General features: G+C 33.8%; 4 protein-coding genes and 1 long non-coding RNA gene across 8 annotated transcripts in view; 3 read left to right on the top strand and 2 right to left on the bottom strand.

Moving 5' to 3' along the window:
* LOC129217137 (uncharacterized) overlaps positions 1-1,099 on the top strand; it is a 17,974-nt gene extending 16,875 nt beyond the window's left edge. The window contains exon 4 of the long non-coding RNA XR_008580192.1: positions 895-1,099. This is a non-coding gene — a long non-coding RNA (uncharacterized LOC129217137). The remainder of the gene's footprint in view (positions 1-894) is intronic.
* A 14,211-nt stretch (positions 1,100-15,310) lies between these two features.
* Positions 15,311-110,075, bottom strand: LOC129217136 (centrosomal protein of 170 kDa protein B-like). The gene is made up of 15 exons (XM_054851398.1): positions 109,965-110,075; positions 101,266-101,355; positions 98,664-98,742; positions 95,969-96,051; positions 94,053-94,263; positions 45,254-45,516; positions 40,360-40,426; positions 36,382-36,686; positions 33,300-33,366; positions 28,948-29,253; positions 27,402-27,916; positions 20,389-20,448; positions 20,215-20,300; positions 18,387-18,538; positions 15,311-15,405 (listed from the first exon to the last, which is right to left on the bottom strand). The coding sequence occupies exons 1-15, from the start codon at positions 110,073-110,075 to the stop codon at positions 15,311-15,313; spliced, it is 2,490 nt and encodes an 829-aa protein (XP_054707373.1).
* Positions 110,076-114,597: 4,522 nt separating this feature from the next.
* LOC129235261 (RNA-binding protein lark-like) lies at positions 114,598-149,848 on the top strand. 2 transcript variants are annotated; one of them, XR_008581576.1, is made up of 8 exons: positions 114,598-114,683; positions 115,536-115,558; positions 118,587-118,709; positions 128,749-128,832; positions 130,132-130,526; positions 134,587-134,607; positions 147,406-147,500; positions 149,666-149,848. XR_008581576.1 is itself a non-coding variant. In XM_054868975.1 (7 exons), exons 2-7 carry the CDS (start codon positions 115,556-115,558, stop codon positions 134,962-134,964), a joined length of 681 nt encoding a protein of 226 aa, XP_054724950.1. In that variant the 5' UTR covers positions 114,598-114,683; positions 115,536-115,555; the 3' UTR covers positions 134,965-135,263. The 2 variants fall into 2 exon arrangements, 1 of the variants encoding a protein (XP_054724950.1); XM_054868975.1 differs by lacking the exons at positions 147,406-147,500; positions 149,666-149,848 and adding an exon at positions 134,910-135,263.
* Positions 149,849-279,795: 129,947 nt separating this feature from the next.
* Positions 279,796-500,721, top strand: LOC129216380 (neurexin-1-like). Its single transcript, XM_054850595.1, has 20 exons — positions 279,796-280,116; positions 280,704-280,891; positions 297,083-297,333; positions 390,232-390,542; positions 418,673-418,699; positions 419,797-419,964; positions 422,764-422,916; positions 439,491-439,782; positions 442,024-442,359; positions 446,155-446,372; positions 447,736-447,844; positions 452,229-452,410; positions 457,299-457,658; positions 459,135-459,348; positions 462,133-462,252; positions 463,687-463,865; positions 471,299-471,470; positions 475,828-476,096; positions 480,378-480,489; positions 499,379-500,721. Exons 1-20 carry the CDS (start codon positions 279,796-279,798, stop codon positions 500,296-500,298), a joined length of 4,902 nt encoding a protein of 1,633 aa, XP_054706570.1. The 3' UTR covers positions 500,299-500,721.
* Positions 500,722-517,140: 16,419 nt separating this feature from the next.
* LOC129217135 (RNA-binding protein 4.1-like) lies at positions 517,141-555,990 on the bottom strand. Of its 3 annotated transcripts, none has more exons than XM_054851396.1 (9): positions 555,979-555,990; positions 555,038-555,076; positions 547,349-547,468; positions 545,930-546,013; positions 544,162-544,226; positions 528,499-528,720; positions 526,164-526,316; positions 525,565-525,594; positions 517,141-517,366 (listed from the first exon to the last, which is right to left on the bottom strand). In XM_054851396.1, the coding sequence occupies exons 2-9, from the start codon at positions 555,047-555,049 to the stop codon at positions 517,321-517,323; spliced, it is 732 nt and encodes a 243-aa protein (XP_054707371.1). In that variant the 5' UTR covers positions 555,050-555,076; positions 555,979-555,990; the 3' UTR covers positions 517,141-517,320. The 3 variants fall into 3 exon arrangements, with proteins under 3 accessions (XP_054707371.1, XP_054707372.1, XP_054707370.1); XM_054851397.1 differs by lacking the exon at positions 555,979-555,990 and adding an exon at positions 523,235-523,299 and having other exon boundaries at positions 555,038-555,089; XM_054851395.1 differs by lacking the exon at positions 555,979-555,990 and having other exon boundaries at positions 555,038-555,089.
* Between the last annotated feature and the right edge of the window lie 20,726 nt (positions 555,991-576,716).

Below are 576,716 nucleotides of genomic sequence, written 5' to 3'. Positions count from 1 at the left end.
ACGCTCCCTCACGTGAGCTTTTGACACCAGCGCAGAGGGGAAAATTGATGAGTCGTAGTTTGTGACAATGATGATCATGACCAGATGATTTGCTTTCTATTAGACCTATAGTGACAATACGTAGAATTCAGGAAAGATAAGGAAGAGTTGTTTCGCTGCACACTATGAGAAATGGTGGTATAAAACCTCATGTATTGCTCGGAACAGCCCACAAAACCAGGCATGATTTTTGCCATTGGAGATTATTGCTCAATCCATGGTGTAATTCAGTAAATAAATAAAATCTAAAAAATTCCTAAAATTTTCGGGCTAATTAATTTATTCCACACTAGGGTGCCTGCTTTGTACTTTTAAAAATGTAAAATAATGTACTTTTAAAAATGTCCCGGGCAAAAAGTGGTCAATCCCTTTTGGACATTGCAGATGTATTTATTCTTTTTTTCAAATCAAATAATATCTTCTGTAAGAAGTATGACTCCACCTTCAAAATTTCAAGCAAAAACACTAAAATGTTATTAATTTTAGTTACAGTAAAAAGGTTATATTTAGGTTAGTTGGCATTAGGATTAGTTAGTTGTTTCGCTGCTCACTATGAGAAATGGTGGTATAACCTCATGTCGGTTAGTTGGCATTAGGAGATGGCAACTAAGTTGAAATTGGATGATCAAACCTTGCAAGGTCAGTTAAGTGATCTAGTGATCTTGGAAAGGACAAAAATGTCTCCTTTGATTCTTGCAACAATGTTTTCGCTTTAGTGATGAGCGTCATTCCTTTATTTTAGTTCTTTGAGTATTAAAAATCTGTCACAACGTGGTGTGAAATAAAATGCAGTGAATCATGTAAACATTTCTTTTCTATGTGGGTCCAGTGTTTCTTTTTTTATTATTTTTATAGGTTGTGAAATAAACAAGCACGGCTCCTATGATGATTATATATTTGAAGCAAAGTCTTCAATGTTCCGTGAAAAGGCTTGAATGTGGAGAGAATTGCCTCATGTATTCCAACCTAAGAAGATTGAACAAATGAAAACTTTTCATGAGCAATTTTCCATTTAGTATGATTTTTGGAGTTGTTTCTGTTCATAAATATTTTGACTATTTTTGAGATCTATTTCCTTTTTTAAATTATTGGAACATTTATTTACCAATCATGTTTGCTCAACCGTAGTTCACGACATTGTTAGAACCCTGATTTATCACAAACTAAACTTCAATACTATATGATGACACAGACAATTCGATTATTGGTTTTATATTTAAGTCTTTTTGCATCGTCACATCCCCTCAAAGGCGACGGCGCACCATCTCAAATCCTCCCCAAATAACGAGACCCCACAAAATGAGATAAAAACTCTATGAAATAACAGCCCAAAGAATTTCAATGGCACAGTCAGAGCTATGAACCCCCTTCAATCAGCTACTACTCCGACCTCTACCCTAAACCTCTCTGAGCGGCTACCCTTCTCAATAGCAACTTTTTTGCGGCACGGATTTTTTAGTCCATTGACTTAATGTTAAAAACACTCCTAGCAACGGCCACCCAATCCTTCTAAACGGCCGCCGAGTGGATACGCACATTCCATTTTTCAGGAAAATCTATTCACTTTCTGTTTCTAATCTGCAGCTTTTTAGTTTAATTATTGGCCTTTAACAAATTCCGATAATTTTGGAGTAAAAATGTCACTCATGTTTATTTTATTAGTTGGTCAGTGTGTATGTGTAACCTGGGTTGCAAACAACACTGTCGGGGATTATTTTATGAATCTCGAACTACGTATTGAAATTCTGAACGATATGAACGTGGAAAATCGGCGAGAGAATTAACAGAGTACGATTTCGAATTCTTTCCAGCACGAAACAGCAATAGAGAGCTTTGATAATTACACTGCCGACTGAGAAACATTTTCTGGTTAACGAGTCAGCGAAAATAAACGTTTTTCAATGAAATCTAATATAAGTTTGGGATTGGTTTAAATTAATTAATCAGTTTGCTGTGTGTATTATTAACCTCTTTTGAGCAAATACAGGGTGGCGACAGGAACTGTGAAAAAAAGTTCCCTGACTTTTCCCTGATTAAGTTCACCAAATTTCCCTGATTTACGTTACCAATGATAATGGTTTTCTTTCTTTGCTCTACTTGAAATCCATTGTATATCTGTGTAAAATGCAGCATTTTTAACGTTTTAAGCTGTGTAAAGTTGTTGAACTAAAGATATATTTTCAAAAGATGTTACTTTTTTTTTTAAAATAAAATCGTTAAAAAAATATATCAAGTCAATCTTGGGGGGGGGGGGGGAACCTACAAAACAGTACATTAAATTTTTCTACAATGGAAAGATTATAGAAAATTTAAAAAAAAAAAAAAAAATCCTTCACTTCCAGAAACCACTTAGCATGAGAATTTTAAGAAACTATTAAAATTTCTCTTAAAAACATATGTGTATTTAAGATAGAACTAAAAAGTAATTAAAGTCATTTTGAACTAAGTTTTCAAACAGTATAATAATTGTTGCAAGAATAACAAGTAATAGTGAAAGAATAGAATATTTATGCAAAACAGATGAAACCATTTGACATCCATTCATAGGGAGCTTTTCTCTAATCAAGAACATAGGTTTTAATGAATGAATACAGCATTTTAACAATATAAAAAAAATTTCTTAAGCACACAAGTTAACTCTATTTAAAATCATTTCAGTATGTAATGAAAAAAAAATATCTTAGATTGCTTTTGTAACAAAAAACTTTGAAATGCAAGAAAAAAAAAGAAAAAAAAAAGCAATTAGTTAATTTTAAAACATATAAAAGAATACAACTTGGTTATAAAATTAAAGAATCACTTAAGTCTGAAGAAAAGAAAACCTTTATAATCTGCGGTGGCAACAAATAGTATAACAGCAAAAAACAAAGTTTTTTTTTTATTGAAAGTTCAATTTTAGCAATTAAATTGAAAATGCAAAGAAGTGATAACTTTTAAGCTTTTATAGTATTAATTCAAAAACCAAAGATTTCTTCTTGAGATCGTGATTACAGTACGCTAATCACTTCAAGACAACGGAATAAAGGCAAAGAAGCTAAGGCATTAATGAAGGCTTCCTCTTTGCCTGTATGTTTGTTTATTTTAAGTAGCATTGAAAGCGTAAAAGGAAATTTCAAGCTAGGTAAAATAAACAACCTAACAGACACAGAAGCAATCTTAGGAAGTTCATCCTTTGGTTAATAAGTAAGATTCAATACTTTGACGTTGAGGAAAAAAGATGCACAAATATGCGGCAGTGTATAATCACACCTCATTAATTTTACTTTTTTTTTAACAGATCATTGGCAGAAAATGCGTAGGGAATTAGAGTACTTAATTTTGTTAAGCAAAAAAAAAAAAAAAAAATTCTTCATAAAATAAATTTTCCCTGATTTTTTGTTATTTTTTCAAAATTCCCTGACTTTTCCCTGATTAATAAAGTTCCCTGACTTTTCCCTGATCTGTCGCCACCCTGAAATACATTTTTACGCCTTTCAGGCACTAATTCGGCCTCTGACAATCAATTTACTAATAAGTTTTGTAATCATGAGCAAACTAAATTTTCAACTGAAGTGATTTTGGGGATAGTAAATAAAGTCATCGAAAATTCAGATGCAATGACAAATAAATTGGTTAGAGCAATTTATTAGTCATTTTGAATTGAAAAACATTTGAATTGCAACAAGCAATATTTTGAATTTAGTTTTGAAAACAATTGTTGGAGAAGATTGAAAACTTAAGTCATAAATTGTATCCTTTCTTCGAAAAATGTAAACAATAAAATTAAGTAATATACTATATTTTCCTTTTAGAATGGTCTCTAACTTCATTCTATATATTAGACTTGCTTATATTGTGTATTATAGAATTATATTGTAACTGTAACGAAAACCCTTTAAAACGGCCACCCCATCTCAACGGCTGAAAATTAGCGGAACAGAGGGGTAGCTGCTCAGAGAGGTTTCACTGTATTCACTTTTTACTCACATCATTTGAGGGAAGAGATTGGTTAATAACCATGAGAGAGCTGTGAAAAGAGAAGTCTAAATATTTCATGATATCTTCTATAATTTCTGCAAACTAAAATCAATCAAATGTATTTACTAAAATAATATTTAATCAAGCTACTTGATAAAAAATTGTGTTCCAATATCTTTTTTTTTTTTTAAAGTTTTTGGACACTAACTTAAAATTTATCCATAGTCCATACATAGTGCACACAACTTCTGTTGTATGTTAAAATGGTGCTGGAATTAGATGGAGTAAAAGCAAGCCGGGACCCATACCACCGGGCAACAAATTCTAGTTTTGCAATTAAGTTCTAATCTAAAAGAGGATAATAGCAATCTTGAGAAACTCCAAATAAAGCTGGAAATCGTGTTTTTAAGCCCTCAATTTCGGCACACTCCTCCCTAATATTACCAAAACAATTTAAAATTACATTTTTAGGATTTCAACTCTGAAAATTTACCGAAGGACAGCCACTTACCCGCTCCTTCTCGCCTAGCTTGGTCAATTATATAAACTAAAAAGATGTTCATCTGTCTTCGATTGCAAACAATTTTCGACAGGGAACTAGCCCCTTGTTTAAAGTTGTCAAAGGTAGCTTTAAAATGCGCTTTTAGGAGAGAGAGCTTCCAAATCTCCAACTCCTTCCTCTAGTGTGTGTGTGTGTGTGTGTCAAGAGATAAATATCAAGAGGTCCACAACTTGGAAATGTTTAGAAACCTAAGGCTTATAGGAAATTCAGCATGGGAGTTTTTTTTTCATGAATTACATGCAGATATCGTGCTTCAAAAACCATAACTTTTTTTAAATAAAAAGTCATTTATTATTCGAGTATATATTTACACACACATTTAAATTTCTTGATGCATTCAAAAATGTAACAACAAAATAACAATTCTTAACACATATTGCTGAAGTAATATTGTACATATATGATTCACACTACAGAAAACAGCAGTTCAAGTAGTATAACTGTAAAAATATGGGTGGGGAGAAAAATAAATGCAAAAGCATAGCACTATTCATCTGCACTCACTTTCATTTTAAAGAAATGGAGAATACACACCCAGTTATTTGCACACACATTTAAAGGAAAAAAAATCAAATGAAATAAATTAATAAGAAATGACAATAAAATAAGCCATACAAGATAAGGCACAACTTTTTTCTTTATGATAAAAATTTCAACATATATTACAAAATACAATTACATTAAAATGCGATTAAATTTAAAAAAAAAATGTTTTACATAAAATAAAATTATAAAGGGTTTGTATTTGAATTGAACAATGATAAACAATATTTGAATCAACATGCAGATTAAAATCATTATTATGTGTAAATATATTTTATTGATAAACAATATTCAATTATAAACTTTATTCAAATCAACATGCAGAATGAAATCATTATAATTTGTAAATGTCATTTATTGAAAGTCTTACAGAGTAGACTTAGAACATAATCATATAGATCAGGGGTTCTCAACCTGTCAAATTTTGTGCTCACTTTAAACATTGATTTAAAGTCTTGCATATCCCCCCCCCCCCATTATCGTATGCGACCAATACAAGGAATACATCAGAATTTGAAACCAAGGTTGATTAAGATTAATAAAACTGGTTATCAGATTTAAAAAAATTATAGATAATTTCAAATACAAAATTTAATATTAATACACTCAACTTTATTTTGAATATATCATTATCAAAACACATGAAATTTTAAGTAATGAAAGAACTGAAAACAAATTATTTCCAAAAATCTTGGTGAGGTTGCCATGTAATAGTGCCATTCACTTTTCACAGCATCAATAGAAGTAAGCGCTGTCACTGTTCATCTTTGATAAGTTTTTGAATATTAGGCTGTGATTATGACAAAGCATACATCAGGCACTTTAAATGTCTAGCTTTGTTTGATATTTTGACTTAAGGAATGATATTGCAGAGAATTCCGATTCACAGAGATTTGAAAAAAAAAAAAAAATGCACTAAAACCTTAAAAACAGGGAATAATGTCGAGAATATTTACATAGGACACCAGAATTGAGTAAACTATAGCCAGATTTACTTTGTTTTTCTTATCAACATACATTCATGCCTCCCTCGAAACTATTCTACGCTTTTCTGCAGGTTGAGAACCGCTGATGTAGCAAGTAAAACTTCTTAGCTCTAGGCAAATTTTTTGAATGAATTAATTTGGCCTATAGCAAAGCAAAGATAGGTGACACAATGCTACAAAAATCCCTATTTTTGAGTTTAGAAAACATCATCACTTGATTTCAGGGTTACCGATAAGGTATGTAAGCCAAATCGGAAACTAGGGGCTTAGCTTGGAACTGAAAGTGTAGATTGTGCAGATAAGGTTATGGGAGGGGTGTAAGCAATAAATTTGAGATGTAGCCTATCTTAATTTTTGGCGGCCCTGCTAAATTTCAAAGCTTTTGCATAAGAATCCCCCCCCCAAAAAAAAACAAAGTCGATTCTGATAAGAATGAGTTGTTTCTACAGCATTAGTATAAACCGTTTATCTAAAATTGTCAGAAACAAAATTTATACTAACCTTCTTCATATACATGATTCAAAAAGAAAAATAAAACATTCAAAAATTAATATAACTAAACTTCTACAATTTTCTTTATGATAACTTACAGAGCAGAGAACTTAAACACATTTAACAACCATACAATTGGCTTTACTTAGCAGATAATTTTATAGCACTAATGTTTGAATATGTCTTTGTGCCTGTGACAATTTACTGAATGAAACACTTGACAAAGTATTAATTTCAGAAATGTATCTGTTAACCGGCCATCTTGTTTGTGTGATTTGACACCCTTAGATAATTTTCTCTTGGAGTATGTAAAGTAACTTGTGTACACCTTACTTGTAATGTAACTTGTAACACTAGTAAACCAGAAATAACTGAGCACTTGAAAACCAACATTTGATGCATTACTGCCAATATACAGCTTGATTTACTGTGAAGAGTGAACTAATTGGATTTTCATACTGCGCCATGTTCACACCAGCAGTGGTGGCCACATATCCAAAATCATATTCAAACATAATAACATCTTCCAAATAAAACTAATTTCATGGATATTAGTGTTTCCGCCATACCAGGGATGGATTTTTAATAAAAGAAGTGCAGGAGCCCTATAGGCTTCAAAACTTATTTTCATGTATAAGTAGTCTTGAAATGAAATGAAAGCTCAGTCAAACCAAGCACTCCGACCAAAGGTCTATTATATCAGTCCCCAAACAGAACTTTTAAAACAGACCAGTAGCTGAAACAAAATTCAGCAAACACCTAATATCCTACGGTTCAAGAAAATGACGTCCCAGGTGTTCAAACCTATAGGAAGAAAACTCTCAGGATATGAGTAACAGTTTTCTCATGAAAGAATAAACCACTGCAAGTTGGACCATTACTGACAACCATTATACTAAGCTTCCGCTTTAAGGTGCAGTGACCAGCAGGAAGACCAACAGCCTTCCTAATGCTATTTGTATTCAGTTCCTTTGTCCTAATATTAGGACAACCCCTAATAAGCTCCTTCGCTTAACATTGACCATCCAACTTACGCCAGTCACGATACTGTTTTCGACTAAAAATATCAAAAATAGCAGTCTTAATAAGATTCTTTGAAATCCCAATTGCTCGTTCAGGACCAACAAAAGAAGTATCAGAACCTTTTCTAGCAAGGTCAGCAGCTATTTCATTACCTTTGATGCCAGAGTGCCCAGGTACTCAACACAGAGTGACTTTATTCAGGTTTGCAAGAGAGCAAAGCGTATCATAGCATTCCCAAACAATGTGGGATGTCATTACAATCTCTTTCAGGGCCTTTAATGCAGTTTGGCTATCAGAGCAGATATTAACACATTTGTTCCTGTAGCCTCGATTCAAAAAAATAAAACAACACATGTAAGTAGTCTCCATATAATACATAGAAATTCACATAAAATTGAAAAAGGAAGTAGCTGAGCTGCCACACGCTCCCATGCAAAATTAAGCTCTGCCTCAGATCACAAAAAGGGGCAGAATACTTCCAGAACAGAGGGCTCTTCAATTCAATTAAAAGGGCAATTTCTCAAAAAAAAAAAAGGCCCATTAAGAAGTACAAAGCTGTGCAGTACAATATTTCCATGCCATTCAAGTGGACAGCAGAAACAATAGAGTTATGTTGCAAGGCCAGGACGCCCTTAACTTTTAACCTTTAGAGAAGGAAGAGTTTCCGTCATGATAAAGTGGTGATAAAATTCAAAGAGGAAAGCAGGCTCATTGTGAGATACAAAAAAGAGGGCAGGATGTAGAACTTACCTGAAAATGCCTGTTGAAAATGCTAGATATTAAAAACATTTTTGTGTGTTTTATTTCGAACTTATAAGTTTTTTGTAGTTGTTTGAGTACCTCTAAAAAAAGAAACTCAACCATCCTTGACAACTGGAGAAACATAAGTAAATTTATTCAGTAAATTACCGCCCATTAGCCAGGGCTAAAGCAGAAATACGTGAAATACACCGCCAGCTCTGTCATTTCCAGTCGAGGACTGCAATTTCGTGCTTATTAGCACTCATCAGCATGGCATAGGAAAGTGACTGAGCTAGAGATGGAAACCTCTTAAGGAAGCCAAGAGTGCGAAACAAACTGGTAGCATATAGATTTAGCAGACACATTAGCTACCAGTTTGTTTCGCACTCTTGGCTTCCTTAAGAGGTTTCCATCTCCAGCTCAGTCACTTTCCTATGCTGGGCTGATGAGTGCTAATAAGCACGAAATTGCAGTCCTCGGCTGGAAATGACTGAGCTGCGGTGTATTTCACGTATTTCTGCTTTAGCCCTCCAAGGGCGGATTTATGGGGGGGGGCAGAGGGGGGCAATGCCCCCCCAGTTTTGGGAGGACTTTATGTAGTAACAACACATCTTCCAAAAATTAAGAAAAAAAATCATTTTTTTTTGTTTTTGAATAGTTCAGAAGAGCATGGGTGGATTTATAGGAGGGGGGGGGGCAAAGGGGGCAATGCTCCCCACTTTTGGGAGAAGTTTATATAGTAACAACTTATCTTCCAAAATCTTATAACAAAAAAAAAATCATGATTTTTTCTTTTTTGAATAGTTTAATGAAAATGAAGAGAATAGCAAATGTCCTTTTCTGAAGGGAGAAAAGAAAAAGAAAAAACCGAACATTAAATAGTTAGTACAGCTGTCACTGGGGTACTGACAATTGGTCTAAATTCATTATTCTGGACTGAAAACCATTTGGACAAGTATATGAATGAAAATATAGGCTTAACGAGCTATGCATTCAGCTGCAGCACTTATAATTGACATTTGGGACCCTCCCTCCCCCTCCCCTATTTGCGCTAACAGAACGATCTACTCGTTACGATTTGTTTTCTCTCTTTTCAGAATGTTTATTTTCAATTTGCGTGATTTCAAAAACTAAATGTTTTGAGCTGTTACAGACAAAAGATTTTGAAGAACCTTCTGGATTCACACGTTCAAATGAAATTGGCTGATTTGAAATGTATGCTATTGCAAAAGAAGTACATAGCTAAAAGGTTTTTGTACAGCAAAATACTATCAAATGTAACAGTTAACACCATACTCAACGAATGTACGTATACATACATCATGTTATAACAATGAAACAAAAAACTAGAAAAATTGTCCAACCATTGCACAAACAGAAAGTAAAATCACTGCAAACAATGCGTTAATTTTTTAGGGAAAAAATAGGAATCTCAATCCCTGGCAGTTCAAAACAAAATTTCTGATTTTCCAGAATCATACATTGTAAGGAAAACGTCTGAATAAAAGAAAAAGATATATTTCCGGCACGAAAGTTTTGCACAATTCTTGTAAGATCGCATTATTACCTGATGAAATGTTTTTATACCTGTGTTTTCTTTATTTTTTAAAGGAAAAAATTTGTATATATGAAACTAATAGTTAGAAATGTATTTAATGCGCTTGGAAAATTTTCGGCTTGTCTTTTTTTTTTTGGGGAAAGAAAAGTAAATACTATCGCAAACTGAATAAATTTCAGTTATTTGAACGTTCTGATTAATTGAATCTTTTTACTTAGAGGGAAAGTACCATTTTCCTTACTTTCTAAATGCTGTTTAAAAATTAAGGTAAGTCATAATCATCTAAGTCTAAATGAAACAGTTATTATCATTATTGAAATCTGAGTAATTCAGTCATCAAAAGTTTTGGGAAAAATTTGCTAAAATTTAATAAAAAACGATAAAAACCTTACACAGATTGGTAAAATCGTAAAAATCCTTTAACTGTAAAAACTGACGAATTTTCGTTAAAATGGGAAAAAAATCAAACAAAAATCTGCAGGTAAGAGTGAACTACATGCAGGGTCGGATTTGCCTATAAGATAAACAAGCTATAGCTTAGGTCCCCTGCTGTGAAGTGGGCCCCTAACTCCCAAAAAATTGTGATTCATTCCTTGAAAAAATGGAAAGTGCTTGTAAAACTAATTTCATTTTCAAGTACTTGAAAGCCTTGAATATTTGGAAACGTGTGGCTACAAACCTTAAGTTTTAAAATTTCTTCCAAATTGTAGGGGGAGGAATGCCAAAATGTGTCAAATTCAGCTCCTTGCTACATCCTGAATCAAAAAAGTAAAAATCATGGTTCTCGATTGTAATATATTACTTGAAATAGATTTTTGTGACTCACATGCTTCATATCTTGCTATTTATTTAATCCCGAATGCAAAATTTTGGAAATTCTTTTACATTGATTGCTTTTATCTTACTTTTACTGCATATTGTTATTCTGTTTAGCCCAGGAAAAAAATGATACTACCCCTATTTCTTTTCGTTTTCTGCACTACTTATAATTTAAAAAAAGTTGTAATGAGAAATTAAAGTTTATTTTTTCTTTTAAACTTAAAATAGCTGTTTCTTACAAAGTTTGAACAATACTGTACAACTGTATAATCTACTACTCAACTTCAGAGACCTGAAAGTGCAAATTATTGATAGGTTCTAAAATCCCTGAAAAGAATTGGCGCAGTATAGCTTACCAGGGCTCTTGAGCCAAAAACCCAATCTAACCAACCAAACCTTGAAAATAATTAGACAAGTCTTTGAAACTCCTAAGCAAAGTGTGCTTCAATTTTATTTCTTATCAAGTATATAAATTAAGAATTATTCAGATGGGTAGTAAGTTACTCTCTCGATACCTATTCTTTAAATCTGTGCACGATTTCTTTTAAAGTATTAACTTGCATCGCAAAGCACTTTTAAAGCTTAAAACTTTAAAAAAAAATTATTTGCCTATTATTTTCTATTAACCCTTATAAGACTTCAAAATGCAGAATTATATATCCATTTTATATAATTTCCTCCGCGGGAGTAACCCCCTGGCCCCCTAAAATTAGAGATATTCTATATCCTCTCTTAATACCAGCCACCTCTCTTTTAAGGTCAATTCAAAAAGGAAAGCATGATTACACACAGTGATGAAAACGACGCATAAAAAAATGAAGAATGGCCTTATGCATCACAGAAAACAGATAAAAACATGGGAGAGGGGCAATCAAAAAAGTTGCTCCAAAAAAAAAAAAAAAAAATCCTGCCCCCCCCCCCCAGGAACTCAGTCCTAAATCCGCCTATGCTAATGGCTGGTAATTTACTGAATATACCTTGCCTTTGCGTTCAATCTTCAAGCTGAACAAAACCATTGCTTTGGTCACTCGTCTGGTCTGCTAATTCTACATTAGCTACCAGTTTGTTTCGCACTCTTGGCTTCCTTAAGAGGTTTTCCATCTCCAGCTCAGTCACTTTCCTATGCCGGGCTGATGAGTGCTAATAAGCACGAAACTGCAGTCCTCAGCTGGAAATGACTGAGCTGGCGGTGTATTTCACGTATAAGTAAATATGTTCAACAGATGTGAAAATAAAATAGGCTTAACACATACAAAATGGATTTATAATAATGCTGTACCAAAATATTGCTTAATGAGTTATTCTTTTTCATCCCAGGCATGATGCATTAGGCTTAAACATTCAGTTATTAAAAAATGTTAAAACAATGTTCCTTAATATAAGAAAATTTAAAAACATTGTGTCACCATAACTATCACAGTTCATAAATAATTTCATAAATTATTTTGCAGCAGCTGCATTAACAAAAATCACAAGTTTACAAAAGTAATGGTACATTTATCATAAGGGAATGTTACTTGATTTTTTACATCACATAGATGAAAAGGCAAAACATTTTTGTTTCTATTTTGTAGTAAAACTATTATAACTCACATAAGCATCACATAAGCAATAACCATTCATCACTTTAATATTGGGAATAAATAGTGATGAAACAAGTGATTTTATAAATATTGCAAACATTAACGGTTGTTAAGTTTAATTAGAACTTTAATTAAATAACAACCAATACCATATAAATACATCATAAAATTTTGAGACTTTTTATGTGCTGTTTCAAATACTAAATTTCAATTTTCTGTGCGTTCAGTTGTTCCACTTTTTCATCCTTCACAAATAATCATTATAATAACATATTGAAAACGGACAACTGAGTCAAGGCTTTCAACCCAAGAACTAATAATAATGAACAATGATAAGTTGATGATTTTAAATTTTAAACTTAAGTAGAAATGAAGTATTGAGCATTTTCAGCACATAAAGTACATAAGGGAACAAAGATAACAAAAATATCTAATGAGAGGGGGTGGGGGGATTTAAATAAATAACCATTCAACACCATTTTTAAAAATATACTTTACAGAGAACCATTGTTTGAAGTGATAGCACTACACATAACATAAAACTTTAAATAAAATTTTGTTCTATAATTAAATAATAAATACAGATACAAGACATTTAATGAATTAATGAATGATTTTATCAATTAGCATTCATTTATGAGCCACAAAAAGCTTAGTAATGTAAAATATAATACTTTACATTTTTCTGATGAAATATAAATTAAATTTCAAGAAAAAATGTTAAAATAACGCACCAAAAATTCACCCAAATGCAAGTGCTGTTTAAAGGGACCCTATATAATTTTTTCTCCACAGATAAAGACTAATTACGCAGCAGAAAATAATGCAAAAATTTAAAATATGAATCTTAACAGTTAGCAGATTTTTACGCAATTACGTTAGTTCTGTAATAACAAATCATAGTAAATCATTTTATTGTCAAAATCAACTTGTAAGGTATTCTTGAGAATACCAGTTTTCAGAGGCAAAAGCTACACATAAAGTTCAAAAGTTGAAAGATCTGAAACGCAATCTATTGTCTCCAAAACTAGACTACAGTTAACTTTTGAGACCTCTCCAAAATATGATTTTAAAAGATATTTTAAAATTAAATTTAGAACACTCCCATTATTGCCAAACAGTTTTTCATGTTATCAATACTGTAAACAATTCTGTAAAAACATTTTCAGATAAAATAATTTACTCTTAGATTATATCTTAAGAATAAATGTGTTTCATTTTATTTTAAATATTTTTCAAATTATTGCACACATACTTATGAAATTCAATAAAAGATTTCCAAATATTTTTCATGATCGTAAAAAAAAAGAAAGAAAGAAAGAAAAACTGCTTGCTAAAATTTATTAACGGTTTGTTAAATACCACAAAATTAGATAAGAAAAGAAGGCTCAAATTAGAACTATGAAAAAAAAAAAGGTTAAAAAAAGTTAATTACAAATGAATGATTTGATGATTGGGAAAGAATTTCTGTATTTAATTTTAAATATTTAGTATTCTCCAAATCAAAATATATTATGCCATTCAATGATTTGTTTGTTAAGTTAGTAAATAAAAAAAGCAAGACAAACATATAAAGAAAAGTTTTCAATCCAACAGAGAAAATTTACGTAACTAAACATTCTGTGCTATACAAAAATTAGTAATGAAAAATATTCTGAATTAGGTAGTGTATAAACTTTAATTATTCTACTATATTTAACACTATTCAGGAATTGTAGTACATGCATTCCCATAAAAATAGAATAAAAACTCATTAAAATTTCAATTAAAATATTTTAAAATAAATATTTAATGTCAATTTAATTAAAATACTTTTAAGAGGAAGCCTGTTTTTAAAAATGTTTGCACAACATGGTATCTGGTTTTCTCAAGAAGTCTCTTTAGTTACAATCTACTAATAGTTATAATTGTCCAAGTCTTTATTTTTAAAGTAGCAAGAACTTCAAAGCAATCACTCAGTCCTTGCTTTCAGCAGTGGCTGGGCTAAACATTTCATACGTACAACTCATTCAAAATTCAGTTAGTAAATTTCAAATTTATCTGGCTTCCTATAAAAATGGTACATTTCCAAATTTAACTGTACATACCAGGAATGGGGTAGTAAAGCTTTAAGGCTGCATACAGCCCTCATGAGTTCCTTAGGCCCTTACCAATTATTCACAAACCAGTGCTAGTTAAAAATAACTAAGTAAAGACAAAAAAAACATTTAAATGCAATTTTGCAATAAATCTTCCATTCTCATTGATAGCTTGGCTAATTCTCTATTTGTACTTTTTAAATTGCATATTATTCTGTCTCATTTCTTATGTCAAATTCATTTTCATCCAAAAGCTCACTTGTTTTGCACTGAAAGCGAGTTTCCTTGAAACTCCAAAACAAGTGTCAGTAGTTGATTGCAACAGTTGTACTTCATTTTTACTTTTCAACACAAAATACTTATTTAATCATTAATCAAACAGCTGCAGATTATTTTATTAGTGGATAAGATATAAATATGTTCAGTTAGTATGGTTCTGATTTATGGTAAATTAATGTCATTGTTAGATTCATTTAATATAAAGTATATTTACAGTAGCTTTTGAGTATTTCTTTAAAAAATGTATAACAAGTACAGAACAATAAACCTTAATATTCTGCTTGTGCAACATTTTGCCCAACGGCCAAATTTAACGTGCCATTCCATGGCAAAATGTCCCCAATCTGGTATATAGCATAAACTTCACTTGTCAGAAGGTTTCTCAGAATTTGCCTTTTAATAAAATTTGGAAGTTTCTAATCTGATGCAAAACACACATCATAAAGACTCAATAAAAACAAGTTTCCATACAGTATGGAAACTTAAAAATATTAAAAACTTATAAAACAACTCTTTTTTATAATTGAATTAATTATACATCTTTACATAAAACAGAAAATAAAGAACTGAAGCTTTAGTAATATTTTCATGAATGTGTGTTTTGTTCTCAGAATACATAAGCATGTCAGGCTATTTCTTAGCAACTTGCATCACATATTCACAACAAAAAAATTCTGTGGCAAAGGTGTTTTTGCTTCAACACCAGGTTCTGGATCACGGCCATTTTCAAGAATAGAGGACAATACTAAAAGAGAAAATAATCATATCACTAACAGCCATTATGTTACATTGATCAAATACACTTGCTGATTTATTGTACATTCAACGTAGACCTGAAAATAATCACACACGACTTGCCATCAGAGGACTAAAAGTCTTAAGTTGATGACTAAATAAAATGTAAGAATGAAGGCTTTCATGGCCGGTGTCAATAATGTTGTAAGATTCCGGGCTGTTGTGTCGTGGTCTGAGTGTTGTTACTCCAAACGTTTCGGCCGCACCTGCGGTGGCCATCTTCAGTGTTAGCGTGGTTCGAAGCTTCCAGGGAAAAGACTTCCTAGCAACTGATGCAGATATTGCAGTGTTATCACTATTTATGAGGGAAGAGCTAGCTCTCCCTTCGTTCTGTGCCAGGATTGGTTAATGAACACTCGTACCTGTTTCTGGTTGGCTGAATTTTGAGCTCTTTTCATTCTGGTTGGGGATTGGCCTGCTGGGCATCTGTCACTGTTTCTGGCTGGCTAGAAGTATCTCTCACGATAATCTGTTTAAGTGTAGCATGCCAGAGTTTGTTGATCTTAATTACTTCTTCCTTTTTGTTAAAATTGTTGTGATGTTTGAAAATTTTGATCTCTTCTCTGTTTAATCTGGCATAAGAGTGGGAAATCCTTGAAAGTGTTTTGGTTTCTGTGAATTTAATGTCATGGGTACCATCCCTAAAAGTTTGTTCGGCGACTGCTGATTTCTCAGTGTGGCCCAGACAGCAATTTCTTTGGTGTTCTTTTATTCTTGTATTCATGCTTCTTTTTGTTGTTCCAAAGTAGGCTGATCCACAGGAACATGGGATCTAATAAACTCCTGCATCGGACAAAGTGTTTCTCACATCTTTCACTGATCGTAGTAAGTTGCTCATTTGATGAGAGGGCTCGAAAACAGTCTTGATGTTGTGTTTGCGCAGCAGTCTTTCAATTCTGTTGGTGACATCCTCAACGTAAGCGAGGTAGGCTGTAGATTCGACCAGTTCTTTTTGAGGTGGTTGTCTTTCCACTTTGGGATGAAAGCTCTTTTAATTTCTTTCTTTGAAAAGCCATTGGTTTGGAAGATATTTGTGAGGTTCGAAAGTTCCTTCTCAATAGCAGTTGTTTCGCAGATTCTGCTGGACCTGACGAATAAGTTTTCAGGACACTCCTCTTCTTTAGCGTATGGTGATTGGAGTCCTTGTGCAGATAGCAATCTGTATGTGTAGACTTATGATAAATACAATGATAAATACAATGGCCTAGGGTTCCATCAATTCTACGGTTGACCATGACGTCCAGGAAAAGCATTTTCCCTTCCTTTTCAGTTTCCATCACAAATTGGATATTCTCATGTTAGCTGTTTTAGACAGTAAGTCAAAAATTGATGAAGTTTGCCTTTTCCATGGTTCTATATCACGAAAGTGTCGTTGACGTATTTGAACCAGCAAGTTAACCAACTTGCTGGTTCAAATACGTTTGCAGTGCTGAGAGCCGCTTCTTCAAATTTCCCCATATAAAAGTTGGCAATAATAGGAATCAAAGGACTCCCCATGGCCACGCCGTCCTTCTACTCGTAAATGTTATTGTTCCACTTGAAGTACATTGTTGTTAAGACGTGATGGAACAAATCAGCGATATCTGATGAAAATATTTCCCGCACATACCCTCAGAATGAGGTATCAAGACTGTTTTCAAGATCTTTCACCGAATCAGCGACATACTACAATCAGTGAAAGATGCGAGAGACCCTTTGTCGACTGCAGTAGTTTACAAGATCCCATGCTCCTGCGAATCAGTCTACATTGGGACAACAAAAAGAGGCATGAATGCAAGAATAAAAGAACACCAAAGAAATTGCCGACTTTGTCCCACTGAGAAATTGGCAGTTGAGGAACACACTTTTAGTGATGGCACCCATGACATTGAATTCAAAGAAACCAAAATACTTTCAAGGACTTCCCACTATTACGCCAGATTAAACAGAGAAGCGATCAAAAATTTCAAACATCCCAACAATATTATCAAAAATGAAGAAGGAGACAACACTTTGATTTTTGCATCAGTTGCTAGGAAGTCGTTTCCCTGGAAGTTTTGACTACGCTAACACTGAGAGCACTGCCCCTGCAGAGGCGGCTGAAACGTTTGGAGTAAAAACACTCAGACCACGGCATAACAGCCCGGAATCTTACATTACAAAATAAAATGCTCAACTAGTCACTTTTCAAAAATTTAATCCGCAATACATAATTATTACACATTGATTTTTTTTCTGTTCAAAACAAATCATTTCTATTTTGTCGCACTTAATTTTGACGTAAAAAATGAAGTTCTCACATGGTATTCCATATTGTCAACAAATAAGAAAACCTATTATTTGTTTCATTCTCTGACCTAACTACCTCAAGAACTAGCAAGTGCAAACTCACACACAAGTGCCAAGGTTTGAATGCACCTTGAGGCTGGCTGAAAAAAGAAAAAAACTGCAAGTGAATAAAATTGCAACGGGGTATCATTTTTCTATAATTTCTTTCACAGTTTACCTTTTAGTGAAGAACTTTTTTTGATTTCATAAAAGAAATAGCTCTGGATAAAGTGGGTCTACTACACCAAAAATGTTTATCGATCACAGGCTACAAAGTTCAATTTTCAGGTCTACTTCAATATTTAATGTAATTGCACTTCTGAATATTCAGTTAGTTTAATTTATATCCATTCAAAAAATAATTTCTTCTCAAAAATTTTCAAATCATTTGATTCAAATTTTATTTTTAGAGAAAAGCAGACATTTGTTGATAAAATGAATAAAAAGAAATGAAATTCAATTAAAACAATATAATCTCTGTTTAATATTACTTTTATTGTAATACACAAATTGTAGGCCATAAATCAAAGATTGAAGCATAATAGTTAAAGCAAAATAATAGATATAAGCACTTTTTTCAAATATTATGAACAGCAAATGTAAAAGTTAAAAAATCATGCAAACCATCTAAGCCTTGTTCAACCCGTTTCAAATTTTTCAAAATACTGGACAGATCTTTAGTGAAGTCTCCATCTTCTGGTGTTCCAGAGACAGGACCCTGTGGCAGGACTTCATCAATCATCAACCAAGTATCGCTACCTTTCGGACATTTTTTTCTACAAAATGATACACAACTTTTGAGACTGAAAACTATTCATTATGTTGGAGATAAATATACAAGCGAAATTTTCAACTTTCAGATTTATTTGTTATTTTGAGCTTCAATTTTGCATGTTGTAAGTACATGGACATCCTGATAGGAGGTTATGGGACGTCGGCAAGCTTTGTCTGACCCTTCGGCAAAGTTAGAGACAGCATTGTAATATTGTAGGTGCTGTTTTTTTTTAAATGTTTAGTAATTTCCCTTCTCATTAGATGTTAATTGTAGGTATGTGTGTATGCTAGTGTTTCATCACAAGGTAAAATTCAAAGTTTCATACTACAAATTGCATTGCGTTCCAAAATTATACATTTAGAACACCACTGTGTAAGCAAAGAACAAAACTTATCATGAATAACAATAGGAAGTATTTAATTGTCGTTTTGAGAATAAAATTTTTGCAGAAAAATTATGGAATAAATTATATTTTAAGTTATTTAATAAATAATGAAAATGTTTTTTTCTTCCAAATAACATATTTGTAAGGCTCTATTTCAGTACCTGACACATGAGTTTTTCTCTAATATATACAAGTATTACAAGTTTATATTTACCTTCTTTTGAGACCTTTATTTAACAAATGGCAAAACACTTTTTATACCTCCTAATAATCATAATACACACACTAACTCATTCCTATTGTCTACATCATTTCATTTAAAAATTAACATTTATTAAATAGATGAATAAATGAAGCACATAACATTCAAGTAACTTAAAACTTTTTCAAGACCTATTTAACATTCATTCTGAACTATTTAAAGTAACTATCTGCTGAATATCAGTGCTAACTTTATTAACATATAAGGCGTTTAGTATCAAAATCAGCTAAGTTGATACTTTAAAATCTTACAGACAAGATAAAAAATATTCATGGATTAAACCATTTTATCAAAAAATGAATTTTCAACAGCAGTTTTGGGCCTTATTCAGCTGGTTTTGCTCCAAATCGCTTAGTAGCATGATAGTATCCACTAAGAAATATCAAATTAAGGAGAAAAGGAAACACTTTTCAAAATTCATGGATTGAGCTGATTTTGATAATAAACGCTGAGTACAGACATTTCACAAAAAAGTTTAATGAGGTGGTTTCCTTCAGTCAAAAGTATTACTTTTAGTCATTGAAATGGATAGAATGAGAAAAAAAAATAACATGGACCCAGAAAACACTTCCAATTTCCCAACAGTTTTTTTTAAATTAATTTTTTTAAATGACCGATTTTTCAAACAAGGCCTGGTCTTTATGACGTCACAAATGATGCACTTTGCCGCATCTCTCTACTACGTGTCCACGTTATGATAATCAAGCAGCGAATTAAAATTGCGCTCTACGCTTGCTATTAACCATACTGTTGCCAATACATGTGAGTAAAGGTGCGAATTAAATATTTTGCACTGTGAATGGCAACATTGAATGGCATTTCATCATTTGTGATGTTATCGGCGGAAGCATAAAATACGAAGGCACACAGATTTAAGTAATTTTTTAAAAATATTAAGCTTAAAAAAATTATTTAAAAAACGGTCAGATCCTATGTTTTTAAGCATGCTCTTTCAGAAAAAAAATACTTTTAAAATTTTGGAAACGACCCCATTTAATGATAAACAATTATTAATTGATGAAAAATTAACCTTTCTCTTTCCAATAATTCCTTAGAATTCGCCCAGAGCTTTGATGCCAATTGATGTATGGCAGATATGACTAGAGAATCTAAAGCCTATAGGGGAAATTCACGAAGATATAGCAATACATAAAGTCTTTTCCACAAACATTATATTGATAAAGAACAGAATAAGTAAACTCACAGTTATTTCTTTGCTAGAGCCTCTACACTGGTAATCATCCATGTTATGACTAGAAACAATCTGTAAAATAATTTAAAACATTATTAAGATCTGGAAAAAATATTAAATGTTTGTGACTAAGTATTTTGATCCTGTAGATTAATTAAGGGTTTTCAAATAAAAACTCGTGTGATATGGTATGCCTTATAAAAGCTTCAAAGGAGGAAAAACCCATAATGACATGAAAAATTCCAAAATTAAAACTATAAACTAATAATGTATTCAACAGTGTAATATTAAATGTTACGAAATAAATTATTTTGGATAAAAAATAACATTTGCTGATGAATCTAACAATTCTTAAAATATTAATCTTGTTTTCCATTTTCTGGTATATCCTCAAATTATATTTTTGTTTACTCAACATAAGAACTGTTGAATTTTTTTTGATTATAAAAAAAAATTGCAAAAAATATGATTACTTGTACATAAATTATACTTACAAGCAGAAATCTGCAATACAATCATTATCAACTTAGCTAAATGTCTCTTTGACTGTCCCTCAGACATTGCTTTGTTCCTGTTTGTGGACTTAAGCTTTTGCTCAGAAATCTTAGAAAATCGTAATTATAAGCTACATTTTAAGATGGTATACATAAATTTCGACTTAGATAAATAACACAATAATTCATACAAAACTTAACGGAAGTTTTATTTTAATGGAATGAATATATATATATATATATTTAATATAAACTCCAACCATTATAAAGAGCAAAAGTAATGGTTAACTCTCATATGTTCATGAGACAATGAAAATTTTCAATTATTATTTTGATTGCTTGTTCCAAAAAACATTCAGGCTCTTACTTTGTGCAATTAAGGAATCAATCATGCAGTAAGAATACACATAAACTTCTCTAAATATCATTTTAGACTGAATATGTATTTATTTTTTAAAGTCAAAAGTTATGTGACTGCACAACTCCAGTAAGTCTACATTAACTTCATATTTTAACAACTCAAATGTTTCAAAATGAAATTGAATAAATAAATATGAAGAACATTTGGGAGATTTATTTTCTGCATTTATGACTAACATAATAACAACAGCATTTATCAATTATGTTAGCTTTTAAAATGTAATCATTGAAAATTCACTATAATTAAAAAAATCTAAATTTTTAATCAGAGCTGCTGGAAATTGGCGATGAATAAATAAACAAAAATGAAGAACATTTGGGAGATTTATTTTTCTACATTAATGACTAACATAAGACATTAACAGCATTTATCATTCATGCTAGCTTTTAAAACGTAATCATCGAAAATTCACTATATACCTGGGAACCAGACATTAAAGAATCTAAATTTTTAATCAGGGCTGCTGGAAAGTCGCGGTGAGTCGTACTGCGATGATACACTTTCATTTTTGGCACATCAGTTTCATTAACAATACTACAAGAAACGGATCGGTGAAAGGTCTGCAAACGAGATTCTTCCAGAGGTGCATCCAAAGACATGGATTTCCCTGCCCCTTTTTCTTCCTGATCAGAGCCTGTAACTGGACGCAGATCAGTTTTCCAGACAGGGATACCTTTACCCGGGTCACTTTCGATGCGCCTATGACAACCTTTCACCTCATTCTGGAAGACAGGTTATATTCCAGGGATAGTTAGCAAGAAAGAGAGAATTAGCAGCACAGTTATAGTTAAAAGGAAGCACAAAGGAAGACAAAGAAATAGTAGAAAGCAAGAAAATTTATACTCACAACACATGGAAAAACAAACACACAAAATTTCCTTTGCTGGTGTTTTTCCTCTTACAAAATTTTCTCTTAGTTAAAACAATAATGAAATTTCATGAAGGTTTTGAAATTATAGGTCTCCGACAATTTTTTTGAAAATGTAGAGCCAATCAAGTAAGATTCATTGTGAAAAACATTACTCTTCTGTAAATAAGAATATTGAATTCATGTAGCTTTTCTTTTAAAGCAAAGTAGACAAGATGCATCAAAATCCTCTTTTCTGATCAGGAGTCTATTCAGGAGTTTAATTTTCTATGCTTTGTAATTTCTTAACAAAAGTTAACTTCAAAAAATAAAAATTACTGAAAAATTGGCAGTCGAAATCGTCTCCTACACCTAATGAAAAGAGAAAAGAAGCTCAAATTGTACTTCTATCTATTACTTTAAGTGTTTCAACAAAATTTATTTAGAGTTCTAATAGGGAGAAAAGTATAAAAGATATTGGTAATTCAGTAAAATCAGATAATACTATTGAAAAGGTGAACATTTGCTTATATGTATGTAAATGTGAATGTAACAAAAGCAACATTATGATCAGCCAGAGTGCATAAAAGCAAAAATTTCTACATGTGCAAGAAAAAGTGGGGTGCAAAAGCTTTCATTTCAGCTTTGAAGTCAATAAAAAGTAAAAAATCTACTTTTTATAATTATTAACTCCTTTTAAATAATTTATGAATACAGACCACACAAAGAGTGAAATAATGGAAAAAATTGTAACAGGTAGCACACAAAAGAATATATTGAGACATTTTTTTGATGCAAAAAGTGCTTGAACTTGTTTCCCCATATATCAAGATATAAGGCCTTAAAGTCGGCCAAAATTTTAGGAAAAGCGCCAAATTTTAAAGCCTTGTCAAGAATTTAAAGGTGATTACATGATTTCAACTTCAGCATATAGCAGGATAAAGCATTTTGAGAAAGGTCTTCCACAGTACTTACCGAAACTCCCTAAATTTTGTGATTTTTCTTAAAATTTCGGCAGATTTTAAAGACCTTACAATTTAACAACAAGGACACAAGGGCAAACAATTTATGCATCCAGAAACCATGTTTCACCACGTTCTTTCAAATGCTTCTAATTTAAATTTTTAAAATTATTACACTACTCATAAAGTTTTCCTGGTGAGTATGGACACATATTGCAGACATAAACAAGCATATTTGCAGACTGGGAATGTGAAAAAAGGAACAGGGAGAACATTTTAGAGCAAGAAATAGCAACTGGAGGGAACAAATCCAAACATTTGGTTCAGAAAAGCTGAGGAAGAGAGCCAAAGTCACATGGTTCAACTAGGATGAATGGGAGAAGCTTTTTATGTGAATGCAGTGAAAGAAACTCAATTCATTCAAGTACTTTATTTTAAAATAAATCACATAACTCGGGATCGTTGCTTCAAGAATTGAGGGCTTCACTCTCTCTACTTTTGTCCCCTTTTCAATGGCATGCATCTAACCTCAATCCACATCGAAGAGGGAGAACAAAACAAGAGCAATACATAAAAGCCAATTCATGCGATTATATTAAAACACACCTCATGGTATACAATCACAGCTTATTATAAAACATCATAGTTAATGGCAAAAATAACTATGGGAAATGTTTCTTTCCAGAAATTATGAAGTTTTTTTTCTTTATGTCAGAAAAACATTCCATCACATTTTTTTTTTCGTATAACTAAATTCTAAAATACAACTATAGTAGAAGACCGTTATAACGCACACCTTGGGACCACAGCTTTTGCGTTATACAGGATTTTTGCGTTAAATAGATCATTTCAAAAATTTTGAAACTAAGATTCGGAATATATCTATATATTAGCACTTCAGAATGAGTTTTATCTGCAATGAATATTAAAGCACCAATACTACAATTAGTTATTCCCAAATAAATATGTTTCACAATCAAAAGAAAGTGAATTATCCTGCACTTCTGCTAGCTTCATGGTTTGCACAACAGCTGCATTTTCAAGAGCCATCTGGTATTTTCTGTTTATTATTATTACTAATTCTAAATTTAAAAGCTTTGAAATTAAGATGGAAAGATAGAAAACTTTCAAAATTTAATTTGCCTAACAATTTTTATTTTTGAAAAGCAAAACACAGAGATTTTTTAAGTTTCAAAACCTATTGTTTACTTCTTAAAAGTTGTGCGGTTTATAGAGAATTGCGTTATATAGGTCGGCGTTATAACGGTCTTGTACTGTAGTTCCAAACTGTCCCCATTTATTTTTATCTCTACAATTTTATTTTTGTTTCTACTCTTAGAATATGTTGGAAAGAACATTTATAGTAATCTCTGGGTAGAACAAAAAAAAAAAAAAAAAAAACCTTTCCAAAAATTGAACTACAAGCTATCTCTATTGAAACTTGAACATTCAATTACAAGCTGTTTTTTTTTTTTTTTTTTTTTTTTTTTAATAAATACTCATTCTATTCATTTCCATTTAGTATAACTCTCATATTTGCATGTAGATGTGTGACATAATTAAAGTTAATAAATGCGATTCTTTTTCTACACAGTAGATATTATTGAGTAGTGACAACATATAAGCATAATAAATTAATAAATGAAGATGATAAATATTGAGAGAAGACTCATCAATAAAACAAATGAAGGTTCGCTGCGATGCTTATCTCTTACAATGCTGATGGATCCAAACAATCCCAATTTAATTTTTGATTGGTTACAATAACTCCCTAATAACCAATCAATAAATTCTCCATTAATTTGGAAGAACTCCAATAGATGGCAGTAAAACTTGTACGTCTTCGAGTTCATTTTTGCTCTAGCTTAAAAACAAGGAAGTGATAGGCATTTAGTATTACAGAAGCGTTGATCTGTTATCATATATTCATTATTTGAAAATATCTTTGTTAGAAATGGATAGTTAAAATTAGAATTGCTTATTAATATATATCAGAATAAGTACTTTGGATCATCTCTTTCAGAAAATCATCATCATTCATAAAATCTTGAGGAAATGTTCACTGTTCTAACATTGTTCTTGAGATTGCGGTGTTTTAGGGTTTTAAAGCGAGAATAAGTGTATTTTAGTTTCTCTAGTCAATCAAACAGAAACAGCACATTTACTGTACAAATTCATTCTGTACATGGTACTGGAAAAATAAACAAATATTGGTCTATGTTTTTATGTAGTATATTGAAATTATGCAAAACATTGCGACTTATTTTTTGTGCAAGTGTAAAAACAAGACTGAAAGGGAATGGGGGGGGGGGGGGGACTTAATAGAGTTTTTCTAGTATAAACAGGGAAGAACTGGTACCAGAACCATGTTCCAATACTTCTTTTTTGCTAAACTTTCTTCTTTTCACATTAAGTTTTTAATTCTTGCTTCCACTCTTAGTTTTAGCATCAAGTATTACTTTTTTTTATGTCTCAGTTTTTGTGATATTGTCATCTAGCATGCAGATATCTGCCTGCCAAAGTGAGCCGTAGTCTTACAGTCTGCTACAATATAGTCAAGTGTTGTGGCACTTGAAAATTCATGAGAGCGCTTCAGAGCACACAGTATAGGGGCATTCCAAGGTATTTTTGACATTATGTAGAGTCCGTAACGTGACCTTTTTTTGCCATACTACTTTTTAATATTACCGTTTGATTTGCAAATTATTTTAAAGTTTGAGCTGGTATGTTGGTTGGTAAAGATCAAAATAAAATAATATGCTAATCAAACAGTAAATTAAAAAGTTATGGCAAAAAAGGTCACGTTACGGACTCTACATAAATGTCAAAAATACCTTGGAATGCCACTATAATAAATCCCCCCTCCCTCCAAAAAAAAAAAAGGCTAAATGTAGCAAACAAATTTTAGCTATAAATTTCACACATGTTTTATAGACTAACAAAAGTACCTTTTACAGAGTAGAGGGATGAAATTAGGTATTTTTTAAAAATGTTTATTACTCATTGAAAAATAACACAACATTGCCGGGTTGCCACCAAAGTGCAAGAATGAAATTCTCTGACATTTCCAGGCGCTTTTCGAAAAAAATTCCAGGTTAATGAATGCTGACTTGCGTTATTAAATAACAATACAACATATTTTTTTATGTAAATAAACCTACTTTATGAACCAAATAATGCTTAAAAATAATTGTAATCTATATTTGAGTTAGATTAAGACAAACAAAAAACTTAATTACATTGATTACAAAAGGACTGAAATCTGAAAACACATTAAGCAATTTTCTAAGCAATGTTGTAACCTATAAAAGCAAAAATTTGAGACTTTATAAATTTTTATGAACAATTTTCAAAGCATGGGGAAAAAAAACAGAATGAAGGTCCTTAAAATACTAATAAGGCCACAGATGCATTGTGGAAAACACTAGTACTTTCTAGACAAGCATGGATTTTTTTTTTCAAAAGAAGCAAAGTAAAATCTAATGACAAAAATCAGAAAGTTATGATTTTCGTATAGGTATTTCTTTTCTTCCTTTCTTTTTTTGTAACCTTTTTACATTCAGTACTCTAAAATGAGCTTGCATTTCTTTTCTCTCGCCTATACTATCAGGAAAATTCGCATACCTGGAATGCAACATTTACCGTACGTCAGCATTTTCAATCAAAAACTAGGGAATAAATTCCCTGACATTTCCAGAAATTTCAATAATTTATGATTTTCCATGACATTTCCCTGACCATTTTAGGAGATTTTCATTTTCCCTGACGATTTCAGGTTTTTCCATGTTTTCCAGGTGCATGGCAACCCTGCATTGGAATATCCGACTATAACTGCAAATTTGAGTCCCAAACATGCTGCTTTTTATTTTGAAAGCTATAAATATCATGTATCTTTTAGAAGATAACACTTGAAAAACCTCATGGCAGTTAAAACAACTAAACATACATTGAAGAGGAGATATTGTTAAGCTTTTCTTACTTAAAAAATACTTTTATTAAATATTTTATCAAAAGTATCTCCATCTGATTCTTACATTCTCTTCCTTTGAATTTTAATCCTAACATTTCCCTGCTCTTTCCTAAAATTCTACACTGTCAATATTCAGACTTCAGCACTGATTTAGTTTTTCTTGTAAATCCCTTAACTTTTTGAACACTAGTGTTGCATATCTGTAGATACTATCTAAATGCACATAAATAAAAAAAGTATGCCTTTAACAACATATGTTTTGCATATTCAATCAAATTTAATTAAAAGATATCACATTTTTAAAGAAAATGTTAACTAAACCAAAACATACTTTTCGCTTCAATGGATCGGTATTCTGAACCATTTGTCTGCCAGAGAAAGACTTATTCATACTTGGTGCTAATCGATAACTCAACTTGCTACTGCTTCCTCCACTACTGCTTTCATCCCTCAAGGTTGAAGTACTTGAAGACAACCGTGAAGAGGAAGATGCCTTTTTAGCAGGCAGCTTTGGTTGTCCACCAACTGAGGCTCGATTTTCCTTGCCTGGTCTTTTGCTCCCTTCTGCTTCAAGGCGGGCTCGACGCAGAGCAAAGGCTCGATTTAGGCGCATTTGAGGGCCACTTTGATCGGATGGTCCACCTCTACCTTGCCCAGAATGTGAGCTGTGTGAACTTGGTTCAGTGCTAGTATCTGAGAGAATACTATTGTTCTCAGACTTGCTGCGATCTAAATCAAGATCGGAGCCAGATAAATTCCACGGAACTTTCTGCCACTGTGCACTGCCTGCATGAGGTGATTTCGAACCTTCTGACCTGCTGTCAGTAGACCTTCTTCGAGTAATGTCTTCTAAAGATGAAAGAAAATCTTAGTTACCTAAAGATGGAAAACAAACTGAAAGCAAAGAAAAGAAACAGTCAAAGCTTTTGATTCCCCCCCCCCCCCAAAGAAAGTTTCCAGAATTTAACATATTTGATTCACTAATAAATAAACAATGCTTAAAGTTTCAAGAGGCACATATCACACAAAATGTATACATATGACAATGACCGTATACCTTTATTAATTAAAAAAAAAATTAAACTACACAAAAACAAAAGGTTTTAGAAAGGTACTTCTCCTGTACTGTTTGCAACACATGGTTTAAAAGAGAAAACTACAGTATTTAACAAGCAAACCAATCCTCACCAACACAATATATGCAGCAAGAATTCAAATGTAGAAACCTAAAGTAATAAAGAGAGAGAGAGAAAAAAGGAAACAGGTATTGATGAATGGGCTGATGAATGGAGATACCAAATAAATATTATAATTATCAATGTTCTTTAAAAAACTAACCTGTTAACAAAAAGTATAACAAAAAAGTTTAAAAATTAGTGAAGAAAAATATAAAATAAAAATCTCTCCCTTTGAAAAACACAAATTCTCCAAAAAAAAAAGTTATTTCTACTGTTCATTTAATGAAAAAGTGTCACTTGGAAAGAATCCCAGATATTTCAAAAAATTCTCTAACTGCAGGGGAATTTTAATGTCAATTCAATTTGATTTGCAGGTCAAACTAATCTTTCATATCTTTACTCCCTATAGTATAAGAAAATTTAGTTCACATTTAATGGTAAAATCACTTTTAATTACTGATGCAAAAATAAGTCACTGAGTGGAACTCTGTATAAAAACAAATCTTAATATAGAAGAATTTCAACATTTCCCTAAAATTTTATTTGTGATGCAAACCCATCTCATACTTTTTGTTCAATCTTATCTTGTATTCCAAGGAAGTAAGTAGTATACAAGTAATGCACGTTATTAAAACATGCCTAAAAAACAGTTACATAAGAAAACTAAACAAGTAGATACAAAAATAATTATACCTTTACTTTGACATTTATTTACAGATTCCCTATTTGATGGTGCAGCAGATAAATTGTTTGATAGAGATCCAGGAGATTTCAAAGTGGATGGTGCTTTTGTTTTGGCAGGAGACTTGGGAGGTGCAACCATTTGTTTCGAGCGACGGGTCCTGTCTGGTGTGGAAGGGGGGTCAGACATTTTCCTTGTTCGCTGAAGGGATCGGGGAAGCGTATCTGAATGATTAAGGCTTTCCGTAGAAGCTGCTGGTGTAGGACCTTGCCCTCGAGTCCTTCCATAAACTTTAGTTCCAGAATTCCATGACATAGAAGAATCTGAAAGTAAATAAAATTGCTTTAGAGATTTCTCAACAAACTGCAGTTTGTTAACGGCAAGATATCCTGAATCAAATAAACGTTAAATCAATGTATTTAATGCTCAGTGAAAGATATTCAAAAAGAATAAAATAGAATACAGTAATAATAATGTTCAACATATAATTCATATAATTTAAGCTAAAGGCTATAAAATACTTAAACATTTTAAAGCATGAAACAACAAACTCACTTTCAGTTTAAATACAGGTTATGGCGTAAAGGTTGTTACATTATTTGCCAATCTGATGAGATTAATCATGACATAAGGCAATTTTTGAAAATACAAATGATAAAAACAGCTAACAGTAGTCAACTAATTCTAACCATATGATATTTTCAGTAAATTGCTAACCATTAGCCACCGTGAGACCAATAGCAAACAAGTACCGTGAGGGAAAGTTGCAAAGAACTTTGAAGAGAGAGTTCAAGAGTACGTGAAACTGCTCAGAGGTAAAAGGGTGGGCCCTCGAAATCAATCTTGGCTTCCTTAAGAGGCTTAAGGAGGTCACTTTCCTATGCCGGGCTGACGAGTGCTAATAAGCACGAAACTGCAGTTCTCGGCTGGAAATGACTGAGCTGGTGGTGTATTTCATGTATTTCTGCTTTAGCCCTGGCTAATGGCTGGTAATTTACTGAATATACCTTGCCTCGCGTTCAATCTTCGAGTTGAATCAAACCATTGCTTTGGTCACTCGTCTGGTCTGCTAATTCTATATTAGCTACCAGTTTGTTTCGCACTCTTGGCTCCCTTAAGAGGCTTTCCATCTCCAGCTCAGTCACTTTCCTATGCCGGGCTGATGAGTGCTAATAAGCACGAAACTGCAGTCCTCGGCTGGAAATGACTGAGCTGGCGGTGTATTTCACGCATATGATATTTGACTGCCCCATAGCAGAAACAGCATGACTGTGTGACCTGCGCTGCAGATTTTTGAGACAGTCTGCAGACTATTTCTTAGAAGGGTGGAGAAGAGAACCTACAATTTTTAAAGGGAAAAAAAATCCAGGTTTTTAAGATTAGCTCCCTAAAAAGGTAAAAGCTCTGGTAAAAGTACTCTTTTATCAGATGTCTTTCTTTGCATCCAAAAGCTCTCTATTTTGCACTGAAAAAAGGGTTCAGTGAAACACCAAAAAGATGTGTCTGCAATAATCTGTAATATTGTACTACAAAATGTTGGTTATTCCCTTTTACTTCTAAGCCCAATGGTATTTATTCACTTCTTAATAAAAATGTAGCCTCCAAACAGACTATTTTTTAATTTGCACGATTACTATTTGTTCTGAGACCTGGGATGCATCAAAGCTAAAGATGATATAGAGTTGGTTCTCTGTTTAACGACACTCTATTCAAAGAGGACTTTCGCGAATGCTTCCTTGGTAGTTTTAGAAGCATTCTATTTATGGATAAATTCCACTTAGGGACGATTTTTTGTGGTCCCTTGAAAGTCATTAAATAAACAACCAACTGTAGTTCACAATTAAATTTTGATTTTCACATTATAGGTCCAAAAATTAAATCAAGAAGTTTTTTTTCCCATACTTATACAGCAGTGTTTTATAGAAAAAGAAACTTTTCTTTACTGTCACTTTCTGTTAGCAAAATGATTTTTAGCGATACTTTTTAAGTTGAATAATGCACTAATATATAAATCAGTAGTTGATGAAACCCTTGCTAGAGGTGATGAATGTTGCATATGTCTACATAGGGATTCATAAGTATTTGTCATGTCATTCTGAAATGCATTCTACCAGGCATTAATTAACGCTGCCCCAGAACTGTGACATTTGGGATGACCAAAACTGAAAGTCTACCATGTCCCATACATGTTTCATGGGCAAAAAGATTAATAATTATGTTTTTTCCATTTCAATGCATATTAATTTAACAATTTTTAAATACTTTTTACACTAAAAAAATAAAATATGTTTTCCCTAAATACTGAAACTCATTCTAACTGCGAATATGATACATGTATGTACCTATACAAACATGTACTATAAGTTTAAATATACATATATATATACAATATACAAAGAAATTTTTTTAAAAATAATTTTAAACAGGATTTTTTTTTTTTTTTTTGAAATATCATAAAGTATAACAATACATGGAGATAAAATCTGTACCAATATTATAAGAGAGAGGGCAGATTTTTGTGTGTTTATATGTTCGAGGTAATCTCCAGAACCACTGCACCTATTTGAAAAATTTCTTCACTATATGAAAGGTGCTTTCTTACAGAGTGACAGAGGCTATAATTCGATAAAATCTGATAAATAGTTTTTTAAATTCCAATTTAGGCCCAAATTTCACATAAATTCCCGAATATGGGAGTGAAAAATTACTTGCACATATTAATATTATATATTGTTGAAAAGGGTAGAATTTTCCGTGTTCTAAATAATTTGTTTCAATGCTCTAACTTAATTACAGCGGGAGTAATTTGCGTTTTTAGCTCGAACTTTTTTAGGCTTAGCTGAAATTTAGGCACTACTTCTTTCATGTATGTCACAATCAATAAAAAGTGTAGGAATTCTCCCTCAGTTTTCTTTTTGACACCATTGGAAAAAGTGACATTTTTTACTCCAGATCTCTCTCGACCTATGGTCGAAAACTTAACTTCTATCTTCAAAGGAAAAAGTTACAAGCATTTTTAAATCAAATTCGGAAAATGTCATTTTGATTCAGGTAGTCAAAAACTTTATTTTTGCGTTTCCACCGTTACGCTTTTTGAATCCATTGTTTATTTCCTTATTTTGCATTTAATTTCTTAAACTTAATTTATTTCGTGTTTCCATGGTTACGCTTTCAAAATCTTTTGCATTTTGGTTTCTTAAAAGTATTTTAATATCTGTCGTCATTGTTTGGAAGGGTAATTTTGCATAATGTTTTCTTTCATTCTTTTATTTAAACGTGATTGTTGAATATATGTCACTTGACACAATTTTTAACCTTGAGGAAGACCGGGCAAAGCCGGGCAAGGCAGTTCTTAATGTATAAAGATTTAAAAGCTACTATTAATGTGATTTTATATTTTTTGGTTTGTTTGGCGAAACATTTACTATTGTCAAAGAAAAAACAACTGCTTCACTTGCAAAAAGGCTTGGTTCTGGTAGCATGGTCGCTTTGCGCGTTAGGCGCTGAGTAGTTCAGTCTAGGATTATTGCTTTAAAGCAACCGTAAATGTAATTCATTGTTTTGGCCATTTGTTTTGAAAGAAAGGAAACTTCTGATTTGTTTTTACCCGAGTGAAACATACAACATTTTCTTCATTTTTTCTGATGATGATTTTTGAATGTTCCATTGTATTTTTTTTTTTTTTTGTTAGATGGACGGATTATGATACCATGGTTGCTGGGCGAGTTTGGAGATAAACAATAGAGTTGTGGAACTATTTTCACATTTGAAAGACATTATTTAATGTCTTTTTTTGTTTATTTGGCAAAATATTTTAAATTGCAGTAAAAACCGCTTCAAATCCCTAGATAGAGTTTTAAAGCAACTGTGAATCTAATTTGATAATTTGACGAAAAGTTTTAAATTAAAAAGAAACTTTAATACTTTGTTTTTCGAAAAGGCATGTAAGCATTTTATACAAAGAAAAATGATTATTTTACATTGGGGGAGGGGGGGGGAGCATCAATTTTTTCATTCAACGGACTTCCAATAAATGTTTAGCATGGGAATCGCTGTGGAGGCACTGCTAGTAAATTATATACCAACCATATTTATTTATTTAATGTGTGTAGTGTTGTCACTTGTGAACATTAAATTATACTTGAGACAAAAGTAGAATACACTTTTAGCAAAAAATATTCTTACAAATTGAAAATTATAAAATTTTTAATACATTTATTTAAACTTACAATGAAACAAGTAGGGGATTGAACACTTTCCTTTCAGCATACATGAACACTTGTAATAGTACATAAACTGATAATATAAATGATTGAGTAAAACAATTAAAGAGAAAAACTTCAGATAAAACACATTTATAAAAAATTACCTCTTTTGTTGGGAGTAACGGCCGTTTTTAAAACAGGCTGCTTTAAACGACCATTGAGTCTTGGAATCTACAGGAAAGAGTATTTACCTTTTATATAGAACTATTTTCTAAAAATAAATTCATGAAAACAGTGGACACTTTATCACAATAACTTTTTATAACTTTTGCACAATAAACGTGTAACAATTGCAATACTAATAAAATTAATTATTTAAATATTATTTCATGTATTCATATTCATATGTAAATATCATTGATATTTAATGGAAAAGATGTATTTTCTATTAATTTAAAAGCATACCTTTATTTTATATACTTCATAGAAAGATTAAAATATAAAGTATCTGCGCCCAGAGCTCAAAACTGTCTGCAGGAATAAAAATCAAAATGCAGTGGGTAGGTAAAATTTTTAGTAAGAAAATGCCTTTTGCTTTCAATCTGCATTCCTGAAAGCAATAATTAACACTTTCCATTAATTTATCTTCAAAATTTGAAGATAATCTGTGTTGAATATGGATACTAGTAACAATTTTCAGCCAATGCACATATGTACAGCAAATGTATCTGCACAGCATCAAATGTATCAACACAAGGCATGCGTCTATATTATCTAGCTATGATATACTCTTCAAATCATAAAACTGATTAAAAAATGAGAAAATCTATCCTAAAAAAAAGTTTTCTCCTTTCATTTTAGCTAAATTTTGAAAACTTAATTAAAAAAAAATATGATTAAAAAAAATTAAATAGATTTAGATAGACCAATGGTTCTCCAACCTTTTCCCTCTTACGAACCCCTTCCAAACTCCGAAAGAAGTTGGCGAACCCTTTGGGTACTAGGTAATCAGTAACAAGCAAAAAAAAAAAAAAAAAATGCACGCACTCTCACACATAAAAAAATTACATTTGGGAGATTTTTTAAAGTTTGATGCTGCTCCTTAGTTTATAACAAGAACAAAAACACAATTGCGAAATATAGAATTACAAATATTGCTACAAACTAAAATTATCGCTAAAAAATGAATACTAAACAAATTCACCAAAAAATCAACGCAGTGATTATTCTGCGTTGAACTACAATCAACTTTGAAAAAATTTTGAAAATATTTGCGGAACAAAGAGGCTCAAAGTTTGGCTGAAATTTTTCTGACACTAGGGTACATTTATCTCTAATCACTAAATCAGAAGTCAATCAAAGAAGATCTTTAAAATACCTTTCAGGGAACTTGCAGATTAGTTAAATGAACTTTTTTTCTTACACTAAAATGAGAAAGATCTCTAGGTTTAAGTCTCCTTGAAAAGGACTACGAGCCTAGCTGTTTGAGAAAGAAATACTGCGTACATTAATCGTTTAATTATTCTATAAGTGCAGAGTAAAATGCGTATATTGCAAAATAATAAAAGCATCTATGTTCAAAATACGCATTTACTCTATCACGAAAACTTTTTACAGTAATTAATTTTTGATACATCCTGTGGTATTTTTGGGTTGCTAGCTATTCTTTCTTTCCCTTTTTTGACAATAAAGCTCGAAGTCAATTGTAGAGTGAAAATTATAGCAACAAACAACAGTGCAATCTCACTTCTATGCATTTTTGACTCAACACAAAAGAAGAGTGATAGCTCTTCGTCGAACTCAAACGTAAATAAAATAAACATCAAAATATTTTAGACGCTCGTATATGCTTCACGTAATGTTTTCATCAAGTTTAATCAATCTTTCTGATCAGAAGCTTCTAAGGAAACAAAAGCTTTCAAATTCTTTCATCTGAGGACATTTTATTCATAAGTAGAGCTTTTTCAGCATGGTTTGGGGCTATCATTGTCAATGAAAGTGCTAAAACCGACAATTTGCAACGACAGAGTAAACTATTTAAATGTAAAATATGTCAGGAATGTATGCAAATATTTTCATGTTAAGAGTATCAACTGTGAGAGAGACAAATTAATAAAAAAGAGCGAAATTTGCCTGAAACCACTTGAACATGAAACTTCATCAGAAACAGGCATGTTAAAACTCCACCATTACAATATTTTTTTCACGCACCCCCTGAAAACCTCTCGTGAACCCCCAGGGGTTCGCGAGCCACCGGTTGGGAACTGCTGAGATAGACAATCGATACAATATGTTTAAATATGAGAGTCCCATAATAAGAGTTTTCTTCCCAACTCCCCACCTTTTAGCTTTAGAATTACTACACACTAACACATAGTACAGAAGTAATCCATTATTTCCTATGCCTTAGAATAACCCAACAATTTAATTTTGGCATAAATGCACTTTAGGCTTAATTCCTCCCGGTTCTTCCCTTAATGGCTAATTAAATGAGGACAAATGAGGTATTAAGTAAAACTACTGAAGCACTGTTAAAAGATAATTGCAGTGGAGCTTCCTTTACTACTGCTTTGGGCTCAAAATTCAATTGTGAATCACCTTCAATTAAATTAATTAAAAGAACTTAAAACTGAACATTTGTTTAAAACCACAATTCTTGTAAAGTTTATGTTTTTAATGTTAATTATGTATACAGTAAACTTGCTTATAAAAAGTCCTGATATTATGAGACCACTTAAAAATTACATATTTGTTGGTGCCAATGTTATCACCTCCAAAGTAGGGCAGTACCAACTTCCAAGGATAATGTTGCTCTAATTCATGATAAAGCAGTTGAAAAGGTAATAAAATAAGTTGGACTACATAAGGGCTTTTGATCTGCAGAAACAAAAAACTTTTCTTGGAGCAACAGGTGCAATTGACAAATGTTTTTCAGGCCATGAGAATGCGTCATAAAACACACACAAGAAAGAGACAATATAAGACACTTTAAAGCAAATTAACCAACTTCTTTGGCACTGTACAGAATTAAAAAACAAACAAAGCAATATATGAATTTTTATAATATTTTTCCTGAACTCTAGCTGTTATAATAAGCAAATATCGCGGTCATCTTTGTACTTGTCATAAGCGACTTTGACTGCATATTGAAAAAGTTATAGCACATATACATAAATGCTCAACGTTGTTAAATTTTAAGATCAACAATGCTCTCCTGCTCATGCAAGATGAATGTAGTAAACATACCTGCTTGTTTGATGAAGAGGTTGTGCTAGAAGAATATGAGGATGACAAGACAGAATTTGAAAGCTGGATTACACCAAAAACTTCATCAATTTTTTTCCTAGCTTCTTCAACATCACAGTCAGCTTGTTCAGTTTCAACAGTATATGTACCAGCTTCACTACGATCATCAATATCATTTTGTGCATTTTGTTTGTCTTTGCAAGGCATCTCTTCAGGAATATCAGAAGGTGAAACTTCACCATTCAGCATTTTTTTAATTAAGAAAGACGTGGAGTCAGCAATTTTTCCTATTTCTTCATTAATGTCTGAAAAGAAATGGAAAAAGATATCAGGAATATTTTATGATTTATAAAAGGAGGGGGAGCATAAATAAAATAAAGAGCTTTTCATTGAAGAACACTCTAATTTTAAAAGAACAAACCCAAAAGAGGGAGAGAGAGAGATAAAAGGAGAAGAAAAACATGGGATAACACACAGCATCCTTATGCTGATCAATGAGAGACTCATCATCATTATACAGTACACCCCCATTATCCGCGGATAATAAAAACCACGGATAAACCGCAGAAAGTCTAAAACGAGGGACAAGCAAAATAAAAATTGTCCTTCCTCAAAAGCATAGCTGTATTCATGCAAAATACTTTCTGCAAACGGTAAAAATATATACAGTACAGTAAAAATGTTTTATATTTTTGCAAAACAGGATTTAACATCAATATAGAACAAGTATGTACGATGGAAGAAAGCACAAAAATAAACAAATAAATGAAACAAAAACAACAGAGTTTAATTTTACAACTTTTTGGCAAAAAAAGAGCTATTGGTATTTTCCTTTTGCTGCGAAAATACATGTTCCCGATAGTCAATTGACTCGCAGATAATCAAGAGTTTACTGTACATTGATACATTTATAAGAAAAAACATTAGTTACCTATCATAAAGCAAGTTTTAAATGTGAGCTTTTTTAACAAGTTGACGCAAAATTGTGGTTGGAGGGTAGTAAGTTTGGACATTTAGCAAAGCTAAATCATTATTTCTTTCGAAACTAGTTATATTTTGAAAACAGGTTTTTAAGTGAAATAGACTTAAAAATTATCTTTCACAAGCATAAAAGGATCCTAAAACTTCTAGTATTTCCAATAATGTGAAGATGTTTGGCATCTTCACATTTTATTACTTAACCTCAATAGCCATTGGCATGGCTAGTAACAAACAGATAAAGCTTCCACAGAAGGTTTAGGAAGACTTACATTTTCATGATTTGATAATGTTCTTAGCCACAATTTTATTTCCGAATAGATGTTTTCTTGGGAATAATCATGGTTTGCAGAATAAAACTGTAAGGTATTTAAAGGCTCCAAAAATTATTGGGGGAAAAAGGTTGAAAAATTCTTTGACAAAATACATTTAAATTCTCGGAGAATTAATCTGTGCCGCTTAAGTCTGAAATATAACTGTGATGTAAAAATATTCAAAAAAGGAATAAAAGTACTCAAACAAAACAAAAATTCTGGTGTTTCTGAATACAAATTAAAATATGTCTGTCTTAATGAAAGTCTAGGGATCTTATGAAGTGAAAAAGGGGGCGCTTGAAACTAGCGCAAGCACTGAGATCTCCGGTCTATTGTACTATCTAGGGATCTTAACCACGTATTCTAAATCTTATAGCATGCTGGAAGAGGAAAAAAAATTCGGAGAATAATTCATCTACATATTCATGAATCTCCATTATTTAACTGGAACTATTCAAGGAGATTTATCGCTTCAATTGCAATTGGACAATAAATGTTTCTTGTAAATAAACTTCAAGGAGGTTATCAAACTCCCTCCCAATTCATTTCGTCTGTGATTGACTTATCACTTCAAATAATGATTCGATTAAAGGTATATTTGAGCTTTAACTCCCATTGGCATAATGATCATCTTCAGGCCTGTAAGAATTGCATACAAAAAGTAAATATATAGATCGATACTCTGGAAGCATTTGACCACACCTCATTTCAAAACAGTCCATTTTCATTAAAATATGCATGGTAGAAGGAAAATGAAGAACAAAGCAGCAAACATAAAGTTGCAATAACAAACTCAAAACTTGTCATTTTAACTTTTTACTTTTTCAAAAATAAAAGCAGCTATTACCATTCCAATCTTAAATAATCATTTAACAAAACATATTAAAAGTACGCTCTTTCTTTCAACTCATTTTAAAAATCATCAGTACTAATCAAAATTAAGTATATTTTTAATAATAATAAACATCCACGAACTTCAATCGACAAACAATAAATTAAATTCTGTCATTCAAGATATTTACTGCAATTCTTTTAACATAAATTATAATGTACAAAATATACATTATAGGGTTGCAATAAAGTAAATATGTTGCATAGGTTAAATTTTAAATGATTGGCTATACTGTTAACAACTTTCAGGATTCATATAGTCAATTTGTTAACGGAGTGATTTTTTTTCTCTACAATATTTGATTTAACATTCTGTCAATAAGTTGTTTCTTTAACACTGTTTTCTGTCAAATTCCCTGAAAATCTAATTATTCAGACATTGTTTCAGTGATAATCAGTTCATTGCCAATTCTGTTTGTAATCTTTTACAATATAACAAATATTTCCCATAATATAATAAAACAACCTGTCTAAAAGTGTAGTTTCCGCCTTTAAACTTGTTTGGATAAAATGGCCAAAATGCCCAATATGGGTTACACAAATGAGAAGTGGATACCCGACTGCATCAGAATGATTGAAGTTATTACAGTGCCATGGACATAAAGGGTGGTAGGGAATTTACCCCTCATATGGTATTCAACATAGAAACCTGACGGAGGAAAAGATAATTGATAAGTCGTGCAACATGTAAATGTGTCCAGGTCCAATCAATAAAAGGTAAGTATGGTTTTTAATTGTAGAAAGTGAGTGTACTGCAGACATCTGCAGTCAACAGAACATGGTGATAGTCAAAAAAAGCACTATTTAGGTCAAAAAGCAGTGAACATTCGATGTCAAAGTTTTGGGGAAGGACCGGAAGGGGGCAAACGATTTCGAATGTGCCAGGAACAGGCCAAGCAAACATTATAAACACCAATTTAAAAACATTCCATTGGGAACAGTTTGCACAAACCCTGTATGGTCCGGAGTTGTCATCCTGCGACCTTCTCATCTTCATATTACTTAAGGGAGCATTACAGGGTTACCATTTCCATTTGAACTATGAAGTAAAGGAATCTGTGAAGAACTTCTTCAAGAATGACTGTAGCCTGTTGCTAAAACGACCAAACTGTGTTATAACGCCCATGGCGATTTCTTTCGACAGTCAACTTGACTTAAAATCTAGATAGCTTGGGATCAAGAGTTGTGCAGACTTCAGAATTTCAAGCATTTCAAATTAACAACTTTGATTTAATATTTGTGATGTTATGTTGCACCATCATTATTCTTTGCAAATTTTTTAAAGTTATTACTAAATATACAAAACAATATCAACATTCTACAAAATAAATGAGTAACTTCAAATGTTTATAGGATGTATCTTTTAAAGCAGCAACAACTTTTAATACTTTACTGCCAGCATACTGTTTGACAACAAAAAGAATTTTCTGTATTTAAATACACTTTAATATTTTAACAAAGCACCTCTGAAATTAAGTGGCATTACGTCTCTTAAGAAAAGTGGGAAAAAAAATTAAAAAGTAGTTTAAATTTTGAATTCAAATTATATTTTTTGTAATCACAAACTCCGATAGGACCCTACTCGTTGGGTTGGTGGATGTTGTGCACTGGATATTGTTTTGGCATAAAAAGGGTTGTGTAAAGTTGATAATGTTGTTTATAAATAATTAGATTCTGAGGCACATGGACGCCTGCATTATAAGCATGGGAAAATAAAATCAAAGGATGGGACGTTGTTGAACAGTCAAGTAAAAACAATAAGCAATTCAGGATTGCTTAAAAAAAAAAACATTACCTTTTAAATCAGCAGTGACAAACTGCGTTCTTGACTTGTGTGCAGCTGTTTTATCAGGAATAGGTAACTGCAAATTTGAAAAGTCATAGATTAAAAATATTATCTCTTTAAATGCAAAACTGAAACTGAATATTATTACAGTAGAATCTCGAAAATCTGAGTACCCAATGTTCGAGGTTCCGCTTAATCTGAGGTGCTACATTTATATTTGAATTTCAAGTTTTTATTAGTTGTTAAAAATACGATTTTCAATAAAATCTTAAAATAAAAATATTTTGATACCAAAATATTCATTAACAACATACAGTAAATAATAAAACAGCATGGAGAGAGTGGTTTCAATAAAACTCCTTAAGTGGCCTGAAAAATTCATCGACGCAGAATGTGAATAAAGACCTTCGAGATACAGTGGTGGTAAAAAAAATTGATATAATTGATTGGTAAATAACTTGATATGCGCAAAATTGAAATTGTTTTGCCACAAAGAACATTTTAACATACCTTTTGGAATATCCATTTGTAATCAAAAAAGGTGCACACCTTGTGCTATATCATATGTGATATCTGGAAAACATTTCCGGATAATCCTAGTTTTCAGTAATCTGAGGTAATGTGAGTTTCAAATACCTCTGATTATCGAGACTCTACAGTATATATATACATATATATTTCTTCTAAAAGGAAAGCACAAGCTGCTATGGACTAAGTTTTATTTTATTTAACATTCACTGTCTGGATTAATGAATAATATATACTCTAAAAATACAAATCTTTTGATTCAAAATAGCTTGTCATCGAAAAAAACTTTTTTGTAGACAAAATGTTCTCATTTATTGTCTAGAAATTTTGAGGTAGCGGTTGGAAAAAAAAAGTTTTTTTGGGACGGGGGAGGGGAGGGGGGGTACGCAGCTTTGAATTGATTTTTTACAAATTAAAATGAAGTTAAGGAAATATTTTTGCAGAAAATGTAAAGTTGTAAATATTTTCAAAAAAAAAAAAAAAGCATTTCATGTTATTGTTTCTTTTTTAACTCATTCTTTGCCCCGGCCGATTCAGGCTCGTCGCAAGAAAATGGTTCCTAACTGCCTTCGACGAACCTGTGTCGTCACGGCGTTTCTAGCAGTTTTTGCCTTGGCCGAATATGTGTCGGCGATCCTTCCAGGGGCAGAACCCTGTTATTGCGCTTCTCTGTTGGGTTCTGGTGCTTTTAGGGGAGCCGTAATCAAGCTCATTTCCTTAGACAAAAGGGATGTAACTTATAGTATTTCACGAAACTTGTAATTTATTTTATTTTACTAAGATATTAACCTTTCAAGTACTCCTGGATGGGACACGTATAATGCTTCAAATAATCAGGCATTATATTTTTATCTTTTCGTGGAAGCTTTGTTTCTTAGCATTCTGGCATTTGAACTAATGATGAACAAGAGTGAAAATATTTCCTTACACATTTAACAATATTTCTATGCCTGAATAAAGCAAACAGAAATTTTTTTTTCTTGTTATCAAAAATCTACCTTCTTACACAAGCAACCTTCACTAAATTTTTCACAATCCTTAAATTTTAAAATTTATTTTACACAACATTTTTTTAAAATTATCTTACACATCTTAATTTTGTATGAGTATATTTTTTAAAATTATAATGCGTTTTACTACGCTTTTTATTTATTTGTATACTATTATTATTTTTTATTATTTATTTATTTTAAAATCGTGATATTTTCAAACTTAAATTTTAACTTTTTATATTCGCGGCATCCTTTGATAGATTTTTAGTGATACAGTTTTGAATATTTTTAATTTAACAAACAAAAATTATGATGACCGCATTGATTATACGTAATAGCTGACCATGCAAAACATAAAATATATACTACAGTACAAATGAAATGATAATATCTTGAGTTATTTTCGCTTTACTCATACAAAACGAAACATTCCTTTTCTCCCTTTCTTTTTCAGATTTTATTTATTGTTTTAAAATAGCTCCAATTGCACCTTCTTTTATGAGATTTTAAAAATAGAAATAAAATATTTGGTTTCTTTTCAATAATCAAGTTGCCTTAATTAGAAAATAATCCTATGAAACTAACTAAAATTTATCCAAATATGTTTGAAAATAAGAAAAACAACCCGACTCGATTTCAAGCAAGATTTTCTTTTTTTTTCTTCTGAAGACATGTTCTCAAATACAAGCAGTAAAGCTTGCTTTGAAATTCCTTTCTGATTCAAATTGTTTTGTTGTAAGAAAATAATGTGGAAGGGTTGACCCCAAGACACAAAGGGGGACATCTTAGGGAATCCCCGCAGGCAGTCTCTGTTATTCCTCTCTCAGTTGGGGGCTTTTAGTTGCATGCACAAAAGTATCCTTTAGGGAAATCCCTTAGGGGATTGGCTGCAAGTTTTGATCTTTTATAATCATTTATCTTTAAAATACTTCCCACGCTTGAGCAACTGATATCTGGACACCCAGAAGGGATTAAAAGTCATCGCAATTACGATAAAAGAACTGAAAAGCAAAGAGATGTCTCTGTGTTTATTGGTCGTTTTGAAAGGTCACAATGTATCAAAAGGCACCGAAGAATACTTTTTATCCGCTTAGAAAATTATTCCCACAGTTAAAGCGTTTTTGTCCATTCAAATCCCTTTCTCACAGTTTGGATCGATCAGTCAATTGTTTGAAGAATGTTTTGTTGAGCCCTTTTGAAAGGTAGATCATCTTACATTTAACAATTTTGATTTCTTAAGTGTATAAAAAGAAAAGAATGATATACTGAGATAAAAGCAGAAAGAAAAATAAATCAATAAAATAATTAGTGTTATAAAAATAATAGCTTTTCGTCCTGTCCTCTATTGTTTATTATTTTCTCATTATGTACTGTGCAAATTAAATGAATATTTCAGCACATATTAGCAACCTTGTATTTTATTGCACTATTTAATTCAATGCCAAAAAACTAATAAAGCGAAGCGATTTTCAAATGCAAGCTGAACAGCAAAAACGACATTAAAATCTCGAGAGCAAAATGGGGAGAAAAGCGCTATTACAACGTAGCAAAAAGCAACTCCGTTCGTTATCTGCGGCATGCGCGTTAAGGGGTTTCGGGCTGATTATGGAATGAGTTAACAAAAATATATACAAACCTTTTCATCTTAAAAAAAAAAAAAGCCCTTTATTTCTCAATTACCAGTAGTTTCCATGTTCAAAACACAGATAAATTATTCAAATAGGGAAGTTGCAACCTATTAAATGTTCAAATTTTGGCTATTGGATATTGTTAATTGACCCTAAAAACTAAAAAATTCACCATCGCCGAATTTTAAAACACCGTGGTTGATTTTTAATGAATTTTTAAAAATCCATGCGCAAAAGTGCGTTCTTCTGAAATGTCACGAGCCTACGTCACAGGGCGCAAATGGGAAGCCTTCCGCCGAAGATCCCTTGTTTTCGCTAGGGACATTTTGAGCGTGCTGATATTTTTATTTTTTAGAAATTCAATAATCCTTTTGAACACACTATGGAGACCGGATTTGTTAAAGTACAATCTAAATAATCTTCCTCATGTAACATCAATGAAGATATTCGAATATTTCCGAGAGGATGAGAGGTTTAATGTTCCAGAAACGCGAGGAGTTAAATGCGAGGAGATAAGCCTTTTACGCTTCGTCTTCGAAGCCAACTGCATGCCCTTCGGCTTCTCCCGTATCGGAAGAGCGCATGACGTCACTTCCTATGCCATTTGACGTCACAAGCGAGTGAACTTTAAAAATTAATTAAAAAAAACTACTTATCGTATCGCAAAACATTTTTCAGTTATGATGTTCATACATGTTACTCTATCATATAAAAATAAAATTGAAACATCGAAAACTTCCCTATTAGTCAAATCATCAATCATTTATTAAATAATGAGTAGGATTTGATTTTTATAAACTATTAAATCATCTTACATAAGTGTATTGAGAAGCAAGGAGGAAAGACCAACGAGAGTTCATAAAATACGAAAAATAAAAAAGTGAATTGGTGTTTTCAGCTCTAATGCAGACCTTTTGAAAACATTGAAATTGGAGTTACCTCTTTTTTGCAGACAAACCCTTCAATTCAGGAAAATTACTACATCAATAGGACATATGAAATATTTTCGCAGAAGCAGTGTTACTTACAATGAGGTGAATAGTTTTAAGAAGGCACTTGATTTTCATTAGAGACTAATAAATTGCTCAGGACAGCCAAGTTACTGGCTGCCTCCTTTTGTATTTGTATTTCAATAACATCGAGGAGCAGTGATTTTGGCGACTTAGTTCTGTGATTTGCTTATGACTAACTTTTGACCTCAGAGTTTAAGAACAATCTCAATTTCTCAGAGTTCAAAAATAATCTCAATTTCAGCCCATCACGTCAAGTTTTTAAGCTACACCAGATACCTTTGGAGACATTCTCTACTTGAAATACGCCACCAGCTCAGTCAATTCCAACTGGAATTGACTGAGCTGGCGGTGTATTTCATGTATTTCTGCCTTAGCCCTGGCTATAGGGTAGTAAGTTACTGAATATTCTCTACTTGTTCCCTTGTGTAATCCACACAAATGAAAAAAAATTTTCTACACAAGTGTCAAGAGAAACAACAAATACCTTTGCGCTAAAAAAAAGTTAAAATTGGGGGAAAAAAATAATATTAATTGCGCAATTTTGTGAAAATGAGCCAAATGTGCCATAAATGCAAAAAGGTTTGTGTTTAGCTTACACCTTTTTGCTTTGAAAAAGGTGTTCCTTTGAAGTACACATTTTTGCAATTTGCTTTTACTAAATGTTGATACAGTAATTCACACTGTTCAACTGTCCAAAACATCCTTTAAAAACTAAATGAAACTTCAGAAAATGAATGCTTACTTTCTTTGGACTTGGTTCTGTTTTATTGTTCTTTTGGAAGGTCACTCGATTGTCTGTATCTATTTTATTAGGAGCAAATTTACTAATACTGTCTCGGATTCCAAGTTTTTTCCTTGGAGTGTTAGCTTCAGTATCAAAAGCAATTGTGAATGCAGTGGCAGCAGGCGATGAATGGGCAGATCCGGTATCTCTGTCATCTGCAGTTGCACTTCCATAATTTGGAGGAGCTGAGCAAGAGGACGTTTCACTTCTTTGACTATAATCTGAAAAATAAAAGAGCCATTATTTTTTCATGCTAAGTAATGCTTGTACTGATGAATATAGTCTTAGGGGTCATAAACAAGTTATGTCACATTTTGTGAGGGAAAGGTTTTTTTGAAATTGTGACAGATTTTGAGTCTGTGACAAGGTGGGAGAAAGGAAGTATCAAGTGTGATAGCCCGAATTTTTATAACATTATACTTGAGGCATGTTGATATGTGATAGGGGGAGGGAGGTAAGGTAAATTGTAGGTTGAAAGGGATCAAACATGTTGAAACAAGTAGGATATCAATTAGGGACATTCCCTTTAGATATGTGTCAAGTCAGCAGCGCAGCAAGATGGTCACCTCTAGAATCTATGGTTTTAAGATTTATTAATAGTCGTCATATTGTATTTTACATAGATGCAAGGGCTGTTGCCCCCCTCCCCCAAACACAAGAAGGTTCTGGCTACATTAGTAGGTACAAGTTCATAGTTAAAGACTAAAAAGAAAACTATCTTTGAATTGGGAATTTGAATATTTGAATTCTGTACTGGGATATATGAACTAAATGAATAAAATATGACAACGTGTATAAAGTACAAATTGAGAATGAAAAAGGTTAAAAAACAGCAAACAGCTGTTTCGGCACTGAACCTGTCTTCGTTTTTAATGCACTGATGATGGCACTTTTATTTTAGAGTGCCGAAACAGCTGTTTGCTGGTTTTTTAACCTTTTTTCATTCTCATATCTTTTACAACTCGTCTTTCATTCCATTGTTCGCCTTGACTGTGTTTTAGTCGGGTGAACCTGTCTTCGTTTTTAATGCACTGATGATGGCACTTGTATTTTAGAGTACCGAAACAGTTGTTTGCTGGTTTTTTAACCTTTTTTCATTCTCAATTTGCACTTTATACACGTTGTCATATTTTATTCACAATGCAGTACAAAGTTTTCGACTACTTTTTATGTATATGAACTAAATCTTTCTAATCTGAAATTACTTAAAAATATTTCACACTCAGGGGTGCAGAAAACTTTCAAGGCTTAAAACTCCCCAGTAAAATTTCCTTGTTTTCATTAAAATTAAGATCAAACATGCAAAATTAAGTATGAATGAGAGGCATATGACTAGTTGATTTCAGTCATCAAAAACCTGCCAACATGGCTAAATTAATGTATGAACATAATATTGCACTAACAGAAATGTAAATCGGTCTTATAAATTCTACAAACTGCATATAACATACTTGCATATTCAATAATCAAGAACTTTTGAATGCGAGCTGCAAAATGATGATCATGCAAGCTCTCAATACAAGATAGAAAGTAGGAAGGGATGAAAATAATGGTCAAAACAAAGCTTTTAATGTCTAAGCGACAGAATCGTACTGAGGACAAAAACGAGAGAGTGCTACAGAAGAAGATGCAATCAAATATGTAATTGAGTAAAAAATAGCTCCTGCCACGAAAAACATAATAAATTTTGCGTCTAATACAAAAGACTTTGCAGGTATACTCTATTGATAGATACATAAAAAAAACCCAGGTTAGCAGGAAAAAGTAAACAATGGCTGGAATTAGTCGCCCCCAGTAAAATTCACTACCGTATTTTCCTGCTTATAATCTGCGGATTATCTGCTAAAAAAGGCAAAGTTTATGAGGTGCGGATTATACGCAGCCACGGGTTATCTGTGATCCCCCCCCCCCTTAAAACCAACGCATTGAACCTCAATATTTTTACACTAGGATTCACCGATCGAAACTGTACGCCGACTGAATGTTGTTTATTTTACGAAGCATGCTTGTTCTTCCTCGCTGCCTGCCTGTATGTTGGTTATTTTATGTTGTTTGAATGTTCCTTTTGGCGATTTAGGTCATGTAAAATAAGCAAGATTACAGTGAAATACGTAGCCATTTGCAGAAGATTAGATCGTTTGCTCATTTGTCTTGACTCTTTGTTTTTCAAGTAATTACCGTACTATAATCAAGATTTCAAAAAGAAATCATTATATTTTAGATTATATTTCAGATTAATTTTGATTATGCCTTCAAAGTAATTACAGGGTGGCGACAGGAACTGTGGAAAAAGTTCCCGACTTTTCCCTGATTTCCCTGATTAAGTTCACCAAATTTCCCTGATTTACGTTACCAATGATAATGGTTTTCTTTCTTTACTCTACTTGAAATCCATTGTATGTTTGTATTAAATGCAGTATTTTAAACGTTTTAAGTTGTGTAAAGCTGTTGAACTAAAGTATTTTAAAAAGATGCTACTTTTTTAATAAAATGGTTAAAAAAAAAAAAAAAAAACAAGACAATTTTTTTGGAAGGAAAGAAAAATTAACAAAACAGTATATTAAATTTTTGTACATGGAAAGATTATAGAAAGTTCAAAAAAAAAATAAATAAATAAATAAATAAATAAATAAATAAAAATAAAAAATACTTTACTTCCAGAAACCACTTAGCATAAGAATTTTAAGAAACTATTAGAATTACTCTTAAAAACGTATGTGTATTTATGATAGAACTAAAAAGTAATTGAAATTATTTTGAACTAAATTTTCAAACAGTATAATGATTGTTGCAAGAATAACAAGTAATAGTGAAAAAATAGAAGTAATGTAGTTATTCTTATCTAACTAATTGACATATTTATGCAAAACAGATGAAACCATTTGACATCAATTCATAGGAAGTTTTTCTCTAATCAAGAATATAGGTTTTATTGAATGAATACAGCATTTTAACAATAAAAAAATTAAAATATTTACTTAAGTTCACAAGTTAACTCTATTTCAAATGATTTCAGTATGTAACGAAAAAAAATCTTAGATTGCTTTTGTAACAAACAACTTTGAATGCAAGAAAAAAAAAGCAATTAATTAATATCAAAATATATAAAAGAATACAACTTGGTTATAAAATTAAAAAATTACTGAAGTCTGAAGAAAAGAAAACCTTTATAATTTGCGGTGACAACAAATAGTCTAACGGCAAAAAACAAAGTTTTTTTTAATTGAAAGTTCTATTTTAGCAATTAAATTAAAACCCAAAGAAGTAAAAACTTTTAAGCTTTTATAGTATTAATTCAAAAACCAAAGATTTCTTAATGAAATCGTGATTACAGTACTTAATTACTTCGAGACAATGGAATAAAGGCAGCGGAGCTAAGGCATTAATGAAGACTTCCTCTTTGCCTGTATGGTTGTTTATTTTACGTGGCATTGAAAGCGTAAAAGGAAATTTCAAGCAAGGTAAAATAAACAACCTAACAGACACAGAAGCAATGTTAATAAGTTCATCCTGTGGTTAATAAGTAAGATTCAATACTTTGACGTTGAGGAAAAAAGATGCACAAATATGCGGCAGTATATAATCGCACCTCATTAATTTTACTTTTTTCGAAAAGATAATTGGCCGAAAATGCGTAGGGAATTAGAGTATTTAATTTTGTAAAGTAAAAAAAAAATGTTTTCTTCATAAAATTAATTTTCCCTGATTTTTTGTTATTTTTTCAAAATTCCCTGATATTTCCCTGATTAATAAAGTTCCCTGACATCTCCCTGATCGGTCGCCACCCTGAATTACTTTTTCACGTTTTTAGTTTAGTTGCGCAAATAGTATGTTAAATTCAAACTTTATATTTTACATCGTATTATCCGCGGATTATACGAAATTTTTTTTTTCAGGCCGATTTTAGGACCTGCAGATTATAGGCCGCCCGCGGATAATACGCAGGAAAATACTACGTACGTAGCGTTACAGAGAGCGTATCAGCAAATCTTGACTTCCGGCAAAAAGCACACGAAAAAACGAACTTTTAAAAGTTGTGCTTTCTTTTCCAAATAATGGCATCGCTAGTGTTAAGCTCAGTGGAAACTACTAACAAAACAGAAGAACCTGGCAATTTTTTAAAAAAAGTAATTTTGTTTCTTAAGTCAAAAATTTTCCCAAAATGACAAAAATTTCCCAAAAGATCCCGATTTTTGCGTCTGGTTCGGGCGTTCGGACATATTTTGCCCCATGTAATTAGTGGATCAGATAATTTTTACGTTCTTGCAAGATTGCTGAAACTTATGTTTATTACATTTGATCGATTCTTTTTCTTTTGAGCCATTCCTTTTCAAACCAGGCAGGCACCTCTCAAAAGTGTCATATGACTACCACAGATTTTCTTGCAAAAAAATTACAGTAGTTAAATAAAACCAGTGTTGTAGATGGGGAAAATATTTGGGGGAACCAGGGTGACCACAAGTAGAGCAAAATAACTTTCCGTGATTTTTTTGTCCAACTAAAAATTTTCCCTCATTTCTCTCTAACGACCTAATTTCTCACATCCTCTTCAGGCTATATCTACATTAAACTGATGCACCATGAATTTTACATTAACCTCTATCAAACATTAAATATTAAAATTTTAAAATAAATAACTATAATAGAAAATGTTTTAAAGCAGCAAATGAAGTCAAATGATTGGTTTAATTTATTTAATAACGCTGGAAAAAGGTCATCAGCAAATGCAATGCTCACATTTAAAATTAGTTAACTACAGCTCTCTCAACTTAGAAAAAAACACCTAATTATCGAAAAATTTTAGAGAGGGGGAGGAGGGACATTTACCAACCAAAAAATAGTTTGAAATCGAGCTTTTAAGACTTAAACTTTGTAAAAATTAGGGAGAGGAGAGCCCTCAAATCTCTTCCTTCCCCCTTAAGTCCAATGAAAAATACTTAAAATACCCTTTTTACTGCTTCAACTGCAAAAAATTTTTGGGGAAGAGTGCCTGAACCCCTGCTTCGTAAGACACCTAAACATAATCTAGTGTAGTATACCATTTTGAAACATTTTTGGGGGAGAAATAATCCCAAAGATACCCTAAATTTGCGTTTCCAAGACTCCTGTTTCGGAAATTCGTGCATCAAGACCCTCCCCCCCCCCCCCCTCCATTTTCACCATTAAAGTTAAAAAAACGAAAACTTCAGTCCGAAATTTTTTTTTTTTAGTGAGTCCCAAAATTCCCCCTCCCAAATGTAACTTAAAATAGCATGTTTAATAAATCAAGCTGAAAAAATTTATGTGTTTGTATGTGTGTGTGTGTGGGGGAGGGGACATCAAACCCCTTCTCTTAAGTTCGCCAACGATGGCGAAATTAAGCTTTTTTTACACTGTCCAGGAAGCCCCCCCCCCCCTCCTCTCTTTTTTTACATCATCAAAGACAGCCTAAAAATTTTAAAACGTTAGTTTAAAGAAAAAAATTGAGGAAAGGAAAATTGGAATCTTTTCCCCCTTCAGTCACTCAAAAACAGCCTGAAATATAAAAATAGCCTGAATAATGAAAAATATTCATTACCTTAGGTTCAAAAAATTTTCTGATGAGAACAGCCGAACCATTTAAGTCACTTAACTATAACCTAAAAATGCGCTTTTAATACCTCAGATTTGAAATTTTTGGTGGAGAACCACTAAATCCTTTCCCTACCTTCACCAAATATGGCCTATAATAGCATTTTCAATGCTTCAGCTCAGAAGTGAAATATTAACTAGAAATGTTATGTACAATTGGAAAACTTAAGGCATTTGAAACAAAAATCAAGTTTAGCTAGCATTTTAGCATTTAATTTTTTTTTTTTTTTTTTGACATTTGACAATCTAAGAGCAAAGAATTTCGTTTAAAACTTCTCAACTTTATGATTTTAATAAAACTATAAATGTTTTTTTACCTATTTGCCTCTTAACAAGGCATAGTACACATGAAAAATACGAAAAATCCGACTCTCATAGCGGATGCTAAGAGATCGCAGTTTACAAAATGAAGGCAACAAAAGCATAAAAACGGCACATAAAGATATTTATTTAAGTAACATTTATATTAGATTTGCATTTTGAAGGTGTATGGTAAATCCATTAATGACCAGTAAACCAATTAATTAAACCAGCAATTCAGCATTTAACTTTTTGACACTAATGATAAACACGGAATTTTGCTTTAAAATTTTGAATTTATTATTTTGATAAACATAAAGAGAAATTTCATGAATTTGCCTTCTAACAAAGCGTACTAAGCATAAAAAACGCGAAAAACTCGATTCTCATATCGGATTTTAATGCATTTTTCAAAATGAAGGCATCACAATCAGAAAAACGAAGAATAAAAAAATTTATTAAATTAAAATAATTTTTGAATTACATTTTAATCGTTCCACACGATAAATATTAGTATTAACTGATTGCCGAAAACTCGGAGTAAGGTGAAAAAAAGTCAGAGGTGTTGAAATAAAATATGGGAGACAATACCGAGTTTCCAGTATTAGTGCACGAAAAAATACTGTAATGCAGGTGTTTAACCGAACCCCCCCCCCCCCCCCCCCCCCCCGTTTCTGCAAACCTTTTATGAAAAACACAAAAATTTAGAGATTTATCGAGTTTTAAGCGCTATTTAACAGGAACATATCAAAAATGCAGAAACAGCTGCCCATTCTATGATAACCGGCTAGGAGTTTCCCTGATTTTTTTCAGGGATCCCCGATTTTCCAGATCTGTGGCCTCCTTGGGTAGCTATGTAGCTATGGGGGGTGGGAGAAGTTGGGGGGGGGAACCACGAAAAGAAAAGGTGGTTTGAAATTTATTTTCAGCATTTTTGCAATAAAGAAACCAAAGATTTAAAAAAGAAAAACTTTTCGAGGTTATAGTGTACAAAGTTAACTTTATTCTACATTAAGAAGTATTGTCTGTGAGTGAAAAAAGTGATCTTTAAGGAGTCATAATACCCATGAATAAAAAGGCATAAAGAGTTCCGATTTGAACATGGTTTTGATTTCAGAAATGGTTTATTGACCATGTTAAAAATAATTTCAATGGTGTCTTTTTACATAAAGACCGAACCCAACGTACTAATTAAATTTCAGACAAATTGGAAATACCACTCTTCTCTTAAACTTCTTAAATCAATAGTAAAAATGGGAACTTTTCGAGACGAAAGGTAGGAAAGATTTTCAACCCATACTTTTCAGTAGGCAAAATTAGTGCAAAAATTAACTATCGAATTAATAGTTAAAAATAAGCCAAAAAAATGAAAGAATATTTTAAACTTTAGTTAAACAAGTCTTTAGTTGTAATAAAACAAAGGTATTAAAGCTCGGCAAAGCTGAAACACTCAATGTAATGCATTGAAAAAAGTTCAATTTCCATCCACTTAAACAGTATTTGACGACCAAATATGGCGAGAAATGTGCAAGGCTTATCATTTAGATCTACCGTAAAGCAAAAGACAAAAAGTGTTAATTTCCATAAGTGATAAATACATGCTTGTTTTGTTTTCAATGAATTTTTAGCTTTCTGGAACTTAGTAAGCAATACTTTACTACGGATTTATTTAATTATTTAATAACATACCTTTTTTCTTTTTCCTCATAATTCCTTTTTGAAAATAGCGATAGGAAGCGAGCATTGCGATCAGATACACGTTTGAAATATATTTAAACAAGAGATATCTCTCCAACTTCCTAAACTAGGAATGTTTTTTTTATTTTGTTAGCACAGAAAAAAAAATCGCCAAAAATTTCTTCTTTTTATGCAAAATATACCTTTATCTCACACTGCGTTCTGGTCAACAATAAACTTACTGTTAAATACAATACTACGGACGTAGAACAGTAAGATTTTCAAGAAATTAAACTAAAAACGTCCAGTAACAAAAGCGAAAAAACCTCAGGTGTACATCAAGTCTACTTGAGTCATCAAACACACCTATTCTGAACTCTCAGGGAGGATATCCGTACCAGAGTATCAATTTATGTAATTTCCGCAAACAAAATTTCCTCTTCTTGAAATTATAATTTTTTAGCGATGAAACAGGATCTTTTGTCTCCATTGAAAGCAGAATAGTTTGATTGTTTCTGATTTATGCTGTAAACAGCATGAAATGAAAAGTTAATTATAAATTTATCGTTTCTTTAAGTCTAAATTTTAAAATATAGAGCATATATCAAAAAGTTCCGAGTTGATATCTGGATACTTAATACGATGTCAAAAAGTACAAGGGAAAAAAAAAAGATTTTGACGAAATACGGAAATTCTGATCTTGTAAATTCACAGGTATTTCATAGAGGATCCGTTATTTGCATTAAAAATATTTTTCTGAATTTAAAAAAAAAAAAAAAAAAAAATTGAAAAAATTATTTTACAACACTCAAAACAAGGACATTTTCCTGATTTTAGTGCAACTACTTGAGCTAAACACTACGGAAATAAATATTAGCCCTTCTGAAATAATTTTACATTGTCCGGCCGTTAACTTATGACTTCAACTGCAGTAAAGCCCGAATGCGTGAAAAGTAGGAAACGCTTATTTCTGGACTTCGCGAAATCATTGCTCAAATAATTCATTTCAAAATTAATAAAAATAAAGCTATTCGAAAACAAGCAAAATTCTACTGATATTAATTCAGATTAAAACAACAATTAACAAAAAATGTTAACAACGAAACGATTCCTTTTCAAAACGTGATTGCAAAAACGAAAACTTTTCACACACGAGTATAAAAATCAAACACGTCGGATCATGTTTGAAACGTTCAGTGAATTTCAGCATAGGTGCCCAGGGGGGAGCAGGCGCGGATCCACGGGAGGGGAACTGGGGGAACGTTCTCCCTCCAAAATCCCAAGTATACCTAAAATTTTTCAGAATGGAATACAGGACAATTCCTCCGTTTTTTAAAACTTGAACTTGAAGAAAGGCACTAGGAAAAGCGTTGAGAGAACTGTAAAAGCGGATCCAAAGAGGGGATAACTTCGGGAAGTTCTCCCCCCTCACTCAAAAAAAAAAAAAATCCCAAGAGTACCTAAAACTGTTCAGAAAACAGAGTACAAGAAAAATTTTCCGTTTTTTAGAACGAGAACTAAGGAACTAGGAAAAGCAATTAGACAACAGCAGAAGTGGACCCACGGAGGGGAACAGGGGGAATGCTCTCCCCCCCTCAAAATCTCAAAGATACCTAAAAGATATCACAACAGAGTGCAGGGAAATTCTTCTGTTTTATAGAACTTGAACTTGAAGAAAGGCTCCAGGAAAAGCGATAAAAAATAACAGAAACATTCATCCAGTTTCCACGGAGGGAAACTGGAGGAACGTTCCCCTCCCCCCAAAATCTCATGTGTACCTTAAAATTTTCACAACAGAGTACAGCAAAATTCTTCTGTTTTTTAGAACTTGTGAACTTAAAGAAAGGCACAAAGAAAAGTGAAGAGAGAATTGCAAAAGCGGATCCCAGGAGGGGAACTGGGGAATGTTCCCCTTTTCCCTCAAAAAAATCCCAAATGATCCTAAGACTTCAGAAAACAGAGTATAGGAATTTGTTTTTGTTTTTTAGAACTTGACGAAAATCTCCAGGAAAAGCGATTAGACAATAGTGGAAGCGGATCCACGGAGGGGAACTAGGGAAATGTTCCCCTGCCTCCAAAAAACCCCACGTGTACCTAAAAATTTTTAAAACAGAGTGCAGGAAAATTTTTCAGCTGTTTTCCAGTACTAATCTTTTAAAATAAGTCTTTTTGAGCACAAATCTGTTTAAACTGTCTTTTGTATTTATTTGGTGTAGAGTATCATTATATAGTAAAACTTCCACAGTGGTACAACCAGAGGGGATGGGGTGTACCGCCCCAGAAGGCAGATTAGAATGTTTTTTAAAAAAAATATTATAATTAAAGAGAAGAATATATAGAACGTGCCTGGGGAAAACGAAATTATTTTAATAAGAGGGGGAAAATGTTGCGAAAATAATCTAAATTTCTATTGAAAAGAATCTTGAAAATTTTTAGTCGTGGCAGATTTTTGATCAGTTAATTACATCCCGCGCTTCCTATTTCTTTTATCCTTCTTCCCCTTTTTTTCCTTTTTCCTATTCCGCATAGCTGCCAACCTCAAGATAAAAAAAATAGGAGCACTTAAGGGAAAAAATAGGAGCAATGAGGGTTAAAATAGGAGCACCAAATCGTGGCCTGTGCTCAACCTTCCTTCTGTACCGTAAGCTTCTATAAGTTCTAAGCACCCTTAAAATGCGTTTCTGAATTTCCATGTTAGATTTTCAACATAACTACAACCAAGTATAAGATAAAAATATTTTACATTAAAAAAGCATCATTACGTAGGTACATATTGAAAATTAAAAAACATGATTAGTGTTTGATTTAATAAAACTGCAACCCTTTTTAAAAATATTCCTTTATACATATCCTACATGTATTGAAAATGCATTGCATAAGAACATATTGAAGATTAAAAAAAAAAAAAAAAAAACACGATTACTTCTTATACTTGGAAGTAAAGCAACTTCATAGTAAAGGTCAAGACTTGGAAATCTTCTAAGTGGACAGTGGCCACTAGACTCCAAAAACTTAGTGGCCACTACTGTCACCAAGTTTTGAAATACAAACTGGAGGGGAGATGGGGCAGTTTTTACAACTTTCATGAAAAAAATAGATGAATAGGACTTCACACATTTTAAAATAGAGTCATTCAATACTTTTTTCATAACTTTTTGCCATTTGTTATTTTTAATAGTTTGCATTGAGACAAACAACCAATTCTGTTTTCGGAAACTTAGGCTATTAATAGTCTTGCCTACTTCCATGTTGCAAATGACCAAACATGGCAACAATGCAAAAAATTTAAGATGATAGATTTTTGAATTTGTTGCATTAAAAGTAATTATAAATAATTAATAATCCTTAAAAAAACTAAAATTTAGATGAAATAGACAGTTTTTAGCACATTAGCATCCAAACCAATCAGGATAACATAATATTCTGAAATTTTTTTTTTTCATTTTTCAAGAAAAAAATTAAGAATTTTCCGAAAAAAAAAAAAAAAGCCCATTTCGCATTATTTTCAATAGTTTGCATTGCAATAAACATCTTATTCCGATTTTGAAAACTTGGCCACTTTAAGAGTTTTGTGTACTTAAATCTCGCAAATGACCAAATATGGCGACTAAGTCAAAAATTCAGATAGAAAATTTTGAATTTGTTGCATGAAAATAATTTGAAAATAAAAAATCCCCATGAAACTACAATTTAATTGAGAATCTTTAGCACATTCGTGTCCAAAGCAATAGGGATAAGATGAAATTTTAAATAGTATACTTGTTTTCATTTCTCAATAAAATTACTTAAAATAACCAAAAAAAAAACATTTTGCAGCACATTTTGCTGATTTTCATTAGTTTGCAGTTAAAAGAAACCCCCAATTCTGCTTTGTCTTTGAAAACGAAAGCACTTAAGCATCGTCTACTTCCATCTTCTGAATGACCAAACATGGCGGCTACGTTTTGCACGTAGCTGAAATGCTCAATGAAAAAACGATGTTCTCCGATCGATTAGCGCTCCCAATCAGTGTTGCTCTTGACACTAATGCTTCCAGGGCATTAAATTGCCTCCTCTTTTGTTGAGTTTGTGCACAATTCCTACCTTCCAGGATAGGGAATTTTCTTCTTTTCCCTCAGAAATCGAAAAGTGTACAAGCAAAGTCAAAAAACGGAGTTTTTTGGAATAAATCGGATTTTCGGAGTACGCAATAAAAATCGGAGAAACTCCGGGAAAAACGGAGCACTTGGCAGCTATGTATTCGGTTTAAAAATAAGAAAGTCTTCATGATGCTACGCTTTGGAAGTATCCTTTCCCCGCCAAAACCTTTAAAAAGGTCCTCAAATTTCGTTTTCAGGCCTTCATTTTCGAAATATTTCCAGGGGAGGACTACCTAACACCTCGCATTCTAAAAACATCGAGAATCGTTTAATATTGCTTTTTTGGAGCTTCAAATTTGAAGAACAGCCGAACCCTTAAGTTACCGAATATGGTCCATAGTTACGTTTTTAAGACAATTACAGAAATTTCCGGACAAGGGCTCGAATGCTCTCGTAGAAAATCTAAAAATGAGAAAAATTACAATTTCAAAAAATATAAGGGGGAGGAGAGCGTTTAAATCCTTCGTCACTGATATCGCTTAAAAACTTCGCTTTCTAAGACTTCAGTTTCGAAATATTTTTTGAGAAGAGCCCCAGAACTCCATTGCTCGTAACATCATCAAAGTGTGTCTGTAACTGCGTTTTTTAGACTTCAATTTCGAAATATCGGGCGGAAGGTGATCGATTTAGATCTATTCTACAAAAAAAAAAAAAAAAAAATCTATCGGTGTAAGCCCCAAAAAGTCCCATTTCTTACCTTACCGTCAACAACTATCGCTTTTTAAAACTTCAATTTCTTAACATTTCCACCGAAGACTTCCCCCCCCCAAACTTTCCTCCCCACAGACCGTCTAGAACTGTTCTTAGGGCGACGATTTCAAAAACTTTCCGGGGGAGAACCCCTGGACCCCCTTACCAGTTGGTGAACATTTTCAGATTAAAATATAAAAACAACAATACTAATACAGCAAGAGCAAAACAGTTTTTAAAATTATTTTTTGAGAGTTATACTTGCAGAATTTGTAACGCACAATTTTTTTATAAGAAGCATTAAGACGCAGAGGATCAGTTGTATAGTTCAATTTTAATGGTTATTTTTTAATCAGTAATATCATATACCCCCCCCCCCCATAAACATAGATTGCTGAAAAAGTTCCCCTCCCAAACCCATAGTCTGGATCCGCCACTGGGGGGGGGGGGAGGGGGAGCCATTGAATTTTTTAGAAAGGAGGGTTCAGTGGGGTTTTTTTTCTGCTCTCGTTTTTTGGGAGGGGTATTTAGGGAGGTAGCGCCATTGCTCTTGGGGGCGAGTACCCCTAATTTCAGTTTACTTCTTTTAAAAACGTTTACTCCCCAAAAAATGCGGTAAAACATTCCCGATTTTCTCGAAACCGACTGCAATGAATTTTTTAAGAGAGAGAGAGAAAGAAACATATTTGTTTATCGTGAAAATTCTAGGCAACTACAATCATATCCGTCACCAGGGTGGCTGTAGAGGCCTACCCCCAACCTACTTTTTCAGAAAAGGAGTCGCCAATTTCATTTTAGATGTGTAAGAAACGGAAAACTTTCGTAGTGTTAAATTTTTTCCTTCTTTTTTTGAAAAAATAACAATTAGTTAAAAAAACCTTCTGAAAAAAAAGTTATTCTTCAGGAATATCCAAGAACCTGTATTATTAAGATTACCTAACTAATGGAAGCAGAACGTATGTTTCAAACTACATTGGTTCAAATCATGGTGTAAAGCATGGTTTAAGCCAAATATTTTCATAAATTTTACATATTATTGCAAAAAGTAAAATCTAATTAATACAAAGTAACTAGCAAAGCTTTATAGATAAATTACAGATTTAATAAATTTAGAAACTTATATTTTTTAAGGTAACGCAAGTTTGCTAAATAGTACTTTTTTTTTTCTTTTTTTAAAATCATTGCAGCTTTACTACTAGGTACATCTTTATACAAGGTAGACCAACTACGTTTTTCTAAAATTACATGGAGAAAAAATCCAAGTAGCTCTTTTTTTTTATCATTATTATTTCAATTATCATTATTTTTCAGTCTTTTGCGTTTCAAAATAGTCCAAAAAGCATATTTCAATTAAAATAGGCATAAAATTGCGCTTATACCTGCTGACTTTTTGCATCCCCGATAAACGATGGAATCAGGACAAGAGAAGAAAATATATCAAATTATGAAAACAGAAAATATATATGAAACTCAGTGCTCTTATTAAAACAGGGTTCGTACTCAATTTCCGAAATAAAATGAAGGAGTTTTGGAGGAGAAAAATGAGATTTTGAAGGAGTACTAATGGGCTGCCCGTAAATGATGTCGCACTTTTTTTTCAAATGTTTGACCCCTTTCTTCTTTGTCACAAAGTGTCAATTTAATCTTACTCCTCCTCTTGTCACATGTCATATTTTTTATAAACATACTGTTATAATAACTGTGTGATGTTACTTTTTGTCACCCTCTCTCTTCCCCTTGTCACAATTTCATGAACCCCTCCACCCTCTCAAGGCATGACATCACTTGTGGACGTTACAATATCATAACTGCGATTTGCTAAACAATTGTTTTTTTAACACAATCACTTCTTAATGTAGTACATCTGCTTATGTATTTCTAAATATTTAAATAATAATTAGAAAAACTGAGTTTTGCAGACGAGAGTGTGATGGAGAGAAAAGCACAGCCAAGCACCATTTAAGCATGGTTTACTTTATTTACGATATGTCTTATTCATCTAATAATATTTTCACCTTCAACTTTTATAACTTCTATGATCAATTTGTAAATTACATCGTTATGAAAAAATAAAATACAGTCGGATCTCGACTTACGCGAGGGATGCGTTCCAAGACTCCTCGCGTAAGTCGGAATTTCGCGTTGTGGAAAAGTGTTGTGTATATGATTTTTTTATTGAAATACTCAATCATTTTAGACATTTAAACACCTTTCAAACTGTTTTTGACCATTTTTTAACTATACATGAACGTTTGTAACATAGAAAGCTGAATTTTTATCGATTTTTAAAAAAAAGTTGCATTGTTCAACATAAAATACTGTTACGATGCACAAAATCAATTATCAATGGGAGAAAGCGACATAAAAATAAAACTACGGTACGTACAGTATGTAGTAATAATAAAGCACTGCACTGTAAAAGTATTATACAGTAGATACAATAAGTTACATTTATAACCTTTTAATTGAAGATGAGTTATCCTGCGCAATCTGATCGTCATTCTAATATATTTTTAAATACAGTAGCTTCGCGTTTACTTTTATAACATTTACATCTATGGTGACACCCCTCTGGGTCCTCTGGACTTATACGGATTGCCTTCTACCCTTCTTGACTTTTAATTATACCTATGAATGATTCACCCATACCTAATTGTCGTGCTACCTTCGACCCACTTTCTAGTTGTTCAAGCGTATCGAGAATATTTCCCTTTTCTTAAATTGTCTCAAACTTACGCTTTTTGTTTCCATCTTCAAACTTTAGATGAAACAGCTTGCCTTGATGCCACAATATTTCATACCTTTCATATTTAGAATAAATAAATGATAAATGAGGAGTGGGGTGATACATGCAAACTAACAATGCTATGTTCATAGTGCGGTATGTGGGAACTTGCGCAGTTAGTGGTGTTGAAAAGATGAAAGTACATCCACGAATTTTTGTTTAGTACTCAATAACAAAGCCGAAACTTTGCATCACGATTCCTTTCCAAATATTTTCGTGTTGAGAGCGAGAAATTCGCTTTAGCTCTAAAATTCGTTGCTCCTGAAAAACTCGCGTTATAGCCATTTCACGTAAGTCGGATCGCGTTGTAGCGGGAGTCGACTGTAAACGAAATTACTACATTAAAATCGCACTTATACCTTCGCCCTTGTGATGAAAGTAAGTTGTATCGACCGAAGTATTTTGAGTTAGTCATAAAAGAAGACTATGTAGTCTTGAAATAAAAAAGGAATTTTGAAGGAGTTCAAACCAAAATGTAGGAGTTTGAAGGGCCCTTCAAAAAAATTTCCTTTATGAAGGAGAATTGGAGGAGTTTTGAAGGAGCGTACGAACCCTGTTAAAAAAAAAAAAAAGCCGATTTTTCACCTTTTAACGAACTTTTTTTACCCCATAATAAAACAAACAAATTTTGTATCAAATTTCATGAAAATCGGACCAACGGTTTAGGCACCGTGCGCATTACAGAGATCCTAATATCCAGACAGAGAGACTTTGAGCTTTATTATTAGTAAAGATAAAGATATTGTTACAAATCCTGTAAATAGTAATTATTGTAGTAACGTAACCTGTAAATAGTTTCCCGTATTGAATATACAACCCCTTTTCATTCGGCTAAAGTATACCATCCCCCTATTTCCTTTTCTTTTCATTGATAAAATTTGATAACGGTCTACGCATTTCGGGAAGCAGTAAGAATGTTGTCGAAACTTCTTCAATGTTTATAAAGGCGTCCCGCGTGATAAAAAGTTTAGTTTCGATTGAGATTTCGAACTGAGAGCGTATTTGCTCTGTTTATTGCGAGGCATTTCGCTGTGTTGTTTTCGTATTTGGAAGTAAATACGTGTGTAAACGTTGAGTTTACGGTGTTGTGTGATAATTGCTTAATTGCTGATGAATAATTTAGCAGTTGTTGATGATCCTTCCTGTATATAGTGTAAATAAATTTCCTGTGTTTTTATCAAGAACTGTGTCTTCATTTCAAGAAAGTGGAAGTCGCACCGGATCCGTTACAATTGGCGCCCAACGTGGGGCTTCTTCTGGACTTTCTTGGAGTAAGTGTGACTTTGGACATTTTTTCATAAAGACTTTTTTTGAATTAGGACTTTATTTTTATGGTGATTACTCGCGCAATGGATGAACAATTAAAACAACTTCTTGACGCAATCACCTCTGTGAAGAGTGATATGGCGGCTAATCAAGAACAATTAAAAAGTGATTTCACTGCAAGTTTTACTGCAAATCAAGAACAATTAAAAAATGAATTAGCGACTAACCAAGAACAGTTAAATAGTGATTTAACAACTAAAATTACTATTAGTCAAGATGAAATGAAAAGTGACTTAACGTCGATGAAAACCATGATGGAGAATCAACTAACCGCCAAGGCAGATAAAGTCTATGCTCTGGAAGAAAAATTTGATACAGTGGAAGAGTGCATCGCCAATATGGGAAAATAAGTTGGAAGAAGAAGACAAGAAATTTACTTCATTTAAGGAAGAAATAATTAAGGACATGGAAAGGAGATTGGCGACCGCGGAAAGCAGCTCTGTACAGTTTGGCGCTCCCACATCGGTTGCTCGACCGTCCATTAAACTTGCCACATTCGATGGGAAAACTTCGTGGCAGGTTTACAAAACTCAATTCATGATAGTGGCGGAAGCGAACGGATGGGACTCTGCTACCAAGGCCTGTCATCTTGCAGCATCCCTGAGAGGTGACGCAGCGGACATTCTCCAGACCCTTCCGGACAGCCAGTGCCTGGATTTCGCCGCCCTCACATCTGCGTTGGAGCTTCGCTTCGGTGAGAAGTGCCAGAATGATTTCAGCCGACTCCAGTTGAAGTCCCGTTTCCAGAAAACCGGGGAAACCCTGCAAGAGCTTGCGGCGGATATCGAGAGACTGTCTCATCTTGCTTTTTGCGACTGCCCTGCGGATGTTCGAGACAACCTGGCACTCAACTACTACACTGCTCAAAACAATTAGGGGAGCACATGGTTTTAACAAAATTACGCAAAGATGCATACTAATAAATAACATAAAATGTATGTACATATAAACATCCATAATTTTAAGCCTACCAGGAAACGGAAAAAGAAAACTTTATATGCCAATCAGTGTTCATGACGTCAAAAACCAGAAAAAGGAGATAAGAGCAGAAATCGAGATGTTGCAGAAACGTCCGTTTTATTGCCGTAACTGTGAAATTCGATTGCACAGTATTTTTTCTTGAGACAAGGTTACTTGAGAATGTCTTAACAGAGTGATTTACCGGAATCCATGACATGACATCTTATAGGCAGACTGGAATCCGCGCAAACATAACGTAGTGTCGCGGACGCTGTTTGAGTCTCCAGAAGTGTTGTTGCAAGGCTTTGGAATCAATTCCAAGAGACAGGAAATGTTAGACGTCGACCAGGGCAAGGTCGGCCACATGCCACTGAAGCAACTGATAACCAGTATATACTGTTAATAGCCCGTCGAAACAGAACAGAGAATGCTACGCAGCTGCAAAGACAGTTACTCTTGGCAACAGGACGAAGGATGTCCAGCCAAACAGTACGTAATCGGCTTCATGAGGGAGAGCTCTATGCACCTAGGCCAATGGTCCTCATTCCGTTGACCCCACGCCACCGTGCTGCCCGAAGATGATGGGATGCTGAACATCGAGATTGGGAGCAACATGATTGGAGCCAAGTGTTGTTTACAGATGAGTCCCAAATCAGCCTAGAGTGTGACATCCGACGCTTTCTGGTATGGAGGGACAGGGGCACTCGAAATAACCTTGCATTCATTCGTGAAAAGTCACAATACAGATGAGTTGGTTGGATGGTATGGGGTGGAATCAGCATAGGCGGACGTACGGACCTGCATATCATTCGGAATGGCACTTTGACTGGCCGAAGGTATGCATACGAGATACTGCGACCTCATGTCATCCCTTACTCTGGAGCCATTGGAGATTCCGTTGTTTTCCAGAATGATATTGCCCGACCGCATAGAGCTCGTCTGGTAGAGAACATGCTTGAAGCTGAAACAATACAGCGTATGGAATGACCAGCGTGCTCTCCTGACCTGAATCTAGTCGAGCATGTTTGGGACATGCTCGGACGACGCATTGCTGCGCGATCAAGGCCGCCTGTTACTGTTCGAGACTTGGAAATTGCACTTCTTGGGGAGTGGAACAGTATTCCCCAAAGTCAGATAGATAACCTCATCGCATCCATGGCAAACAGGTGTGCAGCAGTCTTAGGTGTTCGAGGAGCCCACACGCCTTATTAAAACTTATGCATCATGTCTACACAGTGTCTTTTTTCATCATTTACATGTAACCAAATTGTTGCCCTAAATCATCTTTTAGCGTTTTTTCCATACTTTCAAAGCATTAAAACTTAATTCCAATTATTTTACGTCTTTTTTTCTGTATTGCGCATTGATACGCGTGTACTATCCATTGTATGCCAATACATGGCCGTCTCGCCCGGTTTTCTTCACGTTTTTGCTTGCTCCCCTAATTGTTTTGAGCAGTGTACATCGACGGGGTTCGAGATCCGGAAATCCAGAAAGCTCTACGGATGGCGGATGTCAAAGACCTGAATTCTGCTGTTGAGTATGCGATGAAGTTGGAGGCCGCCCAGCAAGCAACCCGTGTGGATTGCCATCCCATCCGAACTCTGGAAGCTGATGAGTCTGATTCCAGGTCGTCCCATCTCGCTGAACTTGAGAGACAACTCGGTGACTTGGCAAGACATCTGAACAGCATAACAGCCCAAAAGAAAGAAGAGCAGAAGAGCTGGAAATGCGGTAGTGAAGGGCATCTGCGAAGGAGTTGTCCGGCTCGCCAAGCTACGCGAGGGAAGGAAATTACCACCACCAGAGCTCTGCAGATTTCCTTTTCTAGTAGCGGCAGTAATGGACTTTTCATTTACGCACATGTAAATGGGAACCCCTGCAGACTGATTGTCGACATTGGAGCCAATGTGACAATCGTTAGGACAGATGTGGCTCATGAATTAGGATTGAAACTGTTGTGAACATCGCCACGCGTAAGTCTCCAGACTGTGACAGGTGACAAAATTGAGATTGAGGGTAAAGTGGACTTGGAAATAGTGTTTGGGAATGCCACCTACCATCATACGGCATTCGTTGCTGATATCACGGACCCCTTCATTCTCGGATTGGACTTATTAAAGAAATACGACTTCACCCTTGACTTCAAGACTAATGAACTGCACTCGATGAGAGAAGACATAGCCATCTTCAACGTTGAAAATGATGTAAAATCCGCTCATCAAATAATAGCCCAAACAGATTTATCGATTCCCTCAAGGTCAGAATCATTAATACCTGGCTCCATTGAAGAAACCAATAGTTTTCGATTTGGACTCATTGAATACCCTAACCGAAGCAATAGCCTAAAAGGAGTGCTGGTAGCATCTATGCTTGTGGACCTTTCTAAGGATGTAATTCCTGTGAGAGTCCCCAAGGTGAGTGAAAGGCCAAGGAATATCCGGAAAGGTGAAGTGTTAGCAACTTGTACTCCAGTAAACTGCATCATTAGAAGAATCAATTCCCCCGAGACTGCGTCTTCTGGGTCCTTGAAATCGAAGTTAATTGGGAGTGCGCCATTATCGAAAGATCAAAGAACTGCTGCGGAACAAATGGTGGACGATTTCAAGCATCTGTTTTCATCTACATCGGAGGAGGTTGGCCGTACGAATTTAACCCAGCATAGGATCTACACTGGAGAACACCCCCCTATTAAACAGCATCCAAGACGACTACCGTTCGCCAAGAAGGAACAGGTTGAGACCCTCCTGAAAGAGATGCAGGAGAATGATGTCATCGGACCCTCGTCCAGTCCTTGGGCCTCTCCCATCGTCTTGGTCCGAAAGAAAGATGGCTCCACCAGATTTTGTGTCGATTACCGGCGGCTGAATGAAATCACCAAGAAAGACAGTTACCCTCTTCCACGGATAGACGACACCTTGGACACTTTTTCCGGACACAAGTGGTTTTCGACCCTGGACTTGAAGAGCGGCTACTGGCAGGTTGAGATACACCCTGATGACCGAGAGAAGACAGCGTTTACAACTGGACAAGGCTTATGGCAGTTTAAAGTGATGCCCTTCGGCCTCTGCAATGCACCAGCTACGTTCGAGCGTCTTATGGAGACAATGTTAAGAGGACTTTCCTACGAATCCTGTCTGGTCTACTTAGACGATATCATCATCGTGGGACGCAGTTTCGAAGAACATCTGGCAAATCTTAGGAAGGTGCTGCAAAAGCTTAAGGAAGCCCATCTGAAGTTAAGCCCGTCCAAATGTAATTTGTTCCGCCGAAAAGTGAACTACCTTGGTCACATCATCTCTCCTGAAGGTGTACAAACCGATTAAGAAAAGGTATCTGCGGTCAAGAGTTGGAGTCGTCCCGAAAACATCCATCAGCTGCGAAGTTTCCTGGGGCTCTGCACGTACTACAGGAAGTTTGCAAAGGGTTTTTCCAACATTGCACGACCTTTGCATAAGCTGACGGAGAGCAAGCAAAAGTTTGAATGGTCCAAGGAATGCGAAGATGCATTTCTACGACTGAAGGGGGCTTTAACATCAACGCCTATCCTCGCCTATCCTCAGCCTGAAAAATCCTTCATCCCGGACACTGATGCAAGCAACGAGGGCATCGGAGCTGTTTTATCCCAAGAAATTGACGGCAATGAACATGTCATCGCTTACTGGAGCAAATGCTTATCAAAGTCGGAGCGAAATTACTGCGTCACCAGAAAGGAGTTACTGGCCATAGTGAAAGCTGTAGAACACTTCCATCATTACCTCTACAGCCGAAAATTTCTGCTTCGGACAGATCATGCCTCGTTAACTTGGCTTTTGAACTTCAAGAATCCAGAAGGCCAGATAGCCAGGTGGATACGGCGGCTCCAGGAATATGACATGGAGATGAAGCACCGAAAAGGGTTGTCTCACGGTAATGCAGACGCTTTATCAAGGAGACCCTGTCCTGAGAACTGCAATTATTGTTCCCGAATCGAGAAACAGTATGGAACGACTAGCCCTACTGCCTATCAGGTGACAGTGACTCCAACATCATCAGAACCTGATCCATGGAGTGATGACCAAGTTCGAAAAGATCAACTTGAAGACCACGACATAAAACCAATTTTGGAGTTCATGGAAAGTGACAGTCGACGCCCTAGCTGGCAGGTCGTTTCCATCTTCAGTCCAGCAACAAAAAGATACTGGGTCCTCTATCAAGAACTGCTGATGGGAACAAATACATTCTTGTTTCCATCGACTATTTCACCAAATGGCCCGAAGCGTATCCCATTCCAGATCAAGAAGCTACCACCGTAGCAGAGACTCTAGTCTAACATTGGATCTCGAGATATGGAACACCTTTGCAGATTCATTCCGATCAAGGGAGGAATTTCATCTCTGCTGTGTTTAAGGGCCTATGTCAAATTTTCAGAATTGAGAAAACTAGGATAACACCACTACACCCACAATCGGACGGCATGGTGGAGAGACTTAACCGCACAATCCTGAATAATCTCTCGCTTATGGTATCCAGAAATCAACAGGATTGGGACAAGAAGTTACCTTTGTTCCTGCTGGCCTACCGCAGTGCTGTCCACGAGACTACTGGATTTGCCCCATCTCAGATGCTCTTCAGACGAGAGCTTCGGCTACCTTGTGATCTCGTCTTCGGTCGTCCTCCGGATGCGCCTTCATCGCCTGAGGAGTACATCCAAGATCTCCAGGCCCGGTTGGAAGACGTTCATAACTTCGCACGAGAGCGAATCAACATCGCGGCAGAGAAGATGAAGACCCGATACGACACAAGGTCTACTGGACATGAATTCAACGAAGGCGACAAGGTTTGGTTATGGAATCCCATCCGACGGAAAGGTCTGTCACCCAAATTGCAGTCGCATTGGGATGGACCCTACAAAGTCCTTAACCGACTAAATGACGTCGTAGTGAGGATCCAAAAATCACCTAATGCAAAACCTAGGGTTGTACATTATGATCGGTTAGCCCCATACTATGGCCATAGTTCATGAGTATTACATAAACAACCATGGTTGATAACATAAAAGTTGTAGATAATTTTTTTTTTGCTTTTAATGTTTAGTAATATTTCTTGTTATTATTGTGTTTCCTATGCACTATTGGTTATTATTTAATGTGTGTATTTGTGAACTTGTGATAGAAGTTTGGCACCCTTTTTGGGGATTGTACTGCCCGGGACGTGCAGTCCTTGGGAAGGGGGCGATGTTACAAATCCTGTAAATAGTAATTATTGTAGTAACGTAACCTGTAAATAGTTTCCCATAATGAATATACAACCCCTTTTCATTCGGCTAAAGTATACCATCCCCTTATTTCCTTTTCTTTTCATTGATAAAATTTGATAACGGTCTACGCATTTCGGGAAGCAGTAAGAATGTTGTGGAAACTTCTTCGATGTTTATAAAGGCGTCCCGCGTGATAAAAAGTTTAGTTTCGATTGAGATTTCGAACTGAGAGCGTATGTGCTCTGTTTATTGCGAGGCATTTCGCTGTGTTGTTTTCGTATTTGGAATTAAATACGTGTGTAAACGTTGAGTTTACGGTGTTGTGTGATAATTGCTTAATTGCTGATGAATAATTTAGCAGTTGTTGACGATCTTTCCTGTACATAGTGTAAATAAATTTCCTGTGTTTTTATCAAGAACTGTGTCTTCATTTCAAGAAAGTGGAACTTGCACCGGATCCGTTACAATATTAAACAAATTACCTTTAGGATATTATTTTTATTTAATGAACTCTGAGCGTTATTCAAAGCAAGTTTAAATTAGCTATTTCCAGGGCCATCGCCAGGTACATTCTGTTGGGGGGGGGGGGGTGTTGAAACTGATTTTGCCGACTGATTCCTGACATTTTGCCGACAGATAGATACGCGCACAAATATTATATATATATAATTCAGAGCCTCTGACCGGAATTTGTTACAAATTCATATGTTGTGAAGGTCTGGAATACGCAATTGTAGACCAGCTTTAGTAATGCTAAGGAGATGCATTAATTTCGATAAAAGTCAAGATATATTGCTCTGCTTCGGCAAATTTCCGGAATTGGCATCCTAAAAATGTGACTTTAGGCTTTGTTGTGCAATAAGAAAGAGAGGCCGCAGGTTCCTTCCCATTATCTTTTTCGCTGGAGTCAATTGTGGACTTTATTATGGGAAAGGATGTTTTTGGAAGTTCTTCCATAAAAATTTCGGGAAACAAAGACTTTATGCAATCTTTGTTGAGGCGAAGAAAAGGAATGGGGGTTTCGGCTCTCCCCCGAAATTTTTTCGAAATTAAAGTTTTAAAAACGCAATTTTAGGCTATTTATGCAAACTGTGTGTGAGAGAGTAGGTTTTGACAGATTTCAAGTGGACAGTTGCAGATTAGCTAGAAAAGACGGGACTGGAATAAACAAATTGTAATGACCCTCGATTTTAGGACTCGATTGTTTATGAAGATTACGAGGAATTATAAGGAATTTTAGAGAACACATAATGTGGAAATTCGAAAAAAAAAACATATTTTATCTACACAAAATTTAAATTTAACCCATAAGAATATTTTCTACTCAAAAAATTTTAATACTATACGGTGAATTAATTATACTACATGAGCAAAGCATGTTTTTGGAAGAAACAAAAACTCACGGTAATCATCGGTTTAGGTATCTTTGAATATCTTGATTCTGATTGAACATTTCTATAGCGCACTAATAGTGATTTTAAGTATACAAATCAGGAGAATTGCGTTGTATGCGGAGAAAAAGACTTAGTAATATGAGTCATATCATGATAGTAATGGAAAGTTAGAAATAGCGGGGTTCAGGAGGTTCTCCCCTTGAAAATTTTAGAAATTGTTGTTCTGAAAATGAAATTTTAGTCAATCTTTGACTGAAATTTTAGACAACCTTAGGGGGAGAGCAGGCTCGGGAAAATTTCGAAATTGAATACTTAAAAATGCGATTTGAAACTATATTTGAACCCGTTAAAGGAAGGGATGGGGCTCAGGGGCGCTCAATGTGCAATTTTAGAAAATTTAAGTTTCATAAATATGCAATTATAGACCACTTTTTGTCATATTAAGGAAAGAAGAGGTGAATGACATATTTTTAGTGTTGGGGGAAAGAGGGGTTCAGAGACACAACCCTGGAAATTTTTGAGATTGAAGTTCAAAAGACTTATTTTTACACGATCTGGATGATGTTCAGGGGCTGTTCCCTGGAGAACTTTAAGAGTTGAAATCTTAATAAAGAAATTTTGCAAGCAACTTTGATCGAGTTGGGACAGTGGCGTAGCTGGAGGGGGGGGGGGGGAGCGGGGGAGATGGAGAGCCCCGAGATGCTTGGACGATTCCAGTCTGGTGCCCAATTGCGGATCCAGAGGAATGTATAACTTATTTTGGAGACCTTTTTTGCTCTTCAATTTCGGAAAGCTTTTGGGGGCGAATCCCTTATCCCCGAGCATTTCCCTTCTGTCTACAAAAATGGGGTTTCTGGGTCTTTTAAACTATTTTCGGTAAGATCTTCTCCTCCTCTCCCTCATCTAGCGTAGTCAAACATAGCTTTACAATGTTTTTAGTAGGGACACAGCTCCTGGACACATGATTCCTTCGACAAGTGCTCTCAGTGACCCCCACTTTCAGGCCTTGAATTTCGAACAATTCCCTCCTCCCCTTACCGTCTCTACACATAACCTAAAACTGCACCTTTGAAACTTCAAAAATCAAAGATTTTCTGGAGACATCCTCCATGCCCTATATTTTCACAAACGTCATCAAAATTAGCCTCAAACTCATTTAAGGATTTCAATTTTAAAAAATTCCAGTTGAGGGTCTCCAAACCACACAGTTTCCCAAACGTTACTATCAAAGATAGCCTGAAATTTTGCAAAATTTTGCCGAGATAAATTCTGAAACACTCGCTCTCACCTAATGTCTCCAAAGATAGTCTAAAATTTCGTTTTGAAAACTTTCCGGGAGAAGCTCTTGACCCCCTAATATCAGCAAAGATAGTCTAAAACTGACTTCCATTTTACAAAAATATCAAGAGGACACTCGAAATTCTCTTTCCACATTACCAAATGTAGCCTAAAATTATGATTTTTACGTCAATTTCCCAAATAATCGTATTCTGCTCTTTTTACAAGTCTCCCAGCATCTATGGAAGCCGTTGAAAGTATAATTTCGACATTTAACGAATGAGGATCAATTTAAAGAGCAGTGTTGATTGTTAAGAGCGTCAAAATGGTCAAACTCTGTCTGATGTCAGTACACAGTGAAATCGAAGTCTTATTTATAAATAACTAAAAAAAGAAAAATAAGAGCTATTTCAATTTTTAATGTTTAAAAAAAATTTTTGAGCAAGTTTAAATTTTGAGTTATTAACATTATTGTAGGTGAAAACATTTCAGTATTTCTGTCTCCTAGTTAAGTTTTAATCATATTACTCATGCATAGATTTTGAGGCTATTTATATCTTGATTCATACAAATAGGAGTGCATTGGTGTTTTATATTATTAATAAATAATTAACAGCTATCAATAATTTGCATAATTTATGATGAAGCCTATTTAGCGATTCAATGAAAAATAATTAATGTGATAATCTCTTTGAGGTAAGTACCTGGGCTCCCTCCGAAACAGAATCTTGGCCGCCACAGAATTTGAAAAAGGGGGCATCGGAATATTTTCCTAGAAATTTTCGGAATTGTAGTTCTAAACATATAGTTTTAAACGTCAAACGATCATTAGTGATGTTAGGAGAAGGTATGCATCAAGCGAAGTGAAGGTATGTATCAAGTGAAGGTATGTATCAAGTGATACATACCTTCTCCAAACAATCGAAAATTTTTGAAAATTGAAGTCTTAAAAATGCGATTGTAGGCCATCTTTAGTTAACGAGATTCAAAGACTCTCTCCCAACAACTTTCTGAGAGTGAATATCAAAAAACGAAGTTTCAGACGATCTTCGTTGATGTCATAGGGTCCTCCTTCAGTCATTTTTTAGAAACGTAACTTTAGGTTACATTTCAGTACCAGGAGGTAAAAGGAAATGGTTAGCTTCTGGGATCCACTCCGTCTCTCCCTTTTAATATGCTACGCCCCTAATTCATTATATTTATTAAAATAAAAAAAAGTGAGAAATCCTCCCCTACTTTATTTAAAAATTAGGAATCCTAAATGCCTGAATCCATTGATAACTTTTATTTAACTTTACTTTTTTACCGTTAGAGCTACTGGTGTAACTTTTCATTACAAAATTTTAAATATTTATCTCTATTTTAAGCATATTTTGGCGGTCCTTACTTTTCTCCACTTTCTGATTTTTGTGTTGATATCGTGGTTTATAAAAAAGTAGAAATATAAAAGTACTGGTTGCCCCTAGGAAACTGTCATGTTAGTTTATTTATACATTTTTTTAAAACTAAAGCTTGTCAGATGGGATTCTATAACGCACCAACTACTTTTTTTTCCCTTAATGGTTAAAAAAGTGTTTGAAACGTATTTCAACTGCCTTTAGTTTGGTAATTTTAATGATGAACATTATTGAGTGTTTCTAAGTAATATTTTAAGGATTGAATTTTGTTTTGAAATTTTACAGCAAAAAAAAAAAAAAAAAAAAAAACATTCATTTGTTTTCTTTTTTTTTTTTCTTTCTTTTTTTTTTAAACACTGCAAATGTGTAACAGGCTAATAGACACCCATTCTTCCATCCCAGTCAGCATCTAATTTACATCTTTTAGTTTTCAATTAATGGTAGATGTATAAAAAAATGAGCCCAAAATAAAGCTTTGAAAATATTACAATACCTTTTCTGCTGCATTTCAATAAGGTTTTTTTTCATCTCAAATTAAGATCAAGTGCTATCAGATTTTTTCTAATTTGCCACAAGAATTATTGCCCGTTCACTTGCGAAGTAAGTTCAAAATTTCAACTAAATTTTTTGTGCAGTGCTGAAGAAACAAAATAACTCTAGAATAGTCATTCAAGTCGTCTGCTCTACTCCCTGATGCGATTAGCAATGAAAATCAAACTCAATGCCACTTGTCATCAAGGTTCCAGCCAGAGCCAATAACCATTTTCTGTTTTCAGAGGAAAGTTCACACAGCAGGGCTCCGGACAGATTGTCCAAAACTAAAAGTACTCAAGAACAGCTGATCCAGGAATTCTCTAATTTTCCCTCGAGCTCAGTTCCAGAGAAACGTTTTCAGTGGAAAAGACCCCGAAGGTTCGACATCTCTGTGTTTGTATAACGAGTCCCCCACACGATTACGCCGTCTTGGTGGCGGCGGCATTTCTGAGTGCTACAATTGATGGACAAATATCCTGTTATTAGTTAACACTACCATGGGGGATTGAAGATAGCCATGACACTCAGTACACCTGTGTGTGATCGACAAATAGGCATAACCTCAGCCAGTAAAATGCTACTTTGATTTTACCCATTAGCCTAGAAAATGTGTAAATGGTGCTTAATGTGCATTCAGAAGTTTGTTTCAAAATCAAACTTAAAAGTACCAATGTGACTTTGTGTTGTAATATTTTAACTATCTTTCTCTCTACTTTTTAATTTGCTTTCGTTTCGCTCTCCCCCCATGTGTTTTCTCACTTTACTGTGGTTTTTATTGATGATACAATTTCATAAATGTGTCGACGGCCAGAAGCTATCATATTTATTAATCGAGCTGTATTTTTAAACTGAGAATTTCCGTGGTTTTTCATATACTGTACCAAATAATTATCTTTAAAAAAATGTTTGAAACATGCATCTCGACTGCTCATCGTTAGGTAATCTTAATGTGTAATACAGATTCCCGAGTAATTTCTAAGTAGTATATTAAGGTTTATTTTTATTTTTAGATTTTAAAGAATAAACACTCATGAGAATTTATGCTTTGCATTGCAAATTCGTGAGAATAGGGAAAATAACTGTCCACACTTCCAAGTAACTATGCATACTTTTATCAAAGATATGGTGAATTCAGAATTAACTCTAAAAATAAAAATTGCCGATTGTAGCTGAAATTGCCGACTGATCCTGTGGCCTCAGCAAAAAAGTCCTCATTTGGCAAAATTTGTATGATGATTCGGCAAATTTTGAGACATTATTGCATTTTTTAAATTCCTGATTTTCCCGCCTCGCCTCATGTGTGTATTGCATACCCGTATTTTATCATTCGGCAAATTGAAAACTTCTCCCAAGTTGAGAATTCCCCAAAAATTGAAGTTCGATGCGTCCCTGGATCAGTGTCGGCAAAATCAAATTTTGTTCAAAGTAAATGTTGGTAAATTGAGAATATAGCGCAATTAGCAGTCAGCGAGTTGATTATGTCTTTCAGATGAACAGTTGTCAGTGATCACATGATACACTATCCTAGACACGAACATTTTTTCTTCATCTACTCACTATGCCGATTGCTTACTTTGCAACTGCTCATTTTGCCGGCACAATAAGCATCGATTCCCTCAGATAACTGATCTAGAGTCGGCATTTTTGCTTTTTCAATTGATTCTAGATTTAAAATATTTGAGTACAAAGTAACGTGTATCTTGACCATGGGTACATTTTCACATTTTAATGAAGAAAGAAAAATCAAAACCATGTATATACTAGTATAGTTTGCATTGGTATGTACTCATTATTTCCTCTTGCGCAAAGTACATTTGAAACTTTGAAATATGAAAATAATACTAACTTTTTTTAAAAAATTCAGTCAATAAAAGCTTTAAAAAATCCGGAACATTGAAAATGCTGACTTAAACTGATTTTGCTGACTGGGTGAAATCTCTGGGAGGGTGAAACACCCCTTCACCCCCCTATGGCGACGGTCCTGGCTATTTCACTTATTAATCAAAGTGCAAAAGCAATACTTTATGCTTTATTTTTTTAATGATAGTTTAAGATTTATTTAAATATAATTTCAATCTTTTTATAGATTCACTGTTCTGTCATAGTGTAAAAACAAAATCATTATACTATAGCTTAAATTAACTTTTTACGAAAATACATGTTTTTTTCTTTTTTCGTTTTTCAAAGCCAAAACATGTGTCGAGTTAGCAAGAGTAGAGTTTTCGGGGTTCTAATGTTGATAATATATTAATCTAAAATGCTTAAAAAACTATAAAACTCACTTTTCCCATCTCCAATTTAGAAATTTTCCCGGGGTTAGACCCGTGACATGCCCCTCCCCCTCTCTCCCAATATTGTTTGTAGGTCGGAGCCACTGAGAGTGCCCTACCTTATATCAATACCTAGCCACGGCTCTGCACGACTTCCCCCAAAATAGAACTGTAAAAATGTCCCTCACTGAAAGCAATTGACATGATTTAATTGAACCAGAAAATTTGTATACCAATTCTTAGATTGACTTTGAAAACGCCATGCCACATAATGTTTGTTTGTATAAATCATATACACCAGAAAATATGTAAATTGGCACATTCAAGGTTCAAAAATCTGAACTTTTTTTTTTTGGAAAATGGGGCGGGGGGGGGGGGGGGTGATTACATACCTTCTGGACCACCGCTGAGGTCCAGCACCCAATCATTTTTGCAAGTCGGCGCCCCTGCTTTTGAAGGGTTAAAGCTCGTAGACTGTTTTAGAAATTTCTTGAAATTGAAGTCCTTATAATGAAGTTTTAGATGATTTTAACTAGAGAGAACAAGTGGGGGGGGGGGGAGTGGAAGAGAGAGAGAAGGATCGGAGCTGCTCTCTAATTTTTCAAAAATAGAAATGATATATCCTAAAAATGCTTAGTTGTAGACCACCTTTGTTGAAGTTTTGGAAACAGAAGAGGGTCGGCGAACTTCTCCAGGAAAATTTTTGAATTTGAGGTCCTAAAAACGCAATTGTAAGCCCTCTTTATAAACTTTAGGGAAAAGGTTTGGATTCGGAGCCTCCCCGCGGGAATTTTTTCGTAATTGAAAATAAAAAACGAAGTTTTAGATAAGTTTTTATGATGTGGAAGAAGAGAGGATTGGGGGTATTCCCAGAGAGCTTTTTAGAAATTTATGTCCCAAAAACAGAATTGAAGATTATCTTTAATGACAAGACAAAATGTTGGAAGAACTTTCATCCGTAATTTTTTTGCAATTACAAGTCGATTGCATTTCAAGATAAGGGCTGGGGTTTAGAGAATCTTTCACAGAAATTGTTTGAATTTAAAGTTCTAAAAGCGGAATATTAGACAATTTTAAATGACTTTAAAGGAGGTGAATTCGGGAATTTGTACGGATGGAAGTCCCAAAACTACAGTGAAATATAATCTTAGAGGAAGTAGTTGGATTAAGTACTCTGGTATTAGGGGAGAGGGGGTGCTTTAACACTATAGCCCTTCTCCTGTATTCGCCACTTTGCTCAAGTATTGATACTATAGTAGACTCCTTTGATTATCCGGCTGGCACCTATCCGGACTCTGTACTATCTGGTCTATTGAAGAATGTTTCAAATCGGTCATTTGCAAAACTTGTCATGGAAGTCCATGGAGAAAATAAAGAATACTAAAATATTTTTCTTTTTTTACACATTACTTAGAAATTCGTGCATTTCTGATCCCTCAATAACACAAGTGGCACATTTGTTAGAAGCTGTCTCGTGGTCACTTTTGCACATGACACTTATGACTAATCATGAGTCTAGTTTCATATGCTATTTGATTGTGTTAATCAGGTGCGCCGACTTGCAAAAATCATTGGGGGGGCTGGCCCAGTCATCACCGGGGGTTTAGGGGGTTATGTAATCCCATGGAGGTTCCACCCCCCCCCCAAATAAAGGTCGATTGTTGTGCCTTGAAAATGCCAATTTACATATTTTCTGGTGTGTATAATTTAAAAAAGAAACAGTATGTGGCATGGCGTTTTCAAAGTAAAACAATCCAAAAATTGGTATACAAATTTTCCTGGTTCAATTAGATCATGTCACTTGTCTTAGTAAGAGACATTTTTTTGTTCTATTTTATGGGGAGTCATGCAGTGCCGTAGCTAGGCATGGAAAAGGTAGGGCGCTTGACTTGCATTGAAGGGCACTGCCGGAGACGCCGACTTAAAAAATATCGGGGGAAAGGGGGCATGCCGCAGGAAATTTTCTAAATTTGAGATGAAAAATAGTGAGTTTTAAAGTCTTTTTAAAATCATATAATCAACATTAGAACCTCGAAAACTCGACAAGCCCGACACATATTTTTTGGCTTCGAAAAACGGAAGAAATAAATACAAACACACACAGTATTTTTGTAAAAAGGAAATTTAATTTACGCATGCTTTTTAAGACCAGTTGTTTTTACATTAGTGACATCGGCTAACATATTCAAGTGTAAACGCAGTCTCTCAATGTCTAGGTCATTTTCGAAAAACTCAGTTGATTTTTCAAAATGTTCTCTTCTCTTTCACCTTTGTTTAGTAAAAGCAAGCACTCTTATTCAACTGCAATGACTTGTGTGCGTCCAGTTGATGTAAATCGCCCAATAATGCAAAATTGCACCATTTTACAAACCTCAATGTATATTGCCTTGTACCTTGTAGTACAGTCAACTCCCGTCTTAAACGAGGGATGCAGCATTCCAAGACCTCTCGCGTAGGTCGAATTTTCGCGTTGTGGAAAAGGGTATGTGTAAAATTTTTTATAAACGTACCCAATTATTTTAGACACTTGTAAACACCCCCTCAAACTGTTAAAAACCATCTCTTAACTAACTGTACATTACTGTCTCTTACATAAAGAACTGAATGTTTACTTGTATTTAAAAAAAAAACGTTTTATTCAACATAAAATACTGCTACGATGTACAAAATCAATGATTAATGGGAAAGAAAGAAAAAATAAACCGGTATACAGTAGACACAGTATATAGTAAGAAAAGCAAATGCATCTTTAGTTGTACTGTACAGTCGATCAATTAATGATATTCATACACAATACATGAGCAGTTTCCATTTTCATAAATTTTTGCAAGACACTACTAGGTGAATTTTTACGGATTTCCTTTTCTTGACTTGTAATTGTATGTACGGAAGAATCACTCATACCTAATTCTCGTGCTACCTTCAACGCATTTTTTAGTTGACCATCAGCTTTTCAAGAAGTTCTAGCTTTTCTTTAATTGTCATGAAACTTTCTCTTTTTATCTTCACAAACTTTAGATGAAACAGCGCTCTTAGGTGTCATTATATCTCATTAAATTTCGCATTTAAAATGAAAAGGGAACTTCTACTCTCAGCGATGGTAAAAAGATAAAGATACATTCATGAAAAAAAAATTTTTAGTAGCCAATAACAAAGCTGATACGAACACACCACAATTCCCTTCCGAGAATTTTCGTGTTGCGGTGAGGAATTCGCGTTAGGTCTGAATACTGGAGAAAAAATCGTGTTATAGCTATTTCGCATAAGTAGCGCGAGTCAAATGTTTTCCTTTGGGATTTTGAAAGTGTGCGGTGAGCTGCCTTCATTGTTTTCATACTTCTTTGGTACACGTCGATTCCGAGAAAGGGAAGGATCATCATTTTGTGAAGGTTTTCTTTTAAACACGATTCCCAAAAGTATTCAAAACTATCACGCCTCCCATTTTATATGCAAATCAAACTCTCATATATATATTTTTCCAGATCAGCAACACTTAGGTGAGCGCGCCGCAGCGCTGCCCACCGGCAACAGACGTGACCCGCAAGTTCGCGCACTGGGACAAATTTTTACAGTACTCGCAGCACTGTAACACTATCATCATTCGCACCACTCGTTTTCAGTTAACCTGCTTACACAACCGTAATAATTATTTGTTTTAACTCATTACTGAATATATTTTACAAGGTAAACTATCTTCAAACAAGGAAAATAAAAGATAAATTTATGAGTTTAGAAAGTATAATGTAATTTATAATTTTCTTGATTTATTGGGGGGGCTCTGCCCCCTCAAAAATATTTTTGAGGGGGCTCGGGCCCCCTCAAGCCCCATGGAGTCGGCGCCACTGGTGTTAATTTGGGCTACGTCTAAGTTCTTTTAGTGCATTTTTAGTTATTGAAGTCTGAAAAGAAAATAAGAATTAAACGAAAAAAGGTTGTTGGAGCAGATACTTTGAGCAATCAATCGACTGGACACAGGAGTAACTGCAAAAACACTTGCTTTGGAATTAGGAGTTGGTACAAGCAATAACTGGAAAAGAAAAATAAGCAGAAATCGAAAAGTACTGTGCGGTAGAGATGAGTTTGAGCTCATTTTTGAGAGCCCGAAAATTTGTAATGAAAAATATTACGTCAAATGTTCTTCATTAACAGAATTTTCTAAATTTTTTTAAAATGCTCCACTTTAAATGCATTACTGTATGACATATTGCAATGGTAATTGCAAAAAACACTATAAATAAGCGTTAATTTTTTTTTGGGGGGGGGGGAGGGGAGGGGTAAATTTGACATTGATTGAACTGATTTAAATGTTCCTTTCATTTTCTCACAGTAGGAAAATGTTTATTTGCTTTGAATTTGTATCAGGGTTGGCAGGTTTCTGCCGAGGCGATAAAAACCACTGGTAGAAACCGGTTAAAACCAGCATGGCAAAAACCCCTTTCTGCCACATTCATGGCAGAAACTGGCAGAAACTCAAAAAATGACATAAATGCAACTCCTGACATACAATAGAAAATGTATAAGAAAAATAATTAAATATTAACCCAAATACAGTTTATTTACAACACTATCACAATTCAAAATCAAATTTTACATTGTTTTCCCACTGCAGCAGCCTGTAACAAAATAAAAGTTTTGACCCTGTTTCTAAACCTAACCAATTTCCCAATTTGTTGTGCACAAAGGAGAAATTTGAGAAGATTCTTTCAATCTCAGCAGAACTAGCTGGCATTATCCTCAAAGAACAAGCAAGATTCACATAACTTTCATCCATAGCACATTTTTTCAAACTGGACCACCATGCGGTATTTGGAGTAGTTGTTACAACGTGATTGGAAAAATAGGTTTTGGGAAAAGGGGCCGATTTGTTTTGTAAAGCAATGGTATAAGGTACATAATCAGGGTTAATATTTGTGAGTTAAGTGCGGGCAATTTCTTCTTGATTACATGATAAATTTACTCCCCAATACTTTGGATGGAGCATATAGGCGAGTAAATGATTATCAGTAACTGCTTGATTAAGCTCTTTGAGAATAGCTTTGTTCAGTTATATTAATTGTAAAATGAGAAGTTCTTCAATTTTAGAGTTTAATGAAATAAAACAAATCTGTATTTATTTAAATATTTGATATATCTATGTATATTACACTTTATATTAAATGCAAACAAAATAATTATAAACAACAAACTGAAAAATTTGTTACTTACAACATTACAAGGCTAAAATTTCTAACACATAGCAATTTCAACTATGATAAATTTTACTTTGCTTTGGAAATGTCAGTTTTGTTATTTAATATATTTTTACACTAATTATTAAATAACTATTATATTAAGTTTTTGCAATGACAAAATGGAGTTATATTATTTTTTATTTTACTTAACTGCCTGTCATTAAGTAATTACTAGAGCTATTCAAAACGTTTTCTAGTTTTTGCCAGTTTCTACCAGTTTCTGCCGGTTTAAACCAGTTTCTGCCACTGGCAGGGCAAAAACCAGTTTCTGCCGGCAAAAAGCCAACCCTGATTTGTATGGAGATTGGCGATTGCATATCTGTGCTTGAGCCCGAGCCTGCAACATATTTTCGGTTCTAGAGCCCAAGCCCGCTTCGGGCCCAGGCTGAGCCTGTCTCATCTCTAATGTGCGGCCCAAGGCAGTGGGAATAGAACAAACCTATGTTAACAGGTAGGCATAAAGATAAGTTGATGGAGCTTTATTTTTATGGACAGAATGCATAAAAGGAAATTGTTTGCCTGTGACTGGGCCAATATTGAAGGAAAAAGTTTTACAATTTTCCTGACAATCAGGAGTGGAATTAGGATTTAATGCTAGTGACGGATGGTTGGATCGTTGGAAGAAACGATTTGGTATTCACCAGATTAAGATATGTGGAGAAGCTTTATCATCAGATAAAGAGGCTGTAACTGAGTTCAAAAACTATGTTTCTGATTTTGTGCTAAAGGAGAATGTTTCTGAGGAGCAGCTCTATGATTGTGATAAAACGGGCCTAAACTATAAAATGTGGCCAACAGAAACGTTTGCATCAAAAAAAGAAGCCGCTGCTTCAGAACACAAGAAAAGTAAGGAAAGAGCCACCATCCTGGCTTGCAGTAATGAAACTGATAATCATAAACTTAGATTAACTTTGATAGGAAAGTCAAAAAATCCCAGAGTTTTTAAAAAAACTTAAAAGTCAGGAATCGCTGCCTCAACATTACACACATCAAAAGAGGTCGTGGAAGAATTCAGAAAATTTTTAAGACTTGGTTTCACAGTGACTTTGTACCGACTATTAAAAAACATTTTTGAAAGGCAATGGTTTGCTGATAAAAGCTTTGTTAATTCTTGACAATACACCATCTCATCCGTGCATTGATGAGCTATGATGGTGGCATAAGAGCTGTATTTTTGCCACCCAATGTAACAGCTCTTTGCCAACCAATGGATGAAGGTGTGCTTCAAATGCTAAAGAGAAGGTATGGCTGGCGATTTTAAAATCATTGATATCAGCAATTGATAATGAAGAAGATTACATAACTTTAAAGAAAATTGACATGATAGATGTTATAAGATGGGTGGCCGAAGTTCCAAGCTCGTCACTTTTAAAATCTTGGAGCGCTAAACAGTAGAAATGAACTTTGTGATGCCAAATCTGAATTAAAGGAAGAAAGCAAAAAGCTCGTTTCATTGCTTGACAAAAATACCAGAATATGACTGTGTCAGTGAAGAGGATATCAAGGAATGGATGGAAAGTAACAAAGTTCATGAAATGACAGACGATGACATCGTAGAAATGGTCCTGCAAAAAGAAACACTAGAAGAATAGGAGGAGATCACAGAAAATCTCATCCCACACTCAGAAGTATTTAAAATGACAGAGGCAGCACATGAGTATATAAGTTAGCAAGAAGAAGCTATTCCAGCTGATGTAATCTGCTTGTGTAAGTGGACATAGATTGTTCCTTGCAAAAGGGCTGAAAAGCAAAAACAGTCCTCCATCAAGGACTTTTTCTCAAACTGAAAACTGAATATGTATCTATTAAATAAAACAGTAAGTACCACTTCTACTTTTGTTATTTATCTAAAATATGTAACTACATGTGCTTTAAATTAAGTAGGGGATGGAGTTAGAAGATAAAACTCTGTCCTATCCGAATTTTTTGTCATCCACACTGCCAATACGCCACATTAGTTCGCATAATCAGGAGTCTACTGTACTCTAAAATTATGCTATTTTACCCATAAGTATTTTTATTTTTAAACTAGATGCAGAGTTATATTTTTAAATGTAGGGATATTGTAGTGACCCTGTAAGAAATGCTCGAGAGTCGCAACCCACAGGTTGGGAACCCCTAGTGTGACATCATCCAACCATGTTCGAGCCTGGGTATAAGGAGGAAAGTTTGTCATGGTGGTTCTGCTATTGGTCGTTTTCCTTTCCAATAGAAACGTCTCTTTTCAAGATAGCTCACTAAGGAACTGGTAGACAAGCACTTGATGCTGTCAACCTGCAAATGTTGAACAATGAGCTAAAGTGGTGAATGATAGATGTTTTTGCTTTTCCAACACCGAAAAAAAGTTCAGTTAGCAGCATAAACTCTGAAAAAAATTCTTTTTTCCTCTTTGAGAAGCCGCCCGGGCCCCCTTCTGGCCGGGCCCTGAGGATTTTGCCCTTGCCCCCTTCTCGGCGACTCTGCCCGCCACAGAAAAATAAAAAACCCACGCTACTTAAAGGCTTAATATATGGCAGAATCATCAAATCAGAATTCTCTGAATTGGGATCAATGGTGGAAATCTACTCAAATAATTTGGAGAATTCTATTGTTTCAGTTCTGTAAGAAGAATGGATGGGTGGTGTGGAGGATAAAATGGATGATAAAGAATATTTCTGATGCTTTAAGAAGTAAAGACCTATTTGCAAAGCAATGATGGTAAAGAGCGATAAAATGGCCTTGTCCTGATGTAAATATTCAGTTTTATAAATGTTTGTACTGCCCTCGGAATTTTTGCATGATTCCAGTTATAGTTGCAACGAGGGCTGAATTTATGTACACTGTTAAAAAAAATTCCCGAAATTTTATGGTAAAAGTTACTGGCATCTATGTTGCCAGTAATTTTTACTGCAATCTCTTATTTTAGGGTAGAATAAAAGAGAGGTAAAAAACGCAAAATGGGAGCAGCAGGTTCGAATTCGAGACCTTTGCATTGGCAGGTGACTGACTCTGCTGACCACCATACCAGTCAGGTCACAAGAAGTGAGGGAACTACAATGTTATCTGCTTTACACTGTAAGTCACATAGCGCTGCAGTCGTTTATTTACTTATTTTTGGTACTATTTACTTAAATTTTTTTCTGTACCTTAAACACTATTTTACAGTAATATTACCAAAATTAAAAGTTTCCTGAATTTTTAGCAGTGTATAAGCTAACCAAGCTATAGCTTAGGGTCCCTAACTCAAAAAAAAAAAAAAAAAAAAAAACTAATTTCATTTTTAGCTGCTTGAAAATCTTGAAAAAGTATGGCTACAAATCACAAATGAGAGGGAGTGGGGAAGGGGGGGGGGGAGAGGGATACCAAAATATGTCAAATTTAGTTTGCTAAATCCTGCATCAAAAATGTAAAATCATAGTTTTCCCGTTTCTGAGACATATTTCTTGTGATACATTTTTGGGAGTCACATGTTTCATAGCTGCTATTTATTTAATCCTGAATGCAGTATTTTGAAGGTTCTTATCTTACTCCTTGCTTTTAACTCACTTCTACTGCATATTGTCAATCTCTTTCGCATGAAAAAAAAAACTATGTTACACACCTCTATTCCTTTTCGTTTTCTGTCCCACTTGTATTTGAAAAATAGTTGTTGGCATGGGAAAACTACAGTTTATTTTTTCTTTGAAACTTACTATAAAAGTTTACAATCAGGTACTAAAATGTCAGAAACTAGAAAGTACAAATGAAATGCTTAAAGTTTTAACATTAAACTCAATGTTGTGAAAAACCGCATCTCTCCGTTATGTACCCTTTTTGCATGACCTGGAAGATATAGTAATCATTTCTACTGATGATTAATATATTAAAAAATATATGTATTGCTCCATGATTCCACACCCACCATTGCATAAATCTGAATGCGTAAAATAGTTTTTATAGGTACCTCATCAATAGACATTGTGACAATTGAACAGACTTGGAAAACAAATTAGCAAAAAACAAACTAAAATTCAAAATCTAAATGAGTAAACTGTTGCTTTACTGTACCGTTTTTTTCAATATTTTAATGAAAATTTTATTCTAATATAATGTTGACTAAAGTTACACTTCAAATAATTTGTACGTTTGCTGCCATGTGATTTCCTCATTTCATATTCCTAGTCTTCTTAAAATAAGGTCTTGTTTCAGAAATTATTTCTTTTAGCTAAAATACGGGACTTTAGCTTTCCCATAATGAAGCTTCCTGGAATGTGGGACAGTTTTTAAAATACAGATAATTTCACAACTCTGCCTACAGCATCTCATTTTGAAACACAAATCCATGTTAAAGTTTTAACATTCTTGCTTTCCTGAGTTGAAGTCAAAAGTTTAATCATTTATTGAGCAATCACGATTGCTTATTGTTCTCACTTGACAGTATTGAAGTCCTATGATTTTATTTTCCCCCCGTCTCCCTCTGCAGCACCACGGTCGGCTGGCTGCCTCACAATGCAGCTCCTCTAGCGAAAACCGTCTCCAGGTTTGCGTCACTTACTTGCCTACACTTACACATATACCTACCAATTTGACAAAAATCTGACAGGTAGTTCTTTTTTTGCGTCACTTACTTGCCTACACTTACACATATACCTACCACTTTGACAAAAATTTGACAGGTAGTTCTTTTTTTACCCCAATTTTAGTTGAAATTCCCACATAAAATTCTAGAGAGTGAAGAAATTTAACAGAGGGTACGGAAAAAAGAAGAAATTTAAGCTGAAATTATGGGATACTTTGGTCCGAAGATGGGCGGGGTTATTATATTGTAGTTGCCTTGTGAGAATGGTTATCACCAATCTCAGAAAACGGAATGAATAAAGTAGCTGGCAGACTGGTTTACATTTTAATTCAACTTCAAAAATGTGCTTCATAAAAATGCAACAATATCTAAGTTTAAATCAACTATCAATAGGGATTCAATAATGCAATGTTTTTAATTAAAATGTATCCTAAGCTCTTCAGCAAGAAGCTAAGGAACTTGGGATGCATTGGTACAGTTTTCAGCTTCAATTCATTAGTACAACGTGTCCTCTCTATCTTACTGCATGTAAAATTCTTAATTTTCAAAGGTTTTCCACCATTCAGATCATAATTTCATGTTTCATCTCAACTTCCCATCGACAGTTCATTTTACGTTTGATATTGTCTTTATTTTCCGCATAATATTTAAGGCTTTCGTTTATTCAAATCATCATTTATGTTTTATCTTAACTTTCCGTCAAAACCTGATTTTATATTTGTTATTGTCTTTCTTTACGCTTACTTTTTAAGGTTTTTCTCAAAAGAAAGGTCAATTAAATTTTTCTTTCGTGAGGATTCAACCTTGAATATAAAAATATGTTTGTTATCAGATTAGTAAAAGCAGAAATGATTTTTTTAGAACAGCAACACAGACAAAATAAAGAAACCGTTTTATTTTGATTTCACACCTTGAAAGCTAATAGATGCTTTTCATGCAGTTTATTTTTACTTTGTACAGTGATTTAGAAGTTTTATTTTTGTTGTCATCAGGTAGAAAGTGAGCAAAACACATATTACCCTTTTTTCTTCAAATAACTCGGTGCCTAACTAATTATGCCAACAAAACAACAAGAGCGTTCAGTTTATCTTCAGCACAACAAAAAAGACAATATGAGCTATGGATACATTTCAGCAATGGGAAGCAAGGCTAGAAGCTGTTTGATTACATAATGCTCAAACCCATTCTTCTGAAACACTCGAGGGAAGAAAGACTGGAATGCACTTTGATTATGTAATACTGATATCCGTTCTTCTCAAACTCCCAAATGACAGCAAGCAAGATCATAAATTCTTCGATTACATAATGCTCAAGCCTGTTCTTCTGAAACATCTGTACAACAGGCGGCAAGACTTGAAACCAGTCAAGTACGCATTGCTCAATCCAAACAAACACTTTACATTGATTTATTTCTTAGTGCATTCAGGTACGCAGCAAATTATGATCAGGGGCCTGCACAGTGGGGGGAAAAAGGACACCTGTTGTCCTGGACCCGAGATTTTTCAAATCATGGGTGAAATATATGTAGAGATGTGGGATTAAACATTTTGAAGGGGTCCCATAAAGTCATTTGTGACGAGCCCCAAAACTTCTGTACACGCGCCTGATTATGATTAGTCTTCATCCAAATGCAGTTATTGGAAAAATTGATAACTTATGCGTTCATTGCAGTGTCCTCAAATTTAAGCAGGAAACAATAGGAACGTGCTGTGCAGGTGGAAAAGTTAAATTGCCAGAATTACATTTGATTTTTCATTTTACTGTCTATGAAATTTAAAGAGATAGCTGGTAGAGTTGAAACATTTGTATTGGTTTTATGCTACAGGCGTAAGAGCATTTATAAGCACATCTCACAATCCAAGTTATTGTTCCAAAAGGCTATAAAACAAAAAAAGTGGTTACAGGGTATTTGCTACATTTAGAATTTTGAAATGAATGATTTTCCATTACTTCTGCTCGTGACTTTCCATGCCTCATGGGATGCAATTTTTCCAGAAAAAAAACATTAATTTTTCACAAGAATATCTAAATTAATGTTTTGTGAAAATTTAAATGCAACCATCTGATCAATGCTTTGGTTTACTAACTAAACTTTTCTAAAAATGTTTCTAAAAATTCAAATTAAAGGGAAATGTGACAAGTTCGGCTACTATTAAAACTAAAAACCAATTTATACAATGACTAAAGATACACATGAAATAATTAGAGTTGAAACTTGATTATTTTGCTACCGAATTTTGCTTTGGGTTTTTACCGACCCAAACTGTCTAAAACTGTCCAAAAGTGTCCGAAACTGTCTTAAACTGTCCAAAACTATGCTAAAACTAAAGTGGTGTAATATATTAATTCACATTTACTGCAATATTCGTAGTATAAATATTGTTATTAATGAGGTTTAATTAATGAGTATTTGATGATATTTTTTCCCACACTGTTCATTTTAAAAATATTTACTTTAAAAGAATGCCAATAACTATTACATAAAAACTTCCTCATGTAACGGTTGGTAGAGTTATGAAAGGAAATTCACAACACTACCAAGACAACTAATTTCAGTTCCATTTATAACTCAAAATGGGCCATGTTTAGGTAAAAAAAAAAAGCTTAATCTTTTTGATGATTTTTGCAAAATAAGTTTTACATGATGTTTTAACAAATTTTTTTTTTAAATCATAGATTAAAGAACGAGAAATTTGATGATTAAACACTTATGTTATAAGACTTGTGCTCTTCTTTATTTTTAATAGAACACTTTTTGTAACTATAAAAAAGTGTAATTTATTGCATTTAAGTCAATTATTGCACTAGATTTTGAACATTATCATTTGCACACTTGCATAAATGTCGAAAAATTTAGTTTATGGAAAAAAAAAAAAAACTCCTGCATACAAATTGAAATTTTTAAGAAAAAATTTTATTTCTACTTAATTAGATTAAAATCAGCTGCATAAATAAGTTACAAGTTACATATGTATTTATACTTGAATGTTCACATTGAATAAATATATTAAATAGTCAAAAAATTAGTTTTGACACTTTGTTCTGTTTTTGATATTTTCTCACAAAATATAGTTTCTCAAAAAGTAGCTTTGAACACTTTTGGACACAAGGGTTTTGAACAAGATGGTAAAAACCTTGTCAACCCTGCTTTCATTTGCACACAGGCATAAACATAGGGAAATTTGGTTACTAATATAAAAATAAATAAACTCATGCATACAAATTGAAATTTTAATCAATGATTCAACTTGTATGTAATTAGATAAAATCAGCTGCATAAATAAGTTGAATGTTCCAATTGAATAAATGTTCAGTATAAAAGATTACTTTGATACATTTTATTGTTTTTGATGTTTTCTCACAAAATACAATTTTTCTAAAAATATAGTTTTGGACACTTTCGGACAGGACGGTAAAAACCACGGTTTTTACCATGGTGTCGAAAACCTTGCCAACCCAATTTGTTGAATAAAATTTGTTGAATAAAGAATCTAAAACTTTTCTAAAAAATCTGTGACTAGAAATAATTTAGTAATTACAAAAATTAAGTTTACAATAAATAAAATAAATGATCAGAAAAAAATTACATTAAAGTACTTAAGATTAACCCACCAGACATTATTACGATATATCACCGCCAAAATTTTGGGATAGGTTACAAATTCCAGTTGAAAGCAAGCATGCTGCCTTCCAGAGTCAAATTTAAAGCTATGATTTGCATAAAAAAATCGATTACATTTTTTAAAGTCAACTTGATTGGTAAGTCTAATATTTATTGTTTTCATATTAATAAATATTAAGATCCAAGATGCATCCTAACAACTATACTAACACATACAAAAACCTACATTTTTGTGTCCCACACATGACGCAAAAGATGAATATTTTTAGTTTGAAAAAAAAGGAAAGTCATTTATTTTGTGTGCTTGTTATATCTAAAGCTAATTAGTGCAGTACTTTTACGTTATGACAGTTTTAGAACTTTAAATAAATCTTAGTTGAGAGAAAATTCTGAAAACAAAACTGTCCCGCATGTGACACATTACACAAACAAGCATCAGAAAAACAGTTATAACTTAAAAATCTTGAATGAAACTTTTTTCCTCACAGTTAAAGATTCTGAAATATATTATTCTGGAATAGGAACTCATTTTTGTCACATAAGTACGACTATTCTTATGCACTAATCAACTGTTCATGAGGAACATACTTTTAATCTTGAAAACTTCATTACGGAATACTCGAAGTACTTCAATAGTTATTTGTTTTAGAAATTGATTATTTAAAACACAAATACATGCAATGCTGCATTAATATAATAGTAACAAAATAAAACTATTTTGATATTTTCTACGTACAAACTTCTTCTGGAACAAATATAGTTTTTGTATTGAGTTTTCCCTTTTCATTCTTCTTTTTTTCACTACTTAATGTTTGTTTCTGTAGAAGGCAGATGATAATTTTAATATTTACAAGCTCCGTTGCCCAGCTTTGCACGGTCTGTCTTAAAAATAAAAGTTATGTCAAGTGACGCATGTTCAAATATCAGGCTTAAACAAAAAAAAAAAAAAATCTGCAAAATTTTCCCGGCAGATTGCAGAAAAATAACCAAAAACGAAAGATTTTTAATCCCTTGATTACAGGAAAATCTTCCAACACACAGCATACGTAAAGCTGTGCGGGAATTTTGAGGAATTGTTTTCATTATCCCAAGGGAATTTTTCTTCAAAATATGGCTTTATTATTTTTTTTATGAAGTTAGAATTAAATATTTAAATCGTGACAAAGTTTTTACTTTTTTGACCGAGATGGAAGGATTTAAATCTACTAGTTCAAAGAGAATGAAAAGTATAAGAAAGAAAGCAGCGTTAGAAAAAGAAAATTTCCAGAAGGAAGAGTATTAACAAAATAAAAAGGAGGAAGAAAGACAACATGACAGAGGATGAAAGCAAAAGTACTTATGAGTGGGACAGGAAGAGGTTCAAAAAAGTTCTGTTTCAACTTCAGAATTCTCACAGTCAGAAGCCATCTACCAGTTACTCGAATTCTTCTGTACTGCCCTACATTGCTAAAAAGTCTTTCAACAATGCTATACACTGAACAATTAGAGCATTGCCCCAGTCACCACAAAAATGGTGTGCTGTGATAGAAGGCTTACAGAAAGGAGTCTGTTCTACTGTGACAAATTCCTAAACAAATACATTGTTACAGCCATAAATCGTTCTAGCAAGTTGTATACTACGAAAATAAAAAATGATCCTTTCTCAACAATAATATGAGTCAAACTTACCTCATCAGAAAAGGATATACTTCTGTGCAAAGTTTTGTACAAATGCCGGTGAAATTACAAGAGCAAATCTTCAGAATATATTCCATTTCATGTTCAAAATAGTTCATTAGTAGTTCATTTAATAGCTTATTAATTTATAAATACGGTTCACTAAAATACTTTTTTTGAATAAAGTGTTTAGTAAATACTTTATTTTGTGTATTGATTTAGTTTCTGACATTTTAAAAATATGCTCCTGAATAAAATTTGCAAATGTCCCACACATGACGCTATACATCCTAATTTTTTTTCAGCACTTTAAATTATTATTTCTTAGGGAATTATATGTTTCTCATTCATATTGGAGCCTTGACTTTTAATAGATTTAGTTTGTTTTGCTATCACATTTTTATTAGAGCAGAAATGTTAACTAAATCCTGTAACATATGACAAGAGGTTGAACGCTTGCAAATTATTTTTTTTTCAAGCAACAAAAACATGTTATAAAAATATAACTACTTCTGACGTCTCTTTGTGCTAAAGGTAACGATAAGAAAATGTGATATCTTCAGTTTGTTAAAAATATTAAGCTTTATAACATATTTTTTGGTAAAATAATGGAGTCCGACTGTCCCGCATGTGATGGTGGAATGGCACCACATTAATGTAATTCTATTTTAAAAAAAGAAAAAACTCTATATTTATTTAAGAGGACGAGTTCCAACCTTCATATACAGTAAAACCTTTTTACGCTCTCATGCAAAGTAATGAAAATGTGACTTACATTAGTCTAGCTTTGAGGTACAGATATTTTTTGATGCCTGTCAAATTTGATGGCCGAAGTATTGATATTTTTGTATAATCTCTTAAATCTATTCGGGCGTCCCCCCCCCCTTCCCTCCACAGGGGCATTATTGAGTTACGGACAGGGTTGGCAAGTTTCTGCCGAGGAGGCTAAAACCACTGGTAGAATCTGTTTAAAACCACTTTCTGCCACATTTACGGCAGAAACTGGCAAAAACTCACAAAATGACAAAAAATTATTGACATAGAAAACGCACAGAAAAAATAATTGTTAACCAAAGCACAATTTAATTGCAATATTGTCACAATTCAAAATCAAATGTTACATTGTTTGGACCCTGCAGTTGCCTCTTAGAAAAGGTAGTTCCTAAAATCTGAACAGTTTCTCAATTTAATATGCCCAAATTAGAATATTCTTACAACAGAAGAGCTACAGGCAATGCATCAAGGAACAAGCAATATTCGTGAAACTTTAATTTGTTGTAGGTACATTTTTTAAAAACTGGTCCACCATGCAATAACTGGGATTGTGGTAAAAATTTGACTAGAAAAATAAGTTTAGAGAAATGGGGACAATTTGTCTTGCAAAGCTGCGACATTAGGTACAAAATCTATGTTAATATTGGCAAGAAAAATTCTGGCACTTTCTTCTTGCAGCACATAATAATTTCAAACACAAGCAATTTAGATGAAGCATATAAGCGAGCAAATTACAATCTGTAATGCCTGTTTACTTCAGGGTTCATACTTCATTCGGATGAAAAAATTCCATGACTTTTCCAAGACTTTTTCATGACTTCATAAAAAAATTTCATGACCTTTTTACGTGAAGAGAATAGTACTATTTAATTTCAAACTGGAAATTTTTTGAAAATGAGCATTAGCGAAACTTCTACGTGAATGCTTCTACCTCATCAAAGCACTTACTGATGATCGAAAAAATATCAGTGTACACCTAAAAACTAAACTATTCTTATTTGTCTTCATCATATGACTTTTAATAAAGTTAGTAAAACTACAGTGAATGAAATATAACGGTGCTTAAATGTCTAATAATCTTTATAAACAGGTTGAATGATAATGAATGGGACAGAGGTTGAATGAGTCATTACTAAGTTTCAATACATTTGCTTCAAAGGTTGCCTAATAGCACCAGCATTGCATTTAAGCATACACATAGCTTGACAGTATTTTGGTTCATTAAAGAAAAGCCATTCTTTAGTAAATTCATGTTTCTAAACCAGATATTTATATTTAAAAAAGGAAAAACATTCAGTAGCGAGTAAATCTTCTGATTCAAATGTTCTTTTTTACTTATTTGCATTTTTAAATGCATATAAATTAGTAGGTTCAGAAATTCCTGAACATAGGGTTTGATTCCTGACATTGAACATAGCAGTGGGTCGCATATGGAGTTCTGTGGGCCGTATGTTGGGCTGTTTTAGAGTATTAGAATTCCCCTATTTCTGTGTTTTATCACCTGACTAAAGATCTTCATTTTCTAAAAGTTTCAACAAATTGAGATAAACTCTAATAAATTTAGTAATAAAGTTTTTACGAGTGATGAAAACAAACTGGGATGCAATTGAATTGCATTTTTTTAAGTGGGCGTGGCAAAATAAAAAATGTGCAAGTTTGGTACTACAGAATATAAAAAGTCTTGAAAATAATGGTAAATGCAAAATGAGTGATGTCCAAGCAGTAAAATGGCATTGCAAAAAAAAAAAGACGAGCGGCTGCTACGAAGTGGATGTAACCAGATTTCAAAATTCAGAATTGTTTTTGGGATCGTTCAATTTTCCAGTTTCAATATGTAAGACTGTTAAATCATTCAATATTTCTGATACTCTTTTAGGAACTGTTACTTTCTCTTTGCCCAGGACATTTTTCCATGACTTTAAATAATTTTCCATGACTTTGAACGAAAATTTCAATTTTCCATGACTTTTCCAGGTCTGAAATTCACTAAATTTTTTTCCATGACTTTCAAAGATTTCCATGACCCGTATGAACCCTGTTACTTCTGTATGTCACGCCTCTTTCCTAAGCACCCATATGATTTTTCGTCCTTTGTTAGATTAATCCAAATATTACGGACATCTGTAATTGAAAAGTTCCCTTTCCAAACTAAACCAAGGGCACTAGCAGAGGATTTTGTTTTTTAAAATGATTGAAAAAAATAAAATTTTTTAGTTTACTTAAACAAATATCATTTAGTAATTACTTGAGTTTTTAAAGATGCTTTTACATTTTTGCCAGTTTCTGCCGGTTTTTACAGGTTATAACCAGTTTCTGCCACTGATCAGGCAAAAACTAGTCTCTGCCGGCAGAAAGCCAACCCTGGTTATGGATCAAATATAATCTGAAATATTGGGATAAAGTTCAAGATTTGAAAGTATTTATACTTCCATACACTCTTAGAGATACATATCGGTGCCATGCGTCAAAAGAGAGTCACCCGGCACAAACACGCGATGCTTAAGACTAGGAAGGAGTTAGAGGAAACCAATGGCACACCAGTGCACTGATTGGTATGCATAGGAAGATTCAGAGCCCTATCGTTCTGATATTGGATATTTCTACTTCAGGGCCCCCCCCCCCCAGAACCCAACTAAGATTTTTGAAGACACTGGGCATGAAATTCATTTTCTGCCCCCTCCCCCTATTCCCGCTTATTCCAAAGCTATAAAATATTTCGATACTTGCGTATTGACACAACCATGCTAAATTCGGTGGTACCTCATCTCACCACATTTAAAAAGTAGAAGAGATATAGTATATGATAATTCTATAAGATGTGGTTAAACTTTGCCCGTTCCAGTTCCATAAATATCAAAGTTATCTATGATATAACTTTTAATAGTAAATACAGACTAAACTTGGAGTGGTTTTGAGATTTGTAAAGAGATCAAATTTTGGAAAGGAATTTTTATTTTTTAGGATTTTTTTCCCTTGTCTTGGCATTTGCAAAACTATCAATGATATCATTATACTCTAAATTTTGAGTAAAATCATTATTTATTTTTAATTAGCATGATAAATTGAGGGGATTTTGGGCCCCCCTGAATCTAAGAGGAGGGGCCTGTGCCCCGCATGCCCCTGCGGTAATCAGGCTCTGGGAAGATTGGCTATAATAAAGGGATGCGCCATTTGGCACTGAAGGTAACCTAGCACATATGTGCCATTCATATCAAACTGGCTAAGGACTATTGCAAAGGAGAACATTTCAATATACCTAACCACCACACATCAATATTTAGCATATTACTAGAATTAGAAGATTTACGAGTGGGAAAACATTAAATTTTAAATTTTACCTGGACTATCTGATAGTGTTCCATCTTGCCCAACCCACTCCCATTCTTTATCTTGCTGACGGCTATTTACAAGGTTCAAGGACAGAGAATCAGGAGGGTTATTAGAATCACGCGTCACAACTGACGATTCAGAGCTCACATCATTTTTCAGAGAAGATTCATCAACTTTCTGATTCAGCTTTTCTTTTTTGCAGGCCTCCTTAACCGCATTCTGAAAAAGAATCCAGATTGAATACATAACAACCCATTGCATCTTGTACTTTGATATTATATGCAGTATAAAGTTTAGACTGAATTTGAAAAGATTATAAAAGAGAAAAACAAAAATAGGAAATTCTGAACGTATTCATAATACTTAAGGTTCATATCCTTGCAACACAAGTTATAAACTTAAAAGAAATATCTATATATTTTTTTAAACCTAGCAAAAGATATCCATAAAAATACATAAACAAGTAAACAACAAAAAACATAACTTAGATTGAATATTCTAATCCCTAAATATTCATTAGTTATTATTTGCAAATACAAAAGGTTAAAACATTAACATGTGGCAATGAACGTTCCAATAGGGAAGTTTTCGATTTTTCAATTTTATTTTTATATGATAGAGTAACATGTATAAACATCATAGGCGAAAAAAATTTTGCAATACGATAAGCAGTTTTTTTTTTAATTAATTTTTAAAGTTCAAGCGCTTGTGACGTCAAATGGCATAGGAAGTGACGTCATGAGCTCTTCCGATAGGGGAGAAGCCAAAGGTCACGCATTCGACTTCGAAGACGAAACGTAAAAGGCTTATCTCCTCGCATTTCTGGAACATTAAACCTCTCATCCTCTCGGAAATATTTGAATATCATCATTGATGTTACATGAGGAAGATTATTTAGATTGTGCTTTAACGAATCCGGTCTCCATAGTGTGTTAAAAAGGATTATTGAATTTCTAAAAAATATAAATATCAAATAATAGCTATAATATAAATATCAGCTCAAAATGTCCCTAGCGAAAACAAGGGATCTTCGGCGGAAGGTTGCCCATTCGCGCCCTGTGATGTAGGCTTGTCACGTTTCAGAAGAGCGCACTTTTGTGCGTGGATTTTTAAAAATTCATTAAAAATCAACCACCGTGTTTTAAAATTCGGCGATGGTGAATTTTTTAGTTTTGAGGGTCAATTAACAATATCCAATAGCCAAAATATGAACATTTATTAGGTTGCAACTTCCCTATTACTTGTGAATTAACAAGACATTAAACGTTAATTTACTATTTTTATTTATTTATTTTTTGGTGACAGAGCTATGATCTTTTGTGTGAGTATGTATTTTAGCACAAGTGTTTTGAAAATGTCTCTTAAAACTTAAAGTCCTTTTTTTTTACTTTTCTTTAAATGTTAAGTTTAGTTTTCAAAAAACTCAAAATGCTTCTTGCCCTCTAAATTACTAGGAGTATTTCTAGCCTTTTTCATAACTTATAATAAAGTACAGATCTTAGAACTAAGCTTATTGTATTCAATTGGGCTTGTTCATGATATAAATATATCAGATAAATGTATCACATAATTGTAAATAGCAATACTTAAGAAAACTGCACAAAGATAATCAACATGAAACTTTCAAAAAAATAGATTTCAGGTTTTAAAAAAATAGAGATATTTGAAATGATAAGGAACAAGCAAAATAATTTCACTTCACTGTTACTAAAACCGTTTCATTATTGATCATCTACCAAAATGTTTAATACCTGTTACAAGTTTGGCACAAAAGAAAATCAACTACTTTGACCACTATCAAATGTTAAACATTACTTAAACTCATAGATGTCCAAATAATGCAACTAGAATGCCATAATAATTAAATTAAAATTACTAAATTTAAGGAGAAAATACTTTTGAGCATTACCTTTTCATTTTCCACTTCATTTTTGACGGGAAGAGGAGCTTCTTCTTTACAAGGAGAAGAGGCACTTGAGCTTTTCTCTAAATAGAAAACATCTGGTCGTTTGCAACGTCAAAGAAATAGCATAGAAGGGACCATTACATGATATAACCATTTTTTAATGACTAATCTGTATCTAGATTTTTTTACATTGTATGATCTAGGAGTTACAAATTGTTTAAAGAAGAGTGCCACTGTCTGGTGAAAAACATTTATGAGTGCCATTTGTAATTTTTTCAACATAGTAAAAAAAAAACGTTTAGGCTGATTTAGTGATTTTTATTCACATAGCACATTTTTCCATTTAAAAAGCAATCAAAAAAAAAAAAAAAAAAAAAAAACCTTGGATTTTATCCCTCACTATTATTTTCAATTTTCAGTCAATGTTCATATATAAAAGAAAAAAACAAATAATTTGCAGCAATTAAAATTCTAAATATTTATTAAATAGTCAGTACTTAATCAGGGACATGAATGTTCAGTTCTTTGCCTTATTTATCACTTGAAGATACCAATAAATTTAGGTGTTCTAAGCGTAGAGCAATTAACCTCGAAGAATAACTTAATTATATTAATTTAATGAACAAAACATAACAATACCAGTCAAATCATGTTAATTTAGAAAATTTTAGTTGGTAGAAATGGCAAAATTCAGTATCATTTGGGTTACTTGCAGTTGAAGCAAGTTTTTTATCTTTGATTTTCATTGTTGTATGGTGCTATAGTTAAAAAAAATTTTGTTTGGATTTCAGGTGGGTAAAAATTAAGCTTTAACAGAGAAGCAAAAGAGATTTGTGAAAAGAGCACCCCTTTTTTTTCTTATACCAGCATGAAAATCATCTAACGTGACACTGAATGAACCCCAGAAAATGAATACAGTTTCCTTTTTGTTTAACATCGCTCTATTTAATGATTTTCTCTATTTAAAGGTGGCTTTTCACGATCCCAGATGGTCCACTAGTTTTAGAAGCATTCTATTTAAGGATACTTTTTACTAAAGGACACTATTTCATGATTCCTTAAAAGTCATTAAACAGAGAGCCAAATGTAGTAATTTTTTTAAATAACATAACTTTTTGCATGGTAAAGGAAATTAGATCAACATATCGAAAGTTTTAGGGGGAATATTTTAGGGGGTCTACTTTTGCACTGTTTTAATTTTCATGCTTAAAAACTGTTAAAATTACATCTTTAAGAAGCAATATGAGTGAAGTAAAGACATACTAAGCGCTCTAACAACACTATCAAATGAAAAAGGATGATATAGGACATACCCATATTCAATAAAAATGCTATCAATTTGTTTACCTCAAATAGTTACGCCTATTTAATTTTCAAAATTTGTTTTTAGAATGTTTATTTAAATGCTCTATGAGTCACCACCAACATATATACATTACTTATACAATAACAGAAAAAAAAAAACAGTATAAGTAGCAAAAACTCGCATTTTAAAGATTTTCTCAAGAAACAAAAGAACAATTTTTCTGTAACTTTCACCACATAAAGGTATGTTTCAGCTGACACTTTTCAATAAAAATTGAATCATCCATGCATTTAGGAGACCAGCAACAAACTGAAGAAACTAAAAAGGTTTTTTTTTTATCATCCTTCCTCTGAAACAGCTGCAAATAGGTTTCAATTTCAGCAATTAGTTTACTTACCATGTACAATAATTTTAAAGATTTTCTTGAAAGTACCACTTATATTCACAAATATATAAGCATTTCTTTCTAAAATATGATGAAGGATGATCAAAAAACGTTTTTGGTTTCTTCAATTTGCTGTTGGTATTCTAAATGCAATTGTGATGTAATTTTTATTGAAACATGTCAGCTGAAGTATGTCTTTTATGTGACAAAAGTTAAAGAACAATTATTCTTTTACATCTTGAGAAAGTTTTGCAAGTGATAGAGTTTGTTTGCCCACCAGGACACACCAAAACTCAAACAGTTAAAGAAGTTTCTCAAACCAACTGATTTTAATCAGTAAGTAACTGTCCCTAAGCCAGGTCTAAGGCAGAACTACTTGGTATATTGCATGTAGCAACTGATTTTAGCTTGATAAAATCTTAATATCTTTTCATAACTTTAAGAAATCAGATTATTAAATCAAAAAAAATTTTAATCTTTACTAATAATAAAGCTCAAAGGATAACTGGATCTCGGTTGGGATGCCTCTTTGTGACGTGCATAGCGCCTAAACCATTTGGCCAAGTTTCACGAAATTTGGCACAGAATTAGTTTGTAGCATTGAGGTGTGCAACTTGAAGCGATTTTTTGAAAATTCGATTTTGTTCTTTTTCCATTCCAATTTTAAGAACATTTTACCGAGCAAATTATCGTAACATGGACGAGTAAATTATCAAATAATCATAACGTGGAACTGTAACATGGGCGAGCAAATGAACATAGCAAATTGGTGAAAATTAATCATCCATTATTTATAAATATACAAGAGGCAAACCAAATGACCTTTTAATCTTCTACTACAGACAAAGCTGTGCAAGTACCGCTAGTTTAACATATTTCTGAATAAAAAAATTCTGAAATGATTGTAAACCTTAAATTTTACCAAGCATTCATGCAAATAATAGATTCAGACCAAAACATATGTCAAAACACTAAATACATTTGTATGTTTGAAATTCTGCCATTTTTTTTAAAAAGGATATCATAACCAAATCTAATACAATCCAATCGTTTCAGCTTGACATAAGTTTGTTCTGGAATTCTAATACCATTAACATATGTCTGAAAGGAGAAAAAAAAATAAATCATAAGAATCAAAAATATTTTTGAAAGTTTCTTTGCAAGTTATAAAATTATTAAGTTTCATTTTATTTCCAAGTACTTAGACTCCATTGATGTATTTGATATATTTTCTGTTTGAGTCCTCCACATTCTTGAACAGTGTTTTTTCGTTTACAAAAAAAATTTATTTTTTTCTTTTTGTTGTTCACACAATTAATTGTATCACAATCTTTTGGAGGGGAATCATTTAACTACATCAACTTTTTTGTATTCCATGTTCAACAAATCTGCCATGAATTTCATGTTTTCTCATTTCATACAACTTGATACGAGTTTTTAGCAATTGTTTGCTTTTAACTCAACCAAAGTTATGCAAATGTTTAAAAATTCAATGGGTATAGTTAAGAATCCATCTGTTAACAGTATTTCATTAGAGCAGTAATAAAAAGAACTTTGGCATTCATTACATTTTTGGTAAGGGGTTGTCTACAAATGTACCTTTTTCCAATATTTTTTACCACACATTCTCAGTGTGTCCCAAAGTGTAACACTTTACCATACATTTCACACTATCCTTGTCACATGTCACGCTGAAATTACACAAATACACTTGTGGCAAGACTTTAAAATTTACAGTGGTCCCTTGGTCTGGGACCAGAAAAACATCCATTGGGCTATCAAAATATAAATTTTAGTTGTTGATGGGACCAGTGAAATTTTAATCCCATTTTTTTTTCAAAAATATCATATTTTTTAAAAACTTTTGAGAAAAAGTTAACATTTAAATTCAAAATCTTTGGAACAAAAGGTATGTTCAGAAATCTTTCCAGCATTATAATAAAATGTCTCAGCTACCCTATTCTCCTTCCCATAAAAGCTACGGAGATAAGATTTTGTTTGCTAAATTCCATAATCAATGTTAGTATTGCAACATGAAGTCTTGTTTTTTCCTCTTCCCCAGCCACCCAGACATATCTACTAAAAACTGCCAATTTACTAAACCAGTCATGTTGATTTCGCCTTATAGTTTTGTCTTTTTCCTTTAATTTTTCATTATTTAAAACCAGGGCATGAAAAACAAATGTCCAAAATTTTGTGCAAAGTAGTGAAATTTATTAGTTATTGATCTACTGTATCAGTGATTAATTAAAAAAAAATTTCTACCCTTGTTTGAAGTTCAGTGACAAAAAACAGCATTAAAAATCATATTTCAAACTTCATTTTTAGATTTTAGAATTGAGATTAAAATCCAAAAATATCATTGCATGTTGAAATGACATTTTTGGCAGTAACAATACCAACTACTGTCAGGGCCGTATGCAAGGGGATGGTTTATAGGTTTCAAACCCACTCGGAAATTTTTCATCCAAAGAAATGCTTTCCATTATTTATATTTTGGTGACAAAAATAATATTGTTGTTGTTATTATTTCAATTTTATTTGTGAAATGAAATTAGTATGATTGAAAAATTGTACAAACTCATTGTATGTTTATGGTAGTTTAAGGTAATTATTGAGAAATTCATTTATTATGTAACAATATGGCATTTTGTTCCCTCCTTCCATTTTTAGATAATCTACTTTAACAAAAATTAATAGAATACACATGAAACCAAATTTGATAGACAATATAAATATTTCAAAAAAATGTGTTTGGTAAACCCCCCTCTGAAACAAAAGTCTGGTTATGGCCCTGACTAATGTTTTGAGAGTTGTGCACTCAAAGGTGCATCTAGCTCTAACATGGAAGGGGTTTGGCTAAGAGAAATTTCTACTTAAGTACAGTCAAGCCTCTATTACAACATCGGTTTAAAGAATATCCCGCTTAATGTAATATATTTTCAATGTACCAAACCATTAATGTCTATTATTTTCATCCTGTTTAATGAAATATCCCGCTTATTAGAATAATATTTCGTGGAAAATTGGCTATTCCATTAAGCGAGGTCAACTGTATGGTATTTCTAAAAAGTTCTATATTTTTCAGAAACTGATAAAAGTGGTATTTTTTTCATCTAAAATTTTTATATCTTTAAAAGTTAATAAAAATGAAATAGTGTTTCGTTATTTTTCTTGTTTTTAGTTAATTATAGTAGATAGTGAGAAGATTAACAATATGGAATATCATACATAAAAAATTGATAAAAATAGTTTGGTGTGGTAATGTTGCACATTTTCAGTAAATTTTAGACTTTTTTGAAATTTTATAACAATTCACATGCAGTATTGCAGCAAATTAAAAGGAAGAGTGCTTATTCCCTATCGGACGAAATCGGTTAAATATGGCGGCTAGGTGGTTTGTTTGATTTTGCTGAAGCGGTTGATGTCAGCCATTTACTAAGGCTTCGAAATGTGCCAATGCACACATAAACTAAGATTTACCTAACCATAAAAAAATATTCCAAATCACGTAAACCAATATCATACAAATTTGAGTGAATGAACAAAATAATCAATAACACAAATATCAGATTAATGATGTTCCAAATTAATACGGTTAGTGAAAACAAGAGATGTACTTACTCCAGTCAAGCTATTTAAATCTTTGATATGGAACTTCTGCTCACTATTATTGTAGCATAAAACAGCATGCCGCTTGTCTGCACTTGCAGCCTATACAAAAGAAAGTTTACATTATTTAAGTTGCTACAAACAGTAGAATCCAAATCGCCAATTATCTGCATTGCTTTAAGAATTTCAGGGGAAAAAATTTAGATGGAAACATAGCGTGATTTGCAAGATAATGATTTTGTCTATATGCTATTCCCCCTGCAAAACAAACTGAACAGTTTTCTTGGACCCAGATATTCAGCAAGCAATAACTTTCATTCTAAGTAGGATGTGTACATACCGAGCTAATGCACAGCACTTGTAAGGACGCTTAACAAGTTAAAGTGTGGCTTTTTGATTTGATTAGTTAACAGCTCTCTTTCTTTAAAAGTAGTTTTCTTCTCCCACTTTAAATGAACACTCATTAATTGAAACAATTTCTACACTTTGATCCCTTTCAAAAGAAAAACCAATCATCTAATTGATATGAATAATTGGAGTTCTATTGTATTAGGACACAAATTAGAACATTAAATAACTCATTCAATTTATTAGATGTGTAACCATTATTAAACTTTGCTTAATAAATCAAGTTGAAAATTTGTGATTCCATTATTTTGTCTAAACATTTACTAAAATTAAAAACATAAAAATTCATCTGGAATAAATTTCCTACGCATCAAAATGAAAAAGTTTGTTGCTATTAGTAATAAACGCACACGGTGTTATCGAAAAGTTCCACGAAATAAAAATAACTCGCATTTATTTTTAAAACGTCTAATTGCAGAAACATTCTTCTATTCCTTCATGTCGATTGTGATTCACAACCACAATAAAAATTGTAAGAAATGGTTCCATGTATTCTGAAATTCAAAATTGTTACTCCTACATTAGAGGCTACCAGTCGCCAACAGGCTACTATTTCATTGAAAATGACAACTAAATTTTAGGTGCCAAATGAGGCAGTGGCGTATATAGGTTTTTATTTTGGAGGGGGCCCAAAAGCAAGATCAGTTCAGGGAACAAGGGACTTTTGAATTTTACTTTTCAATTTTATAATTTTACACCATGTATTTGAAGTAATAGAACAAAAATAATATTTTCATATCAATATTAGACATTTTAAATGTTAATTTAAAAATTTTAGGGTTAAAAAAGGTGTTTTGTGAGGCATATGGAACGCAACATGGGCAGAATTGAAAACACTCCAGGCGCAATTCATGTAAACGAAAACCAACAATATTTTTTTTCCAGATGTAGTTTATCCGTATGAACATAAATGGGCATTGAATTCAATCTATGTGCGTATATAAACTAGAAAAAAAAAAAAAAGCAAATTATGAATAGAATTTTACGTTTTTTTAATACGTATGCTACTTTGCTAACAGCGGATAAATAGTAAATTTTTGTATTTGGGTAAAGTAATGCCCAGTTTTATGAAGTATAAGACTGTTAATGTGCTCAAAAAATTTTGAAGCGATACAGTGAAAAATAATGCGGTGGGAGCATTTCGAGCCAAAAATGATGATTAAAAACGTGTAAACAAAAATCAGCTGATACTTTTATCCCTTTAAATACCACGCCCCCTTTTTTAAAAATGTAAATAAAATGCGTAAAAATCATAATATCGCAAAAATGAAAATGGATCATCAAAGCTGGTACTAAGCTCTATTTTTTTGGCGCAAAAACAATTTTTGTGAAATTTGGTTGATTTTCCGAATGTATAAGGTCCCTTGTCCCCTTCACCTCTCCCCCCCTTTTTTTAATATCCATTTTTCTTGGGGGGGGGGGGGAGCAACAGTGCCTTGATCTTCTCATTTTTTTCGAGGTGGGGCAAGGACTTCATACTGTCATCTAGTGTCGCAAAAAAAAAGGAGGGCATTCTTAAACTTTCGCTTCTAACGAGGAGGAAAAATTCGGAAGGCTTTCTGCGAAAATGTTTAGAATTTGAAATCTTAAAAACGCTATTATAGGCTATTTGTTGACGTTAGGGTAATGAAAGGAACGGGACTTCTTTAAATTGCCTGCCCGATTGATTTTAAAAAATAAAAGCGCGAAATTCATCACCCCTCTGTTCAATTTTTTCGAAATTGAAGTTCTATAAACGCAGTTTCAGACTAACGTCGATAATGTTATGGGCAGGGCGGTTCTGGGGTTCTCCACAAAAACTAGTTTGAAATTGAAGTCCTAAAAAACGAAGTTTTAAAGAGATATTCAGTGATACTAGGGGGAGGGATTTAAATGCTCTCCACTTTTCGAAACTCTAGATTTTTCATTTTCAGATTTCATACGGGAGCAGTCGGAGCCTCGTCCGAAATTTTTTTGTAATTGAAATCTTAAAAACATGATTGTGGACCATATTTGGGAACGTTAGCGGTTTTGGTAACGTTAGCGTGATTACCCGATTAAAAGTCAGCAACTTTTGAATTTTTTTATTTTAAAACTTCTTTTCAAAAGCAATTCGGATTTCCCCCCAATGTTAGGCAAATTTTGGAAAGGAAGAGAGAATCCTCCTTTGAAAGGTAAAACTCAATTTCAGGTTATCTTTGGAGATATTTAGAAATTAGGAATGGTTATAGATCTTTCTCCGAAATTTTTCCAAATTGAAATCCTCTAAACTACTACCTATTGTAACTGACTAGGTTTGGTTTTAAAGATTAATTTCATGCTAGTTAAATTATTGTTTATCTCAGGATTCGGTGGGTTTTCAGTAGGTTATATACTAGTTTATAGGAGGCACCAACTTCAAAAGATGATTAAGAATTAAGAGATCGTATATAGTTAGTTAGGTATTAAAAACAATTTGTGGTATAGTACTTAAAATCAATGTTTATTTTATGATTTGGTGTTTAGTTCAGTTGATTTTTGTACTGGAATTGTAAAATAAATTTGATTTATAGGTTTGGATAGAAAATCGTATGTAAATGTGACCAATTATTTTTTTGTTTTAGTTCTTGGGTGTTTTTTTTAAGGCGGTTGTTTTTTTTAAATTAAAAAATAATTGGTCATTACGTTAGTGAAAGGATGTTGGTTCTGGGACCTTCATCCAGAAATGTTTTGAAATTGATATCCGAAAAATGCCAAAATGAATTCGTTTTTAGAACATCTATTTCCATTATTGCTCGAATCGAACAACTAAAACTTATTTTAAATTTCTTGCAGGGGAGGAGAGTTAAGGAGAGAAACATCTGAAAACCCTTCTTTTGAGACTGACTAGGAGAAAAAAAAAGGGGGGGGGGTGAAAGAAAGAGATGGAAACTTAATTTGCTAAGCAGCAACCTGCATCTGTTAAATATTTTTAATTTAAAGATTTCTTTTTGAAAGAGAATCGAGTTTTTCTCCCCAAAATTATTTGCTTTTATTTTTGTTTAAATAACTTCGCTTTTCCAAGACATGTTCTTTTCTTGAATAAGGGGTACGGAACCCCTGACCCTTTCTGAACTCCACACCATTGCCTAGTGCCTTCTAATGTAGGGTTCCCAAACTTGATCGCGGCACCTTTTGAAAAATTAGAATTTTCTCATAGCATCTAGTCTAGTTTTATCTACACATTATTGCACCGCTCACCTCTTCCTGCGGCACCCAGTTTGGAAATCCCTGATCTAACGTATTATAAGTATTATTAGCACTATGATTTTTTTTTCATTTATTTATTTATTATTATTATTTTCATTTATTTATTTTATTTATTTATTTTTTTGTAGCCTGAAATTTGTAAATTATCAGTGAGCAAACAGAAACCAAATACTACCTTTAGTTAAAAAAAATTTCCAGATTTTGGAGGGGGTCCGAGCCCCCCAGCCCCTCCCTTATATACGCCCTTGAAACTATGTGTTTTTTTTTATTTCTATACGATCATATCTACGACAACACGCTTCCACTCCTTAGACGTTCAGCGTATCTGTCGACTCCACCTCAACAACGTAACTCATAGCACACTTAAAGTTACTTGTTTTTTGCGCAGAATATATTTTTAAAAAAAAAAGACTACAAAAAGTCAAAAGTGCATACCATTTTTTTCGACTCTGGTAGCCAGTGGTTACCATTCAGAATTTCTAGTCTCAAGCTTTACATTGTTTGGAAATCGAGTGACAAAATCAATTATTTGGTCATCAAACACCAAATGATAATGGAAAAAAATGTTCTTTTTATAAAACAGTTTGAAAGTATTATGAATAAAAACGGGATTTTATTCATGACTGAATCAAAAAAATAGAAAACTGCATCAATGTGCATTTAATGAAGTGTCTTAACAATTAAAATAAATAGCACATGGTATAAAAATAAGACACTGCATTGTTAACCTCAATTAAAATCACCTAGCTTTTGATTTTTTTAAATCTTAAAGTACTAGTACAGCCAAAACATTATTTCTCATGGAATTCTTAACGAGATCGTCAGGGCTGTCGCAAGTTCAAAAAATGGAGGGGGGTACACATTTGGCGGCTCCTTAATTGTTTCAAATGCATGTTCCAATATGCAGAAAAAGAGAGAGCAGATTTAGCTTTTGATTTCGCAGGGATAGTCATATTACTAGACTTTAGTACTAGCAATCTAAATTTAATCGTAAGGACAATATTCAATCAGAAATAAGGGGTGTCGGAGGGCTTCCTCCAGGCAATTTTTCGAAATGGAAGATATAAAAACGCAGCTTTAGATCATATTTTCAATTGGGGATAAAAGGGAGAGGAGGTCCAATAGCCTCCCCTGAGAATCCCCCCCCCTAAAATTTAAGTTCCCAAAACACAATAGTATTTTATATTTGATTATGCTAAGGCCGGGGGCTTTCCCACGGAAATTTTCAGGATTGTTAGTTGAAAAACACAGATTTACACTATCTATAGTGATGTTAAAGAAGGGAGAGACCCGGGGTCATCCCCCGATAAATTTTGAAACTCCAAGAATGCAACTGTGAATTATTTGTTATTGTGACAAGCAATTGCGGGGGGGGGGGGGGGGTCCAGGTGTTCTCCCCCGAGAAAAATTTGAAAATTGTAGCTTACAAAATGCAGTTTTAGACGATATATGGTGATATCATTGAACTATAAGAAAGGTGGAATGACTGCTGCCTATTCCCCCTCTTGTTAAAGACGTGGTCCGGTTTTGAAACTGGTCCTAAGGAGTTGACAGCCCTTGACATCAGTCTAGATGGCAAAACATAGCATCTTTCGTATTGCAGCTATTCAAAACTTTTGCTGATTTCATGCGAATAAGTTTATAATTAAGATGCTAGTTCAGTATTTTATCATGGGAAATTTTGCCTGACATATTTTTAATAAAAGGAAAGATTTAAAGCGCGCAGTGACCAACTGAGTCACCTCAAAAATAATGCAAAAATTGCTGGATATAACGCTTTGCATTACCTCTAGTAATGCTGAGGTGGAGAGAGTGTGGAGTTCCAGGAAAGATATCATAGGCATGTCTTTAAAACAAGACACACTTGAAGCAAGGCTGAGAATCAAATTTAATGGCTAAAAAATAGCAAACAAGGATTTCAGTGAGGGTTTTATAAACTTATAGTGGCAGTTATCCATTAAAACCAGTCGCTCCAGGCGTCAAATTTTGAAGAATTATATTAAATTGTTCAAAATAATCCAAATCATACTCGAATTTTTTCAATGAGAAAAAGAAAATAATGACTGGTGCTGAGATATTTATAGGGTAGGGTAAAGATTTTTAACTTACACATATACAAATATATATAGAAAATACGTGTGGGTGTTTGGCTACCAAAGTTTTTGGTGTTTGAAGAAAAATACCAGTCTACACCTCTATTAGGAGGAGGACAGGTTTGAGGCACCTCAGGAAGTTCTTTTTTTTAATTTTCCAAAAGACGAAATTTATTCGACAATGAATGATTAATTGAGAGGGCGTTTCTCGGGGATTACCTTGGGAGCACTCTCATGGTTTTCGAAATTGCAGTCCTAAATACTCATGTGTGGGCCATCTTTAATGACATTAGGGCAAGAGATGGGGTTTGAAAATGTGTTCCTAGAATTTTTTTAAAACCTAAGTTTTGAAAATTCAATTCCAGACCAGCTTTGGGGACGTAAAAAGAACATAGGCGGATTTAGGACTGAGTTCCTGGGGGGGGGGGGGGCAGGATTTTTTTTTTGGAGCAACATTTTTAATTGCCCCCCCCCTCAAATGTTTTTGTCTGTTTTCTGTGATGCGTAAGGCCATTCTTTACTTTTTTATGTGTCGTTTTCATTACTGTGTGTAATCATGCTGTCCTTTTTAAATTGACCTTAAAAGAGAGGGGGCTGGTATTAAGAGAGTGACACAGTGACCCTTTGACCCCCCACAGTGAGAGTGACCCTTTTAAGTGGGATATAGTATATCTCCAGTTTTAGGGGGGCCCGGGGGTTACTCCCCCAAAGGAAATTATCTAAAATGAATATAAAATTCTGCATTTTGAGGTCTTATAAGGATTAATTGGAAATAATAGGCAAATAATTTTTTTTTTAAGTTTTACGCTTTAAAAGTGCGTTCTGATGCAAGTTAATACTTTAAAAGAAATGGTGCACTGATTTAGAGAATAGGTATCAAGAGAGTAACATACTACCCATTTGAACGATTCTTAATTTATACACTTGATAAGAAATAAAATTGAAGCACACTTTGCTTAGGAGTTTCAAAGACTTGTCTAATTATTTTCAAGGTTTGGTTGGTTAGATTGGGTTTTTGGCTCAAGAGCCCTTGTAGGCTATACTGCGCCAATTCTTTTCAGGGATTTTAGAACCTATCAATAATTTGCACTTTTCAGTCTCTGAAATTGAGTAGTAGATTATACAGTTGTACAGTATTGTTCAAACTTTGTAAGAAACGGCTATTTTAAGTTTAAAAGAAGAAATAAACTTTAATTTCCAATTCAAAAAAGAAAAAATCATGATATTTTTTTTGTTATAAGATTTTGGAAGATAAGTTGTTACTATATAAACTCCTCCCAAAACTGGGGGGCATTGTCCCCTTTGCCCCCCCCCCTCCCCATAAATCTACCCATGCTCTTCTAAACTATTCAAAAACGAAAAAATAATGATTTTTTTTTAAATTTTTGGAAGATGTGTTGTTACTACATAAAGTCCTCCCAAAACTGGGGGGGGGACATTGCCCCCCTCTGACCCCCCATAAAATCCGCCCATGAAAAAGAAGGAATTGGAGTTCTCAACTCTACACTCAGTTTGGCTATGTTCCTATCTTCATTTTAAATTTTAATTATTGATAAACATATTGTGGTAAGACTTTCTTTCAATTTTCCTTTGCCAAACACAACTACTTGCTTGGATCTTCCATAGTAAAATTCTAAATTTCCAGCCTAATACTTTTGTTTTCTTCAAATATACAAGCGTCTGCTGCCCCAGAAAAGGAACTTTTAACATTTTTAACAGATGTGGTAATGTTCTGCGATACCTTAGGCCTTTTTTCCACTTCATTTTATTTTAAATAGGCCTCCTGCATCTTTTGGTCAAGCTTTGGTTTACTTAGGATTTTTACATTCAAACATTTAGAACTTCTGGTGTGAGTATTCATCACAATACTTTGAATCTCACTCAGCATAAAACTTTTTTTTCTCTCTCTCTCTCTGTTTCAAATATATTTCGGCGACTCATGCATTTTTCTGCACATAACAACGATTTTCAGCACAAAATTTTTCATCCAAAAAAATTACATATGGGAATGTGTCAGCGGACTCTATGAAGCCATCCTATTTATTTATCTACTTTTTTTTTAAAACTGAAAAATCATGAAGCATGATTTTGTATAATCAGGGCCGCCGAGAGACAAGGCGTGCACATTTTGTCGCAGGTCCTTCATCCCATTCTGCTAATTTAACTCCATGCACAATACTTTAATTTGAGCCAGGCTCATAATTTCCGCTAGGCAGACATACCCACTCTGCAACCTAGTAATTCGTGTACTGAATACATTTTTTTTGAATTGTGTTAAAAAATGCTTGAAGCGTACATTTCCGTGGCCCTTAGTTGGATAATCTTAATAAAAGAGAATCATGGATGTTCCTAAATTGTATTTTAAGATTACATTTTCCATTCAAATTTTACAGAAAAAATATTTTTTGTCACTATTATTGTAATTGTTCATTTATATTTATTATTTTAATTTTTTAAAACAAAGAGTTTCCCTTTTTCTTTGCTTGTTGCATAGCAAAAAGGAAATGGGCTTCCCCACTTCTGAAAAACTGAGGGGGGGGGGGTTAGTACCCCCCAGTTTTTCAGAAGTGGGGGGGGGGGGTACTACCCATACCCTCCCTTGGCGTGGCATTAGCCATGAGGCTCGTGCCCAGAATCTCAAAAAGAAAGGAGTTTAAAAATATTTTCCATTTTTGGTTATATTTTTAATGGCTTAACCAGTGTGTTAGAAATTTTATTTTGAGAAGATGATGACTATTAATTTACTTTGAGGTTTTAAATTATTTTTCTATCCACCATGCAAATATTTAAGAAGTAGAAAACTATGCATTTTTTGTTTTATAGGTAATAACTAATATTTAACATAATATTAGCAAATAACATTGAACAAGTTGGTTTGTTTGTGAAACTGTAAAGGCTTATTTTGGCAGTGGCAATATTCTTTTATAACATATAGTGACAAATTTATACATACTCATCAGAAAGTATACCAGATTATGAGCAGTAAAGTTTAAAACTATATACCTGTAACACAATATCACATTCTTCTCTTCCAATAAAAATCATTCCATGTGACAGATCATGGGTGCGTCCATCTTTTCCAACTAGCACCCAAGAGTTGTCTTTAGCACTCATTAGTACAAAATCCTCCAGGATTACTTTTTTATCTTAATAATCATCGAGAAGAGTTGCTTTCATTCAAAATTTCTGAAAGAAAGTAAAGATTAAAATTAATCTCAGAGAAAAACGAATCTTTATGCATACAAATGCAGATAAAAAATTTAACAGCTGAGCAAAAAAAAAAAAAAAAAACGTATTACCCTGCATTATCTGGCATGCCGCAAAACTCAGCGGACCCCAGATTTTCAATAACACTTGCCTGGTCCTTTCCAGCATGCCGGAAAAATCGAGGTTAGGAAAAAAAAATAATTCTATAAAAAATATATGCTCAGCTTAAAAATGAATATAAGTTCTATACATATCTTATTAGCATTAATAAATAGTTTAATTTTGTAAAATTATTTACTAACAATGTCATTTGTTATTACAACAAGAAAAACATTGTAAAAAAACGAATAATCATATAATTTTAACCTCTCAAAATTATGAATTCTAAAATTAAATTTTATAATCCTAGATCAACCTAATAGGCAACTGCTTAATCCTTTTCATATTTTTAAATTAAACACTTAACAAAAATGAAAAGAAATTGTATTTATTTACTTAATAACGCTTCATAAAAACTCCTTGAAATAAATGACGTAGAAACATATTTCTAGAGAGGTATGGATGTCAAGGCTAAAAATAACCAACTCTGATACTTGGAAATGTAAAGTAAAGCAGTCATTATTTGATACTTAACTTTACACATGCTGTCTGACCACGGATTGTATGGAAAGGCAAGCATTCAGTTTACAGGCGGAAATGGACGCATCTATTAGTTTTCAGGGATGTCGGCTTTTGCAGATATACGTTAGCCTCTAAATCAGCGGTTCAAAACACATGGGCCGCAAACAGTGTGTTACTGGGCTGTGGACACTGGTCAAGAATCTGAACCAAGACTCCTGGGGTCTTAATTTCTTTTTTTTTTTTACGAAATTTCACTATTAGATGTACTGTCACTCAAAAACTCTACCTGGCTTATCGCCAATAAGGAACTTTAAGATTTCTCATGTTTCTTAGGAACTTTCCCCTATTATTGAAGAGATGAAATCTAATGAAATAAAAACTCCTTTAAAGAAAATAGCCAAACAAACTAGCATTAGCTTCAAGTTAAAAATGCTCCTCCTTTGCTGAACTGGCAAGAAAAACCAGTGAATTGAGAGACTAGAGGGGCTTTTGAGCAACCTACCTATTTGAATGAGACTTTTCATTGCAGTTTTTTCAAAAAATAATGCAGAAATGCATAAAATGTTGCGAGTTATTTGAGACTATCCAGTTATAATCCAGATATCAAATCCTCTGCAATAGCGTCCAAGATCCCACAGAGCTTTAACTTTGATGAATTGTTTCTGAGTTTCCTTAGAGCTGTGGTAGCTAACTGAATGCAATAAAGTTATTTTCTTCCTTAAAAAATATTTTACAAATTGTTCTCGTAAAGCAATTATTTATATCAGTGGTGCAGCATAAGGGGAGCAGGAAAATAATACCTCCAGAACTCTTTTTTAACACACTTTCAATCCTAACAGAGTATATTGCTTACACTTAAGGACAGTTAGGAGCAGATGCTCCCCCCCCCCCCAATAAAGTAAATTTCAGCTGTGCAAGTAATATATAGTAGTTAGTGGGCCTCAAGGTGTTTTCTTCAAAGCAGGTGAGCCGTAGAGCCAAAAAGATTACGAATCACTGCTCTAAATTAAGCAGAGTCTCATTCAACTGAGCAGAACACGCACATCAAATTATAACTTTTCCCCTTCATCCAGACAGACTCGTCTTAACAGGACTTTTGCCAATTCTATACTATCCGAAACTACCTATACTTTATAGCTTTAAACAATGTTATTCCCTTAAAATACGCATCAGCATCAACCATTCCCAAATAAAAATTAATGCCAAAACTAAAAGTCCCAATAAAAGTTAATGGTAAAAATTTATAAAAATAAGTACCTTTCTCACTAGTAATTGCTATACACTACTAACTGGTCGTTAGGGGGTCTAGTAATACAGATTTGACATAATTTGAAGTAGGTAGTTTATTATGCAATATATTATTGGAAAGTAAATGATAAACATCATGTAAAAACATTCGATATAAATTTAATATAAGAGTAACAAATAGAATTTAAAAATAAATTTGTAAAAATACATTTTACTACACAAAATATGAATAAATATCGCATATTGACTTGATGTATCTTATTCGTTTATATTAACATTATAACTTAAAAATAAAATTAAAATGTTATTTTTTATACAAAATTTAAATACATGCCATAAATATATGTATATATACTGGTTATAGATCTGTAATAGTCGAGCCCGCTTAATGGAATAGGCAAATTGCCTGGAAAAACTATTCTAATAAGCGGGATATTCCATTATCCGGGATAAAAATAACACACATCAACGGTGTAGTACATTGGAATTTTATTACATTTAGCGGGATATTCTATTATCCGACAATCCATTAAGCGGGCTCGACTGTACTGCTTTCTGTGTGCACCTCTCCAGGGCCTGATTACTGCACAGGCCAACTAGGCCTGGGGCCTAATCTTCCTAAGGGGTGCCAAATTACTTAAAGATATATGCATAGCATTACAACTGGTGTACAAAAAAAGCATGTATTTTTTAATTATTAATTAAAATAATAATGACTTTTTAAAAAGAAAAGAACTTTCTTAAAGAAGAATTTTTATTAATTCTGCCAGTAGCAAATTTACCATGTCACAATTATGAAGTGCCACAAAGTGTGATTCATGAATGCACATGACAAAAGATTTACATAGTTCTGGAATAGACAAAAAAGCCCCAAAAATGCATTCTGACTGGCTGTAGTCTTCAGGGGGGGTCTTGAAATTATTGTGGGCCTAGGGCTTCACTTTTAGTTAGTTCGGCCCTTCACCTCTCTGTGTTTGTGTCTGAGTCAGGGGGATGCACAAGGGGGGGGAAAGAAGGGTCACTTGTTGGCCCGCCCCGAGCTCGAAGAGGGCCTAAGATTTTTAAAATGAAGAGTGAAATATATGCAGGGATGTAGGGGTAAACAGTATGGAGGGAGGCCAGTAAGTCATTTGTGAATGGCCCAAAAACTTCTGTGCACATCCCTGGTCTGTGTATCTTCTCCGAAATGGCAATGACTAGTAACTGTTCAAGCTAGTAACTGTTGGATAGAGGATATTTACAGGAAGTCATTTCTTTTAGTCTTATCCCTCTAAACCTCAAAAGGCAGGAGATCTAGGGGTAAAATATGAAAACCATCAATTGTCATCTGCTGCACGCGGCACTGAGCCATCTCTGGGGTGAACGAGGATTGGCGAACAAAGCCCCTTAGCTTTCTTAATATTCGTATTTTGAGTTTCCTTGATGTAAAACTTGATTTTGGGATATTGTTTGAGATGTCTTAGCTTTATAAAGTGCACTTTGTAAAGTCAGATAAGGTTCATTAAAAATCTAACAAAGAGATTACTTTAAAAATTAAAGGATTGATTTCTAGGGCTGCAGAATCAAAGTCAGACTTTTCTGAGAGCAAAGAAGTCAGAGCTGAGAGTCAACGAATTTAAACTTTCAAGAGTCAGAGTCAATCATTTTCCCGTCATTTTGTAGGTCCACAATCTGACAGTGCAGCAGATTTGTTGCCTGCTGATTTTAGGGTAGTGTCAAAGGCTGTAAAATTTTCGTAGTCAGTCATTTTCCTTCCAAATTATTAAAAACGCAAAGAAATATTCAGTTAAGAAAATTAAAAAAAAAAGAGAGAGAGAGAATGCAATTTTTATTTTCAGATCAGAAATAGATTGGACAGAAACTGCAAATTTTCAATAAGCAATAAACAAAATCCTACGAATGGCAGAATGTTTTGATAGAAGTTTAAAAAAACAACATTTTGAACAAATATTACAGTAACTATCACGTAACACAAAGACTGAGTTCAATCTAAACATTTACTGAATATAATAACAGGAAGACATATACGTACATTAATGATGTAGATACAAAAATATATAGATAAATACAAGCGAGTAAATAGACAGATAGATAGATAGATATAAGAATGGAAATTAATAAGTTTCTGTAAGCTGGAAATAGAAAGGGGAAAGATAAACATTTGCAAGAGCAGGAACGTCAAATAAGAGACTGATTCATAATCTCATTAAAAAAATATAAAAAAATACGCTACAAATGCAAAGTTGGTTCAAAAGTATGAAAAGCAGTACTTACATATGTGAAAAAGTTGTTTGGCAAGTTTTGAGTGGAAGCATGGTCTAATATGTTACATCACATTAAATGTCAGTCTTAAGAGCAGTAAAATTAATAAACTCAATGAACTAATACACTAAACATTTCATTTCATAGAAAAAAACTGCCCCGTGTTAGCTCTATTAACATCAAATAATATAACTCATGCTTTATGGGCTTATTTTTAAAAGGTTCTACAGTAAAAATGAATATTTTTTGACATAAGATTTTTTAAAGCATATTTTATACAGGTGATGTCATTGCGCATGCTCAGTATTGGGTGGTGCACGTCAGTTCTCGTTCTCGCTTCTTGTACCACCACAGAGTAGACGAAACTTGGCTTGCATATTATAGGTAAGATTTTAAAAGATTTTCTTACTTTTTTAAGTAACTAGAAACATCTCATTGTTCGTTTGGTTAAAAAAAATCTTTTTCATTAAAATTTATCATTTTCTGAGATTCATAATTGATTAAAATTTGTTTTGTCTAAGGAATTCCTCTATATAAAGCTTTCGCCATTTTCTTTTTGAAGTCATTAATTTCCTATTGTACAAAAAACTACGCTATGAATTGTTTTGGCTTTTATTTTAGGAGTTGAACTCTGCTCATAATAATTGTTTAATGGAAAATTCTAGGCTGTCAAACTTTATTTCTTGAACTTGCAAGATTTTTTTTCTCTGCATCGATTCTTTCTTAGTACATGTGCTTTTTTTCCCCTCTTTAATTACTGAGAGTTCTTTATTTAGGGAAACTCAGCATTTGGTTTTTAGTCGGAGCTATTTATGTTAAGGGTGCTTCCCAGTTTGTAACCACTCTTTATAGTCGTTTTTGCATGCAGTTGTTTACCTCTGCTTCAGACAAAGCTGTGTTTTTGTCTGATCAAGTTTATTTTCATTAAATACTAAGTTGAATATTGAATTCTCCGAAAAATATATCTGAACTTATCGTTAGAATAGTCTAACAATCATGGCATGTTCCGTGAATGTATACAAACTCAATTTTTTCTTAATCTGGACAGCTAAGTGTAACTAGGAAAAATAGCAAGGCTTTTGGTAAAAATTATAATTTTTAATGATTGCTTGATATGCTATTTTTTACTACCGTTGCATTTATAATGTTGCTTGTTTTGTATTGCAAATTCAACAATCATCTATTGAACATTACTTTCTATAGTTATTTACTAATAGATTAATATATTTTTTACAGATATCCAATAGCTGTTCAAAATGGTAAGATTTTATCTTCTGTCCAAATACTCTTTAAATTTTGCAATTGTACATGCAGTATAACTTCCATTTAATGATACCTGATTTAACGATTTTATCAAGTTAATGATAGGACTTGCTTGATTAAATAAATGTCTATGCTCCTCTATTTAACGATATCCTTGATTTTATGATAACTTTTCCAGTCCCATGACAATTGTTAAATCCTGGTTGTACTGTATTTGAAAGCAAAAAAGTCTTAGAAAACCCAATCCTTATGTGTCGTGAATGCAAACTTACTCAGAGATAATATTCATCAGACATTTGACCATTAAAACAATATCTTTCACCCATATTTTCCTTTTGTGTGAAAGAAATATTTGTATCTATTTAGGAAGGCGTAACCAACATTGTCTAAAACTTAAAATATCACTAATCTCAAATGTACATTCTTTATTCAGTGGAGAAATGTTTCTGGAAAATATGCATTTTATAAAATGAGCATCAAGTAAGGACAATAACTTATTGGTTCGGAATTTTCTTTCCTTTTCTATACTTTCTCCCATTATTTAAAAAAGGATGAAATATTTTGAAATCTTAGGTGTTCTGGCCTGCGAGGATGATTTTAATATGAGGTCCTGCCTTCAGGCAGAAAAAGATTGCACCACTGGATTAGGATAATCTAGTTTAACCCAGTATATTCTCAAATTTACTAAATGCTATTTTTTAACGTACATTTGAAACTACTAATTAAGCCGAACCATCGCCAAATTTATTCAAGCAGCCGTCGAAAGCGTCAACCTTGGCATACAAAGGCAAACCAGCTGGTCACTACAGGCGTCTAGTGAATGACTTACACCAGTGCTATTATTAAAGTGTACTTAATATACAAAAAAATCATTTAAGTGATGAATTGCAAATTAGTTATTTTCATAAAGAAATTAAAACTCAAATCAATTGATTGAATATTAAATTGCTTACCTATAAAAATTAGTCGGATAAGGGAACTTTTAAGGCTCATAAGTCTATTTGGCATGATTTTTCAGAAATGAGTTATGTAATTTTCATTTACAACACAAAAAGCAACATAATTTTAAAATCTTGTAGGTAAAAGGTTAAAATATGTATAGAGTTTTCCTTTCTTTAACATTATTTGAAATTTTCCATGGATTTTCAAAATTTCCTTTCAAATAAACATGATTAATTCTTGAGAATAAATTCCGTTTTTTCGATTCTTTGCAACTTTACCTGCGGTCTATGTAACACGAGAATCGGGGGTGTAAAAAGTGAAATGACTGTCCCACACTCCATGCTTTTCCCACTCTGGCTGCCACTTTTTCCTCACATTGCTTCTAAGGCTATGTGTTGCAGAAGCAATGTTGAGAAAAAAGGTTCATTACCATGACAACCAAAAGGAGAAAAGCATAGAGTGAGAAAGTTATTTGTCCTTGACATGACTATTCTCGTTTCATAGACAATAGTTTTATCGGGTTTGTCCCGGATTTTTCACAGGGTCCGCTTTTTGTGAAAAATCGAATAGTTTTTCCAAAAGAAAATTTGAAAATGAAAGTTTAGAATCTTGAGATGGTGGAAACTACATCATTGACACTTAAAGTTGAGTGTTTTCCCTTTTCTGTTGAGAATATCATTCTAGTATTCAGGGAGGATGGGCACCCCTCAAGTATCTGTTTATCTACTATTCTACATCGTGTTAAACTATACTAGAAAAGTTATTTGTATAGTACTTAAAATAATTGTGAGAAAGAAAAATCAGGCAGAGGTTCAGCATTTAACTTTTAACCCAAGATGCTGTTTAAGAGCACAGTTTCATTTTTAAAACTTATAAACTCTGGTTTTTACAAAAATAAAAAAGATTTTATCTCTTAACAAGCATACTAAACATCAAAAATTCAAAGTCCGATTCCCATAGCGGATGCAAAGAGATCGGAATCCTGAAAGTCAAGGCATAAAACGTGTATAAACGGCTTGTAAAAGAAATATTTTTGATAAAATAATTTTAAAATAGCATTTTAGAGTCCTATGATAAACATATCATTAATGTCTGGACACAGTTAAAGCAAAAAATAAATAAATGACCATCAATTTGGCATTTTAATTTTTGACTCATAAAAGAAAATAAAATTTCACATTTAAGAAGTCGAAATAAACTTTGTTACAAAAATGAAGAGACTTCATTTATTTGCATCCTAATAAAACAAAGTTAGCTTGAAAAAAGAATAAAATATGATTTTCATATCGGATGTAAAAAGATGGCATCTTTCAAAATAGAGGCATCTAAAGAAAAAAAGATAAATAAAAGAGTTTATTTAAAGTTAAATTATCTTTTTAAAATCAAACCGATATAACTTTCTCCCAAAATAACAGTTAAACATTTCACCCCTAGACGCTAAAAGGGGATAAGTTTGAAGTTGGCAACTCTATCTGAACCGATCAGCCCCCACACCTCCCACCTCTACTATCATTTGCAGTTCTGAGCTCATTTCGCTGTATACTACTGTTTCTTGAATCATGGGCGGGAGAAAATTTGTTTACAATGCTTTTCAGAGAAGTTTATAATCAACACCGCTACATAAAACAAACAAGCAAAATAATCTATGGAACTAACTTTCAGCTGTTAATTTCTTTCAAAGAAACAAGCATTATATTTATTTGGCGGTAGTAATTATTTATCTTATCGTAGTAATTATTTATCTTATCGCCAATTTTGTTTTTGCAGAATTAGCAGATTTTGTATAGGCTGATACCTCTAATTTAACTTAAAAAAATGTTCCAAAAATGATCGTTTTTATACACAAAAATATACATTATTTTGATTTGCTTTTTCAATAAACAATTTGTGAAAGATCAGTTTTTGTTAATCAGAATTGTGTGAAGGGTCCGTTTTGGTTGATCGGATTTTTGTGAAGGGTCCGTTAACGAACCGAAAATTCCTTGGCTATGGACCTAACAGAAATTTCTTTTGCAATTACCTATGTTTTGTCAAATTTGTTAGTAACTAATAAGTTAATAAATATCTTTTCAATTTTTTTAGCGTACTACAAAAATTTATGTTGGTAACTTGCCAGAAAATGCTGATAGCGGGGAACTGCAAGAAATGTTCGAGAAATATGGTGAAGTCAAGGAGTGTGATATAGTTAAAAATTATGCATTTGTGGTAAAGTATCTTTTTATGTAGTAATTTTTGTTGCTAATGTTTGTTAAACTTGCATTGTATAAACTGTTTATGAATTCATGCTACATTTTCCAACTTGTTACATTTGTGTAAAACATTTGATTTTTGTAATTTTAGTGATATAATTTAAAACATCATATAGTGTAATTAATTTCTAAAATGTAAAATGGTTTAAATCTAAAGTTAGACTTGTTCTGGTACCTGTTTAAAATTTTTCGTGGCTACTTCTGGTCATAGGCGTCACAACCAGGGGGCGGGGGGACCCCTCAATAATTGGGAAGGTAAAAATCTGCTATTGTTTGTGGAAAACTATTACTATTAATTTCAAATATATATATTTATGCATAAATTATTATGTAACTAAAACAAAATAAAGTTCTGACAAAAATGAAACAAAACTATAGAGTAAATTCAAACATGGCTTGATCGCCGAGCATGCGTGATTCTTGCTCAATGGTAATGGGCATCATTGGTCGTTTTGCGGTTAAGTCTTTTTGAATCTCCTTGTAAATATTATGAACAGTCTAAAATACGCAGCAATGATTAGTCATTAGAGGGCAAAGTGATGTAGAAAGACCACTAAAGTAGTAATTTTTCCTAATTTATGTAATATCTACAGGGTGGCGACAGATCAGGGAGATCTTGGAAAAGTCAGGGAACTTGATTCATCAGGGAAATATCAGAAAACTTCGGAAAAATAACAAATTCAGGAAAAATTAACTGAAGAAAAAAATTTTTTTTTGCTTTGCAAAATTAAGTACCCTAATTTCCTACGAATCTTCTGCCAATTATCTGTTGAGAACAAAGTAAAATTAATGAGGTGCGATTATACACTGCTGCATATTTGTGCACTTTTTTCCTCAACGACCAAGTATTGAATCTTAACTTATTAAACATAGGATGAACTTCCCATGATTGCTTCTGTGTCTGTAGAGATGTTTATTTTATGTAGCTCGAATTTACCTTTTACTAGTTCCATGCTATGTAACATAAACAACCCTACAAGCGAAGAGGAAGCCGTCATTAATTCCTTAGCTCCCTTGCCTTTTACTCATTATCTTGTAGTAATTAGCCTACTGTAATCACAATTTCAAGAAAAAATCTTTGTTTTTAAATTAATACATATAAAAGCTTAAAAACTTACTTCATCGCGTTTTTTAATTTTATTGTTAAAATTGAATGTTGAATGAGAATCAACTAAACTTTGTTTTTTGGCCATTGTATTATTCGCTGTCACCTCAAATTATACGAAGGGTTTTTTTTTTTCAGACTATAAAATTCTTTTATTTTAAAACCAAGTTATTTTTACGTAAAAATATATTTTGAAATTAATTGATTGTGTTTTTGCATTTCAATTTTTTCCCCCAACAAACAAATAAATCATTTGAAATTGAGTTACTTTGTGTACATAAGTATCTTATTTTTAATTATTCTTGCAGCAATTATCATACCGTTTGAAAATTTTGTTCAAAATTATTTCTATATAAACTTTTTAATTTTATCATGATTAGCTATTTCTTTAAGAGTGTTTGTAATATATTTTTTAGAATTCTTATGTTAACTAGTTGGGCAATTCCACGGTTACTCTTGTTACATTTATAATGGCATATTTTTAGTTTTACATTCATTTTTAAGATCCTTTACGTAAAATCATCAACTTTTTTGCAAAATAATAAAGAAAAGGGCCTGCTTTTCCTTTCTATACAAGAAAAACATGATTAAATATTTTCGATTTTTTGAATGCTTCATCTGAAGTATGGTTACTCTTGTTACCTAAAAAGGACATGAAGTTTATAATGTCGTACGAAAATATTTTTTTTATCTAAACTATATAACAAAATTATGAAATTTTATGCTTTTTCAAGAGAAGAAGGATGATTTATGAAATGACAGTCATTTCAAACATTTAAATTTTCATTTAAAATTTACTAGTAGAAAAATTCTCGGTTACTCTTGTTACAAATTATTGGTTACTCTTGTTACCCATACATTATAAAATGTGATTAGTAGTTTTAAAGCATATAAGTACAAATAATATGCTTTTACTGGCATATTTATTTAATTGCTTGGAAACAAAAATGATTTCTTGAATTAACAACAGTGGGATAACTTAGTTTTTTTTACAATTTTCTCCCTTTTGTAAAGAATTTGATCAGGGACTTTAGGCCATTTCTAGTTGTTCCCTGCTGGAATTATCACATTTACAGAGTATGAGTCTTTGAGTTAGCTGGTTATTTCACCTGGGAAAACTTTGTTTTCATAATCAACCAATACCCATTCTCTGATCTTGTAATCATCATCTTCTTTTGCCTTTAGATCATAATGAGGAGTCACTATTCGGCCCTCAGGTTTTCCATTCACTACTGAAAAATAGTACTTTTTTTATCCCCATTATCAGAAAACTATCAGCAAAAATTGATTTTAAGTCTAAAAGGTTTTTCCTTTCAGTAATTTGTTTGGGCTCCAGGTTTATTATGTCAATTTTTGTTGACAGACTTGCTTTGATAAAATCCGAAGCATTGCGTATCACATAACGTCGATTTTTAGTGTTAAGTAAAAACACCTCGTTTTGCAGCAGCTCCTATTCCACCTACTGTGCCCTTGCCATGTGATGTGGGGAAAAAGTTCCATGCAATAATAACATTATGTTTTTCTTGCATGTTTGTAAGAAAAAATGTTTTAAGAGGACATCACATGCTGGTTTTTGAATTGAGATGCAGGCTCATCAGACCACATCTAGAACTTCAATATGGCTTGGAAGTTTTTCCAAGATAAAGTCCACATAGGCAATCACAGTTTCTTTACTATGTGTCAAGTCATCTGACACTAGGACTAGTGGATGTATATTGCCATCATAATAAAGAGCTGATGTAAAAAGGCTAATTTGTGACTGGTCGCAGTGCGCAGCTTGAATTTCGTCCTGAAATATACACTTGTAGTTTTCGGAAAAATCAATTTGTATGAGTGACATACCAAATATCTTGTTTAGCTTGCTGTCTTGTGGACTTAATGACTTGTAGAAACTTAATGTAGAATGCATATATAACATATGATGAGAATTACTATGATCTGCAAGAACATGTGTTATAATTTGTTAGAGATGTGTTATTCTGATCTTAACTAATACTGAGTATATAGTTAGTTTACAGAATATGAGTTAAGATGTTTTATTGAGATTTTCTAGTATCTTGCTGTCGTTGTAGTTAATAAAAGTTAGAAAAAAGTAGCAAATGTAATCAATTAATTTAAATGCTTGTGGTTACTCTTGTTACAAAAAATAACGGTTACTCTTGTTACATATTTGAATTTTAAATAAATATTAATATTTTGTACAAAATCAATTTTTTTTTATGGGCTATTAGTTGCATGCAAGTAAGCAGCATATTTATATCAGTAGTTTTGATTTTGGAGAAATATTTATTGCTCAGTAGAAACTTTTATATATTTTGGTTACTCTTGTTACATTTCAAACAGAAAATTAAAAAATATATATATATTTTAAATATACATTTTAAATAAATATTTTTTAATGGTAACCAATAGAGAAATACCTAATTATACTGTAAAAAATAAAATCCTAACAAAACAAATAAAAGTGTGTTATAAATTTTAATTTTGAAATTTGATTTGAAATGTCTTCACTTTTGATACAAAGAAATGATATTTTGTTCACCATTTTATAAAAAATATAGCATCCGAATACTTAAAATGTTCCCAGTTTATTTTTCTTTGGACTTTTTGCTAAAAAATGATGTATAACACATCCATGTAGTACAAAGAAAAAAATCACCTATCATGTCCTATTTTCCATGGAATTGCCCAGTTACTGAAAGTGAAGTATAATTGTTTTAGATTTCCTATAACATTTCCCTGTAGATAATTTAATGTACTATTTTTAGTAAAAAAAGGAGCATCTTTTCAAAATAAATTTTTAATTAACAGCTTGAAACGTTTTAAATACTGCATTTTATTTAATATTCAATGGTTTTCAAGTAGGGCAAAGCAAGGAAACTATTATCATTGGTAACGTAAATCAGGGAAATTTGGTGAACTTAGTCAAGGAACTTTTTTTCACAATTTCTGTCGCCACCCTGATCTATCATATCTGTAAAAACATGTACTGTACATAAGTTATGTAATGTTTTGTTTTTATGTGATAGTTATGTAATAATGTTAACATATTCATAAAAACATGCAGCGTACATAATTATATTACAATGGAGAGAAATCAATAAAAAATTTAAAAACATAACAAATGTTCAATTTATTTAATGACTAGTGGAGCCTGCACGGCTTTGCTCCACTAGTCATTAAATAATTTGAACATTTGTTATGTTTTTAGTAGACATAACAAATTTAGTAGAAAATTAAGATCTTTTGGTTCGCCAGTATATTTACAAATAATGTATGGTGAATTTCTCGCCAATTGACTTGCTTATGTTATGGTTCCACATGTGATAACTCAGTCATTTACTCATCCATCTTATGATAATTTTGCTCTGGAAAATGTTCTTAAAATTGCAATAGAAAAAGAACGAAATCGAATTTTCGAAAAATCGCTTCGAGGTGCATACCCCCATGCTACAAACTAATTCTGTGCCAAATTTCATGAAAATCGGCCAAACAGTTTAGGAGCAATGCACGTCGCAGAGAGAGATCCCGACCGAGATCCAGACCAACTTTGAGCTTTATTATTAGTAAAGATGCAGAATAGGAACCTAGTTTCTCAGCAATGCATATTATTAAATATTTTGAAATTTTAATGATCATCGATGTGTATAGATTGAAAAAATTTAATCGTCAAATGCTTCATCAGTAAGCTGTTGATCCTTCGAATTTGAGCTTTCATAAACCATTACCAACTTTGATGCAGTTTGTAGTTTAAGCCTGTTTCTAAGTTTGCTTTGTATCATGGCAAAATTTGAAAAAAAAAAAAAAATTCTACTTGCTAATGAGCAGGGTTCGCCCATATATATCAGTGGATATATATCGGATATTTATTTTGAAAACGATATTTTCAATATTTTTTTCAACTGCCATATTTTCAATACAAAAAATAATGTAATCCTTGTAATATTGTTCATTTATTAAAAATAACAAAAATGTCATGTACTATATTTTTATGATTTATTAATACAGTGAAACCTGTGTAAGTTGACAACTTGCGGTGCAGTACTTTGGTGGTCAACTTATAGAGGGTAGTAATGAAAGCTTTTTTTTTTTGTCATTTCTTGTCCTATGCAATTTTTTCAACTAATTGGAATACTTTAAACTTTCATTGTTTAACATTACTTTGAAACAATAAGAAAAAATGTTGTTTAAATAGTTTTAGAGATTAAATTTTTGTGAATCCATCAAAAAAAAAATTGCCTCATTACTTATGAAAAAGTACTTACTCGATATTAACAATTCCTAAAAATTCATAACAAGTCAAAAGTGACTCAAATTCTTCATTTGATTTTTTCTTGTACATTTGTAACCATGGTAATCTACTTTTCAACAAAATAACTCTTTATTGAAGTTCGGCTCATTTTCTGCGACTTAACATTAGCCCAATGTTTTTCGATGGAAGCATAAATGTTCATATGTTTTTCTAAAATGGGTTTGGTTACTTATTTGAGGCATAAATGATGAAACGTTTAGTACAATCTAATGCTTTTGCATAGTGGTCAACTTACAAAGGGTTTTTTACACTACTCCAAACCAAAGCTGGTGTGTATTAGTGGTCAAGATAGACAGGTGGTCAAGATAGAGAGGTGGTCAAGTTACAGAGGTTTTCCTTCATTATATAAGATAGGACTAATTCCGTTCCTGACAAAAGCGGTCAACTTACAAAGGTGGTCAACTTTACAGGTTTTATTGTATAGACATGTGATTTTTCAGTATTTTTACTGAATTCGGAATTTTTTGAGAAAGCAACATACTGATATAAAAAAGAAGGGTCATTGGAAGTTGAATTCAACATGTTCCAGCTAATTTCATGCATCCGGTTAAGTCTTCTTACTATATAGATACAAAAATACATAGGAGAGCTTTTAGTTCTCGTAAAATATACTAACAAAGCTGTATTAATTCACACAGCCAAGCAATTTCAGTATTTTTCATCCTGTTTGAGTCACATGTCTGATACATCATTAATATAACAAAGTAATACAATATTCATCTTTATTTTATATTCATAAAATTATTAATTTTAACATTTTAGTTCAGATTAAAAATGCCTAGCTAAATATGAAATGTTGGTCAGAAAAAAGAAAATCTAATGACTGCACTGACTAATGCATATTTTTTATTTCTGAATAATATAACTGAAAAGGTAGCTAACAGGAGAAAAATAAGTAAAACAACTGATGCTAAATAAACTCCATTAAAATTGATAAAAATGTTAAATAAAATATTAAATATATTTAACGAATGAAACCTTAATTTTATGTCTATATTGTAATAACAATATAAGAAAATAAAGAGTGATTTGAAGATTTATTTACAATTTAGAAGACTTTAGTTTGTGCTGATTGAAAATATCGGATATATATCAAAATATCGGTTATTTTCGATATTTTGGAAAATATGATCTTTTTGAATCCTGCTAATGAGGCCACACAATGAAAAAGTTGACGTGCAAAATTGGAAATATTTTCTAAATCACTATTTCTTCAGTGATTCTCACCATTCTGCTAGTGTTAAATTGTTTATGATTGCCTCAAAAAAAATAAGATTATAGGTTGGTTGCTAGAAATAAGATATTTTAATAAAAATTATAACAAGAATTGGCAAGAGATTTTTATAAATGTCATTCATTCAATCTTTTCTGTAGGAACTTGCTGTGAATTATAAGGTCTTCAGTTTTCAAAAGTGTCAAAAACTCATTAATTTCTTTGTTGCATATCAATAAAATTTGAATTTCTAAAGAGTAATTATTTTTCATTTTTTATGTAACAAAATATTATATTTACGTTTATCTATTTCGTCCTCATGCTCGATAAGTTTAAAGAAAATATCTTGGTTTTATATGTATTTCTCCAAGCCTTTAATGTTACTGTTCCATTTAATTTTTAGTGTTCATTCTAGGAAAAAAAAGGGCGGGTGCTGGTCTTTGAAAGGGGCACTATTTATTATGAAAAGGGCACTATTTCAACGTGGTCTTCCCCCATCCAAGACCAATGACGCACCTCTCAAAAAGTACTGAGCCCCCCCTCCTTCCCCCCCAAAAAAACAAAGAAAAATAACATCTTAAAACACCTTGCGAAAATTTCATCCATTCCTCTGTACCATGAGCACACACCCCCTCGGACGTGCACAGTGGGGAGGGGGAGAAGGGACACCTGTTGGTTGGGGGTGTGATCCTCAAGGGGGTCCAATATTTTTTAAACGGGGTGAAATATCGAGGCAAACATGGAGGGGGACACGGAAAAGTCATTTGTGATGGGCCCCAAAATTTCTGTGCACATCCCTGCCCCCCCCCCCCCTCCTGATCGCCACCACTGACTTCAGTATTGAATATCATTCCTTCCAGAAAATGCACTTGTCTTTAGGGTTAGATTGAACCCCCCCCCCCTCCCCAAATGCCAACTAAGCATTATCCAAACTCCGTAGGAACATTTAGCTAATGCTGAATTATTGCTTTGGGTGTGTTTCAACACTTTTCAGGCCATAATTATGACTACTTTTCCTATAAGAATAAAAAATTCTCGACGCTTCAAAGTCCTTTGAATTTAAATGTAAGATAAACAGTATTTAATTACCGATCCCCCCTAACTATCTAAAAATTGCCTAGTAATCTGCATTATGCCATTAAGTATTTTAGTAGACATCAAAATCATGATGAATGTAAATTTAACTTTTTTAAAAATATTATACTTCAAACTGAGTAATTATTAAAATAGTGTGTGCAGTGCTTCAAAAATACAGTCGTAGCAAGGTGCAAAACCAAAAAGGCTTTATTTGAATGCCTAGTGTTAGACTTGACACAACTTCATGATACAAATGTATTTGCAGATGTATGCGCTACCCAACCAACTGGGCCAATCCAAGATTTTAATATTACTATTAATTTTTATGAATTTAATACATCAGCATTTTACTTTTGATTTTTTAAAGCATAGTTTTTTCCCATATAAAAAAAAAAATAAACAGTGAAAGATCATTAGTTGGAAAAAGCACTAGTATGTCCATTTCAAACGTTCTTTTTTGGGAAGGGGGAGGGCTAAAAATTCAAGATAACAGAAAAATACCCTTGTATTTTGGTTCAGTAGGCTTTGTACTGTGTACTACTTAGAAAATAATTAGAAAGTTCACCAATCAGAAACAGATGCGAAAAGATTGCTTCACAGTCACTAGCAATGTGCCAGAATTAACTAAGCTTAATTTCCACGCGCGAACGAAAAACGGACACAAAGGGCTGAAACGCTAAGAAAATGGCCTATTCATACGATGTTTATTACTCAATTCAACATTCTATTTTAAAAAAAAAATTCATTTTGGTGAAGGTGCCGTTTTTGTTACATTATTTTCGTTAATCTTCCGATTTTGCAAGTGCGATTTCGGGGAAGGGATAGTTATAAATGGGGTAAAATCGACCTGTATTGGACCTTAAAATTGTTAACTAGAACAGTAAATTAGTTTTAAAACGATAAATAGTTTTAAAACGATAAATTCACAAACTTTATTTCATTTTTCCCCCCTTTTTTTCAGAATTTTCGCGGTTAATTCAACGGCCTTCGCGGGTCACGTTTGGCCCGCGGTCCATATGTTGTGCATTCCTTAGACTCTAAGGAATTCAAGCACTGTTAGCTTTCAAAACTTTATCAATCATTTCAAAATAAAAGCTTTTTCCAAACCCTTTACAAGGATTATCAAGAGCATACGAACCCTCCGCTTCTGTTCTCTTGGCCGCCATCATCGTCAAGAACCGTGTATTTTCAAATCAAGAACCGTTTGCGTTTGCACTCGAACTTTTCGGATAAGAAATGGAGCAGTTCATCAGCATCTGTTCTTGTCTGACAAGTAGTACCCTTCCACTTTTCCTGGAACTGGTGCCCCCTGGTCCTACAGATGAAAATAATATAGAAAGACTACCTATCACTCTCCCTCTCTCATTGTTGATTCTCAGAAACTCAAGGATGGGGAGGAATTAAACAATAATCTCCCCCCCCCCCCCCCCGCCATTGCGGACGACCAAACACCTTTCTTTATCCTTTCAAACCCATCCTCAGTAGAAGGAAGAAATATCTTTTGTTTCCAACTGATATGTCTGTTAGAATTCCGAGAATCTCATCCCCTCTTTGCCTAGGTGTTTGCATCTCCTTTTATTCATGGGGCCGTTTTCAGGGTGAAATTCTGGGGACAATGGCAAGACATGAGCGTTTTTGCAGACGATCGCTGGACTAATAAAATTGCCCCGATATTGCTGCGGGTCCAAACGATGCTTGAGGCATCTTTTTAAAAACACAGGGCGCACTGTTATTTTTGAAAGGGGCGGGGTGCATTTTGCAATCTAAAAGAAGGGCAGGGTGCAGTCTGCCGATATGGAAAAGGACAGGGCGCTGCGCCCTTCAAAAATGGCCTAGCGGGAACACTATAATTTTATTTACTTTTGTAATATGTAATAATATAAAATTTCAATAGCTTATTCACTTTGTTTTATTTTATTACTTAAGTAAAATATAATATAAAATTAGGTGTTTATTTTGTTGAAATGGATAATTTGTTATATTGGTATTTGTTCAGATTTCACTGTACTTTCTTTAAATCTTAATTTTTGATTTACCGAAGGTAGTTCAGTCATAATCACTTTGGTTACTAGATTTTGCTGTACTAAAAAGTACTGTAACCTTGATAACCTTAATTGAACATATTCACATACCCAATATCAAATAACTGATTAAAACCACTTTAAATATCGAAAAAATGGGTGCAGGCTACTTACTATGTTATAAAAAAATTTTGTGCCTTTTACTAAAACTAAAAATGTATATGTGTTTGAAAATGAGGAAAAAATAACATTGCTTAATACTTCCAGCATATGTCCTCTGAAGATGAAGCAAAATCTGCTATAGAAGCTTTGAATAATTCTGATTTTATGGGATCAAAGATGTCTGTAGAAGTAAGTATTATTTAATGTAAAATTTATTTTTTGTTTGTGTATTAACCTTTTTCCTTTCCCGTTAGTGTTGCTACTATGGTATTCTCAGAGCCCGTAGTTGTCCAGATTTTTTCCAGATACAAAATATTTTGTCCTCAATTGACCTGATATTTTTGCATTTTGTTCCGATTTTCCTTTTTTTTAAAAATTTATTTAGAATTTTGTTCATTCTGTGCCAAAAGTAAATGATATTATGAAAAGGTGCCCACTGAATTTAGAAAGAATATGAAAGAGATGTGTGCAACTCTTAATTTCTCAGACTTTTTACTGTTGCTAAGTTCTTTAATGTTTCCATCGTCTGTAATCATTGTTATTATATTCTCGAGGTTCCCAAAGTAACTATGGAGCAGAATCACAATTTGGAACAGATAACAAGCTTTCAAAGAGGTGTGAATTTTAATTGGTTCACCTCATTGGCAGGGTTGTTACTGGTGACTAAAAAAGCAACCATTGCTGCTATTTTTGCCAAAATATGGGCAAAAACTACTATTATGCAATCTATTGTAGAAAACAGCAACTTTTTTAAAAGACAAGGCAACTAAAATGAAAACTCCCTTTTTTTCCAATGGTGTAAAATGGTACAAATTTGCTTAAGTTTTCTTCTTGGTTCCCAGAGGGGGATTGGGAACGTTATATCCCTTTTATTTTTTGAAATTGAGCATTTTAAAAGTAGGTAAATGAACTGTAATAAACATATTTATAATCAAATTTGTGGTGTACATGTTTTTGCACGTAAAGTTTCGTTTTTGTGATTTCGATTTTTATAATGGATTAATATTGTGATTTTTGAAAAAAATTTCCATTGCTATTATTTTAATTCTGTTTTCATTCTGAATGAATGTTGGTTAAATTTCGCTTTTTAGTAGTCAGAAAATAAAATTGTACCTTAAAATGGAAAGTGTTGGTATTTGTTTCTTTAGTGTTCCTTTAAATGTGTCACTGAAATCGGAAATTCTTAATTTTTTGCTAATCAGAATGTAATATTGTTTCACCTCAGTAAAGCAAGGATTCTCTTCCTTTTTTATGTAATGAATCTAATAAAAATTATATTGTTCAATAAAATTAACTCTTGAAACCTTTTTGCTTTATTTTATAACATATTTAATTCAACTTATTTTATTTTGTGTAGAAATGTATAGAAAGGTTTTATAAAGAATTAAGAATTATCTTATTTCCAGTAGGGTAAAAGATCATAAACTAAATTTGGATGGAATCTAGAAATTGTATATTAAGCTTACAAAAATTTAAATTGTTTGACAGATATCCCACAGCAAGGTTCGACAACGTCCTGGAATGGGAGGAAAGGGCCAATGCTATAGATGTGGTCGTCAAGGTCATTGGTCCAAAGAATGTCCTAGGAACCCTGCTGTCCGTATGAACAACACAGGCCCACCTGTTGGCTATCCTACTCCTGGAGGATATGGAGATCGATTCCCTCGCTTTAGTATGGATCGACCTTATGGAGCTGATAGATCATTTGGTGAACAGCGTGGTTTTGTTGATCGTATGAGGCCTTACCCTGACCCATATGAGCGCAGACCTCCCATGCCTTCTTACCAGCAAGACAACTCTATGTATTACAGAAGAACTTATGATTCTTACAGTGGATATACAAGACGTTCTCCTCCAACTGTACCATCTCAAGTCCCCAGTCGGTTAGTATAGTAATAGCTTTATTTTTCCTAGCTTATCCTTCATTTCTAACAATGTAATACATGGACGGTAAATGGTAGAATCATGTTCGTATGATTGCTTACTGTTCATACATTTCATTACATAAGTTTTATTTTAACACTTTATTTCAAGCATGTTTTATGCTCTTTCAGATGGTGCTTGAGAGCACATTTAGTCTGACCAATGTAACCAAGTCCACATTTGCTGGAGATGCTATAAATACCTGTTACGTTACTCAGACTAAAGGTGCTCTCAAGCACCGTATTAAAGAGCATTAATAAAAGCTGAAATAATAAGGCAAAAGCTATTCAGGGAGAGACAAATAGTTGCAACGTAGGAAATAGGCAGAATTGCAGTGCAGTTTGCAATTCAAATTCAATGAAAAAGTTACAATATCATAAACTGGCTAGAATTTTTTTTTTTTTTTTTTTGAAATTTTCATACCCTAAATTTTGTTTGTAGCAACACCTATTTGCACCAGTTCTATTTTGTGACAGATATGTTTGTAAGCAAAGTCATTGTCCGAAACTGTAAAGTGCAGGCATTTAAGCAGGGTTGGCAAAAACCCGGATTTTTTTTAAAAAGCCCATGGACCCAGGGTTTTTTGGGTTTTTTTAAATAAAACCCAACTTAAGCTGAGTTTTTTTTTAAGAAATGTGGGGTTTTTTTTGTCTCTTTTTAGGAAAAATGTGGGGTACTTGTAGCATAAGTATATGGACAAAGCGCAAAAATTGTTTTGGGGTAAAAAAAGCTAGAAAATTCAGCGTTTTCTGAAGAAATGTATAAAAGACAAAACCCAAAGATGCTGAAGGGGTTTCAGATTTTTTAGTTTCCATGATTACCAACAGTTAAGGCAAAGTTACTTCTCGAGTGATAAAATATTTTGTTCGTTTTTAATTACTACATCTTTTTTTTTTTTTTTTTTTTTTTGCATTTTACTTTATTGTATTTCGTTTTGTTATGTAAAAACTACTGTAGAACCTCAAGTAGTTCAGATCCCTTTTTACTGAATTCCAGCTTAATCAAGATATTTCTTTGAATTTTATGTTGCCTGTTTTTCTATTTCTATATACAGGGTAAGAAATATTAAACTTTTTCGTAAGATAATGAAAATACTGTACATCCTATACTGTTTTCTGTCCGACCGTTTGTAAAACCTGTTAATTTCTAAAAAAAATATACCTTTTTTATTCAAGATTTGTGACGTGTTGGTTTGCAGAAAATAATTCACATGAAAACCTTTTAGCTAGAGTAGTTTCCTCTGTACAATCTACAAATATTGCGAAAATCAGACGTGACAGGACTTAATCAAGATGATTTGAGTTATTTATCACCAGTTAAGGAAAAAAGTTAAATATATTTAAAATCTTTAAAGTATTTTTTGAATGCCGTTAAGAGTTATATACAGTGGCTCCCAAAAGTGTTCGTACACCTACGACTTTCAATGAAATAGGCTCATATGCATTGGTTAGAATTAATATTTCGGAATAGGTATTTAATTATGAGATCTATGATCTATTTTTAACAAAACTACACGAAAATTTTTAATAAAGCATAAAAACTTAATTTTTTAAAAATCAAAAACCAAAAAGTGCCAGAAATTTTATGTCACAAAAGTCTTCGTACACTTTGAAAAAGTGTCAAAAAAAATAGTTAACAATGTTACTTTGTACAAAATTATTATTTAGTAGAATATTATGCAGTATCAACAACAGCTTTTAAACGTCTGGGAATATATTTCATTGGTTTTTCTTTGCTTTTTTATGCATTTTTTGACTAAGTGTTCAGCCGCACTTCGAGTCTTACTGTTTCTAGTTCGCTTTTCGTTTCAATGGTGTATTTTCGTAATCTAGCCACAAGATATCTCCAAATATGTTCCATTAAGTTTAAATCTAGCGATTGAGGAGATATTTCTAAGTATAAGGACAACTTTCGAGGCACCAAACGCAAACGTGTACTTGTTATCGTTATTTTGATAAAAAAACAAAGTTGTTTCCGATTACCAAATTTTTGGCTAATAGTTCAAAATTGGTTTTTAAAATATTTAAATGAGCAGTATGATTCATTATTTCATCAAAAAATTCCAAACTTCCAAGTCCTGATGCTGATATGCACCCTCACACAAGAACACCTTCACCGTCCTGATTAACTGATCCAACTAAGTTCTTAAAATTTAATTCCTCATTTTTTCATCTATTTACATTTATACAACAATTTTAACCCAAAATATTGAATTTATTTTCATCTATAAGTAAGATGTTGTTCTAAAACATTTTGAGCTTATTTATTATTGATTTTACAACGGAAAGCGTAAACTTACTGTTTTTCGCACGAACAAGAAAATTTCTGCGGGAAGAGATCCCCTTTAATCCAGCTAATCAGAGAACTTGGTGAACAATTTTAGGTGAAAATTAAACGTAAAATGTTTCATTCAATTCTGCAAAAACGTTTTCAGCACTCAAATGTGTATTTTTCATAATTTTTGTAACTGTAAACCTCCGATCACGCTTTGTTAACTTTGCCAGTTGACCTTTTCTTACCTTGTTTTCGATCCGATTCTTGTCTTTAAAGCATTTTATCAAGCACTTCTCTATAGAATGGTATAAATTAACTAATTTAGAGACATTTCAAACCAATTTATGGCTACTGTGAGGGAAAAAAAATCAAATTTCGGATCGTGTTTGTTGTTTTCTACACATACCTGCCATTTAAAAATAATAAGCAGAATATTAGGGAATAAATAAACAAAAAATTAAAGACAAATGACTTTATAGTGTCATTACAATGCAATAATAATAAAACAACCACATATGATAATTTTAATCATGAATTTATTCGAAAATATTTCAGTGTACGATGACTTTTGTGGCGTATTTTTTCTCTGTCTCTTCTTTTTTTGACAAATTTGAAAAATAAAATCTGGCAATATTTTGAAAAAAAATACTGGGTTTTTTTCAGAATGGCATAGGAATGGTGTGAAAAAAAATTGGACTTCATTTTCGAATTCAGTTTTGCGTTATTTTGGTTTTACTACAAAATTTCAAGGTGTACGAACACTTTTGGGAGCCACTGTATATATAAGAAATGCTATTAAAATTATCAAAATTCATTTTTTATGTTCATTGTCTGTGGTGAAGAACAAATAAAAAAGAAATTTAAATTGTGAAAGTATTTAAATTTTTTTTAAAAAACTTCTCAGAAAATTTTAAAACACCCAAAAGTGGGCTAAATAATGGGTTTTTTTTAAATGGGTTTTTCAAAAAAAAAAAAAACCCAATTGGGTCCAATCCGGCCAACCCTGCATTTAGGTATTACATTTCTTAAAACTTGTTTGTTTTCTCGTTGAAAATGTAATTTAGCAAGTGTCGTAAAATTGCTCCTCAATTTTACAATACTGCTTGTCAACATCAGAAATTGAGGAACAGAATTGCTCTTCAAGTTGAAATACAGTCATCTCCACTTAATCGGGTACCAGATAATCGAATACCCCAAATATAAATCTATTTAACAAAATAATTGGTTGCTTTTATCCCTGACTTAATCATTTTATCTCATCTTATTGAGCAACTAGAAAATCCCCCATCAAGTTTATGATGGCTGAAAATTGCTACTACATTTGAACGAAGCAATTGCCTGTTTAGTGATATCTGATAGTTGAAATTAGATAGTGTTAATAGTTGACCACTTTTCCTTTTCTTCAATCTCCTGAAATTATAGTCTTACCAGTAAAGCAGTTAAGTTACCGAATCTAGTTTATCCTTTTCAAAATAATGAATATCCTTGTGTGTCAAACATTGCTTGAAAATATTATCAAATTATCATGCTATGGCTCGAGTTTTATTGTTGGTGAAGTCAGTGTTACACGATCAGTTAATTGGCTGTTATGTATATGAGGATTTTATGATTTTGTTATGAATTTTATGTTAAAATTGCTGTTAAATAATTCAATACTTAATAATAATTATATGACTGTTCAGACACAATCAGATGTTCCATAATAAATCTTTTCCATATTATAATTCCTAATTTTGTTATTTCCAGGTATGACTTCACTCAAGATCCGTAAGTACTTTTTCTTTAGAACTGTATATGTAATTGCTTTAAAGATAACTCGATTAATCTAGTGTAGAATTTGTTTATACTAAGATGCTCTCCTTTCTTTTTTTCTTTTAATAGTTGGATATTTAAAATTTTATAATAATGTAAATATTAAAATTAGTTAACATGTTTAAATTCTATGTCAGATTATTTGACTTCATTAATAGCCAGCTGTAAATTTGTTTAAACGGTTTTCATTTATGGTGCTCTTTGTTTTATGTTTGTCGTATTAAATCCTAAATAGATTTCCACTTTTTTCTTTAAAGCACTTTTGCTTCGGGACGCCTTACCCCTACTTCCCGTCGCGCTCCGGTGTTTTAATGAAGCAGACCGGTTCGCGTGTTCTGGCAGTTGGATCTCGCGAAGCACAGCGGATGTCGGATGAAACGAAGACTTCAATATTTTTTAAAATTAAATTAATGGTTGTCGGATGTCTACATTCATCGAAACATTTTCTCATTGTTGCTGTCTCCCGTGTTCCGATGATCATTTTCTTGCAGAGAACGTGATGCGAACGCGATTTCGCACGTGGTCAGACTTTTTACTTGTTGCATATTTCATTCATTTATGTTGTAATTTTTTTTATATCACTTTAGACTTAATAAAGGAATGAAGGCGTGCATACAGTTTTATTGCTGAGTTTATTTAAAATTATAGATTGAACAGAACAAATCAATACCATATGAAGTTATCATAAATTTTGGGGGATGCACAGTATTTATGGTATTAGGGCTTAAGTGCATGTATAAAATAAACTTAACAATGAATTATCGAAATAAACTATTCCACGTAAATATGCTGAAAGTAAAAATTAAAAATTCTAAATTAGATGTTTTTTTCAAAGTGGTCGAGGTTCCTCGTAGTTTCCGAAAAATTCACTCTCTTCAGAAAATTGCACAAGGGTCCACGATCAACCCTGATTCACACATGTGTGGTTTGAATATAGAATGGACATTCTAACGCTTTATCATTACAGTTAGCTGCAGAGGTGCTTGTGTATAATGCAGGAAATGTAAATTTAATCAAAATAAAAAGCAACTGTTCGGCATATTTGTATGTTGCTATTCTAATTCAAAATTATCTTAGTGAACATATTTTTTCTTTCAAAGCTACAAGTTTTATCCGGTTAAAGTAATTTTAACAAGTAAATATAACTCTGCCTATGAAATATCTCTTCACTTGAAATCTATTTTTTAAACTAAAGAAAAGATAAATAAATTAAGATTTTATTATATTTATAATAAAATCTTTTTTATCTTTGCCTGTAAAACATCACTTCATTCAAAACTAATTTTGAAAACAAGACAAATAAGAGGTTAATTGTATTATATTCATTCAGGGTCATATGTAGGGGAGGGTTCTTAGTTTTCAAACTGCCTCCGAAACTTTTCAAAAGCATTCCAAAAAGTGCTTTTCATCATCCTTTTTTTACTGAAAAAATTATAAATACTACATTTTTTTAAATTCTTTTTTTTTTCCAATTTCATTTGAAAAATGATATTTTTATTGAAAACTTGTACTATCTACAGCATTTATTTTGTTATTCCTTGATTTTATTTGTAGTTATTGCAAACATCACTTCTTGCAAAAACATTAAAAATCATAGATTTTTTTTAATTTGAGGCATCCAATATCTGTATTTAACCTATTTAATTCTTGTGAATACATATTACTTTAAAAAGCATTAATTCAAATGTGTTTATACATAAGTGTGCGCATCTATTCTTTTGAGTTATTAAAAGTACATCAATTAATAGGGGTACTAAGGAGTTATGCACTGCACATGTTAGATTTTTTTGATAATTAGATAAATCATATTTTTCATTTTCTTAAAATTGCAACAAAAAATCAATAGAATATAAAATCAAATTTAATTATATAGATTTTACGAATAATAGATTTGGTAAAAACCCTCCTCAAAACATAAGTCTGGTTATGGCCCTGCATTCATTATGAATTATTATTTGTGACAAAATAAAACGTTTCTTTCTCGTACAGTAAGAACTAGTATCTAAGTGGCTTGGGATTTGTTGGAATCTACTTTTTTTTGTACCTTCAGAAAAACAGATCTGCAATTTCGCTTATTTTAACCGCCTCCCTTGTACTTGAATAATAGTATTCAGTCTTTGAAACTGATAAAATAGGCGAGTATAGCTATCCAAGATATAAATTAAAACTATTTAAATTGAATGGTTCACCTTTCTAATATATTAAAAGTAGTGCAGATTTTGAGCCATGATTTTTTTTTTTTTTTTTTTGTTAATGTTAATGAACTCTCTATTTCATAGCATCAAGAGATTTCTATGATTTATTATGTTACATAGAGTATTACAATGTAAAATATTCATAAAATGAAAAGTTTCAATTTTAGAATATGTACTTTGTACCATTAGAAGGTGAATGTATATGAATTTTTCATTTCATTAAGAGTAAATTCTAGTAAAATAGGACTTGACGCGCTTTCTCAAACCATTGGTTCAGGTATACCAGGGGTTCTCGACCTGGAGTTCCAAAAATAAAGTAAAAATAAGTTTTATTTTCTTAATTTTGGGGTCTCATGTTCAATCTCTGTCGTAAAATAGAAGAAATGTATCCGGAAAACAAAATCTCAGATTAAAGTATGAAGTAGAAAATAAACTTGCAGGTTGTAAATAAGAAAAAAAATCATTGATTAAAAAATATTCAAACAGTCGTTCAATTTCTGTAAGTCAAAAGGATAAATATATTTTTTAACAGCTGTGATATTGTATATGAATTGCTATAATTATACATACAAAACCAATAAATTTGCTAACTCTTTAATTCAATAGTTTTCTTGTATTAAACTGATTAATAGTCTTTCAGAAGTTGGACATATCTCAAACTGAGGATCAAAACACAATTTGAGAGATAATTATTAATCTTAAATACAAGTAAAAAAAGATAAAACAATTATTTCATTATCAGAAAACATTACAGATCAATATTTGAGCCTGAGTAAGATCTTTAAGGCCTAATGTAGATAAAGCTTAGAAAGAAAAAATACAACATTTAGAAGCTTGCATAGGGGCCATTACTTGAAAATACTTCAAATATTCTTGTTTGCTTGAATAAAACTAGTTTTTGAACAAGTTCGGGATCTGTGTTATACCGTTCATCTTCAATAGATTTCAGCTTGATTGATGAAGTAAAATGTCTCCCATTTGCATAAACTCTTGCTAAGTTGGCTTATAAGTTCTCTATATGGTTTAGATCTGGAGATTTAGCTGGCTATTTCAAAGTTTCAACATTGTTGACTTGGAACCATTTTTTTGTACTGTTGCTCAAATAAATAGGTGCATTGTCATGCTGATATTTCCAATTTTCTCCAGCAATTAATTCAGCATTTGGTAAAAGATGACTGGTGAGGACAGTTTGATATGCTTGTGAATTCATTTTACCCAAAACAAACACAATTGAACCCATACCAAAAATTAAAACTAGCTATAATTTTTGGAAAGCAATAAAAATACAAGCAATTTAAAAGCACACCCACAAAAGCATTTATCCAAAAATAACATGCAAGATACCGAATTATTTATGAAGATGGACTTCTAGACAAATGGAGGTGTATCGCGAATTGTTAAAAGTACTACCGACCGGCGTGAAATCAAGAGTATTTCCAAATGTAGGAAAGTTGAGCACTAAATGAGTTCCAGGATTAGAGGATTCAATAGATGCATTATGTTTTTACTATTATTGATGTTTTATTATAACATTTGTTCCTTCATTTTATATTTGTTCACAATACATTTTCATAAATAATACAATTTTTGTACAAAATTATGAAGTGTGGCAACGAAACAATATGATTAGAAGCATTTTTCGAGAAATTTCAAATATCGATATTAGTAACCGGTATTCCGGTATCAAGTTTTTAAAATACTGAATATTGGTATTGAATTTTTGGTACGGTATTGCAATCCCTAACTAAATTACAGTGGAAAAACTATTACAATGCTTTTTTTTTTTTTGTTTTTTCTCCCGATTTTGGCTAGCATTTTAAAAGTATTTAGTTTCGTATACATATTGGTATTTGAAAAGGAAGTTTACAGTTTTAAAGTTAATAAAATTTTCATTTAAAAAGAATCGTTTTAGAGGAAATATAACTGAGCTATAGGATAAAGCCAGTTACATTTATATATATTATATATATATAACTAAAGATGTAGCTTTTAAAAATAAAATTATAATAAAGCCTTATGTACTAACAGTTCTAAAATGTTACAAGTTTTACTTATAATTTGAAGTTTTAGAGGTCAGTCTAATTTTGCTTCTATAGAAGTATTGTTCAAGTCTTATGATTCTATGCTTATAAATGTTTTATTAGAATTTAAAAAAGAATTAAAAAATAACAGTTTTATGTACGAACTGCCCTAAAAAGTTGTAAGTTTTACTTATAATTTGAAGTTTCTGTAGTCGACAATCTTAATATTGCTTCTAAATCAATATTGTGCACATCTTTTGATTTCATGCTTATGAATATTTCATCTGAATTTAAAAAAAAAAGCCAAAGAAATGTAATTTGTAATAACTCGCTTAAGAAGTTGAATAAACTTAAAAACAGGGGTGCCCACATAGGGGGGGGGGGGTGGTACAGGTATTATTCTCATTTCTTAGGTAGTGCCCTTGCTTTCCGGGTGATGGGGCGAGGGCAATCCTGCTTAAAAAAAGTGTGTGTAGTACTGCAGTTGAGTAGAATGTTTTTATTTTGTTTGTTCATTTATATATATATATTTTGCATGTACTGGCAAATTTTTAGCATAAAAATACGTCGTACATTTTTCTACTTTTTTTCCGAAAATGTCCTACTTTTTGACTGTCAAAATGCGCTATCACCCCTGTAATTATTGAAGGTGCAAGGATCGACAAAATGGAGAACATGGTCAAAAACTGTTACAAAAAGGCTTTTTGATGTTGATCAGTTCCTAATAAGGCTGTATAAGCTGTCTAAGATCGCAAATTTTGCTCAGTATGTTATTTTTTCTTCTCTTGAAAATGTCAAACACAACTTCATATATTCTAAGCAATATTCATTTTTCATCCATCTGATGAAAATGAATTTTTATTTTTGTTTCAAGTATTTTAGTAAATTAGTTCGAAGACAAGTAGCGTCGCTAAAGAAATGGCGTGAAGGTATGTCAAGGTAGGTTTACTTCATTTCGGTTGGGGTACTCTTTTCTTGGGCCGCAACCTATTAATGAAATATATGTATAATAGTATTGCTGAATTTAACTAGCAGCTCCAAGATAATGATTTCAGTGCCACATGAAATCGCACAATTGCTCACGAAAAAGAAGCAAATTAGACATTTCCCACCAAATAAGTTAAAAGCAGGTTTTTCCACTGCTTGTGCCAGGTCCCTGGGATAAACTTTGCTTGATACAGTGGCTCATGGGCTACACTTGCAGGTTGAGTATCGCTGTTTTAAAGGGAAGAGGCACCATAGCTTCAGGTCAGCCTATGGGTAACATGGAGCTAAATTCTGCTTAGAGTTAGATAAGGAGAAACTAAATCAAGTTTAAGCAAAAATGAATATCCGGAAAAAAACTAATGAAACCATAAACATAAATATTTGCTTTATGAATTTCCTTACTGAAATCAATAAAGAATTATATGTATTGTATGAGAGTGAATGATAAAGGGTAAGGTGGGGGGTGCATTGTTACGTGGGTACACTGTTACAAAGCACATATCTTCATCCTAGTCTAATTTTTAAGATGTTGGGGGGTCATTCATTAATTACGTAAGGGTGATTTTGGAAAATTTTGACCCCTCCCCCATGTATGGGTACCTAAGATCTTTCAAACCCCTCCCCATATTCTTACGTAAGATTCCATTTCATATTTCATAATATAATCTTGCATCACTGGAATTTAGACTGAATGTTTTCTCAACATTTTTTTGCATATGGTGCAATACTAATTAAGAATAAATTATGCCACACAGTGAGATTCTTTTATTACACTTTACACTATTATTTCTTTGTAAAACAAATAACTTAACCTAATGCTTTTTTTAACCTTCCAGACCCAAATGAAATATTATCCCTGTCAAACCATTTGACCGCACGATTTCTAATGTAAAATATAGACTTGGAAAATATTACGTAAGAATGGGTTTGACCCCCCCCCCTCCCCCCAAAAAAAAGTAAGGGCATGTAGAGATTTTTCCTATCCCCCCCTCGGAACCCTTACGTAATTAATGAATGGCCTTTGGTACACATTTTTGTCAACCTCACAAGCAGCCATTTATAAGCAGTTGTCTATGCCGCAGTTTGTACCCCGTTTAAAAAACAACAAACAAAAAAAGGTTTCTGTGTGATCAAATGCCAAAAAAATAATTTTAAAGTTTTTAATTTCTTTCCAAATGCATTAAATTTAGGTAAGTGATGTAGGTTTTTCTCTTTTTTTGTATTTAGTTACAAATCTGTACCTCAGAGTCAGACTGCAAGTCCAAATTCATTAGTGCATTTTGTAATGTAGAATCCTATCCCGCATTGAGCCATGTGAACTCAATTCTGAAAAAAAAAAATTTTATCAGTGTTCAAAGAGTGTGCTTCCAATCTTTTGCTTGTGCCTAACAAAAGTTTTAACTCTCTCCTCTCAAGTTACTATTATGACTTACATTGTTCTGGTTCTGAGGTACAGAAATTACTGTTGCGTAGTTTTTAATAAACATGGCAAAACGACTCACTTGAATTTTCTTTTTGGTTTACCTCTCCGGAGCATTCTGTACATTACTAACAGATATTGAGGATGATAAATATGATGTTGGCTATTTACGTAAAAGCGGCAAAGTTGATAATCATGGTGTTAGCTATTCATATAGAAGTGGCAAAGTTGATAATCATATTGACTTTCCTATTGAACCCGATATGGTGATAGTAGCGTTAGAGGATATTAAAACTGCTTCCTCTTGTAAATGTTAAGACCAAACGGCAGGCAGACGTCTATTCGTTCCCAGAGAATATTAAAGAAATTTAATATTAGTTTACTTTTCTCATTGATTTTTCTATTTTATGTTGTAACATTGTGCCCTTTACCTTATAACAGAGTACCCCAGATACAGGACAACTTACAATCAACTGATTAAAGTGCAATTTCAAATAAGTAGCTTCTAATAATGTTCATGTTTAAATAATTTTAATTGATTGTTGTAATTTCTATCCATGCGCAAAACAAGCTAATTAAAACTTTTTGACTTGACACTCTAGTTTGTTTTGTAATAGAGATGTGTCGTTCATGAACGAATGGGTTTAAAAGAACAAATTCTAAAAATGATCGGATCCGTTCGTTCACCTAAAAAATGAATGACCGTTCTTTTGAACGGTGAGCAGTTTGAAACTTTGCATTGATGCACTTGTGATAAAATTCCATTATTTTTTTGTTGAATTACATTCACATCTTCAAATTTTTAACTCATTAATTAAAAACCAATCTCAAACTTCCTTTTCCTCAGTGCAGTACAATAGATAAATTTCGAATCTTTTTACTTTCTGCTTTATTCATCTTTTTTTTTTGCAGTTCATTTGCAATTTCTCAATGTATCCATTTAATAATGCTTTGTGTAACTTGTTTGGTCCTTCTCACGCATTCTGTCATGAACATTATCTCTAAAAGTACCTTTTATCACGTTTCTGGTGATCCTTTTGTCTTCGATAACATCCCTCCTATCAACTATATTGATTTGGCTTAATTTTGAACTTGCTTGGCGAATTCAAAGTCATTGTTTTACATTCAATCCTTCAGTTTTTTCCTTCATTAAAAAAAGTTTTTTTTTTTTTTTTTTTTTTTTTTTTGTCCTCATTGGTACTGTAGAATAATTTTGAAGCTTCCTAATATTTAGGAGAGTTTTTTTAATTAAATTATCCGGTACTCCAGCTAAGCTACCAATATATTTGTTGTTACTTTTTTCGTTGTACCTATTGGTAATACTATATGTATACAGCACTGTAGCTTGGAAAAAAATATTTTAAGGGTCACACCTCTTTCTTTTGGGTAGATGTCATGGTTGATATGTTTTTTTCGGGGCCAAAAAAGGTCAGTTTCGACAACTTACGCCAGTTTTTATACAGGGTGTATCATTGCAGCATTTACAGACTTTCAGGGCAGATAGAGTACACCTTGATGATGGGAAACCACATAGCAATGCATGGTCGGAAACGCTTTCCCAAAGCGGTAGTGATGACACAAAGTGCCAAAGGACATGACACGAATAAGAGAAGAAATCATGTTTATTATCCTTAGTACAGCAAAAAAGTAAGAAAAAAGAATGAAGGACCCAGCGATCGTCATCAAAGTAGATGTTCAAAATTACGACCCTGTGCCGTGATGCATGCCTCAAATCTTGAAAATTAAACGTCAAAGCGAACCTGGCAACAAAAACCGCGTGTGCGCATGCACTGTCATCTGATGCTTCCGTTTACTTAACGACATCTATTGTGTACACCAGACACAAACTTGCCAGCATTTTTGCTATATCCTCATATAAATAGTAGCCGATGATCAAGTAACCCTCTTGTTTCGCCGATGAAACTCTCGCCACGGCATGATAATGTGATAATATGTTTCAGTAATGTTTAACACGCAGGGAAATAGTTTATCGTGACGAGACTGAACTTGATCTGGTGACTTAACTGTTTTACTGGTAAGACTCATTTTAGGAGAATAAAGAAACGTAAAAATGGTCAATGACCGATATCTACTGGAGTTAATGTTTAATCCATTGGAGTAAAGGTTAAACTACCAAATTTAACTTAAACTACCAAAATATCACCAAATAGGCAATCGCTGTGCTCAAATGTACATAGAAGCAAATTTTAACCTGTCATACCATGACGGGCGACTTTCTAATTAAAAATTATGAACATGTTTTCTCCTCTTATTCTTGTCTTGTCTTGTGCTTTGTGTTGTCACTATCGTGTCAGGAAAGCGTTTCCAACCATGCATTGCTGTGTGATCCAGTTCCCATCATCTAGATCTACTCTACCTACCCTGAAAGTCTGTTAACGCTTATTGATACACCCTGTATAAAAAGCAGACATTTTGTGATTGTAATAATTTTGTTGAGTTTGTATATTTTATGCACAGTTTTAATAATTCTTTATTCTCGTGTTTAATGTTGTAGCCTGTTTCTTTTTCTTTTGTAGTCCCCCCCCTTTTTTTTTTAATGAAACCAAAAGAACACATTCAAAATTATTTTTTATTTTATTTTCACCTGTGATCATAATACGCTTGGATATATGTTATTTCTGTTTAGAATTGGTGCACTATTCCACGTAAGCTCAATTTTGCAAATTTTCTTCCATAAGTTTTTTTTTTTTATTGTAAAATTTAATAACTTAATTTTGTGACATGCTAAAATAGAACTTGCGATTTTTGGAATGAAAAACATATACCATTCAGCATCATAAAAATTATCTTACAAAATGAACTAGAACCTGAATCAAGTTTTTTTGATTAATTTTTCATAGGCATATTTTCCTACTTCTAGATGGTTTTAGTTATTTTTCTTTCAAAGAATATTACTGATCTAAGTAAACATTTCGATTGTACTGGAGTATCGTGTAGAAAAATCACCTGCAGCTTTTTAAAACTAACGAAGTCGTTCAAATGAACGGTCCTCTGATAAACGGATCATTAAAAAGAACAACATTGCCCACCTCTATTTTGTAATTTTGTAACCTACCTTACCCTATTCCTAACAAATGTTCGAAAAAGAAATATTGGAAACTTTTTACCAGTGCATTCGCACTCAAAACATGGTTTTTCAAGGGGGGGGGGGGATTCTTTCTCACTAAGGTACTTCTATAATGAATGTCTTTATTGCATGATGTTTCTATAGGTGATTTGGATAAAATTAATTGAAATATTAGTATCAACTATTTTACTCGGTAATATAGAAATGTTTATTTTAATTTATCCATAGTTTGAGAAAAAAAATATCTTTGGTTGCAAGCTTTTATGTACATTTCTTACTGTCAACTATTTAAACAAATCTACATCTTGTTGATTTAGTTTCTGTTGCAAAAAAAAAAAAAAAACTTCATTAGAATTACAGTTCCACATTATAGAGGCTGCAGTTAATACAGAAAGGAATGTGTCTTGCAAATTGAGAAAAAGCTTTCTTTGCTTTTAATTTCAGAATAAATTTAACTTAATCCACAACAGATTTTTGGCCTGCCTAATTTAGCTATTGTCAGTGAGAAACTTATAACACTGGAGGAAGAATAGATGAATATTGTTTGGACAATGGTATTATGGTGAAAAGGGGATAACTATTGCAGAAAGATTGTGTAGATTACTGGGGCAAGTGATAAGAAAAGCTGAAAATTGTTGGACTGCTATTAGCCAATGCTCTGGTGTTAAGTGATCGTTACAAGCTTTTGAAAATACATTAACAACACAGCGCTTAAGTTAGGGCTATTTAAAAGGTTCGCTACAGCAGGGATCGTTTTATTCCGGGTTCACTATAATGGGGTTTGACTATACATTATATGTCTACTAAATAAGCTAGTTTGCAAAACTGCTTGTTATGGCTATCGGTTATTTGCTTGCAGTTGTGCTTTTGATCCGATTGAGGTTCACAGTAGGCGAAAAAGAAAGTCCAGAAATTTTTCAAATTTAAGTGGGAGTATTTTATTTTTTATTTTTTGCTATTTAATTGCTTGGAGCATATTATTTAATAAATATTTATCTCAACGAAAATATTTGTATGTCATGTAGCACAAAATTCATTTAATGGGCATCAAAAGAGTGTTTCATTTGCTTTTTCAAAAGTGCTTCTTATTTTAGTGATATCGACTAATTTTCTTAAAGAATGATTAACATTAAAATCTTGTTCAATGTCTGTTACATACTTTTTTTTCTTTAAAAAAAAATCAATTGTATAATGAATGATGTGCTAATGAAGTACTTGTACTCTCAATTGAGCTAAAATATGCAACTGCCTCAAATAAATGAAAAAATTTAGAGAATAGTGTTCTTGATGACGAAAATTCTGATGCAGCTTCTGCCCAAAGTAAGTTTTGTTTGGTGCAACTAGGAGCAAAAAATGCTCACAATTTTCATAACGCTATTCTCAATATTTTCTTCCTGGTTCTTTTCAGCTAAATAACTAGTTTCTTCTGTTCATTGAAATAAATTTTTACTATAAATATGAACAATAGAAAAATCCGAGATGAGAAAATTCATGATCTTTTCAACGTATGGCCGATAATAGGTGAACATTGCTCAAAGGGAGTTTATTCAGTGGGATTCTCGAAAAAGTTCCGAGAGGCGTGCTATCCCGCTCCCCTAGCTTGAACCCTCATTAACAACTCCCCTCAGCTAGCCCCTGAATCTGTCCTTACTATTTAATACTGTTTCAAAATGAAATCATAAGTTCCTAGTTGGAATACATGACTATATGAGTGCAAGTAGCAAAATCAATTTTCATATTTAATATTCTTCCTCAGAATGTAAGTAATTTAATGATGCATGACTGAAATTTTCTTCCCAATGTGTTAGCAAATGAATTAATGAAAACTTTGCTGTAAGTATTTTGATTTCATTGTAATATCTAGATTTTTTCATTAAAATTGAATATAATTTTTTATTAGTTTGGCTTATTAACAACTCATAGGATTATTTATAAGTCAAAATTATCATTTTTTAGATTTTTGTCTTTTCTATACCACAAATCTGAGATTTTCCAACTAGTGAAACCAACTAAGTTTAAAACTTGATTCATTTAAATGTTTTTTCTTAGTTTCATAATCACATTCAGTACTCTAACCTAGTAAGTTTTTAGGCACACACTAATGGAAAAAACTTACTTGTTTTTTTGACTTAATGTGTTTTATTTGAGGACTAATTTATCTAAAGGAAACATATCCATTTTCCAAAAATGTTCGGGATGTAAGAAAAATTAGGGTAAGAGCAAAATAGTTTTATCAACTTCTCTGGGTACAGAATTGAGCACAAAAGGACAACAAATCATGCCCCAGATTAAGAAATGTTTAAAAAAAAAAAAAGAGTTTCATCTTAATTTTGAATATGTGCCCTTTTGAACAAAAACCTGAATGTTGAAAATTCCAATTAAACCAATGCTTTAATATTTCACCTTCACGTATTCTCGTACCAAAGTACATGAAACTAAAAGTAGTGGATTAAAATTTGAGGATTTTGAACATGTGTACCTTTGGATTCAAAAGTTCTTCGTACTGCAGATTCAGATATGTCCTCTTTTGTTCAAAATAAAACGGGCAGAGGATGGATTTGTTACCTTTTGGCCAGAATAAAAGAGGGTTTTCCACGTTTGGACTTGAGAGTAAGTGATTTGATAAAGGTCATCTGAAAGGTTTAGAAAATATCATAAAATGAGTTTTTATACAGTGGATATGTTCCCTTTTAATAAATTACTCCTCACTTGTAAACGCACAAAATGTTGAAATTTTTTAAGGTAAAAAATATCATTTTCATCAAGCTTGTCATTTCAAATTTGTGGAGAAAGGATTCGAAGGATTATATGCATTGTATTAAAAAACCATATGTAAACATGCACCTAATTCGAATACGTGATTTCTCAAAGCCAGGAGAGGCAATCTTGCCCCCTCCAATGACGGGGCTTTCATTTTTTAAATTTTTTAAAAGGAAATTTAAAACTGTTAATGTTTTTCTGATAATTCCCTAGAAATGTAATGAAGGTTAGACTTGTCCAGTGTTTAAAATTCTTTGCTCATCAATTTTGTTGTATTTTCAGGTACTCCTATTAAATTGAATAGGAATGAATTAAACAACATGATTTTAGGAAAGCAGAGTACAGTCATAAGTTTTAAAATGCCATTATAATGATATGTAAGTTTGAAAATTAACATTAATTTTGTTTCTTGTTGCAATTTTTGTGGAGGCAGTATAAATGTAATTTTAATGTCTACACACAACTGAAGATAAGTAATTTTGTGATGTGATGAAAGGATTATATTTATTTTTATCCATACTTTGCTGCAACAGTCAATTTATCATTTTAAGAGCAAGATTTATGTACTTTCGGCTTTCTAAACATACAAGTTTGCATAGAACAATTTTGCATGCTTTGTAAAAAAAAGACAATTTTCTGCTTGGATGTAAATTCAGATCTTTCTGAAGTTTATTTAAATGCTAGTTTCTTTTTGCTTTCTGTATATGTTTTTTCCAGTATGTTTTTTCACTATTCTAGCCTAGTAGCTCTTCGAAACCTCCCCAATAAGTATATATCTTACTTCAGATGAGGCCAAAACTGAAAAGCATACACTAAGTGAGATCTTATACTTGAGGAACTCCGCTCAAAACATCACTCCAGTTAGAATAATTTCCCCCCTTACTACTAACTTTGTAGTACAAACAAACAAAAAACAAAACTACTCTTAGTTTCCTTCCATTCAGCCAATTTCTAATCCATATTAAAATCCCCTCTCCCTTCAATCAGCTAGTTTTCTGAGTAGAGCAACAGATGTACCTTATCAAAAGCTTTTTGAAGTATAGGATCATGGTTTGAAGTAAATGGAATAGCTGGCACTGTCTCCAGACCTTAATTTAATAGAATAGTTTTAAGACTATCTTGATTGTCAAATTGCTTAAGTTCTCCTCTAGAATCATTGAATGGCGTAATCGTTAATGAAACACGGCTTACTCTGTGTTTGGGCTTAGCTTTTCAATTCGCTATCCGACACCTGACGGCATTAGTAGTCTATGCCACTAATGTATTTAAGTTGGAGGTAGACATTAGTGTGGTTCAAAAATACACGTAAAAAAAACATTTCTGCTAAATAACAGGACACCCCTCAATATTTTTAGATTAGTGGATAGTAATACACTAAAAGAATTTTAGCTTCCGATTTCAACTAAAGGAGGGTGCTCAATCCCCTCCCCCAAACTTCATAAGTATGGAGAGGGGGGTTAAAAATTACAATGAACTAAAAAAACATTGCTGCAATATACAAGAGTTATATGCATAAACATTTCAATAAGATAATTACTTACGAAAAACAGCTTGGAGAAATTAAATGTTTCTAAATTTGACATTTTCTATGCTACGACTAATGCCAAATTGAGAGGTCATTGAGCACCCTCTTAAAATTTTGAGTAAGAAGCTAAAACTTTTACAGCATAATACTATTAATAAGTGTAAAAAAAATAGGGAGTTGGCCTGGACTCTAGCTGAAAAAAAGTTTTTTGAACCACCCTAGTGGATACATTCCTCTTTGGACCCTTTTTGTCATGTTTATACTTTGTAGCATTTTACCATATAAAACTGTGACATACTGTTTTCAACTAAGTTGGACTGTTTTGCCTAGAGTTTTTCTGTTGTAAAATATTTTTGCATTAAACTTATATATTTCTTGAGTGCATTCAATGAATAACTGTTTAATGCACATTTCCTCCAATTTTGGTGTTCTTCATTCATTCTTTGGAAATTAGATGTCAAAAAAAAAAAGGTATACCTCAGCTTTTAGAGGACAGTGTTCTTTGTTTTTAAATGAAAACTCACTGTAGGGAGCATAGCGTGCAGTTCATATGATTTAAGCAACTATTACCTGTGAAAAGAATATTGAATGGGAATGAGAAAGGGGGTTCCTAGTAACTCTGAAACATGTGTATGCAGTATTCCTGCTAATTTGTGCTTTTATACGTTTTATATATTTTATTTGGAATATTGATGTTCATACTGTAGAGGTTCCATTACTTATCAGATTCGTGACCCCCTTATAAGGATTAGATTTTTTCATGTCACCCTAGTTCATCTCTTATGTCCATACATTAGTGTGAAAGCCATACTTTGGTAAATGACATTACCCCGTGAATATCAACATTCACATGACAAAGACATTGGCAAAAGACCAAATATTTCGGTTGAATCATCGGCGAGTGGACATTCTCCATTTTTGGTCTCTTAGGGTAACATATTGATTCTATAAACAAACCTTTGGAACCTCTGCTGTATACTATTCGAAAATGTGATTGATTTTTTTTTTCTTACTTAGGTGAAGCTGGTTTTTTTATTTGAAGTGCCTACTAAGTGACTGATATTCAGAGGCGTGCAATCTCTATAATGTAAGCAGTTTCAAAAGGCGACGGACAAAGTCTTCATGCTTTGCTGATTGAATCTAGTCATAAAATTTTTGATTTATTTACATACTTTTTGCAATAAATATTTTATTTTATTACCTGTTTTGTACTTGTATTCTTTCCTTTAATGTTAGAAGAAATCTATTCTAACTTTTGCAGTTGCATGATTATATTTTTTTTTACTTTGATTGAGTCATGTTTCTATGGTAGTTTAGGTTTCTGTAAATATTGAAATCGCTATCAAATTCACTGTTCGTTGTGCATCAGGGAATAAAACTGGGCAGTAAATGTTGGTAAAATTCAGTACAGTGGAGTCTCGACTTACGCGAGGAATGCGTTCCAAGACCCCTTGTGTGAGTCGAAATTTCGCTTTGTGGAAAAGGATATGTATACACACTTTTTATAAACAAACCTAGTTATCTTAGGCGTTTGTAAGCACCCTTCAAACTATTTTAAACAGTTTAACTATCTGTTACCTATTTTTTACAGTAAGAAGTATTTTTTTTTTTCTGTGTGTGTGTGTTTCTAAACATCTATTTTTTAACATAAAATATTATTACAATGCGCAAAATCATTGAGGGATAACACCATGGGGGAAAGAGACGGAATGAAACAGGTATGTACAATATTGTAACGGATTCGGTGCGACTTCCACTTTCTTGAAAAGAAAACACAGTTCTTGTTAAAAACACAGGAAATTTATTTACACTATGTACAGGAAAGATCTTCAACAACTGCTAAATTATTCATCAGCAATTAAGCAATTATCACACAACACCGTAAACTCAACGTTTACACACGTATTTACTTCCAAATACGAAAACAACACAGCGAAATGCCTCGCTATAAACAGAGCAAAATGCTCTCAGTTCGAAATATCAATCGAAACTAACTGTTTATCCATCGCTAACGGCTTAAATACACCGAAAAGAAATTTCTCAAATATTCCACACGCTTCTGTAAAGTAGTAGACCGTTATCAATGAAAAGAAAGAAAATAGGGGTCGTATACTTTAGCCGAATGAAAAAGGGGTTGTATATTCATTACGGGAAACTATTTACAGGTTACGTTCCTACAATAATTACTATTTACAGAATTTGTAACATTGCCCCCTTCCTAAGGACTGCACGTCCCGGGCAGTACAATCCCCAGAAAGGGTGCCAAACTTCTATCACAAGTTCACAATTATACACATTAATTAATAACTAACAGATACAGAAAACACAATAATAACAAGAAATATTACTAAAAATTAAAAGCAAAAATTATCTACAACTTTTATGTTATCAACCATGGTTGTTTACGTAATACTCATGAACTATGGCCATAGTATGGGGCTAACCGATCATAATGTACAACCCTAGGTTTTGCATTAGGTGATTTTTGGATCCTCACTACGACGTCATTTAGTCGGTTGAGGACTTTGTAGGGTCCATCCCAATGCGACTGCAATTTGGGTGACAGACCTTTCCGTCGGATGGGATTCCATAACCAAACCTTGTCGCCTTCGTTGAATTCATGTCCAGTAGACCTTGTGTCGTATCGGGTCTTCATCTTCTCCGCCGCGATGTTGATTCGCTCTCGTGCGAAGTTATGAACGTCTTCCAACCGGGCCTGGAGATCCTGGATGTACTCCTCAGGCGATGCAGGCGCATCCGGAGGACGACCGAAGACGAGATCACAAGGTAGCCGAAGCTCTCGTCCGAAGAGCATCTGAGATGGGGCATATCCGGTAGTCTCGTGGACAGCACTGCGGTAGGCCAGCAGGAACAAAGGTAGCTTCTTGTCCCAATCCTGTTGATTTCTGGATACCATAAGTGAGAGATTGTTCAGGATTGTGCGGTTAAATCTCTCCACCATGCCGTCCGATTGTGGGTGTAGTGGTGTTGTCCTAGTTTTCTCAATTCCGAGAATTTGACATAGGCCCTTAAACACAGCAGAGATGAAATTCCTCCCTTGATCGGAATGAATCTGCAAAGGTGTTCCATATCTCGAGATCCAATGTTGGTCTCTGCTACGGTGGTAGCCTCTTGATCTGGAATGGGATATGCTTCCGGCCATTTGGTGAAGTAGTCGATGGAAACAAGAATGTATTTGTTCCCATCAGCAGTTCTTGGTAGAGGACCCAGGATGTCGATCCCAATTCGTTCGAAAGGAGCTCCAACGTTGTACAGATGTAGCTTCCCTCTGCTTCTCTTCTTCGGTCCTTTACGAGCAGCACAGGCGTCACAAGAACGGCACCACTTCTCCACGTCATCCTTCGCCTTGCTCCAGAAGAAGCGCTCTCGAACTTTATTGAGGGTTTTCAAGACACCAAAATGTCCTCCAGTCGCACTACTATGTATTTCTTTCAGAACATCTGAAATCCTGGATCGGGGAAGTAGTAACTGCCACCTAGATGTCTTGCCGTCGTCAGATTCCCATTTCCGGTGTAGCACGACGTTCCGTAAATGGAGTGAGTTCCATAAAGCCCAGTATCTTTTTGTTGCAGGACTGAAGATGGAAACGTCCTGCCAGCTAGGGCGTCGACTGTCATTTTCCATGAACTCTAAAATTGGTTTTATGTCGGGGTCTTCAAGTTGATCTTTTCGAACTTGGTCATCACTCCATGGATCAGGTTCTGATGATGTTGGAGTCACTGTCACCTGATAAGCGGTAGGGCTAGTCGTTCCATACCATTTTTTACAGAGTTGATTGCGTCAAGAAGTTGTTTTAATTGTTCATCCATTGCGCGAGTAATCACCATAAAAATAAAGTCCAAATTTAAAAAGTCTTTATGAAAAAAATGTCCAAAATCACACTTACTGCAAGAAAGTCCTGAAGTAGCCCACGTTGGGCGCCAAATTGTAACGGATTCGGTGCGACTTCCACTTTCTTGAAAAGAAAACACAGTTCTTGATAAAAACACAGTTCTTGATAAAAACACAGGAAATTTATTTACACTATGTACAGGAAAGATCTTCAACAACTGCTAAATTATTCATCAGCAATTAAGCAATTATCACACAACACCGTAAACTCAACGTTTACACACGTATTTACTTCCAAATACGAAAACAACACAGCGAAATGCCTCGCTATAAACAGAGCAAAATGCTCTCAGTTCGAAATATCAATCGAAACTAACTGTTTATCCATCGCTAACGGCTTAAATACACCGAAAAGAAATTTCTCAAATATTCCACACGCTTCTGTAAAGTAGTAGACCGTTATCAATGAAAAGAAAGAAAATAGGGGTCGTATACTTTAGCCGAATGAAAAAGGGGTTGTATATTCATTACGGGAAACTATTTACAGGTTACGTTCCTACAATAATTACTATTTACAGAATTTGTAACAATATGTATTAATAATGAAGTATAGCAATATAATAGCAATGTACAGTACGTACTAGAATTGGGCGATGCATCGCCAAAAACCGGTTTAGATTTTTTCTAAACCAATGCATCAATACTGCTCCAATGTTCAAACACCGACCCAGGGTTGCTGCCGTTTTGATCTCGAATTTTTTCATACTAATGTTGATTAGCAGTGTGTCAATCCAATCTGGTTTAACAATGAAGGTGCGAAGAGTTAGTCCATGTTGTTGAACGAGTAAGTTATCATATATTCACTTGCCAGAAAAAGCAAAGTTAAGAGCAAAATAGCAACAAAAAGTGTAACATGTATTTAAGTGTTACTACAAAAACTGGAGATAGTAGTTCAGATGTCACACGGGTAGGTGACTCATAGTGTCATCGCCCCACCCCCCACTCCCCAAAAAAACTTTACAATTGTACTCTGTAAATATAGAATTAATAATTTTCAGAAACAACTCGGCTCTATTTTTGTGTCATAACAAAAGTTTGAAAGACAAAAAAACAACGAATCCATTTATGAAAAAACCTCCCCCTGCAATATTGGACACTCTATATTTGATAAATGTGTTAAATTAAATATAACTTCAGGTCAATTGGTGGAATTTTTTTCAGAATTAAAGTATTTATTAATTTTTTTAATAAACAATGAAATCCTCTTTGAGTGTCACCCGGTGTCAGGTGCCGTCGGCGGCCTCGCAAAATTCTCAGAAATTTCCATGTTTTCAATTGAAGCTCCTTTTAAATACGATATACGACAGACACAGTAAGAAAAATAGTGCGTGAACAGGAGATTGCACAGAGCAAATGCGGGGCACAGTCTGAGAATTCTGTCGGGGGCCTTTTACAAAACGATTGTACAAATTTGAGCAGTACCTGGATCGTCTATTTTTTTCGACGCGGGCAAAGGTTGAAAACTTGCAATTATCCGTCTTCTTTCAAGTTTCTGTATCACGTTTTATGTCTTTTTTTTTTTTTGAAAGAAATTAATTAGTGAAATTTCTTTTAAAAAGAAATCTTTGAATTGAAAATTATTCAATAGTTACAGCCAGGGCCGCGCCAAGCCTGATCGGCGCCGTCGTGTAAATGTCTTTTCAGCGCCTTTATGCTCTGGCTTTTGGGGGAAATATAGTTAACGCCTGAAGAGGGGTTTTGTACACGAATTTTAAATGGATAAAAATAAGTTGGCTTGTACAAATTAAATGCCAATGTGTAAATATTTAATTTCGCAAATGTTGTACGTTTTTCTTCATATTTTGAAATTATTCAGAGTTCATCAGCTCCTCTGGCATGCTAATAATGCGTTTTGGAAGAGAAAAATATTTTTAACTTAGTTAAAGTCACTTTGAATATCTAATCTCTAAGTGACGAATCTTGACTAATAATAAAGTCTGGCTCTCTGTGACGCGCACTGCGCCTAACCCGTTCGGCATATTTTCATGAAATTTGGTACAAATTTAGTTTGTAGCATGGTGGTGTGCACTTCGAAGCAATTTTTCGAAAATTTGATTTTTCTCCTTTTTTATTTTAATTTTAAGAATATTTTGCCGAGCAAATTATCCAACGTGGAAGAGTAATTTACGAAATTATCATAACGTGGAACAGTGGCGCAACTAGAAAACAGTTTTAGGAGACACAATTTTTTTTTTTAATGAGATCGGTCCTGGGGGTCTTCCTGGAAAATTTTTGAAATTTGTATTTTGAAAAACGCAATTTGAGACGGTTTTTGGTGGTGTTATGGGGAGAAAAAGGTACATTGGGCCCTGCGGAAATTTATAGAAGTTGAAGCCTTTAAACGTGATTGTATAGGTCATATTAATGAACATTAGAATAAGGAATGGAACTCTGAGATTCTCATTCTACTCGATTGTTTTTTTTTTTTTGAAAATCGATAGAAATAAATTTTTTTTTCTCCCCTCCAATTTTTCGAAATTGAACTTCTAAAAACGTAATTGTATACAACTAGGAAGATTTTTCCAAGAAGGGAATTCTGGAGTATCACCTGATTTTTTTTTATTTTTTTTTTTAAATTAAAAGTCCTAAAAACATAAGCAGTATTCTATGATATTAGGAGAACTGGTTCAGAGGCTATTTTAACTTAAATTTTTTCGTAGGTCATGTTTGAAAAACCTAGTTTTTGATGATATTTTAGAAAGGGGGAATTAAAGCTCGCTAAAAACGCAATTTTAAGTGATTTTCGAACGGAGTTTCAAGCGATGTTGTTTCGTATTCGGGAGCTTTCGCGAGATTTTGAGAAATTGAAGATCTGGAAACGAAATTTGAGATCCTCCGTAATGTTTTTGGCTTGGGGGGGGGGGGGGGGGATTCGGCAGCGTATCATTTTGAAAAATTTCTTATTTTCACGCGAAATAGAAAAAAAAGGAAAGAAATACAACGGAGGGAGAGTAGCTGACCAATTAGTAAAAATTCAAGTTTTACCCCTAAAATCACTTAGTCGCGTTTTTTTTACTTCCTTCAGTAGTAAATATTTTTGAAAAACATTCAACAAATCATTCTGGAGGGGAGAGGGCGCTGAGCGGTGCAACCAAAGGGGTGTCCTGTGGACCCCCACCCCCCTCTTGTTGTGCCACGGAACAGGAGGGAACTGATTGTATTTCTAAATTAAAGTATAATATTGCAGAGGATATCCCGCCTTAAAATCTGAACCTGAAACTTGCCGTTAAAACGAATACTTTTAACTTACGAAATCGTTAAAAAGGAATTGATTTTAATATCTAAACCAAACACATTGTCCAAAGCTCTTTCTTTAATTTTATACACAAATAGTTGAAGAAAAAGGGGGGGGGGGGAGTAATTATGGTCAAGTCGTTACTTTTCGGAGCTAAAAAGTTAATCTGAATAGTTGTCTACAATATATGCATATTACGCACTAGTAAATAATATGCAAATGTGCTTATTGTATTTTTAAATGTGTGATAACATGATGCAGTGGAATTAACACGAACAGTAGTTAAAAAATCACATATTGCACGAATTATGATATAACATATTCACTGCAAGAACCAAAATGGGGAATAGCAAACTTCTTGCTCAACTTGCTTCATATGCTCAACTTTGAAATTATAGACATACCGAAATAACATTCATGGGCTTCACATATGAAGAAAAATGCTAATGTATGCATTAATTAGCATCGTGTTTTCAGTGTAAAAGATTGCGCTTTTGAATAGCATATTCAGACACAACAAGGCATTTTTTTCCCTTATAGATAGGCAGAAAGGAGAATTGTTTGTTTTAATGAACTGTATATAATTTCACAGGGTACTTTTATAGATATAATGAAAGTTCAATTTAATTTTTTTTTTTTTTTTTGGGTTGGTTATTCCCCCCCCCCCCCCTATTTGGAGCATTTTTGATTGGTAGAGGTCGGCGCCTTTTTGACTCTGGCGCCGTCGTGCCCCCGCACGACCTTGCACATAGGGACGGCGCGGCCCTGGTTACAGCTTATTATTAAGCTAACTCTACCTCCTCCCACCCCCGTCCTATTTCTTTCATTTTTTCTCTTTTTTCCTAGTTCGTCTAAAAATAAGAAAATATTCAAAATGCTGCTCTTTCGAACTCTCCCCCCCCCCCACCCCACACAACGACACCGGAAAGCATTATGGAAAGCAGCTAAAATTTCAAATCTTAAATTTTGCGATATTTCCAATTGAAAGCCCCTAAATACTCAACAGCATCGAAAATCGCTTAAAATTGCGTTTTTGGAGCTTGAATTTCCAAAATTACTGAGCCTAATATTACAAACTAATGGCACCCGCACGGCTTTGCCCGTAATAGAAAAATTAAAAGGTCTTTTGGTTCCGCCTGTATTTTACAAATAATGTATGGTGAATTTTCTCGCCAATTGGCTTGTACTCAAGCTACAGTTCCACGTTATGATAATTTCATATCTCGCCAATTGGCTTGTGCCCACGTTACGGTTCCACGTTATGATAATTTCGTAATTAATGATAGTTTTTTTTTCTTAAAATTGGAATAGAAAAAGAACCACATCGAATTTTCGAAAAATCGCTTCGAGGTGCACATCCCCATGCTACAAATTAACTTTGTGCCAAATTTCATGAAAATCGGCCGAATAGTCTAGGGCGCTATGCGCGTCACAGACATCCTCCGGACAGAGAGACTTTCAGCTTTATTATTAGCAAAGATAAAGAATACGCGTTTTTAAGGCTTGAGTTTCAGAAAATATTCGGGTTAGTGTCCCCATACCGCCTTTCTTTTAAATAAGTAACTAGCCGCCTGCGGCGACCAGCTGGTCCGCCTTTTTACGCCATTCGCCTTTTTACGCCAGGGGTGCCGCCTTCGGCGACTGCTTAAACAAATTAGCGACGACATTAATCAATGTTTTTATCTATAAATCAGTATTATCATTCGTTTTTTTTTACGCCAATGTTGCCGCCTTCGGCGGCTGCTTAAATAAATTTCGTGGCGGTTGTCAATCAATCTATATCTATCTATATCATTAATAATTTGAATAAAATATTTTCTAGATCTGTCTCCAGTTTCGGTCGTTTGAAATATTTTTAAAGGAGGGGGAGGGGAGACACAAACGACGTTCTCTTCATGCAAATATTGTCGAAAAATAAACAAAAAGCACTTCCACTTTTATGTGAAAGCATTGTTTTTTCAAAGTCATGGTGTATGTGGAGGAGGGAGGGGGGCATTGACACCCAATGTGCAAGCAGCCAACTACGGCGGCTGTTTGGTTAACTTGTCATTTACCTTTTTACTTCAAGTTTGTCGCCTTCGGCGGTTGTTTAAATAAATTTGGCAGCAGTATTAATCAATCCATTTCTATCTTTTTTTTTGTGCCATTCACATTTTTTACGCCAAGATTGCCGCCTTCGGCGGCTATCTACCTTTACAATCTATCTCTACATTTTCTTATCCATCTCTATTTATTTTGACCTCCTCGCTCATTTCCTAATAAAAACAAAGAACACTCAAAAAACCGCTTTTTTTTAAATTTAAGTAGAGCAAAAAAAAAAAAAAAAACCCTCAAACTCCCCGTAGTGTGCAAAAAGTAGCGTTTGACAAAGATAAAAAAAAATCTCGCTGTTTTTATTGAATTAATGCGCACAACTATGAAATGTAACGTAATATAGATACAGCGAACGGTCCAGCTTGGGGGGGGGGGATGGAAGAAGAAATAAATGCAATCCCTAAATAAAACAAAAAGGAAAGAAAAAAAGCAAGCGTTGCCGAAAAAAACACGTGGTCATCACGTCAGAAAATGTAGAAGTAAGCTATATAGTAAAAAAAAAAGATTAACATTGCTTGCGATTAAGATTCCATCGTAAATATCGAATCGAAACTCAAGTAGTGACGTCACAGGCATAAAAGATTGAAGAACGCTTTTTTCGACTGATGCGTGAAAGGACATGATGTGTTCAGCATTAAAAAAATTGTAAAAAAAAAAAAAAAAACTATTGCGTATTTTTAAGAACTTTTTTCTTCTGAAGAGGGCGAAATGTTTTCACTATTACCAACTTAAATTTCAGAAATGAGGCTTTGATACTTCTCGCAGGATGATATTAGAAAAAAATAAAACCCAGGAAAACATGCAAATTAAAGGTTTTTTTCAAAAATTCATAAAAAATACAAAAATTGCTCTATCTTCAAAATTTTTTTGTTCATCATATTTAAAATTAAATTTCCGACACTATAGTACCAAAAATATTTGTCTGGCGCGATTGGTTCGGGGTCTGTGAGGTTAAAAGTACTAAAAAGTGCTAAAAATCGCATAAAACATTAAATAACTTTTTTTCTAATTAAAATATCAAAAATCGAAGCCCGAGGTGCAAAACTTCAGCAAAAAACTACACCTGTATACCAAATTTCATCTTTCTAGGCCTTACCGTTTTCCCGGGATGCGCGCCACACACACACACACAAACATCTTATTTTATTATATGTATAGAAGATTAGTTTTTTTTTTTAACAACACTAACAAAAAGTTTAAGTGGAATGACTCCTGAATATAGGATATATTGCTTAAGCTTTTAGGACCAAAATTTTTCCAGAAAAGAGCTCCAGGACCTCCTTTCCGAAAAATCTTGTAAAACGTTGGTCTAAAATTCTGTCTTTGAAACTTCAATTTCGAGAACTTGCAGGGGGAGGAGGAACTGATTTCGACCTTTAAAAAAAAAAAATCGAACAAGGACAGCCTCTGGCCCTAAGTCAATAAATATGGCCAAAATTGCGTTTTTAAGGCTTCAATTTCTAGTAATTTCCGCTAAGACCCCCATACCTTCCCCCTCTAATATCAGCTAAGAAAGATTAAAATGGCGTTTTTAAACTACAAATTTTAAATTTTTCCTGGGGAGAACCTCCGACCCTTCTATCTTCATCCGATCCTTCTATCAAGTCATTTTTCCCCCTCAATGTGCCTTCTCCTCCCACCACCAAAAAATTTTTTGATTGCGCTACTAGTCACGAAATGTTTTTTATACGTAGCAATTAAGAAGTGAATTGGTCGTTCTGCCAATAGTTAGTACAAAAATTAGTTCTATGAATTCAATTATTTGTCTGAGAATATTTTATGATTAAAAGGGCCTCGCAAAACTGCATCGCATACGTCTACTTTTGCTCTCGCGCCGCCACTGCCGGGGCCGCCGCGAAAAGTAACGGCCCACTACTTTTCGCGACGGCCCCGCCACTGCCCGGTGCGGGCCCCATCTCCCGCTACTGATTACAAGAAACCTTTTTTTAATGCAAGAATATGTGGACTTTTGAATGTATTTCCAGACTTTTGCATCCATTTACTTAAATCTTTTTGCATTGAAAAAACAGGCTCAATGTAATCTCAAAACTTGTCTTTCATATTTAGCACTGCTTTATAATATAATGAATTTCTTTCTGGGGCTGAAATCTGTTAATTCATATCTTAGCCCAGTCAATGAAGGTAAAAAAATAGGGTTTGTCGCAACTAATTTAGGGAAAGCTGAATTTTTGCAGGATGTTAGCAAATAAAGTATACACTTAAAAAATACAAAGTCCCGACCCCACCCCTTTTGCTTTCTCCCCCACCCCCCTCCGAAACATTGCAAGAGCAGTACTATGATTATACGTTTTTCGTGTCGCAACTAATTAGGGGAAAGCTGAATTTTGGCAGGATGTTTGTACATAAGGTACACACTAAAAAGCCACCAAGTCCCGACCCCACCCCTCCGAAACATTTCAATAGCAGTACTATGATTATACGCTTTTTGTGTCGCAACTAATTAGGGGAAAGCTGAATTTTGGCAGGACGTTAATAAATAAAGAAAACACTAAGTCCTGACCCCTACCCTTCTTGCTCCCCCCCCCCCCCCCGCTCTCTCCGAAACACTTAGACCATCAAGAGCAGTACTATGATTATTCGCTTTTCTTTTCGCAGCTACTTCAGAGAAAGATGGATTTTTGCACGGTGCTAATACATAAAGTGTACACTAAAACCTACACAGTCCCGACCCCAATCCCTCTTGCTGCTCCCCCCCCCCCATCCGAAACATTGCACACTGATCAGTTCAGTACTATGATTATACGAGTACAGCTTGAAAATTTATGATGTTACCGGGGTGTTCCTTTTTTATTTCACTCCTAACAATATTATAAACCAGTGGTGCCGAACCTAAGGCCCAGGTGCGGAACAGGCCCGCGAAGCTGATCCGTGCTGCCCGTTGTTTTGTGAAATGTTACAACTCGAAAAGCACGATTAATGACAATGTTACAAATTGTTAGCCAAATATTTAGAAATTGGTTTCTAAAAACATTGTTAAGGACCATTGTTATACACAAATTATGAAACATACACTTTTTATGTAGATAGCCCAGTTTCACCATTTTACCAACTTAATCATATGCAGAAATCTCACAACAAAAACCAAAAAGTAACTTCAATAAATTAATAGCTTTTTATCATTACGTCTTGGAAAGAAATGTTTGAACAAAATTTATAGATAATAATATGATAATAGTCATTTTCTTGAACTGGATCAACAATATAATAAGGGGCCATCTTCTAATATTTCGTTGGTTTGGTCCGAAATATTGTTACAGTGCATTCCACTACAGTGTTCACACGTAGACGTGCAATCGAACCTAGCTTTACGACAGATGCAGTTTGAAACATATAACGTTTTCAATTGCAAGATACTAATTGGAGAAGTTCTCTTGAAGCAGAGGTAATCTTCATGAACTTAGGAATCAGTCTGTTGCACGAAGTATAATGCCAACCCCACTCTTCTGGGAGAAGTTTAAAACCTAACCGAGTTTGAATCTGGTGTTGACCATAAAAACTCTGGTGGAAACCTTAAAAAGATGTTGACGAGTGACGTATGAAGTTGGTGGAAGTTTTAAAAAATCAAAAGTGTACTTTAGGGACATTTTTGTGATTACTTGCTTTTCACAAACTTTTATTCAAACTTGGTTAGGTTTTATTTGAAAATATGTTTCAAGCAACAGACTGATTCCTAAGATCATGACAATTACCTCTCTGCTCCAAGTGAAATTCTCCTATAATATCTTGCAACTGTAAAACATTGTGTTACAAACTGTAGCTGTCGTAAAACTGGGTTCGATTGTAAGCCTATGTGCGGACACTGTAGTGCAATGCATTGTAACAATATTTCAGACTAAGTCAACAAACTGTTAAATGACCCCTTATAAAAGAAAAATTGTAGTTATAATAAATTGATGCCTTTTTTTTTTTTTTTTGAATGCAACCTGTTTTTCAGAAACCAGTTGCTACATAGTCCTCGAGTTGTAAACGTTTCATGGGCCGGATGTGACCCGTGGGAAGTAGGTTGGGCATCACTGGTTTATAATATTTTAAGAAGTTAAATAGAAAAAGGGGGCCGTGGTAGCCTGATCGGTAGGGCATTGGACTCGGGGCCGGAGGGGCTCGGGTTCGATCCCCGCTGGTCGAAGACCCACCGTCGTCATTAAAGGGGACTGGGCGACGTTAAATATGCTCGTGGTCTCAATGTCCTCCAAGTGAAACGATACCTCTGGGGGTGCTAGTACCAGGTAGCTATTAGCTCTTGGACTAGTTCTAAATTCTCATTAACTGTTCGATCCGGTGATGGTGCTGCCATCTATCGGTATATAAAATAATGGAGGCAAGGCACTTAGTATGCAGTCCTCGACATAAATACAGTTGTAGTCAGTTGTGACTCTTGAATAGAATAGAATAGAATAGAAATAGAAAAAGGAATACTCCGGTATCATCATTAGTTTTCGAGCTGTAAGCGTATAATTATAATACTGCTATTGCAATGTTTCGGGCGGGGGGGGGGGAAGCAATAGGGGTACTGTCCAACCACGGATTGTATTTAATTTTCAAACGTTCAGATAAGACGAATCTATCTGAAAGAGGGGGAAAGTAAAAATTTGATGCTGTTATTCCGCTCATTTGAATGAGTCTCTGCTTCTGCAAAAGCTGGCATCGCTAAAAAATAATAGATTCATCCATTTCTGGCTGTAAAACGGATGTTTGTCTTTCCATACAATCCGTGGTCAGACAGTAGGGACTTCGTATTTTTTTAGTGTATACTTAGTATATCAACATCTAGAAAAAAAAAAATCAGCTTTCCCCTGTTTAGTTGAGACACGAAAAGCGTATAATCATAGTACTGCTCTTGCAATGTTTCTGGGGGGGGGGGAAGAGGGGTGCGGGTCGGGACTTTGTCTTATTTTAGTGTATACTCTTTGTACTAACATCTTGAAAAACATCCGCTTTCCCCAAATTAGTTGCGACACGGAAAGCGCATAATCATAGTACTGCTCATTCAGTTTTTCGGAGGGGGTGGGGAGGAAAGTAAGAGGGGTGGGGATCGGGGCTTTGTACTTTTTGAAGAATACATTACGTACTAACATCCTGCCAAAATTCAGCTTTCTTTTTAATAATTGCGACACGAAAAGCGTACAATCACAGTACTGTTCTTGCTGTATTTCGGAGGGGGTGAGGGGGGAGAAAGAGTGGTAGGGGTCGGGACTTTGTACTTTTTTAAAGAATACATTACATACTAACATCCAGCCAAAATTCAGCTTCCCCCTAATTAGTTGCGACACAAAAAGCGTATAATCATAGCAACGCTATTGCAATGTTTCGGGAGGGGGTGGGGGGAAGCAAGAGGGGTGGGGGGTCGGTACTTTGTGGCTTTTTAATGGTGTACTTTATGTACTAACATCCTGCCAAAATTCAGCTTTTCCCTAATAAGTTGCAACACGAAAAAAGTTATAATTATAGTACTGCTCTTGCAATGTTTCGGAGGGGGTGGGGGGAGAAAGCAAGAGGGGTGGGGGTCGGGACTTTGTATTTTTTTAGTGTATACTTTATGTACTAACAACCTGCAAAAATTTAGCTTTCCCTAAATTAGTTGCGACACGAAACCTTTATTGACTGGGCTATCTGGCATGATATATAATTTTTTACCTTGTATATATTTTGTAAAACTTAAACAAGCAAGTTTAGTTAGGGGAAAAAAAAAAAAACTTGCATCGCGATGTAGAAATTCCTACATCGCCCAACCCTAATACGTACAGTAATTATACTTATAACTTAAAATACAAAAATGATTATTTATGTTGCGCGATCAGTTTGTTATCGATCTTCCTGACAGCGCATGCACTGTGTGTTTGTCACGATTTTTTTTTTTTTTTTTGAAAATTCAAACTACTTAAGAGGCCTTAAAGCAGAATCTTTATATATTAATAGACACGCCGTTTTCTTTCGGTACCGATCCCCCCCCCCCCCCCCCCCCCCCCCCCGTTTGTGAACCGATTTCCTTCGTTTTTTTTTTTGTTCGGTAGCTATTGCCGAGTTTTTAGTGTCATCAATAAAAAATTTTAAACTCGAACTCTAATTAACGGAGATATTAATAAAAAACGCATTTTCGTCTTAAATGGCTCTTCCTACGAGAACGGATGGTCCAATTTTTTCGAATTTGATATGGTTGGAAAGGTTTTTAAAAAATACTCCTAACGAAAAAATTGTCTGGGCGCCCAAGCAATAACCTAAATCCACTAGAAAAAAAGTTATTAGCGTTTTTTAGGTAAAAAATTTTAATTTTATCTCTTTTTCCATTGTTGAAATTCATTGTTGGAAGCGTGAAATATTAAGTTTTAATTCATTTTTTAAACCGCTTTTTCTACACGAAAAATGCTTTTTAGTGCTTTGAGCTTGGTATGGTTGGAAAGCCCTCGTGCAAAATACTATAAAACACGTTCTACCCGATTTACCGTTCGAAAATGCCAATCCGCTAAAATGGCTAGAAAACGCGCTAGAAGCAATTCGCAACTCCAACGAACTATAGGGGGCACTGCAGCCACCGTCTAATGGCGGACGAAAAAACTAAAACAAACGCACGCCGTAGCGTAGAAATTGCTAAAAAGCCTAGTAAATTTTGTTTGTATGCATGACTTTTTTGTTTTATTCTTTTTAAATTATTTTTCAAAGTATTGTGGATATTCTGGCCCATATAAAAAGAAATGAAAATTCAAGAAGCATTACTAAACATTAGAAATTAATACAAATTCCGTAGTTCGTAGTTGTAAGCAGCCATTTCCACGATGTTGAATTCGAAATTTATCAATTCTTGATGAAAATACATTTTTATTGTAGCCATATGAACATTATAAATATTTCATGTAATTAAACCTTTGTTTTTCAGTGTTATAAAAAGAGGAAGATGAAAGTTCTTTGTTTTGTTTGGCTAGCGCTAATCGTTTTACATTCTATTTCGTATGTTTCTAATTTCTGAATTATGATTTAATTCTGTCATGCATCATCAATACAATTCTCACGGATACATGGCGGTAGTTTTCTTTTTAATTGATCTTCCATTATTTCTTTAAACTTATCAAATTCTGTTATCTTTCTACCATTTTAATCCACACAAGATAAAAAATAAAAATGGTTTACAACTGACATGCAAAATCTCGCCAAGCAAGAAGTGTTCTTTGCTCGCATAATACTAAAACTATAACCCTAAACTACGAGTGTAATCGCACTATTTTGGCGATGAAAATTCTCATGTGTGGTTAAACATTTTTCATTCCGTTCTACGATAATACTGCATACTATCATTCTTTTGAGCTTAAGATTAAGAGAGAAAAAAAAACATATTCTTACAAATTCACACAAAACAATAAAAAAATTTACTTTGTATAAAGTTATCCTCTTCCAGAAAAAAAAAAAAAAATGCTTCGAATAGACTTGCAGATGCGAAGTTTGTTAATCCAGAGTTTTCATATGTTTAGGATTTCACGCCATTTACGACAGTCAACTCACTTTTTAGAGGGAAATAATTAAGACTAACATTATTTTGAAGAGCTCGAGAATAACATTAAGGGACAAAACACTTTCTATTTCTGAAAGCAATCCAAGACGCATCGATTGCGTTTATAAATACTCATAACAAACTGCCTATGTTTACGTCAACAGACACACATGGAACGCAATGTTTTAGTTTTTGCGGCAGTTATGTAAATCACCGCAAGGTAGCGTATTCGATCGCTGGAGTTGCGAATTAAAAGTTAGTGAAAATTCATTTTTATTTGCTTTTTCACGCGACATAGCGTGAAGAAATTGCCATAGACTAATAATAAGAGTAGACCGAGCTTTCTCATTCTTGCTGATGAAGAAAATTGGTTCATAGATGTATCATGTGACTAGTGGAAGGGCTTGGCGAAGACTTTGGCAGCATGGTTGCTAGATGGCAGCATTATCTATAGTTTGGCACTCGACATGTATTTTAAGATAATGTGTTTTCATTAAGAAAAACTTCCAGGTGCAGAGATTGAACTGTTTTTCTTTTAGTTATGCATTATTTTGACATTAGTAATAGTTTTTGATCAGTTTTCGGTAACTTTTATTTCATTTGGAGCTGTCAGCGTTGGCGTGAACGAAATGGCGTAAACGTTTTGCGTTAACGCAAAAATGTACTAATCGGTATCTTAAATTGAAACTGTAGGTAAAAATCTTACCGTTTGCTGATTCTTCTTGGTCGCTTGCATCTTTAATTGCTTAGAGAGTTATTGAAATTGACTAAAAAAATGCACAATACTATCTAAACGAAAAACTCACTATATTAACAAAATATTTACAACTTAGAATAACAAATTTACAAATCCGACTCCATAAAAGATCATTCTTCCGTGTTCCATCAATTCTATTTATTTTATTTCGCGCTGGCGTTGATCGTCTGCTACGATTAACGCCCGCTGTTGCTTGGATATCCACCAGTCACATGGTTTGGTTTATGAGCAGCAAAAGGGTTGCCATAGCTCGGTCTACTCTTATTATTAGTCTATGGAAATTGCTGATAATATTGTGGTGTTGCCAAATTTCGCTTGAGCATAAAGAAATGAAATACTTGCATTTGTTTTTATTATTGAGGCTTTTTGGGTAACTACGAGCATTTAAAATATTTTCTCTTTGATTATGTTTTTGCGATTTTAATATTTAAATCATAGACTAATAATAAGAGTAGACCGAGCTTTCTCAGACTTGCTGATGAAAAAAATTGGTTCATGGATACATCATGTGACTAGTGGAAAGGCTTGGCGAAAACTTTGGCAGCATGGTTGCTAGATGGCAACATTATCTATAGTTTGGCACTCGACATGTACTTTAAGACGTAATGTGTTTTCATTATAATTTTTTTTTTTCCAGGTGCAGAGATTGAACTGTTTTTCTTTTAGTTATGCATTATTGGAACTACTTTGATATACCCCCCCAAATCGGAAATTTGGCTACTTTTTTTGTTTTTGTTCACACAAAACTTCGTTGCCACAAAAATTGTTGCCACAAAACTTTAAAAAAAACTCAAAATATGGTACAAAATACAAGAAAATACTTAATTTGGCAACAGCAAAAACCTAAAAGCTGAAAAAACCTAAATTGGCAACACCAAAATAAGAAACAGCAACCCTAAAAAGTCCGTAGGAAATGCCAGATTTGGCGCGTAATTTTTGGGGGTGTATATCAAAGTTATACCGCATTATTTTGACATTCGTAATTAGTTTTTGATCACAGTTTTCAGTAACTTTTATTTCATTTGGAAATCCTACGTCAGCGTTGGCGTGAACGGAATGGCGTAAACGTTTTGCATTAACGCAAAAATGCATTAATTGGTATCTTAAATTGAAGTTGTAGGTAAAAATCTTACCGTTTGCCGATTCTTTTTGGACGTTTGCATCTTTAATTGCTTAGAGAGTTATTGAAATTGACTAAAGAAAATGCACAGTAATATCTAAACGAAAAACTCACTATATTAACAAAATATTTACAACTTAGAATAACAAATTTACAAATAGGATTTCATAAAAGCTAATTCTTCCGTATTCCATCAATTCTATTTATTTTATTTCTCGCTCGCGTTGATCGTCTGCTTCGATCAACGCCCGCTGTTGCTAGGATATCCACCAGTCACATGGTTTGGTTTATGAGCAGCAAAAGGGTTGCCATAGCTCGGTCTACTCTTATTATTAGTCTATGATTTAAATGAATTATTTTACGGAGTGAGGAACGACTTTCAGTTCCAGCTCCCAATAATACTTGCATTTGCTATCACCACAAACAGATCTCAAGGTGAAACTTTTGATAAAATTGGCGTATTGTTACGACGTCCAGTGCTTTCGCGTTTACAATGGGGTTGTTTCCTTCAGTCAAAAGTAGTACTTTTTGTCACTGAAATTGATAGAATAAGCAAAAAATAATAAGGACCCAGAAAATACTTTCATTTTCCCAACAGTTATTTTTTAATTCATTTTTTAAAATGTCAGATTTTTCAAACAAGGCGTGGTCTTGATGACGTCACAAATCATTTGAAATGATGCTCTTTGGCGCATCTTACTACCACGTTTCCACGTTATCATAATCAAGAAGCGAATTATTTTCGATTTCGATTCCGAGTCACGACTACAGCTGTATTTATGTCGAGGACTGCATACTAAGTGCCTTGCCTCCATTATTTTTTATACCGACAGATGGCAGCACCATCACTGGATCGAACAGTTAATGAGAATTTAGAACTAGACTAGGAGCTAATAGCTACCTGGTGCTAGCACCCCCAGAGGTATCGTTTCACTTGGAGGACATTGAGACCACGAGCATATTTAACGTCGCCCAGTCCCCTTTAATGACGACGGTGGATCTTCGACCATCGAGGTTCGAACTCAGGACCCTCCGGCCCCAAATCCGTCACTCTACCGATCGGGCTACCACGGCTTGAAGCGAATTAAAATTGCACTGTACGCTTGCTATCAACCATATCGTTGCCAATACATATGAGTAAAGTTACGAATAAAATATTTTGCTCTGTGAATGGCAACATTGAACGGCATTTCATCATTTGTGATGTCATCGGCAGAAGCGTAAACAATGAAAGCACACCGATTTAATCAAGTTTTAAAAAATATATAACTTAAACAAATTATTTAAAAAATGGTTAGATCCTATGTTTTAAAGCATGCTCTTTCAGAAAAAAAAAATACTTTTAAAATTTTAGATACGACCCCATTATATGTGGTGGTGAGTAGAGTTGGTTCATTTGACTGTTGGAAATTTTAATTTAACGGCAAGATCATGCCTACTTTTACAAAGAATATTGTTTTTGCAGAAGTTTTACGTATTAAGGGAGTTTTGCAGCATCATTTCATTCAGAACGACTTCTATAATGGGTTGTTTCCTTCAGTCAAAAGTAGTACTTTTTGTCACTGAAATTGATAGAATAAGCAAAAAAAAAAAATAAATAAATGAATAAATAAATAAATAAATAAAATAAAATAATAAAAATAACATGGGCCCAGAAAATACTTTTATTTTCCCAACATTTATTTTTAATTAGTTTTTTAAAATGTCCGATCATTCAAACAAGGCGTGGTCTTGATGACGTCACAAATGATGCTCTTTGGCGCATCTTTCTATCGCGTTTCGACGCTATGATAATCAAGAAGCGAATTAAAATTGTGCTCTTGCTTGCTATCAACCATATCGTTGCCAATACACGTGAGTAAAGATGCGAATTAAATATTTTGTTCTGTGAATGGCAACACTGAATGGCATTTCATCATTTGTGATGTCATCGGCAGAAGCGTAAACAATGAAAGCACACCGATTTAAGTAATTTTTTAAAAATATTAAACAAATTATTTAAAAAATGGTTAGATCCTATGTTTTTTAATCATGCTCTTTCAGAAAAAAAAAAAAAATACTTTCAAAATTTTGGAAACGATTCCATTGTGAAATTGGTGAACTTTATCCATTTTGGCACCAATGCCAGGGCGAGAAATATTTTTCTTTTGCATTCTTAAAAAAGGAGCACAGGAATGTCTTTTTGCAAGGAACTGACTACGAATCAAGTCCCTCTTTATGGTGGAGTTCATTAAATTTTAACCGTTCGTGACAAGGCGGAGGAAATAAATGACAAGAGGAACATACAATGCTGAGAATGAGACATCAAGCTTTTTTTTTATAAGAACGTCTATGAAAAACAATATGACATGTGGCAAAGGGAAGAGGGTTTATGGTGAAGTGTGAAAGTTTGCGACAAAGGGGAGAGAGATCAAAAATTTTGAATAGTGCATTTGTTAGTTTTCCCCTTAACCGTAAACAAAAAATCACAAACACGATTTTTTTTTTTTAAATAGCACTTTTATTGCGACGTCCAGTGTTTTTGAATGGACAATTTTTAATGTAGCAAGTAGGATTCGTTTACTTGACTGTTTGGAACTTAATAAATTCTAACGGCAGAGGTCAAGGCAACTTACTCAGTAATATTAAACTTATTAAAAGAAGCATTGTTCATGCATAAGTTTTACGTATAATCTGAGTTTTGCAGGATCATTTCATTCGGGAAGATTTCAATAATTGTTAAATTGGCAGGCGCTCTTCATCTATTGGCGTCAAATTTTTGGCACCAATTGCAGCTCGAGAAATGTTTTTACTTTGCATACGAAAACAAAGAGTATATTTTTGCATACGGTTGCCACAAAATAGGGGCTGTCCACGAATGAAGTCCCACTTTAAGGTGGGGTTCACGAAATAGTAACAGTTTGTGACAAGGGAGAGGAAAGACATGACAAGAGGGGCATACAATGAGGAGAATTTGAAATCAAGCTTTTTTTTCAATAGGAACGTTTATGGAAACAGCGTGACATGTGACTAAGGGAAGAGGGAGTATGGTGAAGTGCAAAATTTGTGACAAAAGGGGGAGAGGGTCGGAAGTGTTGAAATGTGTGACATCAGTTATGCATCGCCCTTAACCATAATCAAATCTCAAAGACGACCTTTGTTTTTTTAAATTGTACTTTTTTTTGTGACGTCCAGTGTTTTTGAATGGACAGTTATATTGCCACAAGTAGAGTTCGTTCATTTCATACTTGGAAATTTATATTTCTGATGACGATGTCAAAGCAAATTACTCAATAATAGTAGAAGTTTTATAAGTAATATTGTTCACGCAGAAGTTTTACGTATGAACTGAAATTTGTGTGCTGCTTCATTCCATTCTAAAATTGGATGATTGACGATTTTTATCCATTGGTGTGAAATTTTTTGTTTCCAATCCCAGCGCGAAAAATGTTTTTCCTTTGCATACGTTAACAAAAAGTAGGGAAAGGTCTATTTGCATCGGGTAAGCACAAAACAACATGGTATCCAAAATAAAATTATTCAAGCCAGGAATTTGACTACCACACCAATTTGTTGCGGTTGTTTTCTTCAGTTAAAAGTACTACTTTTAGTCAATGAAATTGATTGAATAAGCAAAAGAAATAACGTGGAGCCAGAAAAAACTTTTATTTTCCCGACAGTTAGTTATTATTATTATTATTATTATTATTATTATTTTGAATGTTCGATTTTGAAAATGAAGCAAGGTCTTTATGACGTTACAAGTGACGTACTTTGACGCGCTACTCCATAGCCGGGCAAAATTTTTACGCTTTGCTGTCAACCATGTTTCCAGGTTATGATAATTTGCGTTATGCGCTAATGACATCAGTGAATGGCATTTCATCGCTTTTGATGCCATGTGCAGAAGCGTAAAAAATGAATTTCAATCTGTGCATCGATCAAAATAATAGTTAAAAAATATTAAATATTTTCAAATTATTTAAAAAATGGTTAAAACCTTTGTTTTTAAGCATGCTTTTTCAGAAAAAAAATGCTTTTAAAATTTCGGAAACGCCCCCCTTACCGAAATATCCCCTTTCATCCATTTATTTTGAGATTGACAGACAAAAAGCAAAATCGAAATAAATTATTACTGTTTGTTATTTTGTGTACGTATAAAATTGTATGCTTCCAGATATCAGTAAACATGAGTAAGAGTAGAAATAAAAATGTTAGAATTAGTTAAATTCATACAAAATTTCTCAAATATTCATTTATGAATATGGTCGAATTTCGACCACTGGGCGAACACTAGTACTACTAAATTTGCGACGTACGTCGCAGAGCAGATGCTTGAGCTGCAGAGCAATTCTGCTCAAATTGAGAGGAAAACTGACAAATTTTCTGCAGAACTTCTGCAAATTTCAGTAAAATTTCTGCAGAAAAGCTGGAGGAACAGCAGTGTCGAAAATTCGCAGAAATCGCGGTGATGACATTCTGCAGAAACCGCGGTGTCGAATATCTGCAGAAACTGCGTTGCACAAAATCTGTAGAAACTGCAGATTTTCTACAAATATCTTCCAACGCAAGATAGAATTTTGCAGAAATTCTGCAGATTTCTTAAAATTAGAAGAAAATCTAAAATTCTCACAAATTACGATAATTTTGCGGAAAGTTCGTGATGTTGAATTCGATAAGTCTCCTTTATAGGACTTTCCCAATCAATCTTCATCCACTGCAATTTCCGCCATACACGTATGCTTTGAAAACTTGCCAACCCTGAAACACGTCCGTCGCCGTAAATTGCATGTCTTGTTTGATATTTCAATCTCTTTGCATCCAGAAATTACTTCAATTACGTAGAAAGTTTTGAAGTGTTTTATTATATGCAACCCAAACACAACTCATTTTATTTATTATTTCAGTAATTCCTATTTTTCGTAAAATTATTTTAATTGCTCCTTCATGCCATGTAAAATTAATCAAAAAAAAAAAAAAAAAAAAAAAAAAAAAAAAGAGAAAAAAATGTGGTTTGACACACATGTTCGATTTTTATAAAATTTTGTATCTTTGCTCTTTCTATGCATTTTAGAAAGCATATAAACTATTTTTGGAGAATACCAATCGGTTAGGGTTTGACACCTTGTTAAAGTTTTTTTGATTTTATAGTTTTCATGATCAACTAATTTTACAAATTCAGTTCTCTTTAATAAATCATTTGGTTGAAAGCTGTGATGTTTCCGGAAAGATCTCATTTCCACAGAAAGAAATAGCAACAGTTCATAAAACTCATAATGTAAAGATTTTGCTTTTTGGCACCCAATTAGTGGAAAATGTCACGTTTTTTCCCGAGTACAATGATTGAAGTACTTGCAGAACTATTTTAGTCAAATAGCTTTACGTTGCAGAACATCGTAAAGTGTTCTGCTTTGGGGTTAAGGGGTAATCTATCAATAAAATATGCAATACAACAAAAATTTTACTTTTAGGTGTCCAGGAATCATTATTAAAACTGCACATTTTTCAAGCCAGTCACATTTTTAGAATATTTACCCATTATTTAGGATAATTTCTATTGAATGAAAAGGAGAAAAATTATAGAACAGCGCCTTGAAATAGCGAGATTATTACAGTGCAACTGTTGCAAGTGCGTATTGGTGCACCCAGGTTTCAAGTTCGTGTTTTTTCCCCATGACCTTGAGGAAAGATGCCACGTAAGCAAATCCGTCATCCGATTTACGTAATTCTGCTTCCTCCCTCACCACCACAGTGTTGCCAGATTGGGGGAAATTTCCCCATTTTGGGGAAATCTGGTGCTCTCTGGGGAAATTTTGGGGATATGGGTTTTGAGGGGAATTCTTTGGGGAAATTTTTTTTCCTTGGGAAAAACCTGGGGAAAAAAAGATTTTTTTTCGTATTTAAATTCGCGTCAAGAAGTAGTGGGAACATTGTTTGTATCAATCAGCGTTGGGTTAGCTTTGCTCAACTTTATGGAATTCGCATTTCGCATTATGTGGAATATTATGCTATGGAATTCGCATTAATGTTCTGCGTGAGTAACTAGTTGATACGTGAAACTGGTAAAAATAAGTGTGATGAAGAGTGTTCTTGGATAAATATATACAAAACTCATAGTTTAAATGCACATACAGAAGCAGAGTAGTAAATGCGAGTAGAAAAAAATTTGGTTATTTCTTATTTATCGGTCAGGCGCTTGTATTTATGACTAGTGGCACTTGCACGGCTTTGCCCGTAGCAGAAAATTAAAAGGTCTTTTGGTCCCCCTGTATATTTACAAATAATGCATGATGAATTTCTCGCCAATTGGCTTGCCCACTTTACGGTTCCACGTTATGATAACTTAGTAATTTACTCGTCCATCTTATGATAATTTTGTTTGGAAAAATGTTCTTAAAATTGGAATAGAAAAAGAACAAAATCAAACTTTCAAAAAATCGCTTAAAGGTGCACACCCCCATGCTACAAACTAATTCTTTGCCAAATTTCATGAAAATCAGCCGAACGGTCTTGGCGCTATATGCGCGTTAGAGATCCTGACAGACAGAAAGATATCCGGACAGAGAGATATCCAGACAGAGAGACTTTCAGCTTTATTATTAGTAAAGATAAAGAAGACAAAAAATAAGCGAAAATGTGAAGAAAAAAAAGTTGGCTATTTAGGGGAAAAAAATTTTCAAGAGACAAAAATATTAGAGGAAGTCGATTCATTTTATGAAAATATTAGTGGAAAAATAATTTTTGCATTTGGGGAATTTCGGTAGAAAACATCGCTTTTTGGGGAAAAGTTGGAAGGCGAATTGGGGAAATCTGGATTTGACCATCTGGCAACACTGACCACCATTAAGCAGCAACCCGCTCAGTTTTGATTTCTTTCTCAGTCTGTGCAATTCTGGTTTGTGAATGGCGAGTTGTGTGCAGTTTTGTTGTTTGATTGTTATGTGCAAAAAAGATTCTTCTATATCTACAAGAAACGCTACGGACGTACAGTGCTAGCAATGTTTTGCCAAATGAAATTGTTATGCTACTGTACTTTGAATGGGTAAAAAACTGAAATGTGAAGGATTTCATCAACCAGAAAAAAAGGCAACTGCAATGCGAGTGGCCCGTGAGCTATAAAAAAAATTGGAAGCGTGCTATTCCTGTTTCATCAACAAACAACATCGTTTTTATGATTTTAAAACTGGATGAGAAATAGGTAAAGATAAAAAACATGCTCTTTCAGAAAAATTCTTATAAAATTTCACAAACGACCCCATTAGAACATGCGTTATTGAACGACGAGCGACATATGAGGGTTATCATTATCGAAGGCATTGAAAACTTAGCAAAAGGAAGGAAAAGGGTTTACAATCTAAGGTAAACAGAAATCGTTGTCCGACAAAGATTCCTGCTTTGAAACATGAATGGACTGTTAGTGACTGATTCCATGCTACGAGACTCGAGTGGTGGAAGAATGAAGTGTTTTAGCTAGTAAAAGTATTTTATCTAAAAATAAAAAGGAAATCTCTAGCATTTCAATAAAACAGTGCCTGCCATTAGATTTCGGGCCTCTTAGATTCACCATCGTTTTCTGGAACGTGTGATCACATAGGCATTTCCAACAGAGAAGCAGCTCATTTAGCAAGTGCTATTTTGCACTCGCAATTGTTGCAAGTGCAAAATTCAATGCACTTGCCAAATGTAACAATGTTTTCAAATATTGTAACACCAGAAAATCGGTAAGTGATAAGTCGAAGGTTTTTCGTGCGAGGTTAATGTTCCGTCAAAGTATTAGTTCAACTATCACCTTGAAAATAATTGCTTTCTATTTGTTGGTCGAAAAGTTGAAACTGTAGTCAAAAAAAAAAAAAAATGTATGAGGTAAATTTGTTCGGAAAAGCATTAAAGAAGAACATATATCTTTGATGGAAGAACCAAATTCAAAATACAGGGGTAAATCAAATATAAACCGGAATTTCTTTTAAAAAATTATTTGAAACATCTAAAAAATATTTACATAAGCCATCTATTTTTTGCATAGTATCTTTCTTCTAATACACATTTTTTCTATCTGATTGCTAAGTTTTTCATGCCGTAGTGATTATACATGTGCAGAGCCAATTGCGTACGAACTCGTTTATACAGTTGCATATCATCATCAAATATTTGTTCTTCTAGGTCTTTTTTGAGTGTTCCAAACGAATGGCAGTCACAAGGCGATAAATCTGGACTGTACGGAATGGTTCGAGACTTCAGAGGTGTCCGATGAAATTTCAAAAAGTTTTTCCTCTTTAAAGTGGCAGTATGTGGCCAAGAATTTTCATAAAAAACGAGCTGATGTGTGCATCACATGACTTCCTTTTACTCCAATTTAATGTCATATTCTCATTATTGCCAGTTTTAATGTGATTCAATAGTTTACTCTCTAAATATCACCAACAATGGCCAATTGAAACCAGATTAAAAAAAAATAATAAAAAAAAAAATTAAAAATCGCCAAACTTATCGCCAAGTTCGTGACAAAACTTGGCGACCAAAAGACTGGCGATATATCGCCAAGTATCCGCCAAATTATAACACCACTTGAGTTTACATCGAAATTAACAATGATTTCCCCCCAAAAAAGGGGCAAAAGACCCCTTTAGAGCATCCGAATGCAACCAAAAACGCAGGTACACAACTAGACCCCACTAGGAGTCTAAGTATCAAATTTCAACTTTCTAGGACATTCCGTTCTTGAGTTATGCGACATACATACACACATCTGTACTTTCCTAGGCAAATATCCACGTGTGGTCGGGTTGAAAAATAAACTCAACATTCATTCGGGGGTGAGCAAAATAAGAAATTAAGGCCGATTTTTGAGTGAATTTTTTTTTTCGCGAATACAATACTTCCTTTTTTGTAAAAGGAAGTAAAAAATGACGTTACACATCGCTTGGCGTCCTCGTGTGCTGCGATATACAGCTTCTACTTCATCCTAGAGGCAACGGTAATAGCCTGCATTAGTTGTCTTTCTTCAATAATGTCACGAATGACAACAATGTTGTTCACAATGATTCTTGTTCGCAGTCTCCTTCCATCAGGTTCCTTTTTTACAGCTTCTCTTTCTGCCATTTTTTTTTAAATCCACTCATACATTCGAGTGTGCGTGAAGCTGCCTCAAAATTTTAAAAGGGTTGGTGCCTTAGTTTGAGAGAAATTGATGTGTTGCGCAACAGAAGGGAGCACTTCTTGCTCATTCATGGCGCACTGAAGCAGCCCAGATCTCCAAATTGTGTGCGAACGCAAAAACCTTTCTTCAGACATCCCCACCAAAATATTGGAGAAGCACCACCTCAGATCTATTACTAACAGATGCGTTAGAGTCAAGTTCATATTTGCAGGGGTAGGAGTTGTCCTAAAATTTAGAGTTTTGTCTTAAAATTCCTAAAACTTACGCTTTTTTATTCCATACTTGCCCAGAAAAAGAAAATACAACCTAAGAATGAAACTATTTATGATGATATGCCTATTGTTACAAATTCTGTAAATAGTAATTATTTTTATGATTAATTTGTTGTAAGCTGGCTAAATTTCGCGTTTATTCCATTATTTTTCATCTAAAATTATCTTAGTAACGTAACCTGTAAATAGTTTCTTGTAATGTACATACAGCCCTCTAACATTCGACTGAAGTATACGGTCCCCCATTTCTGAATGATAACAGTTGTGAATGGAATAAAAAGAAAGTATGAGAAAGGGATAGAACGTTGTAGGATTTTCTGGATATTTCTCTGCTGAGTATAAAAGCCGTGTGGCATTTAATTGGGAGAATTAGTTTTGCTTGTGAATCGTATCAGCCGTGCGCTGGGGAGCATGTATTTAGCTCTGTGTGTATTAGTCTTTGCGCTGTGTTTTTGCGTATTTTGAAGTAAATATGTGTGTGACCGTTGAGTTTACGGTGTTAATTGATATTTGCCTAATTGCTATGGTTAAGTTTGCAGTTACTAACGATATTTCTTGTACCTAGTTCTAAATAAATCTCCTGTGTTTTCTCAAGAACTGTGTCGTCATTTAAAGAATTTCTTGAAAAACGAAATTAAAATCTTCTTACGAATCTTCTTAAAAAACAAAAAAAAACCCGTTTTTTTTCCGAGGGTGTTTATTTCTGATTGAGAAAAATTGAACAACTGTATTTCTTCAACTTTTCAGGAAGTTTTAAGTGAAATTTTTAGCAAAAAAGTGATACAATTAGAAATTTCTGAAACTTATTGCATGATAATATAATTTGTATATAGATCAGAAAACATTCAACATTTTTTGCACAAAAAATGAAATTGTTTTCACAAAATTTTCTCAATGACATCGATTGGGGGAACCGTTAGAGGTGAGAGTATATACAGTGGCTCCCAAAAGTGTTCGTATACTTTGAAATTTTTTAGTAAAACCAAAATAACACAAAACCTGTATTCGAATATGAAGTCCAATATTTTTTCACATCATTCCTATGTCATTCTAAATACAACCCAGTAGTTTTTTCAAAATATTGACGAATCTTCTTTTTGAAATGGGTTAAAAAACGAACCACAGAGAAATAACACGTCACAAAAGTCATCGTATACTCAAATATTTTCGAATAAATTCATGATTAAAATTATCATATGTCGTTTTTTTTAAATTATTTTTGCATTGTGTTGACCCTTAAAAGTCATTTGGCTTTAATTTTTTGATTATATATTCCTTAATATTGTGCTTATTACTTTAAAATGGCTGGTATTCGTAAAAAAACAACAAACACCATTCGAAATTTGAATTTTTTCCTCACAGTAGCGGTAAATTGGTTTGAAATATCTCTAAATTAGTTAATTTATTCCATTCTATAGTAAAGTACTTGATAAAATGCCTTAAAGAGAAGAATAGAGCCGAAAACAAGGTAAGAAAAGGTCACCCGGCACAGTTGACTAAGTGTGATCGGAGTTTAAAGTTAAAAAATTTAAAAAATATATATACATTTGAGTGTTGTAAAAGTTTCAGCGAAATAAATGAAAAATTTTACATTTAATTTTCGCCTAAAATTGCTCGCCACGATCTCTGATTAGCTGGATTAAATGGGACCTCTTCCCGCAAAAATTTTCGTGGTCGTGCGAAAAAAAGAAAGCTTCCACTTTTCGTTGCAAAATCAATGATAAATAAGCTCAAAACGTTTTGGAATTACGTCTTACTTACAGATAAAAATGAATTCAACATTTTTTTTTTTTGTAATTGTAAATAGAAGAAAAAATTAGGAACTTCTTAAGAACTTAGTTGGATCAGTTAATCAGGTCGGTGAAGGTGTTTTTGTGTGAGGGTGCATCAGCATCAGGACTTAGCAGTTTGGGGGAATTTTTTGATGAAATAATGAATCATGCTGTTCATTTAAATATTTTAAAAACCAATTTTCAACTCTTAGTCAAAAATTTGTTTATCGAAAACAACTTCGTTTTTTTTAAAATCAAGATAACGATAAGAAGCACGCGGTTTTCAACATTTGCATATAGTGCCTCGAAAGTTGTCCTAAAGTTTAGAAAATGAACTGAGTGTAACATATTTAGAGATATCTGGAGGCTAGATTACGAAAATACGGCTTTGAAACGAAAATAGAGCTAGAAACAGTAACACCTGAAGTGTGGATAAACACTAACTCAAAAAAAAAAAAAAAAAAAAAAAAAGAAAGAAAGAAACGAAAAAAGAATAAAATCTATTCCCCAACGCTTAAAAGGTGTTGCTGATACTGCATGATATTCTACTAAATAATAACTTAATAAAAAGTTAGATTATTCAATAATATATAGACATTTTTTTAAAGTGTACGAAGACTTATGTGAAATAAAATTTCCGGCACTTTTTGGTTTTTGATTTTTAAAAAAATAAGTTTTAATATGTCTTAAACTATTTTCATGTAGTTTTTTTAAAAATTGATCATAGGTCTTATATTTAAATAGCTATTCCGAAACATTAATTCTAACCAATGGATAGGGGCCTATTTCATTGAAAGTCATAAGTGTCCGAACACTTTTGGGAGCCACTGTATATACTGTACTATGGTGTCCCCCAGGGGCGGCAATTCAGCATTTCATTTGGGGGTCGAGTTTCTTAAATATGAATTACCACAGTATGGAACCAAAACACATATTGGCTAACAGCAAGTAATCATGATATGGGTTTAGAATTAATAAAGTTCAAAAAAATTTAAATTTTTATGACAAAATTCGTAGTTTGATTTAGAATATGTTATCAGACCAAGTGTTTTGGTACTACAGTTTTCACCTTTAATAAAGTTTTGATGCTTGATTTTTAAAATACGGAAGAACAGGAAATCTTGTTACTAATCCAACAATGCCCTTGCCCAGTGTCATGCTCTTTTTTCAGCTAAGTTTTTTTTCCCCCATTGTGCTTTGAAAATAATTCTCTAAACTCCTGAAACACGAAAATTATTATTTCTCTACAAGCTGAACTGATTGGAATATTTGAAAAATAATTAAAGTAACAAAGTTACGTATATGAAAACACACCTTTTACATCTTGCTCTTCAAAATCACCCAGGTAACTTTCAAAATTGTGATGATCTTCATTTTTCATCATTGAATAGTCTATTCTAGGCTAGTCTCTAAACAATTCTTCTCGCCTCATGCTATAAATTTTACTCATAATTGAAACTATTTTTTGTTTTCAATCCAGCTAATATAGAGGAAAATATTTATCATCAAATCTTGTGTTAATTTCATTAGAAACTGAATCTATTATTTTATACAATATGTTAAATCAAGGTTTGATGTTACATCATCATGTGCATTTTAGTCACTTCTTCTAAATTCATTTAAATATTCTTTGCACCTTTTTAAAATTTTCTGGAGTAAGATTTTTTTTTTTTTTTGAAAAGGTCCACGCTTTGTTGAAATATACATCCACCTGAAATTTATTAATAGCCTCAATTGTACCTTAAACTGAAACTTAAACAGTCGAAAAATTAAGGTTATGATCGGAAATGTTTCGATAGAGCAAAGCATTGTTCCAAAACTCTCCGCAATACAAACAAAACGAATAAAAATTCATATGAAGACATGTTAAAGGACATTAGCTTCTTCATTATTGAAAGAATTTTTTTTCCAAAATCACTGCTTTGAAATTATCGAGAACGGTTTTTATGGTTTAAAAGACCATCTCGTGTTGCCTCTTGAAGGCCATATTGTGTTACCCTGAGATTGCATTGTTTAAGAACCCACAGAAAAGATATTTGTTGATGGTGAGATACTTTTTTCAAAAATAGTATGTATTTTTTAAGGCGTATCTATGGAAGTATACTATGCATTGAGCAGTTGAAATGTGTTTCTAGAAGAAGAAAGTGATGAACACTCATTTAATAGATACACTTAAAATGTGAGCGTAACAATGAATGTAAAATACCAAGGCATTTAGTGAAAATAATGCGGCCACACCACTGCACGGACCTCTCATCCGTCGCTACACAGAGCACACAAGAGTGAAATATTTAGCCTATATGAGGTTTACGTCTTTAGTTAAAATTAACCACGATTCTTCATCAGTTTTTTCTGTTCTGAAAAGGCCGGTTAAAGCTTGATGAATTTCTAATTATTTAAAAAAATGGAAAACACTTGCTCATATCTGAAAATATGTCGAGTTTCTTCAACCATTACGGAGAAACAGCAAGATTCTTTTTTCCTGAATATTGGTTTGCGATTTATGTAAATTGAATTTGCTCGTTTTTTATCATTCCTCTCAAAAAATTTAGGGGTGCGACCGCCCCCTCTCGACCCCCCTATTTGCCGCCCCTGGTGTCCCCCCCCAAAAGGAAGTCATTTTATCAAATCGCACCCCCCTCTCATATCTTCCCTTTTAGGTCAAAAGAATTGCAAAAAAGTTTCATGTACAGTAGACCCTCGTTTTACGCGGATTTATTTTACGCGGTTTCAGTTATACGCGGTTTAAGATTTGACACCTTTATTTTATTTTACGCGGATGCGGCAATACAAACAGATAAAATTTTCCCCTCTATCAAAATACAAACTCCTAACGATCGCAGATTGCACGTAATCAACTGCATTTTGGCATGCTAATAATCGAGCCACTAGAGACATTTTATGCGATTGGTTCCAAGAGCTCTTTTCAGAAGTAAAGTTATTAAACTCACACAGTTCAGAACTCACTGGAAGAAGAGCTTTTAGGAGTGACAAAGGAGGACAAAACCAGCAAGGATACTGACGTCGGTGACACACAAACAAAAACGTCCACATTGAAAATTTTGAGCCATTTCTAGACAATAGAAATGATCTTTCTGATTTGTTAGTGAAGGAAGATTCTATCATGGAAATGATCATGGATGAGTTAATGCTCTGCAAATAACTACAGAGAAAAATTCTTGACTGCCAAAAGACTATCGCAACCAGCTCCTTTTTTTAAACACTAAATTAATTTGTGTTTTCTTTATGCATGCTAGGCATATGTATCATATACGTCATACAATTTGTCATCAATAGAATGAAGTATTTTGTTACCTACAGAACAAAACCCCTATTTTAACTCTAGAATTGGGTCTCAATTTACGCGGTTTCGATTTACGCATCATTTCCATGGAACGTAACCTCCGCGTAAAACGAGGGTCTACTGTAATTTAAACAGCGGCAACTCGTGCCCATTAGCGCCTGAAAGTGTAAACCAGACCTGTGTACTAGGCCGAATAAAAAAAAGGGTGGGGAGGGGGGGGGGGGGAGTTCGAAACTTGATGTTAATAAAACGTTGGCCCTATTACCCCATAAAAATATTTATCCAAATTAAAAAATATTTAGGTGTCTAGCAAGAAGCCTAAAATTTATAAATTTCTTTAAAAAAAAATGATTTCTTTCGATTTATCTGTTAAAAAATTAGAAATACCTACATTTAAATAAAGTATCAAGTTCAAAAATTATTAGCGAACACATTTTCAAATCAACATTTGCAAATGAATAATAAAAAAATAATATATTTAAAATGAAAAATTTAACTTGAAATTAAAAAAAATCCATATTTTGAGTACCATGTGGGAGACTAAAATATAGCAAGAGAACAAAAATTGCTATTAAACGCTAATTATCGATTCTACTGTTTATATTTTTTAGCTTAATAACTTCTTAAAAATTAACTTACATTCTTTTTTAAATATATAGAAAAAATAAACAATTTTTTGTAAAGAAATAAGAATTTTAGGTCTCCTGCTGCGCACCTAAATATTTTTTGATTTGGATAAATATTTTTGTGGTACATGTGGGGCTATAGAGGCAACATTTTATCAACATGAAGTTTCAACCTTCCAAATGTTCTTTTTGAGTTCGGTCTTGTACACAGAGTTGCTTGACACTTTCAGGTGCAAGTCGACACGGGTTGCCGTTGTTCAAATATATGAAATTTTTTGCAGTTTAGAATTCTTCAGTAACCAATACGTAAGTCATTTCAATCATCAAAATTTTAACCAAAACATACCTTTGTTCTCAAGGATCCATTAGGGTAAGGTGGGGCATTTATGACTGAAAAATCCATTGTTGATCTTTGATTATTTTTAACTGGAAAACTATTTACAGCAAAGTATTAAAATAAAAACTGTCAGGTGATGTACTTTATATTTATGTACATAATATGCTATTTGGATGCACGTTTGAATTATGGTTAAAAATGTGTTACTTTTTAAAAAGGATCTAAAAAGTCACATTTGCCCCGGGACTGGGGCATTAATGACTTTTTGAGGGGCATTTGTGATGACTGCCAATTATAGGTACTTATTTTAGTGCTTTATCATACAGGGTAATTGTGATGAAAAATTTACATTCTGAACTACAAGTAGCTACATTCTTAGTTTTAATATGACAATAGGCTCTTGAGAAATTAAATTTTATTATGACTCACAAATTAGAACATTTATCAAAATTAAAAATGGTACATGAAAAAAGATGTTATAACCTAAAATTTATAAAAGAAACAGTGCAAAAATGTCATTTTTGGATTTGTTAAGTTTTTTGTACATTAAAGAAATCATAGCATATGTTTTTGAGTCCAACGTGAATGGTCCAATTCCTATAATATTTAGTGAACCAGCAAATATAAATTGCTTATTAATTTCTGAGATATCATCTCTTCTTGGAAAGTTTGGTTTTCAGCCTTGTGAAGAAACGTAAACATATATCCAGTTCCAGTTTTATTCTCTGCCAAAACTCTCCCAATATAATAACACTTTTCAAAATATACAGCATAATATGACCTGTGTACTAGGCCGAATAAAAAAAAGGGTGGGGAGGGGGGGGGGGGGGGAGTTCGAAACTTGATGTTAATAAAACGTTGGCCCTATTACCCCATAAAAATATTTATCCAAATTAAAAAATATTTAGGTGTCTAGCAAGAAGCCTAAAATTTATAAATTTCTTTAAAAAAAAATGATTTCTTTCGATTTATCTGTTAAAAAATTAGAAATACCTACATTTAAATAAAGTATCAAGTTCAAAAATTATTAGCGAACACATTTTCAAATCAACATTTGCAAATGAATAATAAAAAAATAATATATTTAAAATGAAAAATTTAACTTGAAATTAAAAAAAATCCATATTTTGAGTACCATGTGGGAGACTAAAATATAGCAAGAGAACAAAAATTGCTATTAAACGCTAATTATCGATTCTACTGTTTATATTTTTTAGCTTAATAACTTCTTAAAAATTAACTTACATTCTTTTTTAAATATATAGAAAAAATAAACAATTTTTTGTAAAGAAATAAGAATTTTAGGTCTCCTGCTGCGCACCTAAATATTTTTTGATTTGGATAAATATTTTTGTGGTACATGTGGGGCTATAGAGGCAACATTTTATCAACATGAAGTTTCAACCTTCCAAATGTTCTTTTTGAGTTCGGTCTTGTACACAGAGTTGCTTGACACTTTCAGGTGCAAGTCGACACGGGTTGCCGTTGTTCAAATATATGAAATTTTTTGCAGTTTAGAATTCTTCAGTAACCAATACGTAAGTCATTTCAATCATCAAAATTTTAACCAAAACATACCTTTGTTCTCAAGGATCCATTAGGGTAAGGTGGGGCATTTATGACTGAAAAATCCATTGTTGATCTTTGATTATTTTTAACTGGAAAACTATTTACAGCAAAGTATTAAAATAAAAACTGTCAGGTGATGTACTTTATATTTATGTACATAATATGCTATTTGGATGCACGTTTGAATTATGGTTAAAAATGTGTTACTTTTTAAAAAGGATCTAAAAAGTCACATTTGCCCCGGGACTGGGGCATTAATGACTTTTTGAGGGGCATTTGTGATGACTGCCAATTATAGGTACTTATTTTAGTGCTTTATCATACAGGGTAATTGTGATGAAAAATTTACATTCTGAACTACAAGTAGCTACATTCTTAGTTTTAATATGACAATAGGCTCTTGAGAAATTAAATTTTATTATGACTCACAAATTAGAACATTTATCAAAATTAAAAATGGTACATGAAAAAAGATGTTATAACCTAAAATTTATAAAAGAAACAGTGCAAAAATGTCATTTTTGGATTTGTTAAGTTTTTTGTACATTAAAGAAATCATAGCATATGTTTTTGAGTCCAACGTGAATGGTCCAATTCCTATAATATTTAGTGAACCAGCAAATATAAATTGCTTATTAATTTCTGAGATATCATCTCTTCTTGGAAAGTTTGGTTTTCAGCCTTGTGAAGAAACGTAAACATATATCCAGTTCCAGTTTTATTCTCTGCCAAAACTCTCCCAATATAATAACACTTTTCAAAATATACAGCATAATATTTCTCTAACTCGACATGATACTGAACTTTATTCAATTGTTGTTTGAGTCCGTCTAAAGTCCATTCTTTTAAATCACCTAGTAAATTTAGTTGAGTTCCATGAATTTTGCCATCATCTTTATCAACAGAACTATTTTCATTTTGACTCTTTATCTCAGAGTAAGTTTCAAGTTTCCCTATTTCTTCATATTCTTCTAGTTCATCAATAATAAAGTCATTCACAGATATATCACCATCACTGTCTTTGTTCAACTCTCTGTTAAGTTCTTCTTCCAAATCTCCGTCTACTTCGTCACTATCAGAATCTACTTGATACACTTTAAGCTTTTTTTTTTTTTTTTTTGTTTACATAGATTTAGAGCTTTAAGTTCACGTTCTTCCTTTTTAATTTGTCTTACAGCCTCTCTCTCTCTTTTCTTTTGTAATCTTTCATTTTCTTTCACTTTATTTTTCTCTAGCCTCTCCGATTCTTTTGCTTTCTTTTTCTCCAGTTTTTCTTTCTGTAATGCTTTCTTTTTTTTCCTCTTCCGCTATTCGTTGTTCTAAATAAGACTTACTTGTTAATGTTGTTGACAAATCTATTCAAAGACGTTTAGTAGCTGTTAATAAAGGCTGTTGGGTAACAGTTTGAAGTAATATATCTTCAAATGAGCATCTTGTTTCACTTTGGCTAAGTCTTATGAATTTAATAAATAAAAGATAATACTTTATAATAACAGCAATACATTTGAAACTTACAAACCAAAGATATAAGTGATGTTTAAAACATGCTTCAAATCAACACCAACTGGTAGCCATATTGGAATCACTTTTGCCCCACACTTGTCATCACTATTGTCCCCGTCCCATTTTTAAAGGGGCATAAGTGATTTCACTTGAAATAGCTGTTATAAGTGTTATAAAATTTATATTATTATAAATTTATAATGTAAAACTTCATTTAAAATAGCACAGTACAAAAATTATATTTTTAGAACAAAAATTAAAAATTTAGTGAAAACCTTTGTAGATTATCAACAAACCTGAAATCCATGTTCAAAAGGAATGTAATAGGAAAACTCCATCCATTAAAAAGTATAATGTAAATGCATATCAAATACTTTTTAGTGTTATATAAGACATTTTAAGGTATAAGACTGAGGTAATTTCATACAGTAAATAATATTATCACAGGAGTAATAAACACTGGCCACATTTGCCCCAAATCACAATTGCCCCACCTTACTCTATAGCCGCAGGGAAAGTTTGTTTTCTTTAGTTGAACAGTTATAGGCACTTAAACAGTTCTTTTCCCCCATAAATGCAGAAATTCAAGTTTGTTTCGACAACAAACAAATGTATTTGACAATTTTATCACAAACATACCTTAAACACAATACTAGTTCTTATTACTTTGAATTTACTTTGTTATTAACTTTTACGTAGTATTGAGCAAAACTTAAACTTAAATAAAAAGTTCTGAAAAAATACAGAATTTTTTAAATTATAAATTCACATAGCAGTATTTGGATTTAGAACTGGATTGGAAAAAATAAAAATTATTAGCTTTCATTTTCAGAGAGTAAAGTTAGATTGCAAGGAAGTGAAGTCATGCTTATTTTTCTTTCAAACAATATCCATCAATGTTTGAAAGTCAATAATTACTACTATTATTTCAAGTTTTAAAGGCAATCTAAAATAAAAACTTTAATTGTTATGATCAGACACTGTTTACCCAATATTATTGGTTGAACGACGATTTGACTTATTTCTGGTGTTTAAACAAGAAAAAGCTCTCAGTTACAAAACAAAAATACTTTTTTTTTTTTTTTTAATACTAAACTTACCTTTATATGTATTTCAGTCAAGCAGAAAAAGAAGATGTCTGGATTTTATATGTGTTTTTTAATACTTAACCAAATATATGTTCCAAGAAAAACAGAGCTATTAAGAAAACCCTATTTTTATTCATTAAAAAAATCAATTTTTTCAGAAAAAAACCCGAAAAAAATCGTTTTTTTTCCTACCACTTCAAAATTTCCGGACTTTTACATCTCTAGACAGGTCACATCCTGCGTAAGTGGATGGGTCTTGGATTTACGTCTTTCAGCAGCCATTGGTCAGAGATAAGAACGCCCCCGATAATTGATTTCAATTGAAAATTGGCTCGAGTAGGGTTGCAATAAAGAATGCAAGGCTTGTCATTTTTACTTTATAGCCAACTCTACGCAGTTATTGCCGCAACTTAAATCTTTCAGGTCCAAATAATCACATAAAGAAAATTTACTAGGAGTAAATTTTTTTTTCATATCGCCTAAATGTTGCTAAACTCCAAAATGTGGCCCGAGCCCTTTCTTCCTTCGCTACCTATTTTAGGGAATGGACCCGTTTTCTCAAATGATTGACAAGAGTCATTTGTAAAATGATCGTTCAGGCACAAAATTGGCATTTTTAGGAGTACAAAGATGATACAAAAATGAATTTTTGGTTCCTCCCCCCCCCCCCGCATACTGGTAAAAAGATTGAACATAAAGATATCATACTCCTTTTACTTTTACTAAACCTATTGCAGTGTAAGCAAAAAAAAAAGTAAGATTCATAAATGAAAAACTTAACACAAAATTCCTATTAATATTTTTTCTCAAAAAACAAATTTTCAGACAAATTTTGAAACAACAATCCCAGACATGCGCCTCAAAATTTTAGAAAACTCATTATGTGCAAAAGGTGATACTCTTACATGATTCTTGTTCGATGAATTTTCCATCATTATTAAAGCTGAAAGGTTTCTTGAATGAATTTTGTCTTCGTGAGGAAACTGAGCAACATTAGTGTTAATCGATCTCTGTTTCAGTCAAAAGAAGTCTTCATTTTATTACGCTACTACATCCCGCCGTGTACAGGTAATTGGCAGTATCTACAAAAAGGAGCTTTTTTAGATATTTGAAGAAACGCGTCGTTGATTTCCCACAAACATCAATAAAATATTAAAATTTGAATTTAGGCGATTCTATATGTTTATACTGAAATATGTTTTGAATAGTGGGTTTGGTTTTGCAATTGCGTAGAGAGGTAAAATCAGACACTGTTGTTTACCTTCTAATTATCATCGGGTTTGAACGGGTCATAGAAATCCTGGAAAGTCATGGGAAAAAATAAACAAATTACACACAGACCTAGAAAAGTCACGGGGAAATTTAATATTTTCATTCAAAGTCATAGAAATGTATTTAAAGTCATGGAAAAATGTCCAGGATAAAGAGGAAGTAACATTAGCTAAAATAGCATTTGAAATCTTAAGTGATTTAACAGTATTGCATTCAAAAGCTGTTTAAAACTGGAAAATTGAACCAACTCCATAACAAATCCAAATTTTGAAATCCCACTGAATCTGCACTTGTAACGACCGCCCGCCTTTTGCAATGTGATTTTACTGTTCGGATATCACTTATTTTTACCATTATTTTCAACTCTTCTTACCTTTTATATTCTGTAGCAGCAGACTTGCACGTTTTTGCCACGCTCACTTAAAAAATGTTATTCCATTGCATCCAAGTTCATTTCATCCACTCGTTAAAACTGTATAATGAAGTTTATCACTTTGTTGAAGGTTTTTAGAAAATAAAAGAGGTTTAGTGAGGCAATGCAGTACAAGAAAGGGGAAATTCTAATACTTAGAGAGAATATTAGAGTTTCCCTATTTCTGTGCTCAAAACAGTGTGCCCAACTTCGGTGCTGTAACCTAACAGTGGTGCCCAACATACGGCCTGCGGAGCTGCTCCATATGCCCCGCTGTTATGTTCAATGTCACAAATCGAAAACTATATTCTGAAACTTCCAACACCTATCAATTCATATGCATTAGAAAATGTAAATAAGTAAGCTGTTACATTTGAATCAAAGACTTATTCACTACTGCATGGTTCTTTATAAATACCTGTCTTAGAATATTGAATCTACTGAAGAATGTGGCTTTACTTTAAAGAAACAAAATGCTGTCACATGGATGATTAGATGCATTGTTGACACCAAGAGACAATATTTTTTTGAAGTACTAAATTTATTGAAATTTAGTAGGAATGAACTATAAATCATTTTACCCACATAATCAAACTTTGTCCCATTCGTTATCATCCTGCCATGGGCAGGAGAAGAGCAGTAACAGCAGATTTTTTATTTTTTATTTTTTTACATTTTTGTCATCAGTTGTACGTTAACTTTACTGTACAATCTTGATTTTTGATTTCCTCTGAAAAAAGGCGCGAAAAAAACTTCTAATTCCAACATTTCCCTATATTGTTAGCATTGAATCCAACACACACTTCTTCAAATGTCTCGAAAACTCATTTCTGCAAATACTGCCGTTTACCTGCCCACGGCAGCATTAACATTTAAACAACTGTATGATGCCATTCACTATACTTAAATTTATACGATAAAGACAAATAGTTATAGTTTAGTCTTTGCAATGGACACTGATAGTTCTTCAATCACAAGTAAGTGCTTTGATGAGATAGTGGTATTCGCGAAGTACTAGTTTTGCTTTCTGCTGTGATGAACGCAAAAGTCGTATCTGCAGCTGAGTTCAAAGGAAGAAATTACAGTTTAAAGTTTTACTTCTCCATGTATTTGATTCAGCTGAAACTTTTTCAGAATATTTAAAAAAATATACCATTCGCAAATGATCAAAAAACATTGCATTTAGGTGAAATATGTGACAAAAAACACCTGGTGACCGTAACTCAATTTTGACAAAAGGTGCAGATACTACTTTTGTGCTTAGCACAGCAGTATTTCTCATTTTGGAAAATTGGCAAGTTTGATATCTAATAGTACTATCAGAGCCGATCCTAGTAGATGTGCACCGTGAAAGGGCGGCCGCAGGTTTCATATAGCGCTGTTAAATCAAGCAAAACTTCTCAACAATTTCTCATTATAAAACTTAAAATAAGTCCAATAAATATGCTGAATTTTTAATGATTACGAAAGAATCAAAATAACCTTTTAATATTCTACTACGGGTAAAATCGTGCGGTTACCACTAGCATAAAATATAATTTGTATAAACTTTACTGATAGTCATTCATAATTACTTTGAAAAACATGTTTGTGACCTTAACTTTGGACATGACTATATTTGTCATAGGACTATACTGTAAAAAAAGTGCGAAACGTTATTGATTATTTGCGTGGAACGCTTCGGGATTTCACGGGTTTTCACCTATTTCCCCGTAAAATTAAGTACTTTCGCAAAAATGTTTCCTGAATTACTACAAGTTGCACGAATGCACTTTTCACTGTTGTGAAAAATATTTTTAGCTACCAGTTTAAAATTTGAATAAGCGAGTTTATTTAAATATCCGGCTTAAGATCGTTCACGGCTCGTCCAGATTGACTAAGCTCGTAAAGCCTTGGTCATGGTTGTTCGAATGCTTCCGGAGCTATCTTGGTAAATCAGGAAAGTTCCATTATAATAAAACTACTTAATTTTCTTAGAAGGTTCCCGAGACTGGCTTTTTCTCAATTCATCAGGAAGTTTCAAGTATAATTTCAGAAAGGTTACTGACTTTTAGCGGAAACGTTCCTGGTTTTCGCAAGATTTGTTACTGGCAGAAGTTGGAAACATTAGCTGCCTATTATTTTCCAGGAACGTATCTGAATCGCTTTTACAGTGTATGCTAGAACAGCAATTTTTAACAATCATGAACAATTAGTAAATAGCGCGCGCTTTATGAAAGTCGAAAAAAAAGTACGCACTCGCAAATTTAAAAATTTCTTTACATTTCAATATGATCTGTAAAAATATCCATGAATTATCTTCCATTTCTGCTTGAAAAGCAATACGCATATTACAGCTAAAATTTTTCTTCAAGCAAAAAAAAAAAAAAAAAAAAAAAAAAAAGAGAGAGAGAGAGAGAGAGAAGGATTTTTAAATGAAGAATTAGTGTAAATGAAACGTAAATCTGATTATAAATAAAATGTTTATCATTTTTACTTAATGCGCATATTTTTTTGAAACATAATTTCCCAAATGTTTTGTCATAACTTTTGATGTTCAAGCTCATACAATAGTAAAAGTTAGTTAATTTGTTTTGGTTAAGTTTAACCAAAGGCGTTAAATATTTTCTTTTCTCATAAAAAGATAAAATAAGCTTTAATCGCAAGCACCGGTCAGAGACCCTGCGTTTCGGAATGATTCGTCAAGCCTAGAGGTCGCTCCGGTCGACAATCGATCCGCTTGCGTCTCAGAGGCTTCGAACCTTTAAGCACTCGGAGTTCGATTGGCTGAAACCTTCTCTCTCTTTTCGGAAGAGATCCCCTTATCCTAGTTCGAAAACAGACCCTGGAAAAACCTAAAAATATTACAGCTTTCCGGGACAGTGCTCGAGAACTAACATTGCATCGAAACTCCCAAAAATCGATTTTTTGTGGATTCTTTCCCGAACGAAAATTAATACCCAAGAACATAGTTTTTGTTCTCTGAGATAACCAAAGAAAAAAAAAGTGATGTGTTGGGCAGTGCCACTGGAAGGAGCTATTTCAATCTGAGGGGTGTAAAACTTTCTTTAGGTAAGTGTTTTGTAATTTGTCAAATACTTTCATTCATTTACATTCCAATAAAACGTGTGTAGAGTAGATAATGATGTGAAAAACACTAGAGTAAAATCTTCATTTAACAGCTAACGGGTGGTTGGCTCAGTTATTCTTCATAGTAATAACTCGTAGTACATGACATTTTTACTACGAATCAAGGTCACAACCACGCGCGTAGCATGAAATCCACGTTAGTCGGTTATAATTATGTGTCAAACTCTAACGGAGCAGATAAAATCAGGAAATTTCAAAACTGGACATTATGAGTTCAATTTATGAAACTCAAAGAACAGTGTAAATCTTTCATTGAGTAAAAATTCCTTATTTTTTCATATTTTAGCTATTAATATTATTATAAATTAACGGTGTTCTTTAGAGTTATTATTCAATTGTAGGGAAAGGGAACATTCGGAATGTGAAAACGTACGTTTTTTTCTCATTTTGTTAAGATTTTTTTTAAAAACCGTTTTGTCGTGTAGAGGATTGAATTGCAGCTTGGTTAAAAGATAGTTTTATAGTCGAATTTTGGTGCTGGAAATTATGATTCGTTTTGTATTGGAAATGTAAATCATTGCAAGCTTATACAGTGAAATCCCGTTGCAACGAATACAACGAAATATCCGTTTCGACGAAATAAATTTTCAATCCCGATTTCTTTTTATTAAGTTGCTGGAGTTCAATTACAGTGAAACTACCTTTACAACGAATAAAATTTGCGGTCCCCCTGAAGATAGTTATAACGGGATCTCACTTTTTGAAAATGATGGATTTTTTGCTCACGAACAAGGTTTGTGGCACATTGTTCACAATAATTACTTCAGCTTGCATATGATATCACTATCTAATTATATTCATGCCGTTTTATCAATCAATATAACGAAATTTCTTTTCGAGCTTTTAAATTATGGGTTTTTTTTTATTTTAAATTGACACTAAGTTCAGAAAAAGTATAAGTGTGCTCATAAATCATAGGATATATTAAGCTTATAGATTTAGAAGAGAAAAAATAATTCAGTTGCAATTTCATACTAAGAGATTTCACTGAATTCTTTTCACTCAAAACTTCATTACATATATAAGGTAAAACACCAGTAGTGGCCAGTCCTTCAGTAGCGGCCACTTCAAGGTTACTTATAATACTTTGAAGAAAGAAATGATCAATAATAATGTGATTAATACATTGGTACTTAATGTGACTATCATATTGAATCAATTTTATTCATCAGTTATTTGAATTTAGAGTAAGTAATGTAAGTTCTTAGGATGGGAAAATTTGAGATGGCCACTACTGTAATTTTCAGATTTTGGAGTGACCACTACTGGATCAATTTTGAGGTTTAGGAAAAAATGGATAAAAAATTGAATAAATTGACATTCTGGCATTTTTAGAAAATAGGACGATTGCCGAAGAGTTGGGCTATAATGCGTTCATTGAGTTTCAAAAGAGGTAATTCATATTGAAGACCTACAGTTCAAAAATATACTTCACTGTGGCTGATCTACTGTGTACCACTGTTCTAAACCTTGAAGTGGCCACTATTGAAGCACTAACCACTACTGGTGTGTTTACCTTGCCTTCAAAGGGGGCGAATAAGTCGATTAAAGAACTTAGTATAAGATTTAAAAAAAAAAGGACATGCCTAGCTATAAGTCACTTATAAACTACTTCCTTCCTTAGTACATGATTAAGTCTTGCAAATTCTTCATACTGCAGCTTCAAACATGCAAAACTCATATAATAATAAACAATAAAAATTTTAGTATTTATAAGAAAGTGATTATCTAAAATATTAACAAATCAAGCGTTAATTTGCTACTAAAATGTGTGTTAACGTCCTGCATAAACTGAAAATTTAACTGGTCCTTCTTTCTTATAAATAGCATTTGGTTCTACGAAAATATCAATTGAGCAATGAATTTCTCTTGGGCAATGAAAAACTATTTTCTGTAATATTTTCTTCTTAAATTAAAATGTTCAAACTGAAGGTCGTACTATGTTTGAGTTATTAAGTATAGAAATTGAAATACTTCATCATCATAAAGCTTATTATGAGAAATGTTTGAAAAAAAAAGACTATTAAAGTTTACAGTGAAATTGAAATTGCATTAATTGATATGATATACCCGCAGGTAATTTGCAGTGTTTTTGTTTTCACTTTACTGATTTTAAGACATTTTGCGCTGTTTAGGTTTTAGCTGTTCCCAAAGAAAAACTTCTTTTTTGTTATTAAAATTAAATACAAATCATAATTCTTTAAGATAAAAGTGTATATAAAGGTAAAAATCAATGACTTTGATGTTAGTTAATTGTATATACCATTATAACTACATGACGTCTCTGCTAAAAACACTGCAAAAATCAAGTCAAAAAATATTTAAATTTGTCGAAAAACATCAGAAATAAATTTGTATTTAAAGTACTTATTATTTTCTCTTAAAAGAAGTAAACTAACAAGAAAATGAATATTGTTCTGAAAGAAATAATAACGTAAGAAGTAATTTCCCCTTTTTTGATTTCTCAGTTAAAACTCGTTTTATATTTCAACCAAGGGTGTCAAAAGTTACAAAGCTGGTTTTATATTTCAATAATAATCAGGCGACCCAAATAGTTTTGATAGTGCTCTTTGTTAACTTTATTTTGTCAATTTGCGCTTTAGAAATGAAAAAGTATTACGAATACGAATTTTTTTGTTCAAATAACAAACGTTATTTGTGTTATGTTTTTTAAAGTTAATTGATTTTACATCATACGATATTGAATTGTTCAGCAAAAACCAAATTATGTGCCTAATATCAAAATGAGTATAAATTTTATGTCTTACCAAACTAAATACTAATTACAAATAAGCAATAAAGTTTGAGATGTAATGGTTTACATTAAAAGATGCCTGTAAAATTGTCGATGGTTTAAGTTCAAGTTGCACCAGTTTTTCTATTATTTATTAAGACATAATACGAGGCAGTGAGAAGCAAAGGGATGCAAGTGGACATTTTCAAGTTTTGAATAAAGCGACTTTAAAGGTAACATCCTAAGTAGACTAACATTGATTTTTTCTCTCTAAATCCTGCTATACAGCAGTACCTACCAGGGCTACCAGTTCTATATCTTGCCATAAGACAGACGATTGGTTCACCAACCATTTCTACTGGTTATCTTCAAATTTTTCCTTTTGCCACTTACATCCCTTTTTTTCTCACTGCCTCACATGGAGTTTCAGTTTCGAATAATTAATTAAGAAAAGACGCATAAGTATTGATAATTAAGAAGGAGTAGAGAAGGATGGGAAAATTTTAACAAAATCGTTTCTTACAGATTTTTTGTGCGGTCTTTTCTTTGTGCGAACTTTTTTTTGTACGGTGTAAGAAAATTTCAATCAGATTGGGACTCATTTGACGATAGTATTTATAAAATTTACGAAGTTATTTATAAAACAAGCGAACTTTTTTTATGCATTTTTTTTATGCGGTCCCTATCCCCCGCACCAAAAGAGGTTTGGGTGTACTTTCTACTGCTACAACATTGTAAATTTTAGATCACCAAATTAAGTCATTTTAATATGTTTAAAAACCTTGCTATAGTTTATTGGGGTTGTGAATATATTTTCGTCTGAAATGTGTATATTTCTTTGTGTTACTTAATTTAATTATCGACTGCGCTGTTTATTGTTTTTTGTAATGGCAACGACAAAAGAAATTACATAGAATGGAGGAAATGTTTTGATGAAAAATAGAAGTTTTTCCAAGCCCACTGAAGGCAAAAAATATTGTTTTATATTTTTACGTCAACAACTGTTCTTGCTTATAGGAAATGTACGTGAACGTTGAAATTCATGCATGATTTTCAAAAATATTGCTTAGAATGACAAAGACGATGCCACTTACGAATAAGGTTTATTGAATGTTGATAAAATCTATTTTATCTATAAAATAATACCTTTATAGTAAGTCCCCATCTAACGAGAAATACTCTACTGGTCTAGATTCACCAAGTATTTTTTCCGAGGCAGACTTTGCAATAATGTCTGTTTCATCAAAATAAAATAATGAATCGATAACTAAATAATAAAAATAAATAAATTGAATAATAAATAAATAAACAATAAAAAAAATTAACAAAAACAAGCGTAATTATTTAGTTTAACCCAACCCTCCTTCAGCCGTACTGTCCCATCGCATGTAAGACACAAATCTCAGCCCCAGCCATTTACTTTCAAGCTTATTTAGTTAAGCATTAAATAAGGATTAGAAAAACCTGCGTTTGAACTCGGTATAACGTATAAATAAAAGTTAAATAAGCAACGTTTCATCAGAACAATTTTGAAAACACGAGCTAACACGTGTTTTAGAGTTTCAAGGAATCCGTTTTCAATACAAAAAGAAATGAACACATAATTAAAAGCAAAGAGTATTTCAACTTGCAACACATTTCTGATATCTGTCCCCCCACTAATTTAGATTTTAAAACTATAGTTTAAAATAGAGCTGCTTTTATGTAAAGATGTTGTACGTATGTGATACGTGCGTATAATTAACGTACAGTCATTGAAACGTATTGTTTTGGTGAAGAAAATTCAATTTTAAAGAGTATACGGTTTCTAAACGACTGGGATGAGTTAAACACTTCCTCATATTGCCGAATGTGGTGTGTTCGGAAGAATTCTGTAGATCGCGTTTTCTTATTGCCTCGCGTGTATTGCAAAGAAACGTCATTCTTCTTCTCTTTCCCAGATCATCGGAAATTTTATCCTAACTTACATTTTAGAATTTGCCTTTGATTACATTTGATTTGACACATTAATTAATAACATAAATGTTTTGTCATTATTTCATATTTTTAAAAACATTTTTGTCGTACATACATAGCGACATAATGTCGTATATTGTTTAAAATGTAGATTTACATAATAAGATATAAAAAATGTTTTTAAATTCTAAAGACTGTTTCTATAAGCTTGAATCATACTAAAAAGTATGAAATAAACAAAGTATATGATTTCTTGAATGCAACACCCAAAAATTGAAAATGTTCTTAATATATGTATGTTTATACTAATTCTAAAGCAGCCAATAAAATTAAAATTAAAAATTTGAGCGAAAAAATAGAAACTAATAAAATGATCTCTTGAATGCAACACTCAAAAGTTGAAGTTGTTCTTAATATATGCATGTTTAGATTAATTCTAAAGCTGCCAATAAAATTAACATTGAGCGAAAAAATAGACGGTATACATACAGTAGCTTTTATTATACCGCCTATCTTTCTTTTCTCATCTTTTAATTTTAAAATTATTATCTGCTTTAAAATTAACATAAACATACATATATTAAAAACAACTTCAATTTTTGGGTGAAGCAATCAAGAAATTATATGCTTAGTTTATTTCATACCTTTTAGTGCGATCCAAGTTTATAGAAATAGTCCTTAGAATTAAAAGACATTTTTTATATTTTATTTTTAAAGTTTTGGTTTTCAAATTTATTTGAGGCAAATGTTTTTGAAAGTTAAAACATACTTTCATTTTACCTTAGTAAGAGAAAAAAGAAACGGCATGGACTTTCATTTTAATATAAATGTATTGCGCATAAAGAAAAAATAAAATTTTATTTTCATAATTCTTTTTTCAATATTGCTGGTTTGTATACTCAAATTTAAAATGAATTTTGTTCAAGTTACTTACAGTGAAAAAGCTTTTGAAACCGCCCACATATACTCTTACATGATTGCTTAGGTTCAGCCTTGAAAATGATTTGCTAAATTTATTGCCAATTCATTTATTCCTTTTTTTCATTGCTTATGGCAACAATTAATAAGCGAAAGTATTTTAAATTTATAACAATTACTATTATTTTTCATTGTTTCTGGCAACAGTTCAAAACCGGAAGCAAAGCGCAGGATTATGAGAGATAATGTAAGTTAAGAAATAGTCTTTTATAAAAATGCAGCTTATTTCATAGATTTGTTAAGTTGGAAATAACGTACATGAAATGGTTAAAAATAAGCTACTATATGTGAAATGAGCTATGTTGAAATGAGTAATATAAGCATGAGAAGACATAAAAATGAAATTGAAAAATCCGAGGCGAATAAAAATTAAAGCATAAAAACAAAAATTCTTTTAACATGCACCGTATTCCCGATGTGCACCCTACAGAAATTTAGCTGTCAAGAATACGTAGTCAAAACACAAGTTTTATCTAAAGATGCTAAATGCATTGGTAATAACGCTCAGAATTTTATTTAAAAAATCATGCGATTTCTAAATGATTGGGATGAGCAATTGTACTTCCTCGTTTTGCAAAATATGGTGTTGGGAACAAGTCTGTAGATCAGGTTTTCTTATTGTTTCTACTGCACGGCAGAGAAGTTTCGTCTTTTTTCTCTTCCCCAGATCTTCGATACTTTTTCTTACGACAGTAAACTCAACAATTATCGACGGCCGGTCGGATTCACATTTTTTTTTCTTTTTTTAAACTTATTATTGTGTTATTGTTCGCTTTTAGATTGTACGTATGTTTTTTATATTCAATGTTAGTAGCTACAATGCAGCAATGCTTTTAGTTATACTTTAAATGTATGTGTGAGTGTTATTAATATTTTTTTAGCTATTGTATGCAATAAGTATTGTTTTTAACCAGTTGCGACGATTCGGGGGGGGGGGGGGCAAAGGGGGGGACGACTGCCCCGCACGTTTTTCAACATCCAAGATTTCCTCAATGGTTAGATTTTAACTTTAAACCATTCTGGGTGAGATTACCCGACGTTACCAATATTGTTTAAAATTTCAGTTTTAAAACTTCAATTTTGAACATTTTCTGGAAGATAATCTCCGAGCGTAGTCCCTCCTACCTTTAAATTTAACGATGACCTAAGTTTGCATTATAAAGACTCCAGTTTGAGGGGGAAAAACAGGAAAAGAATTAGCGTAGATAGCGTAAAACTGCGTTTTTACGACTCTAATTTAGAAAAAAAAAAAAAAAACACGAAGATTTTTTTCTGAAGTCTCCAAAGGAGGTTCAAACCTAAATTCTTGGGATTTTATAGGTGCAAAAAGAAAAAAAATATGCTAGGAGAACTTCTGAACCCTTTCGTTCCTCCTTCAGTCAATAAAAGAGAATTCTGAAATAACGTTTTAAAAGACGTTTAAAAAACGTCTTGTAACTTTGTAAAATATTTGGGCGCGAACCCCAAGCCCCTTGCTCTACGTTTGCTAAAGAAGGCTTTAACTTGCATCTTTAAGATATCAGTTTAAGAGTTTTTCCCAGGAGGAGCTTTCCTTATTCTTACATTACCAAAGACTGTCCAAACTTCTTTATTATTATTCTTACTAGAGAGTCGCTCGTCAAGATATGACGGGTGAAAATTGCTTCTCTTATTCTACATCTACATTTTAACGAAACAATTGCCTGTTTGGTGATATTTTGATAGTTTATCATTTTTTCGTTTCTTCATTCCCTAAAATGACAGTCTTACCAGTAAAACAGTTAAGTTACCAGTTCGAGTTCAGCCTTTCCACAATAAAGCCTTTCCCTGCATGTTAAACATTACCTGAAACACATCATCAAATTATCATGCCGTGCAGGGGCGTGTACAGAAATTTCGGGGCCCGTCACAAATGATTTTTACGACTCCCTCCATATTGTTTACCCCTATATTTCACTCCTCATTTTAAAAATATTGGGCCCCCTTCAGGTTCGGGCCCAGGCCAACAGGTGTCCTTTTCCCCCCTCCCCTGTACACACCCTGATGCCGTGGCACGAGTTTCATTGTTGAAACACGTGCGTTACTCGATCATCGGCTATTATATATATGAGGATTAGTAATTTGACTTTATTTAAAAAATAGAAAAAAATTACATTACGGGGACAACCCTGGAAACTCCTTTCCGTTACCCAAAAGTCGACAAAACTCTACTGAAACAGCGTTTTTAAAATTACAATTCCAAAAAAAAAAAAAAAATACGCGAGAGGCATCAGAAGCCCACTCCCTCCAGTCACTCAAGATAGCCTAATATAGAGTTCAACTCCCTAAAAATAATTTGCCCCGCACTTATAAGCCCCACTCGCCGCATCTCTTTTTACTTTCTTCTATATCTAATATATAGAAGAAAGTATTGGATTCGTGCAAATTTTCGAATTTCGAATTTTGACGGATTCGAACGTTTTGAGGTGTGCTGAGTCCATTTCGACCATTTTTGGAAAATGTCTGTCTGTCTGTGTGTGTGTATGTGTGTGTGTGTGTGTGTGTGTGTGTGTGTGTGTGTGTATGTGTGTGTGTCACGTCTGTGTGTGACCAGTTTTTTGTGGCCGCTCTACAGCAAAAACTACCGCATGAAATCGAACGAAAGTTTGTACACATATGTGCCCTTATGTGAACTTGTGCCCATTGGTTTTTGGCGCGAATTCCTCCAAGGGGGGTGGAGCAATTGGACGTTTTTTGAGTTACGCGTGCTTACTATTCCTGAGGAAGTAACTGGCGGAATCAAACAAAATTTGGTCCATATGTTGCCATTAACAGGAACAGGTGTTGATTCAATTTTGGTGCCAATAACTCGAACGGGGGTTGAGCTATAGAACGTTTTTTGTCGTCAATTGTGACTGCTGTATCTCAAGAAATAACGAACGGAATGGAAGAAAAATTGATCGGCAAGTAGCCCTTAGTGGGTATAAGAACTGATTTTATTTTGGTGTCAACAGCTAAAAAGGGGGTAGCGCAATCGCCTGTTCTTTTTTTCCATTGTGTGTGCCCTATCTCAAGAAGTAATGCTACGTTCTGGTTGAAATTTGGAATATATGTGAATCCATACGTAAACAGGCTTTGGTTCAATTTTGACTCCAATCGCTCCAGGAGGTGTTGATTTTTTTTTTTTTTTTGCGAATAAAAATAGTTTTATTAATGCAACAATAAGAAAGATAAATCGTAATAGATTGTCGTCTGCGTATTTCTCGTGATTTTAATTGTATGGAAATGATAGGAAATATTATCTCAATGATTTAAAATTTTTAACTGTTGCCATCTTGCGTTTGTTAACAAATAAAATATTTGTAATTAATTCAAGCAAGGCTTTTAAAATCACTTTCAATTTTCGCTCTTTGCTTTGCTTTTGCAATAATTCAGACATTGGGATGGTCGTCAAGTTTTTGCATGTGTAATTTTGTTTTTGTTGGGAATATTGCTTCCTCGTCAAGCATGGGGAGGGATCAGAAAAAAAAAAGAAAAATATAGAAGAAAGTTTCGTGATGGCCACAACATACTAGTTTTGACATATTATTCGGATTATATGCAATTTTCGCTTATTCGCGGTTACCACGCCTCCCTATTCCGCAGATAATCGGGAGTTTGCTGTACTTATATTTTGAAATTTGCCTTTGATTTTCTACACAATAACAATTTTAATGACCAGAATTTTTAGCATTTAGTATACTTCATAACTCAAAAAAAAAAAAAAAAAAACATTTTGTCAGATATTCTGTCAGATATTCTAGAGATAACGTAGTTTAAAATAATATTTAAAATGTAGATTTAATTAAAATGAAGCTAGTTTTAATAAATTTGCGAAATTTGAAATCACTGTACTGAAACCGTGTAAAATGGTTTCTAAAAATCAGCATGGAAAACGTATTGCAAAATCTAATGTTTTCTACGCATGAACTTCAAGACAGAATTTTAGGTTTCTAGGTTAAAGCAAAAAAATTCATGTAAGAAAGAATATTAAATTTGCCTTTTTAAAACATTTACTTTTATCATCAAACTAGAAAACAGCCAAGATATGACGGGTCAAGATATGACGGGTAAAAATTGCTTCTGCATTTGAACGAAATAATTGCCTTTTTGATGATATTTTGATAAATGAAGTTTTAACCCTAACTCGAGTGGATTAACCTTGAACTCCCCTGAATGGTTCATTGTTTACCATTTTTTCGTTTCTTCATTCCCCTGAAATGAGTCTTTCCAGTAAAACAGTTAAGTTACCGGATCGAGTTCAGCCTTGTCGCAATAAAGCCTTTCTCTGCATTTTACTCATTACCAAAACATATTATCAAATTATCATGCCGTGGCACGAGTTTCATTGTTGATGACCTCAGGAGCGTTACTCGACCATTGGCTATTATACATGGCTTGTGTGACAGATATTACAAACATTAATTTTTGAATGCAATCCAAATATCTTTAAAAAAATAATTTTAAGCCAAGCAGTGTGTTGTAAATTATGCAATTCATGCTAATTAGAGAGGTTTTTGACTCGACTACTATTAATGCTTTTCTCGAAGTTATTAATGCAAGATAAATTAGTTTTATAAAGTACATTCAACATCATCAATTTATTTTTGTAACATTTTCTCATTATTTCTGTCAGCAAAATGTATCTTTTTTCCTTCCTCCGGTTCAACTTTGGCAACAAATGAAGATCATTTTCCTTCCAAATTTAGAGACCCCCAGAAGTAGCTTTGAGTAAGTGTATTAATGATTTTAAAAATTGCAGAAATATAAGATGTAACAAGTAACTCTTGGAAGAATTTCTAATTGTAATTTATAAATTTACATTACGATACATTCAAAAGTTAAAAATTCAAAAAATTAAAATATTGTTGTGCATAGCTTCGAAACACATCAAAATATTTCTATTTTATTCTATGTTGCATCGAGTAGTTTCCATATATAAACTAGAAAAAAAGGAAAAAAAGAAAATTAATTTGAATTCTGAAATTTTGAATTGAAATTAAGTTTTTCGCAATCACGAACTGCGACAGGATCCAACTCATAGGAGTTATTGTTTCTAGAAACGGCTCCTGTCCCCCCAAGCCTGCATCTCCTCTTGGGCGGTTACGTGTGCATAGTTGTGTGTGTGCGTAGACCTGTGTGTATGCACGTAAGTGTGTGTGAGTGTATGTGTGTGAAATCGTGAGTGTGTATGTGTGTGAGCGTGTGTGTGTGTAGGACATGGACACCTCCGATCAGGAGACGCAGGTAACTCAGGACCGGAGCAGCCGCGCCTGCAGAGGACGGTGGGCGGTGGTGCTGCAGAGGACCCTGGTCCAAGCTGAAAAAGGAGCCACAACGCCAAGGACGGTCAAGTGAGGACAATAAGCAGCAATCACAATAAGTGATTGCTCAAAAAAAAAAAAATAAATAAATAAATAAATAAATAAATAAACCTAAAGGAAAATAGACGTTTAAAGATTTTAGGACATCTCTTACGGTTATTTCTCTTTTAATGTTTCATGCTCTTTTATGAAACTTTTTTTGCAATTCTAAAACTAAACTTTAAACCTACTAATATAAGGTTCTTAAAGAAGTTTCAGTACGAAAAGTTAAAAATGCATGGGCCATTCTCCCTAAACCTTTTCTCGCTCTCCTGAAAAGTAGCGATTATATGACAAAACTCTGGCTTTAATGTACAGAAATATTCTTCGATAAACTACTAAGTCGTTAATGACTGTTTTTGGCCAACTTTCCGGTAAAAGTCAAAGAAAGATGGCGAAAGAAGGCTTAATGCAGCCCAAAAATATTGCTAAAAAAGTCAAAAGAAATGAAATAATCAAATAAATATTTAAAAGTTAAAATTCGGAAAGAATGATTTTGAGATGAGGAAAATATGAGTCTGTTGGTCTGTCTCTCCCCCGTAATAACTTTTGAGTGACTAGTTCGATTTGAACAATTTTTTTTTATTCGAAAGATCTTGAAGAGGGCATCTCATTTACTTTATTTTTTGATTTGAACAGTTTCCGCTCATTTTTTTTTTTAACAGTATTTACGGGAAAATTTAAGGCAAACATAGATTCTGAACTTAAAGACGGATTTGCTTCGCACAAACTATGTCCGGAAAAGCTCTTGATGAAGAAGTTGTATAGAAAAGTTATTTTTTCATTTAGCTATTTTAAGGATATTTTTTGAGCAATTCAAAATGTTTTAACACTGACGCGTACTGGAAAATGCTCTAAATCTGAATCGACAGTCCTAGTTTTACCGTGAAATAACTATTGTTGACATAATTTGCTTTTATTTTCATTCATTATATTTCATCATATTCCATTTACTATTGGAAACAGAAAATAAAAGAAAATTCGGAGTGCTTTATTTTTTTTAGCAAAATGAAGGAGCTATGCAGACGATTTAATTTTTTGAGAAATATTTTTTTTTAGCTGGGCATTTTATTAATTATTTATTGATTGTCTAAAGTATACTTAAAAAAATAGTAAATAGGAAAAAATAAAACCCGAGACGCTTCATTTTTACCCAATAAAAAGAGAAACAAACTATATGTATCTTTCCTTTTTGTTTTCATTCAAATACATTTATTTTAATGTGATTTTTAATTTCACTTCTTTTCCTTTTGAACTATTGAAAAAGGTTTTTTGAAAAAAGAAAAAAAAAACATACATTGGCTGCATTGTTTAAAAGGTTCTAATGCTTTATTTTCTCGTAAACTTATTTTTTACGTATGTATTTCCTCAGATGCGCAAGGAATATTTTGTTTACAGAAATCAGCTTAAAATGTTAAAAAGGTATGTTTGACATAATTTGGGAGTATCGATCAGATGCTAGAAAGTTGATGTTGGTATACGTAATGTAGGCTCGCTCAGTTCTGGACGGAAAGTCTTATTTTATTTCATTCCGATTCTGAGGGGCTAATTAACTATGGTAAAGAAATAACGACATAAGACCGATCATTTTATAAGGTAGTGAGACATGGGCAATTAATAAAACAGAGGAAAACAGACTTCTCATTTTTGAAAGAAAGATCCTTCGGTCAATTTTTGGAGCAGTAAAAGAAAATGATGCTTAGAGAAGTTTATATAACTTTGAAGTATACCATAAATACAGACAACCCAACATCTTAAGAGTAATTAAAGCCAATAGAATCAGATGGCTGGGGCACGTATTTAGGCGTGCAGATCTAGACCCGGTTAAAAAGCTTACTTTTTCGAAGATTGAGGATACAAGGAGAAGGGGAAGACCAGCAACAAGGTGGCTGGATAGTGTTGAGAAGGACCTAAAAATTTTGGAAGTGAACAGGTGGAGAAACCTGGCAACGTGTCGTACCGCCTGGAGGAAGCAGACGGAGAAAGCCTTGGTCTGCACCAGGCTGTTGTGCTGATGAAGAAGAAGAAGAAGAAATAACGCAACTGTGAACAAACTTTAAAAATAATAGCTTGGAACTACTTTTATTACAAATTAAACTTAAAATGATTTTTTATATTATTCAATATTTTGAAATGAAAAACACAAAAATAAACAACAGTGACAAAAAGTGAAGGATTGGCCGCTAAACACATTCAGCATACACAAAATATATTTGAACATAAAATATGCAATATAAAATATACAAATATAAATATATAGTACCCTGTTGAGCTAGCTTTAGCGAGAATCTACTTTGACGATACAGCAAGCATTTGAGACATAACAGTCTCGCACGATGTTCTACATCATCTTGAAATATAGTTACTGTAAACGCAACACTAATTGAATATAATTCTTAGGCTGTCTAACTTACTGTCCCAAGCAGTCTCAGATACTCTCGATCTGTGACAAATCAGGGGATCGAGCAGGTCAGAGAAGGCGATAAGGTGAAAGACGAAGTCCTCAGAAACCCTTGCTGTGTGTGACTGAGCACTGTTCTGTTGAGAAATGACCCCCGGAAACCCCGCCATGACTGTCAACTCATGTGACTGAAGCATGGCCCAAACATACCTTTTAGGCTGTCATAGTGTTGTAGAATAATGTATGAGGTGATTATGTAACATATGCCACGGCACCCGATAGTATCATTTTAGCTGCTTGGGAGTTGTGCCTCTGAAAACAAAACCAGGAGTGGAGCTTTCGTAATGTTGCCTCAATTTGGAGTAGGGTTGCGTTCGACGAGACTGGACTCCCATCGAATGCATCCAGGTCGTCTTTTCGATGAATCCAGATTCAATTTGGGCAATAATGGCAATTGTGTTGTCTTGCGTAGACCCCGTTGTCAACGCTCTATTGATGCCTTTGCTTTTCAGCTGCACACCGCACCCATAGCTGAAGTGATATAATGGGGTGCTCTCGTATGCGAAACTTGGTCACCCCTAGTATTGATTCCCAGCACTATTGCAACCTAACGGTAAGTTTGTGGCATGCTTCAGACTATTGTATTGGCATTTATGGAGGGACATTTTTTTAACAAGACAATGCAGGTCCCACACAGCAAATGTGTTAGGGAACGTCCTCTTCCATATTATCACCTTCGCTGGTCTCCTACACCCCCTCGTTTATCACAGATCGAGCATATCTGGGATCATTTTGGACGGTAAGTTGAACGACCTTCGAGTTTGATCTATCCAGTGGTGTCTTTACAGTAAACGTGCAACAAGATGACGTAAGCAATTGTACGATACTTTTAAGCCTCAATCCTTGCCGGTATCGCCTCATACATCCATACGAGACGTTTTAAAGGGGGTACTAAAAGGTTGCTAAAATTTCCATTCATTGAAAAAAATTTCTTGTAATAATGATTTTGGTTTCATTCTGTATACACTATCTTATATCAATGCTTTCATCACGAATGTAGAATTTTGTTTCATTCTGAATGTCCCTTCTTGGTGCGTCGATTTTTTTTTTTTGTTGTACAGTGTGTACAGTAAGCTGAGTAGTTCAGCCCGAAATATTGTGATACCAGTTCAAAGTTCCCATAGAGTTTTATTAAACTCAATTCCAAGTGTATCGAATTAACAAGGGGAGCATGAGTTTCTTTCTTCGTTTCATAAACCCTAGCGCTTTTTCTGTCACGTGCCCCAAACGACTCTCGTCCATTGTCTGGCCGGACAGGGAAAGGAGGTCGCCAGGGAATCGAATCCAATTTCTAATCAGACTGAGCGATCACGGAGAGTTCCATCCGAAGAAAAGAGCACAAATCTCCCCCCCCCCCCTTCCGAGATGTTCTAATCATCCATTCGATTGTCTGTTCTTTGTGCGATGAAATAAATCACCAAAAGGTGCAGTGATGAAAGGAGGAATCCTAACAAAAATGGGCTCTAGTAATTCTTCATTCTGATAGTTTGTTTCTCAGAGGCAAGTACTGTAAACTAAAGATCTAAGCTAAATATGATATATGAGAAAAAAAAATTCGCTTTGAGAAGTATTCCAAGTTTTAAAAATATACAACATGCTATTTCTATTCAATGGCAAAAGTACGTACTGTTATTCAGAAATTTCAAGATTCTGTAACCGTAAAATTGAGCTCTGCTTTGTTTAAAACTATCACAATCTCAAGTGAATACCTTCGAACAGCCATGTCTGAAATTTTGATTCGATTTGTTCAGCGGATAGATCGCTAAGGCTCCATATGAAGCGGAAGTTCTTTTGTATATATTTTCACCCTTGTATATATTGTGGATTTATTTTATGTTGAAAAATTTGCTTTGTAACTTTTGTTCGTACAATTACGTAAGTAATTTGTTGATAGGCTGCCTCATGAAATGAGGAACTTTTCTTAAACTGAGTGTAATTATGCATGTAAGAATGTTAACCTTGTAAATATTATCCTTTTCTATCGATATGTGTATAAACTCACTTCACCAAGAACATATTATTTAAGGCGTCTAGTTAATGAAAATCGTAGACATTGTATAAAAATCTCTGGTGCTTTTCTTCTCTAAACAAAAAACTTAGACAAGTAAACATGTAGTAATTTGAGACATTTATATAAGTAGTCATAAACACATAATTGAGTAACTACGTATTAATACAAAGGAAAAATACATTTCCAGACGTCTACGAGTTGGTTTTCTTTCAAGTTCCTTATTTTAAGATTTCAGTTCTAAATATGTAAAGCAAAGCTCTTAAAGCTGTTTTTGTGATTTTGCCTAGATTTTAGAGTAAATCAACTGCCTTGATGAGCCGTAATGCATTAATTTTTAAAATATCAAATACAGATACTTCCCAAAGTTATTTTATTCATAAGAAATCTAAAATGATGTGCTGCTAAAGCTTTTATGCTAAATAATGGAATTTAATTGCAAAATTTCTCTGGGGGTTTCATGGATAATTGTCAACTTGAAATATTTGATGAAGGAAAGCAAAAATGATGAAAATCTCTAAATGCAAATTTGAGATTTTAAAGGACTTTGTGCTTGACTCAACATAATTGAGTTTATATTTTCAGGACTAACTATACAGACACATTTTACTTTGTCTTAGAGGTGAAACATCGATTTTGAACATACATGCAATACTTTTCTGAAATGCAATAATTTACTCTATATAAAAGACCATTAATAAGAACATTAATTTTATGCGAATTGAGAATGTAATATAACTTTGTTTACAGTGTAATTTACTTATTTGACATCGAATCGCATTGTCTAAAAAGGTAAAAAGTAGTCATTTAGAATGCCTTTGAGGTTTGTAGGTTAACTTTACACAGCTTGATACAGCCATTTAGGGTTTCTTTGAGCTTTTTTAGGAAATCTCAACATCACTTGATACAGATATTTAGAGTATATTTGAACTACGTAGGTTCACTTAATACCGCTTGATGCATTCATTTAGGGTATCATTGAGCATGTAGGTTTATTTAAAACCTTGGTATTTTTTGGTATATTTGACTTCAAAAGAAACTGTAGAAAGCCAATTCGCAGTTCTAGATCATGAATGAGCCACCTTGCTGTGATTTAAGAAATTAACCAAAGAGGTAAAATATTTCATTCCTCTTTTATGAGAAAACGAAATTTTCAGGCAATTTGTGATGCTAAAGAAGCCCTATACACGCAAAGAGAAATTAATGCCATTCACTAAGTTTAAAAGTTAATTATTTGTTTGTTTTACCTCTTTCAACTGTCAGTAGCCAGAGATTGTAGCGCCTCCTACATTTTATTTGAAATGCAAATGGTTTGCTTGGCGGGAAATGCTATTTTATCAATTTTCTCCTTTTAATATTACCAAAAAATGTTTTAACATTTTACACAGCTGATTAGATATCTAATAATTCTGAATTTAGTGTTTGCAAGCTACTCTTTAATGCTTATTGAAAGTTATTGGAAGTTTCCTACATTGTAATGTTCTAAGCAATATAATAATGTATAGCAATTTTTCGATGCTGTGAAGCAAAACTGAGAGGTGTTAAGCATTTAAAAAATTATTTTTTTTGTCACAAAATTTCGTTGCCCAAAGAAACAAATGAAAAATTGTAGCTCTACTATGAAACAGTGTAATGTTTGATATCTGTAAAAAAATTCAAATATTTAAATGGTTTTAGAAATATAGCTTAGCAAATTTGAAAATTTACTGAATTTATGGTCATTTTACCCCACTTGAACCTACACAGTACTTGATGTGATTTTTTCAGTTTTATGCCGATTAAGGCAATAATTCTATTTTATGTAACAAGGGCAGTTAAAATAGTGAAATTATGGATCAAAATTACCCTGAATGATATTACTTATTCATTAGTTTTAACTTAAGATAAAACTTGTTCACTAGTCTTTGTCAGATCGTCAGATGTGTCACCCACACAGAGGAAAAGGAGAGGAGGGATAACTGATATAGTTGACCCTTGGTAAGCGTATTGAAGAGGTAGTTCGTCGGTCAGATACAGGGAAATGTACTTTTTTAGCAAATAGAGGTCCCGTATTTGTTGGAACCAGATTGTTGCGTAAACATACTGGCTAAAAAGTTTGGTTCTGATGACTTGAGAACTTCAATGGACTAATAATTAAATGATTCCATTTGTTAAAATAGGAGGTGAAGATACCTGGTTTGCTTTGCCAAAACAAAAATGAGTTAGTTCTCTCAGGGTCAAACGTCTTCCCTCAGAGCCTTACTGTACTCATCATCGCTTATATACTTTTAAGTTAGGTTATTGCAATTGCGACGGAATTTCACGTCAATCCTCAACTAGGAAGCGATTTCTTCATTTAGAAGGTTCTTGTAATGTTGACTGCGGCATTTTTCCAAACTAAATTACGGCGTATTTTTATTGTATTTTTTAAGTCATTATTTTACTAAATATCTATCTAATTAAAGAATTTCTAAACGTATAACATTGTTTTATAATCTCAATAGATGCACATTACTTTACTGAATCTTCATCTAACTAAAGAACTTCTATAAACATATAACGTTGTTTTATAGGGGTGTTTGAAAAAGAACCCTAATTTTGAAATGACATAACAGCAAAACCGTGGGATATAAAAAAGGTGAAACAAGTTGTATGTTGCACCAAGGCTTTGGTACTTTTTGTACACCAGTTTTTAAAAATGGTTCAAAAATTCAGAGAGCACAAGTAGTCAACTGTTTTTTAAAGTGCTTATTGAACAGAGGTCAAATCTCATTGCGATGTGTTCGATATGGTCACCTTTCACAGCAGTAATATGACCCCAGTCGATTGCTTAATGTAATAGCTATGAAAGGTAGCCATATCCAACCAATGGGTTTGATGAGGGCGATGAGATTTAATCTTTGTTCAATAAGCACACTTTTATACGCCAATTGAAAAACATTTCACTACAGCGCTATCTGACGTCCAATTTTCGAACTATTTTTTAAAACCAGTCTATTGAAATTTCCAGACCTGCTGGTGCAACAGACCTCTTGTTTCACCTTTTTATATCACACGGTTTTGCTGTTAAGTCATTTCAAATTAGGGGATTCCTTTCTCATTCATCAGTTAAAAAGCATTTGACTACAGCACTCTCTGAATGTTTGAACTATTTTTGAAAAACGGTGTATAAAATATTCCAGAGGCGCTGGTGCAACATACAACTTTTTTCACCTTTCTATCTCATACGGTTTTGCTGTTGTCATTTCAAAATTGGGGAGTTCTTTTTCAAACACCCTGTAATTTCAATAGATGCTAAGTTTTTGAAACATCGCGTTTTTACTTCTAACAAACAAAGATAAAATTTGAATTTTTTTACTTGAAATTCTATTTTTTCTAATTGTAGTGCTGATTATAGTTTTGTTAAAAGTGGCAATTTTAAAATTAACATTAAAATGTTTGTCACTTTTTATTTGGTATAATATAGTACAAATATTTTGCAATAATTTGGAATTTTTCTAATTTATTTGTATGAGGTAATCATAGATTTTATTTGTTTTAAAAAGAAATCGTATTGAGTTAGATCTTTTAAGGTATTGTTAACATTAGGTTTTCTCTTAAATCGTGATTCAAAGTTCCTTGATTTTTATAAATTTTAACGTAATCCACTGTAACTCATGTTTTTAGTTCTACTCGTATTTTGCAATAAATTATAAATAAAGTACACTACCGGTTATCCGCGGAATTGGATGGCACGATTACCCATGATAGTGAAAATCACTTTTAACCCGGAAAAGGCTTAAAATGTGGTGCAAATAAAAAAAAAAAGTTGTATTTGTTTGAAAACTATTGTATAATACATAAAATGTGACGCAAACGTACACAGTGTGAAAATATAGGCAGCACGTGCACTAAAAATTAATTGTATTTTATGTACCAAAGCATATAAAAACAAGTAAAAAACGTGTACTGTTCGTTTTCCTAAGCCGAGACTTAGCGCCAATTTACGCATGCGTCAGGTCTGCTGTGATTTTATCAAAATAAGGAGGGAAATCCGGAAGTAAAAGGTTCAAAATAACGTGTTCAAAGACAGCAAGTGCGAGCGGTAAGTGCCCATCCTCAACCTATCACCCCTTTTTGAAATGGAATCTGTTCTGAATGGCAGTCTTTGCTTTCGAGAACGGACAGTACGATAACGCCCGGGTAAGCTAATTTATTAGCCAAACTATTCCTCACTAGTCTAAATGACACATAAAACAAAAGCAGCAAACTTTAAAATTTACAAATTTTCATAGAAATCTGTCTTTTTTTTTTTTTTGCACTCGTGGATTATTCCCTTACGGATAATCCACTCGCGGATAATAGGGAGTTTACTGTAGCTTAATATAGTTTTTCATGTTAACAAACAAAGAAAAAAATCGGTACTACGCCTTAAATTTTACAGCTATATGAAAAACTTAAGGCACATAAGTTTTTTCATTATTATGATTAGAAAGAGTTTCTTGAAAATGATAATCTCAACGTTTTGTTTAATTTTTGATGTGAAAAAAAGCAGCAAAATGTTTATTCAAATAATCTTTGATGTTCTGGATACATTGAATGCTTTAAACAGGGTCTTAATCTTAATTTATAAATCTTGAAATAACAAGTAAATATTGATAAATTATGAAACAACTCATAATGAATAGGAAGAAAATTCAAATTTCATTTAAAATAAATTTTCAGGTAAACAGTAGCAGTTTTACTTTTTTCGATACTTCGGAGACAAATCAAGTTTTGTACGTTGTTAAAATTTCAACTAACGTGTTACACTAACTAAATTTACTTGAAAAATTTTAACTTCGATCTTTGTTCTAAAGTCTGTAATAATTTATTAATATCTCTTCCAAAATAATTTTATCTAAAACGTATCAGGAAAACAAACAAATTTTAAATAAAATATTAATTTTGCGAAGCTTTATAAAAAAAATCTTTTCAGGATAATAGTGTAACTAATTTACAAAGTAATCAAACGTATTTCACAGCAAAATATTATGCATAAAATTAGCAGCAAAGATGTTTGGTTTTCTTTAAGAACTAGAAAATCACCCTTGGTTTGGTACGCCTCTTGGTTTGGTGATACGTTTACTTTCTAACTTGGCGAAAACTAAAGAAAAATATTTACATGGCTGCTATATGCTCTTCTTCTTCTAATTTTACAATTTATGAATCTTTCAATGCGTATTAATGATTTGATGTATTTGTTTGGCTGATTAATTTACATTTTTGTGGAGCTTTTAATGTTTTATTTAGTCGGAAGATTGTTTTAATAGATTTTTTCTATGTTATAATGGATGTTTTTTATGTTATGCCAGGAAAACCTTTAACTCTTCCCCACAAAAAAGAAAGTCTTCATCTTAAACCAAAAAACCCTCAGCCTTAAAAAGTCATGATATTTAGTTTGCTCGCCAAGTATCTGCCAAAATATCATCCTCCCTGTTCTCCTCTTTCATCACACCTACTTCCGTTAGAACCTCCTCCCACTTTCAACTCCTCAGAAATATGGATAGATGTTTATCTTGTTTGGCGGGAAGCTTTTTGCCCACCAAGCAACCACTTCACTTTGAAAAGCTTCCCGCGAAACAGGATAAACAATTTAAAGGATCTATCCATATTTCTGAGAAGTTGAAGGTGGGCGGAGGTTTTAATGGAAGTAGGTGTGATGAAAGAGGAGAAGAGGGAGGATGACAGTTTGGCAGATACTTGGCAGGCAAACTAGATATCATAACTTTTTAAGGCTGAGGGTTTTAGGGTTTAGGATGAAGGCCTTTTTTTTTTGTGCGGAAAAGTTCAAGGTTTTCTTGGCGGGGAAATTTTTACAACAGGGCTGTTTTTGATGCATATTACACATATAATACATAATTTAGTACATAACTACACATAATTTAGTACTACACATACTGTGATGCCATTATTTCTAGCTTTAAATGAAATTAAATAATGGATTAATTGCTTGGGATTTATGCAATACAGTCGTCTCCTCTGCAAATGTGACAGCAATGGCAAGAAGAATAAAACATTGAAAAAAAAAAAAAAAAAAAACAATGGTCCTATTATTTTACTGGGCTTTCATATTAAAGTACGTTTTTTTTTTAAACTTAGAAAAGTGTTGATAACACTGACGCTGAATTTTAATTCTTAAAACCAGAATTTCCACATATTATTGATGTAAAACTTATAAAAAGAACTTCTTTGGAGAGCCTCCAATTGTCCGAGTGAACAAATTTTTGCTGATTGTTGCTGGACACTTAAGAGCTTATTGCTTACTAGCTGACCCATCCACGCGTTGCTGTGGCGAGAAGTAGTTAGATTAAAATATTATTTTACTCAATATTTTGATAGAATCTAATTAATATTTTTAGTAAAGCTTAAAATATAATAGCCAATTTTAAAACATATCAGATTGATAATGGGAGTGTTAAGTTGAATTAAGTACTTATTGATTTTAGTAAGTACTAACTAAATTTTCAATGATAAAAGCACTATACCAACGCTTAGTAAATTTTGCAAGTATGACTTCAATCAAAAATAAAAGCAAAATAACTTGAAAGTGATAGTAAATATCGAAACTGATTGTAAAATATCGGAACGTAGAAATTAAGCATAAACTAACATACACTTTTAGAATGTACACTACATTTTATTCATCTCATATTTCTCTATAGTTTCGCATCAATAACTTCTTTACAAAATACATTAACTAAAAAAAAACACATAAAAATTAAATTTTATAAGTGAGGTAGTTAACATTCATTTCGATCTATTGTTTCTATTATTTGAAAACAGAAAATTATCGAAGCACTAAGTTGTACCCAATATTATTGCTTAACATGTCTTCTGCTAACCGAATATGTATGATAACTTTCCCACTCAGAGTAGGCGATTGATAGTTGCCCATGAGAGAGACATGTATGTTTCAAGCCAAACCGAAAGTAGACATTGTTTGGTCTTGAGATCTATTTATGGTCGTTCAAAAGCTAAACAAATCGGAAATTGAAGCCTTCCAAATGTGTTTGAAAATTATGACCTTATTAATGGATTACATAGCAACACAAAAATTTCTCCTTTGAACTTTTCCGTCAAATTTGTTGAAATCTTGATGAAGATACGTGTACCATTGCATAATTTCGGTGGGTTTAAACTGTGAAAAAGAATAATTGGTGAACCAATTTTCAACCGGAAATCGTCTAGTGGCATTCCTGGTATATCCAGGAAATTTAAAAATTCAGTTGGAATGTTTACGGCTTTGTTTTCATTGACAACAGTATAGTCTTGTTCAGCATCAACGGTCAGCACAATCTGATTATGATTTGTTTTCAGCTCTGTCAGTAATGGCTCATTATTTACAATAATTGTAGCTAAGACAGCGTCATTTCACTGTTTTTTTCGTTGTAAATCAGTGTTAACTAAGTCGGTGACCAATCGATCAGGTGATATTACACCATGATGAATAAACAACAAATTTAAAATTGAAATGCATAAATTTTCAATCAACACTAAACTTCATTGTACATCTTTGGTGTAAAATCTAGATTTGGACATCGGTGTGTTTGTTTAACTCTATGGAGTACATCTTCAAGCATAAAATTTATATAGTTTCCCCATAGAAATGATGATTGTGTTGAATATTATGTTGTCAAAAGTATCTTAAACAGTTGACGAATACTGTTTCTCGTTATGCAAAACGTGCATTGGAAAATGCAACTCCCAATGATTGTGTGCTACTAATAATTACAATTCGCGAAATGCATCGTGATATGTATTAAACACTCGACAATTAACAGTTCTCAAATATTTCCGTCTGTTCAGGAATGTTTAACCCGAAAACAAATGCAAAAACAACTTTCACTTTGTTTTGGATGCACAGTTTTGTTTTGGATGGAGTTTTGGTCCTAATGTCTTGGCTTTAATTTTTAATTAAGCCCGAGATTGATGAATGTTGTATTCTTGGTTTGCGTAGCTTTCATGATTTTTTTAAAATTTTATTCAGCACTGTAAAAACAATTAAGAAACGTCCTGAAAAATAAAGGGCAGCGAATACGCCCGATTTCTGCCAGTAACATATCTTGCAAAAATAGGAACGTAATTCACTAAAATTCAGAAACCTTCCTAAAATTACCCTAAAGTCTTTCAGAAGCATTCCGAAACCTCTCCGATTCGAGACAATCATTTCTCTGAAACCTTAAGAGAGAACCAAAGTAAGATTAAAACTAATAGCTTGGCACATTTCTCGACTCACCAAGAAAGTACCAAAAGTATTATCATTATCGCAACGATAGCCACTGCTAAGAAAGACTTTCAAGCACGCATAAAGAATTCTACTTGCTCGTTACTCTTGGAATGTTACGGAATCCAGTGACTCACTTCCTCCCATTGTGAGTTACGTCAGTCTGGACGGACCACGACGACGGTAGTGAAGTCAGTTCATCACTAAAATTCATTAACCTTCCTGAAATTATCCTGGAATTTTTTGAAGAATTCAGTAATCTCCCTGGCTAAAAGCCAGTCGTGTCGCTGGACCTTCAGAAAAAAACTTAGGCAAGTTGAATACTAAGCTTGACACCTCTTTATTTTTCCAAGAAAGCTCCAACAATAATATTGTAAGCACGGCGAAAGATAAGACAGATTTGCAAGTAAGTACCGTAAGTCTAACTCGCCTACGATTCCTGCAAAGTTACGGAATCCAAAGGCTCATTAACGCTCATTGAGAGCTTAGTCAATGTAGACTGAACATAATCGAACAGAAGCCGATACACTTAATGAATACGTTCAGTTAATCTTTAAACTGGAAATTAAAAATATTTTTCGCAGCAGTGAGAAGTCTGCATTCATGACGTTTGTAGCAATTCAGGAAACTTTTTGAAGCAGATACTTGGTTTCCAAATAAAATTGTTGAGGACCTGTGAAATCCCAACATGTTCCATTGAAATAATCAGTGACATTTCGGATTTGTTTACAGTGCATGTAAAATAGAGTGGAACATTGGTAAATAATTTTATTTCTGAGAATCGGGTCATACACATTAGGTTTTTACAATGTAAAAAAAAATCAGGGTCGTTTTTGGTGGTTGAAGTGCTCTTCGTAGAAAATATCTTTGGTAAAAAAAACTCGTTGACCGTTTTCAAGATGTACTGCAAGATGCTGTACAGAAGGGTCTCTTTCGTATACGAGAAAACTAAATTATGTCAGATAGCGTCGTTGCTGCTTAGATATCCACTCATCGCTCATCGTTTTATCTCGTCAATTTTTTCCATGTCTCGCACCGCAAATGCGACCTAGGACCTTTATCAACGTATATTTGACAATGTATTTAATGGGTCTCATGGACCTGCGAAATTCGACATTTATATGAGCCTCATACGTTTTTAAAAGCAGTGGTGAGCATGGAACTACCCGCTGCTTATCAATTTCAACTTGATTTGTAGAATTTGACATTTACATTGAAAAGTGTGGCCTGTATACTCCTCCTTTGTACGGCGATATTATTGATAACCATCAATATCAGTAACATAGTATCATTTGTAAATTTTAATTAACTTAAGGAAACTCACAGCGCCATCTATTAAGAATTTACAGAACCAAACAATCAGTACACACTATTAATGTATAATAAAGATTTTATTTGACATAAAAAATTATAAAAAACATCCTATCTTTTAAGTTGGACCAAATTACAAACACGTATAAAATTTGATAAAGTTCAGTTCAGTAGTTTCTGAGTTTACCCCGAACAAACATCGTGACACGAGATTTTTATATATATATAGATTTATTGTTGGACACTGTTTTTGATGACAAATACAGAAAGAAATGAACAATAACTACGTTTTTGATGATAGTATCAGTACCAATCATGCCTGTGAGTACACGCATTTACAGTTTTCAATTGAATGTCACAAAAAATCTGTGGGTGATGAAGAAAATCTGTTTACATATTTGAACTCAGCTCATTACTTTACACTTAAATCAGGTATTTTTTCACCATGTAAAAAAAATATAATTGTTTTTTGTTGAACAGTGTCATGTATCGAATATACAGTGGCTCCCAAAAGTGTTCGTACACCTTGAAATTTAATTTTATTATTGCCTAATATTCAGCTTATTATTAAAAAAAAATTCTGGTATTCGTAAAAAACAACAACAACAACAACAACAACAAACACCATTCGAAATTTGATTTTTTTTTCCTCACAGTAGAGGTAAATTGGCTTGAAATGGCTCTAAAATAGTTAATTTGTACCATTCTATAGTCAAGTGCTTGATAAAATGCTTTTAAGAAAAGAATCGGACCGAAAACAAGGTAAGAAAAAGTCAACCGGTGATGTTAACAAAGCGTGATCGCTGATTTACAATTAAAAATTTATGAAAATACACATTTGAGTGCTGTAAAAGTTTCTGCTTAATTTAATGAAACATTTTACGTTTAGTTTTGACCTAAAATTGTTCGCGAAGATCTCTGATTAGCTGGATAAAATAAGACCTCTTCCCGCAGAAATTTTCTTGTTCGTGCGAAAAACAGAAAGCTTACGCATTTCATCGCAAATCAATGATAAATAAGTTTAAAACGTTTTGGAACAATGTCTTACTTACAGATGAAAATAAATTTAACAATTTTCGTTAAATTGTTGTGTAATTGTAAATAGAAGAAAAAATGAGGAATTTAATTTTAAGAACTTAGTTGGATCAGTTAATCAGAACGGTGAATGCGCTCCTGTGTGAGTGTGCATATCAGCATCAGGACTTGGTAGTTTGAAATTTTATGATGAAATAATGAATCATGCTGTTCATTTAAATATTTAAAAAAACAATTTTAAACTATTAGCCCAAAATTTGGTTATCGGAAACGACTTTGTTTTTTATCAAGGTTTTCAACGTTTGTGTCTGGTGCCTCAAAAATTGTCCTTAAGCTTAGAAATATCTCCTTAATCGCCAGATTTAAACTTAATGTAACATACTTAGAGAAATCTGGGGGCTAAATTACGAAAATACGACATTGAAACGAAAAGCGAACTAGAAACAGAAAGACTCGAAGTGCGGTTGAACAATTACCCAGAAATCGCACTAAAAAAATAAAGAAAGAACAATGAATTCTATTCCTAGACGTTTGGAAGCTGTTGTTGATACTGCATGGTATTCTACTGAATAATAACTAAGTAAAAAGTTAGATTATTTACTAATATATAGATATTTTTCAAATTGTTCGAAGACTTTTGTGAGATAATGTTTCTGGCACGTTTTGATTATTAATTTCTTAAAAATCAAATTTTATTACGCTATTAAAAATTTTCATGCAGTTTTGTTGAAAATAGATCATAGATCTTATAATTAAATACCTACTACAAAGTATTAATTTTAACCAATAGATAGGGGCGTATTTCATTGAAAATCGTAAGTATACGAACACTTTTAGGAGCCACTGTAATGGGATCGTTTCCAAAATTTTAAAAGTATTTTTTTCTGAAAGAGCATGCTTAAAAACATAGGATCTGACCGTTTTTTAAATAATTTGCTGAAGTTTAATATTTTTAAAAAATTACTGAAATCTGTGCGCTTTCATTGTTTACGCTTCCGTCGTGTGACATCACAAATGATGAAATGCCATTCTGTGTTGCCAATCATAGAGCAAAATATTTAATTCACATCTTTAATCACGTGTATTGGCAACGATTTGGTTGATAGCAAGCGTAGAGTGCAATTTTTATTCGCTTGTTGATTATCATAACGTGGAACCGTGGTAGAAAGATGCGCCAAAATGCATCATTTGTGACGTCACGCCTTGTTTTCAAAATCGGACATTTTAAAAAAATTATCAAAAAATAACTGTTGGGAAAATGAAAGTATTTTCTGGGTCCATGTTATTTTTTTAACTCATTCTATCCATTTCAGTGACTAAAAGTAGTACTTTTGACTGAAGGAAACCATCCCATTAACGGAATAATAACAACATAATTTTGTGTGAAAATAAAAAATAATTGATGAGAACACAAAATAAGAACACATTTTGTGAGATGAAAAATTTAGCAAACGTACATCCTACCCAACATGAAGTATGACTTTGAGTTCTTTAACTATCAATAAAATAAAATTCAAAAATAAACTTCTAGTATTTGAAGAATTTAGCCTGTAGAATTTCTTTATTGCAGTGTTTTTGAGAGGCATATGCATTATCAGTTCAGAATCACGATCTATAAAAGGTGTATATTTTAAGCCTTTTTATTTCAGCTTTCTTAAATCTCTGCTATTGCAAATGAAATGGCTCGGCTTTATTTTACGACAGACGTAAATGCTTAAAATTGCCTACCGTTAACCGCTTTCGCAGAAAAGTGCATGTAGCTGTAACTGCCCACTCTTTTCAACAGAACTGGTAGGATAGTTCCGAAAATAGAGTATACTTTTTTGAATTAAAATACGAGTTTGCTCTGTCTGAAATAAAGTTGGCAACGATATCTGTTTAGTTGATGATCTACATACATGAAGAAACCGGGAGAAAAGTTATTTTCCTATAATTATGTCAAATAAATTTGACAGCAAAAGCAAATTAAACTATACATTATCCTGAGGTAAAAATATTTTCCCTTCTTTTTACCACTCGATCATTACGTAATTTTTCTTAACACAAATATGTTTTAAGTAAGAATTGCAGAGAGTAAAGTTTTCACAAATGTATTTTTCATTGATATTGCTCAAACTTCTGTAGCTAATTTGTTTTATGCGAGCATCATTGAGACTTTTCTCTATAAACATAATACATTAAAAGCACAAGAAGTACTGGCAGTAGATAAATCTTGGTCTTTTAGTAGACTTATCAATTTTTTCCGAAATGTAACTTGTTTGATGTTCAGAATACATGTTTATCATCCGCAAAATGATGCTGTATAATTAGAATTACTATTGCACATATAAATCCAGGTATGATTTTGACTAAATGGAATATTTTAAGTGACAATTCTGTACCTCAGAGCCAGAATAACGTAAGTAACATTATGATAATTTTGCAGGAGAGGGGAAAAACTTTTTTCTGGTGCATGCAAAAGATGACACGCGCAATGTTTACCCTGGTAAAAAATTGAAACGGATTTCTTTTTTTTTTAAGAATTACGTTCAAATGGATTGATGCGGAATATTATTCTACGTACAATGCATTAATAAATGGAAAATCGCAATTTTTGGACTTACGTCACTCTAACTCTGAAGTACAGAATTCAGGACTAATAAAATTTATTTATTAAATAATTCCAGATGATTATAGCCATGTTTAAAATTGATCTATGGTTAAAATTGCCGATGTAAGAAAAATGCAGTTATGCAGTTAATCCCGATTCTGAATGTGGGTGCATGTAAAACACGAAGGACTGAATTTTATTTTTTTACTTCTTGAAGATATTACCTACCTGCATTGTAAAAATGTTTTTAAAAAAAGAAAAAAAAAGTCCGAAACATTCCTAGAACATAATGGAGAGTTAATATACCTAATTTCTGCCAATAAAATTATTTTCAAATAAAAAAAGAACCTACTTCAAAAAACAAAGAGGAACTAAAAAGTAAAAAAATAATTGGTCATACTTACATACGATTTCCTTCTCAAACGTATAAATCAAATTTATTTTACACACAATTCCAGTCTAACTAAATTTCAAATCAACTAAACGAAACACCTAAATATAAAATAAACACTGATTTTAATTACTATACTATGAATTATTTTAATAACTAACTAATTATGTACGATCTATTAATTTTTAATAGCCATTTGAAGTCGGAGCCTCCTATAAGCCACTAAGTAACGTAACTCAGTAGATTTAGTTTTAAAGACTTTCGCGTTTTGTTAAATTAGTGTTTAGCTCAGGTTTTGGTGGGTTGTCAGTTACGTTAGGTAGTAGTTTATAGGAGGCCCCGACTTCAATTGGTTATTAAAAATTAAGAGATCGTATATAATTAGTTAGGTATTAAAAAAATTCATCTTATAGTAATTAAAATCAGTGTTTATTTTTAATTGGGTGTTTAGTTTAGTTGATTTGGAATTTAGTTATACTGGAATTGCAAAATAAATTTAATTTATACGTTTGGGTGGGAAATCGGATGTAAGTATAACCAATTATTTTATTACTTTTTAGTTCCTCTTTGATTTTTGAAGTCGGTTCTTTTTTTATTTTAAAATAATTTATTTTTTTCTTTTTAGTGGTGTAAGTATAAAATATGAGTACTTAGGGTAGAGTATGTGGTACACTCTTTAGTACATCTCGAGTGAGAAAGCGTTGAGCAAAGGAGTCTGAAAACAGCTAAGATGAGCAAAATCGAGAAAGAAATAGAGCACAGCGTTTCGGAGACTTCCGAAGACTTTGAAGAAATGCTTTTTCAAATGCGCAATTATTTACAAAGAAAATTGTCTTCATCGTCAGTTTGACTTTATCAAAGTATGCTTTCCGAAAAAAAATTGACAAGTCACTAAAAAAACAACAGAAATCGTTTTAACTTTGCCCATAGAATTTGAAGAGTTTTCTTGATTTTTCAAGGATCCCATCTTCAGATACTGACCTGATGACCATGGGATCACGTGGGAAGTATATACCTTTTCAAACGAGATAAAAAAAGAATTTTCCAAATTGGTCTATGCGTGTTTGAGTTTACGGGGGAAATACATAAAAAGATTCCGACGAATTAAGAACGTCTTTCCTGAAGTCGGATAAAAAAAAAAGGAAAAAACTTAATTAATGCGCATAACATTTCATACGATTGGCACTAAAAACTGATCTTTGTTCTTTTCCAGGATTTATTTATGCTCTAAGTTAGTTAGAACCATTTAAATGTGACTGATTTTCCTGACTATTTTATAATTCATAATAATACGTGTCACGTAACTTGTGAAAAAGGTCACATTTCTCTTTTCTTGGCCCCGTTATAGATCAATACCACACTAGAAACAGAGTATCTACTGTAATGTTGTATATGTGAAGATCGAAATGCTGCTAGAGCAGCTAAATGAATTTCCTGTTTGTGCTTCAGAGGAGTCTTTTTCAAAATTTGCAATGTGAGTACTAATGATTAATACAGGGGGAATATTTAGGGGGGGGGGGTACTCCCCCAAAGCAAGAGCCTCCTAAAAAGGAAAAATATCCCCCAAAACACTTCCCTCCGCCCTTAAGATGGCACCTCTGATTAATATTAATGTTTTATGGTACTTTCATTAACACTGAGCAAAGAAAGTACCTTTGTTTTAATGCACTTTCTTTAACAATGGATTTTATATTTGATCGTTAAATACTGAAATTAAATGAAGTTTAGCAATGATATTAAATGAATTTCCAGTTGGCTTCAGAGAAGTCTTTATTCAAAATTTGCGATATGACTACTAATGATTAATAAAGAAGCGATATTTAAGTTATATCATCCTTCTCCCAAAGATTCTCGAAGACTCCCCCAAAGAAAGAGCCCCCCCTCAAAATGGAAAATACCCCTCAATACACCACCTTTCCAGGTCCTAGGTAGGCACCCTGATTAATATTAATGTTTTATAGTACTTTCTTTAACACTGAGTGAAGAAAGTACCTTTGTTTTATGGGGCACTTTCTTTAACAATGGGTTTCATATTAATCGTTTAAATAGGAAATGAAATAAAGTTTATTGTTTTTTTGCTCATAACTTTTTTCTAAAGATTAAATAGGGAGAAGCGAAGGTTTGGGACCAAAGTTAGACCACCTCTATTCATTAAACAAAAAAACATAAAAATAATTTCCCTAAGTGAGACGCTATGAATTTACCAACAACAAAGCGCGAGTATGAAATTTGAAGAGTTCCCTGGATTTCTCCAGGATCCCTTATACCCGGACTTGAAAACCATTAAATGACCGGGAGAAGTATACCGTTTCAAACAGAAAAAGAATTTTCCTAATCGGTCCAGGCGTCTTCTAGTAATCGGGGAGCAGAGTACATAACACAATTCCAGCGAGGTCTGTTAATTAGTATTGACATAACTGCAAATTAAACTGGCGGCGTCATGAAATATTAAATCTAGAATACTTGTCAAACTTCAGAAATCGGACACCAGTTACGATATATTTATTAAGGAATATAAATTTAATCGTCGGAAGGGGCGGGAAGGGGAGATTTTCGTCCCTTGAATTGAACACCAAGTATATTTCAAAACTGAAATATTTGAAAAAAAAAAAAAAACCTTTAATGACTAAATGAAGTTATTTATTAACAAAAAAATTTTTATATTCAACTACTTAATTTAACTATTTTCATAAACAAAATACATTTAATTTACTGATTTGCTACATGAGAAATAAATACCTTAGTAAGACAATAATTAAAATTAACAGGCGGCGCCGTGAAAATCAAGCATCCCGATGCGTGATAATTAAATATTGTTCAAGACAAGATTCCTGCGTCGAAAAAATGCACCGTTCACGCCAAAACCACGTGATCTGTTACGTATCGCGCAACTGACGAAATCTGGTCTACGTAGCTGCAACGCGTATGAAATTTAAAGTTTCTTAGATTTCTCCGGGACCTCTCATCAGATCGAGACAAAATTAACATGGGACCATCTGGAAAGTATACCCATCAAAACAAAAAAAGAATTCTTCAAATCGGTTCAGTATTCTTGGAGCAATACGAAAATATACATAAAAAGTCGCAAGACAAAATCATAACTTCCTTTTTTGAAGTCGGTTAAAAATATTGGGAAAAGAACAAGAAAGTTTATCGCTAAAAGTTTGTAACCGTCCTGAAATTAACAAATTAACTTAGAATCTTTCTGAAGAATTCAGAAATCTTCCCAATCAAAGCTAGTCATGTTTCTGGTATAACTCGGGAATCTTCAGAGAATACTTATATGTGATTATAGTAATAGCTTGGCACCCTTCTGATTTACCAGGAAAGCTCCTAAAGCAACAATGGCCAAAGCTAAGATGGGATTGCAAGTAAATCTTTAATAGCAATTTTTGCAAAGCTACAATATTCAGAGACTGCATTTCTCCTTTCCTTGGGGCTCAGTTACTAGGGCCGCAACTGAGCTAAAGTCAAAACACCAAAACCGAGACTCAGCATATTCTTAAACTGAGCTGAAAACGTTTTTAACAACAGTGTGAAACCGGTATTCGTGGAACTTGTAGGGATTCAGGAAACTTTTTCGCAAAAGTGCTTGTTTTTAACAGGAAATTAATGTAAAGCCGTGAAATCCCGGAACGTTACCCAGAAATTTTCAGTGACATTTCGTAATGTTTTTACAGTGTAATGCATATTTGTATTCATCTTTCACCAATTTCGTTAAAATGTCTGACAAAGAAATGGTTCTTCCTTCTACAGTACAATTATAAGTTAAGCTCCCTTACTTACAGTAAATTATGTCCATGCAATAAACTAAAACAGGGTCTCTAATTCTTTTTTTACACATGGACCACATTGTAAATTTTTGGAAGCGAGGCTGACTGCAATTCAAGAATATTTTAGTTCAGATGGTTTAGTTAGTGCTAGCCCACGTGACCCGTACACCCATATATATGTATATATATATATTTTAAGTAAGCGCTTAGTCATGGTTTTTGAGATTTCTTGGACTTAGTTTAAAAAAAAAATGGTGGGAAGTGCATTTATTATAAAATATAACGCGTTTCTTTTTATTTTGTAAAGCTCCCCACAAGCCGGAGAAAATCGGCTCACGGACCGTAGGTTGGAAATCCCTGAACTAAAGTACGCAGTTAGTTTGTAACGTTCATAAAATCATATATGTGGTCTTCATCTGCATACGTTGTTTTGTGCTGTTCTGGTAAGTTGACTTCCGACATAAACAATGTTTACCTCTTTTACGGGAAACAGGAAAGGGTGATTACCGCGAATTTGAGTAGGAATACTTTTGCAAACGGCTTAGAAAGTAACCCAACTCAATTCAGTGTCAATTACCCTTCCTTATTACCTGAAAATGAAATAAACATCGTCAATGTCGGAGGCCAACTTATCAGAGCAGCACTATATCACTTTCTTATTTGCACTGTTGTCATTACTTCAGTGGATATTAAAATTTATATGGTTCGTATTTTTTTTATAAGCTATACCTCCGCTATTTACACTACTTTTCCCTCTCCTTCAACATTTTCAATTCTACATGCTGTTTGGAAAGTTATATGGTACTTTTACATGGAAACCTTTCAATTTTTTAAAAAAAAGGATCCCCCCCCCCTTAATCTCTTTTTTGCCTCCGTTAAATCCTAAAAAATGAACAACACACCTTTTTCTGCTGGATACTATTATAAAAACAGCATTATTACAAAACTGTATCCTTTTAAAATAATTGGTTTATTGATTCCTTGCCAATAGATAGCTGAATCGTCAAATGAATTAAAATTTTAGTATTGTATTTTTCTGTCTTATCAGCATATTTTGACAAAAGCTGGTAAATAGTTTATATTTTTCACAATTAATAGAGTAGATATGAAAATGCCGTGCTATATCATAGAAAATGAGCAGGTGAAGTTATGAAGAAACTGTAAACCTCATTATAGCAGAACAGCTATTAACGGAAGATTTTCTATTCCTATTTTAAAACCATTTACAGCAATAGTTTAAGTTTTCAATTTTAGCCGAGGTTACTATATTTTAATATACGTTTTAAATGTTTCGTGTTATTTTGAAAAAAAGAAAAAAAAAGGTTTAAACGGCAGCTGAGATAAATTGTGATTTCAGATCATAAAAATCGTGGAAAAAAATCCCCCTTTAATGGTTAAAAAAAAGACTTAATTTAAAAAGTGAGATTTATATTACATTCAGTGATGTTCCCATCAATTTCTCTGAGTGCATACTCCCAGGAAACAACTATGGATGTGTGAACGATCACATGCATAATACAGTAAAACCTGTAAAGTTGACCACCTTTGTAAGTTGACCACCTGTCTATGTTGACCGCTTTTGTGAGGAACGGAATTAGTCCTATCTTGTATAATGAAGGAAAACCTCTGTAACTTGACCACCTTTCTATCATGACCACCTGTCTATCTTGACCACTAATGTACCCCAAATTTGGTTTGGAATATTGTAAAAAACCCTTTGTAAGTTGACCACTTGGTTTATTTTTTAAAACTTAATTTAGCAAATTATTTTATTTTATTATTTTTTTAATAGCTTTCCAAGAATATTTTTGATGCCAGACCAGCATTTTATCAACTAAATAAAACAGCATAACTAAACCTCCTTGTAAGTTTAACCACATTGGAAAATTACTAAGAACCCTTTTATTCACCAAACTTGTTTTTCTTTTGTCGTTCTATTTGAGATTACCTTTTGTACTCTCTGTTCAATGAAAACATGTGTCAGTAGAAAAGTACAAAGTATTTTTTTTCCAATTGCAATATTTTGTGGCAACACTGGAATTGTGTTATTAGAGTAAAAGTTATTTGCATTGCAGTATTTCTAGTGCAAGGGATTAAGAAATAGGACATTTTCATTTTCAACTGCCTTTTAGAACTATGAGAGTCCAGCTTGTTGCTCTTTGTGTTATAGTTTTACATAAAATGGCTTCAAAAAGAAAGTTAGTTGAACTTGAGATTGATAAAAAGTATGAAATATTAAAATTAATTGAAAAGGGAGAAATCCAGAGAAAATCAGCTGACACATATGGAATTTCCAAAACTAGTGTCTAATAAGTGTGCCAAACTTCAATAAGGAGCAATTTTGTTGAAAAGTAGATCATCATGGTTATAAATGTATATGAGAAAGAAAAATAAGTGAAATATTCGTTATTTTTGATTAGCTATGAATTTTTAAGAACTATTAATATCAAATAACTTTTTATAAACAATGATTTTTTTTGGATCAATTTACTGAAATTTTAAATTTACATGACACATTATACGTCATTCTGAGAAAATAACCTCTAAAAATATTTGAATAACATTTTAAATTTATTGTTTCAAAGTAATGTTAAACGATAAAAGTGAGTTGAACGGAAGGAATAAGTGTCAATTAGTCAAAAAATTAATACATGGTGCAAGAAATGAAAAAAAAAAAAAAATCATTACCCCCTTTATAAGTTGACCACCAAAGTACTGCACCGCAAGTGGTCTCTCAACTTACACAGGTTTCACTGTATGTCTAAAAAAATTTTGAGAGTACACGGCGTATGTGGAGATAGTGCCTATGGGAACACCCCTGATTTCATTCACCGCGACATATTGCAATGAATGAGAAATTTTTCCTTTTTTTTTACAATTCACGGTTAGATGTACAAAGAGCAACATGAAATGCATATCTGGGTTTCACAGTTACAAGTAAACTCTTTTCAAATGGAACTTATGGATGAAAAGGCATCCGACAAAAGAAACGAAACCGATCGAAATTTCTTACTTTAATTTTGGTTTTTATGTTTAGTTTTTCGATCTTTTAGAAAATTACAGACTGTTACTCAGTTTTTCACACAACGGATTGCTTTATTTCATGAACGTAAAAACTCAGAATTTTAGATAAGCGGGCTTTTTTCATGCTGTTACTTCATAAGAACTGAAATAGAATTAGAAGAATGTGTATCCATGTGTCCATTCATCTCGGTTTTTGAGGTCTTGTCCCGAATTTTTCAGAAGAGGTCATTTAATCAAGGACGGTGTTAAATGCAAAAATGCAGCCCATTAAAAAATACACCAGCTTAAAGGGTACCTCCTTCTTCCCCCGCCCTGCACAGTAACGTACCGTGACCCCGGTTTTTTTTTGATTCACTAACCGCCTATACCTTCAACGTATAATGTCGAAAAATATTATGACGTGGGAAATTTGATATTTTGCAACGTTGATCAATGTGATTATCAATTATATATTAGTACTTTATTAAACAAGAAAAGACGACAGAGAAATGTTGTTTCAAGCCGTAAGTCAAATAAAAGTAACCGGAATAATTGATTTTTCAATATCTGAATTTTGAAACTAATTGCTTAAGACATTTTAAAAGCACAGCTCACTTAAGCATTCTCGAAAGCCTTCCATGTTGATAAGCCTTTGGCAAACTCAAAAATTCCTTTTCCTTTCCTTTGAATTTTTCGAGTATTTATTTTTCGTATTAGGTTCAAGACGATATATTTTCTTATTTGACTAAAAACATGGAGCAATGTCTAATTTTTTAAGTACTAATCTTTTCATAGATTTTGAGCATGAGACTGCTTATCGTGAAGTCTGTTATGATCAATCATGCTTTTAAATGATGAATTGTGCTTTGAATATTTCCTGTACGATCTAATAAAGTTTTTTTGAATGCCAGATAGGTTTAAAAAATAAACAAACTGACTAAAGAATTTTAAAAAAATAAGTATATTTATTTATGTTGCAAAAGTATCTGTTTTTTTAGTTGCATTCTTTGAATGCGCAGTTTTATGCAATTGTAACTTATTCTCTTTTTTAACAGCTTTAAATGATCATTAAGAAAATAGTTACCTCTAAGACGCCTACCAAACTTATTTCTTTAGTTAACTGTGCTTCAAATTTTATTACATTCTATGCAGTGCTAATTGTAACAAGACATGTATTGACTTAAATAATAATTAAAAGGAAAAATAAAATGAAGATGTATGATATGAAAGCTATTTACAGCAGAGTAATAAAAACCACTATCCAAATAAAGTTTACTATACCATGTCTATAACATCTAAGAGTTCATATCGGTACGGGTTGCAAAAAAAATTCCTTCTTGTAACCCCTAAACACCAGAGCATGCAATTTGGGTTTGACATTTATTTCGAACGTTTACGAGTCTGATTTCCACAAAGATAAATATTTCATCCTTACGAGGCAAGTGTTTTATAATTAGGGCAAATAAGTTGGAGATAATGTCAAAACTTGCAATTATTTGAATGTGCAATCAAATTATGAACAATAAATGGTCGGGGCAGAAATATAAACTCGTTTATGCAATACTATACATGTTAACGAATTTCTAACTTTGAGTCCGTAACCTATACATCATGTTAATTTTGTTTAACCAGAATCCCTTTTCTTTAAATAGCTGTCTGCTTATGAACATAGTTTTTAGCTAGAGCTTTCTTGACATTAGTTAAAATGTCGTTTTTGCTGCTGTCAGTTGGCAATTGATAAAAAGTCCAGTTAAAGAATAACAATCATTTAACTTTCTCTTGCAAAACACGTCGAAGTACTGAAATTATTGTACGCTGATACCTTTTTAAAGGCATGTTCTTAGCAGTTTGCTTCACATAAATATAAATAAATGCAGTCAACTCAAGATAACTTGAAGTCCAATGACTCGAATATTTACTATAGGAATCAAAATTTTTATCAGGTCCCGACCCCTTTGGCTAAAATTTATTGTTAATTATCTTCTACATCTCGATGCTTACTTCTTTTAACTCGAAGTTTTCATGAAAGATGACTCAAAATTTTTTGTAGCAGGAAGAATTTAACTTAAAAGTAAAAATTTGAAAACACTTTCACCTTCTCTTGCAATTCTTGCACATTAGACTAAATAAAACACAGTTTGAAGTAGTTTGCAATAAAATTATAGCGCCTGAGCTCTTTTTTACAGTGTTATTTGCATTTACTGACGGATGCAAACCATCAGTAAGGAACTGTTTTCGAAAGTATGGGTTTTTCAATGAGACACATAGCGTGACAGTCATTGTTGAAGTTGAAGAAACGAAAACAAGAGAAGTTGAAGTAATATAAATTTTGATCTCATGTTTATTTCTGATTGTTTTAAATTAAATTGTAAATATTTTCTTTAATAAAAATATTTTATGTATTATTTAATGTTTTCAGTCATCTGCAAATTAGTATATAAATTAACATATCCTAGATTTTCCTTGTCAAAACATTAGAAATTGAAACTAGTGGTTAGTTGAACTTCTGATGGGTTGAGTTTTTTCTTCGGTCTCGCTAAGTTTGAGTTATCTCGAATTCACTGAATGATAAACTGTTGGCGTACTTAATTTTTGTAATTACGAGATTATTTACTCCTTAAAGTGATGCAATATTGTTTTCAAAAAAATTATAAATAAACAACACTGTTAGTACGCTCAATTGAACCGTGTATTTTAGAATTGAGTCAAGTGCTAAGCTCTACCATTTCAAAAAAGCATTGCCATCGTCATACTCAAAGTTTTCGATAAGCATTACAATATTTTAAACTGAAATTGACACATATTTAGGTATATTTCTTTTAATGAAAAGTATTGTAGCCCCTGTTAAAGCGCCACCAACGCACATACATAAAAGCCTGTTAGTTAAAAGATTGGGTAGGTGTTAAAAGATTGGGTTTCAATGCGGCTGAATGCATGCTGTACTCACATGAATTTTAAAAGGTTGATTAAATAGTTGCAGTTCACTTTGTGTAGTTCGTTGCGTTGTATTGTTGTTTGAAACTACGTGATATATTTTGAAACTGCTAAGGATCGAGCTTAGGAAAGTATAAGAGACGCAGAATAAATTCGAAAAAAAAAAAAAAAATCCATCCCATATTGAATAATTTAATGTAATGATGTACACTTGAAAAAAAAAAAAAAAAAAAATATATATATATATATATATATATATATATATATATATATATATATATATATATATATATATATATATATATATATATATATATATATATATATATATATTAATTTTGGCTTTTGATTGGTTTCTGAAATAAACGATTCCGTTTTTCCCCAAGATAAAGTTTATATTTTAGTTGAATCAAATTTTAAAATCTATACATTTATCACTATTTTCACTTCTTTCTACCTTTAGCTCACTTTTCTAGGAATAGTTTTTTTTTGTGCAATAATAAATTAAAGGAAGACTACTATTACGAGATTATTTACTCAGCTAAAGCAATGTCATTTTTTGAAACACAAAAATAAAAAATTCCTGTTATAATTAATGAAAGAGCCCATTAACTATCCCTTACTTTCTTGTGATTGGCGTAAGTTCATTTGCCCAGCCGTACACAGAAAACTCAGGAGAAACCGGGTCATTTCAGGCACATGTCCTTATCAGACGATTAGCCCAATATTGGGAATGCTGTCAAAAGGGCAGAAAAGAACACAAAAACCCTATCCTCCAGAAACACCATTTCCACACTTCCGGATGCTGGCGATTACACGGACCATTAATGGGCTATGTGTCCTGCCGGGCGGAAAACTCGGAGCGCTGATTAAAGGAAGGTATTTTTGTTTTATATGTCTCAAACCGATTAAACGGAGCTTGCACTGATGAGTGAGAGGCCGTTTCAAAGTGGAGTGAAGAATGTTAAGTGCGTTTTCATCCAGAGACGGGAAAAAATGGCGATGGCCGCAGTTTAATAATGCCACAAAAGCTTTGTATGAAAAATGACTGGTGCTGGAAACTTTATTGAATTTTATGAGGTCATTTATCTTTTAAGGGGTACTGTGACTTTTGGGTTCAAGCAGATGGTGAAGGAAAGAAGGAAGCAGCAGAAACTGAATTTCTCTCTTATTAAATGTCCGCCATTTTTTTAAGAAAAAAAAAGATTTTTACAATGAATGTACACGTAGAGAGTTTGCTAGTCTTTTTTCAAGTCTTTAAAATACCCTTTGACATTTTTATTGAGTTAAATTTATTCTAGAGGAGTGAAATAGAGCAAAAAAAAGGAACAGAAGGAGGTGGACATAATAGTCATCAATAAGGAGAGACCGGGGTTAGTTGTGCCAGGGGCAAGTTGTGCCATCGACCCTCCTGACTGAGCCAATAGGTTTCAACGCCTGTCGCGTCATGTAAATGAGCAGGTTGATGGTCTCAGTGTCTTGTGTAAGTTTGGAAGTATAGCGTTGGGCTCTTTTCAAGATAAAAATATTTATTGTGTTTTCTACAGCAAAAGTAAATTTTGTGACCTGCGTTGGAATTGCCATTGCCACTAAGGACACTGAGGTGTGAAAACATTCCTAACACTATTTAAATACCTATGTTTCGAGCTGTTACTCTATGCATTTCATTTGTTGATTATGATACTATTTCGGAAACTATTCCATAAAGTTCAAAATGGCATAACATGGGGTTAGTTGTAACAAAGTCAAGGAGACAGGTTCTGACAGTGTCTCTACTTGCCCCGGTTCGTTATCCATCAAAGATGAGAGCGTTGATGACAAAAATGATAGTGAAAATCAAAAATATAAAGCTGTTATCAAATTTCGCACTTCAGCAATAAATTTGGTCAATAATAGTAAGAATGCAGAGTAATCTTCAAAACGGAGAAATCTCATTGAATTAGAAGTTTCTATGGCAGTTGACATTATAATTGTAACAGCGGTACGTTTTATAGAAAAAAAGACGGGCCATCTAAAGCTGGAAATTGAAAGTGCAAGCACTCCGCTCGTGAATGTTTTAAAACCTGTTACTCTAGCAATCGCACCTAAAGAGAAAATTCGAGCCAAACAAAAAAGCAAGAGAACGCAAGAAACAAATTGAAGAAGAAAAAGCTAAATTTAAACTGAACGGAAATGCCAAAAAGTGCACAAAAAATTACACCAACGTTATTAAAAAAATTTAAGAGAAAAGATTCGAATAGCTCTAAAGATAATAAAAATTGATTATGTGTAGTTTGCTTGGAGCAATACAAAGTTTCTAGACCCATTGAAGAATGGGTACAATGCATGACACTTAAAACCTGGTCTCATGTCAAATGTACCAAAAAATAAACCTTATTTCATTTGCATTAACAGCACATCAGATGTTGAAACAAGCGATGATAATGAGTGATTATGAAATTAGCTAGGCCTGTAGGATATGGGCCTACACATTGTGCCGAGTCAATGATTAATATGGTCAAAAATTAATGCTGGTCTACGTTTTATCTTTCTCGATTAACGCAGTTTTTTAATGTGTCTCAAAAAAAAAGTTCACAAGCGTTAATAATTTAACTATTCTATTTTCATTTCGTTTAAAGTGTTACTGAAAACATGAAGGTGTCCTCTTTTGTTTCCAGAACATTATAAATGAATGATTATTTCATTCTTTACGTAAAATGTCCCATTTAATTGCATTTCTCACATAATTTGTACATGTTACAACGTATTTGTTCACGTTCTTTGGGTGTCACAACATGCCTCAAGCATGTCACTACTAGCCCCGCTACGAGGCAAGTTGAGACAAACTTAGAGGCTACGCCAATTCCATTTTATGTCATGAAAAACGATTAAGATGTCGATAATTGTTTTATAGATATATTGCTCAAGTTTCACTCTAATGATATAATGCATTAAATGTTTCACATCAGTTGAAATCTTACGGTAATATCAAAAATGACAAAAGTATCACTACTAGCCTATGTCTCCCCTAGATTAAAAAAATGGTGAGGATGAAATGGAAAATAGCAAGGAAAGAAGAGATGTGTGCCTCTTTGATTTTTAAAAAATATGATGTTGGACATTTTTAATTAACAAGAAAAAAAAAAAAAACATTCTAGGGAAATATTGTTATACTCCAATGGCTTCCCCATGACATTTTCCACCATGCTAAATTTTTAATTTAAAATACAAAGAGTTGAAATTTCCTTTGCTAAATTTTGGTGGCATATTTTCGACTAGTGGTACTCGCACGGCTTTGCCCGTAATAGAAAATTAAAAGGCCTTTTGGTTCGCCTGTACATTTACAAATAATGTATGGTGAATTTTCTCGCTATCTGGCTTGTGCCCATGTTACGGTTCCACGTTATGATAATTTCGTAATTTACTCGGCCATCTTATGATAACTTTGTTCTTAAAATTGGAATAGAAAAAGAACCACATCAAATTTTAGAAAAATCGCTTCGAGGTGCACACCCTTATGCTACAAACTAACTTTGTGCTAAATTTCATGAAAATTGGCCGAACGGTCTAGGCGCTATGCGCATCACAGAGATCCTGACAGACAGAGAGAGATCCTTACAGACAGAGATCCGGACAGAGAAACTTTCAGCTTTATTATTAGTAAAGATTATCAATGAGCAGAATACGTTTGCAGGAGCATTAAAAATATCCCTGAATGTACATGAACACAATGAATGAGCTGTACTAGTGTAAAATGTACTTCTGTTAAATGCACCTTTTCGTAAATAGTCAAGTTTGCCTTTTTATCCTGTGAGACGTTTTCAATGTGCTGATTTTTAATGGATGGCTTATTGATAGCATAATGCAAAATAAAATGAATTTCTCTGGAGGAAATTTTCCACACTTGGGCCACTTTCTGCTGCATTTGGAATAACAGTGTCACGTTATAATTTTTAGAATGGATACAATTGAACTCAGTCTTGTAGATAGAGAAAAATGTATATGTCATGTATGGTAAATTAAGCAGAGATATTACCCCTCATTTCTACTATGCATACATCGCACATTTGGAAGAAGAGTGCCACAATACGAGGAAATGAAATTTTACAGGAGAAACGTTTGAAGTTGCACTCTTCAGGCAATTTGAATTGAGAAAAGTAACTTTGATGCCCTCTCCAGTGCTTAATATTAGAACAAAAAATCTGTCATTATTTTCCAAAAAAGATAACGTCATTTGAAGACCTTTAAGCATAAAAAAAAGAAGATTAAAAATTTCGTATTGTGGCACTCTTTTTCCAAACAAGCGATACGTCTCTGCATAGTATAAAATGAAGTTTCTAAAAAGCGTCTATTCGTGTAAACGCGCAAAGCTCGAGAACTACCCGACTACCCGACCGAACTCGTTGAAATTTTCACAGTATCTTTCTTTTAGCCCCGGAAAGGTTTGCAGACCAGTTCCAAAAAAAAATCTACGAGTAGTTCTTTTTTTATTCTAATTTAGGCCCAATTTTCACAAAAACCCCCGAATACGGGGTGAAAAATTACTTGCGCATATACTAATATTACATATTGTTGAAAAGGGTAGAATTTCCCGCGTTCTGCGCAATTTGTTCCAATGCTCTAACTTAATTGCGGAAGGAGTTATTTGCGTTTTTAGCTCAAACTTTTTTAGGCATAGCTGAAATTTAGGCACTACTTCCTTCATTAAAAAATTAATAATAAGTGAAGGAGCTGTCCCACAGTTTTCTTCAAAGCGACATTTTTTACTCCAGATCTATCTCGACCTATGGTCGAAAAACTAAGCTTCTATTTCAAAGAAAAAAAATTATTAGACTTTTTAAATGAATTTCGAAAAATATCATTTCCATTCAAGTTGTTAATCATTTTATTTTCGCGTTTCCATGCTTACACTTTTTGAATCCATTGTTTATTTCCATTTTTCTCATTTTCACTTTAACTTATTTTGTGTGTCCATGTGGTTACGCTTTTTAAACCCATCTTTCTCCTTTTCATTTCTTAAAAGTATTTTATTAGCTGTATTGTTTGGAAGGGAAATTTTGCATCATGTTTTTTTTTCTTTTATTTAAGCCTGATTGCTGAATATACGTCTCTTGAACCAATTTTTTCTCCAAGGTAGACCAGCAAAGCCGCGCAACGGAGCTAGTGTTAAATAAGTGCAATTGTGATTACGGAACATATGTGTTAACATTAGATTTGTGCATGTGTGTCCAAGTAATATTTTATCCGTAACAGACAAATAACGAATTAACTGCCCCTGTTGAAATATAATATTTAATGCATATATTTAATTTCAAGTCATCGTGGTGAAATAAAACGGGTGTAGCTTTCGTACCATAAAGCGGTATTGCTCAACATGCGGCACTCGGGCTGTATGCGACCCGCCAAATTTTTCGATTAGTTGAAAAAAGGTAACGTTAGCTTGGAATTAACCTTAATTACCATTCCACATTTTTGGCAGTGATTACTAAAAGCGGACGTAAAAAATGGTTTCTTTCATCCCTAAAGTATAAAGCCACCAGCAGTCATGCAAACAGACTACACAAGCCAGTTTTTGCCGACTCAAAAAATCTTGAGAGTACGGACATTTTTATCCGCTATAAAGACAGATCTATAATTAGTGATTGTACTCTTGTTTCCCTTCAATTTAAAAATGCCATTCTTTGAATTTTTCTTCAAAAGTTTCAACACATTTCCCCTGAGAACATTACTGTTTTTGAAATAAGAGTTAGATTCACTACTTCTTACTTACTCAAAAATCTAAAGAGTACGGTCACTTTGATTTACAATAAATGACCGATCAACAATGGGGTGGTTTCCTTCAGTCAAAAGTACTACTTTTAGTCACTGAAATGTATAGAATGAGTAAAATAAAATAACATGGATCCAAAAGATACTTTCATTTTCCCAACAGTTTTTTTTTTAAATAATTTTTTTTAAATGTCCGATTTTGAAAACAAGGCGTGGTCTTTATGACGTCGCAAATGATGCAATTTGACGCATCTTTCTTCCACGTTTCCACGTTATGATAATAAAGAAGCGAATTAAATATTGCGCTCTGCGCTTGCTATCAACCCTATCGTTGCCAATACACGTGAGTAAAGATGCGAATTAAATATTTTGCTCTGTGATTGGCAACACTGAATGACATTTCATCATTTGTGATGTCACACGACCGAAGCGTAAACAATGAAAGCGCACAGATTTCAGTATTTTTTTTAAAATATTAAACTTAAACAAATTATTTAAAAAAATGGTTAGATCCTATGTTTTTAAGCATGCTCTTTCAGAAAAAAATACTTTTAAAATTTTGGAAACGACCCCATTAGTGACTTTAGCTTCTTTTTAGTTAACGCACAAGCTATTCTTTCAATTCTTGTTTAAAAATGTTAATACATTTTCCGCTAAAAGCGTCCATATTTTTTTTAATTAGATTACTAATTTTGACTTAGTATTAAGAGTACAGATAATTTACTCAACGATTAGTGACTTTACTCTAGTTTAATTTTAATTTACGCATGCCATTATTAAAAAAATTTAAGAGAAAAGATTCGAATAGCTCTAAAGATAATAAAAATTGATTATGTGTAGTTTGCTTGGAGCAATACAAAGTTTCTAGACCCATTGAAGAATGGGTACAATGCATGACACTTAAAACCTGGTCTCATGTCAAATGTACCAAAAAATAAACCTTATTTCATTTGCATTAACAGCACATCAGATGTTGAAACAAGCGATGATAATGAGTGATTATGAAATTAGCTAGGCCTGTAGGATATGGGCCTACACATTGTGCCGAGTCAATGATTAATATGGTCAAAAATTAATGCTGGTCTACGTTTTATCTTTCTCGATTAACGCAGTTTTTTAATGTGTCTCAAAAAAAAGTTCACAAGCGTTAATAATTTAACTATTCTATTTTCATTTCGTTTAAAGTGTTACTGAAAACATGAAGGTGTCCTCTTTTGTTTCCAGAGCATTATAAATGAATGATTATTTCATTCTTTACGTAAAATGTCCCATTTAATTGCATTTCTCACATAATTTGTACATGTTACAACGTATTTGTTCACGTTCTTTGGGTGTCACAACATGCCTCAAGCATGTCACTACTAGCCCCGCTACGAGGCAAGTTGAGACAAACTTAGAGGCTACGCCAATTCCATTTTATGTCATGAAAAACGATTAAGATGTCGATAATTGTTTTATAGATATATTGCTCAAGTTTCACTCTAATGATATAATGCATTAAATGTTTCACATCAGTTGAAATCTTACGGTAATATCAAAAATGGCAAAAGTATCACTACTAGCCTATGTCTCCCCTAGATTAAAAAAATGGTGAGGATGAAATGGAAAATAGCAAGGAAAGAAGAGATGTGTGCCTCTTTGATTTTTAAAAAATATGATGTTGGACATTTTTAATTAACAAGAAAAAAAAAACATTCTAGGGAAATATTGTTATACTCCAATGGCTTCCCCATGACATTTTCCACCATGCTAAATTTTTAATTTAAAATACAAAGAGTTGAAATTTCCTTTGCTAAATTTTGGTGGCATATTTTCGACTAGTGGTACTCGCACGGCTTTGCCCGTAATAGAAAATTAAAAGGCCTTTTGGTTCGCCTGTACATTTACAAATAATGTATGGTGAATTTTCTCGCTATCTGGCTTGTGCCCATGTTACGGTTCCACGTTATGATAATTTCGTAATTTACTCGGCCATCTTATGATAACTTTGTTCTTAAAATTGGAATAGAAAAAGAACCACATCAAATTTTAGAAAAATCGCTTCGAGGTGCACACCCTTATGCTACAAACTAACTTTGTGCTAAATTTCATGAAAATTGGCCGAACGGTCTAGGCGCTATGCGCATCACAGAGATCCTGACAGACAGAGAGAGATCCTTACAGACAGAGATCCGGACAGAGAAACTTTCAGCTTTATTATTAGTAAAGATTATCAATGAGCAGAATACGTTTGCAGGAGCATTAAAAATATCCCTGAATGTACATGAACACAATGAATGAGCTGTACTAGTGTAAAATGTACTTCTGTTAAATGCACCTTTTCGTAAATAGTCAAGTTTGCCTTTTTATCCTGTGAGACTTTTTCAATGTGCTGATTTTTAATGGATGGCTTATTGATAGCATAATGCAAAATAAAATGAATTTCTCTGGAGGAAATTTTCCACACTTGGGCCACTTTCTGCTGCATTTGGAATAACAGTGTCACGTTATAATTTTTAGAATGGATACAATTGAACTCAGTCTTGTAGATAGAGAAAAATGTATATGTCATGTATGGTAAATTAAGCAGAGATATTACCCCTCATTTCTACTATGCATACATCGCACATTTGGAAGAAGAGTGCCACAATACGAGGAAATGAAATTTTACAGGAGAAACGTTTGAAGTTGCACTCTTTAGGCAATTTGAATTGAGAAAAGTAACTTTGATGCCCTCTCCAGTGCTTAATATTAGAACAAAAAATCTGTCATTATTTTCCAAAAAAGATAACGTCATTTGAAGACCTTTAAGCATAAAAAAAAGAAGATTAAAAATTTCGTATTGTGGCACTCTTTTTCCAAACAAGCGATACATCTCTGCATAGTATAAAATGAAGTTTCTAAAAAGCGTCTATTCGTGTAAACGCGCAAAGCTCGAGAACTACCCGACTACCCGACCGAACTCGTTGAAATTTTCACAGTATCTTTCTTTTAGCCCCGGAAAGGTTTGCAGACCAGTTCCAAAAAAAAAAAATCTACGAGTAGTTCTTTTTTTATTCTAATTTAGGCCCAATTTTCACAAAAACCCCCGAATACGGGGTGAAAAATTACTTGCGCATATACTAATATTACATATTGTTGAAAAGGGTAGAATTTCCCGCGTTCTGCGCAATTTGTTCCAATGCTCTAACTTAATTGCGGAAGGAGTTATTTGCGTTTTTAGCTCAAACTTTTTTAGGCATAGCTGAAATTTAGGCACTACTTCCTTCATTAAAAAATTAATAATAAGTGAAGGAGCTGTCCCACAGTTTTCTTCAAAGCGACATTTTTTACTCCAGATCTATCTCGACCTATGGTCGAAAAACTAAGCTTCTATTTCAAAGAAAAAAATTATTAGACTTTTTAAATGAATTTCGAAAAATATCATTTCCATTCAAGTTGTTAATCATTTTATTTTCGCGTTTCCATGCTTACACTTTTTGAATCCATTGTTTATTTCCATTTTTCTCATTTTCACTTTAACTTATTTTGTGTGTCCATGTGGTTACGCTTTTTAAACCCATCTTTCTCCTTTTCATTTCTTAAAAGTATTTTATTAGCTGTATTGTTTGGAAGGGAAATTTTGCATCATGTTTTTTTTTCTTTTATTTAAGCCTGATTGCTGAATATACGTCTCTTGACACAATTTTTTCTCCAAGGTAGACCAGCAAAGCCGCGCAACGGAGCTAGTGTTAAATAAGTGCAATTGTGATTACGGAACATATGTGTTAACATTAGATTTGTGCATGTGTGTCCAAGTAATATTTTATCCGTAACAGACAAATAACGAATTAACTGCCCCTGTTGAAATATAATATTTAATGCATATATTTAATTTCAAGTCATCGTGGTGAAATAAAACGGGTGTAGCTTTCGTACCATAAAGCGGTATTGCTCAACATGCGGCACTCGGGCTGTATGCGACCCGCCAAATTTTTCGATTAGTTGAAAAAAGGTAACGTTAGCTTGGAATTAACCTTAATTACCATTCCACATTTTTGGCAGTGATTACTAAAAGCGGACGTAAAAAATGGTTTCTTTCATCCCTAAAGTATAAAGCCACCAGCAGTCATGCAAACAGACTACACAAGCCAGTTTTTGCCGACTCAAAAAATCTTGAGAGTACGGACATTTTTATCCGCTATAAAGACAGATCTATAATTAGTGATTGTACTCTTGTTTCCCTTCAATTTAAAAATGCCATTCTTTGAATTTTTCTTCAAAAGTTTCAACACATTTCCCCTGAGAACATTACTGTTTTTGAAATAAGAGTTAGATTCACTACTTCTTACTTACTCAAAAATCTAAAGAGTACGGTCACTTTGATTTACAATAAATGACCGATCAACAATGGGGTGGTTTCCTTCAGTCAAAAGTACTACTTTTAGGCACTGAAATGTACAGAATGAGTAAAATAAAATAACATGGATCCAAAAGATACTTTCATTTTCCCAACAGTTTTTTTTTTAAATAATTTTTTTTAAATGTCCGATTTTGAAAACAAGGCGTGGTCTTTGTGACGTCGCAAATGATGCAATTTGACGCATCTTTCTTCCACGTTTCCACGTTATGATAATAAAGAAGCGAATTAAATATTGCGCTCTGCGCTTGCTATCAACCCTATCGTTGCCAATACACGTGAGTAAAGATGCGAATTAAATATTTTGCTCTGTGATTGGCAACACTGAATGACATTTCATCATTTGTGATGTCACACGACCGAAGCGTAAACAATGAAAGCGCACAGATTTCAGTATTTTTTTTAAAATATTAAACTTAAACAAATTATTTAAAAAAATGGTTAGATCCTATGTTTTTAAGCATGCTCTTTCAGAAAAAAATACTTTTAAAATTTTGGAAACGACCCCATTAGTGACTTTAGCTTCTTTTTAGTTAACGCACAAGCTATTCTTTCAATTCTTGTTTAAAAATGTTAATACATTTTCCGCTAAAAGCTTCCATATTTTTTTTAATTAGATTACTAATTTTGACTTAGTATTAAGAGTACAGATAATTTACTCAACGATTAGTGACTTTACTCTAGTTTAATTTTAATTTACGCATGCCATTATTTCAATTTTTCTTTACAAGTTTTCCTTTAAAGTGTCTATCTTTAAAAAAAAAATAGATTACTAATTTTTACTTGCTCAAAAATGTTAAGAGTGAATGGATGCCTCGGTCCACGATTAATGACTTAACTCTAGTTTTCTTTCAATTTTGCCATGCCATTCTTTTAGTTTTTCTTTACCCGTTTTAGTACATTTGCCTCTAAAAGCCCCATTATCTAAAAACATCAAAACTAATTTTTGCTAACTTAAAAATGTTAAGAGTACGGATACTTTTTTATACGGTTATTAACTTTACTCAAGTTGCCTTTAAATTTAACTTTGACATTCTTTCAAATGTCAAATTTTCTTTTAAATTTTTAATACATTTTCCCGTAAAAGCGTCCTTATCTTTAAAATAAAAATTATATTAAAGTTAATTATATATATATATATATATATATATATATATATATATATATATATATATATATATATATATATATATATATATATATATATATATATATATATATATATATATATATATATATATATTTATTTATTTATTTATTTATTGTTTTCCTTCTACATTAAGCAAAATCCATTTTTCAAATCTTAGAAATGTGCTTTCTTCAAAACAACGAATATTTACATTACTTTTTCCTTTAATCATCTAGGTGAATGTTATTGATCGTCGAAAAACTCAACTGGAATGGCTTTAAAAACAAAGCTCTTTTATGGTCGATTAAGAGAAACAGATAGTTCGTTCGATGAAATATTTCTTTATAAACTTTCATTTTCTTTTGGTGGTTTTTCTTTTTCCGTTAATATTTTTGAAGCGTTGCACGCTTTGTTCATCAACTTTTCTTTATTTTTTAGTTAGTTAGTGAAGGGTCTAAATTTGCTTGTTTGGCTGCGGAATTGCAATAGCATTTTCTTTGGAACTTGAAAATTTGTCACAATACTTGCTCTTCTAACATAAGTCGCGTTTTTTGTTAGTACAACGTAGGAGCGGTAAAATTTACTTTAAACTGTAAATGCATTCAGTTGTTCGATACTGCAATGCAATATCAAGAAAATGGCAAAAAAAAAAGGTTGAATTTAAGGGAAAAACTATTGCTTTTCTGGAGCTAAACTTGAAACTTCGGACCCCCATTACGACTGAACTAGAGCCTATGCAGTCAAACCGCTTCACCTGTGTGCTATCTTGTCGGTTTTGTCCTCAATCCAGAATTTCATCCAAATCCGTGACACTCAAGGTCGTGCCGTTTGGTAGTACGATTTGTGGCAACTGACTTCTTTCCAAAATTGTTTGTCTAGAATTTATGCTGTATTTACACGAAAAAAAAAAAAAAAACTCTTTGATTATTTTCAAATTTAACTAAGTCCTTTCACTTCGTTATTTGTTTGTGTCAACAGGGCATAAGTCATACAGCTTTGTTTCGAAATAGTGTGAGTCATTTTTTCTTCTTTTATTCCTAAATAACTATACTATCTGACTTTTAACCACATGAGTTAGTATTATTATCATCCAAAGAATGCTGGGGAATATTATCTTTTCACCTTCTCTTTAAGTGCAATACTAATCTTACATAACAAATCGTGTTTTTTCACGAATGAAAAAATTGACTTATCGTCATTCGGAAACAAACTCATCATTTATTTCCGAAATCACAACATCTTCTAGGCGTTTCCTTTTTGGAATATTATAAATGGAAGTTGTTGTTACTAGTTCCTTAAAAAAATATCTTTTAAGAGTTAATTTTTTTCAAAAAAAGATAAGAACTGTTCATTCACTGGGATGTCTCAAAAGCATGTCTGTACCTCTCTAAAACGTTCTTCCGATCGGAGATGGTTGGACCACCATGTCACGTAGCATGGAATGAATCTAAGATTTTTAGGTTTTGCAGCAAATTTTACGCACCTTTGCTACATGTTTCCTGCCAAAGCCAGTGCGTCTCAGCTCAAATAATAGCGAACCTTATTTATCTGATGTGATTGATGTGTTTACGAAGAAATTTTTTGGACCATTATATTATGATGTAGGTCTGGTGCTCATGGGCTCTTGCTCTATAAGCTTTGATGACTTACCATAATTATCTGGTTAAGTGTATGTTTGCTTGATTTTTTTTTTTTTTTTTTTTGTATTTTACACTCATCTGTTACACATATCAAGAGCAGAGTTTTGCAAGTTTTCTAATATAAAACTTAACTATTTTTATGGTACAATTTTAAAATTGCTGCGTGTGGGCCACCTTTGGAGCATAGAGTTCCAACGGTGGCTCGTGTGTTGAAATTACTTGTAAATAATTTAAAAAAACAAAACATTACCGGTTAACTATCTTTGCTTCTAGATTGCTGGAATTATTTTTAAAAACCGAAATCAGAATAATGTATAAAGTTAAAAAGTATTATATTACAGCAGAGCGTCGAAAATTACCTTACGGCAATAGTTTGCATATTTTGTTTCTTAAGGTAGTCCCCTTGGAAACATGTATACATTTTCCATTTGCACGACGTAAAATCAATAATATGTAAAATATACCAATTTGAAAGTGAGTTGTTACCAAAGTTAAAGTGAATGTGGTTAAAGAAAATAAAAAATCTTTCAGAAAATATATTCAAACTCGGAAGTTCTAAGACTTGCGAATTGAAATAGATTCTTATTTGGAAATTGAACAAAAATAGAGGTCTTGCAGGTTAAACGGGGACAGGCTGTACAAAAGACAAAACTGGGAAAAGTATTTAGGTGCCAGTAGCCGGTAGGATTTTTTTTTAATTAAAAATCACTTTTTCAAAATAGTGGCCGCTATGTTTTTTTTTTTTTTTTTTTGCTCTAAGTGCTAAACGACGTACATCTTTTTACTTTCTTCTATATCTAATATATAGAAGAAAGTATTGGATTCGTGCAAATTTTCGAATTTCGAATTTTGACGGATTCGAACGTTTTGAGGTGTGCTGAGTCCATTTCGACTATTTTTGGAAAATGTCTGTCTGTCTGTGTGTGTGTATGTATGTGTGTGTGTGTGTCACGTCTGTGTGTGACCAGTTTTTTGTGGCCGCTCTACAGCAAAAACTATAGCATGAAATTGAACGAAATTTGATACACATATGTGACCCTATGTGAACTTGTGCCCATTGGTTTTTGGCGCGAATTCTTCCAAGGGGGGTGGAGCAATGGGACGTTTTTTGAGTTATGCGTGATTGCTATTCCTCAGGAAGTAACTGGCGGAATCAAACAAAATTTGGTCCATATGTTGCCCCTAACTGGAGCAGGTGCTGATTCAATTTTGGTGTCAATAGCTCAAACGGGGGTTGAGTTATAGAACGCTTTTTGTCGTGAATTGTGACTGCTGTATCTCAAGAAATAACGAACGGAATCAAACAAAAATTTTTTGACAAGTAGCCCTTAGTGGGTATAAGAGCTGATTTTATTTTGGTGTCAAAAGCTAAAAAGGGGGTAGCGCAATCGCCCGTTCTTTTTTTCCATTGTGAGTGCCCTATCTCAAGAAGTAATGCTACGTTCTGGTGGAAATTTGGAATATATGTGAATCCATACGTAAACAGGCTTTGGTTCAATTTTGACTCCAATCGCTCCAAGAGGTGTTGATTTTTTTTTTTTTTTTTTTTTTTTTGCGAATAAAAATAGCTTTATTAATGCAACAATAAGAAAGATAAATCGTAATAGATTGTCGTCTGCGTATTTCTCGTGATTTTAATTGTATGGAAATGATCGGAAATATTATCTCAATGATTTAAAATTTTTAACTGTTGCCATCTTATGTTTGTTAATAAATAAAATATTTGTAATTAATTCAAGTAAGGCTTTTAAAGTAACTTTCAATTTTCGCTCTTTGCTTTGCTTTTACAATAATTCAGACATTGGGATGGTCGCCAAGTTTTTGCATGTGTCATTTTGTTTTTGTTAGGAATATTGCTTCCTCGTCAAGCATGGGGAGGGATCAGAAAAAGGAAAAATATAGAAGAAAGTTTCGTGAGGGCCACAACATACTAGTTATTCGTTGAAGTTAATAATTCAAAATTGTACATAAATTAACGTCAACAATAGATTTTCAATCAATAAGTTCTTAAAGGGTTTCACTTGAGTTTGGTGGAAAGTATTTTATCAATTTCTCAACGCCCTTTGCACACTTTACGCTCCTTTTTTTTTTTTTTTTTTTTTTTTTTTTTTTTTTTTTTTTTGAGATAGCGATTACTTGGCGATTGACAGTTGGTGTTTTTAATCGCCATTTTTTTTCATTCAGTTGCCTTGTGAACGCTGGCATTCGCTAATTTTATCCTACAGTTATATGCATTTTCTATGCGACAATGTTTCGAACTAAATTACAAGTGAATTACATAAGTATGACAATTTGTATCCTTAGTTTTTTAAAAAGAAATTTTTCTAGTGTTAAGATGTTAGAACCAAAATTTTACTGCAATGGCAGCAAAAATATTTTATTATTCTTTAAATGTTCTGAGCGTGTTAATTTTATGACATTCCACCGAACATAGGATAATAAAATTTAACATCATGTTTTTTTTTTTTTAAGTGCTTTGTTTCCAGACAATAAACAAGTAATTTACTCTGCTTAAATTGTAATGCAAAAACCACTCCCATATTTAAACAAATAAATTTAAACATGTTCCGGCAATGTCTCAAAAACCGTTCTTTTTAGTTGTATTTGAAAACATAGGCCACAATCTGCTACGTATCGTAAAACGCAGTTTGTTATTTTTTAAATGCTCTAAACGTATTAATTTTGTACATTTCTTCAGAACGTAGGGCGAAAAAATGGAATGTCAAGTTATAGAAAAAAATACTCCATACTGTTTCCGGATAATAAACGTGTAATTTATGCTGCTTAAACCTTCCCTAAAACTACTCGCATTTTTACATAAATAAATTCAAATGTGTTCGTTAATGTCTTTTAAGGCATTATTTATAGCTGTATTTGAAAAAAACATGCCACAATCTGCTACGCTTCTATTTTCTTAACTATTAATAAAATTTTAATCTTCATGTGAGCCTTTATGATTTGTTCTCAAGCTCAGAGCACAAGAGCTTATTTGCTTGTAATGCTTTTCGTTTCAAATGTTCCTTCATTACTTGCTTAAACCCTAGCACTTTCTGAATAAGTTATTAGTGGTTTAGGAAAATCTTCTTTCCTTGTCCGTATGAAATCGAGATAATCCTATTACAGAGAGGAACGCTTTAGGTTTTAAAGCTGGGTGCGGAAAATGTAAACTTTGGATTTGAACTCGTTTGTTTCTTATGAAAGAAGATATAACATTCGCAGAAGCTTAGCGACCATGACGCTTTTATTTTATCTGGAGTTGGAACAAAGTTTTAATTTCCAAGGCGAAAGAGAACTGTAGCTACTGAAATACTTTCTTGAAATGTCAGTGAAACAAAAAAGTATTTTTAATTAAACATGAATAGAATAACTTTTTACGTCCAGGAAAAGACAAATATTGCTGAATATTTTCAGAGGCGTGTGCAATTATTTTTTAAAGTTTTTTTTTTCTTACGTAACTAAATTTTTTTTTCTTTTTTTTCACCAAAAAAATCTCTCATAAATTAATATTAAGAAAGCAAAATATTGATGGTTGAGTTTTGAGATAAGAAATGTGCCTTCCAGTCTTTCTGAATGTCTCCCAATTGCATTTTTTTTTAATGTGAATAATATTTCACTCAATTTTGAACAGCTCAAGAATATTAACATTAGTGCCTACGGTTAAATTTAAAGCATGTACAAATATTGAAATAAAAAGCAGCCTATGCTTCGAACAAATTTGGTTAAAGAAAGAGCTTGACGACATGTAGTTTTAGAACCTGTCTCATTTTAATTTTATTTATTAGTTTATTCTTTGTACTTGGCTACAATGAAATTTTTTGAGCGATTTTTTTTAACATTAACGTTTAAGGGAAAGCACAACTTCAAATCTAAGGGAAACAAAAAAATCATTTATTTTCACCGAATATTTTCGGAGATTTTTAATATATTTTTAGTTTTTTGTTTCAGTTAATAGATAAAAAGGTATACTCATAAAAATGAAAATACACACAGTTTCTCGTTGACGAAATATTGATGAAAGTTAGAGATTATGTTGGTGATTTAAATGTAATATCCACTTTTCCTCCTGATCTTTGTGCAAAGCCTTTGAGTTTTTTTGTTGTTTTTATCATCTGTCGATTGGCAACGAACAGTAAGTACTTTTCTGCATTGCAAGTCATGTGCACTCGTATTCAACCATTCATGTAAAATGCTGCTGTGTTATTACTTTCTTCTATATCTAATATATAGAAGAAAGTATTGGATTCGTGCAAATTTTCGAATTTCGAATTTTGACGGATTCGAACGTTTTGAGGTGTGCTGAGTCCATTTCGACTATTTTTGGAAAATGTCTGTCTGTCTGTGTGTGTGTATGTATGTGTGTGTGTATGTATGTGTGTGTGTATGTGTGTGTGTGTGTGTCACGTCTGTGTGTGACCAGTTTTTTGTGGCCGCTCTACAGCAAAAACTACCGCATGAAATTAAACGAAATTTGGTACACATATGTGCCCCTATGTGAACTTGTGCCCATTGGTTTTTGGCGCGAATTCCTCCAAGGGGGGTGGAGTAATGGGACGTTTTTTGAGTTGTGCGTGCTTGCTATTCCTCAGGAAGCAACTGGCGGAATCTAACAAAATTTGGTCCATATGTTGCCCTTAACAGGAGCAGGTGCTGATTCAATTTTGGTGTCAATAGCTCAAACGGGGGTTGAGTTATAGAACGTTTTTTGTCGTCGATTGTGACTGCTGTATCTCAAGAAATAACGAACGGAATCAAACAAAAATTTTTTGACAAGTAGCCCTTAGTGGGTATAAGAGCTGATTTTATTTTGGTGTCAATAGCTAAAAAGGGGGTAGCGCAATCACACGTTCTTTTTTTCTATTGTGAGTGCCCTATCTCAAGAAGTAATGCTACGTTCTGGTGGAAATTTGGAATATATGTGAATCCATACGTAAACAGGCTTTGGTTCAATTTTGACTCCAATCGCTCCAAGAGGTGTTGATTTTTTTTTTTTTTTTTTTTTTGCGAATAAAAATAGCTTTATTAATGCAACAATAAGAAAGATAAATCGTAATAGATTGTCGTCTGCGTATTTCTCGTGATTTTAATTGTATGGAAATGATCGGAAATATTATCTCAATGATTTAAAATTTTTAACTGTTGCCATCTTATGTTTGTTAATAAATAAAATATTTGTAATTAATTCAAGTAAGGCTTTTAAAGTAACTTTCAATTTTCGCTCTTTGTTACTTTCTTCTATATCTAATATATAGAAGAAAGTATTGGATTCGTGCAAATTTTCGAATTTCGAATTTTGACGGATTCGTACGTTTTGAGGTGTGCTGAGTCCATTTCGACCATTTTTGGAAAATGTCTGTCTGTCTGTGTGTGTGTGTATGTGTGTGTGTGTGTATGTATGTGTGTCACGTCTGTGTGTGACCAGTTTTTTGTGGCCGCTCTACAACAAAAACTACCGCATGAAATCGAACGAAATTTTGTACACATATGTGCCCCTATGTGAACTTGTGCCCATTAGTTTTTGGCGCAAATTCCTCCAAGGGGGGTGGAGCAATGGGACGTTTTTCGAGTTACGCGTGCTTGCTATTCCTCAGGAAGTAACTGGCGGAATCAAACAAAATTTGGTCCATATGTTGGTATTAACAGGAACAGGTGCTGATTCAATTTTGGTGTCAATAACTCAAACGGGGGTTGAGCTATAGAACGTTTTTTGTCGTCAATTGTGACTGCTGTATCTCAAGAAATAATGAACGGAATGAAAGAAAAATTTATCGGCAAGTAGTCCTTAGTGGGTATAAGAACTGATTTTATTTTTGTGTCAACAGCTAAAAAGGGGGTAACGCAATCACCCGTTCTTTTTTTCCATTTTGAGTGCCCTATCTCAAAAAGTAATGCTACGTTCTGGTTGAAATTTGGAATATATGTGAATCCATATGTAAACAGGCTCTGGTTCAATTTTGACGCCGATCGCTCCAAGAGGTGTTGATTTTTTTTTTTTTTTTTTTTTTTTTTGCGAATAAAAATATTTTTATTAATGCAACAATAAGAAAGATAAATCGTAATAGATTGTCGTCTGCGTATTTCTCGTGATTTTAATTGTATGGAAATGATCGGAAATATTATCCATAGACTAATAATAAGAGTAGACCGAGCTATGGCAACCCTTTTGCTGCTCATAAACCAAACCATGTGTCTGGTGGATATCCTAGCAACAGCGGGCGTTGATTGTAGCAGACGATCAACGCCAGCGCGAAATAAAATAAATAGAATTTATGGAACACGGAAGAATGATCTTTTATGGAGTCCGATTTGTAAATTTGTTATTCTAAGTTGTAAATATTTTGTTAATACAGTGAGTTTTTCATTTGGATAGTACTGTGCATTTTCTTTAGTCAATTTCAATAACTCTCTAAGCAATAAAAGATGCAAGCGACCAAGAAGAATCAGCAAACGGTAAGATTTTTACCTACAGTTTCAATTTAAGATACCGATTAGTACATTTTTGCGTTAACGCAAAACGTTTACGCCATTTCGTTCACGCCAACGCTGACAGCTCCAAATGAAATAAAAGTTACCGAAAACTGATCAAAAACTATTACGAATGTCAAAATAATGCATAACTAAAAGAAAAACAGTTCAATCTCTGCACCTGGAAGTTTTTTTTTAATGAAAACACATTGTCTTAAAATACATGTCGAGTGCCAAACTATGGATAATGCTGCCATCTAGCAGCCATGCTGCCAAAGTCTTCGCCAAGCCCTTCCACTAGTCACATGATACATCTATGAACCAATTTTCTTCATCAGCAAGAATGAGAAAGCTCGGTCTACTCTTATTATTAGTCTATGATATTATCTCAATGATTTAAAATTTTTAACTGTTGCCATCTTATGTTTGTTAACAAATAAAATATTTGTAATTAATTGAAGCAAGGCTTTTAAAATAACTTTCAATTTTCGCTCTTTGCTTTGCTTTTGCAATAATTCAGACATTAGGATGGTCGTCAAGTTTTTGCATGTGTAATTTTGTTTTTGTTAGGAATATTGCTTCCTCGTCAAGCATGGGGAGGGATCAGAAAAAGGAAAAATATAGAAGAAAGTTTCGTGATGGCCACAACATACTAGTTTTGTTTTTACAATAATTCAGACATTGGGATGGTCGTCAAGTTTTTGCATGTGTAATTTTGTTTTTGGTAGGAATATTGCTTCCTCGTCAAGCATGGGGAGGGATCAGAAAAAGGAAAAATATAGAAGAAAGTTTCGTGATGGCCACAACATACTAGTTTTATGTTAACAATCTTCTGAATTAAAATAAAAATTATATGATTACTTATAATTATACAGTCTCCTCTTATTCCTTTGGATGTCATCGCTAATATACGGTCTCAGCCGGATCTTAGCTCGCATTTCAAAATGGAATTATATAAACTCAATTGCAAACGAGACCGTTCTTAGAACCCAAAACCAACAAAATAACCGCATTTATTTAAAGCTTTGTGCCATCAAAAGACAAAAACCAGGACTTGGTTATTTTTGGAACTAAATTGGAAGCTGTATATTCTGCAAAAACCGTCGTAACAGAATTAATCGACGGATATTGCGACCTTCCTGATTCCGTGAATATCAAAGATAACCTGACGTAGGCGGAAGTTATCGCTGAAGAACTTGAAGAACTAGAGGTAAAATATAAAAATTTTACTTTCTAAATTAAAATAATAATGAAAACATTAAAGTTAATATGAAAATTCCTGACCTTTCTTTACTAACATTTAATGGTAAATATGAAGACACTTAGGATTCGCTATTTAAAGCACTAGATAGTCGCTATGAGAACACACGTGCTATTGTTGATGCACATATAACTAGCTTAATTAATTTTGAAAAAATTCATGAGGACTTCTACCAATTAAGATTGTTGACGATGTTAAAAGACATCTTCGCTCACGTAAAAATTTGGGTTTCGAAAGAAATACTTTATTTGATGCATTTCTGTTAAATGTATTAAATCAGAAATTAGATCGTGAATCCAAGAAAATATTTGAAATGTCAAACAAATCTAGAAATCTCCTTGATGAATTTCTAAAATTCTTAGAGGAAAGAGCTAGAATTTTAGATGGGCTAAAAAATTGTTCTTCAACTAGTAAACAATCATTTAATAACAAGCAAAATACGAATTTTGATAGCAAATCCGAATCTCTTGTAACAAAAGGAAAAATTAATCTATGCAAGTTTGAAATCTACCCACAAATTCTACATCTGCCCTAAATTCAAGGTCAAAGTCTTTTTCGGAACGTATTGAATTTGTGAATACGCATAATACACGTTCTCGTTTGCTTGAATCATACCACTGGTTTAATTTGCAGATCTGAATTTCGCTCCTCAAAATATCTTTCGCAAAATAAAACCACGTTACATTCGTCACTTCTTTACTAGTTTTTGAATGAGAATCGGAAAATAACTACGCCAAGGAAGAAGAAAGAAATTCAGTCAATGAATCTGTAGTTACGAACTCGCTTATTTCAGCTACGAAACAAAAAGTAGCGGTTTAACTCATGAGCAATATTCATTGCTGGTAAACATAACAATAAAATTCCAATTAGTTGTACTTTAGGTTCAGCTTCTGAAAACTCAATTATTTCTAAAAAGATTGCTGACTGTCTTGGATTTTTCTCAAGAAAAAAAAAATAAATAAACGATCAGATTTCTGGTCAATAATTCATTTTCTAAAGATTCACATTTCGTTAATGCTAAAGTTTCTAACTTCCAAGGCAGTTTCAAACAAAATGTTGATTTCTTAATTGCTTCAGAAATTATTAAATGTCATCCTTTGAAAAGAATTGACATTCGTTATTTAAATATTCCTTCTAATATTTGATCCTAACTGGTTTAATTGTTCGGAAATTGCTTGCTTGATAGGGGGCGTGAATTTTTCTTTGATATTTGAATGCCTAATAAAGTTAAAATTCAAGGAAGTAGTTTACTTTTGCAAGAAACAGCTTTTGGTCATATTGTTAGTGGTTCTATTCGAAATTCAAACAAAGAACCCAATCATGACTGTCACTGTTTTCTAACTAAAAGTATGGTCTCTTAAGACAAAACTTTAATATTATTTTGGGATGCAAAACATGTTCCGGATAGCGTGAAGTCTATCAGTGATGAGCTCAAGCATTGTGAAGATTATTTTACAAAAACTCATTGTAGAAAACCAGAAAAACTTTCTTGTGTTGAAAGAACGAGAGAGGGCATTATCGTTCTCAGCGAAGTAAGCTCTCGAAGTAAAAATATTGCCGATTTCGCACTTCCAAAAACATTTGATTTCAGTTTTGATAACAATGTAGTAGTAAATAACATGAATAATTTGATTGAAAAAAATAACCACCTGATGAAACATAGAAATTCTCTGATTCATACGAAAGCAGTTCAGGTAGTCTTTTCCTATAGCAATACTTCAGCTTGGACCAGTGGCATCTGCAGCTTCACCGGCCTCTGATCCTGAGCACTGTCCCCCGGAATTCTCGTTTTCTGGTCGGTGGCAACCATGTCCTACACACATACACACTCACGCACGCTCATATGCATGCACACTCGCACACATACAAACTCACATACACGCCTACGTGCATACACACAGGTCTACGCACACACACAAGCCTACACATGCACGTGCGCCTACACACACACCACTATACACACATAAGCGCCCAAGAGGAGAAGCCGGCTTGGGGGGACAGGAGCCGTTTCTAGAAACAATAACTCCAATGAGTAGGGTCTGTCGCAGCTCGTGATTGCGAAAAACATAATTTGAATTCAAAATTTCAGAATTAAAATTATAATTTAATTTTTTCTCCCCCCACATAATTTTATCCTCCGACGCAAAAAAAAAAAAAAAAAAAAAAAAAATGTTAGTTTGGCCTGTCTCTGCGTGTGTCTGTCTGTGCCGGCGTAGCTCGTACCAATGAATTGATTTTGATTGAATTTTTATCTTTTTTTGGAAGAAAACCCGTTTTGAAGTGTTCTTAACCAATGTTGTGCAACCTACGGCCCACAACCATATAAGGCACGCGAAATTGATCCCACAGCTGCTAACTCTCTCGATGAAATTGGATGCCTTCTCTCGAACATCCAAATGAAGTAAATGTCTCCCAAATCTTCATCGAAACAGGAATGTTCCCTAAGAAATAAATTATTTTCAAATAAAAAAAGAATCGACTTCAGAAAACAAAGAGGAACTAAAAAGTAAAAAATAACCGGTGATACTTATATACGCTTTCCTACCCAAACGTATAGATCAAATTTATTTTACAATTCCACTAAAGCTGAACATTCAACTGTAAAATAAACACTGATTTTAATTACTATACCATGAATTATTTTAATACCTAACTAATTATATGCGATTGCTTAGTTTTGAATAACCTTTTGAAGTCGGGGCCTCCTACAAAAAACTACCTAACTTAACTGAAAACCCACCTGAGTTGAACACAAATTTAACAAAACGCGAAATTAGCCTTTAAATCTAAATCTACTCAGTTACGTTAGGAGGCCCCGACTTCAAAAGGTTATTCAAAATTAAACAATCGCATATAATTAGGTATTAAAATAATTCATGGTATAGTAATTAAAATCAGTGTTTATTTTACAATTGAATGTTCAGTTTTAGTGGAATTGTGAAATAAATTTGATCTATACGTTTGGGTAGGAAAAGCGTATATAAGTATCACGGTTATTTTTTAGTTCCTCTTTGTTTTTTGAAGTCGGTTCTTTTTTCATTTGAAAATAATTTATTTTTTTCTTTTTAGTAGTGTAAATATAAAATAAGTACGTAGGATAGAGTATGTGGTGCACTCCTTACGTACATCTCGAGTGAGAAAGTAAGAATTTTCCAAATTGGTCTATGCGCGTTTGAGTTTACAGGAACATGCATAAAAAGATTCGACGAATTGAGAACGTCTTTTTTGAAGTTAGTTAAGGAAAAGATCTTAACACGCATAACATTTGATACGATTGGCACTAAAAACTGATCTTTGTTCCTCTCCAGGATTTATTTGTGCGCTTATTTAGTTAGAACTATTTAAATGTCAATGGTTTTCCTAACTATTTTATATTTCACAATATTGCGTGTCACGTAACTCGTAAAAAAGTCCCACTTCTCTTTACTTGGCCTTATTATAGATCAACACCACACTAGAAACAGAATATCTACTGTGATGTTGTATATATGAAGATCAAAATACTACTAGAGCAATGATACTAAATGAATTTCCTGTTTGTTTCAAAGGAGTCTTTATTCACAATTTGCGATATGACTACCAATGATTAATACAGGGAAAATATTTGGGGGGGGACCTCCCCAAAGCAAGAGCCTCCCTAAAAAAGAAAAATACCCCTCAAAACACCGCCACCCCCGCACTTAAGGGGCATCCCTAATTAATATTAATATTTTATGGTACTTTCTTTAACACTGAGCAAAGAAAGTACGTTTGTTTTATAGTATTTTCTTTAACACTGAGTAAAGAAAGTACCTTTGTTTTATGGTATTTTCTTTAACAATAGATTTTATGTTTAATCGTTTGATATTGAAATTAAATGAAGTTTATTATTTTTTGCCCATAACTTTTTTCTAAAGAACAAATATGGTACAAATGTTTGAACTAAGTTAGATCACTCCTATCCATTAAACAAAAAAAAACCCTTAAAAATCGTTTTTTTAAGTGAGACGCTATGAATTTACAAACAACAAAGCGCGAGTATGAAATTTGAAAAGTTCCCTTAATTTCTCCAGGATCCCTTATACCCGAACTTGAAGACCATTAGACGACCAGAAGAAATATACCGTTTCAAACACTAAAAGAATTTTCTTAATCGGTCCAGGCGTCTTCTAGTAATCGGGGAGCCTAGTACATAAAAAATTCCAACGAAGTCTGTTAATTAGTATTGCCATAACTGTAAATTAAACTGACGCCGTCATGAAATATTCAATCTAAAATACTTGTCAAACTTCAGAAATCGGACACCAGTTACGATATATTTATCTTATACATATAAAATCTGAGTATCTATCTATCTATCTATGTCCAAGCTTCTTCTCCCGAACGACAGTGAACTGACCATCGAACCAGGTATCGATGGATTCGTCATCCTCCCGTCTTCATGTTTAGCTATTTAACATAATCCTCCGATAATAATTAGCGGAGATATCAATTAAAAACTATTAATTATGACTCTTAGATTTCAAAATCAAATCCCTATTTTTCGAAGGCTTTCCTCCATTTAAATTATTATTCAGTGCTTCATCTCAACTTTCCGCAACAATGCTTTTATTAAAATGTATGTGAGCGTGAAGAAAATCATTGAGATGAAAGATCTGTTGCCATTTTTTTTCTCGAATAGCTCAGGTAAAATTCTTGTTTTTGTTTTGAGGCTTTTCCTGTAATCAGGGTGTTTAAGTTGTTTACTTTTCGATTATTTTGCCGTAATCTGCAGCAAAATTTTGCTGTTTTTTTTTGTTCAAGCCTGATTGTTAAATACGCGTCACATGACATAACTTTCATTTTCGAGGAGGACCGTGCACGTCGTAAAGTAAATGAGTGATTTACAAGTTATTTGAGTTCTTTGAGGGTTTGTACCTGGAAAACGGATTGATGTAATTCTTGTACGACCATGTGGATAGAATCCATCCAAATATTTATCTGAGTGGTATGTTGCATTAATAAACACCCGGGCAACGCCGGGTAGTAGACTATTTTATGTAAAAAGCGGATTGTTATTGTGCATAAATATTTCCGATATAGTCTATCAGATGTAATTCAGTTTAACGTGAGGAAAGATTATAGTTGATAATGCATATATTTTCCCCTTTTGTGCTGACTGAAAATGTACTCATAACTTGTATCATTGATTATTAACGTTGATGAGGTGTTTTGGCAAAAATATGTTTTACTGGTGTTTTGCAAACCTTGCTTTACGCGCATTTATTTATTCCTTAACGCGTTAGAAACTAGTGTCAGTGTACTACAAAAGCATCAACTGGACTGCTCTTACATTTTTTAGGTAGCCCGTGCAACGCCGGGCACGCAGCTAGTTACGGAATAAAACTTGAATTGTCTTTCGATTTTTGTCTTCAATTCCCCTTAAGTTGAACACTAAAAATATTTCAAAACTGAAATATTAAAAAAAAATAATAATAATAATGACTAAATGAAGTTATTTATTAGCAAAAAGCATTTTATATTAAACTAGCAAAAATACCCGGCGTTGCCTGGGTCAGTAATAATTATGAGAAAAAATCGTTACTTGCTTTTGTTTTCTGTTTTAAGTGAAAGAATTTAAAACACATCTTTTTGACGTGATTAAAAATCGAGTTTCTTCCTTACCCATAAAACTAAAATAGCAATAAGTATAAAGAACAAATTAGTATTGATTTAGAAACGAAAGCACAATATTTAAGCATATACAAATTTCCAAAACATGAAATTAATCTTCTCGTGTTTAAAAAAATCTTGATACTTTTTTTTTAACATGGAGTCTAAAACCTTCTCTGTATAGCTATTGAAGTACGCAGTTTTAAAAAAAATATGGCCGCGCTCGTAATCCCCTTATACTTGCTTTAGTTATTTTGGGAAATTTCAATCATTGTGGGCTCTTGGTGCGATTTTACCGAATTTGCTTGAATCGTTTTTGGGATACCTTCGATGATGCTCCCCCCTTCTTTCCTTACTTTGTAGAACGATATGATATTAATTTTCGTTGAGATATTATCGCCAGGTGCTGAGATACTTTTAGTCACCATAAAATGGCGCTAAAGAGTTTCATCCGAAATGTTTCCAAAATAAGTAGTAAAATTTGGCGATTGTTTGACATTGTGCAAAAAGGAAAATTAATGGAAGTTTTTGTGCTGTTTATGGATTTGCCTAATTTAGTTGCTGGATTATTTAACACAGTAAAAGAAGTTTTTTAAAGATTCTTTGATTGGCGATATTTTGTTTACATGGTGAAAGCTGAGAAACATTATAACGTAGTTTTCGGCTTCAAAAACAGCGACGTTGAAAAAAACTGCCAAATGCATCAGCTACGGAAATCTTTCTGCAAAAATTTTGGCGATCTGCTGATTGATTAGATAATGAGTAAGTGTTCAATCAACATAAATATTAATAAAAACCATTAATTACATTAAAGCTCCGTTTAAATGGAAAATGATCAGCCAAATCATGTATTATTTGCCAATCTTGTGCAAAAATCTTACTTCAAGATTTGACTTGAGAAAAGCCTTGAACAGTCACGAAAAGCAAAGATAGCCAACAATACAACAATTGCCGCTATCGACAGGGAGTTGAGATGATACACCAAATACTGTATTGAGTTGAGGAAAGCCTTCGAACATGGAACTAAAAAGCTCATAACTCGTTTTTTATTCTACTTAGAAATTTCGAACAGGTGCCATGTTCAGCAGAAAAATCAGAGCTTTCGATGGACATATAATGTAAATATGTGCAAGTATTTTTTCATCCCTATATTAGAGAATTTATACGAAAATTGTATTTTATTGCCCCCCTAAGGGGGTTTTGCCCCCCATAACGGGACGAAAACTACCCTATGTGTTATTCTGATGCATAAGCTATATTATTGTAAAGTTTCATAAAAATCCGTTCAGTAGTTTTTACGTGAAAGAGTAACAAAAATCCATCCATACATCCATACATCCATACATCCATACAGACAAACTTTCGCATATATAATAGTAGTAAGATTAATTAATTCAACTATTTTCGTAGCAAAATACATTTAATTTACTGATTTACTACATGAGTAATAAATACATTAGTATAAGCCTATAATTAAAATTAACAGTCAGGCGGTCGCCGTGAAAATCAAACATCCCGATGCGTGAAAATTAAATATTGTTCAAGTCAAGATTCCTTCGTTGAAAAAATGCATCGTTCACGACAAAATCACGTGACCTCCTGTGACGTATCACGGAGCTGACGAAAGCTGGTCTACGTAGCCACAACGTATGAAATTTAAAGTTTCTTAGATTTCTCCGGGCCCCCTCATCAGATCCAGACAAAATTTACGTGGGACCATCTGGAAAGCATACTCTTCCAGACAAAAAAAGAATTTTTCAAATCGGTCCAGTATTCTTCAAGCAATACGAAAACACACATAAAAAGCCGCAATACGAAATCATAACCTCCTTTTTTGATGTCGGTTAAAAATTCCTAAATCGCAGAGACAAAACGAACCCACTTCAAAAATCGCGACCGCAAATATGAAATCTTTTCAATCACTGAGTATGAAAGTTGTGTATGCCAGATCATTTTTGAAGCATGTTTATTTAATTTTCCTTCTTTTCAAAACTTATTCCGCCAAAAAAGAGGTAAAACGTTTCCAATTTTTATCTGAACTTCCTGAAATTTTACTTGGAAAAGGGAGGGCCTATAAACGCTATACAACACATACTTTAGAAGTCCCTACTTACGCTTCTAAAATCCCTGTTACTCTCAAACATTTACCCATAAGTTTATTCGTGCAAAAACTTCCTTAATTTTCCATATAGGTCTCCCTAATTTTCGTCTTTAAATGTTGAAAGTTATGGATCCATGTTCAACGTCATAAACTGATAGCTACTCGTATGTTCTCGAACCTTCCAAAACAACCTGTCATCTTCACTTGATATTAAGAATAAATGCTGCAAATTTTTGGAGCAAAAAAGTCAGGGATTGGTTTCCAATAAAACGGATGGAAACTTTGTATTAATAAAATAAGCATGTAGTCGTGGTGACAAATTCTTAATTTGTAAATTTCTTTCTCTTGTAAAACTTTAAGATTTAATACGTATTCTGGAAAGCGAGAATCATCTTAATATGAGGTGCGGCCTTCAAGTAAAGAAACAAAAAAGTTGGACATTACGGTTTCTAGCCAGGGACGTGCAGAGGGGAGGGGGAGAAGGGACACCTGTTGGCCTGGGTCCGAGTCTGAAGGGGGGGGCTTGAAATTTAAAAAAAAAGGGAGTGAAATATCATGGAGGTAGGAGGTAGGTGAAATATAATTAGTGTCGTAGGGGTCAACAACATGAAGCCGGGGGGGGGGGGGTAAAAGTCATTTGAGACGGGCCCCAAAATTTCTGTACACGCCCTGTTTCTAGTTATGATTCATTTGAGTCGGGTATTTTTGTTTAATGTTTGTTCGTGAGTGTAACTTTAACAGGAAGACGGTGACCATATTACAATAATCCTTAAAAATAAAAGAAAACGCAACTTTTTAATTTTTATTTTAGCTACCTAAGCTTGTTCACTAATTTTATATTGATAACATACCATTTAAGGTTTAAAAGTCTCAGCTGTTAAATTTTTTATATCCTGAAAGCTGCGTCTGCAATAACAAATGATTTCAAAACCACAAACTTGATTGGGAACAACAATGTATCAGGAGTAAGTATGCATTCAAATAAAGTAAGTGAAAATATACTTACTGTTTTCGCATGCCCTGAAGGCTCAGACAGCAAACCTATTCGACAACGATTCATTAACAATGAATATTTAAGAATTTCCTTCAGTTTTGGACTAAAGACTGAAAGAATAATTTAAATATATTCAATCACGTATTAATAATTTTTACATTGCAAAATACTTATTCCAACTCAATATAAGTATGTTCATGATTGCTATGTAAATTTTTACTGCTATAAGTGAGAGAATTTATTGAAGCTGAAAAAATGAATTGAAGGGAATATACTTAAGTACAAACTAATTATAAATAAATACTGCAGAATCATTTCTTTAAAAATGTACGTTGGTAAACCTTACATTAATAGGCATTATAAATGGCTTTGTGCTGAAAAGTAAAGTAAGAAATAACAACGTCAAAAAGCACAAATTGCAGATTACAGCAGATAACCTGTTTCTGCGTTACAACGAACGCCTCTTTCAACACAAAAGAAATGAGCTTATGGATGAAAAGACATCGGACAAAAGACGTTCCTTGTAACACCGAAACAGGTTATCTGCTGTAATCTGCAATTTGTGCTTTTTGATGTTTTTATTTCTTACTTTATGGACTCTAATGTTTTCTAAGTGGATATTCATCTTTTCGTACATGTGTACTAACGGACGTGCCGAAAAACCTAGTTGAAATCCATTTAGGGGTTATTGAAATGGATATTTAAGTTTAAATTTTATGAGTGGGATATTTTTCATTATTACAATACTTTATTTATTTCATACAAGGAAGTAAAAAGGGATCCATTTGTCAAAAACGCTTTTCCTCTGTGGATATCAATGTCGGACATTTATTATGGATATAATATTATTACAATTGTACCACCAAAAACACAAAAGAAGAATGCCAAGCATTGAGCTTGCCACAAAACTGGAAAATAAATTTGACTTATCACACACTTTATTTTCTGAGCAACATGGGGATAGGTCATCGATCAGATCGATGTTAGCAGGAAGTGGACGAGTGCCAAAAATGGAAGTCCAAACACCATATTTTAAAGCTAAATGTTGATCCTTTTTATGGTTTGCATTTTTAATGTAAAAGTTGAATAATAGGCTTATTATACATTCATGGCGTAAAATGGAAACCAACTATTTGAATAAAAACAAAGTGAATAAATACTTAGGCTTTCAAGCCAGTTTTCGCCAAAAAGGTCTATTATATTTTCTGTTTCCAAAAGGAACTCACATTTCAAATGGTAGTAAACGTGACCAGAATTTCATATTGTTACACAGACAGAGGCTTTTATCATAATTTATTGCAGCATACTTGATGCATTGCTATTAAAGCTTTTTTTCTTTTTTTTGCTGATCCATGAAAGTTGTCTATTTTTACAAGTTGACGAGATTTTCCCCTTTTACTTATTCTGAGAAGTCAATGATTTCAAGCGTCACCAATTTTATCTCCAAAATCCAATAACTTAGGTTTATCCCATAATGTATATTAAAAAAGAAACTGATTTGATGTTTTTTAAATATAATCATCCTTCGCCAAGGCAATAATCGAATGAAGAATCTCCTGAAAATTCAGCTGAGCACGTAAATAAATGAATAATTTTTTGAAAATGCATATTTCTAGCTTGTAAATTGTTATTCTAGATAACTGGTCATGTCTAGAGCGCAGATTATAGGCAAATAAATGCATAGGTGCACACACTATTTCATAATTTTGCTTCTTTTGATGCTTACATAAATTCATGAAGCAGACAATGTTTTAAATAAACCCTCATTACTGTGTGTTTAGCTTCTTTTCAATTTTCTTTTCAAGTTAAAGAAAATTAAAAACAAATGTTTTGCTCTGCACAAAAAACGAAAGATTTGGCGATCCATAGAAAGCCATTTCGTAGAATCTATATACATTTCGCTGATTTGGAAGAAGAGTGCCATAATACGAAGAAATGAATTTTTACTAGAGAAGCGTTTGGAGTTGAACTCTTCAGGCAATTTGCATGAAGAATATTAAGTTTGCTGTGTTCTCCAGTGGTTAATATTAGAACGAAAAATCTGTCATTATTTTCCGAAGAAGATAACGTCCTTTCAAGGACTTTAAGTGGAAAAGAAAGAAAATTTAAAATTTCGTATTGCGGCACTCTTTTTCCAAACGAGCGATATATGGATGTCTCAGTTGTCAAATCGATTTACTCCACTTTTTTAAAAAATCCCCATTTCTGCTTTAATAGTCCTTAATCAATCTCTAGAATGTGAATTTATATTAAACTTTTGGTTCAGTACATTTCTGATCCTGCGATGGCAGAAAATGTAACACGAGGGGATAACACTATCTTCATCACTTTTCTCGTCTTTTTGTTTTATGGAGTTGATCGATTTGGCAAGGGAAGCATCCATATATAAATGGCTGTATAACGTGTGTGTGTATTCCTTAAACGAATCCAGTTTACGTCGGATCCTTTCCAAATTTTGCACAGAGATCCTTTGATGCTCAGGAAATCAAGTAGGGGTGTTTTTGCCAGAAAGTCGTGAAACAGTGTGTTTACGCCTATTAATAACAATAACTGAATTTTTGGAAGCGGTCTGAATTCAAAATTTTGAATCATAAGAATGCTCTTTTCTCTTGTTGACGGGAAATTTTACACTACTTTTATTTTCTTTCAATAAAACCTGACTTATGAACTTGCGTCATTGACACAACTTTTATTTTCAAGGTAGACCGTGCAACGCAGATAGTCTTTACTAATAATAAAACTGAAAGTCTGTGTCTCTGGATCTCTGTTATGCGCACAGAGCCTAGAGTGTTCGACCGATTTTCATAAAATTTGACACAGAAGTAGTTCATAGCATAGGGGTGAGCACTCCAACTTAAGGTCCATTTTACCGAGCGAATTACCGTGACATGGACGAGTAAAGTACCATAAGATGAACGAGCAAATTACTAGAGCATGGAAGAGCAAATTAACATAACATTTTGGCGAGAAATCTTCATCCATTATTTGTAAATATACATTTCTACGTGGGCACCTTTTGTAGTTCTGAAGAGATTTAAACGAGTTTCAACTTCACGCAGGCCCTAGTGCAGCCAGAACTTACCTTCTGGGGTTGAAGGTTTGGTCATAACAGTCCTTATTTGGGTATAAACTGTTATATTGGGATTATTTATTTGTGTTTAAACCAAAGTTTCTGGGGTGTTAACCCTCAAAAGTCCCTCCACTGCGCCCCTGGGAATTTTTCTTTTCAGACGCCATTTTCAGTTTTCAATCTTGCCGCCACTGCATGCCTTTAGCTGCTCAAAAAAAAGGGGTGAAGAAAAAAAAATTGATAGGAAATGAAGGTAGAATTAAGAAAATTATTAGCACCAATTTTAGTTAAAAAAAAAAAATACAAATACGGAATTCTTAAATTAATGCAAGACATAATAAACACACTGTATGTTGAAATCTTTGGAACTTAATGTTAATTTACTTTCCCCCTTGTTTTTGAGGTATCTACATTCTAAAATATAGTTGCCTAGTTTGTCCAACCATAACCTGTACCGTATTTGAATATTAATTAATAGTTTTCTGAACATTTTTTTAAACGTTAGGAATAAAAAGGGGAAAAAAAGCAAATCCCAAATCTCAAATCATCTTCTATTTCTTTCAAAAAATAAGCAAATATATAAGGAACACATTCTTTTTCATGTTAAAGAGTTAACTCATCAAGTGTTCACATTTGTTCCTCTCAATAACTTGATGATGATGGCGGTGAGCTGTTAAGTACAAAATGGCTCTTTGCCATGAGGAAAAAAGAGGCTATTCGGAAGAATTCCAAGAAACAAAGTTCTTCCCTTGAGATTTCATCATTTGGTTCATTGAATTGAAGTTGAATTTTTTAAGACTAAGATGAAAGTTTTTTTTATATATAGAATAAAAATGGGGTGAGGAAGGTTTTAATTTGATTTCTGTCTAGCGAAAAAGGTTGCCAAAAAATATTCCAAAGTTAAATTGTATGTCAGAGGTGTATAACTCATCATTTGTTTTATTATTGAGATAAAACAAAGAGAAAAGAAAACGTGCTGAACAACGAGAAAGTTTAAGTATTACTGTTCCAGTCTTAAATGGACTTACTTCGTGTTGCTCAAACTTAAGTACGAAAAGTTTAAAGAAAAGTTCCGAAGTAGTTTTTATATGTGAAACAAAGCAAACGATTCTTGTAGAAAGAATAGATTAACGTTATGATAATGTGTTGGTATTTAAAGAAAGCGGACTTAAAATCTCCATTGTTCGTGGACTGGTCTGATATTGGTTATTATTTATACACATTGTTGACTTATGAGAAAAGAGCTCACAAAGCTCTCTAGATGAGGTACGTTATGAAAACAGTTTTTTGAATTACAATGGTGATTATTGGAAAGAAAAAGTATCTGACAAAGTATGAATTTATGCTCTATTCAAGCTTGTTTAACTAAAGTTATCAGCAGGGTTGGACTGATGAGCATGTTGACCGATTACCGATTAATCGGTAATTACACGAAAGCTCATTGGGCTTTCTGTTTTAAGATTCCATGTTTGTTTGTTTACATTTAAGCAGAGGAACAAATTAATGAATGAGATTAGAATGCTGCCCCCCCCCCCCCCCCAAGTTTTCCGATAAGACATTTCCTTCCACCTGTTTTTCAGTTTTGATTTTTTCAGGCGGGGGGGGGGGGGAGAAATTTTTAAATGTCGGCGAAACTGGGGTTAAGAACATTAGAATACTTTGCGTGACATATTATATGAAACTATACGCATATGAATACGATACATCTAACTTTATAATTGAAAGCGAAAAATAGCACTTCTTTATTGGCTTGCTTATTTTCTAAATTAATGAGTTTTTCACAAACATAACACATTATGAATTGAAAATATATGAACTACTAGACTTTAAATCCCGGTTATCACAAATTTGCCATTTCAACTGCGCTTGCGCACGGACTTAGCTTTTTGAACTTTCTGTTTTAAGATTTCGTGTTGTTTATATTTAGATTGAGCTACAGTCCCAACAAATTAATGAATGCGATTAGAATATTTTCAGAGCGATTTCGGGATACATTATATGTAACTACGGATATGAATAACTGATAATCTTTGTAATGAAAGGAGAAAAATGACACTTCAATATTTATTGGTTTGGAAATACTTACTTCACGTAAACGTAAAACATGTTATGTACTTCAAAAATGATTGGAATATGAGTGCAGATATCCGTCTTTTGCGGATATTTTACTTTAGGCGTAAATAGCTTAGTATTATACATTTGTATTTAGGTTGAGGGTTCGGCTTTGTATTAGAAGTGATGCTGCAATTCGAGTACGCTCTTCTGAGGTTAAAAATTTGGCCCTGAAAAGGGCATTTGTTTGATAGAAAAATCAGACTCCGAATCCATTCATAATTAAGACGCAAAACTCAATCTTTACCGAGGCCTAAAAACTAAATCAAAGAAAACTTTGTAATTTCTAATTTTTATCTGTTGTTATCCCATATTTATTAACAAATTTAAAATGTTTTTAATTAGTTTGAGCAAGATTTTTGAAATCGGCAAAGTCCGCGCGCAAGCGCAGTTGAAATGGCAAACTTGTGATAACCGGGATTTAACGTCGAGTGAAAATGATCAGCCAAATCATGTATTATTTGTCAATCTTGTGCAAAAATCTTACTTCAAGATTTGACTTGAGAAAAGCCTTGAACAGTCACGAAAAGCAAAGATAGTCAACAATACAACAATTGTCGCTATCGACAGGGAGTTGAGATGATACACTAAATACTGTATTGAGTTGAGGAAAGCCTTCGAACATGGAACTAAAAAGCTCATAACTCGTTTTTTATTCTACTTAGAAATTTCGAACAGGTGCCATCTTCAGCAGAAAAATCAGAGCTTTCGATGGACATATAATGTAAATATGTGCAAGTGTTTTTTCATCCCAATATTAGAGAATTTATACAAAAATTGTGTTTTATTGCCCCCCTAAGGGGGTTTTGCCCCCATAACGGGACGAAAACTACCCTATGTGTTATTCTGATGCATAAGCTATATTATTGTGAAGTTTCATCAAAATCCGTTCAGTAGTTTTTGCGTGAAAGAGTAACAAACATCCATACATCCATACATCCATACATCCATACAGACAAACTTTCGCATATATAATAGTAGTAAGATGTGTGTGGATATCCGTGTTTTGCAGTGATTTGTTAACAGCATAATTTTTGCAATTAGTTTAAGCAAGACTTTTAATGAGCTTAATCCGCGCGCATGTGCAGTCGCTGTGGCACATTTGGGATATCCGCCATTTGATGTCGAGTACAGTTGTATAGATCTTCTGACATGTTCAAATTTAAAATATTTAATGGATTTTTTTTGAACATGTGATAACATGTGTTATTTCGTCTTTTTAATGAACTTTTAAACAAAACTAGGTAATAAAAAAGATGAAGAGTTCCATCAAAAGAAAGATAAATCACCGAACAATTTAAATTATCCCATAAAACGTAAAATAATCCACGATTTAAGAAAATTCATTAAATAAAAAGTGAAAAGCAAGATTTTAAAAATATAGTATTTTATTATTCAAGAAGTTTTTTTTTTTGCAACAGAGAGGATACAAGGATTGCAATGAAATTTAAACGACCCCATTCTCGCGAAACAACATAAAAGCTTACTGGTCAGAAAATAACGTTACGTAAAATTAGGCTTGCCATTATTGTTCTTTAAAAACACAAAACAGCGTTGTTTCGATTGAAAATTTTCTGACTTGAAACACTCAATTCTAAAAATACAGACAAAGTAATAATATCAATGCAAAAAGATGTGGTATCTCATCAAAAACAACCCTGTTGTAAAATTTCCCTGCTAAGAAAACCTTTAACTTTTCCGCACTAAACACCTTTGTCCTAAACCCAAACCCTCAGCCTTAAAAAGTTATGATATATAGTCTGCCCGCCAGATATCTGCCAAACTATCATCCTCCCTGTTCTCCTCTTTCATCACATCTACTACCGTTAGAACCGCCTCCCACCTTTAACTTCTCAGAAATATGGATATATCCTTTAAATTGTTTATCTTGTTTGCCGGGAAGCTTTTTGCTCATCATGCAACCACTTCACTTTGAAAAGCCTTCCGCCAAACAGGATAAAAAATTTAAAGGATCAATTCATATTTCTGAGGAGCTGAAGGTGGGAGCAGTGGCGCAGTTACACTTTCTGCCGCTCAGGGCGGTTCCTCAATTTGCTACCCTTTTGATAGGAAATTGTTAATACACTAAAGAGTCAAAAGTATTTTAATAAGATTTCAATAAAGAAGAAAATAAACTTATTTTTTTCTTCTTATTTTTCTTGCAGAATAGAAAAAAAAAAGAATTCAGAGAACCGAAAAATTCCAAAAATTAAGTCAAAATTTTGAATTTGAAGCAATTTTTAGTAACGCTTGTAGAAAAAAGGCTTGTAGCTCCCTCCAGATTTTTTTTTTTTTTTTTTTAAATTAAAATCAGTTTTATGCTTTCCTTGTTGAGGTTAGATTGTCGGAACTTCTCAAGGTATTTTTTCTGAAATTGAGGTGTTAAAAAAGCAATTTTAGGCTGTTGGGAAGATGGTTTTCCCATCTCCCCTTGAAACTTTCTGAAATTACATCCTAAAAACGCGACTTTAGCCATTATTTAACGGACAACGTTATGAGAGATAGTTCGGAGGGAGGGTTCCACCCGAAATCTTTTTCGAAACTGTTGCTCATTTTAAGCTCTTCATCACTGAGAAAAAAGGCTTTGTAATCTTCCCTCAGATATTTCGAAAAACAAAAATTTGGACCAAACTGTGATGACGTTAGGTGATGTCGTGCACATTTGGGGTCCCACCTAAGAATTTTTTTAAAAGTAAAGTTTCAAAAACGCAACTTTAAATTATTTTTGGAGAAAATGGATGAGATGGGGATTTTAAAGTTCGAAGTTTATGTCCTAAATACACATTTTAGGCTATCTTTAATCACGTTACAGGAAGGGTTAGGACCGTCCACAGAAATTTGTTGGTATTGAGGTTTTAAAAACTCAATACTAAAAGATAAGCTAACTCAATGCTAAAATATGAAATGTGAAGGGATCGGGTGAGCGCTATCCCTTGAAAACGCTTTGAGAATCAAGGCCTAAAACTGAAATTTTGGGCTAATTGGCGACGTGAAGGGAAAGGAAGGTTCAGTTGGTATTCCCAAAAAATGCGATATTTATTTAGGGTTTAACGACGCAATTTTAAGCTGTCTTCGGTAGGCAAATTCTCCGGCCTCAAAACACATTTTAAAGCTATCTTTGGCAACGTTAGACAGCAAAAAGAGGAAGGGGGTTGAAAATGGAGTCCGAAAACGCTGTTTTAGGCTATGTTTGGCCAAGTTAAGGGAGAAATGGATGGTAAGTGTCTCTCCTCCAGAAAATTTTCAAAATTAAAGTCCTGAAAATGCATTTTAAGCTTTGTGACAATAGGAAAGAGCACAATGGTCGAGGAAATTTTCCTAGTTTAAAGTTTTAGAAACGCAAATTTGGGGTCAATTTGGTTTCTCAAAGGGAGTTATAACTCCCTTTTGGATCCGTGCTAAGGGAATCACTTAATGTTGACAAACTCAAAAATTGCCACCCAGTGTGCGAGCAAGACTCACCCTCTTCTTTTCCTTAGATTCGGTACTGCTATATTGCCAAATTTGGATCATTCTCTTTTTCACTGATAAAGGATGATAAAGGGGTTGCATTCGATTACCCATACTGTGATTCATGAAAATAAAAAGTTGTGCATAAAAAAGCATTACTTTTAATGTAAATGTGAAAGACTTTGCCCTAGAGATCAAATTACTGATTAAAAACCTTTCCTTAAAATGAATGACTAAATGTGAAACTCATTGTTTAAAGAAATTTGTTGAACCAATAATACACGCCATTATTTTTCGACTTGTGAATAAGTGTTTTTATAAAATGAACATAAAATTCATTCTGTCTCAGTGAAAATTTTGTAATGATTAACCAATCAAAGCAATTGTTTAAACAGATAATGCTATCCTGAAAATTAGCTAGAAATCTCCCACCATTTGAGACCTCTCTCCTTTTTACACTTGTTACTTTTCTTTTTAAAAAAAGTGCTTTTTTCTTAATAATGTGGTTTAAAAAGAACTTTCTTAAAATCAAGTGGTAGCTTCATCATACAACGAAAGATTATGAAATTGTTTCCTCCGCAATAGTTAACCTTAACAGTAAAAAGAAAAAAAAACATGACTCCTTGACTTTACACTACCACCTCTCTCAGTCTGCATGATTTCCTTATTGGGAAACGCTTCAAATTTGTTCGCATCAAAAGTGTAAAATTGCCCCCCCCCTTAAAAAAAGTGCCGTCCGGGGCGGACCGCCCCCCACCGCCCCTCCCTAGCTACACCACTGGGTGGGAGGAGGTTCTAACGGAAGTAGGTGTGATGAAGGAGGAGAACAGGGAGATGATAGTTTGGCAGATACTTGGCAGGCAGATTAGATATCATAACTTTTTAAGGCTGAGGGTTTTTGGGTTTAGGATGTAAAGGCCTGCTTTTTTGTGCGGAAATGTTAAAGGTTTTCTTGGCGGGGACATTTTTACAACAGGGTTGTTTTTGATGAAATATAAATAAAACTTTAAAAGATTGAATTTCATTTTTTCTCAGACATAAAAAAAGTCAAAAGTAAATAAAATAATTAAATAAATATCGAAAAATGAAAAATTGGAAAGTAGGGTATTGAGATGGAGAAAATTTGTCTTCTGTCGGTCTGTCCCTCTGTCCCCCCCCTCCCTTAATAATTTTTGAGTGAATAGTGTGATTCAAACAATTTTCTTTTCTTAGAAAGACCTCGATGAAGACACCTCATTCCCCTATGTCACTTTTTGATTTGAACGATTTTCCGTTCAATTTTGAACAGTTCAAGCCCTGTAGAATTAGCGCCTACGAGAAAACTAAAAGTAGATATACATCCCAAACTTAAAGGTGGATTTGCCTCAAACATTGTTGCAAATAGTTCTTGAAGACTAACTCCCCACTCTGACTCCAAGAATTTTAGAACCGTCGTCACCGACTCAGACTCCTTTATCGCAAATTTAGTCGAACTCAGACTCTGACTCCGTAGCATTGGCAAAAATTTGGATACGGAGGGAAAATCACTCACTCCGACTCTTAAAGCCGACTCCGACTGCTTTACCTCATAATAAGTCTGACTCCGACTCCACAAACATTGACAAAGTTAGAGACTCAAAGGGAAAATTGCCCACTTCGACTCTGAATCTTTGAATTTAAAGCCATCGACTCCCGTCTCTGTCTGCATTACCTCAAAATCACTCCGACTACGCAGCCCTGGCTTTTACTGTGAATAAGGCTTCACTTGATACGCGTCTTATAAGACGCGTATGAAGTGAAGCTTTGCTGTGAAATAATTATTGTTGACATGATTTATTTTTATTTTCACTCCAAAGTTAAAATTTATGTATTCGCAACTCCAGCGCTCGAATACGCTACCTTGCGGTGATTTACAAAACTACCGAAAAAACTAAAACAATGCGTTCCACGTGTGTCTGTTGGTAAACACAAGCAGTTTGTTAGGAGTATTTATTAACGGCATTCGATGTGTCTTAGATTGCTTTCAGCGACAGAAATTGTTTCATCCCTTAATGGTATTCTCGAGCTTCTCAAAATAATGTTAGTTTTCATTATTTCGCTCTAAAAAGTAAGATGATTGTCGTAAATGGTGAAAGTGTAAACAAAAGAAAACTCTGAATTAACAAACTTCGCATTTGCTCCGTTCGATGCATTTTTTTTTTTTTTTTGAGCAATCACGATTGCTTATTGCTTTCATTTGACTGTTTTTGGCGTGCTATCATGTTTCCCACCGGCGCGGCGCCACCCTCTGCCAGCACCACCCGTCGCGTCGGCCGGCCTCACGATGCTGCTCCTCTGGCGAAAACCGTCTCCAAGTTGCGTCCATATCCTACACACGCACGCATACATACACGCACCAACACACACGCACACACAAACACATACACACATACCCCTACACACGTACACAAACACATACACACACGCATGCATACAGACACCTACACATACACACAAATACACACAACTGCCCACACATTCATGCCTGCACACAGACACAAACACATATGCTTACACACATACACATACCCCGCCCTCACGCACACACACGTACAAACACACACTCGTGATTGCGAAAAACATAATTTGAATTCAAGATGACAAATTTCAAATTAATTTTTTCGTTTTTTTTTTTTTTTTTTTTTTTTTGAAAAAGGATAACGATATACCAGGTAAGTTTTATTGTTTTGTGCGAATTTGTAAGAATATGGTTTTTTTTTTCAAATCTTAAGCTCGAAAGAAGGATTTGAAACATTAGCAGAAGAATTTTAGAAATTAAATCTCCGCCTAGTTTAAAAATAATTAATTTAACTAACCTTTATTTTGCTGCAGCATTTAGTTGGAATGGATAGCACTATGAAAATATTTTGTTGAATACATTGACGTAGAACGAAAGGAAAAATGCTTAACCGAGAAAGAACTTTTAGAAATAACAAAAACAAAAGCTGAGAATTTTTATCGCCAAATTGTTTAGGGTTATAGTTCTAGTATTGTGCGAGCAAAGAGTCCTTGGTGAGATTTTGCGTGTCAGTTAAACCATTTTTATTTTTTATCATGAGTGGATTAAAATGGTAGAAAGAATACAGAATTCGATAAGTTTAAAGAAATAATGGAAGATCAATTAAAAAGAAAATACCACCATGTATCCGTGAGAATTTTATTGATGATTTGCATAGCGTGACGGAATTAAATCATTTAACCAACAAATTAAAAACTTGCGGAACGGAAAAAAATATAATTTACCGATTCGACAATTGGAGAAATAACTCAGCTACAAATGTCAAACAATTAACGCTTGCCAAACAAGACAACGAAGTATCATCATCCTCTTTTGATAATCAATCGTAATATCATACAATTAAATTATCTAGCATTAAATCTTGTCACAATAAAAATGTAGTCCCATCAAGAATTGATAAATATCGAATTCAACATCGTGGAAATGGATGCTTAGAACTACGAACAACGTAATTTGCACTAATTTCTGACGTTTAGTAACGCTTTTTGAATTCTCATTTCTTTCTACGTATTTGTTTTAATGATCTTATTACTTTTAATTTTTTTCTTTTCAAAGTTATTAAAGTTTTTTTATTATTATTTTAAAAGGGGCTATTATTTTATTTGTTCATTTATTTATTTTTTACGTATCTATTTCTTTAAATGAGCGAGGAATATGTTGTTTCCAGAAATCAGTTCAAAATGTTAAACAGTTATGTTTGAATAATTCGCGACTCCAATAAAATGTAGGGAGCGCTGCAGCCACTTGCTAATGGCGAATGAGAAACGTAAAACAAACACACGCCATAACATATAACTTGCTTTGACGCTTAGTGAAAGACAGTAATTTTCCATCGTGTTTGTGGGAAGCTTTCTTTTCCATTCTTCTGAAATTACATTACATCATAAACTGTCTGAAGCCTGAAATTTACCCCAAAGAAAACACGTGGAATGGAATGTTTAACCTTTTTCTTTAGTATTATTAATCACCGCAAGGTAGCGTATTCGAGCTCTGGAGTTGCGAATGGGGTTATTTCCTTCAGTCAAAAGTAGTACTTCTAGTCACTGAAATTGATACAATAAGGAAAAAAAAATAACATGGACCCAGAAAATTCTTTCATTTTTCCCAACATTTATTTTCAAAGTAATTTTTTAAAATGTCCGATTTTTCAAACAAGGCGTGGTCTAGATGACGTTACAAATGATGCTTTTTGGCACATCTTAGTACCGCGTTTCCACGTAATGCTAATCATGAAGCGAATTAAACATTGCGCTTGCTATCGACCATATCGTTGCCAATACACGTGAGTAAAGATGCGAATTAAATATTTTGCTCTGTGAATGGCAACACAGAATGGCATTTCATCATTTGCGATGTCATCGGCAAGAAATGTAAACAATTAAAGATCACCGATTTAAGTATTTTTTTTAAATATTAAACTTAAACAAATTATTTAAAACATAGTTAGATCCTATGTTTTTAAGCATGTTCTTTCAGAAAAAATACTTTTAAAATTTCAGAAACGACCCCATTACCGAAATATCCCCTTTCATCCATTTATTTTGAGATTAAAAGAGAAAAAAAAATGGAATAAATTATTACTGTTTGGTATTGTGTGTATACATAAAATTGTACGTTTCCCGATATGCAGTAAACACGAGTAAGAGTAGAAGTAAAAATGTTGGAAATAGTTAAATTCATACAAGTTTTCTCAAATATTCATTTCTGAATATGGTCGAATTTCGACCTCTGGGCGAACACTAGTTAAGGAATAAATAAACAAAACATAAAAGCCAAATGACTTTAAAGAGTCAACACAATGCAAAAATAATAATAATAATAATAATAATAATAATAATAATAATAAAACGACATATGAGGCAGTGAGAAGCAAAGGGATGTAAGTGGACATTTTCAAGTTTTGAGTAAAACGCGTTTAAAGGTAGGCTTTCATTGAAATTTTTTTTCTAAATCATGCTGTATAGCAGCAACTACCAAGGCTACTAGTACTGTTTCTAGCCACAAGACAGAGGAGAGGTTCACCTACCATGTGTACTGGTTATCTCCAAATTTTTAATTTTGCCACTTGCATCCGTTTGATTCTCACTGCCTCATATGATGAATTTTAATCATGAATTTGTTTGAAAATATTTGGGTGTACGAAGACTTTTGTGGCGTATTATTTGTCTGTCTCTTCGTTTTTTTGACCCATTTCGAAAAGAAGATCCGTCAATATTTTGAAAAAACTACAGGGTTTTATTTTTAATGACATATGAATGATGTGAAAGATATTCGACTTTAAATTCGAATTCAGTTTCGCGTTATTTTGGTTTTACTAAAAAATTTCAAAGTTTACGAATACTTTTGGGAGCCATTGTATATTTTGGTTCCCAGTTTTCGTTTGTATGTTTCAATGAATCGAAATTTCTGCGATTATAAGATTTGTACCTCCAGACTTTGTTTCGAAATAACACGGTACACATTGCTTGATTTGCATTATTTCAAAGTCTCGTATAACACGATTTCGATATAACACGAAACAAGTTTCAATACAACACGATACATTTGTCGAACTGATTTACGTTATGCACATGATTAGTAAATTAATAATAATCATTAGTAAACTAATAAAAAATCTTGTATAACATGGTTTCGATACTACACGGTGCGAATTAACCGTGTTATACGAGGGACACCCGTATGTAAAAATTTTCAAGTTGTTGAGTTATTCTTTCAAAAAATAACCCTTAGTTAATAATTTTTCTAGTGTATATATTATTTTTCTAGTGTTTCTTTAAATAGTTCTGGAATAAACGCTCTAAGTTCAATGATATTTTTCAGGAAGCTTGTTTAACTTTTTCATTCCTGATTATTTTCTGGGGAATGTTTCTCTTAAGATTTAATTACTTCAATGTGTTTCTAAGAGATGAAAGGAGAAAGCTTCATTTCTCTAGGTCTATATATCTTCGATGCAAACAAAATCGAAAGACATTTAAAAAATTTCGAAAAATATCCTTTCCTTTTTTACGTTTACAGTTTTGTCTGTGCAGACGTTGAATACATGTCGAACTATTTCACGAATAAATACTATTTATTTCAGTCTGCCTTCAAAAGTAGTTTGTGCTTTCTAACAAATTGGCAAGTTTTTCTAAAGAAGAAGATTGTTAAAAATCAAACTATGTGCTATTAAAAATAAACACGCTTATCAGCTTTGGAATTATAAAATTGCTCGAATTAGAAAGTGACAAATCAGAACCAAATCTGCTTGTTTCCAATTGTCTTCTCGACTATAAGGATCGGTTTTAATGCATTGCCAGTTTGCAAACAGTCTCGTTATGTCGTACTTAAAAGTTCTTTCAATTCCCCCTAAGAAATGCTCATTCCACAAAATCTGAAAGCAAATAGAATTTTCAATAAATACATTATTCCTAGGGGATAAAATAAAAAGAACATACCAGAAGCAAAAAATCAGATACGTACTTTTTTTTTTCTCTTTCTTTCTCTCTCTCTCTAATTTTCTTTCTCCCGTAAGGCGTTCGGTTGCTTTGGCAACGCGGTCGGTTAATATTTGAAGTCAAACATTAAATCGTGATTACGAGAATTCTGCATTTTAAATAGAAATGGGGTTCTGTTTCCCGCGGATCCTCCCTCTCATACATATGTTTGTTTCTGACATGATATCAATGCGATGTTTAATGTTCGTAAACATCAGAATGGGCTTTCAAGTTATTTAATTTCTGCCTTGTAAATGTTTGCATTTGTGAATTGACAGTACATTCTTCACTTAGGGAGTCCGTCATTTGATGAAATACTCATTTCCATCTGTTTCATTACTGTAATGAAATTAGAAATGATATTAAAATAAAATTTTTAATTATCTGTTAATTTATTTTTTTTTTTAAAATAATTTTAAACAAAAATTAATCTAAAGATTTTGCACTTCGTGCAAGGAAATAAAACTAAACATTCATTAAAAACATAGGATCTGACCATTTTTTAAATTTGTTTAAGTTTAATGTTTTTAAAAAAATTACTTAAATCGGTGCGCTTTTATTGTTTACGCTTCTGCCGATGACATCATAAATGATGAAATGCCATTTACAGAGAAAAATATTTAATTCACATCTTTACTCACGTGTATTGGCAACGATATGTTTGACAGCAAGCGTAGAGCGTAATATTTAATTCGCTTCTTGATTATCATAACGTGGAAACGCGGTAGAAAGATGCACCAAAGTGCATCATTTGTGACTTCATCAAGACGAAGTCTTGTTTGAAAAATCGGACATTTAAAAAAATTAATTAAAAAGTAACTGTTGGGAAAATAAAAGTATTTTCTGGGTCTATGTTATTTTTTTCGCTTGTTCTATCAATTTCAGTGACTAAAAGTACTATTTCTGACTGAAGGAAACAACCGCATTGTTACCAAAAACAGTGAAAAATAATAGTAATCATAAAGTTAAAATTCTTTTGTTTTTTAATTGTTGCCAAAAACAAGGAACAATAATGGTAGTTACAACGTTAGTTTTGTTAGTAAAATTAACAAATTAATTTCAAGGTTGAACTTAAACAAGCATATATTTAAGATTTCTTAGATTCAAGCAAGTAAGTCATTTTAAAAGCGTAATCCACATTATTAAGTTCAACGTTGAAATTAGTTTGCTAACTTTTACTAACAAAATTTATTTTACAATGGCCATTATTTTTCATTAGTTTTGACAACAATTAAAAAGCGGATTTCGAGTACCTATTGTTTTGTTTTCTAGTTTCTTCTCATCTATTTTCTTCATTAAAATATACACTTTTGCGTGAATATACCTAAGTTAGGCAAAAAGAATAAGAAAGCGGCGTGAGAGAAAACGTGTGCGCTAAAGTGACAGTTCAGAATGCAAAAAACGTATAAATAATTAATCCTCAAAAATATCTTCATCAAGTAACGCTCTGATGTCACCAACAAGGAAAGTCGCGCCATAACATGCGTGAAGGCGTTATTTTTTTTTATTGTTGGAGCAATTAAATTTCGATAATTTCATTTAAAAAGGTAATGATAGAATTACCGGGTCGCGGTGATTAATATTTCATTCTGGCAACCCGCTGCCTTAAGATGGCAACGGAGCATCCCTCTCCGATTTTGACAACCCTACAACAAAAGCTGTATAGAAGCAGGTGCAAAGAGTAAAGTTCTCGCTCTGGATTGCTTTTGTTAAAAATGAAATCAGTCCCTTTTACATGCGTTCCTTTTAGTTTAAAGCAAGAAACAAGAAGTCGGAAGAAATACACGAACGAGAAAATTTTCAGAAAACCGAACAAAATTAGCTGTGGTTAGTTTTGGTAAAAATTTGCTCTTGCAAAAAAAAAAAAGTGAAAAATTACTTTTTTTTTTTTTAATGCAACATTCATAACGCTGCATGAAGTGTTCTGATAAACAATTTAACCAGTTATATCATAAATATATTTGAGTTTGGCATGTGAATATAGTAGATTGATTTTGACTTTTCAAAATGGTGGCTTATGAAAAGTAACTTCTTAACTACTGAGCAGTTTCTTATTTTTTTCCATCCTATTCTTTGTAAAAACAATTTCTTTTTACGCAAATTTGATTTTGTATTGATATTAATTATGTGAATTAATATTAACAGTTAAAACTGATGCATAAGTACTGGATTTGTTAATTTGTGATAGGAGATGGACAATGTCGTTCGTTTTCATGATCCGTTCATCAGATAATCGTATATTTATGTTACCCGTATTTCGAACAAGTTCGTTTGAACCACTTCGTTCATTTAAGAAAGTTACCGTTGATCTCTCTGCGAGAGTTAGTCACTTATATGGAAAATGTGTCATTTGACCAGCATTATTATTTTAAGGGAAAGCAACTAAAAAAGTCTTAAAGTAAGACAACATGCCAATAAAAATTCAATCAAAAAGTATTTGATTAAGGTTCAGTTGTGAAACATCAGAACGAGGCTCTATATCCGAAAACATTCACCGTTCAAAAGAACGGTCGTTCATTTTTTAGGAGATCGTACTGCTCCGTTCATTTTGAAGTCATTTTGAAGAGTCGACCTTTTAGATCCGTTCGTTCATAAAAGACATTCCTGATTTATAATACTTTTTAGTTGCGACGAAAGTCAGGCAATTTTTACTTAAAGTTGGCTTTTTTCTGAAAAAGGAACCCAACCAAAAAGAATGTTTTACAGAAAACGATACTTTTTTTTTTTTTTGCCAAATTAAGGTAAATAATTTGATTAGTTATGGGCTCCCAACCAGAAATGTGCAGGTTGATCTTGCATTGTCTATGCTAGGTTTGCAATCGATATTCCAGGAACACCATCAGTGGATTCTCAAAACAGCATTTTTCAAGAACCTCTCCACCTAATCTTTTCCAAACGTTAGTTGAGGACTAATTTATCAAAAGGGAACATTTGAGCACGAAAGCACAACAAATCATGACTCACAGTAAGAAATGTTTAAGTAAAAAGAACAAGGAGATATCGCCATCTTAATTTCGGATCTGTGCCCTAAAAGTAGTGGATTAAAATTTGAGGGCAGAGGACGGATTTGTTACCTTTTTATCAAATGTCATAAAATGATTTTTTCTAAAAAGTGGATATGTTCCCTTCTGATAAATTACTCCTCAGTTTTATCGTGTTAGGACAAAATTTCTAAAAGGAAAAAATGTAACTGTCTTCGCAGTTTTATTGGTACGTGCTCATTCCTTAGCTTTCTTTCGATCATGTAAGTAATTTTTTTTACCAGTAATTAAGATTTTTAAGATCCTTTCAGGCTGAAGTGCCCATATCTAGTCAAGTAAAATTAAGTACTTCAGTTATGGGCACATATGAATATAATTAATTTTTGGTCATTCTAATTCAGAATCATTATTTAGATTGAGACTCATAGATGATAAAATATAAGAAAATTTAGCAGACGATAGATAAAAAATCAGTAGAATAGTTATGTTTATTTATTTCTTTAAATTTATTTTTGCTGTTGTTGTTCAATCCTTTCAAAAGCTTTTTGCTAGTAATCCAGTTTTTAATCTTAATCTGTTGTTCGAATTGGTAATTTGAAGATTGATTAGTATTTTTTGAAAATAATGAAATTCCGCTTGCATGACCTTTTACTACTTTTAAGTATGACTATGATTAAGCAAATGTGACCATAACTGGTCAAACCAGTGTATTTTAACTTATGTCAAAAAATGTACAAATCGTGGTTGAAAATTAATAAAATTTCACAGCTATGAAAGTGCTATTTCTAAGTTCTAACAACATTAGAATTTTACTTTTCCATGAACTGGAACTGCAACATCACAGTTCAACAACAATGTAAATTAAAAAAAAAAAAAAAACCCTTAACCATACCCATAACTAGTCATTTACCTTGAAATATGTAAAAATCAAAACGATTAAAATATAAATAATCTTCTTCCTACTATCCATTATGTCTAAGATTTCAAATAGATGTGGTTCACAACCCCGTTGAACTGACAGTGTTTGTAAGCTTGGAAGTCCAACCTCAGTACAATGCACCCAGAGACTATTGGAATAGGTTTGCTTGGCCTTCTGGTGCCAAATCTTGTGACTTATTTTTCTGAAACGAATTGAAGAAGTTTACAAAAATTACCCCAAAACTATCACCTACCAGCTGTCATTCAGAAAGTTATCAAAAAAATATGTGTCTCGGTTTTGAGTTCTAGAGAATTTTGCTACTCGTCTGAGCCACATAACACAGGTAGTTACTGATGTCAAGTATGTCGAATATAAGGTAAAGTAAATCTGATTATCTGTAGTCACTTTCAACATTTAGGTTTGGTCGATAAGTAAATGAAGTCCTCAGTGAATTAACGGTTCGTAATTCTTTTCACCGTTTTCAAAAGTTTTTTCTTGATGAGTTGGCAGCAGAGAACCATTCCATTCGAAGTACAACATACTAATCATGTTGAACCTTAATTATGTAGAGAGTGATGCAGTAAATTGTATTTTTCTTTCATTAAGTTTCAAACTAGTACATAGTTTAAACATTAGTATTTTTTTTTTTAAAAAAAAGACTACTTTTGTTTCCTATTCGATCATCTTTTCAAATTTAAAGGCATTTTAAAAAGTGCAACAATTTAGTGTTCCAATTTATTCATGGGTTTGAGAGAAAAAAAAAATCAGAAGTGATAGAAATACATGGATAATTTGTACCTGCAAAAACATAAACGTGCAGACGCTAGCTCATATTCTTATCTATTTGTAAAATGCGTAAGAGCACTTTTTATGTTTCAAACTAATTTTCATTTTCTTCTTTTAGGCAAAATGTTCAATTTTGGATGTAAGTTAAACTAATATCTCCAAGAGGAAACTAACGTTGATGGCTAGACCGACCCTCACTTCCTTCTTGGTGTTTGTTTTCTTTGGAACCCCTTGCTGGGGCTATCTTCTAGACGGCAGCCCCTCCTCTTTTGCCCAGTACCCACGCTGGCACGCAGGCCTAAATGGAACCCTGTCTCTGAAATTCCGCACGCGGGAACCTAATGGTTTATTGCTGTATACGGACGATGGCGCCGCCAGAGATTTCTTCGAAGCCAAGTTAGTGGAAGGCATTGCTCGTCTCAGGTTCAATCTTGGAGGTGGCACAGCCATCCTCACTGCTGGAAAGAACTTGCACGACAGCCAGTGGCACAACTTTCAGGTGAATACATCCCTATCACTTATACATACTTACCAGGAAATCACAGCAGGTAATAAGTGAAAGCTAGAATTCTACTAGCCACAGAGTCTCCGATTCCGAGATGAAAAAAAGAGCTTTAACTCCAGTTTTAATTAACTTAGAAGCTCCAAACAATTGTGCAAAAAGAAAAAAAATCACTCTTTTGATTGAATTCAAACTTTAAAACGTACTAAATTCACAAAACAATGCTAAACACTTTTTTGTTTTTTTACATTTGTTAATTACAGTCTTATGAAAATGAGATGATGTTCTCTTGGAAACTTCTGATTGTCAGGTGTAATACTCCTTGTTTTTCTCGAGGACCTAGACTACATACATAAATACGTTTTCTTATCTGAAAGATAATTTTTACAAAAATAAAAAAAAAATCGGAACGCTACTTGTTTTAATGAAGACAGGAAGCAGTCCTTAATTATTCCAAGAAACCTTTTTACCTTGCCTGGAACTAGCGTAAAACACGCTATTATTTATACAGGTTCTTACTAAAGGGCGTAGATTGATTCATTGATAATATCTAATCAGAGTTTTCTTTCTTTTATTCTTTATAGATCACTCGCAATGCCGAAGAGACCGCTCTGACAGTGGACGGTGAAATACAAAAGCGGTTGACTGCAGGTCCTGATTACATGTTCGGCAATGCAACGGCCAACGGTGCCGTTTTTGTCGGTGGCTTGCCTGCCTGGTACGGCTCGAAACTAGGCCTGCTGTCTCTGCCTTCTGCATTCTTCGAGCCAAGGTCAGTGAAATTTCTTCCAAGCAGATTCATGCATGTTAGAAACATTGGGAGGCAACCTCGAAACGACTATCGTCTTACGAATGGAATTTATAGTTCATTCAATGTCATTCCATTCGTAAACTGTTTCAGCTAAATAGTATGAGCAGGTGAGAAGCAAAGGAATGTAAGTGAACATTTTAAAATTTTGAGTAAAACTCGTCTAAAGTTGTGATGCTAGGCTGCTAGGCTTTCATTAAGTTTTTCTAGATTATGCTGCATAGCAGCACATATCACGGCTACTAGTACTATCTCTTGCCCCAAGACAGAGGAAAGGCTCATCTACTCTTTTGAATGGTTATCCCAAAGTTTTTGATTTTGGCACTTAAAAATTTTTGCTTCTCACTGCCTCAGATAATGTAGTCTACGAAAACGTACTCAAGAAATTGAAATTGTGTCGTTATCCAATAACAAAAAATACATGATTTAATCATACTTTTATGATGCAAAAGTGTGTTCAGGAACAGTTGAGACTATCTAAGAATACTCAATGATCATATAAATATGCAGAGTGTTCCATAAATGGTACAAATTTACAAGAGGTTTTGAGGACATTTTGACGATTCAGAATTTAATAGCATTTAGAAGTTTGACAAAGATCCTTTATGCACTAGAAGGCATTCTGCGGGAGTCCGAAAGCACAAAAACTTTCTTTCCTGTTTACTGATTACAGGGCCGTTTTCAGAGGAGGGGGGCGAGGGGCCCGGGCCCCTCGAAACCCGAAATGTTTTGTACCATAAAACAGAACAAATGTTTTTTTTTTTTTTAAATTTCAGAATAGGAAAATAACAAAGTTTTTTTATTCTTAATTTTGTAACTAGTAAACGAGTGAATATTTGAAGAAATACCGAAGAAGCAATTCTAGTTCTCATTAGCTGCAAAGCATACTTGAAATTTAGACACTTAATTAGGACTTCCTGCAGTCTTTCCCAATTCAATTCAGGGCCGTCGAGGACCAAGGCAAGCCCCTTGTTAGTTTGGTAGACTTGCCCTCCTCCAGAGGCGTGCACAGAAATTTTGGGGCCCGTCACAAATGACTATTTTAGGCCCTCTTCATATTGTTTACCCCTATTTTCAACCCCAGTTTAAAAAATATTGGGCCCAATTCAGGCTCGGGTCAGGGCCAACAGGTATCCTTTCTCCTCCTGTACACGCCCCTGCCCTCCTCCCACTAAAACTCCTAAAAAACTTACACTGCCCCGATTTCGAGCCGGGGACTCCCCAAGGGCCGGGCCAATAGTTTCCGATTAGGCTAGTATTTGGTTACCAAGATGTGCCAAATTCAGCTCCTTGATACATCCTGAGTAAAAAAAATGCAAAAATCATGATTTTCGCATTTTTGTAGAATATTTTTTAAGGTATATTTTTTGTGACTGATATGTTTCATGTCTTGCCATTTATTTAATACCGAAATTGGAAGTTCTTTTGTTATTGCTTGTTTTTATCTTACTTCTACTGCATACTGTTAATATCTTAAGCATGACGAAAAAAAAAACACTTATTCTACTCTATTTCATTTTCTGCACTAATTTGATTGAAAAAAAAAAATTTTAAAAAAATTTGTTCTGAAAAATATTTCGTTGCATTTATTTTTAATTTAAAACGGATGTGTCTTACAAAGTTATAATAATTTTGTAAGACTGTGTAATTAACTTCTAAAAAGTGCAAATAAAGTGCTTTAAATAATTTCAACTGTTCTAGAGTCTTTGAAAATTATTTAAGTTTTTGAAATTCCTTGAAATGTTCTTCAATTTTGACTCTTATCAAGAAAATAGAGTATGAATTGTCTAAATGGCCATAATATTACTTTTTCGTTTTTATTTTCTGAATCACTACACCATTTCTTTTAAACCATTTTTACACCATTTCTTTTAAACCATTTTGTGCAATTTTTATACTGTAGGGCATTTGATGAAGGGGAGGGGGATGTTGGAGAAGTGATCAAAAACAAACTACACTAAAAGCCGATATGAGCAAATGACGATGTGCTTCCTTTTTCTCCTCTCTCGTTTTTCCTCTCTGTCGATTAATGTCAACAATTTGACGAGCAAGCAATTTTTAGTTTGATCTTCATTTGCAAAAAAAATGCATAACTTTTAAAAGACTTTGTTCGCCTATTTTTCTTCATATTTTTGTAGTCTCAATTACCTCATATAAGGCCTCAAAATACGGAATTTTAAAACTATTTTTCAAAAAATTTCCCGGGGGAGAAACCCCTGGACTCCCTGAAATTATGGATGTTCTACATATGATTTAAGGGGATACTCTCCTGTTATCCTTACCATTACAAGGTGAATAAATAAAATAAGAAGAAATAAAAATAACAACACTCCAACAGTGGAATTATTAAAAATCCAGACAAAAAAACATCTTCTATATTAATATTTTTATGCATGTGTGTTTTTATATTTATACATGTGTGTGTTGGGGCAATGTGCGAATCCGGGCCCCTCCCGAAAAAAAATTCTGGATACGGCCTGAACTGATTGCACTGAAAAAATTGATTTATTGCAATTTCTTTCCGTTAAAAACCATAGATGTAATAAAATAAACTTATTTAGAGTGATAAAGCAAACGTATTTAAATGGTGACTACTGCTTAGCGTCATAAATTCAAGACCTTTTCTGCGTTGACAAAATGAAAGTATTTTATGCTTAAAATATACTGTTTCAAAACTTTTACTATCCAAAGGGAAAGCTTTTGTGCTTTTGAGCTCTCACAGAACACCCTCACCGTACGAAGGAGCTATTACGAACCCTGCAGTGCTATGCGATTCCGCTGCACGTTTTTGTGACCATTTAAGAAACGAGCTGATGTGTGCATCACATGACTTCCTTTTACTCCAATTTAAAGATAATAGTGCCTCGGAGCAAAGAAACATTTCAAATATTTTCACCCCAAGTTTGTTGCGAACCGAAGCAAAGAAACCGTTTTATACAGATAAATTTTCGCAATATTGGCAGTTTTAATGTGATTCAATGGTTAACTCTCTAAATATGGCCAAATTGAAACCAGATTTTAAAAAAAAAGAGAGAGAGAGAGAGAGAGAGAAAACCCCGCCAAGTTGGCGACAAAACTTGGCGACCAACAGCTTGACGATATATTGCCAAGTGTTTGCCAAATTATAGCACCGCTTGAGTTTACATTGAAATTAACAATGATTTTACCACAAAGAGGTGTAAAAGACCCCCTTTGGAACACCCAAATGCAACCAAAAGAGAAGGTGCACAACTTAGACTCCACTTGGAGTCTATGTACCAAATTTCAACTTTCTAGGAAGTACCGTTCTTGAGTTATGCGAGATATATACGCACATACACACATACGCACATACATACGTACGTACAAACGTCACGAGAAAACTCGTTGTAATTAACTTGGGGGTCGTCAAAATGGATTCTTCAGATGTCTATACGTTCTTAGGCATGTATCCACGTGTGGTCGGATTGAGAAAAAAAAAACAATATTTATTCAGGGGCCAGCAAAATGAAAAATTATGTCCGATTTTTGAGTGAAAATTTTTTCGCGAATACAATACTTCCTTTTTTGTAAAAGGAAGTAAAAATAACCCGTCTCGACACAGAATAGACGTCGAGACGAGTTTTTTCCCCCTTTGCATTTTTTGCTGATTTGAAGATTTTTCTCATAGTTTTATTTGTCTTATTTCCAAACAAATAAATGCAATGGGGGAAAAAAAATTTAACATTATGCTTAAAATGTTCAGACCGGCAAAAATTTCACTTTCAGTGCCACCTATAGCTACTACGACTAAGCTATGCGCACCGGAGAGACTGAAGTTCCGTCCGAAGATTAAATACCACCATTGCATACTTTTGACGTCTGCGCTGATGGTTAGTAAAATGAAGTACACATATCTAACAAGTAGACAGATGAGCTGGGTACCTAAGCTATTAAAATCCGACTGGATCTATGTATGTATGCACGTCCGGCTAAAGGTCGCTTCGGATTGACTGTTAGGTGTCTCGTGACCTTGATAAGGGTCACTTGGTAGTAATGACGAAAAGTCTCCAACGGGTCACCAAACATAGCGATTTCTCGCAAATCTTTGCTCCAAAGATGTCACCAACGTGGCGATACTAATTAAATTGCTCGCCAAGATTAAGACCGTAAAGATATGGTCTATTCACTACGTGAGACGCCGTATCGCCACCATAGGCAGCGCAACTACATGTGCAGAAGATGCACAAATACGCGTCCATGCTTGCAGACGACGTACATTCTTATGCGCTAATTCTCTTTCCAAAAAAAGATACCTTGTGCTAATATGATAATTTAACACTTAGCACAACTGAAAACTTACGAAACTGGTGTGAGGAACAAGAAAAGGAATGCAGTGATTAAACTGATTAGTTATTTTCCCAAATTTATATTGATTAAAATACAACTGGAGCATTCGTGTGACCAGTTTTTATACTTTTTGCTTTGTGTGATTTCACCTATCGCTGCAATTAAAAATTTTATAAATTGCTCTTATGGTACAGTAAATTTCATCTTGAAATTCCGAAAAAAATTTTTACACTGTATAAACATTGTACACTGTCTCTTGTAACTCCGAAGAGTGAATATCAGACTGTAGCTGTTCGGCGCAGATTCAACTAGCATCTTTAATTTCAAACTATCAAAAAAATAAATAAATCAATAAATTAAAATTAATTTGAATTTTGACATCTGGAATTCAAATTGATTTTTGCAATCACGTGTGTGTGTGTATGTAGGCGTGTGTCTGTGTGCAGGCATGAGTGTGTACAGGTTTGTGTGTAGGTGTGTGTGTGTGTGTGTGTGTGTGTGTGTGCGTGCGTGTGTGTGTGTGTGAGTAGTTTTGCTTGTATATGCTCGTGTGTGTAGGATATGGACGCGACCTGGAGACTGTTTTCGCTAGAGGAGCAGCTTTTGAAGGGGCGGGTAAACGGTGGTGCTGCAGAGAGGTGCTGAGGGGGGGGGGATAAAATCATAGGACATCAAAACAGTCAAATGAGAACAATAAGCAATGTGATTACTTAAAAAAAAAAAGAGTATGTGATGCGTGATTTCAACTTTCAACAGTATTTCATCAAATGAATCACTTTTAAAATTTAGAACGGTACTGATTACGAAATATCTACGCAGGAAGATTTTACTTTGCATATTAACTTTTTTTTTTGTGTTACTTTTTACAATGCCAACCCCGTAATTTGGTGATACTTGAAAGCAATTTCATTCCTGCAATTTTTGAATTCTTTCCCTATTGCAAAATTGAAGAAGCTTTTAAATTTTTTGGTGATAAAAAAGAAAGATTTAGCTACAGTTGGGTGAATAGAAGTCTAAAAAATTACAAAAATGAAAATAAGTTAAGCAAAACAGGTAATTTCTGAACAATTAATAGCTAAAGTGAAACTAAGATTTTAATTTATAAAACTTTCGTTTTTGCATCTAAAGCAGAAAAAAAATATATCGGAATAAAGTGTATTTTGTTATTGATAAAAAAGATTATTCATGCAAAATGGAATTGTTTGGAAAAACATAAATTTTTACGGATATTTTGCATAGCATTTTGTATCGAGCCTCTTTCGGTATTCGCTCTAATGCTTTTTCTGTCGCAATCTTATTTACCTGGAAAGTTCAATTTAATTAGATTATTTTCGCAATTACCATTTGCCGAGATGCCATCGACGCAGAAATTTTTGAGGGTGGGGGTTGAGAATTTTCTGAAGTATTCTCTATGCATTTTAGGACTCCCCCCCCCCCAATCAAGTTTCTTTTACAAAAAAAATTTCTACCATGTTTTTTTTTAGACTAATTTTCCACCCTTTGATTTAATGTATTAAATGTAAAAATACGCTCTTTAAGGTGACCCTTTTTTATCATGCTTACTTGAGCAAAAAAAAACGCGCAAATAACTGAGCCGTTGATAACGAAAGTGGTATAAGTCTCAATGTTTTAATAATTTGTATTTGTCCAATCAGAAATTAGTTTTAATCTCATTCTACTTCGTGCAAAAGTGGTATAGGTCAATTTTTTTTTCAAATTGTATTTGCACAGCCAAAAGCTAGTTTTAAGCTCCCTCCACTTCATGCGAGAGTGATATGTCAATTTTTTAATAATTTGTATTTGCACAGTCGGAAACTAATTTTAAGCTCATTCTACTTCATGCGAAGGTGGTGTAAATCTATGTTCAACCATTTGCCGATAAACAGTAATTTTGAAATGCAACTGCAATTGTGTTTTGTGCAAAAGCGGCTTCTAAACCATTCAATTACTCGAAATCTTTTTTTATTCAACTACGCCACTTTTGTTCTCAACGGCTCAACGAGTATAAATTTTCCTCACAAAATTCTTTGCTCTTCTTTCTAGACTGAGGTTAACATGCTAAATTCATGTCGGAAAGATCAATACGAAGTTCATAATTCAAACAGCAATAAGTTTTAAATCCTTTAAAAAAATATTTCTTCTTCGATATATGTTTGAAGTTCTTTTGTGTCTTAAAGCACACAGACACGCAATCCCGTGCAAAACTCTGAACCACAAAAGCACATATGTTTCAAGTATCTTGATTGTTTTTGCATAGCAAAACCTTGGTAGCGTAAGCAGAGAATTCATAATTACAAAAACGGAGCCATCTCATCATCCCATTACCACTAATTAGGTTGTTAAAAAAAAAAAAACTGAAAGAGCATGCTTAAAAGCATAGAGTTTAGCGATTTTTAAAATAATTTGACAAAGTTTAATATTTTTTAACAGTTATTTTCGGTCCACAGATTGAAATTTATTTTTTACGCTTATGCACATGATACCACAAGTGATGAAGTGCCATTCACTGATGCCATTAGCGCACTGCGCAAATTATCATGCCCTGGCAAAGCGGTTGACAGCAAAGCGTTTTGACGTCATAAAGAGTACACCTTATTTCCTAAATAGGGCATTTAAAAAATAAATAAATAAAAAATAACTGTTTGGAAAATAAGTTTTTTCTGGCTCCATGTTTTTATTTATTTATTTATTTATTCTATCAATTTCAGTGACTAAAAGTAGTACTTTTGACTCAAGGAAAAAACCCCATTCACACACAAACTCTTTGAATGTTTTAAAAACCAAAAAATCCCATTTATATTTACCTTTTTAGTTCATTTTTTATAATTCTAATATTTCCTATTTATTTTTATTTTTCGCTAATTCATGTATGTCTTATCATGTCTTGTCATGCCATGTTTGTCGTTATAGTCATGTATGCCCAGAAAAAAAGTTATCGCATTAAAAAATAAATGGGCATTTAAATAAATAAACAAGAAACATCTCAACTTCATTAGAAGTTATAATGCGTTCACCTACGTTAAACCTTTAAACAGAAGTCTCAGAACTTGTTTCCCCAGTGCGTTGAAGAATGATCTCATGATAGAAAGATATCTTTTTCGATTCAAAAATTTTTGCTCCCTAATTTTAAGTGTGAAATATATTTTGCTTATGAAATGTTCAAGAAAAAAAATAATAATAAAGTTTTTCAAACAAAATATTTTTAAGGAAAACGTAAAATAAGATTCGAATAAATACTTTTGTGCTTGATAAAACAAATAAAAGATAACAACGTTTTATTGCACAAAATTGCTGACACTTTCTCGGCGTTACAAGGAACGCTTTTTTCAATGCAAAAGAAGTGAGTTTACAAAAAGACATCCTACAAGAAGACACTTTTGTAAGATGTCTTTTGATCCATAAACTTACTTATTTCGGATTGAAAAATGTGTTTCTTTTAACTTCCGAAACACGTGTCTGCAGTAATCTACAATTATGTGCAACAAAACGTTGTTATTTTTTATTTCGCAAAGACTTAAAATGTTTTGAAATGCATGAAAAGTTCATTCATTGAAAGAATTTTTTCCACGAGAAGTATAATTGCACTACATCATTGGAACTTTTAAGGCTTTTTATTTATCTCTAATAAACTCTAACTTCAATATAACATTTATTAGTTTTTTGCTTTTTATTTATAAGAAAACATGAGCAATTTTTCAACATTTGTGAAATCTTCTCTTTAATGGCAAACATCAATAGATAGTTACTTAAAACCTAAATAATTAGGCGAAATGTTTCTTCCTGTGTAATATTTTTACTAGTTATGCTGTTAGTTGTTTTTTTGCATGAAAATTAAGTACTTTTTTGTAGTGTAAATATTATTACGCTTTTCTTATGAATACTTAAATACAGGGTGTCCCAACACCGTTGTGTGTACAGGCGTCCCTCGTATAACACAATTACTTCTACAACACGGTTTTGGTATTACACGGTACCAAATTTGCGATTATTATAACACTATTTCGATGTTACATGGTGCGAAACTTGAATTTTATACTTCATGGTTTTGATATAAGTTGAATGTTATATTTAAAAAAGATGGAATTTTATTTTTGTTCAATACACTCTGTTAATGGCTGACAACTCTAACAAGTTTTTACTTTGTTTTTATGAAACTTGGTTTCGATATAACAAGGTATACATCCCTTGATTTACATTATTTCTAAGTCTCGTATAACACGGTTTCGATATAACACGATATATATTATAACGTGATTTTTCTCATGCACATACATAATTAGTATTAAAAATAAATAAAAATGTTATTTTAAAAAAAGTCTCGTATAACACAATTACGATACTACACGGAGCGAATTAACCGTATTATACAAGGGACACACCTCACTTCTAACGAGGGATCTAGCTGTGCAGAGTTTATGCGGTTGTTTTGGGACACCTTATATAGTGACATAATTGAAAATTTCAGTGTTGGTCTGCTCAACCCTACGACATAATGCAACTCTGGAATGCAAGGACGGGTACAAGAGAGGGGCGATCGCCCTTCCCTTGACAGATCCTGCACCGGCAAATTTCCCGAACTGAAATCTTGTGTTAGGAGAACTTTGATAAGGGGAGATGGTTTCTAAAACTCCCGGGAAATATTACGAAATTCAAGTTTTAAAATTAAAGTTTTGAATACCTCTTTTAAAGGAAAAAGTTTGTTCAACGGAAAAACCGGGAGTCTGCTTGGATGAATCTCTATATTTTAGTTTTTTGGATGAAATGCTGTGGCAGTCCCCCCCCCTCCCCAAGCATTAAAAAAAGAAATATGTTGAAAGAAGAAAGTTAAAAAATCAATCGCCCCCTCCTTGAAATATTTCTGGATTCGTCCTTGCTGGAATGTATAAAGTTGTCACAAGCTTCATATGTTATCATTCAAGAATATCAATTTATGGTTTCATAAAGAATGATTCTGCTCATTTTTTAACAAATCTGATTTTTATAAACTAAAATGCAGTCTACTAATACCGTGCCATTATTAATGGTAGAATTCATAAGCAATAGGTTTTTCTTCCTTACTAATGTTAACTAATTATTATGCTTTAAAAAGTGTTTTTCTTACAGAGCCTTTAGTCTTGGTTTTTGCTTGGACTCAGGCCCGGATCTGCGTACCCGCAGACCCCACAGAGCAGGAGGGCCGATGACCTAAAGGCAGGGGCGTGCACAGGGAGTAGGAGGGGAGGAGAAGGGACACCTGTTGGCCCGTGCCCGAGCCTGATGGGGGCCCAATATTTTTAAAACTAGAGGTGAAATATAGGGGTAAACAATATGGAAGGGGCCCGAAAAAGTCATTTGTGACGGGACCCTAAAAAATTTCTGTGCACGTCCCTGCCTTAAAAGGCTCAACAGCCCAAGAAATTGAAAAAAAAAAAAAAAAAAAAAATGGGGGAAAAAAAAAAGCTAACACTGACTGATTAACATTAAATATGCACTGCTGGCCTCTGGGGAGGAACCCTACAGAATTTTTCAGGGGGGCCCAAAATTTATAGATCCGGCCCTGCTGAGTTACTCTATTCCTACCACGTTCCAACAGCAATTTACAAAAAATAGTTGTGCAGAATATTACAGGTAACCAATTGCATCTAAAACAGGAAAAAAAATTTCTTGTTATTTTTATGCATCTACTCTACTCAAATATAATGAAAGGCATTCTATCTCTTAAAATTTAAACAATATTTTATGCAAATTCGAAGTTATAAGAAAGAGCCGAAAGAATTGAATCAGTAGCAAACGGCGAAAAATATCTTCGAAGAAAAAAAATTATCACCATCATTATATAATGTCATTAGGACTCCATTAATAAGAAAACTTTGACTGCAGAAACGGAATGATGTTGAACTTATAAAAAGCGATAAATGTAATTAACGAAAAATAAAAGATTTAACTATATTCATTAATCTAAAAAATCTTAATAGTGAAGTAACAAAAATTTTGTTATAATATCCATGAATATTTAAGTTGGACGAAACAAAGTAATCTAAACTTTTTTTTTCTCCTCTTATCGTTTACTATTATTTCGATAGATATTAAATGCATGCTCATTTTATGAATCGAGAAAAAAGTATCAGAAAAGGTTCACAGCTACAGTAAAAGAAGAATATTTCTCATTAGATATTAATAGCATTAAGTCACATTACAGAAACGTAAAATATTTAACTAGATTTTTGATAGAAAGTTAAGCAAATTTACTTTAGTGCTCCCATTATAAAAATTAACAATTTTAAAGTAGTTTCTTACGGCTAGTTTTTAAAGTGTTTTTGAAGCTTCATTGAAAATTAAGTTTACTCGAATGAATTTAATATTGTCTGGTAGTATTTTGAACACATCAGCATTAGTTTTACTTACTGAATATTTCTTTAAAATAAAAAGAAAATATTTTTTTTCTTTAAGAATGTAAAATATTTGAAAACTAACTTGCATTTCATTTCAAAAGGAAAATAAAAAAAAAGAATTGGAGATTTTTGGAATTTTCTAAGGAATTGTATTAATGTAACACTTTGTTTGGCAATGGTGAACCATATTCATACTTTATTCTTAATGAAGCGAAATTCGGCTAATGATTAGTAGATACCAAGAAGAAGAAGTGTCGATTTCTTGAGACAAACGTTTTTCAAAAGACTTACATTTCGAATATTTCGGCTCTTCCCTCTGTCTCCCAATCAGCATCAGTTCATCGAATTCATTACTATTCTAAGTCAAAGAAGTACTTTGACGTACTTTAATGACGTAAGGTAGAAATTTATAAATCTTGTCTATTATTTGTGTATAGTTAGTGTAAATAGATTAAAAGCTGCCCTATGGGGGTGGTGTTGTAGAAAATATGTGTCAGTCATGCCAACTTGTAGAAGCAAATATTAATTTCATACTTCGTACTAACTTCAGCACCACAGGTGAATTTGCTAAAAGAAAAATATCATGGGAAGTAGGGAAGGGGGGGGGGCTTCACTACCGAAGAGACCAACCAGACCGTAGTTTATTGCCCCCGCCTTTTAGGGCCTCTAAATGGCTAAAATTGTTTTTGCTGGTGGTTTTTGTCTTTTAACCAACTGTAAGGTTTGACTACAAGGGTCCTCAAAAAACTTTTGGCCAAGGATCCTCAATATCTTAATCAGGCCCTGGGGTGAGGGGATACATGTCCTTCGCGTAAGGCTTTATAATGGGGTTGTTTCTTTAAGTCAAAAGTACTACTTTTAAACACTGAAATTGATAGAATAAGCAAATAATAATAATAATAATAATAATAACATGGAACCAGAAAAAACTTTTATTTTCCCAACAGTTATTTTTTGTTTAATTGTTTAAAATGTCCGATTCTGGAAACAAGGAGTGGTCTTTATGACGTCAGAAGTAATGTACTGTCCACCTATGGCAAGTTGAGCTCCGCTGCCTGACCGATTAAACGATTATCGATTCCATTAGTTGAAATAGGGGTAAAGCGAAACGGCCTAAGAAATTGCAGATTTAGTTAGCAGTATTATTGCGCATTTGGCGAACAATATTACTATTTAGTTAAGAAGTAGCAAGCGGTACAGGCTTTTCTGACCAATAAAATAATTACATTGACAGCACAACTCTGCGCCAAACAATTCCTCTTCTTACTGATAGCTAGCAATTGAAAGAAATAGACTTGCTCAAGGCCATAACTCAACTTCTCAGAGGTGAGCAGTACTTTGGCGCGCTATTCCATTCATGCGCTGAATGTGTACACACTGTTAAAAAAAAGTTGTCATTGAACGGTAATATTAATAGCGATCATAATGAGAATTTTGAATGAAGGCTTTTCTCAAGCAATATTTTACCTTTATCCAATGCAAAAATATTGCGCTTTATGCTGATTGCATCAATGAATACCATTTCCTCACTTGTGATGTCGTTAGCAGAAGGTTAAAAAATAAAATTGAATCTGTGCACCGATTAAAATACTTTTTTTTAAATACTAAACTTTGTCAAATTATTTAAAAACTGGTTAAAACCTATGTTTTTTAGCATGCTCTATCAGTAAAAAGTACTTGCAAAATTTCGGAAAACAACCCAATTATGTCCAATAGTAGATGCGCTTTTGTTGTTTTTGTGAAGTGAAGTAATTCGCAATCACCCGGTTGACAGCAACAACCGAAGTTAAACATGCTTATGTTTGAAGACGCGAAAGAACGATTTCCATTATCGTTAGACCCGACGTTAGAACCTGAAACCAATAATAGCAAACTTTGGAAATCCATTGGAAGAGTGGAATAAATAACAGCAAAATTTCGAACCTTCTTGTAAAGCATTAATTGGCCGACTTCTAACCAGTAGCGTAACTATGGGTTCTAGTGCCTATGGTGAAATAAAGAAATTTCGCCCCCCCCCCCCAGGTTCGCCCACATGGGAAGTCACCGGAGATCATTGTGACCTCCCCCCCCCCCCCAAAAAAAAAAATTTTGGAACATTTTGATTAGTTGATTCGACAAATAGGAGGCATCATTGTATTTTTTTCCCTTATTTTCTTTTTTAGAATTTCTTTCAATAATGCCCAATGTTCTTTCTCAGTAGGTGTTATGTATGTGTCTCTAGCTCTTTTTCTTGCGAGTTTTTTTTCTTTTTCTTTTTTTTTCTTTTTTTTTAAAGCATTTTTCAAATTCGATGATCAAAAAAAAAAATTTTTTTTAAATATTTTTTAATCAGTTGAAATGCCGCTCCCCTGGCTGCTGCGGCTCTAGCGAGAGCCACTCATTTAGTTACGCTACTGGGGGCTTCTGACGCAATTTTACGCCGCGTCCATGAAAGAAGGCGAAAGTGTTTCCATTTATTTATCCTGCTTAGAAGATGTAGTTCGTCAACTTTCGAACCTTGACTGCACTATTGAAGATAGACATTTAGCCTTTAAGATGATATCAAATTTACCCGAACGTTTTGAACTTATTGAACAGCAGTTATACTGGGAGGGATGAAGACTTCACTTCAGTAAAAGTTTCAAAAGCACTTTTAGCTGAAAAGAGACTATTTCAAAGCAAATTCGATTTGTCTTCAAGTTCTACAAACTCTAAATCAATTTCTTCAATTTATTTGAACTCAACAATATATAATGATGCTGAACAGAAGCATTATAAAAATAACTGGAATGTAAGTAAAAATTTCAATAGGTTATTAAATTTGTTATAAATGTCGTAAATAAAAATACCATTCAAAGCAATTCAATAACGGGGTTAAAGGAAATAATAATTCACGCTATCACGAAAATTCATTCGTAGAACACATAGAGCTAAACTGTGAAAATATTGTGTCTGATTTGTGGAACATGGAAGCAAACTCTGTGGGAAATTCTAATACTAGTTTATTTTTGTTTGATTCTGGATTTACAAATCATTTTTCCCATGAGCGTGATTTACTTGTAACGTTTAAAAATACTGTCAGACAAAGTAAAGGTGGGGCTAAATATTTCTTGGGAATCGTTGATGATTATTTTTCCTTTGAAGAGTAAGGATAAAGCTGCAGATACTATTATAAATTTCATTAAATTTTACGAAAAGGAACATTCGAACTAAAGTTGTTCGTGTAATGCATGATAATGCTTAGAATTTTGCAACCAAAAATAAATTAACAATTTACATAATTTAGGAATTAAACATCAGCGTTTAAATACGTATTCTCCGAAAATGGTGGGCATCAATGAAAAAGTGATCGGCGATGCAATGGATGATGCAGTACGGACATTGTTATTAACGTCAAAATTACAGCCTTTTTTTTTTGATACAGTTGAAAATATTGCAACAGAATCTAAACATGTAAAAATAGACGAATCTGTTTTAGGTGCAGAAAAATTAAACGTTAAAGCAAGTTTTGTGAAATCTAATGTTAGAAATTACATCGAGTATTCACCAGATGACAGTAGTACATCAGATATCAAAAATGATAAGGGTACAAATTCTAAAGTACATTCAAAATTAAACGATAGTCAAAATGACGGAAATATTGATGATTGGACACGAAAAGAAGTTAAACGAAAACTAAGCTCTCGTATAGATGTTAACTTTTATATCTCTGACTTAATTAGTTGAGGGTCAGTAAACGACTTGATTGATATGCAGAACAATTGAATAAATCCAAATTGAAAATATGGGAATCCCAATTGATAAAAAATTATCTAGTTTTAAACCTATAGGAAAGCAAAATATGGAGACATTAGATGAGGAGTCTGACGAAGAAACGTAATGCATGCATTATTTCGTGGAAGTACCTCAAACCTACGAAGAAAAATTCAAAATTTCGTGATAAATGAGAAAATTCAATGCGTCAAAAATAGAAACGATTGAGAATCGTAATGTATGGCAGATTGTTCCTGAACCTCAGAATTGTACTTCAAGATGGATTTATACAATTAAATCGAACTCTGATGGTACTGTAAATAAATTTCTTTCAAGGTTGGCCATAAATAAAAACCTAATTTTGATTTCTCTTCTAGATTTTCGTCGGTCGTGGACTTTGTACTGGTTAAATTATTTTTTGTTCTGTTGGTAATTATTGGACAGTGCGTATTGAACTAAAGCATATCGATCCGACTAATAACGTTTTAAAACTCAACATATCATTATACGGTCAAAAACAATCTGGTAGATATTGGTATCATCATTTATCTGAAAGTATTGTATAACTTGGATTTTTGAAATCTAATTATTGTTTTTGTTAATTTCGACTTAGAAATTAATGTATTTTACTGTATGTAGATGATTTGGCTATTTTTTTAATAATAGTTTTAAATAATATTTTTGCATTATTAAGTGGAATATATAAAATCAGCATTCTTATATAAAATTGCTCGAAAAATTTCCAGTGGACATGAAAATTCACGTTAAAACGACTATGGATGTTGGACATGTTTGTATTCAATCTGACAAAGGTGGAAATCTAAATTTTCCTTTTAAAGAGTTGTTAGATTACTCTTTCTCGCAAACAGAACGACAGTAGATATATTATTTTCTGTTATTTATATTGCACAATTCTCTTCCAATTCAAAGGTACGTCATTGGAATTTACTTTTGAGAGTGTTGAAATATGTTGCTTGAACAGAAGATTATGCTATAAATTTATTTCTTTGTGATTCTTCAAATTTTGTCATGTATTCGGATGCATCTTGGGCGACAGTTGTTGATTCTATAACATCAATTAGTGGATTTATTTGGTCAATTGAAAATGTTTTTCTAAGATGGAGATCTTACGCTCGGAAAACTATAGCTAAAGTAGCTTGGAATCTGAATTCGTTGCTTTAGATACTGCTGCAACTAAGGCCCATTGGCTAACCAATATTATGAATGAATATGATTTATGGTTTTCAAAAATTGTTTTTTTTTTTTTTAATTTTTTGACAATCAATCTGCTACTTTCTTTTCAAACAATATGAATATTAATATGAGAATCAAACATATAAATGTAAAATATTGTTATGTGAAAGATTTAATTATTGTTAAATATGTACGTGCTACAGCGAATGTAGCTGATTCGTTCACAAAAACTTTGTTTAAAAATAGACTAATGGAATTTATTAAGCTTATTTTTAGTAATATTGCAAAAGGGTGGGAGAACTTGTGAAGTGAAGTAATTCGCAATCACCCAGTTGACTTGCACTATGAATACACATGAATCTGGTTGTTTTAAAATGTATGATTCTTGTACTTTCTTTTTGTTCATTTCTTATTCAAGTATCAATAAGCCGTTGTTATGAAATCTTGCTGCTTCACTGCGCCATAAAATATTTTGCTCACAGTTTTTTGTCAAATTCCGTCGGTCTTTGTGATATTTCCAACATTTGATTAACACCGATCGTACTTGCAGGTTTCAAGGCTCAATAAAGGAGGTTGCTTTTGCGAGTGATGACGGCGTCCTGCGGGAACAGGAGCTTCAGGAGTCCCAAGGCATCCGCTCGTCCACCCTGCGCGTGCCCCCCGGGGGTGAAGAAGGAGATGCGGAGGACCACTGCGAAAGGGACAATCCTTGCCTCAACAGTGGATCGTGCATCTCGACGGATGCGGGACCCGCCTGCGACTGCAGGGACACCGATTACGAGGGAGACGTCTGCGAGCAAAGTAAGCAGAGCATTGCATGTTTTTCGGATTTCACTTCAAAGAGAAATGTTAATAGGTTTCGAAAGTGAGATTTTGTTGCTTGATTGAGACAATGAGAAGCAAAGGGATGTGAGTGGATGTTTTAAAGCTTGGAGTAAAACGAGCTTAACATTTTGATCCTATGTAGCTTTTCATTGAAATTTTTTTTTCTAAATCATGCTGTATATCAGCAGCTAACGCGTACACTGTAAAAATAAAACTGCAGTACGACCAGAAAATCTGTAGTGAATCGGACCTCCATTGAGGTTTCTAAGTTTAAAAATCGCAGTACTATAGGGCACTGAACTTCAAATAAATTTTCTAGTAAACGTACAGCTTTTTCTTAAGTAATATTGTCAATTTTGCTTAAAAAGAAGCTGTAACATTACTATAAAAAAATTATGGAATACAATTAATTATGGATATTCTTACAAGTTTTCTAATAGACTACGGTTTTTGCTTTTTCTACAGTATAAGAAGTAGTAACGATACAGCTTTTTCTTAAACAAGGTTGTAACGATACAGCTTTTTCTTAAACAAGGTTGTAACGATGCAGCTTTTTCCTAAGTAACAAAGAAGTAGTTTTAATAGAAAAGCTTATCTAACACCAGTTTTCTAGAGTTTTCCTAGTAAACAAGCAATTTTTGTTCCAGTGTTTTCTCCAAAACACAAGAGAGGTTCTCCTACCATTAGTACTGGTTATATCCAAGTTTTAAATTTTGACACTCAAATTCCTTTGTTTCTATCTGCCTCAATTAATGACTTTAATGTGAAGCAACATTATTTACGAAATTGCTGATTCTTACATAGTGTAGCCATGAAACCTCCTACTTTCCTGTCCTGTCGGGCATGTTAGTGAATAAAATACGTGCTCGAACAAAAATTTTACGCCCCAAGCATCCTATTATATTGCATGTTACGAAAAATATAAATGCATAATGTTCACACGTATCTGTAACTGAAGTGTATCTGCTAATAATTGACTTCAAAACAATTAACATCTGCATTTACATCATGTATTGAGTTAATGTACAAATAAATAGGGAGGCACTTTTTACATATTACAGTAAAAACCACACTGTATAAAAATGTGCGTGTGCATGTACGTGGTGTATTTATGTGCTGTGTTTTTCCTAAGAGAACCAAAAGGCAGTATTTTTAGCGAATGAGAACTGCTGTTTTGGATTAGTCATTTATGTATTCTTTACTTTCATATCGACATATGTTTTTGATAAACTTTCATTTTCAAATAAAAACCCGCAAAAAATGCAATCAAACAGATCATACTAACTCAAATCATTGCAAATAATAATAGTAACATTTGCCCTTCCTAATGTCTTCTGCAAAGTGGAAAATGTTCAAAAAATAAAGCAGGAGGAATTTTAACTCTCCATTCTTCTTCATAACTCCCAAGGAGAAAAAAAAAAATGAAAAATAAGAACTTCATAAAAAGACACCCAGAGTGAATGCTCGGATTTCTTTTTATATTTCTTCTTGGACGCACTTCTCTTATGTTTGGTGTTTTTCCCTCGGGAGGGTATGAGTGATGGGAGTGCTGAAGGATTAAGTAGGTAGCTTATCATCGCTCCCCACGTGCCTCGCGTGACAACAGACATCTTCGAGAGAGGACTGAGAAGTTCACTATTGGCCAGCTCCTTTTGGGCAGCCTGAGAAGAAACTTCGGCAAGACTTTTTCATCTCTTTATTGTGTGTTGACAACGTTTTTCAACAAGAATGAATTTAGTTGAAAAAGAATTCCTCCGACATCGGTAATAGCAGTGGTGTAGGGTGGGGATGAGGGGCTCACGGATGCGACCACACGAGTTACAGAAATTTTTTTAAAAAAGTCGCTTAGTTCAAAATTGAAACAAAAAGCCGGGAACGCTTATAGACGTCTGACGTGGGAAGGTAAAGCATAGTATCTGCAAAAATGAGGTTTAGAGATATTTGAAGAAACGCGTTTTGGACTCCATACTAAATACCAATAACTCTCAATTCACAAAAGCCAAGTTGAATGTAATCTGTTTCACTGGTTTTTATACTTGTCCTGATTTCATAAGTACTAAGCGCTACGTATTTGACAGAGGTTCATGTGGGAAATTCTAGTAGGGTCATTCCATCAATAAATGGGCCGGGTAGTACTGTTTATGATTTTAATGAAATTTGATCCGTAATAGGTACCAATGATCTGTACTTCCACAAGCTGTATTTTTTTTCTTGAAAAAATCTTATTCCTGACCCATAGCTGCTTTTTTGCTCCGCTAAAATACCTTGTAAATTGATTTAAATTAATAGGAATATCAAACACGGCTTATATTGTAAAGCTGAAAGAATTTAACTTTTATTTGTGTATAAAACAAAAAGGTTTATGTTAAGCCTAAATAGAAGTTTTCCAAGGTCAAATCTTGTTCAAAATTGCCGTTTTCGTCATTTCGAGCATAAAAATGTCAAGGCAGGACATAAAACAGGAGGTTATTTTTTTTTTCCCTAACGCACTTCCACTTAGGGTTTTTTTTTTTTTTTAATGATTTTTATATACTAACTGAAAATCGTAGTCCTTCATTATTAATAAATTCTTATAGAAGGAAAAAGGAAAAACGGACTCTTTCACTTCCCAAGAGTGGCCAGTGGATTAGGTGATAAAAATTTAAAAGGCTAAGGGTATGAATTAGTGCTGATTATTTTTTGGATCAAATCACTCCGAGGAGTCATTAGTTTTGCTAGTTATTCGGGGACTGCTGTATCTCAAGAAGGAATGCAAGGATTTAGACGAAAGTTGGTTCATAAGTAGATAGGAGTATACAAAGTGTGTTCCTTTTGTGCACCGACTGATTCAATGTACAATTTAGCAACATACAGTGGACTGAAAGCTGATTTCTTTAAGTCTTACCTTTTATAGGTTAATATGAGAATTTAATACATAAAATTAGCATATAGCGAGTTCTTTGTGTTATTGCTTCACTGGGAAGTTCTGGATCAACCGAAAATGATAGTAAGAACTTACTTGTACGTTCCACTATCGTCAAACTTCAATGCATAACTGGTTTTTCGCTATTTTTATATATACAGTCAAGCCCGCTCATTAGAATATCGGTTAAAAGAATATTTCGCTTAATCTAATACATTTTCAATGTACCAAATCAATGTAACGCGTTATTTTGATCCCGGTTAATGGAATATCCCGCTTATTAGAATATTTTTTCGTGGCAAAATGGTTATTCCATTAAGCGAGTTCGATTGTATATTTTTTTTTAAAGTTCTATCAAAGTTCTGTCAATAAAAAAAGCTATTGCAGTCAATTTATTTAGAAAAAATATATTTTGGAAGCTTAATTTTTAAAAATATTACGAGTTTGTTCCTTTACTGGGTAGTGTTCTGCCACTGCTCGGTCTACCCTATTTGGGAATGAAAATATCATATTTTTAAAATAACTCATTATTCTCTTTCGTTTGCTCTAAAAGACATTTTCCCCGCATTACATTAAAGCAAATTTTATACATGGCCCATGACCTTTGCTTTTGAATCTACAATATAATTGAGAAATCTGCATGGGATATACGGTAGTTTATCCAAAAAATGGGGGACAGAAAATATTTGGTTATTAAAACTCTACTTCGCATTCAGACATATGATTTATGGCTTTCCCTCTCTATTGGAAAAGTTCGTAGATTAAAGATGGCAGCATCACGAGTTTTTCCCGTGCATGTCCAAGAAAAAGCTATCGCCTTCCAGAATCTAAAGCAACAATGACTTTCGTTAATGATTTTGCAAATCCAAACCTTTCCCTGCAAATGGGAATAAATTCTGAAAAGAGTAATATAGGGCCGGTCCCAAAGTCCATTTTCCCAACAGATTAAGATTATCGATCTCCAAAAGAACATCTCAAAGTGCAAATATCCAAATAAAAGAAAATTGCGGGAAAGGGAGGGGTATGGAGATCCATTTCGCGGAGCCCATTCTTCACTATGCCGCTTTCCATTGAAAGCGCTGGAGACGGCTTGCCCTTATCACCGAGGGATGGAAACGATGTGTTAGGAAGACATTTTTCACGATAAACTTCCATGTTTTTGCTCTTCCCAATGAGCCTGAGATGGATTTACTGTGCTATTTTTTTTTTTTAAGTAAGACCAGAAGATTTAGTCAAGTTCTGTAATACTAAAAGAGCATTTTTCTTAACCTGCTTGTCTTAGATGAAGACAACAAAAGCTATGCGTTTTCTAAAATTTTCTAAATGGCACTACCAAGTCTAGACATCTAGACTGTCTGTTTAAAAGCTAAGACATGGGTTTTTATGAAATTTTTTGAGCAATCACGAATTGTTTATTAAGCTCACTTGACCAAGGTTGATGTTGCTCTGAATTTTTGGATTGCCATGGCGGTGAGAATAAGTCTAGCTTACTTTAATATTCATTAAATCGAGAAACTTTTGTCGCTATGGTTACAAATTGTTTGCGCTGATTCAAGGCTTAACTGAAGCAGATTTCACTTTTAAAAGGGAGGAGGAAGGGTGTAAAATTACGTTATTTCAGAAAAAACATCAATATAGATGTGTGAACTTAAAAAGCAAAACTTAATCTAAATACAAAAATTCCAGATTTCTAATTCCCATCACTTGAAATTGATAAGAAATAAAAATACTTTAAAGGTATACACTGTAAGTGTAATCTTTATGATGAGTATACGGGTGAAAATTTGCTATAATAACCAGAACTTTAGAACCGCATCCCAATGCTCATTTCGTTTTTTGTTGATATGCCTCGTTTTTCCTAATCTAGAAAACCATCAGTCATAGTATGATGAGTGCGAATTTCTTCTCGTTTCCATTCCACTTTATTTGTAGAAACAAGAAACTCAACGAGTAAGGTCCTATCGTGATCCGTAACTGCGAAAAACATAATTTGAATTTGAGACGTCAAAATTCAAATGATTTTCATAGTTTAAAAGTCATTTTATCCTTTAGATTTTTTCCCTAATTTTACTTTTTTTGCGGAGAGGAGGGGGGGGGGGGGCTTGACAGTACTGTTTAAGTATTTGACCATTTCTCAACGGTAAAAAAATTTTGCTGTTTTTAGATTTTTAAAAAAATTTTAAGATTATTATTGATGATTTTTAAGGTTATATCCAGGCTGGTCAAATCCAGGCTGTGTTGACAACGCAAACCTATTTACGACAGTGGAAGCAGTTTCGAAGTGCTCTAAATTGTTTATTGGACCATCCCTTGTTAAATCGCAGGAGAAGATCCTAATGGTTTTAAAAGGATGCACGTTATACTATAAGCGTTTTTAAAACGTTCCAAAACATTTGAAGCTGCTCATGTTTACACTCGTTTATTCTATTTTGTTACTTAATGCATTCTCGAAATAACAAACTTTGAAAATTCATTCTATTATTATTTGCATAAAAAGGTTGTGGAATCTCATTTTTAAGCGCTGTTCTTCTAAGCTAAGCTGTTTTATTCAGCCATTTTTTTTTTGTAATATTTAATTAGATACTTTTGTTTATAACCGAAAATAGAACAATTGTAGAGTATCTGGGTACAATGTAGTTGTCTTCTAAACCTTCAAAAAGGTCTCGGTCTATTACATTCTCTTTAAGTGACCTCTACCAGAGATTTTTAAAGCCGCTGTAAATAGAAAAAAATGAGGGGGGGGGAGATAAGTTCGAAATGGCATTCTTAAAAACTTAAATAGCTCTGAACAGTTAACTCTGTTAACCTCGTATTTTTCCGATATATAAGTATCTTTTCGTGAATAATTTATCAATAATTTATCTAAAATCTTAGTAAAAAAAAAAATCACACTTCGCAAACTACATGTCGATTGTGACAGATTTATTGGCCACCCCTGTAATACACTATTTCCCACACAATGCGTTCAAGAAAATGAAAAATGAGTAGCACATAAAGCGGAACCTCGTTAAGGCGAAATCGCATAAAGTGAAGTATTGGTTTAGATAAAATACTTAATTGGTCCCTTGAGTTAACAATCGCTTAACAACTTATCAGCTAAGATGAAATTCGGTTAACATGAATTACTTAATTGGTCCCGTGAGTTAACAATCGCTTAAAAACGTATCAGATAAGATGAAATTGTGTTAACTTGAAATAATTATGACGGTCTGTGAGTTTCACACTAACGAGGTTCGCTTGTAAGAGATTTCTGATGGAAATATTTCTCGAACTAATGAAATTCGAAAACATATTCAGAAAAAAAAAAACAATAGAAGTATAAAAGGTATTTTAGCCTAGTGCATAAAGCTGTTTTAAAACCCGTGATTTAAAGAAATTTTCAATCGTTATGGCTGTTTACTATCATTGTAAAAGCAATACATTGATTTTAAAAAGTTGTGGGGAGAGGGGGGAAGAGAAAAAGAAACATTTTTATTTTTTCGTTCAATCATGCTTTGTAATGTGATCAAAACATTCTCTGATGATCATTTATTCTTGTTACTCCTTTTTCCTTTGGTAGTTAGAAACTAGTGTTTTTTCTTTGAACTGGAGACACGCTGAAACCTTTCTCTTACTATCCGAACATAAAAAGGAGCGCAGAATTTATACTTGAAAAAAAAAAAAAAAAAAACTTTCAGGACAAACAAAAAAAAAAAAAAAAAAAAAAAAAAATGAAGCACAAAAAGGAATTTTTTTTACCTTCACTTTCAAAACAAGGATAAAAGTATTTTCTAAGTATCTTTCTTCTTTCTTCCGGGAAACAACATTGTTTAAAATTGTATCTTTCCAAATAGCTTTCGTTCACCATTATAAAAACGATTATTAAATGCTTTGTTTTTCTTGATAAAAATTAAAAAGTGGATTTGAACTTGAAGCGTTTTTCTGGGAAATAAATATATCGCTTAACTTTATTACTTTCGAAACGCTTTATAGTTTGTGTATTTTATTTTAAATACGTATTAAAAAAGATTCCAATAGAGTTGTGAAAATAGGGCATAAGATAACCCATAAAGTAAGGAAACCTTAAATATTTTTTCACATTTAATGAAGTAGCGACTTTATTTCTTTGTTTTTTGAATCTGTATGTTAGAAAATAGTAAAACTAATTAGTTCTATCTAATGAGGAGTTCCTGAATTTTAAGAATTTAAAATATATTTTAATATTTTTATTCATCATTTTTTCATATATTCCATTTCAACTTTAAAATTATTTATTCCATTTATTTATCAAAAAAAAAAAAAAAAAACCAGCTAAAGACAACTGAGCACCGGTTCCGAGTGCAAATTAATGCTTAAATATTTTGCTCTGCGTACTTGATTCTGCATTTCAAATGTAACGAGCTGATGTGTGAAAATGAAACCAGATTATAAAAAAAAAGAAACACCAAGTTTGTCGCCAAGGTGGCAAAAAAACTTGACGGCTAAAAGCTTTGCGATAAATTGCCAAGTGTAAGCCATATTATAACACCGCTTGAGTTTGCATTGAAATTAACGATGATTTTCGCCCAAAAAGGTGAAGAAGACCCCTTTGAAACATCAAAATGCAACCAAAAGGGAAGGTACACAACTAGACCCCACTAAGAGTCTACGTACCAAATTTCAACTTTCTAGGACATACTGTTTCTGAGTTATGCTAGATACATACGTACATACGCACATACATATGTACATACGGACGACACGAGAAAACTCGTTGAAATTAACTCGGGGATGGATATTTCGGGTGTCTACACGTTCTTAGGCATTTATCCACGTGTGGTTGGGTTTAAAAAAAAATATTCGTTCGGGTACGAGCCAAATGGAAATTAAGGCCGATTTTTGGGTGACTTTTTTTGCGAATACAATATTTCTTTTACTTCGTAAAAGGAAGTAAAAATAGAAACATCTTGCATGAAATTAATTTTCACAATCGTAACAATGTGCAAAATCCTAAAATTATAAAAACGCATAAAAAAGAAATTGATTTTCTTCAACACCTTAATAACTCACACGAAACTGTAATCTTTTTTTTTTTTTTTTTAAATTTAGCTCTTAAGACATTTGGAAAAGCAATTACTAATTGGATTTAGTCATTACTAACATTACGATTAAACATGATAGTTGGGTAGTGATGTTTAAAATCAAAATTTATTTAAATACAAATGTCTGACTGAAGATGAAATTCTTAAAGTGTGATTCTACGAAAATTATTGAAATTCTAGTTAAACTATAAAAATGCTTTAGAAATTGAGAGCTGTAAAGAGCACTGTTAAAACTACAGGTTGCGTTTGGCACCTTTCAGTGGTGAAACGCTTGTTCACCAGCGACACCCGATAGAGAGCCGAAATTGCACCCTTAGCAAGGGTGAAAAACTGGCTCCCTTCACCCAACGTGCACCGTAGGTGAAATATGGTACTCTAGGTGAGAAAAATGGCACCTTTATTGCATCCTAGGGAGATTCCCCCCCCCCCCCGTGTTGTTTGCGTTTTTTAATACAATTGTGTTTTATTTATTTTGATTTATATATACGAAGGCATTTGATAACATTTCAACTTTCGAACATAGTTTAGAAGTGTTCATGACTTTAATTTGTCTGTTGGTGCACTAACTTTCTTATATTCACACTTGGATTCCTCAGTAATGAATATGTTGTTGACAACTTTTACTGCATGATCCGTACTGAAAATGAATAGGGAAGGTAGTTATCAATCATTTGTCGGAACAACCAGAAATATTAGGTAACATTAGATTAGAATCATGGGAAAATAAAAGCGTTCATAAACGTTTAAAATTTTAATCGAGCGTAACATATCAGTACTTAGTATAAGATTCGATATTTGAGTATCCTTATGCGTACAAGATAAATACTGATTTAAAAGCCATTCTTTCCAATATCAAGTTTTCCGTCAGATTAAAAATAAAAACGAGTAGATAACTACATTCGCTTCATGCAATAACGCCTAAGAAAGATACGTTAACCAAAACACGATGTGAAACTCATGAGTCAAACGCTGAGTGAGAAAGATTTCTTTTCAGGCGGTTTTTTTTTCCCCCAGCCTTTGCTGCTTTGTTCGTTTCCACTATGTAGTTATTTCATTTGAGAAGAAATAGATATTTGTATATTAGCTGCTCACGTCGATGCATTTTTATTCCGGAAATAGCAATTCAATTATCAGCTGATTTAAACGTTTTTATTTTTAATGTTGTTGTTGTTCAAGATAGTACTAATAGATAGTTTTAGGTAACAGCTTTGCAGGATATAAATAGCAAGATATTAAATATTTAATAAGGTAAACGGAACAATAAGCAGTTGTCAACATACTTTAAATATGTTCGAAAGCTCTAAGTGCTACAATATGATCAAATGCCTTTACTTACGCGATATTTCGAAGATTAATCCACGAAATTTTCAGTTTTGTACTTCATTCAATGTGAAAGCAAATTTCGTCGCAACTTCCTTCGTTCGCCTTTCAAACTGAAGTTGCCGTTGGACGATTAGTCAGAGCGCATACGCAATGAGTCGCTCTCCTATTGAATCACTTTTGTTAACGTCGTTCACCCACTGAGGAACCAAAAGCACCTTGACGACACTTCCTAGCCTCCGTTTCACCCCGCGGCACTATTTTTTCACCCTAGGGTGAAATTTTTTACCCCTGTGGCACTCCTGGTTTTAACAGTGAGGAAACCGCTCTGAATGAAATCTAAAAGGATAGACTGGAATTTGTGCAAAATCATAATTTTAGAAGCAAAGGATAATCAGTTATAAAGCCTGAGAAATTCTTGTGTAATAATAATAAGTTGAAAATATAAAAATGAATCCTGTTTCAGTTTTAATTCAAAAGAAAAACTGCATAGCATTACATGAATAAAATGTTTAAAAACGAAATGAATCTAGATTATTTCTGTTGAAGTACGATCGTATGAAGTGAAAAGGGGGGCGCTTGAAACCAGCGCGAGCACCGAGACCACAGGTCTATTGTACTATCCCCGCTTAGGCTGCTAAAGAAGCCCAGTAACAGAAATAATAGACATTGTTTATAAGTAACAGAGATTATTTCTGTTAGCTTGCTTCGCATTAAAAAGTAGAAAATAAAAGACAGCAGACCCTAAATATCACAGGGTATCTGAACATCATTGCGGATCAGTTGCACCCTTACATGGCCTCTGTTTTTCCAGCTGGAAATGGAACGTTCCAACAGGACAACGCCCCGTGTCACAAGGCTAAAATTGTGTTGGAGTGGTTCGAGGAACATGATGCTGAATTCCTGTTATGTCCTGGCCACGCAACTCACCGGATCTCTATCTCATAGAACACATTTGAGGTGTCATAGGACGGCAGCTCAGAGTTCAAAGACCACCAATTCGCAATATCTCGGATTTGCGTAACAATTGCTTAAACATCTGGTACAATCTGTCTCCAGCCATCTACCAAGGACTTGTGGCATCCATGCCAAGGCGTGTTGAAGCTGTCTTGCGCGCCAAAGGTGGGCGAACTCGTTATTGACAGGTGGTCATAATGTTTTGGCTCTTGAGTATATATATATATATATATATATATATATATATATATAAAGACGTAACCCCCCTCCCCCGAAAGTCGGGTCTAGCTACGCCTCTGCCTGCTACTGCTAACGGCTCATGTCATGTATCTGAAGGATTTTTTTTTTCATCATTTTCTGATTATCATTTTTTAATGAAATCTTGTAGGCAATGCAGTTTCTGGTCAGAATCGAAACTAGATTCCTCATTTGTGAACCGATTACATAAAACAATAATGGTCACATAAAGGGGTAATTTTAATGTAAACAAATATATGCAAAAATTCGGAAAGAATGATTTTTATAACCATTAAGAATCGATAACATTAACAGCTCGCTTGGAGTCTATTACGAGAAAATGTAATTGATTAAAAGTGATTACAAGCCTGAAAAATAGGAGATTATGATTATAATCCTCAGTCAAAACGTATTTACGATTACAGCAACGATTAGATTATGTAAAAAAGATAATCGAGGACAATTGATATGCCGATTATAATTTTGATTACGATTACAGATTCGTTGGGAACAAAATACCACACACTCAATAGATACAAATTAATATACCAGAAGAAGCATTATTCTTCTCCTTGCAAATTTGTGGTAACGTCTTAGAATTATGTTTTTTTTTTTTTTTTTTTTTTTTTTGATAGATTTACTAATATTGTACAGATGACCAGGTCCTATTTATCGCACAGGCGGCTCTGGCCAGGAATGCAGGACATTTCTAAAGGGCTGAAAATTGTTCCATAATATCGTCTTTTTTTAATCTAAGTCAATATAAATAAGCATTTTACAGGAAGAAAGTAAACTGACTTTTTTAATTCGTGAATTGAAATTTCCCAAAAATGTCAAAGAAAAAAAACCGTAAGGACAGTCAAATGCACCACTAGCAGGATTTGTAACGGTTTTGTGGCACCAGACTGACACAAGGCACTAGGGCTGTCGTCAAGTTGGGGGGTATAGCATTAAAACTATTCGAAAAATACATGATTTTTTTTATAATAATAAGAAAATAACTTGTTAATTGGAGAGAAAAAACGACTTTCTGAAAAGAGGATTTTTATTCATTCTGCCAGTAGCAAATTTAATCCAGTCACTATTATGAGGGTTTAAGAAGATTCATAGATGAACATGATAAATCTATTTATATAAAAATGGATGTATGTTTGTGGGTATGTGTGTATGTTCCATATACAAATCCACAGTTTTTGTCGGATTTCTTCCAAATTTGGCACAAAGGTAAGTTGTTGCTCAGGAATTCATATAGACGGGTTTTTGGAATTTTAAAAACACTCAAAGAGGTCTAATTTCATTTCTTGAGTCATAAAATTGCTCTTTTCTGCACGAACTAATTTTTGTATAGTTATGAATTAAGTCTAAATGAAAAGCCTGCAAAAAAACTGCCCTAGATGAAGTTTCTTCAAAGATTGTCTTTAATCATTAAATTTGTGAACCTTGGTTCAAAGCAAATGCAAACGGTTATTAACATATAACCACCAGGAGCAATTTTAAATGAAATCAACACAAAACGTATCCTAAACGATGGCCGTCAATGCCGTTTAGTGATGAGCGTTAAAGCATGTTTGGCGAGAAAGCCGTATGTATAATAAATGTTGCTGTACATCGTTTCTTAAACGGCGACCTACGAAACCCCAGGGGTCCATTGATGCTACTCATGGTGCTACTTAATTTGAATGCTACCGGTTGATTATAATTTTTAAATATTGTTTAATTATAAAATCCACAACAGTAAGGCTTCATGTAATTTTTGATCAGTGTTTATCCCGTTAATAGCAGAAAAATACAAACATGAGTAAGGTAATAATATTGCATTCAATATTGACGTACAATCTTCGACTGTTTCAGCATTAGACTACTTTTATTAAAACCACATCTATTTCATCCTTGCAACAGAAATTTTATTTAATGTTCTATGATCCTTATCAAACCAATTTGCAATTTGTAAATTTTCTTTATACTATTCCTTGATTTACGTCGAATCTTTAAGTAATTCGATTCAACTATATCGGAATTTGTGAACCTTGGCTCAAAGCAAATGAAAATGATTAACAACATATAACCACCAGGAGATATTTTAAATGCAATCAACACAAAAAGTATCCTCAACAGTGGCTGTTAATGTTGAATCAGCGACAAGCGTATAGCATGTTTGGCAAGAAAGCCGAACGAAAAAGAAATGCTGTCTTTCAGTAGTTCTTAAATTGTACCCTGCAAAGACACTTGGATGCATTGAAATCACCATCGGTGGTTCGTCTTCAATTTGCATGCGCATTTCGCTAATAAGTTTTCAATTAATAATACCGTAACCGGAAACGAAATTTTGATCACTATTTTCTATACATAAACACCACAGAAAATACCAAAATGAGATAGGTATTATCGAAGTACAACCTTCAACAGTTTTACAATTAGAGTACTAAATTTATATTAAAACAACATCATTGCATCGGAAATATAATTTAGTATTGTATTATCCTTAAACATATCGATATGTATATATTATTTATACTATTCCATGATTTACCTAATTCAGTTTACCTAAGTTTCACAGAAACCGCTCCAGGTTATCAAAGATCAGGGGTAAAAATACTAATATGGCTATTTAATTGTAAAATAATCATTTTTGCGCATAGTAGCGTAGATTGAATTTATCTTTCAAGGGGGGGGGATAGTTATGGGGTTCATTACATGTACATAAACTATCATACTAGGATTGCTAGTGTGTGGTAGAATAAAAGGCTGTGCACTTTTAGACTCGAAACCACACGAAAATTTAATACGACAGAATTCATAGTTTTAGAAGGGTAAAAGTTTAAAGTTTAAAAAAATGTAAAGAAATATTAATTTGAATTTAAACTTTAAAAATGTATAAAATGTCTCCATTTTTTACGTAAACAAATTTCTTAATCGTTTAAAATTTTATATTACTTTAACGCTCGAAGCAATAGTACACCTGAAGGAGCATCTTCGCTGACTAGCAATAATTTTAAACCAGTTAGCGGGTATGAGACAACTTTTCACACGAAGAGATTGCTACTAAAATGGTCATGATGAAATATTACGCCACATTATAAAGTTTTTTCGTTTTAGTCTTCATCGTGAAATTAGTTGAGCAAAGCTCCATTTCCAGTTACAAGACTCTCAGATCGATAACTTTTGTTGTAAACAATCGAAAAATGTTACTGTTTGTAACTACCACTAAGCAGGGCTGCGGAGTCGGAAGGAAAATGGCCGACTCCGACCCCGACTCCGACTCCTGGATTTTGAAACGTCCGACTCCGACTCCAACTCCGACTCCGACTCCGGACTTTTTAAAATTTTTTTAATTGTATTTTTTTCAACTCCCTCTCTCCCTTCAGGGGAAGGGGGAAAACCTCTAAACAGAGATTGAAATATTAATTCCTTTTTATGAAACCCAAGACGCATACAACGTTAGAAATTCAATTTAAAAATCAAATTTTCCAATAGTTACGAGTTAAAAAGTAAGATGACATAAAAATCCCTTTTAAAAAAATTGAAAAGGATTGCCTGTAATTTGCCCCCCCCCCCCTTTAATGTCTAACAAATAGATATTAACCAAATCGTGTTCTTTCAATTTTTAAAAGCTGTAACTTGAGAGAAAAAAAAAGCTTTTTTTCTAAATCCAAGTTCTTGAGTGGGGGTGGTTTGCCCCGGGTGGCACCCATCTGGTAGATGACACTCAAAGTTAATTTCAGAGTTTATAAAAAATATAAATATTTTAATTTTAAAAATTTTCGTAAATATATTTTAAATTATATTTTATCAATAAAATTTCAACGAAAATAGGGCTTGTATACATCAGGAGCTTATTTTACACAAAATGCGGCGGTATACAAATTTGTACGAATAGCTTTTACTATACCTATATTTCTTCTTCGCTAAATTTTTAATTTAAATTTTATTGGCTGCTTTAGAATTAACCTTAATATGAAGATTTTAAGATTAACTGCAATTATTGAGTGTTGTAATCAAGAAATCATTTACACTTATTTTGTTCTATACTTTTTAGTGAGAAACAAATTTATAGAAATAGTCTTATAGAAGAAAAAAACATTGAATTATTTCATCAGATCTTTTGGATTCGTGCTTTCGCTCCAGAACTTCTTTGAATTTGCCGATCACTCTTAAAAGTTTCAACCTTAGCTACCGGCTTTGACTTACTAATTTGTTACGTTTCCTTTACTACTTTATAACTGAGATCGAACAAAACAATATATATTTCTATTTTTATATGAAAGTGATTACTTGAAAATGTTAGGCAACAAAACCGTTCGCTGACATCAGTTGCTATTAGTTAAATTAAAAAGCAAGCAAACTAGGGGACGGCTACAGAAAGTTCGGTAAGCACCCAAGCTAGCTGATTGCCATAATGGCAGTTATTTTCTCATTAGTATCTTCTTACACACGTAACCGAACCAATTGGTCGTCAATTTTTAAAAAATGCAAGGAGAGTTAATAAAAAGGAAAGAAAAAAAGAAGCCCGGAGTCGGAGTCGGAGTCGGCATGTGTTCTAACGACTCCGACTCCGACTCCTTTACCCCAAAATCAGTCCGACTCCGACTCTTCGACTCCGACTCCGACTCCGACTCCACAGCCCTGCCACTAAGTACCGTCATTGAAAAAATGCTGTAAGATAAAAATGGATACGCATACGTATTATAGAAGCAACTCTGTTCACAGTGGAGGGATAAAGTGAAACAATTTGTATCTCGCGTATATCCGCTAATCGCAATACATCATTCTTTAAACTTGAAGAAATTAAAATCTCCAGTGAGACTTAAGTTCTGTATCACGATCAATAAGTCAGAAGGGCAGGCAATTAAGTACTTTAAATGCATGTGAAATTTACCTATTTCCCATATAGATAATTTTTATGTTGCATGCTTAAGGTTGGGTTCATTAAAAAATGTATTTCATTTTGCTGCTGGAAGGGGGACTAAAAATTGTATTTAGGAGCAAGATTTGAGTTAAATTTAGAAAATTTTGAATAATTTACCTTTTTAGTATTTGGATTATGCTTCTAAACGTGGAAATAACATTTCCTTCGTTTTGAAGCTGTGATATGGGGAACAGAATGTGCAACAAGCTTTTGTAAAACATAAACAAAAGAATTGTCTATTATTCAGTTGTAAGTAGAAACAAGACTTTTTTTCCTTTCTTTTAATTTCATAGCTTGCAAATAATTTTTAAAAAATGACGCGGATAGTGACCAAAATGTGCAGGTCTATTTCTTTTTCTACAAGGCAGTTTAATTGACGGGTTTTATATAGTTCGTTCCATAATTTCGCGTCCATGTACTCCATTTTTAACGCTTTATGTATCTTAAAATAATAACTGTAACTGTTTCTATGGCGACTATTATTCTGTGGAACCATTCCTACCCCTAATGACGACTGTGCCTCTGCAAATTAAAATTTCGATTTTCTCAAAGGAATACTTCAGAGTAGCAAACTTAAATAAGTGCTCTTACCTACCTGCATCAGTTTGAGTTATCATGTACAACATTTACGGCAAGTGTGAGGTTTTAAAAATTTCAAATAAAATTTCAATCTAGACAAATTTTGAATCGTTGCAAGACACCAATATTAATATCTAACTGTCATTTTTACCTACGAAAATAGAAATATGACATAAATATAGGGAAAAAAAATGTAGTTGACGTACGTCTTTTTATGAAATTTACACTTATCTAATATTCTACCACTAATCTAATCTACTCCATGGCATGCTACTAAATCGTCACGGAAAGGGCAAACAGACACATTTTGTGAAGTTATTTGTACTAAGTGAACGTTTTCTACGGAATGTGCTTACATTCCTGAACACTTACAAAAAATTATAAAATGAGTCTTCCTAACACGTGAAACCTTGAAAGTAAAAACACCGCCGATTATCCGTAAACTGGAATGCAAACGGCTATTAATGACAATGACCGAATTCCTTATTTTCTGTACAGTGGACTATCTGTTTAGCTTTTGGGTCATTGAAGATGATTTTCATATCTGAAAATATTGTAAGGATGGCATATTTTGTATATATTTGTAACTGATAACAGCCATTGAATTTATTAACGACTCTTTCTAGGAAAACACTCCAAGATTTTTTTTCCCAGAATAAAATGTATGTGAAGAGTACTATAGCATGCTTTAATGTCTTGAGGTATACAAAACCGTCAAAGGCAGCACAACGGTTTTCGTATTCGAAGTACCACGCAAAAGGTTATCCCACAAGATATGCAAGACAATCATTTGTCTCTGCATTAAGACATTATATGTACCGCCCGTCTGATTCAACCGCAGACAAAGTGCCAGTGGACACGACAGAACCAAGGTATATCGTTGATCGAACCCCGATAACGTGCCTCATGCTTTTTCGTTTTTATTTGATGCAATTTTTCCTGCAAATGCTCAACTTTTCTGTGCTATTTACATTCTTTTGAAAATTTGAGCCTAGAATGGTGTGAATGCAGTTTTTTACTGTCATTTAGATAGAATTTATCCATTTAATTATCTAAATGATATGTTGCATTGAGAAGCACCCGGGCAACGCCGGGTAATAAGCTAGTTTATTTATAATTGATAAGATTGCTTAGTCCACACTTTGTACTAAACCTGACGTTTATCGCAAAATCTATTGTCTTTGTGATTCGCAGATTGCGACCACGTTATCCATCGTAGCATGGCCAGTAAAATTTATTCTTTAAAATTTTATATCATCGTCCTCTTTTTCATACGCAGAAATATAATTTTCATTGGCCTTCATCTTCGTTTTACTTATTAAATGAATTTATTTTAAACAAAACGCTATTTTTTAAAAACAATTCTAACAATTTACTCAATTAAACAAACAAACCTTTTCTAATGTTCCAGTATTGAGTCTTTAAAAATGACCTTGTCAGTGTCCCTTGCGTCGGGACTATAATCGCTCATTCCAATCCCTAGGAGAGAACTCTTAATCTGTCCTCGTCGGCCTCATTCCGGCCGGACGTTTATAAATAGTAAGTTCTTCCTCCTGATATTAAGATTGATTTCACATTTTTCGAAGCGGCTGCGATCATTTCGGACCCCAGAGACGGTTGTCTTTCCCAACACTAGACGAGAAAAAATGATGCAGCTTCTGTGCTCTTCCTGCACTGGAGCCCCACGTGAGCATACCTACGCAAGACTATCAGTTTCAGTTAATGGCAGTATTAAAGTGTTGTGTTTGATGGAATGGAACTACAATTATTTCGCAAACGAAAGGCTTTGCAAGCAGTCGTAGAGTTGAAATACTCGAACAGTTTATAAGATTAGTGTTGTGACTATGTTAGGTAGATTGAACCGTTTACTTCGAAAACCAGTCAAGCGCAAAGCTCTAAAATTTCGGAAAAGCATTCTTAGCATCCTATTAAAACTTTTCTATACGGATTACAATATTTTAAACTAAAAGGAATTCATGTTTAGGAATTATTTCTTTCAAAAAATATGTTTGCAATCCTAATTAAACATTTTATTGTGATGATTTTTTTTTTTTTTTCAAATTATCCGGTATACAAATAAATTTTAAAGGTTTTTTTTTTTTTTTCAAGTTTTACACTTTATTGTGAAAAATTGGTTTTAAGTTCTTTTTTCGAAGCATCACTACCTTTTCCTATTTTTCTGATAATTTTCGGAGGCCATCTCGAAAAACAGATGGGTCTTTTAATGCGATCTACGAATCGATCAGATTTTGGACTTCAAAAGAGAGGAAGTTCTGATCTTCAAGAGCAGTCTGAAGGGGCAATGTCTAGGATATATGGAGGGTGGAGTAGGACTTCCCGTTTCAGCGTATCAAGGTAAGTTTTGACCGGCTACGCAACATGTGGCAGTGCGTTATCATGTTGCAAAATTACCTTGTTGTGCCTCTCCTTATACTGGGGCCGTTTTTCCAGCAGTGCTCGGGTCAAACGCATTAATTAAATTCGGTTAAGTTGTTTTTTACTAGTATTTGTCCAATATAGCCTCCAATTCGGCATCCTCAAACTTTTTTGTTCGTCCGTCGCGCTTTTTGTCATTGATATAAAAACCACCAATTCTAAAACGTCTATGCCAAAACTCACATGCGGAAAACGATGAAGCATGTTCCCGTAAGCTTCTTGCAGCATTCGATGGACTTCAGCTGCACTTTTCTTCAAATGGAAGCAGAAAAGCAAACTTTCCCGCAAATTGTGTTTTGTTGGCACAAAAGTTGCCATTTTCAAAGCACACAAAAACTATATTGTTTCAACTTCCGCGAAATGTCACATACTGAAAATGAAAGCCTTACGATGGGTTATAAAATGAAGTTAGTTGCAGCATTGTCCGTTTCGATTTGATATTTGCTCTTTAAAATCCTTTAAAACTTTTTTGTACACCAGATAGAAAACTTGATATTTGTTTGACTGGTTTCTGAAATATACGTGCTAAGTATATAGACTAATATTTTCAGAGTATCATGCTCAAGAATATAGTTTTGGTTGATGATATTTATTTTCCGGACAATTACACAGCTGAATTGTGTTGAATCTTACTGCAGAGTTTCTTTCATAACAAAAAATATCCGACGGCTTGCAAGGGGTCAATGAGGGCTGCAGAGAAACAGCGAAAGGGACCGACTCCGACTCCTTTACTCCAAAATTAATCTGACTCCGACTCCACAAGCACTGGCTGAGTAGCAGATTTAGTGGGGAAATACCAGACTCCGACTGCTGGAATTTTAAGCCTTCGACTCCCAACTCCGACTCTTTTACTTCACAATCAGTCCGACTCAGCAGCCCTGGTCAAAGCCCTATGATCCCCGCCCCTCCTTGTACCCTTCCTCATAAAAAAATTAGTCCCCTTAAAGTAATTGATTACCGAAGTTAAAGAAAACGATAGAAAGATTTTTGTTTTTGTTTTTTTCAGGTATAAATGCTCAATGTGTGAGCCATTTTTTACATGGCAAGCATATAATTTCTAATTCAGATCGTTCCACACCCTTTGTAGTACATCACACTGTCCGTTGCTGGCAATGCTGTACAAATGCGTTTTTGACGTTCTTGTGGCACCGGAAAGTGTTAAACAATGTCTTTGGCATAGCCCCATTAAAAAGAAATCACACATTGAACATTTGTAATTTTTCTTCAATTTCGAGGATCAATTATTTTAATGTGTGTAATTGTTTCGGAAATATTAAATTTTAAAATGTGATCATTCTTTTGTTTTTCTCTATATTTTTAATTGTTTTTCAAGTAATTTGATTTCAAACTAAATTTTTTTTCCTCATAAAAATAATTAACGTAGCAAATCACAAACTTCAATGAAAATTGTATACACATGTTTTAAATTTCCAAGAGCGCTCTTCTTCGGAGCGCAAAAAAAAACAGAGCTACAGTCGAGCCCACAGAGTTAAGATCGAGCCTACATATTGGGATATCAATTAAAAGATTAATCCGCTTAATGAAAGAAATTTTCTTTGTATAAAAACTTTGTCATTTTAATCCTGGATAAAAATGGTTATTCTATTAAGCAGACTCTTCTGTAACTGACACAAAATGTGTTTGCTATTTTTGTTACAAAGTCATATTTTAAAGCACTAAAACTCACGTAATTCTAAAAGACTTGCTCGCACTGCGATTCGTTTATTATAAATTTAACTGTGATTTTGTTGCCTTATTGCATTACTTTCCTGAAGGTTATATTTAGCTAAAATACGTTATTCTGAAATTTAAAACATTGTATAACTCCTTTGCATAAAAATAACAAATGGTTTCAAAATTTAAAAATAAAATTATATTATAAAGTCTCCTATTCTTGAGTTAATTTTTGTTATATCTTGTAACTTCCGAAGGAACTATAGAGCTATCTGATTCAATTTTTAAACTAGACACCCATCTCCCGCTTCTTCCTCCCTCACGCACGGAAAACGAAAAAAAAGGCTATAAAAATATGTTAAAAGAAGGAGAATCAAATGAATTAAATGTTTCCTGAATAAATACTTTTCGAAAGCAGATAAATTTTATTTTTTTAATTGAAATGTTATGAGAAGATTTTAATGTATTTCCCGAAAAAATTTATATTTTGATGCTTTGTATGTAAAAAAGGATTATTTTTCTTCTTATAAAAAAAACTTCATTTCTGACTATTCTTTTGTATTATGTTTGAAATATATCTCATGTCCGAGTATAGTTCGAATTTTAAACGCGTGTTAAGGGTAAAAAAAAAATGTCTTTTATGAAAAATTAAAATTGAAGTTCTGGAGTCTAAAAAGACTCAAGAACTAAAAAAAGCTGAATTAGAAAATTATGGTTAAATTTCCCATTGTTTAACTGAAACACCGCACAAGCTCTGCAAAATAAAAAAGTAATATTAGCACATTTACCCCATAAATCATTGAAATTCGGAAGTAGGACATAAAAATATGTTTTATTTTCCCCTTTCATGAGTAGAAACATATCAGCAAGATGGCACAGTAATATCTGAGTCAGCAATCAACAATCCCCCCCCCCCCCCGCCATTAAGGAATCAATATATTTCTTTTTTGACACAAATTACTTAAAGGTAACCCCCCCCCCGTAAAGGTTTGAAATTGGGCTTCGTAAGCAAAAGCTAAGAGAGTAACTGTAAAATATGGTGACGTTTTGGGTCATTAATATTTCTGACAAACATTAACACCTGGAAATTTGATTTCTCTTTGTCGACCATCGCTAATAAAAGTGCTAAAAGAATCATCGTAATAAATGTGTAGAAAACTCACGAGAAAAAAAAACCTCATCATAAGTGGAAAAAAAAACAGTAAAATATGCGACAAAAAATAACAGATGTTTCAAATACACGAAGAAGAATTAAATTTCAGACTCTATTCTCAATATATCTGGTGAAATTAAAGCTGTTTTGTACATAAAATCACGAAAGGGAATTGTAAGGCAGATCGTGCAACCTAGTTCCGCAAAATCAGAATGGACATGGGCATTTAGCCTTACATCCTAGCCCAATATCAAGGTAACCTAAATAAGTATTAGAATAATCAAAGTACTCTCTTAAAACGATTTGGCCAAATGAAGATCGTGAAAGATAATTTAACTTTAACATAGTTAAAATGATGACGTATTTGCATATGTCGATTTAATTAAAAAATAAAAACGAAATCCTCCATTCTGTTGAAAACAGCAGCATTTTTAAGGACCTGGGGGACGCTGCTTGACCCCCCCCCCCCCTTCCCCTTCTGTCAGAAACTGTGTAATTGGCTTTCGAAGTTGATTCACCGATGGCATGATGCCATAAAAACATTGTCAAATTTTTCCGCCTCTTAACTTTTTATGAAAAACTGCAGCGAGCGACGGAATCTCATTTGTTATGCTGATTGGCTAATGAATAATTCAAACAACAGATTCTCAATATTTTCGTTTAGAGGAGGATTTTTTCACCCCGAAAATCCCCGCCAGCGATTGCAGCTCTAACTTTGTCTAAATTTGGATTAAAAAAGGAGAGCGAGCTGGAAAACGCAATTTAAAGTAGTTATTTGCGCGATATTTTCCTGTTTAAATTTAAAAGTATCTCCTGGATTTAAATGATGTAAACAAAGTAATTTGATTGGATATTAGAAATGTTTGCAAGGTGGATGGATATGAGGGGGAGAATCCGTATTGTTATTTGAAGATTAGTCTTCTTAGTGACATATTTAAACTGCTATAAGTATACACGAGCGTTATTTTGTGAGAAAATTGGGGTTTTTTAGAGGGTACTTTAGATTATAAATTGCTGTATTGAAAATCTCAACATTATTCTCTACACATAATGGATAAGCTGTTTCAAGTGCTTTCTTAGCATTTATTCTTACTGTTTTTTCGACAGGTCGTAATCCTCATATATAATAAAGCGAATGATCGAGTAACGCTGACGTCATCAACAAAGAAAATTGCGTCACTGGATAATTTGATAATATTTTTTGGTAATGTTTGACATGCAGGGAAATGCTTTATTTTGAGAAGGCTGAACTGGATCCAGTCACTAAACTGTTTTACGGGCAAGACTGTCATTTCAGGGGAATGAAGATACGAAAAAAGTAGTCAACAATGAACGCTATCCACTGGAGTTTAAGGTTCATCCACTACAGTTATGGTTAAAATTTCAACTATCAAAACATCACCAAACAGACAATTGCTTCGTTAAAATGTAGAAGAGTAGAAGCAATTTTCACTCGTCATACCTTGACGGGCGACTTCCTTGTTTATAAATAGGAAAGGAACATTAGAAGAAAGGTAGATAATAGAGGGGGCAATGTCGTTCTTTTTAGTGATCCCTTCATCAGAGGTTCGTTCATTAAACTAGTTCATTTGAATGACTTCGTTCATTTAAAAAATTTGTCGCAGGAGATCTCTTTGTGCACGACATACTCACGTACATTCGAAAGGTTTCATTCAATCAGTAATATTCTTTGAAGAAAAAATTGTAAAATCATCTAAAAGTTAGAATATATCTTTATGAAAAATAAATAAAAAAAAAACTAAATGTAGGTTTAGATGTAAAAGCAATTATAGTTCATTGTTCATTTTGTAAGGTATTTCTCAGTTTCCAAATTCTAAGATATGTTTTCCATTCCAAGAATCGCAGGTGCCATTTCAACATTTTACTACTATACAAAAAAAAAAAAAAAACTGCTTGTGATGTCAAAAAATTTGCAAAATTGAACTTACGTGAAATAGCGCACTAGTTCTAAATAGAAATATATCTCCAAGTGTAGTATGGTCACATGTGAAAATAAAACAAAAAATAATTCCGATTGTGTACTTTCGGTTACATTTTTAAAAATAAAAATCACGAAATAAATAAAAGAGAACTCCAAAAAGAAAAAAAAGGAAAACAGAAAAGAAGAAGGCTGTAATATAAAACACGAGAATAAAGAAATGTTATTGAAACTATGTACGTTAAATATACATAAACTTAACAAAAAATATTGTTTCATAAAACGTTTTCAAAATTATGTCACATTACCAATGAAAACAGAAAAAATAAACCGCAACATTTTTTTAAATGGTAGAAAAATTACACAGTATTAATCCTTATTAAAAAAATCTCTGGATATTGAATGTAAAATAAGCGACTTGAAAATCTTCAAGTTAAAAATGAAGCCAAATCAATATGGATGGCAATTGATAGCAGGGATGATACTGAAGACAAAAGGATCGCCAGAAAAGTGATAAAAGGTATCTTTAGAAATAATTTTGGAAGACAGAAAGCGTGAGAAGGATTGTAGCAGGTGCGTGGATAGAAGGTGGAAATTCTATTCAATTACTAGCTTCGCTTGTCTGCTGAACTTTATGGAGTATAACCAGAAAGAAATAATGTTATTCCACCACAGAAAATGCCGTACAGAATTGATGCAATACCAGATGTTGATTCATTCAAGTATACATTCCCTTCAGTTTTCAGTCAAGAAATATCATCCCATTGCTGGTGTAATTATAGAAAAGTACAAGTATCTAAAACTAGTATGTTGTGGCCATCACGAAACTTTCTTCTATATTTTTCTTTTTTTTTCTGATCCCTCCCCATGTTGGACGAGGAAGCAATATTCCCAATGAAAACAAAATTACACATGCAAAAACTTGACGACCATCCCAATGTCTGAATTATTGCAAAAGCAAAGCAAAGAGCGAAAATTGAAAGTTATTTTAAAAGCCTTGCTTGAATTAATTACAAATATTTTATTTGTTAACAAACATAAGATGGCAACAGTTAAAAATTTTAAATCATTGAGATAATATTTCCGATCATTTCCATACAATTAAAATCACGGGAAATACGCAGACGACAATCTATTACGATTTATCTTTCTTATTAATGCATTAATAAAGCTATTTTTATTCAAAAAAAAAAATCAACACCTCTTGGAGCGATTGGCGTCAAAATTGAACCAAAGCCTGTTTACATATGGATTCACATATATTCCAAATTTCAACCAGAACATAGCATTACTTCTTGACATAGGGCACTCACAATGGAAAAAAAGAACCTTTCGCACTCTGCACTTCATTAAACACGACAACAATAATAACAACATATATTCAATCCACGATTACGGACAATTTATATTTCTTCGTCTGCATTTATGATAGTAAAGATTTTTTTTTTCAATATCATGATTATTTTTTAAGGTTATTATTATTACTATTGATTAAAGTTACTAATATCGATGGTGTTATATTGTAAATCAATATATTTTATGTTTAATTTTCAACTTATTTATGTATTGGCTCCCCCCCCCCTCTTCTATAATTGTTTTAGACACTGTAATGTTGAAATATGCATAAAACATGACTTACCTTTTGCCATTTGAGAATGCTTTGAGCACCGGAGCCCTCGGGGTTTAACAGATGGGCGAGTTCGGCCCATTTTTTCTTTTTATCCTCTTTCGTGAATTCCTATGAGAATTTATTCTTATGGACGCTTGGATTTTCTTAAAGAAAATCTAAGATGATTTAAATGTGATTCTTCGTCACACAAAATGTGTATTTTGAAGCAGCCACTTGCAGGCCTTTCAGTGATTTTTCAAAGTTCGCGCCTTATCGTACACGGATGAAGCGAAACAAAAACTTCGTGCGCTGAAAGAACATTGGTTGGAAGAAGTCACGTGCCTCAGCGCGCCTCTCATGCTACCCGTAACCGGCGAAAAATCCTCTCCCCCCTTCGCGTCTTTTCTCTTAAACTCGCCCGTTCGCCGACAGCTGGGAGATGGGACTTTGGAATAGCAGATTGCGAGATATTTACGTCAGAGCCGATCACGTGACGAGAAATGTCGAAGTCGAAAGCAAAAAAAGCTTGGAATGACCTCCCAGCACCTGTTCCTGTTACTGGCAACATATGGACCAAATTTTGTTTGATTCCGCCAGTTACTTCCTGAGGAATAGCAATCACGCGTAACTCAAAAAACGTCCCATTGCTCCACCCCCCTTGGAGGAATTCGCGCTAAAAACCAATGGGCACAAGTTCACATAGGGGCACATATGTGTATCAAATTTCGTTCGATTTCATGCGGTAGTTTTTGCTGTAGAGCGGCCATAAAAAAACTGGTCACACACAGACGTGATAAACATACACACACACACAGACAGACAGACATTTTCCAAAAATAGTCGAAATGGACTCAGCACACCTCAAAACGTTCGAATCCGTCGAAATTCGAAAATTTGCACGAATCCAATACTTTCTTCTATATATTAGATATAGAAGAAAGTAAAAAGTTTCTGCATTTCGTTTCGAGTCGGACGATAATGGAGTGAATTGCTAAATTCATCAAGAAGAATATTTTTACATTTAATCATAGAAAAGTTGACGTCATTGTTAATCTAAACCAAGAGATACTTAGGACATTCATTTCCAAAGCCGCTGTAAAAGGAAGGCCAACGTGTTCGACATTTTGGAGTCAAGCGTGCTTCAGCCTTGTTTGCAGCATTTGAAAAAATTTTATTACAGTATACTCTTCTACTAGGGTCTTCTACTATAGGTCAAAGGCTCCAAACTTTCTTTGTTTTAGGAACCCCTCTGGTCTTTCGACTAACAAAGTGTAATATAGTGACTAGGAAGCTCTGCCTCCTGCTCGCTTCGTTCGAAGTCTGCGGTGACTAAATACCGTCGGTGCCGTCTGTGACAGATGACAATTGATGATTTTAATGCTTTTACTCCTACACGTTCTGGGGACAGTTTGGGGTGTCAGGACATTCCCGGATCTGCTCAGGGCTGAATGTCCGGTTCCTTAACGTTTAGAAGTGTGAGATCGAGCGGAATCGCTTCCCCTGAAGTCCTGTATACAACGGTACCAGTATTAACCTGATAGACATTCTGGAGATGATAGAGATGCAGATACACATACAGAGAAGCACGCACAGGTTATAATAGGATAGAGTATCTTTCTTTTCCCGCGCTTCCCTCGTTATCTAGAAAAAAAAATAATTGTGTCTCAATTTTATATTGTTTTGACCAATGAGATTCATCTTAATCGGCAATCAAGTTTTTCTTTTTGTTTTGAGAAATCACGATTGCTAATTGTTTTCATTTGACCGTCCTTGACGTTTGGTTCCTTTTCGAACCCCACCGTCCTCTGCAGGCGTGGCTTCTTTGGTCCTAAGCACTGTCCCCCGGAATCCGCTTCTCCTGGTCGGTGGCGTCTAGGTCCTACACATACGCACAGTCACACACATACACACACGCCAACGGGCATACACACAGGTCTACGCACACACACAAGCCTACACATACACAACTTTACACACGTAACCGCCCAAGAGGAGGGGCAGGCTTAAAGGGACATGAGCTGTTTCTAAAAACAATACCTCCAACGAGTAAGGTCCTGTCGCAAATCGTGATTGCAAAAAACATAATTAGCAATCAAAATTTCAGAATCTAAGTTAATTTTAGTTTTTATGTTTTTTAACCGACTTCAAAAAGGAGGCGGTTATCAGTTCATACCGTATGTATGTTTTTTTTTGTTTGTCCACTCACAGCGTCTCACCTAGGGAACCGATTTTGATGATTCTTTTTTTAATGGATAGGGGACGGCTCAACTTAGGTCCCATTACTTTGTTTGGCCATATTTGATCTTTGGAAAAAAAGTTATGGTCAAAAAACAGGTCATTTCATGCAATTTCCCTATTAAATGATTAAATATAAAACCTATTGTTACAAAAGTTTGGTGCCATACAACAGTAACATTAATAGTAATTGTAGTGATAATTTTGTATGAAGGCTTCTCTGAAGCAAGCATCAAGTTTCTTCAGTGTCATTGCTCTATGGCGGAGGTAAACCTAACGTGGAAGCGAGGTTTATGCAGTGATTATAATCTGCTTAGCCTTCACAATGCTAGTAGGTTAGGTTTGCTTCAACTATAGTAGTAATTTTATCGTTATCATCTATGCCAATAACAGATGATCTGGGCTAAGTAAGGAGATACAGGATTGCATAAAAAGCAACTATGCTGTGAAATGTAAATTAGTTAGGGAAAACGTAATATTTAAATGGTTATAATTAAATTAACACACAAGTGAATTCCAGGGAGGAGCAAAGACAAATTTTTAGTTTCAATTGCTTAAAGTTTAAGGCGTGCTTTTAGTTGTGTTTTTTTTTTTCAGTATGGAGCAATTTTATAAAAAAAAATAAGGTGAAGTTTCGTTATAGTAACTTCTTAATATTTCTGAAATACATTTACACTAAAAAGAAAGAAATAAAAAAATTTTGAAAAAAAAAATAGAACCGACTTCAAAATTGCTCTAAAAAGTGAAAAATAATGTTATTCTTTAAACACCATCGATAATACTTTTAAACATAATTTTTGAAGTTGGCGCAAAAACGATAGATAAAATCATTCACAGCCATAACTCAACTACAATTATAAATTTAACCAGGACCAGTTACTTCACTACCACATACATTATGCACTGATGACAGCATATTTGAGTTTGATATAAATGTTTCGTTCCTAACTTAGGATGAGTTTCTGAAACAAATATGAACGAAGCATGGTTACACTGGATTTTACTTTTTGTTTTTGCGCCAACTTCAAAAATTACGTTTAAAAGTATTATCGATGGTGTTTAAAGAATAAAATTATTTTTCACTTTTTAGAGCAATTTTGAAGTCAGATCTATTTTTTTTTTCTAAAATTTTTTTTTCTTCTTTTTAACTTTTAATTTAACATTAAAATTTGTCACATGAGACTAGCGGTTCCAAAACGAATCTTTGAACAAAAATGTCGGCCGAGTCGGCTCCCTTACTACCAATGGTCTTAATTTCGGCGGGACAGTTCCAGGCCCTCTATGTGGTAGCTACGTAAACCTGTCCGTTGCCATGACGACTGCACTTTTAAAGGAACGTGGCCGAGATTTCTTGGCTAGATGCCAAGAGGAGATCGGGTCCTGAAAAGTCAAAAGAGAGAGAAAGTCTTCTTTAGACTATGAAAATGTCTGCCCAAAAATCAATCCGCGAGCGTAGAAGAGTTAAGGGAGTTTAATCCTAATATTGGATCACTCTGTCATCTTGTTTTTCGCTCTGTAGGGAAGACTGCTTAATGGGGGAGAAAATTGTGAACTCTTTCAGTCCGACGTTAAGATTGGATCGATTTGAAACCGAGATTAAATCCGTTTATTCTCCTGGGAAATGACTGTTTCAAACCGATTTAATAATGAGGAAAAGTTTTAATTTAATCAGTATTTTTCCGAGAAGCGAATTTTAACAGTTCTTGGATATTTATAAGATTAAACATTATTAAATACTTTGCCTCCTCCTGAAGACTGGTTCGCAATCACCTCCGTTAAAGAGGGAACAATGTGAGGCGGTAAAATATAAATTTAAAAAACGTTAGGTAGAATCAGGTAACATTCTCACCATATTTTACTACATAATAGTTAACAAAGCAGCTTGCGTGTTGTTCATTATACTAACTGCTGATTATTAGATTAAACAAGGTTACTAGTGAAAACGTTTTACACTTCCATAAATAACTGGTTTTTTTAATAAAAATCAGCAAATCCCCGTGAGTTCATACTATAACTAATTGTAATCAGTTGACACTTGCAAAAAAAAAGAACTATTTATCTTTTATTTTTATTTTATTTTTATTTATTTATTTTTATTTATTTCTGTCTTAAAATAAATACATTTAAATAAAAATTACAAATAATGATTCTTACAATATAGTCTTGGACGACAAAATAAGTCATTCAAATCGTTAAAGAACTTCAAACTTTCGGTTTCTTTTCCTGTTTTGTACCCTACTTTTGGTTCTTTCTGGAGGTGTGTCCACCTGGGGGGGGGGGGGGGCATGGCGCAGACTGCGCCATCGACATTTTTAGGGGGTATTTTAGGGGTATTTTTCCTTTTGGGGGACTCTTGCTTTTTTTGGGGGAGTCTTCGCGGTATTTAAGGGGGAGTGAGTGCTCTTGCTCTTATGGGGGGTGGGCACCCCTGCTTTCTGTTTGTACTTTTCTCACAGTTCATCGTCTAACACTTTTTTATGTGGAGAGAAGGATGTAAAAAGAGAAGTTCTAGCTCTGTCTCTATTTGACATCTGCTTTTTTTTAGAGGTAGTGGTATATGGGTAACAGTGCTGTAGTTGATGGAATTATGCAAATTAAATGCAAATTGATTTCAAATCCCTCCTTTTTTATTCAAAACAAAAATATCTGCTTTTTGAATTAAAGATAGCATAGCAGAATAAAATGTTCTGTTCTTACGTAGCAAAAATTCGTCAACCATTACTTTCTACGAAGAAGACGCTTTCCCTCAAATATTTTTTCCCGAATGCATCACTCACTGGTAGGAAAAAAGTTGACTTAGTCGTAATCGGGACTCTTGAAAGAACTTGTAGAGGGTCTTACCTTGAGGGTTATCTTGTGGGTAACAAGAAGTGTAACATCACACATTTTAGTGTAAAGAGAATTATTTTTTTTATAATAATATCTTTATGTAATATAGTGTGACAAGCGGAGGGAAAGAGGTAAGGTGAAGTGTGACACTTTATGACAAAGGGAGAGGGTTAAATTTGTTTTAAAAAAGTGAAACATCCTTTTTTTTTATAAGTACAATATCAAAAAACTACTTCTTCAGAAATAGTTTAGAAACGTGAAACTTAAAACTTTCTCTCTATTGTAGTCAAAAAACTAGCTGATGTGTGCATCACATGACTTCCTTTTACGCTAATTTAATGATAATAGCGCCTCGGAGTAAGCAAGGAAACACTAAATATTTTCACCCCTAGTTTCTTGCGAATCGAAGCAAAAAGAAAAAAACTTTTGCACAGATTTATTTCTTTATTATTGGCAATTTTAATGTGATTCAGTGGTTAACTCTTTAAATATCACCAACATTAGCCAAATTAAAACCAGACTTAAAAATTTTTTTAAAAAAATCGCCAAATTTTTCGCCAAGTTGGGACAAAACTTGGAGGCCAAAAGCTTGGCGATATAACAAATTATAACACCACTTGAGTTAGCACTGAAATTAACAATGATTTGCCCCAAAAAAGGTGTAAAATACCCCCTTAGGAACATCCGAATGGTACTAAAAGGGAAGGTGCGCAACTAGACCCCACTAGGAGTCTACGTGCCGAATTTCACCTTTCTAGGACATACCGTTTTCGAGTTATGCGAGATACATACACACATACATACGTATATACAGACGTCATGAGAAAATTCGTTGTAATTAACTCGGGGATCGTCAAAATGGAAATTTCGGGTGTCTATACGTTCCTAGGCATATATCTACGTGTAGTCGGGTCGAAACAAAATCTCAACATTCATTCGGGGGTGAGCAAAATGGAAACTAAGGCCGAATTTTGAGTGAATTTTTTTTCGCGAATTCAATACTTCCTTTTTTGTAAAAGGAAGTAACAAAAAAAAAAAAAAAAAAAAAACTGAAATATTACCTGAGTAGAAATAAAATGTTTACCTGCTTGCAAAAAATGAGTGTAGCAATATCAATGATAAAACATACATTCTAAATTTTTTTTTTAATTTGATTTGCATAGTTTCGTCTTATAACGTTTCTGTTACCATATTCATTAAATTCAGTTCCATAAACTGATACTATCCTGTAATGGATTTTTTTTTAAATTTGCGCTTTGTGTGTTTCTTTTTTATTTTATCATTATTATTATTACAGGCATTTACTCGTGATTTACAGTCAGCACAGATAGCACAAGTTAGGCCGCCATTTACACCAGGAAGAGAAGGAAATAATCCAAGGCACGGATGGGAATCGAACCCACGACTTCCTTTACTGTCCGCAAGCAGTACGGTCAGACTAGCGCTTTCCATCGCGTCTTTGTACTGTCAGTGAGTTTTTATTATTTGCACTGTTTGATAACAAGAATGACTCAAATAACAGAATTTGCTACTAAGTTTCCTTTCAATTTTATCGTATTTACATAATCAAACTATTAGACGAATACTACATCGTTGTGAATATCAACAACACTTCCTAGAACATTAAATGGGCGATTAATGTTACGCATGGAGAAGCATCAAAAATTAGACTTCAGATATCTTTAGAGTTCTTTTGTGATTTCTAGAAGTTCGGCATGATATTCTTTTGCGCTGTTTTCTGTTAATCTAAATTAAATGAAAGATGAAAGGGTTGGAACTCTTCTTATGAAGCTATTTCATTTTATTTTTGTGTCACATAACATATGTAAACTAATTTTAATAAATTATTCCATTGCAGCAATGTTACCAACCACTTGATCTTCATTTAAAACTTTTGCATAAAGAGCTTTCTTTGATTTTATAAGCCTTTTGTTCTGTTCCAGAAACCATTACGTGAGCATAAAAGGTTTATTCTAAATTTATCTTCCAACAGTCGTTTATACGATGCGACTATTACCGAAATAAGCTTTTGAAATATAGTTCAGAAGAGAATAAAACATTTGGAGAAAACTATTAATGCTTGAAATTTCAAACTTATTTTGCCATATGCTGTTTTCACTGCAAGAGTAAATAACTACGCTGTGCATTCATCGCATGCAACTATTTCAAATCAAAAGTTTCTCGATGCAAATTTTTATCACAATTAATTCAATCGATATTTTATCAAACTTAACACCATTTGAGAAAATTTAAATATTCGGTATGACTTCAGCATTGCACTGCCCCATATGATACCATAAACGAGCTGATGTGTGCATCACATGACTTCCTTTTACTCCAATTTAATGTCATTTCCCCATTACTGGCAATTTTAATGTGATTCAATAGTTTACTCTCGAAATATCACCAACAGTGACCCGAATAGAAATCAAATTTTTTTTAAAAAAAATCTCCAACTTTGTCGCCAAGTTGGCGACAAAACTTGGCGACCAAAAGACTGACGATATATCGCCAAGTGTCCGCCAAAATATACAACCACTTGAGTTTACATTGAAATTAACAATGATTTCCCCCCAAAAAGGGGCAAAAGACCCCTTTAGAAACATCCGAATGCAACCAAAAAGAGAGGTGCACAACTAGACCCCACTAGGAATCTACGTACCAAATTTCAACTTTCTAGGACATACCGTTCTTGAGTTATGCGACATACATACACACATCCGCACAAACAGACGTCACTGGAAAACTCGTCGTAATTAATTCGGGAATCGTCAAAATGGATATTTCGCGTGTCTATACGTTCTTAGGCACTTATTCACGTGTGGTCAAGTCGAAACAAAAACTCAACATTCATTCGGGGGTGAGTAAAATGGAAATTATGCTCGATTTTTGAGGGAAAATTTTTTTGCGAATACAATACTTCCTTTTTTGTAAAAGGAAGTAAAAAACGAATTCGAATTTTAAAAAATAAAACCCCAGGTGCACACCTCTGGGGCTCGAAGTAATTTTTTACAACATTTCAAGGCTGTAGGTGCTATGGGGTCTCCTGGACGCACGTCCGCCACAGATTTCCTTCCAGAATTTCTTTGAAAAACCTTATTTTTATTTACTATAAAGAGAGAAATTTTTGCCCAAAATAAAAAATAATATTTAAATGCACGTTTTATCAAGTTGTTCTTTATTAACTGTGATTTTCAAAGCAAATCTACAATTTGTCATTTTGTGAAAGGTACGTTATCTTAACTATTTTACTTTGCCGCACATTTCCCTATATAATATTGATTTACGTAAAAATGCTAAAACAGTAAACACCAGCTAAGCATGAAATATTGCATTTGATCTCTTTGTCAAATGTAAATACTAATCTTTTTAAGTAATGCATATTTTATTATTAAAAAAGCTTTCCAGAAATATTTTCTTTCTCCTACCACATTTATCAAAGTCGCGATGCGAAAACACTTCTTCATCAGCAGCTTTCCTTCCAAAGAGCCTAAATAAATAAAATTTTCATTTTTATCCTGATTGCACAAAGCTTCGCTTCTTAAAATGAACTTTTTCTTCCACGGAAAGAAAAGAACTCCGAGCAAAAACGAAAAAAAAAAATCTTGTCACTTGACTACAAAACTTGTTATGACGCGTTCCATAGTGCTCTTATATTTGTTCGGAGAAAGCTGGCATCATCAACAATATTGCTTTCTTTTTGTTCCATCGAAGGGAACAAATGTGTCCTTAACTCATTTACAGCTGCTGTGAGAACAGCTTGCAGCTCGCTTTTCGCACTATTTGGCTGAACCTTCTTTTTTGCAACACACCCCCGCGTCGCTAGCTGTTGTTATGGGTTTTGACGTTTCGCGTTATGACGCTGTTTGGAGTTGTTTGGGTAATTCACTCAAACTATTCATTTTATCGCAGGTAATGGCCGCTGTCGTTTTATTTCCCTTTGTCTCTGTTGCCGAGAGATGACTGCCGTCTCTCGAATGAATTTAGTATTTCTCGAAGAGTTTCTTAGTGTTAGACTTCTACTTAAAAAATAAAAAAAAAAACATTTTGCTGGATGAACATTTTCTATTTATTATTTCTTTACACTAGTTTTAACTTCATTTATTGGGAAATCGTTGGTTGTCACTTTTCGACAGAAAGTTTTAATATCAATAAAACAGAAGTGAACATAAAATAAAGTTCGATGCATTGCACTAATTTCAATACTGTCTTTTAGAACACTAGGGGGCATGAAAATTTTCGCCTTTTTTAAATGAATTAGGAGGCTCTGACCCCTGTCCGCTAACGCTTACCCGTCCCCGAAGATTGCTTCGCATTCTTTTTTGATTCGCAAAGATTTAAATCGTCAATAAAAAAGAAACAGATTAAAAATGCATTATGAATTCCACCTTTACCACAAAATGGTGCCATAGTAAAAATCAGCATCAAATGAATAAAATCGAAGATTTTGTGAGAGAAAGAAAATTTTATGACTCCGAAGTAAATATTTTCTTCATTATTAATTCATTTTCTGTCTTTGTATTTGTAAATTTAATCAGCTGAACTTTAATTTGTTATAAAAGAGTGGTACTTGAAATATTTTGCTTATGAGAAAATAATGATAGTGCATCCTGATTGACCATCATTTTGGTTTTCCTTAAACAACGTGGTGATTGTACCTTGGGACAGCCAAACATTTTGTACCTTAGGACACGTTCCAAGGTACAACATATGCACGGTTCTTAATAATTAAGATATGTTTAGGATCATGGAACAATGTTCTAATTTTATGTAGTCTTTTAAACACATTTAATGTTAGATAATAATTCATAACTCATTATTCATAATTCATAATTAATGATTTAATGCACTACCATGGATTTTTTTTTCGGGTGCAAAATTGGTTCAAGTATATGGCTGTTTCCTGAACCATGAAGACTTTCCTATAGTACAACAGGCTGTGTCTCAAGGTACAAGAGGATGTTGTACCTTGAGACAGATTAGAACTTTTACATTAAATGGCTGGAAATATTTTATTTTAAAACTGTTTGAATTTTAAAAAAAATATATTGCATAGGAGTATGTCGGGGTATTTGAATGTGACTTTTAGATTTTAAATTTGATTCAAATTGACGTTAAAAATTAAAATATGAAAAGTGTCCCAAGGTACAGCACTCTCCCCTACTTAATTTTGCAAATCGCAAAAGCAAAATCAAAAGGGAAAATTGAAACTCATTGTTAATGTCTTGCTTGCTAAAATCTCTTGTCTACCAACAATGAAATCATTACCAATACCGTAAATAAGTACTTTAAATAGTATTTAAAATTTATTTTAAAAAGTGACGATCCCAGTTCTGTATAACTTCGAAGGTACAATAGTCCGGTCAGTTAGGACAATACAAATAACAAAAATTCCGACAGAGGAAAATTTTTGTAGATACGTTGTGTTTACCATTACAAATAAAGTGCCAAAAGTCCCCACCAATCCCATGTGAGCTAAAAAAGTTATTCGGGGTCAAAGGTCAAAATTTTAGGTTTTTCTCAAAAACGGTAAGTTTTATCGGAAAGTACCTCGGAACAAAGTTGTAGATCTCAAATTTCTCTATAAAAATAGTCCTTATGATTTTTTTTTCTAAGACCAACCATTTCCCAGACATAGCATACTCTCAAAAGACAGCCAGTCACTTACGGAATCCCCTCTACTCGCATGGCCTTGAGTAACATCTGGCTATTCTAGTCCACGTGGCTTCGTTCACGTACCTATGGGTGCCCACGCTCCTAAGGGCAAGGGCGCACTCCCTCAGTATTGCGGAAACCCCCCAAAACCAAGCCCCCTCAAGAAATGAGAAAAATACCCCTCAAAACAACCCCTCTAAAAATTTCGATGGCGCAGATTGCTCCTAAGTGGACATCCCTAACGTACCTGCTTCTTTTGGAGTTAAACGTGCAGTTCGAGTGAATATACGTATTTATTACAAGCGTCTACTGTTGTTTGTGCTGATTAATATTTAAGAAAAATGTCACAATTTTGCTTTATTTGCAATAAACTTTTGACTGAAGGTGAAACTGTTGTGGTCAGTCATGGAATGCCAACTTTAATCGATGCAAGTGTCGGGAGAAGTGATAATTTAGCTAATTATTTAAAAAGTCAAAAGTCCGTTACAAAGATGAGGATGAACAGGCCAGTACTTCAAAAGTAAGTCCACCTCGTACTAGAGTGCGATTAAGTGATTTTGAATCCATTGTGGCGATGAAGATGGTGAGAAGAAGAAAGCGCAGAATTATCTCTGAAAAATTCATAAAGCAGGTACTAAATCATACTCAAAATTAATTTATGCAAGGACAGCTTTTGAAACATCATCAGAAAGATTTTTAGCTAATTTGAAAAGGGATTCTTTGTTTGAATGTAAGTGTGGAAACTTTGTAAATTATTCTGCGATAATTCTGCGCTTTCTTCTTCTCAGCCGCCTCATCTGCTTCATCGCCACAAAATAAGCAGTGTTTTTTAAAACAAAAGCTGGATTCAAAATCACTTAATGGCGCTCTAGTACGAGGTGGACTTACTTCAGAAATACTGGCCTGTTCATGTTCATCCTCACGTTGCTGCAGAGATTGAAATTTTCCTGGTATATGCTTTTCTGCAACTCACGTGAATTGCTACGGACTTCTGATTTCTTAATTAGCAAACTCATCACTTCTCACGACACTTGCATCGATTAAAGTCTGCATTCCACGACTGCCCCGCGCAACAGTTTCACCCTCAGTCAAAAGTTTATTGCAAATAAAGCGAAATTGTGACATTTTTCTTAAATATTAATCAGCACAAACAGCAGTAGATGCTTGCAATAAATACGTTTATTCTCTCGAACTGCACGTTTAACTCTAAAAGAAGCTAGTACGTCAGAGGTGGGTGCCCACCTAGGAGCAGCCTGCGCCATCGAAATTTTTAGAGGGGTTGTTTTGAGGGGTATTTTACTCATTTTTTGGGGGGGGGCTTGCTTGTAGGGGGTCTCAGTGATATTGAATAGTGCACCCTTGCCTTTAGGAGGGTGGGCACCCCTGGGTACGTGCACGAAGCCACGCGGACTAGAATAGCCAGATGTTATTCAAGGCTATGCGAGTAGAGGGGATTCTGTAAATGACTGGCTGTTTTTTGAGAGTACGCGATATCTGAGAAATAGATGGGCTCAGAGAAAAAAATCGTAAGAACCATTTTTATGGAGAATTTTGAGATCCACAATTTTGATCTGAGGTATTTTTCGATAAAACTTACCGTTTTCGAGAAAAACCTAAAATTTTGACCTTTGACCCCAAATAACTTTTTTAGTTCATATGGGATCGCCAGGGGACTTTTGGCACTTTATTTGTAATGGTAAACCCAAGGTCTTTACAAAAATTAAATCTGTCGGAATTTTTGTTATTTGATCACCATTTTTATGTTTAAATTGACCGGACTAAAACAAATTCAGTCATACGCAGAGAAATTCGTTCTTTCAATTGGTACCAATAATTTAAATGTGGTAGTAAATTTCCTGAACCAAAATTGCAAAAAACGCTAGTTTTCGCAGTTTGTAATTAAAGTCATACAAAGATGAGACCTAAATAAAAAATATTCTCCCTTAGGCGACCTTTCGGAAAAGAATACATAAAATTGATTTATTCATTTAGGAGCTACGATGCCACAAACAGGCAAACAGACTCACATTTATAACCACCTTCTTTTTTGCGCCAGGGGTTAGAAAGATAAGTTCTCGAAAACTTAATGAATAGTAATACAAAGTTTGTCCTTTTTACAATTTCTATAACCTTTTCTGTCTGAGACGCTTTTTTAAATGCATAGAATTATATCACGGAAGTAAATAATCAATTGTGAGCTTTTTTGTCCAAAATTAATTAAGCCTAGCTTCCCGTGCAGCTCTTTTATAATATAACAAATGTTGTCTCAAGAATTCGTTCTACAAGTCTTTTCATCAGTCAAAATAATTATTTCGAAAACATAGCCATTGTGACAAGTCTCACATCTATTTATTTTAGATATAAAACTTTATAAATTGCTTGAGTATAAAAAATCAAATTTTAAAATAAAAAGCAAAATCAAGGGAATAATAATTATAAAATCTTTATATATATAATAGGGAATGATCGAGTAGCGCTCCTGACATCAAGACAACAAAGAAAATCGCGCCACGGCATGATATAATATTTTTTGGTAATGTTTGACACGCAGGGAAATGCTTTATTGTGGCAAGGCACATCTCGATCCGGTAACTTAACTGTTTTACTGGTAAGACTGTGTCATTTCAGAGGAATGTAGAAACAAAAAAGTGGTCAACAATAAACGCTATCTACTGGAGTTTAGGGTTAATCCACTGAAGTTAGGGTTAAAAGTTCAACTATTAAACTATAATTAAACAGGCAATTGCTTCGGAACAAATGTAGAGGCATGTTTCACCCGTCATACCTTGACGGGCGATTTTCTATTTACTATAAAATCACAGAAGAAAAGTGAAAAAATAAATAAATAAAAAATTAACAAAGAAAGAAATGAACAACATAAATATGGAATGCATTTTTAAAAAACATTTTCTTGTTTCTTCAGTATGTATTTGAAGCTTTAAAAAACCGAATGAGAAACACCATCCAAAATTCAAAGTGCAAACATGAAGTTTTAAAATTTAATAAAACTTCAATAAAGTTATTCTACACCACACACACACATTTTTATTTTAAAGATAATGTAACTATAGTAAACCCACTTAGCATTAAAAAAACAATATTTTGATATTAAAACATCTGGTAGCAATCATTGATTTTATTTTTCTATTGTAACACAGGCTTGTGTAAACAACAGTTTTGTACAAAACTGCGTTAGCACAAATTTCAAGGCTTGAAAAAAAAATCCACAGCAAATAAAAGCTTCAAAAAGAAAACGATCTTTCGGGAAACTCGATAATCTAATAAACATAAAAGTCAGTGCGATTAAAAACTAGTTAATAGCTGAGCAACAGAAGAATGTTTTATCGCGTTGCATAAAATTTATATTTTTTACACCTTGTTTAAACTAAGGTTTCTGACTTGCAAAAGTTCTTAGTGAACGTGTTTCACTTCCGTTCTTTTTTTCACGTTTAAAGAAATAAAACAAAAGGATATAAAAATCTTATTCGCTTAGAATTTATTTGATTTTTGCTCTCAAAATTCTTTTCCTTCCTCTTCCGACATTGGAACTTGAACAAAAGGTGTTAAAATTTTCCTTTCTGTTCCATTATTTGCATTTTTTGGTCTTGAATCTATAAACGTTAAAAGATTTGTTACTTAGTATTTCATTAGCGAAATAAATTCTTTTTCGAAGAAATAAAGTTCAAGCGTCTAGCCAATTTTTGTGCTTTTTATTTTTAGAAAATTCAATTTCTAGAATTTGAAAGAAGCGGATTTCTAAGTACAAAATATCATTAATTTTTAATTTACAGAAGCTTTTTAGTTTTACATCATGGATTTATTTTTTGATTACATGCTTATAGCTTAATTGTTTTTCGTTATTTTTATCTTTTAAGTTTTGATTTTAATTTACTTTAATTGCTCTTTTTTTGTCTACTAAAAGCGAAATATTTGGTTCAGTACCTAAATTTTGTCTACTGAATAAGCATAGTATGTTACTACCTAGACGCCATGGAAAAAAACTACTGGTGGTGAAAAAGTAAATATCTAGTGTGGTAATGAATGTAACTTAAAGCATATAGTGTAATTTTACAGCCTTTTCGTGTATTTTTAATGGTATTCAATAATATGATGTACCGATGCGTGCATGATTAAGATAGATCAATCATTTGAACTGCATAAAATGCTTATGCAATTTGAAGAAAATACGAAAAATATGTATCAACATCTCTAAGTATAATTAAGTATGTTTTGAATTGGTAAACATGTGTAGGACAACGAACAAATACTTTGCACCTAAAATTTCTCATAAAATGGACCATTTATACAGTAAAATAAGAAATAACGAAGTCAAAATGCACAAACTGCAGATTACTGCAAACATGTGTTTCGACTTTACAAGGAACACCTTTTCCAATGCAAAAGAAATGAGCTTAAGGGTGAAAAGACATCCGACAAGGATGTCTTTTGTTGGATATCTTTTTATCTATAAGTTTGCATCGAAAAAGGCGTTTCAACTCACTCCGAAACACGTGTTCGCAGTAATCTGCAACTTATGCTTTTTGAAGTTGTTATTTCTTATTTTTTTTTCGCACAAAGGTCAATTTAACTCATTTATGCAATGTTATTTTAAGTGTTTTTTAAGGACATTAACATCTAGGAAGGAACCAAGCAGTAGCCATTTCAGAGAAAATGCAAATAATTTAAAATATACTTTAAAAAAGCATGGGTTAAATAAAAAACACACTAAGAATGAACCAATACATAGCACTAACTAATAAAAAGTGAAAAAAAAAAGAGAAAAATGCTTAACAAACTAATAAAATACGAGGAGTTTTAATATTAATTTATGTTGATGTAAAGTCATGAAGCTGAAGCTCATACCATATAGTATATATCTATAATTTCTTCTTGGTTTTGTGAAATAAAATGTTAAAAAATGTTAGCACGCTTTATTTAAAGGACATTTGTATGATATTAAGTAGCAGATTACTTATTTTTTAAAGTGCCATTTAAATATTTTCAAGTTTAGAGTCACATGGGGGGGATTTCTGACAAAATTTCTCAGATCTCATCTTTGAAAGAGCCTTTATAATCTTCAAAAAACATCAATAAAAAGGGAAATCCATTTTTATTTCCTTTGTTAAAGAAATTTAAAAGGTATTTTAAAAAAAAATAGAGTTTGGATTTGAGGTGTTGATAATAGTGCTATGGAAAAAAATCTAAATAGGGAAAAAACTTTTTTTTCTTTTTGTGGAAAGAGTTTTTTTTTTTTTTCCTTTCAACTGTTTCTTTTAGTTTACAGAATTTATGCAATATTTTTTCTTCCTTTCTTTTTAAGTAGAAATTATAATTTCTCGATCAAAGTTTTCAGCATTAGTTTCTAAAGTGCATATGAATATTGTTGACACAATATTAAGGTAAACTTTTTTTTTTTGAATACTTAATTATATGCGTTAAAATGAATAGTCAAAAACGTTAAATATGTAATTTATACTCGACTCCAATCGAAACTCTTACATAATTTTGGAACATTTGTACACTAAATAGAAAAAAAGTTAGGCTTTTGTTAAGACCTGGGACAAAGATGTGGCTTAGCAAAAAGACATAAACTTTTACAATGTCGGAACAAAATTTGCGAGAGTACGCGTCTCTTCCTCTTCAAAATAAAAATTTTGCACATGATATACACATAAGTAACATACTATAGTCTTTTCATTGTAATACATACCCATTAGTGCATCGAATTAAGTGTAAAATATTCTACAAACCATTAAAGTAAGGTTTTTTTTTTACATGGAATAGAAAGCATTTGAAGAAAAACAAATGTCGATGTATGTTTCGAAACTTAAAGTAAATGTTACCCTTTTAACCATACATCGATAATGCAATATTATGGCAGTAAGAAATCCAGGAAATATCTCAGGTTGTTCTTATTAGTAGAACGAAAATTTTAAACTGGATTAATATTTTTCCTTTAATTTGAATGTTTAGAAATTATGTCTAAATTAAGGAGTGCAATTAATTTTCTTTGTTGAAAAATATGCTATGTTTTAGTCTCACTCTAGAGTTCTCTAGTAGTTCAAGATTGTCTTAAAAATTTGTGGTAAGAAATTACTTTTAAAATTTACCGTATTTTTTTTTTCTTAATTTATAGAACAATGCTCTTTACGAAAAGTCATTAGACAAATTGGTTGAGTTTCTAAGGTTGAAAACCTTAGATAAACCTATTGAAAATACTTCTTAGAGAAAAATTAATTTCAACGATACCTACTACAATTGCATAAGTAGTACCTATTTATTTCCTTCTCAAACAAATCCATGCTTATAAATGATTTCTGGCGTTAATCGGCCATTTTTTTCTGCCGTATTTTTACCATTGTGAACACATTTAAAAAGCTTTTTTTTCGTTTTGAGTAAATATATTTATAACAGAGAAAATGACTGCACCAGATCGGACAAATCGAATCTCAATAAGTTTTCATCAAACTTAAGATGAGTTTTAGGATATCCGGAAAATAAACTATACGATTTCAAAGAATCTCCAAGAAAGTCTCCAAGAATTACCGCACATCTGTTTGCACTGTAGGTACTTTTAGCTTCACAGCAGACACTATTTCTTGAACAGGTAGCGTTTTTTACATGAGTTAAAAATATAGTGCCTTGATTTAGCAGGATTATTTTAAAAGGAAGTATCTATTTACAAAAGTCCTCCCCCACCTAAAAAATAGAAATTTTCTCGTGGCAGCTCATGGTAATTGCTTTCTGAGCTGATCAAATACATCCCTAACATGATCAAGCAAAACGCTTTCCATTCATATTTTACATCCAAAGTGATTTATTTTGTCTGAAATAAATCCGTTTGCTTGATCAAGAGTTATACTATTTAATGAATTTTGCATAGGCTTCCTACGTTATTTTTTTACATGTACAAAGCTGAACAAACTAATAACCAAATTTAAAAAAAAAAACACATGCAAAACGACACGTATGACTAAGTTGTTCTTGTGAAAATCTTTTACCCAAAGAAGTTTGTTTGAAATTGAATAATTCCTTTTAAAAAATACGGGAAGGGAAGGGAGAGAGAAGGAGACCAATATTTCACCATCCCATAAGCTTAGTATCCAGTTTTTACTGTTTAATATTTAATGAATGGATTAATTAAAGTTTGACTTGTTTTCGCCTTTAGCGGTTAATCCTACCTTTCATGCTTTTATTTACTCTTTTATCATCTTTTCTTCTTTTTCAACTTATATGAGAAAGTAAGCTAAAAATAATTTCAAGAACTTTATTCTGATGATGAAAATACGCCTTTAAAGTAGGCTTAAACTTTTTGAACTTATTTATTTTTGCTAATGATGTTTGTGTCGAAATTAAAAATTCTTGAATAACTAAAGAAATCACCAATTAGATACATATTTTTGTGTAAAATTTCTTAAACTTTCATGGATAAGAAGCGTCGTATAAAATATCGATTTGAAAACTTTGTGTGTACACCGTGTATCAACATGATGCTTGTTTCTATACTTGCTCTTCAGGTAAATAAAATCTGAAAATCTTTTTTCCGCAATTAAGTTGTCTTTTTTTTTCTTTTTTTTACGCTATAAGTTGCTTCAAAGCTGCCAATTTTTTATCAATACCAGTTCAGAAGCTAACAAAGTATAGAAATAGTTAAATTTCAATGTAGAATCACACGATGTTGCTCAAACTTTCAAAACATTTTAATGCTAGCATAATCACTATAAGTTTAAAAGTATTTTGTCCGCTTCTGTGTACCCCCCCCCCCCTCCCCACACACATATTTTCGCATAGTACTGGTCGAGAACTATTGTTATTTGTTATTTAAGTTAAAAAATTTAAGTAATTTATAGTCATTGCAAAACGGAAAAAAATGTGAAAGTTTCATTCTGAAACTTTTCATTATGCTGAATTTTATAAGCGGTAAATCACTCTTGAAAAGTTAAAAGCTATGCAAAAATACATGGTGTCAATGTATTTTTGTGCATCAATACCAAGTTTCGATTGTGTGCAATTTTTTTACTGTGTGAATATAAATTTTAGTTTGTAGGAAAAGAAAAGTTATTCGAAATTTTTTAAGAGCACGCCATCAGTGTTTTTTCCTGGGCTGCGCAGTTGGAATTGGAGTTGGTAGTCGAAGGTTTAAAAGTCATTTTTTTTAAAGCTGAAAACTTTTGATTGTTGATGTCTTTAATTTTCGTAAAAATTTCAGGATGTGTTTGTCGTACTATGATAAGAAAAAGTTTTTTTTTTTAAACTTATTTGTTTGTCCTTAATTGGGGGTCAAATTTTAAGGTCGTGAAAAAAAAAGAGGGAAAATATATGATTGCTTTGCTTTAAAAGCAATGAGTGAACCAAGCCTATTCTTTTAAATGTGGATACTACTTGATACTAGGTACATGCTAGCATAAATATTTTGGTCGCTCACTCATGGTTGTAAGGGCAAAGGTCAATTGAATATGCTACTTTTTTTGCCTTGTTTGGGCCCGAATATCCGCTAAAGCCGTGAGTAATCCTCGGAAATAAGTACATGATTAACTACTCACCACATTATAGTGCTAAGAGAAACATAAAATAGCTTTCGTTTCTCTTGGCTTTTGGGGCAAAATAGTTGGAATTGGAGTTGAAGGCTCTAAAATTTCAGGAATCAGAGTCGGAGGCTGATTCGTTTTTTTTTTTTTTTTTTCGTCCTATACTCCGCAGTCTGGTTTATGCATCTACGCAAGGTATCATTTGTTTACTTTTATCATTTCAGAACAGTAAATTCTCAAAAAAAAAAAAAAAAAATCTGGTTATGTACCCACAAAATACTATAAAGATAAACTTGTTTAATGAAATAAAAAGCTACTGAATAACACCAATTATTATATACTAGCTGCGTCGCCCGACTTTGCAAGGTCTACCTCGAAAATAAAAGTTATGTCAAGTGACGCGTGTTTAACAATCTGGCTTGAAAAAAATCAGTAAAATTTTTGCGCCCGATTGCGGAAAAATAACAAGAAAGGAATCATTTCAAATCCTCTGATTACAGGAAAAGCCTCAAAACAAAATCCATAATTTTATTTGTTCATATTCTAAAAAAAAAGAATGGCAACAGATCTTCTCAGTGATTTTCTGCACGCTACAAATTTTAATAAAAGCATTGTTACGGAAAGTGGAGATGGAACACTGAATAATAATTTGATTGGAGGAAAGCCTTCGAAAAATAGGAATTTTATGTCGAAATCAAAGTATTATAATTGATAGTTTTTAATTGATTTATCCCCTGATTATTATCGGAGAATTATACTAAATAGCAAAATATAAAAATGGAAAAATGACGAGTCTATTGATACCTGGTTCGATGGTCAGTTCACTGGCGTTCGAGAGAAGTAACTCGGACGACATCTTACTACTATTATATATGCGAAAGTTTGTCTGTATGGATGTATGGATGTATGGATGTTAGTTACTCTTTCACGTAAAAAGTACTGAACGGATTTTTATGAAACTTCACAATAATATAGCTTATGCATCAGAATAACACATAGAGTAGTTTTCATCCCGTTATGGGGAGAAAAACCCCCTTAGGGGGGCAATAAAATACAATTTTCGTATAAATTCTCTAATATAGGGATGAAAAAATACTTGCACATATTTACATTATATGTCCATCGAAAGCTCTGATTTTTCTGCTGAAGATGGCACCTATTCGAAATTTCTTAGTAGAATAAAAAAACGAGTTATGAGCTTTTTAGTTCCATGTTCGAAGGCTTTCCTCAACTCAATACAGTATTTAGTGTATCATCTCAACTCCCTGTCGGTAGCGACAATTGTTGTATTGTTGGCTATCTTTGCTTTTCGTGACTGGTCAAGGCTTTTCTCAAGTCAAATCTTGAAGTAAGATTTTTGCACAAAATTGGCAAATAATACATGATTTGGCTGATCATTTTCCATTTAAACGGAACTTTAATGTAATTAATGGTTTTTATTATTATCTATGCTGATTGAACACTTACTCATTATCTAATCAATCAGCAGGTCGCCAAAATTTTTGCAGAAAGATTTCCGTAGCTGATGTATTTGGCAGTTTTTATCAACGTCGCTGTTTTTGAAGCCGAAGACTACGTAATAATGTTTCTCAGCTTTCACCGTGTAAACAAAATATCTCCAATCAAAGAATCTTTAAAAAACTTTTTTTACTGGGTTAAATAATCCAGCAGCTAAATTAGGCAAATCCATATACAGCACAAAAACTTCCATTAGTTTTCCTTTTTGCACAATGTCAAACAATCGCCAAATTTTACTACTTATTTTGGAAACATTTCGGATGAAACTCTTTAGCGCCATTTTATGGTGACCAAAAGTATCTCAGCACCTGACGATAATATCTCAACGAAAATTAATATCATATCGTTTTACAAAGTAAGGAAAGAAGGGGGGGGAAGCATCATCAAAGGTATCCCAAAACGATTCAAGCAAATTCGGTAAAATCGCACTTAGAGCCCACAATGATTGAAATTTCCCAAAATAACTAAAGCAAGTATAAGGGGATTACGAGCGCGGCTATATTTTTTTAAAAACTTCGTACTTCAATAACCATACAGAGAAGGTTTTAGACTCCATGTTTAAAAAAAAATATCAAGAGATTAATCTTTTTAAACACGAGAAGATTAATTTCATGTTTTGAAAATTTGTATATGCTTAAATATAGTGCTTTCTTTTCTAAATCAATACTACTTTGTTCTTTATACTTATTGTTATTTTAGTTTTATGGGTAAGAAAGAAAATCGATTTTTAATCACGTCAAAAAGATGTGTTTTAAATTCTTTCACTTAAAACAGAAAACAAAAGCAAGTAACGATTTTTTCTCATAATTATTACTGACCCAGGCAACGCCGGGTATTTTTGCTAGTAAATACATAGATACATACACTTAGTTTTTAATTATATAAGATTCTGTCGTTTAAGTAGTAGTCTTGTACACATTAACTGCTTCAACAGAAATGTAAAGTTAGTCCAAGATTTACTTTTCTTTTTACGCTTTATATAAGTTTTAAAACACTAAAGAAGGGCAATCAAAATCAATTGTTTGTCTCATACCAACAAAAAAAAAACTTATTGATGTTTTTTTTTAAACATTATTACGTTTTTTTTTTAATAAAAAGAAAAATTTTATCCAAAAGATTTACTGTCAAATAACCTTTGTGCCTTTGTGTTTTATTATGTGAATATATACCTCATAATACCAATAAAGTGAGGCAAAAGTAAGTTGTTTGTCTCACGCAAAACGAAAAACTTATTTTATCAATTCTATTTTTTTCAAATATTATTATTATTTTTTTGAGAAATAAAGACGAAAATCTAATCCGAAAGATTAACTGTCAAATTATATTTGTTTTTCATTTCCATGCGAATACAAACTTTAAAATACAAATGAAGGACAACCAAAGGCAGTTGTTTATCTCGTGCAAAAAAAAAAAAAAAAAAAAAAAATATATATATATATATATATATATATATATATATATATATATATATATATATATATATATATATATATATATATATATATATATATATATATATATATATATATATATATATATATATATATATATATATATATAAATACTTTTTTTTTATTTGACATTGTTATTTTTGCTTTTCTTTAAATTAAAATGAAAATCTAATAAAAAATTTTTACTGTTAAATTATCTTTCTTTCTCACTTTAATCTGCACATAAACTGTAAAATACAATGAAGTACAACCAAAGTAAGTTGTTTGTCTCGTGCAAACAAAAAAAGTTCATTATTTTTTCAGATCGTATTTACATTTTTAAAAGAAAAATGAAAATCTAATTTAAAAGATTTACTTTCAAATTACCCTTTTTTTTTCTTTTTAATGTGAATGAAAGCTTCATAATACTGATGAATGACGACCAAAATAAGTTATTTGTCTTATGCAAGCAAAGGACTTATTATTATAATTTTTTAAATAAAAACAAAAATCAAATCAAAAAAATGTCAAATTATCTTTTATTTAATTTTACTGATGTTTAATGCAAACTTTAAAATACTAATGAAGGACAACCAAAACAAGTTTGCCGAATGCAAACAAAAAATATTTTTTGACATTGTTATTACTACTTATTACTTTTTTAAAAATGAAAATCTAATCCAAAAGATTTACTGTTAAACTATCTTTGTTTCTCACTTTAATGTGAATATAAACTTTAAAATACTGGTGAAAGACAACCAAAACAAGTTGTTTTTCCCATAAGAACAAACATTGTAACATTACAGTAACAGCAGTCCAAAAAGTATCTAAAGATAAACGCCTCAAATTTCACTCTAATTATAAACATTTTTAACGTCGCTCAATTTCAGGAGCCACTTTTTTTTTCGATATTCAAATAATAAACATCTAGATAAAAAGTGCTCTCATTGAGCGCAAACTTTAATTTAATTTGAAGGAGCAAACTTGCAATTCTGGGAGTGAAATATCTTCCATCAACTAAAAAAGCATAAAATAAGCAGGGGGATGATAATCTTATTTTTCACAACCTATTAATAAGCCGGGTGCCGAGAACTCGGTATCGAATGACACTTCTATCAACAGCAAGTACAATAACAAAGCGCAACTAAAACAGGCCGAAAGGAGTAATAATAAAAAGCGAAAAAAGAAAAAGAAAAAAAAAGATGATGGTTTCACCATCTCGTTGTCATGGCAACACGAAGGAACGGAAGGAAGGAACTCGATAAAAACGAAAAGTAAAATAGGAAATCCGCGAAGGAAGAATTGAAGGGTGGGGGATGCCGAAGGAAAGAAGCGAGGAAGTCTCAATCCCTTTTTGAAATAAAAAAAGCGAAAGAAAGATTAAAGTCCGCGTGGCAACGGACATCTTGTGAAAGGGTGATTCTCCACCAAGCCGAACGACACATCTTTGTAGAGTTGTTCGGCCAATAAATACAGCCTGCAACGGCAGGCGTGATTGCTTTTTTATACCAATATTACGAGGAGGGTTTTTATTCCTTCTTTTTTCCCCTCCTCTTTTTTTCGTGTGTACAAGAAAGGAAGTACAGTTCTAAAGTTCTCGAAGAAAAGTGGAGACAGAATGGAGATTAGTTGCTTAAAGGAACTGCACTGTTTGATGAAAGTACTTGAGCATTTTGATTTGCTTTAAATACTCATTTTTTTTAATTATCTCTCTTTATTGTAATTAGGGCTAACGAGCAAAACTAGGAAATAAATGTTGCCTTCAAAAGAGAATTTTTTTCATATTGCGCCAAAGATTTTGGTTGTTTAATTTTCGAATTTCTGATTTAAATGTATATGGGTTTCAAATTAAAAAAATACATTTGTGCTTAAAAGTAAAATAAGAAATAACAACGTCAAAAAACACAAATTGCAGATTACTGCAGACACGTGACATTTGGCAAAAGATCTTTTGTCTATCGAATGTCTTTTCATTCATAAGCTCATTTCTTTTGCATTGAAAAAGGCGCACCTTGTAACGCCGAAACACGCGTCAGCAGTAATCTGCCATTTGTGATCTTTGATGTTGTTATTTCTTATTTTATATGTGTTTTGTTAACCATGTTGCTATAGAAACCACAAACGTTTAATCTAACATAGAGATTTTTACATAAAAAAAAAACGAGCTGATGTATGGTGCATCACATGACTTCCTTTTACTCCAATTTAATGTCATTTTCTCATTGTTGACAGTTTTAATATGATTCGATAGTTTACTCTCTAAATATCACCAACAGTGGCTAAATTGAAACCAAATTTTAAAAAAATTAAAATTAAAATTAAAAAAATCGCCAAATTTGTAGCCAAGTTGGCGACAAGACTTGGCGATCAAAAAACTGGCGATACATCGCCAAGTGTCCGCCAAATTATAACACTACTTGAGTTTACATTGAAATTAACAATGATTTCCGAAAACGGACAAAAGACCCCCTTTGGAGCATCCGAATGCAACCAAAAAGGAAGGTGCACAACTAGGCCCCACTAGGAGTCTACGTACTAAATTTCAACTGAAGCCGCCTGGATTCAGGGGGAAAAACTAAATTTTCCAGCAGTGGACTGTATATTGAAAATGTTGACTGCATTGATGAGTCGTGGGTTAAAACAACAACAATTAAATTTATTTACAATTAGAGTATGAGCATAATATTAAAGTAAGACTAGGATACGCATGTATCCTTACAAGGGATTGGGAGCGAGAGCCCTATGGCTGCATCCGCTAGCTACAACGTTGGAAGAGCATCTCCGAGGGGTGGTTTCCCACGCTCCTCTCACAATGGGGGCTTTAGGGTTGCTTGGCAAAGCCAAGACCCCAAGCGTTGCTCCTTATCGCTCGGGGACCCGCGCAGAGGCGTTAACATCAACTTTCTAGGACATTCCGTTCTTGAGTTATGCGGCATATATACACACATACACATACGCACATACGTACGTACATACAGACGTCACGAGAAAACTCGTTGTAATTAAATCGGGGATCGTCAAAATGGATATTTCGGGTGTCTGTACGTTCCTAGGCACATATCCACGGGTGGTCGGGTTGAAAAAAAACTCAACATTCATTTGGGGGTGAGCAAAATGGAAATTAAGGCTGATTTTTGGGTGAAAATTTTTTCGCGAATACAATACTTCCTTTTTTGTAAAAGGAAGTAAAAAGAGCAAGAAGTTAGAGGTTTTTTTTTTTAATTGGAAAATTATAGGGAAAAAAGTAAGGAATGAAAAAACACAATGAACTAAATCAAATGGACAACACAGAACACTAAGCTAAAAGAAATTTGCTAAGGAACACATTTTGTAAAAATTAAAAAGACTTCAATGTGTATTAAGAGCAGTACTCAAAAGTATTAAAAGCAGAATATTTTCGACTAGGAGGATGACTGTATGAGGAAGTAAAGAAACATAAAAGGATTTGCGATAAACGTAGTTTCAAAATCGAATTCAGTACGAGAAACGAAAAGATCAAAATACTGAATTCAATTATCCTGCTCTTTTTCAAAAGAAAATTGCTAGAACATGAGTATCAACGGAGTTTAAAATAAATAAAACCTCATCATTCATAAACTGGTTATGTCGCATGTGTCTCCCTATAAGGACACATGTGAGCACTAGAAGATATTTTTTTTAAATACCATCTAGTAAAAAAGTACTTTTTAAGAAAAATCTCGAATAATTCTATAACACAAAGTAAATATCATTTAGTCATAGGGCCAGTTTTGCTTCAGAAAATAATAATTTTTTAAATAAAAAGAAATGCAAAAAATTGCTCACGTATGCCCCCTCCTATACTGACAATTTGGACAGTTAATAACGTGTTAATCGAAAATTTGCATTGAAAATTAAATGTCATTATAACATTTTTTATTTAGCTCAGTTTTAACATGTTCAACTCTTTCAAAAATTTATTCCCACTATCGCAAAATTTTAAATTTCTAACTTTCATAGTCAATGTATGTATGTTTCAGCTCATAGTTTTTCTTCAATTTGTCACATATTATGTACTGTAAAACCTGTGAAGTTGACCACCCTTGTAAAATGACCACCTGTCTAAGTTGACCACTTTTTTCAGGCACGGAATTAACCCTTATCATATCAATCAACCTCTGTAAGTCGACCACTAAAGTAGTGCACCGCAGGTGGTCAACTTACACAGGTTTCACTGTAATACTTTTTGAAATATAATGAGTTACCCTTAGTGTCACTCTTTAAGAGCAGAAATACGTCTAGAAGGGAACATTTGAGATTCCTGGTTAGATTAAGGATTTTAAAAAACATTGGAAGTAACGATTGTCATGGGACTGGAAGAAGCTATCGTTAAATCAAGGATATTGTCATATCGAGGGGCATAGATACTTAATACAGTCAAATCCGGGCCAGTGAACTGTATCATTAAATTGAGGGAATCGTTAAATCGGGTATTGTTAAATCGAAGTTGTACTGTATTTTAAACTATCATCAAGAAAATATTGCCTTAATGGAGAATTTTTTGCTCAGTGGAGAGTTAAAACGGATTCGCACTTAAATAACAGAATTTTGGTGCATTTATATTTTCCTCGTAACAGAAAAGATATGATGCAATGAGAAGCAAAGTATGTAAGTTGACATTTTCCAGTTCTAGTCCGTAATAGAAAATTAAATGATCTTTTGGTTCGCCTGTATATTTACAATTAATGTATGGTGAATTTTCGCACCAATTGGCTTATGCCTATGTTAGGGTTTCACGCTATAATTTCGTAATTTACTCGTCCATCTTACGATAATTTTGTTCTTAAAATTGGAATAGAAAAAGAACCACATCGAATTTTTGAAAAATCGCTTCGAGGTGCACACCCCCATGCTACAAACTAACTTTGTACCAAATTTCATGAAAATCGGCCGAACGGTCTAGGTGCTATGCGCGTCACAGAGATCCTGACAGACAGAGAGACTTCCAGCTTTATTATTATTAATAATAAAGACAAAAGTAAGGTTTCAAAGAAATTCTGAAGGAAGTCTGTGGCGGGCCTGGGTCCAGGAGACCCCGTAACACCTACAGCTTTGAAATTTTGTACAAAATTACTTCGTGCCCCGGGGGTGTGCACCTAGGGTTTTATTCTTTAAAATTCGAATTAGTTCTTTTTGTAATTAATTTTTTAAGCTTAAATTTCGCGTAAATTGCCTATTATTGCCTTTTAAAGCGGTGAAAAATTACTTGCACATATTAATATTATATATCATTGGAAAGGGTAGAATTTTCCGCGTTTTACGCAATTTGGTTCAGTGCTCTAGCTTAAATACGGCGGGAGTTATTTGCGTTTTCAGCTGGAACCTTTTTAGGTTTATAGCTAAAGTTTAGGCACTACATTCTTCATCAAATCTATCAGTAAAAAGTAGGACTCGACCGATGCATCGGCCTGGCCGATGCATCGGCGCCGATGGTTCAACAATTTAGCCATCGGCATCGGCATCGGCGGCCGATGCTAACTTGCAGGAAACATCGGCCCATCGGCCTTAAAAAACATCGAAAAGCCGATGGAATTGGCCGATGTTTTTGGGAAAAAAAAGGACCTTTGTTGTTTTACTTTTTAATACAAAGTAAAGTGAGTTATTGTTTTCACATAAAATTGTTTACTTAAATTTCAGTATGAATTTTTATTTTAATCACCCCTGAAAGAGTTTTTAATACTGTATTCAGGTACCAAACAAGTCAATTATTGCGTTGTTTCTTGCGGTTGGATGTACGTAAGTATCTCTCATAAGTCATAACTCAAAAATGGTAAGCTGTAGAAGGCTAAATTTTCGCGTGTGGGATGTGCATACGTTCCAGTTGTGCAATTCTCTTCTTGTTTTCAATCGGATGTTCTAAAAAGCCTATTTACTCATTTTTTGTGGCTATTAATTACTTATTTCAAGGCAAAACTAATACAGCGCCTCAGACTGACGATCATTTGGTGATATATTGGCGAATTGGAGACTATGGAAACAAATATTTGATGGCTAAACCGGTTTTTTTTTCATTTTGTTAGATTCTCGTTGAATCGACGGTAATTTTTAATTTTTCGATATTTGTAGTATGAATCTTTTTTGTATCGCTTCTGCGGAGCTACAAGTTTGGGGCCCGTCTAAGTACATTTTGGGACCCTATTTCTCTATCATAGAAAATGTAAAACATTTATCATAAGCATTTTTGTAACTCGGCCCCCTACGGTTATGGGGCCTCTCGTGCAATTGCAATATTTGCTATATTTTAAATCGCCCCTGCGCGTCAAAACAAACTCGGGTGCAAGTTTTAAAAGAGTTTTTCTGCTCAATGTTTATGATTACTTTGAACTCTATTTTTTACGACTATTTTTTGTATTTCCGAGAACACTTGCGTGCCCCTCCTCCCACCCCCTCAATTTCTGAAATTAAACTGTAGTTGTACTTTTGAGTTGTTTAAAAGTAACACCATTCATAAAATTAGAGTTTTTTTTTTTTTTTTTTTTTTTTTCAAGCTTTATTTTTTGTTTAGGAAAAATTTAGAGAATTAATCTAACAAAATTGATTAAAGACGTTTTGAATAGTGACATAATTCGGAAATCAAAGGGACTTTTGAATTTTTTCTTCGTAAGTGCTGAAGTAGATTCAGAAACTCTTCCGAGGCGTTGGTGGTAGCGGTTCTGTACTAAAAACATGAGGCCAAAAAGTTTAATGTTGTGAGTTACCCCAAAATCAAATGGTGACCCTCCTAACCCACCCTCGTCGTGTCAAGCATTTCTTACATATTTAACGATTATTTATTTTGGTCATGAAATGTCATTTTGCGTATTTCTTATATTTGTTTCACCTATATTTCGTAATGCGAAATCTTTTTTGCATCATGAATAGCAATCGATTTTTTTTCTGTTATAAGTAACTATTTTTATGTATTTATATAAAATCAATGAATAAGTTATTTTCGTTTCCATCATATTTTTAATAATATGTTATAGAAAAGTTTAAAGGATTTTCTATTATGCAATTTTTGAAATTTCAGAAAATTATTGTTAAATTGAAAAATTTAATTTGAACTTGTTCGTAGTGCTTCATAAAAGATTAAACAATCAAATTATTCAATATTATGTGTGCAAACATCAGATCAAGTAGTACATATATTCAGTTATTAACTTGGTGTAAATATTGAGTTTGTTTATTGTAGTTGCGTTTTAAGAACCTTGCTCTTTTCATGGCTATTTCTTTTTTCAGCAAAATTTATGTCACTCTTATAGCTTTTATGAAAAATGCAAACTTTTCTATTCATAAATTTTAAATAAATATAAAAATATTCCTAATATGATTTAATATTGAAATTTACCTGTTACCTTTTTTGTTTAATTTGATGACTAAAAAATGTCTACGTGCAATTTTTCCACTTTAATTGCGTTATTTGTTGACGGTATTATAATTTTATTCTTAATTTTCATTTTAATGATAAAACATAATTTAATGTTTTTTAACTATGTTTAATGTACCTAATCCATACATTTTGACAATATTACTGAAATCTTAGTTATATGTTCAATTTAAAAAAAATCAATTGGTTATTAAACAGTCTCTTTGTTTTTCTTCCTTTTTTTTCTTTCTTTCTTTATTTTATTCTTTTCTTTTTTTTTTTTTTTGGTTGTTCTTTGTCTTCCATCATACAGCAGTCAAAAAAGGAAAAACATAACTACACCCTATACAGATTTTACGTACTACGATCCAAAAGTTCGGGGGACAAGCTGTATAAAACCTTACCCAGAATAATTCACATAACCAAAGCACACCCACATTCAAAAGGTCGCCATGAGGGACTATGATACTTCTTCCAGCGTTCATATAACTTTTGGAAACACTCATGGAAGCCATTTTTCGCTACCTTCTGTGATGAAGCTTTATCTTCTCCTGACGGAAGAAAGCGGCGTCCATGCAAATCTTTTTTGCAGGGAACAGGTAAAAGTCATACGGAGCTAAGTCCGACGAAACGTTATGTTATTTGTTTGTCATATCAGAGTATTGACAAACCAAACCGTGCGTCCTCAGCATGAAAGTCGCCTTCTTCCTCACGATGAAGTTAAAGCCTTACAGGAAGTTGCGAAACAGGCTGCCAGTGCTTCTAAAAGCTATACGAAAGTTGGCAGAAGTGCATAGTCGTTCAAAGTGACAATTTTGTAGATAGATGTCCATCGGTAATGTGAACTATTCAGGGTAAGGTTTTATACAGCTTGCCTCAAACTTTTAGATCATACTACGTACGTATGAGTTTTCAACTTACTATTTCATAACGTTTTTGAGTGACGCAAGTTTACGCGGATGAAGACATCACATCACAAGTGAGTTTGCGATAATTAACTAAGGATGAGTTCAAAATGGAAATTTCGGTCATCTATATGTTCTTAGGTACATATGCATGTACAGATGTGGCGAAAAAACTTGTAAAGTTTAAATTGGGTGATCGTAAAATATAAATTTAGGTCGAAATCTGATATATATATTTTGTGATTACAATTCCTTATTCGTCGAAAGAAAGTAGAATGAAATGAATCAATGATTCTTTAAACCTGACAATCTTATCAATTTATTTCTGTTAGATTTTTTTTTTTTTTTTTTTTTGCCATCGGCCAACAACATCGGCCATCGGCCATCGGCAATCGGCCATTTGGAGGAAAACAATCGGCCATCGGCCATCGGCCATCTTTGAACAATCGGCCAACAATCGGCATCGGCCCATCGGCCAAAAAATGCCATCGGTCGAGCCCTAGTAAAAAGTAAAGGAATTGTCCCACAGTTTTTTTTTTTTTTTTTTTTTTGACACCACTGGAAAGAGCGGCTTTTTTTTAATCCAGATCTAACTCGACCTATAGTCTAAAAACTAAACTTCTATCTCCAAAGGAAAAAAAGTTACAAGCCGTTAAAAATCAAGTTCGAATAATCTCATCTCCATTAAAATTATTGTTGTTTTATTTGCCGTTGCCATTTTTACGTCTTTTCCATTCCCTTGTTTCTTCTTTCTCATTCACAAACTTTAAAGGTTTTGATTTTAATGGAAAATCTTAGGGTGAATTAATCAACTTATTACACATAGCAGAAGTTAGTAGAGATCATAATCTGAACTTTCTTCTACACAAAACTACCGTTCAATATATGTAGTCAACATGCATTTGCACCATTGTTGAAACTTAGCAATACCATTTAGGAAAAAGTCCAAATTTTGTTTGTTGAGCCATGATTTTAAAGCTCTTTTAACGTCTTACAAATCATTAAATCTGTATGTGTAGAATGTCCTTCATAAATTCAAACGGATAAAACTCAGAAATGGTCAAGTCAGAGCTTTAGGATGCTGGAGGTACTACTGAACAGGCCATTTTTGCAATCGCCAGGGTTGTGAAAAATGACGTACGTGTAGGGATGACTTTGTGATACTCCGAGTCAGCAGTTAATACTTGAGCAAGACCGTAAGAGACGTTCAATGCTCATCAGCAACATTCCGAACGGCAATTCGAATAAGTTCTTCAGCACGTCGATTTTCATCAGTGACTGATGTTGTTGGCCGGTTTCTTCTTGATTATCTGAAATTTCTGTTTCTCCATTTCCAAACTTCTTCACCCAACATTGCCCGCTGCTTATGTTCATTACAGCATCTCCTTAAATTTTCCTCGAGCGATTGTGCATTTGTGTGTGTGTGTGTGTGTGTGCAGAACTTTCATTCGCCAGAAATTCAATGCTAACTCCTCTCTTAGCTTCAGACTCATGTTTCTAATCATTCAATGTCAAAATAATTATACTTACAAGTACAGCAAGGTTACCTCTATAATATTCTGCATTGATAATCTAGTATATGTAAAAGAAATAAAATTTAAAGCAATTGAAACAATACTTTTTGATCCCTCCTCGTATTAGCCCTTTTAAATAGAAATTTAAATAAATTTTAACATTTTTTTACTAAATTAGCTTTATTTTTTATAACTTATTTTTGTATGTTATTTACCTATGAATTTCCTCTACACAACTATTTCCCAACACTGAATGATACCATCAATACATGATGCTGTCAGCAGAAATGTATTCTTTTTTGCATAACCTACAACTAACTTCAACTCCAATCAATCAAAAGCTGAAACTGTAGTTGACATTTCAACTAAATCGTCTTTAAAACGTCAAAAAAAAAAAAAAAAAAGAAGCCGTTGAGTAGTTTGTTTAAAAGAGAAAAAGAGAGAGAGAGAAATTTAATATTCCTTTTCAATTACTCCATTTCAGAAATTCTTTTCCAAGTCCATCGTGCTGATGATATGAGCTTCGTTTTTCATAAACGCCCACGTTCGAAATGAACTACTTGTTTTAAATCCATTTCTAAGGACCTGAGAATAAAAATAACGCTTTAGAAATGCAGTGCAAGAAAACGCCAGTTTCATATGAATGAGGCTCTGCTGAAGTACCCCAAAGATTAACGAATGTCTTTAAATGGGAGCCCGGAACGAGGCACCTCGTTATGTTTCATGAACTATTTCATCTCTTTAAACAGCTACCGAAACATTAAACCTCGCGTAAAGTCAAAGAGGCTCCACCCATCATTTCGTCCTTAATCGAATCCATCGAGAATCTTGCGCCTCACCATTCATCTATTGGATCAATGCATGGAAAATCGATTCGTCGATGAGACTGTTCCACCAATGGTACGAAGTTTCTTGTTCTTTCCAAGCGCTCGGATTTCTGGACATTGGTTATGTCGATGGCACCTGCACGCAGATACCCCTCAATAGAAATTTCCTTTCTTAAGCAGGATATTAATCAGCGCGTTAACTGTACCCGTAGCTGACGAAACTCGAGTTTAATGATCTACGAAGGAAGTTGAAGGCTATAGTTATGAGGTCTTTTCATTCATGGAACAATTTGGAATTACGTTTATGAAGGCACCATTGCATGTTCTAATTACAGCTGTTAATATTTACGATGTAATTTTATACTTGTTTTATTTTTTTCAGAAATAAATTAGTCAAATATAAAAGTCAGTCTTGTAATTCATTGCGTGTTGATCAATAGCTGAAACAATCAAAGTACAAAGACTCATTTCTCACCCACTAAATTTTCTTCACAAGATCAAATTCTAAATCTTTTTTGTCCATTTATAGTATGAAGTTTTTTGGTCAAAACGTTTTCATATATGAGAGCGCCATGAATAAAATCAAAAAGTCAGTACTCAAGAAGAATTCCCAATTTTTACACTTGACTAGCAAACTAATACTACAAAGGTTTCACATCTTCATATGATGTAGCAGGAGTTTTTACTTTCTATCACGAGAGGTTACTGTTGCCGACCACCTTCAGAGAAGTCCTGACTGCGAAGATGGAGATCCTGGTTTCGAATCCCAGCTTTTTCTCTCCTGTCCTTGTCCTTTCTTTGTCTGAATGTGCTGTTATGCTGTGAACGGTTGCCTACCCTATAAACGGGTCCTTATGCCATGTGTGTACTGTGGAAGTCGGTCTTCCCACCAAATTACGGTACAATTGGGAAAGTGGAACAGCGTCACCAAAATTGCCAGTGTAGCTGGCACAAGACAACAACAACAAAGGTTAGTATTAAACTGATCACAATTTACCTGTTATGTGCCATAAAGGACAATATTTGGAAATTTATGACACTTTTTATTATAAATTTACTTCGAAGAATGCAAAAACGTGAATATTAACTATTTTGGAGTAGTATTCTAGTGGCAATAAACGTCCCATGCTGACGTGGAAATGAATTTTTGAGATAGTTGAAGAAACTCGTTTTAGATTTCATACTGATAATAGGGAAATGTTGGAATTTAATGTCTTTTTCGTGCTTCATTTTTAGAAGAAATCAAATAAGTAAGCTTGTACAATACAGCTAAAGTAGAATAGATGACCAAAATGCCAAAGAATAAAAATAAAAACAAAAGTTGGCAGATACTGCGCTTCATCTTCCCACGGCAGCATAGAACTTCTTCAGATGAGATAGTTCAACGGATTCGAGAATTTTGTTGGAATCGGATGATCGTCAAAATTTGGTAAGCAGATAACTCATCTTGTAGTAGATTGATAATGATTGATTGTACAGTGCGTATCGAAATGATAGGTCCACCCGCATTTTTCAAAGTTCTGACTCTTAATTGAGAATAAGAATCATTTTTTTAGTAAAGATAATTAATGAGTAATTTATGAAGAAGAATTAATGAGAATTTATGAAGAAATTTCGGAAAAATAAATATTTCCTTTTTATTTTATACAAATTTTCATTTTTTGACAGTTTCGAAAACATATGTTCAGAAATTTTGCTCTAACCACATTTATTTCCAAAACATTTGCATAAATTTCGTTGCTTAGTATTACTGCGAGATTATGCTGGTTGCTGTGGAGGTATTTAAACAGATTTTATTTCCAAAACATTTGCATAAATCTCGTTGCTTAGTATTACTGAAAGATTATGCTGGCTGCTGTGGAGTTATTTAAACAGATTTAAGCATTACGTTGTAAGCAAACGAAATGGGTCCTCGTTGCAATCTTTCGCTGGTTGAGCAAGTGAAAATTGAAGCATTTAAAAAGTGTGGAAAATCGAATAGAGAAATAGGTAAGCTTTTAAATAGATTGCATAATGCTGTAAATAATTTTTTGCGACTTAGAAATGCTTATGGCAGTAAAGAATCATCTGGCCGCTCATCAAAAATGACATCCGAGCAAAGGACTATCGTAAAGGACTAAAATCAGGAAATATAAGCTTATTCACTTTAGGCAGATAACAAAACTCTCCAATATCAAAACTACAGTTCATAGAGTAGTAAAGAAGTTCGCCAATTTAGTTTACTTAAGAGGAAAGCGACTCGAAAATTGACTAAAAAGCACAAAGAAAAGAGATTGAATTTCGCAATGGAAGTGATGGCCAGGAAACAAGATTGGCATTGTGTGATATTCAGTGATGAAAAAATCCAACATGGGTGGTCCAAATAGCTGACAGTATTACTGACACGATCTGCGTAACGATAGACAGATATTCTCGAAGAGGCAAGCTGATGGTGGTTTCGTTATGGTATGGGCCGGATTCAGAGGTCTGGAAAAACTGATGTAGCATTTGTAGACAACCGTTTGAATGCTGCAGGCTATGAACAGTTGCTTGAACAATATTTTCTTCTACAATCAGAGTACATTGGGTGACCATTCTTCATGTTCCAACAAGATAATGCTCCTGTGCACGCTGCGAAGTCCACTTTCGATTGGTTTTTGGATAATGGTGTACATGTTATCGATTGGTTACCTTGCAGCCCCGACCTAAATCCGATAGAAAACATGTGGGGTATACTCGCAAGGGCAATGTATGCAGGCGGAATGCAGTACAACAGTATCGCAGACTTGAAAAAGGCTATTTCCACCGAATGGTCAAAAATCGAGACAAATTGTATACAAAAACTTGTAGAAACCATGCCGAATAGGATTTATGAGCTTATTCAGAAAAAGGGTGTAAAACTTTCTTAGTAATTCAACATTAATTTTATGTTTGGTTCAATGAACCTATCTTTTTGGAACAGCTGTTTCATGTAAATTTTGTTTAACTTATTATTCCTATTATTTATATACGCTTCATGTGTTATTTTACACTGAATGAATCAATTTAGTTTATAAAATAGTACTTTGTACACAATAAATCCTTTTTTACGAACGATTTTACAGGTGACCTATCATTTCGACACCGTACATGCGTAGTACGATACAAAAGTTCGGGGATAGGTTGTATGAAACATTACTCTGAATAGTTTACATCACTCAAGCACATCCACCTTCAAAATAATCAACTTGAGCGACTATGCACTTCAGCGAACGTTCGTATAACTTTTGGAAGCACTCCTGGAAACTATTTTTTGCAACTTTCTCAAAGGCCTTCTGCGATGCAGCTTTAAGTTCATCGTGGTGAAGAAGACGACTTCCTTGTTGAAAATGCTCCCTTCGATTGGATGTCAAACAAATAACACCACGTTTTGTCGGACTTAGCCTTGTGTAACTTTTACTTACTCCCAGCAGTTGAAAAACATTTGCAGGCACGCCTATTTCTTTCATCAGATGAAGTTAAAGTGCCTCACGATATATAGCAATACGCGGTATGCTGCGAAATGAGTGGTATATTTCAAAACTCAGGTAAATACAAACCGAACCAATATGTTTTTAGTTAGACTGAAACTTTAATGATCTTCCTAATGATGTGAGGCAAACGGCATAATCTGCTGCTATTTTCCTTCTGCTTTTGCAAACTGAAACTTTCGTCAGTTTCACTAACAGTTTAATTAATTTATAAAATTGAAGTGCACTTTTTGTAAGTGAACATGCTCTACAAATTAGGCAATGGGGATTGATTTTTAAAAGTAATATTTTGCCTCAATTATTTTTAGAGTATTGATACCATCTCAAAATTTTTGTGAAATACAGCGGCTTCTTAATGGCCGTCCATTGTGAAATAAGGAGGGGAGAGGAACAATACTGCCGTGTGGAGGTAAACGGCAGTATCTGTAGTTTTCGAGATATTTGGAGGAACGCGTTTTGGAATCCATACTAATAATGAAATGTTGAAATTAGATGTTTTTCTCTTCAGCGGAAACGAAATAAACAAGCTTGTACAATAAAGCTAACGTACAATAGATGAACAAAATGCAAAAAAAAAAAAAGAGAGAGAGAGAGATAAATGAAAAATTTACAGTTGCTTCCTTTTACCTGCCCACGGCTGAATACCCCTTTCCCACATGCCCTGGATTTTTGAAACTAGTATAATTATGCATTTGTTGTTTTTCCCAATAAAATGTATGGAGTAAGTAATATAACCCTTTGCGTCCCCGCCCCTGGAAAACTTTGAAATGCTGAGTCTAAGCTTATTATTTACCTCAACTTATTACATAAAAGAAAATAAAAGGCATTTTCTCTTTAAATGTCAAACATTTTTCGTCTTTAAAGCTATTTTTCTGAGTGTTTTAATTGTACAAGTAAAACCTGTGTAAGTTCACCACTTGCGGTGCACTATTTTAGTGGCCAACTTAAACAGGTGGTCAACTTATAGAGGTTGAATTATATGACATAGATCTAATTCCGTGCTTGAAAATAGCGGTCAACTTAAAGAGGTGGTCAACTTACAAGAGTGGTCAACTTTACAAATTTTACTGTATTATAAATTTAAAATTGATTTCTAGTTCTTAGTATTTAAGTATCAGGAGTGTTTTGCTCTCTTGTGCTATAAAAATATTAACTTTTCTCTTTAAAAAATCGACTTCAATTATTAAAAATCAATGTGAATGAATGTGCAAAATTCAGTATTATTTTCTTCGTATATCATCAAACTACTTTGCTAATTTGTTTTTCCTACAAAAACTAGTTCCCGGTGTTTGAAAAAAAAATGATATGATCTTAACTAGTACCAAGCAAACTAAAAAAAAATACAAAGATAAATTCAAAATTTATTACAGTTTCTTCCACTGAATATAATGAAAACTAGGGACTATATGCTTCTGCTCGTTTAGCTCGCCAACCCCCGTTCGCCGCCTTTCTGTAAGTGACACTTGAGGATTTTATTGGTAGTTTTATCAATTCATATCTCTGGCCCCTCAAGGTGTAGGAGGGGGGGAATCCCTCCGGTGGGTAAATGGTGCTAATGGAACTTCTAATGTTTTTTGTCGCTAATTTATTATGTTTGGAGGAATTTTCATTGTACAGTACTGTTTTTGAGATATAAATAATGAGTACGAAATTGGTAAAGATAAACTGAAATTATATATATATGCAAATTTATAACTTTTTAAGAAACATAGAGTAAGCATCTGGTTTTGATTTAGAAACTTTAATTTATCAGAAACGAATTCAAGTTTTTTATTTTACTCATTTATCATTTTTTACCTATGTATTTTCTTTTATATATTTCTTTTCTTTTATTTTATTTATGTATTGTTATTTTACTTGTTTATTTATTTATTTTTTTTTCATTGTGATTATATGATGAACAACATTTTCCCATTCATTATGCATCGTATATTAGATGATGGAATAAACCCAGAATACGAACTGTAATTTGGATTAGAAATGTCTCTCCCTATCACAATGAATCGAAATGTACGATGATCGATATTTTTCTCGGGTTATATTTGAAATGCAAGACCAAAGTCCCCGCGAAATGCCAGGCGCTCATCCATCTTCATAAACAACTGCGTTCTGAAATTTTAAACTTCCTGTGAAAAATCACCTCTTTTCCGTTCGCCAGAGAAGAAACACCGTCTCAACCTCGCGCATCGTTTCACTCACTTTAATCGATATCACATCGATTCAGGTAAATCGATCTACGGGAAATCGATTCTACGGACAGGCTGTTCCGCCGACTTTCGCCACCATTGAACCTGTGTCTGCAGCGGCTGCAGGACATGTCTCCAATCAATAAAGCACACAATGATATCGATTCAAATCGCGATACTTCGTTGGCATCGATACCCTAGAAAAACAGAAACTGGTATGATACTTGGTTTAAGGCTGCAGGGAAATAATGGGAATGTGAAATGACACGTGCCACGTGCGTTTAGTTTTCTTACAAATCAGTGCTCAGTTTATCTTTCAGAACAGCAATCAACTGTAAGACATTTAAACGTTATCTTTCGGAACCTCTTAGTATTTTTATGTACTTTCTTTTGCAGTTCTTAACCCTATAGGGACAAAGGGACAAATGTGTCCCTTTAAGTTAAAAATTTACTATCTTATACACAGAGTCTAAACCTCTTAGTATCCAATCTTTGTCGGATCAGTTTATGTCTTCCCTATTTTATTTGTTTATTTAAAAAAAAAACGCTACTGAAAAAGAAAAAGAAATGAAGAAATAAACAGCATCATCTTCATTATTCTGTTCCAGTTCTTTGTTTTCTGTGCAAAAAATAACGTACACAGGTTCAAAATTCAGCTTTTCTTACTAGTTATAACAAGTAGGATTACAAATCCTTCCGTGAAAAATATTGAACAGCTTGGAAACAAATTAATGTTTCTAATGATCTGGTGTTTTTTGAGACTTTACCCTAAAATTGACATTTAAAGTTGAGTTTTAAAATAATAATAAAGTGTTGTAATATTAACAAATTTTATTAGAGAAATAAAATTGAAATTTCAAAATTTTCAGTTAATTGAATACCATTACTGTCACTGTTATGATAAACATTTTTTTTCAGTTTTTACAAGCTGGATTACAAGTCCGTCGCTTAAAAACATAGAACAGCTTTTAAACAAATTTTCATTTTAAATGCCACTTATGATCTGATTTTTCTTAGCGGAGGGGATATGAGAGATGAAAAGTAAAACTCAGAGGAGATTTGCTTGAAAATTTTGCTTTGTTCTATTATATTTGAACTTAATGGTACTCTGAAACTTCTTGCAAACGAAAGACAAATGAGAAAAAAAGAAACTCCCCAGTATTTAAATTGAATTGCTATGCTCCAAGTTGTTTCATACATTTTTCGAAGCGAAACCTCATTCGTAAGATACGAACCATTCTTTTTTTTTGTTTGGGGTGGAGGGAGAGAAAACTAGCCAAAATAACTTTTTTTTCCTCTTCATTTTAATGGACTCGTATCTAACTCGGAAACAAGAAACTACAAAGTGAATTTTGAAAGATATCTCTTTTTATAAAAACTAGGAAAAGAGAAGTATGTTTCAATTTTATTTCGCTCAAACTGATAGTCATCAAAGCATCTGGAGTAAGGAAAAGATGAGAAGCGAAAAATAAATCAAATTTTCAAACCACTGTTCGTTGAAGATCTAGTGCTTCAAAGTACTGCTTATAGAAAGACTTTGAACTGGGTTTTGTATGTCAAAAGTGAATACATTTGCTTTCAAAACAGAATTTTAAAAAATATTCTTTCCTAGAACCTAAAAACAACTCTGGCAACTTGGCAAAAGTGCCAAAAGTTTATATTTTATTGGAATAAGAAATAAATACATTATTTTCAGGTTTGGAAGTTTATCCAAGAGCATATACCCTGCATTGTTTTTATACGCTTTTGAATTTTGAACTTTTACCAATTCAACATAAGAAAGCTATACTGAACTTTAAATTTTTAAGACAGTAACAAAAAAATGGGTACCTTTTTTCTGATACCTAAAAGAGTATTAAAGAGCGTTTTTAGTGCTCTAATATGCAAATTAATTACAAACATGTGTTTAAAGGTTACAAGGAGCCCTTTTTTCAATGCAATTGGTATGAGCTTTTGAATAAAAAGGCATCCAACAAAACCAGCGAAGGAACTATACGCAGTTTAAAAGGGGAGAATTAACGTACTTTCAACTATTTATGCTTCAGCAGTTTAAAAGTAAAGGATTTGAAAGTAGAAAGATTAGCAAAAGTAGATAATTTAACCAAACAAAAAAAATGAGAAAATTATAAACTTTAAAGAACCAATAGAACCAATACTTTAAAGAATCAATAATGTTTAGAAGCTTTCTCATCGGCACAAAACGTAAGCTCGAAAAAATTAGATTGACGGAAAGACAAGGCCTATAAAGCAGCAAATATTAAGTAAAAAGATAAAGTAAAATAGACATTTTCAACAACTATGAACCGCAGAGCAGAAAAAAGGAAAAACAGAATGAAGGCGAATTTCGGCAAACGGACAAAACTTATTTAAAAAAGAGAATAGAACAGTTATAAAATTGTACCACAAAATAAAATTCTTAAAAACTAAAAAATGTAAATAAAATGAAAAAAGAAGAAACGAAAAATAAAACTTAAGAACATATTACAAAAATAAAAGCCAAACGTTAGAAAAATACGGAATTGCTTAAAGATCTTTATCTAAATTGATCTATTCCTTCGAATGGAAAGATTCCCAAAAATCAAGATCTATCAGGATGCGGCAGTTTTAAATAATTTTATAAGAATTGAAATAATAAAAAGTGTTATAAAAACAACAACAGTGTTTAGCAATGTTAGACTTATTTAATTATTTTTTCACGCATTGTTTATGCTCTTTCAAGCGAAATTTCAAACACACATTAGTTTGCCCTACATGGGTAGAACTACACTATAGACAAAAGCGCTGTCTGGAATAGTGGGAAACACATAAAAATATTATCAATTTGATAACTAATAGAAGGAAAGAATGGCAAAAAAAAAAAACATTCTTAGTGATGCTAGTTGTGTTTTGAATATTGGTTTATGATTTTTTTCATTTATTTATTTATTTATTTTTGAAGATATTTTCTAAATGGAATCACACAGAGTACGCGATTACCACCACCGTTCTAAGGTAGTTTAGTTTCGCTTTAAGAAGTCCCGTGAAGAACAAATATTAATCGTATTTGTACGACAAACAAAAGTGTTGTAAGATATTTTTTATTAAGCGGGTGAGACAGAAATATATGAAGAAGTAAAGAAACAGCTGAAAGTTTGAGATAAACAGTAGTTTCTATTCCGAACTCAGAAGTGAGAACATCTAGAAAGGAAATACAATTCTTTCTACTTTCTCGCAAGAAAATTGAATATGAGAGTCGGTGAAGTTTAATGTAAAAAAAAGCTTTATCAACACTAAACTCATTATTGTTCATAAGAGTAAAACAACAGTCAACATAGTGAACATAAAACTGAAAATAATTTTTGGAGCAACATAATCTCTAATTAGTGCATGTAAACATCGCTAAGAAATAATTGGGTAGGTGGATTTCCCACAACCAGACACGTCAGATACCTAATGTACGAGATAACGCTGTTGGTATACGTATGCTCAATTAATTCTAGACGAACTCCTTATTCTCTTGTTGACATAAACCTCATTCCACGTGGGAAACGTTTGATCAAATTAAGCGTCTAAAATACAAGAATTGAGAAGAAGAAAAAAGTTTGAATGTTACCAATCAAAAACAAGCACTTTTTTAGGCGATATTTGACCAGAAGCTAGATTAAATGCGTTTTATGTATAGAAACGTGAGCCATTTCAGGTTATTGTTTAAGGTTTCAACCACAGCACCCAAATGAGTATATTTATCGATTATGACGCCTCTATTGACAGTTTCAATTGGCCAAAGCTATTTGATATGGTGTCGCACTCCATGAAGCTCCTATTGTTGGAGCTGCAGTACTAAATCCTGGTAATTAAATTTCAGGCTGAGCTCAAATTCAGTTGCTAGGAACCTGTTATACATATTTAATTTTTACATTATATTTCCAACTGATTTATAGAAGTTTATTTCCACAACTGTTGCTAATAAATATTTTCTACTTCCCTTTTTTACAAATGCTTTGACGAGCAAATATTTAAGGTACCACAAAAGTTGCATATATATACCTTCATCTTATTCTTCATTACAAAAAAAAAACATATTCTTTTAATTTGAAAAGTAGATAATAATTTGCTTTTATATCTTCATAAAACTTCGATTAAAGTACTAAGTGATAGCTGTTGAATGAAACCTTTAACCCTTCTTTTTGGAAGTTTCTTGGCTTGATTATGAGATGCAACATATTATGATGCAGAACATGATGTGAGAGGCGTTTCCTAAATTTTATGCTATTTTTGTTTTTACTTTTTCCCTTTTTTGAGCAATTAAGATCGTTTATTGGTTCCATTTTGCTATGATTTTACTTTCCTCAATCTATTCGCAACTCCAATAAACTATAGGAGGGCTGCAGCCACTGTCTAATGGCGGATGAAAAAGGTAAAACAAACACACGCCGTAACTTATAACTTACTTTAACGCTTAATGAATGACAGTAATTTTTCATCGTGTTTGTGGAAAGCTTTCTTTTCTATTCTTCTGAAATTACAGTACATCATAAACTGTCTGAAGCCTATAATTTACCCCAAAGAAAGCACGTGGAATGGAATGTTTTACCTTTTTCTTTAGTGTTGTTAGTCACCGTAAGGTAGCGTATTCGAGCTATGGAGTTGCGAATTGTATTTGTAATTGTTTAGCAGCGACCACGTAATCCATTGCGGCGTAGCCAATGAAATTTTTTCTGTGGAATTTTATATCATCGTCTGCTCTTTTTGCATAAATAACTACTGTTCATATTTTTACTGAATATTTTCCCTCTTTTTCGTTCCATATTTTATTATTATTGCTAGCTGCGTCGCCCGGCTTTGCACGGTCTACTTCAAAAATAAAAGTTATGTCAAGTGACGCCTGTTCAACCCTCAGGCTTGAACGAAAAGAAAAAAAAAATCAGTAAAGTTTTGCGGCAGTTTGCGGAAAAACAACCAAAAAGTAAACATTTTAAATCCCCCGATTACAGGAAAAGCCTTTTTGCAACTCCAGCGCTCGAATACGCTACCTTGCGGAGATTTACAAAACTGCCGACAAAACTAAAACATTGCGTTCCATGTGTTCATTTTGGGCAAAACAAATAGTTTGTTATGTGTATTTTTTTTATTTGCGTAATTCATCATTTGGAATCGTCATCCACAACAGCGTAACATCAAAAATATCTGATATAAACTGTGAGTACACATTTTATTTATCTTGTTCTGAGTGAATTTGAATAAATATCAGTTTTTCAATTCAATGAAAAAAAAAAACGAACTTAACAACATTGACTGGACACTTTTCCTTAACCTAATTCCACATAAATGATTTAAATAACCTTTGTTACTACAGTATCCTACTGAAATAGACAGTATGCAAATAAATTTTCTTGAAAATATTTATCGCAGAACAGATTGAAAAATCCAGAAAGAACGTTAAGAATTTGAACAATAAAAAATAAAAGTTCGCCAAAAATCTGTTTATAGGGTTATGGTTTTAAAATTGTGTGAAAGAATAATGTATCTTGACAAGATTTCGCATATCAGGTAAATCATTTCCATGACGAATGAATTAAATGCATGATTTCTTTTGATATCAAATCATATAGTCATAGAAATAAATTATCTAGTGTTAAACGTTACTCTTGACAGTCTGCCACGTATGTGCACTATGTGACAAAAATGTCAACAAATGCCGGAAATGTCACGAAACTGAACTTAATATGTACTAATGTATAGAAAAAACGGTACAAAATGAAAATGCCGTTCGAAGCGAACCAAAAATTTATGAATTCCGAATTCAACATCGTGAAAATGGCTGCTTCAGAACAACTTACAGTGTGTTCTGCTTAATTTTTTACTTTCGTAATACTTTTTGATTTCTAATCTCTTTCTACATGGGTCAGAATAACCAAAAGACTTTGAAAAATCTTTTCAAATGAATAAAGAACAAAAAAATCCTGCATGCGAGCAAACATATCTATCATTTTCTAAGTTTAGAAGCAATTTATATGTTACAGCGTGCGTTTGTTTTAGTTTTTTCATCGGCCATTAGACAGTGACTGCAGCGCCCCCTATAGTTTGTTGGAGTTGCGATTAAAACAAAATCAAGAATTTTACATCTTCATATTCGAGAAAGAAAATGGCAACATATTTTTCGTCTGAATGATTTTCTTCACCGCTATAAATTTTAATCATAGACTAATAATAAGAGTAGACCGAGCTTTCCCAGACTGGCTGATGAAAAAATTGGTTCATGGATACATCATGTGACTGGTGGGAGGCTTGGCGAAAACTTTGGCAGCATGGTTGCTAGATGGCAACATTATCTATAGTTTGGCACTCGACATGTATTTTAATACGTAATGTGTTTTCATTATAATTTTTTTTTCCAAGTGCAGAGATTGAACTGTTTTTCTTTTAGTTATGCATTATTTTGACATTAGTAGTTAGTTTTTGATCACAGTTTTCAGTAACTTTTATTTCATTTGGAACTGCTACGTCAGCGTTGGCGTGAACGTAATGGCGTAAACGTTTTGCGTTAACGCGTTCTTAAATTGAAATCATAGACTAATAATAAGAATAGACCGAGCTATGGCAACCCTTTTGCTGCTCATAAACCAAACCATGTGACTGGTGGATATCCTAGCAACAGCGGGCGTTGATCGTAGCAGACGATCGAAATAAAATAAATAAAATTGATGGAACACGGAAGAATGATCTTTTATGGAGTCCGATTTGTAAATGTGTTATTCTAAGTTGTAAATATTTTGTTAATATAGTGAGTTTTTTGTTTAGATAGTATTGTGCATTTTCTTTAGTCAATTTCAATAACTTTCTAAGCAATTAAATATACAAGCGCCCAAAAAGAGTCGGCAAACGGTAAGATTTTTACCTACAATTTCAATTTAAGATACCGATTAGTACATTTTTGCGTTAACGCAAAACGTTTACGCCAACGCTGACGTAGTAGTTCCAAATGAAATAAAAGTTACTGAAAACTGTGACCAAAAACTATTACTAGTGTCAAAATAATGCATAACTAAAAAAAAAAACAGTTCAATCTCTGCACTTGGAAAAATTTTTTTAATGAAAACACATTTTCTTAAAATACATGTCGAATGTCAAACTATAGATAATGCTGCCATCTAGCAACCATGCTGCCAAAGTCTTCGCCAAGCCCTTCCACTAGTCACGTGATACATCTATGAACCAATTTTCTTGATCAGCAAGAATGAAAAAGCTCGGTCTACTTTTATTATTAGTCTATGATTGAAATTGTAGGTAAAAATCTTACCGTTTGCCGATTCTTTTTGGGCCCTTGCATCTTTAATTGCTTAGAGAGTTATTGAAATTGACTAAAGAAAATGCACAGTACTATCTAAACGAAAAACTCACTATATATTTACAATTTGGAATAACAAATTTACAAATCGGACTCCATAAAAGATCATTCTTCCATGTTCCATCAATTCTATTTATTTTATTTCTCGCGGGCGTTGATCGTCTGCTACGATCAATGCCCGCTGTTGCTAGGATATCCACCAGTCACATGGTTTGGTTTATGAGCAGCAAAAGGGTTGCCATAGCTCGGTCTATTCTTATTATTAGTCTATGACATAGACTAATAATAAGAATAGACCGAGCTATGGCAACCCTTTTGCTGCTCATAAACCAAACCATGTGACTGGTGGATATCCTAGCAACAGCGATCGTTGATCGTAGCAGACGATCCACGATAAATAAAATAAATTGAATTGATGGAACACGGAAGAATGATCTTTTATGGAGTCCGATTTGTAAATTTGTTATTCTAAGTTGTAAAAATTTTGTCAATATAGTGAGTTTTTCGTTTATATAGTACTGTGCATTTTCTTTATTCAATTTCAATAACTCTCTAAGCAATTAAAGGTGCAAGCGCCCAAAAAGAATCGGCAAACGGTAAGATTTTTACCTACAATTTCAATTTAAGAGACCGATTAGTACATTTTTGCCTTGACGCAAAACGTTTACGCCATTACGTTTACGCCAACGCTGACGTAGCAGTTCCGAATGAAATAAAAGTTACTGAAAACTGTGATCAAAAACTAATTACTAATGTCAAAATAATGCATAACTAAAAGAAAAACAGTTCTATTTAAGCACCTGGAAAAAAATTATAATGAAAACACATTACGTCTTAAAATACATGTCGAGTGCCAAACTATAGATAATGTTTCCATCTAGCAACCATGCTGCCAAAGTCTTCGCCAAGCCCTTCCACCAGTCACATGATACATCTATGAACCAATTTTCTTCATCAGCAAGAATGAGAAAGCTCGGTCTACTCTTATTATTAGTCTATGGTTTGATTTTAATAAAAGCAATGTTGCGGAAAGTTGAGAAGAAGCACTGAATAATAATTTGAATGGAGGAAAGCCTTCGAAAAATATGGATTTTATGTCGAAATCCAAGCTTCATAATTAATTCGCAACTCCAACGAACTATAGGGGGCACTGAAGTCACTGTCTAATGGCGGAATTGAAAACTAAAACAAACGCACATGGTAACGAAGAAAATGCTAAAAGTGTTGTGATTTTTGTTCGTACGTATGATTTTTTCGCTTTATTCTTTTTTAATTAATTTTCAAAGTCTTGTGGATATTCTGGCCCACGTAGAAAGAAATGAGAATTCAAGAAGCATTACTAAACGTCAAACATTAATGCAAAGTACGTAGTTCATAGTTCTAAGCAGCCATTTTCACGATGTTGAATTCGATATTTATCAATTCTTGATAAAACTAAATAATAATTGTGGCCTGACAAGAATAACAATTAATGCTAGAAAATTTAATATGACATTACAAATTATTACCAAAAGAAGATGATACTTCTTTGCTTTGCTTTGGCTAGCACTTGTTTTCCATTTGTAGCTGAGTTATTTCTCTTGAATTCTCGAATCGGTTAATTTAAAAATTTTCTGTTTCGATTTTTCTAATTTCTGAGTTACGATTTAATTGTGTCATGTTATGCAAATCATCAACAAAATTCTCACGGATATATGGTGGTAGTTTTCTTTTCAGTTGATTGACCATTATTTCCTTTCACTTATCGAATTCTGTAATCTTACTACCATTTTATTCCACTCATGATAAAAATTAAAAATGGTTTAACTAAAAACGCGAAATCTCGCCAAGGCTACTTTGCTCGCACAATACCAAAATTATAACCCTAAACAAATTTGGCGATACCTTTCAGCTGAGAATAAAAGGAATAAAGTAAATTCTTTCTCGGTTATTCATTTTGTTCTACGATAATATATTCAAGAAAATATTTTGCATACTGTCCATTCCAACTAAATGCTGCTGTAAAATATGGTAAGTTTAATTAATTTAAGATTAAAAAAAACCCATATTCTTACGAATTCATACAAAACAATAAAATTTTTTACCTTGTATAACGTTATCCAAGTTTGTTAATCCAGTATTTTCGCTTTTACCAATTATTAAGGAAATAATGAAAACTAACATTATTTTGAGAAGCTCGAGAATACTACTAAGTGACGAATTAATTTCTGTAGCTGAAAGCAAACTAAAACACATCGATTGCGTTAATAAATACTCAGAACAAACTGCCTGTGTTTACGTCAACAGACACACGTGGAACGCTTCATTTGCAGTTTTGTAAATCACCGCAAGGTAGCGTATTCGAGCGCTGGAGTTCCGAATAGTTTTTAACTGATATCTCCGCTAATTATTATCGGAGGATTATGTTAAATAGCCAAAAATGAAGACGGGAAGATTACGAATCCATCGATACTTGGTTTGATGGTCAGTTCACTGTCGTTCGGGAGAAGAAGCTTGGACATACATAGATACGCTCAGTTTTTAATTATATAAGAGATTATTATTATTTTCCGTAGACAGTAACTCTTATTTTATTGATTCTTTTTTTCTCTTTTCGAGTTGATGCCTTTTTAACCGACTTTAAAAAGGTTATCAGTTCATACCGTATGTATGTTTTTTTTTTTTTTGTCCACTCACAGCGTCTCACCTAGGGTGCGTTCGACGAGCACGACCGAGAGCGACCGGTTAGTTAATCACGTGACAGCTAATGATCACGTTCTCCAATCAACCAATCAACTGCTTAGAATGGTAACCGCTGTGGTAACCGGTTGATCATAGAACGCTTTGGTTAGTAACCAGTTACTTACCGGTCGACCGGTGAGTTTCGTCGAACGCAACCAAAGTGAAGCGATTTTGATGATTATTTTTTTATTTGTTGGCAATTTGTTTTGGATCGAATATTTGTACGTTATTTTAACTGCTTAGAATGGATATTTTTTTAATTATTTGTATTTCCTTCTTTGCTTTTGGCAATTTCTAACAGATTGGATGCTCTTTGAATGTTTCTATGTTACTATTTAACTTTAAACGCATAGATGGGGTAAATATGCATGAATAATCTCTAAATGTTGTGTTTAGCATCGAAATCAGCTCGATCCACTTCAAATTTTACAGGAACGACAAAAACATTTCTCGTTCTTCCCACTTAATTTTTCCAAAATATTCTGCTTTTTCTTTCGTTTGAAAAAAAATTCGTTGTAAGAAAAAATTTCGGTACAAGAATGAATAAACTCGGTTTTTAAATTTAGTAGCTTTGTCTAATTATTTGCATGTAAAAATGATTTGGATTGAACTGGTTTGGAAGTAAATCGGTCTTATCTTAGTTTTATTTTTAGTAAATAGTAATATTGAAAAGTTGTATTAATTGTGTATTCAGTAATAGTTTGAATTGATTTTCTATTAAATTACAGTTGAATTCATGTGGTTTCCCCATTTTGAGTTGATAAAAAGCAATTTACTACAATGATATTGCTGATGTTACCCGTAAGTTTTGATAATGGCGATATGGTAAAGCATAGGTTGAGCTGGCTTTGAAGTAAAACTGATTTGAGATAGTGGTTTTTGATGTGGGAAGGATTCGTTCCGATTCGCTTCGCGTGATAGTATAGACAAATAAGTATGAAAGTTTGAGGGCAAAAAATGCACTTGAAAATTTGTAGGTTGAGCTGGTTTTGATACTAAAGGATTTAAATAATGTTTGATTTAAGAGTTTTTGAAACTAAAGATATTTAAATGAATTCATCTAGAATATTATTTTTTTTTTTTTTGTTATATTGCTTATTTTGTAACCATCGAAAGTTTTTTTTTTTTTTTTTACTTTCTTTAAAAATATTAAGGTTTTTTTAAGTATATTTTATACAAGTACGTATATTTCTTGCTGCATAGATAATTTATTTTTGATCATGTACTTTTAATTTTAGAGTTTTACGATTAATGAACTAATTAGTATTAATGAAAACTTGAAAAAGATAGGCAGAAATGTAGGTAAATATGCAGCATTCATGAACACAGATCTTTAATTGCAAAATCTATAATTTGTCACAAACAATTCTTTTTTTTTTTTTTTTTTTTTTTTGACAAATACAAACCTGTTCTTTTAATGCTTCAATTGGGAAAAAGTACTTAGCCATTTTTATTTTAAATTTACATTTGAATTGGATAGTTAATTACGTTTTTAATATAAAAAAAAAGAAAAGAACAAAACATTTATTCAATGCTTTCTTTAAACGGAAAGTAGATATTTCACTTCCACACTGCCGAAACTGTTTGCTCCCGTTATCAAAGATGTGAAAACTCAGAAGTTAGACTAAGGGTTTTTTTATATTTTTTTCATAATATGTTTTAAATTATTAAGTTAAAATAGCTTTGTCATTTGTTTTGTAACTGTTACCTATACATAAAAAATTTTGCTTCCTTAGACATATTTCACAAAATATAGGACATGAAGCTATTTTTTTTTTTTTTCAAACTAATGAGAACTAATGAATCATTTTGAAAGGAAACTTAATTGGAATCTAAAGATAGATGTTGCAATAAAAAATTTTATTGCAATGAAACTAGATGATTTGATCCTCCAAAAAAAAAATCTTTGGTGCTTATTTTTGAACAAGGTTGCAAAAGAATCCACTAAAACCTTCATTCAAAAGTAGGTTATTTTAAATAATAAAAAGATATATAGTCTGACCACGGATTGTATGGAAAGACAAACATCCGTTTTACAGCCGGAAATAGACAAATCTATTATTTTTAGCGATGTCAGCTTTTGCAGAAGCAGAGTCTCATTCAAATGAGCGGAATACACGCATCAAATTTTTACTTTTCTTCCTCATTCAGATAGATTCGGTTCATCTGGACGTTTGAAAATTCCATACAATCCGTGGTTGGACAGTGCGTTACTGTGAAATATCGAAACCTGGTAGATATCGACATTCGCTGGTGAATGTCAACATTTTTATAACAAAAACTTTGTCGATAAACTAAATATTGTTACTAGATCGCCGGTGAATGTTGATATCTGTCTGTGGTTAGTTCAGTTGCAACTTATTTGAAACTGATAAGAGAAAAGGGAAAATGTTTCGTTGTCAAAAATGGAAAAAATAATATTTTCGTTTTTACCCCCACTAGAAATAACGTAGGATAAACTTTCAATTGTTATAAGTCCTTATATATATAAATTATCTAATCAAAGTTTAAATACACCATCCAAAATAAAATGAAAGGATGCGTCAAACATATCTAGTTTCTTCTATTTTAAATATACACTGGTATTGTAACCCATAAACAAATTTTACTTAATGGTATTTTTTTTTTCTTTAACTTATTAACACTTCTGCAAAAATTAAAAATCGAAATCCCTTCACAGAGTATTTGCTTGGCAGACTTATTCATGTTTGAGGAGTTAAATTAAAAACAACAATCCCCTTTGGCAACTTATATCGAACTACATTCATTTCCCGCCGCTTGGTCGGGGAAGTCATTAATCGGATCGATGTATAGAAAAATTGATCCGCCCCACAGACTGTTCTACCAGTAGGGCAACAAATTTTTGGCAACAATGTGTCTCGATTTTCCGGTTTCATCGATACCGGTGGTGAAGACTTCATCATCGATAGGGAATTCGCTTCCGCCTCCAGGGAAGGGTCGATTATTAATCAGGCAACTTTAACTGCGGCCATATGGGGATGAAATGAGAGCTTAATGATCTTCGAAGAAACTCGATGGAACGATTTATGGATACTTCCGAAACTGACACCCACATCCCTTTTTCAAAACCCTTAATCGTAAGGTTTGTTATTTCAAACCAGGTGCACCAGTACAGAGAATTGTATTGCGATCAATCGAAGATTTGCGATTCAAATGAATTTGCTTTTAAGCACATGATCCAAAGCATTCATTTGGAAAATTGACTCGTTCAAAATGTTTACGAGTCAAATGAAAATACTTTGAACACACACGCCAACATATGCATTTTGAGAAATTGAGTTGTGCTATTAAGCTGTTAATTACTTCTTCAACTGATTTTCTCAGACCTTATTTTTGGAATGTTCCAATTTTGGAACATTCGCAATATTATAATTAAGCATAATAGGAGTAGGAATTAAATTTCACCATGGTTATATATGTAAAGCATCATTTCGTTTTTGGTTTAGTATTATATAGTTTTTAACAAAAGAACATACATATGAGATGGCATTTCATACGTATGGAGGTAGTGAGAAACAAAAGGATGCAAGTGGCAAAATTAAAAATTTGGAGATAACCCATTACAAATGGTAGATGAACTTCTCCTCTGTCTTGGGGCAAGAGATTGCTGTACAGCATGATTTAGAAAAAAATTTCAATGAAAGCCTACCAAGGATCTGATCTTTAAACTTGTTTTAATCGAAACTTAAAATAGTCCTCTTGCATCCCTTTGCTTCTCACTGCCTCATATATTTTCTCACGCCTGTAACATTTAAGGAACAAAAACTGATTGTTTAGCAGTAAATTACCGCCCAAAAGCCAGGGCTATGGCAGAACTACACTGGCCTCAAAAAGTTAAGGTACAATATGTTTTTCGAAGCTCACCGTAAAAAAAAATGGCAGTAACAATGAAAGGCATAGTTTGCATAAATGATAATAACTAACTTCAAAACCATTTATAAAAAAACGAGAGCTACTACTTTTATTTCATAGAAAAGAACGTATTTTTACGAGTGAGAAAAAAATATGCAAATATCTAGCTTTCGTACTTTTGTGTGTAACTTGTGTTGATTTTCACTGTTGTAGGCAGTTTCGGTGACAATAATCAATAGAGTTAAGAAAATGTCTCAGAGATGTCGTTTACTCGATTCGTTAAGGTGGAGAGCAGTTAGATGGATGGAAATGGGATTGTCGCAGGCTGATGCTGCTAGACGTCTCGATGTGTCTCGTAGTGAAAAACTTTTTTTTCCCCCAATGGCAGAGAACTTGACAACTTATTGCAAAAACTGATTGGTTGGAAAAAAATCGACTCGAAACATAACTTTTGTGTAACGTTTTCATAAATGATAATCGTGTAATTATCTCTCTGAAATTTTGAAGGATACGCTATTCTCAAGGATTTTTCAGGTTTTTGACCGTTCCTAACTTTTGAATCATTTGACATACCTTGTCGCTACTGTTACAGGATTTGTTTTTTTATTTTAACGATACATCAAATTAGTTTTGTGCAATTCGCAAACTTGTAAAATGGGGGACTTCCATTTTTCACTATAGTGCACACACTTGACATTAACGTAGTATAAACATGTAAATTCCGTATTGTGGTAATTTTTTTAGGTTTTGTCATCGCTAATCAGTATTTAGAAACGGAAATTCAAAATTACAGAAAATTTACCGATAAACAACCCATTTATGTCTTGAACAATAATTAAACAATGAGACTGTACCATGCATGCAATTCTAGGCTACACATATTGATGAGCATAAATTCAAAACATACTGTATTTTGCAATTAGTTTATCTGCGAAGCACAGGACGCTCAAATGAAAACGAGGAGTACAGAAAAGGAATATTGTCGGGCTTTACAAATGAAAATAATGCAGATAATTTGCCTCGGGTGCTTTTTCAAGTCAAGTTGATCATTTTGTTGAGGTAACTAATATTGAAGTTGAAGACACTACTTCATAGGTGAAGCCTGAGGGAGGAGAAATTTTTCTTTAAAAGGAAGGGGAGCAGAAGAATAGAATTCATTGTTCAACACTCCCTGAATGGAATTGCAGAGTGAATTAAAAGTTCAAAATTAAAGATTCGTGTCGAAAACTGATAGATCGAATAATAAGTTAAGATAGTTAAGATAACGTAAAAACCTTTAACTAGGGAGTCATTCCGAAAACCTTAAAGACAACGTACACTTCACTCAGTAGACCGGTTATGGAATATGCCACTTACATTTGGGTGCATGCTTCTAAAGGGTATAGTTTTACAGACTACACACGAGAAACTAGATAATGTTCTAAGCAAAAACTGCAAAAATCCTCATTAGAGCAATGTTTTCTGCTGATAATTTTAAGGTTATAAGAGTTTCGCCTTGATAGCCGTGAGAAAAAAAGAAGATATAACGTGATTAAATTCACAAACAAAAATAGTCGTGTGCCAGAACACATTACCAGGAGAACTTTTTAAAAGTTATAATAGTAATACAAGACTGAAAAGATCTTTTCCTATGCAATTTGATAGTGAAATTAAAATTCCCCTTGAGCTCGAACACAAAAAAAAATTTCAGTTGTCAGGAACCTCTTTTTACTGCTCGCATCCGATGAGCACCACAGTTGAAACTAATCCACTGGAGCAATGTCATCAAGGCAAAAAAGTCTTAATACTATTAATCAATTTCAAAAAGATGATTTTGTCTTTAGCTATACAGATGGTTCTTTCGATGAAGAACTATTGAATGAGGATCAGGGGTGTACTCGTATGTAACTACTTCAAGTGAGGAAACTCACCGACGAGAGATGGATGCTGGAGCCATTGCCGAGACTGGCCCATGGTACTATCTGATTTCGTCTCGTCAAGTACAGAGCATTACCACCATCAAAATGAATCTGTACTGAGGAAAAGGTTTTCTTAGTTTAATTTGACAGCCAAACTGTCTCCTCTAATGTCGTATCATCTCTTCTTTTCTTGTTTATAAACTATTTTACTCGTGTATACACTCTAATCCATTACAGAAACATTCAAAAAATATTTACCATTCATCAATCAAATATTTTTAATAAAATTCTGAAATCTAAAATTGGAGTTTTAATGGTATCCGGGCGTGATATTTGATGCGCATTAGATTCGTCATCAACAGATTTATACTCATCGCAAAGATTACCACATGTGATTTTGCTACTAACATCTCGAAATAGCTTACATTATTTTAAAATAAAGCTTACGTTTGGTTAATAGCTATTCAAAAAAATAATGAAAGTTCTAAACTCATTTTAAGTCTGTAGTTTCTTTTTCTTTCTTTCTTTCTTTTTTTTTTTTTTTTTGAAGTGCTTTCACCTTTGTATCTCAGTCGGTAACATCGAACAGTGAATGGCTAACCGACACTAACTATCGCCCGATTCCCAATTTGACAACCGCATTTATAGCACATCGAGGAATGGGCGAGCTATATTTAATGTTGTCACAAAAATCTCCGTCCTGGGGCGTGATCCCCAGTGGCGACCTTGGGCGACGCCCTCGTCTTGCGCCCCGACGAATCGACCTTCGGGATCACCATGGAAACTCCCGGAAACACAGAGAGAGAAGTGGACTCGCCTTGTTCCCCGGGTGATTAACATCGGCCATTACAAGAAGGACCCCTCGCCGGGGCTTAAAGATGAATGTGCTGCTCGAGTTCCGAGCGTCGAAGGCTTCCAATGAATGCAATTCGGGCCATGCACATTCTAATGAATGCATCAATTTACTGCAAACAGGATTTGATGATTTAGAGTACATGCCGTTTACAAAGTTTAAAAGTTAAAAATCTTCTGCCGTGAGTGAATAGACAGACTGTCATCAATTTTTTTCTGTTCTATCTCCTTGTTTCGCCACCTTAGTAAGCGACAGTATCTACAAAAATACTAGTTTATATATCTCAAAGTTTTAAGTCAAAGTACTTAAAATTTTTAGGTTAAACACCATCGAATATCGGATTGTTGGAGTTGAGGATTAAGTCATGTATCATTAAACGAAATAAGTAGTCATTCATTAGTTTTAGAGGTATGTGTACCAAAAAAGAAAGGGCAACCAAAATTCGTTTTGCCCTTTTCTGAGTTCGTAGTTAATTTGACGTAAGAACTGACTAGCCTCGTTCCCAACAACTTTTTATACCTCACACATCCCCGCTCCGGCTTCGAAAAAAACCGCTTGAGAAATTCCCCTTTTACATCCAAAAAAAGGTTGCCCATTGTACCAGAGAAAGCGGTTTTTGCCCAGCATCCTTAGCTGCTATGCCCAACAAGTAGACGAACTTGTTTCACGTAATGAATTCTGGGTAAACACTCCTCATTTACTCCAAAAGGAAGCAGGAGGGGGGGGGGGAGAAACCCACATTTCCCGGTAAATAACCGGTAAGCGAAACCGATGAAAAGCAGGTTATTGCGGGGTCGAAATTGCCTATAAAAACGCGGCTACTGGGAAGTACTTGACCACTTTGACCATCTTCATAATCCTAATGCTTATAATAAGCAGTATATAAAAGTAGAAAGTCAAGAGGATAATAAGACATAACAAGTTATAAGGTAGTTTGATACTACGTTATAACTGAGAAAAAAAATCTGATGTGAACTACGTCTAAATAATCGATGTTTTTTAATAACATAAAAGAATGGACTTTTTTATTCATGTTTGTAGGCGCGTTAGAAGTTATACTTCTGTAGTGTATAGCTTTCAGAAACTTTCTTATATCTTTAAAAGCATAGTAAGCATAGGGAATGAAACTTTCAAATGTAAAGAATGGTGCTGTTTTTTTTTTAGCGTCTAATATCTAAATAAGTACAAAAACTATATTGAACATGTATAAAGAAGAAAAATGCGATATAATAGCGTCTAAGAATTAAGAAAAGGCAGGCTATAATAGTGCCTTAGGGTGAGCAAAATCACAATTTAAATTATTCTACCCCTAGCTTGTCCCGAACCGAAGCAGAAAAGACTTAAAAGTTTTAATTTTCCGACAATCGACTATTTTAACGTTTATACAGTTTATATTTTGCTTGATAGTGCCAAACTGACACTAGATTCGATATATCAGTTGTCGCCAGAAAAACCCTCATGACCAAAAACTAAGTGATATATCCCCAAGTGGTAGCAAATGTATGACATTATTTTAGTCTGCATTGAAACTAGCTGAAAATTATCCCGAAAGAACGTGCTAACACATCTTTTGGAAAATCTATCTGCAACCTAACAGGGAGGTTCAGAACGACACTCCATTGAGTCTCAATTCAAAATTTCAACCTTCTACGGCATAGTGTTTTTCGTGCCAAAAAAAAAGATATATCCAAGGGTGATTCCAGGTCGAAACTTGAGTGAAATTTTTTGGCGAATACATTATTTTCTGTCCTTCACACAAGGAAGTAAAAACATAGCAAACTACAGTCAATTCACAATAACTCGAATCTAAAGGAACCGAAGAAAAATTTGACTTATCGAAAGTTCGACTTACCACTAGTTTTGATTTTTTCCAATTTAATATTAAAAACCATCGAATATTTTAATTAATATGTACATATAACAGACAAAATTACCGAACTTAAAAGTTTTTAAGCACAATATGCACAGTTTAATCAGAAATATTGAGAGAAAAAAAATCAGAAGCATGGATTTGATTTCGACACTGCTGAAACCACTTGAATGGAGCTGATTCTACTTCAGGAAAGATGCATATCCTGGAGAGATGCACATCTTTATTTGTTTCTAATTCAGATTCATGAATTCTACCGCTTTAGAAGTATCTCTTTTTCTTTTAAGATCATCGACAGATTATTTGCTTAAGACATATTTCACAGTAAAGAAAACTCACTCTGTCTCCCAGGAACTTATCAGCAACTGATCGAACTAAAGAATGAAGGGGAACGCATCTTAACTTAGGTCAGCCTTTGAATAAAGGTACAATTAGTTGACCTTTTACAACTTGACAGCTTAAAAGCAAATTCGTAGTCTAGCAACATGTCAAAGTGTAAACCGTACAGTACAACAAAAGAAAACTAGTATGTTGTGGCCATCACGAAACTTTCTTCTATATTTTTTTTTTTTTTTTCTGATCCCTCCCCATGCTTGACGAGGAAGCAATATTCCCAACAAAAACAAAATTACACATGCAAAAACTTGACGACTATCCCAATGTCTGAATTATTGCAAAAGCAAAGCAAAGAGCGAAAATTGAAAGTTATTTTAAAAGCCTTGCTTGAATTAATTACAAATATTTTATTTGTTAACAAACATAAGATGGCAACAGTTAAAAATTTTAAATCATTGAGATAATATTTCCTATCATTTCCATACAATTAAAATCACGAGAAATACGCAGACGACAATCTATTACGATTTATCTTTCTTATTGTTGCATTAATAAAAATATTTTTATTCGCAAACAAAAAAAAAAAAAAAATCAACACCTCTTGGAGCGATCGACGTCAAAATGGAACCAAAGCCTGTTTACATATGGATTCACATATATTCCAAATTTCAACCAGAACGTAGCATTACATCTTGAGATAGGGCACTCAAAATGGAAAAAAAGAACGGGTGATTGCGCTACCCCCTTTTTAGCTGTTGACACAAAAATAAAATCAGTTCTTATACCCACTAAGAGCTACTTGCCGATAAATTTTTCTTTCATTCCGTTCATTATTTCTTGAGATACAGCAATCACAATTGACGACAAAAAACGTTCTATAGCTCAACCCCCGTTTGAGTTATTGACACCAAAATTTAATCAGCACCTGTTCCTGTTAATACCAACATATGGAAAAAATTTTGTTTGATTCCGCCAGTTACTTCCTGAGGAATAGCAAGCACGCGTAACTCGAAAAACGTCCCATTGCTCCACCCCCCTTGGAGAAATTCGCGCCAAAAACTAATGGGCACAAGTTCACATAGGGGCACATATGTGTACTAAATTTCGTTCGATTTCATGCGGTAGTTTTTGTTGTAGAGCGGCCACAAAAAACTGGTCACACACAGACGTGACACACATACACACACACACACACACACACACACACACACACACACACACACACACACACACATACACACATACACACACACACAGACAGACAGACATTTTCCAAAAATGGTCGAAATGGACTCAGCACACCTCAAAACGTTCGAATCCGTCAAAATTCGAAATTCGAAAATTTGCACGAATCCAATACTTTCTTCTATATTCTTAATATATAAAAATGGAGTTTGGTAAATTTGTTCCCTAAGATCTCAGAAACTACCCGACAGATTTGGCTGAAACTTTCACCGTTTGTTCAGTTTAGTACTGGGAAGGTTTATAGACCAGTTCGAAAAAAATCCGATTGATAGTTCCCTTTTTATTCTAATTTTAGTCCCAATTTTCGCATAAATGCCCCAATATGGGGGTGGAAAAAAACGTGCACATATTAACATTATATGTCCATCGAAAGTGCCAATTTTTATGCTGAAGATAGCATCTGTTCGAAGTTTCTAATTTGTATAAAAAACGAGTTATGAGCTTTTTTGTTCCCTGTTCGAAGGCTTTCATCAACCCAAGTCATCATTTAATGTGTCATCTCAACTCCCAAGCATTGTTGTATTGTTGAATATTTTTGCGTTTCGTCTGACTTTTTGAGGCTTTTCTCAAGTCAAATCTTAAAGTAACGTTTTTCCACATGATTGGCTAAAAATAAATGGATTTGGCTGATCATTTTAATTTTAAACGGAACTTATGTAGTTAATGGTTTATTATTATTATTTATGCTGATTCGACACTTGCTCACTATATCCAACCAACCAGCAGAAATATCGCCAGAATTTGTTCAGAAAGATTTCAGTAGCTGATGCATTTGGCAGTTTTTTCCACCGTCGCACTTTTTGAGCCCAAAGACTACGTAATAATGTTTCTCAGCTTCAGAACTTCATATTTCGGAAATTCTTCAAATTTGTATATGCTTAAATGTCGTGCTTTCGTTTATAATTGGATATTATTTTGTTCTTTATACTTATTGCTATTTTAGTGTAATGAGTAAGGAAGAAGCTCGATTTTTAATCACGTCAAAAAGGTTTGTTTTAAATTCTTTCGCTTAAAACAGAAAGCAAGGGCAAGTAACGATTGTTTCTCATAATTATTACTGACCCAGGCAACGCCGGGTATTTTTGCTAGTATTAGATATAGAAGAAAGTAAAAGGTAATTCATTTCCATACGTGTAACTCCTTCATCGCACATTTGCTCAACAGGTGTATTCTTGCTTTAGAGGTCTGTTGTGCAGGAATTGTAAGTGAAGGTGAAATAGTTTTTCTCTCATAGTCACTTGTTTCTCTCTTTCTTTCTTTCTTTTTTCGTTCTTTCGAAATAAATTTAGAGTCATCTTTAAAACAACTTCGAGTTAAAGGAAGTTAACTTCGAGATACTGAGAATAATTAGTATGGAATTAAAGACAAAGGGGTCGGGATTTGATAAAAACTTCGAGTTATGTTAATATTTGAGTTATCGGATTTCGAATTATCGCGAATTGACTTTATCATTTAGCTACTTCTGCTCTTGACTGAAAACTTTTTCGCTGGCACTGATTAAGTCAGCATTCCAGTTGTTTTCTGTAGTTCAACGCGTTAGACGTCTCCGTCTCAATATCACCTGAATCATTACTTCACCTCATCGTCTTAAAAGTAAAAAAGTAACGACTGTTTCACCGGAGTTCGAAACCAAAAGCTTTCGAGAAAAATAACTCGCTGACGCAAAGTTCAGGAAAAAATGTTTAACTGGAATCGTTTTAAGCAGTCACGAGCGACATTAAAAGTACTGTACTGATTTGTTAGCACTTTAGTAGCGGTCTCCTCCAGAAAGTGTTGTACTTCATAACACAAAAGTAGCGTTAATCTAACTAAAATAATAATCCTTTCTTTTTTCCACTTTTCAGCAGGAGTCTGAGAAATCAACTTATTTATTTTTTGAGACGGAAATATATTTTTTCATGTTTCTCTGGTATTATTCTGATACCTCCTGTTATTTATTTTAAAACTCACTTGAAGCTTATATTTTAAGCAGGTGCAGCTTCAAATTGCGGAAAGATGTATATGTAGCTGAGTAATAAGTCTCTTCAAGATATTTGTCGTAATGTGTTTTCAAACATGGAAATGACTCCCTGTTTCTCTACTTCGACATTTATCCATCGAAGAAACACAGAATTTTCCATAATTTGCATTGCATTGCGTTCCACTAACTTCGAATAAAGCCGAAGAACATTTTCGAAGCGTCAACTTTCAAACGGAACGTTTGAGAATACAGCGAAATCTCGAGAAATACTCCATGAATTTGATCTACAGATGACAAACGAACACGTGCCCAGATAAGTTGAATAAGTGAACAACATTTTTCACGATTTGTAAAGAATATCTGTATTTTATGTGCTTTTCCTTCTACGCTCTTCCTCCACCATGCGCTGCTTTCCAAAATCTTTCTTCGGCATCCATTTTCATTCCATATCTTCCTCTAAGAAACAGCAATGCTCCCATGCAAATTCGTCGCCGGCGAAAATTACCATAGAAAAGACCCCCGCATAAAACAGAATGTTCGCTCGAAGAACAATCAATTCTCCTGACCCTATTGGCGAGAAACATTTCCCCTCCTGCTCCGATGGGAGAAATCTTCAGAAAGTTTCTTCAGGGTCAAATGCAGTATTAGTCGGCTGTGATGAACACAGATCCACAAATTAGAATAAAGGTGAAAACTTTCTCCAGAGTTAAAAGGTTTACTTCAAAAGTATTTTTAACCTGAATTTGAATATACTTTTAAAATTTTGTTTTATGCGTCAAATTCCTTCAGTTTATTTGTACTTTATTCATGAACCATTGATACAAAAAATACAATAAAACGGTGGTGAATTACTAGGGCAAATTATTTCGCAGAGGTTTTGCCGTAGTTTACTATGCGAATTCACATTTAAGAGAAGTTTATGCTCAGGTAAAAATAGATATAAGGAAGTATAAAGTGTTGTAATGACATGCTAATTGCAAGTGACTGATGCTCACAAGCTCACATAAGTGATAGTGTAACAAGTAGCTAACATTGAAGAAAGATAAGTTGATGAAAAGTTTGAGAGAAACTCATGGCAGATTGATAATTTCAAATTACTAAAGGTAGGTAACTGATCAATGAGAAATAAAATATCAACAAAATGTGTATCAAACTTAAAAGTAGAGGAATAATCAAAATAGGAAATAACAAATGAAAAGTAAATTAAAGTTCATTGAAAGCAAGTTGCCAAGCTAAAAACAAACTTCCTTTATCTGTACAATTCATGTTTTATACGTTATACAGTAAAAATAATATTCTATCCCTTTTACACCGTTAGTATCCTTGGACTTCCTGTTCACATTAGAGAAATTGATTTATTACTTACCACTGTTCCCTGTGTCCTACATGCGTTACTTTGTTTGCACATATTTTGTATGGGATGGAATCTCCGAGCATAACAGATTAGATTTCTGTTAAGCCATATGAGGCAGTGAGGAGCAAAAGCAAAGGGATGTAAGTGGTAAAATTGAAAATTTGGAGATAACCAGTACACATGGTAGGTGAACCTCTCCTCCGTCTTAAGGCAAGAGATGGTACTAGTAGCCCTGGTTATTGCTGCTCTAGAGCATGATTTAGAAAAAAAAATCAATGAAAGCCTACCTAGGATGATAGCTTTAAACGCGTTTTACTCAAAACTTGAAAATGTCCACTTACATTCCTTTGCTTCTCACTGCCTCATATGTTAGCGTCTCGTAACACATTTTTCCACTTAATTTGAGCCAATTATCTGCACAGTAATATAAAAGTTGTTATCGTTCTTGAAGGAAAAAGCTTAAATTAAAAAACAAATTTATTGACACTATTTACATTTATCTAATTTAAATTCTTATCAAATCACCTTCATCTTAGTAAACAATATCTTATTCTATTTTTACGCTGTTGCCACAAGTCAAAAGTAAATTTTTGTTATCTCGAGGTGAAGGATGATCATTACTTGGTTTCAAGGCTTATCTCCCATCACCATACGTTACTACAACACATATCCCTGACAGAAGTTGGACATACTTGAGACAGAAATCAGACTGAATTAATCATTATTATGAAAAATGTTGGAAAATATGCATGAATATGATTTCGGAAGAAATATTCATGAGCAGAGCATGGGTTTTATAAAAGGCATCTTACAATCATTCCCATGATGTGCCCATTTATTTATTTATGTTGGAAAACATTTTCTACTTAGCATAAGCTTCTCCAAAATTAAATGATTTCATAATAGAAACAAGAGATAAGCTTTCGATGACTCTTTTTTTTTTCAAATAAAGTTTCTGATCTTTTCCCGGGCCGAAGAAGATACGAGCATTCTTCATTTGTTAATTTGAAGAACAGATTTGGTATTTTGTTTTACTTAACTCTCCATGAAGTCAGTATTCTCTGATGATGATTCAAAGACATCCAGTTTGTCCTTCTGCCAATGGCAGCCTTGTTTTCTCACACCAAAATCTGATTCGGAAAATGCAAATGATTTGCTGGACTCGGCTAAAAATTTCTTCCATCGCTTGTATGCTTTTTTAACTGCGGCATTTGTGCTGTCTTCAAGCTACTTTACATAACCATCCTCTTGGAACATCAAATGTACTCCGAGAAGTTCGGTCATATAAGAAAAAGTAGGAAAATCAGAACAGTTTCCTAAAGCAGTTTACGCAAATGGTTGTCTTTTAAAGGAATTCGGCGCGATTTATTGCTTTTTTTTTTCTCCCTCCATCTTCCATATTTTTTCCGGAGAGGACGAAACGTCCTTTGGGAGGCAATATCCATGCAAATGTATCCAGATTTGTTAAGATGGAAATGTGTCGAAATAAGTATGAGCGATGATTATGTTTAAGGGAAACTGCAGCTGAATGACTTTCGCTTTTACAAAGAAAAAAAGTCGCAGAGTTCTTTATGAGATGCAAAATAGCATTTTGATACAGTTTATTTTTCTATAATCTTGTCTTTTTTAAGAAAACGATCTTGTCGTGCTTGGGTGTGTGATGTTCCTTTTTCAATCGGGCCTGTGTACAGAAGCAGACTTCGGCATTTAATGTTTAAGCTTTCATCAACAAAGATCGGTTTAGTTTAAAGCGAGAGGGAAACAGTGACAGCTGTCTTTGGGTCGATATCTCAGTGATTATTATGAACATTATAAAAAGGATAAATGTACTGCTGAAGAAAAGAATAATCTACATTTATATATGAGGGCAACGTCTATTTCTGTGTCATGTGTGTGGGTGTGTGTGTAGGTGTGTAGTGGAGTGTGTGTAGGTGTCTAGTGGTGTGTGACTAGGTGCGTAGTGATGTGTGTGTAGGCGTGTGTGTGTAGGCGTGTGTATGTAGGCGCGTGTGTGTGGGTGTGTGCGTGTGTAGGTGTTTGTAAGCGTGTAAGGGTATGCATGTAAGTGTGTGTGGGGGGGGGACCCAGACGAATCATTCCCACTTGTTGCAGAGAAATTTGGAATAGCTAGTTTGAAAGGTCAGAAGTTTCATCTCAAAGCCAGAATGTCAAAAATTAATCCACGCAATTACTATTTAAAGTTTTATTGTTTTTTTCCCCCTTCGGTGCGGCGATGTTGATCAGGTTATTGTTCTTTTTATTCACATTATCAGTCCTAATAACGTATCAACTCAACAAACGTCTCGACAAAACTTGCCCAGATGATTTCAGGTATAGTTAACAAGGAAATTTTTGGTTCTTCATATTATTTGTGTAATGATATCACGACACTAGCGCAGTCATAAATACCTTCTGGAGGGTTGTATTGTAAAAAAGCAGTCGAAAACTTTGCACTATGGAATTAGTAAAGACGACAGCAACGACATAAAGTACAAATAAAGTAATAAAATAGAGTTAAAAACTGAGCAAACAGCTGTTTCAGGGCTGTCATATGCAAGCCCCTTCATCAGTGCATAAAAGAAAAACGAAAAGTCCACACAATGTAGACTGAACGACAAATGAACAAAAATGGAAGGAAACAAAGTAAATAGACATGGGGAAACACATGCGTCACAGAACAGCAACGACACCAATAGTGCGGAAAAACGTCACAAACAGAAAAAAGTTTTTAAAGATAAGATTTCCAAACACTGGGGAAAGGGGGAATAGTCGACAAATTATTAACTATTGAAGCAGAATTTTTCCAAATGTAATAGGATTCCCAAAAATCTAAATCATAAATCGAGGAACACCCATGAATAACCTTGGCAGAAGAAAAATCGAAACAGCTGTTTGCTGAGTTTTTAACTCTATTTTATTACTTTATTTGTACTTTATGCACGTTGTTGTCGTTTTTACTCACCTTCTGGAGGGGTTTTCCTGATGAAAGATACCTTCTGGATGAGGTTTTTTGATGAAAAATATCTTCTGGGGGGTGTGGGTTGTTGATCAAAAATACTTGTGAAAGGATTTTTTGATTAAAACAGCCCCTTCATATGCAAAATCTACTGCAGTAGAATTTGCATTTAAGTTAAAACCAATAGCTCTGCCCCTCCCCCCTTTGCTGCGCCACTGTGTCACGAAAAAAAGTTGAAATATATTCAAGGATGATCAACATGAAAATTTACAATAAAATTTGAGTGGAAAATTTTCCTTTGATACAACACTTCCTTTACATAGTCCAAGAAGTAAAAATCGCAACGAAAAGAAATTTTGCTCCATTAACTGCACATTTTAACGAATTTAGGGACTTCGAAAAGTGATTCTGTTTTCGGAAAGTAAAAATTGATTAGTTAAGGTCATTAACGGCCACATTCACCAGACGATACGACCCTCAGTCTAACAGCCAAACTGCAGGTAAAAACCTTTTGCAACTAACAACGGCCATGTTCACTATCCAATTGAACCTCTGCCTGCATACAGCCAAACCGCCAATTGAAGGCGCCTTTTGATTGGTCGACGAAGACTTCGACAGTTCAGAACGGATGTGCACCATCCAAGTTGAACCTCACTCAGACACCTGAACCGTCGCGTCGGTCGAAACCTTCTTCAACCAATCAGAAGACTTCAATCCAATTGAAGTCTTCTGATTGGTTGACGCGACGGTTCAGGTGTCTGAGTGAGGTTCAACTTGGATGGTGCACGTCCGTTCTGAACTGTCGAAGTCTTCGTCGACCAATCAAAAGACTTCAATTGGCGGTTTGGCTGTCTGACTGAGGTTTAACTCGGATGGTGAAAATAGCAGTAAGAAGGATTCAGTCTGCTATTCAGAAGTCTGGACGAGAGTTAAATAGTCTAGTCCAGTGGTGTCCAACCTTTTTCTACCCGAGGGCCGCACCTTATATTAAAGTGATTCTCGCGGGTCAGGCGCGCATAAAATTTCAAAATATTTTTTTTTTTCTAAATAGCATGGGAAGATATGGAAAAGGAAAGAAAATTGAAAACTAACAATTGCTGTTATTATTAATATATTTCTTTTATTAAATGCCTCTGTTTTTCAGTAACCAATTTCAGAATACTTGCAGATATTGGATTTTTCAGAATTTTTGCTTAATTCAGTATTTTTGAGAAAGCAAAATACTGTATGCAGAAAAAAAGAAAAAGCATTGGAAGCTAAATTCAGCATGTTCAGTTAATTTAAGTCAACAAATTAAATTAGTCTGCTATATAGACACAAAAATACATGGGAAAGCTTTCAGGTGTAGTACAATATACTAAAAATGTTGTGTTCACACAGCCATGTAATTGCAATATTTTTTCATCCTGTTTGGGTCACAGGTCTGTATTTGTCTCCGAATTTCTAACAGTTTTGTTGATCGTGCTTTTCGATTTGTAGCGTTAGACAAAACAGCGGGCCACATGGATCAGCTTCGCGGGCCGTATGCAGCGCGTGGACAGTAGATTGGACATTACTGGTCTAGTCAATAGAAGTGTAAGAACTCAATCTGGAAGAAAGGACATGATCAAGTAATAATCTTCACTGTACTGTAGAACCAATGAATTAATTCAATAGCTGAAAAGTTTCTAAACTAAATGATTGATAAAGGATTAGGACTGCAAAGGAATCAGAAAAGAAAAGCCATTTTTTCTCACAAATACTCCGACACAGAGGCAGTTCAAGAACAATTCGTCCTCTTAAAAGATATTAATGGGTAAACATCGACATCCTAGTCCTCCGTTCGCCGAGGAATGTTTATCCAATTTGTCTACGGAGGCTTCGGCTGCATTTAGAAACCGTAAACGATGGAGAACGGAAACAAAAGACGCCCTGACGAATCGTAATCACTTCAGCTGCACATCGTTTCTTCCTGCTGAGGGGGGGGGGGCAGAGATTCTGAAAACGCGAATGAAAGTGGGTTCGTTTTGATTTCCTCTCTCGACGACTGAGCCACGAGTGCCAAAATTTTAATGGCATCGGATTATTTCGTTTTTGCAGCAAATAAAATTAATGCATTTATTGTTGTAGGAATTCGGAACTGGGATGGGACTTCGAAAATGCTACATTAGGAGTGATATTTAATGTGCATCGTAGTCATATAATGATTTGATGATTTGCAAACAATGTTTGACGATTGAGAAAGGACGCGACAAATTCTTAAATCTTCAATGATCAATTTTCTTCTACGAAGGCAGATTCTTTATGCGAATTCGAGCTAAATATCCATAATTTTAAACAGAAATTTATCATTCTAGATGTCTAATTCCAAGAAAATATGTTTTTAAAGTTCGGTTAAACTTCTTGCTGGAAGACTGGAAGAAGCAATGCGTAGGTAGCTAAAATCGAGTTTTTGTCTTAACGACGTCTTATCGCAATCAACAAACCGCGGATTTCTGGATGAAAGTTTTTTTTTTTTTTTTTTTTGTAATTGAATAAAAAAGTGATTAGGAGAATGGCAACACGAAGCCGAGATGATTATGGGACTCATTGAACTCAATTTTGTTCGATTTGATCGAATTTTGTTAGAGTTGAATGAGTCCCTGAATTAGGTTGAGCCAAAATGACGCGCTCTGAAAGTCTGTGAGAAATCTTTTGGTCATCAGTACAATGTTAAGAGTGAAATGAACATGAGATGCCGTCAACTGAGGTAACTTTGGGCCTTTGCGGGTAACATTGGCCCAACAAGCAAAAAGAAACTGTCTATATGGTTTCATACATATGTAGAAGAGTGATTAACACTTCTTGATTTCATGGAGCTAAAAGGGGGCAGCACTGACTTGACTTAATTATTACTACTAGTGTAAATTGACTTTTTGGTTTTGGGGCCAATATTACCTGGAAAAAAAAAACAGAAGATAAAGCTTTTACACGGAGAGATAGGTGTGTGAACTGGAAGTGAAAACGGACCACTTCATTTTGTAATAGGCAAAATCGAGTCTCGTGTTCTCGCTGATCCTACCTATTACAAAATGAAGAGACCCATTACCACTTCGAGTTCACCCGCCATCTCTCCGTGGTCAAGCTTTACCCCAGTTGACGAAACGTAAACATAGTTTTGCAAGCTTGACAAATAATTTAATTCTTTTCCTTTTATCCATGTCTGTAATCTATTTATTCATTTATTTACAAGAATCATTCATTTATTTTCAGAGCGACCTCCTTCGGAAGCAAGCTTCACCGGCTCAGAGTACTTGCACTTTGGGGTCGGAGGAGGCGGAGGAGAACCCTTGGTAGGTGCGAGCGACCGACTCTCTTTGCAATTCAGAAGCAGACAGTCTGCTGGTCTGCTATTTCTGGCTCAACACGGAGACGATTTTTTGCACGTCGCCCTGAAGGGGGGCGGGGTGGCCGTGCACGTCAAAATCGGCTCCGGAAACGTCGAGAAAGTGGTGCGTCCAGCCAAGGTTCGCTTCGACGATAACCAATGGCACAGGATTGTAGTGCACAGAAAAGTTCGAGAAGTAAGTTTTAAAAAAATTATATTAAATCTTCTTTCTTTTTTTTTATTTTTTTAGACTCTAATAAACGAAATCTCAAACGAGCTTATAGACAAAAAAAAAAATAGTGATACTACCCTGGTTGCACTGTGCGATGGCATGAGATTCCTCGAAATGACCTATGTGTTTTAAATGTTCCGCTATTATTCCGCATAAGTAAATAAATCGTTGGGAAAATCCACTGACATAAATAAAACAGAAATTAGGCTTGAAATGTCGCGTAAAACCAAATTATTATCATTATTAGAGCTAGAAAATCGCCCGTCAAGGTATGACGAGTGAAAATTGCTTCTACATGTGTTGGTGATATTTTGATAGTTGAAGTTTTAACAATAACACCAGTGGATTAACCCTAAACTCCAGTTGATATAGCGTTGTTGTGAATAACATACTTTTTCGTTTCTTCATTCTCTAAAATTACCGTCTTACCAGTAAAACAGTTAAGTTACCGGATCCAGTTCAGTCCTGTAAAAATAAAGCACTTCCTTGCATGTCAAACATTACCAAAAAATATTACCAAATTAGCCTGCCGTGGCGCGAGTTTCATTGTTGATGACGTCGGCGTTACTCGATCATTCGCTATTATATATATATGAGGATTTATTTTGAATAGGGATTTTTTTTTAACTTGAGTGTAGAAAAATCCTCGAGAGTCAAATTTTCCTCACGAACTGCTGCGGTCCGGCGGAAAAGCGGTTGAGAATACCCCGTATAGTGCAGCTCTGGTTAGTTGAGCTGAGATTACCTGAATATGTTTACCTGTTTTAGGGGAGTTTAGTGAAAAATAGACATGTTATTGGCTTGGATTTCAGTTGGAATATTTTTGAAAAACTACTAAGAAAGTTTCTCAACTCAATTTAGCGCCAATTACCCCTCCCTATTTACTGAAACAGAGGTAAACATTGTAAGAGTCGGAGCTTAACTTCTCAGAGTTTCACAATAGTATATACTCAATATACTGCAGGAAAAAGGTACAAAATAAACACGCAACGGCATAAGAACATTACGTTTCTGAAATTGGAAACGGAGATAATTGACCCGTCCCCCCCCCCCCCTCCCCCACCCAACTTTCAATGACGGGCCTGAACAATAAGCAGCGAGATTTTAACATTCTTCGAGTTTACAAAGTCATTGTTTTTGTATGACAAACTTTTATCATTAGTGAAAATACTTGATGATTACCCCGTAAAATATTAAGATTATTTGAATTGGCTAGAATAATTGCCTCTAATGTAGATTTAAATGTGATACTTTCATAAACCGTTTTTATTAAAACATTGTGAATAACATCAATGTAAATTAAGAAAAAAAAATGCTTTTGTATCATCACGTATGTATTTTCCAAAATATCAATTATAGCCCTAATTACAGGGAGGGTCAGAAAGACCGGCGCGAATTTCCACTACTTCAATGCCCTACTTTTGAGTTTCTGAATTCATATTTTTAGTCTTAATTTTTAAATTTGCAGAAAATATAGCCTACTTTCCTAGAATGTTATTTATTTTTCTGTCGTTTCTTGGGAAGTTTTACTACAATTCCATACATTGCTTTTACCTTTGTCCTTTTGGAACTTAATAAAGATTTTACAAACATTAAGTCTCAAAATTTGTAATGGTAAAAATCATGTGTAAATGAATTATCTCCCTATTGAAATTCTGAAATCTGAACTTCATTATATAACACATTTTTATTTTGATGCCTTCGCATATAAATGATGTTCCAGCAGTTTAAATCATTTTACGTGTAATAGGAACTATACTGATATTTGTTCGGTGAGTCGTCTCTGCATTGGATAAAAAAAACTACGTGTATGCCCTCGATCAGAGCATAATTTGCATAAGAGGTCACAAAACTCAACACCTGATTTTTATTTAATAAAAATAAAAAAAAAATAAAAATTAAAAAAAAAACGTATTTTCAAGTTAGAAAATTAGTTCCAAGTAGTATAGAGCTTCTACCTTTTTTGTTAGAAATTAAGCCCTGCACACGTAGCACTAGTAGTATTTCGAGTAAACAACAGTTCAAACAAATTTTTATATCAAAAAATCTCAAAACCATTGAAAATACTTCCAAATAATAATAATAATAGCAATAAAATCAGGGAAGCCCATTCACCAAAGAGCGGTGACTCACTCCCTTTCCCCCACCAAAAGAAAAAAGAAAACCACGAAGACATCCCCCCTCCCTCAAAATCTAGAGCCCCCTAAAATTTTCAATGGCACTGCGCCATAACCCCTCTCTTCCCACACTCCTAGTTGGGCACCCCTGCAAAACTCTCAATTTATATTAAACAAAATCTCATATAAGTTTGATGAAAATGAATTAAAAGTTGAAGTCTTCGTTTAAAATAATCAAAACTTTTCCAGACACTGAAACTGTTTCGGTTCATAGTGACTTTTTTTTTCAGTTTACTGTAAATCTGCACTTATACCATGTTCATTTTTTTACTGAATAGATCATAATTTTCGGTGGTTACATTTCTTCGACTGTAATCCAAAACTGAAATAAATTCGCGGAAAATCAATCAATTCGGATATTTCTGATCCGAAATTTGCCGATGATATTCTGCTTTGGAAATACTGTTTCCAAAGCAGAATAAATTTTGGTCACCCTGCATTCATCAAAATTTTGGTTGCAGTTACTGTTAATAGATATAACTTCTTTGAACACCATTCTCTAATTTTCCTAAAAATAGCTGATAACAGAATAAAGATCTTATTTTCACTTGTTCCATGTCAAAAACATCTACGAAGACAACATTGAAATAAAAAAAAACTTGTGATCAATTTGATGGTTTTGGTACTCTAAGGCATGTAGACTTCACGCAAAAAAAACTAAACAAAATGATTCTTTGAGAAGAAAATAGCTTTCCAGTTTTGCAAAGTACTTGTCTTCGCATCGTATTCACTGATATGCGCCGCAGGGACTTTTTATCCAGAAAAGACACAAAGCTTTCAGTGTCGAACAAAAATTCTGAAATTTAAAGAATTTCTCCAAAGGAAAAGGAATAGAATCTTTTAATCAGAGAAAATGTTTCAACGTTTGCGCAAAGTGGTTGAGATGGGGTTTGGGACATTAAATTAATCTTTTATGCAAGTGGAAGGCTTTTCTTCTGAGATACAATCTAGAAAGTTAGTAGCCACAGTTTGTAAACGCCACAGGAAGTGAAGCTTGTAGCCTTCATCCATTATCTCAAATCTTTTAAATCGCTTTAAAAAAAAATGTTCACTAGTTCTAAAAGATATTTTTTTGTCATCGAATGGCCTCCAGTCATTCATCTCTTTGTATTCATTCTTAAAGAAACAAGTAAAGAATTAGTATGGCAAATCAAAGTATCAAAAGACGAAAGTCTGACGTCAAATTTGCCCACGAATAGAATAATGATCAGCTCGTATTTGGTAGAATGTTTTATGATTCGTTTGCCATCAAAACGAGAAAAAATGAGATAAAAACGAGAAAGATCAGTTCGTTGACTCTGCAATAGCATTTCATTGGACTCCTTGCAAATATATTAAAGATGATACACATCCGATTTCATCTTCCTTCAGAAAGATTTGTTAGGACGATGACCCCTTTTTTTTTTTTTTTTGACACATGGAGTAAGAAAATGTAAATATACTATAAAAACACAGGATACATTTATAACTCTTTTTTTGTGTAACACTACGTTATTAATCAAGAAACGGCTTTGCCATTCTTGCGAAGTATCAGATGAATAGAATTGTCTAATTTCCTCAATCTAAGTTGCTTCAGTTTATGTTTTTCCTTTTGTAGTCAAATAATAATAATAATAATAATAATAATAATAAGGCGTTCTCTTTTTTATTTATTTACATTATTTTAATAAAATAAACTTTATAATAGTTATTACTTTTCATTGTTTTAGCAACAATTGAAACTCGGATTTCGAATATTGTTTAGTTTCTCCTTAATCTATTTTCTTCATTGAAATGTAGAATTTTGTTGTGAATATGCCTAAGTCAGACGCAGAACGAACAACAACGTGGCATAAAAGAAAACGTGCGAGTGAAGTGAGAGTTTAGACTGCAAAAACAGAAAAAGAAAAGATAAAAGTTTCACTTCTATCGAGTATTTTTGCGATACACATTTTTTATTTTTAATAATGCAAACTTTTATTAGATATCATTCACAATATTGTGAATATGTTTTCAAAGCCATCCAATGTCGCATGTCCTAGCTCAACACAATACTAGCGATACACATTTTTTTTAATAGTGCAAACTTTTATTAGATATCATTCACAATATTGTGAATATGTTTTCAAAGCCATCCAATGCCGCATGTCATAGCTCAACTTAATTATTAATGATCATACGACTGAAATTTCATACATTTTTTAGCAGTGGAAAAACTTTCAAAAGAGAAATAAAATTTTTCTGATTGCTTCACTCGAAAAGATTGAAAGTAACGAATTTTTATGAAAGCGCTTTTCACTTTTTCTTACAATACCAGGAATGTACCAATTGTTTTACTTTGGGTTTTGAACCATCTTATTTTCCCACATCTTTATTTGATTTCAGAGATCGCTTTAAACAAAAGGAGATTGTTCAACTTCACTTAATTTCCAACTTTCACTTTTATTTTTACGTGTATGTCTTCATCCCGGAACGATAAAATCAAATGACTAATGCAGAGAATTTTAATTGAAATTTCTATTTCGTTAAAAATAGTCTTTTCTGTGCTGGAAAACGCTTTCTTTTAAAACTCATTAAAGGATTATGTGATTTTCCTCGTTTAATTAAAAGCTTCAGAAATTTAACTATTGTTCACTTTTTATGAGCAACTTTTATGGTGTTTCTTCTACTGCTGCACAGTAATTTTGAAATTCCGTGATGAAAATAATTCTCTCGTTTTCTGAAGAGTTAAAACAAAATTACATCATTTGTTATAATCATGATTCGGAACGATTTAAAGCTGAAAGGTGAAATACTCAGCTTTCTCTGATGCGAGATTATTTGGGAACAATTGGTGTAATATTAAAGGTTATTTAATGGAATTTTCGCACTCCTTAAGTATGGTTCTAATTTCCTCTTGCAAACTAAATAATGTTTTTTAAACTCAATTAGTACAACAAACAAAAAATATCTTAGTTATACTAAAGCTTCTTTATCGAAAACATGACAAATTAAAAATGAAATTGATCATTACGTTTGATATGAATCATTTTAAATGCACGATAAAACAAATTAATCAAAAAGCGTCAGCTGTAAATGTTAGGGCTACCAGAAAGAAGTTCTTTTTTTAAACAAATTAACTTTTGACAGGTTTTTATTATTAATCAAACATACAATCACTATAGCTATCAACTGCTTTTTGCTATCTAGAGGGAAACCTTTCAGTCCCGGATCGGTAAAAATCCATTGTTTTTAGAGCAAAATATCTAGATGGCACTCTGTATATCAGCCAAATTTTCAAGCTTTTGTCAGATAGAAAACGTTGTGGCCATCAGAGTGGAGAAAAATCTGATGGTGCAATGCCAGGAGGGCATATTCCAACGATTCTCAACATAAAAGGCGCATTGCTGACTTATTTAAGTACCCACTGCTCAAGACGAACTGAGAGAAATATTCAAGTTTAGCCTCCGTGGCTTTGTCCTAGAAGCTTCGTCTTCTATGACGAAGGTCATGGGGTCTATTCCCCTGGATGTTATTTCCTTGTCTTGTGTTATAAATCTTTTCTGTGTGCTTCCGAAGCCAGGCACTTGTACTGTCTGCTTCTAGTAAGTTGAGCTCCGCTGGTCGGCCGATTAAACGATTCCATTTGTATAAAATAGGGGTGAGGTAAAACGGTTAAAGGTCAAAAGGCTTAATAGTAGCCCAACTCTGTGCCTAACAATTCCTCTTCTTACTGATTGCTCTCCCTCGAAAGAAATTAACTTGCTTAAGGCCATCGCTCAACTTCTCGGAGGCGAACAGTACGTAGTCCTCAATGTTTGTGAAGCTATTTAGCTTCTGTACAAAAAATAAATAAATAAATAAACAAATAAAATTTAGCGAAAAAAATATTATTCTGAGAAAAATGGCAACTACAATTCCGAGATGACATAATGAAATTTTACATGTGCCTGAAGTACACGTTTCTTTGAACAGCTCCATAAATAGTATCCATTAAGAATTTAGAACATTAAATTAATTCAATTATTTCCCAGTCCGTATAACATCTGTTCCCAAATTGAAAAAGTACAATTCAAAAATTGGACCTTCATTATCTCAAGTCTTGTTCGATTTGGGTCACTTGCTGACACACTAAAACTTGTTTCCTGACCCTCTCTATTTCTGGTACTTAATTGAAACAGCTAAACTTTCTTTCGAGAGAAGCACTTCTTTATTAAGAAATACTTTCTGAATAACTGATATCTTGCCGTCATTGAACATAAACAGACTTATTTTCTTTTCAGAAATTATCTATGAACTTCGCTAACGCTTTCAATTACTTTATAAAAATGAACTTTGCTAAGAGTAAAAAAGTATTTGCATACCTTTTGATGCTAATTAAACAAGTAGAGGATGTTTCATAATTCTAGATTAATACTTTAAGAGGTGATGAAAAAGCTCCCGTGGAGCACAAACCAAGATAGAAACCATGGTCTACTCCACACTTTCTCAAGTTATTACATCGAGATGGAAATATGTCCAGATCTTTTTTTTTTTAATCTAACTTTTGAAGCTACTAAAATTGCTTTACAAAATTATAATGCTCGAAATGTGTGTTTAATATAGAGGAATAGCGGAACACGCGAAGTTACAGAAACTGCTAAAAAGAGCTACCACACCAAGAAGTAAAACTGATCTGACCCACCAAACAACCAATCAGAAGCTACTACACATGTCTGCTTTTTAATCGTCAGAAAGTATATGTTAGCAATGATAAGCGCATAGTTGGAATATGTTCTAACAATTTTTAAACATAAATGTATTTATTTATTTATTTATGAATGTTAAAGAGAATGTGTCAACCACGCTTTTAAACCTTTCAAAAATATGAAAAAAAAAATAGAGAATGATATCTCATATTCTGCTAATTTAACTTGAAATTTAAACTTTCGTAACGAAGGGAAGTTGTGCTGAAAAACAAGCTTTATGTTCTCATTCGTTAAGGTAAATCTGTCTGCATTATCGATTGCGTGGTCGAAGAATGTATATTAGAACTGTTCAAACCTGATTTATGTTGGAAGCCTATCAATTATTGGCGGCTCATAAGCAAGACATTTCGTCGGGAAAGAAAAGATAAGCATTCAAGTAAAACGACTGAACCAACTGCCTACAGATGTTTTTAATATTTTTAATGCATATATTACTCCAATGGTTACAGCAACAAAAATTTTGGAATCTTATCTTCAACTTACGACGGATGAATCTGTTGAGTGTTTTAACATTGCAGGTGCAGTAAGTATAAAAAGCTAAAGATGTATGTACCAAACGTTTTTGGTACTTACTTTTGTGCACTTAAAGCCACTTGTTTTTTTTTTTTTTTCTTCTTCAAGCATACTCGAATTACATGTATCTTGTTTAGATAACAATTTATATTATGAATATTTTGCAGTTCAAAAACGTCAGCAGTCCGAAACATTTACGTTTTTTTTTTTAAATATTTTTTAACTCAAAATAAACAATTTAATTTCAAACATAAAAGCATTTATTCCTAATTTTTTCAAAAGAAGGAGGGCGGGATTTTCATAGATGCAATCTTATTGTTATTTGAAATAATCAAATGTTAATATTAAACTTATAAATTGGAAAATCTTTTCTGCTTTTCCATTCACTTCTCTTCAGTTTCATTTTCCAAATGGTACTCCGACAATGACTTGAGGCAATTTGCCATGCGAACGTTTGTGGCAAAGAAATGGTACGGAACGGAAGATCCACTGTGAATGAAGAGCCAACAAAGTTTCCGGAAAGAGTTGAAAGAAACGTGAGTTAAAAATAAAAATAAAAAAAAAAAAAACATTTGTTCGCGTTATTTAGAAGTGTCTTGGGCTGTGTAGAAAAGAAAAGAAAAAATATTTTTTAGTGCTAGTTGGGACTTCATTTAGTTTTTAAAAAAAAAACTGTGTTGGAGCTTTATTTGGAGACAAAACTGGAAAGATCTCAGTTGGTGCTCCATATTTTCTTTTTCGTACAAAAATATTATTTTACTCATTAATTATTGATAAAAACTGGCTTGAAACTTTATATCGTTACCGTCGAAAAGAGGTGACATTTAACGTAAAAGTACGCTATGTCAATAAAGAATATATTTAAGCAAAAATAGTATATCTCACTTTAAACTTTAAAAGAAAATCATTCTGTCGAAAAAGATTCTGATACATTACTAGCGCAGCCAGAATCATCTTCTGGGGGGATTTTTTGATCAAAACAGACCTTACGTGTGGAAAAATTACTGTGTTAGTTATTAATATTTGTTTTATTCAGTAATTTTTTGTAACCAACCTTTTATTGTGATACTCAGAATTTTGAGACTCAGGGTTCGACAAATCTCGGGCGTCAGGTCGCCCAAGCGACTAAAAAAATATCTGAACCAAAAATTCTTTCAGAATAAGAGTCTTTAAAAAGCCATGCTCCACTGAATTTTCGAAAAAAATCAGAGAAATAATTTTTCTTGCGCTTAAAATTGTTTCCTAGCTTCTAAGATTTTACAATTTTTGTCGGTCTCTGCTCATAATGCTCTTTATGACACATGAATTATAAAATTACTGCAATCACACATTGAGTCATAAAACAGTGTATTGAAAAACTCTGATTCAAACGTTATCCAGCAAAAGCAGCTCTCACCACAATGAAACTATCGATAGTTGGGGCAAACCTAACCTGGTATCGTCATAATGCTGGTCTTAGGATTTGTGTAGCCTTCACAATGTTGCCAGGTTAGGTTTGCCTCAACTATACGTGAGTCGCGAGTTTAAGTTAACTTTGGTGACCAATTAACAAATAGTTTTAAAGCTCTTTAATACAAATGAATTCGGTTCACACTGCTAACAATAAAAAAATTGCTCCTAAAAAATTGTTACAGCTAGGATCTGCGCCTTTTTTTTTATTTTAATGCTGGTTTTTATTTTATTTTTATTTATTTATTTATTTATTTATTTTGAGCAATCACATTGCTTATTGTTCTCATTTCACCTTTTTGGCGTCCTTTGATTTTATTTTTCCCCCCGCTTCCCTCTGCAGCACCACCGTCGACCGGTCTCACGATGCTGCTAATCTAGCGAAAACCGTCTCCAGGTTGCGTCCATATCCTACACACACACACACGCATACATGCACACCTACACACATATACACACACACACATACATGCACACCTACACACATATTCACACGCACCTACACATACATACCCACACACTCATGCCTGCACACAGACACAAAGACACACGCCTACATACACACGCACACGTGATTGCGAAAAACATAATTTAAATTCAAGATGTCAAAATTCAAATTTTTTTTTTTTTTTTTTTTTTTCAGTCCGCTACTTTTTTTTTTTTTTCCATCTTATTGAAAATTGGTATACAAATTCTTCACACTCTTTAAGCAAAAATAAAATCCAGAAACTATGCCATTTAGACATCAAAATGGCTTTGATAAATCTAAAATTATTTCCTTACCTCTGCAATATCATCCTTAATGCAACCGAAACGCAGGGACCGAAACGAAAATAAATGTCATCCGATTTCCTTCATGAAGTTATGTACGAAAACAAAAAGCTCCGGGACATTCCGTCCCGAAGTAATAACAGCCATTGGAAAGCTCAATTTCAGTCTCAAAGAGATCTTCGTGTCACGTAACTTCCTTATTGCATATGAAGGTTTTCCCGTCGTCCCTCAGTGACAAAAATATTAGATTACACCCCCTTTTGCTTCCCTTCCACCTCACCAGATTTAAGTTTCGGAGCACAAAAGAGTGGATCTGGAATTCAAAGCGGCACTTTGTGCGAAAAAAATTATGATTAAGCATCGGGAGATCACGATCTATTCTTTTTCTGCTTTCTTTCTGTTCTTCGCCTTGTCTTCTTTCGGCTCTGGGAAAGCCGTACAAAAGTTTTCTCTTTCGTTTTGCTCAGTCCGTACCCAAACTCAATGTAATCAACTTCTTGTTTTCCTGATAGCACAGGGCCAGGATGGAAAATTAAACGAATGGAACGATTTTAGGTCATTCTGAGATATCGATGGAGATAAATTTAGGAGACATTTTCCGATGATTTTGTCCATCGGCAGTTTGTTTTTATACGTCATAGCTCTGACTTTGAATAAACTCCACGGGACATATTTTAAAGCCTTGATACAGAAATATCTTACTACCCTTATACTACCGTCATAAATTTTTTATTCCAAGAAAACGAGCAATTAAGTTCTTCTACGTGGACATACTGCTATGTGCATAATGCTTCTCTTTATATTTTAATGCTATTGCTACTTTCTAGCTTTGTAGGATAAAATAGATCATCTTACTAAACCTCATACACGGTTGGTGTACCAACCGTGTATGAGGTAGGGGGGGGGGGATCAAAAAAGATCGGTGAGGATATGTTAGGTGAACAACGTCTCTTAACTTTTTTTTTAATTGGTGAGTTGAATTTTAACGTTATTATTAATAAAATGACATTCTCTAAAATTTTCTGGACGCTACCTCAAAAAATCTAACAAATGGCAACAGTATAATCCCTCTTTCCAAATCAGAGCTCCATTTTAATTCTTATGAAATCATAACAAGAGAAAACGAGCTGATGTGTGCATCACATGACTTCCTTTTACTCCAACTTAATGTCATTTTCTCATTATTGGCAGTTTTAATGTGATTCAATAGTTTACTCTCTAAATAGCACCAACAATGGCAAAATTGAAACCAGATTTAAAAAAAAAAAAAAAAAAAAAAAAATTGAAAATAGCCAAATTTGTCACCAAGTTGGCCAAAAAACTTGGCGATTAAAAGACTGGCGATATATCGCCAAGTGTCCGCCAAATTATAATACCATTTGAGTTTACATCGAAATTAACAATGTTTTCCCCCCAAAAAGGGACAAAAGACCCCCTTTGAAGCATCCGAATGCAACCAAAAAGGAAGGTGCACAACTAGACCCCACTAGGAGTCTAAGTACCAAATTTCAACTTTCTAGGACATTCCGTCCTTGAGTTACGCGACATATATACACACATACGCACATACGTACGTACATACAGACGTCACGAGAAAACCCGATGTAATTAACTCAGGGATCGTCAAAATGGATATTTCGGGTGTCTGTACGTTCCTAGGCATCTATCCACGTGTGGTCGGGTTGAAAAATAAACTCAACATTCATTGGGGGGTGAGCAAAATAGAAATTAAGGCCGGTTTTTGTGTGAAATTTTTTTCGCGAATACAATACTTCCTTTTCTGTAAAAGGAAGTAAATATAAAACACACACTCATAAGGTCAGTTCTTCTTTCTTTATGTAGTTCTCTTTTCTTTATTTTTCTATCGATCGTTAATTACGAACTTTAAGTCCCTTTGTTTTTGAAAATGCGGGGACAGTTTTTCCCAATGTCTGATTACCGCACAGGCTCACTAGGCTCGGACTTGGGGTCCCTCTTCCTTAGGGGCTCCAAATAATTTAAAAAATTATGCATAACATTACAACCATACAAAAAAATACACGCATTTTAAAAATAATAGTTTTAAAAAATAATGGCTTGTTAATTGGAAAAAAAAATTTCTTAAAACAGAATTTTTATTTATTCTGCCAGTAGCGAATTTACCATGTCACTATTATGAGACCCTCCAAGGAGATTCATAAATGCAAGTGATTAATAAACTACATAGATCTGTGATAAATAAAGAGGTCTCCCAAACCTGTAAATCAACCGCTGAATTCCGCTATAGAGCCTTCAAGGGGCCTCCAAACTAGTGTGGGCCGAGGGCTTCACTTTTATTTAATCGGGCCCTGCGTTCATTGCACTCCGTACAAGTCGCCTATGCTAAACCTAGAAAGTGAGTTAACTGCAAAAGGGACAAAAGGAAGGTTGTGTATTGAAACTGAACTGATGTTTGTATATTTAAACTCTTGAAAAACAAGTTCTTAGTTTGAATTGAATACTCTTTAGAATCTTCTATGTTCAAAGAGCGTTTTTATTAGTACCATGCCATGTCCATTAATAGTACATTTGTATTCGTCATAGTTCTTACATAAAGCTTACCGCTTGGAACACGCTTTATGGTTGTGGGTTGGAAATATCACAAAATTGACGCTGCCCGAATACTGATATTAGTGTTTGTATATTTAACCCTTAATTGCTCAGGTGGCATGTCTTAGGGAACGGTCATTTATTATGGCTAGGGGTGTCAGAAGAAGAGCTTCATTTGAGGAAAACATCACGTGACCTCTCATCAAGATTTTGTATAATTTTCATGACCCCTCTATAAAAGCTTCAATGTTTTCATGACCTCTCCCCCCCCCCCCATTGTAAGGTACTGACAATTCAAACTGTTTCAAACCAGCCTACAACTGATGCTGAAGTAAATATTACTGTCTTTCTTACAAATTTAGGCATTATAGTAAGGTTTCTTAAAAGGAAGGCTGCATGCGACTTCAAGCCCTTATGTTCCCCATCACTGCTATGTACAAATGCATAAATAGGATTATTTTCAACATTATATTCATAAACGTGATAATGCAGTGGGGTTTATTTTTACGTTTCAAGAACTACTGCTTGATTATTTTATTCTAAATTTCTAAATAAAGCCTTTGAAAACATATTTTTCTGTTACTTAAAGCAGAAATTCTCAAATTAAACTCATTCTGAAGTGTACAATTCGAGCTCAAAATACTTCCTCGCAAAAATTGCAGTTCATTAAAATTTAATCGTGAGCAAAAAAACGGAACATATAGCTGTGCGAATACATTTCTCAAACGATAAAAAAAAAAAGCAATTTCGGTAAATTTTGTGAAAGAGTTTCCGAAATTTTCAAGTTTTATAAATTTTATGCCAAATTTAATTACTAGAAATTTCTCAACATGTCTGGAAGTTTATAAAGAACTCACATTTGATTTTAAAGGAAAGCTTCAACTTACGGAACTTTGCAACATCTAATCCTTTTAGCTCATTTTTCACTGACGACAGAATTTCGTTTAGAAGAAAGAAGGAAAGACTGAAATAAGGTGGAGGGAACGAATGATTTGCACTTCTGAAATTTTACGAAAGGGAATTTCAAATCAGAGTTTGCCCTTTTCGTGTACCAGTCTTGTCAAAATTATTTTCCAACTTTTTTGCTCTAAAAATTGTTTTATTTAATCCCTTATTTTTGACGGAAAATCTAATTCATGTCTACTTTTTCGTTCTTAAAATATCTTTGAAGCAAGTGAGACTTTGCAGTCTAGTTCTTTGCAGTTCATTCAATTGTTGCATGGTAATTATTCCTTTGAAAGGTTTCTGAAGAAATGAGACGATACAACTGTAAAGGTTCAATAAATTAATAGTTAATATTTTTACTACTAGTATATTTTTAGTAGAAATGGCAGTAACTTTTGTATTCAAACACAAAACGAATTCAAGTTAAAACAAATCCAATGTAATCAAAAACAACTGTCTTTATCTACCAGCAACATCGTTCACACAACTGCGTGAATCATATCCTCTCCTCCTACTTTAGATGGCCAAAGGAAAAGCGAAAACCTGTATTTGAGGGGGGTTTATGTTTCGAAAAATTTGCCCCCAAGCCCCAATTTATACCAAAAAATTGCACTTATGGGCCCTTTTCCGGAAATGACCCCATTCAAAACCAAAAGTTGCATCCACAGTTGATCGCACCATGTTTTTTCCCTTCTCTTCTCATTGCTGGTTATGTACTATTTGAGGCTTATTTTCATTTAGATATAAATTTTAAAGCGAAATTTTGAACTATTTTTTTTTATCCTCCCAAACAAATTCTCATCCTTCTTTATTTGTGCACAAAATTTCGTTAATATCTGAGCAATAATTTCTTCGCTAGGCAACTTTAAAGTAGAGTCGTTTAGTTATGGATACCCTGCACTATGAAATATTGCCTCCTTTAGTCGAAATGTGGAATTCTTTTGGTGGAAAATAGCTACTATACAATTGTAGCGCACTAAGATCACGGGACGCGGCAGCGTCCCGGCTACCAAGAAAACCAAACGTCAGCAGCCAACAAAAGCAAATCCACCGCCAAGAAAGACGAAAGAAAATAAAATCGACTAAGAAGAATTTACACGACAGAACAAGTTGGGGTTTTCTGGGTTTTTCACCCGTCTGTATCTTAGCCCCATGAAGACCCCCGGAGTTTATTTTTGGTATACTCAATCTCTAGTGGCCCCTGAAAACATAAACCAAAATACAATCCCCAGGACCATCAGGGGGAGGAGGAGTTTAAGTTAGAAAATCGCTGTTCAAAAAAGTTTTCGCTTTCTTTGATAGGGCTACAGCCCAGACGAAAAGAGGAATCGAGCTGAAATTTCGCACACATATCCCTTGTGCCCTACTGATGTGTCTTTTGTGCCGTTTGACTCCCTCCCCCCTTGTTTTTATCCCCTAAATCGTACCTTTCCGGGGTTCTGTAGCAGCCTCCGGGGGGCTGTGGTAATGATTTTTTGTATACATATTCTTGGTGGGCCATTGAGAACATATACAAAAATTCAAACCCCAGGGACATCATGGGCCGTAGCAATTAAAATTTGAAAATCACCAATTTCCCCTAAATTTACATGTACTTACTCTCAGCTTATGGGGATTGTTAATCTCTGACTGCAATTGCAAGGCTAGAACAGATCTATAAATCGACATTAAATCGCGGATATCACAAATTTTCCACAGCGACTGCGCATGCTAACAGTCCATTACAAAGGATACAAATAATGTTTCTGCTTCAAAGTCATCCGCCATCTCTCTGTTGTTAAGCTTTAGTTGTAGCTTTTCACCTCATGACATCATACAACCATTTCAGTAACGTGTATCTCAGCAAAAACAACCCTGTTGTAAAAATTTCCCCGCCAAGAAAACCTTTAACTCTTCCCAACAAAAAAGAAAGTCTTCATCTCAAACCCAAAAACCCTCAGCCTTTAAAAAGTAATGACATCTAGTTTGCCTGCCAAGTATCTGCTAAACTATCATCCTCCCTGTTCTCATCTTTCATTACACCTACTTCCGTTAGAACCTCCTCTCACCTTCAACTCCTCAGAAATATGGATAGATCCTTTAAATTGATTATCCTGTTTGGCGGGAAGCTTTTTGCTCACCAAGCCAACCACCTAAATTAGGAAAGCTTCCCGCCAAACTAGATAAACAATTTAAAGGATCTATCCATATTTCTGAGGAGTTGAAGGTGGGAGGAGGTTCTAACGGAAGTAGGTGTAATGAAAGAGGAGAACAGGGAGGATGATAATTTGGCAGATACTCGGCGGGCAAACTAGATATCATGACTTTTTAAAGCTGAGGGTTTTTGGGTTTAAGATGATGGCTTTCTTTTTTGTGGGGAATATTTAATGATTTTCCTGGCGGGGAAATTTTTGCAACAGGGTTGTTTTTGCTGAGATTGAATATCCAGTTTTGAAAGAGAAAAAAAATGGACTGAGAGGAAAAAGCTAATGTATATTATGGTTCTCTGAATGTTTGCCTAAGGAATGTGTAAGAAATGAAATTTGAATTCTTAGCCGTACTCCTTGATATTCGAAAGAACTTCAATGTCAACTCTGTGGTTCCCAAAACAACATTGCGGTGCAGAAACAAATGGAAGAGAAAAATCGCAGCATCACGTGACAGCCGCATTGTACGTGAATATTTTTCGAACACATTCGTTCTAGTGCGACAAGAATTCTTGATTGCATTCTGCGCCTTACTCCTCCCTTCCGCCCATCTCATTTGGATTTTTATCGGGAGTAATAAAAGTAAAAGTAGAAAAACGAAGTAAGCCAGAAAATCGCGATTCTGCATTTTCGCAGTTCCATATTTTTCAGGGCCCAACGGCGTTTTTGAGGTGATGTTGGGAAAAGCGCTCCGTTTTTTATTATTTCTTTTACGAGAATATAATAACGAGTTTTGCAGATTGTCGTGTCCTCAGCTTTAAAGCAAGCAAAGCACTGTATTTCTTAAACGTAATTTTCTAAATCATTACGCAACTCGAATTTAGTGACATACCAAGGTCTTATAAAAGGTATAGTGACTTTTAGCAGTAAGTTACGGCCCCTAAGCCTGGACTAAGACTACATGCAGTATAACAGAAAGCCCGGCATCACATCCAGAGGCTGCAGGTTATTAGAACTCTTCAGTCTGGATTAGTGAATAACTGAGCTGGAGGCAGATGTCATCCCATTGAAGTTGAGAATGCCTACAAACTGGTAGATAAAGTGATTTTACCTCACCAGCGAGTGTCCGCTTAGAGGCGGTAACTTACTAGGGGCGATACTTTTCTGTGACTCCAAAATACTTGTTTGTTCTGCAATTAAAGTTACTATTTTGTGTTTCAAACGGCGATTTAGATTTTAAGCGTTTACTTTATTTGCAACCAGTACTAGACGGGCGGTCTTAAAAATAAGGTTAAATTCGCAAATAAAAAAAAAATTGTGCGTCGTGAACACACGCGATAGAAGTGAAATTGTATCTGGTTTTTATTTTTATTTATTTATTTATTTATTTATTTATTTTATTTTATTTTTTTTTTGGCATTCTAAACTGTCACTTCACCCTCACGTTTTCTCTCACAACACGCTCTTGTTATTTCTTCGACAGCCTCAGGCATTTTCACAACAAAACTGTATATTTTATGAAGTAAATCTTTACAATATTATAAAGAGAGAGGACGAATTTTTGTGTGTTTATATGTTCTCCAGAACCACCGCACCTATTTGAAAAATTCTTTCACTGTATGAAAGGTGCCTTCTCACTGAGTAACATCTCTACATAGTATAAAATGAAGTCCCCAAAAAGCGTCTGTTTGTTTGAACTCGCAAAACTCGAGAACTACCCGGCCGATTGCGCTGAAATTTTCACAGTTTGTTCCTTTGAGTCCTGGGAAGGTTTGCAGAACAGTTCGAAAACAACTCCATGAATAGTTCTTTTTTTATTCCAATTTATTTCCAATTTTCACATAAATTCCCGAATATGGGGGTGAAAAATTACTCGCAAATAGTAATATTACATATCGTTAGAAAGGGTTGAATTTTCCGCGTTCTACGCAATTTGTTTCAATGCTCTAACTTTATTATGGCGGGAGTTATTTGCGTTTTTAGTTCGAATTTTTTAGGCTTAGCTGAAATTTAGGCACTTCTTTCTTTATTAAATAAATCAATAAAAAGTGAAGGAATTGTCCCACAGCTTTCTTTTCGACGCCATTGGAAAAAACGACCTTTTTTACTCCAGATCTAACTCGACCTATGGTCGAAAAAATAAGCTTTTATCTCGAAAGGAAAAAAAGTTACAAGCCTTTTTAAATCAAGTTTAAGAAATCTCGATTCCATTCAAATTGTGAACCATTTTCTTTCGCATTTTAATTCCTTAAACTTATTTCATTTTGTGTTTAAATGGTTACGTATTTTAAATCCTTCTTTCTGGATTTAATTTCTTAAAAGTATTTTAATATTGTCGTCATTGTTTGGAAAGGAAATCATGATGTTTTTTTAATTTATTTTATACGCCTGATTGTTGAATATACGTCACTTGACACAATTTTTATTTTCAAGGTGGACCGGGCAAAGCCGGGCAACGCAGCTAGTAGGCTATAATTCGAAAAAAAATCCGATAAATAGTTCTTTTTTTATTCCAGTTTAGGCCCAAGTTTTACGTAAATTGCCTATTATTGGTTATTAAAGGGGTGAAAAATTACTTGCACATATTAATATTATATATCGTTGAAAAAGGTAGAATTTTCCTTGTTCTAAGCAATTTGTTTCGATGCTCTAACTTCATTATGACGGGAGTAATTTGCGTTTTTAGCTCGAACTTTTTTAGGCTTAGCTGAAATTTAGGCACTACTTTCTTCATTAAATCTATCAATAAAAAGTGAAGGAATTGTCCCACAGTTTTCTTTTTGACACCATTGAAAAAAGCGACATTTTTTACTCCAGAAATATCTCGACCTTTGGTCGCAAACATTAGCTTCTATCTTCAAAGGAAAAATAGTTACAAGCGTTTTAAAATCAATTTCGAAATACAGTATGTCATTTTGATTCAGGTTGTCAACTAGTTAACCGATTTCAGAAAGAAGGCGGTTATCAGTTCATACCGTATGTATGGTTTTTTTTTTTTTTTTTTTTTTTTTTTTTTTTTTGTCCACTCACAGCGTCTCACCTAGTGAACCGATTTTGATGATTCTTTTATTAATGGATAGGGGATGGCTCAACTTAGGTCCCATTACTTTGTTTGACCATATTTGTCCTTTAGAAAAAAGAAAAGTTATGGGCAAAAAACAATAAATTTCATGCAATTTCCCTATTAAATGATTAAATTTAAAACACATTGTTATGAAAGTTTGGTGCCATACGACAGTAACATTAATAGCAATTGTAATGATAATTTTGAATGAAGGCTTCTCTGAAGCAAGCATTAAGTTTCTTCAGGGGGGATATTACGATAATAATCGGAAATCTGGCGCTGTCGTCTCATTTTTGGCGTAAATAATTTTATTTTGGTAACCTTGTTTATTTATAGAACCCTATGTGAATTATCGAAATCTTCCCTTTTTCAGTGCTATTGCTCCATAGTGGGGTAAACCTAACCTGGAAACGAGGTGATGCAGTGATTAGGATCTGCTTAGCCTTCGCAATGCTACCATTAGGTTTGCCTCAACTACAGTAGTATTTTTTTCGTTATCATCTATGCCAATAACAAATGATGGGTGCTAAGTAAGAAAATACAGAATTGCACCATGAGCAACTTAAATGTTGTGAAATGTAAATTAGTTAGGAAAAACGCAATACTTAAATGGTTATAATTAAATTAACTACACATTAATTCCAAAGAGGAACAAAGGTAAGTTTTTAGTGCCTATCGCTTAAAGTTTAAGGCGTGCTTATATATATATATATATATATATATATTTTTTTAGTATGGAGCATTTTTATAAAAAAAATAAGGTGAAGTTTCGTGATGGTAACTTGTTACTATTTCTGAAATACCTACATTTACACTAAAAAGAATGAAATAAAAAAATTTTGAAAAAAAAAATAGAACCGACTTCAAAATTGCTCTAAAAAGTGAAAAATAATTTTATTCTTTAAACACCATCAATAATGCTTTTAAACATCATTTTTGAAGTTGGCGCAAAAACGATAGATAAAATCATTCACAGCCATAACTCAACTACAACTTTAAATTTAACCAGGTCTAGTTTCTTCACTATCACATAAATTATGCATTGATGACAGCATATTTGAATAACGATATAAAGATTTCGTTCGTAACTTTGGATGCTTTTTTGAAAAAAAATATGAACGAAGCATGGTTACACTGGATTTTACGTTTTGTTTTTGCGCCAACTTCAAAAATTATGTTTAAAAGCATTATCGATGGTGTTTAAAGAATAAAATTATTTTTCACTTTTTAGAGCAATTTTGAAGTCGGTTCTTTTTTTTTTTTTTTTTTTTTCAAAATTGTTTTATTTATTTTCACGTTTCCACGGTTACGCTTTTTGAATCCATTGTTTATTTCCTCAGTATGCATTTAATAGCTTAAACTTATTTTATTTCATGTTTCCATGGTTACACTTTCAAAATTCATTCTTTCGCATTTTAATTTCTTAAAAGTATTTTAATATCTGTCGTCAATGTTTGGAAGGGTAATTTTGCATGGTGTTTTTTGAGCAATCACGATTGCTTATTGCTTTCATTTGACTGTTTTGATGTCCTATCATTTTATTTTCTCACCGTCACCCTCCGCACCATCACCGTGGACCGGCCGCCTCACGATGCTGCTCCTATAGCGAAAGTCGTCTCCAGGTTGCGTCAATTTCCTACACTTACACGCATACATACACGCACGTGCAAACAAACACATACACACGCATACATACACCTACACACATACACAAACTCGTACATACACCTACACACATACATAAACACATACATACACCTACACACATACACAAACACATACATACACCTGCACACATACACAAACACATACACACACGCATACATACAGACACCTACACACACAACTACCCACACACTCATGCCTACACACACACATACACATCCCTCCCCCTCCACCACAAACACTCATACACACAACTGCCCACACACTCATACCTGCACACAGGCACAAACACACACGCCTACATACACACACACACACACACACACTCGTGATTGCGAAAAACATAATTTGAATTTGAGATGTCAAAATTCAAATTAATTTTTAATTTATTTTTTTTTCCTTTTATTTAAGCCTGATTGTTGAATATGTATGTCACTCGACACAATTTTTATCCTCAAGGTACACCGGGCAAAGCCGGGAAACGCAGATCTTAATATATAAAGATGTGAAAGCTACTGTTAATGTGATCATATACCTTTTTGTTTGTTTGGCGAAACATTTATTATTGCCAAAGAAAAAACATCCGCTTCACTCGCAAAAGGACTGGCTTTCGGTAGCGTGGTCGCTTGGCGCGTTAGGCCCTGAGCAGTTCAGTCTAGGATTATTGTTTTAAGGTAACCGTTAATGAAATTCATTGTTTTGGCGATTTATTTTGAAATAAAAGAAACTTTTGATTTGTTTCTATCCGAGTGAAATGTACGACATTTTCTTTTTTTCTGACAATGATTTTTGAATGGTTCACGGCATGTTTTTTTTTTTTTTTTTTTCGTTAGACGGATGGATTATGAAAGCGTGGTTGCTGGGCAAGTTTGGCGATAAGCAATAGAGTTATGGAATTATTTTACATTTGAAAGATATTATTTGATGTCTTTTTTTTTGTTTATTTGGTGAAATATTTTATATTGCAGTAGAAACACCTTCACTCGCTAAATAGAGTTTTAAAGCAAATGTGAATCTAATTTAATCATTTGACGAAAAGTTTTAAGTTCCAAAGAAACTTAAATAGGTTTTTTTTCTTGAAAATGTGAGTACGCATTTTATACAAAGAAAAATGATAATTTCGCATCAGAGGGTTTAATAATATTTTTTTTTATTCAACGGACCTCCATTAAATTTTTAGCACGGGCATCGCTGTGCGGGTACTGCTAGTAGATTATAAAAGACGAGAAAACTAAACAATATCCAAAATCCACGTTTTAATTGTTGCCAAAAACTATGAAAATATTAGTAAGAAAAAAGTTAAAAACTTTATTTAAATCTGCACTACTATTGCGTATTGAAAAAGGAAAGTATAAATGTACTTTGGTTTCGGAGTTATCTTCCGAAAGTTTATAATTCGCAACTCCAACGAACTATAGGGGGCACTGTAGCCACTTTCTAATGGCGGACGAAAAAGGTAAAACAAACGCACGTGGTAACGAAGAAAATGCTAATAAGCATTGAGAAGGAATTTAGTATTCCTTCTCAATGCTAATAAGCCCAGTAAATTTCGATCGTATGCATGATTTTTTCGCTTTATTATTTTTGAATTAATTTTCAAAGTCTTGTTGATATTCTGGCCCACGTAGAAAGAAATGAGAATTCAAGAAGCATTACTAAACGTTAGAAATTAATGCAAATTACGCAGTTCGTAGTTCTAAGCAGCCATTTTCACGATGTTGAATTCGATATTTATCAATTCTTGATAAAACTAAATAATAATTGTGACTTGACAAGAATAACAATTAATTCTAGATAATTTAATTATATGACATTACGAAGTATTATCAAAAGAAGTTGATACTTCTCTGTCTTGCTTGGCTAGCGCTAATTGTTTTGCATTTGTAGCTGAGTTATTTTTCTCAGATTGCCGAATCAGTTAATTTTAAATTTTTCTGTTTCGTAATTTTCTAATTTCTGCGTTATGATTTAATTATGTCATGCCATGCAAATCATCAACAAAATTCTCACGGCTATATGGTGGTTTTCTTTTCAATTGATCTAACATTATTTCCTCAAAAAGGTGCTGTAATGCATAGATATTTTTGGCTCTGTAGTTTTCTTGTAATTTTGGTGAAATAAATGTCTTTTTATGAAGAAAAGGTGATTTTATTGTATTCTAGCACCCCGCATTGATTAATGCAGTCCTGATAAAGTAATTCATCGTTGGAATTTCAGTTTGTATTCAACAATTTCTTTAAACTTATCCAATTCTGTAATCTTTCAACCATTTTATTCCACTCATGATAAAAAATAAATATGGTTTAACTGACATGCGAAATCTCTCGCCAAATGTTCTTTGCTCGCACAATACTAAAACTATAACCCTAAACTATAATCCCACTATTTTGGCGAGGAAAATTCTCAGCGTTAAACATTTTTCATTTCGTTCTACGATAATATATTCAAGAAAATATTTTGCATACTGCCCATTCCAACTAAATGCTGCAGTAAATTAGGTTGGTTTGATTAATCATTTTTAAACTAGGAAAAGCGATGAAAGCCTAATTCTTCAGCTAATGTTCTCAAATCCTTCTTTCGAACTTAGGATTAAAAAACCCCCATATTCTTACAAATTCACACAAAACAATTTAAAAAAAAAACTTACCTGGTATACCGTTATCCTCTTTCAAAAAAAGAGAAAAATGCATCGAACAGAACAAATGCGAAGTTTGTTAACCCAGAGTTTTCTTGTTTTACCCTTTCGCCATTTACGACAATCATCACACTTTTTAGAGGGAAATAATGAAAACTAACATTATTTTGAGAAGCTCGAGAATACCACTGAAGGAGGAAACGATTTCTCTTGCTAAAAGCAATGTAAGACACATCGAATGCATTAATAAATACTCATAACAAACTGCCAGTGTTTACGTCAACAGACTAACATGGAACGCAATGTGGCAATGTTTTAGTTTTTTCGACAGTTTTGTAAACCACCGCAAGGTAGCGTATTCGAGCGCTGGAGTTGCGAATAATCTTTGTGTCTGTTTTTTTTTTTTTTTTTTTTTCGGAACAAAAAGTTATAAAGTAACGCAAAAACATTCTGCAAACTTTGTCTTGTTGAAACAAAGGAAAATTTTGCTGACACTGATTAAATGACTAATTTTGTTTCTTATTCGTAGTGAATTTTTTTCTTTTCTTAAGATTTAATAATTTCTTAAGTAATTTTTATGTATACGGAGACTCCGAAAGAGTACGTTAAACAAGTCGGAAACTAGGGACCTGACTCGAAATTGGAATAGTGTAGACTGAAGAGGGTAAAATTTTTGGGTTGGGGGAGGGGGGCCGAAAAAACTGACATGGAGTCCGCCTTTGCTCTTGGCTTTACCGCGAGTCACTTTCGATAGTGAGCCCCTAGTTATAATAAAGATTTTAAATGTGAAGATTTTTAGAAAAACTTTGGAAAATTATGGGTTCTTTATCTTTTTTGCTCAGTTGTCACGCTGCTCGCTTAATATGTTCCACTTCAGGAATTATTTTCCATTTGTTTTTTCTGCTCAAAGTTCCTTATTTTTTGCAATCCTTAATTTTTCAAGGCAAAAAAGTCTTAAACTAATATTTTACAAAATGATTTATCTTATTTACGAAAGTATCAAATAATTTAAATTTTCTGATTAAAACATTCAGGCATGATGCATAATTTTAAGAAAAACAGAACTTTAAACGAAATATTATTCAGTCTTCAAATAAAAGCGAAGATGAGAATAATTAAAGAAACTTTAAATGTAGTAATTCTTCTAAGAAAATGTTTTCAAAATAACAGAAACATTAAAGAAAAAGAAAAGAAAAATGTTAATAATGTGAAATATGATCAAGTGGCATTCTAAAAAACTGCTTTTCTGAGAAATTTCCAAAAATTAAGAAGCGAAAACAGTGTAAAAGAACACTGTAGGCTTAGCCTGTTTTCAATTCAAAATAATGCCATGCGTAAATTAAGAAAAACAGGCACGAATTGTGAAATTTTTAGATTTCCGTTTTTATGCAGCACAGAAAAACAAAACCGGTGATTTTTTGCTTAATTTAGTACATTTTTCAAAAGTGAATGACGGAAAGTTCATAATAGTAATTGCGAAGCTTGCGTGATAATGTTTAACAAGCTAAATAATTGTTCATCACGAAAATTGCACTGGAAAATCATACTAAGCGAAATGTAGTTAAGTCTAATATATATGTTTACCTTTTATAATATATCCTAATTCCTTTTTTTTTATCTTGTTATTCGCAACTCCAATAAACTATAGGGGACGCTGAAACCACTGTCTAATGGCGGATGAAAAAGGTAAAACAAACACACGCCGTAGCTTATAACTTGCTTTGACGCTTAGTGAATGACAGTAATTTTTCATCGTGTTTGTGGGAAGGTTTCTTTTCTATTCTTCTGAAATTACATTACATTATAAATTGTCTGAAGCCTGTACTTTACCCCAAAGGAAACACGTGGAATGGAATATTTTACCTTTTTCTTTAGTGTTGTTCATCACCGCAAGGTAGTGTATTCGAGCTCTGGAATTGCGAATGACTTTGTGTTCTTTTTTTCCTCTCCAAAATTTATTTTCTAGCATCTTTTGTAGTTGAGATTGCGCACAATAGGGTTCGGGGAGTAATAGTTGAGAAAGCGCGCTGAGATTTAACGTAGTTGTACAAGATCACAGGATTCGAGTGTGCAGATGAAAGTGCATGCTGGTTGTTCAGAGCGTTTGCAACTTTTCCGATATAAAATATCGCAACTTTGCACTGTTTAACCAAGCTGAGAGCAAAAATTATTATACCTTTTTCTCTAAATTTTATAGAACGGCAGTAAAGTGGAATAATTTTGATCTAAACGATTTCTCGAGAAGCTACTTTCCTGTAGCCTAGATGAACATTGTTAGCACCAATAGCTCCTTCTAGCAGCAGCCTTGTTTAAATAAAAGACTGCGCAATCTCTCCTACCAAAATAGAAGTTTTCGCGCATCTGCTACTTAGCGGAGATGGTGCGCTGTTCTCATTCGTTTACAGGGTAAGAGAGATTGAGCGGCTTATATAGTATATATTGGTGATGTCGTATTGTAAAACGAAAATGGGCAAATTTTGAGTTAAATGAGTTCCGAAGTAACTTTATGTGAAGTTTGTAAATTTTCTGATGCTACTTGTTTAGTTTCTTTAATTTATTTCTTAAATTACAATTTCAGCTTCATTTTAAAGAATTCTTTATTTTCTGATTAGTTAACGATTAAATTGAAATATTTACTCCCTCCATAAAAATAGTTATGTGTAAAAACCCTACCCATGTGCGCAATCTCTTCGTCTTTATCAGGGCAGATTGTGCAAAAACACCCTCTGGGTTTTGTTACAACTGCAACATTACATTAAAGCGTTATAGCAAATTAACAATAAAAGCATTACTAACAAATTATCTTACATTTTATGCATGAGCAAAACATTAATAACTAAAGCGAATTTTAACTATTCTGGTGAATTGTACACAAAGTCGCCTTGGTTTACCTTACTAACTTTAAAACAAATTTAGAGGGATCATTATGCTGAACTGTTTAGCCACTCTGGTAGCTTATTGTGTTCAATTAGAAGTTAGCTGATTTTAAGATTTTTCTCTTATTCCTTTGGAAAAAAAAAAAAAAAAACTATGCAAGTATGGCTATCGAACATGAAAAAAGAAACTATATAACCTTTAGGATGTCAAATATTTAGTGTGTTTACTTGTACCTATCAAGAGAACATAAAAAACGAAACTTACAGAGGCTTTTAGCTTCAGATTTCGATTTGTTGGATTTTTTTAAAAGGGGGAAATTTAAATAAAAACATTTTTGCACAAAAACTTCAACTAAATATCATACTCTTCCGCTTTTTCTGAAATTAAAACTGATTTATAGCACAACTGTACCGTTCAAAGAGTTAATTTAAAAAAAAATATATAAATTTTCAAATTTTTAAAATTTTATCCCTATTTGAGAAATTAAGATTGCTTTTTTTGATCAACTTCGCCCGATTAACGTAATTTAATTTCCCTTCTTTGTGTTTTTTAGATATGGGTCGCGTGATCATTTTTAATTTCATGGGTTTATTTGTAAAAGAAGAATCAAACAACCTTGAGTTACATGTTAAAATTCATCGGAGATTCAGTCATATTTTTGTGACATGAAAATTCGAAGAAAGTGTAAAACAGTCCTGATCCATTTTGTTACGTGTGCGGTGATTTAACGATAACAAAGCATCAACGAAACATAACAGTATTTATCAAGAGAGCTTATCACGCTTACTTCGGTGTAAAGCTTGGTGATCAGGACAAACGTTGGGCTTCACACAAAGTGTACCTAGCTACTGAGAAAATGAACAAAAGGTATACGTAGCTCTTTTACCCTTTGTCATTTCTATAGTATATTGGGAGCCAAAAAACGTGGAAACGACTGTTTTATTTTTGCTCATGCTATGTCAAGGTGTCTCAATTCGAAAAATAAACATACGATTCAGTAGCCTGATTTACCGTCTGCTCACGACTTGTACCTCATGGACCAGGAATTGCCATTCCTCTACCTTTTCGAACCATCCAACAGCAATCATCAGATGAAAGTTCAAATGACAAAACCGATGAAGAAAAAGCGAAAAAACCGATTTTATTTAAAAAAAAAAAAAAACAATGACTGTCTAACGTAGATAAAACTGCATTGTTTTTTTTTTTTAATGAAAAACTCAATTTTGTAGGAATTTTCTATTAAATATAGTTTTAATAAAGATTCTGTCAGTATTTATGGCAGCTTCTATGAAAAGTTTCAAACAAACTGTTCTCGAAAACCTGACGTGTTAGAAAAAAACTAATTTCAAATTCGTGAACAGCACAACCTATTTACTATAGGTCACCTATTAAACTTGAAACACTTTTTCACGAAGAAAAAAACGTAGGCCTCAAATACCGAAAACCTATAAAAATGTAACTTTCTCATTATTTTTGGAAAATTTTGGGGCCCATGCGCGACCGAAAGATATTAGCTGATCGAAACCAAATTTAAACACAATGTTTTGAAGCTCTGTTTAAAGACGTTACATTAAGAAAGCATCTGATTTAAAGAAATCTCAAAAATGGTGTTTTTTTTTTTCATATTTTGTCAAACTTTAGGCCCCATGCGCGAACGGAAGATGTCAATCAATTTCCATAATTCTCTTTTCCTTTGTTTGTCTTTATAATTCGCAACTTTTTCGCGCTATTACAACTTCGAAATTTAAAAAAAATGAGCTTTTTCGGCCCACGCTACTGACCACTCAAGAGTCCCAAAACTATTGCAAGGTCCCTAACTGAGTAAAGGTTATTTATATGCAGCCGGTGACTTGTTAATTAGCTGTCTTTCCCTCCACAATTATACTCCAGTGAGATATGGTTTGTTGATCGTGTTGTAAATTAAAATAGAAGAGGAAAATAGTTGTTGTGAAAAAGCCATAGCAACAATCTATCAAGTAACTGCGGCATCAACGAGTTTTACCGTTATCGTCGATGATCTAAATCCCGCTCAAGTAGCCAGTTTAGCCAAATTAGACCGCATAGATGTCATTTTTAATATTCCAAGTACTACTAGGAATTTCCTAATGCAAAATTAGAAACATGTTACATACTAGTTACAATATTGACAAAGGACTCTTTAAGAAATCATGATAATAGTATTATAAGTTTAGAGATGGTTAATTGTTGCTGAAACAAAGGTAATATTGGTATTAAATAGTTGAAAATAGTGAAGCGATTTACAATTTTTCTGCGGATTTTTTAATGAATAATAAAATGTTATAGTATTTGATAGTGTTGAAACTGCGTTCTGGAATTGATAAAGAATTTAAAAAAAAATAATAATAAATGTAAGTAAAGTTTCAACTAAATTCAAAACCCGGTCCAGTTGCTTTTCCTAAGTTACAACAAGACTTAATATTTTATCTTTCAAATAAAAATATTTATCAAATTTATTCAAAGCATAGGAGTGCCAATAATTTTAATTGCAATTTAATACTTTGAATAATTTTAAAAAATAATCATAAAATACAATGTTTTTAATTTATATATATATTTATATATATTTTCTCTTTCTAGATCACCAGAGCCACCGGATTTTGTCACGTAAGTATAACCTTTCACAATTTATTGCTCCAAACTGTCTGACATTACTTTATTCATTTTAAATTTCCTTTCAATGATTAGACATAGCATATCAATTGTGAATTTTGTTCAAGTTTTGTCTAAGCTAACTATTCGTCGTTTCATTAAATTCAGCTAAAACTATCTGAAAGATATATTTATAGTTATACTATAGTTATAGTGTTATATTATGTTATAGGAAAAGTTATTTCTAACTATTAAAAAAATATCTAGGTCAGACAACCTTTGTGTTAGGCTCCTAGGACATAATATTGTCAGGATTTTGGAGAATCACCCACACCTTCTTTGACTCAACACGGGTTGGCGAAGATAGAGAAGAGTCATTTAAACCTAACCCACGTATTAAAATGAGATCAAAAGATCGGTAAAGATTCATCGACGACGTTGAAGTTCGCTCTGTTTATTTTCCCCAGAGGAATTTATTCTCATTAATTATAATTAGAACCAAGTCAGAAGATAATTTGTTAAGGAAATTGAAACAAAGTTTTCGTTAAAAAAAACAATGTTTATCGTCATGAACATCATATTTATATCTGTTAACCGATACGTAGATAGAAATACACTGTAAATTCATACACATAAATTAATGTTTTTATAGAAAATGCTTCACTTAAAGGAAGGCAAACGATGTATGTTGGTCTGAGATGCAAGATTAAAAGCTTTTCGTTATACATTGAGGTTTTTAAAACATATGCATGAACTTAAATGCAGTGAACTATTATAAGGTCTTTTACATTTTCCATCCAATTAAAAGAGTTAAAAGACGGCTTTAGAGAGCATACCGTTGCTGCTTCTTATGAACATTTTTTTGTCTCGAATTTAGCACATCCATCGGGTGTTTTTTTTTTTTTTTTTAAATTTACAGTCAAACTTAATGGCAGTATTTAAACTGAAACATCATCTTAGAAGCAAAAACCAACAATATGTATTTAACTTAAGCACGCTCTGAATGTATTAGTGTTTGCCATTGAAGTCGATCCGTTTCTATACCCTGGTAATATTTTCTTCTTAGACTGCAAGAATTAAATGGATTTAGAACGTTCTATTTTTTTATGCAGGTGTCAGTGACAGTCGATGGCGTCTACACGGAAAAAGGTTCTACAGCAGGTGCCTTCAGTTTGCTGTCAAGTAGCGTGATATATGTAGGTGGAGCCGCCCCCACTGCTGCTGCGTCCCTCCTACCAGCTTCAAGGGTCAGGAACAATTTCGTAGGTTGCGTGCGGAAGGTAAGAACCTACGACAAATTCATCCATAATGATTTAGCACCTCATGGAAAAATCATACAACATATTCAGTGAATCTTATAAACTATTGCAATTTTTGTCAAGTCATGATGGTGTTAATCTTTCGCCCATTCGGGTAGTTTTCAGCGTACTTAAACTCATCTAATTTCGAATTGAAAAATGCATCAACCCTTAGACATAACTTTTCACCAAGTTCAACGAATGTTGATGCAACGTAAAGTATACATAAGCAACGTAGTGCATTGTAAAGTAAAACGGCTTAATATGTAACTGAGCGATATTTTTAGATTTCAAGCTCCAAATTACTGTGCGCTGCCATTCGGCACAATGCATCATGTCACGGAAGTAACCATTGCAACGCGCAGAGTGTTGCAGTTAGAGCTCGTTCACATTGACCAAAAAGCCAGCTTTACATACTTTAATGACACGTTTACGAAGGAAACGCAATCAGGGCTGAGACAGAATTACATGCAATGTACCGACAACCAGGTTATCCCATCCAAAGACTGCAGTTTCGACCTCGTTTGGGTTCTAATAAGAGATGACATCTGCCTCCAGCTCGGTTATTCTGTATTCCAGAGCACAAACAAGGACGAAACTACAGTCTCTGGATGGGATAACCGTGCTGTTGGTATATTGCATGACCTAGTTTATTACCTGGAATAGGGATTCTCAGTTGAACATGAACAATATCCGCTTGCTTTCCCTTTTGGGGGGAATTTTCTTATCGTGATTGATTCGGCTTTTTTGTCAAAGCAAATGAACTCTAAAACAGCTGTAAGAAAATTCTCTAAAAAAAACAGGAAAACAAATGGATTGCTTCATTTAAAAATTTCCGCCTACCTGTAAAGCGGAAGCCTACCTAAGTGGTTCAGAGGAGGAGGTATTAGTCAATTGTGGGGTTTAATGTAAACGACTGTCATCTAAAATCCCTACTCCCGGTAATAAACCGGGTTAATCCATTTCCTTTGTATAAGCGCCCTTAAAACCGGTCAAGAAAACTGCCTCATCTCGTAACTTCAAGATCTCGACGGTGTTAAAAAACACAGAAAAATATTCTCAACAGAAAAACTGCTTAACCCACTCTGCAAATAATTACTTCATATTTGTTTTGACGTAGGGAATGTGTATGCCGTCATTTACACGGGAGTTTCGCTTAAATTCATTAGCCCGAAACGAAAGCACGCTTTTGCATTCGTACCCGTTCAACGATGCTCTTGTCCCAATCTAATTCTCGTGGTGTAAAGATAATGCAATATTTATTTGACATGATGTCTTCACTGGTATCTCTGTCAATCTCATTACAGCGCGAGCGAAGTGTATGATTACTATTAATTGGTTTCTAGAGTTCCTTGGCGATCCACTCTCCTTGCCAAAGCGCTGTTTATCGAAAGATTCGAAGTATCGTCTGCCCATCCATAATTTCCTCCCGCGAGAAGTGTCAGGCCCCCGACTTCCTCTCCCGATCCATAACGCCGTCCCGCCCCGCGTTTAAAACCCATTCCCGGCGCACGCAAATTAGCGAACAATCTTCATTACATCGCCGGCCTGATTAAACAGGATCTATGTTTTAATAGGGTGTGCTGCTAATCTTGAAGGGGAGGTCGAAAAAAATGTGTCCTCACTTATCGATTCGAGTGGCCAAATAATAATGAAATCGCTGTGCCTCTCTCTCACTCTCTCGCTAACGTGGGGACTAACGCTAACGTTCGGAATAAATTGGGGATGTTGGGTTTAATGGTTTGTTGGCCGAGATATTTTTGCAGATAGCTTTCGTTGCCTAATTTATAACACGGAGTGAGGCAAGTTATTTTTTTTTCTGCTTGTTTTCAAACGATACGGAGCGTAATGGCACTGCCCCTTTAAAGAGATACTGTTTCTAATAACCATTAAAAAGAATTTAAACTTACTTGCACCTTCTGTCTGTTCCTCTGCTGGCATTCAATTTAATAACTCATCCGCTCCTCTTTCATATCTGATGAGCCTCTGATCATTGTCTCTTCAACTAAGTTAAGAGCCAATTTCAGATTGCGTCTTCTATCTGGATACATCAAGAAATAAATCTTTAAATGTAAAATGTGTAACATTAACTTTTACATATACGAGTCATTGGAATGGAGAACAAAGTATTAAAAGGCGTAATTTTGAATTGTAATAAAAAGCGGAAAATGGCTTTTGCATGCTAAATTCTTTCAAAACGTCATAAAATTCCATTAATATGTGTAAAAATAAGTGAGGAAATTTATTTCCTTTACTTGAATGAACAGTGATCTGGCAAGTTTTGACTTGTCTTTCCTGGTGCATGAGAAAAATATTGTATTTCGGATGTTCTCAAAAAACAAATAATGACCTTGTCTTAACGGTCTAAGCCCTATGCGTGTCAGAAGAGATTATCAATCAATATTACGTAAATTTTACGAATTATATGAATGGTGGGGGGAAAAATTTCAAATTTACAATATGCACAATTCGTGTTTTTAGTACAGTTCATTATTTCCAATTTTTATATGACCATTGTAATCAGTTTAAGTTTTTTCCTACCATTATTTTTTATTGAATGCAGTCGTAAGGAATTTGGATTTAAAAACTTTATTGTATCAGATTGACCAAGCGAATAGATTTTTTCAAATTAAAGATGCTATAATACCAAAATGTTTTACAGTACTTAACTAGAAACATTCATGTTTTGCTCATCTTTAAAGAAACTGATATTAATTAAGGTAGTACTTGATTTATATTTATTCAAGTACGAATATCCTAACATTTTACTATTTCGTTTAGGTGGAATTTGTGGCAGACAGCGTTTCCTTGGATTTACTCTCCCTTGCAAAGTCTCAGAGTAATCTTCTTCGTTACCATGGAGACGTCCAATTTTTCTGTCAAGAAATGGAAGCTGCGGATCCAATCACCTTCACCACAAGGGAATCATTTTTGGTACGCTTTTGTTCTCAGTTTTATATTTCCCATTTGTCTGGTTATATATTGTTTATAATTCAATAAAATGGTAAAATTTTAAAGTGGAGAAAAGAGAAAAAAAAAAGGTTTCATATCGCAAACTTTAATTTCGGGTCATTCCATCCAGATTCAACGGATGAGTGCGCTCGACCATTTTTAATTTTTTTGAAACTCATATCCCAAAAAGATGCATATGAATTATGTTTAAAACCACTTTCATTTTTTCTCTAACCTTAACCCTTGATTTTTTAGAGGTCATCAAAAGTCATTTTCGCAGTCAAAAATGGGACTTTTAGACCTTTGCATTTTGGCCAAAATCAATTTGAATTACATTTATGACAGTTAATTTTACGCTTTGATGTTAAAGTGCATAAGATGATAGTCTTACATGCTGAGTTACGTGGCCGTAACTTAATAATTAAAATAATGGCAACAGGTTAAAGTTCAAGGTCAAATGTAAAATTTTTACTCATTTCAAAGGGTTATAACTCGCTTAGGGGATAAAAACACAAAGTGAAATATGGCAAAAACTAATCACTGAAGTCACACTAATGAGAAAATATAGCTGTAATTGTGTGTTTGTTTACCCTTTATAAATTACAGCCCTTCAAAGATCAGAAAATTGAGAAAAATGACATTTTTAGACCCCTGTAAACCAAAAGGGGATGGAATTAAAATTAAAATTTCTTGACCAATTGAATATTCCATTCAAGTGCTATGCATGTTATCTATTGTTTTGTGTATTTGGTTTGTAAAAAAGATACAGGTCTTTGAAATTGAGCAATTTTGCTAGTTAATTTACTCACTAAAACAGAAATAAAAAGTGTGAAAACTTTATTGCATTTTCTTAAATGGCCTATCTATATATATAAAAATGGAGTTTGGTAAATTTGTTCCCTAAGATCTCAGAAACTACCCGGCAGATTTGACTGAAACTTTCACCGTTTGTTCAGTTTGGTACTGGGAAGGTTTATAGACCAGTTCGAAAAAAATCCGATTGATAGTTCCCTTTTTATTCCAATTTTAGGCCCAATTTTCGCATAAATGCCCCAATATGGGGGTGGAAAAAAACGTGCACATATTAACATTATATGTCCATCGAAAGCGCCAATTTTTCTGCTGAAGATAGCATCTGTTCGAAGTTTCTAAGGGTTATAAAAAACGAGTTATGAGCTTTTTTGTTCCCTGTTCGAAGGCTTTCATCAACCCAAGTCATTATTTAGTGTGTCATCTCATCTCCCAAGAATTGTTGTATTGTTGAATATTTTTGAGTTTCGTCTGACTTTTTGAGGCTTTTCTCAAGTCAAATCTTAAAGTAACGTTTTTCCACAAGATTGGCTAAAAATGAATGGATTTGGCTGATCATTTTACTTTTAAACGGAACTTATGTAATTAATGGTTTATTATTATTATTTATGCTGATTGGACACTTGCTCACTATATCCAACCAACCAGCAGAAATATCGCCAGAATTTTTTCAGAAAGATTTCAGTTGCTGATGCATCTGGCAGTTTTTTCCACTGTCGCTGTTTTTGAGCCCAAAGACTACGTAATAATGTTTCTCAGCTTTCACCATGTAAACAAAATATCGCCAATCAAAGATACTTTTAAAAAAAAACAAATACTGTGTAAAATAATTCAACAACTAAATTAGGCAAATCCATAAACCGCACAAAAACTTCCATTAAATTTTCTTTTTGTACGATTTCAAACAATCGCCAAATTTTTTCTACTTATTTTTGGAAACATTTCGGATGAAACCGTTTAGCGCCATTTTTTTTTTTTTTTTAATTTTTTTTAATTTTTATTTATTTATTTATTTATTTTTTTTTTGACCAAAAGTATCTCAGCATCTTGCGACAATATTTCTATAATAAAAATTAGTAAGGAGGGAGAGTATTATCGAAAGTGTCCCAAAATGATTCTTGCAAATTCGGTAAGATTTTAAACCGCACCAAGTGCCCACAAAAATTGAAATTTCCCAAAATAACTAAAGCAAGTGTAAGGGGAACACGGGCGGTTACAGTTTTTAAAACAGTTCGTACATCAATAGCCATACAGAGAAGGTTTTAGATTAAAAAAAAAAAGTACTAACAGATAAATCTTTTTAAACATGTAAAGTTTAATTTCATATTTCGGTAATTCTTCAAATTTGTATATGCTTAAATGTCGTGCTTTCGTTTCTAATTGAATACTATTCCGTTCTTTATACTTATTGCTATTTTAGTTTAATGAGTAAGGAAGAAGCTCGATTTTTAATCACGTCAAAAAAGGTTTGTTTTAAATTCTTTCGCTTAAAACAGAAAACAAGGGCAAGTAACGATTGTTTATCATAACTATTACTGACCCAGGCAACGCCGAGTATTTTTGCTAGTATAATATATTATACTGGAAAAACGTATTTTAAGTATAAAAAAAACTATTTTAATTTGATAACTTAGAAATATTTGGACATGAATGAGTAGTTCATACTTGATTGCCAGCTTAAGTAGTTAATTTATAGACTATCTACGCACACAAATTTTCAATACACATTAACATATCTAAATTGCCTTAAAAATATGCAAAAACATTATATATATACAAAATTTAAAGTTTAAAAAGCCCGTTTTTTATTTCTTGTTTGAGTGTAGTTTTGAAAAAATGAACTCACCTAGTAGTCCTATAGTTGGAATGGTGACTCAAGTATATGGCGTTTTGGAATGCTTTACCAAGGCACATTCATAATTTGATACTTTGAAAATGTACTAGGAGCATGACAATGACTGGTGTTCTAAATTTAGTGATCAACACAAGCTGTGTAATAACTTTTTTGACAATAATGGGCATTTTCTTTTGATAATTTTTTTAGTAACACACTATTCTTCATACCTATTGCTAGGGGACAATAATTTTACAGAGATAATATGTAAATACGATGGCATAAAGCAGTGATTAAATGTTGTATTGGAAATTTTATTTGCAGAGTCAAACCTTTCTTGTAGCATTTTTTCAGCTAGTTTAATATACTGAATGCTCACAAAGATACATGCAATGTTGAGTAGCAAAAATGCAGAAGGTATGCATTTCTGTAGGAATTAAAATGTGACTTCTAATAGTTCTTTGCAAGCTAGTCCTAGTAGTTTCAATTCTTTTTACGGTTCTTCTGATTCTGTTACAATGCCCATTACCGTGTGATATTGCATAGAAATGCCATTCAGCTCTCAAGTTGGCATCCGTTTCATGATTACATAAATTAAGAAAGTTCTTTCTATTCTTGTTGTGTGTTTGAGTAAAGTATTTCAGTACGCCACATGCTGTGTCACCACCAGAACTATAGTACCAAAGATAATAGAACTAGTGAAGATTGGACACTCGACGACCGGTTTTTACGCATGGCAAGGAAAACAAGCGTAAGTAGAATGAAAACTGGTGCTTGAAAAAAACTGACATTCAGAGCTATAGCCGCCAAGTTGAACTGGAGATTCTTGGAATTGGCGCAAAGGTTACAACACTAAGAATTCTTAGAAAAAGTGGGGAGAAAGGACGGGGATATTAACCACCGGTTTCAGTTCCCGCGACAATGATAACAAAACCTAATTGATTCCAGATTTCCTACGGAATCTTGAAACTCAATTTACATCCTCTTCCCATTCTTTTGAAAATCTATTTAACGGGACGCTGATTAAGCGGCGATGTGTTCTTCATAATGCCATAGAAAGTCTAAAGTACAAATACGTTTGGAGTGGGCTGTCAAAAACTAAAACTAAACAAAATAATTTTTCTACACGCCCCTTTAATTCCAACGCTTTTTCTTATTAATGCTTTAAGTTTTTGCGAACAAACAAAAAAAAAAAGAAAAAAATATGATGTTGTGAACTACTAAGAATTTTTTAATTTTAAGTTCAAATTTTTTCTTCTTGATCAAATCAAACTGTGCCAAAAAAAAGATGCAGTAATAGATCAAATATCAAAATATATTTTAAACAAAAATCTTTACTCACGTGTATTGGCAACGATATGGTTGATGGCAAGCATAGAGCGCAATTTTAATTCGCTTCTTGATTATCACAACGTGGAAACGTTGTGAAAGATGCGGCAAACTGCATCATTTGTGACGCCATTAAAACCACGCCTTGTTTGAAAAATCGGACATTTAAAAAAAATAATTAAAAAATAAGTGTTGGGAAAATGAAAGTATTTTTTGGGTCCAAGTTATAGTTTTTGCTTATTCTATCGATTTCAGTGACTACAAGTACTACTTTTGACTGAAGGAAACCACCCCATTTGTTTGTGAAAATTAAATAACCACGTCAAACAGACTGAATTGCAGATTACTGCAGACTCGTGTTTCGGTGTTACAATGGACGGCTTTCTCAATGCAAAAGAAATGAGCTTTTGGTTGAAAAGACACCCGACAAAAGAAACCTAACCATTTCTCCGATGTTTTTTCAAACATAAGCTCATTTCTTTTGCATTGAAAAGGACATTCATTTGTAACGCAGAAACACGTATCTGCAGTAATCTGCAAAGTGTGCTATTTGGCGTTGTTATTTCTCATTTTACTTTTTGCACATAAGTATTTATTTTGACTTATAGTTCGTTTTTTTTAACCCAATTAATATACAAAGTAAAAGAAAAATAAATTGAAATAGAAGAGATCGAAAAATTCAAGAAAGTTACATTAAGATTTAAAATGAATCAGTTTTGTAGACATTTTTTTTTTAACGAGAAATAAATTTTTAGGTAAACACGCATTTGTCTGTGTGTCTTTTAACCCAATCTCCTCTGGATTAGGAATGTCTCAGGTCGAAACTGGTCTCGTTGGATATCGAACATCCAGAGAAAGCCATTCCGCTTTGGGCTTTCAACATCCAGTCTTGAGAATATCATGAACCCTGTATGTCCCGAGGACACCAAGGAGTAAGCATTAAAATTACCAATCGTTACGCGCCACAAGTGGCGAGCGGAGGTTGGCGAACAAAACGAGCAGGGAGTGGAGCCCCCTAGTACAAAATTAACAGGAGTGAGAATTTAAAAAATAATTGTAAATTCATTCAATCTGACGAATTTGTCGCCCATTTCACAGTGAAAATTGAAGGGAAATCTTGCGAGATAAAAAAATTTTAAGTAATGTAGTCGATGACTGAGAAGTTTTTTAAACCTTATCAACTTCTGCAAAATAGTGCAGCGAAGAGGAGAGCAAGCGGGGGGATCATCCCGGGCGCCAAAATATGAGACGGCTCCATAAATTATGGGTTTCCTGATATAATAATGGTATACCTGTGTATAATAATATAGTTTACATTTGAGAAATTTGTGAAAGTAATCTTTGTAAACAGTGGCGTAAATAGGGATTGGCCGGAGTAACTCTCTCCAGGGGCGCAACAGCGAACGGGATGGAAATTTCAAAACGTTATTCCCAAAAAAATTTTGATTTTTTAAAACTATTTCATAGACTTTTTTTTAGAAAAAATAGTAAAAATAGAACTAAGGGAGTGTGGGGGTTAGTTTGAGACCCTGCTCATTGGATTTCTTGTTTCTACTAATGGTTTTTATCGCGGCCGTAATTTGAATTCAAGACCGCAAAATTCAAATGAATGCCAGGAAGAGTGTTTCGAATTTCTATACTTTGTTACAAAAGATGGCTTGCTTTGGCATTTTTCGCACTTTACGACTTCAATTTGAAAAATTTCCTTCGCTTAGAATTACGATTTCGTGAAATTTGAAAGGAAAACACACGCACACGTATGTACATGAATTGCGTAAATGTTAATTAATTTGTTGATAAATCTAATTTGGAAAAACATATTTTTAAGTTTAAAATTTCAGTTAACATTTTGAAAAATTTCATGTCACGCAACCCCGTAATTGTGGATGAAACCTACTTTTTTTTTTGTTCTTTTTAATCACAAGACTTTCAAAACTATTTTCATAATTCTATACTTACGCTTGCTAACATTAACTCCATACCGAACTGCCTTGCATTCAAATTTCAAAGGATTGAGTTCATCTTCAGGGTGTAAATCAGTATTTCAAAGTGCAGTAGCCGTTTGCGTGAAATCTTCCCGCGTTTGTCCACAGCTGTGCTTATCTGCCTCATTGTCACCAATTTTTCTTTGTTATCTCCTATTATTGTCCTTTCTCCTTCGCAGCCGAAGACAGCGCAGAAGCAGGGGCAGAAGAGTTTTTCCTACCCTGGGCTTCACACAAAAGAATCTATAAACTCTTATCGTCGACCGCACTAATTTACTTCCTTCACAAAAAAACTTCTTAGGTGTTCTCATCTCATAAGAACATTGTCAAGTTAAGAGCCTGTGTCGAATTGAAATCCCATGTGGTGGAATAGCAGAGGAACTTCCAAACTACTGAATCCGATATTAAAAAAATAGCAACACATCAGTCACAAAAAATCATCTTGGAAAAATGTGCTGCAAAAACGCGAGAATCATGTTTTTTACATTTTTTACTCAGAATGTATCAAGGAGCTGAATTTGGCACATCTTGGTAACCAGATAATAGCCTAATCAGAAACTTGGGGCCCGGTCCTTGGAGAGTCCCCGGCTCGAAATCGGTGCAGTGTAAGTTTTATAAGAGTTTGGGGGGGGGAGGCAGGGGCGTTCACAGGGGGGAGAAGGAACACCTGTTGGTCCGAGCCTGAAGAGGGCCCAATATTTTTATGACTAGGGGTGAAAATACGGGTAAACAATATGGAGAGGGGCCCGAAAAAGTCATTTGTGACGGGCCCCGAAATTTCTGTGCACGCTCCTGGAGGAGGGAAAGTCTACCAAACTGATAAGGGACCTACCTGCCTTGACCCTGGACGACCCAAAATTGAATTTGGAAAGATAGCAGAAAGTCCTATTTAAGGGTCTAAATTTCAAATATGCTTTGTAGTTAATGAGAACTAGAATTGCTTTTTCTGTGTTTCTTCAAATTTTCACTCGTTTCATAGTTTCAAAATTCAGAATTAAAAAAAATTGTTTCTTTTCCTTTACTGACATGAGAAATTAAAAAAAAAGAAAAACTTTCTTCTGTTTTACGCTACAAAACGTTCCGGATTTCTAGAGGGGGGGGGGGTTGATGGTCAAATTCTTTTAGGAGTGAGCGAAATACATAAAGTTCGGAATAACACATTTGAATACTGATAATCCGGTAAATATAGAATTTATAGTCCCCTTGAATAAGCAGTAGTCACCGTTTTAAATAATTTATCTTTGTATAATATAAAAAATTGAAACATTTAAGTACTCGCTCACGTTCTTTTTGAATCATTTATTCCTATAACATATGCTTTATTTATTTATTATTTTGTTTTTTATCATTTTATCCTGAAAATGAAATTTTTTTCTTCGAAATTAATTCAAATATTAAAATGCTGAAATACCTGTTGTAACAAGATTAGTTCGTTAAAAACGCATTCCTGTGAGATTCGTTTCATACTTTTCAGCAGTATAAGTGTTGCATTTGTCCCAAAGAGCCGATGAACAAAGTTTCTTAACTGTACAGTTGCAAATAAAAATAACTCATGAAAGGTAGGCTAAATAAAGGGAGGAATTATATCTACGTTTACTGTTACAGTAGAATGCAACATTTCTACGGCTCAGATACCAACGCTTGGGCGCTGGGATGGATGGAGAATGAGAAAAAAATCTATTTCTATTGCTTTATGTATCCTAATTTAATGAGATTTATAACAACAGCAGTTTGATAATTTTAATGATTATTATTAGTATTTTGTTTCACTTTTTATTTATTTTTTGAAAAACCTTCGCCAAGTCATAGGACATAACATGAAAGAACGAAATTAGGTTACTAAACTTTATAATGAAGGTATCCTTGAATTCTATGCCATGAAAGGAGGAATAAGAAAAAAAATCAATTGGTTGTCGATTAAAGATCCGATTCGACTGAATGTAAGAAATTAAACATAAATAGAAGGAAAATAAAGAACCATATGTAACTGCGGATTTCAGAAATAATTATTATTTAAAACATCGTTTTTTCCAGTTGTACTTAGAAACCTGTTGGAAAGATAAAGCACGCAATAGAACACGATTTCTTAATAGTAAGCACAAGAATCCTACGAAGTAAGTCGTGTTATATGCATTAAAAAAATCATTAACATATTCTAACAAATATGCATCAAAAATACCTAAAATATTAGCGAAAAATTAAAAAATATGCATTAATAATACTTTAGTTTCGTCGATAATTTTATCTGAACTGAATACAAAATACTTAGCCATTCTATTTTTAAATTATTTGTTATTCACGCGATCCAGGGCCGGATTTGGAAGTGTGGAGGCCCCGGGACAACGAAGGAGTGGAGCCCCCCCCTTTCTGATATATCCATAATAATATTATCTTGTGCAATCATTCTTTGTAGGAATACCAAAAAAAAAAAGAGGATATTTTGTAAAAAATTTATTGTGGGGGCCCCTTTGCTGTGGAGGCCCCGGGGCAGTTGCCCCTCCTTCCCTCTTCTAAATCCGGCCCTGACGCGATCAATATTCGGTATTAAACAGGGGGATACGAGGGGAGAGTCATGGGGATCATAACCCTTTTCTAACCGTCCGCAGATTATAAGCCCACGTTGTGTTCAAACACTTTTTCCTTAACTTAAATACATTATATTTTCATCTTTTTCTTTCTGCTAGTTTGACATCTTGAACTTAATTGTAATGTAATACAAGATTTGTTGACATGAAAAAAATAAAAATTATAATGTGAATAGAGAAATTATAAAATTTATAAGTTAAAAAATTGTGACAAAAATGAAAATACATCTCTGCATTCGCTTCACAAAGTAAATAAATACAAAGTCAATGAATTAAATAGAAATAAATAGGCAGTAAAAAAGGAAAATAAAAGTAAATAAAACAGCAAAAAAAGAAATGAGAAAGATCTTTGCATCTTCGTAAACAGTCTGTTATTGATACAACACACTTCTGTGTTCCTTTTGCTTATTTATTTGCTTTCATTTTTCTTAATGACCCTCTCTGAGGCTTAAATGCCCATATAATTACCACCCTTCGCCAGAGGGAGGGGAGAAGAACTGATTCAAACACGGCACACGGCGCACGACGCACAGTGGCTGAACTTGGCGATTAATCGCTGCACACAGTATAAAACATTTTTTCCTCCAAAATTCAATCGCCAACACGCCTGTGAAGTTTTTTTTATGTGCTCAACGACTTTCATTGAAGTGGGAGAAAACGCGAAAGCATTGATTTCTACCGGAGTGTCCAGTCTTATGCGAAGCTATATGGTCTTTGATAGTACTACTGTGTGAGTTCATTTTCTCAAAACTACACTGAAGCAAGAAATGAAAAACGCACCTTTTTTTTTTCCTTTCAACTATGTAGTTAATGCTTTTGCACGTTAGGGAAGTTTCATAAGTTAATGTACAGAGCGTATGCTTGTATGAATTGAAAATTTGTGTGTGTAGATAGTCTATAAATGAACTACTTAAGCTGTCAATCATGTATAAACTACTCATTTATGTCAAGTTATCAAATTAAAATAATTATTTTTATACTTAAAATATCGTTTTCCAGTATAATATATTATATAGGCCATTTAAGAAAGTGCAATAAAGTTTTCACATTTTTAATTTCTGTTTTAGTGCGTAAATTAACTAGCAAAATTGCTCAATTTCAAAGACCTGTATCTTTTTTACAAACCAAATACACAAAACAATATATATATATAACATGTATAGTACTTGAATGGAATATTCGATTGGCCAAGAAATTTTAATTCCATCCCCTTTTGGTTTACAGGGGTCTAAAAATGTCATTTTTCTCAATTTTCTGATCTTTGAAGGGCTGTAATTTATAAAGGGTAAACAAACACACAATTACAGCTATATTTTCTCATTAGTGTGACTTCAGTGATTAGTTTTTGCCATATTTCACTTTGTGTTTTTATCCCCTAAGCGAGTTATGACCCTTTGAAATGGGTAAAAATTTTACATTTGACCTTGAACTTTAACCTGTTGCCATTATTTTAATTATTAAGTTACAGTCACGTAACTCAGCATGTAAGACTATCATCTTATGCACTTTAACATCAAAGCGTATAATTAGCTGCCATAAATGTAATTCAAATAGATTTTGGCCAAAATGCAAAGGTCTAAAAGTCCCATTTTTGACTGCGAAAATGACTTTTGATGACCTCTAAAAAATCAAGGGTTAAGGTTAGAGAAAAAATAAAAGTGGTGTTAAACATCATTCATATGCACCTTTTTGGGATATGAGTTTCAAAAAAATTAAAAATGGTCGAGCGCACTCATCCGTTGAATCTGTATGGAATGACCCTTTCGGGAAAATGTAATTTCGAAACACCAACGATAATAGTTTTCTAATTCTTAATGGTAATGTTCTTTGGTTTAAACAGTTTTTTTTCCATCGTAAATTAAAAGATGTCAATTTTTGAATGTTTCAGTAAACCATGAATGTATATTTTGTGTTGTGACTGTTTTGACGCAGTTGATATCAGTTGACAAACACTGCAGCAGGTACTGATGAAAGCATAAACAATATGAAGAAAGATTAACCCTTTAGGCTAAAAAATGCCAATTGAATGCTGTCGCCTTCGTTCTGTACATTCCAGCCCCAATGCACCCCTGATGCTATCCAATCCTGAGTACAGAGCTTTGAGAAACGGGTGTTGCTAACATTCCAAGAGTCCAAGCAACATGCCTCACAAATTTCAAGCATCGTAAATTCATGTTGTATTTCTTTTACATCGTTATAAATAGATTTGAATTATTGGCGGAGGCTTCTAAATCTCACACTTCACTGCCGCACACGGAATAAATACAAATTTCAGGTATTTCATGGATTTAAAATTAATAAAAGTTGCAGACGGTGTGTCAGAACAGGGTATTTTAATTTTTGCCTTTATAATTACTTTTAACATTTTTAATTTGAAAAAAAACTTTTTTAACTCTATTTTTAAGGAATGTCGCATCACAATATTCGTTTTATTATTATTAAGGTTATTTTTTCTTTATAATTTTGAAACATGACAAAATTAAGTCTTAATTTTTCGTTTCCTTAATATAATAAGCTATAATTTCTCGCTTTGTTTTGAACTGCATAAAACAATATTACTTTGTTGCAACTTCTCAAATGCTACGCAACATTTTTTTTCCCATGAAACTTTGTGGAAAGGTTTTTGCAAAAATATCTCCATTATAAGCGCACAAAAGTTTTCTTCTTTTACAGAAAAGATATCTTAGCTCAAAAGTTTTGGTCACCTAAACTAATAGAGTTCCAGAGTTCATTATTGTGAAAGATACCTAAGTGCCAAAAAGTCAAGAAGTTTCTCACACATTTCGATAACTGAAAGCTTCAATCGAGATAAACGGCCTCCGGGGATTTTAGGAAGGGATAAAAAAATTAATAAGAAAGACTTGAGCTCAAATAAACTTAGAGCTTTTTTCGGAAGGCTGCTTCGTTCTAATCTTGCCTCATTCTTCAATCCTCGCAAACGTTGCCCGCGGGAATCTCAGTTGACAAATGGCCCTGTAAATCGCCATATGCTATGCAAATATATTTTCTCTTTTGATTTAAAAGGAAAATGTTTTCGTATAAGGAAAACTGGATCACGCGAAAGAAAAAAGTTTTATTAAATTCCATTCATATGACATGGAGGGCACTGAACAAATTTCTTCGGGCTTAGGATACCAAACATGCTTTCCATGATGACAGTAGCTATTTTTAAATTCTATTGATTTAGGAAAAGGTTTTTTAAAAGATATTATATTCAGAGCCCAGGGTATTGTAAGCATAGGGCCGGGCGGTTCTCCTTGGGGAACACATTCTTTCTTTCTTTTTCGTAATTTTCTTTATATTGATCAATTATTGTCAATATTGTACGTGGTATTATTTTAACCTTTACTTGTACAATTAAACATATTTAAATCTTGCATGCATTATATGTATGAAAAAAAGATAATTTTTAAACTTTTATTCTTTTCTAATGTGTAACACATGGTGCCTGATGGGGGCACCTTACCTTGAAACAGTTGAAAACAGACAGTGAGATGTTCAATAATTGAATTACAATATGCATGGAACTGTTTATCTAGGAAAAATTGTAAGTTTTGATATTATGATTCACTAAGTGGTTGAGATAAATTATAAATACTGACTGAGATCAACCACGTGGATTTGCAGCCAAATATATATACAATCCTCTGGATCTTTTTCTTTTATTAATGATAAAGCCGAAAGTCTCTCTGTCTGGATCTCTCTCTCTCTCTGTCTGGATGTCAGGATCTCTGTGACGCGCATAGCGCCTAGACCGTTCGACCAATTTTCATGAAAATTGGCACAAAATTATTTTCTAGCATATGGGTGTGCACCTTGAGGCGATTTTTCGAAAATCGATTTTTTTTTTCTATTGCAATTTTAAGCCACCGTCAGTGGAATTAATTCCTCTAGCAGTACCGAGCGAATTACCGTAACATGGACGAGTGAATTAACATAGCATATTGGCGAGAAATTTATCATCCATTATTTGTAAATAAACAGGCGAATCAAATGACCTTTTAATTTTCTGCTACGGGCATAGCCGTACGGGTACCGCGCGCTACTACATATAAAAAATGCTTTGATCACAATATCTTTCTGTTTCAATAGTTTACATAATAGGAGGATCCGCTCCCTGCTCATTAACGCTCACCAATCCCTGAAAATTGCTTCAAAATCTCATTTCGTTTGTGAAGATTTGAATCTGTTACTTTTAGCAGTAAAATTATAAAACTCAGTGGCTCACACAAAGAGAGGGTCCAAAGGGTTTGGACCATCACCTTTTTCTTTTATTGATTATAATCCTATGTATGTGGTACGTAAAGTATTTCCAAGCAAAGGTAACAATAATTTCAGATTCAATAAATAAAAATAATAAAATTTATTTTCTCTCTTTTTTCCCACTATAAAATTGAACTGCATGTGAACACAAAATGTTCCATAATGATGATTTCGCTTCGCTGTTTTTATTTAAAGTATGAGAAAAATAAATACATTCATTCTTGTGCTTTTTGGTACTTTAATTAAGTATTTGTTTTTCATAAATTAATTTTATTAACTGATGCAAAGTAATTATTCAATATATTTTTTTTAATGTTTTTTGTTCCCGGCAGTTGATAAAAGGAAAAGAATATGTTTGTATGTGGATCGGAGTATGTTATGAGAAAGATAGACCTTAGATCCTGCACCCCCTCCCCTTCTTAGAAATTCCTGTGTGCGCCACTGATGTAACTAAATCAACTTTAGAAAGGGAAGCTTTTAAGTTCATTGCATTACCTTTCAGTTCGACATATTTTCATTGAAACTTTCCTGCACCATGACCAAACTTTTACATTAACCAGCAAGTAAATTGGAGAAATGACCATACCATTTGAGGCATGAAATTTTTTTTACAAAAATGTTTAGATCATTATAAAAGTTCCTGGTCAATGTTCAAAATAAGAAAATTCTTACGCGTTACTTCAACTGAGATACATGGGTGTGGCAGGGTCGTTACTGAGGAATTATTACGAAGGATAAATGAAGTGAAAGTTTAATAACTCGTCGTCAAAACTTATATTTGGAAGCAAAATGTCAAGAAGAAATGAATGAATAATTCAGTTCTAAATTCATAAAAGGGAATTTCTACCATACAGAATTGTCTGACTCAACAACTTAATTGAACATTCGCTTGCAATGGCCGAAAATTTTAAGGAATTTTAAGGCGCTGAATTATTTAGTGACCGAGCAGAAATTATGTACAATACACAATGTGTGAAAGCTAAAATTCAGTTTATGATTCATTTAATGCTTGAAAGTAAGAAATGGGAAAATAGCTTTCAGTTTCACCTTAAGCAAAGGTGGTCGCGTATACTAATTGATAGCAAAAAACCTTTTACCGCATGGGTTACGGATTCAAGTTTCAATATTTAATAGCATTAGAAATGCTCAAACTTTTCCACCCTCAGATAAGATGAATCTCGTGGCAAAAGACATATAAAATTTCTGCCGAAGTTCGTTATCCCGTCCTTTAGGGGCTGTCTGCAAAGTGCCATCATAGCCGGAGGGACATCCTAACTGGAACAGTTTACAAAATTATGATTAAGTTCTAGTTTGTATTAAAATTACAGAGTTAATAAAGTAATTAATAATTTGATGTTATAAATCAGATCCAATTAATGTAGGTTTGAATTATTGATGAAGAAGGCAATAGTCATAAAAAAAAAGTTCTGCCTTTTTTTTTTTTTAATTTTATTCTAAATACTTTCCAAAAGGTTGTGCTTACTTTTTTAATAGTACTTTTAACAATCTTACTGCATGCAAAGTTGATTTTTAAATGAAAAAAAAAAGGGTTTCCTGTAGATATCATTGAGAAAGAAACCTATTGAAGAACTAGTTACTTTGGACCACAACCTGATTAGATTCTGACCATTAATCCCCACCTTTCAAACACTGAAAAACGCTTTTTAATTCTTATAAAAACTTTAAAGTTGTGCGTTCCTTGTCAATCTAATAAGGGGTTCTTATCTCTTTCTCTCATGATCTTATGGAAGACGCTTGCAATGACCTACTGCAACTGAACTTTGATCTTTCTCTTCTCCTTCCTAGTACTTCCTTTGTCCAGTTTTAAAATCCATCTGCCATACATTCTTTTCTTTTGTCCCTCATGTCAAAGGTAAAAATCTCTCGCTTTCTGATCCTACGCACACGTCCTACCATTCTCGACGTGGCATGCATGGGCTATGAAAACACAATTCTCTTACTGCTTGTCAGAAACTCGTACAATTAACTTTTCAAGATGTTTTAATTGTTTCACTGAAAATATTTTAAATATGAAGAAAAATTCTATCCTAAGCAACCTGCAGTGTCGCGATAACCGGAGTTTCACAAAAAACACTACTAATATCAGATGCAACTTAACATTAAGATCATATGCCATATATTCAGGACTTTGAAAAAGGGACGTGGCATCCGGAGTGTCGCGAAATCCGGGTATTGCGGTAACGAGGTTTGACTGTTTGAGTTTTCTAGATAAAACCTGAAAATTTCGCTTGCAAAGACAGCTTGCCCGAATATGTAAATGATAAATTGTACAATCATTAATCAGAGTCCAGTGACAGAATAGCTGAAGCAAAAGAAGATTCGGAACTGCGCAATGTAACAATCAATCTTTCCGTTCCATTGCGACTGAAGATATCAATATCTACATAAAAATGGCTCACGTAAAGATTCTTACCCATTGTAAAAATACCTTAGAATTTGAACGAGGGTCATACGATATTGGATTGAAAGAGAATGGTTTCTGGAATTGAACAATTGTTCGACATCCATGCCACAGCCATCAGACGTTGCTGGCAAATAAAAGATCAGCAATGAAATATATCATAGTCGGAACTGCAGCTGTCGACCTAGAGCCACAACAGAACGGAACACAGAGCAATGGTCAAAACAGCTTTCACAGCTCCAGATCCATCGTTATCGACCATCCAACCTTTAGACTAACACTCGTGCCCAAATAACAATCAACAGACGACTGATAAAGAGACATTTTACGGCTGCACCGACTGTGGTGCCACTTGCCTCTCACATCTATGCTCTGTCAAATCTTTTATTACAATATTTCCTGTCTCCATTAACTTGAAACTACGCTACCAGGAGACGCGCAGGAGTAGTCTTAGTGACGAGAGCCGCTTCCAACTCGGTTTTGACGACAACAGCTGACGTCTATGAGATGGCAGGCATACTGCTTTATTATCGCACGCCACGCAGGCTCACAAAAAGAGGTTATGATTTGTGGTACCCTCTCCTTTGATAAATGATCGGATCCCTTTACTAGTCATTACTGACAAACTTACAGCACAACGAAAGTAGACGAAATTCTGCAACCGGTGAGTCTCCGCCTTTATTGCGGCACCCCTGACGTATAGATAAGATAATGTCCACTCGCTCGTGGCATTGTTGCTGAGGATTGTCATCAATCTTGCCTTTTAACAAGACACCTGGGTCACCTGATATCTCCTCCAGAGAGGTGCATCATTGGAAGGTAATCGTAACCATTCCGAAATGTTGATGATTCATCCCGACGTTTGAGAGCAATTTGTCAAAGAATTCCGAACATTAGTCTGAAAGATCTGAAGTAGGTTCCAAAGCATTATTAGTCCGTGACACATAGAATAGCAGCTTACATCTGGGCCAGAAAAGAGTGAACGTCTACGGATTTCCTCCCTTCGTAACGTCCAAACACTGTACTAAATAAATCTGTTATAATTGAAATCGTTTGCCTTTCGATGCATACTAGTTGAGAGAAATCTAACTTGGCAGCTTACATATTGGTGTGAAGAGACTTTTAACAATGTTTCCAAGCTAACTTTGCCCTAACTATATCTTCTTCGTTTCCACCAGTTTTTGCCTGAATCAAACAGCTTCTTCTTGGTTTGTAAATTTTTTAAATAGAGTGTGTATTGGTATTTGCTATATTTCAATAAGATCTTGTCATTACAAAAGCACCACCAGCAATTACGATTCTGATTTGCCTTCCTTTCTGGGTTTCAGGCTCTGTCGAGCTGGTCGGGGAGTCAGACCGGAAGCGTGGCCTTCCGCTTCCGGACCAACGAAGCCACGGGCCTTCTTCTCTACAACGGCGGGCAGGGCGGTGACGTGTTCGCTATAGAACTGCTGGACGGGCATGTGCACCTCACCCTGGGACTAGGCTCCGGCGCAGCCAAGGTCCGGGCCTCGGCGCGTCGCTGCGATGACGGCGCCTGGCACTCCGTCACGCTGCGCCGCGAAGGCAGACAGGGCAGAATCGCCGTGGACGAGGCAGCCTACGATTTCACTACCCCAGGTGAGTTGCCTTTCTTTGAACACAGCCAAACTGCATCATTTTCTTAATAAATGATTGAAAACAAATGTGCTAAATTAAATTCAAGCATTGACAATTGCACGAAACACAGATTTCTTGTTTTTAAGCAAACAAAAAGGGTGTTTTCATCAAAATTTCTGCAATTGATCGTTGAACTAGATGTTAGACTAGGTAATCAAAAATGTAAGTTCCGTTTTCCACTTTCGCTGAGAAATAATTGCGCTATTTAATTCAAAGACATGCGTTCTTTCAGCTGAGTCATCAATAAGCGAAGAAAGGTACTTTCAGATCGCTAACTTCTGCTCGGCTTGTTTAGTGTACATTTTAAGTGATTAAAACACTTAACAATTCCGCTGCATGTGAAATACAATTCCGTTTTTTCAACGCTCTTCGCAACCAAAACTTGTGAAATCTAAAGACAAATTCATAAAGTTTTCGAAACAGTCCCGTTTTCAGGAAGCTTGTCCCATTTTCCCCGCACATAGCTGCGGGACGCTGAATTGTTCCGTTTTCTGAAGAGACAGAAAAGATCATTGGGAATGTGTTTCAACAGAAAGTCCATTAGACAGTGGTTGCAGCGCTCCCTATAGTTTATTGGAGTTGCGAATTGTTTTGGTTCCTTCGTTTTCCTAAAATGAGTCTTGCCAGTAAAACTGTCAAGTCGCCTGATCGAGTTAAGTCTTGTCACAATAAAATTTTTCCCTGCATGTTGAACATTACCATAACATGTTATTCGCAACTCCAGAGCTCGAATACGCTACCTTGCTGTGATTTACAATACTACCAAAAGAGGTAAAACATTTCTTTCCACGTGTTTCCTTTGGGGTAAATTACAGGCTTCAGACAGTTTATGGTGTAATGTAATTTCAGAACAATGGAAAAGAAAGCTCCCTACAATCACTATGATGAATTACTGTCATTCATTAATCTTCAAAACAAGTTATAAGTTACGGCAGTTGTTTGTTTCTATGATGACGAATGTACGAATTATGATGAATTACTGTCATTCATTAATCTTCAAAACAAGTTATAAGTTACGGCAGTTGTTTGTTTTACCTTTTTCTTCCGCCATTGGACAGTCACTGCAGCACCCCCTATAGTTTATTGGAATTACGAATAGCTTAAATCATGCGAACTTACATACATGAGTTTCATGTTCACTCGAGACTAATGGCTCGGCAGAATGGGCATTTTTGCTTGTGAATAACTTGTGAGATGGCGAAAAAGAACAGTTGAAAATCACAGTTCTCAACGCGATGTGGATTGTAAAAGCAAGAATTGCATTCTTATTTAAAATCAATGTTCAATCAATCAAACCAAATGTTCTCGAACCATTTGAACATCAAATGTAGCACAATTGTTTCTAAACAAGTTCGTGTGCATTAAGAGTTGAACAGACAAATTTACAATGCTGCACATCTTCTTTTTCAAGTATTAAATTTCTGTTATTTTCTCTAATAAGCGCAAACTGAAAAAAAATATCTTTTTTAAATAGACATGTAATTGCCTAAAATTGGGAAATGGCCGTCTCGTTTTCGAGAAAAAAAATTTGATCACTTCTTATCCATGGTCTGAAGAAGTAGTCTGTGGACGCAATGATATGAATGGTTTTATGGTGAGACGGGATGTCCTGAGAGAGCAAGTATTGATCCAGCAATCTTTACGGCCCGTGTTCTACGCCAAGTTGCTTTCATCTTCTTAAACACATGAAGTCCTTTCTTGCAAACAATTCCTGAGCAATAACGAGGTCAGATCTGTCGTCACCTAATTGTGGCAATCACAGGCGACATCGAGCTTCAACAAGGGCAAGCAAACATTCAAGCCACGATAAGAAAAACGATTAAACAAGGGTGGTTGGGACCTATGTCAAAAAAAAAATAGTCTGACCTTTGTGATGTATTTAATAAAGGTTAGTCCCAAATGATTGTTTACTTTTTCTTTGTTACTAATCGGAACTCGCTTTCCTGGTTACCAGATACAACCATTTTCATGCCATCATTTTCAAAGTGAAGTGCTTTTAGTTTCTTGTAGTGGGTTATACACTATACAGGATAGAGTAAATGATGCTTGTAGTGAGAAAGTGTTTTTTTCTTCTTTCTGGTCTCAAAATAATGAACTTATCTGTTCGCTTAATAATTTCTATGCATTTTTTTAACAAGTCAAAGTTACTACAGATCAATTTAAATATCCTTTCCTGATGACCTAATTTTTTTCTAAAAATAGGGCCTGCCAGCCAACTGGACCTGGAGGGGCCCCTGTTCGTCGGAGGCCTCCCGCCTTCAGACCAGGGCCCGGGCGTACCCCCCGAAGTGTGGACAGCTAAGCTGAACTACGGCTACGTTGGCTGCCTGCGCCAGCTGGTGGTGGACGGACGAACCGTGGATTTGTCCGCGCAAGCTCGCGAGCAGGACTCTGGCAGCCTGCGACCTTCTTGCCACACGAGTCCTTCTCAATGCGACTCCAATCCTTGCTTGAACGGCGGCATATGCTCTGAGGGATGGAACAGATTTATTTGCGACTGTACACGTACAGGGTTCACAGGACCTGTATGCGCAAAAGGTAGAAACATTTTCCTTCACTTTATTTTAATGTCCTGAACAATTTGGCCGAACTTACACTGATGTCGTGTTCTACCATTCACGTGGGCAAAATCGACTTTCCCAAACTGTGGTACGCGGATCCGCGGTGCTATCCTGCTAAAAAGTTAAATATAATTGAGATTTAAGGACCAGTAACGATATTTTAATTCAAAAAGAAAATATATTTATCTTCTTTCTCTTTACCAATAATAAAGCTGAAAGTCTCTCTGTCTGGATGTCCGGAGGATGTCTGGATGTCTGTAGGATGTGTGGATCTCCTTGACGCGCATAGTGCCTAACCCGTTCGGTCGATTTTCATGAAATTTGGCACCAAGTTAGTTTGTAGCATGGGGGTGTGCACCTCGAAACGATTTTTCGAAAATTCGATGCGGTTCTTTTTTTATTCCAATTTTAAGAACAAAACTATCATAAGATGGACGAGTAAATTACGAAATTATCATAACGTGGAACCGTAACATGGGCACAAGCCAATTGGCGAGATACGAAATTATCATAACGTGAAACCGTAACATAAGTACAAGCCAATTGGCGAGAAAATTCACCATACATTATAACAGTAACGTAATAACAGTAACGTATAACGTAAATATGCAGGCGAACCAAAAGACCTTTTAATTTTTCTATTACTGGCAAAGCCGTGCGGGTACCACTAGTTAGTAATAATGAAGCTCAAAATCTCACTATCTGATGGATATCGGGATCTCTCTCAAAGTCTCACTGTCTGAATATCTTGATCTCTCTCTGTCTGGATCTCTGTGACGCGCGCAGCGCCTAAACCATTCCGCCGATTTTCATAAAATTTGACACAAAATTAGTTTGTAGCATGGGGTGTGCACCTAGAAGCGATTTTTTGAAAATTCGCTTTTATTTATTTTTATGTTCTAATTTTAAGAACATTTTACGGAGGAAATTATAATTACGTGGACGAGTAAATTACCAAATTATCATAACGATTTTAAGATATCTCATGAAAAGAGATACAAACTTTATGCAGAGTTAGATCACTCTAAAAAACTCAAAATTGTTTTGGGACCAATGGCTAGGAGCATCATGGGAGACTGATAGTGGAAAAGAAAGATCTGAAAGCGTCAGAACAATAAATTGGGGAAGCACTTGCTGAACCTTATTTATAAAAATAGTAAATAGTGCTCCACTTGTACGATGTAACAGCAAATACTTGCAATTTTTCCAAAACAAAAATGGATTCTAGAAATCCCCTTGCAGCTAATTTATTAACAGCGCCGTTTATGCTAGTCATTCCCAATGTTTCGAATTATGCGTTCCAATATGATTTTTATCCCTTTAGATATTTTCTACGTCCCCCAATTTTTCCCTTCAATTATGAGACAATCGACGAAATTCACATTTGACTGTAACCAGCTGCGAATCCATAATCTTAACTAGGAGGAGCTGAGGTTATAAACCTTTTATATTTTCACTATCAAAAATACCCGGCGTTGCCTGGGTTAGCAATAATTATGCGAAACAATCGTTACTTGCATTTGTTTTCTGTTTTAAGTGAAAGAACTTAAAACACACCTTTTTGACATGATTTAAAATCTAGCTTCTTCCTTACTCATAAAACTAAAGTAAAAGTAAGTAAAAAGAGCAAAATAGTATTCATTTAGAAACGAAAACACGAAATTTAAGCGTATACAAATTTGAAGAATTTCCGAAATATGAAATTAAACTTCACATGTTTAAAAAGATTTATCAGTTAATACTTATTTTTTTCTTACATGGAATCTTACCTTCTCTGTATGTCTATTGAAGAACGAACTGTTTAAAAAAATGTAGCCGCGCGCCCGTGATCCCCCTTAAACTTGCTTTAGTTATTTTGAAAAATTTCAATTATTGTGGGTTCTTGGTGCCATTTAAAATGTTACCGAATTTGCGGGAATCGTTGTGGGATACCTTGGATAATGCTCCCTTTTCTTACTTTGTAAAACGGTGTGTTACTAACTTTTGTTAAAGAGATATTGTCGCCATATGCTAAGATACTTTTCGGTCACCATAAAATGGCGCTAAACAATTTCATCCGAAATGTTTCCAAAATAAGTAGTAAAATTTGGCGATGGTTTGAATTTGTGCAAAGTCACATTAATGGAAGTTTTTGCGCTGTTTATGGATTTGCCTAATTTAGTTCCTGGATTATTTTACAGTAAAAAAAGTTTTTAAAGATTCTTTGATTGACGATATTTTGTTTACATGGTGTGAAATCTGACAAACATTATTACGTAGTCTTTGACTTCAAAAACCGTGACAGTTGAAAAAACTGCCAAATTCATCCGCTACTGAAATTTTCTGCATAAATTTTGGCGAGGTTTCTGCTGTTGGATTGGATAATCATTAAAAAACCAATCAGCACAAATGATTAAAACACCCCATTAATTACACTAAAGTTCCGTTTAAATGGAATATAATCAACCAAATCTAGTTATTATTAGCCAATCTTGGGAAAAAAACGTTACTTTAAGATTTGACTTGAGAAAAGCCTCAAACAGTCAGACAAAACACAAAAACATTCAACAATTCTAACTATGAACTGGGAGTTGAGTTAAAACACTAAATAATGAATTGGGTTGAGGAAAGCCTTCGAACATGGAACAAAAAAAGCTCATAACTCGTTTTTCATACACCTTAGAACTTTCTAACAGATGCCATCTTCAGTAGAAAAATAAGCGCTTTCAATGGACACATAATTTTAATATGTGCACGTATTTTTTCACCGTCATTCTGGGGCATTTATGCGAAAATTTGGAAAAATTAGGATAAAAAAGGAACTATCAATCGGATTTTTTTTGAACTGGTCTACAAACCTCACCAGTACCAAAAGGAACAAACGGTGAAAGTTTCAGCCAAATCTGTCGGATAGTTTCTGAGATCTTAGGGAACAAATTTACCAAACTCCATTTATATATATATAGATGACACATCAAAATTTTCTGAACTTCAAAGTGTTTTCTTAATAAATTTTCAGAAAATCATGCATATAAATATGTGATGAAAAGCACATTTGAAATTAAGATACAATCCGTTAAGATTGCATTCAAATTTCTGAGTTAAATATAGCAATTATGTCCATTAACTCCTCCTCTTTGCTAAGAGATGCTGCTGAAATAGGACTTAATTTGTGACAGAGCAGGGGAGAACAAAATAGGAATTTAACTTGCTTTCAGAAAATCGTACAAACGCATTTAGTATAATAAGTAACATATTTCAAAAACTATTAAAAAAATTTGAACTGTCTACGCTTTTTTCCTTTCCTTACGTAAAACAAATCCTGCGACTTCCTGTAAACTATGACTACGTTGGATTATATTCAGTCAGTATTTTAATATTATTAGTATTGGGGCTGTTTCAAAATAGAACTGTAATTAAATATAGCCCTTGAATATGAGAAGGGCAACATTACTTTTAATCGAAAAGTGCTGAAGAAAAAGTGTGAGATTCATTTATTGAAGTTATTGCTTACACTCTTAAAGCTTTTACGAAACATATGCAATATTTAAAATATTTTTAGTATTATTATAAAAAATAAATAAAATGTTTTAAACCAAATAGTTTTCTTATCAAAATATCTAAAAATATCATACGCTTGTTCACCAAAATCAGTATATACTTTATGGTTACTTATTTTAATTAGCTTATAAAAAAGTTTATAGAACCTCATAGCAAAATCTTATATGAATTGTATGAAACAAATCGAATTTAGTCGATTAATTAGCTATTTTGTCGCATAATCTTCTATCAGATGCCAGCGAACTGAGTTTCGACGGGGGTCAGTATCTGAAGATCGAAATCAGCGAAGGATCGAGAACGCAGGCGGAGGACGTACAACTGCGATTTCGGACACCAAGACCAGGAGGTCTACTGATGGCCACTACCTCTGACAAATCTTCCACATTTTTAGCTCTTGGACTAGAAGGAGGGAAATTGAGAATCATCATCAACCTTGGCAATAAAAACAAGGTGTTTATCTTTTTTTTTTCTCTCTTTCTTCTTTTCCTTTAGATACTTTAACGTTTTACATGAACTCAAGTTAAGTTTTTCAATTTCGGGTAAATTTAGAAGACATCTCTTTTTCCCGATACCCATGCGCAACCCCTGACAATCGAGTTCAGTGAATGAAGTCAGAATGTTCGAACTGGTAACACTGGGGAAAAACAAAACACTGAAGCTGAGTAGCGGAAGGTATTGACCACCTGATCGTTGTTCAGTTGAGCGTCATTTGTGTTCCGTGGAAGATTTGTTTTACAAAGTACTTGTTTAATGCGTTGGTTCTTAACTGAGAACAAGAAAATGAATGAACAAAAGATCAATTTAAAGTCTGTATAAACAGTTCCCGGCAAAAAGAGGGTATTGCAAATTGAACACCCACCATTCTCGCCAAATTAAATCCTCCAGAATTCTTCCGATTTCCACAATTCAAACTCGCTTTGAAAAGAAAGAGATTTGGTGATATTCCTGGCATCCACCGAAACGTAACGAGGCTTCTGAACTCGATATCAAAAGTTGGCTTCTTGAAAAGTTTCCAAAACACATATAACAGATCTCTGCGGTGCATAGTTATGGGAGGTGACTATTTGGAAGGACAGTCGTAACTTTCGTAAATATTTCATCTATGTCAATGTTACAGGAATATTCACCGAACCTTATTGTCAGAGGTTGTATTTTGCATATCCGTCATGTTTTGGGCGTGAAGACTTGTTGACCCTGAAATAAAGGGAAGAATCAGTATAGCTATCAATCATTTTCTATGGATTAAAGGATCTCAATTAAATCTCTCCTTATAAAAAGAGAAATTTAAGTCCTGCAGCACAAAATTGTCATAAAACCAATGATGACTCGCCAAACCATTTTTCTGAAGTGTGGTAATTGACAGTGGGCAAAGAAGGAAGTTTAAGAATTTCTTGAAAAGAGAGTGAGATTGAAATATTTAGATGCGATATTTAGAACCATCTTTGGATTATGTGTTTAATAATGGAATCTGAATGCAGAGATATAACTTTGAATTATGTAAACTTTTTTTAAATGATGACATGGTAAAATGCACAAGTTTAAACAGAATGAGCTAAAAGAGGCATTGGGCTTATGACTGTAAAAAACCATCAATGGGTCATTGTCAATGGGGATATAAAGATAAATTCAATTATTTTTTCTTTCATCTCGAGCCCAACTGAATTACTGAACTGTAGCGTAAGTAGAAGCTCTACCTCCTCCCATGTGGGGCCATAAAATTAAGTCAATGAAATCATGAAATACAATGCTTCATACGCATTAGTTTTAAAACTTGAAAAAACAGCAATTCATTTTCTAAATCTTTCTTCCCTAGGTTATTGATTTAGGACAAAACTTGAACGACGACACCTGGCACACTGTACATCTCCGTCGGAGAGGACACAAAATGGACGTCCACCTGGACTCGGATTCCAAGAGCTATGGTCAATATTTACCTTTCCATATTTGCCTTTTTTTTGCATGTATCAGTATAATACGGTTGAGTCAAACAAATTAATTTTGATACTAATAAGTAACAAGTTCAATACGGAAACTTTTTGAACTATTTTTAAGAATAAACTATTTCTTAAATTCTTAAAACTATTTTTAAGAATGAATTAACCAGACAAAAAGTTCTCACTAAAGATCAGATTTAAAATTTTCTTACTTTTGAAACATATAATTAATAATCAATCAATAGAAATTAGTGCATTAAAACGTAAGATATAGTTCACACGATAATAATAATGAATGCTCCCACTTTTTAATTAGTTTAATTTTCTGACTACTGTAATTTTGTATTTTTTTTTACTTTATAAACACTACTTAGATTATAAAACTAATTTAGCGTGAAGAAATACATTTTTTTCAATCTTCTACTGCAACTTCAACTTTATTGTAAAAGTTTACTTGTTTCATTTCTGCTGAAAATAAAGCAGGAAAAACCGTCATATTCCAACACTTCCCAAGAATCCAAAACGCATTTCTCAAAATATCTCAAAAACTCATTTTTGCAGATACTACTCTTTATCTTCCCCGGCACTGTGTTACTTTATTCTTTTTCATTATCCACTAGCTTACTACCCGGCGTTGCCCGGGTGCTTCTCAATGCAACATATCTTTTAGATAATTAAATAGAGGAATTCTATCTAAATGACAGAAAAAACTGCATCCACATCACTCTCTAGGCTCAAATCTTCAAAAGACTGTAAATAGCACAGAAAGTCGAGCATTCGCAAAAAAAATAGCATCAAGTAAAAAGGAAAAAGCATGAGGCATATTATCGGGGTTCTGTCATGTCTACGGGCACATTGTCTGCGGTTGAATCAGACGGGCGGTACATCCAATGTTTTAATGCAAAGACAAATGATTGTCTTTTGCACATCTTGTGGGACAACCTTTTACGTGATGCTTCGAATACGAAAACCGTAGTGCTGCCTTTGAAGATTTTGTTTACCCCAAGACATTAAAGCATGCTATAGTCATGGCTATAGTACTCTTCATATATTTTATTCTGGAAAAAAAAATCATTTAATGTCTTCCTAGAAAGAGCCGTGAGTAAAATTCAATGGCTTTTATCGATTGCAAATATATGCAAAATATGACACCGTTACAATATTTTCAGATATGAAAATCATCCTCAATGGCCCAAAAGCTAAACAGATAGTCCACTGTACAGAAAATAATTAATTCAGTGATTGTTATTAATAGCCGTTAACATTGTTTTACGGATTTTCTGGCGGTGTTTTTACTTTCGAGGTTTCACGTGTTAGGTAGACTCATTTTATAAGTTTTTGTAAGTGTTCATGCATGCAAGCACATTCCGTAGAAAACGTTCAATTAGTATAAATAACTTCACAAAATGTGTCTATTTGCCCTTTCCATGGCGATTTAGTGGCATGTCATGGAGTAAAATTAGATAAGTGTAAGTTGCATAAAAAGACGTACGTCAGCCACATTTTATTTCCTTATATTTATGTCAAATTTTTATTTTCGTAGGTAAAAATGATAGTTAGACATTAATATTGGTGTCTTGCAACGATTTAAAATTTGTCTAGATTAAAATTTTATTTCAAATTTTTAAAACCTCACACTTTTGCCTTAAATTTTGTACATGATAACTCCAACTGATGCAGGTAGTAAGAGCACTTATTTAAGTTTGCTGCTCTAGAGTATTCCTTTGAGAATATCGAAATTTTAGTTTGCAGAGGCACTGTCGTCATGAGGGGTAGGAATGGTTCCACTGAAGAGCAGTTGCCCTATAAATATTTACAGTTATTATTTTAAGTCACATAAAGCATTAAAAATGGAGTACGTGGACGCGAACTTATGAAACGAACTATGTAAAACCCGTCAATTGAACTGCCTTATATAAAAAGAAACAGGCGTAAGAAACAGGCGTGCACATTTTGGTCACTATCTGCGTCATTTTTTTTTTTTTTTTTTTTTTACTTTAAATTATTTGCAAGTCATGAAATTAAAAGAAAGAAAAAACACCGTCTTGTTTATACTTACAACTGTATAATAGACAATTATTTTCTTTATGTTTTACAAAAGCTTGTTGCACAATTCTGTTCCACTAATCCGCAACTTCAAAACGAAGGAAATGTATTTCCACGTTTAGAAAGGTTATCCAAATACTGAAAAGATAAATTATTCAAAATTTTCTAATTCGTAAATTTAGCTCAAATCTTGTTCCTAAATACAATTCTTAGTCTTCAACTTCCAGCAGCGAAATGAAATACATTTTTGAGTGAACCCAACCTTAATCATGCAACATAAAGCTATCTATATGAGAAATAGGTAAATTTCACATGCATTTAAAGTATTTAATCGCCTGCCCTTCTGACTTATTGATCGTGATAAAGAACTTAAGTCTTACTGGAGATTTTAATTTCCTGATGTTTAAAGAATGATGTATTGCGATTAACGTGTGATACAAATTGCTTCACCTTATTCCTCCATTGTGAACAGAGTTGTTTCTATTACACTGATACGTAACCATTTTTATCTTACAGCATTTTTTAAATGACAGTTGAATTACTTAGTGGTAGTTACAAACTTCCAATATTTTTCGATTGTTTACAATAAAAGTTATCGAACTGAAAGTATTGTAACCGGGAAAGGAGCTTTGCTAAACTAATTTCACAATGAAGACTAAAAAGAAAAAAATTTTATAATGTGGCGTAGTATTTCATCATTCCCTTTTCAGTAGCAATCTCTTCGTGTCAAAAGTTGTCTCATACCCGCTAACTGGTTTAAAATTATTGCTAGTTAGCGAAGATGCTCCATCAGGTGTACTATTGCTTCGAGCTTTAAGTAATATAAAATTTTAAACGATCAAGAAATTTGATTACATAAAATATGGAGACATTTTATGCATTTTAAAAGTTTAAATTTAAATTAATATTTCTTTGTGCTTTTTTTTAAACTTTAAACTTTTACCCTTCCAAAAACTATATGAATTCCGCCGTATAAAATTTCCGTGTGGATTTGCAGGTCTAAGGTGCACAACCTTTGATTTTACCACACATTAGCAATCCTAGTATGGTAGTTTATGTACATGTAATGAACCCCGTGACAACGCCCCCCACCCCCTTGAAAGATAAATTCAATCCACGCTATCATGCACAAAATTGATCATTTTGCAATTCATTAGCCATATTAGTATTTTTACCCCTGATCTTTGATAACCTGGAGCGATTTCTGTTAAAGTTAGGTGAACCGAATTCGGTAAATCATGGAATAGTATAAATAACATATACATATTGATTTGTTTAAGGATAATACAATATTAAATTAATTTTCCGTTGTAAGAATGTTGTTTTAATATAAGTTTAGTATTCTAATGCTAAAACTGTTGAAGATTGCACTTCGATAATGAATGCATTTTTACTACCTATCTAATTTTGGTATTTTCTGTGCTGTTTATGTAGAAAATACAGATCAAAATTTCGTTTATTGTTACGGTATTAGTACTTGAAAACTTGTTCGCGAAATGCGCAAGCAAATTGACGAAGGACCGACGGTGATTTCAACGCATCCCTGTGTTTTTGCAGAGCGTAATTTAAGAACTACTGCAAGACAGCGTGTCATTTTCATTCGGCTTTCTTGCCAAACATGCTCTACGCTTATCGCTAATCGACATTAACGGCCATTGATGAGGATACTTTTTGTGTTGATTGCATTTAAGATATCTCCTGGTGGTTATATGCTGCTAACCATTTTCATTTGCTTTCAACCAAGCTTCACGAATATAACGATTACAGTTAAACTTTGAAGAAAATTCATCTAGAGTAGTTTTTTACGGGCTTTTCATTTAGACTAAATTCATAACTATACAAAAGTTCGTTCATTCAGAAAAGAGCAATTTTATGACTCAAAAATTAGACATCTTTGGGTCTTTTTAAATTTCCAAAAATCCGCCTATATGAATTCCTGAGCAACAATTTACCTTTGTGCCAAAGTTGGATGAAATCCGACGAAAACTGTAGATTTGTATAAGGAACATACACACATACCCACAAACATTCATCCATTTTTATATACATAGATTTCTTACTTATTATTTTGTAACCTAATACAATTCGAAATTTGATAATGTGGAAATTTTTTGCTGTAATTTAATTCGAATAATTTGTTTCCCTTACTTTTGTACGCTTGCATTTTGAAAAAAAAATGTGCTTGAACTTAAAATGTTCCCACAAAGTTGAAGTTTATTGAAAAGTAGTTCCGAACCGTTTAAGGGAATGAATTTTCTGAACTGCAGGTACGGCACTTTCTTGCTTTCTTTAATCGCTCATTAACAGTTTTGTATTTGTTTTTTAGATCTAGGAGAAGTGGACTCATTAACTTTAGATGTGCAACTGCTGCATATAGGGTCTGTACATCCAGAGCATTTGAAGCCAATTCAAGAGATGTCCAATTTCGTGGGACATTTACAACACCTGGTTTTTAACAGGAAGCACTACCTAGATATGGTCCACAGTGGTCAAATTGCACACTTCAAAGTAAGAACGATAAGCAAATATATTTTATATTGTGCAAAGTGACAAGTCATTTTCGTTTCCTGTTCAAACAAACAGTTGATTGCGGTATGATAGTTTATTTGGATGTATGTCAAAAACTAGTTTCTTAGTCTCAATATTTCTCTCTTCTTTTCTTTCTTTTAATTACTCGCACTAAAGCAAATTTCCATGAGTTGTGAAATGTTGTTAAATTGTGAGCATGGTTGTGTGTCACGAAATCATTTAACATATTAATCATGAATTAGTCAAAGATCCAGACCTAAGATAAAACTCATCTCGGGTTGTTTTACGTAATATTGAAGAACAATATATATTGTTCATATTCATAAGCAACAACATTATTTCTACATTTTTACAATCACCGTGGAATTAAATGCTACATTTGACTTACTAAACTGTGCTTAAAATATTTTATACAGTGTGAGGACCGAGGAAACTCAATCACTTTGGCACTGGACTCGAAGCCGAAGTGTCGCAGGTTCGATACTGACTGGTGGAAGACCTTCGGTGTACGCTAATGATGACTGATGTGCGTTAAAATATTGTGGGAACTTAGTTCTTCAACCCATAAGTTTCCATTATGATTCCGCAAATCAATAGGTCTGTAAATGCTGGATCAAGGCTTGCTCGACTCCTGTTATAGATCCAGATGAATACCGCCTTCGTGGTGCTCGGGTTTCTACAGAAACCGCTTCTTTCTGTCTTAAATCAAGTAGTACTCTCACTGGAGCTCGCTCTTCTGAGAGGAAATGGAATAAGTCACCACCACGCAGTAGCATTGCACGCTCTGTTCCATCTCAGGGATATGCAGGTGTTCCGTTTTAACCTACAAGACCTTTATTTTCTCAACCGTTAGTCCTAGATACATACTTCCAGTTGCAAAAATGTTCAAAATCAGATGCAGGGTTAAGGTATTGAAAGTTTAAAGCAAAAATAAAAATGAGTCAAAAAATACAAAATTTAACTTTTTATGCGGGTTTCAGATCCTCTAGGTTATATTTAGGGAAATATTCTCCATTGAAAAATAAATGACACAAAAGTTTGAAATTAGTACGACCAATATTCACCGAGACATGGAACGCAGCGTTTTGAAACTTAAACCACTTTACACTCGCCGTCAATAACACCTTTTAGGGGGAAATATAGTGGTTAGCAATTGTTTAAAATTATGTGTGTGCATAGAGTGGGGTTTTTCAAATTACAGTAAAACCAGTAAAGTTAAATCAAATTACAGTAAAGTTAAATCAAATTACAGTAAATTACAGTAAACAGAGTTTGTACAGTTGTAAATTACTTTTACAACTGTACAAACTCTACAGTTGTAAAAGTTGTCTACAACGAAACTGTTGGGACCTAAAAAATATCGTAATAGACAGGTTATCGTTATAGACAGTTTGATTACTCATGCTGATATTTTGCTTGGGCCAAAAAAAAAAGTATTGTTATAGACAGGTTATCGTTATAGATAGTATAGTTATACTCAGATTTCACTGTATTCGAGGTTTAGTGGCGTGTTTTTGCGTATCACGGCATAACATTTACATTTATTTTTGCATTGCAATGAAAAATATAAATTCTTTCTTATATTAAAGTATATTTTTTTCTTTTTTACTTTGACAACCTGTCATTCCTCTGAAAGGGCGATAAGTTCCTATTTCACCTTTTTTATGGTCCCTTAAAACATTAAAATGGAATATCTCCTTGAATTTTGGTTGCACAAATGTCAAGTTTTTTGTGTCAGTAATAGTTTTCAATGGAGAATATTTCCCTAGATATAACTTAGGGGACCTGGGGACCGTATAAAAAGTTACATTTCGTATTTTTGACTTATTTTTATTTTCACTTCAAACTTTCATTATCTTAACTCCACGTCTGATTTTGGAACATTTTTGCAGTTGGAAGTATACATCTCGGGACTAATGGTTGCGAAAATAAAGGCCTTGCAGGTTAAAACGGAACACCCTGTATATTATTACATTCTTTAAAACAGGGCTTTTCAACCTAGAGGGTGTAGAGGAATTTCAACCCGTGAATGCTTGAAAATATTAAAGTAAAAAGTAAAGCAATTTTGCTTAATTTTATGACGACATGTAAATATTTTCGGTAATATTCCTTTTTTTCTTGAGATTTTTATAACAGTTTCCATCCACATATCTCTCTGAATTTGGATTTTCAGGATTAGCATATGCGTATGAAGTCAAACTATCGAGAAAGTCTGAACATTGATAGAAACCTTAGATGGTTACAACCAAATGTTCAAGAACTTGTCAATGACAAACAACGGCAGCCCTCCCATTAATGAAGAGAAGGTGACTATTACACTGGTGGACAATAGTTAAGGACAGATCTCAACGGCTAAGTAGCGCGTAAAAAAGTAAGTGTAATTCGATGCCAAGTGAAATAAACTAATGCCAGAACTTTAGAACATTGTAATGACGATAATTTATTATGTTCTGAAACCCAGAAGGAGTTGAAAAGTGTTCAGAGGAGAAAACGGTCGTTTGGGGTTGAATACGTAAAGATGAAAAAATGTAATTACCGTCCCCTGGCGTTCCGGCCTAAGATGTCAATATGGGATATGGCTACCATGAAGAGCGAAGTAAGCTTCCACACGTCATATGAGACGCTTTACACAATATTATCCAACAGCTGTTGGGGTAGTTTATCCCATTCTTCTGTCAGTCACGGATAAGGGTGTCCTTGCGCCACGGGGATTGTTAGATGACATGTTGCGTCGCCATCCATGAAAGCGAATTTATCGCCCACAGCACAACGGAACACGTGAACATGAGGCAACAGAACAACATTTAATGTGTCGCTAGCCGTAACAGTCTTGTTTAGAAGCACATGAGCGACGCACGGCCATTGATCCTAATCCTACCCACCCCATAACATAACTTGTAGGATAATAGTACTTTTCTTTTATGTTTGCCGGCTAGTATGTAGTACCATTTTATGCCAGGTTATCGTTGCCCTGAATTAGACGACTGACTAAACCTGCTTTCACCTGATAACAGTACACAAGCCCAGTCGACTTCTCTTTCATTGCAATGCTGATGACATCGTTACAAACTAGCAAAACACTGACTTGTAGACAATGGAATGTATAAAACAAGCCGGGAGTATAGTCTTGCTGCATGCAAACCCCTGGCTACTGCTTTTCGAGATACTTGCTTGCTAGTAGTATCAAGAAACTGCTTTGCTACCTCAGCAGCTGTGTTGCACTGGTTCCTTTTCGCTGCTAGACCTTTGTACCAATCTTCTGCTGACGTCGTATTGCGTACACGACCTCCCCTGTGACATTTGCTACACATTCCATTTGTTCAAGGACGGATCTAGAAATTGTTCAAGCAGGGGACGATCGTTTTTTTTTTCCCTTTACCTCACATGATACTACATACACTGATTTACACCTGCCGGGGGGGGAGCATAATTTTTATTTAAAACAACTAAAATATAGAGATTTCGCCAAGGAGGTATTCTAAAATTGCGTTTTAGAAATTTAATTTCGTAATATTTTCGGAGAAATGTTTCAAAGACCGCTTCCCTTAAGTTTCCAAAAACTAACAGAGGAAAGTCAATGAACCCACTCTTACCCCTAACATTACCTGAGGTGTCTACAACCAAGTCTTTAAAACTTAAATTTTGAAAAATGCCCGGGCCCAAACTACTTCTAACATCAGCAAAGGCGATGGGGGCGATCGCCCTTCCCTTGTATCTGTCCTTGCATTTGTTTGAAATTATTTCCAATCCCTCGAAACAACCCTGTGGCTGACGTCGAACACCCTGGCAACATCTGATTTTTCTGCAATTCTTCAATGTTGCCAACCCCGCGGTCACCCGTAAAATCATCTGAGGGATGTCGGAAAGACATACCGAAAAATGCAAGTTCGTCAATTAATTCTGTCCCGTCAAACTTTACCTATGAACAACAATGGTCATCACGCGCCAAATCCTTCAGATCGCTTATCAGAATTATCACGTGACCAGCAACGTCGTGAATCTAAAACTTGCACACGCACAACACGTCTTACTTTGTCCCGAGCTTATAATAATTTCCATAATTCCTAGCCTTCTATTTTGTAGCTGCTAACGCTGACATTACCATCCGTCCTTGGCAATTGTCCACCAGTGTATTACATGCCAACCTCACCTATACCTAATTTTTTGATTCCTCAAAAAATATGTTTAAAATTTTTAAGTTATGAGTAATAATATTCAATTTTTCATACAAACTTATCATTTAATAAACAACTTCAAACTCTGATTTTCTATTGCACTACTTGTATTGATCATACATGGTAATGGAGGGGATGGGGCGTGACCTCACATCAGTGTTCAAAGGCGGGTTCAGAGCCGGAAAGTTTGAGAACCACTGCTTTAAAATGTCTGAACCTTTAGTGGTACGAAAGATACCATATAGACTCGGAAGTAATATGTTTCTAGTCCGCGAAAATACTTTTATCATGAATCTTTGAGTTTATTTCCTGAAATGTGTTTTGTTTCTGATCCCTTTGAAAAGCTTTTTGGCTCAAAACAAAGCGTTAAAGCTAAAATCATCTTAAGTTCCAAAAACTTTTAAGTTATACTCTAAACTGTTTTAGTAAGCTATATCAGGAGACGCTTAATAAGTTGTTCTTCAGCTGTGCTACGAGCTTATGACTTAATTTTACTTCCATTTTGTCACTGAGCTATGCTAAAAAGATCGGGCTTAAGTCATACTTCAAAACTGAGTTCTTTCGCCTGCGTATTTCAATTCATTCCAACTTTCGTATCATTTGCATGATTGAAACAACCGACTACTTTTTATCGTACCATATTTTATTTAAAAAAACAACATGGAAATCCACCAAATTCATGTACTTTACAGCTAACAGCAAAATTTGGGAAGAAGGACCATATAGTTCACCATCCAGTGACGTTCAAATCCAAGTTTACTTTCCTTGGCCTTCCTCAATTACGAGCTTACTCCACCCTCAACTTGTATTTCCAATTTAAGACGATGGAGCCCAATGGACTTCTGCTGTACAACGGTGGCAAGGGACAAGATTTCTTGGCTGTGGAACTTGTCGATGGGCATCTTCATTATGTCTTCAACTTGGGCGATGGACCAAGGGGTGTCCGCTCGAATACACGCAGCACCCTTAATGATAACCAATGGCATGCTGTAACAATTGGAAGGCCATCTGCACATCAACATACTTTGATGGTGGACGACACAATCACCAAAGTAAACTCCTTTTTATACACATATAATATTATACTATATAGTGAAAGCTTTTCATTGCAATTTGTGTTGATTTATTATATAGCTTTAGTATAGTTTTAATTTCACTCTACATAATCCTTTAGATTGAATTTAAAAATAAAATTTTCGCTTGTTTTCTGATATTCAGATTTTATCGCCCATAAGTTTACTCTGTGATTAAAAAAATAAAACGGGCTTTTCGCATCTTATTTATACACAAAAATTTGTTCCGTTAAATTTCCCTGTAGATGTATTTTTTTTTATACTCGGTGTGGGCTTAATTTCTACTAAAATAAGTCCGGGAATCCTACAGTCTTCAGCACTTATTTTAATGCGTAAATAGATCTCAGTTCCGTCTAATGACTATAATCTCAACTAAATAATAAAGCAGAAAGTTTAGATGTGCCTGTTTGTCAGTGCTGAGCATAATTCCTAGGCTGTTCGGTCGATTTTCATGAAATTTGACAAAAAATTAATTTGTAGCATAGGTATATTAACCTAGAGACTTTTTTTTTTGGAAATTCAATTTTGTTCTTTTTTTTTCTTCCAATTTTAAGTTTATTTTTCACATAAGTTTCAAAATATAAAAACCAGTTGAAAACAAAAGAAAAATCGGTCTCTGTAATCCATACGCTGGAAATACAAGTTTTCTTCTGTAAAGCGGAGCTTTTGGTTTACAATAAGAGATAAATTTTAATTGAAAATTGGCTCTTTACTACCAGATGAGGTGCACACTGTGGAAGTCTTCATTTGCTTATCGTGCTTACTGCCTTTTACAATTCCATAGAATTCGATTCTTTTGACACTTCCTCCGACCGCCAACAATATTGAACCACACTTTACTTGAAACCATGCTTTTGTTTTCTTTTGCCTTTTCTCGCAAGAAATACCTTTTTTGACGCAAAAGAGGGTAATCACTGGTAGTCATGAGAGGAAATTTTTCAGATCTACCGTATATATAGAGATCTTGAAAAACAAAATTACTATAATTTCCTACCCCGAGCGGTAATGCGGGTACCGTTTGTAGTTTATATAAAACTGACAGAAAATACCTGAGCTCAGCTCTCGTAAGTTCCAATGCAAGTTAAACCCATTGCCTGCTTCTTATTTTCATCCCGTTTACATTGCGCTTAGTACTGCAGAATTTCTCAAGGCCTTTACAAAATTCTTCTTAACCGACAACAATTAACATTTAATAATTGACTCTCATGCTGGCTGCCCATTTATTAGATTGCATCGATCATGCATTTTGGGAAAATATGGAATTCAAAACAAAAAAGGAGAATACTTATCCCCCCAAAAAAATTAAGTTTCAAACTCAAAATGTTTACGACTTAAAAAAAAAATAAATAACATTACATATTCACAAAAATCTGAAAAAAAGTCTTAATCATTGAATAAAGTTGTTTCTGTATTTGTATGTTTGAAAAAATATTTTCGCTTTTTTGTTCCCCATAGGTCACAAGTCAAGGTCCAAATACGCATCTGGATCTCCAGGGTCTGCTCTACGTGGGAGGCGTGCGTCGCTCCATGTATTCCTCCTTGCCCAGGTTATTGCATTCTAGGCAGGGTTTCCAAGGATGCCTAGCCTCTTTGGATTTGAACGGAGAGACGGGAGATTTGGTCCGTGACGCTCTAATTCCTTCAACACTAGTTTCTAGAGGTTGTGCAGGTGAGCAATCTCTAATGAGGGTTGTTGGTGTTGTTTTCAATCCCACCTAGACTAACTCTTGGCTTAACCAGGGCCATAAGCTCAGAAGTCCTCAGAAAATCAACAGAAACAAGAGGAAATTCAAAAGATCTTCTAAACCCAGGCAAGCTAAAGCATTATTTGGTGAGGCCTACTCGATGTTACATTTAGTACAAGTAGATTATACCTTGAGAGAAACCAAGTTTATATCTAAGACATTTCAAGTGGTCAATGAGAAGCCTGGAAATGGTAGTTTGCAGAATCCTGTCTTTACCAAAGGCAAGAACACTACCAGGGCGGTCTATGCTATGCCATTTATGTGCCGGAGGAGTCCTCCAAGTCTGGAGATTTAAAACCTTTATTTTTGGGCAATGCTGAAGAAAGGATAACAAGGTATTACTTTTCGAAAGATCATTAGCACTCCTCTTTGCTAGAACGTCGGCAATTTCGTCTCACGTAGTAAGGAAACTTTTGTAAATAAATTTAAGGATGCTGGGAAGAGTATTTTAGTCTGGTCAGAATCGCTTGTGCAGTTCTGTCACCCACGTCCCTCGCTATTCCATTTGCCGAGATACTGGCCAGCGCATTGAAGGAACTTTGATAAATATTTAATGTAATGTTAGAATTTTGGTGATCTTGACTGAAAATGAAAAAAAAAAAAAAAAAAATCCACAACAACATTGTTGCGTGAAAGTTTTTGCATGAGATCTGACATTGTGAGTGCACACAGAATCTCTGTGGAATCTCTAGCTTAGTACAGAATAACTACTTTGTTTCTTGTAATCCAAACCTTCCTGTAGTTCTTTACGTTCTATTCCATGTTGGAACGTTGAGAATAAATTCCAGCATCGCGTTACCTTCTGATTTAACCTTACCTCAATAAGATATACTATATAGGTTTATATGTATATGTCTACAACATTATTTGATGTTAAATCAATCATTGTTATCATAACATTTCAAGGTTTCATCGCATTGAAAAACGCTTCGTGAAGGAAAAGTAAAATATTTCACCATTCAACATAAATGTTCACAATCGTAGAGCGTAAAAATCTTATTAGTTTCATCAACATTGGGTTGTTAGCTTTAGGAATGTCAGGTGTTATTATAATGAACTCTGTTTAAAGAATAATTGGTTCGATACACCCCCCCCCCCCTCTTTTTTTTTTTTTTTTTTGACTATCTGTAATGTGGTATTCGATTGCGAGAGATTCAAAGTCTAAACTATATTTGAATGTAACATTTTTGGGCGTTCTTATCTACAATATATGTCCAAAAGTATTGGGACACTTTCAAAAATTCACATTTTAAAAGATTCCTCAAGAAATAGAAGATTAATTGCTTTGTAACTTTTGACAAATAAAAGGTGTGTTTTAACTGTCATTTTCCATGGAAAGTTATATCACCCATGCATTTAGGGGACCAGCAAGAAGTTGAGGAAAACAAAAATGTTTTATTATCATCGTTTATCGTAAATAACTGAGAATAAGCTGTAAATTTCAGAAATTAGGAACCTTACTATGTACGATAATTTTACGTACTTTCTAGAAAATATCACTGATATTCATGAAGATATATTCATTTCTTTAAGAACTAGGAATTTTATTTGACGGTTTTTGCTCATAACGCGTAAAGTTTTCCATCAAAGCTTACCAAACCTTCAGAAAACTTGACAACAAACAAGAGAAGTATAATATTAAAATTTGAAATTAAAATGTTGAAAATTTGATGAAATATGAACGTTTAAAGCAATTAATTTTTCTCTGCGCATGCGCGAGAGATAGCAATTTATAACTTTCATAACCTAAACCCCAACTAGGTTCTCCAACGCATAATAAAATTTCAGTTCAATATCTTAAAGATTCAAAATGTTATCATCGTTCTAATAAACTGAATTTGATTAGCTCTTGGGCAGACTATGAATCATGAGGGATCATTCGCAAAAAATCGGTTCTTATCATGAATCACACGAGCGATTGCAAGCAAATGCTGCAAACTTGCGATCGATCCCTAACGAGTCGTCGCCTCTCCAAGATCTATTCAAATTCGGCTCATTATATAGGTGATAACTTTCTGAATTTTTAAGATATTGAACTGAAGTTTTATTATGAGTTGGAGGATCTAATTCAGGTTTGGATAATGAAAGTTATAAACTGCTATTTTTCGCGCATGTGCAGACAAAAGTTAATTCTTTAAATGTCCATATTTTATCAAATTTTCCATATTTTAATTTCAAATTTTAATATTATACTTCTCTTGTTTGTTATCAAGTTTTCTGAAGGTTTGGTAAGCTTTGATGGAAAACTTTACGCTTTATGAGCAAAAACCTTCAAATAAAATTCCTAGTTCTTAAAGAAGTGATTATATACATGAATATCAGTGATATTTTCTCGAAAGTTCGTAAAATAATAGTACTTAGTAAGGTTACTAATTTCTGAAATTTACAGCTTATTCTCAGCTATTTACGATGAACCATGATCAAAAACATTTTTGTTTTTCTCAATTTGTTGCTGGTCTAATTGCATGGGTGATATATCTTTCAATGGAAAATGACAGCTAAAACATACCTTTTATGCTACTAAAGTTACCAAACAATTGGTCATTTTTTCTCGAGAAATACTTAAAAATGTGTATTTTTAAAAGTGTCCCAACACTTTTGGTCATATAGTGTATATTATACATACTCAATTATTAAATGTGTACTTAATTTCTTACAGCAATTTCAAAAATAAGAAACTCACACGCATTCTACGCTTTATATTCTAGGTCCAATAACAAAATGTAGCCACACAGCTTGTGCTAACCACGGGGTCTGCGTTCAGATGTGGAATAGCTACGCCTGTGATTGTGATATGACCTCCTTTTCGGGACCAATTTGTGCCGATGGTAAGCTTCTTTTGGGAAAATCTGCTTCACTTTCAGCTTCATTTTGGATTGGGCTGGTAAGTAACAGCATAGGAAGTGATAGATTTTTCAATGGTCAACAGCAAGTCATTTCAACAGAATCCAACAGTGAAAAAATTCGTCGATTCATAAAGGAGGTATATTTTCAGAGTGGACTCTCTTTGACTGGATTCTAAATGAGACTTCTGAATTCTAAATAAGACTAAATAAGATAATTGAGTAGGAAAACTGCTGGAACGATTACAGAACATAGCACCTGACGTTTGAAATAGACTCCAAGATAGACCCAATAAGAGGCAATGAATGGACTAGTCTTTCTACACGCAATTATTCTTGTAAATTAACTCCATGTTTTTCTATTTATAACCACTAGAACTTTTATGAACGCTTTTAATCATCAAGTCAAGTAATTAATTTAAGAATCATGATCAACCATCCTTGAACAATTAAGCTGAAATAGTCTGCGCACATTTAGCAGCTTTTAAAGATTTAATGTATTGGTTAATTAACTGAATGAAAGAACATAACGCGCTTAGATTGCTGTGATGAATAATTTATTAGACTCTAATTTTAAAAAGGTAATATTTCTATTGTTTCCGAAATCTAAAAATTCTTCATATTTTGGACTTGTTCTTCAAAGAAAAAAAGAAACTCTTAAAATAAATTCTAAACTATTTTCAATATAGGATCCACTTATTTCGCCGCATTGTAGCATTTTCTCAATATCTCTTGAACTCAAGCAACTACTGGTCTTATTTACCAACCGATATGATTCGAAACTTCCGTGAAACACCTGAACCGCCATCGAACCTTCTGATTGGTTGACAAGGGCTTCAAACGGAGTCTGACTGAGGTTTGAATCAGCTGGTGAATACAATCATCAGTGCTGCAGCTTCCATTCAAAGCGAAACACGTCGAAAATCAATTATTAAGCAAGAACAAAAACGAGCAGAAGCTGCTAACTAACAGTACTTGTTAGAAGAGATCTAAGGATAATATTTTTTTAAACACCTGATGTTTTTTAAAGAATCAAAAAAAAAAAAAAAAAACAAGCCTTGCACAGGTTTTTTTTTTTTTTTTTTTTTTTTTTTTTTTTTTTTTTTTTTTTTAAGTGTAGTTTAAAACGCGCTTGAAAAACACCAAAGCTCAACTTTATTGCTGATTATGTATCAATTTTGTCTGCAGTATTTTTTAATTCATTATGAAAACATTCACGATAATTTCTCACAGCAATGCGTACTGTCGTTTATCTTTTGAGTAGTGAACGAAATAGTAATTCTCAACACCTAACCAACTTTGGGATTTCCGAACATATACGAGTACTATTACGAAGAGAGTCAAAGCTATATATTAAATTTTAATAATTGTGTATCAAAGTAAATAATTCAATGTGAAAAGATCGTTTCTTTCGTGCAGAGAGTATATCTTACGAGTTCGGTCCAGGCACAGGATTGATCACCTTCACCTTTCCCCCGGACAAGATGCCGGACACCAAGTCCGATTTGGTGGCGTTGGGATTCATCACGATGGCCGATAATGGCGTCCTGGTTCGCATTGACAGCGGAACATCCAACGACTACATGGAACTCGAGATCGTAAGCATTTAATACAGTTCTAAAATCTATTTTTGAAAAGAAACTTGTGGAAGAGTGGTTACTTAGCTTTATTACTTCGTTCTATGAAGTAAGGATATTATTGCTTCCTTCTACGAAAGAAATTCTCATTTTAATTTAAATCCATCCATTTTGGTTAACCATGAATCAATTTTAGATTACGTTCAAGGCATTACTCAATCTTTCCTGGCAGTCAAGTGAATATTTCACGCTACTTGGTTAGTAATGACCAAGCATACTTCCCACTTTTTCTTTTTTTTTCCTTGCACGAAGTTAAAGTTTTTAAATTCAAAAAAAAAAAAATCCGTTTTCAAATTTCTACGGAAGTCACTTTTTAATCCTAAAAGAAATGAATTATGTTTCAAATATACAAGGAAATAACGTGATGTCCACCCAAAGCAGATATTGTTTTACTCGTCCAAATTTGTCGTTAAATGGGTTGGTGTCAAATGTCAAATCTCCCCTCCCCCCCCCCCCGCACCACATATATAATACAAACAGTGAAAAGTGACATTTTTAACCCATTATTTGGAAAAGTAAGAAAATGATCCGTTTGGAATAATCGCGATTACCTAATCGTAATCGACCGTAATTGATTACCTTTTTGCGTAATCATAATCTTAATATTTAAAATTCCTGTAATCATAATCAAAATCAGTTAATATGAATGTAATTGAAATCACAATCAGTTAAATTGTTATCTAAATTGTGTTCCGTAATCACAATTACAAAAAGTCATTTTTCAATGTTACATACTCAAACTCTGATTAAAATTTACACATGATGCTTGACCATTTGTTCAGTGTAAGACTCCTACATTTAGCGGCTTTAGTTCAGAAATCAGAATTTTATCTCCCTTCTCAAATGTCAGACATAAGTCTTTGTCGTCCCTTTGAATTTTATTTGCAACAACTTTCGATCCATCTCTTGAATTGTGGACCGTTTTGCCCACACACTATCCCAATACCATTTTATTACTTCATCGTACGTATTTCAGAAAGAAATTTTATACTGGCGAAAGGTTTCAGATTTCAAAGGCAAACATTTTTTAGTTATTAAAATACATGTATATATGAAATGTAGGGTCTGGTGGGGTAAAGTGGTCATAAAATCAAGGTTTTTTAACTTAAGTAGATAACAAATAAAAGAAATTTTTTAAACATTTAAACTTTTTTTGTTGTTATTTTAACATTACGTTAATGAAGAACACGGTACAATGAATTTAGAAAGAAAAATATTTATTTAAGTAGTTTTATACCACTTTCTTTTCCCTATGTATTTATGACCACTTTACCCCATGGGGTGGGGGAAAGTGGTCATAGCATGGCAGAGGCGGATCTAGAGGGGGGCCATGGGGGCCATGGCCCCTCCCAAAGCCTTGTGATGGGATTTTTTTTTAAGAAAAAAAACCGAAAATATGAGAAAATAACAAAATTTAACACATGTTTTTTACATTAAAAGAAAATTAAGGCCTTAATTGGGAGAGAAATTATCTCTCTCCTAGAAAAAAAACTATTATTTCCAAAATTTTACTCCTTCGTTTACATTATATCTAGATTCCAACTTTAGACACTTGGACGTTCTCTAAATGCTGTTGTCCTCAGAGTCACCTATTGCTCACGAGACCAACGAGAGCTTAAATTTGCGTATTTATGGCTTTAATTTCGAAATTTTTCGGAGGGAGTGCTCACAAATCCTCCATCGCTTTCTCTAATATGTGCAAAAATAGCTTAAAATTAGATTTTTAGAGCGTCTAAGGTAACATATTAAGGAAGGGGGGATTCCAAACACCCTCACTCTTCCTTTAGTATCATTAATTTTAATCATGTTTCTCGAGAGTTTGTTCAAAATTTTTGGATGGCCCCTCCCAAAATGATCGGCTAGATCCGCCACTGTAGCATGGGGTAAAGTGGTCATACTTAAAAAAGATGCAAAACCAGTATGAATAACCATATTATTTATATATTTTGGTTATTTATAATGATTACACTTATAAACACGATAATATGCATGTATACACGAGTATATACGTGCACACATGAGTACACAAGTATATACATGAGTATATGCATCTATGCATCAGACGCGAGTTATGTACATGTCTAGTCGAGTAGATACGTGCATACCCGAGCATATACGTGCGTACACGAGTCTTCACGAGTATATATGTGTATTGTGGAAATGTGTTTGGTAGAGTATTAACGAGTATTTACGCGTATAGACGTATATATACCTGTATAGACGAACATCATGTGCATAAATGAATATCTCTCGAGAATATACGTATGTACACGAATATATACGAGTATACACGTACATATAAGTGTACACACGTACATATACGGGTATACACGAGTATGCATGAATATACGTTTATATGTCTAATGCGTATATGTACTTGTATACACCAGTATGGAGGTATATAAGTACATATAGTTGTATATACGTAAATTAGGTGCATACACCAGTATATGCGCGTCATCAAATGCTTGTATCTAGGTGTCAACTAGTGTATGTATTCACGATTATATATTCATGGATTTTTCAGATGCTTTTATGCACGTGTATACTCGAGTATATAGGTATGTGTCCAAGTATTTACTTGTTACGCATTTCAGGAGGCTCCAGCTCTTGCTCGCTCTGCTCGACAACCCCGTTCCCCACCAGCGGCGGGTGACAATTGATGCCTTTAATGTTTTTGATGATTTAATAACCGGACCCTTATCTCCGATTACTTAAGTATAAGAGGAGTGAGTCAGGGCGAAATGACTTCCCCTGAATCTCCTACCCATTCAACAGAACCAGTATTGACCTGGAAGACGTTGCTAGTCCGGAGGAAATTGGGTTACAGCCACAGACAGAAGCGCTCAGAAATTAATGCTATAGAGTAGGGAGCTCTGCCCCTGCTCACTTCGCTCGCAACCACGTTCGTCCCCTGCGGTGACTCGAAACAGACTGCGTTTGACAATTGTTAATTTAAAGTTTTTTCACCCGGATATCCGCCTCCTTAAGGTTTAGAGGGGTGAAACAGAGCGGAATGGCTTAATCTGGACGTCCTGCATCCAATGGTTCTAGCATTGACTAGGACTCGACCGATGCATCGGCGCCGATGGTTCAACAATTTAGCCATCGGCATCGGCATCGGCGGCCGATGCTAACTTGCAGGAAACATCGGCCCATCGGCCTTAAAAAACATCGAAAAGCCGATGGAATTGGCCGATGTTTTTGAAAAAAAAAAGGACCTTTGTTGTTTTACTTTTTAATACAAAGTAAAGGGAGTTATTGTTTTCATATAAAATTGTTTACTTAAATTTCAGTATGAATTTCTATTTTAGTCACCCCTGAAAGAGTTTTTTATACAGCATTCAGGTACCAAATAAGTTAATTGTTGCGTTGTTTCTTGCGGCTGGATGTACGTATGTATCTCTCATAATTCATAACTCAAAAATGGTAAACTGTAGAAGGCTAAATTTTCGCATGTGGGGTGTGCGTACGTTCCAGTTGTGCACTTCACTTTTTGTTTTCGATCGGGGGTTCTAAAAAGCCTATTTACTCATTTTTTGTGGCTACCAATTACTTATTTCAATGCAAAACTAATATAGCGTCTCAGACTGACAATCATTCGGCGATATATTGCCGAATTGGAGACCATGGAAACAAATATGAGATGGCGAAACCGGTTTTGTTTCATTTTGTTAGATTCCACTTGAAACGACGGTAATTTTTAATTTTTTCGATATTTGTAATATGAATCACAGTAATGCAGTCTTTTCTGTATTGCTTCGGCGGAGCTACACGTTTGAGGCCCGTCGAAATACATTTTGGGGCCCTATTTCTCTAGCACAGAAGTTGTAAAACATTTATCATAAGCATTTTTGTAACTCCTACGGTTCCCTTATGGTTATGGGGCCTCTCGCGCAATCGCAACATTTGCTATATTTTAAATCCGCCACTGCACGTCAAAACATACTCGGATGCAAGTTTTAACAGGGTTTTTCTGCTCAATGTTTATTATTATTTTGAACTTTATTTTTTACGATTATTTTTTGTATTTCCGAGAACACTTGCGTGCCCCTCCTCCAAATCGAACAATTTCTGAAATTAAACTCTAGTTGTACTTCTGAGTTGTTTAAAACTAACACCATTCATAAAATTGGAGATCTTTTTTTCAAGCTTTTTCTATTGTTGTCAGAAATTGATTAAAGACGTTTTGAATGGAAACATAATTCGGAAGCCAAAGGGACTTTTGAATTTTTTCTTCGAAAGTGCTGAAGTAGATTCAGAAACTCTTCCGAGGCGTTGGTGGCAGCGGTTCTGTACTAAAAAAATGAGGCCGAAGTTTAATGTTGTGAGTCACTCCAAAATCAGAGGGTGACTTCCCCTAACCCACCCTCGTCGTTTCAAGCACTTCTTAAATATTTAGCTATTATTTATTTTGGTCAAGAAATATCATTTTGCGTATTTCTTATACTTGTTTCACCTATATTTCTTAATGCGCCATCTTTTTTGCATCATTAATAGCGATCGATTTTTTTTTCTGTTGTAAGTAACTATTTTTTTATATAAATATATAAAATAAATGAATAAGTTACTTTCGTTTTCATCATATTTTTAATAATATGTTATAGAAAAGTTTCAAGGATTTTCTATTATGCAATTTTTTAAATTTCAGAAAATTATTGTTAAATTTCAAAATTTAATTTGAACTTGTTTGTAGTGCTTCATAAAAGATTAAACAATCAAATTGTTCAATATTACGTGTGAAAACATCAGATCAAGTAGTATATGTGTTCAGTTATTAACTTGATGTAAATATTGAGTTTGTTTATTGTGGCTGCGTTTTAAGAACCTCGCTCTTTTCATGGCTATTTCTTTTTTTTTTCGCAAAATTTATGTCACGGTTATAGCTTTTATGAAAAATGCAAATTTTTCCTTTCATAAATTTTAAATAAGTATAAAAATATTCTTATTATGATTTAATATTATAATTTATCTGTTCCCTTTTTTGTTTAATTTGATGACTAAAAATGTCTACGTGCAATCTTTCCACTTTAATTGCGTAATTTGTTGACGGTTTCATAGTTTTATTCTTAATTTTTTTTAAAATGATTAAACAACATAATTTAATGTTTTTAACGATGTTTAGTGTACCTAAATCCTTACATTATTACAATATTACTGAAATCTTAGTTATACGTTCAATTTTTAAAAAAAAGCCAATTGGTTATTAAACAGTCTCTTTGTTTTTCTTCCCTTATTTTTATTTTGTTTTATTATATTAATTAATTTATTTATTTATTTATTTTTGATGTTGTTTTTTCTCTTCCATCATACAGCAGTCAAAAAAGGAGAAGCACAACTACACCCTATACAGATTGTACGTAGTACGATCCAAAAGTTCGGGGGACAAGCTGTATAAAACCTTACCCAAAATAGTTCACATTACCTAAGCACATCCATCTTCAAATGGGCACCTTGAGAGACTATGTACTTCTGCCAGTTTTCATATAACTCTTGGAAACACTCCTGGAAGCCATTTTTCGCTACCTTCTGTGATGCAGCTTTATCTTCTCCTGATGGAAGAAGCGGCGTCCATGCAACTTTTTTTTTTTTTTTTTGCTGGGAACAGGTAAAAGTCACACGGAGCTAAGTCCGACGAAACGTTATGTTATTTGTTTGTCACGTCAACGTTGGTAGAAGTGCATAGTCGTTCAAGGTGAGTATTTTGTAGATAGATGTACTTCGGTAATGTGAACTATTCAGGGTAAGGTTTTAAACAACTTGTCCTCGAACTTTTAGATGATACTACGTACGTATGAGTTTTCAACTTACTATTTCATAACGTTTTTGAGTGACGCAAGTTTACGCGCATGAAGCCATCACAAGAGAATTTGCGATAATTAACTAAGGAGGCGTTCAAAATAGATATTTCGGTCATCTATATGTTCTTAGGTATATATGCATGCCGAAAAAACTTTTGAAGTTTAAATTGGGTGATCGTAAAATAAAAATTTAGGTCGAAATCTGATTTTTTCTTCTTCTTTTTTTTGTGATTACAAATCCTTATTCGTAGAAAGAAAGTAAAGTGAAATGAATCAATGATCCTTTAAATCTCTGACCATCTTATCAATTTATTTCTGTTAGATTTTTTTTTTGCCATCGGCCATCGGCAATCGGCCATTTGGAGGAAAACAATCGGCCATCGGCCATCGGCCATCTTTGAACAATCGGCCAACAATCGGCATCGGCCCATCGGCCAAAAAATGCCATCGGTCGAGCCCTAGCATTGACATGGAAGACATTGCCGTTGCGGAGAAAATAGGTTTAGAGACGCACAGACAGACGCGCAAAGAAAATAATTGTAAAGATAAGCGAGTATATACGTGTATAGACAAATATATACCTATATAGAAATATTCTTGTAGACACCCATGTAGGTATTTATTGGTACAAGTATGTAAATGCATTTTTTTAGTATACTTGAAACTTTAAAAACCGGTGTATAATCGTTTATATGCAGGTAAAAGCATGTATTTACACTCGTGTTTACAAGTTCATACTCGTATACACACGCATATACGAGTATATACTCGGGCCGACATGTATACCCACATACATACTTATGTATGCATGTAGTTACATTTATGCTTCTCCATACCCGTATATACTTCTGTATACAAATATATATTATACGTATATACAAGTATATACACGTGTCGGCGCGCTCATATACGTATTTACGTAAAGCAACGTATTTATTCGGACATGTGCATCTATATACTATTATACGTGTTTACGTACAGATATAGTAGTATCACACGTATATGTTTATAAATTAAACTTTATTTTATACCATTTACTGTAAAAACAATACATGTTTAGTGAAATGAATAATTAAATTAATATTTGCCTTGTACGTTAAGATTGAGTGACAGTAGAGCAACAATTTACGTTAAGTCTAATTATATGACCACTTTACCCCATCTTACTTGCATTGCTCTAAAATATTATGTAAAATAAATACAGATAGCTGCTAAAGAGTAAGTGCTCTTGAGATATGTAGGAAGCCTCCCGGGCCGTCAGTTTGTTCGAAATTCACTTAAACAAAATTTCCCTGAGAAGTTAGAAGAGCTGTTTAGATTTTTTAAGTTTTTCATATGCACACAAAATAATTTTTTTTACTAAATATAATATTGGCAGTTGTAAAATTTTGTATTCAAAATGTAGTTTCTAACTTCCCTGCTCTGAAATAAAAATTTATACTTATTCGAGCATTTATTTCCAAGTTACAGTCATTTATTTGATGTATGACCACTTTACCCCATTGACCACTTTCCCCCACCAGACACTAATAAACGCAAGAAGGTAATGTATCATCCACATCAGATTTTTTAATTATATTTAATTGTGTGTAGGTGGATGGTAATGTATTTATGGTGTACAACATGGGCACAGAAGATCATCCCATTGGTGAGCACAGCGTCCATGTTAATGACGGACAGTACCACGTAGTTCGCTTCACGCGGTCCGGACCTAACTCCACGATCCAGGTAGACGACCACAACGTCCGAGTCAAGCAGCCACCTGGTAAGTGCAACTCCTGGTTTCATAGACAACTGGTGCCCCAAAAAGTGGGGGTCAAAAAGGCTGTGGGTTACAATTTTCTTTTTTTTTTTTTTTTTTTTTTTTGAGCAATCACGATTGCTTATTGTTCTCATTTGACCGTTTTTGGTGTCCGTGCCTTTTTCAACTTGGACCAGGGACACCAGCACCACCGTCCACCGTCCTCTGCTGGCGGCGCGGCGCGGCTGCTCCGGTTTTGAGCTATCCGATCTCCTGGTCGGAGGCGTCCATGTCCTACACACACGCACGTTCACACACACACATATACACACACGACTTCACACACTACACTCACACACGCCTACGTGCATACACACAGGTCTACGCGCACACACAACTATGCACACGTAGGAGGAGAGGCAGGCTTGGGGGGGGGGGACAGGAGCTGTTTCTAGAAACAATAATTCCAATGAGTAGGGTCCTGTCTCAGTTCGTGATTGCGAAAAACATAATTTGGATTCAAAATTTCAGAATTCAATTTTTTTTTTTTTTTTTCTGCCACAAATGGTTTTTAAAATGATGATTGATTGAAAGACCTCCACACAATTTGGCAAAACACCCCAAAAATCGGAATGGATGACCAACGTAGAGTATCCTGGAACAATTATTTGAAGTTCCATTTCAATTTCTATGAAAGAACGACTCGAAAAAGCCTGTCTATTTGAAATTTAGAAAATTTAATTTTTACTTTAGTGAAATAAATCAATGCAACCTGCAAAAAAAATCATTTTACAATCGATCGAAAATATTTGATTTTGAAAAGTGAAGAGGCTATTGCCCCTTTACTTTTAGAGGTGAAGTGCAGTTGCCCCCCCCCTCCCCCGAACGATCCGCCTATGCCTGGTTTTGTTAGTTTTGTAGAGCAATGCATGCAGAGAGAGAGAGAGAGAAGAGCATTGCTTTATACATAACATACTGTACTATCTCTGGTCTTACTCATCATCTTCAACATTTCAAAAAAAAATTAAGCTTTTGAGTCTGTGGAAGAAATCCAGACAATTTTATCCGAAAAAAAATCAAAAAACAATACATTAAAAATTTGAGAACATTACCGAGATCTGAATACATTTTGTTTTGTTTCAAGAAATAGAAAACGTGTTAGCAATAAAAATTAACTTTGACGAAGATATGAGATTGATGAATTGATTTTACTTTTCTTTTTTTTTTTTTTAACTGAAATAAAACAGATGCAAATGGGGTTATTCTATTTAATGTAAATGAAATAGATGATGTGTTTTTGGAAATAAATCAAAAAGTATTTGGTGCGTTCATTTGGCGCCTGATAATCAGACTCTGGATCGTAACCTTTCACTTCCTTCATGAATTAGATGTTTATGAGGAACATTAAGAAGAATTTAATTTGGAATTCAGAGGATTCACTGAGATTACGAACAATTGTAAACGGCAAAACCGGGCAAAACTCTAGCCACCAGTCGCTAGGAGTAACGATTTGACTTGTAGCTTTTTTTTTTTTTTTGAAATAATCGCCACTATTTTTTTCTCTGAAAACTGAATGATATTTTTTTTACTTGTTAAAACTAATAAATAATATTATAAACACATTAATTAACTTAAATAATAGATTGTCAACAAATAAATTAATAAAGTCAGTATGTCAATTCTGATATGGAAAATATTTTACCAACTACTTTTTGCCTTTTGCACACTTTGATGTCTTTTATTTACACCTGGAGGTAGGAGTGCGACATCGATGTAGGGTTTCCAATCCCGCGCCGAATTAAGTCCCGCGGGATTTCGGGATTGTAAGGAGCCAATCCTGCGGGATCCCGGGATCCCGCGGGATTGACTTTATTCTTCTAAAAAATTATTTTTTGGGTTAAATAAAAAAATTCTGCTTTTTAGGAAGGGCTGCTTTAGTGACTTGAATTAATACTCTTCTTGAATTCTGCACAGCAATTGTAATACACTACAATGTCAGATCCTAGTTAGCAATTTTCTTTTGGTAAGCAAAAAAGTGCCGCTCGTATGGGATGGTAAAGGATTTTTGCTCTAAAAATAATGATGAAAGCACGCTTGATGAAAACAAGTACTGTGGCTCCACTGCAATTGGTTTTACTAAAAGTAAATAATTGAAGACATTTAGAAAAAGATCCGCATTGACTTCATCACCTTTTGAAATAGATTTTTATTTTCTTTTGCTGGGTTTTTCCTCAAGAACTGCAAATTTCGGACAAAAACGATATCTGTTGGATATGTGTTTTGCTGTATCCAATTTAACTTGCATTGATATTACCCCGTTGTTGCTTCATTAACATTGGTCACTGTATATCAGTGAATTTGATTCATTGCAGCAAGGGGTGAATGAAGCTTGAATTCACCAAGTCCCAGTCTCAGTCAAAGTGTTTGGATAACTTCACTAACTGTACCTCTCACTTTAAAGATACAATAAAAAAAACTTGAGCAGCTTAATTTAACTGCCCCTTCATGCAAGTCATCCTGTGTTTCATGCAAGTTTCTGTCGCCCTTTTTAAAGTCGATCCAAATAATGTCGGATTGTTCATTGTTTTTTTTTTTTTTCCTTGTAGTGCACTTTTGGTAATTTAAAGGTTTTGAGTGCATTACTAAAACTTACAGAATGGCTCCAACATTGCATTTAGGCTACTCCAGCGGGTTTGGGAATATGTAATACACTTTCTCTATTTTTTTCTAAAGCGTAATTTACTAGTTTTTAAATTTTAGTATTGGTTTTCGAAAATACTAATAAGTTTCGCGCTTTTTCTCAAGAGCTGAAAGTATGAAAATTGAAATCTCGAATGAGAATAGCAATTCTTATCATGAGACAGTTTTTCTTACACTTCTTGCAGATTTCTTTTTTGCAGACGAGTAAGAAGATCCTAACTTCAGACAGTCGTTTTGAGCGGTAAAAGCTGGAAAACGCTTGAATGGAAAAAAAAATTGCGGGATTGGGAATCTCGCGGGATTGAGAGCAAATCCCGCTAAACATAATGCGGGATTCGTGATCGGGATTTCAGGATTGGAAACCCTACATCGATGTCGTTATTTTGGAAACTTCGATGTTTTACTTTCGATGTTTTTGGACCATCGATGTTTTGGTTTCGATATTTTTTTTTTTTGTTTTTTTTTTTTTTTGATGTTGATGGTTTTGCATTTTAATTGAAAATTATCATAAACTTTGCTCCAATTTTCTCGCTAGGTAATTAAGTTTACTTATGGAGTTGCCAAAAAAAGTCATTTTTTTTGCACCCATTTTATAAGATCAATTTTTCTGTGTAGAGGATGATTTTTGGGAAGATCACTACAAAATAGTAGAAGATTAACTAGAGAGTGAGGAAGAGGTCAAAGCTATTGGAAGAACCTGACACTGGTAGTCGGGTGCCAGAACTTGCAGTCTATTTCAAGGCTCCAGTTTTTAAACTAAAGGAAAATCCTATACGTTACTACGGTGAAAATTATAACTTTAAAAATTCATAGCTGGTAAAAGTTGCTATAAAGTATTTGCATATTAAATTTTAACATGCAAACGGGCAATTCCAAACTATTGTTACTTTTTGTCGTCTGTATCGAAACTTGGAGGGCCGCATCCATGTGTCGCAGGTTTAGCGTTGCTGCAAAAAGAACAAAGCTACATGTCCGTTTTATTTCACCATAGAGACGAACTCAAGCAATTATATATTTCAAATGAGGTTGCTGATTCGATGTTTGTTTGTAATGGATTAAATGTTAGTGCATGCAAATTGCTTTTACGTTATATTTACGGTATGGCACAAAACAAATTTTGTTACAGAATTACTTTTACACTCCTTTTGAATTAAATATATTGCTTTCACAAAGATGTATTATTTATTTTGTACGAAATAAGCATAAACTTAAAGGTACTTCGAAACAATGGTAATTTGTGTTAATTTGTTACAGCGACCTTTGGTAATTTAGGATACTTTTTTATAATTAAGGATATTAAATATTTTAAGAAAATAACTACCTTTAAATCAATCCTCCCATCATATGTAATGTATACCCATCATTTCAATGAATATTTAAAGCTTTTTTAAAGCAACAAGCTCATTTTCCCTTCTGCCATTAATAGTCTCTTACGATGGAATTGCCTAGATGCTATAAGGTACTAAAAACTCAAGGGTGCTCATCCGGCCCCTCTCCCAAGGGTAATGACGCATCCCATCAAATGCTGCTACTGACCCCCCTCTCTCCAAATGAGACCAAAAACCCTGTAAAATAACCCCCCACACTAAAAATTTCAATAGCAATCTGCGCCGTAATCCACCTTCCCCTCCTTGTTGGCACCCCTGAAAAATTCTTGGATGACATAAAGAAACTCTTTCAGGTCGACAATTGACAGTCTTCAACAGTCATTCGACAGTGCAGGTGGGAGGCAAGAGGAATCCTTTGCGAGGGACTGGGAGCATCGAAAGACCGTTCCAAGGAATCATTTCAGGCTTGGTGGTCAACGGAGATAGGATATTGGACATGGCAGCAGAAGATGACCCGCGAATATCGGTCAGTGGCGATGTTGAGCTGCTCATGTCCTTGCCTCTGTCCTTGCAGCAGAGATCTGTGCCCCAGCAGCATTCTCATCACCAACAAATGCAACAGGTGAGATAACCGACGACATTGTTGTTTGAAGAATGTGAGTTCTTTAAATAACTCGAAAATTATAGCGAGTAAGGTAAATGCACTAGTAGTGGCTACAGTTAAGCATATTTTGTGTCTTTTTTAAACTGTGGGTCTACAATATTAATTCTAATTTTAAAACTCAATGAGCGTATTATAGCCCAACTCATCCTTTAATCGTCCCATTTTCCCAAAATGCCAGTATTTCAATTTTTTCCCAAACTTCAAATTTAATCCATTAGTGGCCACTCCAAAATCTGAAATTTTCAGTAGTGGTCACATGCATTAGTCCGTAGTGGCCATTTGACAACCTTTTCCTAGAATTTACATTACTTACTTTAAATTTAAATAACTGATGAATAAAATTGATTCAATATGATAGTTACATTAAGTACCAATATATTAATCACATTTTTATTGCACATTTCTTTATTCAAAATACATAAGTGCTCAGGTTAAAATAAAAAGTTTTTAGTAGAAAACTGGTATTTGTATTTTTTGTACGCTAATATAAAGAAATAAAGTAAAAGACAATGCGTGTACTTATATAAGAATTATACATATAAACTTTGGTAAGTATATGTGTATAATACTTATATAAATACATTATATGAAAAAATGTATTACACAAATAGTAAGGTAAGCCCACCATTCAATGTAATCCTATGATATTTTGTTTCCTACAACTTACCAAGGCTCATCAATGGCTGTAGGGAATTGGTAGCGTAAGTTTTCAATACTACTAAAGGCAGGGTGTCCATGCACCTGGAAAGTCATGGAAAGCCATGCATTTTGGCTATGATCGAAAATGGTCATGGAAAATCATGATTTTCGGCAAAAATTGCTCAAAAATCATGGAAATGGACAATTGGATATGGATTTTGAGTTCAAGAACATGCATATTTATGGAATTCTACAGATTGGATTAAAATACACATCTTGGTCATTTTCTATGCTTTACGCGTCAATCCCGAGTTTTCACACATTTCGGAATCCGATTGCATTCGCTTCTTTAATATTCGTTCGTTTTTCTTTTCTATGTGATTTCACCATTTGGACATTTATAATTATGAATTTAGCATTATTTTTAATCCTCCTTATATGTCTGATTGCGTAGTTGAGGACTTTTAAACTTCTAATTTTGCCGATCTCATTCAACGCGAAAATTTTAAGTCATCTATATTACTTACCACTATCTCTTAAACGAACTCTTAAGATATAGAGGTTGTAAAGGGACTGCTAAAAGTAGACGATTTTAATCAGAATTAAAGTATACAGTGGTGGTAAAAAAATTGCATCACCCGCGCCGCAAAGGAGAGGAATATTATCCCGACTGCATTCAACACGCAGTCAAACATCCCGTGCTCCAGAGGATTTGGGAATGTATTTCTGATCAAGGAGTTGGTGGGCTTCACTTTGTGCAAGGAACAGTAAACGCTCGGGTGTACATTGGCATTTTGGTAGAGAAATTGCTTAATTTAACATGGACTTAAATTAACATGGGTTTAAGTAATTTTTTTTCTAAACTCACACGCAGATTCAGAAATGGAAAAATGAGCATGGGGTCAGCAGTTTTCCTTGGCCCAGAAACAGGCCCGATCTACGTAAACAATTATCGGATTCCTGCTGTTAAATGTTTATTTCATAAGTTTTGCAGAATTTCACATAAATTCATCGCTAATCGGTCGACCAAAACTTCTCACATAATCCCATTGTTGTGAAAATGCGAGGGTGATGCAATTTTTTTTACCAGCACTGTATCTGCACGCGTTCCTGTAGGGCATCACAGGAAAAGTTTGATTCAAGTCACCGTCAAATACGAAGGTGACACCTCTCATAATTTTGTCTGAACCTTCTTATTCATTTAGGGTTCTATCTACGCCTTCTATAACCAAACGGTGTCTCATTGAAAATTCGTCGTACATTATGAGACACTCTCTTGAAGAAGTTCTCATTGCCAGGTTTTTCTTGCGGAACATACGGAGTCTTTCTGGAAGAGATATTCAAAGTAGTTTTAATGTGGAATAGTTGGACCACTAAGTCAAGTCCCGACAGTTCCGTAAAAAGCCATCGCAAAAGCAAGTCTGCCTGTTGATCGATTTTTGGCTAGTGTTGAATTTATTAAATTTTCCCAGTTCCACTGGGTATGCCGAAAAACATTAATTTGCGTTTCTGGTTTTCATGGACTAATTTTGTTTTTATAGAATTGTTTTCGTTGGTTCTCAGCGGCGGTTGCAAACAAAGTCCACTATTAAATTTTCGCTTCATTGACAAATTTTGCCTTTTTTTTTAAAAAAATAAACTTTAGTTTATATCGTTTGACATTGAACGACAATCTCAGTTTTTCTGCTAACGCTCTCCTTGTAATATATCGTCACAGAGATTTTTTTTTAATATTTGAGCAATAGGATCTAAAAGTTCGCATGGACGTTAAAATAGTTGTAAACTAGTTTAACGTCTATGCTCCTTAACGTTAAAATAGCTGTAAACTATTTTAACGTTAAGGGGCGGAGTCAGAAAAATTTTAATGTATCAAATAAGGATAGTTTCTAAGGTTTGCCGTCCTCTATAAGACTGAGTTCTACACATGCTGCTTGATAGGTTGGCAAGACCTTTAACTGTCAAAAGACTTTGAATATATGTTGTACCATGAAACTGTTCTAAATGAATTCTTAAGTGACAAAATTCCGATTGGCTAGTAGGATGAATTTTGTATATTCTACTAAGAGATGGGTCTTTTTCAATCCCGGGATGAATTTAAACCTTTTTTATTCGTTTTCTTCGGAAAACGCCTTATCCTCTGCAGCTTCAAATACATGTAAAGCTTTTGGCGGGGTTCTTATGCTTACATCGTGAAATTTTTTTTCGCTCACTTGTTTCCATCCCTCAGCATTTACTTCAATAAGAGCCTCCATCCATTCTGTGTTTCAAAATGCAGGACAATCTTGTTTCCTTCCCTCAGCATTCAGCTCGAAGACTAACTTCATCCATTCTGCTACTGCAAACGCGGTACAATCGGTTCGTGTTTTTACGTTTATAAGAATTAAACTAAACGAAACATAAACTGGTAGCGAAGACATGTTAATGGTTTAAAAATTATTTTGAATACATATATTCCTGATTTATAGCCTTTGCCACTCAGTATGAATGCCCCTTCCATGTAGTGAAAGAATTTTTCAAATAGTTGCAATGGTTCCGGAGATTACCTAGAACATATAAACATACAAAAATCCATTCTCACTCTCTTTATAATATTAGTATAGATTTATCGGAGCCGAATTGCAACTGTTCTAATATTCCGAATTTTCTTTAATTAAATCATATATATTGACCTGTATATCTCTAATTTATTATCTAGTATTGAAACTCACTTTAAAATAAAAATCAAATACCAAAGCATCAATAATGGCCCCTTTCAGAAGCAGTTCCCAAATGTTGGGGAAAAGATATGGACGTGTTCGAATATCGTTAATCGAAAATTATATATGAGGCAATGAGAAGAAACGAGCAGTAAATGGACGCGTTAAAGTTTTGAGTAAAATGTGCTTTTAAGTAGCTCTTCATTGAAAAGTTTCTCCAATTCCTCCTCAATAGCAACGATTAACATTAGTACCATCTCTTGCCCCAAGTAGAGGTACAGTTCTCCTACGATTTGCGAGTTATCAAGAAATTTTTAATTTTAGCACTTACATCCCTTTGCTTCTCAGAGCCTTATATCTTGATATATGCTTGGAGCTTAAAATGCTTGCGTTATGAATAGCATCGTGGTAAAGACTGAAATGATCGGTGGCGAACCCGAATCTATAGTGACTTTAGTCACTTAAAGAAAATGCTAAGGCAACTATCTAAAAACATAAATTAACTTTATTTGGATTCTTCATACGAAAGGGCTTCCAAATTGCCCTTGCAATGCGAACTGCCACGAGACGACCAACATCAACAAAAATCGAGCTATCGAATGCCACGAATCCACGATCCATTAACAGAAAGACAGCTAACTAAATTGAACTGACAGGTGGGAAATTTACATATCGAAAAGCGCCCTCTTGCGCACAGGTATACTTTAGGATTTTATAGAGATTTTCCACATCACTAGCTGATTCGAATCCACGTCAGATACCCGAACAGTGGATTGAAGCTTTCTGATTGGCTGCTAAAGAGTTTAAACGGCAGTTCAGATAGACGGAGGTTCGAATGGGTTGGTGACTGCGGCCAATTAAGCGCATTTGATATGTAATTTATGTTTTTCCTCCCGAATTACAGCACGCTGGTGCTTCACCGAACTACGAAGGAGATGATTTGGTCTATTCTGGAGGTGGAGGGTCTGGTTGCTGGGATGACGAAGACGATTGTGGAGAAGTGGAATCAACCACAGGTGAGACAACGTTTTCTACCAGCATGATTTTTCAAACATGATGTAACATTGTTGTAATACCACTTATGCAAACGGAAGCAAAACAAAAACAGCAATTTAGAAATATTTGAGCAGTTCTTCATAATGTCTTTGAATAAAATGCATTTTCATCATTTCATCCCATCGAACACAGAGAGTAAAGCAACATTTATATTAATAGATGTTAAACACACAATATGAAATTCCGGATATTAAGTTCGTCAGTTGCAATTTTTGCTTTAATCATACGGTCGATACTAAAGGAATCTCAAGAAGAAAAGTGAGACCCTCGATTGTTTCTTCGATTTTTGCGCAGCATTAGAAAGCGTTAATTTAACAGTTCTGGAATTTCACAAAACGCACAAAACAAATCTTTGAAACAAAAAATGAAAATTGCTAAACAGCGTTAACTTGAGAAAATAAGTCTCAACAACGCTGCTTAGCTTATAAATTACCTGAATCGAGCTGAAAAATTTAAAGAGAAAATTTCAAATATAAATTTCACATAACTGTGTTTTATAAATTTTTCATAAATGATACATTACTGTAAACATAGTTGTAATGAATAAACACTCCCTGACATCAAGTGTCAATAATTATAGTAACGATACGTAGCACACAGATGAATTCTGTGATTACATTCAAAACAAATGAAGAATTCTGTGTAGTCTTTCTGAAGCAATCTTTATGATGAGAAGATTTATTTTCTCTTCATGTTTTACATCGTTTTTCCCAAGTTTTAAAATTTTGCGCTTTTTTTAGTTCTTTTCTTTGAATCTCAGAGCCACATTTGACACAGATATTCAATATCTAAAACAGAGAAAATTAGAGTTGTTTATTTAAATGTGAACACCATTTAAGATAATTTTATGCACAGTGGTATGAATTTCCAAAATTATTACACACATACACACTAGTATCTGCTTAATGTGATCGTTGTTGAGGTTATCAATCGTTTGTTGCTATCAAAATTACTCAGTCCCGATTTTCTCTAATAATTTGAATGTTACTATTGTCGCTTAAGAGCAAGAATCTGAGAGTGTCACGCTTGTGATTCATGCCATCTCAGATTTTCTCCAAAAAAAAAAACTACCAGTTATTACTTATCTTGTTAAAAGTCCAAATTCAGAATTTTTTGTTCTGAAGTTGAGTTGTCCACTTTTTATAGGCCCTTAAAAGTCAACGCACGGCAGCAAAAATTGAGCGGATTTATAAGACATGAAATTTGCTCTGAGTCACAATCATTGCCGAGAACAATTTGGCTCCAAATTCTTTTTATGTATGAATGATAGAAGGTTCAAACTTTATAAAATGAATGCTAAATTTTTGGCAAGTTATTGCCGCAAGGTCAATGAAGGTCACAAAAAAGTGGCATTTTTGACGTTTTTTAGCATTTTTAAGGTCGAAAAACAGATTGCACCTTTCAGTTGCCACAGCAAAAGTATTGTCGCTTGAAAGGTAAGTATGTGCACTTTGAAAAAATGCATAATTAACTGAGGCAAGTTTAATGTGCTTTTAGTTATACTAGACTTCGCCCAGTGATCGAAATTCGACCATATTCATAAATGAATATTTGAGAAAACTTGTATGAATTTAACTATCTCCAAAATTTTTATTTCTACTCTTACTCTTGTTTACTGCATATCTGGAAACATACAATTTTCATACGTACACATTCCATGTCTGTTTATCTCAAAATAAATGGATGAAAAGGGATGTTTCGGTGATGGGGCACCTGGGGTCCTTTCCGAAATTTTAAAAGAATTTTTTTTTCTGAAAGAGCATGCTTAATAATATAGGTTTTAATCGTTTTCTGATAATCTTCGGAACATTGAGGACCTTTCAAAAAAGATATATTGGTTATTCCATTGAAAGAGAATGCTCCCTACACCATGAGTGTACCTCTCCTTTGTTGTCAGCTGAAAAACGTTCGAGGTTCCTTGCGAATATCGTGCCAGTAATACACCCAACCATCAGGACCATCGAAATTGAATTTCTTTTCATCACTAAAAGGAATACTTTTAACCATTCATTTGTCCTATTCATGTGATTTAGAACCCATTGTACACGAGCATCTTTATGCCGTTATGTAAAATTCGGCGAACGACATACTTTGCGAAAAGGAAAAAATGCACTTGACTGAAGTCGTCGATGTACTGTTGATTTTGACACTGGAAAGCTTACTTCTTTACGAACTGACTGTGTTGATAGGTTCTAGGTTGAAACTAATCTCACCATCTCTCTGTCTTACCGTTCAGTTGTTTTCTTTGGTCTTCCAGAACGAAAGTTTGCTTCAAAACTATTATCTCTTGACAATATTTTGTAAATACCAGCTCTACTTCATCCAATTTTGCTTGCAATGTTCATCACTTTCTATCCACACCCTTTCAAACGATAGATTTGCAAAATTTCCTTTTTAGAGAACTGCACATTGCGAGGCATCTTGGCAATCAATCAGAAACGGAAACACGGGTTCATTTTGATGTCAGAAAACTTGCTCGTCATAAGTAAATGACTTTGTATCATGCAAATTTTGAGTATTAATACTGAAATCAGGTTTTAAAACATCGACTGTTTATATATTTTTGGGACAGCATTTTTAATTTATATTTTTTGAAATTTGATCTTATGATCGATGAAAGTTGTTTGAGCGTTTTATCATTTTTATGTCATCATTCGTTATTTGCATAGCTTATTTTGTCTGGCTTACTCGTATAATTAGCTCGTGATTTCAATAAAATGATGATTGTCTGTACTTTTGGGACGCAGTTTAGTACACAAGGTCGATTATACGACGCACAAGAACATCACTATTCCCCAATTCGGTTAATGTAGTCAATGACGTAGCCAGGATTTCATTTCGGAGGGGTTCCGATTGTTATATAATTTTTTTTAAAAAAGAGAAAAACCTATCCAATACCAGATGTCCTCAAATCCGATTTTGTTAGAAATCCGTTAAGAAACTAATATTTCTGATTTTTAAAATGTTTATCAGACGTTCTTGCTTTGGCTTAGAAGTCGCTTCTCACCAGAAAAAACAATTGTCTTTAGTCGTAACATCTTTTTTTTTTTTTTTTTTTTGAAATCCTTACGGTTTTTTATGAAAAAAGCAAGAAAAAGTGTGTTTTCAAATTCTATAGATCCTTGCAGTATATACAGTGGCTCCCAGAAGTCTTCGTACACCTACGACTTTCAACGAAATAGGCCCCAATCCATTGGTTAGAATTAATATTTCGGAATAGGTATTTAATTATAAGATCTATGATCAAATTTAACAATGAAAAGTTTTTAAAAAATATTAAAACTTAATTTTTTAAAAATGAAAAACCGAAAAGTGCCGGAAATTTTATCTCACAAAAGTCTTCGTACACTTTATAAAATGTCTATATATTATTGAATAATCTAATTTTTTATTAAGTTATTAATTAGTAGAATATTATACAGTATTCATAACACCTTTTAAACGTCTGGGAATAGATTTCATTCTTTTTCTTTCTTTTTTTTTGCGTAATTTCTGAGTAAGTGTTCTACCACACTTCGAGTCTTACTGTTTCTAGCTCTATTTTCGTTTTAAAGCCCTATTTTCGTAATCTAGCCTCCAGATATCTCTAAATACGTTACATTAAGTTAAAATCTGGAGATTTAGGGGGTATTTTCTAAACTTTAGGACAATTTTCGTGGCACTAGAAGCAAATGTTGAAAACCGTGTACCTCTTATCGTTCGTTATCTTGATAAAAAACGAAGTTGTTTCCAATAACCAAATTTTGGCTAAAAGTTCAAAATTGGTTTTTAAAATATTTAAAGGAACAGCATGATTCATTATTTCATTAAAAAATTGCAAACTACCAAGTCCTGATGCTGATATGCACCCTCACACTAGAACACCTCCACCGTCTTGATTTTAACTGATCCAAATAAGTTCTTAAGATTAAGTGCCTAATTTTTTCTTCTACTTACAGTTATACAACAATTTAACCAAAAATGTTGAATTAATTTTTTTATGTAAATAAGACGTGATTCTAAAACGTTTTTAGCTTATTTATAATTGATTTTGCGACGAAAAGCGTAAGCTTTCTGTTTTTCGCACGACCAAGAAAATTTTCTGCTGGAAGAGGTCCCATTTAATCCAGCTAATCAGAGAACTTGGCGAACAATTTTAAGTGAAAATTAAATGTAATATGTTTCATTTAACTTTGCAGAAACGTTTACAGCACTCAAATGTGTATTTTTCATAAATGTTTTAACTTTAAATCTCCGATCACGTTTTGTCAACTTTGCCGGTTGACTTTTTCTTACCTTGTTTTCGGTCAGATTCCTTTCTTTAAAGCATTTTAACAAGCACTTTACAATACAAACAAATAAATTAACTAATTTAGAGATATTTCAAAGCAATTTACCACTACTGTGGGAAAAAAATTCAAATTTTGAATGGTGTTTGCGGTTTTTTACGAATAGCAGCCATTTTACACTTATAAGCACAATATTAAGGAATAAATAAACAAAAAATTAAAGCCAAATGACTTAAAAGGGTCAACATGAATTTATTCGAAAATATTTGAGTGCACGATGACTTTTGTGGCGTGTTATTTCTCTGTATCTTCGTTTTCTGACCCATTTCAAAAAGATCCGTCAATATTTTGAAAAAACCAATAGGTTGTATTTAGAATGATATAGGAATGATGTGAAAAAATATTGGACTTCATATTCGAATTCAGTTTCGAGTAATTTTGGTTTTACTAAAAAATTTCAAAGTGTACGAACACTTTTGGGAGCCACTGTATAAGAAGTAGAAGAAATATACAGAATTCTATGCACTCAAATTCGAGGGCTTTTTTTTTTTTTTTACTATCTAGAAAAACTACGTGCAAAAAATTGATATTTTCCATTTTTGAAGCTTCTTACTCATTACGGGGAGGGTCCCGACTCCCTGGCTTCACTCTTAGCTACGCCACTGCTTAAGGTGAATATCTTGTATTATAATTTGTGAAATACGTACTTTTGGGATTTTTAGCTGTTGTTTGTGGTAATTCGACTGCTTCATGTTGTTATCATACATAAAAATATGGTAAGCACATTTGCATATTATTTACTTGTGCGTAAACTTTATATATTGTAGACAGTAACTTAGGTTAACATTTTAGTTCTGTAAAGTAACGACTTGACCATAATTACTCGATTCTCTCTTCCATCCTTTTCTTCAACCATTTGTGCATTAATAAACTAGTTTTGGACAAAGTATTAGTTTTCGAAATAAATTCAATTTCTTTTAAACTATTCCGTACTTTAGAATGTCTTTTTTTCTTTTTTTTGCAGAAAAAAGATTAAATTTCCGTTTTTAAGGTGGAATGTCTTCTATATTAGCGTGCTTCAATTTAGAAACATAATGAGTACCATGTTATTTTTTGACAGGCATAAAAGTTTGATTAACTATTCATCAATTACAGATTACAGAGATAATTAGAGCAGCGTTAACTCTAATATTAGAATCTTTTCTTTTCCCAAAACGCATTAACATATCAGATGAGCTACTGAGCTCGCAATGACTTAAAGATATAAAGTAAAAACGTACACTTTATTCAAATATTAAATATTTACACATTGCTTTTTTTAATAAATTAAATTTCAAACGCATTCTTTTCACACAGCGTTTGTCTACAAAATCTCCCTCCGGGTGATAACTAGATTTTCCCCGAACGTCACTGCATAAAGGCGCTCAAAAGGCATTTGCACGACGGCGCGGGCCTGATTTCACTCTTCCAACAATGAAAAAGAGTCAAAATTAAAATTTTTGAGTTTCGCTCTAACTAACAAGAAGTTCTGTCTAGAACTAGACGAACCTACTTTCCCGTATACCCATACTACTTTCTAGTACCTGATCAATAATCTCAAAAATAGCTAAAATCACAAATTTTTTCAAACATATTTTTAAAATACTTTAAGCTGATTTCTAGGAATAAAATATTCCTCACTCATGTAAAAAAATTAGATGCGTGAAAAAAAAAAAAAAAAAGCGAACAAATAAAATCGCAGCAACTTTTAAACAAAGCAGCTAATACACTTTTTTCCATTAAAAAAAATCTTTAACAGCTTTCAAAACGAAAGAATAATAATTAAAATTAATAAGTTCATTAAAATGAATACATGATATCAAAAAACAAAGTCGTTTCTTTTTCCCCTGTTACCAAAAACATTATTTTAAATGAATTAATGCACTTACCAAAACAAAAACAAACAAAAAAAAAACTATAAAATGTAAACTTAAAGAAATAATTTTCTTTTTCAAAAAAAAATCGTCTGCGCGTATCTTAATGTAGAAACATAAATGACTTCGAGTTTATTCGCCAAAAACTGAGTACCTAAATTGTAACTTTAGCGTAAAAATAAAAACAAGTCATATCAACAATAATTATTTCACAGTTAAAACCATAGCTGCGGAGTCGGAGTCAATCTCATTTTGAGATAAAGGAGTCGGAGTCGAATATTTAAGAATCGGAGTCAGTCATTTGTCCTCCGTGTATAAATTTTTGCCAAAACTACGAAGTCAGAGTCGAAGTCGGGGAGTCGGAGTCCGATTAGTTGTCGAGCACAGGAGTCGGAGTCGGAGTCAAGTGCCCCTAAATTCTCGGAGTCGAAATCTGGAGTTTGGCGTCAAGAGTTATTTAGAACAAAATTTGTTTGAAGTAAATCCGCCTTCAAGTGCGGAGTCTACATTGACTTTCAGTTTCCCCGTAGGCGCTATTGTTAAGGGATTTGAATTGTTCAAAATTGAACGGAAAATTGTTCAAATCAAAAAGATATTTTATACACAAGTTTTTCATCAAAATCTTTTTGCTACAAAGCTTGTTTGAAGCAAATTCGCCTCACAGTTCGGAATTGCCTTGAATTTCCCCGTAGGCGCTAATGTTAAGGTTTTTTGAACTGTTCAAAATTGAACAAAAAATAGTTCAAATCAAAAAGTGAAATATGGGAATGAGGTGTCCTCGCCGAGATCTTTCGAACAAAAAAAAGTTTTTTCGAATCGGACTGTTCATTCAAAAGTTATTAGGGGGGGGGACAGACACACAGACCGACAGACATTTTTCCCCATCTCAATACCCTACTTTCCAATTTTTAATTTTTCAATATTTATCTAATTATTTTATTTTTGACTTTTTTTTGTTTTTCGGGATATTTTTAAGATGCATTAAGCCTTCTTTCATGCTTTTTTTCTTCTTTCTCTGACCTTTACTGGGAAAGTAGGCTAAAAAACGCTTATAACTTCTTTTCTAGTGGGTTTAGGTTATTGGAACTTTGGGCGCCCTGAAAATTTTTTCGTTTCGAGTATTTTTTAAAGACTTTTCCAACCATATCAAAATCGAAAAAAAATGGACCATTCATTCGCGTAGAAAGAGCCATTTTGGACGAAAATGCGTTTTTAATTAATATCTCCATCAATTAGTGTCCGATTTCAAAAAATTTTATTGATGACACTAAAACTCGGCAATAGCTATACTGAACGGATTTTTCTTTCTTCATACTATTTACTAATAATATAGTTTGCAATATAATTTGATGTTTTTTTGTTCTGTGATACATATATGATATTTTTGGCATTCATTTAACTCAACATAAGGCATTGATAACATTAAAGTTTTGCATATTTCAGTGCAAAGTAATTTAGTAATCATTTTCAATGTTATTATACTGATTTTTTTTTTAATCAAACATATAGTTCCATCAAAGACTCCTGAATGTGTTTTTAGCCCTGCACTTTAAACGGATCAATACTAGACAATTTCTCTAAAAAAAAATTTTTTTTCTTTTTTTTTTTTAATTTTGTATTTAAGGCTGTTATTTCTTCTTGAAGCTTTTTATTTGAACTACTACATTTTTAACATTCTAATCTTCTTTACTAATAATAAAGCAGAAAGTCTCTCTGTCCGGAGGATGTCTGTAGGATGTCTGTAGGATATCTGTAGGATGTCTGTGACGCGCATAGCGCCTAAACCGTTCGGCCGATTTTCATGAAATTTGGCACAAAGTTAGTATGTAGCATGGGGGTGTGCACCTCGAAGCGATTTTTCGAAAATTCGATGTGGTTCTTTTTTTATTCCAATTTTAAGAAAAAAAGTATCATAAATTACGAAATCATCGTAACGTGGAACCGTAACATGGGCACAAGCCAGTTGGCGAGATACGAAATTATCATAACGTGGAACCGTAACGTCGGTACAAGCCAATTGGCGAGAAAATTCACCCTACATTATTTGTAAATATACAAGCGAACCAAAAGAACTGTAATCTTCTTTACTAATAATAAAGCAGAAAGTCTCTCTGTCCGGAGGATGTCTAGATGTCTGAATGTCTGTAGGATGTCTGTAGGATATCTGTAGGATGTCTGTGACGCGCATAGCGCCTAGACCGTTCGGCCGATTTTCGTGAAATTTGGCACAAAGTTAGTATGTAGCATGGGGGTGTGCACCTCGAAGCGATTTTTCGAAAATTCGATGTGGTTCTTTTTTTATTCCAATTTTAAGAAAAAAAACTATCATAAATTACGAAATCATCATAACGTGGAACCGTAACATGGGCACAAGCCAATTGGCGAGATACGAAATTATCATAGCGTGGAACCGTAACGTCGGTACAAGCCAATTGACGAGAAAATTCACCATACATTATTTGTAAATATACAAGCGAACCAAAAGACCTTTAATTTTTCTATTACGGGCGAAGCCGTGCGGGTGCCACTAGTTACTAATAAGAAAGCTGAAAGTCTCTCTGTCCGGAGGATGTCTGGATGTCTGTGACGCGCACAGCGCCTAGACCGCTCGGGCGATTTTCATGAAATTTGGCACAAAGTTAGTTTGTAGCATGGGGGTGTGCACCTCGAAGCGATTTTTCGAAAATTCGATGTGGTTCTTTTTCTATTCCAATTTTAAGAACAAAATATCATAATGGACGAGTAAATTACGAAATTATCATAACGTGGAACCGTAAGATGGGAACAAGCCAATTGGCGAGAAATTCACCATACATTATTTGTAAATATACAGGCGAACCAAAAGACCTTTTGATTTTTCTATTACGGGCAAAGCCGTGCGGGTATCACTAGTTACTAGTGATGGGCATAATCGAGTTCTCATAATCGAATCACTCGATTATTCAAAATCATTCGAGAACTCGATTACCACGAGTTCTCGATTATCACTTTTCGAGTTCTCGAGCGATGAACTTCTCGAGTTCTCGATTATCACTTTTCGAGTTCTCGAGCGATGAACTTCTCGAGTTCTCGATTATCACTTTCCGAGTTCTCGAGCGATGGACTGCTCGAGTTCTCGAATATCACTTTCCGAGTACTCGAGTGATCAATTGCTCGAGTTCTCGATTGTCACTTTCCGAGTGCTCGAGCGATCAACTGCTCGAGTTCTCGCTTTGAACTTCTCGAGATGTTGAGTTCTCGAGATGTTAAGTTCTCGAGATGTTGAGTTTTCGAGATGTTGAGTTCTCGAGATGTCAATCACTCGAGCAATGTATTTTTCGACCGATATGATAATCGAATGAACCTTTCAATATAGTTGACTTCTGATAGGGGTGCCCACCTAGGAAGGGAGGGGGGGGGGGTCATGGCTCAACCTGTGCCATTGACATTTTTAGGGGGGTGTTTTAAGGGGTATTTTTCATTTTTTGGCAGCTCTGCGATATTGAGGGGGGCGCCTTTGACCTACGGGGGGCACCCCTGCTTCTGAAGTGATTCAATTGCAGGGGCGGATCCGTCATTTAGGGGGCCCAAGGGCTGGCTTTGGAAAATTAATGATTTTACTTATGAATCTGCATGGTTTTTGTTGTCTTCCGAAAAGATTTGCATTGAACCCTTCCCCCAGAAAAATTTGGAGTGACTGACGGGCTGCGCTGCGGTGCCCACAGGGGAGGTGGATCATGGCGCAGACTGCGTCATTGAAATTCTTAATGGACGTTAGTCATATTTAGGGAATATCCTTCTTAAGGGTGGGGGTGGGGCTGATTTTAAAAGGTGTGCCATCACACTTGAGGAACAGATATCCTTGCAATCTAAATGGTGTTATTATCAAATAATTGCCTCTTGAATGTTTTATTCGAATAGTGTTATAATTGAAAGTATGCTGTCGAATGCTTGATTACCAAATGATCCTTTGGGATGCTTTGGTAGTCTAATGATATGTTTGGTGGAAGTGAAGGTTAGGGACGCTAATAAGGTTCTAACTTGAGAGGCATTAAAATTATATTTCAGGTAAAAAGGGGAATACTTAAGTTGAAAACCTGATGGGACGTCTTCCCCCTTACGTCCCCCTTCGACTATACCATTGGGTAATGATACAAGTGTAACAGGCATTACTAGACGTTTTAGAGCCCAAATATGCAGATTACAGCTGACACGTGTTTCGGGGTTTCAAGAAACCCTTTTTTTCAACGGAAAATAGTGAGATTGTGGATGTAGGGACATTACTGGATGTCTTTAGGGACCATTCATTAATTACGTAAGGGTTCTGAGTGGGAGGGGGTTGGATAAATGTCTATGTACTGGGGGGGGGGGGTTCAAACCCATTCTTTTGCAATATTTTCCACGTCGATGTTTTACATTTGAAATTGCGCGGTCAAGTGATTTGACAGGTATTATATATTTCATTTACATCTGGAAAATAAATAACGTATTAGGATAAGCTGTTTTTAATTTGTTTTACAAAGAATGAATAATGTAAAACATAATAAAAGAATCGCACTATGCATGGCATGTTTTATTTTTAATTAGTATCGCATCGAATACAAAAAAATGTCGAAAAAAAATTCAGTCTAGATTCCTACTTTCTAGTAAATATTTCATTACACAAAATGGTTTATTTTTAGTGAATTTAATTTCGATTCCAGTGATGTTTGATTCGTTATTTTATAATTTTGAAGAACGAAATGGAATCTTAAGTAAGATAGGTTGAGGGGTTTGAAAAATCTTACGTATCCTTACATGGGGGAGGGGGGTCAAAAATTGCCAAAATCATCCTTACGTAACTAATGAATAGCCCCTTACATGCAAAAGCTTACTCTTTTGTTAAAAAAAGAGCACCTTAAAACTCCAAAACACGTTTCTGCAGTACTCTGCATATTTGGGATACAAAACGTTTGTTATTTCATGTTACTTCTCGGCACAAATGTTATTTATTTATTTCTTAATAAAACAAGTGGTTTACTTCTCGTGTAATTCCTTCCTAATATGGGTGCAAATAAGTTTTAACACCAAACTGTGGAATTATAATTCTGAGGGGATTTTGTCTCTTTTGGAGGTATTGTTTTCGGGGGAAGAGCTTCACGATCGAGAGGAAGAGCTCAAATCGAATGATTGCTTTTCGCTTGCTTTATTTGAATGGGGTTATAAATGAATGTTTGGCGTCGAATTTTCGATAATTGAGAGATTTCATAATAATCGAACGATATTTTTCGAACGAAAATCGTTAATTATCATACGAGCGGATTTATGGAGGGGCATGCGTTGTGAGAGTGGCGGATACAACGAGAGGGTCATGGGGGTCATGACCCCCTCTCTCCCACCCTAAACCAACAGTATCCGTACACATTGTGTTCAAACACTTCATGCATAAAATGTAAACAATGACAGTATCTTTTCATTTCATTAATTATTTTTCAAAGTAAATATTTGAACTACTACTTCATTTCATTGCTCATGAAATTAATTTACAGCGTTTATCCCCAATTAAGTGTCTTATTTCTGACCGATTTGGTGCTTTTTATTGACTCCCAAACAAGTTCAGACATTTTTCATACCTAAAACGGGAATTTCGTTCATGGGGGGGGGGCTTTCTTCAACATGACCCCCCCCCCCTAAAATGGTTTTCTGTATCTGCCCCTGGTGTGATTCGGCGGTGAAATTTTGAAACAAAGGGTAGAGAAACGCTTTCCATAATGTTTTGAACTTGACAGTTATTAAGATTAAATATGTACAATTTTTATTAAAAAGTGAGGGATAATGATAATATGAGCGGGTCTTTGGGCGACACTAGCAGGTTTAAACTCGAGAGTTGTTAAACTTAAAAATATATTGAACCAGCATTGTAAAAACCGTGTAATTGAAAATTTAAGGTGGTCTTAGTTCTTTTTCGGATTATTGTTTCATAGGGGGAGGGCGAGGTGGAATTGTCATAAGAGGCGCGCCATTGCTCACAGGGACGGACGAACACCTCTGTCATTCTATAAGATTTCAGAATCAAATAATTGCTTCTAAAGTGCTTTTTTTTTCGGATGTGGTTACTCAGAAAGCACAGTTCGTTGAGATAAAGGTTTAAAACGATTGTTAACGCTGTGACAACCATGTTAAAACATTTGTGAAACGTTTCAACGCAATGTGTTTATAATGCAGTGGTGCCCATCCCCCCCCCCCTGGCGATGACAATCATCCCTCAAATGCGACGGAGAACCCCCAGAACGAAAGCCCCCTAAAATAAGACTAAAAGCCCTCTTATAAGTTACCCTCTCCTCTTCAAAACTTCAATGGCGCGGTCTGCGCCATGGATCCCCCCCCCCCCCCCGCCCTCTCTCTTGTGGGTGTTGTCGAATGTTCGGTTATTTAGAGTCTCGGAGGATTTGAAAATCCAATACGTAATCTGCTTTTCAGAGAAACTTGGTAATCAATTTAAATCTTTTTGAGGACCAGCGGCAGCGCACGGAAAATGAAAGCGCAGCTACGAAACCTTAAGTTCCGAAATGGACCGTCGCGAGCCAAAGCATTTTCAGTACTTTTGCCTCAACACACTTTCAGCACATCAATTGACTCCAAATTTTTAAGTTGAGTAAATAATATACTAATCAACATTTATGAAAATATAAGGAATATGACATTAAAAATATAAGGAATATGACATTAACAGAAGCGAGTAAAACAAGAAAAACATTTAAATTCAACTACGCACGAAAAAAATAAATGAGCACACAAGAAGTCACAAATATCTTGCGTATGGAATTAAAAAAAAAAAAAAAAAAAACAATAATCTGTGTAAAATGTCATTTTTGTTAAAAAAAAATGGGTCAAAGAGTGAACGCTAAAAGTAATCCCACACGACAATCTTCAATATTTCTTGTTAATGCATTCAGAAACATTTCAACTTCACTCCCTACACTTTTACTGTTATTACATATTTAAGTCAGCGAATGAAAAATAAAAATAAAAAAGAGCGAATCAAGAAAGAAAAAAAAAATCATGAACTTCAATGCACTTCAAGCCACACTTGTAACGTTCAATGCGCCGGGAGTCCCAATCTTCTGGAAAACGCAGCCAGAAATATTTTACCCTCCCACCTCATGTATCAGTCAGATTAAAATATAATTCTACTAACAAGAACACAAAAAAAAAGCAATAAACAAGAATAAATGAGTCCGTTCGCGCAGCGCAACGATTCCCCTACTTGTTTACATTATTAACTTCATGTTTGAGAGATCGAAACCATTCGAAATAATCACGTGATATCTCAGAATCATTAGTTTCAATGCATAGCCGTTCGAATAAATCACTCAAAAGGAATGTTAAAAAAAAATTAAAAATCGAGAAATCAACTCGTTACACAAATTGAGATGGAAGGGAGAGAGGGTGAAAGCGCATCACTTCAATCGCTACGGGGAATCCCCTGAGGGCCACCAAGAGTCAAGGGCCCGCTGCCAGGTTTTTAGCCGCTACCCATAAACTTATAAAAGTTTTTCTACTCCAAGACGGGTCGTCCAAACGCCGAGCTCCTAGTTTGTGACAAGCTAACAGTAGTGTTCACAAGCAATGAATACAATAACTTCTAAAAGCCAGGAGGGTTCGCCCCTTATTATACCCCTAAATGATAGGCTTAATGGCACATTCCTATTTCGAGCACACCCCTGCCAAAACAACTCGGGAATTCAACTGTTCCAAAAGTCAAGGGTATCCCCCTCCACCCCCTTTCGCAGGGCGATATGGCGCACCCTCTCAAATGTTACGGAGCATCCGTCTAGAAAGAGCCCCCCCCCCCTCCCGAAATGAGATTTAAAAAAAACTTTCAAAGAATCACTTCTAAAAATTTCAGTTTCGCAGGCTGCGCCATAGACCCCCCCCCCTCCCGAAAATGAGATTTAAAGAACCCTCTCAAAAAACTAGACCTAAAAATTTTGTGGCACTTTCTGCGCCATGCCCCCACCCCTCCTGAAAATAAAATAAAAAACACTCTGAAAACACCGGCCAATGGCGCAGGCTGCACCATGCCCCCTCACCTCTTTTAGTGGGCACCCCTGTAGCAGTCAACTCAATTCTGGAAAAGTTCATAAAATGAACTACTTGAGTACTCGATTCAAACGTCTCGAGATCTCGATTTGAAACATCTCGAGATCTCGATTAAAAAGATCTCGAGAGAGTCAATCGCTCGAGTACTCGATTATAAAGATCTCGAGAAGTCAATCGCTCGAGTACTCGATTATAAAGATCTCGAGAAGTCAATCGCTCGAGTACTCGATTATAAAGATCTCGAGAAGTCAATCGCTCGAGTACTCGATTATAAGATCTCGAGAAGTCAATCGCTCGAGTACTCTCGATTATCAAATCACTCGAGTGATCGACTTGAAAAGATCTCGATTATCAATCACTCGATTATCAGAAGTACTCGATTCCCGAGATCTCGATTATCAAAAGATCTCGATTATGCCCATCACTACTAGTTACTAATAATAAAGCAGAAAGTCTCTCTGTCCGGAGGAGGTCTGGATGTCTGTGACGCGCATAGCGCCTAAACCGTTCGGCCGATTTTCATGAAATTTGGCACAAAGTTAGTATGTAGCATGGGGGTGTGCACCTCGAAGCGATTTTTCGAAAATTCGATGTGGTTCTTTTTTATTCCAATTTTAAAAACTATCATAAATTACGAAATTATCATAACGTGGAACCGTAACATGGGCACAAGCCAATTGGCGAGAAAATTCACCATACATTATTTGTAAATATACAAGCGAACCAAAAGACCTTTAATTTTTCTATTACGGGCGAAGCCGTGCGGGGGTGCCACTAGTAAGAAATAAAAGTAAGATAAATTATTCTTTGTGTGTGTGTATTTTCAAATGATTCGCCCATTTAGCTCAGAAAAAAAAACTCCGACAGAAATTAGAACCAGAAATATGTATGTCTTGGTCAAAAATTCGTAAGTTTACAGTTTCGTCCTGCAGACTTGCACATTCAAAGCTGCCAATGAACTATCAATTCATATAGCAAGAGGTGAGCACAAAATTCCTTAACTTCTCTAAGTAATGGATTAAGCGAAAAATAAATTTGCAAAAATAATGGAGACTATTACAAATAAAAAAAGCTATCCAATTATCAGCTCTTCCGAAAGTGCTACTGCGTCGAGTAGCTAATATGCAATGTTTTCAAGTCAGGTTTCATAGTATGGATGGGCACTAAAGCCCAAAAAAAATTCACTTGGCTAAACCAAAGTCAAAAGCAATTTTTTCTTTAGTGTTCAACAAAGGGGGGGGGGGGAGGAAATAAATGTACAGCTCATAATGTTGTAAAAATGATGAGATGTTTGACTGTTCAGGTTAAGAAAAAGTTTATCCCAGAAGAATATTTGACATTAGAACAGATTATGTCCTATTTTAGCAGAATGAAAAGGACGGCTAAATATTTTGATGCTGAAATGGATAACGATGATGAACTTTTACATTTCACAATTGAAGAAAATGAAATTGCTGAGAAAGAAAATATCAGGGGCGAAATCCACCTTTTTGCAGAAGCAGAAAAATAGTTTTTTTCTCCATTCATTTTATGACTTTGCGAGTAAATATAAAAGTTGTAAATGTTAAATGTCATGTGCAAATTTAAATGAATGTTAAATGTGTCGCAGAACATTTTAAAATATCAATTTATATTGCAAACTATGTTATAAAATACAGCAGTTTAAGCAAATAGTATGAAGAAGCATAAAACCATGACGACAGAAATAGGCGAAATGTTTTTTTTTTTTTTTTTGTGCTAATTGTTTTTTTCATTTGACTGTTGAATGATGTCTTTTGATTTTTCCCCCACCGACCCCTCCCGATGCTGCTCCTCTAGCGAAAGTCGTCTCCAGGTTGCGTCCATATCTTGCACACACACGCACGCATACATACACACACCTACATGCACGCACACACCTACACATACCCAGACACTCATACCTACACACACACACACATACACATACACTCATGCCAGCCCACAGGCACAAACACACACGGACACACGCCTACACTGACACACACACACACACTCGTGATTCCGAAAAACATAATTTGAATTCAAGGTGTCAAATAGTATTATTGTTCTGATATTTCGGATTCAATTATAATGCAGTGGTAAGAATACAAAAGTCAAGAAATAAAAACACAAATTTCGTTTTGCTGTGAATTATGTTACTAAAGTCAATATAGATGAATATTTTAGAAGTTGAATCAATAGTGGTTTAAAATATACTTCATCAAAAACAAACACTGATTTATTTTACACTAGCTGCGTTGCCCGGCTTTGCCCGGTCCACCTTGATAATAAAAATTGTGTCAAGTGACATATATTCAACAATTAGGTGTAAAAAATAACTAAAAAAAACATCATGATTTCTCTTCCAAAGATAATTCTACAGATATTAAAATACTTTTAAGAAATTTAATCCAGAAGGATGGATTTAAAATGCGTAACCATGGAAATACAAAATAAGTTTAAGGAATTAAAATGCGAAAGAAAATGGTTCACAATTTGAATGGAATCGAGATTTCTTAAACTTGATTTAAAAAGGCTTGTAACTTTTTTTCCTTTTGAGATAAAAACTTATTTTTTCGACCATAGGTCGAGTTAGATCAGGAGTAAAAAAGGTCGCTTTTTCAAATGCTGTCAAAAAGAAAGCTGTGGGACAATTCCTTCACTTTTTATTGATTTATTTAATGGAGGAAGTAGTGACTAAATTTCAGCTAAGCCTAAAAAAAATTGAGCTAAAAACGCAAATAACTCCCGCCATAATAAAGTTAGAGCATTGAAACAAATTGCGTAGAACGCGGAAAATTCTACCCTTTCTAACGATATGTAATATATGTGCAAGTAATTTTTCATCCCCAATATTTGAGAACTTATGTGAAAATTGGACGTAAATTTTCAATAAAAAAAGAACTATTCATCGAATTTTATTCGAACTAGTCTGCAAACCTTCTCAGGACTTGAAGGAACAAACTGTGAAAATTTCAGCGTAATCGGCCGGGTAGTTCTCGAGTTTTGCGAGTTCAAACACACAGACGCTTTTTGAGGACTTCATTTTATATTATGTAGAGATTTATTTCTTATTCGAATGTTAAAAATGTTTAGAAAAAAGTAGCTTTAAAAAGAAAAAACAGCTTTGAGTACAAAGTTTTCAAAAAAAAAAAACTTTTTTTTTTAGAGAGAGAAATTGTCTAATACTGTTCCGTTTATTAAAGGGCTAAAAACACATTCAGGAATCTTTGATAGAACTATATGTTTGATTTCAAAAAAAAAAAAAGAATTTTTATATATATTATTATATATATATATTATTATATAATAACATTGAAAATGTTGACTTAATTACTTTGCACTGAAATATGCAAAAGTTGCATGTTATTAATGTCTTATGTTAAGTTAAATGACTGTCAGAAATATCATATATGTGTCACAGAACAATAAAACATCAATTTATATTGCAAACTATATTATTAGAATACCAGTAATTCAGGCAAATGGTATGAAGAAAATAAAATCCATGACGACAAAAATAGGCTAAGTTATTTTTTTTTCATTTGAAAGCATTTCGCCTCAATGGAGTTTACTGTTTCGGTAAGACCAATAATAGGGCATGATAAGGGCAAAAAAAGGGGGTTTTAATATGTTGTTCGCGCAAGGAGTTATGACAGTTTGAATATCAGTAAAATGTGACATTTTCGCTATTTCGACCTAATGTAACTAAAAGCATATTAAACTTGCCTCAGTTAATTATGCATTTTTTCAAAATGCACATACTTATCTTTCAAGCGACAGTACTTTTGCCGTGACAACTAAAAGGTGCAATCTGTTTTTCGACCTCAAAAATGCTGAAAAACGTCAAAAATGCCACTTTTTGTTGACCTTCATTGACCTTGCGGCAACAACTTCCCACAAATTTAGTATTCATTTTGTAAAGTTTGAACCTTATATCTTTCACACATAAAAAGAATTTGGAGGCAAATTGTTCTCGGTAACAATTGTGGCTCATAGCAAGTTCCATGTCTCATAAATCCGCTCAATTTTTGCTGCCGCGCCTTGACCTTTAGGGGCCCATAAAAACTGAACAACTCAACTTCAGAACAAAAAATTCTGGTTTTCAATAACATAAGTAATAATTGGTAATTTTTGAAGAAAATCTGAGATGGCATGAATCACCTCATAATGCTAGGCGTGACAGTTTCTCAGATTCCAGCTCTTAATGTGATCATTATGTCGTTTAATGCTCACATTAAACGATTTTCCTTTATTATTTAACAGTCCCTTTTTACCGCAGAAATATTACTGTCATATTACTGTTGACTGAGAGGAATGAGAAAAAAAAAAAAAAAAAGACGGTCAAGCCGATCTTCTCACGGTTCGTAGAACGGCGCATTAACCATTGAATCCAATGAATTCAACGGATGAATGAGAAAGGCAAATTATATGCTTTACACAGTGAGCCAATGTTGTGTACCAAATAGCATCGCAATCGTTTACTTTTAACAATACAATTTGCTGTAAAACTTTCTACGTACTGTAAAGGCTCCGTTTTACAGCTATTGTATATTTAGCTTAGGATTTTCCTGAATTTTTAACAGTGTGGCATTATTATTTCCCAGGCGATGATCTCATCACGCCGGTCTACATCCCGCCGACACCAAGGCCCTACCCTCGCACCACCCCCAGCTTGTCGGCTGCCGCTGGGGGCAGCAACTACGTGCAGGGGCGCTCCTCGGCTCCCCCACGACACACAGGCGGAGGCCTGGAGGATACCACCTGCGACGACGAGGAAGACTGCGCAGAGGGCGGCGGCTCCGGATTCGGAGCAGAGCTCGGATTCACTTCGCACCTCAACACCCCCGCGACGCCGGCTTTCGTGACCACCAGTGGGCACAGGGATCAGTCGGAAAACCAGTACGTGAGTCCACCCCGCGCCCTACCCGCTCCGACCCACGAGATCGACGAAGTGCACTGGGTGGTGGCCACGCCCCCGTCTCTCCCTCCCTCGACATCACAGCCGATTGAAGTCTACAACAGACCTCCTCCAGAGGAGGTGGTGGTGGTGACGCACCGAAGACCACCTGCGCCAGTTTATCCAATCATCCCACAGCAGACCCCGCGTCCCCCATACCGGACAACGTCGCGCGCCCCGCCGTCTGTTTACGGAGTGCCCATCCCCGAAATGCCCGTGACGGGCAGAGAGCGCAACAAGCCGCCCCCGAAGGTCAAGACATCGTCTGCGGCTGACAATACGGCCTTAGTCATCGGCATCATCGCTGGCGTTCTGATCGTTGTGGTCATCATTGCGCTGGTCGTGTACCGGGTGCGCAGCTGGACACTGGCAGCCACACCGGGGGCCAGTGCCTACAAAGCGGAGGAGGCCAAAAGGTACCACTTCCCGCCAGCGGGCACCGCTCCTTACCCTTCACAACCGCCATCCGCTCAGCACATGAATGGGGCTCTTAAATGCGATCAAAACAAGATGGTCAAGCAGCCCAAGAAGAAAGACGTCAAAGACCTTAAAGAGTGGTACGTGTGAAGGCAACAGAGCACGATGACTTTGCTCGCGTTTACAACTAGAAAGCACTCGTTCCAACTGTACTTGGTCTCAAGTTCGTAGAGTGAATGTCGAGTGCTTTTTACGGATCACATTATACGAAACACCCGCTTCAGGAGGATGTACGCTTATGTCTCGCAAGCCGACCGCTGGTGTCTCGAACAGGCATCCAAGTACGAGAACACGTCACCAATATCGCTGGACGAGAACAGAAATTTCGCCGTGTTTCTGATTCATTCCAATACACCCATTTGTCTCGACGTCTATAACACTGACTTCAACAGATGCTCGGGACTTTGACTGTGCCTCAAAGAAACTGCGCTTGCGTTGGATCAAAAGCCTCATTCCAGTTAATTGCACATGAGTGGAAACTTAGTTTCCCACGCGAAAGAAGAACATTTTTTTTTTTTATTCTATCAACATAATGCCAATGACTGAGAGAAATCTATAGATAATGTATGCATATATGTATAAAATGAATACATATATGTTCGTTTAGTTGCATCTGAAAATTGTGTTGCACTTAATGTCATCTTTTCAGAACGTTTAATTGACTGATTGCAAGTCGATCCAGTTCGCGTTGCCGCAGTCCTTGAAGTCAAGGTTGCTTTGTGAATTACGATGTCATACATCTGTTTTTGTGATAGTTCTGAAATTGTTATGAAATATATTCGAAATATATGCAATAATTTCCTAGAAGTAAATATTCCTTAAGCATAAAATGGTCTACTATGCTTTAAGAATGATGTACTGTGTACATAAAAGTATTCATCCACATTCATTCGTTAAAAATCGATTTAGAGAAACGTGGATGAGATGTGCTTTCTGACACACCAGACCAATATTCGTTGGAACGAGTTCAATGATCTGCGCCATACGAAGAAGCGTTCGAGAGAGCTATATTTTCCGCCATGAGTTCGTTTCAACAGCCTTGCAAGACATCAAAGTGTATCCTATCGCAGACACCACGTTGGAAAGCAAAAAGCTTTCAGAACTTCGAGCGGAATTCCTTCAGAGAATCGAATTTATGGCTCTATGTGGAGCTTTAACGGGACGACAAACAGCACCGCGATATACTCATTTCTTCCTTAAGCATAATTGAGAGAATTTTGTGTAAATGCTTGGGCAAAGATGGAATTATATGTAAAGTGAAGAGTACAGAACATTGCAAACTCATTTTATATTCGCCAATTTATTTTCTGAATCGTATGCCACATCAAACCTTAATGTAGGCCAAATTCGTTGCCATCCTTATACTACTTAAAAATATACACTCACCATCGACACTGTTAACTATCGGATGTTTTTTATGGGTTTTGACGAAAATTGTCGTCATTCCAGAGGAATTAATAAGTTTATGAAAAATGCAATCTATAGATTATTTCATTATTTTTTGCTTCAAAAGCAAATGGATTTCAATCAATATGTAGCCACAAATAATTTCCCTTTATATTTTAAAAATTGGTAAAAAAATTCTTTTCGTAAACAAATATGTATTTTATCATACTTATCATTTAATTGCTCATGCTGATATTTTAAGTCATTGGAAAGGGGTACATTTATGACAGATCACGAATCGCTAATATCAGGTTACATATAAGATGATCTATAACACGAAGTTCCTTCGATAACCACGACGTTTAATCTCGCTCGCTCCCTGAAAATGTGCTGGATACGTTGTAATATTAAAGAACTAAAACTATAAACATTATAAAATTTTTGAAATGATTTATTGATATGTATTGAACGAAACTTTAAACAAAATGTATTTTATCTATTGAGAAATAAACCAATGTAATAAGGTATGTTTTGAGGGCATAGTTCATAAAAGTTACTTTTCCAGAAAGTGTTACCAAAAAAATATTAAATACATTTCTCCATGGAATCGTTTAATAAACAAAAGATCGCAAGAGCCCTGGCTCTATAGAGCGTTATTCAAGCTCAGTAATTCAGTACTGTAAAAAAAAACTGCAGTACTACTAGAAACTCTCTAGGACATTGGATCCTACAAAGATTTCTAGTAATGATACAGCTTCTTCAGAAGTAATGTTGACAACGTTACTTAAGAAGAAGCTGTATCATAACTGGAAGCTTTTGTGGAAGCCCAGTTTCTTCATTTTCTAGTATTGTTGCAGATTTTTTTCAGTGATTCAGAAGCTCCATCCAATCAGTAAAAATTCATCAAAAAGGAAAATAGGTACATGATCTATAAGCCCTCCTTTTTCTCTTTATGTCGACAATAATAATTTTAATCATCATAAGGCATTTTAATCTTTTAAATCAATGCTAAATTTTACGCAGTAGCCTACCAATAATATCTAAGACTCTATTTTGCCTGAGTTCATTAACATTTTCCTCACGCAAAAGCTTCTTCTATGTGCTTGTGGTATCACATACACAACACATGCAGAACTAGTCGCGCTGTATTGTAATTGGTTATTGAATTAAATATGAATAACATTCGTATGTAATTTTTGAATTGGTATCCTTCCTGGAGTCAGGAGGTACTACACTACAAAAAAAAACTTCAGTACAACTGGGAAATCTCCAGGAAACTGGAGACTTCCTAGTCTCCAGTCGTTATTAAAAATCTTCATGTTCATTGACATGAAGATTTTTAATAACGATACAACTTACTTAAGAAGAAGCCGTGTCGTTACCAGGAAGTTTATGGAATCCCAGTTTCCCAGAGGTTTCTAGTAGTACTGCGCTATTTTTCTTTCCTCCAAATTTACACAACTTTAAGGGGAAGAGTTTCATTTTTAAGTCGAATTTGGTTTTATTTTTCACACTGAATAAATGTATGAGACGAAGGCCAGCCATTTCAAAAGGTTTTTTTTTGAAGAGGAGGAAAGGGTATAGTCAATACGTAATACAAAAAGAAAAAACAGAGTACTTGCATGAATAAATATTGTTTCTAAATGGCGGAAGGGGACAATTACTCCTGATCCTCCAAATGACGGGCCTGGTGTTGAAAAGAAATTAATCCTAAGTTCGTATTCTATATTGCTTTATTCTGTATGTAGTATCAAATCGGTAACTTGCTTTGCAACTTGTTATTTCAAACTGTTTCGAATTTCCTTGTCAAAATCTTGTAACTAAAATGTTATCATTGATGTTATTTATTGATCTCATTATTATTAAGTAAATAGCAAAGAAAAATATTAAATCTACAGCTAGAATTTCCATCGATGTTTTACTTTCGGCCTTCTGAGATAGAATACGTGATCTGTCGGATCGTAAGAAAAGTATTATATTGTAACACTGGAGCTGTAATACCAAACCAAAAATAAGAAAAACACTACATCACATTATAAAAGCACAGGCAATTAACTATCGACGAGATCATGGTTTCTATGTTTCGCTCTGCCAAATTATCAGAAAACATTTTTAATTATACTAGCAATGAACCTCAGTTATATCAAGATTGGGGGTGATACAACGTATTTTTTCAAGCAGAAACAAACATCTTTTTGTTCCTGCTTGAGAATCAACTGAGAATGAAAACCAAATTTTGCGCCGTGTGCTAACAAAAATTTACTCTTCCACAATAATGATAATCACGGCAGGAGTTCCCCGATGGAAAGTCAGTGACTTCATAAAAAAAATTCCTTGTTCGGAAAATTTTGTCTGACGATTCAGCAAATTTGAAGACAGGATTTCGATTTCGATCTGACACGTGACCCGAATAGTATGAAAAATACTGAAATAGTATGGTTATGAGAACAAACCCCACATTGTTAGTACATGGTATTACCCTTGAGAAGAGATAAAATGGAGGGAGTGAAAACTTTCATTCGTGAAGTCAAGACCCCAAGTCACGGGATAGTTTAAAGCAAAGCATTGGAAGAAATCAAGTTCCTTTCGTTGGTTTCACGCAAAACGTGTCAACCATTCTTCCTTGAGTCACGTGACTTGGGGTCCATGGGTCAGCTTTTGCTAAGCCAATGATTGGAATTGATCCCCCCAATTACTAATTCCTGCCCCAAGGGGGTTACACTTGCAAATTCACCCATAGGTTTTTGTCTGTCTATAGCCGACAACTTTAATTTGATGCAGGAACGTAACTGGTTATACTATACATATTTAGCCTACGATTCCCCTTCTTTTTTTATGCACACAATATCTTGCTATCTAAAAATTACTAAATTCATTGAAAATACTGAAAAAGCACATGTCTGGTAAATTGTTTTTCCCCCAAGTATGATGAGGGCATATGTCTATCCTCATTAGATGCAAGTACGTTTATTTTATAATTCGGTAAAATTCAGTTTCATTTGGTAAATTGCGTATTTCCCCTCCTAAAAATTGAATTTCGGGGAGCCCCTACATCTCACCCGACTTCCTTTTCCACATGAGACTTGACAGACTTAATATTCTATTTCAGAAGACCGCCATTATGAAATGCTTGAAAATGTAAAACAATAGTTCTAAACCTCGCCTGTTTGAAATTGCTGTGTAATTTTACTAAATTTAAGAAAAATAATTAAAACCATACCTTGAAATTTTTATTCGTAAATTATATTACGTGCGATTTGACATTTATACGTCTTTGGCATCCAAGACAAGATACAATATCAACGATACAGTCGAATTAAACAATTTGAAATAATTATTATTCTTTTTAGAAGTTAAAGAATCCATTGAGCAGGTGTCGCCAGTATTCCACGTCCAAAGAAAGATGGCGTGCGTTTGAGAGAATTATTGTTTAACTATAAAAATAATGTATTGTTAGAACACTGTTTTGTGAGTTGGTCACAAAAGTGAAAAATTGTTAGATTATAGCATAGTGTTCAATTAAGAAAGAAATAAAGGTATTTAAGCCTATATTTTCCATTTTTACTGAAATGAATGTATTGTCATGACTAGTCAGCAAGGAAATTTCAGTTGCACCAGTTCAGCGAATGAAAGGTAAGGCCAAAGAAATTACATAAACGAGTAACAGATCAAGAAAAAATAAGTAAACGCATTTCATTACTATTATTGTTATCCTACTCTTAATTGAGTTACATTTTTAATCAAGTGTTTGAAAGGAACAATACTGAAAATGCGATTTATAAAGCATTCTAAAGAAAACTAGATCTTTTTTAATCGGTAGGCATTGGAAGTTAAATCTGAAAAGAATTGTGTTATAAATGAAATGGATAAGAAACTTAACTAAAGAAATTTTGAATCACCAAAATAATAAATACCTAAACAAATTTCAAAAACAAACTTCAAAGTAGTGTACAAAAAAAATGCTTTAAAAGACTGGTAATCTTTATTTCTTTTACAAGGACGAATCAGACGTCACTTCAATAAAAGCTGTGTTTTCTGGTACCGACATAGTGGAAATCACATTGACAACAAAATGGCTTTTAATCCACAATTCATCGATACTTTCTCTGTTATTCAATCGAAAAGTACCGATTAAAGCTCCATTTAAACTTTATTTTTACAGATTTTTGAACTTATTTGAACTACGAATAGTCCAGTCATATTATACGAAAAAACTAGTATGTTGTGGCCATCACGAAACTTTCTTCTATATTTTTCCTTTTTCTGATCCCTCCCCATGCTTGACGAGGAAGCAATATTCCTAACAAAAACAAAATTACACATGCAAAAACTTGACGACCATCCCAATGTCTGAATTATTGTAAAAACAAAACAAAGAGCGAAAATTGAAAGTTACTTTAAAAGCCTTACTTGAATTAATTACAAATATTTTATTTATTAACAAACATAAGATGGCAACAGTTAAAAATTTTAAATCATTGAGATAATATTTCCGATCATTTCCATACAATTAAAATCACGAGAAAAACGCAGACGACAATCTATTACGATTTATCTTTCTTATTGTTGCATTAATAAAACTATTTTTATTCGCAAAAAAAAAAAATCAACACCTCTTGGAGCGATTGGAGTCAAAATTGAACCAAAGCCTGTTTACGTATGGATTCACATATATTCCAAATTTCAACCAGAACGTAGCATTACTTCTTGAGATAGGGCACTCACAATGGAAAAAAAGAACGGACGATTGCGCTACCCCCTTTTTACTTTCTTCTATATCTAATATATAGAAGAAAGTATTGGATTCGTGCAAATTTTCGAATTTTGACGGATTCGAACGTTTTGAGGTGTGCTGAGTCCATTTCGACTATTTTTGGAAAATGTCTGTCTGTCTGTGTGTATGTGTGTGTGTGTCACGTCTGTGTGTGACCAGTTTTTTGTGGCCGCTCTACAGCAAAAACTACCGCATGAAATCGAACGAAACTTGGTACACAAATGTGCCCCTATGTGAACTTGTGCCCATTGGTTTTTGGCGCGAATTCCTCCAAGGGGGGTGGAGCAATGGGACGTTTTTTGAGTTACGCGTGATTGCTATTCCTCAGGAAGTAACTGGCGGAATCAAACAAAATTTGGTCCATATGTTGCCATTAACAGGAACAAGTGCTGATTCAATTTTGGTGTCAATAACTCAAACGGGGGTTGAGCTATAGAACGTTTTTTGTCGTCAATTGTGACTGCTGTATCTCAAGAAATAATGAACGGAATGAAAGAAAAATTTATCGGCAAGTAGCCCTTAGTGGGTATAAGAGCTGATTTTATTTTGGTGTCAACAGCTAAAAAGGGGGTAGCGCAATCGCCCGTTCTTTTTTTCCATTTTGAGTGCCCTATCTCAAGAAGTAATGCTACGTTCTGGTTGAAATTTGGAATATATGTGAATCCATATGTAAACAGGCTTTGGTTCAATTTTGGCGCCAATCGCGCCAAGAGGTGCTGATTTATTTTTATTATCATTATTTTTTAGCTTATAAAAATAGTTTTATTAATGCAACAATAAGAAAGATAAATCGTAATAGATTGTCGTCTGCGTATTTCTCGTGATTTTAATTGTATGGAAATGATCGGAAATATTATCTCAATGATTTAAAATTTTTAACTGTTGCCATCTTATATTTGTTAACAAATAAAATATTTGTAATTAATTCAAGCAAGGCTTTTAAAATAACTTTCAATTTTCGCTCTTTGCTTTGCTTTTGCAATAATTCAGACATTGGGATGGTCGTCAAGTTTTTGCATGTGTAATTTCATTTTTGTTGGGAATATTGCTTCCTCGTCAAGCATGGGGAGGGATCAGAAAAAAAAAGAAAAATATAGAAGAAAGTTTCGTGATGGCCACAACATACTAGTTAGCTGTTGACACCAAAATAAAATCAGCTTTTATACCCACTAAGGGCTTAATTTTTCTTTCATTCCGTTCATTATTTCTTGAGATACAGCAGTCACAATTGACGACAAAAAACGTTCTATAGCTCAACCCCCGTTTGAGTTATTGACACCATAATTGAATCAGCACCTTTTCCTGTTACTGGCAACATATGGACCAAATTTTGTTTGATTCCGCCAGTTACTTCCTGAGGAATAGCAATCACGCGTAACTCAAAAAACGTCCCATTGCTCCACCCTCCTTGGAGGAATTCGCGCCAAAAACAAATGGGCACAAGTTTACATAGGGGTACATATGTGTACCAAGTTTGGTTCGATTTCATGCGGTAGTTTTTGCTGTAGAACGGCCACAAAAAACTGGTCACACACAGACGTGACACACATACACACACACAGACAGACAGACATTTTCCAAAAGTAGTCGAAATGGACTCAGCACACCTCAAAACTTTCGAATCCGTCAAAATTCGAAAGGTAAATTGTTGCTCAGGAATTCATATAGGCGAGTTTTTGGAATTTTAAAACGACCCAAGGAGGTCTAATTTCATATTTTGAGTCATAAAATTACTCTTTTCTGCACGACCGAATTTTTGCATAGTTATAAATTTAGTATAAATGAAAAGCCAGTAAAAAACTGCCCTGGATAAAGTTTTTTCAAAGATTAACTTTAATCGTTAAATTTGTGAACCTTGGTTCAAAGCAAATGAAAACGGTTATCAACATCTAACCACCAGGAGCTATTTTAAATGCAATCAACACAAATCGTATCCTGAACGATTGCCGTCAATGCTATTTAGCGAAAGCGTTAAAGCATGTTTGGCGAGAAATCCGTAGATATAAGAAGTGATGCTGTACATCGTTTCTTAAACTGCGACCTACGAAGCCCCAGGGGTCCATTGGTGCTACTTGATTTGAATGCTACCGTTAAATTATAATTTTCAAATATTGATTAACTATAAAATCCACAACAGTAAGTGTTGCGTGTAATTTCTGAATACTGTTTTTCCCGTTAATAGCAGAGAAAATACGAACATGAGTAAGGTATATTGCATTCAATATTGACGTACGATCTTCGAATGTTTCAGCATTAGACTACTTTTATTAAAACCACATCTATTTCATCCTTACAACAGAAATTTAATTTAATGTTCTATAATCTTTATGAAACCAATTTGCAATATATAAATTTTCTTTATACTATTCCTTGATTTACGTCGAATCTTTAAGTAATTCGGTTCAACTATAACCGATAACTTAATTCGGTTTAATAGAAGTCGCTCCAGGCGGTCCAAGAACAGGGGTACCAATAAAGCAAATAAATTGCAAAATAATCATAGTAATGCACAATAGCGCATTCGGAATTTATCTTTCAAAGGGGAGGGATGTGATCAAGGCTTTCCTTACATGCATCTATATATATAAAAAGGGATGTATGTTTGTGTGTGTGTCCTTATACAAATCCAGTTTTAGTCGGATTTCTTCCAAATTCGGCACAGAGGTAAATTATTGCTGAGGACTTCATATAGGCTGGTTTTTGGAATTTAAAAAAAGATCCAAAGAGGTTAAAGTTTATATTTTTAATCATAAAAAGGCTGTTTTCAATGTAACGAATTTTCATATTTTTATGAGTTTGGTCTCAATGAAAAACCTGTAAAAAATGCCCTAAATGAAGTCTCTTCAAAGATTAACTGTAATCGTTAAGTTCGTGAACCTTGGTTCAAAGCAAATGAAAATGTTCAGCAACATATAACCACCAGGAGATATTTTAAATGTCAATCAACACAAAAGGTATACTTAACAGTGGCTGTAAAGTCGATCAGCGACAAGCGCAAAGCATGTTCGGCAAGAAAGCCGAACGGAAAAGAAATGCTGCTGTTAGTTGTTTTTTTAAAAGCAGGAATTGATGTGATATACCCCACCCTTGGCGACTTTTTCCTGTTGGCGCCAAGAAAGCGTCCAAGAAAACGATGTATGACGACATATGTCAAACATCGTTCTTAGCGATGCTTTTTTAGCGCCAACAGGAAAAAATCAGATAAAAAAACTTGATCAAAGCACTTCAGAACACAATATATATAAAAACAACAAAAGAAGCACAACAAAAAAACATCACGAATATATGCTTCAAAAATGTACAGGGCCGGGGTTTTTTGTAAACATATTAAAATACAATGAAATAAATTATTGTATTAATTACAAGTCGAAATTAATGCATTATTTTTTTTTTTTTCATCATTTCTCCGGGATACGAGCCAGAGGTCTCATAGTACTTTCGTAATGAGACCTCGGCTCGCTGGCCCTGCCTCGGTCTCATTACGAAAGTACTATGAGACCTCTGGCTCGCGAGGACCTCGCTCCGCTCGGTCCGTTATCCCTCCGACTGTTAATATACATTACAGTCGGAGTATGGTCACAGTTATGTATATTTTCATGGAGACACCCAAGGGTGGATCCTTCCGTTCTGTGTACAATAATGACACAGTTTTAAGTGTGAAATATGCACCATTATTGTGCAGATTTATTAATAAAATTCAGCATTTTTAAGAGTACAACCGAAAGAACTTTCAATTGTTAACATAAAATTCAGTACCTAAAGGAGGCACGTTAATAGAATGTCTAAATAATTCGTGGCATCGATAAGAATTAACTTTTAGAACAAAATAACCGTACTATTTCTGTAAAATTAATTTACATAGAGTAAAAATAAAGTTAAAAACTACAAGAACCCCTCAAGGATTTGTAAAAACAAAGAATTTTGGAAGTGAGAGGTTTTTTTTGAATTCTAAAATAAAGAACTTACCTTTTTATATGGTATAAATATTCACACTCAGTCTAAAACAATACATCAAATGACAATGGCACGTTACAGATAAACACCACGTTGGAGTTAACTTTTAATTAACCTTCAAGTTTGAAGAAACTGGCATTTTCTAATGTTTTTACTTCAAAACACAACTACTGAATCTAAACTAACACAAAATAAGCATTCCTGTAAGGTATATTGCACAAAACAACACGTATCTCTCCTGCGTAAAACCAAGTAAAGAACCCAAGTAAACAAGTTCGAACAAGTTTGCCTTCGCGTTGCCAACCACAGGTTAGTTTCACCAGGGATGCCATGCCTAAAAATTTATCGCCTCATTGGCGAGAAAAATATTTCAATTTTGTGCAAAAAATCGGATGTCGCCAAATGGGGGGGGGGGGGGGGGGGGTATATCACATCTGTACCTAAAAGCATCCTGCAAAGCAGGAATTCATTGCGGTCTCCGACGGTTCTACTTGCTTTGGTATTTCCATAGCAGTAATGGTAGAGCGAAATTATGGATCAGTATTTTCCACATGAACAGCCCAGAAAATACCAAAATTAGTTCGGTATCAATAATTCATTCATTATCTATGTACAAGCTTCAACAATTTAATGTTGGATGGTCCTTAAAATCAATATGCATATGTTCTTTATACTATTCCATGATTTACGTCGGATCTTTACATAATTCGGTTCAACTAAGTTTAATTGCTGCAGGCTAACAAAGAACAGGGTTAAAAAATACTAATTTCTCAAATAATTTGCAAAATAATCATATTTGTGCGAAGTAACGTATCTGGAATTTGTTTTTCAAGGGGGAGGGGGGATGGTCATAACGTTTCTTACATGCACATAAACTACCATACTAGGATTGCCAATGTGTGCTAAAACTAAAGGTTGTGCACCTTTTTTATCCACAAAACCACGCGGAAATATACGTCGGCGGAATTTATACAGTTTGGGAGAGCTGGAGTTTTTTAAGTTTGGAAAAAATGCAAATAATTATTAATTTAAATTTAAACTGTATTAAACTGCAAAAAAAATGCTACGTTTTTTATGTAAACGAATTTCTTCATTTGAACTTTTATATTACCTTAACGCTCGAGTAATAATACAGCTGATGAAGCATCTTCGCCGACTAGCAATAATTTTAAATCTGTTAGCTGGTATGATGCAACTTTTGACAGAGATTACTACTGAAAAAGGCATGATGAAATATTGCTCCACAATATGAAGTTTTTTCTTCATCGTGAAATAAACTGAACAAAGCTACATTCGCAATTACAAAGCTCAGTTCGATAACTGCTATTGTAAACAATCGAAAAATATTGGAAGTGTGTAGCTCTAAGCATTTCAACCGTCTTTGAAGAAGTACTGTGAGATATGAATGGAAAATTATCACTGTAATATCTTAACTTAAATTCTCTTTACCAGTATAGGGATAAGGTGAAACACTTTGTATCTCACGTGTAACCACAATGGACCTTTTTTAAACTTCAAGAGATTGTAATCTTCAGTGAGACTTTCGTTTTCTATCATGAACAACAAGTCATAAGAGCAGTCGATTAAGTGCTGTAGATGCATTTGAGATGTAACTATTGTCGATATAGATAGCTTTATGTTACTTGCTCGGTTGGTTTCACTTACAAATTTAATATTTCTTGCTGCTGGGAGGGGGACTACGAACAATATTTAGGAGAAAGTTTTGAGTTAAATTTATGGATCAGAAAAATTTGAATCATTTAAGTTTTAAATTTTTAGACTACGTTTCAAAACGGAAAATACATTTCGTTTACTTTTAAGCTGTGGATAAGGGGAACAAAATATGCAACAAGATTCTGTAAAATATAAACAAAAGATTTGTCTATTAGGCAGTTGTAAGTTCAAACAAGACGTTTCTTTTTAATTTCATCGACTGAAAATAATATTTAAAAAAAAATTCAACACGGATATTGACCAAAAAGCGTACGCCTACTTCTTTCTCTATAACGCAGTTTAATTAAAGGTTTTTAAATAGTTCGTTCAATAAGTTCACGTCCACTTACTTCTATTTTTATTGTTTTAAATATTTAAAATAATAACTGTAAATGTAATCAATGGACCCATTCCCACCTCTCACGACCAGTCTCTCAATAAATTAAAATTTTGGTGTTCTCTAAGGAATACTCTGTCTAAAGCAATAAAACTTAAACACGTGCTCTCTCTACCTGCATCAATGTGAGATATGATGTATTATAGCATTTACGGCAAGTATTAGGTTTTAAAAATTTGAACAAGAACTTAAATCTTGACAAGTTTCAAATCCTTACAAGACATTAATATTACTGTCTAACTATCATTTTTACCTACGAAAATAGAAATTTGACGTCAATATAAGAAAATAAAATATAGCTGACGTGCGTCTTTTTAGGCAAGTTACACTTATCCAATTTTACTCTAATGCATGGCACTAAATCACCATGGAAAGAGCGAGCATACACATTTTGTAAAGTTTTTTATAGTAAGCAAACTTTTCCTGCGAAATGTGCTTGCCTGAAAACATACAAAATAACCTATCACTTGGTCGCTTCATTCGAAAAACATCGCCAAAAAATCCGTAAAACGGAGTGTTATCGTCTTTTAACACAGACTGAATTCTTAATTTTCTGTACGGTGGGTTACCTGTTTAGCTTTTGGACATTGAGAATGATTTTAAATTAATCTGAAAGTATTGTAACTGTGTCCAAGAAGACTATTTTGTATATATTTGTGCCTGATAATAGGGATTGACTTTTTTTTCAAGCTCACGACTCTTTCTAAGGAAACATTTAATGATTTATTTCCGAATAAAATGTATGTGAAAAGAACTGTTGTATTTTTTTATATATTGGGGAAAACAAAACCTACAAAGGCAGCACAATGCTTTTCTTTCGAAACATCACGTAAAAGATTTTCCCACAAGGTGTGTGAAAGACAATCATTTGTCTTTGCATTAAGATAATTTGTGTACCGCCCGTCTGATTTAACCTCGGACAACGTACCAGCGGACACTACAGAGCCCAAACAATACTTTTTTGCTTTCAGTTGATGTTACTTTTTCGGCAAATGCTTAATTTTCTGTGTTATTTAAAGTATTTTGAAGATTTGAACCTAGAAAGCGGTGTGAATGTAATTTTTTACGTTCATTCAGATAGAATTCATTCATTTGATTATCCAAGAGATATGTTGCATTGAAAAGCACCCGGACAAGTTATAATTTTTAAATATTGTTTAGTTATAAAATCCACAACAGTAAGGTTTCGTGTATTTTTTGATCAGTGTTTTTCCCGCTAATAGCAGAGAAAATACAAACAAGAGTAAGGTAATAATATTGCATTCAATATTGACGTACAATCTTTGACTGTTTCAGCATTAGACTACTTTTATTAAAACCACCTTTAATGATAGGGCAGGCTGTTTTTCGAGGGTTTTTCGGAACTCCTAGAAGTTTCTTGAAATCGAAGTCCTTAAGTAATTCTGGGCCATCTTTGATGGCAATAAGAGAAGAGATTTCGGATACTTTAACAAAATCGCTCTTCTGTAGGCTAAGTTTGATGGCGTAAAATAAAGGGATAGAGTTCGGGATCCCCCTCCCTCTTTTTTTTCTTTCGCAATGTCACTATCGTTTTTATTTGATTAAATTATTGATAAAAATGTTCTGAAAAACTCTCTACTAGTTTTTCTTTTCCAAAATTACACTGGCCTTAAAAAGTTAAGGTAACCGATCTTTTGCGTCCAATTTGCAAATGAATGAATAAACAATTTGAAGGATATGTGCATTAAATAGTTTTTTATAGAATGCTTCATAGAAATTTGCATTAGTGTATTGCAAAAACGATTTATAACAAAAAAAGAAATCTTTGCAGAAAAGTCCATTCTCGAAGAAAACAGAACATCACAGTATTATGTAGTAAAATGTCATAGAAACAATACAAAAATGGGTTCTAATAAGGGATGTATCCTCCTAACTTGAATTCATTGGCAGCATCGATTAGTTTATTCAACTTCGTTAACAGCACCGTTTCGACAACTTAGTTAACAGCATCGCTGTTTATTAAGTTGTCGGACATTGGAATAGGAAACTAAGACCAGATAGAGTAAGCCTTGTTCCAGCTCATGTAACGACCTTGAAGGAGGATTTAAAGCATCAACCTGTCTGCCAAGATGTTCTATCGTATTCAGGTCTGGAGATCGACCTCCGTTTTACCTGGTATGTGGATGCCCTTTGACGTGGAGTGAACATTTCATCCCGTCAGCAATTACTCTCAACTGGTGATTCAGATTCAACTGTAAGACAATTTAAGAGCGCACATAATTTTCATTTATACGTGTAAAGTTTTCAAAAAAAAAGAAATTATTTGAGTTCTAAAATTTTGAATTTATATTATGTTGCTTGCACAAACACGAGTTGAGACAGGACCCTACTCATTGGAGTTTTTGTTTCTAGAAACGGCTCCTGTACCCCCAAGCCTGCCCTTCCTCCTGAGCGGTTATGTGTGTATAGTTGTGTATGTGCATAGACCTGTGTGTACGCACATAGGGGTGTGTGTATGCGAGTGTGTGCAGTACATGGACGCCACCGCCCAGGAGAAGCGGGTTCATTCCAGGGGACTGCTCAGGACCGGGAGGAACCACACCTGCAGATGCCCCTGGTCCAAGTTGAAAAAGGAACTGGACATCAAACACGGTCAAGTGAGAACAATAAGCAATGGTGATTGCTCAAATAAATGCAAATGAGAAAAAATGAAATGATTGAAAATAGCAAGTGAAAAACAGAGACGGAAGGCAATCAATTCAAAAAATTAGCAAGAATAGCAAGCAACTACGCGGTCTGCAACACAGTGAGTTGGAAATAACAGAGCTTCCTAAAAAAAGCATGTAGCAAACAAAACAAGCCCATGGCATAAAATCGAGAGAAAGCCGATGTAAATTCATGGTTATGGGAAGATCCAGTTATTAAAGCATATTTTTCAAACTCATTTTTTTTATTTAGTAAAAACTGAAGGATAGTTATCGAATTTCTGTCCCGACCTCTCGGAAATTTTGTCCAAAACGGAAATCCGCCTTGAGACTGAAGGTCTTGTGCACATACTTGCTAATAATCGAGCTTGGGCCACTGGAGATTTATGCAATTGGTTTGATCTCTTTCCAGAAATTAAGTTATTAAACTTACACAGTTCAGAACTCACATGAAGAGTTTCAGGAGTGACAAAAGAGGACAAAACCTACGAGAATACAGACATCAGTGAGACAACCAAAAATGTTCACATTGAAAATTTTTAGCCATTCCTAGACAATAGAAATGATCTTTCTGATATGTTAGAGAAGTAAGATTCTATCATGGAAACGACGCAGGTGATCATGGATGCGTTACTGCTCTGCAAAGAACAACCAAGAAAAATTCCAAATGACAGCCAAAAGACAATCATAGCCAGCTCCTTTTTATTAACAGAATACGAAATTAATTTGTTTTCTTAATGCATAGAAATCGATAAAAGTACACATTAAACTTACTATACAATTAATCACCAGATTGATTTTTTTTTTACCTAAGGAAGCTAACTCTATTTTCACACTAGCATTAAGTTGTAACATACGCGACATGTCCATAGAACATGACCCCAATGTAAAACGAGGGTCTACTGTAGATAAAATCGGCAGAAGTAACACCAAAGTATCCAAGTAACCATAGAAAACCAGTGGACCATGCACTCCACTAAATTTTAAGCTTTTTTATTAATTGAGGTGTTTTAGAAATATCTGAGGGACATCTGAGTCTTGGTGGGTCCAAAAGAGTCATACTCATGGATGTTGATTGATTGAAGTATCCCAACTCTTCCACTGATAACAAAGTGGAGAAGCTTAATTTTATTAGGCATCCAGTATGAAGAGTTTTAAAAACTATGCGCTGCCTCTTAATTTGAAATAAAAGATTTAACACATTTTAGTAAGAATGAACCAGGGCTAGAAAAATCTTTAAAAATTTACATGTCTGGCCGGGCATGTTTGTCTAAAAGATAGATGCCCAAATTTTTACATGCCTAGTTTTCATTATTGTATGTCAATAAAAGCATTTGAATTTGTCATACAGCACTGCTCAAACAAATTATTGTTATATAAATCATTTTTAAAAAGTTTGAATAAATAGTACATAAGCCATCGTTAAATTTAACAAAATTTAAATTATATAACGGGAAGGATCACTTCCCAGCAAACCAAAAACAACAAACCATCTTGTCATGAGGGCTTGAAATAAATTTTGAGCTCTAAGAAGGACACTGTAATTTTGCAATAAAAATACAAAATTATAAAAATATTTGATCAAAAAATTACATGCCCGGCCAGGCATGTGAGGGTAAAAGATTTGTGCCCCATCAGAATTTTTACATTCCATGGGCATGTCGGGCAGTATAATTTGAGCCCTGTTTAAAACTCTAGTTGCTTTTTTTTTTACAATTTTTATTTATGATCATTTTATTGTGAATAACAGCTGTTATGAATAAATTGGAGAATTTTCAGCATTTCATTTAAATATAGTTCATAGGTGCTCTATTTTAGAAAAAGTAATGCAGTTTCATTTTAAATAAAGGAATTAAGTGATGTAATATTTTACTGCAGAAAGACTTGGAAAGTTCTCTGTACCAAATGGCACCACTACAAAGCTGACCAGGCATGTATTTTAATAATAGATTAAATAGAAAGTTTGCTATAAATAGTGCAACTATATGAGTGACTTTGCTTGTTTGAGTGTGAAGTGAGAAAAGGAAACATGAACACACATCTTGAATTTAAATGAGTAGTTTAGTTTTAATGCAATGAAAATATGTCCACAAACCCGTTCTTCAAAGTAGCAACAATTCGATAAAAGAATCATTTTGTATAAGATGCATTATGATTTTACAATGCTTTTCATACAAAAGTAAGATTGAGTAAAAAAATTGTGTCTTTTTTAAAAACCAGCTTCAAAAGTATTCTCTTCGTGTTGCAGTTGGCATAGGTCTAGACCCCCTGGAAGAAGAAAAACTTGATATGATATACATATCTACAAAAATTTAAATATTTCAGAATACTAAACCTAATTTAAATAAATATATATAAATGAAACAAATATATATGTGTGTGTCTGTATGTTCCGTATACAAATCCGTATGTCGGATCTAGACCAAATTTGACAGGGAAGTACTTGGGCGCCCGAGAAGGAAGGAGAGTTTTCAAGCACCAAAACAATGTCGAACCGTTCGAATTTTAATTTTAGGGCCCGAAAATGGCATTAAATGACTCTTTCTACTAAAAATAATTATCTGACCAGTTCAATTTTAGCATCATTCGAAAACCCACAAAAAACACCCCTGGAGTACATTAACTTCCTTTGAGTTTCAAAAAAAAAAAACAAGGCTGTAAAATCACCAGAAGAACAGTTATAAGCATTTTTAAGCCAAATGGAACAGCATTTTCATTTTGTAAAAATTGTTTGCGCGACTTCATTTTAAATTAGTGTGAATAAATCCATTCAGAAGTTTGCCACTTTTTTTTCTCAACTGAATAAATAAAATTGTTTTTGTTTTCAGGTAAAAAAAATTTTTTTTAGTACTGCCAGCAGAAGATAACCAAGGATTTTAGTTGCATTTATGGAGGGTTGCGTTTAAATTACTTGGGAATTTTTGACTTGCCATTTTCTTTCTTTAAGAAAGATTATTTTGGCAGGCAATTTAATTTAGAGAAGCCTGATTGCTGAACATGCGTTACTTGACATAACATTTATTTTTGAGAAATACCATGCAAAGCCCCAGCAAGTATGTTTATAAATTAAATTAAGTTTAAAAAAATATTTTTGTAGCAATAATATCAAGCAGAATAAAAGCTCTAACTTAGCATTTTGAACGAGTTCAGCAACTTTTGTGACTGTGGAAGTCTCATAAGAGACAGCATTTTTTTCTTTTGTAATTACGTTCATTCCTTGCAATAGTTGAAATTCATAATAGTTCAGAGAAAAATCAAACATTTTACCTAGAGAGGAGGTTCTATTTTAGCAAAAAAAAAGGATGTACTTATAAATTCAACTTTATAAAATTATATAATTTAGCTTTATATTTAAAATACAAACTTTAAGTTAATTTAATTGGGTGCTCAATTGCTTAAATTTAAATTTTTTTTTCAAAAAATCTGTTATGACCAAAAATTAGCTAAAGATAAATTTAAAATGGCAAAAATAAATAAGCACATAATTAAACAAAACTAAAGTAATTAATTCTTTAGTTATTAAAATAAAAAATAAAATAAGCTAATCTAATGTAGCATGCGTCAAAATAACTTCTAGTTGCCAAAAATATAAAAAACAAGATGCAAAAAGATTGAAATCTCAAACAAGGGAAGCAAATTTTCGAATTAAGTTCAATGTTGTCATGTTTCCCATAAAATAAATTTATATTATACAAAGATTAAACATAAAATATGCTAATCTAAGCTAGCATATATGAAAATACCATCCGATTAGTCAATATATTTAAATGTATAAAAGATGCAAAAAGATGGAAATTTCAAACACGAGAAGCAATTTTTCGTGAAGTCGGAGTTCGTTCAACGCTGGCATGTTTCCCATAAAATAAATTTTTGTTTATTAAAATTGAACAAAAAATATACTGATCTAAGGTAGCATATGCGAAAATAACATTTGATTAGCCAAAATATTTAAAATATTTGCAGGATGCAAAAAGATTGAAATTTCAAAACACGAGAGCAATTTTCCGTGAAATTCGAGTAAGTTCAATGTTGTCATGGTTTCGAAAAAGATTCCTTTGTTAATTAATGAAATTAAACAAAAAATAAACTAATCTTAAGTACATAAGTCAAAATATCTTTCGATTGTAGAAAACATCAAAATATTTACTAGATGCAAAAGGATTGAAATCCCAAACACGGAAGCAATTTTTCGCGATGTTGCCAATTGAACACATGTTCAGAAAATTGCATTGGTGAAATACTTTAAACTTGAACACAACTCTATGATTTTCGGGAGAATTTAAGCACTACGAAACTTTTTCAGGGTTTTCAAGCACTTGAAAATGAACTTTTTTTCAAGGTTTTTCAAGGGCGTACGAACCATTCTTTCTCGAATTGAAGGAATGGGGGGGGGGGGGAGGGGACATTCATAACAGAGTGCTCTTGAAACATTCCCCCCCCCACCCATCTAATAGAATGCTGATTGTGCAACAAAACTTTTGCAATTTTTTTTACCCTACATTTCTTTTGAGAATGTACCATTTTAACTGAAGTGGCTTTTGAAGCACCCAGCCCCTTTTTACGATCTGAAGGAAATACTGCCTACTAATGTTTTGAATCAAGATTAATGAAATTTTGCATTTTTATGTGTTGTAGCTATTTTGTATATACAGTTGAACCCTGCTATAGCTAACCCTCAACAGAAGGGAGGGGGGAATTCAGAACTTGTTCAGATACTTCTATTATGAATAAATAATCACCTTTCATTGCGTTATGCTTCTATTACTAATTGGAATAAAAAGTACCATCCAAAACAACTATTGTACTCGGTAATAAACAAAATTTATCTTTTTTAATATTTACCACAGTATGGGAAGAAGCAGAAAGACATATATATCTAGTTGATTTTTCTGGAAACTATTGCACTCAAATCTACATGCGTATCAAATTTATTTCTTAATAAAATTTGCTGATAAGACAGACAGCTAGGTAAATTTAGAAAGGAAAATTCCTAGCAACTCGGGAATTAGGATGTTTATTTCAGAATAAATTTAGCTTAATCTCCCACAGAAAAACCTTTCTGCTTGTCTAACTTAATCATAGTCACGGAGAGGTTTACAATATTACAGTAGAGGAGCCCACAATGCTAAATGTGGATTTACTGGAGCATTGTGGGGACCTATTGGATTTTGTAGTTTAGGTTATAAGAAAATGTTGCATAATGTTCAACTTCAGTGGTGGGTAAAGTGTCTACTGATATTCATAAATGTAAAAAAGTTACGGACATGCTCGAGCGTGTCAGATATTGATAAATTTGATGCTCCAACGTGCCTCTAATTCTCAAGTTATGTTTATCTGCCGACTTGTGTGGTGGGTGTGGCCATCCGGAAGGATAGAAAATGAAAATATAAATTTCTCGAGCGCATCAGATATTCAGAGGGGAGGTTAAGCGACTTTTAAAAATGTCACCATTCAAAAGATTGACGTTTTGGAAGTGACGCAAGCTCGTAGCTAATTTTTGAAAATGCAAAAAAAAAATTGTTTAATGGATTTACTCGAGCGCATCAGTTTTTTTATACAGAAGGTTCAGTTTCATGGTAGAGTCATGGCAATCTAAAATCTGACGATTATTTTGAGGAGTACTCTTAATCTGACAGCTAGAAGGGAAAAAAATGACTTGTTTTTGCAACTTTGTAACCCTGCCACACCCTTGCGTTACTCTCAAATCCTCAGATTTTTTACGTACCCTCTTTAGCTAGTAATTAACTCATTATCTTAATCTGTTGTGCATCTTTAAATCTGATGATCTTTTGTTTTACTAATCTGACAGGCTCAAAAAAAAACCCTTCATATTGGAACATTTGAGCGTGTCTGATTTTTACAAAGAAGGTTCAGCTTGATGGTCCAGTCATGGTAGCCTAAAATTTGATTAATATTTTGAGGGGTATTCTTAATCTGACAGCTAGGGGTTAAAAACTTTTTTTTTTTTTGTAACTTTGTAACCCTCTAACACATTTGCGTTACGCTCAAATCGTCAATTTTTTTTAAACTTACTCTTTTGCTTGTAATTAACCTACCTTATCTTAATCTGATGCACTTCAATAAATCCAATGATTTTTTTTTTTTTTTTACTAATCTGACAGGCTGTCCTAGAAGCATCCACCAGCAAAAAAGGCCAACATTTGGTGTATTTATTCAACCGGATATAAGGTATCTCTTCTATGTATCTGAAGAGCGAGTAAATCCCCAAAAACACTCAGGACTCCCCTACTATTATCAGAGAAACAATGGAGAAGAAATGTGTTTTGGAAAGGAGTGTTCTTCTGAAAAAAGGATAACTGACAGATGACAATGAAGAAAATGATGCTTGCCTATGCAAACATTGGTAAGGAACATAAGTGGGATAAGTGCTGTGAAAAGCTAGAAATTTTAGAAACTTTTGGATCATTATATCAGATTCGCTAGCGTTGAGCAATCGTTACAAGCATTTAGAAAAAAAGACCCATTAGTTGGGACCATTTAAAAGGTTTGCTAAACTAGAAAATTGTTCAACTGCATTAGTTTTTTTTTTTTTTTTTTTTTTTTTTTTTTTCTTAAATGAACTATTTTCTACAGAATCAATGTATCTATGGAAAATTAGTCAATCTAGAATTCAGCATTTCCTGTATTTCTTATTCAGTCAGGTTTTTACAAAACAACTAGTAGGACAATCATGTAGCATTTTACATCTGCTATGTTGAACATTTTAGCATAGTTGATGCAGCCCCATAAGCAAATTTTTAATTTTTATTTTGAAAGTTTCACCCAAGGAAAAAAAAAGACCTCTGGAGTTTCTATTCGATTTTGTTACTTGAATAGAACAGTCACCCATTTTTTACATTTGATTTCAAAATAGCAGCCTTTGCTTAGATGGCTAAAAGAGTACCATTAGCATAAAAATAGTCACTTTTTTCAGTGACAGCTCTCCTAACCAATTAATAGAGAAAATCATTTTGAGCGAATTCTTGTTGCATCAAAGCAATTGAATTCCGCTACTACAAATGGATGCTTGAGTAGTCTCTGATATGAAAATTAATATCTGAAATAATTGCCAGGTGCAGAAAAGTTTTCAAAATAGTCTCCCCTTTTTCACAAACATGGGATTTATGTTGGTCCAACCTTTGCGAAAAAACACTAAAATGAAACAAGCACCAACATATTCTGGTAAAATTTCTTATTGTCTGGCTGTCAATTAAACAACAGTATATGACTGCATAAAAAGTACTAGATACCATCACATTGACGCTGTTCATAATTGCATGGAAATTAGCATTTGTTTTCAAAACTTGAATATGTAATTAATAAAGCCGCAAGTTAAAAAGCAAAAATCTTACTGACATTCATTCAGAATGCAATCCACAGTTAAATACTTGTGGCGGAAACTATCGCCTTGCAGAAATTGCGATTGCAAAAACAAACCTTCACAAAAATCATGATTGAAAAAGCAAACTCTTTGCAAAAATCGCAAACACACACACACACGCACAAAAAGCCTTTAATACAGTAATATAAACCCACATTTTTGATGGTGTGTTCCTACTTTTTAAAATACTTATTGAAAAAGTTTTTTTTTGAAAAATATGGGGTAGATTGATGAGAATTTTTAATTCCTTGACCTTAGTGGACAAAAGAAACAAAACTAGTTTTTATGTATTTTAGTCTCTTTTCCATAGTTAACCACTGTTCCAACAGTCCCAGTAATTACCACTAAAATAATCGCATCTTTTTTAAAATTGACTGCAAGTCAATGTGCAATATTCTGGCTAAAATAGCCACCTTTATATCAAGATAGTAGCTTTAGTCACCAGTGGCAGCCCCTGTAACGGCTTGAGAGTGAGACTATTTTTTGCGAGCTTTGTTGTAGAGCTGGAAAAATTTATAACTATGAAGTCTACAGTAAATATCAACTAAATCATACATTTAAACTGTCTTTTTAAAAAATGTCATAAAATATGTCACTTGTACTGAATTACTATGACACAATTTAAGCCTTAATTGATTCGAAGAAAGATTTAAGCCTGAAGATATGCGATATGCATTTTTAAAAAAACATATTTTTCATTACAATAACTTTTTAGATCCCTTTTTTCCAGAAAGAACCCTGGTTTACAAGGATACCTGTGTGCTTGGGACCAAGGTTGAATAAGGCACGGCATCAGCCTTGATAAGATTGTTGGTTCCAACTAAAAAAAACAATACGTCGAGCTGAAGTCAGACAATAATTTCCAAAAGAAAAAAAAATGTTCAAAACTCAAGCACTACATTGTTCTTGTTATTTAAATGCAGCAAAAGTAGACTGACATTTTTTTTAAATGCAAGTTCAAACGTGTGCGCATAGATTGACGAGTAAATTTTCATGTAATTCTTACATATAGATTTCGTGCTTTTCGTACTTGCCGATTACCCTCCATTTAACACTCAAGCTAAAAGAAGGTTCACTCATTTATTTCTAGATTTGACTTTTTTTTTTTTTACATGTAACATACTTGTTTCAACTTCAGAGCAACCATCAAGAACAATAAAAAGGCTAAGCAAGTCTTTCAGCTTTATGATCTAAATGTTTTTATAATATATATTATATATATATAAAAACATTTAATTCCAATTCACCCTGAAAATATTATACATATAATATATATTATACATATTATAGTTTGAAAACAAATGAAACATTAATTTAGTGCGTTTGTTTTTTCCCCCCATCAAAATTCGTCATTTGTCATTTAATAACTAAAATCAAAAAATTAATTATTAAAGTTGTAAATAAAGTATGCCAAAAACCTTTAAAATAATCATAATATTTTCAGGATGTAAAAAGAATAGAAATAATTTTTGTCTCAGAATATACTGGTCATGTTTCCAGGATGTTTTACCCAAAGAGAAATTAACATTCAATAAAAATAAAGTTCATGAAAATCATTCCATGTTTTGCAGAGTGAAAACTAGGAGTAAAAAGTAACTTCTAATGAATCTTGTATTTGATTTATTAAACAAATTCCCTATTTGTAAATAGTTTATCTTCATATTTATTCTGTTACTAGATGATCTAAAAATAAAAAGGAAAGAAAAAAGTGTAGAGGCTTTAAATGTGATAAATTTCCTTCAATCTACTAATTTAGTGGTTGAATTTAAAATGCAAATAGAAAGGACATCGCTCAAGATCTATTACAAATAATGCGGAGATCACATAGAGGAACAGGGAGCAGGTCAGAAGAAAAATTCATCTGATAAATGAGGCATTTTTCTGACAAGAAAAATGCCTCAGCTAATAATAGGCAAGTGATGATTAGTCACCAAAAATCTCATTCAAACATCAAAACATTCTTCAAAACATAATTATTTCTATATAGCTGGAAAAAAAAAAAACTATGTATGAATTTATTATTCAGATCTGTGCAGTCAAGTTCAATAACTTGATTTGCTGCTTGTTGGGTCCTCAGCAGCCTTTTCCTAAGGGGCTACTTCAATGTAATATTTCAGAATATTATTTTGCTTTTAGTTCTTTATGTGGAAGCCATTGGTGTAACTAAGGACTAAGAGGACCTCACGTAGAAAACTGTTAGCCACCTTTCTCTCTCACCATCCGGATTATCTACCTTAAAGTTCACATTTTTCTTTAAAAAATCTTCACTACTACTTCCCCCAGCCATTAAAATTTGGCTTTTAATGTTTTAATTTAAAAAAATCCCCAACTGAAAACAAACTCAACTCGTGTTTTTGAGACATTAATTTTGAAAACTCATGAAAGAGAGCCCTGAATCCCTTCTTTTTAAGTTCCCCAATGATAGTGTAAAAAAAGTTTAATACTTTAGATTTCAGTTTTATTCAGAAAACTTTTTTGAAAGTTTTTCCGTAAGTTCAAAGATAGTCTAAATTTGTGTTTTTAAGGCTCCAGATTCAGAATTTTTTAGAAGTAGATCCCTTTACCATTAGATCTTCAAAGAGAGTTTTTAAGGTTCAAATATTTTTGGCGAAGATCTCCGAAATTTCTACCTCTTTCTCTAACATCACCAAACACAGCACAAAATTATGCCTTTTAAAGATTTAAATTTTGAAAAACTGCCCGGGAAGAGCACAGGAATCTCTTTTTAAGATAAAGAACACCTGAAACTGTTTTTAGGAAACTAACAGTTTTGGGAAATTGCCTAGTAAGAACTCACTATATAGCCCTTTACTTACTCTTACAGCACTAAAGAAAGCATTTAAATGTTCATAAAATGTCAGCCTCAAAAAAATATTTCGGGAGAGAATGCATTGGAAAACTTATGCTAACATTTTCATCTAATATTTTTTGAACAGTTAACAATTACTGTTATTTCTTAAAAATTAAAGTCATTTTTGGGGAAAACTAAACAAATCTGATGATCTATGCAACACAGTTTAAGTAAAATATTCTGCAGCAGCAGACAATACTATAATATTTAGGCCTAAATCAGAAAAATACTCACGAGTCTCCAACTGAATCATACCAGTAAGGCCTAGGAAGACAAAAAGCAGAATTATTGGTTAAGTTAGATATAGGTGTGTTTTAATAATGTTAATTGGATATTTTAGAAAGAGTTCGAAAGAAGGGAAGAATAGAAAGGCGGTGTTAGAAAGGATCTTTCAAAAGCATTCCGGGTCAGCAATGATTGTTCCGTCTCAAGCATTAGAATAAATGACTGAAGAACAAAAACATGGATCATGTTTATTGATTTCCACAATGATTGTGTTCTACGACCTGTGGCAGATTTGCAAGTTCATCGCCATGCATTTGGAGGGGCCTCTTTGAATACCACAAAACAATACAAAACAATTATAATATATATTTTTGTATTTCCTTAGGGGCTCCATGGTCCTGGAGGACCCTTGCAATTAAGACAAGGCAAATTCACCACTGTTCTCTTTAATTTCTTTTAAAATTTTTTTTACAAGATTCACTAATCGAACACACTACAGAGGATCTAATTAAATCGGTCAAAATTTATTAAAATGGTAAGATTACGGAGAGAATTTATTTTGGGTTCATTTTTCTTCCCTCTTACATTTCTTTCACCTTCAGACTCACCTGCTGGATGCTGAAACCTGGGGTGTTGGTGACCGTCTAGAATAGAGATAATCATTAGCAGTAGGATAGCTGGCCACTCGTCTTTCATACAGATCTCTAGAGGGAGGGGGGCTTGGTCTGTAGGGATCTCGAAGAGCAGAGGCATATGGTGATCTGATAAAACAAGATTAAAATTCACTTAAAAGCTATATTTGAAAGAAGACATATACGAAAAAAGGTTATTTGGATGCTTCACTTGCCAAATCTATTAACTCCATAAAACAAAAAGTCGAGAAAAGTGATGAAGATCCATAGTTGTGAATCCATAGGGTTGATCCTATGGATTCCATAGTTCCATAGGAGTGAATGGTCCTGGTCTTCCTGGTTTCTCTAATTCGCAATATTAGAGCAGGCTTCCATTTTCATAAATTTTTGTATTTTACTAAGAGATTACTTGGTGAACTTTTACAGATTTCCTTTTCTTGACTTTTAATTGAATGTATGGAAGATTCACTCATACCTAATTGTCGTGCAACCTTCGACGCATTGTTTAGTTGAGATTCAGCTTTTTAAGAAGCTTTAGCACCGAGAAGCTTTAGCTTAACTTTAATCGTCAAAAACTTCCTTTTTTTTCTATCTTCACAAAACTTTAGATGAAACAGCGCTCTTAGGTGTCATTATATTTCATCAACTTTCTCACTTAGAATGAAAAAAATAACTGGAAAATAAGGAGCAGTTATTTGTATAAGCAATTTTCAGATTAGTATGATGTGGGAACTTCCGTTCTCAGTGATGCTAAAGGGATGAAGGTCTATTCACAAAAAAAAAATTATAGTAGCTAATAACAAAGCCAATACTTACACACCATGATTCCCCGCCAAAAATTTTCACATTGCGGGTGAGGAATTCGCGTTAGGCTTAAAATTCTTTACTCGAAAAAATCGAGTTATAGCCATTTCGCATAAGTCAGATCGCATTGTAGCGGGAGTTGACTGTATATATAGTCTGTTATATATCAGCAAACCCTGGCCAAAACTCAACGAAGAGTTTATGCTTAAATTTCATCTTATGTTGTTGCCCTGTGCGAGCTAAGCTGGCAATTTGGATGTGCTGCTTCACTTTTCCAACTGTATTATAATTTGGTGCGAAGTTCGACTTCTACAGTACACACATGCCATAGAACCGTTTATAGGGTAGGCAACCATTCACAGCACAATAATACATTCACACAAAGAAAGGACAAGGACAGGAGAGAAAAAGTACGTCCATGCCCGAGCCGGGATTCGAACCCAGACCTTCCTCTTGCAGCCAGTCTTCTCTGGACCACTAGACAAGGCAGGCGGCTTTCACCTTATTAATTAGACTTATTTATAGGATACAGTGGTTCCTTAAAAAAAAGTAAAGCAGACAATAATTTACTCAATTGTGTGGTCACATGTAAATATTAAATATCTATGCTGGCCTTCTCATTAATGTTATGAAAGTCACCGATGGTCACACAAAGCTCACCTATATTTTAAATTATCTCAACAAAAAAAAAAGGTGTTTATGAATTTGCTTTTTAGATTTTAAATGTTCAAAATTAAAGTTTTGGGTAGTAATGTTAAATTATCTAGATTTTTTTCTTAACTAGGTTTAGTTATCCAAATCAGCTTCAATTTTTGATTGTACTACTTGTATTAACCACATATGGTGGGGGGGGGGAGGACCTCATGTCAGTGTTCAGAGGGGCATTCAGCCGGAAAGGTTCAGAAGCTCAGACTTAAACACAATGAAAATCAATTCAGAATTATTATCAAGCCAGAAAACTACGATTCTCTAATAGCTCCTTGAGTTTTGGTTGCACAAATGTTGTCTTTTGCATTAGTATTATTTCCCGAAATATGTTAGGGGACCTAGGGCCAGTCTAAAATTTCGTATATTATGACTTTTTCTTTTTACTTTAAACCTCTAATATCGAAACTTGGCATCTGATTTTGAACATTTTTGCAATTTGAAGGGGTTGTGAAAATAGAGGTCTTGCAGGTTAAATAAGAACACCCTTTATACTCAAGTTACATCACAGATATAATTTAAGATTAAAAGTGAAATTAAGTATGCTTATAGCACAATTATATATTTATGTTTCTGAAGATGCACTGCCCCTATTAATGGCAACTTTTTGTTGTTATAAAAAAAGAATTTAGGTGGTGCTTTAGACTTCAGCATCTTACACCTTTGTTTAAAATGTATTATAAATCTTCATGAAGGGTTACTAAACTTTAAGAGAACTATACCAAAAAATAAAACTTAAATAGGTAAAAAAATACTGCTTGACATTTTTCACAAAAAATTTCAGAAGATCTACAGCACTTACCTGTAATAGTCATCCCTCATGGGTGCCATTGATGGTCTATCATATGGTGAAGGATAAGGACGCATCCTAGCACCCATGCCACCATACCCTCGATCAGAATAAAAGTCACTGCCACCTCTGCCACCGTATGGAGATCCACCGTTAAATCTGCCATAGCCATTAGAATAGCCGCCACCACCTCGTGGGCCTCCAAAGCCACCTCTGAAGCCATAGCCACCACGACTGTAAAAATTAATATTTCAATGAATTCTCACAATATAAGTTTAATATTACACATGCACTAAAAAAATTAAGAAATAATTTTTTTAGGAAAGTTTATGGCACAAATATTTCTCCAAAGAATAAAAAAATACTACAAAAACAAATTTTTACCATGGCCTACAAAGAGTTGGAAATTATTATACTTTCAAAAATATCGCAAATTGACCAATATTTTCCTTCAGCACATACAAGTTAAAGTAACAATAGCATGCTCAAATCACTGTTTATTTTCTTATATCATAATAATGTTTAAATTTTGTTTCTGAAGAAGTTCTGTCCGCTTTTGAAGAAAACCAGTTATTTATACATATTGCACGATTTAATTTCCAGTTTTTAGGACTTCTTGCTAATGCCATGAAATACCGTTTCTGGAGGCAAAGAAGGATGTTTTGACATTTTTTTGCCATTGTTTTAGCATTTTTGGCAAATAGAAGAAGAAGGAAAAATTGAATAATACAAGGTCTGGAAAGTGTAGTGGATGCGAAAGAATTTTCGAGCTTAACCCCAAACGGCACAACCTTAAGGGTCATGGATATGGACGAAAATCTGGATTTATGTCAATTTGAACTAGATATGAACCCAGGTAAAGGTCAAGATTTACAGTCGCCACTCGCCAGGAAGCGATTCAGTTTTCAAAATTGGCGACCAAACAGTTTCTAGAGTTGCTAACTTTTTTTGTGGGTTATATTTTAGATCCCAAGGAAAGAATTCCACACTACTCCAGAAAAGCATCAGTACAATAAGCAGGCTCCGCAGACAATTTTTGAAAAAAAATAGGAAAATTAGGAGCAAAAATTTTTAAAAATAGGAAAATTATACTTTAAAAAATAAGAAGAAAAAAGGAAAATAATGTTCTAAAAAAAGAAGAAAGATTCAACTAAAATGTCCTGATTACAAATGTAACTATGAAAAAAGAGCTACAAAGCTGTTCCATGTTTATGAAACATTTTTTTCAACTAATGAATAAAATTTCTAATTCTTAACAAGATAAAAATAATGGCACATTGTTTTGCTTAAGAAAATGCTTTACTTATATATTTCAACTAACTACAGTCGTGTCCCGACTTACGCGAGGGATGCGTTCCAAGACACCTCGCGTAAGTCGAAATTTCGCATTGTGAGAAAAGGTATGAGTAAAAACTTTCATAAACGTACCCAATTATTTTAGATACTTGTAAACACCCCCTCAAACTGTTAAAAACCATTTATTAACTACACATTACCGTTTCTTACCTAAAGAACTGAATGTTTACTTGTATTTTAAAAAACGTTTCATTCAACATAAAATACTGCTACAATGCACAAAATCAATGATCAATGGGAAAGAAAGACAAAATGAACCAGTATATGGTATTTACAGTATATAGTAAGAAAAGCAAATGCACTTTAGTTGTACTGTACAGCAGATCAAGTAATGATATTTGTAACTTAAAAAAGTATGATGATTTATGCTGTGTAATCAAACCGTTATTCTAATATATTTTTAAATGCAATTGCGTCACTAGTTATTTTATAACGTTTCCCTCTGTGGCAACACCCCTCTTACTGGTTTCTTTACTTAATAACAGAGCATCTTCCATTTTCATAAATTTTTGCATTTTACTAAGATACTACTCGGTGAACTTTTACGGATTTCCTTTTCTTGACTTTAAATTATATGTATGGAAGATTCACTCATACCTAAGAGTCGTGCCACCTTTGACGATTTTTCAGTTGAGCTTTAGCTTTTCAAGCTTTCTCTTTTTCTTTTATCTTCACAAACTTTAGATAAAAACGTTGCTCTTAGGTGTCATTATATTTCGTCAACTTTCGCTTTTAGAATGGAAAAATAAATGGAAAATGAGGAGCAGTTATTTGTATAAGCAATGTTCAGACTAGTACGGTGTGGGAACTTCTGCTCTCGGTGATGCTGAAGGGATGAAGGTTCATTCATGAAAAAAAATAATTTAAGTAGACAGTAACAAAGTCAATACTTATACACTACGATTCCCTTCTGAAAATTTTCGTGTTGCAGGTGAGGAGTTTGCGTTTGGGCTGAAATTCCTTACTGGCGGAAAAAATCGAGTTATAGCCATTTCGCGCAAGTCGGATCGCATTGTAGCGGGAGTCGACTGTATTAGCAGAAAGCTTGGCTGTTGAAATATGATACAGATGATATTTCTTTGGTGCTTTCTTTTTCTCATACAAATCAAAAATGACAATAGCTTACACATATTTGAATAAATTATTTCAGAAAGGGCATAAGTCGCATTTTTTTCAAAATTAAGTTAGCTGTGGTTTTACGATATTTGTATGTAGAGAAATCGATTAGTGTAGCAGGGAAATCAATCCTTGTACAACAAAGTATTCTACTTAGGGGTCACATTTTTCGTTTAATTCAGAAAGGGTACAAGTTCCAGATTTTGCACTAAAAGCGAATGAAGGAATAGTAATATGCAATGTGAATATATGGCAAGATCACAGAATTAAGATTTTTTTATCGCAATGAAATAAAAAATAACTCCTTTGATCTAGCATTAATACGATAATGGCAGGTTCGTCAGTTAGGAGGGTTGTGGGGGGGGGGGATTTGAAATCACAAATCACGACCTGGGTAGAGACAAGGCAGAAAAGTATTGGAATGAAATTCGCTACTTGCTGAGGGATTTTATTAACATCACTCTAGGAACTGCGAAAAAAAAAACTGTATGCTTTCAGTGAGATATACGCTGGTCAAAATAAGACTGCAGGAAACTTTTTCTAGAAATAACACTGAAGAAATTTAACAAGATTGCTGATGACTTTCCTCTGAGAGGACATTTGTTTGTTCTTTGCGACCAGGATTTTGGTACAGGAGTCATTCCATATAAAATCAACAAATTTTCAGAAACCTCCGTGCCGTACCATTTCAGATTTTGATGAACTTTGGTTGGTAATATGTACTAACATCATGTACTCCAAAACAGTTTGTTTTATTTCTTGAAAAAAAAATTTTCCTGAGATATAGCCCTTTCTTTGCTCCGCGGATGCGTAAAATTTGCTTTTTTTGACCTTTCTTCTGGGAGCTGTGGTGGATTTGTTTATATTAGTCGAAAGATCAAATACAGCTTATTGTAAAGCTAAAAGAATGAACTTTTGTTTATGCATAGTGAAAAACTATTTAAGTTAAACCTAACTAGAAAAATTTCAAGGTCAAAACGTGGTTAAAAAACTGCTGTTTTGGTTATTTTGGGCATGAAAGTAACAACGAAGGACTTTCAGTAACAGGCTAATTTTTTTTTCTGTTGCACTTAGGTATACATACTAGAAGCAGAAGAAAAATTAAGCTACTACTGATAGTCCTTCATTATGAAAAAATTGCTTAAACTTGAGAAAAAATGAAAAATGTACTTTTTCACCCTCCAAAAAAGCCCGGTAGGTAAGGGGATAAAAATCTCAAAATGCTATAGCAAGAAGCCGTCACATTGCCCTTTAAAACAAAACAAAAACTGTCTTGTTATTCCAAGGCGTAGAGGAGATATAAGCGTTTCAAAACTGAAACATTTAGGTTTTTTTTTTTTTTTTTTTGCACAAGTTGGAATATAATGAGTATTAAATGAATCTGCTTTGTGAAATTTGTTAATTTTTCGATATAATTAGTCACAAAACCGATTTAAATTAAATCTAATAACCACTTAAAATTATGTTCTATTTGGTATTTATAGCACGAATGGTTTTATTGTAAAGTGTAAACATTTTTTTTTAAATTTTGGATTTTAGTCAACGATAATTAGCAATGTGGCAATGCAAATAACGAATTAGTTTTCCAAACGACATAGAATTAAATTTCCAGATAATGTAAGTTTCTCATAAACAACCCAGCTTCTGCTTTTTCTCTCAAGTCTTTTATTTGATTTGACAATGCAGCGCTCTTAGAACGAAACCTTTGTTACAAAGGTTAAGTTGTATGATAGAGGACTCTTGTTCTATTGGAATCTTTACAAAAGAGATATGTCATAAATTACATTACCCTAAACATTCAGAATTACATTCAGTACTTGAATTCGCAGATGAAGATAGAAAATTATTTTCAATCAGTGCGGTGATATAGAGAATGTTTGTACTTTTCATAGGGAAAAGTTTTTGAACAGATACTTTTATGGAAAATCTTGCTCCGACCCCTACAATATTCACTCAAAACCTATTAGAAATCCCTAAGACAAATATCAATTGAACTTTCAATGTGCAATTCTAATCTGAAATTAATTCCAGGAAAAGAGTTATGTTCAAGATGTTTGGACAAAATTAGAACCTCTAAACGAGACACAGATAGTGACATTGAAAATGCGTGCTTAGGCACTTTTGAACAGAAACCTGCTCTCGTCAAAGAAGTAAACAAAGCTTGCATAGCCCTTAACATTTCTCCAGTAAATGCACAGAAACGTTCAGTTGAAAAAAGGGATTCAATTTTAAAGAAGAAAGTTAGTAAAAGAGCTAAATCTGCAGCTGAAAAACTAAGTAAAGCCTTTGATTTGAGCATTTCTGCGGACAATGAGAATCTCTCACAAAACTTGCATTGTAATTTAGCTAATGAGTATGAACAACTAATTCACAAGCTAAAAGAAAAAATGAAAGTTGCATTTTCTACACAAGAAAAAGTAAATATTTTAAGTTTAGTTCCCAGTAGTTGGAGCATTGATAAAATCCAGAGGGAATTTAACGTCAGTCAGTACCTTGCTCGACAATCCAAATATTTAGTACAAAAAGACGGTATTCTGCCAGAAATTCGAAAGAATAAAGCCAGGAATAAGCTTGATGAAGACTCAATCAAAACTGTACATCAATTTTACAAAAATGAGGAGAACAGTAGAATTCTGGCCGGACAAAGAGACTGCATATCAGTCAGAAAACCTGACGGAGAAAAAGTTAATGTCCAAAAAAGGTTAATTTTATGCAACCTTAAAGAACTTGATAGAGCTTTCAAAGAAAAATATCCCCTTATAAAGATAGGGTTTTCAAAATTTGCAGATCTGAGACCTAAATTCTGTATTCTAGCCGGAGCATCTGGAACTCATTCTGTATGGTATGCATCATCCACCAGAACATAAAACTAATGCTCTCGGCCTTGAAATCAGACATGGACTACAAGTATATCCTCACTTTTATGGTCTGCAATACTGATACAGATTCTTGTATTCTTGCAAAGTGTAGTGAATGTGCAAGAACTGATAAGCTGCGGGAAATACATGAAGAAGGATAGAAAGATTTTGAAAAGGCTGAAACAGAGATAAATTTTTTATAATGGGTATCTACCGACTGCTGCGAAATGTCAACCAGTCTTCTTCCTTTTGCAGAATATTTGAAGAAGTTACATGAAATGTTAGAGAAACTTGAAGTTCATCATTTCATAGCAAAAAAAAAAAAAAAAAAAAAAAAAAACAGAATTCATGAACTTAAAGAAGAAAGATCTGCAAGAGAAAGAATGCATATATTAATGGGGGACTTTTCTGAAAATTTTTCTTTCATTATACAAGATGAAGTACAAGCATATCATTGGTCAAGCAACCAAACAACAGTTCATCCCTTTATGTTATACTTAAAAGAAAATGAAGAGTTGAAAAACCGTTGCTTTTGCGTAATTAGTGACTCATTAGAACATAGTACTGCAGCTTTTCACGCTTTCCAGAAATTAGTAATTGAAAAATTTAAAGGCATACTTTCCGGATCTGAAGAGAATAATTTATTTTTCTGATGGGTCAGCTGCCCAGCACAAGAACAAGAAAAATTTCATAAACTTGTGTTACAACCAGCAGGATTTTGGAATGAAAGCTGAGCGGCATTTTTTCGCCACATGCCATGGAAAGGGACCATGTGACGGTATTGGTGGGACTGTTAAAAGGATTGTGAAGAAAAGCTAGTCTTCAAAGAACATTAGAAAACCAAATTAAAAATCCGCTTGATATGTTTGAGTACTGCTCAAAAAATATCAAAAATATTGAATTTGTATTTTGTCCAAAGCAAAATATTGAAGACACTAAACATCAATTGCAGGCAAGGTTCGAACTTGCAATTCCTTTCCCACAAACAAGAACTTTGCAGTTTTTTCCTGTCAGCCTCGGGATTCTTCATGTCCGTTTGCCATATCTGTTAGAAGAATTCAAGGCTGTTACTATCAACAAAAAAATCCAGTAAAACGCTAGACACAAAAATGTAAACACGAAGTAAAAACTAAAAGCAATTTTTGTGTAAAATTATATTGTGTAAGAATATTTACTTAAACCTGAACGTCATTTATTGTACAGAATTTTATTTCACTATATTTCAGTTAAATTTACCTCAAATGTCTTTCATTTGGTAACTAGCACTTTTTTTTTTTTATCATTGTATCAAATAGCATGCAGACGTTCGTTTTGTATTATTTTAAAAGCTTATATCTGATTTTCACCAAGAAATAAAAGGATAGTTTCTGTTTTGTTTTAAAGGACAATGTAAAAACTTAGCGATGTAAAATTTTATCAAGTGGTTATTTGATTTATTTCAATTACGTTTTGTGTCTAATTCTATAGTTTTTTACTGTAGCAGTTTATTGGAAAATGTCGTCTGCTAGCTGAGGGCAATTTTTTTTTTCTTTTTTAAATAAACAAATTTCACAAAGAGATTCATTTAATGCTCATAATATTCCAACTTGTGCAAAAAGAAAACCCCTAAATGTTTCAGTTTTGAAACGCTTATATCTCCTCTACGCCTTGGAATAACAAGACAGTTTTTGCTTTGTTTTAAAGGGCTATGTGACGGCTTCTTGCTATAGCATTTTGAGATTTTTATCCCCTTACCTACCGGGCTTTTTTTAAGGGTGAAAAAGTACATTTTTCATTTTTTCTCAAGTTTAAGCAATTTTTTCATAATGAAGGACTATCAGTAGTCGCTTAATTTTTCTTCTGCTTCTAGTATGTATACCTAAGTGCAACAGAAAAAAAATTAGCCTGTTACTGAAAGTCCTTTGTTGTTATTTTCATTCCTAATATAACCAAAACAGCAGTTTTTTAACCACGTTTTGACCTTGAAATTTTTCTAGTTAGGTTTAACTTAAATAGTTTTTAATTATGCACAAACAAAAGTGCATTCTTTTAGCTTTACAATAAGCCGTGTTTGATCTTTTGTCTAATATAAATAAATTCACTACAGCTCCCAGAAGAAAGGTCAAAAAAGGCAAATTTTACGCATCCGTGGAACAAACAAAGGGCTATATCTCAGAGAAAAATTTTTTTCAAGAAATAAAACAAGCTGTTTTGGAGTACATGATGTTGGTACACATTACCAACCAAATTTCATCAAAATCAAAAATGGTGCGGCACGGCCCATTTGTTGATTTTATATGGAATGACCCACAGTAAAATGAATGTTAAACAGATCTGACAGATAATTACCATATGAAATCCAATCTCCTATAAGAGAAATTCTGTTTTTTTGTTCATTGCTCTCGTCAAAACTTGTTCTATTGTTGGGTCACTTTAGGTTCTGGACCACCGAAATTTGTCACTGTGTTGGATTGTTGGGTAGCTTGATGTAGCACATTTATCAAAATTTTTTATCACATAATGTACTCAAAAGTTTTGCAAGTATATGTGCACATATTTAGCATAAATCCCATAACCATCTGCGTAAAAGAGAGGCAGCTTGGTGTTTGTGAACGAGAACCCCCACTGACGTAGAGGGGGAAGAATTGCAGCATTTCTCGTCTCACTAGAGGCGATTTCAGTTAATCCCCCCTTAAGGTGATGGCAAAAGATTGTGGAAAAATTGGAGTAAATTAAGAAGGATAAAGGAAGCTTCAGTGAATTAGGACTTTTTTGGGGGCTTCACAGGGATTTAGTTTTTGATATCATTCCAGCACTCACTCTAAACAGTTAAAATAACTCCAGTTACAACTAATTTGTTTTCTGAGTTCACTTCTAAGTGAACTCAGAAAACTTAATCTCTGATGAAGTTTAATCAAAAATTATCTAAAGATAATTTTTGGATGAGCCTTCTGATAGACATAGTATGTCAATCTAAGTGAAGGTTTATTATCGTTATTTATCATGTTAGATAACATTTAGATATTTGCATGTTTCATACCATTGTTCCTTAACGAACGCTAGAATCCGTGACGTAACTAGTCTTGGAATAGAGAACGGCACGTGTAGTGGGCGTTGCCCATGACGTGACTACTTTGACGTCGATCCTTCTAGAACAAGTGACGTCACGTGCACACGCTTCGGGCTTGGCCACTGAAGATCACGATCAGGTAGCACTGAAGTGAAGATATGCTAATGAGATTCTGAATATAAGCGAAGCTGTTATCAGTTGATCTCTCTCTCACTTCTTGCACAGCCTAGACGCGTTGGCTCATGTCAGGCAAGCCAATTTGCTGTTTGTTCAGCAAGCTTAGGCTGTTAGCCTTTTATGTTTAATTGAAGTAGAATGACGTTTGTCCATTGAAGACTTCGTTCCTCATGAACGATAGTCGGGTCAATTGATAATTACTTATTAGTCTAGGTCAACGGGATATTTGCAATAATGGTATACTTATCCTTATTTACCTTTTGTTAAAGCCATATACTTTGTTTGTATCTTTTAATAAATTAATTGATGTTTAATGAGCTATTTGTCTTCAATTATACTGATTCACAAACTCTAATTTCACTCTGCTAAATGTATTACGTTGTTTGGGCAAGAGTTAGTTTTAATCATACCTTCCCATTCCAACACCTTCTGACATTTCTATACCTTATCATTGTGCTTGTGCGGCATTTTTACTTATTTCGAAAAGTTAAAAATAAGTGAAATTTGTCCGTGAACTTCACTGCAATTGTTGATTTTAGAATGCAAACTAGAGTCCAAAAAAGCGATATCCCATCCCTCAAGCGTTACGAAGTATCCCTCAAGAATAAATACAAAAGTAAATTAAGAAGTTAAATTATAAAGAAAGAAATACCCCTTCAAAAAACTTTCTTAAAAATTCCGATGGCCCAATTTGCACCATTTCCCCCCCCCCCTCGCCTGGGCTCCTGGTGTATTAGCATTTTTGTTTTTTAGAGTTCATTTTACTAATATAGAGTGGTTTCTACGATTTTTTAGTATTTTTTTTAAGTAACAGAAATTTTTTCTAAAAAATTTTTTTTCCGTGCTCGCTCCCTTTTTCCCAAAACTGAATCACAAAATGCAGGAACTTTTTATCCCTTTTTGTTAGAAGAGTAAGAAGTAATTTGCAACAGATTCAAACTTTTTTTTTTATGTTTGGGTTTTGCGTTTTTTTTTTTTTTTTGCTTAGTTTTACTGTACTAGCGCGCGGGGGGGGGGGGGGGGGGGGGAGCGCAAACAGAGACAGCTTCTTTATCTCTAAGGTTGTTTAATCAACAGGGTAAAAGGAAATCTGTGTAAAATAAACAACCTTACAGGCACAAGAGCAGTTTCTTTTTTTTGCGTAAATTGATGTTGAATTGTTTTAACTTTGAAGATAAGAAAGCAAAGATAATCGGTACATCAATAATTTTGCAATTACTTTCCTAACATAATCTGCTGATAAGGTGCAGGAAATTACAGTCTCGGTGAAAAGGCGGCAGGGTTTGAAATAGGGTTCAATTTCTAGGGGGGAATGTTCCCCTTTACTTCAAATTCCAGGGGGGATTTTTTGGGGGACAATTTTTATAAGTACTGAAAATTTGTTTAGAATTTTTTAATCATTCATTTTTATTTTATTTATCCATTGATTCATTTTGAAATTATAATTTTTTAGAGTAATATCAACCCCATTTTTAAATAATTATTCAGCAATTTTGCAATTTTATTTTATTATTTCGATTTTAATAAAATATTTTACAACTAAGTAACACACATGCACTCAATTATTTTTTTAAAGAGAATTTTCTGGATCTAATTATTTGTATGGGGTTCGGTCCCCATTGATTAGAATAATATTTCTACTGCACAAAGACTTTTTTCTGATGATCAAAAAGTTGAAAAAATTGCCTATATATATCTATTGAAAATGACTTGGCGTTTCCAGAGGCTTTCGGATCACATTTCGACCAGCGGTCGGCGGATTGGAATCAGTTGATGTAGCGGATCGGAATGCGTTGATGCCGGCAAATCGGAATTCATTGATGCCGGAGAATCGGAATTCGACGATGCAACTTGAATTGCTTTGAATTTACGGACGCTTTATTAAAAAATTATTCATCTTTCCAAAATGAAAAAGGAGCTATGGAGTTTGAAATTTTTTAAATACAACGTTTAAACTCGCAAAGACAAAATAGCGAAAAGGATTTGTTGCATTTCAAAACGAGCCGAACGCTTAAAGAAACACGTTGTAACCTATGACCTCTCTTATTTATTTGTATGAAAGAACGGATGGCGTGGTGTTTCCAGTAGGGTTGCTCTCTAAAAGTTTGATGAGAGGGGGGGAATCCGGATTGCAACGATTGTGCTAGTGGAAGCGGGAGGCTCTTCGCCAATACTACCGCACAGAGGAAAATTTTCTCCGCTTCCCCATCTGATGTTCGTTATTGAGTTTAAGGATTGGGGGGGGATCCCACACAGACCTTCGGATTGCACGGGATTTACAGATTTTTTGCACCTGTTGTGCAATCCCACACTATTTCAAACCTTGGGTGGAAGCATGATTATGCATTGAAAAAATAGGAATAAATAGGAAAAAACAGGAAAATTTTCCAAAACTTTGAAAAAAATAGGAAATTAGGAAAAAATAGGAGGTCTGCCAACCCTGAATAAGGCTGCAGAAAGAAACAATAGATCACTTTGGAAGAACAAACTGGGAATTAACACTGCCCCCCAGCAAAGAAAGGGGAAACTGCAAAAAGGGGACTAACTGGAGTAGCTGTGGGAGGGAGTAGAAACAAAGTTTCAATTCCTCCCCGCACTGTAGGGGGGGGGAGGGCAGGAGCCGAAAGCTCTTATTTCCTCTCAACAGACAATCCACCTGCAATCCACCAGGAAACAAATTGAGTGGGGGGTGGAGAGAGATCGGGGATCAGAGAAGATTGTTTTTTGACTCGGAAATACGAGTGGACAGTGGGTAGCCATGACAATGGACCTCAGAGTTAATACCTTTTGGTATCCTTCACAACATTTCTACCTTGCGCAATCGTTTTGTGAAGTTCATTTCTTTTCATGGGAAAGAATTTTTTTTTACATTGGAATTTACGCACTAAATTTCATGCATCAAATCTGCATGAATAATAATCATGAAGATTATTATTTATTTGCATAATAATAACCTTATGCACTAGATTTTTATTCATGATTATTATTATTTTAGGTTATGATTAATGATGGAGCATTATGAATCATTTGATGCTTAATGCATCAAAGGAATTTATGCATTAAAAGAAAGAATAATGGTGAGCAAAAAAAAAATTCATAGACAATGATTGTTCAACTCGAAAGATAACTTTGTTTTTTTGTTGAGAAAGACGTGAGGGATAAAGCACATGGTCAGTAAAATGTGAGTAATTTTGAAAGGTAAGTAATTTTAGTATTTTCCTGCGTATAATCCAGGAATTATCTATTAGAAAATGCGAAGTTTATGAGGTGCGGATTCTATGTTGCCGGATAATCTGTTTTTTTTCCCTCAACACCGACGCAATGAACCTCAATATTTACAATAATATTCAGAAATAGAGACCGTACACCGGTACACTAACTGAATGTTTATTTTACAAAGCTTGCATGTTCTTTCTCTCTGCCTGCCTGTATGTTGGTTATTTTATGTTGCTTGAATGTTCCTCTTACGTGATTTAGGCCATGTAAAAGAAACAAGAATACAGGGAACAGAGTTCGCCGATATATATCAGTCGATATATATCTGATATTTATTTTGAAAATATCATACATAATTAAATAGCATACAAACATACACAAAAAAAATCTCTATTATGTTACCCAAAGAGTGCAAAAAGTCGAGTTTTCAAATATTTAAATTACTCTAAATTTATGTTTGCTCCAGAAAAGCATTGATTCAAAATTTTCATTATGATTACTATTAATACTGCTGTTGTAAGGCAACAAATTTTGGTAACAATAGGTTTTATATTTAATCATTTACTGTTTTTCATCATAAGGTTTTTAAACTAAGTTTTTTAGGAATAAATTATAGCCTAAGTTGCTCCTTGATAATATAGCTATCTAAGGTTAAAAAAAACGTTGAAATCGGTCCAGTAGTTTTGAAGATTACCCCGAACAAACATACACACAGAAGTAGCCATTTATGTATAAAGATGACAATACAATTCCTAAGAAAGCAATAAATGTCATACTTGCTCCAGAGAAGCCTTGATTCAAAATGTTCATTATGATTACTTTTAATATTGCTGTTGTAAGGCAACAAATTTTCGTAAACATGAAAAAATAAATGAAAAAATGGTTAAAATCGTTCCAGTAGTTTTGAAGATTACCCTGGATATCCTTACATACAGAAGTAGCTATTTATGTGTATAGATTATTCTACTTTGTTTTTTATTATTTTTTTCTTTCTTTTTCAAACAGAGTTAGTCATAGAAAGGTTTAAATGTTCACATGAAGGCTGTATGTTTTATCATGCATGCCTATTTTTCCTTGCAAAAGGACCTTTTTTTACAAATCGAGACTTATGAATCAAATCATTCAAGAGTTATAACGTTTTTTTTTCACGTCAAGATATACTCTCCAAGGCAGCATTCATTAATATCTACGCATTGAATATTTTGCTCCCCTTGAAAAGTGCTACAATGTTCAAAAAAAAATTATAACTTATATGTCCTTTCTATTTCCCGTATCTGTATGCTAGTACTTAAGGTGAAGATGTACCAGATTGCCACATTGCTATTCTGTCTAACACACTGGGAGCAGTTTGGCATTACATTCCAAAAATCCTCGAGTTCAAAATAGGAAATATTTATATTAGAAGAGATTTATGATTTGTAGCAAAATATTATTCAATCAGACTTGCCAACTTTTCAAAACTGGCATCAGTGAAACTTTTCACAAAGCATTTAATAAAACCGAGACAAATTGATTGACGTAATATAACATTAGATTATGAATGTGTAATGCTAATATAAAATTTATTATGTAATTGCAACATTTAAATAAAGCTCATTTCTGCAATTTTAACATTAAATTGAATTTTAGTTTATGGAAAATATACAAAATCCAACTATATGAAAATGAATCTTCAAATAATTTTGCCAATAGTAATCTTTTAGAAGTGCATAATAATAGCCTAAAACAATTTTCCTTCCTTGAAAAGATACTTACTTTTTCAAACTCTCAAAATTTTTTAGAAGCTGAAGTTCATTCAATAATGCATCAAATATTGAAACCATATATCGATTTACTGTATTATGCAAACTTTTATGAAACAAACGCTGATGTTGGATGATTCTTCAAATTTAAAAAAAAAAAACTGTTTAAGGTATGCTACTATTTACATTTTGCAAGATAAAAGATGCATTTATATTTGAAAAATATTTTCAAAATTAGAAACTTCAGCATGTGAAGAAAATGCAGCTACATTTAATGAAGCAGAGAGGCAGGTTTTTTTTTTTTATTAAAAAACTTTTCTCGGGCACTTCTACATTTCTCAAATGGACCTCTCCAGTCACATGGCGATCTACATCGTTTCAACCGCTGTGAGAAAACAAAGCCACTCACAACAAATCTCGCAATACACATTTTTTGCCCCTTTCTTATCAGACTTTAAACGCAAAAATTCAACAGTTTTTGATTCCTTGTCCATTTGAAAATAACTTTTCTTTGCTTTTTTCGACTCCATTTGAACAAACAGCATGAAATAAACAAGTAAACATTGTGTTTCAGAACTCGTTCCGCGCCACCTCGTTCTTTACCCACGGATCGAAAAAAGCGCTGGGGTCGAGCAATGAACTTACAGAAACCAAGCTGGGAGGGAGTGACTAGTGTTGCCAGATCTTTCCAGAGAGCAAGCAGATTGAAACAAAATAGCTTCTATCTGCGGCCAGCTCGGAAGAAAAAATTACCTATTGGGCGATTTTGACACAATCTAGCAATACAGTAGCCGCATAAATGCTCTGAAGAAAAGACGAGGCAAATTGACCAGTTGTGTTTAGGGAGGTAGCTTGAGGGGAACGGAATGCTTTTATTGGGATCTTTTCAAGCAAATCTGAGGTTTTTTAATTTTTTGGCGGATTTTTTTTTTTGAACAAACAGTTATGATTTGATTAAACCGTAAAAGTCAAGTCTATCCGTAAGCCCGTTAAGTTTAAGTGACATCCGTAAATTTTACAGATACAGTGAAACCTCCCTTAACGGACACTCCCGAATAACGGACACTTCTAATTAACAGACATTTTTGCAAGCCCCAGTCCCTCAATATAGGCCATTCCATGTAATTCCCTTTGAATAACGGACACTCCGAATAACGGAGTTATTTCACAAAAAATTTCCCTTGCGATCGTAGCACTTCCGGTTTTTTTCTTTTCACAAAATATCTTAGTAACTGCTTGCCTTACAAAGCTTTTCATCCTCCACAACGAAACCACGGCTTTATGGCGCCGTGGTTTCGTTAGGTTGTTTAATTTTTAGACATGGAAAAAGATTACCCATATTCAAGGTCATATTGCCAACTATCAGTCATGCAATAGTGATACTTCAGATAAACTAAATAAATTAACCATAAAAAGTGTGGGGGGGGGGGGGGGTTTGCTCCGCCGAATCGCTGTTGTTGGTAATGCAAAAAAGAGATGTCAAACTGTTTTAACTACTTACTTTAATTGATTAAATGCTTTTTAAGGCAAGTGTGTGCTGTCAGTATACCTTTATAAAGAAAAAACAGATTAATTACACTTGACGTAAAATGTAGTTTTCCTTTTCCAATTGTTTTGATTGTGTTCTACAAAGGGAACAACAGCCCATTTTGAAAAAGATAAATTAACTAGTTCCTCCTAACAGCGGACACCTCCCAATAACGGACAAAACTTCTAGTCCCTTGACTGTCCGCTATTCGGAGGTTTCACTGTAATCCAAAAAGTTGGCAGATCTGATTCAATGTAGTTGAAGACAAAATTAACGACCAAAAATTTTTTTAGAATGATTTCATAGATATTTAAAGCTTTAAAACTATGAAGAGCCGAGGTGCTGTCCAAAAATGTTTCTTTCAACATTTATAACCTCTCACAAAGTGCGGCACTTGATCTAAATACCTCCTCCTTGTGTCACATGTAACTTTTTCTTACACATATTCTTATAAAAAAACATGTAAATGTCACAAGTCTTGTTACTCCTTCCCTCCCCATCAAAAACTTACTCTACAGGAATTCCCCTCTCCCCATTTAAGTGTGACATTTGGGACAACCCCTAGTCTATTCTTATACCTAGAGGGGGGAGAAGAGCTATGAACTTTTACTTTAGCTGTAAAAGACCACTTACTTTGGCATTCCACCTTTTGCACGACCAGGAGCTCCAGGTTCAGGGTGTAGTTTGCTTTTTGAACGCTGCAAAATAAGAAAACGACAAAATATGTTAACTTTCAAAAGACTTTCCAAAACTCAAACAAGTTTCGCTATGAAAATATGCAGCTATATTACAGACCATACAAGATTTACTGAATACAAAATAAGTGCCTTATCAAGTGAAAGAGAAATTCAGGGGTTCCAGACAATTTCCTAAGCATTAAATTTCTGCAGAAGAAAAAAAATCATCAAATTTCGTTTAATTATATTTTTGTCATACTTAAAAGGCCAATTGTATGGACATACTAGACATGCAACATATCCCAATTACTAATTGAAAAGTGCTGTAATGTAATAAAGAACTAGCAACTTTTTACGCAAATACACTATATGACCAAAAGTATTGGGACACTTTCAAAAATTCACATTTTTACAGATTTCTCGATAAGTAAAAAACCAATTGCTCCGTAATTTGTTTCACATAAAAGGTATACTCATAAAAGTACTACATAAAAGGTAAGCTGCCATTTTTCAACAAAAATTAAGTCTACTATTCATTTAAAGGACTAGCAACAAATTGAGGAAACAAAAGGTTTTTGACCATTTTTCATTGTAAATAGCTATGAAAAAGCTAAAAATTTCAGAAATAAGTTTAAAAACTATCAAAAAATTATTTTTATATTTTTTAAAAGTATTTCTTATACCCACGGAGATATAAGCATTTCTTTCAAAAATGCAAACTTTTTTTGAAGGTTTTCGGCTCATATCATGCACAGTTTTCCTTCAAACGTTATTAAACTTTCATAATATTCGACAGCATACTACAGAAACATAAAATTTGAAGTTAAAATATAGAAAATTTAATGAAATATGAACGTTTAAAGCAATTAATGTTTCACTGTGCATGCACGAAAGATAGGTTTTAGATTATAGAAGTTAAAAATTGCTAACTAGATTCTTCAGCTCATGAAAATTCCAGTTGAATATCTTGAAAAAAATTCAGAAAGTTATCAGTGATCTAATGAGCCGAATTTCATTAATTCTTGGATAGGCAAAGCAGAGTGAGGGATCGTTCATAAATAATCTGTTTTTATCATGAATCACACTGAGCAATTGCAAGTAAATGTTGCTAACTTGCAAACGATCCCTCACGATGGGTCGCCTTTCCAAGAATTATAGAAATTCTGCTCATTAGATTGCTGATAACTTTTTGAATTTTAAAGATATTAAGAGGAATTTTTTATGAGTTGTAGGATATATCTCAGCTTTGGATTTTGTAAGTTAAAAATCACTATCTTTCGCGCGATGCACAGTGAAAAATTGCTTTAAACGTTCATATTTCATTAAAAAATGTGAATTTTTGAAAGTGTCCAAACACTTTTGGTAATATAGTGTACTTAGCAATTAATTATCATTGATTTCTCCGAACAATCCTACTTCAAAATTGTAATGATTGCAGTTTCAACAAAAGATGTGGACTTTAAAGGTCATTATAAAGAGAAAGAAGGAAAGGAGAGTACTATAATGATATAATAATTTGGTAAGACATCATGCAAAACTCTGTAAATTTTCACCTTTGACTTCAGTTAAAAAAACACCACTTAAAAGAATTACACACTTTTATTTCTGTAATTAAAATTACTTTAATGCATAGTTGCAATAATAAAGTTCCCTATAAAGCAATAATGAGCGTATTTTCGGTGTGCCGAAAAGAATGAAAAATGATACTAATGCAAAACAATTACCTCAACACTTAATGATGATCCTTTAAAGTTGTAATTATTCAGAGCTTTCATGGCATCTTCCGCTTCTTCAGGGGTACTCATATGCTATATAAAAGATAATCCATTAGTAATAGCAAGAGTTAAAACATTCCTTGTTTTAAATAAAGATACTAGGTCTGTAAACATCACAATGATGCCTTGGTTAAAAATAGATAATAGCAGAAAATCTCATTTTTACATTTTATAACAATTTACATAATTGCTAAATGTTTTGCTCAAGATTTTTAAAAAACTATGAAAAATCAAATGTAAATTTTTTATAGTTCAAGTAAAAATCTATCTACATTTCTTTGTGGTACACTGTTTAAGAGCTAAGAAATTGCTTCTGGTGTAAATTTGTGCAGAAACAAATTGAGAGAACATAATTTTCACTGCGATTTGAATAACTATGAAACACGTTTCTATGTTATTCTATCCTAATTTGTGACTTTAGTTACAAAAGGATAGGTGGGCTTAAGCGACAGGTCTCGCAAAACATCCCCCACTTAAGTTGATACTCGACTGAATCTCTATTTTTTTTCCCTTACTAAGAAAAAAAGATGTCAAGGTTGTACTGCATTCAAATTTCTAAAGAATCAGGAACTTAACGAAAATTTTGGGCAACACTAAAGCTTTGGTACGAACAAAACAATATTACTAAAAAATTAACTTTGGCAAATAGTACATGTGGGCCAAGGTTTACTGCGTCATCTCGGTATGTGACCAAGGGCTCTGAGGTGCAAGGCTGATGATCCGGTTAGGTAATAAGATGAACAAGGAACCCCGAATGTTTAATTCCCAAGCATGCTTAGTACTCATTTTATTGACCTACTGCAGGGATGAAAGAAAAGCTGAGTCAACCATACCAAAACCAGGAATTAAACCTGGGTATATGGCATAAAAGTGTTACCACTAAACCACTAGGCTTATCTTAAGATTTTAAGCAGCTTCTTCATTAAGACATACATAAATTTGTTTATGAAAATACCGATAATGTATAAATATTTGTGACATGCTTATAATTTAAGAATCACAAGTTTTTGGAATAAACTTGTTAATCACATCGGTTGGCCATTTTTATAAGCATTCACTGGAAAACTGCTGCGTCTGGTCAAAAAAAAGGGCTAGTTAGATTTTTAAAATCTCATTTTTGGGTTACTAGAAGCCTGAAATCTAGAATGTCAGGAAAAAATTCATCTGTGTGGTAACAACTTAAGTCATCTTATTTATGTACTAAAAGAACATTTAAATTGCTTTTGGTGATGTTTATACAATTTACAAATTTTTTCACAATACTTCTTATTTTGCATTAAAATTGATAAAATTCCCTTTTTTAAAAATAAACATGAAACATTTCAAAAAGTTAAAGAAAAAAAACAGATTAAAAATAAAACAGCTTACCACAAATCCATATTTATTAATAACATCACATTCACTAACAGTTCCATATTTTGCAAACAACGTCTCAAGATCTTCATTTGTGCAGCCATCAGGAAGATGTCCAACAAATAATTTTGTACGCTGAAAAAAATTATGCTAATTTTTAGTGCTTTGTTTAACATTTAACTTAAAAACACATAAAAGGAAACATATTTTTAAGCTTATGGTGTTGGTTAAAGATTTATCAAAGCTTATGGTATAACTATCATTCAAATTAACTTTACAGTTGAAAATTATATATTAGATATTTTAAAAACAAAGTACAGTAAAACTCCTCCTGACCGACAATATTTAATTCTCCTGATTCCAAGGCAAATAAAGTTATTAAACCTGTCCCGCGAACACTCCTCTATTGCGGAGAAAAAAGAATTGTCCTGTTAGTGTCCGCATTAGAGGTTTTACTGTATTTACTTACAACAGTAACCAACAGAAATTTCAATTTTATGTTACATCAGGGATCATACTGTTTCAGAAACAAAATTCCTGAACATTTTCAGGTTTCCTTCGACACTTTTTTTTAGAGAATTCCAGATTAACTACATTCGATTTTTAACGGCAAAAATGAAAAGTTTCTAATATTTTAAAAGATAAAAATATAACTATTTACACTCCAGCAGGAGTGATAGTGGACTCAAATAATTTTTTTTAAGAAGGTGAAATTTTTGGGAACTGAAGAAGCTCAAAAAGTTTATGTAATTTTTTTCTATAAAATAGGAACCCCTTCAAATGTCTCCCACAATGATTTTCCAAGTCATTTCTTCTATTTTAAAGGTTTTAAGATCAAATTCATAAAATTCTCAGCTTTTTAAGCACAAAATGAATTTACAATTCAAGATTTTCCATACCTCTCTCATCTGCTTCCCTAAAGTGTTTCAATCTCAAAACACTGATTATGGGCTTTCATCTTATTTTCTTAACAGTGAACAGTATAAAGAACACTGAGCAAATACATAAAGTAATTTTTTTACAAGCCTAGGCTTTTAATCAAATTCCTGCAATAATTTCATAAAGCCAAAAAAAACATGGAACAACAATAAATGTTGATTGCTGCAGATTGGAAGATTTTAGTTTCATACATATTTGCTGCCTTCAAATAGTCTCACTTTATTGCTTGTAGTGGCTGAAAGAAACTTTGTCAAAAAATTTGAAATGTTACAAAAATTTTCAACATTTCCATCAGCTAAAAGGACATTTTATCTTACTTATTCAAGGTTTATCCAAATAGTTTCATCTACAAGTTTTTGTTAGTTTCATAATAAGTTATTTGGTGAATTTTCCTTGTTTTCTTGACATTGAATGACATTTCTTAAAAGCATATACAGGTCATTATACAAAAGTTTTTGACGTTGGAATTCATGAAAAAAAATCTTCAATTTTTTCAAAAGTTACTTTATGTTGTTCCTTTTAGGCACCTTTTTACTCTCACATAGTTAGTCACATTCTTGATTGGTTATTTTGTAACTTTCTTTTATAGTTAAAATTTTGGATATGAACAGAGAATAACAGATAGTAAATATATATTTTGAATGTTATTTTTAAACTTTTCATTTAAATAAACATTGCATCTTGTATGAGGAACACGATTGGAACTGATTAAAATGTACACATCTTTCTTAAAATGGATTTTTAAAGAAAGGTGTGTGCTCCATTTCTGATTGTATATCCTCCATTACATCTATACTGTGACAGAGAATACAGAAACGAAGGATACAAATACTTATGTTTTGCTATGATCATTGTGTTGATTCAGTGTTAACGCAACATGTTATTTAGAATTTACTTTTAAAATAACGATTCAATTTTAACCATAAAAAAAATTTTTTACACAATTATTTCCTTTTTAACTCAAGAAAGGAGGATACACAAAGTTAAGGACCTATTTGACTTCAAAGAGAATAATGCTGAAATTCTTTCACACTAAGTTCTTTGGCTTCACTATGAAGATCCAGAGTTGAAAAGGGCTAACTTGTGACTCTAAACCTCTGTAATGAGCTGCCAGTACTGCCCTCTATAGGAAATTCTATTACTTAATCAGGGGTCTGGCCAGAGGATATTTGAGTCCGTTAACGGACCCTTCACAAAAATCCGATCAACCAAAACGGACCTTTCACAAAATCCCGATCAAACAAAACGGACCTTTCACAAAATCCCGATGAAACAAAACGGACCTTTCACAAAATTCTGATAAACAAGATCGGATGTCAAATTGTTTATTGAAAGAGCAAATCTGAAAGCAAAATAACGCATAATTCTGTGTATAAACCGATATTTTTTGGAACCTTTTTTTAAGTCAAATTAGAGGGATCAGCTTATACAAAATCGGCTAATTTTGAAAAAAAAAAAAAAAATCCGCACTCTTGGGATGCTCCTGCAAGCGATAAATAATTGCTACTGCCAAATAAATATAATGGTTGTTTGTTTTATCACAGCTAATTAGCAGCGGTGTTTTTGTTAACTTTTCTGAAAAGGCATTGGTAAGCACTTTTCTCCCTATGATTCAATAAACAATAATAATATATATCTGCGAAATGAACTTAGAACTGCAAAGGGATAGTAAAGGTGAGGAAAAAATATAATCGCTTCAGATAGTGTTACCAACTTCAAAATTATCACCACTTAGCGTCTGGCGTTGAACCTTTATAATGACTTGATTAGAAAATATTCTCATCATTTTGCCAGCTTGTCAATATTTGCGTTTTTATGGTGCGATGAGATGTTTGTTATTTTGGGAGAAAATTATATGGGTTTTGATTTTTCGATGCTAACACAAGGATGATTAACTTTAAGTAAACTCTTTTAATTACCTTTTTTTCTTCCTTTAGATCTCTACATTTTGAAAAATGCAATCTTTTAACATCCGATATGAAAATCATATTTTGTTCTTTTTTCAAGCTAACTTAGCTTTATTAGAATTCAAATAAATGAAAAGTCTCTTTATTTCTGTTAGAGCTCTCATTTCAAGTTTTTAAAGCAAAATTCCATTTTCTGCTATGAGTCAAAAATTAAAATGCTAAGTAGGTGGTTTATTTAATTTTATTTTTTGGGTCAACTGTGTCCACAGATATTAATGATATGTTTATCATAGGACTCTAAAGTGCAATTTTAAAATAATTTTATCAAAAATATTTCTTTTTCAAGCCGTTTTTATACTTTTGATGCCTTCACTTTGAGAATTGCGATCTCTTTGCATCCGCTATGGGAATCCGATTTTTCGAATTTTTAATGATTATTACGCTTTGTTAAGAGGTAAACAATTGAAATATCTTTTTATTTTTGTTTAAATCACGGAATTTATAAGTTTTAAACGAAATTCTGTGCTTTTTAAGAGTGTCTTGGGTCAAAAAGTTGAATGCTGAACCCTATTCTGAATTTTATTTTATTTATTTATATTTTTGTTACAATTATTTTAAGTACTGTACAGAAATATATCTAGTATAATTTAACATAATGTAGAATGGTAGATAAATATTGATACTTGAAAGAGCGATGCCCCCTCCCCCCCCCCCGCCAAATATTAGTAAAAAAAAACCAGAATGATTTTCTCGACGTAGAAGAGGAAAACACTCAACTTTAATTTAATTGATGTAGTTTGTGCCATCTCTAAATTCTAAAATTTCGTTTTAACAAAAAGAAAAAAAAATTTTTTTTGCGAAAATTTTTGATTTTTCACAAAATTAATTCACTTTTCACAAAATTATTTGATTTTGCAAAAAAAAACGGACCCTGTGAAAAATCCTGGACAGACCCCTGTTAATTAAATCCTAAACAGAGGATACAAGAAATACTGTGGCACTGATTCAAAAGATTATGAATGCTATATATTTTTTTATTTTACAACATAATTCTTTTAACCTATTTAAAAAACATCACATTATTTAAATTTCACTATTAAACCTGTTATATTTTTTTGTATTGAGTAAATAAATGAAGTATATGGGAAGAAATATGTTGGGACATGTAACGGAAGCATACAAGTATCCCCCTGTTCAGTGAAAAAAACATTTAAAAATTTTTATAACATCACTAATTCGTATTGATCATTTTCAAAATTTATTACACTTTTTTAAATCTCATAAAAAGTGCTTTAAAATAAATATTTTTGAAACTAACCACCTTGGACCTAAAAAAGCGTGTTTTTTGTAGAATGATCCATACAGTAAACTTCTGATTATTGGAGGTTAGATTATAAATAGATTTTTTTACATTTTCTTTTAAATTCATTTAAAGGTCATTAATTTTTTTTTTACTTATGATTGTGTTGTTCGTTTTTAGATTTTACATACCGCACGTTTGGAAGAAGAGGGCCACTATACACTTTTAATTTTTTTTTCACTTAAAGGGCTTTAAATGACATTATCTTTTTAAAATAATGACAGATGTTTTGCTCTAATATTAACCATTTGAGAGCACAGCAAATTTACTTTTCTCCAGGGATGAACAACCTATGGCCCGCGGGCCAAACGTGGCAAGAAGCTTGTTGAATTGGCCCCTGGCAAGTTCTACAAAAAAAAAATTGAAATTTTTTTTTTTTTTGTAATTTTTTAAAAATTCTACTTATTATTCAATTTTACAATTTTTAAGTTAAAATACTGGCCGATTTTAAGGCTATTTTTGGTATCACCTTCACAAAAATTCGACTAGCAAAATCGGTAGATTCACATAAATAAAATGTAATAGAAATGGTGCCTTCACAAAAATTAGAAATTAATTGCTCTGCTTTTGAATCCATTTTGACCCCTTGCTACTACCGTTTACAAATCCGAAAGCGAAAAGATAAGTTTCAAAAGATTCAATTTAAACTATCTCATTAGACATATTTGTGTACCAAAGCTGGAGCAAAAGTTATATTGTGAAGTTACATCAAGCTACAAATACATCACAACATTAAGTCTGCATTTTTATGATTTGATTGTTAATTTTAAAATTTAAATTTAGAAGTTAACCAATTGTTTTCTCACCTTTTAATTTCTAGTGCTTTCAACCTTCGATAGTTGGCAGTAGCCAGAAGACTTAAAATATGCTTAAAAGGATCATTTTGCTCTATGTTAAAAGGGAGAATGCGATAAGCATTTAGTATTTAGGAGGCGTTAAGTTTCTCACTCACTTTGTTTTTTTACTGGTAAAACTTAAAATTTTGCTTTGAAAAGTGAAAAATAAAAAAGAAAGATGAGGACATTGATTAGGCATATCCAACACATTTAATATGAATATCGTATTAGATTGCTGAGTTGTTTCACACAATAATTCTTTAAATATGTGATCAAAATACAATTTTTGGGCAAAAATTTGTTTTGTATATTGTTGGTTATATGTATACATAGTGAAATACAGACAGAAAAGTATTTTAGTTGAATATAAATTTTTGAAATAAATACCCGAGTAAATACCCATTTTGGGTATACCCGCATATATACCCTGGGTATTTACCCCTAAAAATAAATACCCAGGTATTTTACATCACTACATTTAATGTAAGTAGATGAAATGTAACAATGTTTCTAGCTATAATTTAAATGCATGTAAGAGTTATTTAGTTATTGTATGCAGTAGTATCATTTTTTACCTATTAGTCAGATTATCTGCGGTTTTCGCGCCACCCTATTCCCCGGATGGTCTGAAGTTTACTGTACAGTATAACCCCGATTTAAGGATTGTCAAGGGATTGGAAAAAGTTATTGTTATAACAAGGATATCGTTAAATCGAGGAGCAGATTTTCAGTGCAGTCAAACGCAGACCAGTGAAATGCTAATATATCATTTTATTGATGAAATCGTTAAATTGAGTACCGCTATAAATTGAAGTTATACTGTATTTGTGAATTTCATGTGATCTGAAAAAGTCTTATGAACATATATTTCAAAACACATCAATATAAAGATGTTTTTTAAATATCAACGAAAGGCAAAATTTCAATTTGTCTTAAATTATGATAATTTTATATTAATACAGTCAAACCTCGCTATAACCAATCCTCAACAGGCTGACTTTGAGAGATCTCTACACCCGAAGGTTCACTACATTCAATCTTTCAACAAAAAAAAAAAAAGGCGAAATAGGAAAACCATAATTTCATTAGTAGTTACAATAAAGTCAAATATTAGTACCAATTAATTTGCAATAACTAGAAAATTATAAAAAATTCTTGATGACAGAATTACTATTCTTTCAGATAGTTGCAGTCACTCCTGTAGACTTGTAGAGGGGAAACTAGATATAAACTGAACATTAGCTTTTGCCATTTTCTAGAATTCTAATAAAGTCGAATCCCAACTTACAAAAGGGATGCGTTCCAAGACCCCTCGTGTAAGTTGAAATTTCGTGTTGCAAAAAAGGGTATGTGTAAAAATTTTTAAAATTCAAGTCCAATCCTTTTGGAAACTTCTGAACGCCACTTTAAACCATTTTAAATCATTCCTTAATTATACATTTGTTTCTTACCTGAAGCACTGATTTTTACTTTCATTTTTTTTTAACTGTGTTATTCAACGTAAAACATACAGTTAGGATGCACAAAATCAATGATCAATGGGAAAGAGAGACATAAAATAAACCAGCATGTAGTATTAATAAAATAATGCACTATAATAGTACTGTAGAGTAGATTCAATAATAATATTTAACTTAAAAAAAATAAGATGATGATTTATGCTGTTTGACCAAACCGTATTCTAATATATTTCTAAATACAGTTACTTCGCTAGTCCTTTTATATCGTTTCCATCCATGGTAACGTTCTTCGACCTGGTCTCTTCGATACACAATATAAGATCTGCTTCTACTTTCATAATTTATGCTTTTTGCTTACTCTGTGAGCTTTTATGGATTTCCTTTTTCAGGCTTTTAATTGTACATATGAAAGATTCATAATTGTTGTGCTACCTTCGACGCATTTTTTAATTGTTCTATCTAGCACTAAAGAGATGGTCTATTCACGAAAAAAACACTTTTAGCATTCAATAACAAAGCCTAAACTTACACACTGATTCCCTTTCGAAAATTTTCATGTTGCAGATGAGAAATTCTCGTTAGGTCTAAAATTCGTTCCGGGTGAAGAAAACTTGCGTTTTAGCCATTTCGCTTAAGTTGGAGTGTGTTATAGCGAGAGATTGAAGTTTTCTCCGAAGAAAAAGCTTTTTGTTTACCTGCATGCTACTGCTAAGGTTACAGAATCATGAATGAGATTAAAAATCAGCACAAAACATATAAACAACCTCATTGTTCCAGAAAACCCAACAAGATCGAAAACCAAATGATAACTGCATGAGCTTGAAAAAGAAGTCTTTGAACAGCTGTTTTAATTAAAGGAACAATAGGTGAGGAATATGGCTTGAGTCGGGGTATTTCGACGAAAAAAGTGATTGTAAAGGATTTTTGGATTGCTATAGTCGATCATTTACTATTTTTGGATCGTTACAAGTGTTTGAAATCATATTAATGGCATAGGATTTCAGTTCGGACCATTTAGAAAGTTCCCTCTACAGCCGGGTAATCTTTAACGTCCAGAATCTTCATTACTTGCGGTCATGCCCGGACATAAGAATTAAACAAAAACTAACAATAATAACTTTTTCTAAAAAAAGAGCTTTTAATAAAATTCAACACACAAAAATTTAAAATAAAGCATTTGGCCAAGAAAAATATCTACTTACTGGAGCACTCATTATTTCCTAAATTTCTTTTCACCAAATCTATAAATTAAAATGTCAAATTAAAAAGTTGCTAATAAATCAATAGCAAAGACATTCAAATTAAAAAATAAATAAAACAAGGAAATACAAAATATTAAAGGCATACTTCAGATAACAAAAGAATTTCAAAAAAAACTTAAAAGTTTCCTTTTTTGACTTCTTCACCGATTTTTAATACATCCGCCAACCTTTAATATCGCCGCAAGTTTTTTTTTAAAAAGGGGTTCAGAGAACTTACAGCGGGCGGAGAGTGGCCCGAATAGCTCACAATATTACAGCAAAAGCTTGAAAAAACTACTTCATTAAAACATTGTAAAAAGTAGGTATTTTTTAAGAAATAAATTTAAACGAACACGCGAGACAAAAACAGCGAAAAGAAGACTATGAATTAAGACGCACTAAGCCTAACAAAATATTTGACATCCCAACATTTAATAACAAAATAGAGCACTCCCTAAGTTTACCTGGAAGCAGTTTTACTAGCTATATTGTTACTTCAACAAGAGAGAACTGGAAAGCATTAATTATGGTCAGTATTTCAACTTTACTTTTAACTATTGTCAGCAGATAGTTTAAATCATGTCGAAATGTAAGCAGCCTACTGAAAAAAGTTCGAATTATTTAGTTGTAGAAGGACAAAACTGCATGACTCAAGGAATTATTTACTTCATAGTTGAAACAATATTTTAATAATGTTTGTCTCCCCCTCTTCCTCCTCCTTTTACATTCAGTTTTTGACAAATTTTAGCGGGAAGAATGAGATGGCACCTTTGTTCGAGCTTGACAAAAATGTATATCTTGAACAATTCGAAGGACATTGCTGTCGGACAAATTGTGAAACATAGCTATTATAGGCAAAAGAAAAGAAGAACAGCAAACGTATTGTACTACATATTACCTACCAAATAATGAAGAAAATGCGCCTAAACCGGTACAACAAACAAAATGCTCGCTCGCTCAATGCTTGCAAGGATGATGCCACACTGATAAGAACAAAACAGTTAAGAGTTAAGCGGTTAAGAGATCGAAATATAGGGAGGTATAGCCATTACAGTCTAGGCACTCTACCGTAACCTACGAGGATGCAATGCTGCTCCTTTTTGAGGAGCCTGTCATTTTCGACCGATTTCCAAAGCTGAAAGGGGATCCGAAATATAGTTCAGTTTGAGCAAATAGATAGAGCTTTTAGCGTTGCCAACAAACCGCACGATTGCATATGTTTGCGTGCTAAAATGCGGTTTTGCTTTCGCTTTGAATAGCAAATAATTGATAAAATTAAAGCTGAAAGGAAATTCGCAACTCCAACGAACTATGGTTCATGGAACAAGGTTGTGAACAGGGTGTTTAAGCTGTGAAAAACACCCTGTCTTGAAACCTTGACAAATGGGACAGTGTTTCCTGGAAGTGCAAATTGGCCTACATTGGGCAGACTCGACGATCCCTCAAATTCCGGATAAAAGAACACGAAAATTACGTCAAAAAACAGGATCTCAAACGCTCCTCTATTGCTCAACATTGTTGGTCCTGCGGTCATAATTTTATTTTTTCTTCCGCCAAAGTTATTCACGAATGTTCGTCCATTCAAGATTTAGATTTTTGGGAGTCATATTACATATGGAAAAATGCTAATTTAATTGTCAACGATTTGTCTAGCACTCCCCCCTTTTCCTAATGTTTGGAAGTCTGTTATTTGATTTATTTTTTGTCCGTGACGTTTTCTCCTGAGTGCAACTGTCCTCTGAGTTCTGACGTAACCTTGACGTCATCGTTTCCGGTACTGCTCTCATATCTTTTACAACTCGTCTCTCATTCCATTGTTCGCCTCGACTGTGTTTTAGTCGGGTGAACCTGATGTCTTCGTTTTTAATGCACTGATGATGGCACTTGTATTTTAGAGTGCCGAAACAGCTGTTTCCTGGTTTTTTAACCTTTTTCCATTCTCAATTTGTACTTTATATACGTTGTCATATTTTATTCACTATGCAGTACAAAGTTTTCGACTACTTTTTATGTACAACAGTAAGATATCTTAGTGTTATATCTGTGATTAGGTATGTTACTGTTGTTCTGAAGCTATGATGTATTTTGGTTTTGCATTAAAAAAAATCCGAGTTTAGACCAAAATATCTAGGACAGCATCAAGACATTAAAAAAAAAAAAAAAAAAAAAAAAAAAAAAAATTCTAAAGATGGAATGGCAGATCTACCATGTTGCAAATGTAAGGGGCTCCCAGGACCATAAGGCTATAAAGATGATTCAAAATTGCAGCCTTTTTTTTTTTTTTTTTTTACTTAGTTCTATGATAGACAAAGACTTAATAAACTTTTTAGAAATATCAATATTTTGAAATTTACCAAACTAAACAATGAGATGGGCTGGTCATTTCTCAAGAATGGAAAATGACAGAGCTGCGTTGACGGTCTTTAGTGCGGTCCCATTTGGACAGCGACCAATGGGTAGACCAAAAACAAGATAGGTCGACTGTGTGGACTCTGATTTTGATTTCATTAAAATCAAAAACTGGAGGTCAACGACAAAGAAGAGGACAGCCTGGCGGGATCTCCTGAAATAGGCCAAGGCTCGCAATGGGCTATGCAGCCAATTATGATGATAATTACAGACAAAGGGGTCCCCAAAAATATATTTCAATGGGCCTCTTTAACATATAAATCAGCCACTGAAAACTAATCTTCTGGTAACTCTGAAGTAATTTGAAGTGAATATTTACCAAATACTTGAACTACCTATAATCTGTGAAAAGGTAATTGTTTCTTATTCACAGTAATTATTACAATTGGATAAAATCACATTGGTTTTTGCTTAAGACATGAATAAGTACAGAAATTCTTAATTTCTTAGTGTTCCTGAACTGCTAATACTTCGTATAAGCAGGCTTGTCATTTCGAATTTTTCCAGGGTTTGAGCGGTTGGGGAGGGTGTTTACTCAATGCAAATTTTATTGCAGGAACTACAACCCCTTATATGTAACATTAATTTCTCAAAGCTAGGGGTGAGGCAATTGACCCTCCTAAATGACAGGCCTGCTTATAGGACGTTTAAATTTCAACGGGGTCGACAAGAGGCCATGTCTGCCTGCTGTAAACCTAACCGGCAGCTCTGTAATGCTATGATTAGGTTTTGCGTAGCCTTCACAATATTCCCAGGTTAGGTTTGCCCGAGCTATAGTGGGCCTAGCTTGGAATCCAAGTGATATATTTATGGAGAGCTGGCAAGCCCTAGCTGACAAGGGGTCTACAGTGACTCCCAACTTTTAAAGAAAATTACATTGTTGTAGAAAAACATGTATGGAACAATTCAGCAGTAAGTTATCTAGGGCTAAGGTAGATATGCAATATACCGACAGCCTGGTTATGACATCCAGAGACTACAGTTTCGTCATTGTTATGGACTCATCAGTCTGGAACAGTCAATAACTAAGCTGGAGGCAGATGTCATCTCATTGATGCTTAGAGTGCCAACAGACTGGTAGCTAAATTAAAATTAACACACCAGCGAGAGTCCCTAGCAATGGTGCAGTTCAACTCGTCAATTGAAAGCAAAGCATGGGTATAAAGCAGTTTACCACCTTTTAGCCAGGGCTAAGGTAAGAACTACAGGCAACATACGGAAATCATCTCATTCAAGCTGAATGAGTCTCGTATCTGCCTCTCAAGCTCGGTTCTTGAATATTTCAGACTGATGAGCCCATAACAGGGATGAAACTGCAATCTCTGGATATCATGACTGGGATGTCAGTATATTGCATGTAGTTCTGCCCTAGCCCAGTCTTAAGGACGGTAACTTTCTGCTTTATACCCATGCATTGCCTTCGATTGTTTAGTTGAAGCACACCACTGCTGTGAACCCTTGTGATTTGCTCAATTAAATTTAGTTACCGGTTTGTTGGCACTCTTAGCTTCAATAAGATGACATCTGCCCTCAGCTTGGTTATTGACCATTTCAGACTGATGAGTCCATAACAAGGATGAATTGTAGTCTCTGGATGTCATGCATGCATAATTGACAAATGTGTAAAAAAAATGTCTTTCTTCAAATCTTGCTCATAATCATCATTAACTTTCAAATTGGAAGCAGCAATCAAACAAAATGTTAAGTTCCTGTCTTGAATCTTGAAAGATATGCGGGCCTTTCTTGTAGTTTTCTCTCTTTTTTTTTTTTTTTTTTTTTTTGATGCCATATCACTTTGATCTGTTTGATTCTTATTTCACTGTTAATTAGCAATTGCAAAAAGTTTTTATTTCAAAGCAACTATCATTAAATGAAATACACTTACTATAGCAGCAAGTTTACCAATAAGACAGGTAATTTAATTGATTTAATCTGCCATTACTAATAAGTCAGCTAGTGTCGAGAAAGCAGGTGGTAACCAAGGCTGAGGAATTGGAGGAAAAATGACTCCGACTCTTTGACTTTGAAAAGAATAAGGTTTTGTCAAAATGTCTTCTGTTGAAAGGTTCTTCATTCATAAGGGCGTAAGGATTGGTAGGGGCACCATGGGCTCTCACAACCCTTTGCACTGAATCTTATTCAGCTCCCTATTCTGCACAAAGTATGAAGTTGAGAAGACGATTGAATGTCATGGAGAAGCGTGCCATATCTTGCGCTCACTTAGGCTTCAGATCTGGCCCTTCCCCCAATTTTCCTTCCATTTCCACAGTGCCATGAATTCAAAATTAATTATAATGCAAGAATAATTAACTGCAAGCTCCTTCTGCAAACTTATATGGATTGCTTTGAACCTAAAAAAGAAAAACATGGGTGGCTCACAAGTTGTAGGATGCTTACTTTGGCTCAAGAGCCTCCTCCCCCCTTTCCCCCCGACTACCAATCACTTCTGAAGTGCTCCAAATTCAGAGTTAATTACAATACAATATGAATAGCAACCCCTTCTGCAAGTTTTCCGGATTGCTTCACATGCCATGAATGTAAGGGGAAAAAAAAAGGAAACGAACAAGTTCAAAGGGTGCAAGAATGCACTAGCCAAGGGCACTCACTTTGGCTCCCCTCCCCTCTCTAAATTAACTATCACAGGTGCTATGAATTCAAAGTCAATTATACAATATTTGCTGTAAACTCCTTTGATAGGGAACATTTTAATATAATTAAGATTTTGGTGCAATCTGCAAATTGTTATCAATTATCAGTTCATTCAGGCAAAATTAACAAGGCCAAAAAAAAATTTTTTTAGAGCTCTGAATATATTATTATCATTAGCATACAAATGAACTCACACCTATTAGACTATAATGATTTAGTACAGTTAAGGAGTGACACAAGCTCGGAGCATAAAACAATCGAAATGGAAAAGCTTACAGTTCCTGGGGCCAATGACTACTGATTGCGAGTAGTTGGTGGTAGTCAAACGTGTCATTTTAATTTTTTCTAGGAAATGGGGGGGGGAGTGTGCAAAGGCTGACACTGGTCGCTCAAATTCTCACGAGCCCCACAGAGCATAGGAGCAGTGACTCAACATCTTCCCACCCATCCTTTCCCCTTTTTATTTTTATAAAACTAAAAACTGAGACAGATGAAGGTGAAATTAAATTAAATGAAAAGGATTATATTCTTTCCTGAGATAAAATGTATTTCTTAGATCATTAAATGGTAGTATTTTTTACAGATTTTCTCACGACATTTTTATTGTTAAAAAACTTTATGAAATAATCAAAATCTTCAACATATTGTTCAGAGAAAACCAATAAATTAAAACATCAATAGCATAAGAGAAGCACACTCAGATTGTATTTCAGTTACTATTCTCAAGAATATTGTAACGGATTCGGTGAGACTTCCAACTTTCTTGAAAGGATGACACAGTTCTTGATAAAAACACAGGAAATTTATTTACACTATGTACAGGAAATATCGTCAACAACTGCTAAATTATTCATCAGCAATTAAGCAATTATCACACAACACCGTAAACTCAACGTTTACACACGTATTTACTTCCAAATACGAAAACAAAACAGCGAAATGCCTCGCAATAAACAGAGCTAATACACTCTCAGAACAAATTCTCAATCGAAACTCAACACTTTACCCAGCGTAACGGTTTTTATACACACCGAAGAATTTTCCACAACATTCTTACCTCTTCTCGAAATGCGTAGACCGTTATCAAATTTTATCAATGAAAAGAAAAGAAAATAGGGGGTCGTATACTTTAGCCGAATGAAAAGGGGTTGTATATTCATTACGGGAAACTATTTACAGGTTACGTTACTACAATAATTACTATTTACAGGATTTGTAACATTGCCCCCTTCCTAAGGACTGCACGTCCCGGGCAGTACAATCCCCAGAAAGGGTGCCAAACTTCTATCACAAGTTTACAAATATACACATTAATTAATAACTAACAGATACAGAAAACACAATAATAACAAGAAATATTACTAAAATTTAAAAGCAAAAATTATCTACAACTTTTATGTTATCAACCATGGTTGTTTACGTAATACTCATGAACTATGGCCATAGTATGGGGCTAACCGATCATAATGTACAACCCTAGGTTTTGCATTAGCTGATTTTTGGATCCTCACTACGACGTCATTTAGTCGGTTAAGGACTTTGTAGGGTCCATCCCAATGCGACTGCAATTTGGGTGACAGACCTTTCCGTCGGATGGGATTCCATAACCAAACCTTGTCGCCTTCGTTGAATTCATGTCCAGTAGACCTTGTGTCGTATCGGGTCTTCATCTTCTCCGCCGCGATGTTGATTCGCTCTCGTGCGAAGTTATGAACGTCTTCCAACCGGGCCTGGAGATCCTCAGGCGATGAAGGCGCATCCGGAGGACGACCGAAGACGAGATCACAAGGTAGCCGAAGCTCTCGTCCGAAGAGCATCTGAGATGGGGCATATCCGGTAGTCTCGTGGACAGCACTCCGGTAGGCCAGCAGGAAAAAAGGTAGCTTCTTGACCCAATCCTGATTTCTGGATACCATAAGCGAGAGATTATTCAGGATTGTGCGGTTAAATCTCTCCACCATGCCGTCCGATTGTGGGTGTAGTGGTGTTGTCCTAGTTTTCTCAATTCCGAAAATTTGACATAGGCCCTTAAACACAGCAGAGATGAAATTCCTCCCTTGATCGGAATGAATCTGCAAAGGTGTTCCATATCTCGAGATCCAATGTTGGACTAGAGTCTCTGCAACGGTGGTAGCTTCTTGATCTGGAATGGGATACGCTTCGGGCCATTTGGTGAAATAGTCGATGGAAACAAGAATGTATTTGTTCCCATCAGCAGTTCTTGGTAGAGGACCCAGGATGTCGATCCCAATTCGTTCGAAAGGAGCTCCAACGTTGTACAGATGTAGCTTCCCTCTGCTTCTTTTCTTCGGTCCTTTACGAGCAGCACAGGCGTCACAAGAATGGCACCACTTCTCCACGTCATCCTTCGCCTTGCTCCAGAAGAAGCGCTCCCGAACTTTATTGAGAGTTTTCAACACACCAAAATGTCCTCCAGTCGCACTACTATGTATTTCTTTCAGAACATCTGAAATCCTTGATCGGGGAAGTAGTAACTGCCACCTAGATGTTTTGCCGTCGTCAGATTCCCATTTTCGGTGTAGCACGCCGTTCCGTAAATGGAGCGAGTTCCATAGAGCCCAGTATCTTTTTGTTGCAGGACTGAAGATGGAAACGTCCTGCCAGCTAGGGCGTCGACTGTCACTTTCCATGAACTCCAAAATTGGTTTTATGTCGGGGTCTTCAAGTTGATCTTTTCGAACTTGGTCATCACTCCATGGATCAGGTTCTGATGATGTTGGAGTCACTGTCACCTGATAGGCAGTAGAGCTAGTCGTTCCATACTGTTTCTCGATTCGGGAACAATAATTGCAGTTCTCAGGACAGGGTCTCCTTGATAAAGCGTCTGCATTACCGTGAGACAACCCTTTTCGGTGCTTGATCTCCATGTCATATTCCTGATGCCGCTGTATCCACCTGGCTATCTGGCCTTCTGGATTCTTGAAGTTCAAAAGCCAAGTTAACGAGGCATGATCTGTCCGAAGCAGAAATTTTCGGCCGTAGAGATAATGATGGAAGTGCTCTACAGCTTTCACTATGGCCAGTAACTCCTTTCTGGTGACGCAGTAATTTCGCTCCGACTTTGATAAGCATTTGCTCCAGTAAGCGATGACATGTTCATTTCCGTCAATTTCTTGGGATAAAACAGCTCCGATGCCCTCGTTGCTCGCATCAGTGTCCAGGATGAAGGATTTTTCAGGCTGAGGATAGGCGAGGATAGGCGTTGATGTTAAAGCCTCCTTCAGTCGTAGAAATGCATCTTCGCATTCCTTGGACCATTCAAACTTTTGCTTGCTCTCCGTAAGCTTATGCAAAGGTCGCGCAATGTTGGAAAAACCCTTTACAAACTTCCTGTAGTACGTGCAGAGTCCCAGGAAACTTCGCAGCTGATGGATGTTTTCGGGACGACCCCAACTCTTGACCGCAGATACCTTTTCTGGATCGGTTTGTACACCTTCAGAAGAGATGATGTGACCAAGATAGTTCACTTCCCGGCGGAACAAATTACATTTGGACGGGCTTAACTTCAGATTGGCTTCCTTAAGCTTTTGCAGCACCTTCCTAAGATTTGCCAGATGTTCTTCGAAACTGCGTCCCACGATGATGATATCGTCTAAGTAGACCAGACAGGATTCGTAGGAAAGTCCTCTTAAAACTGTCTCCATAAGACGCTCGAACGTAGCTGGTGCATTGCAGAGGCCGAAGGGCAACACTTTAAACTGCCATAAGCCTTGTCCAGTTGTAAACGCTGTCTTCTCTCGGTCATCAGGGTGTATCTCAACCTGCCAGTAGCCGCTCTTCAAGTCCAGGGTCGAAAACCACTTGTGTCCGGAAAGAGTGTCCAAGGTGTCGTCTATCCGTGGAAGAGGGTAACTGTCTTTCTTGGTGATTTCATTCAGCCGTCGGTAATCGACACAAAATCTAGTGGAGCCATCTTTCTTTCGGACCAAGACAATGGGAGAGGCCCAAGGACTGGATGATGGTTCGATTACATCATTCTCCTTCATCTCTTTCAGGAGGGTTTCAACCTCTTCCTTATTGGCGAACGGTAGTCGTCTTGGATGCTGTTTAATAGGGGGGTTTTCTCCAGTGTAGATCCTATGCTGCGTTAAATTCGTCCGGCCCACATCCTCCGATGTAGATGAAAACAGATAATTGAAGTCATCCACCAATTGTTCCGCAGCAGTTCCTTGATCCTTCGATAAGGGTGCACTCCCAATTAACTTCGATGTCAAGGACTCAGAAGACACAGTCTCGAGGGAATTGATTCTTCTAATGATGCAGTTTACTGGAGTACAAGTTGCCAACACTTCACCTTTTCGGATATTCCTTGGCCTTTCACTCACGTTGGCGACTCTCACAGGAATTACATCCTTAGAAAGGTCCACAAGCGTAGATGCCACCAGCACTCCCTTTAGGCTATTGCTTACGTTAGGGTATTCAATGAGTCCAAATCGAAAACTATTGCTTTCTTCAATGGAGCCAGGTATTAATGATTCTGACCTTGAGGGAATCCATAAATCTGTTTGGGCTATTATTTGATGAGCGAATTTTACATCATTTTCAATGTTGAAGATGGCTATGTCTTCTCTCATCGAGTGCAGTTCATTAGTCTTGAAGTCAAGGGTGAAGTCGTATTTCTTTAAAAAGTCCAATCCGAGAATGAAGGGGTCCATGATATCCGCAACGAATGCCGTATGATTGTAGGTGGCATTCCCAAACACTATTTCTGAGTCCACTTTACCCTCAATCTCAATTTTGTCGCCTGTCACAGTCTGGAGACTTACGCGTGGCGATGTCCACAACAGTTTCAATCCAAATTCACGAGCCACGTCTGTCCTAACGATTGTCACATTGGCTCCAGTGTCGACAATCAGTCTGCAAGGATTCCCATTTACATGGGCGTAAATGAAAAGTCCATCACTGCCACTACTAGAAGAGGAAATCTGCAGAGCTCTGGTGGTGGTGATTTCCTTCCCTCGCGTAGCTTGGCGAACCGGACAACTCCTTCGCAGGTGTCCTTCACTACCGCATTTCCAGCACTTCTGCTCTTGTTTCTTTTGGGCTGTTATGCTGCTCAGATGTCTTGCCAAGTCACCGAGTTGTCTCTCAAGTTCAGCGAGGTGGGACGACCTGGAATCAGACTCATCAGCTTCCTGAGTCCGGATTAAATGGCGATCCACACGGGTTGCTTCTTGGGCGGCCTCGTATCTCATCGCATATACCAAAGCGGATCTCAGGTCGTTTACATTCGCCATCCGGAGGGCCTTCTGGATCTCAGGATTCCGAACTCCGTCGATGAAGTAGTTGAGTGCCAGGTTGTCTCGAACATCCGCAGGACAGTCGCAAAAAGCAAGATGCGACAGTCTCTCGACGTCCGCCGCTAGCTCTTGCAGGGTTTCCCCGGTTTTCTGGAAACGGGACTTCAACTGGGCTGAAATCTTTCTGGCACTTCTCACCGAAGCGAAGCTCCAACGCAGATGTGAGAGCGGCGAAATCCAGGCGCTGGCTGTCCGGAAGGGTCTGAAGAATGTCCGCTGCGTCACCTCTCAGGGATGCTGCAAGATGGCAGGTCTTGGTAGCAGAGTCCCATCCGTTCGCTTCCGCCACTATCATGAATTGAGTTTTGTAAACCTGCCACGAAGTTTTCCCATCATATGTGGCAAGTTTAATGGACGGTCGAGCAACCGATGTGGGAGCGCCAAACTGTACAGAGCTGCTTTCCGCGGTCGCCAATCTCCTTTCCACGTCCTTAAAGATCTCTTCTTTAAGTTGATGAAATTTTCTATCTTCTTCTTCCAATTTATTTTCTACAGCATTGAATCGGCTTTCAACGGTATCAAATTTTTCTTCAATAGCATCAACTCGATGCTCTATGTCAGAGGTTCCCAACCGGTGGTTCGCGAACCCCCAGGGGTTCGCGAGGTGCAGGAAGGGGGTTCGCGAAAATTTCGGTGCAATGGCGGATTTTTAATAGTTTGGTAAAAAATTATAAAATATTCAATTTGCACACATATTTACTAAATTTTTTTTTTAATTTGAAAACGCGCCAGACTCTTCTATTAAGCTCAAAAAAAAAAAAAAAAATCTTTCAGCGGTTAAAAAGAAATTTTCTAATTTTTTTTTTCGATAGACAACAAAAAGAGATATCCTTCCTTCTTTATTGCTAGGCGCCATGCAGAAACGTTGTATTAAGCTGTGGCGGGGATAACGATGACCTTAAAAAGGCGCCATCGCGTGGAGTCAATCAAACAATATACATAATATACATATGTCGAAAAAAATAAAGAATTCTCAAACAATGCATCATAGGGGTATTATTTCTAATCTGGTTGAAATATAACTCGGGAATTTCCGTCGAATTCAGTCATCGAATAGCAGACATGACAGCAAAAGGCTCCAAACTTAAAATTTATTACTGGATTTTACCCATCTGTTCGTTTTCAAAAATATATAACATCAGCATGCTCATAGTTCTGGGGAAATAGTTGTTAACAGACGTATTTAGAGATACTTTAGAGATGCTTGAAAACAAGTGATTTTGTTTGCAATTGGTTTTGCTACGTGAACTTGCTACTCTGTTTGTGAAGTTATAATCGAGTTGGTAATTTTTATGATTTAATAACTTTCTGCTGTTATGTATCGATGGTTGAAAGCTGGTAGTTTGGTTGAGCGACAAATGGACAAGCAGTCAATCGATCAATCCTCAACATCAGCAGTAACTTTCGAATCAACACAGGATATTGAAATAGATAGCTGTAATGAACTGCCGCCTCCCCCGACTAAACAGAAAAGTGAACTAGGGGAGAAAAAAAGGAAAAAAGCGAAAATATGACAGTGACTATTTACAAATGGGCTTTTATTTTACTGGAGAAGAGTCTGAACCTAGACCGCTTTGTCTTCTCTGCAACGAAGTTCTAGCGAACAGCAGTTTGAAACCGTCACTTCTGAGAAGACACCTCGAAACAAAGCATCCGACACACAAGGACAAACCTATCGAATATTTTAAAAGAAAATTGGAATATAATAAAAAGTGTAGCGTCTCTACGTTCCTGTTAGAATCCAACGAAGATAGTAAAATGGCCCTTGAAGCTTCATATCGAGTCAGTTATAGAATTGCAAGATCTGGACAGCCACATACAATTGCAGAAAATTTAATTGGACCGTGTGCTAAAGATATTGCTAAGTGTATGCTGGGAGAAAAGTCAGCAAAAAAAAAATTGACCTGGTTCCGCTATCAAACAACACAGTATCACGCAGAATTACTGATTTGGCAAGTAATGTGGAGAAAGAACTTGTGAATAGAATAAAAGAGAATAATTTTGCGATCCAGCTTGATGAGTCAACTGATGTAGCAGACGCTGCAATATTACTTGTCTATGTTAGGTATATTTTTAACGATGCAATTAAAGAAGATGTACTATTTGCAAAACCTTTGAAAACCAACACAACTGGAGAAGCAATTTTCGAACTGATCAACAGTTACTTTGAAGAAAATGGAATAGATTGGTCTTTGTGTGTGGGTGTGTGCACGGATGGTGCAAAATCAATGACAGGAAAATTTGTTGGCTTTGTGGTGCGAGTAAAAAGAAGATTAACGAGAAAATTGAATGGACTCATTGCTGCATTCATAGACTAGCATTAGCATGTAAGCGTATTCCCGCAGAATTATCTGCTACTTTGAATGATGCGGTAAAAATTGTAAATTTCATAAAATCACGTCCCACAAACTGCCGTCTATTTCACGCGCTTTGTGAGGAATTGAGAAGCCTTCATGTTACTTTATTTCTTCACACAGAAGTTAGATGGCTTTCCCGTGGCAAAATTTTGACACGCTTATTTGAATTGAAGTCAGAAGTCCAAGCATTTTTTGTTGATCATCCATTTCACTTGTCCACTTGCATATTCGATCCTCTTTGGGTGCAAAGGCTTGCATATTTAGCTGACATCTTTTCAAAATTAAATGAATTAAATCTATCCTTGCAAGGTGCAGTTGTTAATATTTTCGTTGTATATGATAAAATTGAAGCTATGGTAAAAAAAATTGAATTTCTGGATCCAATGCCTGCAAATGGGTGAGTTTTCTTGTTTCACTTCTCTTAGTAGTTTTTTATCAGAAAACTCAATGAAACTTGATGAAAGCGTTAAAAGAAATGTATGTGAACATCTGCAACATCTTGAACTAACTTTTGACGAGTATTTTCCTAATAGGCGTAACGTCCCTCTCTCAAACAACTGGATACGCAATCCTTTTGAAGGAAATCCATGTTTAGAGAACACCCTGACATTACTTGAAAAGGAAATGCTCATCGAGTTATCCTGTGATAATTCATTGAAAACTACCTTTAAAGAGCTCTTGTTAATTCACTTCTGGCTCAGTGTAAGAAATGACTATACCGTTTTGTCCAAAAAAGCAATTCGAATTTTATTACCATTTTGTACAACATATCTGTGCGAGAAAGGATTTTCCTCCTATACTTATCTCAAAGATAAATACCGAAGCAGATTGAATGCAGAGCCCGATTTAAGACTCAAACTGTCAGACATTGAACCAAACTTTCAGTTTCTTTGTTCCGTCAAACAGCCACAAATATCGCATTAAGGATTTTTTCCCCAATTAAAAGTATGCTTAAAAAAATAGTTGGTTTATAAAACTTCTTGTTTATAATTTTTCTTGTAGATGTAGTTTTAACTTTTTATTAATGTTTGCACTTAATGATATTTTACAATTATATTTTTGTTTATTGCAATCAAATGCTGCAAAAAATGGAAAGCAAACATGCTGTTTTTTTTTATTGTTTCTTACATGTTACTAATTTCAACATCAGGGGGTTCGCGAACTTTTTTGCCTGTTCCAAGGGGTTCGCAAAGAGAAAAAGGTTGGGAACCGCTGCTCTATGTCATTAAATTTATTTTCCATCACAGTCTTTACCGAAATAAGGTCGTTTTTAATTTTTTCTTGGTTAGACGCTAAGTCCTTTTTCAGCACCGTTAAATTGCTTTTTAACTGGTTTTGATTTGCCAACATACTTGCAGTCAGATCACTTTTTAATTGTTCTTGATTAGCCGCCATATCATTTTTTAATTGTTCTTGATTAGCCGCCATATCATTTTTTAATTGTTCTTGATTAGCCGCCATATCATTTTTTAATTGTTCTTGATTAGCCGCCATATCATTTTTTAATTGTTCTTGATTAGCCGCCATATCATTTTTAACAGAGTTGATCGCATCAAGAAGTTGTTTTAATTGTTCATCCATTGCGCGAGTAATCACCATAAAATTAAAGTCCAAATTCAAAAAGTTTTTATGAAAAAATGTCCAAAGTCACACTTACTCCAAGAAAGTCCTAAAGTAGCCCCACGTTGGGCGCCAAATTGTAACGGATTCGGTGAGACTTCCAACTTTCTTGAAAGGATGACACAGTTCTTGATAAAAACACAGGAAATTTATTTACACTATGTACAGGAAATATCGTCAACAACTGCTAAATTATTCATCAGCAATTAAGCAATTATCACACAACATCGTAAACTCAACGTTTACACACGTATTTACTTCCAAATACGAAAACAAAACAGCGAAATGCCTCGCAATAAACAGAGCTAATACACTCTCAGAACAAATTCTCAATCGAAACTCAACACTTTATCCAGCGTAACGGTTTTTATACACACCGAAGAATTTTCCACAACATTCTTACCTCTTCTCGAAATGCGTAGACCGTTATCAAATTTTATCAATGAAAAGAAAAGAAAATAGGGGGTCGTAAATTTTTGCCGAATGAAAATGGGTTGTATATTCATTACGGGAAACTATTTACAGGTTACGTTACTACAATAATTACTATTTACAGGATTTGTAACAATATAAAAAAAAATCAACAGTCAAAGAAACTCATTTTGAAACAGCATGTATTATCTACCATGTTAAAATCTGTTCTGCGTCTCTTTCAATGTGAGTTTATTGCCGTTAATTTTTACATGAAATACTCCGATACATCTCTAAATTAAAAATTTATATCGTTCGAGTTTTAATATCGACACAAATAGTTCTTAAATAGTAAACTAAATTAAAATTCATGCATGACACATTAAATATTATATTCGCAATAAATATATAGATAATGAATAAAAATGAAAATTTTAATGGGTAAAAAGAAAATACACTTCAACTTCAAATCATAATGCAAAAGAAAGTAGGGTCTGGCGGGGTAAAGTGGTCATAAAATCGTAGGTTTTCAACTTAAGTGGATATTAAATAAAATAAATTCTTTAAACACTTTAACTTTTTTTGTTGTTATTTTACATTGCATTATTAAAGAACACAATACATAGAATTTCAGGGGGGAAAATATTGATTTAAGTAGTTTTATAACAGTTTCATTTCCCTATGTATTTATGACCACTTTACCCCAGGGGGTGGGGGAAAGTGGTCATAGCATGGGGTAAAGTGGTCATAGTTAAAAATAGATGCAAAACCGTTACAACTAACCGTAATATTTGTATATTTCGGTTATTTTTATAGTTACAAGTATATGCACTAGTATATGCGGGTATACACAAGAATGTATACGTGATTACCTACAGTATACGTGTCTACAAGAGTATATACGCGTATAAACGAACATCATATGCGTGTATGCACTTGTATCTCGAGTATATACATGATATCTGAGTATATACTTGTATAGTAGACATATATACGCATATATAGGTATACATACATAGGTACATACATACATAGGTACATACATACATAGATACATACATACATAGGTATACATATACGGGTATACACGAGTTATTTCGAGGATACATCCAGTGTGTGCTTGTAAATGCCTACTCACGTACATACATATGGAAGCAACGAGTATACATGTATGTTTACGTGTAAACACGATTATGTACCAGTATAGACGTATATACGTACATTTATGTGTATATTAGTACATGTATGTATACACGAGTATATCCCCTAATACACATGTATGCTTACAGAGTGAATCCAAGCTCTGGGGCAAAGATCAAAGGGGTGTGAGAAGGGAGGATACGAAGCAAAGAATCATAATGAACTTATGGTCGTTGACGCGCTACATGCACACTAAGCCAGAAAATGATGGATGCGAAACAGGTCACAAATTCGTTACACAAAGATGAGTTTACCTGACCAGCTGGTGGCGTGATGGTTAGGCGCTGACCTTGTACGTCTGGGGAATCGGGTTCTGACCTGGCGATGACGGTCGGTGGATTTTCGAGATGCAGAAACTCATCAGCGCTCATGTCGTACGATTATGCGGCATGTAAAAGATCTCTATGGTATTCGTTTTGATTAGAATTTCTTGGGCAAATCAAATTCCTACCGCAGTTTCGCATCAAAGAGAGCACAGGTGCCTCCCCCTGGTGGAAACTGGGCGTCAAAAAAACTGTGTCATACATCAGCGCCTTAATGGTGACACATGAAAGACTGATGCATTGTAGGGGAGCGCACTAGGTCTGGTTATAACCCAGACGCCTCTTCAGGTAGGACTCTTATACAGCCCCATTGGGGGAAAAAAGATGATTTTAACCAACATTTTAGTTTTTAAGAATTATTTAGAGCAGATGTTAAAGTTACGGCCTGCAGTAGCTCTAATACATGAATCGCAACAAAGGCACAGCGACTGTTGAAAGTTTTTCAAAAGTCTCAATAGAGAGTGCTTTGTGATTGCGACTCATGTATTACAGCAGTCGGCTACAAATTTCATCAATCACTTTAACACTTTCTTAAGACCTAAAATGTTGTGTAAAATTGTCTTTGTGTAATAAATTTGTGACCTGTTTGCATCCTTTAGGTTCTGATTTTGCGTGCATGTAGCGCGTCAGCGTTCTGTTTGTGAATATATGTTTCTTATGATTCTTGCTTCTTCTACTCCCCTCTTACATCTTTTAAGAATTTGCCCAAGAGTTTAAACTCACCCTATATACATGTATATCATGTGCTTGTGTGTAAGTGTCTGCTCGAGTTTCGAGTACGTACGCGTATATACGTGTCTACCTGAGTATATAAGTGTTCGTATATGTACGAGTATAAGCGGGTATATAGGTGTATCGATAGTCGAATGTATATCTTTATAGACAAAAAATACTTGCAGTTACCCATATACTACGCGTTTATTGGTGCATTTATGTTAATACGTATATATACGTGCCTACACGAGTATATGAGTATGCATACGCATATACTCGTATATTTAACACTATTTACTGTAAAAACAATACATATTAAGTGAAATTAATATTTCATTTATGTCTGCCTCATACTTAAAGTTTAAGTGACGTTAAAAGGACAATATTCGTTAAGCCTAATATTATGACCACTTTACCCCATTTTACTTAAATTGTTCTAAAAAATTAACCAAAATAGATTCAGCTAATTGCTAATGAGTAAGAGTTCTTGAGACATGTAGGATGCTTCCTGTGCAGTCAATCTGTTCATAATTCTAACAAACAAAATTTTCCAAGAAAGTTAAAAGAGGTGTTTAAATTTTGAAATTGTTCATATTCACACAAAATATTTTATTTTACCAAATAAAATTTTTCCAGTTGTGAAATTTTGTATTCAAAATGTAGTTTTTAACTGCCCTATCGTGAAATAAAATTTTCACATTCATTCGAACATTTATTTCCAAGCTATAGCCATTTATTTGACGTATGACCACTTTACCCCATTGACCACTTTCCCCCACCAGACCCTACGAAATAAATTTTGCTTACTGTAAATTGTAAAATGATTAAGACAGACGGGGAAGATAAACGGGAAGTGCATATTTCTTATTCATAAACTAATAAATATTTTGCATTTTTCACACGAATGATTTACAGTAGTATTAATTCCCTTTGATAAAAATACAGACAAATGAAAAAAAAAAATAAGATGGAATAAAATAAACCAATATTTAGCCATATTTCTAACTGTTACAAACAAAAGAAACAGCATACATTTTTGAGAAAAAAAATCACTCCAATACCCAATAATAATTATAAAACATCTGAACAATTGAAACAAACTAAACAATTGGTATAAAAGGACAATACTGATGCATATATTTCAGAGTAAAAAATATAATTAGATTTATCATGAGTTATCTATTTACTGTGAGTTTTTTACTTTCTTCTATATCTAATATATAGAAGAAAGTATTGGATTCGTGCAAATTTTCGAATTTCGAATTTTGACGGATTCGAACGTTTTGAGGTGTGCTGAGTTCATTTCGACTATTTTTGGAAAATGTCTGTCTGTGTGTGTGTGTGTGTGTGTGTGTGTGTATGTATGTATGTGTGTGTGTGTGTGTATGTATGTGTGTCACGTCTGTGTGTGTCCAGTTTTTTGTGGCCGCTCTACAGCAAAAACTACCGCATGAAATCGAACGAAATTTGGTACACATATGTGCCCGTATGTGAACTTGTGCCCATTGGTTTTTGGCGCGAATTCCTCCAAGGAGGGTGGAGCAATGGGACGTTTTTTGAGTTACGCGTGCTTGCTATTCCTCAGGAAGTAACTGACGGAATCAAACAAAATTTGGTCCATATGTTGCCCTTAACAGGAACAGGTGCTGATTCAATTTTGGTGTCAATAACTCAAACGGGGGTTGAGCTATAGAACGTTTTTTTGTCGTCAATTGTGACTGCTGTATCTCAAGAAATAATGAACGGAATGAAAGAAAAATTTATCGGCAAGTAGCCCTTAGTGGGTATAAGAGCTGATTTTATTTTGGTGTCAACAGCTAAAAAGGGGGGTAGCGCAATCGCCCGTTCTTTTTTTTCATTGTGAGTACCCTATCTCAAGAAGTAATGCTACGTTCTGGTTGAAATTTGGAATATATGTGAATCCATACGTAAACAGGCTTTGGTTCAATTTTGACGCCAATCGCTCCAAGAGGTGTTGATTTTTTTTTTTTTTTTTTTTTTTTTTTTTTTTGCGAATAAAAATAGCTTTATTAATGCAACAATAAGAAAGATAAATCGTAATAGATTGTCGTCTGCGTATTTCTCGTGATTTTAATTGTATGGAAATGATCGGAAATATTATCTCAATGATTTAAAATTTTTAACTGTTGCCATCTTATGTTTGTTAACAAATAAAATATTTGTAATTAATTCAAGCATGGCTTTTAAAATAACTTTCAATTTTCGCTCTTTGCTTTGCTTTTGCAATAATTCAGATATTGGGATGGTCGTCAAGTTTTTGCATGTGTAATTTTGTTTTTGTTGGGAATATTGCTTCCTCGTCAAGCATGGGGAGGGATCAGAAAAAAAAAGAAAAATATAGAAGAAAGTTTCGTGATGGCCACAACATACTAGTTTCAGCTTGGACCAGGGGCTTCTGCAGCACCGCCACCCATCGGCCTCTGCAGGCTTGCGTCCTCTGGTCCTGAACACTGTCACCCAGAATCCGGTGGCGTGCATATCCTACATACACACACGCGCGCTCACACACACACATACACACACACACACACACACACCCGTGGACGCCTTTACACACATACACGTTGACACACATATGCGCTGACTCACACACACACTCGCCTTTACACACATACACTCAGGCCTACGTTCATACACGTAGGTCTATGCACACACACAATGCCTACTACGCCTACACACACACACAACTATACACACGTAATCGCCCTGGAGGAGAGGCAAGCTTCAGGGGACAGGGGCCGTTTCTAGAAACAATAACTACAATGAGTAGAGTCCTGTCTAAACTCGAGATTGCGAAAAACATAATTTGGATTTAAAATTCCGGAATTCTTTTTTTTTTTTTTTGATTATAGAATTAAAAAAAATGCGAAATTAAAAAAAAAAACTCGCAAAAATCTACTGAGAAGGAACATTGAACATCATTAAAACTCACTCTAAAAAGGAAAATAAGAAAAAAATTACAATGCTGCCTCCTATTTGTCGAATCAATTAATCAGAATGTTCCAATGAAAAAAAATTTTTTTTTTTTTGGAGGTCACAATGACCTTCGGTAACTTCCCATATGGATGACTCTGGGGGGGGGGAAGGGGCACAATTTCTTTAGTTCGCCAGGGGCGCTAGACCCCATAGTTATGCTACTGTTCTTAGTAGCCTAATAAAACCTCATCTAACTGAACCGGTACAGAAAAATAATGTTCGTTATTTTTGAGATAATGTTTCACCATTGTCGAGTGTATAGTGCGTGATTAGATATAATTAAAAACCGGGAACATAATTTCATAGATTTTTCTCCTTTCCACATAGTGAAGGTAAATGTAACATGAAAGCTCTTTCTCCGTGAACGGCATAGAGTTACGGATCAAGTCAAATTTCAAAAAGAAACTCATTTATCCCTGTGTTCTTTATTATTAATCAAAACTGCAAGCGACATTTCTTTCCCAAATTTAGTACTGAATTTAAAATTTTGACCAATCGAATCAGTGAGTTTTTTTTTTTTTTTTTTTTTTTTTGAGCAATCACGATTGCTTATTGTTCTCACTTGATTGTTTTTGATGTTACGCTGATTTTATTTTCCCACCAGCACCCTCTGCCAGCACCACCTTCGCCTCGACCGGCCTCACGATGCGGCTGCTCTTGCAAAAACCATCTCCAGGTTGCGTCCATATCCTACACACACTCGCATACACACACACACACACACGCCTACACATACATACACACACTCATGCCTGCGCACAGACACAAACACACACTCCTACACACATACACATGTACACACTCATGCCTGCACACAGACGCAAACATATATGCCTACATACACGCACACACACGAATGCCTACACACACAACACGCAGGGCCCGACTAACTAAAAATGAGGCCCAAGGCTCACAATAATTTGGAGGCCCCCTGAAGGCTATTATTTTAAAAATGTGTGTATTTTTTGTATGGTTGCATAATTCTTTAAGTAATTTGGGGCTCCTAAGGAAGAGAGGGCCCCAGGCCCCAGCCTAGTAGGCCTGTGCGGTAATCAGGCCCTGACAACACGCACACACATGCATGCATACATACACACACGCACCCCACACACATGCGCCTACACAAACACACACATGCATTCATACACACACACGCTCGTAATCGAAAAACATAATTTGAATTCAAGATGCCAAAAATTCAAATTTATATATTTTTTTACTTTCTTCTATATCTAATATATAGAAGAAAGTATTGGATTCGTGCAAATTTTCGAATTTCGAATTTTGACGGATTCGAACGTTTTGAGGTGTGCTGAGTTCATTTCGACTATTTTTGGAAAATGTCTGTCTCTGTGTGTGTGTGTGTGTGTGTATGTATGTATGTGTGTGTGTGTGTATGTATGTATGTGTGTGTGTATGTATGTGTGTCACGTCTGTGTGTGACCAGTTTTTTGTGGCCGCTCTACAGCAAAAACTACCGCATGAAATCGAACGAAATTTGGTACACATATGTGCCCGTATGTGAACTTGTGCCCATTGGTTTTTGGCGCGAATTCCTCCAAGGGGGTGGAGCAATGGGACGTTTTTTGAGTTACGCGTGCTTGCTATTCCTCAGGAAGTAACTGGCGGAATCAAACAA

This window comes from Uloborus diversus, chromosome 2 (genome assembly GCF_026930045.1).
Source record: "Uloborus diversus isolate 005 chromosome 2, Udiv.v.3.1, whole genome shotgun sequence".
NCBI classification, from domain to species: Eukaryota; Metazoa; Arthropoda; class Arachnida; order Araneae; family Uloboridae; genus Uloborus; species Uloborus diversus.
This window is presented reverse-complemented; position numbering and strand designations above follow the sequence as displayed.

Coding starts and splice junctions, on each gene's coding strand:
- LOC129217136 (XM_054851398.1), bottom strand. CDS start 110,075: ATGAGTGCTAAAGACAACTCTTGGGTGCTAGTTGGAAAAGATGGACGC. Junction 36,687..40,359: donor TGTCACTGCTGATTTAAAAG/GTAATGTTTTTT, acceptor ATTTCTTTTCAG/ACATTAATGAAGAAATAGGA. Junction 20,449..27,401: donor CCGATCCATTGAAGCGAAAA/GTATGTTTTGGT, acceptor ATTATTTTACAG/ATTGTTTCTAGTCATAACAT.
- LOC129235261 (XM_054868975.1), top strand. Junction 118,710..128,748: donor TTAAAAATTATGCATTTGTG/GTAAAGTATCTT, acceptor TAATACTTCCAG/CATATGTCCTCTGAAGATGA. Junction 130,527..134,586: donor CCATCTCAAGTCCCCAGTCG/GTTAGTATAGTA, acceptor TGTTATTTCCAG/GTATGACTTCACTCAAGATC.
- LOC129216380 (XM_054850595.1), top strand. CDS start 279,796: ATGGCTAGACCGACCCTCACTTCCTTCTTGGTGTTTGTTTTCTTTGGA. Junction 280,117..280,703: donor GCCAGTGGCACAACTTTCAG/GTGAATACATCC, acceptor TATTCTTTATAG/ATCACTCGCAATGCCGAAGA. Junction 297,334..390,231: donor GGGAGACGTCTGCGAGCAAA/GTAAGCAGAGCA, acceptor ATTTATTTTCAG/AGCGACCTCCTTCGGAAGCA.
- LOC129217135 (XM_054851396.1), bottom strand. Junction 528,721..544,161: donor GCAAAAGGTGGAATGCCAAA/GTAAGTGGTCTT, acceptor TAATTTTTACAG/TCGTGGTGGCTATGGCTTCA. Junction 526,317..528,498: donor ATGAGGGATGACTATTACAG/GTAAGTGCTGTA, acceptor TTGTTTTATCAG/ATCACCATATGCCTCTGCTC.